The following is a 525,045-nucleotide window of genomic DNA, read 5'->3' on the forward strand; positions in this document are numbered from 1 at the left end:
AAAGAGGATCTACTACCAACCTCTTACTTAAACACTACAAAGAACACTAATTTGCAATTGGCACTGTTATTTTATTAGTACGAGTATACTGAAACAATAAACTTGTACTGGTATACAGACAATTTCTTTAAAACAATTTTGTTCAAATTTTGAATCAAACATTGTTTTATTATCATAATGAAATAATTTCTACCTAGAAAACCTGCAAGCACCATCAAAGAAAGGGACCATAAAATTCAATAAACAGACGCGAGTGTATCCTACAAATAGACACACCACGATTAGAAAATAGAATATGAATTCTTCCATATTTTTTTTTAATATTTGTTTTAAAAAAAGCTAGTGCAAGTACAATATTTTACACTGGAATTACAGAGAGTATGCACGCATATGGAAAAAGTTCTTGTCACAATAAAAGCTCTTACCTATGTCGGTATGCAATTTCTCTTCTCATTCTATAAGGTGCAAAACGTTCCCTCCCTATTTTTCCTTTGTACTGGCCAAGTCAGCCCAATATGACCTCAGCATAAAGCTATGGTACCAGTGGTGGGTTGCCCCCGGTTCGGTCCAGTTCTTGCAAACCGGTAGTAAAAGGGTGGCGGAGGCTCTGCCCACCCACCCAGATGTTGTCATAGACGATCTGTGCATGTACAGAAGCTTCTGCGCGTGCACACGATCCTGTTGCAAACCGGTAGTTAAGTAGAACCCACTCCTGTATGGTACCCCTTTCTCCAGGCCAACATCTGGCAGGACATTGAAAGTGTATTTTGTAGTCGTTTGACTAAAAGAAATATGCACAGCATGAACTATGTATTGATTTGGGAAACATTCATCGAGAATTTGCTGGATGCTCAAACCACTGATAAAACGCTACTAAAACTGCAAGTAGGCATCTGAAATTTGTCTATTTAACTTAATTATTTAAATGCATGAGATAGGTGCTTTCTGATGTCATGCCCTATCTTAAAAACAGATATTTTTTTTGTCCTGACAAAAAGACCAGTCAAAATAAAGCTGTACATCTTCATAAAATTATGAGGCAAAAATCCTGAGATACAATAAAAATATGGGGGAAGTGATAAATCGGCTAAGGAAATGCTTAGCATATTTTCAAAACCCAAAACTTTGAGGCATTTCAAGTACTTGAGGCCTATTCCCTGGGGTTAAATAGATGCAGAACAATTTGCAATTTGAATTGAATCAAACAATTCTTGTTTAAAAAAATACATAAAAATTCAAATTTTTAACTTCTACTACCAATCACAGAGCCTCAATGTACGTTACATTTGCATTTCTTCGGGCAGTAAATGGCTGCAATTACTGCATTCATTCTTTATCTCTTGGCTGGAAAAGGTTTATAGTCTAACTTTAAAATTAAACTGTAACTTCAGTTACAAACGTATTAATTGCAAGAGGAAAAGTAGACACGTCAGTAATTTTCAGAGAACTTTCCTCCTCCTCCCTCTTTTTTTGGCTGGTATATCTGTGTCTGCCACTGCTAGTTTTGAATGTAAGATTTAAAATGAAATACAATACCTTTAAAGAGTGATTCTGCATAATCTGGTGTTTAGTGTTGTCAAGAATTCATAAGCTGCTGTTGTACACAAAATTGTTGTCAAGGCAGGATCTTTGTAAATTGCAAGTCCCTGTAATCTGGACCTTTATAATGTCACATCCCTGGCCTCAATGAAACTCACATCCAGGTAGAGTTATTATAAGCAGTTCCAGCATCAGCAAGTTAAATCTATTGCAGAAGATACATCCAGTGCTGCCTATTGGTTGGCTGAAGAAAAGGGAACCAAAGCTTTGATCAAGTGAAAGTAAATGAACAAACAACAGCAATCTTAATGAAGCCTCGGATCAATTTTCATGGAAGACTCAAGTCCTTTTCAATAACAGCGAGAATAAACTTAATTTTTGCAATCCCTATTATAGAAACACTAGTCATTCACTAAAAGTACTTCATTTGATTGTATGAGAGGCCATCCCAATGCACCTGAAGGGTTCATATTAATACAGAAGTTATAGCCCTTCTATATTAAATACCAGAATTAGACTCAAATTATTTCTAGAGGCTGCACGGCACAGGGAGAGAAGGATTCAGAAAACAATCAGCCATCCCCTATCCCTTTCATTTTAAAGGTTTGCTTTTGTAAATACATTTTGGACCTCTTCCTCAGAAGTACTAGTTTTCCTAGATTCCCTTCATTTTTGGTGTGCCAGTAATAAACATTTCCAGAACCAAATGAAAAATAATAACAAACTCTCTGTACAACTGCTAGAATAACTAACATTGTCTTTTAACAGTTCCAGGCATAAAAAGAGAGGTGTACATGTGTATATATGGGTTTGGGGAAGAGGGGAATTACAGAAGACAGTATAATCTTCCTCACTTCTTTATTCACTTTGAGAATCCCTTGTAACAAACACTTCTTGCCCACTCTGAAATTCTTTGGGTTGTTTTCTTTTTTTTAAGTACAGGAAGTGCAAAACCAAAATCATACTTAGAAGATATCATGAGATCCCAATCAACTTTAACTAGATTAAAGAGGGACATACAGCCCTCAAATGCTGTTAAAGGTGACTATTCTCCCCTGCCCCAACAACGCGACTCATATAATGAAAATGCAAACCTAAGTATACTGTCTTTGAAAAACCTGTTAATTAGGCATTCTTTCCTGCCAGAACCAATCCACGAGAGTCTTCTATATACAAAAAAAAAAGTAACTTTCACCCTTTCTCGACTTTTGTAGGTTTATTTAATTTTTACAAACAACACACGATTTTCAACATATCCATCGCTTTTCAAATACTGAATGAATCATTCCAAACATTCGTTTCTTTTGTGCAATTTTTTAAAAAACATTACCTGTACTCCTCTCAATGTGAGTGCTTCAAAAAAGTTTGTTTAACCTTCTCGTCAAATTAGGTTCACATAAAAAAATATTCCCACCAGTTATAGTGCTACAAGTAAAGATCCTATCAGTAAGGTAACACATCAGAAGCGAGGTCATCTATGTAAAAGTAAGTGAACTCTGGAGTAGAAGTGTGCAACTTGTTTGGAATTTCCTCATCAACAGAAAAACACAATACTGCTCTTGGAATCTACAAAGGAAATCAACAAAATATTTCTGTGCTTTCAAAAGCAACAATCGCAATTTGGAGGACTATCCTTTTTCGGGAATCTTCAGAGTAATAAACCTTTAAAAAAAAAAGCAAAACCTTAACCACATTCTGCTTAAAAACAGATCGGGAACGATGTTCCTTTGTTTTTATGCTATTACTGTGTCTGTCCCTTGGTTGGACAATACCTACACATAATAATCTGAGGCGGGGTGGCGGGAATCACATATTGCTGTTAACAGTGTTCATTTCATAGGAGATGAGACAAAAGGGCACAAATGCTTCATTGCAGGTAATCAGATATAAGGTACTGGATCAAAGTATTGGAAGCAGAAAAAAAAGCCACTAGTTCACTTGTATAATCATTAATATGTGGGGGCTATAATAAAGTAGGGCCTATTGTCATCTGTATGCTTCTGCTTTTATAACAGCTATAAAATACTCTCCATACATAGAAGGTCCTTTCCATATTTGGAATGCTACTTCTGAAGAAGTTTTAAGCATCGATACCACCAAGCCACGCTGTTAGTACAAACAGATGGTACTGTGGAACTTGCTTTTAGACCTTGCTTTACTATTGGTTAATACTGCCATTGGGCCACATGTCAGCTGCTTTCTTCCCCTTCTCAATTGCTAGTGGAATAGGTGTGGCTAAGTCCATCACTAATCCCATGTGTAGCGTTTCCACTGTATGATCTGAGACCAAACGAGCAGAAAGTCTATCCACAGTCATCTAATATCCAATGTGAATCTGTGGCATATATCCATAATATTTAATAGCAGGCATATTAAAAAACAAGTGAACTTTGACACACAAGTGGGCCTTCAATGAACCGGGCATTCACTGAAAGGACTGGTCAATGCATAGTTCTGCTGAAACTAGTACTTTTAAGTATAGTTAGAGCTGTGATTTCAAAGGGGTAAGCATACATTTCACTTTAAAGATTTGGATCACGCCTATTTCCTTGTAGGTCTGGGTCCTGAAGAAAGCAAAGACCTACAACACTGTGGCCTGGATATCTATGGCATTTATTTGAAACAATATTTAGGAACCCATCTCAAAAATCTGAAGCACCGCAAAGTATCTTTAAAACAGCAATCTTATTTCTTAGTTAAAAATTATCACTGTGGTGGGCCTCCCCTCCCTCTCTGGCTTAGCAACGTAGCAAAGGAAAGCAAGCCACCCTGTGTAGGATGTCTTCTCTCTCACCCAAAGCTACAGCTCCGACTGGGCCTATTGCTTATACTGCACATGACAATTAATCTTACAGTTAGTTCATAACCATGCAGGAAATCCAAACAATTCCTTGGAATTGAACATCCCTACTCCAGAGCAGTAAAAGTGCTCCTTCTGGTCACATCAGTGTACCACACCATACACCAGCCTCATCCCTGAGTAAGAGGTTTGAAAGGTTTCTAAATGTTCCTTGACTGCGGGAAATCAAGCTGTGATGTCACTTCCTAGCGCCTAAACAATAGAAAAATATCAGATGGAGGGTGTGGGGTGCCAGGGATTAGGCATGCATTTTTTTTCCCTAGGAAAGGAAAGGAATTGGGGTAGAGATTTTTTTTTTAACGATCGAGATTTATATGCAGAATATGAGGTAAGTGACATCACATTCTGAAACCCCACCATGTGGCCCAGACAAACTGAAATGATGCCTAAGTTAAACACTATAAGGAACAGTCATTTTATATATAGATATATAGATATAGATATATAGATATAGATATATTTATTTAGAAATTCCTATAAAGAGGTTCTGGTATTTTTTTTCCTTTGCCCTGACTAATTTTATTGGTGATTGTATAGTTTCATTGTAAACTAAAGAAGGTCTAATACAAAAATAAAACAAGGGGAGGAAAAAACTGGTGTCAGTTAATATTGCCATGTGGATACTGTACAGACTTTTACAATGAAATTAATCTTAAAATGTCCTCTACAACTGTCACTATTTCAGTAATTAGAAGAAATTGAAAAGGGAGTGACACTGTGAACCAGAGTTTACAGGACAAGTTGCAGGAAACAACTTGGCATTAAAATCTTTCATGTGAAATTAGGTGCCTTTTAAAAACAGAAATTAAGGCACTTGGGAACACAAGGCTCAAATCTTAATCCCATTGATGAAGAGGACAAATGAACCCAACACAAATTCCACTGCAAACATCAATAGGACTAGAACTTGCCTTGAATAATTTTGGAATTTGGGAAACGTGGGGGGCGGAGACTCATAGAAATAGCTCCAATTTATAACTTTATTTCTGTAGCCAAGAAAGCCAGATTGGATGGTCTAAGGGCAAAATTATATGAACTCACAAAAGAGAGCCACAATCCAAAAACAAGCTTTCATCAGTCACAGAAAGACAAAGGAATGCCATTCTTCCCACACAAGATTGAATTTATCCACCCTTCCAAACTAAGTAAAGATTAGTCATGATAAACATAAAAGAGAATATGATGCTCTCTTGAAGACCGCACCCATCAAGGGATGCCCAGTAATTAATTACTAGGTATTCATCTTCACAGAATGAGACTCAGCTCATATTATCTTTTTTTCACCATTAACAACCTTTGAGAGAGACAGATATCTGACATTTTTTTTTTCTCTGCTTGGGTTTTTCCCACCCCCACTTTAAATATGAAGCCCAGCAGGGCACTGAATAGTAAGAGCTGTAAGAAGCCCCTGGTCCAGGCTGTGCAACGTGTTGACATCCAGACAAATTTTATCCCTACTATTTTCAAAGGAAGGCATAAGACTCCACTTAACACTCCAAAAAAGATGGCATGAGAAAAGTCTGTTGTCACCGTTAGGTGAATCTAAATTGGCACATAAAATATTGCACATACTAAAAAGAAGCGAAAGCACAGCAACGGGACGCCGTGTTTGGACGGAAGTCACAATTGCAAGTTCTAAGTCTCTAAATGCAAGTAGAGAACAAATACATTCCTATTGCTTGAATCATTTATTAGTATTGGTTTATTTGTTTTACTTTAGTGTTAGTTTTATAGATGTGGTCAGTTTTGTAATCCCTGCTTTTATTATATAGGCAATGTTCTCTGAGGACACATGAAAATAGTGGTACTGATAGGAATGAAATAGAAATTTTGCCTCATATCTTAACTGTTCTTCTTGCTATCAGAGGTTGAAGTGAGAACAAAAACAAAACAAAAACAAGCCAAAATAAAACTTCAATAAACAATAAATTGAAAGTGCCCTGAGCAGAGTTTATGGAAGATTAAGCAAATTCTCTGAGCAGAAATGTTGAAAAAAAATTACAGCACAAAAAAAGCAACATGATTGTGAGAAGGAACCCACCCAGTGATCTAATGAATTACTAGGAGGTCATAATAACAATTCAAGATAGATTTTCAAGCTACTTTAAAACTTAAGCACATTTTTTGGTGCATCCCCAAAATTGGTACAAAAATGATTCATTCTGGTGTGAGCTAAGGTTCAAGTAACAAAGAAACACAATTAAAGAGAGAGTTATATTGGAATCTTTAAAGGTATGTATGGTATTGAGGCAAGTGGGCAGGGAAATGAACATTTGGAGAAACTGTTCATTTAAAGTTCTGTTTTGATTTCTAAAATTTAGTTTCTTGCTAAATAAGAACCTGATATCAATGGAGTTATGTCAACCAGCAGGACATCAGGGTCAAGTATAAAGAAAAACAATCCCCTGTAGGGCAACTAGATTGAACTACAAATTTGTTAAAACTCAGCTAAGGTCCCAATTATCATCTGCTTCTTCTGTAGCAGGAGTTGCCAGTTGTCTATTTTGGCTTAATCAATTTCGATTTGCAGACAATGGCCACTTAAAGGCAAGTGAAATGATCACAGAAAAGAGATCACGGTAAGCAGCCTGTTTATATAGGCAGTATACCACACCTTCCACCTTACTTGTTCTTTCTTTGAATTTCATCCTAGTCAAATTACAAGTAGGGAAAGAAGATAATTGATGATCACCTACCTAACCTTGGTAAGCTGGAATACAGCACTGATGCCAAAAAAATTCATGTACCATTTTCACACAAGACACTAGACTTCTCTGAGGTTCTCACATATTTGTATCACATGTAAACATATTTAATAACACCGATAGAACATGTCCATATAGAGTTACATTACAAATTCAATGGATACTTAAGATTTAGTCTCATGTGTGAAAATGCGTCACAGCATCTTTCAGGAAATCCTGATTTTACAACTTCAGAAATGAATGCAGTATTTATTATCTAAGCTTTAAAATAGGGTATTAGTTTAAGTGATTCTTTTCACAGGTTGGTATATAGCCAATTATTTATCTGTGAATAATTACATGGGTTTTAATGTGACTATTAATCTGAATCTGGTTTTAAGATGGAAGCCACTAAATCAGTGGGAGTTTAGATCCTTTGGATCCACCCTTGAATTTATTTCAGATTTCTGTGATCAGTCACATAGCTACTGAAAGAGTTTAATAGGATAAACTTTTACCCATCATATTGTTGTACCAAATTTTGACATTAACATTATACTACTAATCAGAAGAAAAGTAACTGAAAGTTAAGAAATAGTAATTTTACAATAAAACACAGAATTAAAACAAAACAAAAAAGTTGCATCTGTGTCAAAATGACTCATGGAAAACTCAGAAAATCTGAAAGAGAAATTCTCAGTTTTTCTGGTTGAGGGTGACAGATATGATACAAAGAAAGTAAAAGAAATTGAAAGAAAATCTAATCCTATTAAAAATGGTCTAGAAATTAGGCAGGTTAGTAAATAACTGCTACATTTGTTTAAGCTTTTTCAGCCCCTCTCCCTTCCTAAAAAATTAAAAACTGAAGGAATACCATACAAATGATAAACTCAAGATGTGCAAATTGCAAGATTCTTTAAAGTCCATCTTTTTCAAAAACACTGGACAATGTTTTTTTCTTCTTATTCCCTTATACTCTTTCTTTTTCTCTTATTATTTTGTCAGCTTGCATATACCTTTAACTTTTTCACAAGCATAAAAGTTTTAAAAGTGCCTCCTATTAAGTAGTCCTTGTGGACAATGACTGTCACATACGAGTTTGTAATTCACATTCATCCCTTTGATACCACATGAAAACTTTCAGTATCTTGCTTGTGAAAAAACCTACGTAGTTAACAGTGTTGAAAATGTCAATATTCTCTTTCTCCCCCCCAACCCAAAAGAGAATAAAGCAAAATACAGGATTTGCTGAGTGTTAAGCCAGGATTCTCAGCATGGAAACTCTGATTATCATTTTAAGTGCTCAAAGACATTCTATGTTTTTCCTCGTATCACACTGAAATTTGAAAAAAAAGTGGCACTAGTCCTAGTACAGAATTTTTTTAAAAAAATAGTACTAGAGTTTTTAAAAAATGCAACCTAACTGCAAACAATTTTATGTTCACTTTCCCAAAGGAAAGTACATAGTTACTTTGTGGAAGCAAATGTTAGCGGCAACATGCTGTATACAAGTTACGATATCCACAATTTGTAACGTGCTATATTGACACCAACAATGTCACACTTTAAGCAAATTACCATTTTTAGCAAAGCAAGAATCAGCTGCTACGCTCTTGCTATGCCATTGTGCTAGCAAGTGGAGATGAAATCTCTATGTGGCAGTCTCTGAGAAGAACAATAATAACAACAACAATAATAATATTAATAAAAATAGTGCAGTTAGACCCCCACCCACCCACTCTGGGACACAGTATGGGTTTGGATCGGGGGAATGGAAAATACAAGACAAAAAAAAATCAGAAAATTAAAAGGAAAATCACTTTATTGTGCAAAGTCTCAAAGAGTGCTCGGTTCTCCATTATTGCCCCTGGACTACACTTCATCAGAAATTTCTTGAGAGAACCACCGAATCACATTGCTGTGGAACTCTCAATTCTACTCTTGAATCAGGCAATAGTGTTTGTCTTTCCTAGAGTTCTCTTGCCAGACTAATATTCTGTTTGAAGTGTTGGAAAACAGGTGCCATGTCAACATTTGCTTCCACAAAGGGTGTGTGTGTTCACGTGTCAAGCAGATACTGCCCTTTTTTGTAGCTCTTGAGAAAAATAATCACCAATGAACACCTAGGTGGGGGAAGTATGCACCTGTCTCCTGCATAATACCAACTGCAACTATAACAACGTTATAAACATAACCTAAAATAAGATGATAACATGTAAATACTCGGTTATTTAGCCTACAGTACAGTAATCTGGATAAAAATGACAAGGGATATTCTAATTTCCTTTCCCTAATAGACTTCACTTGCCTACATTGGATCGCCCTTCAATGCAAATCTTAACCTCCTGAGGAATAAAAGAAGGCTTGGGAAGAGTCAACGGTGGCTCCTCTTCAGACTTCTCTAGTTTCCGTGTTTCAGGGGCTGACCACCTCCTCTTCCGAGTTGCTGTGGGCTTGCTGGATTCTGATTTGGTGAGTAGAGATGCTGCAGGTAATCCTATTTTGCTTGGAAACTTCAGTTCACCATTTTCAGACGTCATCTTTGCCCCTCCTTGATCAATCCCATTTTCCTGCTCCACATACCTATGTCTACTGCCAAGTAGACTGTCATTTTTAGAGTGCTTCAACAAGATGCTAGCTGAGTCCATGGACTGGCCCTTTTTAATTGAGCCATTCTTCAGATTCTTGAGTGTAAGTGATATGCAGACATCACCAACAGAGAGTTTGGAACACGGCAAATCAAAGAGCTGGCTCGTTCTCTCAGGGCAGCAGGATGACCAGCCTTGTCCAAATACAAAAAAAGGATATTCTACCAAAACTTCAACACTGACCTGTAAATGGAAAATAGAAAACACAGATGTGAATTTTAATATGTTCATTTGCTTGTTCTTTACATGTATATTTTCAAAGATTGAGGAATGTATTTCCAGAGAATGTGATCTCATTCACAGAAAACAAACGTATTCAGATTAAGAAAATGTTAATACTCCAAGATTTTTCACAGCCTTGGCAGGAGAATTTAAAACAGCAAATTCTCCTTATGTACTTCTGAAAAGATCCCTCAAAGGTCTTGGTGGTACCAGACAAAACTTTGATTTTTCAATTTTTTTCTGTTCAGGTATATTATATCTGGAATGTTCAATATCAATAGTTCAACTAAGTCCCTTCAATACAAAAGCCATTGTGTTGTGGTCCAGCAGCGGCCTGCAGAGCTGGCAGCAGAATCAGACAGTGAGGAGTTTGGGGAGAAACATGGGCCAGTTCTGGAGACTGGGGAAGGCTTGGACAAGAGCTCTGCGTCAGAGGCAGAGAAAGGGCCATTTGGGAGGTACGTGCTGCCTCCAGAGCCGGACTTCAGTGAGGCAGAGGAACAGGGGAAGCCTGTTCCCAGTGCACGCATGCACAGAGCTGCCAAAAGGCAAGAACAGTTAAAACAAAAGGGACGACTTGGGAGTAGGGCTTGGAGATGATTGGCCCTTTCCATAAGATTTAAGAGGAAGCAACGTTGTTAACTCTGTTCAGTTTAAAGTCTGAAGCTCTGTTTGATTCTGGACTCTGTGTTCAGTTTAAAGTCTGAAGCTCTGTTTGATTCTGGACTCTGTGTGGCTTTGCCAATTAGGTTTTTGGCAGCGTGTCAAGGGAGATAAAGGTGGGTGATTATCAGCCTTATCCCAAAGGACTCTTTACAACTATTTGGGACTCATCTATGAATGAAAAGAATTCACAGCTGTTCCAATAAAAGAGGTTTTTGGGACTACTTGTGTGTTTTACTGACTCAGGAAGCCTAGGTCAGAACACATTGCATGACTGTGTATACAAATAGTCCTTAACTTAGAATAGAATAGAATAGAATAGAATAGAATAGAATAGAATAGAATAGAATAGAATAGAATTTTTTATTGGCCAAGTGTGATTGGACACACAAGGAATTTGTCTTGGTGAATATGCTCTCAGTGTACATAAAAGAAAAGATACGTTCATCAAGGTACAACATTTACAACACAATTGATGGTCAATTAAGACCACAATGGAGTCTGGCATTTCCGTCATAAGTCTTGCAGTTATAAGTTGAGGCACTAAGATGACTGATTTGATTTTACCACAGATTTTACAAATCATAAGTGAGTTACCACTGCCATTAAGCAAATCATGTAGTCATTAAGCAGATCCAGCAGATCCAATGCTGGAAACTGGCAAAAATCACCAGAAACCAGCAAAAAGATTCACAAATTATAGTCATGTGACTGTGGGTGGCTGCAACCGAATCATAAATGCGAGCTAATTTCCAAATGCCTAAAATGCAATAATGTGACTATGTGTGTATGTCGTAATTTTGAGGAATAGCTTTTTAAAAGCCCTTTGTAACTTTGGATGGTTGTTAAGCAACCAGTTGTAAGTTGACTACTACCTTGTATGCATAATGATTTTCACATGAATCAGAATGACATATACATATTATCATGGAGATTTTTCTCCTGGGAATACTTTGGAAATGTGGTTTACTGAGCTGACCTGATCTCAACCTAAATAAAGTCTGTGAATCCTTTTCAGATTTTATTTTTGCTAAGAAGCTGATTTGACTGTCTACAGAGATTCTTTTGTAAAGCAAAAAAATTCAGTAAAAGATCAAGTAAAAAAGATAGAAAGTTGTGGAAGGCCTTTACTTATTCTAGCCAAATTGGTAATCTCCATGTATAGCCACATCCTGAGTACATCCAAAGTCACCACACTATGTTCTTGCCTATATTCTGTAGCTGCTCCAAATACTATTATTTCTTTATTAGCATGAATCTCAATGCTGCATTGCACCAAGATCTTCTAGGAGTTTGCCTTGTATCTTCTGGCCTTTCTGTTGCCTTTTTGTGTAGGACCAAATCCATATTTCCAGTCCAGTTTCCTTCTGGGCTTATGCTAATTTGTTGCTGCAAGAACGAAGGGAGAGGAACTGAAATAAACATCTCAAAGGCATTAAGATGAAAAGTTTGGACTACACAATCCGGCCTATTAAAAAAATGGAAACCAATGTAAGGATATGTAGCCAGTGAAGGCCAACCAACCTGAAATTTATTATCATGGAACCAAGTTGCAGGGAAAATTTTCATAATCAATGAATGTAAAATAAAAACTACTGTTGCAGATTTACTGCACAAACTGATGAAGTAGCAAAATGAATGAATGAATGAATGAATGAATGAACCACTTTTAAAACCACAAGATCCAAATGTTCTAAGGCAGAATAAGTACAGGTTGGGTCTGGAAGTGAGAATGTTAATTATGTATATTGCACAACCTATCTTTCCATGAATGAGTACTCCAATCATGTTCTTTAGCTCTTAGGGGATATCAAATCATATTTCTTGCTTTTAAAAATACTGGTTTAATTATCTAAAAGATTAGAGCCTGTATCCTGCATTCAGAAGAGATTTTGGGTTGGGTTAGCAATCAGCAAAATATTGCTGCTGATAAGTCAACTTTGATTTCAATAGAGATCCTCAAAAAATTTAATTAGTCTTAACAGAGGCTGTATAAAATCATATTCTGATAGGGTGGAAGCTGAATCATGAATAAGAAACTGAAAAATAGAAACTGTTAATCTACTTAGCAAAATTACGATCTACTTCCAGTTTCAATCACAAATAGTTTTATCAGTTCCTTTTGCGGAAAATAATTTAACAAGATTAAAACTTTTTATCAGAAATTATTATAGGACCTTGAAATAAAACAACATCTGTTTCTAGCTGTTTAATCCCTTTATTGTCACATTGTTTTGGAACCTAGGACAACTATATTAGAATGGGGCCAATCAATCCAACTAGTTCATTAACCTTTTTAAATCTGAGCTTGAGTTTCCAGGCAAGATCTCCTGGGAATTCCTGGGAATTATACCAATTAATTTATATTTTATATAATTAATTATACCAATTAATTCCTGGGAATTATACCAATAAATCTGGATTGCTGTAGGGGATTACCAGAGTCTGGTAATCCAGAATACTTCTGGATTCAGCAATCCAGATTTTCCAGCTTACCCTCACAGATGCCCCATGATAAATCCCTTTGAATACAAAAAGCATCTATCATAAAATTATGACTCTTCACCATTGATATATTAGAACTATATGATATTTGCAATTCTATCTACTAATAATAGCACAATTCATGTATCTGATAGTGGATGCTGGTCAGTTAAAGTTTAAACCATAGTAGGTTTATTAGTCTTTAACTAACCATAAAACACTGGATTACATTTGCTGTCTTTGATGCTGTATCAATTTTGTTGTCTGATTTCTTGATTATACACTGCTTCATCCATTTATAATGTTAAATATAATCAGTGTAGAATTTTACTCATATAGGAAGTGATTTTCCAGTGTTTATCAACTGCCTGGCTAAATCACCATACTATTTCAGACATAGAATGCAATATTTTTTCTTCCATTTTAAACCTGTTTTTTGTTTTATTCACATCCCACTCAATAGAGTACTAACCCATGAATTGAATGGGTGGATTCAACAATGGTTCCTTATTAGTCACTTCTCCCCCCCACCCAAGTTAAAATTCAAGGAGGGAGAGATGAGCAGATCTGTGATGTCTCTTAATTTCAGCCAATAAATAGTGGTTAGAATTGAAGCTATTTTTTTCCTTTTTTGACTGCTCTAGTTATCTTTCCCTTCACCGATACATTCCTCTGGTTTAGATTGTCAAGAATAGCAATGACATGTCAAGAGGCAAACTAAGAAAAAGCACACCAGCTCTGTCCTCTCAAACCTTCTCTTTAAAGTTCTAATGCAATACCACTGATGTGCCATTTGAGTAATCTTTATGAAGTCTAGCACGACCTTATCTCACAACTGCAGCTCAGAGGAAGAAGAATAAGGCATCAATAAGCTATATAAGGAGTTCATGCCACAGGACTATCTAGGACCGTTACGGTGAACCTATGGCACACGTGCCAGAAGTGGCATGCAGTGCCCTCTCCGATGGCATGCTAGCCGTCACCCCAGTTCAGACCTGCTGTGCAGTCACACACGCCTCCCGCCGGCCAACTGGTCTTTGCATCTCTGCCGTGCGTACGCAGGGGGTGAGGCACGTGCGGGGGGGTGCACACGCATGCGTGGGGGTAGACTGCATGCATGGGGGGGCGGGGTGCATGCCCAGGACCGTGTGGGCATTGCATTTGGGGGGGTTGGGAGTGTGCACATTTGCGCCCATGCGCACGCTTCGGGCACTTGGTCCGGAAAAAATTAGCCATCACTGATCTAATATATACTTATAAACTCACAGTCACTTATATTCACAAATACTGGTAATATATTGAAGATACACTCCCAAATAAGAGATGCTAGAGCCTTTTTAGAGAGGCAGTTTTATTTACTTATTTCAAAAACAAAAACAACTTCAGCAGAAGAGTAGTTGCTACGACAGAAGAACATGATTCATCTGGGAAAACATCCAACTCCTGGAGTCTACAGAAAACCTAAATTAAACTCACATTTCTACGTGACTGTCTCTGAATTCTGGAAGCATCTCTTGTGAGAAACACAGCTGGTGAAGTATTTTAAGGTGATGATATCAGCTACCTTTTGTTAGACTTCTGCATAAAGTGACACTTTAATAGGAGAGGTCATCATCATTTCTTCTACCAGATGATGGCACTCTCAATCTCTGAAAGGGAAGCTGTAGGGAGACTGTCAGTGAACAAGAGAATACCATACAAAAACATTGCTTCCATACTTCTGGAACATACTATGATAATTCAGAGCAATATTAAAAGACTCATATATATATCTATATAATTTTTTTCCTATTTTTTTTTCATTTCTGACTATATGAAACAGCAGCAGATCCAACACATATTCCAAGTTGAAAAGTCTTCCTCTATTTTTTAGGAAAATTTCTGACTTTCAATAATATGAAAGGTAGGAACATACTTTTTATATCACTGCCGCTTCATATTCAGCGACAGTTCTGCCTTTACTAACGATACTAGATCCTATTTGGGGTGAAGTGAAAAAAAACCTGACAGAAAATTTCATCCAGGAACATCAGAATTAGAGGGCAATCATAAACTTGTGAGTTAGTCAGCAATCACACACACATACTACACACTTTTGAAACAGATAGCCTTTTGATAAAAAAAACCTCTCATAGTCTGTTTTCCATGCTATTCCATTTTAATTTCTGGTTGCCAGTTTCTACCTGTACTCAAGCTATAGCATCTATTTCAGAACCTCAGACTAGACTAGAGTATGCTTTTACAGGCTAAATGCACTATTGTCTATCTTATCTATCAAAGCATCTGATCTTTTTACCTGACTTATAATTTTGGCTTGCCTCTAATATTTCTTCATTGTAGTTGACCTTATAGCACTACTCTGTCTTTAGTAACAACAAAGTGGTACTGCATATAAGCAGATGAAGATTTCCTATCATGGAATCAGGCCAGGAAAATACTATTCTGGGATGTTGCTTATGTGAGCTACTGCCTGTACATATATACTATATCTGCATTCATTGTGTATGTCATTATATTTCAGACATATTTTCTCTAATTTTTTTGAGACAAATGTTTAGTCAGAAGCATCCTTACCTATGTCCTTCAGATACATAGATTAAACAAATGAAAGAATAAAATCTTATTCCAGGCTTTTGTTCCTCAATTTTCATTTGCAAAACAATTTTTCAAAAGGTTCATTTCTTATAGCAAACCTTTTCATACGCAACCATTATTTCTGTATCAGTGGCCTGAGACTGATAATCTTGGGTTCAATCTCAGGTGTCCACTGGAACAGCAAAACTCCAGATAATCTATTTTCATAAAATTGCTTTAAAGGCAAACATATAGATTTAACAGAACTGGAAGATTGTTTATTGACCACATCTATTTCAAACATGGACACACTAGATACCCATCACTGAATCAAATCAGTTCCACAATAAGAAACAAGAGATGGAGAAATTTAATCCAGTCAGCTAGAACTCTTGCAGTGCAGACCACAAATGATTAGTGACAAATATATAGTTTAAACTTAGAAAATTAAAGAGAATAGTTGTGCCAGACAGTCATAACATATGGAACATGTTGGGTTACACTTTATTTATTTATGAAATAGAAATGAAGGAGCTATGGAAAGAGATATTGTAAAAACCAAAAGGGAAAAAAAATCAAGAATATCTTTCAGGCACCTTATCATGAGAAATTGGAAAAGGCAGATGAAAGCTTTAGGAAACAAGAAGGACAACTGAACCCAGACTTCTAATGCCAGGAAGAAATGCCAACAGAAAGATACTTCAATCGAGAACATCAACAGGAAAAGCAAAAATTATAGATCTTTAAATAACCTATTTAATGTATACATCTGAAACAGTAATAATCAAGAATAATAAGAGACGAGAGTAATAAATGCAAATGAGATGAAAATGTTAAGGCTAGAGTAAGACTATGCTGAAGAATATATTTTTACAAATGTGATTACAGATTTACAGAAATGTTTGTGAAGAGACAATATATTTGGGAATCACTTATAAAAAGGGAGGAATGTGAGATGATGCATCAGTTTTAAGTATGAAACCATTATGTGCAGAGTAAACGCCACTGAACTGTTTAAAACTGCAGGAGAAAAGACAATTATAGTGAAAACAACTCTATGTCATCAAATATAATACAAGGCTGTGGGACCTAAAACTGAAAAAAAAATCAGTGCATATTCCTATACTGAACAAAGGTAATACAAGAACATGAACAGATACCTCACACATGTAAGGTTTTGTCACATATTTTGTTCAGAAAAATAGGGAAAGAAAACTCTCAGACTAAAAGCAAGTTTTCAGAAAAGACAGATTGACATATTGTAAATTAGTTATCATTACACAAATAAGAACAAGAGAATTCAAAAGGATTTACCTTGCTTCACTGACTGGCAATGCCTTTGACCTTAGGAATGATACTTGAATATGGAACCTAAAGGCTAAAGGCTGTATCAGATTATTCACACCCAGATTATTCTTCTGAGGAATCTTTACTATGAATAAAAAGTACCTTATTTTTTGGACTATAAGACTCACCTAGCTTTTGGGAAGGAAAACAAGAAAAAAAATCTGCATCTGCCTCTGCCTCCCAGTTGTTTGCCTCCTTGCAGCAAACAGCAAACAGCCTGGTCAGCTTCAGCACAGCCCGATTTAGCACGAGCAGCTGATTGGCGGTTGGATCTGCCTCCCGGAATACCGCCTATCAGCTGTTCTAGGCTGCGGGGATCATCACTGCCCATTGTCACTGCCAGCACATGCCTCATTTTGGGCCTCCACGCGTCCCATTTTCAGCCTATCCCTGCTGCCTGGAATGGGCTGAAAAAATGGGCGCACGGAGGCTGAAAACAGGATGTGCGGAGGCTGAAAATGGGGCACACGGAGGCGGCAATGGGCGGTGGCGATCCCCGCAGCCTGGAAAAGCTGATAGGCTATATTCCAGGAGGCAGATCCAACTGCCAATCAGCTGCTTGTGCTAAATCGGGCTGTGCTAAAGCTGACCAAGCTTTGCTATTTGCTGCAAGGAGGCAAATTGCTGGGAGGCAGAGGCCAAAGAGCGGGGGCCAGCAGGTGGGTGGGGCTTCAGCAACAGTAGCTCTATAAGATGCACAGACATTTCCACCCACTTTTTTTTGTGGGGGGGGAGTTCATCTTATACATCAAAAAATATGGTAACTATGAAGAACTGGATTTCAAGAACCAAAGTGAGTCAAAAGAAACAAATTGTCCCCACTTCTCTTTAACTTATAGAGCAAATCCATTATAGGAAGAGCAGGATTGGAAGAGATGATATCTGGGATCAAAGTTGGAAGTTAAAACATCAATCTTTTGATGACACCATTTTGTTAGAAAAGGAGAGTTTTATAACAGGTGATTATGAAAGAAAAAGGGGCAATGGAAAATCTGTCTTTATATTAAATATTGTGACGGTAGAAATTCAACCTGCATGTTTAATGAACTTACAAATGATGGCAAAGAAGTGAAGGGAGTAGATAGTATGACTTATCTAGTGCAACAATAGATAAAAATGGACAGTGTGCTATAGCAATGTACTGGAGAGTAATCTTAAAGAGAAAGGCAATGAAAAACTCTGACAAGATTGTGGAGGTTAAAGCGGTTTCAATTGGTTGTAGGTTGGAGGTTGTAACAGTTAAAACAATTGCCTTTCCAATGGTAATGTATTTCTGTTGAAGCTGGATATTGGGAGTGTGTAGGATACTGAAGATAGATGCTTTGAACTATAGAATTAGAGATTTTTACTGTGAGTATCATGGACTGCAGAAAGAACAGATCAATTATTCCAGTACCAAATAAAGGCTGACTAGTGTCTTGAAGTGGACTACCAAGCAGAAATATACATAAATGCTATCAAGTGAATGATGGACTAATAACAACAACAACAACATCATATGGGGAAGTTAAGCAAAGGAAAAGAAGATGACAATGGATTTAGACAGTTGGATAGTATTAACAAGATTATTGGAACAGAAGAGTTATCAGTTATTATTAAAGACAGGTCAATTAATAAGGGCTTATCCACACAGTCCCTAGGAATTGAACGGCTTCTATGATACATAACTAAGCTAATGAATCTGCAGATCCTTCTAAATAATGGAATGTAGCTTCAAAGATATTATTGCAAGTTCTCTAAATTTTTCAAGTTCAAACCACCCACTGCATTCTAAAATGTTACTGACATAATGGGAAGTTTACAAGGGAAGAGCCTGGAGAAATCAACTATATTTTTCAACTATACTTGCTACTATAAAGCAGACCAAAAATATTTTGAAAACAACATCTGCCGATATTTCATTAATGGGGACATGAATTTGTGAATAGATACCAGAAAGTGTTTACCAAAGCCCATATTTAACATGCCAACATAAAATACTATTAGCAAATATATTGTTACAGGTAAAATATTAAAATATTCTGGACTGCAAGCCAAAAATTTCCATACATATTTTTTTACTTTTCACTACTCTGTTCTGGCTTAATTTCATTGTTTCTTTAAGCAAGACAAAATTATAGTTGATTAATTTTTCTTCATTTATTAGAGTTAATAGTTAAAAGTTAACTACTAAAGTTAAACTAATAAATCCTAATGAGAAACGCAGGTCTCTGTGTTGGTTCTCTATTGCTCAATTAACTGAAGAGCAAAGAAGTAACAGTAAGAGTGTGCTTTTATTTGACCAAAGTATACGGTAATAAAACAATGGTCCATCATTCCTCAGGAGAGGTTTTCTTTCTTGTGATTCTGTTTAATGCCTAGATAAGAAAAAACCTGTGTGTTTAAACTCTACATATTTTAATTAATCCAAGAAAATGTTCATCCTTTTGGGATTTAATACTAAAAGCAGAATATCCATTAAGCATGGTAAGTCACATAATATTTATATTTCTATAAGGTTCCAAAGTGCAGTAATCTTTGGCTATATAACAATAATTTCATCCAATTGATTCCTTTGTCACTAGTATAATATGTGTAAGGCCATCGTGCACCCAGTCACTAATCTATTAGTTTGAGGCTAAGAATCAAGAGCAGGAATAATAAGGATATTATGTTTACTTTCCTAATGACTTCTTCTCTTCCCCAGCAAGCTCTCGTGTTGATTACCTGTGCTCGGTGCTCTCCAACTGCAAACTGTATCATAGCAATGCCTGGATTATGGCTGTCGTCAATTCTTTCCACGGTGCTGGAGTCTATTTTCAGGTCACTGCTAATTTCTGCACTCTGTATAAAGTCTTCTGTTTTTAAGTCTTCTACTTTCTTCAGCTCTCCATTTGCCAACTGAATTATGGAGCCTTTCATAAAGTAAGGAGGCAATATAGCAGGAGCTGTTGCTGAAGGTGGTACCGGTTGTACCAGGGGGAGATGGATCTGGGCCTGGACCACAGCTGCCTGGTAAGCCGGCTGGTTTACTAGGGACCCAGCATTGAAATTCTCACTTTTTGGAATGGTGGTTGTGACAAATGTATGAGGCACTGCTGCTAGCTGGGGAGATGAAGTGGCTATAGCAGGTGGTACCCCCGAGGAGTCGATTTCTGCACTTCCTACTGGTATTAAGAGAGGTTGGGTACCAGGGATCACCAGATGTTGTGGCAGATTTCCAGGATAGCCAAAGGCTTGCTGTTGACTGCTCAGATAGCTAATTACTGGTGGTTGAGTCCCAGTGTAAAAGGCTGTAGCTGGCAACCCAACGGGCAGCTGCTCTGAAGCACTATGGGTGGTCTGAATGACAGTGTGAGGGGATAAAGTGGCAACTGCCTTCACCCCTTCATGACCAATAGTCTGCTGTGGAGATAAAGCATAGGATCGGTGGCCTGTCTTTCCTAAATGCAAACTTCCCTTTTCGTTGATGGCTGAAGGAGGTGTTTCTCTGTTGGTGGATTGCTGAACTTCCATGTCTGCAGTAGGTGTACTGCTGTTGGGGACAACCATAACAGAAGGCCGGACAGCAGAGGAATCACGTGCAATATAATCAGTAGGACCAGAGTGGACTACCACATGTCTGGCCTCATAATGATGAGGAGATGGTTTATTGCCTGATTTGATAAGATTGACTTCAGAAGAGGGGGAGATGCCATATCGCCTACTCTTGTCTACTTCCCCATTCAGTATTTCTTTTGCTTGCATAGCCTGCAACCTGCTGCTCTCAGGTTTCTTAGTGGGCTCCCTAGTAACAAAATGGCCACCAGAATCTGCATATTGCACTACCACCTGGGAGGAAGGGCCAAGGGCAAATGCATGAGGAATCATTGTCTGGTGAGGATGCAAATGGACTGGGATGGCTGGAGGAGAGACGTTTCTAATAGCACTCTGAGAGCTGGAAATATGGACATATTGGTTTTGCTGAATAGGTGGAGGAGATCCTGCTGTGATCAATCCAGGTGTCCTGACTAAATGTGGCTCAACCTTTTGGCCTTGTTGGCTAAAATTGCTCATGGTGGCCAGCAAAGAAGTATATGCCTCCAGCTGTGATCGCTGGGATGGAGTGGTTGCAACAGCAGTGGCGGAGGCTGCTGTGGTGGTTGCAGAATTAGCTGTTGGAGAAATCAGTGGGGAGGGGATGAATCCGGTATATGGTCCACTATACTGAGGCCCAACAAACTGGAAAGCATGCTGCAAGTGTGCGTACTGCACTGGCGAAACAGGTGTTCCTGCCTGTGAAAGTGCAGAGGGGTACACTGTGGAAAGTGTGGCAGAGACTGGAACAGACCTAGGAGCACTAGGTGGGGAATAATCCATTCCTGTAGAAAGTGACTTGTGTAAACCTACTCCTTGTTGCGAACCAGCCTCCACTGAAGTACCTCCAGACCGATTCCGCCCACTGCTGTGGCTGCTGGTTGTACTTGAGAGCCATGTTATATTATCTGCACGGTGATTTTCATTGGCCAGAACTAACGGCTTCACCTCAGAAGGCAGGCTGGTGGCAGGGATTTCCCGCTTCTTGGGGGGCAGGCATTCATTGCTTCTCTCCTGGTTGGATTTCATTTTTCACCGGCCCCCTGCCCTTATCTTCTGTGGCTTCACTGGCTGGCTGGCTCTGATTTCAGTCTGCTAAGTGGAAAATCACATTTGATTTCTTTTGTGGATCCAGAGACTTCATGAGGAATCATCTCCTTGTGACCACAATCTTCTACAAGCATCTCTGAAATGAATAAGAAGGGAAAGAAAAGAGGAAATCAAAATCTTAACGTGGAGGAAAAGAAAACTATGAAACTCAGAACATCCAATCAGTTAAACTTTAACCAGCAGTTTTATAGCTATAGCTAAATAGAAACCCAGTTACGTGGAATGGTTGAGTCATCAAGGTAAAAACTAAGAGATTTTGAGTTCTTGTCTTGCCTGTGACACAAATCCAGCTGGGAGACCTTGGTCCAATAACTCTCTTTCAGCCCTAGGAACCAGGCTGTGGAAAATCATTTCTGAAAAACCTTGTCAAGAAAACTCTAGGGAGTTTTTCTTATCCAGGAAGACACCAGGAGTCAAGACTGACTCAAAGGCAAAAGGAAAAGGAAAAGAAAAAGAAATGAAATTAAATAATAGTAAGGACTAGACAACCCATGCTGTTGTTGGATCTTCGTTTTAGAGATATTTCTTTACTTAAACAGAGATACAGAATGACCTCAATAGGCAAAAAAGCGATGAAAGCAGAAGTGACTTCTGAATTCCTGCTGGCTTCTCCATCAAATTCCTTATGGCAATCTGGCAGAGAAGATTAGAAATCTCCCTTCCCTTCCCTTCCCTTCCCTTCCCAGCAGTCAAGTAAGTAGCTGCTGCTGATTGCAGGAGGGAGTGAGGGATTGCAAGACTGGCTAGGAAACTGTCATGGAATGTTATAAATGAAAATCACTTTACTGCAGCAGCAGCCCAGATTCACTTGGGAATCACGAGTCCCATATTTTGGCTGCATTCTGTAAATTAGTCCATTTGAGATACCTTAGTTCAAAGTTTGTTGTCCTATGATGCACTGTTTCATCCAATTAAAGGTCATGACAACAAAAGCTTTAGTAGTATATACAGTAGGTTAGGTGTCCCCAACCAGGCCATGGAAGTGGTGGGTGAACGCACGCATGTGTGCAGCCCCATTTGTGTGAGCAGCAGGCAAGCACATGTGGCTCCATTTGTGTGAGCGGCGGGTGCATGTGCCCAAAGCTCATGCAAATGGCATTGCACACCACTCATGTGTAACCATTCCCTCCCCCCCCCCGCCCCGCCAAACTGGAAAGCTGGAAAGGTTGGGGAACACAACAATAGATGACTCATACAAATAAGCTAAATAAATATAGACATTGTCAAACAATTACAAGATGGAGAAATTCTTTTGCAGCCTTATTAAGAGCTTGACTCTGAACCACATGAGCAAGAAAGGGGAGGGATTTAAAATGGAAGCGTAATCCCCATTCTGAGAGCTGCCCAAATCCCTCACCCAGAGAGAGGATTAGGGATATTTTTTCCCTGCAATGTGTTTCTCTGCAGCCCTCAAATCAACCTGGCTCAGAAATCCAATCTTTCTTTTGCCAGCTTTCCCCGCCATAACAGATCCCAATCTGTTCAGTTTTTAGAAGAATTATCTTGATGATATACAGAGTTCCAAGCCCGTCTGCATATCTTTTTTCCAACATAACCACTGGATGTAAACACTAATAAAGAGAGTTCACAGTCACATCACCAAAAATAAGGTATACATTTTAAAGTTTAATCAGGGTCAATTTAATTATTGTACTGAATATTGCAATTACTTTTTCTTTACGAACTTCTGCTTTCTATAGGGATTCTGAATTACCAAGCAGATTGGAGCAGCCCCGAAGTGCCAATGATCTCATTATTCTGTTTATTTCAGGACTTTGTTTTGACCATGTCCATGTGTATTTTGATGTAGTTTTCAGTTTATGTGTGGTGGCACTTAGTTACACTATTGATTAAAACACTGCACTGTAGTAAACCATGCATGAAATCACCACAAAACTGAAAGCATAAGCTTAGGTTATTTATTTTTCTCTCCCTTTTGTCCAGTGTGGAAATCAGAGTTGCCTCAAGGAAGTAAGAGGCTACCAATGAGACAATAACAAAGCAGGAGACTTACCTTTATTTCCTGCACACACATTTAATCTAGGTCAGAAGCACAATCAACTATGCCTCTCAAGTACTAAAATGTTATGCTATAACTACTGAGGTGTCTCCATCCAATTCTTTTTCTCCATTTTTAAAGGCTATTTATGGGAGAAGCACACATGTAGGATTTCACTTTCTGAGCCTTTCCATCTCTATCTGCATACACAAGTTTAAACTCTACCTGCATGGTTAAAATTACATACTACAATAACCCCATATGCAGCTCTGATCATATCGGGTTCCCCTGTTCCTTAGTAACCAATGAATTGTGAGCTGCAACTGCTGCATGATTGAACTCTGTGTAGGAGGAAAAGCATTAACAAATGACTGGGAACTATTGTGCATAAGGAGCTTGGTTCAGTACAATTTAGGGGAGGGGGTGAACTCATATATAAAATAGAATGAGAACAGACTTAAACAGCAGCTTAATATTTCAATAATATTACAATAAGATTCATAGTAACACAATATCATTATTAGAATAAACGGAGCTGTTACAATATCACAAGCTATAATATTTTGGTTCTTATACTGTACTAATATTCTGTAGAATATACGGGTACATGCATTCTATGTCAATCCCCCATAACAAAATCAGAACACAGAGCAGAGCTGTCGTCCTTTCTATCAGTGGCTAACTCCATTAACTTGATCATTTCAACTAGGCGTTCACTGAAAGGAAGAAAAGACAGGCAATTCTCTTTAATGCACTGCCTATCGGTGAGCAACATGCACGACGCGTATACAACACAGCTAGTCCTCAACTTATGACCACAAATGAGCCCAGAATTTATGATGCTAAGTGAGACAATTGTTAAGCGAGTTTTGATCCATTTTACGACTTTTCTTGCCACAATTGTTAAGTGAATCACTGCAATTGTTAAATTAGTCACACGGCTGTTAAGTGAATCTGGCTTCCCCATTAACTTTGCTTGTCAGAAGGTCGCAAAAGGGAATCACGTGACAGCCGGGACGCTGCAACCGTCATAAATATGAATCAGTTGTCAAGTGTCTGAATGTTAAACATGTGACCATGGGAATGCTGCAATGGTCATAAATGTGAAAAATGGTCATAAGTCAAAAGTTACATAAGTTGTAACTTTGAACGGTCACTAAATGAATTCGAGGACTATCTGTACGAATCTTACGGATATCCATTTAATGCAAAAGGATGGAGCTTCAGAGCACTATTTCTCAAACTGTTTAATATAAATGAAACTCAGATTTAATAAGGATTTAGTGGCACATTTCTTTTTAGAGTAAGCAAAGGACAGCACAAATTACAGGCTGACCAAAAAGTAACCATCTTGGATAGTAATGGTAGGTAGGATAGCATATAACCAGGAAGCAAACAATTTAACAGACTGGTGCCAGTTTGCTATAGTAAGACAACACAATAGTAATGTTGGAAGAAATATCCATCTGGGTTCAGTTCCAAGTGGGGACAAAGACACTGGAAACATGGAGGCTGCTTGGAAAGATGGTTTAATGGTGGTCAGGATCACATGGCTTGAGTTCCTGAACAGAAAAGGGCGAGATCCTGTGTGCTCCCTGGTTTTATGCTTTTTCTGAGCTTTGAACTTTCTGGGGCACAGGAAGAGTATCCTGATTGGTTGTCAGACTCCCAGGGGGTGGGAGTCTTAGCTAGCCTTGCTGGCTGATGTAATCTTCCCAGGTGCCATGTGGTGAGTTTCAGTTCTAGATGGGTTCTATTATGATGCAGATGATGGCCCATTAGCAAAGGTGGGGGGTGGCAGGAAGTTGCAGGGAGCTGCTTTGTCTTTAAAACATGTTTCTCCATTTCTCATCCAGGGAAATATATTCTGCCTTTTAAGTATTTTCTAAAATATTTCATTCTTCTAGGAGGGGGGTGGGTGCTAAATTCCTACAGTAAAATAGGGAGTAACCAAGAACAGGATATTTAGTACCCTGGCAGAAAAAATAATAATGGTATAATCCAGTCCTAATAATTTATTGAGTATAAACCCACTAAAATCCACTGGATTTATCAGGGATACAAACAAATCTGATCCTAATACTAGGAACATAAATTTAAATTACTAGAAATGTTTTATGTTGTTTTTAAGATTTACTGAACATTTACAAATCAATGTAAGATCTCCTTATTCAGTTCCAATCTCCTTGCATAAAGTGCTTATCACTCTGAGAAACTACCGGTCAAGGACAAATGCATTACACAGTCTTTTCAAACTGATATACAAAAAGTAGAAAAATACTACTACTATTACTATTTATTATTACTACTACTATTGACATAGTAATAGTAATTATACAATAGCCTTTCTATTCACTCCTTTGAAAAACTCCTCAAGGATCTTTCTCTGTCTTATCCTATACAAAATGTAAAATGAAAGACTTGGAAGGAAAATTCCAGATGAATGGATCATGGGGTTAATAAACAGTATAATATCAGCACTTCAGTTGTTGTGTTGGGGTAGGTTTTTAAAGCATCCTAAGACCTTTGAAAGAAGTGAAATATATTTGATTGTATAAGTAACACTGTATGAATAAAAAATAATTGCCATTCTGCAGAAAGTGAAAAATGGAACCACAATTGGCTTTCTGTATTCATGAGGATTTTTTCCTGTATGATATCTTATGTCCATTTAAATGAGTGTGATTTAGCTCTTACGGCTGCGGGAAGTACAGGACCCACTTATCTGAGTAGCCTACTGAGAAGAAAATCATCTTTCCCAAAAGAAGTCCATTTACATTTCAAAACATGATTAGAGAAAATTGATCAATATAAGTGTTATAGCAGTGGTGGAATTCAAGTTTTTTTACCACTGGTTCTGTGGGCATGGCTTGGTAGATGTTGTGTGGCTTGGTGGGCGTGACAGGGGAAGGATACTGCTTCTCCATTTCCACCCCACTCCAGGGGAAGGATACTGCAAAATCCCCATTCCCTCTCCATTCCTGGGGGAAGGATATTGCAAAATCTCCATTCCTACCCCACTTTGGGCCCAGCCAGAGGTGGTATTTGCCGGTTCTCCGAACTACTCAAAATTTCCGCTACCGGTACTCCAGAACCTGTTAGAACCTGCTGAATAGCACACTGTGTTATAGCCCCTTAGGACCCATGTCAAAATTGTCAATACTATATTGTTTTGGATTAGAAGCATCCAACCAATAAAACATATTATTAAATGTTGACAATCAGAAAGTATTTTTCTTTTAGTTTTAACTTTTAAATTTTATTCAGTTTGTACATCCCTCACAAAGACTATGGCAGTTCACAACAACCTGAAAAACTATAACGCAATAAATATTACAGAGCAATAAAAGAAGAAACAAAAGTGGCAAGACCAGGTGGCAAAAAACACACCTATTCCCCAAAGAGAGTCATATTCATTCTAGCCAAAGGCTGGCTGAAGAGCCATGTCTTTAAGGCCTCCTAAATTGTCAGGAAGGTCGGAACCATCCAGATCTTGTGAGGAAACCTCATTCCAGAGGCCAGATGCTGTGACTGATGTTGAGGCATGTTTTGGGGATCATGATAACTGACATTGTTTAATCAAAGGAACCTGGAGCACACAAACTGTGCTGGATCAAAGCAGCCAGGCAGATACTAGGGGAGATAGGCAGTAGCTGAGTAGCCACTTTCAAGTAGTCAGGCCCTATGCCATGAAAGCCTTTATAGGTAATGACTCACACCCAGAAGGAAACTCGTGACCAGCAGAGTTCATGCACAGGCGTGCAAAAGTATGTCCATCACTCATGCCATTGCCTTCCGGACCAGCTATGCTTCTGGATAGTCTTCAAGGGCAGCCTTATGAAGAATGCATTACAACAATCAAACTGTGAGATCTCTTGTTTATACAACAGTTTTTTAATTTATATAATACTTTCTAAATTGTGTGAAGACACAGCTCTCTAGAAAAGGGTCTAATGTTGGGATAGAGAAGATAAAAAGGATGGTCAGCAGCAATAGTACTTTTGGAAGATATTTCTATATAAACTTTAATAAGTTTATATAGAAGACTCATCAAGTACAACTTCGTTGGATGCAAATATTTTCTGGATGAAAGACAGATGGCTGTTTCTTCTAACAATAAGTGGCAATTTTCTTTGTTAAAACTGTCACATTTTTAATATTAAAAAAGCTATGTGTGTGAATAAACCATTATTTATTTCTTTGACAAACTTTTCCAATGGTATTTTGGAAAAATTGGTTACAACTATTTTAACACAAGCCAGATCAGCTCAAAAAAGAATGGCTACCATGTCTAGAAATAAAATGAAATGAGTGTTGCCTCCCTTTCTCTCCTACCTCAAAAGACATACCACACAAGCTTTAATTCCCTATTTTAATTTGTGTATCCAGTGCTTTACCAACAAAGATTATCTGGAATAGATAATATATTATGTGTTTGATATAACTAACATATAGGACATCTAACTGTTTCTCTACAAATAGAATGGATTAAAAAAGTACTCAAAACTTTTGTTACACTTGGAATAGCACAATGACCAAATTTTAGAAGCATGACTTGCATCATTTTTCAAGATTTCCTGTGGAGCCATGTTAATGGAAGGGGTTTGCCTTGTTGGAAGAAATATCCATCTGGGTTCAGTTCCAAGTGGGGACAAAGACACTGGAAACATGGAGGCTGCTTGGAAAGATGGTTTAATGGTGGTCAGGATCACATGGCTTGAGATCCTGAACAGAAAAGGGCCCGAGATCCTGTGTGCTCCCTGGTTTTATGATTTTTCTGAGCTTTGACCTTTCTGGGGCACAGGAAGAGTATCCTGATTGGTTGTCAGACTCCCAGGGGGTGGGAGTCTTAGCTAGCCTTGCTGGCTGTCTCTCAAGCTTGCTTGAGCCTTGCCATGTGGTGAGTTTCAGTTGTATTGTGTTGCAAATCATGGGGGGATTGAGTGAGCTTGGTTGAAGCCTTAATTGCCCATTGACAAAGGTGGGGAGAATGAGTGAGCTTAGCTGAGGCTTTTAATGGCCCATTGACAAAGGTGGGGAGTCAGGAAGTTGCAGGAGCTCCTTTGTCTTTAAAATATGTTTCTCCATTTCTCATTCAGGTAGGTATAATATCCTGCTTTTAAAAATTTTTCCTAGAATTTTTCATTCTTCTAGGAGGGGGGTGGGTGCTAAATTCCTACAATCCCTACTTTTTTTTTTTTTTTTCAAAACGTGAGTTTTGAAACATGCTCTTGGCAAAAATTAAAATTGATCAAATCAGTGGGTGCTTTTAATTTTCCTGATGCAAAGGAAGCCATTGATAGAGACAACAGAAAAAGATTCCTTCAGTGGCTCCCAAAAGCTTTCAACCATGAAGGTCTAGTAGCCAGAGAAAAGTTCTGGTAAGAATTTTACAGTATCCAATTTTCTATGCCAATTAATTTCAGCTGTTAGATATCACTTTCTGTGAGCTTCCAGTCAGGTTTCAAGCAAGCACACATCCCAAAATTTTCACAGCCATGGTTTTTTTTTAATTACAGGCTGCCCATTTCCAAGGGTTGGTTACCGAACCTGCCCTAGTTCTTACTTTAGTCTATCCAAGATTTTTTTTTTCCCAGTCCAAATTGAGGTTAATCAGTGTGCAATCCAGGCTTTTTCCTTTCTTTTTCTTTTTCTTTTTTAAATTACCACACAATGAGCCCTGGGACTTCTACTCATGAGACCACCATGATATCTTGCTTTACTGGGCAACTGGGCAGCATCATTTGTGAGTCATAGTCAGGGCTTGGGTTTTGGATATCACTTTTTCTGCTATCTCTTCAAGAGAGGAATTGCCTGAGGGGATGCCCTCCCCATGGAATTAGCAGGAGATCTGACTCCTTGGGCTTTTAGTGCCACAGAGCAAAATCAACCTAAAAGTCTTGTGTGGAGGTAAGTGAAGGAATAGACTAATTCTGAATGGTGTGTCTCTCTGTGTGTGCCTGTGTATGCAGCTACTTTTACAATACAGGCAATACAAACATTTTGGACATATTTCCTCCCACCAGACAGAAATCTCAGGTGTTCAGAACTTGCTGTGGTAGCCACTCAAATACAATCCTTACATGAGTACTTTAGACTGATTACAATGTAAATGAGACAAGACAGAAAACCTTACAATGAATTTCCACCCTTCCCCATAGTCTTTCCAGTTGTCTTCTGGGAATTGAAAAGAGTCTTTTAGTCTTTACTTATACATCTCAGGGTCCTTTCTTTCATATCTTTTGGGTGGCATGCTTGTTGGTCAGTCAGGTTTGGAAAGGTCTGCTCCAATCTGGTTGCTGTGATGACTTTCAGTGGGGGCTGGATTCAAACTCAATTCCTGACTCCAACAAATGGAAGGTCTCCTCTGGGGGCAGCATCTGGAACCATGTGCTCTGCTTCCAGTTGCAGAGTCATCTTTTCAGGGCTGAAAGATATTAGAACAGAATCTCCTCCCCACTTTTGTGGGTAATCTTCTCAGGAAAGGCATTGTAACAGGATTAAAAAGTTGGAGGGGGGGGGTAGATATCTTGCAGGCAGAGTTTGAAAAGAAACAACACATCAATATTGCAGTTACGAAAAGGTAATGCAGTTTCAACAAAATGGAGACACAACTGATGAGAAAGAAAAAACTTCACATACTTCAGGAAGAGGATGAACAGGTAAAATCATTTAAATACACAGTAAATGCAAGACTGAATTTTTTTTTCTCTTGTAAGTGAACTTAAAACGTTTCCTCATAAACTTATCTTGTAAGTGAACTTAAAATGTTTCCTTATAAACTTGAGTTGTTACTTTAAGATAAAGAGGAGGAGAAAAAAGCAGAAATGAAAAGTTCTGTACCCTATTCCCGGTGGCCACACGAAAATAGGGCAAAGGCTTTCTTTCTTTTTTCTCTCTCTCTTTTCCCTATTTTATTGCTTCAACCTTTTGTTTTTGTTTTTCCCTAACAATTTAAAATTCTTGTCTCTAGAGATCAGATAAATTTTACAGTTACAATTACTTCAAGGGCCCACAAAGACAGACATACACACATAAAAACAAGGAGGACAGAGGAAAACAAAACTCTGAGATTTACACACACTGATCATTCCGCCATAAATCTCAGTTAAATTAGGAAGGCACAAATCTTAACAGACAGACCACGTGGTTCCATAGAAGACAGAGAAAGAGACAAACAAAACAAAACAAAACAAACAAAACCCAAACATTCCTATTTATATATTTCCTTTTCTTTTAAGTACCTTTATTTAGCCAAATTTGTTTCCTATTCTCATCTTTATTACACAATTTCCTCAATTTCTTTTCCGCATACCAGGTAAAACTGGCAGCCTCCGGGCACTCCAGGCCCCAGCAGGTTTTCCAGGGGATTTCCCTCCACCCTCGAGCTACTGCTTCCCATGTTTCCCTCTCCGATGTGAGGTTTTATTTTTCACTTTGGCTTAGCCGGGTGGATCCTCCTACAGTTTTCAGAAAAAAAAGTTCTGGGAAGGACTTCGACTCCCTTCTGTCGAAGTATGAGCACCTTCCTGTTAAGGGAGCTTCCGTTTTGGATCAAAAAAAGGTGATCCCAGAGGACCTACTGCCCTGCCAGTAGGTACGAGCACCTCTTCAACACTGCTTCCTGCTTCCTTTTTAGCATACCAGGCAGTACTGGCAGCCTCCGGGCATCCAGGGCCCCAAGCAGATTTCCTGCTTCCTTTTTTTTCTCCTTTTCTCCTTTTTTACTCTCTTAATTGCTTCATTCACACTTACTTTCCTCTCGCTCGGCTTCCATTCCCAATAAACACAAAGTTCCACGTTTGGCTTCCCCCCCTTGCTTTCTCTATCCTACCGGTCACGGCTCGGTAGCAGTAGGCAGAGGTGCGGCTAGAGGTTGCTCAAAGAGGTGGAATCAGACTGTTTCCTTAGGTGGAATCCCACTATCACACACTTCTTCCTTCCCTAACAGAAGGTCCTGTGCTCTGGCAAACCCCCCATGCTCTCCAGACTTTTGGTCTTTCTGCGGTTAGGAAATGCACAGAGGAAGCAAAATCCAGCTGTGATTGGGAGCAGGGCTCTCTCATTCACACACATGCAGGCATACACATATTTCCCATGCTTTTCCATGCTTAAAATTAAAATTTAGAGGTACTCACCTTCTTTCCAAGCAGTCTTTGAGCTCAACACTCAAAACCCCTTTAAAACCTAGTTCCAAATGGCCAAGGTCCAGGAAAACTTACCCACAGACTCAATGGGTCTGTTGCTAGCAAGGGAGGCTTACCTGGGCCAGGTCCATTGGTTAGGTTAGCTTGGAGTCCCATCTGTGGGTGCCAATTGTTGGAAGAAATATCCATCTGGGTTCAGTTCCAAGTGGGGACAAAGACACTGGAAACATGGAGGCTGCTTGGAAAGATGGTTTAATGGTGGTCAGGATCACATGGCTTGAGATCCTGAACAGAAAAGGGCCCGAGATCCTGTGTGCTCCCTGGTTTTATGATTTTTCTGAGCTTTGACCTTTCTGGGGCACAGGAAGAGTATCCTGATTGGTTGTCAGACTCCCAGGGGGTGGGGGTCTTAGCTAGCCTTGCTGGCTGTCTCTCAAGCTTGCTTGAGCCTTGCCATGTGGTGAGTTTCAGTTGTATTGTGTTGCAAATCATGGGGGGATTGAGTGAGCTTGGTTGAAGCCTTAATTGCCCATTGACAAAGGTGGGGAGAATGAGTGAGCTTAGCTGAGGCTTTTAATGGCCCATTGACAAAGGTGGGGGGGAGTCAGGAAGTTGCAGGGAGCTCCTTTGTCTTTAAAATATGTTTCTCCATTTCTCATCCAGGAAGGTATAATATTCTGCTTTTTAAAATATTTCCTAGAATATTTCATTCTTCTAGGAGGGGGGTGGGTGCTAAATTCCTACAGCCTCCCAAACATTTCCCATTTCCATTCACGTCCTGAAGAAGAAGAAGAGGAGGAGGAGGAGGAGGAGGAGGAGGAGGAAGAGGAGGAGGAGGAGGAGGAAGAAGAGGAAGAAGGAGGAGGAGGAGGAGGAGGAGGAGGAGGAGGAGGAGGAGGAGGAGGAGGAGGAGGAGGAGGAGGAGGAGAAGAAGAAAAGAACAGTGACCCAAATTGCCTTTTGGAAAAAGTTTTATAGTGTTGGAAGGTTGCATGACCTTATGAGATTATAATAACTACCACTTCATTTCCTTTAGGAAATGAGGAAGACTGCTCAAGCTTGCCAAGGAGAGACATGTAATTGATGCAGAAACATCTTTACAAACTATTGTGGCATCTCCATTTTTTTTGTATGTGGCTGAAGCTGCTGTATGCTTTTTCATGGTTCAGGGAATCAATGCTCTTGGATATAGTAATACAGTTAAATACCATGGGGAGAGAGGCAGAATAAAATTTTCTTGTCCCTCTGCCAAACTCAGAAAAATATTAGGGCAAACTGTAAAACCTCCTCACTAATGCAAGTATTGATATTATTCTTACTTCACAGATATAATACCCTTTATTGGATTTTAAATTTTGGAGATGCACTCTTGCAGCCTAGTAATACAAATGTATCTAATTCTCAGTGCTTCAGTGGAATTCTCATCATGTTTCCATATTATGCATATGGAATTCATTCAAATAAGATTAAGCATATGCCTGCATTTTCAAAAAGTGCAAGTACATTACAGAAAAACATTGTGCAGAAACTGAATCTGGACATACCTTCACAACCTTACATTTTGATACATTCTCTTTTTCTATCTCTAATTATATTCTATTTAGATGTTATGGTCAAGGCTGGAGACAGAATATCCGGCAAGCCAAGCACCAACTCTTGACTTCTTCCCTAGATTTGTCAACTGTTCGATTTCAATAAAAACTTCCCTTCATGAAATCTTTGCAGCTCTTGCCAGATATATGAGTGGAATCATGTGGTTTTTAAATTGTAGATAGACTAAAAAACCAAGAGGGTAAAATGCTGAAGATTACATCTAATGCGAATTGTGATGCACACTGAGCTGACAAATGCAGATATACTCAGAGTGCAAAGGTGAAGAAAAAGGGAAGCACTATTAAATATCAAGTGACTGTCTTTACGTTTTCTCACTTCATATTTTTGCAATATCAAGAAAATACAGTTGTTCCGCAGTAAAATATGAGAGTAAATCTAGCCAAAATAAGTGTCGGCAAATGCATCAATTGTCTTCTTTCCACTTATTAAAAATTCAAATCTATTCATTGTTTTATTAAAATTAAACCATTAAAATTGTCTATCTTAGCGATTTCTAAACTCTCCATCTTCATTGTTCACAAAAGCTGTTATGGCTATGCAAAATTTCAAATGGCTTATAATTTGAAAACAATCTGAAAAAGATTAAATTGAATTAGACTTTTGATGTGAACTCAATCATCAAATCATGAGCCGTTGAATCATGTTGGGAGAGATTCAAGGCACTTCAGCACTTCAATTACTTGTGACCAATCCTCACATTTACAACTTTCACAGGTCCACAGAGCAAAGCAAAACTGAAGTAAGATCATGAGCACAGTTGTAGTGTCACTTAATGATCACTTCTTTAACAATCGGGTTGCTGGTCTCAGATGTGGTTGATAAACAAGGACTACCTATATATGGTGTTATGGACTGATACTGACATGAGCAGTTGGCAGTGTATGAGTGATAGAAGATTTCTTTATTTAAGCTCTCAAACTAGTGTTATTGTACGTCATGCCCTCATACTAGGGATTCCATTATGTCACCACACTATTTTAGTGTGTTTATGCACTTCCTGACCACTAGGAGGAAACATCCCAATAAGGATAAAACCCAATAAATCTTCTGGTAGTCAGGTAATGAATAGTTGATATCTAAGTTTTATCACCTCCACAAGCCCTCTGTATCAGAATATTTAGTAGAGTGATGCTGTGTTTATATTCCATTCTTCTAGGGTAGCTGAACGAAAAATTGATTGATTTAATCTATTGGTCTTTCTTCCTTGATTTTTTTTTAACCTTTCTGGCCAAATCCATAGCCTTTCATCCTTATCCTTCATAAATTGTCTGAGCTGTACAGTTCTACTGTTCTCTGCATCTTAATTTGTTTGCAATTATTAAGCCTTTTCAGTTGCTATTTTTTTTAAAAAAAATTATTAAATTTTCAAACATTAAAATACACAGTACAAAAAATAGAAAAGAGCAAAAAATAGAAAACCATAACACACAAAATAAACAAAAACAAAAACAAACAAAAACAAACACACTGAAACTTAAACACTAGTAACAGCTATTTTACATCTGTATCTCTATCCTAATTAACTTTCATACACAAATTCTACTTCTATCACTATCCTAACTTACATTCTTATCTAAGTTATAATAACTTCACACTTTGGTTTCATAACAAAATGCTATTATGCTATGTTGCTATTTTCATCCCCCCCTCTTCTTTGATTTTTTTTTTAAAGCAAACACATTTTTCTATGTTTTGTCTTGGACTAAGTGAATTCTCACTGCACCAACTATGAGGAAATGTGCTTTCTCAAATTCTGAGTGTGCTACAGACTATTGGTACCATAGGGTTTTATAAACAGTAGTGGTAACGTATTCTCACACATTTTTAGTTTTATATTGAGCAAGCATCACATACACCCTGTCATTCAAAAGAGGCTAACTCTGCCAAGGAACTATGCCAACAAGCCTGCCAGCCCTAAAAAGGAAATAATCAAAATGTGGTGGTGGTTTTCTTAAATCTGTGCAACTTTTTTAATGGTTTTTGAAAGTTTTTAGAATAGAATAGAATAGAATTTTTATTGGCCAAGTATGACTGGACACACAAGGAATTTGTCTTGGTGCATATGCTCTCACTGTACATAAAAGAAAAGATACTTTCATCAAGGTACAACACTTAATGATGGTCATAGGGTACAAATTTAACACTTAATGATACAACACTTAATGATAGTCATAGGCTACAAATAAGCAATCAGGAAACAATCAAAATCAATATAAATCATAAGGATTACCAGCAACAAAGTTACAGTCATACAGTCATAAGTGGAAGGAGATGGGTGATGGGAACGATGAGATTAATAGTGCAGATTTCATAAATAGTTTGACAGTGTTGAGGGAATTATTTGTTTAGCAGAGTGATGGCCTTCGGGGAAAAAACTGTTCTTGTGTCTAGTTGTTCTGTTGTGCAGTGCTCTATAGCGTCGTTTTGAGGGAAGGAATTGAAACAGTTTATGTCCAGGATGTGAGGGATCTGTAAATATTTTCACGGCCCCCTTCTTGATTTGTGCAGTATACAGGTCCTCAATGGAACGCAGGTTGGTAGCAATTATTTTTTCTGCAGTTCTAATTATCCTCTGAAGTCTGTGCCTGTCTTGTTGGGTTGCAGAACCAAACCAGACAGTTATAGAAGTGCAAATAACAGACTCAATAATGCCTCTGGATCAGCAGCTCCTTGGTCAGTTTGAGCTTTCTGAGTTGGCGCACGAAGAACATTCTTTGCTATCCTTTTTTGATGATGTTTTTGATGTTAGTTGTCCATTTAAGAACTTGCGATATGGTAGAACCTAGAAATTTGAAGGTTTCTACTGTTGATACTGTGTTGTCTAGTATTGTGAGAGGTGGAAGTATGGAAGGGTTTCTCCTAAAGTCTACCACCATTTCTACGGTTTTGAGTGTGTTCAGTTCCAGATTGTTTCGGTCACACCACAAGGCTAGTCGTTCGACCTCTCGTCTATATGCGGATTCGTCATTGTCTCGAATGAGACCAATCACTGTTGTGTCATCTGCGAACTTCAGTAGTTTAACAGATGGATCATTGGAGATGCAGTCATTGGTATACAGAGAGAAGAGAAGTGGGGAGAGCACACAGCCTTGGGGGGCCCCTGTGCTAATTGTACAGGTATCTGATGTGATACTGCTTAGCTTCACCTGCTGCTTCCTGTTTGTTAGGAAGCTTGTGATCCACTTACAAGTCTGTTCCGGTACCTGTAGCTGGTTTAGCTTAGTTAGAAGAGTATCTGGGATGATGGTATTGAATGCTGAACTAAAGTCTACAAAGAGGACCCTTGCATAGGTCTTTGGAGATTCAAGATGTTGTAGGATGTAGTGCAGAGCCATATTAACAGCATCATCTGTTGATCTATTTGCTCGGTATGCAAATTGCAAGGGGTCTAACAGTGGATCCGTGATGGTTTTCAAGTGGGACAGCACTAGCCTTTCAAAGGTTTTCATGACTACAGATGTTAACGCAACTGGTCTGTAGTCATTCAGTTCCTTGATAGTGGGCTTCTTCGGCACTGGGATGATGGTAGAGCGTTTGAAGCAAGAAGGAACATAGCACATCTTTAGTGATTTATTGAAGATATGGGTGAAGATGGGGGCCAATTGGTAAGCACAGATTTTTAAGCAAGAAGGAGTTACCTTGTCTGGGCCTGGAGCTTTTCCTGGCTTTTGTCTGTGAAATAGGTTCTGCACTTCCTTTTCTGTGATCACTAGGGGTTGTGAACCCAATGGGATGGGGTCAGTTGTAGGAGGCTTGGCTGTTGTTGGTGTATCTGAGATGGGGGTTGTGGAGATAAGTGGCTGTAGTTTCCTTTCAAAGCTGCAGAAAAACTCATTTAGGTCATCTGCCATTTGTTGATTTCCTTCAGCCTGGGAAGGAGGTTTGCCGTAGCCGGTAATATTTTTAAGAGTTTTCCATATGTTTGCTGGTTCATTTGTTGAGAACTAATTCTTTAGCTTTTCAGAGTAGCTTCTTTTTGCTGCTCTGATCTCCCTTGTTAGCACATTTCTGGCCTGATTGTACAGCATTTTATCACCTTTTCTGTAGACTTCCTCTTTGGAATGACGTAGCTGCTTAAATTTAGGTGTGAACCAAGGTTTGTTGTTACTGTGTATTCGCAAGTTCCTTGTCGGTACACATAGGTCTTCACAGAAGCTGACATATAATGTTACAGTATCTGTGAGTTCATCCAGGTCTGCAGAGGTATCTTCAAAAATATTCCAATCAGTGCAGTCAAAGCAGGCCTGTAGCTTTAATTTTGCCTCCTCAGTCCAGGTCTTCATTGATTTAATTGTTGGTTTTGTGGTTTTAAGTTTTTGCCTGTAAGCAGGTACAAGGTGAATCATGCAATGATCAGCGTGTCCTACAGCTGCTCGTGGTAAAGACCGATAAGCATCTTTTAGTGTTGTATAGCAATGGTCTAAAGTATTCTTGCCTCTAGTGAGACAATTGACATGCTGAAAGTATTTTAGTAGCTCTTTCCTTAAGTTTGCCTTGTTTAGATCTCCCAAAATAATGGCCAGTGAATTGGGGTATTTGGCTTCAGCCTCCATGATTTGGTCAGCTAGAGTTCGTAATGCCTTGTTTACACAGGCTTGTGGTGGGACATAAACAGCAATGAGAAGAAATGAGGAAAATTCACGATTATTAAAGTCTTTAGACCTTTTGACAGGCAGTTTGGCAGTTACCATGTTGTCTTTTTCTTCATTCCTGTTATCTGGGTAAGAGGATAATTTCAAAAACCCCTGAAAGTCACCCAACTAAACTTAGCAGGGTTAAAGTATTTACCATCCTATTTTCATCCTATGTTATTATACTTACACATTTATCCTATAGTTTAATCTTTTATCACAATGAATTGCAAATCCTGAATTGGTTTGAACTCTGTTTTGTTGCCTTCTAATCTCTAATTGGAAATTACCACCAAAATCTCCAATTCAAATTGGATCTTGGATGATTTGTATATTTCTAATAATATAACATTTGGATGTATTTGCAAAAATTGATTCGGTGGGCCATCTGTTCCCACTGTCTTTCCATTCCTGCTATCCAGAATGTCTGGCAACCTCAGCGTCTAAGCATACTGATCAGAATAAGAGTGTAACCTTTGAGATGGATTGTGTATATTTTTAGGAGATCTTCTGCCAGCATTAATTTGATAAAAGACTGAACTCTTTCAACATGTGATGAAAGATAGGATATTGATGCATTAGAAAAGAACTGGCCCTAAGCTATAATGAATGCTTTAATAATAGCAAGATGATCTGTTTCCTGGGAAACAGCCTTTTCAATATATACTGGCAAACCTTCTGAGAATAGAACGGAAGGTTTCTCCTACCAAACAACTCTTAACACTATTTATCCAGCATTCTCATGCAATAATAGTATTGTAGCTGCAAATGTAGATAATGGACAAAGATTATTACAGGTAATTATGACTTCTTGACTCCTGTCAAAGTACAGCTATTAACTGCAATCCTCTTCACTGTTGAATAAATATGTCTGTCTGAACAACAACAAAAAGAATTAAGATTTTGGATTTCAAAAATTCTTTGGCTCTAATAGGTTTTCTAAATTCTTCACAAATCTAGGAGGAATGGCGAATGGATCTTGGAAACTGGAACATTCAATTAATCTACTAGTTTACAAAAGAGAAGTAAATCTTAAGACACCTATATCACCATGTTCAACCTAATAATCCTTTTAGCTCTGCATTCTGAATATATTTCATAAATATTAGTGTAAATATACGTATGTGTGTCTGTATGTATGCTTGGAATATATCCTGTCCAATATATCCTGTTCAACCCCTATGTAATTTTAACAGCACAGTCTCCTGATTTCATAAAGCACTATGCAACTTCTTCATTCATTTCTGTCTTTAGTGATTTTTTTAAGGAAAGAGTGTTCTTGCACCCTGATACAATTTGCACACTGGTACAACTTCAATTACCTTTTGTGAAGCCCAATCCTCCAAATTAAAGTTTGTATTGTTGTTATTTATGGGTAGTACAATAAAAACAGAATTATGGATTCAAAATACATACTTTGACATTTGTGCTGTTGTTTTTTAACTGGAATAATCACAAAGGACCTTGCAAGATGCAAAATATTGTTTCAGGATGATGCCAGGAAAAGGCATACAAATGTGCTTTAGCAGATTCATGTTTCCGTCTTAAAAGCAATGAATAAATGATTGTTATGATTCAGTCCATGGAAACAAACAATATGTTTGATCTGATGATGGCTTGGGTGAAATGTATGTGAGGGAAGCAGAAGGAGAGATGGCATTCACACTACTGGATCTGAGGTTTCTGTCTGTCTATCTGTCTGGTTCAGGAACTTTCTTATCTTTGACAAACACTGTGTCTATATTCTATCTCCTTTGCATGAACTCGCCTATCTCTTCCGATTCCTGAATTACAATATTTTCTTTCCTACCACAACCTCTCTGATCATAGTGGTCTCCATTCCTAATATGCATATTCTCTATTTTCACTCCTACCATCTTTGTGTTCACTATTAAGGGGGGAAAAAGGAATGAATATTATTGATTCAAGTAAAAGTTGTGGTGGATTGGGGAGGGGGAGCAGCAGAAGTCAGAAATGGTTTTCACCAGTGGCATGGCATTTGCAAACATTGTATTGGGAACAGAGCAATAAATGACATTTTGTTTCTAATATAAATATTCATGCTAACTCAGCCTTTCAGAGACTAGTTTGGTTATTTCCATGACATGCCTGTGGGACTCAGTTGAAAACAAGTGAGTTATACATCCCCGATCTCAAAAAGTAAAAAAAAAAAAGAGTAGGCTACTCTTTTTGAAAATAAACTGCTATACATATACAAACAGATAGGATATATGACTTTATGATTAACTTTGTTGAAAGTTTAAACTTGCTTGATCTTGGAAACAAAGGCTATAGAATCAATTAGCAGTTCTGGTAACCTTAAATGGCCTTGACAGGTGGATACTCTTGAGGAGAACACACACTTCTTTTCTATTAATAAAGTGTAAGTGTGAACAGCATGTGTGTGCATGTGTGATAGAGCATTTGTTTTCAAGAAGCATAATTTATACAGTTACTAGGTTTTAGCAATCATTCCTTGAAGCTATGATAAAATTGTTAGCAAAGGCAAGGATGCTTATCAAAGAATAAAAATCTTATATTCAAAGGCTGACAAAAAATTCTGGAACAAAGTGACAATGACAAGTAAAAAGGAATTCTAATAAAAAGCTCTTGGATGATTAACGGGAATCAGCAAACCGCAAAGCATGGAATTATGTGCTGCAGTATCAAATTTGCATGGAAAAGCTAATTTGGGAAAGTCATGTAACATCATCCATTTCACAGGACTATAGTAGTTCCAGCTACCTGTGGTATTTTCCCCCCCTGGAATACCTTCTTTAGAAACCTTGGCAATTCAGAGAAGTGCACTCCATTGTCTTCTTGTGATCCAAAAAAACTTCTATCCCTTCTTCAATCATAAAGGGACTTATATGAATACAGTGACTCAGGAGTTCATACCCAAAGGGTTCCCCATCCCTGTTGTTGTTGTTTTAATCAGTACTGGGGGGAAAATCACTATCATCATTACCCATAAGGATATATTTTGAACTTCCCATAGTTATTTTTAAATTATTTTTCATCAAAAACATTTCAAATGGAGATAAGGAGAGCCAGGTAGTTGGCCAGAAATCAAGTGTTTGTGAAATAGATTAATGGATGGCAGGGGAGGGAAAGTAGAAGTAAGAAATGTAAATTAAAAGAGTTTATCCAACTTGTCACAAGGGATTGTGAATAGTTAAAATACTTCTCAGCGGACTTCTGGTGTCTCCAGGCGCGTTGGAGACGGTCCTTTCGGCCCGCCGCCCCCGTGATTCTGTTAAAGCTGCTCAGACAGTGCAAATCAGCTGTCTGGCGGCTTAAAAACCATTCCCTCGGGAGAAGAGGGAAAGGTGAGTAGCCGGGTTGGGGTAGAGCTCCCCAAGAGTTCCAGGAATAACTCCTGGAGCTCGAAGGGTGAGAGCTCCCTGTTTAAACCTGGCAAATGCTCCAGATCCGGGAAGCTTCTGCATCTATGCAGAACAAAGCGTTCGCGACCATCTCTGCTATCAAGATGAAGATATACTAATTACTTTAAGCAGACAGAGCGGAGGCAAGAGGCAGGGTGGATGCATGTTTTAGACCCCATCTCGATCTTCGGAAGGTATTTGAGAAAAAGGAAAATGGCGGATTTGTTTAATGAGGTGTGAAAACGAAACTTAAGGAAGTCCTGGTTAACATCGTTAGCGCCTTGTTAACTCTGTTTAAATTTGATGGATTTTATATTTAAGTGAAGAAATCTTAAAGAGAAAAGCCGAAGGTTTATAGAACAGATTTACCCATTTCAAATAAGTTGTTTGAAAAGATTTGACTTTGTTGCAATTTACAAAGTTAACGTAAGATGGCTTCTAAACAAATACAGCCTGCTGATTCTAAGGGAGCAGCCTCACTAGTTCAAATACACAAATTACAAGAGGAGCTGAAAGAATTTTTGAAGGCTCAAATTCCTGCTCGAAACAAAAAACTTAAGGAAATTGAGGAGAAATTATTGGAAATTAAAAATTCTGCTACAGCTGAGAATGAAGATTTACAAGAAGATATGAGGTCAGCCTTTATGATTATGTTTGAATCTATAAAAGAGCTGGATAGAAAAGTGCATGAGATTGATCAAATTAACTTGAATTTAAAAAGTCAAATAGACGAGCTTCAGAACAAGGTGGAGAGAGCAGATGAAGAACGGGTTTTATTACAATATAAAATAATGGAATCTACATTGAGGGTGAGAGGTTTAAAAGAAAATAAATGAGAGAATTTAAAAAAGATATTTGCAGAAGCCTTCTCACAGGTGATTGGACTGACATCAATGGATCTTGAAAATCAAATTGAGAAAATTTACCGTGTTAATTCATGGGTGGCAAGGCAGAGACAATTGCCAAGGGATATAGTGATTTATTTTACATCTAGGAAGATTAGGAGTGAAATTTCACAAGCTTCTTATAAAAGTAAAATTCAAATATTGGGTCAAGAGGTTTTGGTGTTGAAAGAAATTCCTTCCAAAATATTGAGGGATAGAAAGAATATGCTTTTTTGGTAAATGAGCTTAGAAACTGCCAGGTATGGTATAGATGGAATGTGCCAGCCGGATTAACAGTAAATTATATGGGAGGGAAGTATTGTCTTAACACAGTTACTAAAGCAAGAGATTTTTATATTAAGGTGTTGAAGGCTGGATGTTTACCAGTCTTAGAAGTTAAGGTGGAAGGAGAAGTGGAAGTGGCTAAAAAAAAGGGAGAAGGAAGTAAAACAAACACAATTTGAAATTGGGGCTGTAACTTTGGGAGAAGAAATACAGAAAATAGCAGGGGAGGAGCAAAGGATGGTAATTTCTAAAAAAGGAGTAAAGAAGCAACATTGTCAGATGTTGAAACCATGGGAACAATGGGAAACCATATGAAGTATTTTAAAGCAGGGATCCGGACTGGGCTGCAGCATACCAGAAACTGGGCCACACAAACAAGCGAAGCCCCATCCGTGGGATGCAGGAGGCATGCAAAACCACGCCTCCTCTGGTCCATGGAAAAACCTCTCTCCATCGAACTTGTCCCTGGTGTCCAAAAGGTTTTAAAGAATTGATTTATGGGCACATACATGCTGCATGCAATCTATATCAGGAAAGAGATATTTTAAAAGTAAATAATGTACCAAAACCTAAAAAAAATCTTTAGTTTCATTGGGATCTGCCTGCCAAACTTTCTTATTCGTATAAAATTTTCATATTATTTATGAGTTTTGGCAAAATGGAGATCTAATGTGAGAGATATTTTATTAAAAATATGGTCTATTCTTATCTCCTATGTGACATGCAATTGCACTCTGATGAACTTTTAAGAGACAAAAAGAGAAAGAGTACCAACGACTTGAGATTGCATACAATAATCCATACAGTACCTTATCACAAATGCAAATGTTGCCAAATATCAAAGCTCTCCAAAATCACTTGCATCTTTTCTTGTTTTGCTTGATTAAGAAAAACAATCTGTGACAATTTACAATTCTCTGCAAATCCCTGATAATACACTTCACAATCTTATTCACAGCTTTATAATGTTCAGTTACATAAGAACTGTGATGTTGCAAAGATGTTAAGTGCATCTGTGCACATAATTATAAAATACGAATCACAACTAACTGGCCAGGAAAGAGAAATATATGTGAAATATGAGAAAAAGTTTGAATAATCAGTAGAATAACGGACAAATGAATGTAGTTCTCAAGATGGAACTCATTTAGTTCACAATTGCTGAAAGAGCTACTGAGGTTTGCTTTCCCTTCCCCAGCAAGTAGCCTATCTTATATCAAAGGTGCTTTTTCAAAAAGGCAACTGGACTGCTTTTTCTTTGATGAAGAAGAACAAAATGTTTCATTTCTCATCCAAGAAACCTCACCATATGATGGCGGGTGGTAGTGGAAGGATAGGTACTGACTGGATGGCGGGGGGATGGAATGATAGGTTCCCCCACTATCCAGTCTCAACTGCCAGTACCTATCCTTCCACCACCCGCCGCCATCACAACTGATGAAAGTTTCTTGAATGAGAAACAAAACGTTTTGTTCTTCTTCCTCAAAGAAAAAATAGTCCAACTGCCTTTTGAAAATGCACCTTTGAGACAACTATGACCTGGATGACAGAGAATCTCCACAGACGCTTAACCTGTCTTGTAATGATCAGATGTAAAAGTAAGTTTCTTAATGAGAATTTTTATTCCCAAGTGGTTCCCAGAACATTTGGTTAAAATCTCCATCTTGGAAAGCAGCATGTATATCTTCCTCCTTGCTTCTCCAACCTGGGTGGCAAACCTACCCTATAACATCTACTGCTTTAGGGCAGGGGTCTCCAACCTTGGTCCCTTTAAGACTTGTGGACTTCAACTCCCAGAGTTCCTCAGCCAGCTTTGCTGGCTGAGGGACTCTGGGAGTTGAAGTCCACAAGTCTTAAAGGGACCAAGGTTGGAGACCCCTGCTTTAGGGTATGCAAGAAAGTTGCAGAGGGTATTATGTCCTTCTTTGGGCTGGGAAGCCTGAGAATGAACTGGTCTTAGTTGCTCTTACCAGTTTGTAAATGGCTTTCCAAGGGAGAGGCACTACAGGGATTCATCTTCTCTGATGGAAAGGCAAAGGGTTGGAGGCAATCCAAGAAAATGCTTTCTGACTGATCCAGAGATATAGGAAAAGACTAGAACAACATTTCTGTTTGTCGAAGCTGGGATATTTGGCTGTCTACAATCAGATGCTGACAAATTACAGATGCTTCAGTGATGGGACCTTTTCTTTTGTGGTTTCTGATGGATATTTCAAAACTTTGAGATACATAAAGAGCATTGAAGGCCAAACCAAATTAGGTGGTTTCTCTACAATTCAGTTACATATGCATAAAATAGTACAGGTAGCCCTCAACGTATGACCATAATTGAGCCTAATACTTCTATTGTTAAGCGAGACAGTGGTTTGCCCCATTTTATGATTTTCCTTGCCAGAGTTGTTTAGTGAATCACTACCATTGTTAAGCTAGTAACATGGTTATTAAGTGAATCTGGCTTCGCCGCTGACTTTGTTTGTCAAAAGGTTGCCAAAGGGGATCACATGATCCTGGGATACTGCAATGGTCATAAATAAGCACCAGTTGCCAATAATTCTGATCACGTGATGATGACGATGCTGCAACGGCTGTGTGAAAAATGGTCATAAGTTGTGACTTTGAAGGGTCACTAAATGAATGGTTGTAAGCAGGGGTGAAATCTAAAGATTTTCCCTACTGGTTCTGTGGGTGTGGCTTAATTGGTGGGTGTGGCTTGGTGGTCAGATGACTGGGTGGGCGTGGCCAATAACAATAAATAATAAAAATAGTAAACAAGGTATATAAAACAATAAGAGGTACCAAATACCAACTTTCACACTTTATACACACACAATACAACACAACTGACTCACACACAATGTAAAAGCAGCTGCACTTCACCCACGATGGCCCCTGCAACAAGAAGGAACCTCACACTTTCACACTTTACACACACACAACACAACTGATTCACACACACACACACACACAATGCCACATACAGCTTTGTGAGATTTTGTGTGTTTGTGTAGTTAGAGTGAAACACTATAGAAACACACCAAATCTCAGAAAGCTGCACAAATATTTTATTTTATTATCTTTATTTTTTTTTTTAGATCAGGGGTCTCCAACCTTAGTAACTTTAAGGTTTGTGGACTTCAACTCCCAGAGTTCCTCATTCAGAAAAACAGGAAGTCAAAGCAAGCTGTAATCAGTAGCTGAAGAAAAGCATGGTGTTGCCAGCCCGAAAGGAGCAGTAATTATAGGTAAGTGAGGAAGGGGAATTGGGTGGGCATGGGTGGGGGCTCTTGTAAGTGGGGACTGTTAAAAAGTGAGTTTAAAAGCCTATGAGGATCAGGAAACTCCTCTGGGATTGCCAAAGGAGGCTTTTAAAACCTTTTTTTTCTTTTTTTTTTCCTTCGACTGAAGAGGGTTTTTTAAAAAAAACTTTTAAAGGGTTCTGATGATCTCTGCTCAGCCCCACGATCATCAGAGGTTTTTTTTTTTACTTTTAAAGGCATGTTTTTGGCTGAAGAAAAACTGCTTTTAAAAGTTAAAAAAAAAAAAACTTCTGCTGATGGTGTGGCTCAGAAGAGGAAGGGGGTGGGACCAGGGCCTGGTCCTCCGAACCAGCAGCTGCCATCGCTACCAGATGGGGTGAGCCGGTCCGCACCAGGAGCATTTCACCCCTGGATGTAAGTCAAGGAGTACCTGCATGCTCTACTTTCCCTGGTATTGTGCTCTGGAAAATATTATCTGTCAATAAGGAATCCACAGATAATTGTATTGCAGAGGAAAAATGGATATTTCAATTAAATTTAATTCTGAAATAACTTCAGGCGTGCTTGCTATGTGTATCATGACAATCCCCAGGGATCAGTGCTGGAGACACAGAAAGCAGCAAGAAAAGAGAGAGAGAGAAAATGTCTCATAGATTGATAATGTTAATTCCCCTTCCCAGCACTGGTTTACTATATATATATGTTGTTTTTTGTTTGTTTTCTTTTTCTTTCTTCTGAATGAACAGAAAAATTGAGAGGTGAGGAAGGCCGTAATTGCTTGGCAGAACCATAGGACCTTAAATAGACGAAGGACCTGTATCTCTTCAAGGTGTCAATTTTCAAGCATCTCTCTTTTGAGTTGGGGACATATTTTAAATCACCTTCTTTCTTGATGTGTTAGATGAGACAAAGGTGTTCCTATTCATTCCTAAGAACATGAATGTGCAACTTCGAATGGACTTGAAGGAGCCCTATTTGGAGAACTAAAATAATGTTACTATGATTAAGTCCATCTTTAGACAAATTATTTGACTTATCTTTTTTCTAGCCATCCTCAAATATATATCAAGAGCTGGGGCAAAGAAAAACCCATTAATTAGAAAACAAATTGTGTAATGGATTGTGTTTGCCGGATATGCAGTTATTTTGGTGATTTGGGGAACTTGTGAAAATTCAACTGCTATTACAAATAAAAAGATTGTAATTGTCTGCATTCTGCTTTAATTAAAGCACAGGGGCATATATGTACACAGGTAGTCCTTGCTTACCAATCACTTGTTCACTGATTTTTCAAAGCTGTGCTGAACAATTGCTACTTAGAAGTGGCACTTGAAGTTCCAGCCATTGCAGGGCCCTTGTGGTCATGAGATTGTGAGTTGGGCACATGATAATTACCTCACATTTATGACAGCTACAGTATCCCATGGTCACCTGATCACCATTTTGCATCCCACAAGCAAAGTCAATGGGAAAGCCATTAGGGAAAGTTGCAAGTCACTCTGGTAAATCCTCTTGGCCTTCCTGTGATTGCACACTGTAGTCCAGTCTGTGCCCTACCTGTGTTCACACCCTACCATGACATCCATTCTCTGGCTTTGCTGCACATGTATGCAGCCTGCACCAGGTTTCCCAATCCCCAACCTCCCCCAACTAACCTGTGGCTTGCATTGGCCCTCCTGTGCACAGCCCCCCCCCACTCACTCCTTACCAGGGACTCATGCCGCTTCCTGCTTAATGACCTGCACATCTTGGGACTACGATGGCAACTGGAACTGCTAAAATTGTTGTTGCTAAGCGATCTGGTCACATGATATCACACTTTCCAACTGCACTGCTTAGTGATGGCAATCCCTGTTCCAATTGCTATCAGAACCAGAGAATTAGCTGTATGTATTGCAACATGCTATATAGGGCTCTACAGTTTCATATTAACCAATGAAATTTGACTTTTGTACATTAAGGCTATTTCTAATCACCAGAGACCTTCAGTAATGTTCCCTGCAGAAGCTAAAGTCCAAAAGAAATGAACAAGGAAAAAAACTATTGAATTAAGCAAAATAGGAAAAAGATAGATAACTCAAATAAGTAATATTCTGAATTTCTATGAATAGAATTTCTTCAATATTAATTTGTAATAATACTACTCCTCAGCTTGCATAAAGGCACTGCAGTGTATACTAACAGAACTCTTATTAGATTTTCTGCATGGTTACATAAGCCTATAAAAAATAAAAAAAATGTAAATGATTCAAGAAGATACCCTGGTAGTTTTCACGAAGTCTCTTATAATCTGAGATCCTAGAAAGATTCCTGCTGGGAAGACAGCATCACTTTGAATGCTTCATTAAAATAGCTCTTTTGAGCATTTTACAGGAAAAAGTTGATAGGCGCGCGTGCGCACACACACTTTTCTATCGAAGCACCTGGTCTGTCCCAATAGGAGCAGTGATGTCGTGTCCCACTCCTCCGCTGACGGCCGGGTCAGGGAAATCCGAATCAGGCTTGCCTCTGCAGCTCTGCCCAAAGTCCTAGCAAAGTCCTCAGAGCAGGCAGGAGACCAGTAAGTGACTTCAGCAAGATAAGTTCGACTTTGCCTGACTCAGAGACTGCCAGAAAGCAGATCCTTTATATAGGCCATGGGGTGTGGCTCCATGACTCAGCACTCATTAAGGCCTGCCCCTCCCTTCCTTCTGTTGCCTCCGCCTATCCAATCTTCTGATGTGAGGGTCACTCCAATCAGCTGTTGGAAGTAAACTTTCCTCAGGCTCACATGCTGTGGAGGAGGGGGAGGGGTCTAGCTGCTCCGTTTGCCTGGGCATGGAGCCAGGGCTGGGGCCGGGGGATGCTCCCTCCTCTGCAGCCTGCTTGGGCATGGAGCCAGGGCTGGGACCGGGAGGTGCCCCCTCCTCTGCAGCTTTTCTGGGCATGGAGCCAGGACTGGGGCCGGGAGGCATACATTCCTCCGTGTTCGGGAGCAGATAAGCAGACACCGGCTGCGGTGAGAGCGGACAAGACACAACAAGTATGCTCCTTCCCTTTCGCCTTTAAACTCCAATCCAGGAGCCCTCAGGCAGTCACTCTGCACCTAAATTTCTTTATCAGCAAAACACAAATTTTGTACTCTCACACTCTCTCTCCCCCCTCCCCCCTTTCTATATATATATATTGAAGATTTTGTGCTAATATCAATTGTATCTTTTACGCTAATATTCTGAAAATAGTTCATGTAATTTCCAGACCAATATTTCTTCTTTGTCTCCTTTGATATGAAGTTATATGCACATATTTTTAAAAATGATTAGGAAGGGAAGATAACGCTTCATGAAAACAAAATATATCAATTTTTCAGTCCATTGCAAAATAATATCTTTTTTCAAGAAACAATGATAAGTCTTGTAAGGTCAAATGAAAATTCATGTGGTATGCTTTTTGCTGAGACGAATGGGGAGTATCAGCTGATGTTCACTATTAATTTAAATTTAAATCACAAGTGCATAATCTGTACTCACCCTCTGCACTTCCCTCTAAAAACACTTTAATAAATTTAATATTATGTAAAAAAACAGTAAACCTACTGCAAACAATGAAGTTAATGATATTAATCATAATCAAATGTAAACTAAATAAAATTAGTTTTTCCCTGGTTCCACCTACTTTGTCCTGTTCCTATCTACTTTTTAAATGAACCCACACATCAGATTGTGCAATCTAAATATGATCACTGGTTTGAAAGTTATTATATACCTTTGTTTTAAAATATGTTAAGTAGGTATATTTATCCATAAAATCATGCCTCACAGTTGCCTTTTCCAGCAGTCCACATAATGACGTTTACTCATTTTATTTTTGGAAAGGTATATTGTCGTGTTTTCCTCTTACACTACTTTTTTGTGCACACTAAATATAATGCATAATGCCCTTAACAATCTACAGTGATTTGGCAGGAGAAAAAAGGCAACCCAAATAAATAAATATTCTTCTAATAAATATTCTATAAAAAGTACCTCTTTTAATGAGTAATTCATTGTGTTTGTCTTCCTATTTACAAATTTTGCATGGTATGGAGAAAATGCTAGGAAGATTTTTTTCTCCTTTTGTAATGCTACAATGCAAGATCAGTCAATAAATTCCATGCTTGGAAAGTAAATTTGGAAGAAAAGGACTCCATACAGAACTGCTAAAGAATGAAACCTGTTGCAAAAAAATTGTGATGTTCATTAGAAGATTTTCCAAAGGTTAAAATACAATTCACCAACATTAAGACTAAGGGCTATTAATGATGGCTTACAGTATATGATCCTTGAAATATGGCTAAAGGAGGAAAATATTCCTTATTCCTGACTCCCATAAAATTTTGCCCATCAAGTACCAGTTTAGATCATCCTTTGGTCTAAAATAGCAGGGCTACATTTTTTTAAACAATTAAGAATCCTTTCAAAATCTAATGAAAATCACTAAGAGAAAATGTTATTACAATAGCTACTAAAGTGTAATCCGGCACACAAAGAAAGTCACTTTGCCAAAAAAAAAAAATCTTGTACACCTAATTCGTTTTTTCTTGCAAATCCTCACAAAGCCAACTTCCGCTTCTTTTGTTATTGCAGCCTTCAATAGTTATTTCTTATGGTTCATCCATGAGTACTACAAAAACAGATGAATCTCCACTGACAATTTTATGAGAACTTTCATAGCTTGCATATCTAGAATTTCTGTGTGGGAAACTGTATGCATGAGTATATATATGGCAATGTAAACAACAGACACATCTATACTTCCCATATGCATGGGGGACATACTATAAAAGCAAACAGGATCCATTAAGGACAATTTGAAAATCCATTTAAGTTTTGTTTGGTTTTTTTTAACCTATTGAAACTGAAATGGAAGATAAAGAAACTGGCTTACTCAGTTACTGTATGGCAAATAATGTTTTCACAGAGAGCTCTGCAGGAAAACAGAATTACTGCTTTTCTCAGATAAGCACACACTTCATATTTGCAATATGGCCAGCCAGCTTTTTATAACTAAATCCTGAGAAAAATATGAAGAACTGTTGATTTGAAACATTCTTTCCCAATGAAAACACAAAATGTTTTTAATACAGAACTCAGTATTCATTTCTACTCAACAATGTATGTCTTGATACAGATTTTCTCTGCCTGGATCTCTAGTTGGGAGACTGCACAGGTAGGATAGTTTCAGGCTTTTATGCTTTAGGTCTAGTCTATGAAACTGCATTTTTTTCAAATTGCATTTGATACTCATATTAAGATCTTCTGATTAATAAATAAATTAAAACATAAGCTCTAAATCTCCTTGAGCTTAGTCTGTAAGAAGTCAATGTTTAGCATCAAAACATTATACCTTACAATTATTATATCGGGAGGTAATATGGCAATGTCTATCATTAAGTGTTTATTTATTTATTATTTATTTATTTATTATTTATTTATTTGCATTTATATCCCGCCCTTCTCCGAAGACTCAGGGCGGCTTACACTGTGTCAAGCAATAGTCTTCATCCATTTGTATATTATATACAAAGTCAACTTTTATTGCCCCCAACAATCTGGGTCCTCATTTTACCTACCTTATAAAGGATGGAAGGCTGAGTCAACCTTGGGCCTGGTGGGACTTGAACCTGCAGTAATTGCAAGCAGCTGCTAATAACAGACTGTCTTACCAGTCTGAGCCACCAGTGTTGTACCTTATGATTCTTGATCTCTCTTTTCTTTTATGTACACTGAGAGCATATGCACCAAGACAAATTCCCTGTGTATCCAATCATACTTGGCCAATAAAAAATTCTATTCTATTCTATTCTATAAATTATTGAGCTATCAATAAGTACAATAAAGTGTTGAAATATTGATCATAATGTTTGCCCTGCCTCCTAGTAATAGATGAATGTAATATTATTCAGTTTCATGTGATGTCTGATGTCAGATTTCTGTTTGCTTTCCATGAGAAGAATAGTAAAATAGCCCTCAATTTACGACCATTCATTCAGCAATCATGCAAAGTTACAGCAGCACTGAAGCAAGGGACTTATATCTGATCCCTGAAGTTATAGCCGTTGCAATGCCCCTATGTCACATGATCAATATTCAGGTATTAGGCATCCTGCTCACACTTATGACAACAAGGTTCAACAGCTCCACCCATCTATTTCTCCTGCATCTATGCCCTGTTGGAACCCTGCATTCCATGACTCGTCACCTGAGAATTGACCTTCCCCGTTTTCTTGCTCTACTCCCACTGTTGATCACACATGCCCAGCCAAAACAGGGGAGATGGGTGGGAGGAATTGGAGGCTAAGGGCTGGAATGGCTTAGATTAGGGTGAGCTATCGGCTAACATTTGCTGGAATTTGCTTAATGACAGGGAAGTGCTAGGATTTCCATTACTAAAAGTTTTGATCGTATGATGTTGACTACATAATTAAGAGATGAAAATTCTTGCCCCAAATGTGGTTGTAATATGAGGACTACCTGTATGTATTACGAATGTACATATATTCTAAAGCTAATGTTTATTACAATGTTATTCATTGCTTGAATATTAGAACGTAGCACTTCTGAAATAACTTAAATACCTCTCATTTGTCTTCAGCATTTCTCAAAGCTGGTTCTGGATGAAAGTTCTACAAAACATATTTAGGGACAAGGAGCAAAACAATTTCAGCACTGGGAGTCTGTTGTATGTCATCATTCTGTGAGGAGAAATATCAGAACTGTGCATGATCTTGTAGATGCACCAATTACACAGCTATAGCTGTAGCTTTCTGAAAATGTTTTAACATTTTTTCCTACTTTAAAATTGTTTTGAGAATGCACCAATATATCTTTACTAGAAAGATGCACTGTTTTATGCTGCAGTTATAAAAATCCAACATTTAATTGATTTCCTGCATGGGTTAAATAGAATAATCATTACATCTGCTTCAAGGCTAGTATCCAAGAAACAGTTCATATTCAATAATTTGAAACTTGTCAAAAAGGAAAGATTTTTCACTTTCTTCATACTGATAGCTTGCCTATCACAGACTATTCAACATCCCTTTATTCCAAGTATGATTTCCCCTCACTATTGAATTTGAATGCAATGTATTGCTTTATGTCTTGTCTGAGGTGAGCTTATTGGAATTGACTGTAATTTAATTTATGGGTGTTTTTGTGTAGCCTTGCCAATATGATGATGAGAAAAAGTCGCACTGAATCATCTACTTGTTTCATAGAAAGGCATGCATCTCCTTGGCTTCTTAGGTCTGTTTCACCTGCTGTATCTTCTCTCCCAAGGCTTTCTATTTCAGGCAGGAAAGTCCATACCTCAAAGGTCAGGGGTGTAAATCTGGACAAAGCAAGGCAGGAGTACAATTTTAAACTCAGTGGCCTGATGCATAATACCACAAAAACTCTCATTTCTCTCCAATACTGTTCTGAAGTCTGCATGTAGATTCTTGACTGACCAAGAGCAAGTCATAATTTTCTCTCACAGTAAACTGAGTTTGCTATGTGTGTTTTTCCCCCCCACAGCTTGGCTTGTAATGAGGCATTGTGAACTCTTACATTGCTTTAATGAATGCCTAGATGACAACAATACTGGAAATCAAAACCTCACAATGTGGCCTGAAGTATTTAAAGCAACTGCTTTTTCTTTGTACACACATTTTCTTTCTCCAGGCATTTAGAACACTTTTCTGTTTCAAGATGCTATTATTAAACTCTGCAACAATGGCTTGTACAAGTCTTAATGTGCAGATAGACCCACTCTGTATAGAAAAAAGTATTTCCACCACTACAGATATTGTTTCTAGGACAAATGTATAATTTGCCACTATCTGGCTCATCCATGAACAGCAACTGAAACTGAAATGTAACAATCTGCTGAAGGCTGAAACTGGAAAGGGAAACTAAGAACCTGAGAAGAGATAAGGCTATTATCAAAATATAGTCTATGCGCCCTTCGCATCCAAAACTAATAAATTAACAAAAAACTCATTACTATGTAAAAGCAGAAAAAGAAAAAAAAAGAAAAAAAAAGACCTTGACTTTTTATCTGAATGGTCTAAAACTTGGCAACTCCAAATCTCAACCAGCAAATGCTCAATCTTACATATTGGAAAAAAGAACCTAAACACTAAGTACAAGCTTGATGGACATTACCTTACTGATGACACCCAGCCTGTTAAAGACCTTGGAGTTTTCATATCAAATGATCTAAGTTCCAAAGCCCACTGTAACTACATCGCAAAAAAGGCCTTAAAAGTTGTAAACCTAATCTTGCGTAGCTTCTTCTCCAGAAACACTACACTACTAACCAGAGCATATAAAACATTTGCTAGACCAATTCTTGAATGCAGCTCGACTGTTTGGAACCCATACCACATTTCTGACATCAATACAATTGAACGTGTCCAGAAATATTTTACAAGAAGAGTACTCCACTCCTCCGAATACAACAAAATACCTTATGCCACCAGACTTGAAATCCTGGGTTTAGAAAATTTAGAACTACACCACCTTCAACATGACCTGAGTTTAACTCATAGAATCATCTATTACAATGCCCTTCCTGATAAAGACTACTTCAGCTTCAATTGCAACAATACACAAGCACACAATAGATTTAAGCTTAATGTTAACCGCTCCAATCTTGATTGCAGAAAATATGACTTCAGTAACAGAGCTATTAATGCTTGGAATACACTACCTGACTCTGTGGTCTCTTCCCAAAATCCCCAAAGCTTCAACCAAAAACTGTCTACTATTGACCTCACCCCATTCCTAAGAGGTCTATAAGAGGCGTGCATAAGAGCACAAGCATGCCTACCGTTCCTGTCCTATTGTTTCCTTTCGTTATATCCAATTAATATAGTTATTACATACTCATACTCATATATATGCTTATATATTGTATAATTATTTCATGCTTATGCTTATATATACTGTGTGACAAAATAAATAAATAAATAAACAAACAAACAAACAAACTTGATTCTGCATTAGCTGATTGTTATTTTTAAGGATTCTATATCTGTAACAACATCCATCTCAGCCTTGTCCTGGACTCTTGCAAGCTCCTGAATGTGGGCTTGAGTTCCTAGGCAAAAGTATATTTCCAAGTCTTGGGTAAAACTTTCTGACAAAACTTTTGTCAATACCTAAAACAGTATCAGTTTCCAACTGATAAAACAAGAATATATTTTGTAAAGTTAGATGTGTTTTTTGTGGGTTAGATCAGAGTTCCCCAACCTTTCCAGGCTGAGGAACAAATTGGAAGTGGTATAAAAAACATCAAGTAATGGAACCTGACAACTCTCTGAAAACCTGTTGTGTGTGTATGTGTGCACATACACCTGTGCATGAACATGCAGGAAGGAGAAGATTGGATCTCTATTTTAAGTGTTTTGTGTCAGGGTTATGCAAGGTCTTGGAAATACATGCTTTGCAGCACAGAAGAGCATATTCAAGTCACTCCTTTTTCAATTGTTAAAGCAACTGTACCATTTACAAGGCTTGTTTAATGATTCACAAATTACTCCTAGTTGCCTCTGCATGTGAATATTGACACTTCACTACATCTAGTCTCAATGACAATAATAAATTCATCAAGAAGTACTAATGAATATTTCAGACTTATAATATGTAGCCAGCAGGGAGAATTGTCACAGATGACACAAACTCAAAACATACAGAGCTTTTATTTATCCAAAGAAGGCAACAATATACTTTTAATTATTATCAACTTTTTTATCTCTTTCATGCCTGTTTGCACTACGTAATACATATCCCACACAATATACATTACAACTGTATTTTGACTATTCTCTATAATTCTGGTTACTGTACTTTGAAAAGATACTGTGAAACCAGATCAATTTCGTTATACTCACTTTTGTTTTCCATAGGCATCCAAATAGTAATTGTATGAATAGGCTGCCAAACTAGGGAGAACTTTGATCTAATTCTATAAGTTTCGTATGTTATATATTTGAAGAACTGTATAAACCATATTTTTCAGAGTATAAGACGCACCTTTTTCCCCCCAAAAAAGAGGGTGAAAATCTGGGTGCGTCTTATACTCCGAATGTAGCCCCGCCTAGCTTCTCAAACGGAGATTTCAGAGGCTGAAAAAAGCATCAGAAAGGAAGCTTCAGAAAAGAAGCCCCCAAACAGAGCTTCAGAGGCTTTTTTTCTGAAGCTGTTTCAGAGGCTTTCAGAGGCAGAAAAAAAGTTTTTTTCTGAAACAGAGTTTCAGAAGTTTCAGAGGCAGAAAAAAAAGCAAATAAAGGAAGACACAGAGCTCACAACCAAGGAACCTGTTGTTAAAATTCACCTCTGGGAACAGCTGATTGGGGGTATTCTGGGAGGCCAATCCACCTGCCAATCAGCTTTTTTTCTTATTTTCCTCCCCCAAAACTCCGAAAAATATGGTATCTTTATACTATAATACAAAACTAGTGTGTGTATATATATATATATATATATATATATATTTGTTTTCTGAGGTTTTCGCGGGTGTTTGTATGTAGGTCTTTGGTTATTCGGGTTTTCTCCCGCGTAAAATTGGAAGTGTCTTGGCGACGTTTCGACGAAGTCTCATTCGTCATCTTCAGGCTTCAACGTGCTTCTGGGAGCAATGTGTGATTGCAGCTGTTTCTTCCTTTTAACTGCTAGTGGGGTTTGAACTGATTGGGTGGGAGCTTGGCTGTGCTCTGATTGGATGTGGGGTTTTTTGTGCTCTGATTGGCTGGGGGTGTGTCCTGTTTGGGTGGGGGCTTGGTTGTGCTCAAATTAGTCTGAGTTGCAGGGGGATCTGAGCTAGTGAGCTGCACTGCTGCTGTTTGGCTTCATGTTCGTGGTCGTGCTACATCTTCGTAGTGGGTGTCAGTCTGCTGCATGTATGGATTGGAGGGGTTTGAAATGGCTAATGTTGCAGCTGCGGTCTGGCTTCTGGTCCTTGGTCGTGCTTCCTGATCAGTGTGGGTTTGGGTGTGCTTTCTGGGTGGATGTGTGGTGGTGACATCCTGTGTGAACCTCGTGAGTGTGGGTCTGGTGTCATTCCTCGTGTTAGGGACACGTTTGTCAATAAGGGCAGGTTTCCAAATGGCTGGTAGGCGGGAGGTATCATCTCGTTTGTTCATGCTGTGTGGGCGTTTTTCTATCTCGATGGCTTCTCTGATTGTTCTTTAAAGTCACAGGACACGATATTGACTTTAAAAAGACCAGAACTATCGCCAAAACTGAACACTTTAACAACAGAACAATCAGAGAAGCCATCGAGATAGAAAAACGCCCACACAGCATGAACAAACGAGATGATACCTCCCGCCTACCAGCCATTTGGAAACCTGCCCTTATTGACAAACGTGTCCCTAACACGAGGAATGACACCAGACCCACACTCACGAGGCCCACACAGGATGTCACCACCACACATCCACCCAGAAAGCACACCCAAACCCACACTGATCAGGAAGCACGACCAAGGACCAGAAGCCAGACCGCAGCTGCAACATTAGCCATTTCAAACCCCTCCAATCCATACATGCAGCAGACTGACACCCACTACGAAGATGTAGCACGACCACGAACATGAAGCCAAACAGCAGCAGTGCAGCTCACTAGCTCAGATCCTGCAACTCAGACTAATTTGAGCACAACCAAGCCCCCACCCAAACAGGACACACCCCAGCCAATCAGAGCACAAAAACCCACATCCAATCAGAGCACAGCCAAGCTCCCACCCAATCAGTTCAAACCCCACTAGCAGTTAAAAGGAAGAAACAGTTTTTTCTGAAACAAAGTTTCAGAAGTTTCATAGGCAGAAAAAAAAGCAAAAAAAAAAAGCAAGAGCTCACAACCAAGGAACCTGTTGCTAAAATTTACTTCTGGAACAGCTGATTGGGGGTATTCTGGGAGGCCAATCCACCTGCCAATCAGCTGTTTTCTTATTTTCCTCCTCAAAAACTCCGAAAAATATGGTATCTTTATACTATAATACAAAACTAGTGTGAGTATATATATATATATATATATATATATATATATATATATATATATATATATATATATATATATATATATATATATATATATATATATATATATATATATATATATATATATATATATATATATATATATATATGTATATATGTATGTATATGTATGAATGTATGTATGTATATTCAGGATTTAATATTTGCTTATGATCAAAACTTTTTTTTCTTAGAAGAAAGCAAGAAATTCTGGGGATGGTATGGAGAGATGAAAAGGAAGACCAGGTTACATGTAGCTCAACTTATATCCACAATTGAGTCCAGAATTATGGCTATAAATCATTGCAGTTGTAAATCAAGTCATCATGTAACCAGTTTAAAAGCTAGAACTCTTTTTTTATGATAGTCATTAAGTGAGAACGCCATGGTCAGAGTGAATCCATTTTCCCAAAAGGGTTTTTGACAAAACCAGAGATAAACACTAGAAAACAGCAAAAGACATTGTACATCTAGTCACATGACTGTGGGATCCTGCAAATGACCATAAAGGTGAGCTGGTTGCCATGTGCCTAAAATACAATCATGTGACTAAAGATGTGTGGTGTGTGTGTAGCCATCATAACTCTGAAAATGGGTTGCAAGTAGTTCTGGGTAAGTCTGTCATAACTTCAAGTAGTTGTTAAACCACAGATCACCTGAGGGACAATAACATGCACCTGAGGGACAATAACATGCACCTGAGGGACAATAACATGCACCTGAGGGACAATAACATGCACCTGAGGGACAATAACATGCACCTGAGGGACAATAACATGCACCTGAGGGACAATAACATGCACCTGAGGGACAATAACATGCACCTGAGGGACAATAACATGCACCTGAGGGACAATAACATGCACCTGAGGGACAATAACATGCACCTGAGGGACAATAACATGCACCTGAGGGACAATAACATGCACCTGAGGGACAATAACATGCACCTGAGGGACAATAACATGCACCTGAGGGACAATAACATGCACCTGAGGGACAATAACATGCACCTGAGGGACAATAACATGCACCTGAGGGACAATAACATGCACCTGAGGGACAATAACATGCACCTGAGGGACAATAACATGAACAAATAATTTATATTTTGAAAATCTAATTTAAGATCTGATTTCAAGATGTCATCAAAATTTTATCCAAGGACCTGAAAAGATACTCTCCCACCGTCCCCAACTGCCCCACTCATTCAAATTGCTAGCGAACATCTTTTTAAAAGGAAGAAACAGCTGCAATCACACATTGCTCCCAGAAGCACGGTTGAAGCCTGAAGATGACGAATGAGACTTCGAAACGTCGCCAAGACACTTCCAATTTTACGCGGAGAAAACCCGAATAACCAAAGACCTACATATATATATATTTAACTAAAGACCTACATATATATATATATATATATATATATATATATATTTAACCAAAGACCTACATATATATATATATATATATGTATGTATGTATGTATGTATGTATATGTATATGTATATGTATGTATGTATATTCAGGATTTAATTTAATTTATAGTTTTCCTGAGGAAAAAAGAAAAACAGATAAGAACAGGATTTAATATTTGCTTATGATCAAAACTTTTTTTTCTTAGAAGAAAGCAAGAAATTCTGGGGATGGTATGGAGAGATAAAAAGGAAGACTAGGTTACATGTAGCTCAACTTATATCCACAATTGAGTCCAGAATTATGGCTATAAATCATTGCAGTTGTAAATCAAGTCATCATGTAACCAGTTTAAAAGCTAGAACTCTTTTTTTATGACAGTCATTAAGTGAGAACGCCATGGTCAGAGTGAATCCATTTTCCCAAAAGGGTTTTTGACAAAACCAGAGATAAACACTAGAAAACAGCAAAAGACATTGTACATCTAGTCACATGACTGTGGGATCCTGCAAATGACCATAAAGGTGAGCTGGTTGCCATGTGCCTAAAATACAATCATGTGACTAAAGATGTGTGGTGTGTGTGTAGCCATCATAACTCTGAAAATGGGTTGCAAGTAGTTCTGGGTAAGTCTGTCATAACTTCAAGTAGTTGTTAAACCACAGATCACCTGAGGGACAATAACATGCACCTGAGGGACAAAATAACATGAACAAATAATTTATATTTTGAAAATCTAATTTAAGATCTGATTTCAAGATGTCATCAAAATTTTATCCAAGGACCTGAAAAGATACTCTCCCCACCGTCCCCTACTGCCCCACTCATTCAAATTGCTAGCGAACATCTTTTTTTAAAAAAGTAGGCATTCAAAACAAAAAATCTTAAAGACTACATCTAGAATGCAATTACAGTCTGGCAAAAGATGGCATAGAGACCATATAGAAAGTGGGAGCTTACATGATATGATTGGACTAAACCTAAATCTAGCTATGGGTCATCATGGAGCAGCCGCTGCATTAAATGAGTGGCATGGTTTTATTCTCTAATGGAGGATATGATAATATTCAGAACTTGGAAGAAAACTCTGAAAATGGTAGTAATGCATATTAGCTAAACGAAGGAAGATTCTCAAGTGAAAACTAAAGCTTTTTAATATGTAAATGTGTGCACAGTCTCAAACATGAAAAATAGAATCCATGACTGAAAACAAAAAAGGAGCTTTAGCTGAAGGATTAACATTCTCAATATTGGAATTCAAATATTAAAACAGACAGTTTTTTAAAAAATGTGCAAAGAGGCATGGAATTAAGAAAAAAATCTGCCAGAGCAATCATATTGCAGTTACATTTTAGATAACTGAGTTTGGAAAGCAAACTATTATCCTAGCTAAGAACTATTTATATTAGAAGTGAAATACCCTCACTTACAGCACATAGCTCAACTCTAATTAAGACTTGCACATAAACATGTCATTACTTGTCATTATTTCACAAGACAGATTGAAAATTTGATATTTTAACTAGTTTTAGACTAAACTACGCTATTAGCTGACACTGTGATCTTCACTGAAAATTAGAAACATAATATTGCTGTATTTTAAATCAGTAAAACGTGTTCTTGCAAATGTTTCTTAAAACTGTTCAGCTGATCCATATATTTAATGGCTCTGGTTATTTTTGCTGATGGTAAAGAAGCTAGCGTTAGGAAGGTGAAAATTCCCTAAATAGTATTATATGATCAGAAAAAATGGCACAATACCTTTATATTTGAGTAAACTTTGGGCAAGCTTTTCTCTTCTCAGACAGATATTGGGTCCATTGCTTTTTCTTTATATACAAATTATGCAATCATGGACAGAAAACGCAAGCTCTGAACACTAAAGTATTTTTCAAACATTAGGCTAAAAGTATTGCCAACGCAATTAATACAAAACATCATCACAATGCGGTTATTATTAAAGCCTTTCAATTGGTCATTACAATGAAGTCTTGTCTGTAACTCCAGTAAATTTAACACTAAATAGTCAGGAGGTACCTGAGATAGATATACAATCAATTTAGGAAGTATAGTAGCCTTTGCCTTCTTGTCTGTTTGATACAACTCAGTTTTTTAAAAAAAACATATTTATCAACCAGAATAAAATACAAAAAAATATATATATATATATATATATATATATATATATATATATATATATATATATATATATATATATATATATATATATATATATATATATATATAAATAAATAAATAAATATAAATGAACATCCAATACTAACAATGATAAAAAGGAAAAAAATCTTGTGTGCAATAAAAGAAAGGGAAAAGAAAAAAAAAACACCTAAATGTCAAATGTATCCAACACTGAACATAAAGAAGTCACCCTTGTTGGATACTGAAAAATAAATAAATAAAAAACTGATAGGTTCTCTCCCCTTACATCGCAGGTCTACAAATAGTTATAAACTTTCCCATCCTTAGATAACAAAAAATACTAGATTAAATAAACAAATATTTCAGATGACAGTACAGTGTATCAATCTAATAATTAAATCAACTGAACATTTAATCAGAATATACATAATATATATGTAAAAAAGAAAAAAAAGCAGTTAACAGGTTAGCCCAAATGTTACACTAAACTTCAAATCCCTCTGTTACCATGTAATTGAATTTAACATGTAGAAAGTCCACAAATGGCTTCTTGTCTCTTATGAAACTGTCTAGTCCACTGTCTTTAATCAAAGCAGTTAATTTTGTCATCTCTGCAATGTAAAAATTAATACAACTCTGTTTTTCATTTTACAAAACAGAATATTTTCCTCTTCAGCAGTAAGAATGGGACAAAAGGCTATTAAGATTTATTTTAACAAGTAAGAACACATACTGTGGTGTTTTTACAAAGCAAAATCTACACTTTTACGGATATTCGTAGCAGCCTTTTATGGAGAGCTCCCTGGAAAATGTAATTGTTAAGAAGGTAAGAACAAAAACGGCATAGTGCCTGGATATTTGAGGAATCTCATGTCTCCCATAATTTTTGCCTGGCCAGTTCAATATGGCAGAATTGGCGCACTCCGGGTTCCTTCAATTAAACAATGCAATCTGCCTGGACCTCTCAGAAGTGGGCCTCTGGAATGAAATTCTCCCTGAGATTTGAACAGTCCCTACCCTCGTGATATTTTGAAGTGCCTTGAAGATGCATATTCTTCAGGCAAAGCCCACAACTAGGTCAAGCTAGTGCCTCACTGGGAGGATTATTGGAGAAATATATGGCAAATTGTATAGTGAACATGTAATTTAATTTTTGAAACTGCATATCTAAGAACTAAATGAAGTCAAAATGGACAAATATGTCCTTCTTCACAACTGCCATAGATCATTCAATATAAATACTGCAATCTTTGTGATGGACACGGCAGCTTACTTATCCTAATTAATTAGGATATATTAATTAGGAATATTCCTTCCTTGGAAGGAAGACTTTTGGAGATACCATGTCCTATAATACAGCAGTCACCAACCTTTCTGGTTCTGCGAACTGTCAGCAGCAGCGGCGGGATGTATGTGTGAGCACGGTTTTGCATACATGTAAGGCACTTGAGCAAATGCAGCTTTGCATGCTCACACACTGCTTGCACAGCCCAGTTCCCAACGGGCCACTGGACCGCAGACCAGAAGTTGGGTTCCCCTGTTACAATAAATCTTTTAAAACCATTAGTTCATTTTAAATGTTATAAAACATTTGAAACTTTCTCTGAGAAGATAGGAGAAGAATATAAAATATTTTCTTAAATGAACTTAACATATTAATGAACATACTGGATTTCACTGTGTGGCACTTTATTGAACACTACTTCCTAAAACATTATTCCCTGACTTTACTATAGCACAGACCCAAAGCATTATGGTAAAGCTGTTTATTATTTATTAGCCTGAAGCAAGTCAGAGATCGTACACATTGTGTCATGCTCTGGCTGTCAAGACATTTGCTGGAGTAATTATCAGGATGTATGAAAGCAGATGTCATGAGCTTCAAGACGGGTTTATATTTGTTACCACATACCACAATAGCAGCAGTAAACGATAAAAATGGAGCACTGCAAGTACATATATTGGAGTTCATATAAAATAAATAAAATAGTTTCAGCATATTTTTGCATTTTAATAATGAGTGCACTGCAAGGACATATTTTATTTAGTTTCATGATTTTCACTTCTGAAAGCTGTTTTATAAAATATCAATGCCATTTGGTGTTTTCAATTTCTACGGAATGCTACACGTATGCTGTAGGATCTGGAGACAAGGTCATTAAAACAGAAGATACAGTTTTAAACTATGTTCAGATTTCTCTCCTTTCAGATACCTTTTTTGCTAATTATAAAAAAGCAAAGGGATTCAACTCTTTGTTGTTATCACAGTCTTGTCCACTTTTTGGATTGGTCAATTTCATTGTAGTATGTTGACAGAATCTCAATAATTTTCTTCTTTAGTACAGCAGCCCCCAATCTTTTTAGCTTTGTGGATTGGTGGCAGTGAGGGCGGGGGGCGGGGGGAAAGATGGTTTCACACATATGCCGCTTGCACAAATGCAGCTGTGCATATGGGCGCTTGTCTACCACTTGCGTGGCCTGGTTCCCAACAGCTAAGCCTGGCATCAGGCATGGCTCAGGGTTGGGAACCACCTCTCTCGAATGGAAGAAAAATTCTCAATTTTTCCCTCTGTCTTCTTACCAGCCAGTTGAGGGCTGTTTTTTTCCCCCCCCTTCCACTCTGATTCTTGGAGACTGCCCTGCAGTTTTCTTGGCAATGTTTTTCAGAAGTGGATAACCATTGCCTCCTTCCCAGGACTGAGGGTAAATGAGTGGCCTGAAATCACCCGGTTGGCATTGTGCTTAAGGCAGGACTAGAACTCACAATCTGGCTGCCTTAACCAGTAATCTGATTATTTGAAACTTCTTTCCTTTCTTTAAACTGTTCTAAATTCTGAAACCTTTAAAATGTAATAGAAGCAACTCAAAAGGCAAACATTACTCAGGGGTATGTATTTTGGGGAAAAGAGACATAATTTGGAGACGAAGCCGATATGGGAAGAGCCAGAGCATCATATGAAAAAGTCTGGCACTCACAGGGAGAACAAACTGCAGTGCCCGGAGCTTTTCTCACTTAAGAGATTGGAGTGATTTCTTCACAACGGATAGAACTTCTGAATTTGTTCACTTGAATACAATCCATAATTGGCACTACATTCTGCTACTAACACTTAAAACACAGTAAAGTTTAAAAATTAAGTAAATAGCATCCACCCAAACCATTTTCACAAGTTCTTTGTAGTATTATAAAAAAAAGAAGGAGGGAAAATGTTGCCTCTAAAACTCCCACAACATCTTAGCATGAAGTTAACAACAATTTGTTTCATATAAAGGGAATGTAGAACTGCTTATACTTCCTTGCCAGCTATTTTTGTTCAACAAGACTAAAACAGATTTCATACAGCTCCCAGACAAGTGGGAGGGAACCGCAATCTCACAGTTGAGTGCTTCAATAATAATGTGCCAAGCAAATGTTGCTGCAGTTCCTACTTGTGGCAGATATACTGGTTCTAATGGTGCCAATAAACTAAAAGAAGCTGCTTCACCTAGTGTGTACAGGTGACCACAAATACGAAGATTTACTGACCCTGACAAAATGATGCAAGTGCCCCCATTTGTATACGTGCCTGTCACAATGCATGTAAAAAGAGAACCAGCTTATGTCATGATGCATTCAATAAATCAGTCATAAATTACTCAGTATTTCCTTTCAGTACATGAATTAGAAATGAATAACACCACGTTCATTTGCATTTCTAATTTAATAGATGAAGAAAAAAACCTGACGCAATTCCTACATTTCTATAACAGAAGTCCAAGAAGCTACTGCATGCACATAGAATACGGAATAGGATCCAACTTATTAACATTTCCTTTTTCATTCTTTTAACTTTTGTCTGTTTTAGAAAGAGCTATAACAACAGAACAATAGGTCCATTCTTTTCCTACAACTTCAGCAGTATGTCAATCTGGTTTTCATATTCCTTTTTAAAAAAAAACAACTGTGTCCAGCAGTGATTGAGCACTTTGTTTTCCTTTGACATTCCTAAAAAGCAAAGACAATAGCAGGAAGAAACAAAGAAAGAACACCTATGAAAATAAGGAGTAAGGCGTAGCACTGGACTGGCAAGATTTTATCGTATACTTAATGCTACCATTTTTTATTCCATTTGTTTTCACAATGTTAATTAACTGAAACCTCTTCAGATATGCCTATGTTTTGCCTTTTAATTTTCCTTTGAAAATTAAAATATCTGACAATATCCCAGGCATTAGTTATCTCAGAATTTAACAAAACAGTGTCCTAACAGTTTTTCTAACAAGCTTCCAAATTTTCATCCCCACCTTTCAAAACGTGTGCTTTATTCCTGGGTAAGTAATCCTAAATCCATCCTATTTCAATTCTTGCTTTCTCCACAATATAAATACAATTAGGACAAATTGCCATTCCTCCCGCACTGACCATTGAAAGCTACAGGTATACTATTCCATGTGGGATGCTCCTCTTACAATTCTCTAAAAGCTGTTCTCTGGTTCTTCATTTGCTATCATGAAATGCATTCAATTATTTCAGCCAAGAAACAAAATTACATAGGAATTCATTGTTTGGCCATAAATACTGGGTTAATGGGACTTTGCTTCTACTTTATGATCTGAGAAAAAGGATCCAAGAACTGTAAGTAAGGACATGTGGAACAGTTTAAAACAAAGCTTACATTTGTCAAAAAGTTTGCTTCAAGCATGGAACAAAATTTAATTTGTGTTCTACACTTTTCCAATTGGTGGAACTGTGGTGTTCCCTGATCTTGGAAGTCTCCTAGTTGTTGCTATTGGCTTAGGGCAGGGGTCTGCAAACTTGGCTCTTTTAAGACTTGTTTGCAGACCCCTGGCTTAGGGTAAATGGTATGATAGAGAGAAGTGGAATGCTGGAATGAAGTATACCGGGTTCTCGACGAACGACCACAATTGAGCCCAAAATTTCTGTCGCTAAGTGAGACATCTGTTAAGTGAATTTTGCCCCATTTTACGCCCTTTTTTGTCATACCGTAGTTGTTAGGTGAATCACTGCAGTTGTTAAACTAGTAACATGGTTGTTAAGTGAATCTGGCTTCCCTTTTGACTTTGCTTGTCAGAAGGTTGCAAAAGGTGATAGGACACTGCAACCGTCATAAATATGAATCAGTTGCCAAGCATCGCGATTTTGATCACATGACCATGGTAGGCATACATGTGAAAACTGGTCACAAGTCACTTTTATCAGTGCCATTGCAACTTTGAACGGCCACTAAACAAGCTGTTGTTAAATCAAGACTGCCTGTAGCATGCAGTTAAAAAGCAAATGAGTCAGTGAGGTTTATTTCTATTATAGAGGAAGAGGACTATAACTGTGTGAGGAACTGGATTTGAACGGAATGCTAGGTATTCTTACGGATAGCAGAGTACCTTAAAGTGCAGCCAAGTATCAAAGTGCTTCAGGTCTTGAAGACTTACATTTTGTTGCCTGAAACCCTGGGACAACAGAGGGAAAGACAATAAGCATCTTTTGATCTTGGGGAAGAGCTTAAGCCTTGCTTAGATATCCCCCAAGTATCCTTCCCAATTCTGGCAGCAGTAAGCCATGGACTGGTAGCTAGGTACGGGCTTTTAAGCAGAGCAAGTTGTCAATAATGATTTAAGCAGCTGTTCAAAGACAGGTGATGGTGCTGAATGATCAGGGCCAGGTCACTCCAAGGTGGCTACAAGTGTTCATATGGAAATTATTGTAACATCACTGGTTATTTTCACTGCAGAAAGGGAGTGAAAAGAGAAAAAAGATGCTACATCAGCATCAAGCATCAACTTACGCCAACGGTTTATTTTCAGGATGTCCTCTAAGATGGAACCAAACCTATCTGTTTTTCAAATGATTCTTTGCAAAGCAGTAGCTTTGTGTGATACGGCAAGGCATTAGCTCACATTTTTAGGTGCCATTTCAGAGGTGGAATTGAGATGCCCAGTAAATGTTGCACTTCCAAGAAGAGTAATAACCAGAGCCCTGGGCCTGAAATGGAATTCTCCTTGGGGTTAGCCTCTTCTGGGGGCACTTCCAAGGCAAATAAAGATGCAGCCTGCTAGTTTGATCATTATTTAGATTAGACTAACACAATTATCTAAAGCCCAAATGGTACCCTTGTAATTTTATGCGAAGTGCAAACCCTTTCATAGCTTCTAACCAAGCAAGAGTTTTAACCAAATGTAATTTAGTATAAAGTGCATTCATTTTTCCTCTATAGCAGGGGTGTCAAACTCAAGGCCTGTGGGCTGGATCTGGCTGCAATGTGATTGGATCCGGCCAATGGGGCCGTCCTGGAAAATGTAAGGGGCCGGCCCACGTCACTTCAGCCCTGACTACCCATTGCGAAGAGGAATGCAAGCAGTTTGGGGAGTGGTGTCAAGCTGCCATGCCCACCCAGCTGGGAAATGCCCAGCTGGCCACACCCACCCAGTCGGCCAAGCCCCCCGGGCCCCCCGAGGTCAACCACAGCCCTGATGTGGCCCTCAACAAAATTGACACCCCTGCTCTGTAGCTTACCTTTTCAGGCATTAAATGGTACCATTTAATATTATTTTCAGAACACACTAGATTTATTGAAACAAGTTTCTAGAGTCCATGGAGTTGGGGAGCTAGTAAATTTACAGAAATATAAAACAAATATCTTTAAACCATATTTAATGATTCTGGCTTTCAGAAGCCAGAAATCATTTCAGAAACCTATAAATAAAATTAATCACTATAACCAATTGACAGTAAAAACCGATCCTTCTAATATCCTTTTAGTTACACTGAAAGCAGGAAGTCCATGAATCCAATGAATTCACCTAAACAAATTATAGAACTATGCAAAATTCTTCAAGTTTGGAATATTTTCAAATATTTCATATTCAGAACAGTTCCAGAATGATTCAAGTAGAAATCCCATTTTGAACTCAAAGCAACAGTTCTGAGCATGACACATTTTGAATTTGAAATGTTTTGCAAATTTATAATAGTATTTAAACCATTATGTCTGACGGAATTCAGTGAGTCATCCATGAGTGATGCCATTGACCAGTTTTGAATCTTGGTTTTCAGTGTACCAGTTTAGCCGCTATGCTGGTTCTAATTATATGATACATAATGTGAATATATGTTATTTTATTTTGATAATTTGTTGCTTTAGTTAAAAAAACAAACAGAAAAATATCTACCCAAAACAATTTGGTTGCCAGTTACAGATTGCTAACTACAGTGACAATCTGCATGTCTGTGTATGTGTATAAGGAGGAAGCGCCAAGAAAATTTATAAACAAACATTTTTAACCAACCATTCTTTAGTTAGAGTGAAGGAAAGAGTCTGCTCTTTTAGTGTGTGAAATTTCAAGAACAGTAGAAACATTTTTATATAGATAAACCATGATTATGAAGAAAAATACCTTTACATATGTGTAAACCTCAATGTTTGAATTATGTTTGAAAAAGTCAGTTTTATAAGACTAGAAATTACTGAAAATATTTAAATTGTAAACATTCTTATTCACACATGAACAGGACTGCAACTTCAAAGGATAAATAAGTTATACATCACAAAAAATGGAAAGACAATAGGATAGGATTGATACAGATTAACTTTGATAAAAACTTAAAAGTAAACATTGAATATATAAAAGAGTCAACCACAGTTTAAGAAGGTGTGAAGCTAGTTCGCCTCCTTGTGGTGCACCCTGGATAGCATGACACAGTGAACTAGACGAATTAGCAACTGATGGCAGCCAGACCACTCTGTAGATTTTCCTGGCTTTCAAAATACTTAGCAACAAAAATGAAGTAACATAGATCCTTTTAACATTTATATTTTATTGGGTTCTACTAAACGAGTTACAATGTTAATATATACTGCTAGTCCATGTATGATATGCCATATACTAGATAGATAGATAGATAGATAGATAGATAGATAGATAGATAGATAGACAGACAGCTTAAGACAATAGATTCTTAAAAAGCAATACTTCTGTTTGAAAATAGTCATTTTTCAATTTTGAAGGAGACCCTAAGTATGCAACTGCTCACTAACACTAAATTGGTCTAATTTTAATTTGCAAATAGGGCTGGCCCTGGTTTGTTTAACTTTGTTCATTTTACAATTTTCTGAGTTTATCCTATTTGTTAAACCAGGGGTCTTCAACCTTGTCCATTTTAAGCCAGGCGGACTCCAACTCCCAGAATTCCCCAGCGAGCTTTGCTGGCTGGGGAATTCTGGGAGTTGAAGTCCGCCAGGCTTAAAGTGGCCAAGGTTGGAGACCCCTGTGTTAAACCATAAGTACTATTTATACATTTTAATGGCTTTGCCTGATATATAGCCCAGCTATTAAGCTGAACTGATTTTTTTTTCCATTTGAACCAGTTATTTCTTCCAGTAGGAAGGCAGAATGTTCAGAGGAAATAAATTTCCTAACTGAGTCATTCAGCAGTGAAACCAATTGCCTTGAGACAGTGGATGTCCCTTCACTGATGAGTTAAAACAGAGGCAGGATTACCATCTATCAGGATCATTTTAATTAGGATTTCTGCACTGATCAGGGGGGTATGAACCCACCCCTTCCAAGTTTATTATTCTACCTAAAACTCTTGATCTTGATCAAAATGAGCTTATTTCTTTGTGTTTTTACCTCTTTTCTACAGACAGGACAAAGCAGAAGGAACTTGTGGGGCTCAAATTGAAGGCCTCAAATTTATAGAGAAATCTGCACTTGCACCAGGCAAGACAAAGAGATTTCAATACTTTTCAGTGGCAATGAATGATGTAATATATCTTCATAGCAAGATAGCAGTTCAAGCCTCAATGTAATATTTGGGAGAGGGAAGAGAGAGATGCAAATCTGTAGACCATCAAAGTGTTCACATATAGTCAGAAATATGATAGGGGACACTTGAAAGGAGTATAAAGTTAAAGTGAATTATATTTAAAATTAACTTAGAATTATTTTCAGCATTTTTGATGTCTCATGAAGCCAACAGATGTTATCTTTAAACAGAAGCAATTCTTCCATTTCTATATACTACACAGATACTACAATTTCACCTATGTGTTATTTCTAGTAATGACTCATAACCCCCTACACAATTCTAAAAACATATTTAGAATAGCATCACTTCACAAAATATTTTTTAAAGAAGAGCTGACTAATTATTAACAGCAAACCCACTCATCTCCTTCTTAAACCTGAAGCAGTCTGCAAACTTGTATTTAACTGCTAAAAAAAGGTTTTGTATAATCTGATCTAATGGTAAATTAGATCAGGGATGCGGTGGCTCAGGGGCTAGGATGTTGAGCTTGTCGATCGAAAGGTCGGCAGTTCAGTGGTTCAAATCCCTAGTGCTGCCGTGTAACGGGGTGAGCTCCCGTTACTTGTCCCAGCTTCTGCCAACCTAGCAGTTTCGAAAGCACGTAAAAATGCAAGTAGAAAAAATAGGGACCACTTTTGGTGGGAAGGTAACAGCGCTCTGTGCGCCTTTGGCGTTGAGTCATGCCAGCCACATGACCATGGAGATGTCCGGACAGCGCTGACTCTTCAGCTTTGAAACGGAGATGAGCACCGCCCCCTAGAGTCGGCAACAACTAGCACGTATGTAATGTATGTAATGGTAAATACTGACTATTTTACCATTCTTGTTGAATGAGAAAGCTATTGCCTAGCTTCAATTGAAACAAAAAAATTTCTAAGTACAGGATATGTCTTTTCTAAATAAACTTATAAAATAAAGGCATTGCCTCATGCCAATGGGTTGTCTTAATTACAAATTACTATCAAATAGGCTTGCCTAGTAAATATAGGGCAGAATGTTTAACAATTCACCTAGAGATCCAATTAAATTAAGCACATGGCTTTTCCTCAAGAGGAAAAGAAGGGAGATTTTTTTTTTTTGCTATTTTGGTGACAATGACATATCTGCCTTTCAAATAGTTACAATAATAAAATATTTCACATATGCTTAAAATTTTAATTACTTTAAAATTTTAATTAAGGATCAGAAAGTATAAAAATAAATGCTTTTCCTCTAGTCACTAATTGCTGTCCTTCCATGACCATTCATTTCTTTACTAGAGCCCCAGTGAAAAATCAAAAGCCTTCTCTCTCCCTCCCCCCCCCCCCGACTTTATAAGTTTGGTGATAGAGCCATGAAAGATGGACATATCTTTTTCTGGTTTAATCAGGTGAAAATAGTAAAATGATATTTTCTTTTATCTCAGTTCAAGTAATGAAAATAAGCAAAAGAAAGCCCTAATCAGAGGTTACATTAACCTAAACATTTAGACTAATGTTTTGTGCAGCCCATGTTTATTACTGAAATAAAAGAAAGGGTTGAGGGACGTTAAGAGATTTTTATGCTGGTTTCATTTCTGAATAGGCTTATAAAGGTAGGAATGAGATGGTATTGAGCTGTTACCCAAGATACATCATCACTGAGCATGCATAGAGAAATTAAACAACCAAGACAATAGACATCAGAAACCATAAAACTTAAGTAGTTACATAAATTCCAAAAAAAATCTTTTGTTAATCTCATTGCCTACTTTTTAGAATGGCTCACTCAACAGGCTGGCAATGTAAAATACTTCATTCTATGCTGAATCTGAATAACCCTTTGTTGTGGCTTTCTAATTGCCATACCCCTGTTAAAGTAGGTAAAGGAAGTACTTTTGAATCAAGCGAGAGAGTGAATATGCATTTTACTCACATCAATAACTGAGTCGAAACTGCTGGCTTAATATCTTGGCTGACATTAAAACATGCTGACTATTGAGCATTTTAATTTCATTATTTTTTTTAAAAAAACAAGCAACCAAACATCCCTCTCAGAATAATTTCTGAGGACAACCTGTTTAATTTCAGATTCAAAGAGTTGAATATAGGCAAATAGTATTCATCTATAAAAAGGTAAACCAGGTGTTTCAAAAAAGGTTTAAAGCACTTGAGTTTCAGGTGCAATCATAATATGGTCAACATACTTTTTTCTAGAAAACGTATTCATATATACTGCACATACATGCATCTAGAAATTGCTGTATTTCAGAACGTAGTGTTATTTACAATACACAATTCAAAATGTATATTATTGAATTTATTTCTATTGTTTTGTAAAATAGACTACAACTGTTAAACTATATCAAAATCAAGCCCCTACCCAAAATACTTACAGCCCTTCAGTTTGTAAATATTCTGCTACCAACACCACATAATTTTTGGGGGGGAAATTTGGGGATTTAGTAATCTATAAAGTTAAAGCATGGTCTATTTGGAATTGTTATATAGCATAATATTAAATCCTTTTGCCCACAGTTACTCAACAACCTAAATAGCTAGTAAAATGTTCATTTTGTATGATGCTGGATGAACAAATTCCTCAACTTTACTCCGTTGTATCAACGATGAGAAGATGTAACGAACCCTATAAAAAATTGTATAAAATTCCTGAATAGCGCTATTCAATATTATTTCTATATATCAAGTCTATAGTAACAGTAGTTGAATGCAACTCATATGTTTTTCTATTAACACTGCTATCATTGCCTCAGTATTGTTGCCCTGTTCTCAAAAAGGCTTTCTATTGTGGGTGTGTTGTGAATTTCTTATGGTGCCTGAATGATGGTAATCTTAACTCTGTTTGGATTTGTGTTTTGAGTGTTTGTGTGTGATGTGTATACACACATGCACCCACACACATTCCTGTATCAAATTGAACTAATAAAGTAAAGTAAAATATCTTGATAAATGTATGTATATATGAGTGTGGCTTTAGCACTCTAATTTAAAATACTTTGATCTTATTTAAAGTCCTCTGTGTTAATAAGAACAGCTTAATCAAGTTTTAAAAATGAAAGAACAAAAACATTATTTCTCTAATACATCTTAACATGTGTCAATAACACTTAAATGAAAGCATAGACTCTGGCATTTTCCTGCATAAACTTCTACACCTTCACTGTTCTACCAAGTGCTAGTCACAACTATACAGCTATCATTTCATAATTCAAATTCTGAGAAATCACTGAAAAGTTACTAATATTTTAGCAAGTACAAATGAAATTAACTCTACACTGTTTAATTCATGAAAGAATATTTGAAAATAGATGCAAAAGAAGAAATAAGCTATTCCTATCATAAGCCAAACACCAAGGAAATTGCAGTGCTTTAGTCTGATCCTTATATTCAGAACCTATATATAAAGCCAGCTGACACATTATATTTCTCTCTCCTCTGTTCATTGAATTTGTAGTATTATAAACTTGCAGTAAAATTTGACATATAGCTGCAGTCATGCAAAACGACCACATGATGTCTCTGCAAAATAACTAGGACTTCATGCAAGGCACAGAGACTCCTTAACCAACAAGGACAAAGAATTTATTCTATGATATTTTAGCTGTATTCTTTCCTCAAACTGTTATTGAAACACCCTGACATTAATTATTTGGAATCAGTAGACCAGATTGGTGGCAAAAAAGTGCTGTAAAATATATTTATCAAATATTGAAGACATTTTTGCAGTATGTCAGCTAGCTTACAGATCTGTAGTGTCATTGATCTAGATTTAATAGATCAAATTCTGAACACTCTTATAAAACATGTTCAGCTAAACTCACTCCCTAGTGCTGATCATAATACCCTATCATAAGCCAAACACCAAGGAAATTGCAGTGCTTTAGTCTGTTGGGTCTAGCTAGTCTCTTAGATTATAATAGCAAGGATATTTCAACACTTAAAAGTAAAATGTGTTTATGAATTTGGAGGCTGAACTTAGGTAAAAATTCACTTTCAAAGACATATTTGTTTGCAGACCCAGATCATTTTACTGCAACCTGCCATTAGATATTATATGTATAGCCCTTCATGGCATAGGCCTAGGCCATCTGAGAAACTGGTTCACCCCGATGGAACTAGTCTGGCTCATGGATACTGTCAGTCAAAGAATTTCAGCTGGCAGGGTCCTGAAGAAGAGCCTTTACTACCATGACTCCTGCCCTCTGGAACACTGCGCCTCCAGAGTGTCAGCTTGGAAGCCATATTAGCACCGGAAGCTTCCGCGCTGCCACCTTCTTGTGTGTGGGAAAATAGGAGAGGGGATTTAGTAGAGGGAATGTAGTTAAACAAAATACCATTCTTCTTTTCAGTCATGGTCATGACAGTCTTGCATCTGGAGGAGTGGTTGGAGTGATGTCTTGAAGTGGGACGGATGGTGATTGGACCATGTGATGGACTGATGGGTGCAGGGAATGGATTTGAGGATTTTGATTTACTGGGGAAACTCAGATTCAGGTTTTCCCAGATGGGCCAGTATACCTACTCTAATAAATGGAACTTTGAGAAAATGCCTGTCTCGGCGTTTTTAATTGGAGTTGAGTTTTTCTGGAACGCTGACACAGAGGTGAGATCCGCACCCACACTTTTGGCCTTCTGAAAGGGCTTGAAAACATGGCTGTGCATTGCTTTCATACATAGTCATAGCATTTTGTTGGTGGCTAATGGATAAAACTCCAACTTCCCCATGCATACTTTGCTCTCTTCTTTTCCATCTTGGTCAATTTTATTTTAACTGAATTTTAAATTTAAGGTTTATGTTTATTTATTATTTTTAATCTCTATCTTAATGCTTATTATCTTAATGTTTTATTTTGCGTTTTAATTCAACGACTGTAAGCTGCTTGACTCCCCTATGGTGAAACGGGTGGCATATAAGTAAATAAACGCACACACAAACACACACACACACTCACACACACTCACACACACACACACACACACACACACACATAGCCACATATCAGCAAAATGATAAATAAGCAAGGGAACATCCTGTGCACTGTCAGCTCTGACTCTCCACTTTGATTTTGAACTTGTTGCAGCTAGAATGCATTTTCTAGAAGAGAACTATAATTCCTATAATGGAATATAACTCTTTGACTGACATAAAAGACCCGTTCCCTGGTGTAAATAATCAGTTAAAAATATCTAGAGAATGGTTCCTCAGACAAGGAATCTTCAGCTTCTTTGTCCCAACTTTTACCGTATTATCTTTATTTTCTGCAACACTTCTGGTCACCCAAAATTCCCACAGACATTATTACAAAATAAAAGGAGGTTGGCTGTTTGGAAGAATATGTATTACCATGGAAAGTAAAAAATTACTGTGGCAAAGAAAATCTAAAGGACATTAAAAAGACTGGTAGGGAACAGCCTTGATGCAAAATGAAGATCTGTAACAGAGGAACCATTTTAAGCATGTGCAAGGATTTTATGGCAACCATTTTAAGAAAATATCAAAATATGTTTTCAAAATTACAATGTACCTATTAGCTTAAAAAGACTGCTTATCACTACGCTACACTGTTTTCTGTCTTGAATGGGGACAGAAAGGGGAAAAAAACCCTGCCTAGGAAGTTAAGTCAATTTATTTGAATTTGTTTGTCCTTCCGTCGCCAAATGTAAAATGACCTTCAGCATAATTTGAATTCTCTTTCTTAACCAATAAGCATCTCATCCACCTCCTATAATATTATCTTTTGTTTAAAATGAATGGTACTGCTATTTAACAATGCAATGTTTATAAATGAAAATAGAAAAAAAAATATTTCTAACTGACGACTCTGACTTTGCTATCTACAGTATTTTAAAAAATTAGCTCTCTCTCTCTTGTTAACTCTACAGTATTGCAAATCAGTAGTCATTCTATATTTTAAAATCATTCTAATGTTGCTATCCAGAATTCCTAGCTATAGAGCAGCTACAGATTTTCTATCATTTTGGTGAAGGTTTCACTTTGCCTGCAAAAAAGGGAAAGACATAATAACTTGTATTTTCAGTGCCTAGGATTGGTATTTCTGCCCAAATTTAACTTGAATACGAATGTTCATCCTGTACTTACAAATACATTAATTATGTAAGAGTAAAACTTATTCAAATAGCATCCTCCAAATAGCTTATACAGTATCCCCAACCCACAGGATATAAACAATTGAAGGAACTGAAAAGGTCTTGAACTTTAGCAGGACAGGCCTTAAGGGTACTGTCAAGATGCGTTTTCTTTTGACATGTCCCCAAAGTGAGCACTTAAAAACAATTATTATTGCAACACAACGCAAGCACCCTTCAATCAAGGGCAAAATTTACATATTTTTACAACCTCCACTTAAAACACACAAACCTACCTCACATGACACTCCCTTTCCCCATGCTCAAGGAAAACCCCCACTCACCATCAGTGAACTCAATATTGTAATAACAATAAAAAAACTTCTGAATAGCTTCTAACAAAGACAATGCACTATACTATAGCAATTACATCAGTCAAAAGCAGTCTGCAAATGATAGCAGTCATTTACATGATGCTTCTTGTAGTTGGTATCAAAATCAGTGATAAAAAACAACAATCCAATTCACAACGATAGAACAATATAGTCAAAACTATTTATCTGTGTCCTTTTTGATACCGTTTCCCCAAAAATAAGACCTATCAAAAAATAAGCCCTAATAGGTTTTTACGTGTGCACCTAACATAAGCCCTACCCACAAAATAAGTCCTATTTAAGAGCCTGTGCAGCTGACTGGCCGCCCATTCCATCTGTTGTTCATGCTGCTTGGCCATGAGGCAAGGCGGGGGTGGTGGTGGATCTTCCCCACGCACCCTGCACTGGCTTACTTCAGGGCCTCCGCAGCCAGACAATCCACACCCCGACCCCTGCCTTGCAGCGGCAGCACTTGCAGCCATGTGCAGCAGGAAGCCATGTGGCTGCTGGCCCACTTCTTCTGCTTGCTTGCAGCCACAATAGAGCAGGAGGCTAAGTGGTGTGTTGTGGCCGTGAGATGAGGCAGGTGTCAGGGCATGGATAGCCTGGCTGTGGGGGCCCCTGAAGTAAGTTGGTCCAGGGTGCATGGGGAAGATCCACCCCCCTGCTGGTGTTCATTGGCATAACACCAGCACATCGCTTGGCCTCCTGCTCCATTGTGGCTGCGAGCAAGCAGAAGAAGTGGGCCTCCTGTACATGGAAAAAAGAATAAGGCACTCCCCGAAAATAAGTCCTAGTGCTTATTTTGGGGCCCAAAAGAAAATTAGACCGGGTCCTATTTTCAGGGGAAACACAGATATCTATCAGCAACTCTTCAATCAGTCATTCTACACTCAGAGAAAAATAGATTGTCACAATATTCCCATCAATTCTATAACACTTCTTTAGTTTTGATATAGTCTGTAGTGCCCCTAAAACACCTTAGAAACTGACTTCTTGCTGAAAGTTATGAATAGAAGAAATTCAGCTGTTATTTTCACTAAAAATCTTCTCCTACATAAATGCATTTGCACAAAAGCACAACTGGGTTACCAAGAATGTGGATTCAGATCCCTAGAAAAATTCTGGTTAACTGTTAAGACCCAGGGTGTCACACGTTGTCAACTGGATAAAGCAACAGCTATTTTCAAGAGATAACTATTTTAGCTAAACATTTATTTGGAATTCTGCGTACCTAGCTATTCCTTTGTTTTCTACTTCACATTTTCTACTTCACATTTTCTACTTCACATTTTCTACTTCACATTTTCTACTTCACATTTTCTACTTCACATTTTCTACTTCACATTTTCTACTTCACATTTTCTACTTCACATTTTCTACTTCACATTTTCTACTTCACATTTTCTACTTCACATTTTCTACTTCACATTTTCTACTTCACATTTTCTACTTCACATTTTCTACTTCACATTTTCTACTTCACATTTTCTACTTCACATTTTCTACTTCACATTTTCTACTTCACATTTTCTACTTCACATTTTCTACTTCACATTTTCTACTTCACATTTTCTACTTCACATTTTCTACTTCACATTTTCTACTTCACATTTTCTACTTCACATTTTCTACTTCACATTTTCTACTTCACATTTTCTACTTCACATTTTCTACTTCACATTTTCTACTTCACATTTTCTACTTCACATTTTCTACTTCACATTTTCTACTTCACATTTTCTACTTCACATTTTCTACTTCACATTTTCTACTTCACATTTTCTACTTCACATTTTCTACTTCACATTTTCTACTTCACATTTTCTACTTCACATTTTCTACTTCACATTTTCTACTTCACATTTTCTACTTCACATTTTCTACTTCACATTTTCTACTTCACATTTTCTACTTCACATTTTCTACTTCACATTTTCTACTTCACATTTTCTACTTCACATTTTCTACTTCACATTTTCTACTTCACATTTTCTACTTCACATTTTGAAAAAGTGTTTAGAAGCGTAGCATCTTAACATATCAATATATGTACACAATAGAAAAAAATATGAAAATTAAAACAAAGGCATCTGGGAATTCAAAATAACAAGGACATGGAAAGGTTAATAGGAATTGATGGTAAAATTCATTTTCTTTTCCATAAAGTGATTAGATATAATATTCAAAAGTGCTATTCAGATATCTGATTATTAGCCTAGTTGGAAACTCTGGGAAATGAAAGATTTTACAAGAGGAATGGACATCAGCACTTATTAAGGCTTTAAATATATTAACAAGAAAAACAGGCGATTAAAATTAAAACCACTTTCAGTATTACTCCATCCTGAACAAATCCCTTTGAATATTCATTGCACTCATTCTTGGTTATCAAATTTAACTTTTGCTTTCAGTATAAGCTACAATTTTCAAGACAAAGAGCCTGCTTAAAATATACTGCAATATTTCAACCAGCAGCATTATCATAAACAACATTGTTATTGTTCTGTTGTCAACCCCATGTTATAACTCTAAAAACAAGAACATTATGCTAAGACAATTAATATTGAATCAAAGGGGCTAATGAGACAATGAAATGCAATCTAAAAATAGATCTCTTGGAAGTTGTTAAAATAACATTTTCATAATTTCCAGAAGTCAGGAAGAGAATCAAATAGCTTTGGTGTATCCATTGAATGGCTAATTCTTCTGTGCTAGAAGAATAAGAAGGGAGGTAACTTAAAATCCAAAGTAAATAAAGTGAGTAAAGGATAGAGTAGAGCACAGTAGATAGTAAAGTAAGTAAATAAAAAAGGATACCTATTTCTTTATTGATACTTCAAGCAAAACTTCAGCTTAGATAAAGTGAAAATGCCACCAGCTGAATAGAAATATTATGATAGGAAAAAGATTGGTGATGGGAACTATGAAACGATTAATAGTAGTGCAGATTCAGTAAATAGTCTGACAGTGTTGAGGAATTATTTGTTTAGCAGAGTGATGGCCTTCGGGAAAAACTGTTCTTGTGTCTAGTTGTTCTGGTGTGCAGTGCTCTATAGCGTCGTTTTGAGGGTAGGAGTTGAAACAGTTTATGTCCAGGATGCGAGGGATCTGCAAATATTTTCACGGCCCTCTTCTTGATTCGTGCAGTATACAGGTCCTCAATGGAAGGCAGGTTGGTAGCAATTATTTTTCTGCAGTTCTAATTATCCTCTGAAGTCTGTGTTTTTCTTGTTGGGTTGCAGAACCGAACCAGACAGTTATAGAGGTGCAAATGACAGACTCAATAATTCCTCTGTAGAATTGGATCAGCAGCTCCTTGGGCAGTTTGAGCTTACTGAGTTGGCGCAGAAAGAACATTCTTTGTTGTCCTTTTTAATGATGTTTTTGATGTTAGCTGTCCATTTGAGATCTTGCGATATGATAGAACCCAGAAATTTGAAGGTTTCTACTGTTGATACTGTGTTGTCAAGTATTGTGAGAGGTGGAAGTATGGAAGGGTTTTTCCTAAAGTCTACCACCATTTCTACGGTTTTGAGTGTGTTCAGTTCCAGATTGTTTTGGTTGCACCACAAGGCTAGTCGTTCGACCTCTTGTCTATATGCGGATTCGTCATTGTCTCGAATGAGACCAATCACTGTTGTGTCATCTGCGAACTTCAGTAGCTTAACTGATGGATCATTGGAGATGCAGTCATTGGTATACAGAGAGAAGAGAAGTGGGGAGAGCACACAGCCTTGGGGGGGCCCTGTGCTAATTGTACAGGTATTTGATGTGATCTTGCTTAGCTTCACCTGCTGCTTCCTGTTTGTTAGGAAGCTTGTGATGCACTTACAAGTCTGTTCCGTATCTGTAGCTGGTTTAGCTTAGTTAGAAGAATGTCTGGAATGATGGTATTGAATGCTGAACTAAAGTCTACAAAAAGGACCCTTGCATAGGTCTTTGGAGACTCAAGATGTTGTAGGATGTAGTGCAGAGCCATATTAACAGCATCATCTGTTGATCTATTTGCTCGGTATGCAAATTGCAAGGGGTCTAACAGCGGATCCGTGATGGTTTTCAGGTAGGAAAGCACTAGCCTTTCAAAGGTTTTCATGACTACAGATGTTAAAGCAACTGGTCTGTAGTCATTCAGTTCCTTGATGGTGGGCTTCTTCGGCACTGGGATGATGGTAGAGCGTTTGAAGCAAGAAGGAACATAACACATCTCTAGTGATTTATTGAAAATATGGGTGAAGATGGGGGCCAATTGGTCAGCACAGACTTTTAAGCAAGAAGGAGTTATCTTGTCTGGGCCTGGAGCTTTTCCTGGCTTTTGTCTGTGAAATAGGTCCTGCACTTCCTTTTCTGTGATCACTAGGGGTTGTGAACCCAATGAAATGGGGTCAGTTGTAGGAGGCTTGGCTGTTGTTGGTATGTCTGAGATGGGGAGATAGGTGGCTGTAGTTTCCTTTCAAACCTGCAGTAAAACTCATTCAGGTCATCTGCCAGTTGTTAGCTCAAAGGTTGGCATTTGCTATAGAAAGTCTATGGTTGTTGTAATTTCTATTCATATATGTTGGAGAAAGGAAACTTTTACAAACTTCCTTCATATCATACAGTATTAATAGAAGACTGAAATAATGGAGATGACATAAAGGAAACGAGAACCAAGGATCATATTGATTTGACTGGAAGTCACCCAAGACAAGAGAATACAGGAAGTCCATAAAATTACAGTTTTGAGTTTTGTTTTGATGTGGTGAAAGTAGCAAATTATAAACAGATAAATTATTGATACAAAGCAATACAGGTAGTCCTTGACTTACAACAGTTCATCTACTGATCCTTCAAAGTTACAACAGCACTGAAAAAAGTGACTTATGACCATTTTTCACACATATGATCTTTGTAGCATCCTCATGGTCACATGATAAAATTCAGATGCTTGGCAACTGGTTCATATTTATGAAGGCTGCAGTGTCCCAGGATCACGTGATCAGCTTTTGCAAACTTCTGACAAGCAAAGTCAATGGGGAATCCAGATTCACTTAACAATCATGTTACTACATTAAAAAAAATCTAATGATTCACTTAACAATTGTGTCAAAGAAAAGTTGTAAAATGGGGTGAAACTCACTTGTTTCACTTAGCATCATACATTTTGGGCTCAATTGTGGTTGTAAGTTGAGGACTACCTGTATATGGTTCCTGGTAATTTTATATGCCAATGTTCACGAAATAAAGCGAACTGTTATAAAATAGTCAGGAACATCTATTTTTCTATTGCAAAGTTTGAAGTATTAGAATTTGTTTCCTATAAAATAAGGTTGCAATTCTTCACAGAATATAGTTTTGAACCAGGGGATTTTGTGATTAGAAGATAGCTGATTAAACTGAGCCTCACTGAAAACAAGAGATTTACTGGAAATAGAGGAAGAAGTGCTGCTGGTGAACCATCCTTTCTGCTACCAACTGGCATCCTTGTCGTAGCTGCTGGATTCCATTGCTGGGTTGGCAAAAGTGTGCCCAAGACTGTTGGTCCTCAGAAACTTCAATCTGTTACCTGGTCACATTGACTCTGGGGCAGGTTAGGAGTACCAAAGCAATCATAAAGCAATCCCACTTTGATCTTGCAAGGTTGGTGTACTCTGGCTTCCTTCAAAAAACAACATCTACTACCAGGACCCTGGAAGCATACCTTCTTTGTAGTAGTGCCTATCCTGCCTACCCTACCCTAGGAATAAGGTTTACTCTGATGGTCACCATTATGTTATTATTCAGAAGAGTGGTGAAAACCTACCTTTCAATCCAGGTCTTTAGTGAGGGAGAGGGAGACCTTCACTGATATGCCTGCTATCTTTTATCTTTCATTGATTTTATTGTAATTTCTTTATTTACCGGTAATTGTTGAGAACCACACAGAACTGTTAGCAGTTGGGCAGTGTACAAGTTTCTAAATCATTACCATTTCTATTTCTATGTGAAATGGAGCTTGAAGAATTTGTCGTAGACATCTGAACATCAGTAGCACCTTGATATCACCTATCCAATTTATTTTTATTAGCTAAGAAACTACGTAAGACCAATAAATGTAGCCGTTTTCTTCTTCTATGTCTTCTTTCTAGCCTCTGTGGCATAGAACACTCTGAAATATTATTGGTATCCATAGCTGTAACTACAGTATCTAATATAATAAGAAATAAGACCCTTATTCTGATTGAAATAAACCTCTAATACCATGAAGTGCTCATAGGATACCCTAGACTTTCTACTCAAGACTTAAGGGTACAGCAGGTATTTTAGTAACAGAAGCATGCCTGGAGTAAGTGATAAGGAAACATACTATTCTCAACAGAATAGTTTTTCTCCAATAAAGATTGAATAGAATATGACTGCTTCCCTGTCATGCATCAGTAATAGTAAACTATTTTTGGACAGATGCCAAACACAGTAAATTGAAAAATGGGACTGTTTGGTTGGCATTACACGCTACTTAGTTCAAGTGTCTTATCATAGTTATTCCTACTTCAATTATTGTTAAGTTTCACAAAAATGTAAAATCCATTATCATCCATTTTTCTTTCCAACTGAATGTCTTGCAGACTGAAGTCTACAGTTTTCGTGGATGGATCATCCCCCAAGGCAATGCTGTTTGATAGTACTCAGCACAAATTACAGTGAAAGAACAGTTTCTGATAGTCACAATGCAGGTTAACTTCCACTATTTAAATCGGTTATGAAACCATAATCGAAGACTAGATCAAACTTCTCCATTTTCTTATAATAAATTGGATGACTATAATATTCCCGCAGGCTGGAATGAAAAGGAAGTGCAGTTAAAGATTTATCATATTGGAAAAGCTAATCTATAATCATAATTCTTTATTTGGATTTTAATACAAAATCTTTACACACAAAAAGGTTAAATACATTACAGCCTTGGGTATTTGCTCTCCCCCACTTTTTTTTAAACAGAATTTCTGCTGATTTAAAAGAAAAAAGAAAGCAAAATGAGGAACTCTACAATTATCCAGATTCAAAACTAAGATTTATCACTTGATTATAATTATATCTATTTAGGAATAGGACTAATTGACTGACTGACTTCCATAGGGCTTATGGCCAAAACACAATTTCCTAGAAACAGAATGTATTGTATTATTTTTTGAAGCAATGAGAAACTCAACATACAATTTTTTAAAAGGAAGGCTACACTTTCGATGCAATAAACAATTATTAGTTGACCCACATATTCCTTCCTGCATCTTACTTCAGGGGTAAAATATGTTCTTATTCTCACATTCCAAATCTATATAAATGAATATCAACTCTTTTGTTCTTAGATGGTTTGCGAATAAAGAACAAAAAAAGCAAGTTGCAATCCTGCATTTTTTCCCCACTGATTTACTTTGCCTATCATATCTATTTCAAAAGAATGAAAGCTCAGCATCTCTAGTAATCCTTGCTGTGTTAGGTTACCAAAGGACCTCAAAATAGCTGCTTTTAGAGTGGCTGTTATGAAAATATCAGAAGGTGGTGGTTCTGCAACGGAAGCACAAAATAGAAACCAATTAATAAAATATGCTAATAATAATTCATTGATGCTAAATATTACTTTGGCAAAGATCTTGAAGTCCTTTAACCCTACTGTACAGGTTGCCTTCTGCATTATGCCCATTTAAAGGAAAGCAACAGCTGTCTTCTGTGATTCTTAATCAAGAATAAGTCATTGCCTTTTCTAAACACATGTTGATCCCATCCCTAAATATATGAGCTGGTACACAGAAGTTTGTTGCTTATAAAAGAGAGACAAAATAATCTTTCAAAGCCTGTAATTCTGGGGAATAAAATAGATGCAAACAAGTTTAGAAGTTTTTGGAGTTTTGAATTGTGAGAAAATTTTTCGTTGCTTCTGTCAAGAAAAAGAGCTGACAATTCTCAAACAACTATACAATCATAAGTCAGAACTGCTCCCCACATTTCAAGTGGCCTGTAAAATGTAAACGAATTCATTGTTTAATGTTCTTGCATAAAGATTTTTGCCATACTCTCAGGATCCTATTGTTGACATACAGTTCTGATGAAATAATTAACAGGAACTCTCTAAGCCTAGGGAAAGGGAGTGTTATGAAATCTGCCAGTTAGTGCAAGAAGCAGCATGACACAAGCTTTATCCAGTCAATGACTGGACCTGCCAATCATTATGGATCAGTGCTTCCTAATAATTCTGGGTGTTGTACATTACAAGATATGGGGTTTTATTGACCAGTTTTAAACTACAATTCCCAGAGTTCCCTATAACAATGAACCTTTTCTTCTGAGGTACTTCGATCTGGAGATAAATCACACCTACAACTGAACAATGACTGGAAATGTAGATACCTTTGCTGTCACAGAAACCACTCTGTTTCAAACCAGTTTCTCCCTTCCACACAAGGCCTCTGGTGCAGGGGTCTCCAACCTTGGCAACTTTAAGCCTAGCGGACTTCAACTCCCAGAATTCTGGGAGTTGAAGTCCGCCAGGCTTAAAGTTGCCAAGGTTGGAGACCCCTGCTCTGGTGAACCAGGAGAGGGTTAAGAAAGAAAACTTTACCCCATCCCACCTCTTGTTAAGACTACCAAAAGGGAAACCAAACAAAATTTGGGGGGAATCAATAGATCAGTCTAGTTGAGGCAGATGCTAAACGATTCTAAGATTTAAACAAAAATGAACTTTATTAAAGGAGCCAAAACAAGGTAAGGTTAAACACACACATATACACAAAACACACATTTAAAAGGATATATAAAGCAACCTCGCCCCCCAACCCTAATGCAATTCCCTCTACAGTGGAACAACTCAATTTCCAACCTTGCCCAACGTAACACCCCTCCCCCGCCACCCAATCCAGATCTTTAACAACTCTCTTCAAAACCCAAAAACTATTCCCACCTCAAAACCTGAGAAGAAACCACTTCTTTTCCTTTATTGGCTCTTGGGGATCAGGAGACACCCTCCTAGCAGATAAGGTTGGTTTATTATAAAAAGAGCCAGCAGGTGCTCACTACACCTGTCAACAGATTATTGTTAAACCATTTTAATTCCATAATGTAAACAATCCAACAAGAACCAAGGGAGCCAGAAAGGAGGTAATCAACAGAATGCCAGACATTCTCAAAGAATTACTAAATTCTAGGACTAATAAATTGCATTAGCTATGGGTACAATTCCACAGTGTGTCCAAACTATTTTAAAGTGAACTTTGCAACATTTTAAAAAATACCACAGCAATAAAACTACTTATCAAATGGAAATACTTTAGCCCTGCTTTGTGAACAGCTCCTGAGAAAAACCCTTCATTTTCTGTTCGAAATGTAATTGAAAAAAATCTTTTTTCTCAATTCTCTTAGAATTAGATTTGTTGATATACTACTCTAAAATCTAATACTGGTTACAAGTGGTCTTCATTATTTGCTGTTCCAGCCTGCCAACGGCACATTAAAAAAACCCTGCATAATTATACCTTGAAAAGAAGTGTAGTACACATCTGGAAATGTTGATCTGCCATGACATACAGGCAGAACATAACAATAACAACAGATTTTAAAAAAACTTTCCACAGATAATCAGGTATCCTTTAAAAAAAACATGGTTATGTAAAACCATATGGAATGGCACTGTCGATAAGTTCTTTATGCATATTACAGAAGATTTAACTAAATACCAAGGAGCTGAATGCAATCTCTTCAATATGGAGTTTTGGATATGGAAACAGCCAGGAATGTCACTAAGTAATTATCTAAGTATAGATAATCTAATCTATATTACCTAGATGTTACCAAGGTGAAATAAAATTGTAATCTCTTATACAATGAGTGCACAAATATTTTTCCTTCTTAAGGGTTTTTTTTTCCCTATGGAAATTGGGAGGTGGGGAGAAAGAGGTGAAAAAGAAAAGCCTCTTGGAAAGCGGAGAAATACGGCAAGAACAAACAATTTCTCCCCCCGCCCCTCCCGGCGCCGTCCTTCTCTCCCGCCAGTCACATGGTTCAGTTTTTTTCCAGGCTAACTATACTTTATGCTTTCACTTCCCGAGTGAACATTGTAAAGTAAACAGTGAGCAACAGTGAGCAAAATTACGGTAATCTCCTCTGCCAAATCTATTCCCAAACCTCCCCCAACACCTCCGCTCCACAAAGGCAAGAAATGAACGCCGAATCCGAGAGGGGGCAGGAGGAGGAGGAGGAGGAGGAGAGATGGGGCATTGCAAGCTAGGGTGGGAAGAAGGAGGAGGAAGAAGAAGGAGGCAAAAGAAACCGACCTCGCAGATCAGCAAATTAGCTTTCCTTCTCCAAACCAATTTTTTTAAAAACCCGTTCTACCCAGAGCAAATGGCAAATAAGCAGCCTGCTTTGAGTCTGATTATTGTTTCACGGTGGTTGCCCTCTCTGATCTCCTTGTACATGACAAGGCACCTCTAACCCAGCGCTTTGTGTTTGTTATTGGTAATTCTCCTCTCCTTCTTCCATTGGAGTCCTCTCCCTTTCTTTCCGAACGGGCGGGGCGATTTACCTTCTCTGCCTCTTTTATTTTCCTGGAGGTGGAGGTGTATTCCTAAGGATGCCTTCAGTGCTGGGGAAGGAGCCGATCCATGGAGGGAGGGGGCGACGCTGCCGAGAAGCCGCTGCTTACAGAGAGCGAAGAGCCAGGAGACCTTGGCATAGGTGGGCGGCTGGTGTAAGGCAGGGCAGAACCTTGACCCGCAAGGATCCCGGGAGGTGGGGACGAAAGAGAGGCAGAGAAGGAGGAGGAAGGAAAAGAAAAAGAAAAGGGGAGTGAAAATAAGAGCAGTCCGAGCAATAAATAAATAAATAAATAAAACTACTTATCAAATGGAAATACTTTAGCCCTGCTTTGTGAACAGCTCCTGAGAAAAACCCTTCATTTTCTGTTCGAAATGTAATTGAAAAAAATCTTTTTTCTCAATTCTCTTAGAATTAGATTTGTTGATATACTACTCTAAAATCTAATACTGGTTACAAGTGGTCTTCATTATTTGCTGTTCCAGCCTGCCAACGGCACATTAAAAAAACCCTGCATAATTATACCTTGAAAAGAAGTGTAGTACACATCTGGAAATGTTGATCTGCCATGACATACAGGCAGAACATAACAATAACAACAGATTTTAAAAAAACTTTCCACAGATAATCAGGTATCCTTTAAAAAAAACATGGTTATGTAAAACCATATGGAATGGCACTGTCGATAAGTTCTTTATGCATATTACAGAAGATTTAACTAAATACCAAGGAGCTGAATGCAATCTCTTCAATATGGAGTTTTGGATATGGAAACAGCCAGGAATGTCACTAAGTAATTATCTAAGTATAGATAATCTAATCTATATTACCTAGATGTTACCAAGGTGAAATAAAATTGTAATCTCTTATACAATGAGTGCACAAATATTTTTCCTTCTTAAGGGTTAATACTTGCATATATCACTCTTATATAGGAAGATAGAGTTGCATATATTTTTCTAAACTGAACCAGATTCCTAATTAGTAATGGGCAATTGCTAAATGATCTTTGGGTGTCTTTTCAAAATCTTCCAGTTCTAACCGATTAATAGGCTAGAGTTTATAAATGATAAAGCCATGTATACTGAGAACTGTTAGCAAACTACTACCCTAAAGCAAAGCCCATCATCACCCCTTGCCATTTAAATATTATGGAAAAACCAAAAACAATCTTTAGGGTTACCTGTGCAGTTCAATCCTAAGAATATTTCTTTAAGTGTTTCCTATCAAAAAGGAAGGTCACATAAAACAATAGCCAAACAAGTTTGATCCTGTATAATTTTACAAAGAAATGCAGTGTTAACTTATTGTCAAGTTTGTTTTTTGAGAATGGTCACCTATCATAATTCTAAATTGAAGTTACCGTATATACTCGAGTCTACCCTTGCAGAGCCGACCCAGGGAGAGGGTTTTTTGCCCTCGGGAACAGCTGGGCCGGCAGGACGAGCCCAAATGCTGCCGGCATGTTTTGCCAGCTCGGCCGGCCTGCTTTGGGCGGCGGCTGGCCTCCGGCGCTTCCGCCGCTTTTGATGGCGGCGGCGGTGGTCGGCGGAGGGGCGGGGCGGAGGGCGTTGTCACTCGCCCTCCTGAGTGCCGGCTGGGGAGCCCGGATTGGCTCCTGACCCCCAGCCGGCACTTCACGGCGGCCTCCGCCGCCGCACTCAATTTCGCCGGAGAGGAGGGCGAGGACAAACGCCTTCGGGCGAGAGTGACAAACAAATAGAGTTCTTCGCTTGGCGTTGTCACTCGCCTCCTCTCGAAATTGAGTGCGGCGGCAGGGTGGGGAGGCCGGCTGGGGAGCCCGGGATTGGCTCCTGACCCCCAGCCGCACTTCACGGCGGCCTCCCCCGCCGCCGCACTCAATTTCGCCGGAGAGGAGGGCGAGAGACAAACGCCTTCATGGGCGAGAGTGACAAACAATAGAGTTCTTCGCTTGGCGTTGTCACCTCGCCTCCTCTCGCCTCGGAGGCGGCGGCAGGGTGGGGAGGCCGCGTGAGTGCCGGCTGGGGAGCCCGGGATTGGCTCCTGGACTCCCCAGCCGGCACTTCACGGCGGCCTCCGCCGCCGCACTCAATTTCGCCGGAGAGGAGGGCGAGAGGACAAACGCCTTCGGGCGAGAGTGACAAACAATAGAGTTCTTCGCTTGGCGTTGTCACTCGCCTCCTCTCGCCTCGGAGGCGGCGGCAGGGTGGGGAGGCCGCGTGAAGTGCCGGCTGGGGAGCCCGGATTGGCTCCTGGACCCCCAGCCGGCACTTCACGGCGGCCTCCCCCGCCGCCGCACTCAATTTCGCCGGAGAGGAGGGCGAGAGACAAACGCCTTCATGGGCGAGAGTGACAAACAAATAGAGTTCTTCGCTTGGCGTTGTCACTCGCCTCCTCTCGCCTCGGAGGGGCGGAGGCGGCGGCAGGTGCCGAGTGCCGGCTGGGGAGCCCGGGATTGGCTCCTGACCCCCAGCCGGCACTTCACGGCGGCCTCCGCCGCCGCACTCAATTTCGGCCGAGAGGAGGGCGAGAGACAAACGCCTTCATGGGCGAGAGTGACAAACAATAGAGTTCTTCGCTTGGCGTTGTCACCTCGCCTCCTCTCGCCTCGGAGGCGGCGGCAGGGTGGGGAGGCCGCGTGAGTGCCGGCTGGGGAGCCCGGGATTGGCTCCTGGACTCCCCAGCCGGCACTTCACGGCGGCCTCCGCCGCCGCACTCAATTTCGCCGGAGAGGAGGGCGAGAGGACAAACGCCTTCATGGGCGAGAGTGACAAACAATAGAGTTCTTCGCTTGGCGTTGTCACCTCGCTCTCGAAAGTGAGGCGGCGGCAGGGTGGGGAGGCCGTGAAGTGCCGGCTGGGGAGCCCGGGATTGGCTCCTGACTCCCCAGCCGGCACTTCACGGCGGCCTCCGCCGCCGCACTCAATTTCGCCGGAGAGGAGGGCGAGGACAAACGCCTTCGCTGGGCGAGAGTGACAAACAAATAGAGTTCTTCGCTTGGCGTTGTCACTCGCCTCCTCTCGAAAGTCGGCTGAGGCGGCGGCAGGGTGGGGAGGCCGTGAAGTGCCGGCTGGGGAGCCCGGATTGGCTCCTGGACTCCCCAGCCGGCACTTCACGGCGGCCTCCCCCGCCGCCTCGCACTCAATTTCGCCGGAGAGGAGGGCGAGGGTGACAACGCCCCTCCGCCCCACCGCGGGCAAGAGGAGGACGAGTGAGAGGCGAAAATGTCGAACGCCCCTCCGCCCCTCCGCCGACCACCGCCGCCGCCGCCATCAAAAGCGGCGGAAGAAAACGCCGAGGCCAGCCACCGCCCAAAACGAGCCGGCCGAGCTGGCAAAGCATGCCGGCAGCATTTGGGCTCGCCCTGCCGGCACTTCAATCCCGGCTCCCCAGCCGGCACTTCACGGCGGCCTCCCCACCCACCCACCCACCCCACTGCCGCGCACTCAATTTCGCCGGAGAGGACGGCGAGTGTGTCAAACGCCAAGGCGAGAAGAACTCTCTTTATTTGCTTGTCACTCGCCTCCTCTTACTGCCTCCTCTCGCCTCGGAGGGGCGGAGGGGCGTTGTCACTAATACATCCCAATAAAATGCAAAGGTTTCAAAGCATGTTTTGGAAAAGCAGCGAGGATGGGGAGAATGCTGCCTTGAATGTGAAAGAAACGTGGAAAACTCCAACTACAGTATAAAAAAAAACATTTGCACTCAGTACTTTTTATTTTATTTTATTTTTGCCAAGTTTTCCCAGGGTTTTTTTTCCCCTATGGAAATTGGGAGGTGGGGAGAAAGAGGTGAAAAAGAAAAGCCTCTTGGAAAGCGGAGAAATACGGCAAGAACAAACAATTTCTCCCCCCGCCCCTCCCGGCGCCGTCCTTCTCTCCCGCCAGTCACACGGTTCAGGTTTTTTCCAGGGTAACTATACTTATGCTTCACTTCCCGAGTGAACATTGTAAAGTAAACAGTGAGCAACAGTGAGCAAAATTACGGTAATCTCCTCTGCCAAATCTATTCCCAAACCTCCCCCAACACCTCCGCTCCACAAAGGCAAGAAATGAACGCCGAATCCGAGAGGGGGGCAGGAGGAGGAGGAGGAGGAGGAGGAGAGATGGGGGCATTGCAAGCTAGGGTGGGAAGAAGGAGGAGGAAGAAGAAGGGAGGCAAAAGAAACCGACCCTCGCGCAGATCAGCAAATTAGCTTTCCTTCTCCAAACCAATTTTTTTTTTTAAAAAAAACCCGTTCTACCCAGAGCAAATGGCAAATAAGCAGCCCGTTTGAGTCTGATTATTGTTTCATGGTGGTTGCCCTCTCTGATCTCCTTGTACATGACAAGGCACCTCTAACCCAGCGCTTTGTGTTTGTTATTGGTAATTCTCCTCTCCCTTCTTCCATTGGAGTCCTCTCCCCTTTCTTTCCGAACGGGGCGGGCGATTTACCTTCTCTGCCTCTTTTTATTTTCCTGGAGGTGGAGGTGTATTCCTAAGGATGCCTTCAGTGCTGGGGAAGGAGCCGATCCATGGAGGGGAGGGGGGCGACGCTGCCGAGAAGCCGCTGCTTACAGAGGCGAAAGAGCCAGGAGACCTTGGCATAGGTGGGCGGCTGGTGTAAGGCAGGGCAGAACCTTGACCCGCAAGGATCCCGGGAGGTGGGGACGAAGAGAGGCAGAGAAGGAGGAGGAGGAAGGAAAAGAAAAGAAAGGGGAGTGAAAATAAGAGCAGTCCGAGCAATAAATAAATATTGCTGGGCTGCTTTCCAAAATCCTCAGCACGGAACTAAAAGTTGCAAGTGTTTTGTGAGTTCAAACAGTCCCTTCAGACTAACACGTTTCATTAAAAGATACAAAGTTTGGTAAACTGAAGCTCGCTCTGTCCAATGCAAAAATCATCATCATCATATAATAATAATAATAATAATAATAATAATAATAATAATAATAATAATAATAATAATAATAATAATAATAATAATAATAATAATTGTATACCGCCCTTCTCCCATATATTTGTAATATTAGCAGGAAGGGTTACAGCAAGGAAAATCAATACAACCCGTTCTAAGCCGAAAACACATTTATATAAAGAGACCTGAAAACGTATTTGTATAGAAACAAATGTACGGTATTTGTCTCTTGTGATGATGTGTTGCAGGGTTGCCTTAAATTGCTGTGTGATAGTTACAGCATTTCCAGAAAACACAGACTGGAAAAGAAAAGAAAAGGGAACGGTAGGGAATGAAAATGGATGACTGTGTCATCCATATCATCAACCTTTTGTGAAGTGTATTGGGAAGCAACTTTTAAAATAAGACCTTTTCTTGATCGCTCCTTATTAAAAAGGGGCATTTGTTACTCTCGCCTCCTCTCGCCTCTTGGCGCTTGACACACTCGCCTCCTCTCACTCGCCTCTTTTCGCCTTTGGAAAAGATAGCTTGCCGGTCCATGGGTCTCTTTGGACAGCTTTCTGGGGGTGATGGTTTCCTGATGGCAGTTGACGTCGTAATAATTTTTTTTTCCTGTTAGGAATGGATCCCAGTACTTCTAATCCTGGACCATCAAAACAAAAACGCAGGTCATACGAAGCTGCTTTCAAACTTAAGGTTGTGTCAAGAGCAGAAGAAAGCAATAACAGTATTGCAAGTAGGGAATTTTGTGTTGATGAAAAACAAGTAAGGGAGTGGCGGAAAATGAAAGCTGACTTGGAAAAGCTTCCAAAGGCAAAAAAAGCTCGACGTGGTTTAACGAGTCCATTTGGGGCTCTAGAGACTGAATTGCATGAATGGGTTATGGAGTGTCGTCAAAATGGTTACTGTGTAACACGTATGGGAATTCGCTTACGTGCCCTTCAAATGGCTAAAGAAGAAAAATTTAAAGTACCAGGCACTGAAAAATTTGTTGCATCAGCAGGATGGTGTACCCGCTTCATGAATAGGTTTGGCCTATGTTTGCGGCAAAGAACAAAGATTGCACAGAAGCTGCCAAAAGACCTTGATGAAAAAGTGATGTCATTCCATTCATTCATCATAAAACAAAGAAGGATCCATAACTATGACCTTCAAGATATTGGAAATATGGATGAAACGCCTATGACCTTTGATCTTCCAAGCAACAGAACTGTGGCAAGTTTGGGAGACAAAACAATTTTACTAAGAACCACAGGAAATGAAAACCATTTCACAGTCGTTCTGTCATGTTTGGCTAATGGAACCAAGCTGAGGCCTGTTATTATTTTTAAAAGAAAGACCTTGCCTAAAAGGTAAAATTCGCCACGAATTACAGTGCGTGCACATGTTAAAGGCTGGATGGATGAAGATGGAACAAAAAATGGCTGGAAGAAATTTGGAGCAGACGACCAGGAGCAGCCTTAAAGAAAAACCATCACTGTTAGTTTGGGATATGTTCAGAGCCCACATATCTGATGACATAAAAAAATTGGCAAAGTCATCTCAAGTCACTTTGGCCGTTATTCCAGGTGGGCTTACATCTGTATTGCAGCCCCTAGATGTCAGTTTAAATAAACCTTTCAAGGACCGTGTCGAAGGATGTGGCATGAATGGATGACATCTGGTCAAGCTCAACTGACAAAAGTTGGAAATCTGAGAAAGCCAGACATACAACTAATAGCACAGTGGGTTCGTGATGCATGGGAAGATATTCCAGAGGACATGGTGCAACGTGCCTTCAAGAAATGTGGCATTAGTAATGCTATGGATGGCAGTGAAGACAGCGCATTGTATGAGGGTGACAGCAGTGATGGTGGCGACTGTGAACTCAGTGATGATGACAACGATATGCGGATAACATCACAGACGCTGAAGTAGCTGAAGCTCTGTTTGGACAAACAGATGATGAGGAGGAGAGTTTTGAGGGATTTTAGCTCTCGTTAGCTTGGTTGCTGTTACTTTTAAAGATACTGTATTTTTGATACCATATTCTTTTTGGGGACCCCCTTTTGCACTTTTATTGTTTTTCGTTCAAATAAATATTCATGTTATTTTACTTGGCTCTATCTTTATTTTTTACATTGACCAGTAGCTGCCTCATTTCCCACCCTCGGCTTATACTCGAGTCAATAGTTTTTCCCAGTTTTTGTGGTAAAATTAGGTACCTCGGCTTATATTCGGGTCGGCTTATACTCGAGTATATACGGTACTTGCAAATTGCATTGAATTTAGGTCCAAAATAAATATGTGAGTCTAGAATTACTTCTATGAACGTCCTCTTCTGAATAATGTTGTAGAATTGAATAATATTGAGGAAATAAATGTTCATTTTGACAGCTAAGACAAGCACAAAATTTATAATACATACTTTGTCACACCTTCCTTTGAAGACTTTATTGTTGAAATATACTGGTAATATTCTTCAACTAACATAATGTATGTTTGGATAAGATTTCAAGTATTATTTCTCTTCTCTTTAACAGAGCTGTCCAAAAGATAGATTTGGGAATATTTAAAATATATAACTGTAACAATTCTCTTGGTTACTCATATACAAATACCTTTCATAAAGACCATCATGACATTAGAAACAAACTGCTATATTAGTGTCTAAGCCACGTCCTCTGCATGTTGCCAAATCATTGAAGTTTATTATCATGGGTAAGTAAGTGAAATGTAGCCTCTGTCCTCCTTCTGATTCAGATGACCTAATGCCAAATATAGTTACAAAGGCAGTATTCAAAACCATTATTGTATAGTTTACTCACACCATTCACTGCTGTCTTCTGGATACCCCCAGATTATGCTTCCCCTTGCAGAATTTGCAGATGTTACTGGATCGCTGACAGGTCCATCAATAGTGCTTCTTTCAAATAAAAAATTAAAGAGTAGTGAGAAATAAGGCAAGGAAAAGTATCATATTATAAAATAGCAAAGTTTCAAAACTTTGCTATAAAAAAAATTAATAAAAAAATTAATGGAGTTTGAATAACTGGAATGGAAGACTCACTTCTAAGTATTTTTAGTTTCAAAAAGCACAAACTATGCTGTATTAATTTACAATTTCTAATCCCCTCCTTTTTTTGTTTCCTACTTTCAAATGTATTTTAAAAACACATTTATCTGTATATCAATTTGTGTGTATAGCTGTAACTCAGCAAAGAAATCTACAAGGATAGCTTCATAATTTCTGTATGTATTCCTTCATTTAATATATATGATTTAAAAAGTCTACCAATATACAAAACTATGCACAGTCAGAATTGTTTGGAGGCCAGGTAACATTGTAAAATTTTCATCCATATTTCATCAATACACTGTACAATTCTACTGTGATGTGAACATTTCTATTTGTATGTAATTTATACTTGCTATTTAAAAACACAAATACAAACTATAATTTGCAACATTATTTAAGAAGTATTCAATACAGCATGCTCACTGATTCCTACCTTGAATCTCTAATAAGGAACATTCTGTATGGCATTTTTCACATGATCTGACCTAATTTTAATAGATTAATTTTTTGCTTTCTCCTTATACAAAATATAAGATTTTTTACTGCTGAATATATCAAAACCTTCCAAAAGTTAAAGTAGAAATTAACCCTCAGCTCATGTCAAATTATTTTCTCTGAAATACAAGCACACTGGAAAGCTTAAAGCAAAAAGTTCTACATTTACAGTTTTTTTTTCCGAACGGGGGCTGTGAGTTCATAGCTAAACGTACTGTAGAGGCAATCTGCAGTTAAACTGAATAGTAAGTCTATTACTTTCTAGGTAGTCAAAATTTATGAACCTAAAAGCCCATATTACATCCTTTCACCACTAGTTAAATTAGCCTAGTACATCTATTCTGAACAGATTTAGAAAACATAATGGGAATACTTAAAACATGAGTTGTTAAGATATCTATTGATCTGAGAGAGGGAAAAGAATACTAGGCCCAGATAAGAGCCTCAACGAAAATACTACAACCTGCATGCTGTAATATCAGGATTATATCTGGCATGGCATGGAAGAACTGTCTAATTATATTTCTAGTTGGCTTGACTTGAAAAAGTATTTGGTAAAAAGTAAGACAGAAAAAGAGCACATTCCTTTGATCGAGGACTGATTTCTTGTCTCCTTCTCTTACTGCTCTTGTCCCAAAGATACCCTCAATGGCAACTCATGTCAAAGATCATCTGTCTGCTATCTAAATAAATCTCTGATTCAATTGATTGTAGCACCCTCTGCTAGATAACATCTCCTTTTGAATCAGAAGCAAGCAAACAAATGGAAGAGGATACATTTACTCATCGTCGATTGCTAAATCTGATGTTTCTGAAAATAATTATCTCAATCTAGTCAATCTAAATTTGATTTCTTTAACAAATGCTTCATCACTACTTCAAGAGGCATTTATTCCTCCAAAGTCCTTATCTCCAAATCAATTCTGGTAGTTTTCAATAGTTAGGAAGTTAGGAAGAAGTAGTTAGGAAGTCTGTCCATCCTCATCAGAAGTGGCACTCAGCCGGTTTGGACCGGTTTGCCCTAACCGGTAGCAGAAATTGCGGGTGGGCCAACCCATCCGCCCCGGCCCTATGCCATCCCATTTATGCACATTTTTGAAGCCGGGCACATGCACGGAAGGCACACACATGAGCAAAGTGCATGCACGGAAGGCCGGGCGCATGTGCAGAAGGCAGGCAGGCACGCACGCGAACTTGGGGTGTGCACGCATGAAAAGAGCATGCGCATGTGTGGCGAACAAGTAGTAACATAATGTGAAACTTACCACTGATCCTCATAGATTATAAAAACCCTATGAAATTCTTTTCAGTATCACTCAAGTATCACCCTAGCCCTACAGTTACTCTCTCTATGAATTTTACACCCTCTTGGCACTATTACTACAAGTCTCCAAACATGTCATAATTAATTCTGTCTATATTAGGTTTTGGATTTTATGCAGTCATATTGCAGTGACAAGGATATCAAATGTACTTATTATTCAATTTCATTGTTTTATACAGGTTGGTCTCACTTTATGCCAGAGTCACATTCCCTGAAAATTTCACATTAAGCAATTCACATAAATCAAGACATTGAACTAGGATAAAAAATTGAGTTTTGGGGCATGATATCAAATTTTGTAGCCCACTGTAGCCCATAAATGTTGTCATATATTTTTAGAGCACTATTCTCAAGCACTACATTACTCAACTACATTTTCTTCCCAGTCTCTGTGTATAGTAAAAGCATTTTTCCCACAGCTGGATTTCTAATGTGCTTGGTATTCATAGCAGAAAGAGGCAGAATGTATCACAACAGTATGAATTTTATTAGAATTCTTTATTATGTCAGGCCCAGTAGATTTGTCCAAGTGAAAAGAATATCTTAGGGCTAAGAATCTTTCACCAGCTTCTGTGTGATGCAACATTTCCCCTTTTGTTTCTAGTATTAGAGAGGTTCTTTTCTTTGGATAAGACATTATTTTGATCTAGTAGTAGCTATTGCAGGTAAACCAGTAAATGGGAAACAGGATACAACTAGAACAATCTCACAATATAATGCTAAATGTGCTTTGATGGTTTCAGCAGGAAAATGTTCAAATAGTTTTATGTGGGAAGAAGCATTTATTGCAGAAATTGCAATAGCCTTTGCTTTTTCATACAAAGCAAATTCTTAGATTAAAATAATCGATCCCTTAATAGGGAATTTGCGCTAAGCGAGGAAACCTGCATTTGTTTAGTTTCAATTTTAAGAGTTATTCTGTATTATTTCTATTTCAAAAAAGTTTGGAATATTTTAAACAAGCACATATATAGGTAGTTCTCGACTTACAACCATTTGTTAAGAAATTATTCGAGGTTACAACGGCACTGAAAAAAGCGATTTAAGACCGTTTTACACACTTACGACGTTGCAGCATCCCTACAGTCACATGAGCAAAATTCAGATGCTTGGCAACTGACTCCTATTTATGACGGTTGCAGGGTCCCATGGTCACGATCACCTTTTGTGACCTTCTAACAAACGAAGTCAATGGAAAAGCCAGATTCCCTTAATGAACCTGTTACTAACTTAAACTGCAGTGATTCATTTACTGTGGCAAGAAAGGTTCTACAATGGGGCAAAATTCACTGAACAAATGTCTTACATAGCAACAGAAACCTTTGGCCTCAACTGTGGTTGTAAGTTGAGGACCATCTGTATTCCTGGAATACAATCCAGGAATTGTCTCATTTTGAAAACAAATTAAGTAGTCTGTGCCTTTAAAAATTATACCATAACTTAAATCATACAACCAAAATTTCAACATAACTACAGTTTTTCTTGCCTGGCATTATTTAAAAAAATATCTAAATTTTTAAAAAAGTTACTAATTTTCAAATAACAATTTGAACCTGTTGCAGATTTTATTCTTAAACAATGTTTCACAATGATCGTATTTAAAATACAAATAAATAAGAGTCCTGTCACTTCTCGCAACATTTTTAATCAGCTTGAACAAAAATACTTTGTAAGTGTCCACAACACTTTTTCTACTTTATCTTGCTTATAATTACATTTTTAATCATCTATTTGTTTGAAAATATGATTGACTTCCTCTTTGTTTAACATGGAATAAACTTATACAGAATCCTTCTTTTCAATGAGACTGGGATGAGTAAAAATCATGGTTTTATTCAAGTATCTTTCTCTCTCTTTCCTCTGTTATTAATCAAGAACCAGTTTAATCAAGGAAGGAACCAACCTAGAAATAAGGAGAAATTTCCTGACAGTTAGAACAATTAATCAGTGAAATGGCTTGCGTTCAGAAATTGTGGGTGTTCCATCACTGTAGGTTTTAAAGAAGAGCGTGGACAACCATTTGTCTGGAATGGTATAGGGCAGGACTGTCTAACTTGCGGCATGCGGGCTAGATGCATCATGCGCTGGCCACTCCCACACCCTGTTTAGCGAAGGAAGGGGAAGTCACAATAAGTCATGTGACTTCACTGCCATGAAGACGCAAGTTTGACACTCCTGGTATAGGGTTTCCTGCTTGAGCAAGGGGGTTGGACTAGAAGAACTCCAAGGTCCCTTCCAACTCTGTATTTTGTTCTTCCTAAGGACCTGCATAGGCTTGCTAATTTGTTTTCTTTCCTTTTTCTCTCCACCAGTTTTTCTCTTTGCAGTTCATTGCACAGAGCAAAGTTGGTGTTGCTCTCCTTAGCACCTGTCTTTACTCTTTTCTCTTAGTCTACAGCTGAAGGAAGCCTGCTGTTCTGTAGTATTATCTCTTTTAAGAAGCTATTGTAACCTCTCCAATTAAACTGCCCTCTGCTCAAGAAACAAAAGGCATTATTCAGCAAGTCTATCCTTCAAAATTGAAACCTTTGATGCTTTTTATTGAAACAATCACTTATTAAAATACCAGATGTAAACAGAAAAATTCTGAATAAAAAATAAGCCCTATCTGCATTATCCTACTTTAAAAATTTAGCACTTTCTCTAGAAAATGCAGATTGTTTTTTTTTTTAAAAAGGACAAGCTAATAGGAGCTATGAGCCAAGTTTTGTAATACACACATTATGGGGGATGTCTCATTGTTTCAAAGACTAGTACCCAAATGTGTTTTCATAAATATGTGGCAACCTTTTTAAAGGGGAAATTCAGAAAATGTAAGATAGCAAAATGAATGCTTTGCACACTGAAGTAAGCTCACACTGAAGTCAATTGCTTGCCTATTTGATTTCCACTTGGGAAAGCATACCTAATGTGCCTGAAGCAGCATCTCAAAATGCACTAACTTGTGTCATAGCAGCCTATTATATTAATAGCTGCAAAGAAGGGTCCAAACTACATATAAAAGACATTAGAATCAGGGCAAAATCAGAATGATGCATGGATAACAGTCAGTAAGTAAAGGCCAGTTAAGATGCTAGGCTATACCCCCACCCCCCTTGCTTGCATTATCATCTCAAAACCTTTTTAGATTTGTACCTAATATAAATCTACCAGGTTCAACTCCTGTTTTACTGCTGAGTTTCCTCCATACCATTGCAAGCCAGCACTCCCTGTATCTAGTTAACTTCAAGGATAGACAACAGCAACTGCTGATGCCTTGCCTCTGTCTTCTTCCCTTGTTGCTGCTCATCCCACATGGCAAAGGGGAAAAAAAACTGTTTAAACACCATTGTCTGAAGGCTGAGATAAGAAAACTGCTCCTCCTGCAACTGTGAAGGATGGGAGATAGGGAAAGGTGGGAAGAGATGAAACCTGAGCATTGGGGATGAAAGGGGATACCTCCTGCATCAAATTTCCAGAAGAAACATTTCACAGTGTTTTTCTAGAACTGAACCAATAGCTGATTGGCTCCTAGGAAGACCATGATGCCATGGGGATACAATGTGATAAGGCGCCAATATCAACCTTTTACGATTCCTATATGAATAAGGGGCCTTGGACAAGTGACAGAATGGAAAGGTATTTTCAAACAATCCCACCAAAGATGATTGGGACAAAAATGAGTTTTATTTTCTATCTCTTCCCATTCTTTTAAGGCCCTCTATCTTTCTATGAGATACAACCAAAAATATTACAAAATTCAAGGATATTTTGGGTGTGTGTGTAACTTTCACATCATACTACCAAATAATGTAAAGGAGAAGCCCATTTTCCTTCTGATCAGGCCATCTGTTATGTTCCTTACATGTCAAATGCAATGAAAAATGGATCCGATGCTAATGATTACTAGACCATGAAGCATTTTATTAGCTTTTACTTTTAGAAAATAAAATATACTGGTGGAAAAGAGATTCCATATGTTGAAAAAGACTGTTTCATAATTTAAACAAATTTACATGGATGCATTTTTTTTCATTTATTAGAATTTTAAAAACAAACATTGATTTCCATAGCATTTAAACAATATTTTTTGTCAACAATTGAACACATTTATATATCCCTGTTTGGAACTTACAGGAACTATCTGAATATAAAATATACATTTAACAGAACATATAATTATCCAAAATGTGACGTCATAAAGAGCAATTGTATTTGAATCATAGCTGAAATTATCCATAGGTAAAATAAAACAAAGTGTGCTTTAACTCAACTTCAAAGCAAAATACCGACTATAAAGTTAAAAGACCCAGTAATTGATTGCTACATGCAAGAACATGAGGCGAACCAATGATTATTCTGTGTAGAATATTTCCTACTAAATCTGAATGCTCCACCCAAGTCACAATGTCTTCAATTTATATGAAAAAATGTAATAAAAATGTAATAAAATGTGCAGTTGGCTTCTGTAGCTAAGCCACATCTAAAGTTTCTTCCTTCCAGCTCTTTAGCAAGTAATTTATTTATTGCTATGTTCTTGTTATGTGTTATGTGATATATAGTAATCCATATGTCTACCATCTTATTTGTCTCTTGAGAAACCTGTATGTGGGTCAAGAAGCAACAGTGAGAACTGGACACGGAACCACTGAATGGTTCAAAATTGGGAAAGGAGTCCGGGAAGGCTGTATACTATCACCCTGCCTATTTAACTTATATGCAGAACACATCTGAGAAAGGCGGGGCTAGATGAATCAAAAATTGGAATTAAGATTGCAGGAAGAAATATCAACAACCTTAGATATGCAGATGATACCACTCTAATGGCAGAAAGTGAAGAGGAATTAAAGAGTCTCTTGATGCGGGTGAAGGAGGAGAGTGCAAAAGTTGGCATGAAACTCAACATTAAGAAAACTAAAATCATGGCATCCAGCCCTCTCAATTCCTGGCAGATAGAAATGGAGGTAGTGACAGATTTTATTTTCCTGGACTCCAAGATCACCGCAGATGGGGACTGCAGCCAAGAAATTAAAAGACGCTTGCTCCTGGGGAGGAAAGCTATGGCAAATCTAGACAGCGTACTAAAAAGCAGAGACATCACCCTGCCAACAAAAGTGCATATAGTCAAGGCTATGGTTTTCCCAGTTGCAATGTATGGCTGTGAAGGTTGGACCATAAGAAAGGCTGAGCGCCAAAGAATTGAGGCCTTTGAACTCTGGTGCTGGAGAAGACTCCTGCGAGTCCCTTGGACTGCAAGGCGAACAAACAAGTCAGTTCTAGAGGAGATCAACCCTGACTGCTCTTTAGAAGGCCAGATCCTGAAGATGAAACTGAAATACTTTGGCCACCTAATGAGAAGGAAGGACTCACTGGAGAAGAGCCTAATGCTGGGAAAGATTGAGGGCAAAAGAAGAAGGGGACGACAGAGAACGAGGTGGCTGGATGGAGTCACTGAAGCAGTAGGCATGAATTTAAATGAACTCCAGAGGATGGTAGAGGACAGGAAGGCCTGGGGGAACGTTGTCCATGGGGTCGCGATGGGTCGGACACGACTTCGCAACTAACAACAACAAAATGTCTATAGAAGGCATGAGAAATATTTAAGTCATCATATTAATAAACTACTTCTGTTATAAATGTAAGTATTACTCACTTACTTGAATTTCTGAAGGAGAAGTAATTTAGGCCCATATATCTCATGCAGATTAAATTAGAGGATTATCATTATACAAGATAATAGGAGAAAGTTAATCAGCCTCTCTCTGGCCTGATCATTAACTCAATCTGTAACATCCAGTCTAATAATACGTAGAATACTCATATGGAAGAAAGTTGGAAAAGACTATAATGTCTATGGAGATTCTCAGTCATCCAGGTCATGGTTGTCCCAAAGGTGCTTTTTTTCAAGAGGCAACTGGACTTTCTGGTTTTTTCTTTGAAGACGTTTCACTTTTCATCCAAGAAGCTTCTTCAACTCTTCAAAGAAAAACCAGAAAGTCCAGTTGCCTCTTGCAAAAGCACCTTTTGAAAAAGAGTAAAATATTAACTAGTTCCACAGAAGCATCTCTGACACATGCCTATGCAACTTCTGTTTGAAGATTTCTAATGAAGGAGAACTCACATATCATGTAGCAGCATGTTACAAGGAGTGACAATTTGTATAGTCAGGAGGTTCCTCCTGAAGTTTAGCCTGAACCTCTTTCTTTGAAAATGTAACCCACTGAATTTGGTTCTGAACAACAGAGAATAAGATCATTCCCTCTTCTATGTGACAACCTCTCAGATATCTGTAAACTGCTATCAGATCTCCCCTTAATTATCTTTTTTGTATCAACATGCTTTAATTCCTCAAAGGATTTATTTTCCAGAGCCTTCTCCTTTTTGGTAGCTCCCTCTGAAACTTCTCCAGTTGGTCTTGGTTCTTTTTCAGCTGTGATGCACAGAATATACTGTTACAAATTAGCTTCTTCTCTGGTAATATTTATTACTAACTAAAGCATACAAAACATTTTCTAGACCAATTCTTGAATACAGCTCATCTGTCTGGAACTCGCATTGCATATCGGACATAAATATAATCGAGAGAGTCCAGAGATATTTTACGAGAAGAATCCTCTATTCCTCTACCCGTAATAAAATACCTTATGCCACCAGACCCCAAATTTTGGGCTTAAACAACTTAGAACTATGCTGACTTCAGTCTGACCTAAGCATAGTACATAAAGTTATTTGCCACAATGTCCTACCTGTCAATGACTACTTCAGCTTCAACCACAACAATACACCAGCAAATAATAGATACAAACTCAAGGTAAACTGCTCCAAACTCAGTTGCAGAAAATATGACTTCAGTAACAGAGTGGTCAATGGAATGCACTACCTGACTCTGTAGTTTGTGATTTATAGCCCTCTCTAAGCAGTTTGCAGAATCAGCATATTGCCCCCAATAATCTGAATCCTCATTTTACCAACCTCGGAAGGATGGAAGGATGAGACAACCTTGAGCCGGTGAGGAGCGAACTCCTGGCAGTGGACAGTGTCATTCATTCATTCATTCATTCATTCATTCATTTAGTTATTTAGTTATTTAGTTATTTAATTTAATTTAATTTAATTTAATTTAATTTATATTGCCGCCTATTTGCCCATGGCGACTCAAGGCGGCTTACATAAAATCACATTTAAAACAATAAAAACTAACATAAAGAATCAAATAAATTAATATAGTACAATATAACAAAATCACCCCCCCACTTCCCCTCCTGGTGACAGTGGATCACATGAGCCATTTAATGAGCTCCATCCCGCTCTTGGCCCCCAGGCGCGCTGGCAGAACCAGGTCTTCAGCACCTTCCAGAAGAGCACTAGAGTGAGGGCCGTTCTATTCTCTGGGGGAATGATGTTCCAGAGAGAGGGAGCCATCACTGAAAAGTCCCTTCTTCTGGGTTCCATTTGATGTATCTCCCTCGGGGATGGGACCCACAACATTCCCTGCCTCCCCACTCTGATGGGTTAACTTGCATTCTAACCACTGCATCACCACAAAACAGCTCTCCATTTAATACTTCCCTCCAAGCTGAAGCAGAAACATTAACAAGCACTCTTTAAACGTAATCATTTAGTCAACTGTGGTTATATACAGTATATCATATCCTACGTAGATTTATTATATCATGTATATAATCTTGAAACTTGTAAATATTTGAAATGTATTTAGTATGCCCCAAAAACCAAAGAAGCCATGCACAATAGTGATACAATTTCACTGAAATTCGCAGGACTGGAATATGAATCCACTGAACAGGACTTTCACTTGTTGCAACAATCTGGGGAGAAACAGAATGCAGGAAAATAATGTGGTAAAACGAAGTGGATGTCACTAAAGTCTCTTCTTGTCATCGTGAGTTGAATGGAAAGCTTCAGAAAATTTTCGTTGGTCTTGTAGGATTTCTACATTATTTACTGCTCAAGAAAAACAAAGACGAAAAATCACTGGCACTACACTGATGGAAAAGTCTCCTAGTTTAAAAAATGATCCCCCAATTCATGAAAGGCAAAAAGGATGTTGATGAAAAAAAAGTAAAACTGAGATGCCTGTCCTTCTCCTCCTTCATATGCTTAGCTTACTTAGAATCAAATCTTTTTCCTACACCTAGACATTATATAAGAAACAGTGTCTCCTCTATTATGTAGTCCCATTTTCTTTTAAATGTATATTTTAAAAATAGTAACCATTAATTACATCTATTTGTAATGAACACGAATATTTGTAGGTGGAGAAAAGATAAGAGACTAGAGCTTGAAAAACAAGAAAGATCTTCTGGGATCCCAATTCTGTTTAAAAATTCATTTTCTCTTGTTGTCATCCCCCCTCCCCCCCAGTAACAGCTGCTGGTAAGAAGAGATAATTTAAAAGAAGAAAAAGCAACAAAAGAGGCAATAAATAAAGCTCCCTGCCTCAGTGGGAGTACAATGTGGTAAGAGTGGAACACAACATGGAAGCTGAACTTGGTTTGAATTCCCAGGGAACATTAAGTTGAGGAATTCAATAGAGAGAAAATTTTCTGATCCCTTTCTTTCCATAGCAGCCTCTGTGCCACATCCCACATTAAAATTCCAATAAAGATTCTGAGGACTCAGATGGCTGCAGCCAGAAAGGAAAGCAATGAGAAACTTCCTATAAGAGTCTAATATATTACATACTCAAATGAACAAGTACAATTTTATACAAAGAAAGCGCGGGGGGGGGGAGATACTACTATAAGATTCTTTATTTACACAGCTAGCCTGGTTGTCCCCAGCAGTACATGAAACAGCAACCTGCAAAGATTTATTTAGTAAAACTCAAATATAATCCTATACTAAATCACATAGTATGGATAGTCCTCAACTTACCCAAAAATTTATGTTCCTAAGTGAGACAGTTGCTCAGTTAATTTTGCCCCATTTTACGATCTTTTGTGCCATGGTTGTTAAGTGAATCATTGCAGTTGTTAAGCTAGTAACACAGTCGTTAAATGAATCTGGCTTCCACGTTGAATTTGCTTGTCAGAAGGTCGCGAAAGGAAATCACATGACCCTGGGACATAGGAACCGTCATAAGTATGAATCAGTTGCTAAGTATCTGAATCTTGATCACATGACCATGGGGATGCTGTGAAAAACTGTCATAAGTCACTTTTTTGGTATATTTGTAATTTTGGTCACTAAATGAACTGTTATAAATTGAGGACTACCTATACAGCTCACAGCACAATTTCTGATTTATGTTAACACCTACTTTAGACACCATATCTGGACTAAGAATTGGAACGGATGATAAGTCCTAGCACAAGCAAGTGATGTATCAAGAAAAAAAATCGAATTATTTTATTTTAAATAAATGTTTGAGATTACTATTTAAATTTTCTGCAATTCAACGAAGGCGATACAATCACCTTGAATTCTAAATAACTACAGCACTTTTCACCTTTTAATTCCTCCTCACTGCCAACTTTTAGACTGAATTAGGACCATGCCTTCATGAGAGAAGAATACATGTTCAAAAATCCTGCTAATGCCTCTGTTTTAAAAAACCATCTCCATCTGCAACTGATTAAAAATCCCACCAAGAACTATTTAAAATAGTAAATTCACTTTAAACCAAAAAACGAGTTCTTAACTACCGTACAGCATATCATATTTAACTCATAGAATCATCTGTTACAACGTCCTTCCTGTAGAAGACTACTTCAGCTTCAATCACAACAATACACGAGCACACAATAGATTTAAGCTTAATGTGAACCACTCCAATCTTGATTGCAGAAAATATGACTTCAGTAACAGAGTTGTTAATGCCTGGAATGCACTACCAGATTCTGTGGTCTCTTCCCAAAATCCCCAAAGCTTTAACCAAAAACTATTTACCATTGACCTCACCCCATTCCTAAGAGGTCTGTAAGGGGCGTGCATAAGAGTACCAACGTGCCTACCGTTCCTGTCCTAATGTTCCCTTTGATTATATCCAATTTCATATAGTTATTACATACTTATGATTATATATATGCTTATATATCGTATAGTTATTTCATGCTTATGCTTATATATACTGTTGTGACAAATAAAATAAATAAATAAATATTACCAGGATTCCTAAGTGACAATAATAGTGTTTGAAATGTTAAATATTGCTGTTATGTCCAAAAGGAATATAATTTTTTCCCTTGGATGTAGTTGAAAGACAAGGAATTAATATTATGAATTATAATATTTAAATATTATAATATAAAATGAATTCCTCAAGCCATTTAAAAACTATAACAATTAAAACAATAAAAAATAGCAGAACAACAAAATGGCAAACATTTCAAAGGCCCTGAAAACTCAGATTTGCCACTAAAATAGCATATGTGAATGCCAGAAAAAAGACTTCAAAGACCAGCATCCATGGCCCAATCACCTCCCTGACCTCTGAAAGCACCAGAAAAGATTTTGTAATTAGATTGTTATCCTATAGGCAAGCTTATTTGAGAGAAGGTTATTAGGACAAATTGCAAGTCTTAACAGCATTTGAAAATAAAAGTTGAAGGTAGGGCCTAAAAGTAGCCTGCAGCTGCTGAAGCTATTTAGAACTGGTGAAATGTTCTTTTTTCCTCTAAGTCTATTAATCTAAGATAAGCACTCCCAATCCTTGAAATAATTTTCAAAGTCTCAGAGAAAATTGCAAAATATGTAAAAAATTCACAGCGCAATTCATTTCTAAGCTACATGATTCTTATTTTACAATGTTTGCAACAGAAAAGTATAAAAATTTACAGAGCATAAACATTCCTAGCATGTTGAGTACCAGCATTATACGTAGCGGACAAAATTGCAAAAACAATAGTGTCTTTTTTCCAACCATAGAACCCAGTTGAGAAAGGCTGTAAATTTTCTATTTACCTGATTCAGACAAGTTCAAAAATTTCCACTGAAATAACAGTGAAACTGTGCCCATTATCCAGAATATCTAACTATGCAATGACTTAAATAATGCAAATAGTCACAAATCACAATTTATGCAAATCAGCTTAAGTAAGGGAGATACAATAGATTTTGTCTGTTAGAATAACTCCAATTTTGCCTACCACATCAAAAGTCTATTAGATCCAGATGCATTAAATGAAGGGTTCATATTAGTTCTTTTAGTAGTCTAAATCAATTACAAAGATATTAAAAGTTCAATGTTAGAAACCAAGGCTATCTCCAAAACACAAATTGCATTTAGGCTGCCTGATTAGAATTTAAGAGTAGTTGATTTTTAAATAATGACTATAATGTTTTACCATGTTAATACAATGAGACAGAGGAGACTAGTTCCTCCAGACAAAATAATGTGCTGCTATTCTCACCCCCCCAAAAAAAGTGGGGGAGGACGCGGTGGCTCAGGGGCTAAGACATTGAGCTTGTCGATCGAAAGGATGGCAGTTCAGGGGTTCAAATCCCTAGTGCCACTAACAGGGTGAGCTCCTGTTACTTGTCCCAACTTCTGCCAACCTAGCAGCTCGAAAGCATGTAAAAAATGCCAATAGAAAAAATAGGGACCACCTTTGGTGGGAAGGTAACAGCATTTCATCTGCCTTTGGCGTTTAGTCATGCTGGCCACATGGCCATGGAGACGTCTTTGGACAGCGCTGGCTCTTTGGCTTTGAAACGGAGATGAGCACCGCTTCCTAGAGTCAGGAACGACTAGCACATATGTGCGAGGGGAACCTTTACTTTTACTTTATTCCAAAAAAGGCAACAGTCTAAAATACTCACATGCAGAGATGTCAGACATATTTAACTTGAAAACAACAAAGGCTTTCTAAAAACAGAAAGCTCTTCAGTTACCAGTCTTGCCATTGTTGTCATGAATTGCAAACTCCTTAAATAAGTAATTGGCATTAAATTTTTGCAATCTGGAAACAATGGAGCAATGCAGGGAAAATGTCATCATCTAGGAGTCAATTTGCAGGCAGGAAAGCTGAAGGAATTGACTTAACAAAACTGGCCTTGTGTGTATGGAGGTGATGAAGATATTTTCCCTTATAAAAATGCAGCACTGTTTTGTTGCATTTCCTTATGTTGTAAAAAATAAAATACCTTGAATAGCTCAGGTTCTTTTTGGATTTCTTAACAACCGCTCTTCATAAAGGACAGTAAAATTATAACCTACTTCATCAACATTCAATTCTTTATATTCTATATACCACTCTTATCTCAACCATGTGACACTTGTTGATAAGAAAGTGTCAGAGTTGAGTTTTGCACCTCACTCAATTATACGGAAGCTGTCAATTTCTTTTCCCCAAAGCTTTATACTTTGAAATCATTCCCTATGTGCTGTGATTAGTGTACTCTGAAACCTGAAGCTTCTCAAATTCTTGTTTAAAAAATGACATATGCAACCACACTTCAAATTTAGAAGAAAATCCTTCTTACTCTGCAATCTCATCAATTTTACAAAAGTGTTGCCTCTCTCTTTTATTACACCTGACAGTTAATCTATATTCACAGAGATTTAGTTCAAATTATAACTAGATACTAACAAGAAAACAAAGCCATATTTTTTATCTTTAACAAACAAGAAAAAGTTTACAAATCAGAATCACTGAGAGTACGACCATGTACATTGAACCTTACCCACAATTCATTAAATATTTAGAATCTTATTTGGACAGTACTATATTTCATTGTAAATCTTACTATAATTTCTAATACCACAACCATATTTCCTTACACTGCTGTGATTCATTAGTGTTATTATTAGCCATGAAGACTACTAAGCAGAGAGAAGCAATTTTACATTCCCTGGCTCATTTTGGTTTTGTGCTGTTATATTATTTAAGTGGCTTATTTTATAGCACAACGGTGAATAGGTAAGAAAGAGAAAAAAAGAAAGCTCTTTAATGTCACTTATGATCAATAGACAATTTATCTTTCTCCAGCATTTATTCTTTTGCTGCTTCTAATCTAGAACAGCTACGCAAACATAACAATGTGCCAATGACTACACAAAGCATTACAGTAATATTTGACACTTAAATTGGAATCAAAACACAAGAAGAAAATTAAACAGCCCAAACTGTTAAGTTTTAAGATGTTAAAAGCATCTGTGTCACCTGCTTTTTATCTCTGCACCTAAGATTGGATCAGGAAGGATTTTATTTCTGCATACTGGAAGCTCATAACTTTTACCATCCAACTGTTTTGTTTTGTACCATGTCGCTATTATTATGGTGCAGAAGCATTCTCGTGTGGTCTATCATGGCAAAATTAACTTACCAGAACTTTTAACTATTTCACTGCTCATAGTGAATTACAATGAAGTTTGGCATACAGATTTATAATATCTCAAAGTTTATCAAAACCAACAGTTTACAATGGGAAATTAGTCAGAGTTCATGGGAAAATTTTCAGTGGTGTTTATATGGTTAAGTGGCTATGAATTAATCCAACTTTGAGGTTTGAAGGGCCTATCTGCAATGTTCAGGATATATCTTTCTCACTTTCTCCTAAAGTAGATATTGGAGGAGGAATGTTGGTACATACCTAACGTGGCTATTTGAATGATATAGCTGGATACAAACCAATGCTTGGTCAGAACATTCCCTTAGCAGTATCTCTTCTGCAGTATGTTCCTATTCTGAAACGATCCCTTTCCAGCCAGCAGAATTCAGACATCCCCAATATATAACCTCTTAGGCCAGGGATGGCAAACCATGGCTCTTTTACAATCTGTGAACTTCACTTCCCAGAATTCCTGAGGCAGCCATGGTAGCTCAGGAATTCTGGGAGTTGAAGTTCACAGATCGTAAAAGGGCCATAGTTTCCTACCTCCATGTAAGGCAAATAGTATATTTCATATACTTCCTGTGGAAGAGATGTTGCCTGCCATGTAAAGGAAAAGATTCCCCATATATTCCTTTTCTTCAGGACCTAAATTGTTTAGGGCAAGGCAAAAATTTCCAGGTTGGAAAAATAGTTCCCCCAAATAGTATTCCACACAACTCCAGAAATTTGTGGGCAAATACAGAGGAATTAAAAAGCAAAAGCACTGTCTGTTAAAAAATACTTTCTGTAGAAAAAGTCCAATGGACAACTTCCATTAAGATTTTTATTTCTCCTCACTGTGTTTGCACTATGTTTATTTATTTATGAATTGTTAATCCTTGAATAAATTAGGAGCTGGATTTTTAAAGTTCAGCCTTGAATTATATTTCAACCATAAATATTTGTTAGATTTAATGTCTGTATTGGGATGTTAGGGATATAAAATTCATATTAATGGATGATTATTTTGTACAGTACTTTATTTGGAGCACTATATTCTTTCTTATATATCTGCCTTTTTATCAAGTTATATTTATGCTTTTTAACATAAATGTCCGCAGTTGGGCATTTAACGTTAAACAGGGATTTCTGTATTTTATATTTTATGATTTTGTAGTAAAGTGTGAATCTGATTATCTTGTGTAAAATTGGTCTATCTCCCAAAGAAAGGCCAAATTGCCTAAGTTCTGCAGCCAGCAAAAAAAAATAAAAAATTATTTTTTTTCCACCCTCATGTTTGTCTTTTAATTACCAGAAAGGCAACATAAGCAGTGGAAGACTTGACTCTCTTACAAATTGGAGACAGTGGTAGTAAAGAATGCCCCTGAAATAGGAGGTGGCATTGCGAACTAAAAATGTCATTAAGCTTGACTCAAGGAATATTTACCTTAAATCTTTTGCCTACTCTTTCTCTTTGAAGGGGAAAAGTTTCTCACCCCACCCCCCTACCCCCCACCCCCGATTTTATTGTACATATAATATGCAGCACAAGCCAAAGAAAATCTTTTCTTCCTCCCAATTCTAAACTCATTCCTGGTAAACAGGCAAAACATAAATTTTTATTCCCACAATTTGAAATATCACACAAGGACAAAAGAAAATAAATGGATTTCAGCATTTTATTTCTAATTAGAATCGAAGCAGAACTATGTGATCCTAGATTTGAATCTAGTTTATCACACATCAGTTCACCGCAGCAAAGTAGCAAGTAAGGTCATTAAACTCTGGACCTATAGAATATGCTGATTATCATCTCACAACTTGTGATCCGATGTAGCACAATTAAAAGATAATGCTTCTGGAAAATAAAGTAGCATAAAGTGGAATGTGGCACCTATACTTGAATAATGTTTATATCAGGGATAGGCAAACTTTGGAGGACTTCTATCTAATACTTAATTTAGTGCTGTGTAGAAGTACCGATATATCTTCAAAAAGTAAGCAAGAAAGGATCCAAACTTTAAGTCTAACAATATCGGAGGCAATTACTCATAATGGAAGACAAAAATAAAACATGAAATTTTGCTTGTGTTTGAGCTACTTCCTAGACATGATTTTTTAAAACTGAAAAGCATTGAAGAGTTAACAGGCAAGAAACCTATTTATGCAAGAGTAACATCAGTTGGCCATGCGTCAAAATAAATATTGCACTGAGCAATCTATTTTCCCTTTGCTGCAATAAATGAAGTATTTGTTGATATAGCAAACTCATACTTTTGACACTGGAATTTACTTGTACATAAAATATGATTCCTAATTTACTACATTCAGGCTTTGAAAATGCTGACCTATAATGTGCTTGAGGGACCCAATGCTAACTGCACACACAGCTAAATGTTACAACAAATTTTAAGTAACAGAATAAAGTTCTATTACTCAATTCTACATATGAGGAAATTGAAAAATAGCTACACTTAGTAAACCCTTCCATTGGATATTAATTCAATAAGCAATCTTCAAATTTGTATAAGATTCAGTTTGCGTGAAGTTTTTATATTATTTTTTCAACTCCTTGTCAAGTAAAAGTGTGCTAATTTATAATTCCAAATAGGTCCAGAATTATTTCCATAATTCTACTTTTACATTCATTTAAAATAGTATTATAAGTTTCAAACAAATGATGTAATTGAGTAGTAGTATACAAGGTGAGCAATTAAAAACCTGTTGTGTCACTTTTGAATTCATCAGCAGCATTAAACACAATGTTATCTCTCAGCCTCAAACTTACAAGTTTGAGCACTTAAAAATTTGGAAATACTTTCCTGGCAACATGTATTTATAAACTGAAATTTAAAAGTTATAGTTAGAAAAATGAATATTCAGCCCATTACCACTTGCACAGTTGTTTAATTACAAAATATATTTCAACCACATTTATAACAGTGCTAAATTATTAGATTTTGTGTTCAATAAATTATTTTGAGTCAAGTACAAAACTCTTTTTAATGCTGATACCCAGTCACATGATATCTTCATCTTCTTTCTGGTCAGAATGTAGAATTAAACACAAACTTTTGAAGAAGAGGGCTTTTCATATTACAGTATGGTATACAAGTATAAGGTATTGCCTTATACACTGTAAGCCGCCCTGAGTCTTCGGAGAAGGGCGGGATATAAATGTAAAAAAAAAAAAAAAAGTTCCCTTGCTAATTGACAGTGCAGCTATTTTTAGGTTTATACTGGAAGTGAAGGGGTGGGTAAAGGGATAGTTAATATAAAAGTTAGAGCACTAAAGACTCCTGGTGTTTCAGCCACTAATTTATAAATCCAAATACCTCCAGATTAAAGAAAATATAGAATGTGTATCAGAATCACAGGCTTAAATTTAAAGAATAAGAACAAACTTCAGTCCTTAGTCCTGCAAATGTTCTTGGTGGAATTCAAAATAATTAGTTTGAAGGGATTTTTTAAAAAAAAGTTAAGATAGGTATAAAGATTTGTTTGTTTGTTTGTTTGTTTGTTTCTCAACAAGTACAAGGAAACAAGGAACAGTATAGACATAGCCATGGACACATGAAAAGAATTTGGCACAAATAAAAGGATATAAATAAGCAAAACATAGCCATAAACACATAAAATGAGTACATGTAAATGGGAACAGTAGGACAGGGATGGTAGGCACGCTGTTGCACTTATGCACGCCCCCTTGGGAACCTCGTAAGAAACGTGAAAGGTCCACAATAGACAGTTTAAGGTAAAAGGTATGAGGATTAGAGAGACTGACAACAGGATCAGGTAGAGTGTTCCAGACATTTACTACTCTATTGCAGAAGTCATATTTCCTACAATCAAGATTAGAGCGAATTAATTGAATTTGTATCTATTGATAGCCGTGTGTTATTACGGTTGAAGTTAAAGTACTCATTAACAGGTAGGACATTGTGGTAAATAATTTTGTGTACTAAGCTTAGGTTGGAATGTAGGCATAGTTCAAGGCTATCAAGGCCTAAAATTTCAAGCCTGGTGGTATAGGGAGTTTTATTTCGAGCAAAGGATTTGAGTATTCTTCTAGTAAAATATTGCAAGAGGTACACCTCCTAGTTCTTTTAGACCTTTTGGTGGTTCAGTATCATTGATTATGGTGTGCAGAGGAGCCAATTTCTCATGTTCACAAGAAAAGAGCCCAATACCAGATTAAGTCATTAACAAAGCAATAGATGAACAGTCTATCCTTCCAAAAAAAGATTGATTTCCAACCATTACAGTGCATGGGAACTGAAAGAAGTGCAAGAACTTGAACACTCAATTAACTATAAACAGGTCTTGAAAACCATCAATCCTTTCAACTGTTACCAGCTGCTGCTGTTCAAATAATAATCTACTACATGAACTCTCTCTCAGACAGATCAGTAGGTCAGTGTTAACAGCACCATTTATGTAAGAATGCAACAAGAGCTTGTGGACATTCATATATCATACTCATTCTTCCATTTTTTTTTACTTTAAAAAACCGTGGCTTGCAAAGGTCACAGGTTATTGGGTTGAATTTTTCAGTTGATTTTAGACAAGAGGAATCAATGGCAACAGCCTAGCAGAGATGCAGAGATTAGTGTTCCATGCTATGAACAGGAGAAAAAATGTCATTGCAAAGAGTTGTTTTGCTTCTATATCTCAGTCATGAGATCTTATGAGGCTTCAGAGGCTGTAAAAATATAACTGGAGCCATACTAAGGGTGTGCCCTGCCCTTTCAAGCGAAAAATACACATCCACCCCCATGACTCTCACATTTAAGTCTTTGTGTAGAAACAAAATGACAGCAAAGTCATAGATTATGTATGTTGAATTAGAGTAAAATTCTTATAAAGAGTTTTTTTCACTTCTAATTTCCTCATCATCATTAGAAGATAATGATATTTTCTTGGTAGATACAATTGTTATTAAAAGAAGGGAAATGTGTGCATGCTTACCATATCACACTAAGCAATCTTCAGAATTTTCTGCTTGGTTTTCAAATATATCTGCACACTATCTACTCTTCTCACCTGCAGGAAGAAGATAATGTATATTACGTTATTTTCTTATTTTTTTACCACCTTGTAAAGGAACAAAGCATATCAATGAGCACTGAATTATTTTTCTTCATGTATTAATGGTGATTGCATTTGAATAAAAATAATTATTAAAAATAAAAGAATTTTTAAGTGAGTCATAATTTCTTATGAAACAATTATACTGTAACAATTTAATTACTGACATACATGATTTAAAAAAATCTGAACAAGAGTAAAACAGTAGATAAAATAACATAAAAATCTCCTAAAGACTTTTCTATGAATCATGAAAAGCACTGAAAATACATGTACAATTAGGTTTTGCAACTGTTAGAACAAAAGAAATATTTTTTGCCTGTTCTCTGCAAAAGTATCCTGAGATATACTGGATATTCACAGTACAAATCAAATCAAATCAAAGACACAGATCAAATGCAATTAGGTACTTTCTTGAATGATCTTTTAAAACCCAGATAGAACACAAACCAGCAGTGTTAGTCAGTATTGCTAGTTTCTCACTGCATTATAGACCAAGAAATCCCCAACCATGGTCTCTAACTATCACAACTGAGCCCAAATTTTTTGTTGCTAAGTGAAACATTTGTTAAGTGAAATTTGCTCCATTTTACAACCTTTCTTGCCACAGTTGTAAAATGAATCTCTGCAATTGTTCAGTTAGTAACATGGTTGTTAAATAAATCTGGTTTTCCGATTGACATTGTTTATCAGAAAAATCACAAGAGGTGATCACATGACCCTGGGACACTACAATGGTCATAACCGTGAATAAGTTGCCAAGCATCTAAATTTTTATCACATGACCATGGGGATGCTGCACCAGTTGCAAGTGTGAAAAGCTGTCATAAGTCACTTTTTTCAGTGCTGTTGTAACTTCCAACAGTCACTAAATGAACTGTTGTAAGTTGAAGACTACCTGTAGCTCTAGGGATGGAGAGAAAGAATCCTATCTTCCTCTGAAGTATTTAATAATATATAAATGATTGATGCATACGGTTCTGTTCAAACACATTTGTGTAATACAGTGTCCTCTGAGTTTAAATACTGATGCCTTGGAGTGATGTACTCAGTGTCACCTCGCGTGGCAGCATAAAAATTGGATAAATAAATCAATGAAGATGTGAACCTCAATCCTCTTTGTATATTTGGCAATTAGAATTTTTTTTTAAAAAAAATTCTCAGCCAGCATGATTAGTACCTAACTGTACCTCAATACTTTTGATACTCTTATATCAGTACATTTAGATAGAACTGTTACTGTTCATTTATTAATAAGGAGTTTTTTACATCACCAGTATGCTTATTTACTGAAAATTTACCTATTTTCTGCCAATACATGTAATACATGCAATTAGTTCTAGTTTTAGCATAGTTCAATTATCCTGCTGTGCTCTTAATACAGTTTCTAAAAGCATATAAGGATCATTTTCTGTCCATGAAAACATGCAAGGCAATTTTCCACCATGTACACCCTTTACTTGAATAGAATTATGAGCGATTTTCATAGTACTTAGTTCCATGTAGGTACATTTAATTGCCACACAAACTGATTCAACACTTCTCTTCACATTTCTCTCCATGTTCATTCAATGCAACAAAAATTTCTATATATAATACTTATGAATGTTGAACAATTTTGAGTTGTTTCAAGTAAATGGAACAATCTTTATGCAGGAATTATGATTGAGACAGTAAAACCACAAAAAAAGTGATGAAATATCAAATCACTTAAAAGCACTGTCTTACTCATAAGAAAATGCTGTACCTGTTGAATGATAATTAAACTGCCTTCAGTTTGCCACTAAATTAAATACTATCATTAAAGGAATATTTTAAGAACAATGTTCTTACTCCTATCATCTGATATCTCTCAAGGTCATTGTCTTTGGTAACTAAATAAAAATTACATCATTCTTCTCTATCCATCTGTAGGAGAATTACCTCATTGATCAATAATAATGGTCCATGCTTGCAATTACCATGTTATTCATAATAAAAACTATTTCGCTATTAAAAACATATGTGGTTCACAAATAAATCAATCTTTTTGAATTATTTATTTTACTATGAAGCAAAGTTTATTTTACACTCTGTAAATAAATAGGTAAATGAAAAGTAGACTACAGTTCATGTCTATGGAGATTCTTAGTCATCCAGGTCATGGTTGTCCCAAAGGTGCTTTTTTAAGAAGCAACTGGACTTTCTGTTTTTTCTTTGAAGACCTTTTGCTTCTCATCCAAGAAGCTTCATCCAAAAAGCACCTTTGGGATAGACTACTGTTTCCTTAAAGCAAATAGCCTTTATCAGACTGATTTAAATACAACTACCATAACACAGATTTTTTTTTAAATTGGAAGAAGTTCAGTCTTATAACTAGAAATTTTCCCAAAAGACCTTTAGTTCAAGAATTTACTGAATATTGTAAACCATCATCTAATTCCATCTATACGAACACATTTCCTTTGCCCTATTATACACATCATACTGTAGGGTCAACATATTAAGTTGATACACAAACAAAATTCTCTGGCTCTAACAAGTAACTAAAGATTAGCAAGATCACTTTTTGGAATCCTCAACCTGGCCCTGCATAATTAGCAAGAAAGAATTAATGTCTATATTTACATTCACTGGAGAGGAAGGGATTACAAGAGACTAATACACTGGGATATTTGTATAGTGTGCTCAGCACTGCCAGGGCCACTGCAATACTTTTGATCTGTATTCTTCACTGTGTGCCTGTTCATTCTCTTGTAATCTCTTCCTCTCCAATGTCTCTATTCAGTAAAGGAGAAAAAAGAAAGAAAGAAAAACATGAGGTAAGGAATAGGACAAGGCATACATTAATGAGCATCTGACTAAAGAATACTGCAAAGGGCACAACCTTGAATAGTCACTGAACAAGACAGCAAGTGTAAACCTGTAGTGCATATGTTTTGTTAGATTTCCAGAAATAAAGTATTTTTCCCATATCATAAGAATTCATTGAATTATTCACTGTCTAATCATCTGTTTTAAAATATTATATAGTTAATATAAAATATTCAGAATATTCATAAGAATGGTATACAAGAAGCAATGATTACATACAATTGAAATTCTATCATATATTCATCATGTGATTCCCAGGCTAGAATAAGGTGAAATCATTCCCTTAGTAATTCCTACAAATTCTTTTTCTTTTCTTCAAGCTATTACCAATTTTTTTTTTGCTGATTTGCACAATCACACCCAGCTTATTTCAACAGCTAATAAAGGTGAATTTATCTTTAGTTTCAGACTTGAATAAGGAGTCCCCTATATGAACTACATTTTTAACATGTAATTATGAGTTACTTGAAACACTCCTATTTGTACTCTTTTATTCTCCTTAAAGCTCAAATTATTGAGAAGCAAAATTCATTCAAAAAGCATTTTAGGCTTTGAACAAAAAGATGATTTTATTGCTAATGAAGTATTCAGGCCAAGAATTAGCTTTTACATTTTGAGGATGTCAAGCATTTCAGAAACAACTGACTAAAATTAAGAAGGTGTTCAGCAGTAACTGTTTTGTAAAGAAAAAAACCTTTATAAATGAATGCATATATAATAAATATAATACGTCCATACAACCAAGTAGGTTACTATTTGTTCTGGTTAAGTTTGAAAACGCCTATTAGTTAAAAATGAACCCAGAGTTGGTATCTGAACTGTCCAGTCACGAATTTGCTTAAGTGTCTTAGTGAAATTTCTAAGGAAAAAAGGGGTACAGAATGGGAGTTTTCTTTGTGGTCCATAGTTCCCTTTGTTTCCTTTCCTCCCAGGAAATTTGCAGGCAGTTCTGGGGGGAGGGAGGGGGTTTCACAGGGCTCTGCTGAAAATCATGAGGAGAAGGAAAACTGGTCAGTCTATATTATATGTGGAAAGGAGGATTACCCAATCGGTCATGGACTTTCTACTACTATTTTAGAAACTCATACAACAGATTATTTTTAAAGCTCTTTCTAATAGTTTTTCTAATAGAATCTGACAAACTCCAAGATGGCAATCTTACCCACAAATGTAGTAATATTATCAAGAAATGCCTCTATTTCATACTTATCAATCTAGCTATTCTCAATGGTCCCTAGATTTTCAGGGATGATCATAAGGTGAGGGCAGCTGATACAACTGAAGATTTACAATTCTTCCTTACAATGCCTCTTTCAATTTTTGACTAAGGTCCATCCACTCCTAAAATACTTTCAATTATCAGTTCAAGTGTCTTTGAATCTGATTTGTACACAAATGCATTCACTGTATGATGGCTAATAGAGGCATTTTCCATATGTTGAGTCAGCTCAATCATTGAGTCAGCCCAATCATTTGGGTGTTGAGTTGCACAGTACTTAAGATTAGATCACTGCCCATAAGAAGATGAACTAACTCACATGATAAATACATTTAGAGTGATTGAACATATGTAGAATTCTTACACAGGCAAGCAGTTTATCTGTGGTTGCTATCATTTCTGTTTCAGTTCTGAGACCAAATAGCAAGGGAGTCAAATAATGTTTTTACAACAGCTTATATTATTAATTTCTCAAACTGGGAATCAATCCACAATGTTTTTCTGTCCACAAGAGTGTAAAAGTTAACATATCTCATTGTTTTGTAAATTCACTTATTCATGCACGCATTCATTCCAAGTTTCTTACATTCATTAATTAAGCCAGCATATGTTAAATAAATGATATCCACATTTTAGTCTGAAAATAAATCGCACTTGCACAGCTCCCAAAGCTATTAGCTATGTAGTCAGATTTTTAGTAAATGTGCTATAATCTAATTTAGTCAACTTCCACACTTACGTGCCTACATCACTATCCCACTGATGACGTTTTTTACATGTTGTGTTGAAAGCTGCTGGCTTTTGAAAACATTTGTAAGAAGTATTGCATTCCAACAATTGACTAATGAGGAATTTGCTTCTAATTATAGCATTATAAAATGATCAACTTTTTATAAGGGTATGTGTATGAGTGATTGTGTCATGTGATAGTTTTGCCAGAGAGTTTAATCATCTTTTCAAATGTTTCCCGATTTGGGATAGTCCTGTTCTTGTCTCTTGTGAAAATTAGGGCACTGCACTTGGGTTGGGGAACTGGGGGGGGAGGTAAGATCCAGTTTTATATACTATATGAGGGTCTGACATAGCATGTTCAGTTCAGAACATTTTATATATTATATTAATTGCTTCTTCATTTCAAGAGTTAGCAAATTTCTGAGGGACAACAGCTGAAACTCATTCTTCCAATGAGCTGCAACATCAGACATGTCATTACAGGAAGTTTGTTGATGTCAGACAAAAGAGTTAGTGTTTTTCTGCATTTTTATGGATGGGAAAGACAATCCAGACATTGATGATACAATTTTGGCCTTATTTGGAAGGTTTAAGAGTAGAAACTCTAGTGGATTGCCAGAATCTTTCTGCTCTTATGTCTTCATTTTGGAGAAATATACTTTTTCTATTGAGTTTCAATGGTAACATCTTAAGGTTTTGGAATCCTTGCTTTACATAATAGTGTATTATATATAAATAAGTGGTAATAAACACCAAGTTTTTAACTGCTACATAAGCTATTCATATCAGATCATTCCAGAATAAGTTAGAATAAGAATGAACCTTGCAAACAACTATGCCAGCCCAGAAAAACACATTGTCAGGTCATGGTAAAATCTTTAATTTGGAGGCAAAAGCTTGACCTTTTAAAAATAATTTTTATTTTTAAAATAAATTATTATTTGTTTTTGCATTGATTTGGAATGATTTCTCTATCAGCTGCCTGTTGGGCAATTTGAAGGTTGCTGTGCTGATTTTTTCTTCAACCCTACCATCTCTGTCTTTGATGATACATAGGGGCAATATTTTTAAAAAGTGCTTCATAGTGAACCTGCTGAAAATAATCAAATGAAACCTATAAATGGTCTTTTCTATTCCATTTGGCCAAAAAAGGGAAGCAGTTTTAAGAGTTTTGATGTTGCTCCATTACAGGCTGTTGTTTGCATTCAAAAGTTGAAATTGAATTGTTACATTAAACTCTCAAATTCTACTGGATACTCTCAGTTTCACAGAAACTGTATTTAGAGTATTTATTCAAAAAGAAGGCGAGGTTCTTCAATTAGTATACCTTAATATTTGGAAGAGGATGGAGGCCAAGATGTTATTTAAGACAGATGCTGTTGACAAAGAAAATTTGCAGGCATTTTGTTGCAGATAATTCAGACAAAAGGCTACCACACCCCACATCCCCCCCACCAAAAAATTCAAGAAATCAGTAACTGTTGCTTTTGCTTTACTATCACAAGTAAGGAGTTCGGCCCTTTCGCTAAGATTGTGAGTTGCCAACAATGAAGAAATGATGGTAATATAAAGGAGAAGGATACGGTCCATGAGCCTTTTGAAATTTCTTACCCAAATTCCATGAGGATATTTTGGAAAGATGGGAAATGGCAACATTAAGACTTTGGGCAAGTATGGGGTAGAACAGACAAAGGGCAGAACAGCTGTCACTTTCACTGGCACTGTAATTCTTTTCCATTGTTAAAATATCAGCTTATCCCTTTATTTTGCAGATTAAATAATTCATCACCTTTTATTTTCCAAGGATAATAAAGATGAATTTGAACTTTAAGAAATCTTTTTTTAGCTGTTGAATGTATTGAACTCTCCGAAATTTCTTATAATAGTAAATTGGGGGGAAAAAAAAAACTTCAGCAAGCATATAAGTGACAGCACAATCCTATCCATCTTTTACTCAGAAATCCATTACCTTCAATTAGGCTTTCTCCAAAATAAGAACATTTAGGATTATAACCAGAATAGTTTTCTTGACACCTATTGGATTCTCAAGAACATCTTTTTAACAAAATATATATGTTCTCCAGGAAAACATATTTGACATAATTATAGTAAGATGTTCACAAGGGAGCTCAGAATTTGATGCCTATATTGCTAAATAAATTATGCAAATTCCTAATTCTATTATAAAATAGAAAAAGTACACCACTTGTTCACACATATACACTGATCACCATATTACAATTCTATTTTTATCAGTAAAACATTGTAGAAAAGAAATTTATTTTTATACTAGCATGCCACCCACTCCTAATTAACATCAATCTGTCTTCTGTGAACAGTATATATTGCAAAAATGTGTGCCCTTGAGTACACGAGGGTATTTTGCAAGATGTCCTACGTGTTGCTAAAACCTGAAATTGTTTTACCCACTGCTGTAGGAAATGCCTGAATCTTTATTCTCTTGTGACTTTTCAGATGAATAAAAATAAAAATAATCTTTTTTACCTTTCTGTGATTTAAAAAAAATATTTATTAGCATAACCCTTTTGACTCAGCTCCTTCCAATTCCTCCATCCCTGGTACAGCTGTTTCTTAGCTGGTTAGCTATAAAAAACAAAAAACAAATAAAAGTGGTGCAGATAGAGAAGACAGCCTAAATAACCTCCCTCTAATGAACAGGCACGACAGGAAGGAAGTTAGATCTGAAGGCTATAACTGAAGACTACAAGCATTCATCCACATGTCCTGCACTATGATTTGATTGCTTATTTGTACCCTATGACTATCATTAAGTGTTGTACCTTATGATTCTTGATGAATGTATCTTGTCTTTTTATGTACACTGAGAGCATATGCACCAAGACAAAATTTCTTGTGTGTCCCATCATACCTGGCCGATAAAGAATTCTATTCTATTCTATTCTATTCTATTCTATTCTATTCTATTCTATTCTGTTTTTTAAGGAAGGGAACACGTGATGTTGTCCTTAATCTACCTCCAGCTATGGTAAAGCAACTTCTGCTCATCTTTTTTTGCTCCACATCAAAATAAATGTTTTCTGAGATGTGCATGAAATGTGAAAATGTAAAACAGTAATTTTATATTTTGAGGTTGGTGTCATAAAACATAAGAGTCCCAAAGAACTTCATCATCATATCCTTTTTACAACAAAGAATTACAACCAGAGATTCCTTATACCAGGGTGATAAAAATGATGAAAAATATATTCCACTCAGAGGGCAATCCCCACACAACCAAAAGACCACGGGTGAAGGTGGGCCAGTAACTATCTCAGCCTATTAGCCTCATCCACTGCAAAGCTGAAAATGCCTTTTCTCTGCCTGACAGTTTCTAGACATATTGCTATTGTTACTCTTGCCAACAATGCATCTAGGAAGTGAAGTCCCAGTTATTTCCAAGGGAAGTAGGCTAAGGAAATCTTGAATAAAACATAAAACAAGGAAAATACATGAACATGGTTTAAGTTCAATGAATGAAAGACAGAAAATAAATATAGTAGTATTTATTTTAGAAGTCTGGAAGAGAAACGTGACCTCTTTTTTCTTCAGGGTTGCTGGGTCTTTTGATTTACTTAGGCATGTTCGGATAGCTTTAGTTGGTTTGTGTGCAATGCTGATGCCATGTGATTGTAATAGTCTGTTGGTGGTTTCTGAGATGTTTTTGATGTTTTCACAGTTTGTGTTGGTTGTGCTATATTGGGTTGAGTGGTCAGGCATTCTTGATGAAGTTGCATGGATTTCCATGAGCTACATAAGGTATATTCTCCATAAGGTATATCAATAGCGCAGTAAAACATGCATGAGGATAAAAAAATATTTAAGAGAATGGTTGCAACACTGAACACAGAGTGAAGACAAGGATGTGTCATATTTTCTTAGTACTTTAATGTATTTAAGGATGAATGTATAAGGGAAAATGTTATGTTATTAAATGTGTATTGATTATTGATGTGAATGGGTGTGCATCTTAATAAGCAGCACAATGAAGTAGCATTTTGGGCCCTAGTCTGGTTATGCTACATCCACACAAACATGAACCCCATTAACCAAATAGCAACACAGCCAACCAATCAGCTTGCAGCAGCTAGGCCAGCAATTTAAAAAATTCCATTAACCAATCAATATGTAGCAACACAGCCAACCAATCAGCTTGCAACAGCTAGGCCATCAATTCAAAAAACACCCCCCCATCAGTATTTATAGAGAAACAGCAGTTAACATCCACACTTTGCTCACATAAGAACAAAGCCAAAAAACTCCAGCCTGAAGATGATATCTCGTATTTAGAAACGTTGCCTAAATACTTTCAATCTTACACGGGAAAAGACCCGAACATACCAAAACCTGCATACATATACCCGTGAAAACCTACGAATACGTATACATATACATATACATATACATATAGTATAGGTATGTAGGTCTTGGCATATTCGGGTCTTTTCCCGTGTAAGGTTGAGAGTATCTTGGTGAGATCTCGTCATAACATCACCAAGATACTCTCAACCTTACACAGGAAAAGACCCGAATATGCCAAGTATATGTGTGTGTGTGTATGTGTGTGCGTGCGCTAAGATAAATAAATCTAAAAAGTTTTTCTCCTCATATCGAAAACATGGAGAACTGGGAGGAATTATGGGAGATGCTTCAAATGGTGCAAGAGTCTTTTAATGGGAACAAACAAGCAGAATTGTGGCTTAAAAATAAAAAAAGAAATGAGGAAAAAATTATGAGAAAACAAGAACAAAAATATACAATTTCAACAAATAATGTTGAAAAAAAATGAATGAGGATAATATAGATGATCATATTGGGATTGATAGTGAAAAAATAAAAATGGAGAGAGGGAAAGATATTTTAAAAAAGAAAGCGAAAAAAGAAAAAAAGAAAAGATTGAGGGGAAAAATTAAAAGAGTGAAAAAAATAGATGATTACACTGGGATTAGCAGTGACAGAATAAAGAGAAGAGGAGTTAATAGAGAAAAATTGAGGGGGGAAATTAAAAGAGTAAACGTCAGAGAAAGATGGAAAAGAGGATGCAAGAAAGGGAGAAAGAAGATGATGAAAGAACGGGAGAAAAGGAGAAAAATATCAAGAGATGAGATCTGGGAGAGACTGAAAGAAAATGGTTAAAAGAAGGAGAAAAATTAGAAAAGAAACTAAAATAGTGGTAGAAACTTTCTTTTTCTTTCTTTCTGAAATAACGGAAATTAGAAGAAATATATGGATTATTATAAAAAGGTAGTAAAAAAGGTTGAAATGAATGAAGGAAATTTAAAAAAAAGAGAAGGAGGAGAAGTAAATTAAATGTGGAACATATAATGGGATATATGTTTTCTTTTTCTGTTTGTGTCTGAGAATACATGGAATGAGAGATAATTAAAGTTGATGGTAAGGAAATAAATTTTAAATATATAAAATAATGGAAAATCCAGCAGATATAATGTGAAAAATAGCATGGTTTATAAGTGAAAATGATTGAAATTAAGATGTAAAACAGAATAAAATTGAAATGTTAGTAAATGATGTACACTATTGGAAGAAAATAAGTATTGAATGGTGAACAAAAAAGTTAAGAAAATAAGAGGTGGAAAGTTGCATTAATTGATTGTCTGATACAAATGATACAAGATGAAGACAATGTTAACTAAAATATAGGACGGGAGGTTTGAGAAACATGCATAATAAATGAGAAAATCGGGGTTGTCTGGACACCAGAAATATTGAAAATAAATATAGCAATGGAGAGAGATAAGAAGGAGAGAGATGGAAGGGGAGAAGGAGGGAGAGAGAGAAAGAAGAAAGGGAAGAGGAGAGGAGGAAAGGTAGGGGAAATAACAGTAGGAGAGAAGGTTAGATAGGGAGGAAGTAGGGTGGAGGGGGAGAAAGGAAGGGGAAGTAGAGTAGGAGAGGAGAGAAGAAAGTAGGTAGGAAGAAAGGAGCGAGGGAAAGAAGCGAGAGGAAAAGAAAGGACTGCTGTGAAAAGGAAAAGATGAAATGGAAGAAAGACAACCCCGAATATATTTGAATATATTGGGATAAAAATTGAAATAGTTAAAAAAAAAAAGAATGAAAGGGAATGAATACGAATAAAAATGGAGAAATTAGAACTTGAAGGCGAAAGAAGATGTGACTTAATAAAATGAGCAAGGAAATATTAGGAAATGAATAAAAATTATGAAAAAAGAATATTTGGCAAAAATGCAATTAAGTAATATTGAATTGTATAAGATATGATACGGCCAATACTCTGTTCATAAATTATGTATATGTGTAGGGGGGAAACTAAAAAATCAATAAAAACTTGTTCTAAAAAAAGGAGAAACAAAGAAATAAGTTGAATGACATGAAAATGGCTTCATTAAGAAGTTTGCTGAGTAACAAAGAAAGGTCAGAAGGTCAAGAATGTATAGGTTAATGAATGGAGACAAATCAAACATAAAGTGAGTAAGCAATATGAAAGAAATACACTGAGATAATTTGGGCATATATAGATGAGGACTGAACTGCAAAACACATATGTTAAGAAAAAGTGAATGGGATGACAGAAAGAGAAAGGCCAAAGATCTCATTTGGCCCATAAAGCACTCTAGTTGTCATAAAATGTCTTCCTCCCCAGAGTCACATGAATGCAGTTTGGGTGCTTGGCAGCTGGCTCACTTTTGCAACCAGTTGCAGTGTCCCATGGTCACATGACTGCGATTTATGAGAGTTTTTTCCAGTTTCCAGCAAAAAGACACCTATTTGGAAGAACAGATTTGCTTAATAACAGTGATTTGTTTAATGATTGCCAGGAAAAATGTCAAAAAGATGGTCAAGTCACATGGGTGCCTTGGCTTATGAATGCAATGATTTACAATTTCTGATCCCAATTATGGTTGGAAGTTTTTATTGATTTATTTTGTATGGCATAACAGAACACAGCATTAACTGTTGTTTTTATTTTTGCTACTTATGCTGCGTCTTCTTGCTGGGACATCCTTGGGAGGTCCAGTAGGCAGAACGTGTAGACTATTTAGCTGAGACAAAGTCATGTTGCCTGGGGTACACCATGAGGAACTAGTCTACTACCTGTATGTTATCTTTTAAATCTTAAACTTTTTTTCAATGTGTTTCCTTTCTCATTATGGCAAGAAGTCACATGCCAGTTAACCAAATTATAAGGGGCTTCAGATGCAAAACAAAAACAAAATTTAGGATCTGTAAGATGCCCGTTCTTTTTTTTTTATTATTCAAAAGGTTTTACAAACGTTTTTACCCATACTTCTCCCCCCCCCTCCAACCCTCACCCTATCCCCTCCCTACACCCCCCTTCACCCAATCCCCCCATCCCCGGACTTCCCAGAGCAAAATACAGGATATATCACCTAACAATCATAAACTAGAATAAGCAAACAATCCATAAACTTCCAATGCTTCTTCTGCATCAGTTTTAATCCCAACTATTTGATGTGGACTTCCAGCCTTTAATACATTAATATAAAAATCTCTTGCTTTAAGTACTGTATTAAGACTTCTTCCTATATGATTTACTGTTAAACCAGCGTGAACATCCATATCTGATGATTTCTAAGCTCATCCACCAAAAGAGCAAAATCCTTTCTACTTCTTAACATTTTAATAGCAATTTCTTTCAAAATTAATCTCTCTTGACCTAATATTTGGATTTTATTTTTATAAGATGCTTGTAAAATTTCATTCCTCATCCTCCTGGTTTTAAAATAAATCACAATATCTCTTGGTAGCTGTTTCTGTCTGGCAACCTTAGAATCAACACAATATATTTTTTCAATTTGAATTACAACATTTTCTGGTTGCTCTCCAGTCACCTGTGCAAAAACCTCTGCAAAAATTTCTTTTAAATTCTCTTGCTTATTTTCTTTAAGTCCTCTAACTCTCAGAGCAAACTCCATTGATTTAAATTGCAACACCACCAATTCATCGTCTACCTTCTCCACCTTTGTCTGAACCTCCTCTATTTTATTTTCCAAATTCAAATTAACTTGATTAATTTCTTCTACTCTTTCATCCAACTGGATCACACATTCACACAGTTGTTTAAATGCTGCCAACACATCATTTCTTATACCCTCCTTCTGATCTTTAATTTCCAGGATTTCCTCTTAAATCTGCTTAAATTTTTGATCTATAACAAAAAATTGTGACTCCAAAGCTTCCTTTAAAAATCCTTTTAAATTTTTTTTCATATCTTCCTATAGCTTATGTATTTGAAATGACGAGACTCCACTGTCCTTAACATTAAACTTTGTATCTTTAAGATCCATTTCTCAGTTTAATTTTATAATTTGCAACAATTTCAGTAAGTCTGTAATCTTTTCAAAAAAAGAGAGAATATCTTATTCTCCTTATAAAATCTTCATGTAAGTGTAAATTCCAACAAGTTTAAACGGAGCTAAGAGTGCTAGCCTTGTTAATGAGAACTTCCTTAACTTTCGCTTTCACACCCTTTTAGATAGAAACACCATTTTCTTATTCTTCTTAAGTACTCTTCTCAAGTACTATTTAAAAATGAAGTTAAGGTCTGGTACTTGCATTTATCAACCTTCCTGACATTGCTCTGTCTGCGTTGCCATTTATCAATTTAAATTATCATATTGATCGCAGAGATGGTCGCGGTGATTTGGTCTGCTAAAAAGCAGACTCGTCCCGGATCCGGAGCTCTCGGGCTTAAACAGGGAGCTCTCACCCTCAAGCCCTTAGAATCACTTCTGGGGCTTTCCAAGGAGCTCTACCTCTGCCCATACGCTCACCTTTCCCTCTTCTCCCGAGGGAAAGCTTTCCGAGCCGTCAGACAACCGATTTGCGCTGTCTAGATGGCTCTAACGTGATCTCGGGGCTGTCGGTCTAAAAAGACCGTCTCCATCATCAACGGAGCCAACCGGAAGTCCCAAGATGCCTGTTCTTGATGTATATACTGTACATCTGTATGTCATCCCAATTTAATTAATATTAACAATATATTAACAATTCATCACCCAAAACTTAAAAAAAATAAAGATTAAGGAATTCATATGGCATGCCCTTCAAAAAATTATAATCAAATATCAAAGCTTCTTTTAGTTTTGTATTCCATTCATGAATCTTAAACCTGTTCAAATTATTTTCCATAATGATAATAAATGTTTGAATTTGTTCTACAAAAATCACCAAGTCTGTCCCAGAGGACTCTATCATCCCCCAGAGTAGTTTTTAGGAGAAGGGCTGCAGAGGAATGGAAAACTGTCCTCTTTCTACTACAGAACCAGTTAATTAACTGTATTTCACTGCAGCAGATTTACTTGGTATGGAAGTTCTTGGCATGAGGTACGGATTGCATGTCCTAGTTCTTAGCTCAGCTTTACATGAATTCACCAGTGACTTTGCATAATGCACTACCCTATCCTTGGAATACACAATACATCTTATTTTATTCAATGTTGCTTATCAATTTATGTTTATGGCATTACCCTCTGGTATTATCATTTTATTCTCTATAATCACCCATACACCCAAACAGTGTATAAATATATAATGAAACCAAATAGCAATTAGGGTTATGCAAAGCATCCAAAAGGAGCATTCAGCAAAGGCTATTAAAACAAGTAACACACCTCTTTTCAAAGTATTAAAGCCATTTTAAAGCTCATATAGTTACTATAAAGGCCGCTCAGATGTCTGTAGAATAGAAAAGCCAGTGAAACGAATCACTATGTCTAGACAGACTAAAAGGCAGAAATGTAGAAACAGCCTTTGAAGCAGCTTTAACATATGCTAACACATTTTATGACATGCCCCTTTAAAATGTTTTTCACTATTCATCCTAAGGAGTATTAGTATAGATTTCAGTCAGCTCTTCAAAATATTACGCTAAAGCAGGACAACCCATTAGGAATTCATACTATACTTCTATAAACATAAGCAAACTAGCAACAAACTAGTTCTCATCTGTCTCATGAAGAGAGCTCTTTAAAATATGACAAGGTTTTTACAAAGTTATGAGCTAGTTTCTATAGGATTCCAAAAGAGTATGATTTACTCACTGTACAATAATTATTCACCAAGATATAGAGAATATTACTAACTTTGGTTGTAAAATAGTCCATTACTCCAATTATATATATATTTGTCATGTTTAGGGATTTCTCTCTTTTCACTATTAGTCAAGACTGCTTAATTTCAGACCTACCTAGAGAATAATCTCTTAATGTGGTTCTTCATGTCTGCCATCTGGTTTCAAATCAAGCAATTAAAAAACCAAATAGAAATAAAAAACATCATGTCATTTAATATACTGCATTTCTAATAAAATAAAATGCACATTTTTGATACAGAGATTCAAGGATATTTAGTGCAATATTGGGGTCTTTGAAGCTATATTAATGTAACAGACATGTCCCTTTTAGCTTCATAAAATGAGAGATTTGCACAATCATGAAACAGCTACCCTTGGCATGAACCAAGTTTAAGGGTACAGGTAGTCCTCAACTTATGTCTATAATTGAGCCTGAAATTATGGTCATAAATCATGCCAATCATCAAGCAGGAAGCAAATGCCAGTTTTTGCCAAAAAAAGACATAAATCAGGCCTGAAATGTGGTCATGTGACCAAGAGAATGGGGACAGCCATCTGAACTTTGAATGTGGGTGGTAAGTAGTTCTGGGGAAGTCCTTCATGACTTTGAATGGGGTTGTAAATTGAGTGTTTAGTGTTTAGACAATTTAGTAACTGTTCAATGTTATGGCAGCACTGGATGAATGGTAGTTGCATCCAGTCTCTGAAATTACAGCCATTGTAGCACCCATAGTGTGATATAACCAAAATTTGGGCAGTTGGCAGCCTGCCCATACAACTGTAGGAATAGTTCAAGCCCTCCCACATGCCTATATCGCCCTCATCTCTGCCCTCTTGGCTGCCCTGAGCTCTATCACCTCTGCTGATCCTGGCACTCCCAAATGACTTTTGCCATCTTCTTCCTTCCATTACCTATGAGGCACCTCTAGCCTGGCCCTTTGTGAGGCAGCTGCTAGCCACACCAGACCTTCTTCCCAAGGTTGTGTGTAGCCTTGTCCAAGTTGCATGCAAATGTCTCGCATGGCTTTGGAAGGCATCAAAAGCTCACAAGAAAGCCAAAGGCAATTTAGACAAGGCACAATCATGTGCAGTCTTTCCATAAGGCTTCTCATGAGGTTCTGAAGCCTTCCAAAGCCTCATGAGAAAACCATGCACAATTTTCTACATAAGGCTATATGTGGCCTCAGGAAGAAGGCCTGGTGAGGACAGCAGCTGCCACACAAATGGCCTGGCCAGGTATTCTTTGTCAACAGTGGGAAGAAGAAGACAGTGAAGGGACAGCAGGACCAACAGGGTGAGAAGAACCCAGGGCTGCCAGAGAGTGGTAGAATGCAGAGAGTCTGAAAGGGCAAGGATTGGGGGAAAATAGGTGATGGAGTTGAAGAGGAGGCAGAGGAGGCAATCCCTTACTTATTGAGGCTTGGGGCTGGAAGGTCCTTACCCAATGACCAGTGGGATTCAGTTAATGATGGCAATGGGGGACTGCTAGGATTGACATCACTAAGTGATGTTGACATGTGACATTTTGCTAAATGACATCAACAGAAATTCAGGTCCCAATTATTGTTGTGACTTGAGGATTATCTGTAGTTTTGTGATTTAATGTGCTAGACTGTCTGGGAGACTTGTTCAAGTAAGCCTTCAGCCAAGGGAGCAGATTGGGTGACTATGGAGCAATTGTTCTCACTCAGCTCAATCTCTCTCACAAGTGTCTGTGTTGAAAAATGGTAAGAGGATGTAATATGTACACTCCAATGATTTTCCGAATAAAAGTAATAGAGGAATCTAACACATAACATTCATAAAAATAGCAGCAAAACATATATCAGAATTGTTTTTGCTTATGATTTTCTTTTCCTGAACAAGGAAATGTCAAATTAGTTGTCTATCCCTGTACCAAAAAGAGCACTTTTAGAACAATGTTTTCTAAAGGTGCATACATTACACAGATCAAAACCAAAAAAATGTCTATAAAACAAATTTTATATAAGAATTATTTTCTTTCAGGCTATCTGCTACTACTGAATGTACATCTCAGAATAGCATAGATCCTCAGAGGATACGTAAGTGAAAAAGCTGCTTGATAATATTATGGATTCTCTTAAATTAATATACAATAGTTACACTGGTCTCTAAAGTATGTAACAACCCAAATATATTGCAATGTAGGCAGGGGAAGATGGGGGAGAGAATTACTGTTTCATATTTAGTCAGATGATGAAAAAGCCAACTCTCGAGCTTCCTTTCCGAGACAGAAGAAATGAGTCAGAAGGACCTCAAGATAACATCAACCAGATCCTCGTACTATTAAAAAAAAAAATCCATGAAAAGATTTCTCTAGCAAAGTATCTCTCTGTTCTGTGCCAAATGTTAACTGAAATACAAAATGTATGAATTTTTACACAAAAGCTCCTTAGAAGCAAGAATGGAATAAAGCAAATACACATGCCATAACATTGTAATAACTGAACCATTTTTGCTCTTTTAAAGAGAAAAGTTAACCAATGATCAATGACCAATGATGATCACATTACCTAGTACTCTGGAGTACTGTTCAGGTAGTCCTCAGCTTACGACAGTTCATTTAGTGACCGAAGTTACAACGACACTGAAAAAAGGGACATGACCATTTTTCACACTTACGACCATTTCAACATTCAAAGAAAGTAACTGAAAATAAGTGAATCAAACCAAGATGGAAAAAAATTGAAATTCTCTACAGCAAAGATGTCAATATCCAAGATACATTAGAAGATATTCCCCATTTACAAGAAGCTCCAATACTAGACGATTATGCAAAATCAGCACTCAAAACTTTTGTAATATAATTTCTCTTTCCCTCCCTCCCTCTCTCTCTCTCTCTTTCCCTCCGTCTCTCTCTCTTTCTCCTTCCTTCTCCCCCCCTCTCTTTCCCTCTCTGCCTCCCTCTGCTTCTCTCTCTCTTCTCCCCTGTGGGGGCGGGGGGAAGGAGCCCCTGAACTGGTGCTGGTGGTGGGAATGACGTCCAAAGGCCGCTGAGCCCAGGAGCAGCGTGCCCATGCTCAGCTGGTTGACGAGGAGGTGGGGCATCTCAACACAGGCAGCTCTGCAGGAAAAGCAGTTGACGCAGGGTTGCATTGTGGCTCCATGTCGTAATGGGCTTCAGGAGGAGGATGGCACCCAATCTCCCCCATTGTGAACCATGCAAGTGAAAAAGTTCAGTCAATTAATTCCAACTTCATGACATCTTTTTCTTTCGCGAGAAGTTGGAATTGATTGAGCGAAACGCGATGGAGAAACGCAATTGGAGCCGGGCTGGGGCAATTGCACGCATTCTCACAGAGAGGGCTCTGTGTGCCTTGTCTGGCACATGTGCCATAGGTTCGCCATCACAGCCTTAGAACATCTTACTGCCCTCATTTGAAACCTACACACAACGGGAGTACATAATCAAGACAGAACATGATGAAATAGATTGGCTTCAGGTTGACAAAAGACTGAGACATGGCTGTACACTGTCATCTTGTTCATTCAACTTTTATGTTGAATATATATTGAGATATGTTGGATTAGAATATGGTTTGAAAATTGGAGTAAGAAGCCTGCACTATGCTAATAAAAATATTCCAATAATTGAAAGGAACAGTATCTACATTGTCATTTGGAGCTGAACCCCAACCTGATGGCACAATATCAATCAAACAAGAAAGGAAGATATGTTATTCTGATATTAATCATACAGAGTGCTAGATAAATAAATGAGAAGATCTGGAGTACATATATATGGTTCAGATACTGGGGGAAAAGCAGAACAAAACAGAGACCCATTTGCATTAACTTCTCCGCAGATATTTTCCCAATGTAAGAATTCTAAATATGAAAGTTTAGTATAATTAGTAAACAGCTTAGTGTCCAACTAAATGACATGCTGTACAATTTTTTTCCTTGCAATAAAAATAAAACATGTCAAAACATGAACAAAGAACAGTGTGAGAAGTCCAAAAGTCTTAAAGGGACCAAGTTTGGACACCCCTGAGCTAGAAGGACAGGCCAAGGAAGGAAAAAAGAGTGCAGGTCTCAAGATATTTCTATTTTTATGAGTTGCTAATATATTAGATACCACAAAACCATGCTATATCCATCAGATGTTATCAATTAAAGCTTTATGCTTTTCCAGCTGCTAAATATTACATTATTTCTTAGATTAAAATCCATAATTGCATAAATAGCCTGTATTAAACATTCTTACACATTTATACAACAGTACTTGTAGTCTAATAATTTATTCTATTTTTTAAATAACAGTACACATTTGCTATAAAGTGTATGTCAGTACTCTCGTTCAGCAACCACAATTGGAATTAACAACTCTATCCCCAAGCACAGTGGTTGTTAAATAAAATATTCCAATAATTGAAAGGAACAGTATCTACATTGTCATTTGGAGCTGAACCCCAACCTGATGGCACAATATCAATCAAACAAGAAAGGAAGATATGTTATTCTGATATTAATTATACAGAGTGCTAGATAAATAAATGAGAAGATCTGGAGTACATATATATGGTTCAGATACTGGGGGAAAAGCAGAACAAAACGGAGACCCATTTGCATTAACTTCTCCGCAGATATTTTCCCAATGTAAGAATTCTAATTATGGAAGTTTAGTATAATTAGTAAACAGCTTAGTGTCCAACTAAATGACATGCTGTACAATTTTTTTCCTTGCAATAAAAATAAAACATGTCAAAACATGAACAAAGAACAGTGTGAGGGAACAGGTAGCTACACATTTTAGCTCTCTCTACACATCAGCTAGAAGGACAGGCCAAGGAAGGAAAAAAGAGTGCAGGTCTCAAGATATTTCTATTTTTTAAATAACAGTACACATTTGCTATAAAGTGTATGTCAGTACTCTCGTTCAGCAACCACAATTGGAATTAACAACTCTATCCCCAAGCACAGTGGTTGTTAAATAAAATATTAAGTGACTGCAATGGGCTTATAACCTCACTTCTCTTTGGTTGTTAACCAAATTATTGCAGTTGTGAAATATCACATGATCACAACTTTTATTTCCTTCTCTATAAAGTCTGCTTGTTGCAAGTCAGTTATGAAGCATACAAATGATGATTACCAATTGCAGAATATTACAATGGTTATAAATATGGGGATTGTTCACAAAGTTAATTATTTTATACCATCAAACTTTGAATGAATGTTAAATGTCAGTAAATGAGGACCATTTATATCTGATTTAATTCATACATAAGGTAAAATGAAATTAAACATGCTGTCTTGATTTTAGTAAGATTTACAGATAAGCTTATTTAATACTGAATCTTTGAGTTAAATAATAATATAGAGGTTAATTGAGTAGTTTTTCTACGCTAGTGCTATGTGGACAGTATTTTAAATCAATGAAAAGGTACAAGAACATTGGAACAATGTGTTTCAGTTCTCAAATGTTACATAATTCACTGAATTATACAAAGCTCATTAAAAAAGCAAGAAATCTTCCTTTGCAACTAGACTGATTTTGAACTAAAAATCATGTTTATTTTAATTCAATTTAATTTCCAAATTTAAAGGCCACCCAGACAACTCAGCAACTTACAAATAAAAGAGAAAAACAACATACCAAAATAAAACATTGGTTAAGCATAAACCCATTCAAGCAGATAATTCAGCAGACACAATAAATATAACAAGCAACTCCCCCACCTTCACTCCAACCCTTTCAATCCCCCTATCCCAAAGCCTTGGAGAACAACCAGATTTTTAACAGTTGCCTAAATATTACAAGGGTAAGACATGTATAAAAGGGAGAGGTGTCATGCCGGAAGGCTGGCACTACAACAAAGAAGGCCCGTTTTCCAGATCTGTTAATTGACAGGATTCAGTGGGCACCCACTCTGCTTGATATATTATATGAGCAGAAACAATTGGAGATAGGCAGTCCGTCAAACAGCAGGCCCTATGCCATATAGGGTTTTAAATAGCCAGTGCCATGAATTGCACCCAGAATCCAAATACCTTACAACCAGTGTACTTTAGAAAGTAGTAAAATCATATAAGCATAACAATGAGCTATGTCATTGTATTCTGGACCAACCTGGGTTTTCAAAGGCACCCCCACATGAAGTGTGTAACTGTAATCTAATTCTGGGGTGACCATGACATAAGTGATTACCTGAAGGTATATACTAGATGTACCTCTGCAATGGCCCTCTTTAATACACCTGCCATGTTCCAGTTTGACGTTGCGGCAAGATCGGACAGGAGGTGCGGAGCTCTGCGAACGTGTGCCAAATCCTCCTCATTGGAGAGCCCCCCCAAAGGGTTAAAGTCACCCTGTAGGGGGGATAGAGAAAGGAGGGGCACCCTGCAGGTCACGGAGAGTGGGGGTTCTCCACCTGAACCTAGGGATTCCCTCCCATCCAATGACAAAAAGGAGAGGCAGCCATTATGGCTGCCATGAAGCTGGGGTATCTGAAGAAACAAAGAATGTGCTGGAACAGTGTAGATGAACAGTGATCAGACTGGGTGAGGTGATTCTCTTTTTACCTAGAACTTAACCTCAAAGAAAATAAACCCTGGAAAAGAGACTCTTTGAAATGCTTGTTAAAGCAGCGAATAATTACAGAGAGAAAAATTACAGACCCAAAAGAAAAGGAATTAAAGGGAGAGCGCAAAATCTTTAAAATATAGAAAGATTGGAGTTTCAAACTTTCTTGGCAATACTTTGGTAAGGCATTTTAAAATGCTGGAATTATTTGTACTGATAAGTACAATATCAATAAGTACAATAAGTACAATGAAAGTACTGATAAGACAAAAGAAAAAAGTGGAAATAAATAACATAGGACAGCTGTGCTATCTATTGTTCTATATCTGTCTACTTCATGGTTTGTGGAGGTTTAACTGTTGAATTGTGGAAGACATGTACAGAAAGTGACTTTTAAATGCCAGGATTTATGACTGAACTTACAGTGGATTTAAGGAGACATTTGGAAATCTTCCTGGATTATCTAAATGGAACTAATTGACTAACTGTGGAACAAAAAGAACTATAAGGATTGCATTCCCCTGAGGAGCAACACTAGGATTGAGCAAATGGTTTCTAAGCTGGCTTTCTGAGCTCATAGACAATTGAGACTTTGAGGCGGTAACATACTACTAACAGACTATTGAGCAATATTTGGATCTATCAAAATAACACGTTGCATCAGAGGAAGATAAGTGGATTTCAAAAAGAAATGGTGTTGATGCTTTAAAGTACTTATGACACATTGATAAATAACCACAGGGAGATAAAAGACTTAATGCATGACATTGTGGGGAAATCAGAAAATTGTCAACAAGGGACAATAAATAAAGATCATAAAACACAGGAAATAGAGGAGATAATAGAAAGACCAGAGAAAAAGACAAAACAGATAAATCAACGAATAAAACAAGAAGAGAAGAAAAAGACAATAAAGACTTATGAATCAAATAAGGGAAAATATATATTAAGAGATCAAAAAATTGGACTGGATAAAAAGAAAGATAGTTTTGAAGAGAAGATAGGGGCTTGGGAAGAACTTCCGGAGGTACAGCAGCAAGATAGTAGAGATGGAAGAAATATTTGGGCTAAATAGGAAAGATGTAGCTAAAGACAAAGACCAAAGGGAGGCAAGTCAAAAAATGAGTAAGAATTGAAATACTAAAGCAGGCAAGAAATGATGGTTAGAAAGGGAATGCTGTATAACATAAGATTGGCTTTATTGAGAGCTAGAACAGAGGTAGAAACAAGATCAAGGGGAAACATTATTATACATATTTGTATATAATATACTAAAAGTAATAGCTAGATGTAAAGATTAGATGTTGAAAGATGGTATCACTATGTACTTTTAAATAATATTGTGATTGTTATTAGAATGGTGCACAAAAACACTGAACAACTAAACAATGAAGGAACACATTCTAATACAAATATGTATAATACCACAATTACATTATGATTAATGTAACAAATATTAATACTATTATTATTTGTATTTAAATGAATGATACCCATATCCCTCACTTTTTATATGATACTGATGTATATCCAAAATAAAAAAATAAAAATAAATACATTTTCACCTGCTCCTCAAGCAGGTGGCAAGAGGTCAAGAGGACCTTCTAGAGATTTAAGGAAGATGATCATTACAGAAATATGCAAAAACTGTTCATAAGGAAAAAGCAGTTGGAGTATTTTTAAAATCCAGAGCAACTAGATAACATTTTGAAGAAGATCAGGCAGATGCTTCCCTGATTTATTAGAGTATAAAGGGAGAAGCAGACTTGCAAGATTCTGTTATTATTTCCTATGGAGTCTAATCTATCTGGTAGGGGCTGACAGAATTCCAGATTGTATGTCAATCTTGAACAGGGAAGTGCAACTCTTCTGAGGGTTACTGATGGAATATTCTGGGAATCAGTGTGATCAAATAAACACAGCCACTGGGCCTTGTCAGGATTGGGCTTCAGCATGTTCTTCTCCATTCAGTCCTAAGCAGCCCTCGGGGACTAATCTAGGACATACTGATGATGCCTGATTCCCAACTAACAGATGATCTCACAGATCAGTTTCACACAGATGTTAACAGAAAGGGTGAAACTGTTGAATTCTGCAGAAACCCACAAATAAAGAACCATGATGGTAGATCTCTCCCCACAAATCAACATTGATTGAAACTAGTCACAGTGAAAGAAGAACTACTGCTGCAAGATGATGCTTTCCATCCCAACTCTCAAAGCTGGCCCAAAAGGATACTGATGTCAATGATACTGAAACAGATGCACCACCACCATCTTGCCTTTGCCATAGGTCATTAACAAGCATGATCAATGCTGAAATTCTTGAAATCTGCTGAAACAAATCCAGATAATCTACTTACTCCATGTTGGAGTTGAAACCCAATGATCTTCTCCAACTCCCTGCCTAACATGGGAAGATTGGAGACTAGATGGTAATTATCCAGGAACTTGGGGTCCAATGGTAACTTCTTACTCAAGGAAACTGGACCTACACACAGGTTACCTCGCAGGCAGCTTTTAAAATCCAGGAATCATTTCCAGAGTTGCTAACTAGAATATTCTTGGAATTTGGCAGATAAAGTGAGAACAATTTCTGCAGAGATACTGTACAGAAATAGTCCATTAAGGTAATTTATAAATATGTTCATTATGAAAATTGTTACATTTCAAATAAGAATATTCAGCTGCAATTTTTTAAATACATATTTTTACAAATAGTGTTTCTCAGAAAGAATCGTAATTCATTTAAAAAAAAGTTAATTATACTTTTGTCAGTTCAGTCCTCAAAATACAATAAGTCTTAATAATCATCAATGCAAAGAACTTATGATTTATATAACAGCATTATCCATAATATACAAACCAAATCATTCACAAATAAATTTGTTTCATGAATAACATTCTTTTAAGAATAAATGATATGTTTTTGTCTACGTGTTTATAAGTAGGTTTTCCAGCTTCTATAATTTTGAATTCCTGGCAATCAAACAATATAAATCCATGGGAGTGGAGATAATGCTTTTTAAAAAGACTATTTTCAAAGAAACTTTATATAAAGAACAGCAGTTTAAGAGAATAGCTTAATGGAGCTGGGAAGACAGAATATAGCTGGAGTACAAACTATGTGCATACACTATTTATTTCATAGTTTATCCACTTCTTTGTATTGAAGCCCCTGGAAGTGGAACAATGGTAATAATGAAATAACACAAACTAAGGTGTGCAAATTATCTCAGTTCCTGATTCTGGTTTCCCAGCCAGCAATGTTCTTTGAAAAACAAATTCCAAGGAAAAATTGTGCTCTTATTTTAAGTTTTATCCCACCTCTCATATTGATATATGATTATAAATTGTTACACTTCATGCATATTTACATCCTATATTTCTTGTTCGAAAAGAGATCCTACATTTAAACAGCAAACGTTATTCAGGCCTACTGCTTTCATGCTTCACCATTATTAAGAATATAGAAGAACTGCTGCATAGATCCCACTATCGGTGGACCCATGGCAAGACTAATACTAGCCAGAACGAAGTACTGGGGCTGGGGCAGTGGGAAGCAGTTTGCAGACGGCAGATTTAGTTTCCAAAAGGTTGTTAATAGCACTAGCAAGAGCATTTAGACTTACATACAAGTTCACAGTGCTTTACAGCCTTCTCTAAACAGTTTACAGACTCAGCATATTGCCCCCAACAATCTGGGTCCTCATTTTACCGACCTCAGAAGAATGGAAGGCTGAATCAACCTTGAGGATCGAACTGCTGACAGTCAACAGAATTAGCTTGCAATACTGCATTCTAACCACTGCACCACCATTAAGGGTAAGTACAGGTCGTCTTCGACTTACAACCACAATTGAGCCTAACATTTCTGTTGCTAAGCGAGACATTCGTTACATGAATTTTGCCCCATTTTACAACTGTTCTTGCCACAGTTGTTAATTGAATCATAGCAGTTAAGTTAGTAACCTGGTTGTTAAGTGAACCTGCCTTCCCCATTAACTTTGCTTGTCAGAAGGTTGTAAAAGATGATCACATGACTCCAGGACACTGCAATCGTCATAAATATGAGTCTGTTGTCATGCACCTGAATTTTGCTCACGTGACCATGGATATGTTTCAATGGTTGTGAGAAAAACAGTCATAAAACACTATTTTCAGTGCTGTTGTAACTTCAAATGGTCACTAAATGAACTGTTGTAAATCAAGGAATACCTGTAGTCTCTTTATTTTTTTAACCTTTAAACGTTTAAAAGACTTGCTCAAGGACTAGATATTTCTTCTGTGGAGCACTTTGTCTACTTGATGTTGCACAGTGAGATAGTTTACTTGGATGCTCAAAACCTGTTTTATATAGTAATCTTAAAAATTGGATGAGGATTATGCTTATTCCTGCTTCCCAGGTTATATTCCCCATAACATTCTTCAGCCTTGCTATCCTAAAGGGGGACACAGTTTTCAAGATATTTATCAAAATCCATGTTTATCTTTGAAACAGAGAATCTGGGGCCTTCTGCTGTTCTGCATTGTAACTCTAAGGATCCTAATCAACACACTGAAACAAGAAGTTATAACAGCAAAATCTGAAGCAATACTAAATCTGAAAGATCACAGGCTTCTATTCTTGCTTTACAGAATGTTAGCAACCTATGTACTTAGGAAATAAATCTTAACTGTGGAAAATTAGCATTAGATTAGCATTATATACTAGCAATCAATCAAGTGGACAAGTTTGCTACTTGTCAAATAAGCTAAAGAGCAAACATTTAAAGAGTATAAATTTAAATTACGGGCATGCCTCATTTTATTGTCCTTCACTTTATTGCACCTCATGGGTATTGCATTTTTTTACAAGACCCTCCACCAGCAAAAAGATTGTGACTCACTGAAGACTCAGCAGATGATCAGCTTGTTTTTAGAAATAAATGTATTCTTAATGAAGAATGTTTGTACATTTTTTAAAGACATAATGCTACTGCATGCTTAATAGGTACAGAATAGTGTAAATATAACCTTTGTACATACTGTAAAACCAAAACGTTTGTGCAGCTTGCTTAATTGCAATATGCACTTTATTGCAGTGGTCTGGAACTCAGGCCAAATTTGGTATGCCAGTATATAAACTGTCTACTTTAATCCCATTAATTTTTTGAAGTACAATAAAGCTGTACAGTTCAAGTCTATATTCACTATAGAGTCCTTGGTGCTTTCTGAGCTTTGTTGTTTGTCTGCAGATGTTTCATTACCCAATTAGGTAACATAATCAGTGCAAGCGAGTGTGGGGTTTACTCCCTGTTTATATACAGTAGCTTACCCTGCCAGTTTTGGTGGGGGTATGATCTCCTTGATAATTCCTTGATTAGGGTATTGTTTTCTGCTTCGTTCTAGATATGGTATAATCTCTGTTTATCTGACTTTTCTTTTCTTAGCTTTTTGTTGTCTCTTCTGAATAGCGTATAAACATGGTTTATTTCTGTGTGCCCATTGATAGCTGATTTGTCTCAATGCCAAGCTTTCAGGAATTTTACATTTGATTTGTTCTAAGATGCTCACAGTTTCCAAGTTGAAATTTTGATTGAGTTTGTCCAAGTATTGTGAGAGTAAGGATTTTTTTTTACTGCTAGTTGGTGTTTGTGGATGTACTCTGCTAGCCTTCTGGCTGTATGTCCTACAGAATAACTGTTACAATATACAGTCCTTACACTACATATTGTAGATGAGTACCGATTTTGTTTCTCTCTCTCTCTCTCTCTCTCTCTCTCTCTCTCTCTCTCTCTCCCTCCCTCCCTCCCTCCCTCCCTCCCTCTCTCTCTCTCTTTCTCTGTGTATTTAAGATGTTTCGGAGGACTCCAGTTTGTTTGTGTACAATGGTGACACAGTTGGTTGTTTCTGAGGTGTTTTTGATGTATAGTAATGTTACTCTTTTCGCAGCTTGTATTGGTTGTGCTGTAGTAGCTTGACTGCAGCAGACTTCATAAAATTGTGTGGGTATCCACGTTGTTGGAAGATGTACAGAAGTCTGTTTCCTTTTTCTATTGTTCCATTGCATTCACTATTTAATGGACTATATTTTTATTTACTGATTATTCTTGCAAGAAAATTAGCATACTTGACTAGAAGTATTTAACGGGGCACTAATTAGTACTCTTATTTTTATTAATACTTTATTTTCCCCAGTTTTAACATTTCTTTGAGAAATAAGATTAGAAACGTGATACACCTTTTTAAGAATTTGGGAACAGTAACAATATGTGCATGTAGTCATCACTACTGCTGAAAAAAAGAGGTAAGTTCTTCAAAAATAATGCAGGGTCAGGCAAGAAATAAATCAATAAAGATGTTATTCCTTATTGCCAATAATCAATCAGAACAGACCTGAAAGGGACCTTGGAGGTCTTCTAATCCAACACCCCACCCCCCACAACAAAGAGGAAGTAAACTAAATCCTATAATTAACAACTTGAAAAGTTAATGACTGACAGCTTTAGTCTCATATCTTTCCCTTCCACTTGTCCATATAAAGATTATGTTTCTCATTTTGATTTTGCTGCCTGCTGAGAAATCAGTCTGTTTTGCAGAGTACTTCTTGAGTGAATGGCTAGAGAGAGTACAGCATACACTATTTGCAAAAACAGTTTACTTGACCTTATTTCCATCAAATGTAATGCAAAATGGGAGGCAACAGTCAACATTCCTCTGCAGTAAAAGAGCCTGACAGTTCTGTGGCTTCTTGCCATCTGCTTGAGCACTTGCTGTTCTTTGCAAAAGGCGTGGCAAACAAATGAGAGGTTATGAACACCTCTGACAGGAGAAAAATTCCTTTACAACTAGCTCACTAAAATAATTCTGCCATGCAAAAAGAAAAACACAGAAAAGAAAAAGATAACTTTGCATACTGCAAATAACTCAAAAGATTTGTATTTTAGTAAAGTCCCCCGTGTATTTTGTTGTTAGGGAAACTACTAGCATTATTAAAAGTGCATGAAATGGTTTCTTTATTTCACAGGAGACAAAAGGCCACAGACAAGAGGTAGTTCTCACAAATGTAATAAATCTGTATCTGGGTTGTAGGCACCAAAGAGCAAATGGGAAATACAATTTTATGTTGAAGAAATTTTATATTTGAAACAGGTTCAACTAAATGAACCTTGCTTGTGTTCTGAAATGATATAAATCAAAAGCTTGTTTAGTACCTCACTAAGAAATTACATTCACGAAAACATCCACTTTCAAGACTAAAATAAAGAAATAAAAGATTGAAGAGCATCATGGCACTTACTGCACTGGGCAATTATCCCTCAAAATTTCTGCCAGAGCTATCAATCAAGTCCATTTTCTGACCCTCACTTCAGGCACTTAAGCCAAACATAACTATCTTTCACACATAAATATAAGCAATGAATGGGAATACTGAAAGCTATTTATCTTCCATCATTTGTACTACATACTGATCCTGCTCTGTTATATGGCAGTAGGAAAAACACGAAGTCAAACACAATCATTCCTTATAAACAATGCATATAGCTACAACTCTTCTAAACTGCATGAACTGCATTAGTAATACTCAAAAAGTATTATTAGTAACAAAGCACTGTCAACGTACATAGCAGCCCCCATACCACACCGAAGATGGCTCACAGTACAATACAAATAGTCCTTGATTAGTATTTGTTTGCAGATATGACGATGGTAAAAAAATAACTTTCTGATCAATCCTCACATTTATGATTTTCACAGATCTGTAAAGCAAAGGAAAGCTGAAGTAAGATCATAAGCAGAATTGTGATTTTATTGAGCAGTCACTTCGCTTAACACCCTAATCTCAGTACTGGTAACTAAATAAGGACTACCTATAACACAATAGCAGAATATTAGCATATTGTAATAGTATGATCTCCAAATATAAATTCATTTCAGTATCAGAAATAAGAATCCAGTAGCAGTAACAAACAATATGAAAGCATCCTAACACAATAAATATTTCTGGTTCTACTCCTAGGCCATAGACATACAAACCACAATCTAAGGCTTGCTGATACTATAGCAATCACCAGATAATGAAAGGAAGTTGCAACCAGTATAAAATGCAGCAATAGTACAGGGAGGGTGTTTATATTGTATTAAACAATTTGCACTGGTTGAAAAGTGCATACTGAGCACAATTTATCGCGCTGGGACTGATCTTTAAGCCCTAAGCAGTGTAAGGTTTTAAAATATAAATGGTCACATTTTCTATTAGACCTGTTCAGCTGTTAAGCTGTAGTCCCTTTTGAAAAGGTCTAACTATCAGAGGCCTATCTTTCTGGAATATAGAATGGGTTCTCCTGCATTTCCCCAGGATATGACATGTACTACCTCATGATTTTACTAGCCTTCAAAATTATTAAATGGTTTTAGTGTCAGTGCTAACATTAGTTTTAATTGGAATTTTTAATCTTTTTATTCTGGTTTTGTTTTTAAAATATTGTCTGCCTTGAGGCAGTGCTGGAGTAGAAAGACACATATGAATCAAATCAATAGACGGTTGCTTGACATTAATATATATTATTGTCTACTTTTAACATGACATATGCTCAAAGAATGAGACATGTTATCTTCAGAGAGAACTGTAATTGGTACTCAAACAAATCAAATATGAACTACAGGCAGTCTGTGACTTAGGGCCACAACTGAGCCCAAAATTTCTGTTGCTAAGCAAGAAATAAGTTAAGTGAGTTTTGCCCCATTTTACAAACTTTCTTGCCACAGTTATTAAGTGAATCACTGCAGTTGTTAAGTTAGTAACATGGTTGTTAAGTGAATCTGGCTTCCCCATTGACTTGCTTGACAGAAGGTTGTAAAAGGCAATCACGTGACCCCAGCACAGCAACCGTCATAAATATGAACCAGTGGTCAAACGTCCAAATTTTGATCATACGACCATGAGGATGCTGTAACAGTTGTAAGTGGTGAAAAATGATCATACGTCACATTTTTCAATGCTATTGCAACTTTGAATGGTCAGTAAATGAATGATTGTAAGTCGAGGACTACTTGTAGTTATTTATTTGTAATTACATTTCTTTCAATGGTCAATTGAATTGACATGATGGATAATGTATGTGCACAAAGCTATGCTTAAAACTTTCTGCATCTTATAGAATTGGTTGATGTGAACCCCACACTCCACATGTAATATCCAATTAGGACTTGCTCTCACTGAATCACTTCAGTTCCTGATATACAGTAGTGGATCTGAAGATATATATGTGTGTCTGTTCCCTTATGCACACGAATGTGTCTACATCTTTGTAGGTATAATTATCTTCAACCATCAGAATTTGAAAAATGGTGTGCCAATTCAATCAAATATGATGTTTTAAGACTAAGCACTGTAGTTATCAGTATACATATAAAATATTCATAGATATGAATGCACTTCTTAGTTTTTTTCAGTTAACAGCTACATGATGGAAATCATAATTACCATGTCCTGCTACCAATTCAATCTTGCTCCTATTGTAAAATACTATTTTTGTTCTAATGTGATTAAACAAAAGCCTGGCTAGTGATGAGGGAAGAAATAAGAAATCTGGCTATTGCTGCTCTTAATTACACTTTTGTAGGTTATTCATAAGTTTTTTCCCATACGCTTGATGATTCATTGCTCTGTATTCATGAATGAGTGTCTGTAAAGCTCTTAATAAGAAAAAGTGATAAATAATATGTGCTTAAATATTTTCTTTTAAAGAAATCCACCTTATAAACTAAGAGTGAATAGCAAACTAATTTCAAGAAAGGCCTAAAAACACTACAAACTCTTTTTCTGATAGCTATAAAACTGAATTATATCTGCAGTGGTTGACTTCTAGTGAAATCTATTGATATCACTAAGAGTCATCTTCTGAAATCATTGTTTTTTAAAAGCATACAATTAGCTGGATAATTCTGCACATTAGCAATTCTCCTTATCCAACTGCCTGCAAAACTGTGTGCCCCTAGATGTTTAAATAAATCTGTATTATATTCATCTATACATGATATTTTTATTGCTATACCTGACACGCAGGAGGTTATATCTTTCAAACATAAATACTTGTGATTTTTATTAAGACCCAATGACATTATTAACTTCCTCGTAGAAGAAGGCTTTTACTCTGAATATTTGAAAGCCAGATAGATAGGGGGAGAGAGGTGAAACAAATTAGCATTTCAAAGAGGTAAATACTGTTATTATGAAATCACTAAATATTCTGCATGCATGACATGGAATTCAACAGCAATTATGCCATAGCCTGGATCAGATGCCTCAATTACAGTTTGAGAAGCAGCACAATTCAGATAAGCAGTAAGAATCCTATAGAAAGCCATCATCCTTGTACAAATATAATTTGAAATTTTTCAAACAAATTTGAAAAAGCTTAAGAGTTTTGTCTCACAGTAACTTAGAATGAATGAAGATACAGCAATAAAACCATAACGTAGTATTAAAACATAACAATGCATATAAAACCCAATAGACAATTAGCATTAGCTAGCCCCATGCAAAGAAGGACGGTCACTCAGGCTAATAGAGGCTCTAGAATGGCTTTTGACTGTGCCACAAATCTTCCTGCTAAACACATAGTAGTAATGATTCTGTGGAGGAATGGAAAAGTGCAAGTGACAAGTTCTTCCTATATAGCAGTGAGTGGAAAAATAGGAAGGGTATAGTCCAGAGGAAGGGATATACTATGTTAAAATCAAAATGGTACAGTCTAATTCATTTATTACCTTTGCAAAAAAAAAAATGAGGAAGAAAGATATGACACAATTATACCTGTACAAGAATAATATACGACTGAGATAAGGTAAACATATGTATTAATGTGTATTGATTCGTATCCACTCACGGTAGAATGGCTAATCAGCATATAGTTGTTCAAATCATGTTATTACTGATGTACTAAAACATTCAATAAAAATTCCCATTAATTTGTTACATGTTAAATGTATTAATATTATCCTCCTCATGTCTATCTATCTAGTTTTATTAAATCTCAATTCTTCTTTGGGATGTCAAACTCAAGGCCCATGGGCCAGATCCAGCCCATGGGGTCCTTAGATCTGATCTGCAGAGCCAGCCTGGAAACAGCAACGGGAAGCAAAGGAAGGCAGGAGAAAGGGGGAAAAGGAAGAAAGAATGGAAGGAAGGAAGGAAGGAAGGAAGGAAGGAAGGAAGGAAGGAAGGAAGGAAGGAAGGAAGGAAGGAAGGAAGGATATAATGAGAGTGAGGGAGGTTCTCAGGTAGGGGTGAAAAGCTCCCGGTTCGGACCGGATCGCCCAATGGCACTGGCAGCGGGTGGTTTGAAGAACCGGTAGCAAAAATCCCTGGCCCTGCTTCCTGCCCCAGCTGAGCCACGCAATCATCAGATCCAGATCCAGTTTGGTTTTGAACCGGTAGGGAAAATTTTTAGATTTCACCCCTGGTCTCAGGGAAAGCCTGCCTTAGCACTTGGCCATCATAGGTGCCCCCAACAGACTCCCATATCACGTCCACCCTGGCCACACCCACCCTGGCCACACCTACCCCAGCCCTCCAAGGTCAAACATAACCCTGTTGTAGCCCTCAATGAAATTGAGTTTGACACCCCTAGCATAGAGGAATACTTTCCACATAATATGACAGTATGATTATCTGCACTATATGGCCATTCAATTGCTGTATTAAATTAGTTTCCTATTTCTATATCTGCATTTGGGAAATAGGCAAAAATGAAAAGCTATACTCCTTTTTTATTCTAATTACAATTCTATGCTTGTAACAATCAAATAACAGAAGAGTACAAGCCATGAAACTCAAATACCTTTAAAATGTTTGGATTTAGCATCCTCCAGTCATCATGTGCTGAATATCTTGCCTTGGGCAAGTTTGAAAATTAGAATTATAAGATACCATGAATAATAATATTTTTCAAATGGAAATGCATTTTCTAATTAAATAAATGATGCGTAATTGCTTATCTAGCTCTTAAATTTTAATTATGTTTCTCCTATTCTTTCAACTAAAGAAAACCATAAAACATTACTGGCTGATCATGATCAACTTTGGAAGACACATGTATATTAACAAAATATATCCTGAATTAGATTGTACTTTCTTGATAGAACAGAACTTCAGTAAATTAATCTTGTTCAATTACCTGCCACAGAAAGAAAAATAAATAAAAGAAGCTAAAATATCTGAGCAACACTATCCACAAACTCTACAATAAAGCCAAATATTAGGCCTTTGACAGATTCTAGAGTATTTAGGGGGAAAAGTAGAAAACCTCTGCCCTGTTGGATTATCCTCTGAGAGAAAAGTAGTGCAGTCTGAGGTGACCTTTTTTCAAAATTTGGCATCATCTGTTGACTATGACAACACCTCTTTCTTCACACATGCCATAATTAGGCTGACAGTATTTTTTTTTACCCAATATTGGACGGTATCATCATCACCTCAGAAATTACCTATATGATAGCAGGAATACTGCAATGACCTGAACTTTGTGAACAAGAATGAACTATAGAGTGAACATCATGGAAAATTCAAAGCAGTTTCAGAAGTTAACGGACTTGAGTTACCTTAGTTCAATATTTTTTTCTGGTATAATGCACCGTTTAGGTCAGTGATGGCTAACCTTTTTGTTGTGGCGTGCCGAAAGTGGAGGGAACGCGGGGGAGTCGCACACATGCGTGCCCCACACCCATAATGCAATGCCCCCCCACTCATGCACACGTGACCCACCCCTGCGCATGCGCGTCACATACCCTGCCAGTTTTGGCCCTGGGGGGTGATATGCATACACAGGGCGGGGGTTGTATGCAAATGCTTGGGGGGCAGGGGTCATGGCGCACCTCCCCCGCGCCAAAGGGGAAAGCGAGGGGTATCCGCAGCACTCCATCCCACTATCTCTCAGCTTGTCTGTGGCCATGCTGAACAAGCACCAGCACAGGGCTTCTTGATTACCTGCTCCCCCATACTTCTGCCTCAACCTGCTGCCGGTGCCTACAAGCAGAACCCCAGCTGTGCGTGGTTTGCTCCATTGCCCGGCTAGGAAGGGAGAGGGCAGAGCGCCGCGCAATGCCCACAAAACCTTTCCCACTCCTGCTGGGTTAACGCGCAGCTCCTTGCCTTCTCTTGCTCCCCCCCCTCCAGCGCAAAGAGCCCTCACTGCTTCTGCACAGAGAGCTTATTACTGAGCACCACTTTCCTTTTCATGGCAACCAGCTTAAGAGCGCTGAGTGTGGGAGAAGACAGATACATGTTTAAACTTAGTCAAAAGTGAAAAGACATACACAGGAATTAAGAAACTTTCCTCTCTTCCTGCCCTCTCTTGTTATTCTGCTCCTTTCTGGCCTGCACGTCTGCCCAACGCTTCCCGAGAGCTTTGATCACCTGGATGCCTTTAAAGCAAGGCTCTAGGAAAATATTGGGGAACCCAGGAAGGATCTCTCTCTTGCCTTGCTGCTCTTCCACTCTTAACGTTTCCGGAGGTCCCTTTCGTCACCTTTACTTTTCTTTCAAGAAATCGTGACAAGGAAAGGCTTCGTCTCCTCCTGCCTCCCACCTCCACTCACCCTTCCATGCATTGATAACAATGTGATCCTCAAGGCTGATCAGAAGATGGTTCTCCAGTTTTTGCTTCTTTTAAAATGGGGAAAGGGCCTGCGGGTGAGTTAGGGTTGAGGGAAGGGATCTCTCTCCATTTGAGAAAGCCAGCCGGCCCTTTCCATTCAGGAAGACTGCACTGGGCAACTTCATCACCAACCCCCGCCCCTTGCAGGCCTGCCCACTCTCGCTCCTCTTCTCCCCAAGCTACCTGCGGACCTTTTGCTCCTTGGGCTGCATAAGAAGCCCGCTTGGGGAGGGATGCAAGCTCTGGCCCGCCTGCCCTGGCTGACAGCTCTCCCCTAGGAAGTGAGTGCCAGGATCCTTTCTCCGTGTCTTTGGGCACGTGAGCTGGTCTTTGCATGTGCCTGCGTGCCAGGTACCAGACCAAGTGGCCAGCGTGCATGCATGCACATGCACACGCAGCTACTCTTTTGGTTTCTGATGCTCCTGCGCACTTGAATACCAGCTGGTTGGCACACCAGAACCCGGAAGAGCAACAGGTGATGGCTCCGCATGCCCAGAGGGATGGCTCTGCGTGCCACTTCCGGCATGCATGCCATAGGTTCACCATCACGGATTTAGGTTAACTGGAAAGTACAAACAGTTAGCAGAGTTTTGTAGCACGGGTAGTCATTGATTTACAACAGTTCATTCAGTGACCATTCAAAGTTACAACAGGATTGAAAAAAGTGACATGACCATTTTTCACACTTATGACTGTTGCAGTATCCCATGGTCATGTGATCAAAATTCACATGCTTGGAACTGACTCATATTTATAATGGTTGCAGTCTCCTGGGGTCACATGATCATCTTCTGTGACCTTCTGACAAGCAAACTCAATGGGGAAGCCAGATTCATTTAACAACTTAACAACTTCAGTGATTCATTTAACAACTGTGGTAAGAAAAGTCGTAAAATGGGGCAAAACTCACTTTACAAATGTTTCATTTAACAATAGAAATGTTGGGCTCAATTGTGGTCGTAAGTTGAGGACTCCCTGTACAGGTAGCCTTCATCTTACCATTTGTTTAGCAACCACTCAAAGTTACAATAATGCTGAAAAAAAGTGATTTACAACTGATCTTCACACTCAAGACCATTAAAGTGTTGTTGGTCACATGATTGCAATTTGGCAACCAACATGTATGTACAAGGGTTACAGTATGATATGGTCATGTGATTTCCATTTTTGACCTTCCCAGTCAGCTGACAGCCCTCTCAGATAAATCAGACAGGAAACATGGCCAGATAAGCTAATTCGACTTTAACGCCATATTAACAGATTCTTGCAACTCTAAGGGTATAATCTCCCACTGTCACTTTTAACAAACTAATCAATTAGGGTGGGTCCTTCTTAAGTTAGTTTCTCTGACCATTAAGCCTCTGGGGGCTCCTGCTTCTCTTGTCTACTTTTTCCTGTGCAGCATCTCTTCCCTTTATACCTCAAGGTCATTCCCACATATGATTACATTTGTTTCTGAAAAGCAAAGTCCATGGAGAAAGATTAATGACCATGACAAAATGGTCATAAAACATTTGCAACTCACTTAAAACTGCATTGTTTAGCATCATAAATCCTGGTCCAATTGTGGTCATAAATTGAGGACTATTTGTATATAGATGTATCCTAAGGAATCCTGACAAAAAATCCAGGTTAATAAAAAATACTGGAAAAAAATATATTTGACATAAATAGCCATGGAAACAACAGTAAAATAGATTGCCAAGATTATCAGCATCTATTTTATTATACAATGGTAGCAGAACATTTGTGAACTCTTTAGCAATATCCATAATCTTACAATACTGTGACCTGCAATGTGATCACAGTTTCATCTAAATCCAATTAATAGATAAACAAACTACACATAAAACACTGTATTGTGTCAGGTCTTTACTGAACATACAGAGCCAACATTCACTGGAAAAGAATGTAAAACCTTAGGCTAATCAGATTTCTGGAGAGGATAAATTGAATCAGATATTCCAATCAATAAAATGATAAACGGTGTGAGTTTTGAGAGACTCTTCCCAGAAAAACACAGGTAAATTGCCACCATTAAAATCTGTTTCTTACAATCCGTGTTTGTAAAAGTAAATCACACTTTTAAGAGACCTCTGCAGATCTCAGAAAAAGAGTTGTTAGAGCTCATATGGCTGGAAAAACTACAAAGCAGAGCCAAAGACTATCAATTCATGATCAGTTGTTGTACTTCCCAGGAATTTTTTTTTTTTAAAAAAGGTGGGAGACATAAAGTACAATACAACAAGACATCTTAGGTAATAGTAAAAACTCTTGCACTGTATTCTGGTTTGCCACAGAAATTTGGGTCAGCCATTCTTAGTCCAACCTACCTCACAAAATTGTTACGAAGAAAAATTAGAGGAAGGAGATTATGGGGCCACTATGAGTTCTTCAATGAAACATCTGGCTATAAAGCATGCAAAAAAAAGTGGAGGCTATTGTTTTGCTTCCAAGTATGCTAGTTTCCATTTATTTTTTAAAATCTTTTAAAATAAGATTTTTAAAGGTAAAGTGCTTCACTCTGCTAGAGAATAGAGGTGGGAGGGGGATGTCCAAAACATAATTTTGAGAGTTAATTCAGAATTATTAGAATTATTGTAACATGAAAAATGGAAATTTGATTTCCTGAAGCCCATTTAGTATATGTGTCACTTAAGACTACATTTCAACTTGCTACACTCTATGTAATAATGTCTCTATCTATTCTTCAGCTTAGTTATACAAATTCAATCTCATGCTTTCCATTCTCACAGAATTTACTATAATTAAATCAGAGTAGTTGCACAAAGCACATAACTTTGAAATCTGCAAACTATAATACACAATTCAAAAGAATATTTTCCTACCATTCTTTAATTCTTTAACTGAGTTTCATAAACCCTCAAATCCATCCTCCACTCACTTGATTACTAATTATGGAGTCTGCCAAATAAATTTTACACCAGCCCAAAATTGCCTCTGAACATAAACTGAAATAGGTTTTCTAACCACAGCTTGCTTATAAGCTAAAGATGGGCCTAATAACCAATCATGTTTTGAGTGTAGGAGGCCTATGACTCTGCATTCTTTCTTTTTAATGCCAGATTTACTATCTGTATTACTATTGTGACTGCATTGATCATGTAAGTGATTTATGAGGAGGTGGGCCAACAACCACACTACAGATATTACTGTGTGATATTATAATCTGGAAAAGGCACAGGATCAATCATCATTGAAACTCATGATGTATATAAGCTTCTGTTAATACATCTAAGCTTGCTTAATGTGTCTCCTCTACTGTCAACATCTGTAAAATAGCAATCCTTGCCTATGGAAAAGATTTTGTACAAAAAGTAGTCAGCAAATAAGATGTTGATTTGAATCTCCCTATTTAAGAATAGGAAAGGATAGGCCAGGGGTGTAAAACTGAAGGCCTGCGGTCCGGATTCGGCCTGCAGGATGCTTAAATCCAGTCCATGGGGCTGGCCTGGAAATATCAAAGGACCAGCCTGCAGTGCCTCTGCCGGCCAATATGGGCCATGTACGGCCTCCTCCCTGTGGCCCGTTTTCAGCCTCCATGGCCTCCTGCAGCACTCCACCAGCCAAAACTGGACCACGTGCTGCTGGAGGCCATGTAGGGCGAAAATTTATTTATTTATTTGATTTTTATACCGCCCTTCTCCGGAAGGACTCAGGGCGGTGTACAGGCAAGATAAAACCAGCAATACAATATATAGGTTAAAATACAATTTAAAAAACTTATTTAAAATTAGCCTGGAGATTAAAATTTGCCATACTAAAAAACCCCGTTTAAAAATTAATCAATTTAACATTAAAATTCCAATTTAAGCCAGCCCCGCGCGGATAAAAAGATGTGTCTTCAGTTCGCGACGGAATGTCCGAAGGTCAGGTATTTGGCGTAAACCCGGGGGAAGCTCGTTCCAGAGTGTGGGAGCCCCCACAGAGAAGGCCCTTCCCCTGGGGGCCGCCAGCCGGCATTGTTTGGCGGACGGCACCCTGAGAAGTCCCTCTCTATGGGAGCGTACGGGTCGGTGGGAGGCGTGTGGTAACAGCAGGCGGTCCCGTAAGTACCCAGGTCCTAAGCCATGGAGCACTTTAAAGGTTGTAACCAACACCTTAAAGTGCACTCGGAAGGTCACAGGCAGCCAGTGCAGTCTGCGCAGGAGCGGTGTTACATGGGAGCTACGCGTAGCTCCCTCTATCACCCGCGCAGCTGCATTCTGGACTAACTGAAGCCTCCGAGTGCACTTCAAGGGGAGCCCCATGTAGAGAGCATTACAGTAATCCAAGCAAGAGGTAACGAGCGCATGAGTGACTGTGCATAAGGCATCCCGATCAAGGAAGGGGCGCAACTGCCGAACCAGGCGAACCTGGTGGAAGGCCCTCCTGGAGACGGCCGTCAAATGGTCTTCAAATGACAGCCGATCATCCAGGAGGACACCTAAGTTGCGCACCCTATCCTTTGGGGCCAGTAACTCGCCTCCGACAGCCAGCCGCGGCTGCAGCTGACTGAATCGGGGTGCCGGCATCCACAGCCACTCCGTCTTGGAGGGATTAAGCTTGAGCCTGTTTCTCCCCATCCAGACCCGTACGGCTTCCAAACACCGGGACAGCACTTCAACAACTTCATTGGGGTGGCCCGGGGTGGAAAAGTACAGCTGCGTATCGTCAGCGTACTGTTGGTATCTCACCCCGAAACCACTGATGATCTCACCCAACGGCTTCATGTAGATGTTGAACAGCAGGGGCGAGAGAATCGACCCCTGTGGGACCCCACAAGTGAGGCCCCTCGCGGTCGACCTCTGCCCCCCCGTCAACACCGTCTGCGACCGGTCGGAGAGATAGGAGGAGAACCACCGATATACGCTGCCTCCCACTCCCAATCCCCCCAACCGGCGCAGCAGGATACCATGGTCGATGGTATCGAACGCCGCTGAGAGATCTAATAGGACATTGCCCCCCACACCCCGTTTTGGCCACTAAAGTGCTGCAGGAGGCATCTGTCCTGTCTCCCCCCACCGCTTCCTGCTCCCCCCCACCGCCAACCCACGGAGAACTACAATGCTGATCCGGCCCTCAAAGAAATCCAGTTTGACACCCCTAGGATAGGCTATATTTACATGTACACATACATATATAATTCACAACTCCTATATTTTATTTTTTTGATGATAAATGTGAAAGAAATAGACTAAGCTTGAGAGATTGGAATAACCTGTAATTAATGTTCAAATATATCTGGTCTTAAACAATATTGGCAAATGCAAGTGTCCAAGGAAATCCCTTTGGGTAAGAAAGTAATTGAAAGATCTCATTACTGAGCGACATGCTAAAGAATCTTCTTTATTCTCCCTCCTTTCCTAAGTAAAATATTGTTTACTTTTCTTCTGACATTTTGCTGATAATTTTCTAAATTCTGAAGTGAGAGCTTTATTTTGCCCCCTTAGTCAAATCCTTGAGCAAAAGATAAAACGGCCATACCTGCTTCAGTCAGGCAGAGAACAAGGAACTGCTCCTTGAGTGAGCAACTAGACTCTCCTCTTTCCCCAATTATCCAACAGAAAGTGAGCCAGCTTCTATCACACCAAGTTCAATATTGCCAGGAAAGGTAATTCTCTCTCTTTCTTCCCTCCTTCCATAATCCAGACATTCTTTTCCCCTAAGAATATAGCATTTCCTATTTTTATTCTTTGTTCCTATCTAAACAATGCTTATGCAAAAGTACTGACTTTAGCATCTTTCTTTCTCTCTCTTTCTCTTTCCTATAAGTATATAACTATTTGCTTGGTCACAAGCTTTCCACTGCATTTAGTAATTTTTCTTTTTTTTCTTTTTACCTGTACAGTTTACACTATGTATGCTCTATTAAGTGAAGCATTCTTCAAAATGCCTTCGGGCTCCACACCTTTATATGAATTCATTCTTTGTCATTCTCTCTTTGAAATGGTTGTATTAAATTCCTCACCGAATGCTATCTGCTTAAGATCTTTGAGTGAACATGTAACTATTAATTATAACTGTGGAAATACCATTGGATTGCTTTATAGGACATTACCCTTGCCATATTCTTTAATAAATTGTATTGATTTTAATAAATTGTATTGATTTTTATCATTTTAAAAAAAATCTTGAACAAACAAGTCTGGTAAATAATGTTTGATCCTGACACTGTGGGAGGCCATTATTCACTATATCTCCTTAAGAAACTGAGACCTTGAAAAACCTTTTAAAATTGCACAAGTTCAAGACTCGTTTTCAAAAATGTTCATTATCATCTCACTAAATAATGGTTTACTTTTATGTCTAGGCTCTATTCTGTACTTCAAAAAAGCAAATATTCACAATAAGCTTAACTTTTACCTCACAATTGGGATTACAAAATCAAAGAACTCTACAGAAACTATGTAGGCTTTTCCAAAGACACTTTATACACAAAAGCAGGGATCTCCAAACTTGGCAACTTTAAGATTTGTGGACTTTAACTCCCCAAATTTCTCAGCCAGCCATGAGGAGTTGAAATTCACAAGTCCTCTGGGAGTTGAAGTCCATAAGCCTTAAAGTGCACACAAGGATAATCTTAAATATCATTAAGCCATCCCTACATCGCCACTCAAAAATGGGATCCCCTATTGCTGTGATGGCAAACCTATGGCACACGTGCCAGAAGTGGCATGCAGAGCCATCTCTCTGGGCACACGAGCCATCGCCCATTGCTCTTCCGGGTTCTGGTGCGCCGGCCAGATTGGTCTTCACGTGCGTGGGAGCAGCAGAAACTGGAAGAGCAGCTGGCCGGTGCGCATGTGCGCACCGGGAAGATGATCTTCCAGTTTCCGGCACACACATGAGCATCAGCCAGCTGGTTGATCGCATGCACGTGCCGGAAAGCAGAAGATCATCTTCCTAGTACATGCATGCGTACTGGGCAGCTGTTCTTCTGGTTTCTGGCATGCATGCACTTGCACCCCCATTTCAGCACTCAGTGCCGAAAAGGTTCGCCAACACTGCCCTATTGTATCTGGGGACTCACTATGTTTAAAAATGCCTACCAAGGGTTATGCCATGGTGCCTGTTTGACTCTTGACCCCACTTTTCAGATAGTTACATGCCTATTTATTTTTTAAAAATGGAAACTTGTTCTATTCTTTACCTCTTTATTTCTAGTACTATAGTGAAGGACAAAAATAAGCAGGGTAGAAAACGGTTTCCTTCTGGAGAACAGCTCGTGGAGCTGGCATTTGGCATGTAATAAATTGGGTTTCCCCAATGGCAGCACACAATACTGCTCAAAATCTCAAATGTGTCCATCAGCCCTAAAAAGTTGGAATCCTGCTCTAAAGTGTAAATATTTTGTGTTCTCATTGGTATTCTTCTCATATCAAGCACTGAAATATGGTAAAAATGTTCCATCTAAACAATCCTCCATTACTGAAAGCATTGCTATTTTGAGAAAGTGATATAAAGTATAAAATAACATCAACAATGAGGAAGACCTGCCAACAAAAATAGCCCCAATCACAACCAAGTTTATGAAGAAAACCCAAATATCCATTCTACTCCATAATTCTGCTGGCCCAGGCATTTTCAGCCATTCTTCTTTGTAGGCGAGCATGCAGAAGTCCAATGCAAATCTTTGTGCTAGATATGTTAACCTAGTAAACCAGATTAGGAAGATTGGAACTATACTTTATAGAAGAAAAACTTTAAAATCTTGCAAATCTCCCCTATGTTTTTCCCTCTCTCCCTCTTATAGCCCAGAGTATTTGGAATGGGAAGTGAGCCCTCTTTTTCTAATATTTTCCTACCTCTGGGGTTCAACTCATTCAACCCAATTTAAATGAAGTTAATTAAAAATGCATTCTTATCTTTCCTAGACCCACATTCACGTTTTTATTTTTATACTGCCAATGCTTATTATGACTCATCCAAAATAGTAAATAAATCACAAGTCTTTTGTAACCCTTTAGGTATTTATTGTATTATAAATGTAAGAGAAGGAAACAGAGCTTGACAAACAGCTATGGAAAACGTTTAGCAATATTTTGTTTCCAAACATACTTGTCTGCAGGGGTTTTTTTTAGGTGCATACTGTCAGTTATGGAAGATCTTGAGACAACTTTGTGAAGATTGATTTAATTTGACAATGCTGTGAAATATGTGAACATTATTCATAATTTCTATATTATATGATGGGCTTGTCTACATTACATTTGCAAGTTTATATAATACACTGGGTACGCCTACCATTATTCAAGGTTAGGGCTAGCAGAAAAGTGTTCCCCATAATTTTTTTTTTTAATTCCCTAGTTTATAGCATTAGAATTCATTTGTAATTTCCTATCCAGCTTAGATATCAGCCAGCTATCTGAAACAATAGCCAACTTAATAATTATAGAATACAAAGCTCCAATCTAATGAGTACCTTTTTTTTCAAGGCCTTGGCCTTATACCTGTCAGACAGAAAAAATGATTCAGCAGAACTTTATTGAGATAATATCCATCCATTAGTGATTTCTTTGTTTAAAAAAATAACTGATAATTAATTCTATAATAATGTAATGGAAGAAATACAGTGTCTTCTCCTATTAGGTGTTATAATAAATTCTTATTTAAGTTATCCAAGGGGAAGGGTGGGACGGCGAAGTTAGGTTCAGGGGGATACCTATCTGAGCCTTTGCTAGATCCTGTGCCAGCTCGCGGCACAAATATCATCGATTCTGAGGTGGAAGAGGAGGGTGGAGCTCACGGTCTTGGGGATAACCCTATCTGCACGGTAGGTGGGAGGGGCAGGTATGGCGGACGCGGGGGCCCATATCGAGTTCGGGGAGTGCGCCCTCGCTATTTACGAGCGATCGCGCACTCCGGTCCCCCGATAGTTTCCCGTTCCCCGAGTGGCTTAAATCCTCAGAAGCTGGACCTTCGCCTGATGTTATGCAATGCCAGGTCTGTTATAAATAAAGCCCCCCTCATCTCCGATCTTATACAGGAGGGGGGTGCGGACCTGATTGGCATTTCGGAGACCTGGTTGGGCACGGAAGGGGGGGTTCCCCTGATAGAGATGTGCCCACGGGTTTCCGTGTGTTTCATCAGGCCAGGGCCCAGGGTAGGGGTGGGGGTGGCGGTTATTATCAACGGGAGTCTTGAGCCGAGGAGATCACTGTACCACAGATAACGGATGTGAGTCCCTCCTCGTTAAGTGGTGCCGTGGGGTGCAGGTGGGTGTACTGATCACGTACCTAGCTCCTTGCTACGTGACAGATTCCCTGCCTGAGCTGTTGGATGTGGTCGCTGGGACGGCAATGGAGATCCCCAGGCTTATGGTCATGGGGGATTTCAATTTGCCGTCGGTGGGGATAGCATCCACATCAGCTCGGGAGTTCATGGCTTCCATGACGGCCTTGAACCTGACCCAATTAGTGAGCGACCCCACTCACATCGGAAACACTCTGGATTTGATTTTGTCTCTGGACAGTGGTTGAATGATCTGGAATTAGGGAGTTAGTTATTAGACCCTTGTCATGGTCAGATCATTCGCTCCTTCAGCTAGACTTTCGAACCGCGATCCCGCCGCGGGAGGCGGAACCGACTCGCTGGTTCCGTCCCAGGCGCCTGATGGACCCTGAAAGGTTCCAGGCGGAGCTTGGGCTATTCCTGAGGATTTGGCCCACAACTCGGCTGGAGCTCTGGTTGCCGCCTGGGATCGGGCGGCTGGCGCTCTAGATCGAGTTGTGCCTTTGCGGCCTCTGACCCGGTGCCGATCTCGTTTAGCCTTGGTACTCCGAGGGGCTGAGGGAGATGAAGCGCGGAAAAGACGCCTAGAGAGTATCTGGAGGGCCAGCCGATCCGAATCTGACGGACACTAGTTAGGTCTCAAATTCAGACCTATCTTGTGGCGATGAGGCTGGCAAAGCGGGAGTATTTTTCCAACCTCATTGCATCAGCAGATAATCGCCCAGCCGCCCTGTTTAGGGTGACCGCTCGCTCCTCCATCAGGGAGCGGTAGAAGATCCCTTAAAGGGTCGAGCTGAGGAATTTGGACAATATCTGTTTGATAAAATCGCTCAGATTCGGGAAGGGTTGGACACAGACTGGGTGGATCCGGACGGGGTGAGGAGGCAGGTCTTGATGTTATTATCTGGGATGAGTTTGATCCTGTGATCCCTGAGGACATGGACAGGTTAATGGGGAGATTGAATGCGACCACATGTTTATTGGACCCGTGTCCCTCCTGGTTGGTATTGGCCACCCGGAGGTGACACGAGGCTAACTCAGAAAATCGTGAGCGCTTCTTTGATGGAGGTGTTTTCCTGCCGCCTTGAAAGAGGCGGTGGTGAGGCCCTCCTCAAGAAGCCTTCCCTTGACCCAGCTAGTTTAGCAAATTATCGTCCGGTCTCCAACCTTCGCTTTTGGCAAGGTTGTCGAGAGTGTGGTTGCACGACAGTTGCCCCAGTACCTGGATGAAACTGTCTATCTTGATCCATTCCAGTCCGGTTTCCGGCCTGGTCACAGCACGGAAACAGCCTTGGTCGCTGGTTGATGATCTCTTGAGGGCTCGGGACAGAGGTTGTTCCTCTGTCTTGGTCCTAGTAGATCTCTCAGCGGCTTTTGATACCATCGATCATGGTATCCTGCTGCGCCGACTCGAGGACTTGGAGTGAGTGGCACTGTTCATCGGTGGTTCTCCTCCTACCTCTCCGACCGGTCGCAGACGGTGTTGACGGGGACAGAGATCGACCCCAAGGCGCCTCTTATGTGGGGTGCCGCAAGGTCGGTTCTCTCGCCTCTTCTGTTCAACATCTATATGAAGCCGCTGGGTGAGATCATCCGTGGTCTTGGGGTGAGTTGTCATCTATCGCTGATGATACTCAGCTCTATATTTCCACCTAACCACCCCAACGAGGCTGTTGAAGTGATGTCCCAGTGCCTGGAGGCCGTGCGGGTCTGGATGGGAGGAACAGACTCAGACTCAATCCCACCAAGACCGAGTGGCTGTGGATGCCGGCGGCCCGGTACAGTCAGCTAATTCCATCACTGACCATTGAGGCGAACTATTGGCCCCCACGGAAAGGGCTCGTAATCTGGGCGTCCTCCTGGATGCACGGCTGTCTTTAGAAGATCATATGATAGCCGTCACCAGGAGCCTTTCATCAGGTTCGCCTGATACGCCAGTTACGCCTTTCTGGATCGGGCTTCCTTATGCACGGTCGCTCATGCCCTTGTTACATCCGCCTGGACTACTGTAATGCTCTCTACATGGGGCTCCCTTGAAGTGTGCCGGAGACTCCAACTGGTCCAGAATGCAGCTGCGCGGGTGATAGAGGAGCACCTTTGGCTCCCATGTAACACCCTCCTGCGTAACCTGCACTGGCTCCCAGTGGTCTTCGGGTTCACTTCAAGGTACTTGTAATCACCTTTAAAACGCTCCATGGCCTAGGGCCGGGATATTTACGGGACCGCCTACTGCCACCATTAGCCTCTCACCGACCAGTGCGCTCTCACAGAGAGGCCTCTTCCGGATACCGTCAGCTAAACAATGTCGGCTGGCGGCCTCAAGGGGGGGGGCCTTCTCTGTGGGGCCCCTACCTCTGGAACGAGCTCCTCTGGGGCTTCGTCAACTCCCCGATCTCAAGTCCTTCCGCCGCGAGCTGAAGACGTTGCTGTTTCGAAGAGCAGGACTAGCCTGAATGTAGTTTTTTAAATTGGGATTTTTAAAAAAGGGGTTTAAATGAGGTTTTAAATTTGTATTCAAAAGTTAGAGCATCAATTGAATTCAACTATCTATTCTTTAGCTGTTTTTAATCTATTATATGTTTTCTGTTGTTTTTTGTCTGTGAACCGCCCTGAGTCCTTCGGGAGAAGGGCGGTATACAAATATAATAAATAAATAAATAAATAAATAAATTATTACACTTTTAAAAAACAAAACAAAACCAGTGTCTACAGTTTGAAGAAATGCTTGGTAAATTCTTGATATTTGGATATTTGCATCAAACACTACAGCTTCTCTAAATAAGCAAATAGACAAATTTTACTTCAAGTTATATACTTTTACATGTAGGCTGAATATTAAGTAAAATTACAGCTCATCTAAATGACATGTTCTGATAATATTTATATACTTTTGTAGGAAGTTAGCACCCACCCCTCTCCTAGAAGAATGAAATAATCTAGGAAATATTAAAAAGGCAGAATATTATACCTCCCTGGATGAGAAAAGGAGAAACATGCTCTTGGAAAACAGCCCCCACCTTTGCTAATAGCCCCAGAAAGGCTGGGCCAGCTTATCTACAACACAAAAGACCTTCACCCTCAGGACATGATAGGATTAGCTCTCCACCCATCTAGCAAGAGAACTCACCACATGGCACCTGGGGAGATTGCATCACTCAGCAAGATTCAACCAAGCCTGGGATTCAAGACAACCTACAAAGTTACCCTTGCATGGTCCCATGGGAGTCTGACAACCAAACAGAATACATTTCATACACAGGAACAGGAAGCTCCAAGGTGGGGCCCAAGAGAGGGTATCTCTCTCTCTCTCCCTCTCTCTCCCATGTGCTTTTTTTTTTTTTTTTTTGCCCAGGACCTCAAACCATGTGGTCCTGTCCACCATTAAATCATCTTTCCAAGGAGTCTCCATGTTTCCAGTGTCTTTCTTCCCACTTGGAACTGAACCCAGATGGACATTTCTTCCAACACTTCCATAAATGCATAAAATTTCTGTGCCCAAGAAAATATAATAAAATATTATCAACAGTAAAATAAATACTTCTATGCTAATTCCTTTATGATCATGTAAACAGACCACAAAAGTCTTACTGGATAATTTTTTCTTACCATCAGCAATTACCATGAGCCATTTTGCAATGTAGAAGCTAAGTACCAGCATAATATCCATTTGCATCCTTGGAAATAAAGTACTGTTATGTATTATTAGTGATTTGATAGTTCATTTTGTAGGAATGGAATTCACGGTCTCCTGGTTTTTAGCCTGGTGTTTTTAACTACTACACCAACCTCGGTCTCCCATTAACAGGTTTCTACAGCTCATTTATGTTAAATGCAATCTCATTTCTAGATTCTCAGCATATTACTAAGGATAAACAAGATGTGCCATGCCCCACTAAAAAAATGCTTAAGGACTCCCTATTTCCTCTATTTGGGACCTAATTTATACACTCAGAATTTTAAAAGCTTCCAAATGTTTGTGAATGTGAAGATTATGTCACTAGAGCAATGTACCACAGTGCTGTATTCATTTTATTCCAACCACATAACACAACCCAATTCTATCTTTTCTACAACTCCTTTTTGAAGATCACACGAACAAATGTAAAAAAAAACCAAAAAAAAACAACCCCTATGCTATCTGCTTGGCAGTCTTGACATTTTCCCCCCAGAAAATCAGTTTGTAAATAGAAGATGCATATACAAGAAAACAGCTTGCAAAAAAAATATGTATACGCAGATACAGACAGACATATGTAGATGCAAATAATATCTAAATTTATATTTCCCTCATAAAATCCTTTGAGAACCAAACTGCTTATTGTAGAGCAAGACACAAACTTTGTTATTAAATGAAAAAAATTCAATGTTCTCTTAAAACAAAACTGAATGTTTTAGAAAAATTAAATGATATGGGAATTGTAGATATAGGCACTGAATGACTATTTACAAAATTAAAATCAATTTTCAAATACTTATTAATTTTAAAATATTATAATTTTTTCACATTCCATTTTATGGAACTATACTGAAATATTGCAATCAACGCATTCTCTAAGAATCTCCTTGTCAGAGCACATATGCACACACCAAAGCAAGACATTAAAAACACATATTGACAGTCTAAAAATAGTTGTTGCTGTTCTATATGTTATCTCTTGTCAGCACAGATTTTCTCTTTACTGTACACCACCCCAAAAGCATTCTGGTGTTTTTGCAATTTAGAAAGGTTAGAAAAAAATGAATTTTCTGTGGCCAAAACAAGAATTTTATTTTAAAAAATAGTCCTATACAATACAACAAAGCAGATACAATATATAGATTTCATTTGAAGACTACCTTATTTAGCAAGAGAGAGAAAGAGAAAAAGCCTCCATGGAAAGGAGAATTCTGCAGGTGTTCTCCCTTGTGAGATTTTATTGATATTTAGGTACAGACAGGTAGACAAAAGTAATGGAAACAAACTTAAACTAGAAAGCATTTTATAGACAAAAATGTGCTTTAAAAAAAAAAAATCCAGGTAGTGATCAAGTAACATTCAAGTAACATCCAATTATCTTCATGGGTCAGAAAAGAGTTTTCCAATAGAAAGAGCATGAATGATAATAAAAGACAGGACTCTGAAACCCGTCTGTTTATATAGCAGATAAATGTGCATTGGATTTCTAAGAATTTGTTTTGCTTGCCTGCATCCTTTGCCAGCTTTCTTTGTCTCCGCAGAGAGACTGCAGTCTTGCATCAGCCCTTGCAAAACATGAAATTGAGACACAAAACTATGTTAAACTGTTAGGCCTTCCCCTTCCCCTCTGCCCAAAAACAGAATACAGAAGAAACTTAAGTCAATTTGCCAGATATTACTGCCACCCTTCCCATCCACCATGGCTTTTTATATGTTAGAAATTGCAAATACCTCTGTTTCAAGTAGAATAGAGTTCATAACCTTATCTCAAATAGTTGCAACATATTTCAGTACAAAAAAGAGACTCAGTGTTTGTCAAGATAACGATTTCTTTACTGAAACTGAAATACATATTTTCTCTTGTATATTTATGCTACAGAAAGTCACTCTTGCACATGATGGGTAATGGGTTAGCTGTTGTTTGCTATGAAAAACAATGAAAGCACAACATTTTAAAAAAAATATGGTAAACAGTTCTTTTAGTCATAATTAGTGGATAAAATTGAATTAGAATAAAATAGTATTGAGTAATTTCAACTCACGGAATGATCTTTTGACAGTTGATCAATGTGATACACAGGTACTTACATATTTAATTATCCCAAATATCATTTACTTAATCATTAAATTAACCAAATATAGCACACACAACCTACCAGAATCCAATCTGAGCCCAGAACATATTTATGCACAAACATAACCTCTGAATATAGACAAAGGTGTAGAAGGAAGCACAAAAGAAGAAAAAAGTTAGAAGAAACCCATGTATGAGGCTGAAAAAGGAAATCTGTCAACCATATCTAATATTGATTTGCAAATCTATTGATTCAAATTGTAGAAATGAACTCATTTTGGTTTTCACTTTAGTTATCAAGTTTACAATTGCAAAATACAAAATCTAGTATCATAATATGGGCTTGATCCTAAATGAAAAGTCTGAGATTCTTTGCGACAAACAGCTATAAGTCATTAATTGCAAAGATCATGCTTGCATTGTCAGCTCCTTCACAGCAAACCTATAAAGTAATAATTCCAACAAAAAAAGCAAACTGAGTGGTGTTTTTTTCCTATAGGTTTAATAGGGTTCTTTACTCCATTGGAAAGAATTTACATCTGGTAATCTGAGCACTAAATTTATTCACCTGGGTAGTTCTGGCTTCTAAGAAATATGTATACCAGAAGTACACTCCTGTTATTTCTCAATAGGCAAAACTGATGTCAACAACTGGTAAACCAGTATCACTGTGTCCACATCCATAGAGGTTTTTGTCTGATTCTCTATTGGCATACGCACAAACCCAAACTAGTAGCTATCAGACACCCTCTCCATTCCCCTTAACTTATCATCACTAGAATAGGAACTTTCCATGGGAGATTGCCATATACTTTTAGCTTTCCACCCACCAGCAAAGAGAATAATAATGTATAAAAAATAATAAAATGCCTGTTTTGCAGATAGAATACATTTTCTTAGGTAGCAACAACTCTTGTAGGTTTATATTTTTTAAAATCAATGGTTAACTGTCTAAAACTATTTTTTTTTATAAAATAAGACCCAAAATAGTAATTTCTCACCTTGCTACCACCTTACATTTTTGAAGACAAATCATTATCGCAGGTGAAAATAAATGGTTTAAAAAAAAACGAAGAAGTTACTTCTTAGAAGTACATGTTGCTCATTATCTATGACTTCATGCTCTACTTTAAAAACTTGAGTGGGAATAGCTTCAATTCTCACAAATTAGCAGGAAGAACAATACCCCACATTTTATTTTGTATTTTGGATTGTCCAAGAGAAAGAACTAGTTTAATGAATCCAGTTCCATTCAGACAACCATTCTATGGTCAGAAGCTGGAGATAAAGTTGTAGCACATCTAGAAATCATTAGTTGAGGGGTTTTGGGATTTTAGTTCATACATGAATGAGAAAAGGAACTGTCACAGACTGTTCTTTGGCAGACACCCATGTCTCCATGCACGGGGATGGGGGGTGTTTAGTCAATGACATAAAATGGCCATTATGCATCTGTGGCAAGGTATATAATTTTCTTTAAAAGAAAAATGCTACGATAGAAGTGATTTTTGCTACTAATTCACAGAAAAAAATGAGTTAAAATAAAAAAAAAACCTACTGTTTTCTAGGACTACTTGTTTTTCTAAATGAAAGAAAAGGTGAAAAAAATGCTAATTAGGATGAAATTGTTTGCAGTGGTATTTTTCTATCCATTTACAAAGTAACAAGTTTCTAATAAGGAACGCCTGTTTTTCTGTTTCTCAATTTACTGTCGTCTTATTGAGATTAAATTGTGTTACAGTCATTTCCTCCTAGAGCATTGCTAAGTGAGAGCTTCAGAGATCATTAAAAAGGCTGGAGAATGAATAGAATGAAAAAGGTGAAGCTCTTCACTACAATTCATAGTACACTGGGTGTTTTTTGTTTTTTTTACACACACAAAAATAGCACAATGTAATCTGAGTCATAAACTGCTAAACATGCTATTCGAGCATTCAGAACCATAGTGCAGGAAGGGAATTTATTTTTGCTTCCTTAAGTGTCATTTAAAATATATAATATGAATACTACCCAAACTATGAATGTAAACTCTGAATTTAAAAAATTAACATTGTGATAAAATGCATCAGAATATATAATTTAAATCCATTATCTTCCCTTGAAGTCCCTGACCTTTTCCTGATACATGCATTGTTATTCGTATTGTGTATCTTATAAAACAGTTGATCCATGTTTTGGTCAGAAATAACAAAAGAAGCTTACCAGGAAGCAGACCAGGGAGAGCAATTCTTATGTATTACAACTTCTGCACATAGCATGGGACTTCTGATTACAAATGCCTTATACTGTATACTTAAAAGATAATTGAGTTTCACTTCCTCTGACATTTTGTTTAATAGCCACTTCATTTAATATCTTGAAAGAGAGTTATTGAGAACTCAAAAGCTTACTATTATAAAATATTAATTGGTCATAATATAGAAATATGTTCCCACTGCGGTTTTTATTTGCGGAGGAGGATTCTATTCTACTAGAACTCTGCAAATTTGAACGTAATTACAATTTGAGATTTGCTTTCACTTTCTAAACACCCCAGCTACCCAAACTCCTGACCACTGTAGTCATACTAGTTCAGAATACTAGGAACTGTAATCCAAAATTCTTCAAGCACCAGATCACATAGTCCTGTCCTGATATATCAAAATTTTATCAGCATTAAAATTATGAGTCTCTGCAAAATTAGGCTTACATAAACTTCCAACTGAAGAAATACACTGAATCAATCCTGATGACTCCTAATTCATTCCCATTATACTCAAGATTAAAAGGGGAAATTGCTTTTTAAATTTATACTTTATCTTTCTACTAAAATGATGGCTAACAAGATTTAAACCTTTATCAAATTTCCTAAATGCTAAGAGGACAGAGGCCAAATGCAGCTGTTGAGGAAGGGTATTCTCTAGTGTGAGAACTGGAAGAAACTGCTTATGCTTATATATACTGTTGTGACAAATAAATAAAATAAAAATTAAAAATAAACTGGCCCACATATCAGGGATCTTCAGAGTGGCATGTTCTGCAAATCTTTAACATTGAAACATGTGTGCAACAGGAGAGGGAACCTCCATATAATAAAATCCTCAGCCATTTAGAGCTAAGTTGATACTAACTGCTTGACAGAATTCTTAACATCTAAATCCAAGGCTTAATTTCTTTCAGAAAATCTGATGAAAGTGTAAAGTCTGTGTTTTTTCAAAAGGTATGGAATCACCTTTTTTAGTGAAATGCAGAGGAGAGGATAATACAGTACTAGGGATCTAATTAAGTCTTGTGCACCGTTATTTACCATTACAACTCTGCTTCTCTATTATGACTCAGTTTCAACCCAATCTGCAGTCAGTTCTTTTATATAATTGTTGTAAATTATTGTCACAATGGAAAACCAGTCTCTAGATGTAGCTCAACTTGCATCTTTAGCAGTCTTAGCCAGAATATTCAGCGGTAAAGGATGCTGAGAGTTGTAGTTCCACCGTATTTGAAAAGTCTCAATCTCTAAGTAGTTATGCAAAAATTGATTACATTCTTTTCTGATGCAATCTATTTGGGAATACATTGAGTTCCAATGCCAGCCTATTTCAGCACTTTAAATTAAAGCCAATTTCACAGATCAAGAATAGGACTGCAGTTTGCAGAAAAAACATGTGCGTACACAAAAAATAACAGGTCCTTCTCCTGACATTTTCCTCTATCAACCCATCTCTAGGGAGTGGTCTTCTGGTAAATCTCGAACTCCCATGCCACAAGGAAAGAAACATGCCAGGGAAAGAAAACTACCAGAAGTAGAAATAAGCTATGAGCAAAGGAGCAGATAGCCTCAAGGCTTATGCATCACTTTTGATGTTTACAAACAAATCTTCTGATACATGTCCTCTATTGTTAAGCATACATGGATATGTCATTGTTGTGTCTACTTTCTTCCTTTAGCAATTTTTCTGCGTGCACTGCACAGCCTGGTCACCCAATACAAATTATATACTTAACATTATATTTCCTTATTTCCATTACTTACTTCAAATGCCAGGAGTGTTCCTAAGTGCCCCAGTAATATCTTCCTTTTGCGTCCCTTGTACTACTTGCTGCTGCACTTTTTTCTGAAGTCTGTGCACTCTTTCATTGTGCTCCAGGATGCTACAATTAAAAATAAACAGGAAATATTTAGAGGGGAAATATCAACTTCAAGTGATTAGTGGGGAAATCCCTGACCCGTCTGTTTTAGATTGCTTTAGCAAGCTGGTTTGGGAACCAGTAAGTGGATATTTTTGAGGTTTTTATTATCTGTGTAAGAAACAAAATATTGGGGAATTAATACTATCTGTTTGCCTGTTATCCTTACTTGATTATCAATTTAGGCTCTACTACTGAACAAACTAAATATTAACACAGAGACAGCAGGAGTAACCAGAGAAATCAGGAGAAATAATTGCTGTGATTGGCAATTAATAAAAAGGATGAGTTGACAGCTAAGTAAATCAAATTTGTTACAATATCTCCATAGCCAAATCTAAAGATGTAAAGGTTATTGTCATCTTTCTGCTACATTAAATATCTTCTGGATAGCCATATGAATAATTCCACCTTAATATGAATCTAGGTTTCAATTTGTTTTATACATCCAGTCTTTGATCATCTCCAGATAGCAATCTGGTAATGTTGTTATACTGCCACTTTCTTTAGCGCACCTAAAATAATAAATAAACACTGTACATTCACATCTTTTAAAACCTTTTCACAACCTTCTTATGTTTTGGTATGAATTCATTTTCCTCAATCTGCAATTATGATTTGATTCATCTGATCAATCTTTTTTATCTTTACTTCATGGACAGAATTTTCATACTGACTGACGAGAATTCCAGAGTTTCTATCAATGAAGTACTACCAATCAAGGGAAATAGCATTTTCTAAGAATTCTACAGTCTTAAGATTTTATTTTAAAAAATATTGCATACACAAAGTTGCATAAACACATTGCCCTGTTGAGTATTTCATACTGCAGATTGTTAATCATTATCAAAAAATCTAATTTATTAATAATTGATACTGAACTTTTCAGGGTATCTGTAAAAGGTGAACAATTGTAATAATTTTATAAGTAACAATGATAAAGAAAACAAATTAGGAAGTATTCAGCCTTTTTAAAAAAAAAACTGTTATTCTGTATCCTCTGTTTTTTATATCCAATCCTATAAAGAAAGTTCTGGAGAATTCAAATGCTATCATGCTCTTTTTTGGTATTTATTATGCTGGCCTGAACAGAAATATTGTTGAATTATACCATTTTTTAAAAAACACGTTGTTTTTTTAATTGCTCCAGTTTGCAAATGACCTAGCAAAATTGGATTTGGATACAGGTAGCCCTCAACTTATAACCACAATTGGGACTAGAATTTTGATCACTAAGAGAATCATCATTCACTTCACATGAATTATGATCCTTTTTACTACAATCATTAAATGAATCAGGTGGTCATTAAATGAATCAGCTTCCTTAACTGACTTTGCTTGCTGGAAACCGGCTGGGAAAGTCATAAATCACAATCACATGACTACAAGGTGGTGCAGCCATCCTAAATGCGAGCTGATTGCAAAGTTCCCCAAATTGCAATCAATGGAGTGCTACAACTGTTGTAATTTTGAGGATAGATTGTAAGTCATTTGTTCTGAGGCCACTACAACCTTAAAGCATCATTAAACAGTCATAAGCCGAGGACTAGCTGTACTGAATCTCAGTTAACAATACAGAGCATGGTAACGTAAGGACAGTCTTCAGTGATCAGGCCAAGTCTAATCTGAGTCCTGCAATTTGATTATCACAGTGAACAATCAACACAGTGTTTGCAAGAAAATGAAGAAATACTCTCTTCATATTATTGCAACTGGTATTTAAATCCATGCTTTCCCCAGAACAATGATAAGACTGTAAACACATATTGCCTCAATTAACATTTTTCTATGCTAATGATTCCCAAGCATTCAAGCCTTTTTTGGTAAGGAAGGTACAGGTAGTCCTCAAATTAGGATAGTAACTGGGATTGAAATTTCTATTGCTAAGTGCTGTCGTAAAACTCAATATCATGTATAGGTAGTCCTCTACCTACATCCACAATTGAACCCAAAATTTCTGTTGCTAAGTGAGACATTTGTTAGGTGAGTTTTGCTCCATTTTATAACTTTTCTTGCTACAGTTGTTAGGTGAATCACTGCAGTTGGTAAATTAGTAACAGGGTTAAGCGAATCCGGCTTCCCCATTGATTTTGCTTGTCAAAAGGTTGCAAAAGGTGATCACAAGACCTTGGGACATAGCAATGGTCATAAGTATGGACCAGTTGCCAAGTGTCTGAATTTGAATCACATGTTCATGGGGATGCCGCAAAGGTCTTGTGACAAATGGGTTATAAGTCACTTTTTTTCAGTGCCATCGTAACTTTGAATGGTCAACTAAGTGAACTGTTGTAACTCGAGGATTACCAACATTGTTTAGTTATAGCAGTCAGTAAGACTGCCATCGTTAACCAAATCCCATCAATGATTAGGTGAGAAGCCACCCCAATTTAAGCCATTCCTAGCTTGGTCTCTTCCCAGCCCCGAATCCCAGTAAGGTGAGAAACTGCTTTCTCTTCAACTTCCCCCCTACCAGTTCTCCCCCCATCTTTGCCCTTTTAGCCTCCCTGCACAGGGACACTTGGCAGTGGCCCTGGAGATGAAATAGAGACTTGGGATTTAGGAGCAATCTCAGCTAGGCACCACCAACTCTGGATCTCTATTTCGTCCCCAGCACTGCTGGCACCACCACCAAAGAGTGCCAGCTCAAACCCTGTTTGGCAGCCAGCCACCCCTGCCCCATAACACAAAAGCCCAGATCCTTCCACCACCCTGCCCAGCCAGCTGACCTTTGCCATCTTTATCCTACTATTGACATGGCGTACCCAGCCCAGCTCTATGCAAATTAGCCGCTCATCATGCCAGGCCTTCTTCCTGAGGCTGTCTGTGGCATTATCAAAATGCTTTGCAAAGCCTTCAGAAAGCTTCCGAAGCATTGTGAGAGTGGTAGGTATAGCCTTACCACAATGCTTCTCGAGGATTGCAACATTTGGAGAGGGGTTCAAGCGGCATCTGGAAGAAGGCCTGCTTCGGCCAGCAGCTGCCTCCTGTAGAACCAGGCAGAGCATGCTTTAGCAGCAGAAGACAGTGAAGATCAGCTGGGCACAGCAGGGTCTTCAGGTGCAGGATGGTGAGGGGTTGCTGGGGGTTTGCCACTGTGCAGGACGGTCAACAGATGGCAGAGATGGCGAGGAGATAGGGAGAAATGCCCCATAAATTCAGGTAGGCTGCCAAATGTCTGGATTTTGATTATGTGACTAGGGATAAGCACTATTTGTTCAGTGCTCAGTAACTTCAAATGATCATTGAACAAAAAGTTGCTAAACAAAAACTACTTTTATTCCGAACTCTGATCATTCTTGTTTCTCCTCTTTGCTTTTTCTGGTCTTCTCATGATGTTTCTGAAAAGTGGTGGCCGGCTGATTTATAGAATTCCAAATATGAACTTACAATAGAGTTGCATTAGCAGTTTTGTTTTCAATCTCTCTCCAAATGAGCCCTAGCATTCAAAGTAGATATCTTTACTGAATTACCCACCATAGCCCCACAAAAATAATATTTTCCACCATTACAGTCAGCTCGGATACTTCCACTGTTTTTATATATAGTATATATGTTTAAAATTCAGTATTTTTCTGCCTCGATTTAAACAGAATCACATTTGGTTGATCAGTCTCCCAGTATAAAAAAATGACATTTCTCCTGAGATCAAGAACAAAAAAGAACAACCCTTCAGATTCTTTAGCCACTCTGCTTCTTACTTTCCTCCATTGAGAAAATTTCCTATTCATATCTACTATTTATTTTTTATTTCACCAGTTTGCAATCTATAAATGCATTGTCCCATGACTCAAAAGCTTCTAATGAAGAACTTTGCCAATTTTTTTAATTTCCACCTATATTCAATGCCAGCAGGGTCAGCTGCATCCATATGCCCACTGACTTTCTTCCCTACCTCCATAAGAAAAAAAAAGCACCTCTGAAATGTAGGTCAATAGATGATCATTGGAGAATACATGCTGATTTTCTTTTGGAAAGGCCTTTAAATGTTCAGTTTCTTCTTTCCTTTAATTACCATTTATATCAATCACTGCAATTTTGCTTTGGAGATACAATTCATTTGCAGAATTAGCTTCTCCTATACAAATCTGTTTAGCTAGTTGGGTCAGCAGAACATATCTTTGTCCTTAGCCTCACATTTGAGGCAAAGTTAGCAAGGAAAAAAAGGAAAAGGAGGAGGATACTATACTTAAGAAATAGTTCCCTAAATGAAGAGCTACTCAAACCTTCCTTTTTTTAAATCCATGTAGATGTCAGGTTTTCTCGGATTTTCAAATTCAGTTAAGAAGAAAATACTACTTGTTTATGAGGGTTGACCTTGCATTTTCAAAAACAAAGATCCAGATCAGATTTAACAAGAGGCCATGAGTTCTCATCACATGATTGAAATCACAGGATAGCCTGCGCTTGCATGCTATCATTTGTTTTGTCCTTCTCTTGTTTTGTGGTGTAAACAAAACTCCTTTGCTCCCAATTTAAATAAAACATCATTCATTCCCCACTATGTCCAAAGTGAGGAAATTGTAGAGAAAACCAAGATTTAAAACCATTGGTTTAATCTAAACCAAGGGTCTGCAAACTTGTCTCTTTTAAGACTTGTGGACTTCAAATCCCAGAGCAAAGCTGGCTGAGGAACTCTGGGAATTGAAGTCCAACAAGTCTTAAAAGAGACAAGTTTGCAGACCCCCTGATCTAAACATCTTATGAAATCTACAAAAAACCAGTTCCCAGGATTCTGTTGTTATAAACTTGGTTTATTGTTTAACTACTGGACATTAAAACATCTATTCCTTACAGCTGAGGAGAGCTCAAGGCTTGCTCACTTAAAATAAAAACAGTGTTTTCCAATATATCAAGAGCAGAACCAAGCAAGAGTCAATAACCATATCAAATAGAGTTTACAAATAATAATTCTTTATAACAACAGCTGCTTTTATTTATATTTTAGCATTTTCTTACATTGTTATTACATGTGCAACAACATGAAAGCACAGCTGCCAGTTCTTTAGCTGGTGTTGGCCTTCATTCACTTCAAGTTCTTCCCAAGAACTTAGGATGTCGTAATGTATTGGCATAATATATATCCAGATCCAAGCACTGTGGCCTTTTGTAATTGACAGATGGAAATTTTGTCAATGCACAGATTTCCCAAGTGCCATCCAAGATTTTTTGGTATGACACCCAAGTGTGCTGACAACCACTTGGCCCCCTGTAGCCAGTTGATGTCATCATCTTTCAATTTATAATAATTACTGTTTAATTACAGCTACACACACATTCAAATATTAGTAACACAGTATTAATAGTAAGTCCTTGTGGTTCAATTCATAAACAATTAAGAATTACATTTACACAGTATCACTAGATGTTTTTGTGAGATTAGCTATTTTCAAATTAGTTATGGTATTCTAATAAAATAAAAGTGCAGTGCAAATACATCTTCTCAATTATTTTCTTTATCTCACAGTTTATCTTACTTTAGTATTAAGTAAGAAATATGAAAATATAACCCTTTTTCTTTTGCTAAAATTAAGTATATTCACATTCTACAACAGGCAAGTAATTTGGTAAATCCTGCTACTGTAGAATCCAAAGCCAAGCCAGCAAAGGAGAACTCAGCACTGGATATCTTTGCATTAATTTAATTACAACCACAAGAAGTTGGAAGGTTATTTAAATTCAGATTACCAGTTTTGATGGGTGGAAAGGAAGATTGAAAAGACCGTATTTTCAATAGAAAGCTATATTCATTATACCAAATCAGATTACTGTAACCTGAAGAACATCCTAATAGAAAATTTAAAGTGCTACAAATTTTCCCAGACTTCCACATTATTAGAAATTTGCAACTGTACAAAATAAAAATTTTAAACTGACTCATCAATAGTGCTGTGGTTTTCAATACTAATACAGATTTCAAAGCAGTTCTTCTACAAGACACTTACATCCTGAAGACCCTTCTCTATAACGGCATCCTGCTCATTATAATATATATATAAAACATATAACCCTTTACTTTCCCAAATCACCTTTCATAATAACACTATCCAGAAATAAGCTATTTTTAAATGTACAGTCTAATACAAAACAAAAACAACGAGGTTGTTAAAAAAGGAAAATGGGCTTAATTCACTTCAAATTAGATGCTAAGGCAGGGTTGTCAAACTCGATTTCATTGAGGGCCACATCATGGTTGTGTTTGACCTCGGGGGGGAGGCATGGCCAGGATGGGCATGGCCAGCTCAAAATCACTTATGTTGGGGGCACCTGTGGTGGCCAAGTACTAAGGCAGGACTTCCCTCTGACCCTCTCTCTCTCTCATAATCTCCTTCCTTCCTTCCTTCCTTCCTTCTCTCTTCCTTCTCCTTATTTATTATTCTTTCCTTATTTTTCCTTCCTTGCTCTCGTCCCATCTTTCTTTCTTTTTCTTTGTCTTCCCTCTTTCCCTTTCTCCTTTCCTGTCCCTTCTTGCATGCTCAAATGCAAAAGGAGAAACATTTTTCCTTTTGTTTTGTTTTTAGTTGTTTTTCTAGCCCTCTGCCAGCAAAAACGGAGCCTAGGGGGTCGCACGTGGCCCTCTCAAACTCTGTTTTTACTGGCAGAGGCACCCCGGGTCGGTCCTTTGCTGTTTCCAGGGTGGCCCCATGGGCCAAATCTAAGCACCCCATGGGCAGGATCCGTCCCGCCGGCCTTGAGTTTGATACCTCTGTGCTAAGGCATTCTATGTGAATAGCTAATCCTGTGACTACCAGTTTCTTCCCCCATCCCATATAACTTTTCCATCATGGTCTGAGGTTTTTTAAAGGATATACATGTCATCTAAACTCAGTTTGGCTGCCATTTTCCATTAGTATGAACTGTATTTTGAAAGTAGGGTTAATTAGGAAAAAGATAGCAAAGTGCTTTTTCTACTTAATCAACCAGATTGAGTTAGTATGGTACAAAAGCACTCTTAATGTTTCATTGTTCCTTTAAAAACTGCTATAACTGATATGTGTTACTAAATAAGCAGAGAAAGCCATTGTCTCCAAACAGATGGTCCTGCTGTTTTCCCTAACATGCCAGTCCAGCTGCCAGAATATCAATACAATGAGATGGCAAATCCTCACTATCTGATGTGCTGCTTTATTTGTTTTTTAACAGAAACTCACTGGTACTTGCAATATTATGTTATGGTAAATTTACTGCTTCTAGATTCTGTAGGCTGTTTGGTACTTCTTAATTTTATTATTACTTTTCTTGTAAAATAAGCAATTCTAAGAATATTTATGCTGAAAGGTGTGAAATAAAAAATAAAGCAGAATCTCATGTTTTGCGGTACTGAAACTGACCACAAGACAGATTTTCCCCATGCAGGTTTTCCAGCCATTTCAAGTTAGCTCGCATTGCAACTATATATCCAGAGAAAACCGTTTACATGACAACTTGAATTCTCTAGAAGAATGTCATGGATAGAAACGTAAAACTGTTAATAATTCTAAGTATCCCCAATTAAGTAGAAGTGGGCTTTGGAAGGAAGGATTAGACACCAACTTACCATATAAAATATGCCTGTATTATTAATTTTGAATATTGCCTGACTCTCAATTAAATACCTCATTAATGCAAAATAGTAGCATTATTCAGACTATTTAAAAAAGATACAAGTAGCCACAAGAGTAGCTGGGATACTGAAGTTGAACAAGTGACATCTAAATAATTGGAGGCATCTGCTCCCCTATGCAACTCTGGAGGAGGTAAGGATTTATCTTTTCTTGTTACATGCTTAAGCGTATCCACTCCTAAACAGGACCAATCTCTTTCTGTCATTTACTTTTTTTAATCATCAGAGTTCGTTTTATCTTTCACTTCTTCTTTCCCTGTTGTGTCTTTTCTCACCTCTACTCTAACAAAATTTTATCTATCTGTCTATCCATCTGTCTCTCTTTGTCTCTGTCTCTGTCTCTGTCTTTCCCTCTCTGTCTTTCTGTGTCTCTGTCTGTCTGTCTCTCTCTCTCTCTCTCTCTCTCTCTCCCCCACACTCTCTGACTCTGTGTGTGTGTGTGTGTGTGTGTGTGTGTGTGTGTGTGTGTGTAGTGGGTTGCTACCGGTTCTCCCCAGTTCGCAAGAACCGGTAGTAAACATTTTGAGTAGTTCGGAGAACCGGTAGTAAAAATTCTGCCTGGCCCCGCCCCAATCTATTGCTGCCTCCCGACTCCCAGCTGATCGGCTAGAAGGAAAAAATCAAGACTCACTTGTCGAAGAAGAGGGGGAAAAAAAGCAAGACACCGTCCCTTTAAATTGAGAAGCCAAGAAGCCTCCCAACTGATTGGCTCGCTTCTCAGCCAGGAGATTGCTTTGCAAAGAAGTGGGGGGGAAATGCTGTTGTTTTAAATTGACAGAGTGGCTAGAAGCTCCTTTCTGGGTCAGCTGAACAACAATGGATAAGAGGAGGAATTCTTATATGGTTCAATGTTTTTGAAGTTTTGGGGTTTGTGCAACATGGGCTTTGTGTTTCTAAAAAGGTTTGGGCGATTTCCATTGTGAAGTATCCTGTCTTGAATGAGTTTTCTGCCTACTTGTAAATGAAGCCGAACTTCCAGCTTCCACTTTATATTATCTGTAAGCACTGGTAGCTGTTTTCTGCTTACAAAGTTTCCTTTATGCAGCTGGCAGGAATGTGGAATTCCAGGCAGGTTCCTTGCTAGCAGCTTGATTATTCCTTAATTATCTGGGATATTTTATTTGGGAAATGAAGAGGGGGGAGTTTGATTCCTTCCCAGAACAGATTAGTGGGGTGGGGAGGAAATGGGGATTTTGAAGTAACCTTCCCCTGGAGTGGGGAGGGAATGGGGATTTTAGGCTTGCTGTCAAACATCAGCCATAATACTAATGATTGTTTTGAACAATATGCAGGTTGTATTACATGAATGGCTATTTTATATGTGAAATTATGACTGAAACCTATATAGGTTCACACTGTCAGGAAGTTTGTCCTTAGTTTTAGGTTGCTTCTCTCTTTGTTGAGTTTCCATCCATTGCTTCTTGTTTTGTCTTCTGGTGCTTTGGAAAATACTTTCCCCCCCCTCTTTCTAGCACCCTCTTAAAAGACTGTTGCCTATCACAATCTTGGGCAAAGCATGTGAGCCATTTCCTCCTTTCAGTGGTCCATGAAAGTGCATCTATAGCAGAGGTCTCTAACCTTGGCCACTTTAAGACTTTAAGACAGCAAAGCTGGCTGAGGAATTCTGGGAGCTGGTCCACAAGTCTTAAAGTTGCCAAGTTTGGAGACCCCTGATCTATAGTATGTAGATAATAAAGTTGAAAAAAGGTGAACAACATTTTTGCAGAACTATAAATACGTTGAGGCTGGGTGACAAGGAATGGCTTGGAGGGGAGGGGCCAGGCGAGGAACTCTTTGACATGGGAGACATTGAGTTGGCCACGCCTACCCAGTCAAATGATCATCAAGCCACATCCACTGTCACATGACCATCAAGCCACGCCCACAAAATAGCCACGCCCACAGAACCAGTAGTAAAAAAATTAGAACCTACCCCTGGTGTGTGTGTGTGTGTGGTGAATACTGTTTCTGCAGGATTATATTCCATCAGATCAACTGAACTGTGATACATAAATTTTGCAATAAGAAACCAATTTATCGTTAAGGTGCTAGAAGCCTCAGCAATTTTTCAGTTGCCTTATCTATCTGGCCCTCAATTAGGGATCAGTGGGCTCTCAATAGGTCCACTATCTCTCAGTCCCATAAGGCAATTATTTAGCTTGCATGGAAGGGGGAAGAGCAGAGGGGTGTTTTTCAGAAAAAATATGCATAATACAAATAAAGATTTGTAAAATGTTATGTTATCTTCTCCCACAATAAAATTCAAAAGACTGACCAGGAATCATGAGAATCAATTCCCTTCTCTTTCTCTCTACCCCCTGATTTTCACATCTTTTAGTCAGATTTATATCAGAAATGATTGCTCAATTTGTTTTGGGTTTATGCAATTTTGTTGGTTCTAATAACAGTATTTTCATTTATGTCTTTTTTTTTCTTTTTACATAACAAGATGGGCTTATTTTGTTCAAAAAGTAAAGCTAATGACAGTCCCATAGCAAAATAGAATAGAATAGAATAGAATAGAATAGAATTTTATTGGCCAAGTGTGATTGGACACACAAGGAATTTGTCTTGGTGCATATGCTCTCAGTGTACATAAAAGAAAAGATACATTCATCAAGGTACAACATTTACAACACAAATGATGGTCAATATATCAATATAAATCATAAGGATTACCAGCAACAAAGTTACAGTCATACAGTCATAAGTGGAAAGAGATTGGTGATGGGAACAATGAGAAGATTAATAGTAGTGCAGATTCAGTAAATAATCTGACAGTGTTGATGGAATTATTTGTTTAGCAGAGTGATGGCCTTCGGGAAAAAACTGTTCTTGTGTCTAGTTGTTCTGGTGTGCAGTGCTCTATAGCGTCGTTTTGAGGGTAGGAGTTGAAACAATTTATGTCCAGGATGCGAAAAATCTCCAAAAACATCAGTAATAATGAGATACCACATATGCATTTTGGGATTAAAAACTGGTCCAAAAGAGGTATATGAGATTGAAACAATTGGACAATTTTCATATTGGAAGGAAGTTAATAATAATATTATTAATAATATTATTCCTAAAGTGTCCTTGCTGGCATTGAGTAATAGTAGTAGGATAAAAAGACAGACATTCTACTTTTTATAATAAGTAACTACCTGAACTTATGAAGATATAATGTGCATTACAAAGGCAGTTCTGGCAGTATCAGACTCAGGAATGCATTGGCTCCTTGTAGAAATCTATATTGGTTGAACAGCGCTTGCTGAGATTAAGAGTGTGTGTGTGTGTGTGTGTGTGTGTGTGTGTGTGTGTGTGTAAATATTTGATCATGGGTTAACAAATGTTACTAATGAACTGGAAAAGAAGAGTAAGATCTCTCCTCTACTTTGCTATTTCTGGATAATTTTGTGGGTTTCCATTTAAATGTTAATGGTACAGCTTGTAAAATAATATTCTAAAAGTGATACGCTCTTTGCTATTATTGTGATTAAACCACCTCTTCTTTAAAAAAGAAAAGAAAAAGAAACATGTTCAATCTTAAATTTGGTCTTTAGAAGGGAAAAAAAGGCAAAATTCTATGCATATTACGGTCATCCAAATAGTATTTTAACCAAATGGTATAATGCTGTATGTCTCTTTCATCTCAAGTAAGCAGAACTCTTGTAAATTACTTCAATATCATTTATCACCATAGCAACAAGGTCCTTTTTGTAGGTGGCCACTAGGACTGAAATTGAAACAGCAGGGACTTTCCCCACCTTCAAAGAAACCATATTTCATGTGGCCAGGGTTCTCCAATAAGCACAAAACCACGTACGCCTAAACAGAAACCTGTGGAGGTGGGGAAACTCCTATAATCTTTAGAACTTTTGCTGAGAAGACATTTCTGGAGTCGAAATAATAAGCAGAAAGTATTATTAGCTTTTATAACGTTGAGACTCAGAAACACTTCTTCAAAATATTTATTGTTCCATCATATGTCCATCACACATTCAAATTCAATTATTATAAATAAAAGCACCATAAAGCATATCATGTGATTTAAAAAAGTTTGTTAAAGATGAAGACCCAACTAATCTCGTGACAATCTTTCAAGTGTCACAATTTTAAAAACAGTACAGCTATACCTAATCTTAGGTTAACACTTGCAAAGTATGTGAAGAATTAATCAGAAAATAGACACGAAATAAGGGTTGGCCATCCTACATACAGGATCAGAAAGATAAAATGGCAATTAAATGAACTGTTGCAGACTTTGGCCTCAGCAGGGTACATAATACAGCTATGAGCTTAATTATATTTTTAATCTTCTAAAGGCAGTAACCCACATTTATTCAGCACCACTTTTAAATTATATATATCCGTAACAAAATTCTTCACTAATAATAAATAAACATAAATTTGCATAGAATAATATCTTAATAGTTTTCAAAAGCAGTGCATATCTTAAGTGATCAATTCAATCCCTGTAGTATTCTGAGATATTAAAGGCTGCAACTATTAAATTAAAACCAGCTGTAAAGGGTTAGTTTGTTTTAAATTTAATTATGTCAATCACATGGCTGCACAAATCCTTCAAAAAAAAGGGCTTAACAATGGCCAAGCACACTTCACTCTTTCACTTAACAAAGCAGTCACATTATTTTCAAGGCTTCTCATAAGTGGTCCATAAGGTTCATGTGCATGCAGAGACAGGTTATTTCCCTAGGAAAAACACAGAGCAAAATGGCTATCCATGCATACTTATGTGAACCCAACCAGGAACATTTTTCAAAGCTGTCGCAAAAAAGACATAGCTATTTCAGAGTTTCAAAGAAAAATATTTTGACACAACTTTATGAAATGCATACTTAAAAATAAAATCCAGATAGCCTTAGTAAAAAATAAAAAAAGGTAGCATCAAAATATAACTTGTTAATAATATGATACAATTGCTACAGATTCTATGTGGTTTGGCTATGATACCATAGAATTACAAGACGAATAAACTGAAACTTTAGAAAAATTCTCAGATCAACATAGGATATTCATTTTTGTTATTACAGATGAACTCTCTGAACTTTTATCTGCCTGATCTTCAAAACTAGAAATAGAGGTTAACTGCTAAAAAAAAAAATGTTTTCCAGCAATTTGAAGTTAGCTGGCATTGCAATTAGATATCCAAAGAGAAGTGTTTAGATGACAACTTGAATTCTCTAGAATAATGTCATGGATAGAACTAGAAATAATTCTAAGTATCCCCAATTAAATGAAAGTGTGATACGGGGAAAAAATTGTGTCAATGTCTACTCTTACCAAGCACATAGACAATCCATGATAATCTCTCTTTTCTCCATGACAATCTCTCCCTCACCTACTCTTTCATGTCTTCCATTGGTGCACTCATCACTACTGTACCTGAGTCCATCCACTTTGCTGCTGGTTATCTATCTTATTTTTCTTTTCTCCTTTCCCAGCATTGTGTCTTCACATAATGTGCCCCAAGTAGGATCATTTCAGCTTGGTCATTTGTGCCTGGAGAGAGAACTCAGGGTTGGTTTGTTTATTAATTCCATTTTTTTGTTTCCTTGGCTATTCATGGTATTCTCAGGAGTCTTGACCAACATGGAAGGAAAAAAACTTAGAGCAAACAGAAATGGCACCAAGAATGCAATGTGATTCCAAATACAATGTAGGTTCCTGGCACTTTTCTTCTCCACAAGAGTGCTTAGACACAGAAGGGCCTATTACAGTCTGCTTCATAAACTTTTGAAGATGTATGAAGCAATGCACAAAGCATTCTGCTCCATGGCACAAAAGAGTAAATCTATCAATAACTGCACCTTACCACCACATTTAAGACATATATGAAAGTTATCTCTAGTGAATATAAACCAAAGGAGGAGAATCAATCTTCTCCAAACATTCTTGCACAAGAAACCATTTCTATTGTTTTTCAAAATGTGGCACATGAACAGAGGCACCTTAGGCACAGTTACTCTAAAAAAATATAAAAAAGCATTCAAATGAAAGTTACTCTAAATATTTTATAGGTAGTAATTTAAGAGCCCTAATTTAAAGAACTCTTTTTTTAAAATTGGAAACTATGACAAATGTATTCTGTGCAAAAATGACACTTTTTAAAACCGAAAAGTCAGATAGATAGATAGATAGATAGATAGATAGATAGATAGATAGATAGATAGATAGATAGATAGATTTGTTTTCTGAGGTTTTCACGGGTGTTTGTATGTAGGTCTTTGGTTGTTCGGGTTTTCTCCCGTGTAAAATTGGAAGTGTCTTGGCGACGTTTCGACGAAGTCTCATTCGTCATCTTCAGGCTTCAGCTTCAGAAGATACATATATATGTATGTAGGTCTTTGGTTATTCGGGTTTTCTCCCGCGTAAAATTGGAAGTGTCTTGGCGACGTTTCGACAAAGTCTCATTCGTCATCTTCAGGCTTCAGCTTCGTGCTTCTGGGAGCAATGTGTGATTGCAGCTGTTTCTTCCTTTTTAACTGCTAGTGGGGGTTTGAACTGATTGGGTGGGAGCTTCAGAGCACAGCTTCAGAGCATAGCCAAGCTCCCACCCAATCAGTTCAAACCCCACTAGCAGTTAAAAGGAAGAAACAGCTGCAATCACACATTGCTCCCAGAAGCACTGAAGCCTGAAGATGACGAATGAGATCACTATATATATATATATATATATATATATATATATATATATATATATATACCCCTATATATTTAAAAATCCTACTACCTGTGATCAAAGAGATAATGGGTCTGTACGATCTTGATTATCTCAATAATTTTAGAAGACCAAACAGGGTGATCAAATCAGAAGACAGAGAAAAAATAAAACAGATTTACATATAGTATGTCACTACTGAGGTTGGCCTATAAAACCTTGACGGGCAATGATTTTGGGAATCTCAACTACTACGTAAAAGCACTTTTAAAAGGGTGCCCTATTTAAATGAAAATGGTTGCATGAGAATAATTACACAGTGACTTTTAAAGTAAATATAAGCATACTACATTCTACTAGTAAAACAATAAATCAGTAAATACATAAAAATAAAATACTTTAGAAATCCATATGAGAATATCAATAAATTCTCCTAAATGTCTCATAGCAATTGAAATAGTTTTAAAATTAAATATCATACTAACAGGATCTGTATTCTCACTTCAGTTATTCCTTTTAGGTATCACTTTAGTATTTCAAAGGATACTTCTGTGCATTTTGTACTTGACATAATCATATTACAACATTATGGAATAAGAACTTTTTAGTATCTTTTCTTTTATGTACACTGAGAGCATATGCACCAAGACAAATTCCTTGTGTGTCCAATCACACTTGGCCAATAAAATTCTATTCTATTCTATTCTAGAGTTACGCCTGTAACAGATTTACTTGAAATACTATTCAGAACAATAAATAACAATATTATTAACTTCCTTAAATTCAGAACATAATGTCAAAACTCTTAATATTCAAAATGTTCATAAATGTTGTTAGATTGATTGAAAAACATCTCTTAACAAGCAAAAAAGTATTTATATTCCCTCCACCCAAAAGCCCAATCACATAAAGACTAGTCTATGACGAATAGAATAGAATAGAATAGAATAGAATAGAATAGAATAGAATAGAATAGAATAGAATAGAATCTGCAAGGGACTTCTAGTCCAGCCCCATGCTCAAGCAGAGACCATACATTATACTTTTTCAGTAAGTGACTCTTCTTAAAAACCTCGAGTGATAGAGCACCCATGATTTCTGAAGGCAAGCTATTCCACTGGTTAATTGTCCTCACTGTTAAATACAATGTTAAATTCAAATACAGGAAAGTTTTAGTAGTCACCACTTCTAATTCTGCAAAATAATAATTCTAAAATATGTTCTTAAACCTCATTTATTTAAGCAGATGTTCATTCTATATAAGACATTTACCTGAACAACATTAGCTTCTAAGAAAGGGAGTGTGATGATTTCCAAATTAAAAACACTGCAACAGATTTTCAATTGTCATTATCCCTTTCAGGAATTCTAACAGCAAAAAAAGCACTTGAATTAAATTATCTAAATTAAACTTGTAGTTCCATCTTCACTATTTGATGACACTATGGTTAAAATTTCAGGCTTATTATACAGCACAATACACTACAGAGAATCAGTAATGAACTATAAAGTTCAAAGCTGAATTATTGCATAAAATCAAGATAACTTATGGAATTCTCATTTTAAAAATACAATTATAATAATCTAGCAGAAAACCACCGTGACATTTAGAAATACTAGTAATGCATTTTTTTTTATTTTGTCACAACAGTATATACAATCATCAACATAAACAATAACCCATCATGAGAGAAAAAGTATATATAAGTAAAAGTATAAGTAAAAGTATGCATATAATACTATAATGAAGAGAACAACAGGACAGGAACGGTAGGCACGCTTGTGCTCTTATGCACGCCCCTTATAGTCCTCTTAGGAATGGGGTGAGGTCAATAATAGACAGTTTTTGGTTGAAGATTTTGGGGTTTTGAGTAGAGACTATAGAGTCAGGTAGTGAGTTCCAAGCGTTAACAACTCTGTTACAAAAATCATATTTTCTGCAATCAAGTTTGAAGCGGTTGACATTTAGCGTGAATCTATTTTTTGCTCTTGTAATATTGCGATTGAAGCTGAAGTAGTCTTTTACAGGAAGGATATTACAATAGATGATTCTGTGTGTTAAACACAGATCATGTCGGAGTCGGCGGAGTTCTAAGTTTTCTAAACCCAGGATTTCAAGCCTGGTGGTATAAGGTATTTTGTTGTTTTCCCACACTCTACGTATGATACAGCTTCAGCCATCATAATATTCAAAATACAGAAGAATGCTTCACAGCAAAACAAAAAAAGAATAAAATAACCACAGCTCTCAAGTGACGCAACCTTCTCATTTATCTGTTTACTACATGAATAACTAGTGGAAACAGAGCACTATATTAAAACTGATATGAGGGTCCTAAAATATTTTGTTGATAGATATCCACAAGATGAGTATAGATTAATATTATTTTTCTAAAATCAATATTCAAGTCTTAACACAGTAACCAGGATACAAAGTTGTGATGATCTGTAGGATTTAATTTAGAAAATGCAGACTTGAAATCTATTGGCAATGTTTGCAGTTTTAACTATCATGGAATTAATGATACACCAGTGATACAAATTCCTAGACCGTGTATGTATTTAGAGATATTCTTGAGTTTAATATTAAGAATATGCTTCCTTTATTCTTGTGAACAATTATTAGGCCTCCAGATTATTATAAAACTAAAAAATGAACCCACAATTGTCAAATCTACTTATCCCTATTGTAGATTATGCAACTGATTAAGATATAGCTTATAATTTTCACTGGCCTGAAGTCTTCAACAAGCTTTTAATATGGTGATCCAACGGAACAGAATAGAATAGAATAGAATAGAATAGAATAGAATAGAATAGAATAGAATAGAATAGAATAGAATAGAATTTTTTTATTGGCCAAGTATGATTGGACACACAAGGAATTTGTCTTGGTGCATATGCTCTCAATGTACATAAAAGAAATGTAAATCGTAAGGATACAAGCAACAAAGTTACAATTATACAGTCATAAGTGGAAGGAGATGGGTGATGGGAATGATGAGAAGATTAATAGTGATGCAGACTTAGTAACTAGTTTGACAGTGTTGAAGGAATTATTTGTTTAGCAAATAATTCCTCACAACACAGTGGTAAAGTAGTATCAGAGACATTTAAAAGAGTAATGTGGGGGGAGTAGAGAAAGAAGACTTAGAAAGAAGGCAAGAGGAAGAAACTGGAAGGATCACTAGAAGAAAAAGGGAAAGAAAAGTGACTGTGACACTGAGGTTTATTGCTTGGGAGGAGGAAAAAAACGAGGTACTAGATGTACTGGGGGATGACAGCAGAGTGAAAGATTGCCAACAGAATGAGGCAGTAAACAAGGAAGGGAGATAAGATGGTAGTATAGTGAGTCAGTGAATTTGATAGCAAAATCTGGGGAATGATACTGGGGACACATCTAAAGTCCCAGTAGATAGCAGATTATATACATCAACTAATCTAAAGAAATAAAATATACAGAAAAGGCCAAAGAAAAAAAGAAAAGAAAAAATCAATAGGATAGGGCATGCCTCGTGTGGTTACCTAATTCATATGGCCTAAGACAGATTTCAGATAACTGACAGTCTGATTATGTAATGCAGACAGCCCTTAAGAAACACAACCTGAAATTACAGAATAACATTTCTACCCTGAATCACTTGTGTGGAGTAAGCATAGTTCCACTGATAAAATTAATAATGCCATAATGCTAAAATAAATGACATGGACTTTATGCATCCTCCCAGCTCCAGAAGGAAATACAGGTAGTCCTCAACTTACAACAGTTCATTTAGTGACCATTCAAAGTTACAATGGCACTGAAAAAAGTGACTTATGACCATTTTTCACAATTATGACTTATGGCTCAAGACTCATAATTTAATTAGGGCATCTGTCAGAACCCTGACACACTGCAGCATCCCGCATGGTCATGTGATCAAAATTTGGAAACTTGGCAACTGATTCACATTGATGACGGCTGCAGTCCCGGGGTCATGTGATCACCTTTTGTAATCTTCTGACAAGCAAAGTCAATGGGGAAACTAGATTCACTTAACAACTGGCTTACTGATTTAACAACTGCAGTGATTCGGTTAATAAATGTAGCAAGAAAATTAGCAAAATGGGGCAAAACTCACTTAAAGAATTTCTCAGTTAGCAACATAAATTTTAGGCTCAATTATGGTCATAGGTTGAGGACTACCTGTAGGACCATCAAAGCAATTGATGGTCATGAGGCTGGAAGGATTTTTTGTTAACTGAAGTCTATCTAGGGTACTCTGGAAACTGGCACTACATTTTTATGCTGCTATTTTGTACACACATATTTGAAATTAAGGGTAAAAACCTAGAAAAAAATATCTTTTAAGTATACCTACTATTTAGTAAGTAGTATTACCTATCTGACTTGGCCAGGATTCACTTGATTAATTCCCTGTTTCCCCCAAAATAAGACATCCCCTGATAATAAGCCCACTTGGGCTTTTGAGTAGATGGCAATAAGGCCAAGCGCTTATTTCAGGGTTCAAAAAAATATAAGACAAGATCTTATTTTCGGGGGAAAACAGTACTAGACTGGAGAACCACCTAGGAATTTCAGGGTTATTTGGATAGACGGGGACGTTTTTTAAAAGGGAGGATGGGGGTGGGAAGGCGGAAAACATTTAAAATTTGAATAGCATTATTAGTATTATATGCTTAATAAAATTTTAGACCTCAAATTAGCTATTAAAAATGTGAGCATGTCACAGGGAGGGTGCCATACTGGATTCATGGTTCACTTTGTGAGAATAGCCAAGGATTAGACAAGGACTAGATGTCCAAACCTGGCAACTTTAAGACTTATGGACTTCAACTCCCAGAATTCCTCAGCCAGCATGGAGACTCTTGGACTAGATGACCTGGAGGAAGGGCAGGGGGTAAGTGATGCATTTAGGTGCTCAGTTTAGGGATTTAACCATGAAGGAGCGAACCCAGTTAGAATGTATAATTGAGGACTAGCTTGGTGAAGATGGAGAGGCATTCCTCCTTCAGATTTGCCCAACCATGTTTTTGGTATTATATCAACCTAGATTCCAGAAACAGGATGCGTGGAAATTATGCAATGGGAAAAGCTAGTAGTGACCAGCATACTGCTCCACAGGCAACTCAGATGTGAGCCTTTCTATCGAAGTTGAATACCAGAGATAGGTTAGGGTGACATTGGTATTCAATCTTCCCTTCTGGCCTGCAGGATGCCTGAGCTCTTTGACTTCAAAAAATAACCAAAGAAAACTGTAAAGTTGTTGCATTACCAGGTTCCATAATGATTCTAGGTGGCAATTGCTATTAAAAATGATGGAAAAGTTGGAACATGCACAACAGAAAAGAGCAACAAAGGTCCAGGAGGGGCAAAAGAAGCAAGACCAATATCTTTAATTCAAGTGGCTGAGCCCAATGCTTTGAATGTCATTTTCTAAGACTTCTGATGAGGTTAGTAAAGACTCCTAACCGAGTCCCAAAGAGAGCACTCTTCCCTGTATAATTAATATTGAATTAAATGGTTCGATTGACCAATTAATTACAATTTTCCTATATTCTTAAATTATTTAGTCTAAAAACTACTTAGCTTCCTTTATGGAACAAACTGCTTCATACCCTTCAGGCTGCTTCTGTACCTATGATGTCAGTCATTTATGGGCTCATGAGAAGAACCCATTATAACACATTAATGGGTTTGATCCAGATAAAACCAAGAAACTCCTTGAAGTTGAACTTTAGTCTTGCTGAAAATGTGGAACACAGAACATAGAATAATATGTTGGAAGGAATCTTGGAGGTCTTCTAGTCCAACTTCCTGCCCACAATCTTCTTGAAAATCTCTAGCAATGGAGCATCTATAACTTTTGGAGACAAGCTGTTCCACTACAGTAATTAATTTTTCTCACTTTCAGGAAATTGTTCCTATCATTTAATTTTGACAGCAATGAACTGACTTTCCCTGGCTTAAACACTTGTCCTCAGCGATGCAGTATGATTGTAGGACTACTCAGTCAGTCACAATCTAAAAAATTCTTGGCGATAACCACCATGCAGGTCAGTTCCTGGCTGTTAGGAACCTGGCTGTAGACTACAATAATGATAGCCTTGCTCCAGCATTTATTTACCTCCCCACAATTGATGGTCTTCTTTGATCTCTTTCTATGTCTTTTGAAGACCCAAAGATGCAGCTCATCATGGACAGAATGACTCCCCAGTCTTCCTTTTAGGCACCAGCACAGCTGAAAGGAATCAGTCTGTTCTGACCCAATTTCTCTGCTGCTACCTTGAAAAGGTTTGTTTGAAGGGCTTGGAGCATACTGGAATCCAATGGTGGACTTCTGTAGATCACTGTTGAAGCAATTCTTGATTTTTCTGCTCACATACCCTTTTTCACAGGAGCTTTGCTTGAAAAAACACATGGTACCTTCGGTGTTGGACAAATTCTTCTCATCTTTGATGACCACAATTTCCCTCTTCCCCAGATCAAATCTGTCCGAGGGCTCGATGCCACTGACTCAATGGAATTGGACAGAGAATCCTGGTCTCTTGATTCCTCGCGTTCAGGCTGGACACATCACCAAAGCAGATGAGCTTCTACTGCATGTCCATCTGGACTTTGTTACTGAACAGGCTGACTTTGCAGAGAGGCTGGCTAGGCAGTACCGCAGTCAATGTCTGGCATCATCATGGTCACTGGGACTCTTTGTGTTGAAAGTTGGACATGGTTTTGCAAGACTAAAAGACAGATGTCAGCCTCTTTACCTTCTCATGCTCTTCTGCTGCCAAGGGACATTGGCCAGGACAGGTAGCTATCCAGCTGTGGTGACATCATAAAACACATGGATGACAGCTCACAGAATGTAAAGACAAGTCATTTTCTGAGCATCAAGTCTCTCCCTTTTTCTCCCACAGGAGACCTCTGGAACAACATTTCATGTTGAACAGGGTACTAGGAACCACCCCAGAGAACAGCCTTAATAAAAACATGCCTTCGGTTTGACTTTTCTAGTGTTTTTTTTAAAACCTCCCAATCTAGCCTATAATTTTGGAATTTCTTAATGATTTGTAAGTATTAGCTAGTTCTGAACCTGCTTACCTTTTCTGAGAGCAGCCAAAGTTAGCTAGATTTTGTCACCTACACCTTCAAGCTAGTTCAAAGTCAAAAACTATTTATGAGAATACTTGCACAAAATTGGGAGCTTGGGGAAATGAATGCCTAAGGGAGCTAAAAGGTTCCCCAACAATCTCTTCCTGTTTTTAATATCAGTACTGCTTCCAAATGATGTCTGTTTTTAACTCAGAAATTCTTTGGCCAATGCTACGTAATGAAACAGAAATTTCTGGGAAAAGCAAATATATTTCCATAGTAACCACCAGGAGAAGCATAGCTGTGTTCCTCTCCCCCAATTTGGGAAAATAAGTTGAAAGCTGGGACGGGTGTTTCATAATGTCTATAATTTAATTACATCAATGTATTACTTTTCACCATGCTGAGAACAGTATGGGCTTGTTTATTAATGGAGAAATTGTAGCTCTGAAAAAGGGCAAAAATCTGGATGTAGAAAACTTCAAGCTTATCTGATGATGTCTCCAGTTAAAGGTCTATTGGGTAGCAGTCACCTACAAGTTTTATTAAAATCTTGTAAAACTGCTAATAATTAGAATGCATGGTTCTGAACTTAAGAAAAATCAATAGTTTACTCTCAATAGGGCAGCTGTGACTATCCCTGTGTCCCTATTTTTGGATGAATTACAAAACTCCTACACAAATTTACTTTAAAGTGTGGTGATATTAAAAACAGAAAGCATATTTGTTTTCATATGGACATGAAAACAAAACACATACTACTAGTTTACCATTTCTTCTCCATTAATGCCAATTCAGATAATAAATACGAGCAAATGTTTGAAATGCACCTATCCATAAAGGCTACTACAAATTCAATTAATCTCAGAAAATGTACTTTCTTTTATTCAATTAATCTTTTATTCATTTCAGAAGTCAATGCAGAGTATGTTACTAAAGAGTAAATAAATAAAATATAAAGGAAACAATGATGACTTTCATTCCTATGCATGGGAGCGGAATTCAATTTCTCATGACACGTAAACATTTCTGTTTTCCTTGTGTACTCTTGGCACATAAAAGAATGTGTGGAAAAGTCACAGTACTAATAAATCAATGCATGTGAGTGCCTCTAATTTATGGAGATACAGAAGCCCCAAAACAAGTATAATATAGAGTTTGCATATTTAATTTTATTCATTCATTTTGCGCAACTACTCATCTCAACCAGTGACTCTGGACAGTGAACGATCATTAAAACACAATGTAAAAAGAGCCATGGTGGCACAGTGGTTAGAATGCAGTATTGCAGGCTAATTCTGCTGACTGCCGACTGCCAGCAGTTCGGCTGTTCAATCCTCACCGATTTAAGGTTGACTCAGCTTTTCATCCTTCCAAGGTCGGTAAAATGAGGACCTGTCGTGTCCCACTCCTCCGCTGATGGCCGGGTCAGGGAAATCCGAATCAGGCTTGCCTCTGCAGCTCTGCCCAAAGTCCTAGCAAAGTCCTCAGAGCAGGCAGGAGACCAGTAAGTGACTTCAGCAAGATAAGTTCGACTTTGCCTGACTCAGAGACTGCCAGAAAGCAGATCCTTTATATAGGCCATGGGGTGTGGCCCCATGACTCAGCACTCATTAAGGCCTGCCCCCCCCTTCCTTCTGTTGCCTCCGCCTATCCAATCTTCTGATGCGAGGGTCACTCCCATCAGCTGTCGTTGGAAGTCAACTTTCCTCAGGCTCACATGCTGTGGAGGAGGGGTCTAGCTGCTCCGTTTGCCAGGGCATGGAGCCAGGGTTGGGGCCGGGGGATGCTCCCTCCTCTGCAGCCTGCTTGGGCATGGAGCCAGGGCTGGGACCGGGAGGTGTCCCCTCCTCTGCAGCTTGTCTGGGCATGGAGCCAGAACTGGGGCCGGGAGGCATACATTCCTCCGTGTTCGGGAGCAGATAAGCAGACCCTGGCTGCGGTGAGAGCGGACAAGACACAACAGGACCATGACTGTCGGGGGCAATATTATGCTGACTCCGTAAACCCTTAGAGAGGACTGTAAAGCACTGTGAAGCGATATACAAGTCTAAGTGCTACTGCTAAAAAAGAAATTAAATACTATATAGTCAGTGACAATATAGAACCAACCAACCAGCCAATAAATGGGATCCCTCATATACTCAGGAGCCCAGGTGGAAGTATATAGCCAGGTCTTCAAGGCAGTGGTGAAATGTAATGGTTCTGTGGGTGTGCCTTGATGGGGGGGGTTAATGTGATTGGGTGGGGGGCCAACTTTTTTTTTATTTACTTTTAAAAGTATTTTTTCTCCACCCTCTTTGCTGAAGAGGCTGTAAAAAATGCTTTTAAAAGGCTCCTCTGATGATCCCAGCTGAGTTGCCTGATCGTCGGAGGCTTTTCTTTTCTTTTAAAATCTTTTTTTGTTTTGCCTTTAAAAGAAAAAAAAAAGCCTCTGATGATCAGGCAACTCAGCTGAGATCATCAGAGGAGCCTTTTAAAAGCATTTTTTCTACAACCTCTTCGGCAGAGCGATCATCAGAGGAGCCTTTAAAAGCATTTTTCTACAACCTCTTCGGCAGAGCGATCATCAGAGGAGCCTTTAAAAGCATTTTTCAGCCAAGAATAAATGCTTTTAAAATAAACTGCCAAACCAGAACAATTGAAGTAGAGGGTTTATTTTAAGATAACTCCTCTAATGCCTGATATTTCAGAAGGAAGACAAATTTGTAATACTACAGATAGCCCTCAACTATCTGTATCAATTGAGCTCAAAATTTCCATTGCTAAGCAAAACAATGAGTTTTGACCTATTTTATAACCTTTCTTTCCCACAGTCATTAAGTGGATCACTGCATTTGTTAAGTTAGTAACATGGTAGTTAAGTGAATCTGGTTTCCCCATTGACTTTGCTTGTCAGAAGGTTGCAAAAAATTATATCACAATAGGACTGAATGTTAAAAGCAACCAATTTGGTTAGATGGAGTGCAAAGAAGACATGTGACAAGCAACACTTATTTGAAATTACCTTCCTTTTCAAAATAGTTTGATTCTGGCATTCTAATAGCATCCAACCACATATGCATAAAATGCTTAGCAGCAAAACAAAACACATATTAATAATTAATATATAATTAATACATGCATAAACCTATAATCTATCACTATTTTACATAACTCATAATAGGTACATTTCTACTAAATTTAATTTTGAGATAAATCAGTTAATTTACAATTTTGTACCAGTGCTTCTTAGTATAGACACAATTGTGGTATGAAAAACAATCATGCTTTTAAAAGTTAAAAAAAAAAGATCCATACCAAAGCAAATACGTCTAGATTTGTATTCTTTGTATAAGATCCAACTTGTTTGGGGCAAATAATTTGTTTTCTCTAACCATTTGCTTTATCTATAGACAGGAGAGCTCAGCAGGCCTTGGCGTTAATCTGCATATTATCAAGCACTGACTTGATCTTAAAAGAACATAAGAGAGTTCATTTTCACAGATGAGATCAAGTTACAACTGCTTCAGTTTGCACACAGAGAGGATGATGGTTTACTTTTAAATTACGTTCATTTGGAATTTCATCATACCAGCTGCTCACTGCCATTCTCTTCCATTAATCACATAAACATAATAAACATTATTGGGCATGCTCTCCTTACACAGTGGCCTCTCGTTCCAATCCTTTTGCCAGTGACTTCTAGGAACCCAAGCTATGCCTCACTTTCCCATTTTTGAATGCAAAGAAGACAAAAGAGGCTCCCAGTAAAAATACTGCTTTAGAGATGGTAGAACTAAACACAGAAAAATGAGACGGATGTTGTTCCCCTCTAATACAGCTTGAGTTCAAGTATTTCTCTCACAATAAATAGTTTTTATGTGTTCCTGGTGTTAATACTGTTTCTTGAATACTGCTTAGGTAACAGAAGTCATTTTATAAAGGCACTGCTTTGTGGCACTGCTTTGTGGCACTGCTTTGTGGCACTGCTTTGTGGCACTGCTTTGTGGCACTGCTTTGTGGCACTGCTTTGTGGCACTGCTTTGTGGCACTGCTTTGTGGCACTGCTTTGTGAAAAATGTCCTGCAAAGACCAAAGCCGTCTCCGTGCTATAACCGGGTCGGAAGCCGGAGGGCACAGTTCAACCAGGGTACACCCCTTCTGTGCCCAGCCAGGTCTCCGTAATGCCCATAAGGTCCATGGACTCCTCTGAATCAGATCACAAATCAGGGAGCCTTATTGACCACGGACCGGGCATTGCAAAGCATCAGCCGAGACCCAAGCTCTGAGGGTCTTGACCATCCGGGAACGAGTGAGGACTGAGGGGCGGAGCACGTGATCGCTTTTAGACATCGAACACGTGCTCCCAAAGAGCGATACGGCCCCTGCCTCCGCCATATCTGCCCCTCCCTTCCTTCTGTTGCCTCCGCCTATCAAGTCTTCTGACGCGAGGGTCACTCCAGTCAGCAGCTGTTGGAAATAAACCTTCCTCAGGCTCACATGCTGTGGAGGAGGGGGAGGGGTCTAGTTGCTCCGTTTGCCTGGGCATGGAGCCAGAACTGGGGCCGGGAGGCATACATTCCTCCATGTTCGGAAGCAGATAAGAAGGCCCCAGCTGTGGTGAGAGTGGGCAAGACACAACAGGACCATGACTGTCGGGGCAATATTATGCTGACTCAGAACCCTTAGAGAGGACTGTAAAGCACTGTGAAGCGATATACAAGTCTAAGTGCTACTGCTAAAAATAAATTAAATACTATATAGTCAGTGACAATATAGAACCAACCAACCAGCCAATAAATGGGATCCCTCATATACTCAGGAGCCCAGGTGGAAGCATATAGCCAGGTCTTCAAGGCAGTGGTGAAATGTAATGGTTCTGTGGGTGTGCCTTGATGGGGGGTTTAATGTGATTGGGTGGGGGCCAACTTTTTTATTTACTTTTAAATTACGTTCATTTGGAATTTCATCATACCAGCTGCTCACTGCCATTCTCTTCCATTAATCACATAAACATAATAAACATTATTGGGCATGCTCTCCTTACACAGTGGCCTTCCTTCCAATCCTTTTGCCAGTGACTTCTAGGAACCCAAGCTATGCCTCACTTTCCCATTTTTGAATGCAAAGAAGACAAAAGAGGCTCCCAGTAAAATACTGCTTTAGAGATGGTAGAACTAAACACAGAAAAATGAGACGGATGTTGTTCCCCTCTAATACAGCTTGAGTTCAAGTATTTCTCTCACAATAAATAGTTTTTATGTGTTCCTGGTGTTAATACTGTTTCTTGAATACTGCTTAGGTAACAGAAGTCATTTTATAAAGGCACTGCTTTGTGGCACTGCTTTGTGGCACTGCTTTGTGGCACTGCTTTGTGGCACTGCTTTGTGAAAAATGTCCTGCAAAGACCCAGCTTTTGATTGTATCATTTGTTTTGTCAATCTGTTTTACTTACTAGTATCAATAGTACAAGCAGATATAATTTGAGGCACGATTGTATCATCCTCCATTTCCGTAATACTTTTGAGGGTGTGCCAATTAAGTTATAGAAAATGAAATATTCAGGAACATGCAAAGCAACTGCTATCTTTCTAAGAGCAAAGGACCATATAACCGTGTTAATTCATGCCAAAGGTTCATTTGATTCTGGCATTCTAATAGCATCCAACCACATATGCATAAAATGCTTAGCAGCAAAAACAAAACACATATTAATAATTAATATATAATTAATACATGCATAAGCCTATAATCTATCACTATTTTTACATAACTCATAATAGGTACATTTCCTACTAAATTTAATTTTGAGATAAATCAGTTAATTTACAATTTTTGTACCAGTGCTTCTTAGTATAGACACAATTGTGGTATGAAAAACAATCATGCTTTTTAAAATAAACTGCCAAACCAGAACAATTGAAGTAGAGGGTTTATTTTTAAGATAACTCCTCTAATGCCTGATATTTCAGAAGGAAGACAAATTTGTAATACTACAGATAGCCCTCAACTATCTGTATCAATTGAGCTCAAAATTTCCATTGCTAAGCAAAACAATGAGTTTTGACCTATTTTACGACCTTTCTTTCCCACAGTCATTAAGTGGATCACTGCATTTGTTAAGTTAGTAACATGGTAGTTAAGTGAATCTGGTTTCCCCATTGACTTTGCTTGTCAGAAGGTTGCAAAAAATGATCATATGACCCGGGGTGAAATGTAATGGTTCTGTGGGTGTGCCTTGATGGGGGGTTTAATGTGATTGGGTGGGGGCCAACTTTTTTATTTACTTTTAAATTACGTTCATTTGGAATTTCATCATACCAGCTGCTCACTGCCATTCTCTTCCATTAATCACATAAACATAATAAACATTATTGGGCATGCTCTCCTTACACAGTGGACTCCCTCGGCTCCAGACTTTCTTTAATCACAACCGCCACCCCCCCACCCCTACCTTGGGCCCTCGGCTGATGGAATGCACGGAAGCCCGGAGGGCACAGTTCAACCAGGGGTACACCCCCTTCTGTGCCCAGCCAAGTCTCCGTAATGCCCATAAGGTCCGCGGACTCCTTCTGAATCAGATCACAAATCAGGGGAGCCTTATTGACCACGGACCGGGCATTGCAAAGCATCAGCCGAAGACCCAAGCTCTGAGGGTCTTGACCATCCGGGGAACGAGTGAGGACTGAGGGGCCGGAGCACGTGATCACTTTTAGACATCGAACACGTGCTCCCAAAGAGCGATACGGCCCCCTGCCTCCGCCATATCTGCCCCTCCCACTTATAGGCCATGACTCAGCACTCATTAAGGCCTGCCCCTCCCTTCCTTCTGTTGCCTCCGCCTATCCAATCTTCTGATGCGAGGGTCACTCCAATCAGCTGTTGTTGGAAGTAAACTTTCCTCAGGCTCACATGCTGTGGAGGAGGGGGGGGGGTCTAGCTGCTCCGTTTGCCTGGGCATGGAGCCAGGGCTGGGGCCGGGGGATGCTCCCTCCTCTGCAGCCTGCTTGGGCATGGAGCCAGGGCTGGGACCGGGAGGTGCCCCCTCCTCTGCAGCTTGTCTGGGCATGGAGCCAGAACTGGGGCCGGGAGGCATACATTCCTCCGTGTTCGGGAGCAGATAAGCAGACCCCGGCTGCGGTGAGAGCGGACAAGACACAACAGGACCATGACTGTCGGGGGCAATATTATGCTGACTCCGTAAACCCTTAGAGAGGACTGTAAAGCACTGTGAAGCGATATACAAGTCTAAGTGCTACTGCTAAAAAAGAAATTAAATACTATATAGTCAGTGACAATATAGAACCAACCAACCAGCCAATAAATGGGATCCCTCATATACTCAGGAGCCCAGGTGGAAGCATATAGCCAGGTCTTCAAGGCAGTGGTGAAATGTAATGGTTCTGTGGGTGTGCCTTGATGGGGGGGGTTTAATGTGATTGGGTGGGGGGCCAACTTTTTTTTTATTTACTTTTAAAAGCATTTTTTCTACAACCTCTTCGGCAGAAGAGGTTGTAGAAAAAATGCTTTTAAAAGGCTCCTCTGATGATCCCAGTTGAGTTGGCTGATCGTCAGAGGCTTTTCTTTTCTTTTAAAATCTTTTTTTTTTGCCTTTAAAAGAAAAAAAGCCTCTGACAATCAGGCAACTCAGCTGAGATCATCAGAGGAGCCTTTTAAAAGCATTTTTTCTACAACCTCTTCGGCAGAGCGATCATCAGAGGCTTTTTTTTTAACTTTTAAAAGCATTTTTTCAGCCGAAGAATAAATGCTTTTAAAAGTTAAAAAAAAAAGTCTGATGATCGCACGGCTCAGCTGGGCATTGGTGCGGGGCAGGGATTTTTGCTACCGGTTCTCCGAACCACCCGCCGCCATCACTATCAAATCGGGCAATCCGGTCCGAATCGGGAGTATTTCACCCCTGCTTCAAGGCCTTCCAAAAGGTCAGCAGAGTTGGGGCCAGCCCAATCTCAGGAGGGGAGGGTATTCTACAGGGCTAGCACTACAACAGAAAAGGCACATCTCCTAGTGTCTGTCAGCCAACATGCCAGCCAAAATTTCTTAATGCCCCTAAATATTTCTAAATAGACCTCAAATTACTATTAAAATATCTACTAAAAGTACAACTCTACAAAGATTTTTCAGAAGGTGAAAAGCGAAGATTTAAACAAAAACTCATTTCTATCTTGAAATAATGCAAGTTAAAAAAAAAAAAAGATCCATACCAAAGCAAATACGTCTAGATTTGTATTCTTTGTATAAGATCCAACTTGTTTGGGGCAAATAATTTGTTTTATCTAACCATTTGCTTTATCTATAGACAGGAGAGCTCAGCAGGCCTTGGCGTTAATCTGCATATTATCAAGCACTGACTTGATCTTAAAAGAACATAAGAGAGTTCATTTTCACAGATGAGATCAAGTTACAACTGCTTCAGTTTGCACACAGAGAGGATGATGGTTTACTTTTAAATTACGTTCATTTGGAATTTCATCATACCAGCTGCTCACTGCCATTCTCTTCCATTAATCACATAAACATAATAAACATTATTGGGCATGCTCTCCTTACACAGTGGCCTTTCCTTCCAATCCTTTTGCCAGTGACTTCTAGGAACCCAAGCTATGCCTCACTTTCCCATTTTTGAATGCAAAGAAGACAAAAGAGGCTCCCAGTAAAAATACTGCTTTAGAGATGGTAGAACTAAACACAGAAAAATGAGACGGATGTTGTTCCCCTCTAATACAGCTTGAGTTCAAGTATTTCTCTCACAATAAATAGTTTTTATGTGTTCCTGGTGTTAATACTGTTTCTTGAATACTGCTTAGGTAACAGAAGTCATTTTATAAAGGCACTGCTTTGTGGCACTGCTTTGTGAAAAATGTCCTGCAAAGACCCAGCTTTTGATTGTATCATTTGTTTTGTCAATCTGTTTTACTTACTAGTATCAATAGTACAAGCAGATATAATTTGAGGCACGATTGTATCATCCTCCATTTCCGTAATACTTTTGAGGGTGTGCCGCAATTAAGTTATAGAAAATGAAATATTCAGGAACATGCAAAGCAACTGCTATCTTTCTAAGAGCAAAGGACCATATAACCGTGTTAATTCATGCCAAAGGTTCATTTGATTCTGGCATTCTAATAGCATCCAACCACATATGCATAAAATGCTTAGCAGCAAAAACAAAACACATATTAATAATTAATATATAATTAATACATGCATAAACCTATAATCTATCACTATTTTTACATAACTCATAATAGGTACATTTCCTACTAAATTTAATTTTGAGATAAATCAGTTAATTTACAATTTTTGTACCAGTGCTTCTTAGTATAGACACAATTGTGGTATGAAAAACAATCATGCTTTTTAAAATAAACTGCCAAACCAGAACAATTGAAGTAGAGGGTTTATTTTTAAGATAACTCCTCTAATGCCTGATATTTCAGAAGGAAGACAAATTTGTAATACTACAGATAGCCCTCAACTATCTGTATCAATTGAGCTCAAAATTTCCATTGCTAAGCAAAACAATGAGTTTTGACCTATTTTATAACCTTTCTTTCCCACAGTCATTAAGTGGATCACTGCATTTGTTAAGTTAGTAACATGGTAGTTAAGTGAATCTGGTTTCCCCATTGACTTTGCTTGTCAGAAGGTTGCAAAAAATGATCATATGACCCGGGGTGAAATGTAAAATTTGTTACTACCAGTTCTATGATCAGAGATAACCTCAGTTGCCATCCCAAAAATATTCTTATTTTATTCTATATATCTCCTAATCTTTAGTATTTAATGTTGACACGCATGTGCTGCTGCAGAGAGCAACCACAGGTACTCCATGAGTGTCTCTCACACACTCTAAAGCACCTTTTTGCTTTTGAATTCAGTGAGCTGCAAAGTGGTACATGAGCTGACATTTTGCATAAATTGGAACAAACTTTACTAATGCCAAATATGCTGTAACACTATAATTTTTGTGAAGCTTTCAATTTTAATTACTATAAAAATGCCCTCCAAAACAAAATATAACCAACCAAAGCACCTTCAAACAAAAAACCCAGCAGAAAACCAACCCTAAATAATTTCTTTATATCCTTAAAGCAAGTAAAGCTGAAGAATTATGTACAAACCATATATATATATACACACAAAATTGACAGTGTCATTTCATTAAAGACACCCAAAACCACAGAGGGACAAAACACCCTGTTCACTTCCTATGTATCCCTGTAGGCCGTTAGGATGCTCTTTATCACTCCTAGTTGCTATTCTCCATCACCCATTATTACCACTACGCCAGTTTACATGAAAGTGGCCAAACGTCTAAATTAAATGGCAGACTATACTTAGTTTACCTAGTTCAAATGGATGGAAAGCAAAAATAATTTAAATGTCATTTTTTTGAACTTCAAAACAACTTCAGGCAAACAAATTCTCTGAGTATGTGTATGTGCCTGCGTGTCTGTATGTGTGCATAGGAGGTCCATTAAACAAGACTCAGAATTGACTAACATAACCTGTAGCATTTAACGCCCTCATAATGACTTTCATGACAAAAATACCTTAGCCTTCCAACCATATAAACTATATTGACAGGCAACAGTCAGCATTTTTCCTTAAAGGATCTACAGAGCTAGAACAATTCAGAGAATTGTATTCTCTTCTGAACTACATTTATTTTTATCTTCACAAAGCTTGAAGTTGCTAATTATTGTAATATAATGTTTATATTTCTCATTGACTGATACTGTATATTCTTTATTTCCAATTATGCTTCCCCATTCAGCCAACTTTGCTCCGATTTTTGTCACTTGAAGAGAAACACTCCAATAGGTCACAACAAACCTCATGTTTCTATTTGTTGCTGTTTGTCTTTCTACAACAGCCTTCTACCAGCTTTCAGGCTATTTTTGATCATCTCTGTTTACCAAACACAGGCAAACGAAGGGAAGGAGCAAAAACAGGTATAGTACTCGTCCACCACTATGTGAGGAGAGTGGAGGAAATGTTCATTAGAAGATGACCAAAGACTCCAAAACGCATTTCCCCAATTTCCATATACTTAGTCAAAATTTCATTTTCTGCATTTTTTTTTACCCTGAGTCTTCTTGAAAACAAGAGATGTACCTCCATGCATATAGACACATGCATAAGCCAATAAATACTTTGAAGCTATAAACTATTAAAATATAACATCTAAGACTTAAGTTAGCACAATTTGGAGTACATAAACGATTTGTTTAATCCAGGTGTACTATCAGCCTCTGAAGTAGTTGACAGTGGACTATTCTCAAGTCACATATATAGAATTGCCTTTTTTCCATGTTTTTCCATCAACATGGCCCAAATACTTTTCAGAAAACTAATTGGAGTTTTAAGGTGTGTCTTATTTTTCTTTGTCCTAATTTATAGATTAGATTGGCGGGTATGCTCAGGAAAGAAACTCAGAGCTTAATATAAGCAAAAAAGCAATATACTTGTTCTATTGGACAACTGGCAATAATGCTGAGAAAATATACTTCCTTACATATGTTTTTGTTTATTAAAAGCAGGGGTGAAATGCTCCCGGTTTGGACCGGATCACGTGATCCGGTAGCAATGGGGGTGGGTAGTTCAGAGAACTGGTAGCAAAAATCCCTGCCCACCCCCCTGCCCATGCCCACAGAATCGCCCAGTCCCCACTTGCCTATTTGCTGCTTCTTTCGGGCTCGCTCCTGCCTTGCTTTGCTTCAGCTGCTGCAATCAATTGCATCAGCTAGCAACTGAATCTGCCTGCCTGCAATCCATCTCATCGGTGAGCAACTCAATCTGCCTGCCTTGTCCCTTGAATTGAATAAGTAACTGGGGTTTTTTTGGGGGGGGAGCTTTTTAAAAAATGGGGATTTTTTAAAGAGTTTTATTTTTTTTTAGACATAGCAATTAACTTTAAATTGCTATGTCTAAATTTAAAAGGAAGTTTTAAATTTAACTGCTTTTATCTAAAAATATAAATAAAATAAAATAATAAAATATTTGTGCACCTTTCTGAGATTTGGTGTGTTTCTGTAGTGTTTCATTCTAAGGACACAAACACACAAAATCTCACAAAGCTGTATGTGGCATTTTGTGTGTGTGTATGAGTCTGTTGTGTTGTGTTGTGTTGTGTTGTGTTGTGTGTCTGTGTAAAGTGTAAAAGTTGGTTTTTGAGCTTTTTGTGGCTGTGTGAGGTTCCTGCTTGTTGCAGAGGCCATTTTGGGTGAAGTAAAGCTGCTTTTACATTGTGTGTGAGTCAGTTGTGTTGTGTTGTGTTGTGTTGTATGTGTGTAAAGTGTGAAAGTTGTTTTTTGGTACCTCTTATTGTTTTGTATACTTTGTTTATTATTTTTATTATTTATTGTTATTGACCATGCCCACCTAGTCATCTGACCACCAAGCCATGCCCACCAATTAAGCCACACCCACAGAACCGGTAGGGAAAATTTTTAGATTTCACTCCTGATTAAAAGGTGTGACAAGGGCATGCATAAATAGCTAAGCTTCACAGCCACCAAAAACAAAGGTATCTGTCTATGAATTGAAATTAACTAAAGATTAAGTATCTAAACATTAACTCTTAAGAAAGGATATTAAAATAGGAAGACACTAACATTTATTTAACAAGTAGATATTTCTCATAGTCACTTCCTTTCCCTTTAGCTATGATTAGAAGTGTACTTCACTTTTTCTTAATATTAAGAAGTGTATATTTTACTCAAAAAGCAATTGTACAATGTGACCGTTGCCTTATGTAAAGTCTACTGTTGCCAGCATTGTTCATCAACAATGACATCCATGTTGGACTGCAACAATATATTCTAATTAAAGATATTTCAAAAATTTCAAGTCGTATAGAACATAATCATTTGACTGGAGAGTTAGATGATTTAAGTAATGACTACATTATACTAATTGTACTGCATTTCCAAAGCTACTATATTTCCAAAGTCTCTCTAAAGGAATGATTTTAATTTAAGAAAAACCTGAACACTTTGGGATTGGAAATTACCACAGCTTTTATTATAGCTGATATTTATTGTTGCATTACATGTTATGAGTTTCGGTGGGTGGGGGGCACCCCCTGAAAGGATGACCTTAAAAGTATTTATGATAGGCAGATATTTTAGACTTTCATATTCTTCAACTTTCTAGTTTTTCTAGATCTTTCTAGATCAGGATATTCTGTGACATAAATATATTCAAATAAAAAATAAACATCTAAAAAGCCATAATCTGAATGTGATAAACACCTTAGTATCACATACTTCAAGAATCATCAGAGGTCATCCACAGAAATTGTTTTCAAAATAGTTTGATTCTGGAAACTGAAAACTATCATTGTAACTTTATGGATCTTCTGGACTGTTTAACAACATAATCCTCACTGCCTACCAAGTGTCTACTCAGTTTACTTACAGTTCTCAGACATATGCTTTGCATTTCTTTGTGTCTCAAATTTAATTTGCATACTGAAATTGAATTTTAGCAAGACAAGAGTTGCAAAAAAACAGTTACAATTGACAATGGCCCTTATTCAGGTTCTGGGCAAGTGACACCCACCCCCGAAGAAGCAGACCAAAGATGTGTAGATTCTTTTCCGTCTAGATCAGGTGAGTCAAACTCACGTCATCATGACAGCGTCACATGACGTATTGGGACTTTTTTCCCCTTCACTAAACCGGGTGTGGGCATGGCCAGTGTGTGACGTATCCGCCCCGCAGGCCAGGAGTTTGACAGCCCTGATCTAGATGGAGACTACGGTCAGAGGACTCTTACTCAGTTTTAGCAGCTAGTCGAAGTTATGAGGTAGAGATAAAAATCAACCACAGGTAACCTCAAGGCTGAATTATGGCAACAGACTCTACCTAGAAATCCAAACAGATGGGTGAAATTATTTTAGCGGTGCTGTATGTATACTATAGGCATTGTACTAGATGCAAATTGATTTTGATTTATAAAGCTCTGAGTAGTCTTTGACTTTTAACCAATTAGTGACCGTTCAAAATTACAATGGAACCAGTCCTCACACTTACAACCACATTGCAGCATCTCCACAGTCAAATGGTCAGAATTCAGGCATTTGGCAACAGGCACATATTTATAAAGGTTGTAGCATCCCAGAGTCATGTGATCATCATTTGCGCCTTCTCAGCAAGCTTCCAACAAGCAAAGTCTTTGTTGCAAGCTACTTTCATATACCCTAAATTACATATCATACTGGTATTTATATAAATGGTTTGCAACTTTGCTTAAATATTAGAAAATAATATTCTACAAAGAGTTTTGTTTTGTTTTGCACCTCCATAAATTTTCAGTATCCTTGCACCTGTGTATTTATGTATTCCCAGGACAGCATTAAGGCATCTAAAAGGGGCACTGACAGATATTATCAGTGTCCATTCCTCCAACAAATGGCACTGCACAAAGGAAGATTAATTCAGAGATTGTGGAAAGAGTGTTTTTTCCTTCCGTTTCAATTCTCTAGCCTACAAAATACTCTCTAATTTATATGGGCAGATTTTATTTTCCAGTCATCAGATACTCAGACATCAAAATACAACTTTATTGTAGTTTCATTCTGACTAGCGCTTTATTTTCGAAACTGTCATATGACTGAGTGAGAAATTGCCACCCAGCATTATTCTACTCAATTAATCCAATACGCAAAAGAAGAATAAAAGAATATGCTAATGTCTAAATTCATATATAATGCTAAACTATTTTTAGTCATAATGTCTTGAACAAATCAGAGTCTACCTTGGAGAAGAACAAAGAAATTCTATTCTTGTTGCAGTGAATTTCTGAACTTCTTGTAACAGTGAAGAACTTATTTATGAATCTGTGGGTCTGCTTTCTATTTATTGTGAGATGCTAGTTCTATTTTTTACAATCTTTTGTGCATGAAGGAAATTTGACTGGGGACTCTTGCTTTTCTTTTTTTTTATGAGGAGATTGTTCTTGGATTGACTTCCTTTTTGGGATGGTTTGTTTTGCCAGTATGTTCTTTTTAACATTTCTAGTTTTCCTCATGAACATCAACGTTTCATATCAAAAATCTTCTAGTTCAGCATTCTGTTGCCACATTGCCAACCAAGTGGTTACTGAAATCCCACATAGAGCACAGGAACATACTGTAACACCCTTTCCTGCTCATGCTTCCCAGAAACTAGTTTCAGAAATATATTTGCCTTAGAAATAGAAATACATAGCCAACATCATTACCGATCACTGTACTGTAAGTACTCTTATCCGTCATGAATTGTGTAGCCTGCATTTCATGCCATTCAAAGTGGAAATTAATGCTACATACTATGGTAGCACATTCCATAATACAAGTATTCTGGAAAATTGTGCTTTAATGACATTGGCATTTTTCCTATTAAGTAAATGTAAATATCTGGCATGGCGCAGGAATTCAGACTACAGTACTCCATCTTGCAATCAGGAAGAAGCTGGCTACAGAAGGAAGACTGCTGGCATGGAGAGAAAAGCAGAAAAAAACAGGCAAACATAGTTTACCCTAAGCACTGTTTTCTTTTAAAGCTTCTGCTCCAGTCTCCTCCTGCATGGGCAAGTTGGGACATAATACCGAACTATAACATGCCGGGATTCAAAAGTCAGACATGAGAAACCACCTTTAAAGCAACCTATTATTCATAAACCAGCATCAAACCATGCCTTTAATTATAACTTCTTGAACAAATATAAACCACATACTGTGATATTTTTTTTTATGGTTCAAATGCAAAAAAAAAAAAAAATAGCAGACAGCAAATTACAAAACTGATTCTATCTGCTAGTACTTCAAAGTGTTTGATGTAAAGGAAAGTGTGATATTGTTCTGCATTGAATTACATGGTGCATCATCTGCAAAAATTACTCAGCTTTCTATTCTATTCATGAATGTTTGGCAGAAGCCAACAGGACTTGATTTGCAAGCATACGTGGAAAGAAAATAAACTGTATTATTAGCTTAGGTTCATTAAGTTTACTAATAGGTTCTCTCCCATAGAAATTCAAAAGATTATGATTATACTAGTACATACCATGCCACCAGATATGCCAGGAAAGACAGCATTTCCAAGGAAAGCCAAACTTAATTGTTAGGTTGTGATACTGATGTATTGCCAATGTCTCATAACAGTTTGCCATATGATCAATAGCTATCATTTGTTACATTATTCAGAAATTAAGAGCTTCTTCCATTTTCCTCCCATTCGTTTCTAAAAGCCCAATGAATGACATGCATTTTACTTGAATTAAAGCAAATTATAAAATTTTATCAACATTTTACATAACAATGGATAAGATTAATTTAAACATTTTGTAAAACAGACATACATGTATTTTTAAAAGTTCATTTTCAACGTAATATTCTGTAATATTTAATTTAAAAATGCAAAATTATTAGTGATTTATAGAATACTTGTGCCTCTGCTATTAAAAAAAAAGAAGCAGGTGGAGCTTGACTTGTAAGTTCAGTAATGTTCAAAAAGTCTAAGGTCAGCAATCATGCCTGAAGCAAATTCTTTAAACATTTTCTGACCCACCTCTGAGTTGTTTGCAATCCTCTGCAAGGTCATATCCACAGTGATCCCTCAGTCCATTTGTAACTTTCCAAAATCAAAGTTCTAACTACCCTCTTGCTGCTTATTCCAAAAGGAAAAAAAAATCAAGTCCTTAAACTTGTATTTAAAGCTTCTTTTGCTAAGGATTGAAAGAAACTCACCCAGTGCTATAAAATTTGTCAATCCAAAGGTTACTTACAAGCTGAAAAGCAGTTAACAAGCTATTTCCGAAAACGTTAGAAAAGGAATTATGTGAACCCAGTGTCCTTTTGAAGGTGTTGACCACGATTGGAGCAAAAGATGGCCATTACCTTGTTCTCCCAGTGCTCTAAACCTACTGGAAGCTGCTGCCTTACGTTCCCTTTTGGGGGACCTACTGTATTGAGCACAGGTGGGCAATCCTACGCATTCTCCTTGTTACGCCAGTTTTTCATTCCCCCATAGTCTTCAGTTTGCCATTTCTTACCCAGAAATCTGATTGCTCAACAACTCAAACTTCTCAAATACCAACTGTAGAAAATGGCATGCAGCTTTCAATTGTTGTGAAGATTTTCTCTTTTGAAATGCTACGCACAATGAATTAGAGCAGGTGATCAAGGGCTCTGAACCATTCTTTTAATGTCCTAGAGAAGACGGACCCAAACTCCTCAAAGTAACAGCACAGCAAATATGCAAGCATAGAAAACAAATGGCATTCTTTGTATCACCATTGCCACAGAACAGGATCTATCTTGTTTGCTGAATTCACATCATGTTTATACTAGTACTCAAGAGTTATCACCTATCTGCTTCAGTGCTACTACGTTTCTGATAAACAAAGCAGCCAAACAACCCTTATCAAGAGAATGAGCAGTCAGAAGTGACCACATCAATCACTAGAGTTTCCTCCACAACAGGAGAACAAACGGGCACTAGCAGGCCAGCTACCACAGCCTCATTATTTTTACTGATTTCTTATCTCTAGATATCAGCAAATGAAAGGGGTGCAAACACAATTTTACAGGTTAGGAACCCTTGGAATGGGCCATTCTGAGTGAAGTCGGGAAGTGGATTGACCTCACAATAGGTCATTTTGAGTTCTACTTGCAAAAAAACCCACAATGTCCTTTTTTTTTTAACACTTTCAGAACTCTCCTAGAAAATATTAAATATGGGATCTAGTATGGTCCATGACATACTGAGATTGCAGCGTGATGAACAACATATCGCATAAGACGCACTTTAGTTTTTGGGGAGGAAAATAAGAAAAAAACTGATTGGCAGGTGGATTGGCCTCCCGGAATACCCCCAATCAGCTGTTCCCAGAGATGAATTTTAGCAACAGGTTCCTTGGTTGTGAGCTCTGTGCCTTGCTTTTTTTGGCCTTTTTTTCCTGCCTCTGAAATTCCATTTCAGAAAAAACTTTTTTCTGCCTCTGAAAGCCTCCAAAACAGAATTTCAGAAAAAAAGCCTCTGAAGCTCCGTTTGGGTTTTTTTTCCTAAGCTCTTGGAGCTCCGTTTGGGGCTTTTTTTCTGAAGCTCCGTTTCTGATGCTTTTTTTAGCCTCTGAAACCTCCGTTTGAGAAGCTGGGTGGGGGGCTACATTCGGAGTATAAGACGTACCCAGATTTTCACCCTCTTTTTGGGGGGAAAAAGGTGTGTCTTATACTCTGAAAAATACAGTATTTATGAGTTCTTGAGATCTCAGCAATATGCTTTACCTTACCTCTCATAATGAAATGTATAAGCCCTCATGATAAAAACTTTCTGTTCCCAGATAGCACTCCACTTACAGTGGTGGGTTTCAAAATTTTTTACTACCGGTTCTGTGGGTGTGTCTTAGTGGGCGTGGCATGGCTTGGTGGGCATGGCTTGGTGGGCGTGGCAGAGGAAGGATACTGTATAATCTCCATTCCCGCTCCACTCCAGGGGAAGATTACTGCAATATCCCCATTTTCTCCCGATCAACTGGGACTCAGGAGGCAGAGACTAGATGGGGGAGGGGCCAGTCAGAATTTTTAGTACGGGTTCTCTGAACTACTCAAAATTTCTGCTACCGGTTCTCCAGATCTGCTCAGAACCTGCTGAAACCCATCCCTGTCTACTTACTTATAAACATGAACCATGGAAAAGTACTCATACTATCTTTAGGAGGTGCAGTTTTTCTCCTTTCAGAGTATTAGTGTAACTCATTTCAGAGTTACAGTGCAGGATTTTAAACAAGTTTCTTTTTTGAGTATTTATTTGGGAATTATAACTAATATTAGTAAATCTATTAATGAAACATTTAAGCAGAACATTTAAACAAAACATTTTACTTACTGAATATAAGAATGTCCTATTTTCCTTTAATATAAAGTCTTCTCAGGTCTCAAATATCCACTTTTGTGCTACAGTTTTCTGTCAACAAAAAAAGACATTTATCGTCTTCATGAAATTCAAGAGTATGTAATTATAAAGGCATACATAAAAGAGAGAGCAAGAGTGCATATACACACACAGTTGAACCATTCAGTTTCAAAAATAATCAGGAAGTGGTCAATCATTTACAATATTTGATTTGAAACTGTCTTAATTTTTTTAACTAATTTATGATTTTGACTGATGTATTTGATGAGAAATTACATACATACTCTTAATACAATTCTTGTTACAGGTAGTCCTTGACATACAACGGTTCATGAAGTGACTGTTTAAAGTTACAAAGGCACTGAAAATGTGACTTATGACTGTTTTTCAAAGTTACAATCTTTGCAGCAGCCCCATGATCACGTGATCAAAATTCAGATGCTTGGCCACTGGTTCATATTCATGACTGTTGCTGTGTCCCAAGGTCAGGGGGGCAGAGGTCGGGCCCGAGGCGCCTCACTTGTGGGGTGCCGCAGGGGTCGATTCTCTCGCCCCTTCTGTTCAACATCTATATGAAGCCGTTGGGTGAGATCATCAGTGGCTTCGGTGTGAGGTACCAGCTGTACGCTGATGACACCCAGCTGTACTTTTCCACACCGGGCCACCCCAACGAAGCTATCGAAGTGCTGTCCCGGTGTTTGGAGGCCGTACGGGTCTGGATGGGGAGAAACAGGCTCAAGCTCAATCCCTCCAAGACAGAGTGGCTGTGGATGCCGGCATCCCAGTACAGTCAGCTGAGTCCACGGCTGACTGTTGGGGGCGAGTCATTGGCCCCGATGGAGAGGGTGCGCAACTTGGGCGTCCTCCTGGATGAACGGCTGTCTTTTGAAGATCATTTGATGGCCGTCTCCAGGAGAGCTTTTTACCAGGTTCGCCTGGTTCGCCAGTTGTGCCCCTTTCTAGACCGGGATGCCCTATGCACAGTCACTCACGCCCTCGTGACGTCTCATCTGGATTACTGCAATGCTCTCTACATGGGGCTCCCCTTGAGGGGCATCCGGAGGCTTCAGTTAGTTCAGAATGCGGCTGCGCGGGTGATAGAGGGAGCCCCTTGTGGCTCCCATGTGACATCTCTCCTGCGCAGACTGCACTGGCTGCCTGTGGCCTTCCGGGTGCGCTTCAAGGTCTTGGTAACTACCTTTAAAGCCCTCCATGGCATAGGGCTGGGCTATTTACGGGACCGCCTGCTGCGACCGAATACCTCTCACTGACCCGTGCGCTCTCACAGTGAGGGACTCCTCAGAGTGCCGTCAGCTAGGCAGTGCCGTCTGGCGACACCCAGGGGAAGGGCCTTCTCTGTGGGGGCTCCCACCCTCTGGAACGAACTCCCCACAGGACTTCGTCAACTTCCGGACCTCCGAACCTTCCGTCGCGAGCTTAAAACACATCTATTCATCTGCGCAGGACTGGATTAGATTTTAAATTTTATATTGGTTTTAATGGGTTTTATTATTTATATTGTTTTTAAAAAATTGGGCCATGTAGAATAAGCTTTTTAACTGTTATTTTATTTTGTATTTATATGTACCTTTTTTATTTGCCTGTGAACCGCCCTGAGTCCCTAGAGAGATAGGGCGGTATACAAATATGATAGATAAATAAATAAATAAATAAATAAATAAATAAATAAATAAATAAATAAATATGATCACCTTTTACAACCCTTTGACAAGCAAAATCAATGGGGAAGCCAGATTCACTTAACAACCATGTTCCTAACTTATCAACTACAGTGATTCACTTAACTGTGACAAAAAGGGTCATAAAATGGGGCAAAACTCACTTAGCAAATGTCTCACTTAACAACAGAATTTTTGGGCTCAATTGGAGTCCTAAGTAGAGGACTACCAGTATTTCTGAGTGATAAACAAAGCTATATATACTCAAATATGTTTACAACCAGACATGGAAAGCAGGCTGTAATTTCCAGGAGCAGTGATGTCATTACAAGGCTCTTTCATATTTCCTTTTTTAACTGTTCACCCCTCCAGACTATAATCTCATTCTATATATAAACTCATTGATAATGCATTAGATGCAGCAAAATTCCCTAATAAGTATGAAAAAAAACTTTTTAAAAACCCTCATTTTTTTTCCATAGAATTTTTATTTGGATGCATAGTTTTATACAGAATGTTTTAAAACTCTGTATAATATATTCTGGTCCAAATAACATAAATTAATATGATCAGCACATATTTTAAGAACTTCTAAATATCTTGTAATGTATTACAAAAGAACTGCTTTATAATTGTTTTCACGCACTATCTGACAATAAGGCAGTGTATTATTGTCTTGAAAATAATCACCCTGCTACATATTCATTTTACTTGAAAACAAAAATGCCACATTATAAATGATAGTTTAAGGGGGGGGGGAATTCCCTGCAACTGTAAGCAGCATTTTATTTTTTAAAACTTACAAACAACACGTAGGAATGGGAATTAAACCTTATAGAATATAATGATTTAAGTTTTGAGCAATTTGTAGATCAAAGACTGCAAAATTTGACCAATGCATTAAAAACAAACAGGGAAGATGTTAGTATTTTATTTAATAAAGCAAAATCTTGTAAGTGCTATCTTTATATAAAATGAATCCAGAATCCATAACACAATTGGGTTTCATGTTTCAAAATGATGTTGGCATCCAGCCATACAGCATAGTTATCTTTTTAAAATAGGCTATGGGTTAAGGAGGATTCATTCAACCACAGCAAACTGTGATCTAATCCTATCTTGGAACAATCATAGTCAACTTCTATAAAGCATTCACAGATTCAATTCCTGATATGAATTTTGTTAAAATCACTTAACTGTTAGCACTTTGTTTCATCTCAATATTTTCAAACAACTGTCCTTTTATTTCCTTTCTCATAAAAAAAAAAGTACAATTTTTATGTAATCTGAACAGAAATGTACTAGCTGGAAGCGCACTGAAAATTTCAGTGCAAAGTCTGGTTTTAACTGAAAAACAGCTGAGTAGTTGAAGGTATTAAAGCTGTGTGCAATTTGCTCAAAAGTGGTGCTTTGTAATATATGGTAGGGCAGACGAATGCCTCTTTTTAAAACAGCCACATCAGCCTCACAACACTGATTGAGACTCCTGTTGCCAGGAGTCTCTGCAACTTGGGTGTATGCATGACTAAAACGCTGGGCACAGCTTCTGAAGCAGCTATGTAAATCTATAAAAAATATGCCTGCTCTAATGGCTTCTCAACCTCCAAAAAGAGAGCGAAAGAGGCTTCATATGCACTCTTCCACATTCTTAAGTATGTATTTCAAGACTTGTCTTATTTTAGATGGTAACAATAATTAGCACTAATACTACTATGCTTCAGTTGCAAAATATCTTACAACACGCAGTAAATTCAATGTCCTGTTTTCAAAATAATCTGCTAGGTTATAATAGCATGAACACTACTTTTTGTGCAGTACTTTCTAAGATATTTCTGTCATTTTACTAAGATGCATATTGAAAGAGAAAAACAGAGAATTCAAGCGCAGTAACATCTATACTACAATTTATTTTTATTTCATGCTTTCAAACTTAATGTTATTATTCACAGAGGAAAAGCACAATGTTTCATAGCCCAAGAAAATGTTTTCTGCACTCAAGCTATCTCACCCCCCACCACTGTACTCCCACAATAGTTTCAATATTACTTCAGTTCCGTTAAGATTCATACACAGCTCAGCTAATATCTGACCACTCTTGGCTTTGCATTCATTTGACCTCAATATACGTTGTTTGTTCAGAAAAATGATACTGTTTTGCAATGAATGAGAATAGCTTATACAACATTATAAAATAACCCTATTGTCAAGTAGAAAACCACTAAGCTGTAAATTCTATTAGCCTAAGATATATCCACCCTAAAGGTTACACAATAATTTTCTGAAAAACTTCATGATGATATGAAAATTCATTTTCCATGGATAAAATCAGAACCAATTATTGAAAAATCTTTCAATAATACCAGTTGAGCAATATAAAAACCTTGGATTCTACGGGTAGCCCTCGACTTCCATCCATTTGTTTAGTGACTGTTCAAAGTTACAACAGCACAGGACAAAATGACCTGTGATTGTTTTTCGCAAGACCATTGCAAAATGATGATCAAAATTCAGATGCTTGACTACTGGCTCATATTTATGACAGCTGCAGTGTCCTGGAGTCATGTGGTCATTTATTGTGACCTTCTGACAAACAAACTCAATGGGGAAGCCAAATTCACTACAACCGTGTTGCTAGCTTAACAACTGCACTTATTTACTTAACAATTTGTGGCAAGAAAGGTCGTAAAATGAGACAAAATTCACTTGTCTCACTGAGCAACAGAAATTTTGGTCTCAATTGTGGTCATAAGTCAAGGGCTACCTGTACCCACTTTGGTGGCAGTTTATTCCTCCCCCTGCTCCCGCCCCTGTGAAGCAGTATACTTTTTCCCAAAAGCAAAAATATTTTAGACACTTATCTTCACTCCTTCATATTCTATAAACCAACATTTAAGTATTAAAAAAATAAGTATTTGGTTTAAGGGAAAAATGAAAACATGGAAAGCCTTTTATATTACAACCTTAAATGAAAGTTTTAAAAACAAGCAAATCCTTCTGTACTACTAGATTTGCTAGGGACTGAATGGGAATCGTGTACATATGACCCCACATGCAAAAACACGGGATAGATCCACAGCAAATTAATTAACTTTAAAATACTGCAGGGTAAGCATTAATTCTAAAGTTTGTGAATGATATAAATGTATACATTCCACTGCCAAATTAAATTCCATCTAGTTATAATCCAAAAACAAAATATTTTGATTATTGCATGTTTCAGCACCAACATAATAATCTCTATCAGTTATTTCAAACTAATTCTGTGGTAGATAATGTTTTGCCCTCCAGATGTTTTGCTCAGAACTCCCATAATCCTTGCCACTGGCAATGTTGCATAGGATTAATAAAACTGAAATTAAAAACATATGGAGGGCATAAGTTTGCTTATTGTGAATCAAAGACAGAAAACTTTTTCTAGAGCCAAATTTTATATGTAAAAGCTAACATCTGTCACTAGGGCCATTCAGTTTCTTTCCTAATCTGAACATTTTGCATATCACTGTTTTTCTCTTTTGAGACGGCAATGGTTTAAAAAAAATCCACCATCATAGAGAGATAATGTAATTTAAATGATTCTTTGTTACAGTAGAATACACTACCGGTGATAAAAACAGATTCTAAGAAACAGAAATGTTGCCTACAAGTCGTCCTTGCTTACAACAGTTGAAGGCAGGGGTGTCCGGAAATACCCCGTCATCATCTGAAAAATTAGAGTGATGTTCCTCTTCTAAGGCGAACTCCTCACTGCCTCTGGAAGCGTCAGGTGAGTGGGGGCTGGTCAAGCTCGCGGATGGGGAGACTCGACTGTGTGAAAACGGTTCAGAAACAACTGACCCTGAGTGAGGCCCCGGAATGCAGTAGTCATGTGTGTGGCAATGGCCTGGTCAGTAAGAAGTTGCAGACCCTCAGGCAGATCCCTGAAAGGGTCAGTGGAAGGCCTGATAGCTGAAGTTGAGGTGCTTGTGGGAGCTGCTAAGACTGTTGCACCCCCCAGGTCTGCTGAAACAGCAGGAGTTAACAGGCAATCAAAGGGATTGTGTATGAGGCCTTGTTCCCCACTGTTCAGTGGAGTTGGACCCATGGAAGGCTCTCCTGCCCCCTCTGGGGACCAGGCCTGTGGCAAGGGAGATGAGGCATGACTCTGAGATTCATGGGAAGGAGATGGATCACTGCGATGGGAATAAATTTCCCTTGAAGCCAATTGTAGTGCAGCTTTGGAGACTTGACTTTCTGTGTCTCTGTTCGAGATCCTTGATCTCTGCTTTAGGAATATGCCTGCATTTGTAGGAGGCCTTCCTGCCAGTAGAGGTCCCAGCCACCTCCCTATCTGTAGAGCGATCCGCCATTTGATAATGTGTACTCACTGCGTCCAAAATGGCATCCGGAGATTAGGTAGGCCTCAAAAGCACCACCAGGAGAGTCAATGGTGTCGACTGTGCCGGTGAAAACCGGGCTAGCCAGCACACTCGTGAGCAGGACGGATGCTGCTCAAGAGGCAGCTTGTCTAGGTCAGACCTAGATCGTGCCAGCTCCCAGCGCCGAAGGTCGCACGGTCAAAGCAAGGCTGGACCAGCAGGCAGCTTGCGGAGGCTCCAGTTGAAGTGTGCTTCATGCACAAAGCCACTTTGCTGTCATGGGCTGCTGGGCTTTTCAACCCTCTGGCAGTGCGGTGAAAAACAGCCAAAAAGCCTGCTGCAGCGCTTCAAAGGGCCACCCTACAGCTGATGTGCGGTAAAATAGCTGTGGGTGGAGGCAACTGGGAGGCGTGAGTCCAGAGCTGCTGCCAGAATGTAGCTGCCCAAATTAGTTGGTAGTACAGATTTGGACCTGTCACTGCCTCGTTGGTGGCATAGAGGGCCCAAAGATGCCCGCCAGAGGTGAGACGGCCGCGGCGAAGCCACTTGAAAATGGCAGCCACGGTGGAAGCAACAGAATGACAGCTGGTAGACCGGTGTGCTCCAAAAGGCTGGAATCGCTGCCTAAGCAAAAGGCCTGGTAGACTGTGTTCCTTGAGAACTCTGATCAAAAATAGCCCAAAAACTAACGGTGACTATGAAATGAGATCAAACAGAAATGGGCTGAAAGCCAGATCTGCAAGAGATGTTTCTCTCAGGCCAACTGAATCAAAACTGGGCCTGAGAGGAAGGAACAGGGGGTGTGGCCAAAAAACTATGACTCAGTCTCTAGGCAGATCCAAATGTAGCAACCCATGTCTGGACGATGCTACAGCCTCACTGGAGAACAATTTTGATATTCAATTAAATCAGCCTCAGAAAGAATGTAATTTTTCCCAATTATATACAACGTATAACAGGAACCAAATGCATTATTTGAGTTGATTCTTCTGGAATCAAAATTAATTACACCATAGATGAAAGGCAAACCATCAAAGATTTTTCCAAAGATCATGTTACCATGTTTCCCTGAAAACAAGACGCTGTCTTTTATTTTTTTGAACCCTGAAATAAGCGCTTGGCCTTATTGTCATGTGCTCAAAAGCCCAATTGGGCTTATTATCAGGGGATATCTTATTTTGGGGAAAACAGGGTACCACCCAACAAAGGAATAACTTGAAATCTCACTGGCTATACCTTCTGCCAATGGCTCCAGTAAATGATGCTTATCATAAGCTGACACTGCCTGCTACACCCACTTGGAAGATTTTTGTCCTCCTTTCCCATCATGGGAAAGGTTAAGGTTTCCCCTGTCCAGTTATGTCCAACTCTAGGGGGTGGTACTCATCTCCATTTCCTAGCTGAGAGAGCCAGTGTTGTCCGAAGATGCTTCCAGAGTCATGGGGCCGGCATAACTATATGCTGAGGTGTACAGAATGCTGTTACTTCCTACTGAAGTGGTACCTATTGATCTACTCACATTTGCATGCTTTTGAACTGCTAGGTGTGCAAGAGCTGGGGCAAGAATGGGAGCTCATCCTATCATGCACTGCTTGGATCTCAAACTGTCGACCTTCCAGTCAAGAATCCCAGTGTTTTAGCCACCAGGCTGCCACATTCCCCCCTCCCATCATGCAAGACAGGCACAAAAAAGTGAAACAAGCCAATTTTCATTCCCAACATAGGCCATAATGCAGATCACCTTCAACAGATTGCTATAACACCTCTCTTAAAAAGAAAAAAAATATGAGTCTGGACAATGAGTTAAGTTCAAAGTTTAGTACCGAATAATAAAAATACTGAAAATGTTTCCTGAAGTAATCATCATGGGATGTTGCAGCAAAGAAATGTGTGGACCTCTACCAATTTTACTATCATATAAGCTTTCATGGATCGTGTTTACCTCATCCAAAAGAAATATATCACAAAATTATATACAGGATTTTTTTAAAAAAAATATAAAATAAACTGCATAATAAGCAATTGTTACATGAAGAAATTGTATTGTTATAAATAGTAATAGTCTTCCTTTAAGAATATCAGCATATCAGATTATGCTATCTGGAAAAGGAACAAAGGCTCAAAAGTGAAAGATATACTGCTGTAGGCAAAGCCTATCTTCTCTTTTATCTGAAAGCATGTGTCGGATGAAGAAGTACATTCCATTTACTAGGATATGTTAGTTCAATCTCAATCCATCTGCACAGTCCACTCATTTCAGGTCTCCAATGTGGACTACTGAAATCCATTCAACAAGTTTAATTTAATGCCTACAAATATTAAGAGTTCTGCCATTTACCTTTGTTATTTCTTCATTTATCATAGGTGTCCTTCCAATTAGTGAAAAGTTGTTTCTCCAACATTATATTAGAAATAAAAAAAAACTTTGAACAAATGGATTAAATGATATGGATTAAGTATATTTAACCTAACCAAACAATTTATACCTGCCCTTTCTCTGCTTAGATCCTTAATTCTCAGCTATTGTTTGAAATATACTTTATATACTGGGGTTATAAAAATTCAGCACAATAATGGAAATGTTTTCTGATGAGTATAAAAATTTGCTCCAACTTTAAAACTGTTTCCTGCCACACAGGAACTTATGTCATATTTATAACAGATTAGACCTGTAGCCTCCTTTCCTGAATTCCTATTGATTGACAGAAGGGAATTTTGTGATTCACTGAATAGATATATTTCTTTAAATATTATGTTTATGCTTTATGCTCATAATAAAAAGTATTTGTCAGTAAAGGTAGTTTTCAACTTATGACCATAATTGAGTTCAGAATTACAGTTGTTAATGTGTGCTTGTTGTTAAGCATGTAACATGACCGTGACCTAGCTTTTGGTTGGTCACAACCTTTTTATTTTTTATTTTTTTGTAGCAGCTAAGTAAATGCTGCGGTCATCAAGCAAATCCACTGTCCATAGTGGGCTTTTTTAAACATCACTTTCCGACCAAAAAATGTCATAAATTTTGGTTGCAAATACAGGCCAGTTGCCAAGCACCCAAAATTCAAACATGTGACCGCCACGGAAGCTGTCAAAACTTCAAATCCCTCCCCTCAAGAGGTTCATTGTAACTTCAACCAGTCACTAAGCGACCAGTCACTGTGTGTGTACATGCCTTCAAATCAGTCTTGACTCCTGGCAACTGCCTAATTAATCCTGTCAGTTTTCTTGGCAAGGTTTTTTTTTTCCTATAGTGGTTTACTATTTCCTACTTTCTAGGGCTGAGAAAAAGTGACTGGCCGAAGGTCACCCAACTGGCTTAATGCCTAATGCAGAATTAAAAATGAATTTTACAGAAACATGATCTATTTCCACATTAAAAGCTGAAAAGAAAATATAGCTGCATTTTTTCCATATAATATATCCTATGGTAGCGGTCACCAACTGGTGGTCCGTGGACCACTGGTGGTCCACGAGAAAATTTTGGTGGTCCGCAGAAAAAGTATTTGTATTTTTTATATTGCACTAAATATTAATTATCTTTTTAAAAAAATCATATTAGTGGTCCGCGGAATTTAAAAATGAATTTAGTGGTGCCTGAGATCCGAAAGGTTGGTGACCCCTGTCCTATGGCACATTTATCAATTCTCAAGAGCAGAGTTACATTCTGAATTGCTGAATGGCATATGTTACAGCTTGACTATAAGTACTTACAGTTTCAAACTAGTTTGCTTAAAATTTACAAAATTAACCTTATGTAGAAGGCTGTTTTGTAGTATATTTCCATCACATTTTCTTGGGTTTCTTACTGGTTGCAAAAATTATATCACAATAGGACTGAATGTTAAAAGCAACCAATTTGGTTAGATGGAGTGCAAAAGAAGACATGTGACAAGCAACACTTATTTGAAATTACCTTCCTTTTCAAAATATATACAGGTATTCCTCGAGTTATGACTGTAATGAGCTTGCCATTACAGTCGTAAGTTGTTACAGTCATTAAGTGACGCACTCACGTGATTGCCTCACATAACCAGTATTCTGGTCCTCCCAGGTATTATTGCAAAGGATAGGTCATTAAATGGAGTGAATGATTTTCCTTGCATCTTCTCGGAAGGAATTGATATTACAGAAATAAGTGAAAACTGTATATTGACCAACTACTATCAAATGAAGAATGCAATTGAATGTAAAGATTCTTTTTCTATTAATTTATATCCATGTTTTAATTGTGTATTATTTATTCCTATAAACTACCATTAGAATATTTTTTTAGAAAACACATACACTCTGTATTTACCATAATTCTTATCCTACCTATCTTATCCTATTCTATCCTTACCATAATGACTTCATTATTTTCTATTCAAATGAAGGACAAACAAAAACTGTTTTAAGAATTACTTGGAACAGTTAAAGCTCAAAAGCTCAAAAACTCTTTTTCCTGAATCACATTGCCTGAAAGTTTAAATTCAAAATAACTCTTTGTTGTCATTGTAAACCTAACAAGTTACTCGATTAAACCACAGTTCAGAGGTTTTACTTGTTGAAACAGCTGAAGTGCTATCCTAATGGCCAGGTCCAGAGATAAACAGAACATTCTAGAGTTCTCTTGGACATTCTAGTCTTGATTTGACAAATTGTCTACACTTCTATCTGTGTCTTTCAGATTTTGCTTAAACTGAAAACTAAAGCATCTTTCATTGAGATTACTCCACATATTCAATTTTACAAAGTGCTCGATTTTCTTTTTAAAGCAATTTGAAGGAGTGCCCTCATAAAAGAATATTTTACTGTGGACTTGAGGTTGAGCAATATGGCATAAAAACACTAAAGCAGTCTTTACAAATGAACATTTACAGAAAACAAAAAATCTAGCTCTCAAATCTGTTTAAAACAAATAGTAAAGAGCCAAAAAGGAGGCAAATAGACTACAAGCAATCCATATTTTCTGCATTTCCAATTAAACAAGACACAGCTTACAAAAATCCCTAAGAGTAGGATTTACGTGACCCAGAAGAGGCAATCTCATTTCTCAGTCAATTACATAACTAAAGTTGTCACCTCAAATGCAGTGTTTGCATATAACAGAGAACCCCTATCAGCAAATAAAAATACTAATATCACAAGTAAACCTATTATTGTTAACATATAACAGGTATAAGAATCATCCTAAAAAGTAAACCATCACCAATGGATTTCTATTCCTCACAAAATTTCATTGAATTAAATGTGGTGTTTTACAATTTTCAATAACCTTCAGATATGTTGGCCATTTCCCACAATTCTTCAATCTTCAATTTATTCCAAGTATTGTCACACTAATTTTTTCACAATTATTGTTACAGTCCAACATGTCAATACTGCACCCTACCTTAATTCCTTCAAATACTGTTCCTAAATGAGAAAAAGGCAAAAAAGCTATAATGAAAAAAGCAGTTGAATTTCACACACTTTCATGTTAAAAACAAGCAGATGTGGAAAAGGATTGAAACTGAAACAGAACAGGAAGGGTTGTTGTCAGTTAGAAGCAATATTTCTTTAAAAAAAAATTCTGTATTTCAGATGGTTAACTATATACTTTTCTCATGAGAAAAAGGGGGAGGGTTTCTGGAACGAAATCACAAAACTCTCATGAATTGTAGAGATTTTGAATTCATTTATGTAACCAATTTTTAAAAAGATGCAATATTTGGAGAAATGCTGACAGTTTTAAGATCCTTCAGCTGATAAAACTCAAGAAAAAGGGCTGTACTTCACTACAAAAATAATGGTTTAGGCAAAAAGGTTCTTCGGCAGTATATAGTAACATTCTAGCAAATAAAAAATTCAATGGAATTTAGTACTTTGAAAACACCAAATGTGGAAGTAAAATGGAAAGATAGTATGTACAGTATATAATATATAGCGTATAATGTATATATAGTATATAGAATATCACACACACACACACACACACACACACACACACACACACACATCTATATATATATACATATTTTATATATATATATATATTTATATTTATATATATATATATATATATATATATTTGTTTTCTGAGGTTTTCACGGGTGTTTGTATATAGGTCTTTGGTTATTCGGGTTTTCTCCCGCGTAAAATTGGAAGTGTCTTGGCGACGTTTCGACGAAGTCTCATTCATCATCTTCAGGCTTCAGCTTCGTGCTTCTGGGAGCAATGTGTGATTGCCGCTGTTTCTGCAATCGTGTGTTTCTGCAATGTGTGTTTCTGCAAGCTGTTTCTGCAATGTGTGATTGCAGCTGAAACAGCTGCAATCACACATTGCTCCCAGAAGCACGAAGCTAAAACAGGCAGAATGTTTCATCAGCATCATCAATTATCTACCGTGAAAACCTCAGAAAATATATATATATATATATATATATATATATATATATATATATATATATATATATATATATATATATATATATATATATATATATGGGATGCGGTGGCTCAGGGGCTAGGACATTGAGCTTGTCGATCGAAAGGTCGGCAGCTCAGCGGTTCGAATCCCTAGTGCTGCTGTGTAACGGGGTGAGCCAACCTAGCAGTTTGAAAACACGTAAAAAAATGCAAGTAGAAAAAATAGGAACCACCTTTGGTGGGAAGGTAACAGCGTTCTGTGCGCCTTTGGCGTTGAGTCATGCCAGCCACATGACCACGGAGACGTTTTCAGACAGCGCAGGCTCTTCGGTTTTGTAACGGAAATGAGCACCGCCCCTAGAGTTGGCAATGACTAGCACGTATGTGAGGAACCTTATATATATATATATATATATATATATATATATATATATATATATATATATATATATATACACACATATACATATACATATACATATACATACACACACACACACACACATATATGTCTTTGGTTATACGGGTTTTCTCCCGCGTAAAATTGGAAGTGTCTTGGCGACGTTTCAACAAAGTCTCATTCATCATCTTCAGGCTTCAACCGTGCTTCTGGGAGCAATGTGTGATTGCTGCTGTTTCTGCAATCGTGTGTTTCTGCAATGTGTGTTTCTGCAAGCTGTTTCTGCAATGTGTGATTGCTGCTGAAACAGCTGCAATCACACATTGCTCCCAGAAGCACGAAGCTAAAACAGGCAGAATGTTTCATCAGCATCATCAATTATCTACCGTGAAAACCTCAGAAAATATATATATATATATATATATATATATATATATATATATATATATATATATATATATATATATATATATATATATATATATATGGGATGCGGTGGCTCAGGGGCTAGGACATTGAGCTTGTCGATCGAAAGGTCGGCAGCTCAGCGGTTCGAATCCCTAGTGCTGCTGTGTAACGGGGTGAGCCAACCTAGCAGTTTCGAAAGCACGTAAAAAAAAATGCAAGTAGAAAAAATAGGAACCACCTTTGGTGGGAAGGTAACAGCGTTCTGTGCGCCTTTGGCGTTGAGTCATGCCAGCCACATGACCACGGAGACGTTTTCAGACAGCGCAGGCTCTTCGGTTTTGAAACGGAAATGAGCACCGCCCCCTAGAGTTGGCAATGACTAGCACGTATGTGAGGAACCTTATATATATATATATATATATATATATATATATATATATATATATATATATATATATATATATACATATACATATACATATACATACACACACACACACACATATATGTCTTTGGTTATTCAGGTTTTCTCCGTGTAAAATTGGAAGTGTCTTGGCGACGTTTCAACAAAGTCTCATTCATCATCTTCAGGCTTCAACCGTGCTTCTGGGAGCAATGTGTGATTGCTGCTGTTTCTGCAATCGTGTGTTTCTGCAATGTGTGTTTCTGCAAGCTGTTTCTGCAATGTGTGATTGCTGCTGTTTCTGCAAGCTGTTTCTGCAATCGTGTGTTTCTGCAAGCTGTTTCTGCAAGCTGTTTCTGCAAGCTGTTTCTGCAAGCTGTTTCTGCAATGTGTGATTGCTGCTGTTTCTGCAATCGTGTGTTTCTGCAAGCTGTTTCTGCAATGTGTGATTGCAGCTGAAACAGCTGCAATCACACATTGCTCCCAGAAGCCTGAAGATGAATATATATATATATATGTAGGTCTTTGGTTATTCAGGTTTTCTCCCGCGTAAAATTGGAAGTGTCTTGGCGACGTTTCAACAAAGTCTCATTCGTCATCTTCAGGCTGGTGTTTTCTGCTTTGTGCCTCTAGGAGCACTTACAGGACCGCCTGCTGTTACCTTATGCCTCCCACCGACCCGTACGCTCACACAGAGAGGGTCTTCTCAGCCAAGCAATGTCGGCTGGCGGCCCCCAGGGGAAGGGCCTTCTCTGTTGGAGCACCTACCCTCTGGAACGAACTTCCCCCTGGTTTGCGTCAATTACCTGACCTTCGGACCTTTTGCCGTGAATTGAAAATGCACTTGTTTATCCAAGCGGGACTGGCTTAATTTTTTAAACTTTTTGAATTTTAATAATTTTAATTGGGGTATTTTTATGAATTTCATGGGTCAAATTTGACGGTTTTAAATTTTCGGCCATTTATAGAATATGTTATTTTAATTTTGTTTTAATTTGTATATTGTACTGTTTTTTAATCTGGCTGTACACTGCCCTGAGTCCTTCGGGAGAAGGGCGGTATAAAAATCTAAATAATAAATAAATAAATAAATAAATAAATAAATAAATAAATAAATAAATAAATAAATAAATAGGAGCAATGTGTGATCACAGTTGTTTCTTCCTTTTAACTGCTAGTGGGGGTTTGAACTGATTGGTTGGGAGCTTGGCTGTGTTCTGATTGGGTGGAGGTATGTTCTGATTGGTTGGGGGTTTGGCTGTGCTCTGATTGGATGGGGGTATGTTCTGTTTGGGGGGGGCTTGGTTGTGCTCCGGTTAGTCTGAGTTGCAGGGGGATTTGAGTTGGTGAGCTGCATAGCTGTTGTTTGGCTTCGTGGTCGTGCTACATCTTCATGGTGTGAGTTTGCTGCATGTATGGATTGGGGGGGGGGGTTGAAACGGCTAATGATGCAGCTGTGGTTTGGCTTCTGGTCCGTGGTCATGCTTCATCATCGGTGTGGGTTTGAGTCTGCTTTCCGCGTGGATGTGTGGTGGTGACATGCTGTGTGGCACTCGTGAGTGTGGGTCTTGCATCTTTCTTTTTGCTTAAAACTTCCTCACACATCTCAACAACCTACACCCCAAAATACAATTCACTATGGAAACAGAAGCTAACAACCAACTCCCCTTTCTAGAGGTCCTAATCTACAAAAAACCCAATGGCTCCCTAGGACACACCATCTACCAGAAAAAAACACACACCAACTGCTACTTAAATGCACAATCATATCACCACCCTGCACAGATCAGCTCCGTAGCCAAGACTCTCATCTCCAGGACCAAACGCCTAGCCGACAAAGACCACCTGAAAACTGAATTACATACTCTCACAAACATATTAATCTCCAATGGATACCAAAGAAACACAATTACCAGCCTAATCCAAAGGGAGACACGGTTCAAGAACCAAGACACAGAACAAGACAACGGCATCGCCCTCCTCCCGTACATCAAAGGCACCACAGATAAAATCAGCAAAATTCTCCACAAACACAACAGCAAGACAGCCTTCTGCACAGACCAAAAAATAGTCAACATTTTAAGAAACCCCAAAGACAAGATCCATCTAGAAAACCAAGGAGTCTATGAAATACCATGCAAAATCTGCCCAGCCACATACATTGGACAAACTAATAGAATAAATGCACATATCGCAGAACACAAAAATGCAGTCAGAAAAGAAGAAAAAACCTCCTCCCTTTTCCAGCACCTTAAAACCACAGGACATGAAATTGATTTTGAAGGAACCAAATTAATCTCCAAAACCAAATACTATAACAAGAAAATAATTATGGAAGCCATTGAAATAGAGAAACACCCCCATAATATGAACAAACGGGACGATACCGCCTGCCTACCAGACATCTGAAAACTAGCCCTCACCAACAAATGAGTCCCAGCCACGAAAATTGACCCGGACCCAGGACAACACACAATTTCACCACCAATCATCCTCACCAGATTCAAACCCAAACCCATCCCACAGACGAAACACAACCACCATCCAGAAGCCAGACCATGCTGACACCACTGGCTGCTGCCCCCTCCGATCCCCACACAAAGCAGGCTGACACCCACTACGAAGATGTAGCACGACCACGAACGAAGCCAAACAGCAGCAGTGCAGCTCACCAGCTCAAATCCCCTGCAGCACAGATTAGACTGAGCACAACCAAGCCCCCACCAACACAGGACACACCCCAGCCAATCAGAGCACAGAAAAACCCCAGCCAATCAGAGCACAGCCAAGCTCCCACCCAATCAGTTCAAACCCCACTAGCAGTTAAAAGGAAGAAACAGCTGCAATCACACATTGCTCCCAGAAGCACGAAGCTGAAGCCTGAAGATGACGAATGAGACTTCGTCAACGTCGCCAAGACACTTCCAATTTTACGGAGAAAACCCAAATAACCAAAGACCTATATATATATATATATATATATATATATATATATATATATATATATATATATATATATATATATATATATAGGACGCGGTGGCTCAGGGGCTAGGACATTGAGCTTGTCGATCGAAAGGTCGGCAGCTCAGCGGTTCGAATCCCTAGTGCTGCTGTGTAACGGGGTGAGCCAACCTAGCAGTTTCGAAAGCACGTAAAAAAAAAATGCAAGTAGAAAAAATAGGAACCACCTTTGGTGGGAAGGTAACAGCGTTCTGTGCACCTTTGGCGTTGAGTCATGCCAGCCACATGACCACGGAGACGTTTTCAGACAGCGCAGGCTCTTCGGTTTTGAAACGGAAATGAGCACCGCCCCCTAGTGTTGGCAACGACTAGCACGTATGTGCGAGGGGAACCTTTACCTTATATAAAGGTAATATACATACCTTTATATGTATATTACATATTTATATTATATTATGTGTATGTGTATGTATATTACATATACATACACATACACACACACACACACACACACACACACACACATATATGTCTTTGGTTATTCGGGTTTTCTCCCGCGTAAAATTGGAAGTGTCTTGGCGACGTTTCGACGAAGTCTCATTCATCATCTTCAGGCTTCAGCTTCGTGCTTCTGGGAGCAATGTGTGATTGCCGCTGTTTCTGCAATCGTGTGTTTCTGCAATGTGTGTTTCTGCAAGCTGTTTCTGCAATGTGTGATTGCAGCTGAAACAGCTGCAATCACACATTGCTCCCAGAAGCACGAAGCTGAAGCCTGAAGATGACGAATGAGACTTCGTCGAAACGTCGCCAAGACACTTCCAATTTCACGCGGGAGAAAACCCAAATAACCAAAGACCTACATACAAACACCCGCGAAAACCTCAGAAAATATATATATATATGTAGGTCTTTGGTTATTCAGGTTTTCTCCCGCGTAAAATTGGAAGTGTCTTGGCGACGTTTCAACAAAGTCTCATTCGTCATCTTCAGGCTGGTGTTTTCTGCTTTGTGCCTCTAGGAGCACTTATGGGACCGCCTGCTGTTACCTTATGCCTCCCACCGACCCGTACGCTCACACAGAGAGGGTCTTCTCAGCCAAGCAATGTCGGCTGGCGGCCCCCAGGGGAAGGGCCTTCTCTGTTGGAGCACCTACCCTCTGGAACGAACTTCCCCCTGGTTTGCGTCAATTACCTGACCTTCGGACCTTTCGCCGTGAATTGAAAATGCACTTGTTTATCCAAGCAGGACTGGCTTAATTTTTTAAACTTTTTGAATTTTAATAATTTTAATTGGGGTATTTTTATGAATTTCATGGGTCAAATTTGACGGTTTTAAATTTTCGGCCATTTATAGAATATGTTATTTTAATTTTGTTTTAATTTGTATATTGTACTGTTTTTTAATCTGGCTGTACACTGCCCTGAGTCCTTCGGGAGAAGGGCGGTATAAAAATCTAAATAAATAAATAAATAAATAAATAAATAAATAAATAAATAAATAAATAGGAGCAATGTGTGATCACAGTTGTTTCTTCCTTTTAACTGCTAGTGGGGGTTTGAACTGATTGGTTGGGAGCTTGGCTGTGTTCTGATTGGGTGGAGGTGTGTTCTGATTGGTTGGGGGTTTGGCTGTGCTCTGATTGGATGGGGGTATGTTCTGTTTGGGGGCTTGGTTGTGCTCGGTTAGTCTGAGTTGCAGGGGGATTTGAGTTGGTAAGCTGCATAGCTGTTGTTTGGCTTCGTGGTCGTGCTACATCTTCATGGTGTGAGTTTGCTGCATGTATGGATTGGGGGGGGGGGTTGAAACGGCTAATGATGCAGCTGTGGTTTGGCTTCTGGTCCGTGGTCATGCTTCATCATCGGTGTGGGTTTGAGTCTGCTTTCCGCGTGGATGTGTGGTGGTGACATGCTGTGTGGCACTCGTGAGTGTGGGTCTTGCATCTTTCTTTTTGCTTAAAACTTCCTCACACATCTCAACAGCCTACACCCCAAAATACAATTCACTATGGAAACAGAAGCTAACAACCAACTCCCCTTTCTAGACGTCCTAATCTACAAAAAACCCAATGGCTCCCTAGGACACACCATCTACCAGAAAAAAACACACACCAACTGCTACTTAAATGCACAATCATATCACCACCCTGCACAGATCAGCTCCGTAGCCAAGACTCTCATCTCCAGGACCAAACGCCTAGCCGACAAAGACCACCTGAAAACTGAATTACATACTCTCACAAACATATTAATCTCCAATGGATACCAAAGAAACACAATTACCAGCCTAATCCAAAGGGAGACACCCCCAAAAAACCAAAACACAGAACAAGACAACGGCATCGCCCTCCTCCTGTACATCAAAGGCACCACAGATAAAATCAGCAAAATTCTCCACAAACACAACATCAAGACAGCCTTCTGCACAGACCAAAAAATAGTCAACATTTTAAGAAACCCCAAAGACAAGATCCATCTAGAAAACCAAGGAGTCTATGAAATACCATGCAAAATCTGCCCAGCCACATACATTGGACAAACTAATAGAATAAATGCACACATCGCAGAACACAAAAATGCAGTCAGAAAAGAAGAAAAAACCTCCTCCCTTTTCCAGCACCTTAAAACCACAGGACATGAAATTGATTTTGAAGGAACCAAATTAATCTCCAAAACCAAATACTATAACAAGAAAATAATTATGGAAGCCATTGAAATAGAGAAACACCCCCATAATATGAACAAACGGGACGATACCTCCTGCCTACCAGACATCTGGAAACCAGCCTTGGTCAAGAAATGAGTCCCAGCCACGAAAATTGACCCCGGACCCAGGACAACACACAATTTCACCACCAATCATCCTCACCAGATTCAAACCCAAACCCATACGACAGACGAAACACAACCACCATCCAGAAGCCAGACCATGCTGACACCACTGGCTGCTGTGCCCCCCTCCGATCCCCACACAAAGCAGGCTGACACACACCATGAACAAATGACAGGACCTCAGACTCGGAGCCAAACCAGGGCCCAGGATGCTACATCACAGCCATCTGCTCAAGACATCACATCACAGAACTTCAGAGGCCACAACACCAAAGCTCAGGAACAAAAGACCAGGACCACACTCACACAAGATGCTACAAAACAGCCGACCAATCTGCAAACACCCACTCCATCTACCAATCAGGATGCAACCAGAGCCAACCAACCTGCTCACAGCAATACTCCCCACCTCGACCAATCTGCAAACACCCACTCCATCTACCAATCAAGATGCAACCACACAGCCAACAAACCCGCTCACAGCAACACTCTCCACTTCCCCACCAGTATTTATAGAGAGACGGCAGCTCCGACCACTCTTTGCTCGAGAAGCACGAAGCCGAAGATACCAGCCTGAAGATGATGAGTGAGACCTCGTTGAAACGTCGCCAAGATACTCTCAACCTTACATGGGAAAAGACCCGAAAATGCCAAGACACACACACACACACACACACACACACATTTAAATAGCATTAAATACTTTTCAGTATGCCTAGTTGTTACTGTTGAAATATTGTTATGTTTTCATTTCTCCCATGTTTTTCCTTTACATACCATTCTACAAAGTTGAACTTCTGAAGAAAAGACAACGATGATAATGTCTGTATGGCTTTTTCTACGGGTATTTCAAGTATATTTTTGACTGCAACTACAATACAATTTCAAATAGACAATAATATCCTACAGGAAATATAGTCACAATCAATAACACTCCTTATCAAGTCTAACTCCTGGTGACTATTGAGACATATCCATGTTGTCTTCTTGGCAACCATTCAGAAGCAATTTGGTGTTAGTATTTTCCAGCATGGTTTACTTCCATTTTAGAACTCAAAGACAATATGCGAATATAGTGGGGTAAATGATTACGGATGCTTCTATTCCTTCTAATGCTATGGTCTGATTTTTATGAAGATTGAAGAACCAAGTTGTTAACAAACTCTATGTTTTAAAAATTATTTGTAGCTGAGGTTTTTCACAATCACATCAGTCTAAACTTCATTATCATCTGACAGTCCTACCACTATAACTGTGTTATTTATAAATTGAGGAGCATATATACCAGTGATGGCTAACCTTTTTGCTGTCTTGTGCCAAAAGTGTGGGGAGTGCGAGGGGGGGTCTTATGCACATGCATGCCCACGCCCATAATTCAATGTGCCCTGGCCACTGCGCATGCATGTGACTCCCCTGCACTTCCCCTGCTTTTGGCATGTGATCGCCAGGTGGGCCCGGTAGGCCCATTTTTCGCCCTCCCGAGGCTCCTAAACAGCCTCTGGAGCCTGTGGAGAGCAAAAAACAGGCCTTCTGGGCCCACCGGAATTTGGGAAATGGGCTGTTTCCGGCCTCCAGAGAACCTCTGAGGGTGTGGGGAAGGCTGTTTTTGCCCTCCCCAGCTCCTAGAAAAGGCGGCCCGAAAATCACCTGGCCGGTGCGTGCATGCACACTGGAGCTGAGCTAGGGCAACGCTCGCATGCCCACAAATATGGTTCCGCGTGCCATCTGTGGCACGCATGCCATAGGTTCGCCATCATAGATATATACACAGAGATTGAAGAATAAATTGAATTTACTATTTATACGTGGAGGAGCTTATACTGCACCAATGATGTTATACCTAGTTAGGTAATGAAACATCTGCCAGCAAATAACTAACTTCAGAGAGCCCCAAAGATTCCACATATATACACAACAAAGAAGTACAACCCCAAACTACATGTCTTGTCTTCCTTCTGAAAAAAGAGTATTACAAAGACTACAATTACATTACTAAAAGTAATACATATGGAATTACAGCTCCAGTAATTTCTTCCATTGAAATTATGCATATAAATAAATGCAGATGAAAATTAAAGAGGTTTTGCTCCTTTACCTATCATAGCATTGGAGCAAAATTGCTTAATTTTCTTATGCATGCAAATTGGGGATTATTTAGGAGACAAAATATCATTTAAACATAAAGTGTTATGTTAACTGGATTTTGATTTAAATTTGCGAAGTATAATATGTTTCTGGGATTGGGGCAGCACTTTGAATTCACTTCACAGCACGTGAAGATGTAAATATAGTACTTGTCTACACTCCTTGAAGCAGCTGCGTCTTCTCCCAGAACTGCAGAATAACTCCATGATCCAAGGATGTAGTTTCTTTAAGAAATTACACACAGGCCCTATGATCACAGTCCTGTGTATTTCAGAGGGCCTGTGAGGAACTGAACCCGAGAAGACTATACAGCCCTGCGTATCTCCTAAGCAGTTATACAACCTCTTAAAACAGAAAAAATGAGACATTAGAATAACATAACCTCATACCACTGGAAGGCTGATTTTTTTTCGGGGCGGGGGGGTACATGATTTTAATTCAGTAAAATGTGTTAAAGAACATACTAGAGTGAAGTTAACCTCAATATTAACTCCTGAAATTTTCCAATTAATGCCAGCATATGCTGTAGAATATTTTCACGAATGTGTATACTATGATGGTAGGGTAGAAGGAAGGGTTGAAAAAGAAAAATATTTCTTAAATGACTTTTAGAATATCCATATTTAATAGTTTAAGATAACTGTGCTTGTCATTATAACTACAAAATAACAGTTGCTTTAAATACAATATACATAGACCCTAACAAAATTTGAAACGGACAAAATTATATAATGGACACCCAAATTACAAAGAAGTTTTCAAATAAAAATCAGATGAAGAAAACGTTTAGAACAACATTGAAATGCATTTATCTGAAAGATCCAAAATGATATAGGAATATATACAAGCTTGTATATTTCTTATCAGAATCACAATACAAATTACAACAGATGCTTATGTATCTACCACACTTTGATTAGATAATTTTAACTTTAGACTGATAAGTAAACAGATGAAGGCAATCTATTTTGAATAGATGTAATTACATCTGTAATTACAATTGCAGAACACAACTAACCAATGCATCCACTATTTTTACTATTAGGAATAACCAAAAGTATGAATGCTTAATATATTAACAGTAATGCAGATTAGCAAATATGCCCCAAGATTGAAAAATACAAGTAATAATATTGAAAAGATTTGAAAAAGAAAATAATGTTTTTATTTAAAGAACTTTTAGAATGATTAAATAATGTGACTTTTAGGAAAAAAGCATTTAAAATCAACGAATAATTATTATAGGAATACAGACAAATACATGTTGAAATTGATTGAAGCAGTGGAAAATTATATATTGAAAACTGCAAATACTTCTCTTTTAAAAAGTCAAAGACCACATTTAACTTCACAGTTTCTTTTATTCTGAAGTTTTATATTAGCATTATTTCTTTTGGAATTGATGGAATAATTTTTTTCTTTTGTGTCATTAAATAAAACTTTAAAGAAAACAGAACACAAAAACCAGTTTCCCTCTTTTGCACAGAATCAAACAGAACAGAAAATATTAAAGGCTACAAAGAAACTAATCTGACTCTCAATAAAATGAATTTATATTTGAGACCATTTTTATTACAATGTTGTTGAAGTTGTTAACAAAAGTAGGCAGTTTACATGGCTGCATGCATTGCTACCAACTAGTAGTATGCATTCAGTATAAACCACAGTCCTATTAGGAAGGGGTCCCCAACCCACGGGCCATGATCTGGTACTGGGCGACAGACTGTTTAGAACCAGGTGACACAAGCAGCAGAGGAACACGTGCACGCAGTTCCATTTACGTGAGTGGCAGGCACATGCACACAAAGCTCCATTTGAGTGAACAGAACCATCCTCTCTGTCCCCCAACTCTGCTGGTCTGCAAAGCTGGAAAGATTGGGGACTGCTACTGTAAGGTACATAAATATATCTTAAAGGTTAACCCTTTGCTTACTGAGGTTGCATAAGTTGCCTTCAAGTACTATAAGCTCATCTGATGGCAATTTGAAGTCAAAGCTTGATTTTTGTCACCCTAACTTATACATTATCTGCATAGTTGAAGGGTCTAACAACTTTATAGTTTTTTAAAAAGCCCTTAAAATATATTTTTGTAGAAGCTATTAACTCTTAATTTTAATTGTTTCCCTTGCTTTTAACATCTTGATTTTAATTTTTTTGCTTTAAATTGCTAAATGTATAATAAATATATTAAGTTATAAAACATAAAAATAAAACGCATAATCCTTAAAATTACAGATGACATAATATTGCTAGGCCGTATTATGTGACTTTGCCCATTCAAGTATTTCTCAAGTTTTAAATGGCCTCTGAGGTCAGATGTCAACAATGCACACAATGGACGTAATAGTTTCTACCTCAAGGATTGTGTCCAATTCTGGATGTCACACAATAGAAAGCATTCAAACCAACTGGAATAGGTTCAGAAGAGGATTTTAAAAATGTCAAGGGACTGGAAACCAATGTCAACAATGAGAGATTGCAGTTACTAGGTACCTAGAATTGTTGAAAAGGCATGGCTGAGGGCAACATGAGAGCATTCTTCAAATACCTGAAGAAATAGTAGAACATGAAAGGCCAAAACTTGTTTTATGTCATCTAATAGCACAGGACATAGCATATTGGATTTCATTTGCACCCTTTCCTAGCTGACCTGCCTCGCCTACACAAAAGCCATTTTCCCCATTCTGACATTTATTTGTAGAGTGTATTCCTACATGTGTCCTAGACAACCCTTCTCAGAAGTAGCCCCTGAGATCCAAAAGGCTCTGTCATCAATCTAAATATTTTAGATTCAGAGCAAAAAATTAAGTTGTCGTTGGCAGAAAAATAATACATATGGAATTACAGCTCCAGTAATTTCTTCCATTGAAATTATGCATATAAATAAATGCATAATCCTTAAAATTACAGATGACATAATATTGCTAGGCCGTATTATGTGACTTTGCCCATTCAAGTATTTCTCAAGTTTTAAATGGCCTCTGAGGTCAGATGTCAACAATGCACACAATGGACGTAATAGTTTCTACCTCAAGGATTGTGTCCAATTCTGGATGTCACACAATAGAAAGCATTCAAACCAACTGGAATAGGTTCAGAAGAGGATTTTAAAAATGTCAAGGGACTGGAAACCAATGTCAACAATGAGAGATTGGAGTTACTAGGTACCTAGAATTGTTGAAAAGGCATGGCTGAGGGCAACATGAGAGCATTCTTCAAATATCTGAAGAAATAGTAGAACATGGAAGGCCAAAACTTGTTTTATGTCATCTAATAGCACAGGACATAGCATATTGGATTTCATTTGCACCCTTTCCTAGCTGACCTGCCTCGCCTACACAAAAGCCATTTTCCCCATTCTGACATTTATTTGTAGAGTGTATTCCTACATGTGTCCTAGACAACCCTTCTCAGAAGTAGCCCCTGAGATCCAAAAGGCTCTGTCATCAATCTAAATATTTTAGATTCAGAGCAAAAAATTAAGTTGTCGTTGGCAGAAAAATAATACAGTGAGGAAAAACTTGGTCCCACATACATTCCTCACTATGTGGAAACTACTCCCAATTTTGATTCATCTATCTGAAAACCTCTAGGGTCTGCTGAGAATCTCTCCTGCTAGATTAGAATACCCCACTTCCATTATAAAATGGGAGAAGAAATGCATTCCAAAAAGAGTAATTGCCTGCAATTACTGCAACTTTTGGGTTTCCCATTTCGTCTACATACAACTACATCATGCCACAATCTTTTCTTTCAGGATAAGCAACATTATGCAAAGGCAGAAGAGAAAAAATAGTAAGCAAAAGAAAATAAAAGTGGGAAATAAGAAGAAAGGAAGTCTAACACCAACATCACCTGCTATACCTTGTCACAGTACAGCTGGTCCTTGACTTAAAACAGTTTGCTTAGTGACTGTTTGAAGATACAATGGCACTTAAAAGATGACTTATAACTGTTTTTTCGCATTTCTGACTGTTGCGGCATCCCCATGGTCAACATTTGGACACTTGGCAACTGGCATGTATTTATGATGGCTACAGTATCTTGGGGACATGTAATCACTTTTTGCAACCTTCTGATGTAAAATCAATGGGAAGCCAGATTCATTTAATAACCATGTTATTAACTTAACAACTGCAGTGATTCACTTAACAACTATAGCATGAAAGATCGTAAAATGTGGCAAAACAAATGTCTCACTTAAGCAATAGAAATTTTAGGGTCAATTGTGGTCATAAGTGGAGAACTATCTGTATTTTTTTTTGCTGGACATCCTTGCTTTTGTCACATTCATCTATATGACAATTAATACATCTGTTCTATAAACTACTCATCTCTTTTTTTAAGAATCTGATTGAATACAACTAACCATAATTTTTTTTGAAGTTCTATCCCTTTTGACCCATTAACTTTTCCTTGATATATTTGTTTGCAATTCAACCATCAGTCATTCTTTCTACCTCGACATACCGCTTTGACACTGATCATATTATTTTCATATTTAATCCACATTCATTTTCCATTTATCCTTGATTGTTTGTTTCCTATTTTATTACATACTTACCGATTTCCAATGCATTCAAATTTTTTTAGGTTTCTCCTGACATTTTCAATGCCCATTTTTACATAAGCACTTTCTACCACATAGCTATTCTTGCTTCTTTTAACAAAAATTCACCCCTCACAGCAATCTTCCTATTACATAGCCGTATTTGCACATCTTAAAATGTCTTCATCCCATTTTGTTACTTGAATAAACTTCACACACTTCAGTGGCACTCTGTAATAAAAAAAATTCACACTCTCTCATATAACTCACATATTTTCCTCTTTTATAGTCCCATTAATTCTATTGGGAGAGGAATTTATGTTCTAACCAGCCAACCTGTATTCAATAAGAAAATATTGAAACAGAGATGGAGAATGACCATGGGCACAAAAGCAGTGGGAGAAGGAGCAACTTCCTGCCAGCTTCTCCATTGAATATCCTTGGGAGGAAGCTGTCAGGGAGTACCAAAAACATGACTGCAACTGACCATGATAGCATAGTGGTGCAGCAGCACTTAAGCGGCCCAATTTTGCCAAAGTTTCTCTCCCATGTGAATAATGGGTCCTGTATTTTAGACACACTTTTTAAATTAGCCCATTTGAGGTAGACTGATTCAGAAATTGTTGCCCTGTGATACCATAGTTCAACCAAATGAAGTTTACAAACAAACGGGACAAATATATAGATACACTTACACAGTGGACTCATCCTTTCTCTTCCTAAAATTAAACTTCCTCTGAGGGCACAGTGATGAGAATGCAGTATTGCAGGCAAACCCTGCCCATAGTCTGAAGTTTGATCCTGATGGGGCTCAAGGTCAACTCAGCCTTTCATCCTTCCGGGGTGGGTAAAATGAGGACCCAGATTGTTGGAGGCAATATGCTGACTCTGTAAACCGCTTAGAGAGGGCTGTAAAGCACTATGGGGCGGTATGTAAGTCTATATAAATCTAAGCGTTCTTACTATTGCTCTAGTTGTTTTATTTCTATTCTCATTTCTGACGACACCCAGCTGTACTTTTCCACCCCAGGCCACCCCAACGAAGCTGTCGAAGTGCTGTCCCAGTGCCTGGAAGCTGTACGGGTCTGGATGGGGAGAAACAGACTCAGACTCAATCCATCCAAGACGGAGTGGCTGTGGATGCCGGCACCCCGGTACAGTCAGCTGCAACCGCGGCTGACTGTTGGGGGCGAGTCATTGGCCCCAACAGAAAGGGTGCGCAACTTGGGCGTTCTCCTGGATGGACGGCTGTCGTTTGAAGATCAGTTGGCAGCTGTCTCCAGGAGAGCCTTTTACCAGGTTCGCCTGGTGCGCCAGTTGCGCCCCTTTCTTGACCGGGATGCCTTATGCACAGTCACTCATGCTCTCGTCACTTCTCGTCTGGATTATTGCAATGCTCTCTACATGGGGCTACCCCTGAAGTGCATTCGGAGGCTTCAGTTAGTCCAGAATGCAGCTGCGTGGGTGATTGAGGGAGCCACACGTTGCTCCCGGGTAACACCGCTCCTGCGCAGTCTGCACTGGCTACCTATGGTCTTTCGGGTGCGCTTCAAGGTGTTGGTTACCACCTTTAAAGTGCTCCATGGCTTAGGGTACTTACGGGACCGCCTGCTGTTACCGTATGCCTCCCACCGACCCGTACGCTCACACAGAGAGGGTCTTCTCAGGGTGCCGTCCACCAAACAATGTCGGCTGGCGGCCCCCAGGGGAAGGGCCTTCTCTATTGGAGCACCCACCCTCTGGAACGAACTTCCCCCCGGTTTACGCCAATTATCTGACCTTCGGACCTTTCGCCGTGAATTGAAAACATACTTGTTCATCCAAGCGGGACTGGCTTGATTTTTAAATTTTCAAATTTCTGGTTTTTTAATAATTTTAAATTGGGGTATTTTAGTATAGGTCAATTTGACGGTTTTAATTTTCGGCCATTTTGAATATGTATTTTAATTGTTATTTTAACTTTGTATATTATTGTTTTACTCTGGCTGTACACCGCCCTGAGTCCTTCGGGAGAAGGGCGGTATAAAAATCTAAATAAACTAAACTAAAACTAAACTATTTATTTTATTTTCTTCAGTATCCATTTTTTTCCAAGTTCCACTTTTGTCATTATCAAATAATTCTCACATCAACCTTTCATTTTTTACTAATTCTCTTTTTCATAAGAAACCATCAGTTCAGTCTCGCTTTTTACATTCATTCCTTTGCCATGTGTATACATGAATACTATTATGTTTAAACTATTTATTCAAAAATGTACAGCTTTTTATGGCGATACTCACAAAACAAATATCATTTTCATCCATTCTTGCATGTCTGAATGGTCCAATCACTTTTACATCTCATATTACTTTTCCTTCAAGTGCATTAATTAAGAATGTTATACAATTGTCCTAGTCATAGGTAGACTACCTATACTTTAGGTCAAGAGCAAAGGCAAGCTACAATAATTAGGAAAAGTACCATATGAAGTTCCCTGATCTACAGAATAGCCTAAAACATTTTTTATTATTTTGATTTCCTCAATGTGATGAGAACAAAAAGATTTTAAAACTTTAGGGAGCCACAAAACAACAGTTAAAGGTTTCTGTATTCATATTCATATGCATGCAACCAGCATGTATTTATTACTGTCAGTGTCTCACAATCATGTGATCACATTGCAAGCTTCACAACCAGCTTCCAACAAGAGAAGTCAATGGAGAAGCCAGCAACAAAATCACAAATTGCAGTCATGTGATATTTCACTCAATGACTGCAGGTGATTTGCTTAATGACTGCAGCAAAATTACTTACATCATAAATCCAGAATGGTCATGTGATGTTTAATGATGGTGTCACTTAGCAAAAGAATTGCCAATCACAATTATGGTCATTAAGCGAGGACTACCTGTACAGAAAAAGCAACCATTGACCACTTTTTTCTAATTTCTTTAGTTCACAAATATGAAAAGGCATGAAAAGCACCTCTTTTCACATCATTAAAGCATTTTCTAGATGAAGGCAATCAGTCCTAGTCCTATTTTTCATATATATTATGTTTACAAAAGACCACCAATAATATTTGAACTAAGAACTGAAGAGTTATGTTGTCTTTCTTAAACTTCTACAATAGGAAAAGGGTTTCAAAATCTCAATATAGTTTACATTTGTGTATTTTACTATCTAGTATTAGTGGGAAAGCACAATATAAACATGAAATATATCTTTAAAATGTTGAATACAGGACAATACTTGTAAAGAATTACATTACCACTCAGTCAATTTTAAGAGTCTACAATCATCAGCCAATATTAACCATTTATCAACACTAAATAGACAACATTTTAAAAAGAATTAATTTCCTTTTAAATACAATTGAATATAGTGAAAATAAACTAAATTTACTTTTTTCTGTTCCTGTTGAGTAAAAGCTTTCTCACTCAAACAGCAGGGGGCACCAATACCTTCCCCACAGTATTTTTTTTAAAACAAATATTTACAAACATGAATATTCATTTCAAATATTTTTATAGAAAGAAGAATGAAAAAAACACTATGATATTCATATAAGCAACAACCCAAAGGAAAATGGCAAATAGCAAAGCTCTAAGTATCCACACAATAGTACTCCAAATGCTGTCAGCATTGATTATAGTTACTCTGTAAATATGTCAGCCGTTCCATCCTAGTGAGGACCACTTACATGCAACACTTACTACAGGAGCACATTCAGATGGTTTGTTTGTTAAACTGATGAATCTTATTAAACAAGGATGACAACTGCATCAAGGTAAGAACTGTACACTATCTAGAACTGAAGAAGTCTGTACTGTACTCTTATCATCAGAGGATTTTAAACTAAATAGAAATACTGTATATATCAGTGGTGGCAAACCTTTTACTCATCGTGTGCCGAACTGGTACATGCTTTGCACACACATGTGGTAGCGCAGATAGCACATGGCTCCTCCCCATGCACTGCATACGCAACCACACTATCAACATGTGCACGGCTTTCACGCGCACCCCTTATATGCTGTGTGCACAACCACACCATCTGCACATGCACGTGACTTTTGCGTGGCTCCATGCACTGCACCAGCAATTGCACCATGTGCACATGCATGCAGGTTTCATGCAGCTCCCCCGTGTGCAGTGCACACAATCACACCATCTGCGCATACATGTGGTTTTCATGCTCGCAATCCACACGCATGAACACCATCTACCCATGCATGCACTGCACACAAGTACTCTCGCACTCATCCGCAAATGCACACACATGTATAGGAGAGTCAGCTGGATCCCCTGAATTGCACGCATGCGCACCGGAGGCCTGAGCACCAGCTGGGGTGCAGGCACATGTGCAGCTGTAGGTGAGTTGGGCAACAGCTCGTGTGCCCAGAAAGATGACTGTGTGTCACCTCGGGCGCACGTGCCACAGATTCGCCATCACGGGTATATATGATAGCTTACCTAAAACACAGTTCTAATTATCCCAACATCTTTTGAAATTTGCTTTGATTATTGATGGGTTCGAATTATATTATAAAAGCATATTTATCAACCACACATTTCCATAATCAGGACATAAAAGCATAAGCGGTGTCCTGCTTGAACACACACACATATACACCCCACCCTGCCTATCTAGTCTAGCAGTTTGTTCCCACAGTTGCCAACCAGTGTCCCAAAGTGAAAGGCAAATGGCCTTCAAAGACAGCAACGCTAATAGATACTGATCTTTGTGGCTTCCAGGAACTGGTCCAACTGGTTTCTGAAGCAGGTCCAACATTTCTTTGAAGCCAATATTCGAAATAAAGATTTAAGATGCAAGAAATAATAATAATAATAAATGAAAAAAAACTGTAGCACATTTCTAATGATGTGGTGCATGCCTGCACAAACCATTCAGCATTGATTATGAACAATTTCATCAATTAAATATCACCACTTTAAGAATTTCCCACTAAACATTGCCCTGATGATTCTATAAACAAGTTCTATACCAAATATCAGCATTCTATCTAATGGTGAAATGGTGAAAACTGGCTCTGAGGAGGGGCATAAAAACATGCCAACAAATCTGTATACAGATCCTAAAAAAACATGAGTTGAAATAAATGTTCAGATTAAACAGAGTGGCTGCACCATAGAAGTCAAGAGCTCTCTATTCATCATTCACATTGTAATGGTGGCTAGTATCTGAAATACACACAATGAAATACTGTTGCTGGGACCAAATAAATAGTGCTTTATAATGTAATTTATAATTTCTGTTCTATCAGTCTATAATTTTCTCTCCAGTGACAAAGCATATAATGGTACAACTATGAAACTGTTTTATCTAGTATGCATCATTCAGTGTCATAATTTAACCATGCTCTTTCCATTTCAGTTAAGCACTAAATGTAAATTGCATATCTTTACAACTTAACAGTTCTTGGAATTATTTATTTTTATTTATTTATTTATTTTAACACACAGTATATATAAGCATAAGCATGAAATAACTATACAATATATAAGCACATATATATAAATATGAGTATGTAATAACTATATTAATTGGATATAACGAAAGGAAACAATAGGACAGGAACGGTAGGCACGTTTGTGCTCTTATGCACGCCCCTTACAGACCTCTTAAGAATGGGAAAGAATAATTCTTAGGAATTATTCTTTTTTAAAATACAATACTGCACCTCCCACCACAATAAAATATAATTTAGGCATCATGTTATTTAAAGACATATTGATAAGTGGGGCGCTAAATTACTTTTTTTCTAGATGTAAACAGAAAACGGAAGGAAATTACTTTGTCAACTTCTAGTGCACATAGTAGAGAGGACTCTGAGGACTCCCAAAGGGTTCTTGGGGTAACAGGAATCCAATGTTCCTTAGGGATTATGGTAATCCAGAAAAACAGCACAAGAGAACACGGTGATCTGTAGTCTGAGGAAAGTGGTAAAGTATAAAAGAAAAAGAAGCACAGGAATAGGTACAATAGAAGTTACAGTAATATCTATAACTTCTATATAAATGTGTATGTTCGTGGGACTGAGAAACGTTGTTTAATTTTGAAGTATCATACATGCTTAGTATTTTACTATGTTGATCAATAATGGTGGTGAGTATACCTTTTGAAACTTTGATAGGGTGCCCTTGTTTGGTAGGTAAAGAGAAAAGAAAATGGCGGAATATAAAAAAAACTTTCCTCTGTCCACTCCCATCATTCCTTACCAAGATGGGGCAATATGGTTCCGATACTTCTTGGAAACATATTGCCCTCAGCTGCTCTAGAATCAAGCGAACAACCACCAAAATGCCAATCTAATATACTTATGCAATTGGGAAGATCTCTTACTTTATACCCAGAACGTAATAAACACAACATTCATGGAATATATCAATAAAGACAATCAATTCTTAGAAGGTAAACTAGGTTTGAAAAAAACCCTGGAACCAGAAATGATGCTGTAAACATTTGAGACGACAGAGTTTGTGTGAAACACCAGATCAAATTAAACTCTTTTGTAAAATACATTATTAAAAAGAAAGTACTATTTTCTCACCTTATTTAGGGTAAAAGAGCACCTTTTAAGGAAAGGTAAAACTTGTTGCTGCAGTTGTCTTGAAGAGGTGAAGAAAGAAGTTCAGTGCTTAGATTGTCTCTTTAATTTGATGTGTCTATGATTGAAAATCTGAAGAGAAGCGAAAAAAATACAAAAACGTAATTTACTATCCACTTACAAAGTAGCAAATATATGAAATGTGTTTTGAATAAAGCAGAATAATGGATGATGAAATGGCTTATATCTCTCATAGGTTTATGCTATTACAATATCTATTGGGCTGCACAATTCAATGCACATTATCTGAAAATAAGTCCCATTGAGCTCAATGAGGATTACTTTGGAATATGCTAGATTACCTTGCTAAAAGTACTCAATAGATTATATAGTTAAAATGATCCAATAGAAAGCATTGCTAAAATTACTAAAAACTTCTATAATATCTGCTATCGACTTATTGGATAGCATTGGTCAGAATTCAATTTCAGAAATAAATCCTAAAGAGACTTTAAGTAGATTGGCCGCGCCTCTCAAACAAATGGGGATTTATTGCAATGCATTGGTACAATATAGCAAATATCAAATGGATTTTTTATGGTTTCAGAAAATCATTCAAAATCTGTGACCTTTAACATAACTCTATTCTTTTTGTCTTTATCTTTACATCAAACTTGATATAAAGACATACATAATGGGTGCTTTCTAAAGCTTAATTTTAACAAAATTAAGATATGGTATGTTTTCTCCTTCTTTCTCCCCTCTCCAAAGCCAAAACATGGTGCAGCAAAATTCAAAGAACCTCCTCTTGTCAAACGATAACAAAATCAGAGTCGAATCTCCCTGTGGTGAAGCAGACAAATCAGCTATATTTCTTGGCGAATATTGAAAAAAAGAAATGAGGAAGCAGAAGATAGCATTCATAATTTTTAGGATTTAGTCAAGATCTTTTAAACTGTAGAGATAACTGTAGCTATTTCAAACATACACTAAAAAGCATTAGCTTAACAGCAGAATACCACCAGATAAACCATAATGTAAAGCCAGGAATAGACAACCAATTGCCCTCTAGGTATCTTCAGTTTCGATTCCTACAATCTCCAGTGAGCACAGCCAAAGGCTAGGCAATGCAGGACTTCAAAAGATCTGGAATGCACCAAATAGACTACCTTGTGTTAAGCTGTAATGTTGTTCTGACTTAATGTCATATGAAATTGCATTCATTGTAACCTGTAAACCATCATTTCTTTCCTGGAATAGATCATACATTTCATTAACCCACCAAAAGCAAAACAAAAAACAAAAACTGAATCAGGCCAATGTAAATGAATTGCTCTAGTGTGATACAACAGAGGTCAATATTGCCAGATGACACATAAGAATGCTATTACAAGCCTGTGCAAGAACAGAAAAAAAATATCATCTAAATCCGCTCTTCAAATAATGTTGGCATCACAGTTAGCTACAGCGACACACTGAATTCTTCTTCGAACTTGCACAAAATTGTGAAAACCAGCCTGTGGTGATATTACAGGGACACCTTTATCTATCTATACTAATCAAATATCTTCTTTTCAAAAGAAGGGCCTGCAAGAGAAGCTTTTCCATTAAAATGAAGTATCAGAAAATAAATAAGAATCTGAACCTATTATAGCATATATTTTTTAAAAAAATAACCCACCCATATTAGAACATCTAATAACATAAATAACATAAAATTGTGAGGAAGTTTAATGTGTTTATTTCTCTATCAGGATGCATCATTCCCAGAACCTCAGCAGAAACTTTTTAGCTTAAACAATATAAAAGGGAAAGTGATTTAATAAAAAAATGTTTTGGGATCAGCTGAAGTACTTTATCATCTGTTTCCTGATTTTTGTAGTTGCTACGTAATCCCCGACACAGTGCAATATTTAAGGTACAAGCTCTTACAAATATAAATAAGTACATTACATTTCCTTTCTTTGGATCAGCTTATTTTATAACATATAGTTTCAGGTTTCTTGAAATCATATGCTGAAAAGCAATACATTCCTCCTTGAAATTATATGTTTGCACGTACATGTATACCCCTCTGTACTTTTTAATTCCAACTGTAAAGTCTACTTTAACTCAAGCTAAATTCCTGGTGATTTTATGGAGATGCTTGTGTCATTTTCTGGCAACAATATGGAAATGGTTTGCCCCTTTTTCTTCCAGGATGTTTTCTTCCAGGATGTTTGTCCTAGTCTAGTATACATTATATCCTGGTGGTCTCCCATCCAAACACTAATCAAGTCTGACTCTGCTTAGTTTCTAAGGCAGAAAAGATAGACCATGTATCGCCACCTGCTGGAACTTTACACTCTTCATTTTAATTCAAATTAAGTTGAAGATTTAATCAAATTGAGCACAATCTATTAAGATTTCCTTTTATATATCCTATTTTTTCCACATATCCCATTTAAATCAATTTTGTACAAGAGACCTTCCTTAGTGAACTGTAATCCATAATTATTTATTTCCCTTTGTAAAAGTTCACCAAAAATATCCACCGATTTATTAAATCACAATCTCCCTAAAATTGTGGAAATAATGTTTATATCAGGGTAAAATCCAGCAGGTTCTGGAGAACCAGTAGCAGAAATTTTGAGCAGTTCGGAGAACCTGCAAATACCACCTCTGATTGGCCCCAGAGTGTGGTGGGAATGGAGATTTTGTAGTATTCTTCCACTGCCATGTCCACCAAGCCACGCCCACCAAGCTGCACTATGCCCACCAAGTGGTAGTAAAAAAATTGGATTTCACCACTGGTTTATCATCTTTGTTTAAATTCCAATATACAATGCTACCCCCCAGAACCCTGTAAATTTAACCTGCAGGACTTTTCAAATTCATTTCTTGCATTAATCATATTATAGGATAACCCCACACAAGTAATGAAGAATTTTGTTCAATTCACTGAATTTATTCCCAGATAACCGGATAGAGAATTGCTCTCTAAATCTATTATTTGTATTGTTGGAAGTTAAAACCAACCCCTCTCCTAGAAAAATGAAATATTTTAGGATATACTAAAAAGGCAGAATATTTCCCCTAAAAGAGAAGTAGAAACTCAGAGAAGCAGAAACTCATTCCCCACACCTTTGTCAATGGGCCATTAAGGCCTCAGCATCCCATCTGCGACATAAAGGACCCATCTAGCAACAGAAACTTACCACATGGCACATGTAATCAGCCAGCAAGGCTACCTAAGACCCCTGGGAGTCTGACAACCAATCAGCATACTCTTCCTGTTCCCCAGGAAGTTCAAAGTCCAGAGAGGGCATAAAACGCAGGAATTCTCAGCATCTCGGCCCTTTTTTCTGTTCAGGAACTCAAGCCATGTGATTCCTGTCCACCATTAAACCATCTTTCCAAGCAATCTCCATGTTTCCAGTGTCTTTCTCCCCACTTGGAACTGAACCCAGATGGACATTTCTTTCAACAGTGCTAAGTACATGAATTCCACCTAAACAGTTAATTATTCACCAGATCAATGGGCCAGCAAAGCACTCAAAGATTCTCTCAACAAAGAAACTGCTTCTTAACAAATTATGCCTGAGCTTAATAAACATTTCAGTCAACATTCACTACTGTGGTAGTGAAGGGGGAAAAAGTGAGGCCTACTTTTGTTCTCATAGACACTAATATATTAAAGGACTGCCTCCATCTGTTGGAGCAAAGAACTAGATATGTTTTATTACACAATAGATTCTGTAGTAAATACATAAAGTTCAGCTGACACTTAAAAAAACATAATCAGAAAAGGTTACTTAAAAAATGTAACTTAAAATAAAAGCCCTTGTACTAACTTTTGAAGTCCAAAGTGAAAGCACATCATTCTTCAGACATCTCAATCATAGGTCTAAAGCATTCCTACACATTCATAAAGCTTCATAAACAAGTCAATCATATCACAGTAGCAGGATCGTAAGAGACATTCTATAAAATTAATCCTATGTTTCTCTTGCTATTCCTTGTCACATTCATTTCTTTTGGTTTTCAGACTGCTGGATGGCACACACTGGCCCAAAACAGAAATCTGAACAGAATGTGATGGAGTCTGTAAACTAATAACAGCCTCCCTTAATAGGACTGCTCGTGTGAGAAACTGCTCTAAAAGATCATCACCAGAAGTGTAGCTGAGACTCGGCAAACAGAGAGAAGTATGCCAATTAGATATACAGATGAAAAACATGCTTGTAATCAACAATTTTGAGAATAAATAAATAAGAACAAATATTTTCAGTTTCAAAATGGTTAATGGGGATGAAGGTTCCAAATACTAATAATTTAATAACTTGGGGCATAGCAAAATGTAACTTTTTTTAAAATCAACATATGACGTAGAACCATACAAATATGAATCTTTGGCATTGTTAATGTGTTTTACTTTGCATTAAAAATGTATTAACTATAATAAAAAGCTTGCTCTTACCTAAATTTAATATTGTGCTTAAAAACAGTGATACAAAAAATAAATAAATAAAACCACTGGAGAATTATGTAAACCATTAAATAAACTGTTAAAATATTTACATTATGCTCACTATGGCCTTCAAACAAATAGATTGTTATGATTAAATTCCAACTTGTTTTATTTTCTCGAAAACCTTCCCTTACCTGTTAATTGCTAAAGCAAATAAAATCTATTTATATTACAATGCATTTTACTTTGAAATTATTTCAGTGTTACCTGCATTAGTTGGTGTAGTTTAGATTAAAAATCTTTAAATTCATAAACTAAGACATCAGGATGTTTAACTTTTGCATGCCATTGAAAGTACAGTATCATGTATGATTCCTGCCTTTAAATGGTTAAGCAACCAACTCTAATTATTTTACTGAAACAGATTTTTTTTTATAAACTCTGAAGTTTTAAAATGCTACAGACAACTGTTAATCTACTAACAATACATGTTCCTGGCATTTGCATAGCACACAACTTTCTATTTACACAAAATGTCTTTATGGGAAAATCTAAGGATCCAAGATGAGAACCTTATCGTGAATTACTTACAAACCTATATGTTCCTGACAAACATCGTGCAAATTTTAGAAACTGGGATATAAAAGTCGTTCATCAATCAACAACATAGCTAGAAATTACATTCCAGGAAGCTGCAAGCTATTATGCTTGCAATATTTTTAAGGGTTGGAGTCTTTAAATTCCTGCAGTGGTTTGATGTTCTGAACATACAAGACACATTTGGACAATAAAGATGCTATAGACACACATTAAAAAATGTTATACAGGACACTGTATATAAGGGACTGATTAAAAATTATATAAAGCTTGTTTCATTGCAGATGGAAAAGAATAAAAAAAGAAAAATCTGAAATCTCAGTTCTCAACATCAAATGAATCCTTATTTTAAAGCAATCCAATCAATAAAATGTTAGGCTAGTAAAAAGCTGCTGTCATTCAAAATATGTATGGATAGTCCCACTGAAACAAACAGGAAAGCAACCAAAGTTGCCTGTCCTACAAAGCTGTCCTAAAGGATTTCTTCAAAGTAAAATACCAACCATTAAACCAACTAAACTCAAAGGAAGCTTAAACTTAAAAAGAAACTCCTCCTAGTTTAAAAACAATCACAAATACATTCTGGTAGCTCAAATAAGTAATACCTTTAGGTTAAACATTTTCAGTTGCACTCAGAAATTCATGCAGAGAAGAGGAATGAACCATTAACAATGTTTATAATTTTTCAAGCCTCTGAAAAAAACTTTTTAAAAAAGAAAAGAAAATATTCAGCAACCAGCTTAACCTAATTTCTAATATGAACAAGCATTCCTCTGCTAAAGATCTATACACAAGAATTTTTTTAAAAAAATAGCAATGCTGTACAGAAAATCTTACGACAACTGCAACTCCTAAATTCAAAGTTGAAATTACTCCAATATTACATGCAGCCTCTGATTTTTTCCATTTCAATTTTTATACAAATTATGTGTATTGCATGCAAACAGGCAACACATAAATAGTACACAAGTGACTAAAAAGTTGTTCATGCTTGCAACATAAGCCCATCCGAGGTACCCCAGTCACAAGAAAAATGCACCTGAATGGACGATGAATACTGTCTGTTACCATGGCACCTCAATCTAATTACATGACTGATCAGGGCTAGAGAGAGTGCACTGAAACCTACACCACTGACATGTCTCTACATGACAGAACACGCATACACATACACATACACAGAGAGAAATGTGGAAAACCTATCAGCTTTTGGCTTACATTTAGAATGGATGAGAATAAGGATAGTTCTATTCAATACAGAATGACCTGTAAAACAGTTAATAGGAGAAAAATAAACGTATAACTCTAAGTAATACAGTATCTCATCAGTTATCTCTTCCTCATTCATAACCCTTATTCTTAGAGCAATAACACTAGGCTGTCCTCACCAGCCAGACAAACAAATCCACATTCACTGATGAAATCCGAATTTGCTGTTTTAAGATTTCATTGTAAACTGAAATAAACTGCCCCAGAACGTCAGCAAAGTAACTGGTAACACTGAATCATACCCTGTCAAAAACATAAACTGTGGATTGCTATTTAATCACCTCCATCATATTTCATATTCAAATATATGGGTAAAAAAGAATCCACAAATTAAGACCTGCAACTACATAATTGTGGTTACCCAAAGACATAATTGTAAAACTAATTATTATGTACATTATAAAATTATAAAGTGTGGGATTCCCTTCCTCCTTCAATTCTATCTGGGTTTATGATCACTAGGGAAAAAAATTATTCTGGAGGAGTCCCTATTGCATACCTTACGGTAAACAAAATAAAAATAGCTTGTTCTTGTTAGCCACATAGTGTGGCATTATATAACAAGCTTTCAATTTGCTCTCTTTTCGATCACTGGATTCTGATCTTTTTCTTTGCTGCTCTTTTTACAAAATCCCAAAACACCTCGGGTATCTCTCTACCTTTCAAAATGTTATTTTGTTGTTACCATTTGCATGTACAATACAGATTGACATATGCAGAAAAATACTTTCTCTCTTAACATTTTAGGGGGGAGGGGGGGGCTACGCAATTGTTTCAAGGCTCGGAGATCAGAATAAGGCTTCGGCAAAGTAAAAGAAGGTAACTTTTGAAAAATAATTTGAGAGTGAGTGACGGGAAGCAGGACAGCACCGAGAGACACAAAACAGGATTTCAAAAGGCAGCGATACGCGGAATTGCCTTTTTTCCCCCCTCCCTCCCCCTTCTTTTTTCTTAAAGCGGGGGGGGGAGGGGGGGACAAGCAACTCTGTCGGATCTATTAAAAAGAAAAAAAAGGGGAAAAAGCCGATCCTTCCTGGCAAAATCTTGGCAGTCCCTGGAAGGTCCTGCACGGTGGCGATCTTCCTTCCCAGGGAAAGCCTAGCGGAAGGTGAAAAGCAGAAGCTGCCGGGGAGGATGGGTCAAGGTGAAGGGGAACACAGTTCCCCCCCTCCCACACCTCCGCCTCCACCTGTAAACGGAGCCCTACCTCCTTCTCCCGTGCCCAGCAGTGGCCTTTACTCACTCACTGACTCCTTGCTGTAGTAGTGCCCGGAGGAGCCTCCAGCCGATTTGGGGCCTGAACGTAGGAGCATAGTGGAGGAGCTGGAACTGCTACCGCTGCTGGGCACATCCCAGTCCCAGCGCCGCCTCCTCCTCCTCCTCCTGCGCCGCCTCTTCGCTTCATTCACCCCTCCGGCAACCACCCAGCCCCGTACTATACAGTGCAGCGACGGCTGGCCCTCCCTTACTATCAAGCCGGGGGAGGAGTGAGCAGGGTGGGGGAGAGAAAGGCGGGCGCTCTTCCGCTCGCCCTCAGCAGCCCAGCCGGCCTTCAGCAGCGGCAAGAAGGAGGAACGCGACTGTAGCCAGACGGCGGCGGCGGCGGCCAGCGAGGCAGCCGGCGGAGGGCGTTGCTTCGGGACGCGCTCAAAAAACTCCGCGGCCTGTGCTGAAGCCCCACGCTCTCCGCGCCAATGGCTCCCCGGGCGCCAGTCACGCACTTAGGGGACGAGGCGGCGTGAAGGCTCCCCCCCCCATCTCTCTCTCGGCAGCCCCAATTTAACGCCTGTGGAGGCTTTATAAGAAAGGAAGGAAAGCCAGCCAGCACACAAGCCAAATGAAGGGGGGGGGGTCCATACGACTTTCTGTTCTTTCTTTACTCTCTGCTTTTACGGAGCGTGTGTGGAGGGGGGGGCGGATTTCTCGTATGCCCAGAATGCAAAGAATTTCAGGCAGCACCACCCACAGCACGTAAAAATAACACCATCCTGGCCTGGTTTCTCCTTCCTCCTCTCGCTCCGGCCTCGACACATAAAGCCCGGGGAAGGGGAGGACGTGTGTGTGTGTGTGTGTGGAGGGCGGATTTCTCATGCCCAGAATGCAAAGAATTTCAGGCAGCACCACCCACAGCACGTAAAAATAACACCATCCTGGCCTGGTTTCTCCTTCCTCCTCTCGCTCCGGCCTCGACACATAAAGCCCGGGGGGGGGGGAAGGGGGGGAGGGACGTGTGTGTGTGTGTGTGTGTGTGTGTGGGGAGGTGTAGAGTGAGAAAGAGGAGGGGGAAAAAAACCCGAGAGGAAGAAGAAACGATGCAATTTGCAGAATTCTTTCAGGGCGACTTTTCTCTTCCAACCCGTTGGCATAACAGAGCGCTACGTCGCCCTCCGCCGCCCCCCTCCCTTTTCCAGTAACCTTGTATGTGTTTTTCCAGCTGGAAATATCTGAAGGCTTGCTGGGCGGGGGAGGGGAGCGAAAGAAGCGAAAGCAGAGGAGGAATTTATAAAAAAAAAAAGGCCACTTACTGTATAAAGTGTCAATGGAGGCTAGGGTTGTGGGGAAGGCGGACCGAAGGGGGGTGGGAAATATTTGCCAGTTGATCTCAAGGGCTTTGGGGGTTGGGGTTGTTTTTTTTGGCTTTCTTTTTTAAATAAAAAATAATTTATTTCTCCTCCCCTTCGGGGTGATACAGTTGCTTCCCTTACCAACTGTAAAAGAAATGATGATGTCTGCGGATAGAAGCTCGCTCCTCTCTTCTCCAGTATGTAAATGTGTAATAGAAGGCAAATATGGAGCAGTTGGCAGCCTCTGCATTAGCTCAAGGATCCTACTTCATGCAAAGGGGTGGAGGAGAAGGAGGCAACTCTTTGTCAGACGGCCAAGAGAGCCACACAGATTATTGCATACGCACAACAGAGCCTGGCCAAGCCAGCCTTAACCCTTTCCGAGTGTCTTCGGTGCTTCTAGCAAAGAATGTGGGGTTTTCTTAGCGTTGCATTTCTCTGCCTATCCTTCATGGTCCTTCGTCCTAAATTAAGCACATATGCCCTCTAAGGGTCTGTCATCTTCCTTCACTGAAGTCCCCAAACCTCAAAGGGACATGAGGCAACTATTGCCTTTTTTTTTTTTGCAAGTGATACCATGGGGGGAAAAGTGTGGAATACTCAAAACCTTTTAGTATGCATCTATAACTCAGAATGAACATTAACTTTCATAGAGTTTGCTCCTCATTGAGTATATTGACCTAGTTTATACTGAGGTAGTGATCAGAGGCATGAGTGGGAATTTTGTCCTATGTCACAGTAACATGCAGAGAGTGGAGATGTTTGCACCAGGTAACTAAACAAATGCATCACTTGACCACTGACATGCTCCCTAGAAAAATAGTGCATATTCCCTTTGTTTCAGAAGCTAAGCTATGTTAGAATGCAGTTATGTGGATGATAGTGAGAGAATTGGCGATATACCCAGATAGCACTACTACTAAATGAGCTGCACCAGTTTCCCAATAGACTTCCAGATACAATCAAGGTGTCAGTTCTCACCTTTGTGTTATGGGACCGGATTACCTGTTCCTTCATGGTTTCTGCCTTTTCACTAGGTTCCCTGGATGAAACAGCATCACCTTGTGGGGCCCTGTAAGTGTCCTTCCCTGTCATGCAATAGCCTCCCCTCCCTCCAGCTATAATGAAGGACTCAACCTTGTTGGCCTACAGCAGGGGTGTCAAACTCATGTTGTCACGGCGGCATCACGTGACATATTGGGACTTTTTCCCCCTTTGCTAAATCAGGCATGGTTGTGGCCAACGTGTGACGCATCCGGCCCGTGGGCTGGGAGTTTGACAGCCTGGCCTACAGGTACAAGAATATTGATGAAACTAATGGTTGTGGTTGATTGGCAGATGCAAGTTTTACTGGGACTTCAACTTTTGTTGTTGTTCATGTGGCTTTATGTGCTAATTATATTGTTAGCCACCTAGAGTTCCTTGTCATAGGTGGGCAGCCATATAAGTTTATTAAATAGATAAATACATAAGTATAAGATCTCATTATTTTTGACCATGAAGAAATGTCCTATATAATCCCATAATAGAAGTACTTCCTTAATGAAGCATGATATCTCAAATATAGAATAAGAAATATTCCTTCATTAAGTTTGGGGAAGGCCTTAATAATAAAAAGACTAGCTACTGAACCGTGTTACCCTTTAAGACAGGGGTGTCAAACTCAGGTTGTCACATGACATACCGTGACTTTTTTCCCCTTTGCTAAACCAGGCGTGGGTGTGGCCAGGTTGTGATGCATCCGGGCCATGGATCACTGGTTTGACAATCCTGCTTTAAGGGATAATGGACTACTAGATGTGCTTCCCTTCTCCTATTTTATTATGTTATGGAAAAAACTTACATGGAGAGAGCTAGTTGAGTTATTTATTGTAGCAGATGAAGCATTAGCCAAAATTGAAGGGAACCTGATTTACTGTGATTAATTGGATGTATGATTGATTAGTCTTTTGCTTTCCACAAACAGAGTCAATCATTATAAATCTGAAGTATTTTATGCATGTCCATAAAATCTATTTTAACATGATACAATTAGCTATCATTAACTTAATCATTGTGAAATTTTCTGAGTTTGTGTAATGCAGTGAACCATAAACTTAAGCACATGTGTTAGGTTTGCACAACATGGTTCCCTAAAATGAGATTGGACAGATTGTTGTTCATTGTGTTTTGTAAACGCAGACCAAGTTTGAGAGTGGGGGCTGCTCCTGTGGAATTGTGTATATGAAACAATATTCTTCAGAAAGAGTGTTCCGGTTCCCAAGTTAGTCAGATAACAGGTTATGTTAGAAAAACTGTTGAAGAACTTCAGTGCGCCCTGAAATACTATATTGACACTAGTTAACTTTTTCAAGAACTTTCATGTCAACTAAAAAGCAAAAGCTTAAAATAGTACCCAGCTATTTCATTAGAATAAAAAACTAAAGCCAGTTTTGAATCAATAAGGCTGGTTTATCAGATCTGGCAATTTGAGCTCTAGACAACCTGGTAAAGTTTGATAAATAAGTTTTCACTTGGAGTTCTATATAAAATGCAGTAATTTAACAAACATACTGCTTTGTGTGGAGTAATTGCTATATGCAGCTAAAATAATTATTTAATCAGAATTGAATTATGTTCTGGCTGCAAGAAATGGGTAAAGCTACAAGAAATCAATTTGATTTTTTTCAGCTTAATGCCTAAATACACTGAGGAATGTATTATTGATGGAAAAGTCCAAGTTATTACAATTTAAAACACACCCTAGAGAATCAAACATCAATTTTTCTCCTTTCTAAATCAGGATCTCCGACTTTTGTTTTATTTAATAATGCTATCAGCTCTTGTGACTTGTCACAACCAAGACAGGTTTTAGCCCTTTGCCTTTTAATGACCTCCATAACAATAGAACTGGCGCCTTTCAGCATCAATGCTAGGAGCCCTATAGAATCCGAGGTTCTCTCAACAATTATATTGCATCATCTCAGTACATCAGCATGATATCCAGAGTATAAACTGCAAATCCAGACCACTGATGTATGGCAGTAGAGATACAGGAAATTATCTGTGCTGCTATCTTGTGGTCATCCATATTTTTGCAACCCAGTTCTGTTACCTTTAGCCCATACACCACATGTGCGTGCTTAAAATTGTTCAATTGTAACTGTTTATCTTTTGTCCTACCTTCTTTGCAAGCCTGAAGCAAAAAAAAAGTGCTGGTGCTTTAAGCTGTCAATTCATTAAAGTTAATATAATTCTTAAATCAGCCATTTCTATAAAATTGTGAGGCTTTTTAAATAAAAGACCTGAGAAGTGCTATGCTCACCTGAATTCTGAAACACGTCTTCTGAATTGTTTTCAAAGATTCACAGCCATAATATGGGTGTAATATAGGAGTACTTCGAAAGCAAAGCTCACCTAATGCCTTTGCTCTTTATTCAAGAAAAAAACAACCCTGAATTGTGAGGCTCTTTTACAATAGTGCATAGTTAATGTGCCAGGAGATAAGTTGTTACTTGAAGATTCATCCAGTTCAATTGTTGGTAATGTAGTAGATATTATTGTTTTGTACACAAACTTATAAGACAAGACCCAGCTTGACATTCTAAATGCACGTGCACTGTTCAGAAAATATTCCACAATGGCATATGAGATAATATATACACTATATATGCTGTAGGTAGTGCAGCTACATTTGTCACAGTGGAAAGACGTAACATAGCTGCATTCAGATATGCTGCCTTAACATCATTACTGAGTATTGCAAAAATTCCTCACAGCCTTCGAGTATTATATTCCAAAATAATTGTCATAAAAATAACTTAATTGGTCTCAGTACAGTCTCTAATGAGTAAGAATAAATCATTTCTCAAAAGCAATCATACAAGCTCGAAGAAAACCCTTTTGGATTTCCCAAAGGCAAGTACTTTGATTGGGGCAATTCACAGAGTCACAACTTTACTTCAGACACACAAACCTTTTGCTCAGCTTTGGTAGGTAGGCCAAGATGTACTGCCAGCATCCATTCATCCATCCTTCCATAATTTTCTTTTTTTTTTCTTCAAGCAACCGAGGTAGGCTTCTCAAACTACTAATTCTTTTGAAGATTGGTTTGGCAGTCACTCTCTCTTAGGAAGTTATGGTTACAGAAGTAATATAAATAAACATGTTTTAGATTTTCCTGTTTAATTTTAGTCTGTCCTTAGGGAGAAATGTCATTTAATAATTTTGGATTTATCAATTTTTTTATTGTTCATTCTAGTGAAGGATCTTGAAGGTTTTAGTTTAAATCAAGTGCTTTCAAAAAACAAATGAAAACCTGAAAAATGTGTGTGTATATATAAATATTATATAAATACAATCGAAACGTTGCCAAGATACTCTCAACCTTACATGGAAAAAGACCCGAATATGCCAAGGCCTATATATACATACATACATACATACATACATACATACATACATACATACATCAATATAATCTATCCTGAAAAATAAAATATATTTATTATGACTTTTAGATGACTTTTCCTTATATTTATTGTACAAAAATTAAAAATGGCTCAAATATGTCTGAGCCTGAGACTTCTTTCTTAAATATACATAATTATTCATGCTGCTGAAAACGTCAAACATAATTGCCAAAGACCTTAATTATACTGTCACCATTCCACTTGAAAAACATGCCCAAGAATCATGCACATAGGATCTCTTTGAATTAGAATTATTATTCCCTAATGTTAATAGGATTCATTTGTAATTATTTGAGGCCCTTGTACAGTTGCTGTTAACTATTGGGTAACAATAAGCTACATGTTGTAACAATAAGTTTCAGGGGTATAAGCAACAAGTAGACACAGATCAGTATTGTTTCTGCAAATGGAGTACAGTACTTCATTAACTTTCTTTTTATCAGTCCATAATCCATCTGGATATTGGTGTGAATATCTATACCAATGTCCATGTACAAGAATAATAGTAGAATACATTAAAAAATGTGGCAATAGTATACCTATGATAATTGTGAGTCATTCCACTGACTTAGATAATTTAAAAGGGTAGGAATGGGACTTGGTCATTGCCATTGTCCCTTATTAAAGAGCAGACATGGGTGGTGGAATTGAACTATGGAAGGATAAATAACTCAAGTCAATTTAATTTAATTTAGTTGCATGTTATATATACACACAAATAAAATCCTATAAGGATACTATTAATCTTCTCATTGTTCCCACCACCCATATCCTTCCACTTACGACTATATGACTGTAATCTTGTTGCTTGTATCCTTACAATTTATATTGATATTGTTCCCTGATTGCTTATTTGTACCCTATGACTATCATTAAGTGTTGTACCTTATGATTCTTGATGAACGTATCTTTTCTTTTATGTACACTGAGAGCATATGCACCAAGACAAATTCCTTGTGTATCCAATCACACTTGGCCAATAAAAAATTCTGTTCTATTCTATTATTTGAGCCTTAGGTCGTTCCAATATGATTGGAGTAACCTTAAAGAAAGAACAGAAGTTTGGGAGCTTGTGGGAGAAATTTATTTTTATTTATTTTATTTTAATAACATATTTACTGGGATTTATCATCTACATATTTAATACAGATAATCCTCGACTTACAACAGTTCATTTAGTGACCATTCAAAGTCACAACGGCACTGAAAAAAGGGGCATGACCATTTTTCCACACTTCTTACCATTGCAGAATCCCCATGGTCATGTGATGTACATTCAGATGCTTGACAATTGACTCACATTTATGACCCTTGCAGTGTCCCGCAGTCATGTGATCCCCTTTTTTGACCTTCTGACAAACAAAGACAATGGGAAACCAGATTCATTTAACAACCGTGTTACAAATTTAGGAACTGCAGTGATTCACTTAACAAATGTGGCAAGAAAAGTTGTAAAATGTTGCACAACTCACTTAACAAATTTCTCAGCAACATAAATGTTGGGCTCAATTGTGGTCATAAGTTGAGGACTACCTGTATAACTTGAATTTGTAATATTAAAAAAAAGAATTTGTGCACAATTCCTATTATGATTTAGGGATTCATCATATTTTCAATAGCAGATTCTACTGCTAATTTTTGCTCCTGGAATCTTTTGACATTGTAGATCGTTTCCATGGCCTCATCGCTTAAAATTACAAGTATATCTTTCCAAAAAGCAATGCTATATTATGCAAGCATGTTGATGGACTTTAAGCCATGCTTATCAGGTGAATGTCTTTGACCTCTATTATGCTAAAGGCTATATTAACAATGCAATCCTATGCATTCCTATTCAGAGGTATGTCAAATGAGGTTTACTCCAGGGCAAATGGGTAACAATCAAGACTGAAGTTTAAATTATAAGTTATATTGGGCGTCTCAATATTCAATAATCAATCAATGTTCTTTCCATTCTGGTAAACGTTCTTTTACCTCTTCCGGTAAAAGATTCTTAGCTAACAGATACTTTTAGTTGAATATAGTTGAGTATACTTTAGTATAGTTGAGAATGTAAAGCCATTTTTGTATAATTACAATGCTATAAACTTTTTCAAATTAAAATATCCACATCACATTAAGAAAGCCTTATTCAGCCCAGGCCAACTATTAAAATTGTTAAAATCCTGAGATTCTGATTGGCTCATCACTGACTGCATTGATCATTATTTTTAGCGACTCTAAATATATATTCAAATATTTGGAAACTTGTTTCTAAATGCTATAAAATGTACAATTAAATGAAAATTACTTAAATAATAAAAATAATTACTAAAAATAATTTAGGGGATAATGTACCACAAAGTCAATTCCAACTTTGCAATTTTATAATTCTGCACAATGTAGAAATTAGATTATGTCATCACACAATGTTCAGAATTACTCAGGAAAGCAACGTGGATACGCAGATTGGCAGCATCAGTCAAACAACACCTTTCACCTCCAAACATCCCATATTTAGGTTGGTGGAAAAAATGTGAAACAAAAGTTGAAAAATATTTAAAAGTAAAACCAAACTTGAAGGTGAGCTGAGATTCAGTCTCTACTTTCTAGTAAAGATTACAGTTTGGGATAATGTATTTTTTTCCTAGCATAATCTTAGTACTCAATGCTATTGTGGAAATGCAAACAATTATGATAATAATCTTGTGTAGGCCCTTAAGGAAGAAAACTGTTATGTCCCCTTTAATTTACAACCTGTTTATTATTTGCTGCAGTAATTAACGTAACCCATATTCTGTATGCTAAATGGGATTCTAACACAGAATGTTTAGCATGTATATTTGGTTTCTAATGAATGTTCTAGAAGCATTCAGAAATTCAGAAACAATTGCTATAGCATCTGACAATCACTAATATAAGCACCTTCATCTAAAAGACTAGTAGTCCAGGTTATTTGTACAGCCATTCCTTGGTTAGCAATTACTTTGGTTAGCTGGCTGTTTCCAAATATGACATTAATAAAAAATGTATGGCCAATGTGTGCATTTGCAATGAAATTTTATGCACCTCATAAAAAAAGTCTTCAGTGTGATTAAAATCTAGTCAGTTTCAGGCAGCAACAGGATTCTAATCAACTAAGTAAGATCAGACAGCTGACCTTGTTTTTTATTTATTTTTTATTTACATCCTGCCTTTATTATTTTTACAAATAATTCATGGCAGCAAAGATATCCAACCATCTTTCTCCTCCTATTCTCCTCACAACAAGAACTCTATGAGGTGAGGTTGAGAGAGTGACAGGTCGGAGGTCACCCAGCTGCCTTTTATAGCTAAGGCAGAATTTGAACACATGATCTCTTGCTTTCTAGCTTGTGACTTAATCACTAGAACAAACTGACGTGATAAATTTCAGTTAGATATTTTAGGGAAGACTACACTGCAGAGAATAACACCTCAGGAATATGTAGACCAGTGGCGGTTGCTACCATTTCGCCCCGGATCAGGCGAACCAGTAGACGCGGCAGCAGGAGGCTTCCCCCACCCACCCAGACATCTCTGCGCATGTGCAGAAGTGGCGCACGCGAGCGGTCGTACGTCCACAAGCGAACCGGTAGTGACGGGATTTGAAAACCACTACTGATGTAGACAACTTGTTTAAACAATCTATCTACCCCATGAGGCAGCAAAAAAAGGGGGGAAATGGGTTAGGCACAGGATACTGTACACAGGAACTTTATCTGAATGACACAGCAGCAACCACTGATCTTTGCAGTCTCTCTCTCTCTCTCTCTCTTAATGACCATTTTGCTTAACAAACAAATCATTGGAACAGAACGCAGTTTCTAAACAAGAAGAGGGTGTACAAAACCTTAGTATCTTTTAAGCAAATTATTTCACACTAAAAGGGAATTTCTACACTGAGAAATGTTTTTATTTTCTTTAGTGTAAAGACTTCTATTGCATCATTGTTTTTATGGAGGTTAAAGACATCTAAACAATACCTGATTGCTGTAGAAATATTTTGAAATTGTATTCCTGCCTGACCCCTGATTCTAGGCCATTGCTAACCTTTCTTAATCCAAATTATAGGACTTTTCATTGGTTTAGCATTATGAGCACCAATATCTTGCTCGGTTCCATATTAACGTTCTTGGTTTTAATGAAACATAACATTCTTGTCATTTCCTCTTGAACTTTTACTTCCAAGTCATCCTTTCATTGCAATGTAGAAATGGCACTTCTGTAAAATTTCTACAATGTAAACTCAAGCTGTTTTTACTTTATGTAGTTTGAAAGAAAACAATAAGCCAGTGAATGACAGCTAGATTTTACAAACACATGTGAATGTTACAAGAAGTAACACTTTTTAGTGGAAGGGGATCTCTGAACCCAAATACAAGAAAGGAAAATGTGTGCCTACCTACTGCTTATCACAAATATACAGTGTCAGAAGTTTACTGAGGCAAAGACTTTGGGATTGCACAAACTTGATGAGTCTACAGTGTCAGACTTCAACATTTCCATCTTGCCACTAATATCATTTTAAAACTCCGGATAAAATGTTGGCTTGGATTTGCTAGGAGGATAAAGTAGAAAAGTTTTAAAATGGTAAGTATAAAGAATGAAAAGTTCTTCCTGCTAACTTGCATATTTGAAAATTACACTGGGCAACTTCAACTATTGTTCAGCATCTCAGCTATTGTAAAAATAAGTCTTTTATGTTCCATCTATTCTCTTTGGCAATTAAAGATTTATATTAAACCATTGGGAGAATCTCTGGAGTTTGGAATGAGATGTCACTAGCACAATTATGATGCCCAGATCTATTACTTCTTGCTATTTCCTTAATCATTGCCTACATTTAGTAATGATTAGATGAATTTGAATTAACTGGTATTACTCTAGATAAGAAAGAGGCACTATTGATCAGTAGAAAAACAAATTGAGAAAGTTGATATAGGTGAATCATAGAATGTACTTCCCATAAATGAGTGAGTTCATTGCCTCAAAGTCTTCCTTGGTTTTCTATCATCTCTAAACTAAGTAGCCACTGGGGCAAGGATCATTTATGGCAATTTGTTTGTACTGTATTGGCTGTGAATACTTCTGAACCATTTGGATCTAACACAATTTCTCACCTTCATCACAATTACTATATCCTACATGGAGTTATACTGCATAACTAAGTTGTTAACTAGTGTACAGCATCTGGTCTCTATGCTATCTATGCTAAAAGACCTGCGCTAGTTGCCAGGTGCGTTCCAGGCATCTTAAGATCTATATGACTTAGGGCATATCTGTCTACTTCTTTCAAGATCCGTAGATCTACAGAGTTGGACTTTGAAGAAATAGGATAGAAAGAACATTTGACACTTTTGAACTTTGACGTGGGAGATGTGACAGCCTAAAAAAACCCCAGTCAAATGAATCACTGAACAAATCAATTCAGAGTTCTCATTTGAGCCACAAATGCCCTGGCTCAATTTATCTTACTTTTGGACACATTATGTACAGACCAAGCTTTCTTGAAAACATTCTCCTGCTGGGAAAGGTGGAAGGAAAGAAAAGAAGAGAAGAGAATGACAATTAGTAAAGTGAGTGGACTCAGTTGCAATGAGGATCCAGATTGTTGGGGGCAATAAGCTGATTCTGTAAACCGTTTAGAGAGGGCTGTAAAGCACAGTGAAGCGGTATATAAGTCTAAGTGCCATTGCTATTGCTATTGAGTGCACTGTTGGGAGACCTGAAAGAACAGGTTAGGAATAATAGTCTTGGAGAAAATCTATCTATGTGGTCATTAGGAATCGAAAAAGACTTGCTGACACATAATCTATCAAATATAACGATGCATAGCAGGAAATTCTGTGCAATAAATAAAATGATATATTTTTTTTAGAGCAAGAGCATTACAGTGGAAGGCAAATGTCTCAGTTAAGATATAGTGAAGATTTTAAAGTGCCCTGGGAATGCCAAAAGGATTTATTTTTTTTTTGCAATATTAGTCTGTACTTTTTGGTATTTATCTTGTAAACTTAATGCTGAGGCCTGGAATAAGAGAAGTCCCTCAGACTGATGGCCAGCTAAAGGATTTTTATGAGAGAAATAAAAGACTTAAGAGAAAAAAGCCTCTATGGAGGAATAAATAAAGAAGTGAACCTGAGGGGGGAAAAATCAGTATTTGGACATGTTTTCAGTGTGGGTGTAATGTAGTGAGTTATACAGGATTTCTAACAATAGAAAAAGAACATTCACAATTATTTCCTAGGGGAAAATATAGAACACCAGTTTAAGATTCATTTCATGTTAACTGGGGTAGTTTTAGTTGATGGGAAGATTATTCTTAATGTAAAAGAACTCCAGAATAAATGACAAAACATAAATATCATTGCCTAATTCCACTAATCAGGTACAGTGGCAGAAGACTTCATTTTTTTCTTAATTAAGAATAAGCGTACTTCTGAACAGATTAATATCAATAGTTTTATTAAAAGGAAGCAATCAAAGCTATGGAAATTGCAAAATGAGAAACAAACTGTCTTAGAAATAAAACACCCATAAATTTAAAAAGTAGAGAAACAACGATGGATTTCTATCTGTAGATCCTGCATGGGATGTATAGTTGTTTAGAAGAAAAAGATAACACTGTTTTTCTGTACTGGATAGTAGTAGGAAATATTCATACAGCATGAAAAAAAGAATAAAGTCAAAGATACATGATTTTATGTTTAACATGTTTGAGAGGAACAGACTTTGAGCAAGATCTATACAGGTAGTCTTCGACTTACGACCACAATTGAGTCCAAAATTTTTGTTGCTAAGTGAGACAGTTGTTAACTGAGTTTTGTCCCATTTTACGACCTTTCTTGCAATGGTTATTAAGTGAATTGCTACAGTTGTTAAGTTAGTAACATGGTTATTAAATGAATCTGGCTCCCCCCTTTGCTTTGCTTATCAGAAAGTTGTAAAAGGTGATCATATGCTCTTGGAACATTGCAACCATCGTAAATATGAACCAGTAGCAAGCATACAAATTTTGTAAGTGTGAAAAATGATCGTAAGTCACTTTTTTAGTGCCACTGTAACTTCGAGCAGTCACTAAACAAATGGTTGTAAGTCAAGGACTACTCGCACAACATTTTGTCTATAACATTTTGCCCAATTGGGCTTCCTCAAGGATGAAGAGGGACTATGGGAAAATATCAGAAGAGAAGAGGAAGTTGTATAGGATCACTTTTTGGTGGCCGAGATTTCTCACCTAGGAATAATTGACTTTTATAGCGGTCAGAATTCAACCTACATTCAAAGGTTTACTTGTAATCATTTTCTTCCTCCTAAATCTAATTCTGCACAGTACAATATTCACACTACTTTCACTGTAGTTGCGTCCAATGCCACCCTTCCTATCAAAATTACCTATAGAAACAGCATGGGATCATTTAGCACATTATTCAGTAGCTCAGTGCAGATGATAAAATTTGCTTGCAGAATTGCTATTTTCTTTTCCCAGTATATATACTATATATATCACAGATTAAAGTAGAATGATTAAAATGTGGAGATATTTCTCTGGGCTCAAATTCCAGGGGACTGACTTATATTTATCCTTGTGAAAATCATTATCCATAGTGACTACTTATATCACGGGTGTCAAACTCGTGGCTTCACGTTGGTCTCATATGACATATTGCAACGTTTTTCTCTTCACGGAGCTGGGGCAGGCAATGGCCTGCGCGTGACACATCCGGCCTGCAGGCCACCAATTTGACACCCCTGACTTACATGAGTGTTTAAATGGATGCTTCAAAGTCAAAGTTAAGACTAAAGAAGAGGGCCAACCATTAAGACTTCACTACATAAAAAGTCATTTCATTTGATATATGATGGTGTCTTTTGGCCTTTTGGCAATTATATGAGAAGCTGTAAGGGGATAGAATGGATTGAATGGATAGCAATATGAAGAAACAGAGGATTAAATATTTCAAAATCAGTTATCATACTCTAGAAAGATCCACCAAACAGAACCATGACCACTAATCAATCACATAATGAATAAATGAAGAGGTCAAATTATGGAAAAGCAGAGAGTTGAGTAATAAGAGATCAAAGCAATGAAATAGATGCAGTTATAAATATTGCAAGCAGTGGTACCTGAAGGCAGAAAACAATAAAAGGGTGGGAACCTATTCTTAAGATAATAACATGTTTTGCTCCCTCTGAAAATTGTCAAACATTTCATAACATTTCATAAGATTCCAGCAAGACCTGCAGAATGTACGAGCCGTCTTATCAATCCTCCAAATCCCACCAAGATTTCAGCAGTTTTATGGAAAATTTCGCTGGGTTTTGCTTTCTAACAACATTGGCCATCTTTTAATATTTCAACCACTTTCATAAAATTGGTCTATTGTTGCCCCTCTGATTGTCAGAGCAGATCTGACAACTGCTCTGGCATCCAGGAAGGTTGTATGGATGACCCTGCCTGAAGCACTTTGAAATGCTTTGTCTTGGCAGGCAGCACACTCTGAGGATGTCTCTCTTTTTTTAAAAAAAACTTACTAAAGTTACTATAGAAAAATGGTTGCAGATGCTCTAATCCAGGGGTGTCAAACTCACGGCGTCACATTAACGTATCGCAACTTCCCCCCCCTTCGCTAAACCAGGGTGGGCGTGGCCAGTGCGTGACGCATCCAGCCTGCGGACCCGTGAGTTTGACACCCCTGCTCTAAAGCAATCTCTTGTCCTTAATGACTGTCATTCTACAGCCACCGTGGACCTAGACTCAGAATGCCAAAGCATTCAGGGGGCTGTGGTGAGCTAAAAGGCAGACAAGTGACAAATCTTAAACTTGGACAGCTGGTATGTCAACAGGGGCTGTCCTCATTTGAAGCAGCCTTAGAGAACAAAAATGGATAGTAGGGGATCCTTGTCTGCTGCCTACATTTCCAAACAACAGTAGGAGAAAAAGGCATAGCAAATCTATGGCCAATATTGTTCTAAACATTAATTCAAATGTTCTTCTCCCAGTAAGGCACCTACTCCCTAGAAAATTATCCCATCACAATTTACAACTTTCCCATTTTACAAAACTGTGTCAAACTATTATCAAAGCTAGATAAACTGGGTTTAGACAAGAAAGTTATCCCAGCTGGAATCTCACTGATCTTTGTAACAGATTGTGACTCTTGTCATGTGTTCTTCATGACACTGTCTGTTCTGTATGTGTGTTAGCTCAAAGAGGGACCCCAACATTTCAAGACATGTTATCAATATAGATAAATTCTGACACATGTAAGAATGGGAAGGATAAGCTGCTCCCAAGTCCAACCCAACTTTGGAGGAATGGAGAAATCTAAAGGCAAGGAATAGTTCTTGAAGCTTCTGGAAAGCAAACCACTCCCATCCACATTCATAACTCTCTTACCCAAATCGTAAAATTGCTGTTTGGGGAGGGGGGGCGTTACAGGAGTTTAAAGTGTGTGTAGAGGGGGCAATGGGAGGCTTCCTGTTCCAATTCCCTCCATTAAAGTTGCCCTCCTCTAAAATAAAGGATTTGTAATATGTGTTGAATAGCAATAGAATTGTTGGAGGAGAAGATGGAATGGTATCTTTTCCATTAATGTTTTATATTTTTGTATCCACTAGTATTTATATATCACTGAGGCACTACAGGTACTCCTCGACTTATGACCACAATTGAGCCCATAATTTCTGTTGCTAAGCAAGACATTTGTTACTTGAATTTTGCCCCATTTTACGACGTTTCTGGCCCCACTTGTTAAGTGAATCGCTGCAGTTGTTTAAATGAGTACCACGCTTGTTAAGTGAATCAGGTTTCTCCATTGACTTGGCTTGCCAGAAAATTGCAAAAGGCGATTGCATGACCTGGGGTCACTGCAACTGTCATAAATATGAATCAGATGCCAAGCATCTAAATTTTGATAATGTGACCGTAGGGATGCTATAAGTACGAAAAATGGTCATAAGTCACTTTTTTCAGTGCTGTTGTAACTTTGAACTGTTGCTAAATGAACTGTTATAAGATGAGGACTCCCTCAGCTCACATTTACTTTCTTCTTTTAGGGACTTGCAGTGGAACTCTGTATAGGCAGTGTCTCTTTGTTCTGTTTAACATAATCCTATGAGAGAAATGTAGTAATTCTTCACAAGCAACAGGGGTAAATGCCCCAACTTCAAGCTCTTTCTTTCTGCTAACTCTACTTCTTCTTGACTCCCTTATGTACAAGTTGACTATCATTAAATTTTGTAATTGCTAATGTTTTATGAGGAATGTATTTTTACAATGACTATGATAATGATCTATCACTATTGTATGTACGCTGAGAGGTTATGCACCGGGGACAAATTCCTTGTGTGTCTAATCACACTTGGCCAATAAAGAATTCTAAATGTTCTTTGCTCTCCAAAGAAGAAGAATTATTTACACAGTTCTGGGTGCTTAATTGGGGCGAGGGAAAGAAAACCGGGGTGACATCTGAAGCCATCATTCTCAGACAGACGGCACACACCATCTTTGACTTTGAGGTGCTCTGCCTCATCATCTCCTACAGCTGGAATGGGAGTGATTCTCCAATATTTATATCAAGAGTAGAGAACTATAAACCTTCACAATCTCTTTCTAGTTGCATTCTGAGGCCAGGGTGCTTTTACAAAATGACATTCATCTGGAGTTCCTATCTGCATACTTAATTTGTTTTTATGTGCTCTTAGGTGAAGAAAAGGCTGTGCTTTAGAAATAGTCACATTGGATATGTGTGTGTGTGTGTGTGTGTGTGTGGTTGTTGTTGTTGTTGTTTTCAAAATGGCTCAAGCGCAATCCTGGCAGCCTTAGGTAGGATTAAGAAAGGTTCTTATCAGAAATCTTAGAGGGCTCTGTGTAAAAACAATTATGAGCTAAGTAGAACAATGAACTGGCACTGTATGAGCAGCACAATGCAAGAAAGAGAAACACGGTGTACAACTCCTATGTAAGGTTTACATACTGCTGTAATATGTTACAGAGTAGGAGGAAATGGTTAGCAGTATCTTATCATTCTTCATGGCACTGTTAAAATGTTTTCCTGGCCATCACCTTCTGTTGATCTAACTTTATGATCATAAAGCAAAGTCTTGGAGAATTTAGGATGCTTAAATGTAGTTCTCATTTAACATGTCTAATGCCAGGCTTTGTGGTCTTCCAGTAATGTCCTATATCTAGACTTTACTAGAAGAAAACAGGTACAATCTTCACTGCCTGAATTTTACGAAAACCTAAAAATAGGCTATAATGAGAGGACCACTGAAAACTCCAGCACCAATAATCTAGTCACAATTCCATTAATACTTAACACCAGCAGTATATCCACAGAGCATTCTGGACCCCAAGGCAAAGTTCTCCAATCAAGTCCTGCTCTCAGCGTTAGGTATCAGTTAAGGAGCCAGCAGCTGCATTCCAGGAAACAGACCTATTCTGGTGCCCAGGGTTTCCTCACCCAAGCCATCCTTGGGACTGAATAGCAGCAGCTCAAGATATTCCCTCTAAGGTCCAACGGTGCCAGGAGGGCTACCAAATTTGGACTGCAAGAATCCAGTTGACCACTGGATGTCAGGAAAGCTATAGTTTTCTGAATCTATTTGCTACCATCTCATGGTTCCCCTAGTCAAAGCACGCTGAGTTGTCACAGCCCATGTCTTGCCATTTGGTATCTACCTACTGCATATGCTGCTTAGGTACAAATGCTTACATTTTTCTATAGATGCATGCTGGCCCTGCAACACAATCAACTTCCTCTCCCTTCCTCTCCTGAAGGTTTTTATTATAGAACACAAGAACTTAAGAGATGTCCTGCTGGGTTGGAGCCCAGCCCAGCTAGTCCAACAGTCTCACAGTGGCCAAGTGCATGATGGTCTCCCAGCAGAGAATCTTCAGAGCCAGTCACATGACATCAGAGCCATGACTTCCATCAATTGGTCCAACCCTTTTCTGAACCTTGATTGTTCTGTGTCTTACTCATATTCCTTCTAGGCTCAACAGTGCCAACTGTTGCAATCTTTTATGCTTCAGCCAATTGATCATCTTAACTGCCCTCTTGAATCTTCTCTAGTTCCACTACAGGTAGTCCTCCACCTACAGCAGTTCATTTAGTGACTGTTCGAAATTACAACAGAACTGAAAAAAGTGATTTATGACTGTTTTTCATGCTTACAACCACTGCAACATCTCCATATCACCTGATCAAAATTCAGATGCTTGGCGATCGACTCATATTTATGATGATTGCAGTGTCCCTGGACCATGTGATTAACTTTTGTGACTTCACTTAACAACTGTGTTACTAACTTAGCAACTGCAATGTTCACTTAACAAATGTGGCAAGAAAGATTGTAAAATGGGGCAGTACTCAGTTAACCACTGTCTCACTTAGCAACAGAAATTTTGAGCTCTATTGTGGTCGTAAATTGAGGAGTACCTGTATATTCATCCAATTTGTATGGCGTGCATCTCACAAAAAGTGACTCTTTTTGGAAGTGTGGCAATCCAGAACTTTACATAATATTCCAAGTATGGACACCACTGATTTATATGACATTGGTAAATCTATTTTCAATTTTATTTCCTATTATCTTTACATCACTTTACACTTGCTCATGATGAATGACATCTACCTTTTTGATGCCCCACTCCCCTAATGTGCAGAGATCCTTTTAATCAATGCAATCCTTCCGTCAACTTCGAATCAAACCTGGCAGAAGCCATATTTCTATTCTTCAGTTGCCACATAGACTGGGGAGAGGGAAGGAGAATGAAATGTGTTGCTAGACAAAACATAGAACTTTCTCATGGGAGCCAAGGTCATCTCTACAGGTGGTGGAGAGCATGCCAATTAACTAATTGGCCAACATGACCTGTGACTTTTGGGGAGGGAGTTATTTCCTATTTTAATTATACTGAACCCGCAGAAAACATTTAGAGTTGGTTTTCCATTTGATTGTGCCAATATGATGTACCTAATAAAGAAGTTCTTAGAGGAAGACCTTAGCCTCTGAGTTCTGATTTGCTTGGGCTTGTTAGTCAGGATCATGACACCTTCATCATTATAACTTACTCTGAACAATTTTGTGTCATTAGCAAATTTGGCTAATCCACTACTCGTATCTAATTCCAGATCATTTTTTTAAATATGTTAAAATGCACTGATCTTAGGACAGAACTCTGAATGACTCCACTAGTTACATCTCTACACTTTGACATATGTCTATTTACTCCTATTTTTTGCTTTTCTATTATTTAGCCAGTTGCTTGTTCAAAAGAGGACCATACCCCCTTATTTAGAGATTGATTCTCTCTAGTCTCTTTTCCTCTGACTCCTAGAACCATTCCCTCTCCTATGCGATTTTCCACAATGGTTCATTAATTTGTTCATCAGCCTTGCAAGTGTTTAGGAAGTTTGCACAGTGATTGGCATTAAAGTAGGGGATCCCCTGCTTCTTTTGTTGCTGCAATCTGGAGTGGTGGACTCAGGTCAAAAGTAATTCTTTCCGAAGCACACATCGCATGGACCAGTGATGGCTAACATTTTCTGGACTGAGTGCCCAAAGCGCGCCTGAACTCCCAAAATGCAATGCTTGCACGACCCCCGTACATGCGCCCAACCCCCATGCATGCACCCTGCCCCCCGCATGCACAGATGCAGTCCCCAGATGCACATGCCCCCACATGCACACTCCCTGCATCCACCTTTCCCTCCGTGCATGCATGTGTGGGGGCCCACACACACAACCCACCCCCGCTCATGTGTGGCAGAGACCTGAAAACCAACTGGCCGGCGGGAGACATGCGCGCATGCACAGCAGAGCTGAACTGGCACGACAGCTCGTCATCATGGGCATAGAACCTTACACTTTTAAGTGTAAGGGATAGAATTACAAATAATTTTAACAACCAAATTGTTCCTCTGTAGAAAACATTTTTTTAAATTTCTTCTTGATGAGTTTTCCATACAAGGCAAGGAGAAGAGTCTACTTATTTGTAATAGATGGGACATTCAGTATCTGCACAGGTGACATCCGAATCCTTTTCACCTGAAGAAGCCCATCTCTATATCCGGGGATTCTTCCCGGAAAGACATTAGTGACCACCTGTATGATGATTGAGCTAAAACAGGCTTTGAGGTGGTGTTCACTTACCTATCCCTCTCTAAGTCATTGTTGTGTCTGTTTTATTTGGCTTGCCATTATTATGTTACATCCAGCATTTATAATTTTTTCATTTCTTATTTTAAAATAAACTTTTTAAGCAGAACTCTGTTAAACTGATTCAATTCCAGATTGACCATCTTTTATATCATTTATTTTTGCCAGTGAAATTATAGCCATTAGGACCATAGAAGAACCCCACTAACCCCCATCGTTATGAACCCAAGACATTGTTTAAATTGATCTGCAGTGCACAATAGTCATTTTGCTGCTGAGGAGACTAACTGGAACTAGCTCTGAAGTACAATAAGCTTATGAGATTTATAGATAGATAGATAGATAGATAGATAGATAGATAGATAGATAGATAGATAGATAGATAGATAGATAGATAGATTGATTTTTAAAAACCGGGAGTAAACAACAGTATAAAAGAACATAAATTTCCCATTTTTCTATACCGAATACTGTTAGCATCCATTGCTGTCATTTGTCAAACATTTTCTATGCTATGTGAGGTCTTTTATTTTCTTTCTCTTTGCTTTCTCTTCTCCCTCTGGTCTCTTTTGAGCTTCATCTCTTAGTTTCATCTCTCATTGTTCCCAACTGTCACCAGCTCATTTTGTTTTCCATGCTTTCTCCAATATTCAGTTGTTTCTTGTCTAGAATTCCACAATCTCAAAGGAGCAGATATCTTAAATATATTTATTTTGAAGATGTTTAATAACTTCACTTCTTGTTTCTTGAAAGTTGATGGCAAAAATAAACTTCTGCATACTGCATACTCTAAAGGCCATTAATGAACCCAGCTACACTGGACAAATTTTGTCCAGTCTCCAACCTTCCCTTTTAGAGAAGGTTGTTAAGACGGTAATAGACCTACAGCTTCAAAGGGCTCCGGTGGAAGCAGGTAATCAGGGCCTGTTGCACTCTGGGTTCAGGCCAAAATTACACTCCTCACCTTTTTCTTGTATATGACCTTTGGTGGGTTCAGGTTGAGGCTATTGCATTTTTTCTGACTTTTCTTGTTCACTCAGTAGTTTTAATGCCATCCACAGAAGGTGTCCGTTGTGTTATCTGAAAATATTGGGAGTGGAAAGCACTATCCTTCAACGGTTCCCATTATTACTATGGACAGTTCCAGTTGGTGTTGTGAGGGGGAGGTCCATCTCTGCTTTGTGGGTCAACATTTTAAGTTGCTTGTTATGTTTGGCACATGGTGAATTTGCGTAAGTAAGCTGATGATATTAGCTTATACGATTCTGCCCTGGACCATCTAAGTCAGGGGTGCTATTCAGCAGGTTCTGACAGATTCTGGAGAACCAATAGTGGAAATTTTGAGTAGTTCACAGAACCAGCAAATACCACCTCTGGCTGGCCCCAGAATGGGGTGGGAATGGAGATTTTGCAATATCCTTCCCCCAGGAGTGGGGAGGGAATGGGGATTTTGCAGTATCCTTCCCCTGGAGTGGGGTGGGAAAGGAGATTTTGCAGTATCCTTCCCCTGCCATGCCCACAAAGCCACACTACGCCCACCAAGCCACACCCACAAAACCGGTAGTAAAAAAAATTGAATTCCACCACTGATATTCCAAGTGATGCTATTGTAGTGCTCTCCCAAAACTTAGACACTGATCACAATTGGATGGGGAAGAACAGGCTTCACTTCAATCCTGACGAGTCTCAGAGGTTATGGATGTTAGGACTATCAATATCTGGTAATTTTTCCACCATGAACTCTGAGTGGCATTATCTTTCCTCAGGTAAAATTGGTGTGCAATGTGAGGGGTCCTCATACGTTCTGTTGGAGAGCAGGTGGCAGCTATGACCAGGAGGGCCTTTGCACAAATGCATCTTGTACATCAGTTGTGTCCACTCCTGACTGGGAGACACTGCTCACCTCACAAAAGGACTACTACAATTTTCTACATGGGGCAGTCTTTAAAAAGCATGCAGGAGCTTCAGCTGATCCTGTTGTGGTCCACCAGCAGCCTGCGGAGCTGGCAAGGGAGTCAGACAGCGAGGAGGCTGGGGAAGGCCCGGATGAGGGCTCTGTGTCAGATGCAGAGGTAGGGCCAGGACCATCGGGGAGTGAGATGCAGACTCCAGAGCCTCTAGAAACTGATAGTAGTGAGGCAGAGGAACAGGAGGAGCCTGTTCTTAATGCGCGCATGAGAAGAGCTGCCAGAAGGCAAGAGCAGCTCAAGCAAAGAGGACAACTCAGGAGTAGGGCCAAGAGATGATTGGCCCCTCTTATAAGGCTTAAAAAAGACCAGCAATGGCATTTGGGCTTTCTCGGAAAACAACATTGGTAGCTTTGTCTTCTTGCATTTATTTTTGTATCTGTGTCTTCTGAACATTTGCCAAAAAAGGCCTTTGGCAATTTGCTTAATTGGACCAAGGTTTGTGATAGGACTGAGGAATTTGTGTTGGGAGAAATTTGCGTTAATTTAGTTGAACTATGTTCGAATAAAGTTTGTTTGTTTTTTCACTGACTGAGTTTCCTACTACCTACCTGGGCCTGGGTCACAACAGTTCCAGAACTCAGGGGCAGGAGCAGGGCAGGGCAGGGATAGTAATATGTCTATCTAACACCACTGCTATATTTACTAGCTTCCAGGAGGTTTTTAGGCTCAGTTCAGGGGTTGGGCTGTAAGTTTGGGACCTCTGGCATGAATATATGTTGTAGCTGTTGTGTGTTTTTAATGTGAGGGCTTTGATTCAGGTTTTGTTACTGTCATTTCATTGAATGTTTTATATTGTATATCTGCTGCTCAGAGTTTTGTCAGATAGATTTATTAATTTAATCGAATTTATACGCTTGATTAATGCAGGCACAAACAATCTATGGGTCATTGGAATGGTTGCACATCTTGATTTGTTTTTTAAAAATCCCTTTTAAAGGTTTGTATTGTGTGCAGACAGTCAATCTTCAGATAGTGTGGTTGTATGGAAATAGAACGCTGAAGAAAAAGTATTTTCCAGTATGTTCATGCATCACTAACAATATGTTTAAAGATGCCCACAGAAGGAAAAACATTATTCATAAAGGATTTTACTAGACTCAGAATAAGCCCTGACATAACCCTACACTAGGAAATTCCTTAGGATTACTCAAAATACTGTATTACTGAGAATAGAAAATAATGGCTTATGGGAATTCTCTAGAATTAATTGAACACATAACAATAGAACTAGTATGCAGAAACTATTAAAAAAATACTTCGATCTCAAAATATATTATTTCTTTTTCCCTCTTTCCTTCCTTATTACTCTTTTTTTTTAGTTTGCTTTCAAAGTACAGCTGTTGGCAAACGCGAACAAAATGACAGTGAAAAGTACCAATCACCTGCCTAATCATTTGACAGCTGAACTAGCTAGGGTGGATGTCACAAAAGGACAAATGACAGTTACCATGGTAACCTAGCTCAACAACGGGGAGTCTTCCTCTTGAATTTCAGGGCCAATACCCTTGATGAAATCCCATTCACTCATTTTAAAAAGATTAATTGCAGATTTTAGGAGTGTGAAAGGGACTGTCATAGGGTCCAAATCAAGTTTAACATTTTTTATATCATATCTTCAGTGAAATTCAAAATTGCCTACTAAACCTCCTGTCAAAGCAATAAAATAACCATCTCACAATATTGGAATTGCCTATTATTCCTTTTATACAGTATTTTAACACAATAGTTGGTAGTGTAATGGATGAAACATTTTTATTTATAGCAGTAATTCTATAGGATAGCAATAATGTACAATCTATTTACAAAAACTATTGTCCTGTGACAATAAATAGCTTGCCTGTCATTTATAGGGGTACAGATCAATGGTGGTATTCAGCCATTCTATCCAGTTCGTGCGAACCAGCAGCGGCAGCTGCGGGAGGATCTGCCCACCCACCTGGATATCATTATGTCACGTTTTTGATGCTCTGTGCATGCGCGGAAGGCCCTGTGCATGCATGGAGGTGACGCATGTGAGCAAAGTGAGCGCGCACACGCCTTTACTTTTACGAACCAATAGCGAAGGTAAGTGAATACCACCACTGGTACAGACATACTTATTTGCTTAATTGATTTCCTATATAACTGAAATACCATATAAAACAAATAAATGTAAAACATAAAACAAGTAAGTAAGTAAATAAGTAAAAACCACAGTTTTAAATAATGCTATCCCAAACTATCTGGCTTTCTTTGTCTCATTTGAGAAATTGGAGGGAATTAAAGGGCTCCAAAGAAAGATACTCTACAAGATAAGGCTGTGTTTCCCTTTGTCTCTGCTCACTCCTACTGAATTTTCCCAGAAATTATTTTTTTTCCCTGCAAAAAGAATAAAATAGAAATTGAATGGCCCTTGTTAAGTGGACAAGAATCCTGTAGAGTCCAGGGGCAAGGTTCAACCCATTTTTAATTTAATGATGCTAACCAACAGATAACAAAATGTTTTTATAGAAAGGATGGATTATTAGCCTGATACTGCTGACAGAAAGTTTCAGAGCCTGGAATATTTGCTGACAAGGGCCTCTTTCACATTCCCATCAAGCATGTCTCTGATGATAAAATGCATTCCTTCAAAAAGTCTCGTCTTGGGTTGTAGTTGTATGTGGCCGGAGGGGCTACAATTAACATTTAGAGTTTATGCCACTAAATGGGCTGTTAGTCAGAAAAGCTGCCACAGTCTGACTGGAACTGTTTGGATGCTTAAAAATATGCCAAAATAATTGCCCACATGCTTAAATAGAGCAATCTCACATTATTCAGATACTTCATAAAGTTTAAATCACATTACTATTAGAAAATTATGGGTACTATTCAGGGGTGAAATCTACTTACCTTCCATACTGGTTTGGAAGTGCACATGCGTGTGCAGACCTCCTGCACATGCACAAAACCTTTTGCGCATGCGCAGAAGGTAAAAAACACATTACTTCCTGGTTAAAATGATACCTGGGTGGGTGGGCGGAGCTTTGCTCCGCCATCGCTACAGGATCACCGAACCACTGGCCACAATCGCTACCAGATCGTGTAATCCGATCCGATCCGGGAGCATTTTAACCCTGGTACTATTTAAATTATTACTTCAAGTTTTGGTGTAATGTAATAATCCAAATTTTAAACCAAATGTGGTATGTTGGGGTTTTTTTTTTGTTTTGCTATTCAATTTGGTAAGTGATAGGTAGGTAAGTTAATTTTGTTCCCTTTCTCAATCTTTCATCTGCAGTATGGAAATAATAATATTGAACTACTTATAGAAGTATTTGAAATGCATGATAATTTATATCACACTTTGGTAGTTGTACACACACTTTCACATTCAGATTGAAAAAGATACTGTACTTTGAACTATACAAACTGTGAATGTTGCACCTCTCTACAATGCTTTAATCCAGGCATTTGTTTTCCCAGGATTGTGGGGCTGCCCGTGCAGCTTTTATAAAATTGCGCAGGGGGGGGGATATGACTTCCTGAAGGAGCTGCAGATAGGTGTTAGGTGTGCCTTCTCATATACCCTTATAAACATTAGATTATAAACATAATCTTTGAAAAATCCTTCAGAACCAGCTCCCTTCCCAATCTATGGTCACTAGCCACAGTCATCCCTGTCTTCAAAAAAGGAGACCCCAGCCTAGTTGAAAATTACAGACCAATCTCTTTATGCTGCATCACCTGCAAAGTAATGGAATAATCATCTACCAATCCATTACCCTCCTCCTAGAAACAAACAACCTACTCTCTAATAAACAATTTTGTTTCAGAAAAAAATTATCCTGTACTCTACAACTCTTCACTGCAAAAACGTATGGACTACAAATCTTGATCAGGGCAAAGCAATAGATGCAATTTACATAGACTTCTGTAAAGCCTTTGATTCAGTGGTACACGACAAACTACTTCTAAAACTAAAATCCTATAGCAACTCCAGACCCCTCCATAATTGGATAACTGCATTCCTATCAAATAGGCAACAAGTGGTCAAAATAGGCAGGGCCCTATCAAATCCTGCTCCTGTTAATAGTGGTGTCCCCCCAGGCAGCATTCTAGGACCAATACTCTTCATATTATACATAAACGACCTCTTGACCATATTATAAGTAACTGTGTTCTCTTCGCTGATGATGTTCAACTATTTAACACTACCAACAATGCTGCTACCCTTCAAAAAGGCCTTGACTTTGTGTTGGAATGGTCAAAAATTTGGCAACTCCAAATCTCAACCAACAAATGCTCTGTCTTACAGATTGAAAAAAAGAATCAGAACACTAAATACAAGCTAGATGGACATGACCTTGTAGATGACCCTCACTCTGTCAAAGACCTTGGAGTTCTCATATCAAATGATCTAAGTGCCAAAGCCCACTGCAACTACATCTCCAAAAAGGTATTAAGAATTGTAAACCTAATCTTGCGTAACTTCTTCTCCAGAAAGATTACACTACTAACCAGAGCATAGAAAACATTTGCTAGACCAATTCTCGATTACAGCTCATCTGTCTGGAACCCACACTGCATATCGGACATTAATACAATTGAGCGTGTCCAGAAACATTTCACAAGAAGAGTCCTCCACTCCTCTGATCGCAACAAAATACCTTATGCCACCAGACTTGAAATTCTGGGTTTAGAAAATTTAGAACTACACCGCCTTCGGCATGACCTGACCCTAACTCATAAAATCATCTGCTGTGACGTCCTTCCTGTCGAAGACTACTTCAGCTTCAACCACAACAATGCACGAGCATACAATCGATTCAAACTTAAAATGAACCGCTCCAATCTTGATTGTAGAAAATATGACTTCAGTAACAGAGTTGTTAATGCCTGGAATGCACTACCTGAACCTCCAAAACTTTAACCAAAGACTGTCTACTGTTGACCTCACCCCATTCCTAAGAGGTCTGTAAGGGGCGTGCATAGGAGCACCAGCGTGCTTACCATTCCTGTCCTAATGTTCCCTTTGGTTGTATTCATTTTGTGTGTTTCTTTCATGCTTATACTTATATAGTATGTGTTTGACTAAATAAATAAATAAATAAATACCCCGAGGTCCTTTTTTCAAATTGTTTATGAAGGGCTTCAATGACCTAATATTATGCACATATGAAGTGGCTTTCTAAATTAATCTTGGAAAGTAGTGTAATTTCTTCCCTGACTGCAGAGCTGTTCAAAATGAAAAAAGATAGGGAAAAACCTGGATGAGAAGAAAATAATTGAAAACATTGGTGAACAAAGTAGATGAAAAGAAAACAAGCTGTAGGTTTGTCCAGCACAGAAAAGTTGAGGGCTAGAAACCCTGCAATTAATTAATAATTACCTCTGGAGTTTTTAAACCACTAGGAGAATTCACAGGGATTTTTGTCAAAGTAAGGGATGCCCTTACTATAAACATTCCCCACATAAGAACAAAATGCCTGTTTTCATTACATGTCACTAATGATGAACTAATTTTGAGTGACTTGGTTATTTATTTCTATTTGATCTTTCAGCCTAACCCTATCAAATATTCCAGGGCAACATCAAAAATATTTTCATCTAAGAATAGTACAGGGGTATTGAAAAACTACCTGGCATCACAGGGTCCCACCCTGACTAATGTTGAGATTCTGAATGAATGACTCCTTGATTTAGTTGGAAAGATCCTATCCTGCTAAGTAGCAGCATACTAGGAACTATTAAAGTACTTCTCTGTTGTTTCAAGAATTTAATGAGATTTCAAAGAAATGCTAAATAATTTTTCTCATAGGAGAAACAATTATTAATTTGTGGCTGAATATACTACAGTATATTCTGCCTCTTTCTTCAGGTAAGCCCTGGCCAAACATATGTTGCATACATCAATTCCATGTTCTCCAGATATAATGCCCAAATACGTAAGTCTGCTTGTATATCGATGTGCATGAAATTTATCAGGATGCATTGTGAACCTTTTTCTCAGTCCAAAGTCCTTTAATTATAATATAACATAACAACAGAGTTGGAAGGGACCTTGGAGGCCTTCTAGTCCAACCCCCTGCCCAGGCAGGAAACCCTACACCATCTCAGTCAGATGGTTATCCAACATTTTCTTAAAAATTTCCAGTGTTGGAGCATTCACAACTTCTGCAGACAAGTTGTTTCACTTATTAATTGTTCTAACTGTCAGGAAATTTCTCCTTAGTTCTAAGTTGCTTCTTTCTTTGATCAGTTTCCACCCATTGCTTCTTGTTCTACCCTCAGGTGCTTTGGAGAACAGCCCGACTCCCTCTTCTTTGTGGCAACCCCTGAGATATTGGAACACTGCTATCATGTCTCCCCTAGTCCTTCTTTTCATTAAACTAGACATACCGAGCTCCTGCAACAGTTCTTCATATGTTTTAGCCTCCAGTCCCCTAATCATCTTTGTTGCTCTTCTCTGCACTCTTTCTAGAGTCTCAACATCTTTTTTACATTGTGGCGACCAAAACTGGATGCAATATTCCAAGTGTGGCCTTACCAAGGCATTATAAAGTGGCACTAACACTTCACGTGATCTTGATTCTATCCCTCTGTTTATGCAGCCCAGAGCTGTGTTGGTGTTGTGCCTCGGCCACCCACCTCTCCGCAGCCGGGCCCCTCTCATCTCCTGTTATCTCAGCCAGAGACGGATAATGAAGACAAATGGCCTGGCATGCCTTCAGCCCCCAGTCCTGGCACCATGCCCGGACAGACCGAGCAAGACGAATGGCCTGGCATGCCTTCAGCCCCCAGTCCTGGCACCATGTCCGGACAAACTGAGCAAATAAACCCCTCCCCCACAGCGTGTGAACATGAGGAACATGAAGCCAATCACGAGCTGGAATTGCCAGCAGCTGGAGGGTGAATGGATCCATGCTTCCGGAGAATGGAGAGGCGATGTCAGCAAAAGGAAGGGAGGGGCAGGCCTGGATAAGTGCTGAGTCATGGAGCCACACCCCATGGCCTATATAAAGGATCTGCTTTCTGGCATTCTTTGAGTCAGGCAAAGTCTAATTTGGATTGCTGAAGTCACATCTTGGACTCCTGCCTGCCCTGAGAACTCTGACAGAACTTTGGCAAAGCTGCAGAGGCTTTGTGGCCACGCTTGATACAGACTTCCCCGACCCGGCCGTCAGAGGAGGAGTGGGACATGACAGTTGGCTTTTTTAGCAGCTGCTGCACACTGCTGGCTCATATCTAAATGGTTATCCACTAGGACTCCAAGACTCTCACAGGTACTACTATTGAGCAAGGTACCACATATACGGTACCTGTGCATTTTGGGTTTTTTTTGCCTAAATGTAGAACCTTACTTTTTTCACTGTTGAATTTCATTTTGTTAGATAGCACCCAATGTTCAAGTCTGTCAAGATCTTTCTGTAACTTGAGCCTATCTTCTGGAGTGTTGGCTATTCCTGCCAGCTTGGTGTCATCTGCAAATTTGATGAGTTCCCCATCTATCCCCTCGTCCAAGTCATTGATGAAGATGTTGAAGAGTACTGGGCCTAAAACAGAGCCTTGGGGTACTCCACTGCATACTTCCCTCCATGTGGATGTAGTTCCGTTGAGGACTACACGTTGAGTGCGGTTGGTCAGCCAGTTACGAATCCATCTGGTGGTGGTGCTGTCTAACCCACATTTTTCTACTTTATCTAGTAGTAGGTTATGGTCTACTTTATCAAATGCTTTACTGAAGTCCAAGTAAATTATATTGACAGCATTCCTCTGGTCTACTAATTTTGTCATTTTGTCAAAGAATGCAATAAGATTAGTCTGGCATGATCTGTTTTTGACAAATCCATGTTGGCTTTTGGTTATTACTTTGTTTGCTTCTAGGTGTTCGGTGATTCGTTGCTTGATTATCTTTTCCAGAATCTTCCCCGGTATTGAGGTTAGGCTGATAAATCTGTAGTTTCCTGGATCTGTTTTTTTTCCTTTTTTGTATGATAGTAATTTAAACATTAAACAATTCCACTGAAAATTATTCTGATAGTTAAATGAATGGGTGGAAATAAGAAAATAAAATATAGAAAAATTGGTTGGGAATCTAAGAATAAATGATCTTGCGGTGGCGCAATGGTTAGAATGCAGTATTGCAGGCTACGTCTGCTGACTGCTGGCTGACTGCAATTTGGCAGTTCAAATCTCACCAGGCTCAAGGTTGACTCACCCTTCCATCCTTCCGAAGTTGGTAAAATGAGGACCCAGATTGTGGGGGCAATATGCTGATTCTGCAAACTGCTTAGAGAGGGCTGTAAAGCACTGTGAAATACTATATAAATCTAAGTGCTACTGCTATTGCTATTTTGGGAGGATAGTATCTGCCTGGAAAAAAAGTCTGCTTCTTTCAAGAGCATGATTTAAGCAAGCTGGTTCATGAAACATACATGAAAAGGGACAAACTGAAAAGCATGTTTGATCTGATTGTTTACCTTGAAAGATCGAGAGATTCAGTAAAGGATTCAAGGGTGATGAAGTGTTCTGAACAGACCCATGATGTGTATGATAAATATCAAGAGTGGATTTTGGGAAAAAATGGATTTTAAAAAAGTAACAGAAAATGGAGTGAGTGCTGGGAAAAACAATTTATGAAAGCAAACTGGAAGACAAGTTAATCTCTCAACAGGATGAATGGAAAGTGGATGTCCTGACAGAGATTATGTTTTGCTTTGAACAAAAAGAATTATGTTGCAAAAATCTGAAGAAGCATATGGAGTTATAATAATAGTAAGTATATGTGTTAGTAAAATTTTAAAAAGAAACAGGCTGTTTTGTGGAAAAATACATATAAGAGAATGACTGCTGATAAAATGATGAAAGATATACAGTATAGACAGTAGTGGGATTTAAATAATTTAACAACCGGTTCTCTGCTCTAATGATTTCTTCCAACAACCAGTTCACCAAACTGCTCAGAAAGTTAACAACCGGTTCTCCCGAAGTGGTGTGAACTGGCTGAATCCCACCACTGAGTATAGACATCTAATGGAGAGCGAGAAAGAGAGACAGAGAGTTCATTCCCAGGATTGGAAAAAGGCCATTATTGTTTCCTAGAACAAAGGAAAGATAGCAAGAGTGAATTAAGAACTGCAGGGGAATTAGTTTATTAAGAGTGCCTGGGATGGTATTTGGCAAATTCCTGATTGAAAGGATATGAGAGGTAACAATGAGCAGTATTTTGGCAGTACAATATGTAATTATTTTCCAGAGCAGATTTTTGTTCTTCAGCAGGTGTTGGGACATGTATGAATGGAGAAAGAAAGGCTATTGCACATTTGTTGATTTAGAGAAAGTGTATGATAATGTGAATAGGCTTGAATTATTAAATATTTTGCACAACAATTGGTTGCTGAATGCAATAAGCGCATTATATGATGAGCTAAAGCCTGCATGGGAATTAATGGAAGGTTTAACAAATTGCCGTGAGGTAAAATGTGCTTCTATCAGTTCGTTATGCTTAAGTGACAATTGGGCACATCGAGAGAACCATATGTCTGAATACAGAGGGAGTGGATTACTTAAGAAGTGTGCACAGTACAACAATAACCAGAATCAGCATGAAATGGGAGGCAATCAGTTTCTGGGAGGCAAAATGGAGACTGTTCTTTTTTAATTCTCTGCTCTCCTTCAAAGCAACATCAGTCATGTTCTACTTCTGAAATACACTTCTAATAGAACACTGTTGTGTATGGGAGGAAGAATGACAGAACCTAGAGCAGAGTGAAAAGAGGAATAGCTTAGAATCCCTACGTGGCCACTAGCAAACAAATCCCTATTGAGTGCCATGGATCCTTATCTAACTCTAACCAGCTACTGACCAGAAGTTTTCTGTGTATAGGCTTTTAGCAATAAATCAGGTTGATTGAACTTTCATCTGTGGACCTGGTCTTATGCACCTGACATTACAGATAGTCCTAGAGTTACAATCATTCGTTTAGTGACCGATTGAAGTCACACCAACACTGAAAAAAGTGACTTATGTTTGATTTTCACACTTACGACTGATGCAGTTTTCCCACAGTTATATGATCAAAATTTGGATGCTTGGCAACTGGCATGTATTTATAACAGCTGCAGTGTCCCAGAGTCATGTGATTACCATTTGTAACTTTCCCAGCCAGCTTTGGACAAGCAAAATCGAACAGAGAAGCCAGATTTGCTTAATGACTGTAGCAAAAAAGGTCATAAAATAGGATGCAACTCTTTTAATGACTGTCTAGCTTAGCAACAGAAATTTTGGGCTCAATTGTGGTCATAAGTTGAAGACTACCTATACCTGGCCTTTTGTACTTCTTTCTGTTTGATTTCACTTTGTTGCAGGCTGATCTCAGTATTTCATTGCAGAGAAAAGACTGCTCTTTCAACTCAGCTTATCATGCACTCTAATTGTTCCTATGCCTCTTCATAAGCACTAATAAAATAACATGGTGGTTAAGAACTTTACTTAAGATAGAGAAGGTGGCTGGTTAAAAACCAGCTCTCGTATGTATAATTACATTTGCTCTTATCTTCAATAGGTATCTTTCCTTTAGTTGTCTAAAGGAAAGATACCTTTCCTTTTCCTCCCAGTCACCTAAGGTGGAAGAGTTTCACCTCCATCTCCAAGATAATCCACAGCTGAAATGAAACCATTCTACTTCAGGTGACTAGCAAAATATTAAAAGGGTAAACACCTGGACTTGTTTTTTAACTCTTTGAGAAAAGTAGGGAGTACGAAGCAGTGGTGAAACGTAAAATTTGTTACTACTGGTTCTGTGGGCGTGGCTTGGGGGGGTAATGTGACTGGGTGGGCATGGCCAACTTTTTTTTACTTTTTACTCGGCTGAAGAGGTTGTAGAAAAAATGCTTTTAAAAGGCTCCTCTGACGATCCCAGCTAAGTTGTCTGATCATCAGAGGCTTTTGTTTTCCTTTAAAGCATTTTTTTTTTTGCATTTAAAGAAAAAAAAAACCTCTGATGATCAGGCAACTCAGCTGGGATCATCAGAGCCTCTGATAATCGCACAGCTCTGTTGGGCATATGGCGGGAGGGCAGGGATTTTTGCTACCAGTTCTCCAAACTATCTGTCGCCATTGCTACCGGATCGGGCAATCCGGTCCGAATCGGGAGCATTTCACCCCTGGTGTGAAGATTATATATTATTACTGTTGGTCTTAGTGTTATTTCTGCCCAGTTTTGAAATGGTAATCTTCTCTATGCTAAATCTTACTGACTCTGCTATTTCAGCAGTGCTGATGAAAAAGAGGAATAGAGATGCTCATGCCGACAAGAAGGAATTGTTCTTTTTTTAACTGTTTATTGTCTCTACTTCTATCTGCGTTTTGATGGTTTAACCTTGTATATATGAATTTAACTTTGGTTTGTGTCTATGAGAGTATACACATATATGTTGGGAAGGCATTGCCACTTTTCTCAGAAGAGTAAAAATGAGAAGTCATAGCAGTAGGGAATTATGCAATGGCAGGAGAAGGGGATCTGAAGTCTGGACAGAATATCTTCCAAATTAATGCAAAAGTGTCTCAATATGGAGAAGATTTTTTTTTAAAGTAGCTAAGAATCAGGTTGGCATTTTCATAGGATAGGAACAACTTTCAAATGTGAAGCTATCAAAATATTTATAATCCTTTTTAAAGTGGTGTGAGAAACCAGAAGCCGTGGTGGCACAGTGGTTAGAATGCAGTATTGCAAGCAAACTCTGCCCAAAGCCTGGAGCTTGATCCTGACAGGCTCAAGGTTGGACTCAGCCTTTCATCCTTAGCAGATCCCCCCCCCCCGACGTTCTCCTTACCTTCCCAAGCCTGCTTTTGGTGCATGCTGCGCACTAGTGTGCAGGCGCAGTACACACCAAAAGGAGGTTTGGGAAGGTTGGGAAGGTAAGAAGAACAGTGAGGGGGGGATCAGCTGTGGCGTGCAATTTAGCTTTGCTAGAAAGCAGGAAATCCTGCTTTCTGGCAAAGCTAAACCCTGCTGCATAGCTGATCATCAGAAATACTGGTTTGGAGCTTTTTTAAACTACCTGCTTGCCCGAACCAGTAGCTAACTACCAGTTCACCCAAACTGGTAGCTTTTTTAACTACTAGTCCGCCCGAACCGATAGCTTTCTTTTTACTACCGTTTCACCCAAACCAGAAGTTTTTATCACTATCAGTTCACCCAAACCGGAGTGAACCGGTAGCATTTCACCCCTGCCCCAAACCCCAAAATGTAACCATACCAAAAGATGATGCACCTCTTACCACTGTAGTAAGTGCAGAATTTGTTTGGGTTTATAGATTATGCCTAGTACATTGAGAAATATAAATATATCTCCAGATACAATATGTCTGAATGCAAAATGAACTATTTTAATTCATGACTAGCATTTCACCCCTGCCCCAAACCCCAAAATGTAACCATACCAATATATGATGCACCTCTTACCACTGTAATAAGTGCAGAATTTGTTTGGGTTTATAGATTATGCCTAGTACATTGAGAAATATAAATATATATATCTGGAGATAAACATATCTCCAGATACAATATGTCTGAATGCAAAATGAACTATTTTAATTCATGACTATTTATATTCTTTGGTACTGTATTATTCAGAAATTTATTTTTCTAGTTAAACCACTGCAAAGGACTGTTGCAACTGATGTATGTTGCATTGCAAAACTCATAGTTCATGGTCACAGTGATAGCTTCTTTTTGTGTGTATCATTCTCAGTGTGTAAGATAGATCCAAATCAGTTTCTATTTAGCAGAAACAGCATGTTGTCCCTTCACTTTAGAAGACTTTGAAGCTCAGCTTTGACAATAACAAATTTTGCTATTTTATCATGGCTTGTAAATTGGAGGATCAGTGGGTGATATAGCATATTATTAAGCTATATAGCAACTAGCAAACATTACAAAAACCCTGTTCGTTCTATATATGGAAACACTGAAGATGAGACTAGGCCAAAGGACAATTAGCGGCAAGCCACAACATACTGATTACAAAACATTTATACATCTATGTCGTCCCCTCTCTGCTTCATCTTAACTGACTTAGGTTTTTATTTATCCAAACAAAGCTGGCATAGATAATATCATCAATTATTGCCTCACAGTCCATTTTTAATGGTACAGGGGTGCAAGTACTGAGTTGAAGCTTCTAACAGATTCTCCAAATAGCTGTGGAAAACAAAATAAACTATTTTTGTGATAAATGTCACAGAAATTCAACTCCACCTCCAAAGGTATGTGTGTATGTTTGGAAGGTCCAGACTCAGATATAATTCCCCCAACCCACCTTACCCACCATTATAATGTCTCCTTTTTAAAAAAAATTAAAAAATTTCTCTCCGAAGTTAAAATACAGAATAAAAACCAAAAAAGAAGATATCAAGCAAACAACATTAACAATCAACATAAAATGTCCATTATAATGTCTCCTTGTTTATTTTTAGGTCTTTCACGTCTACAGGATATTCAATAAAGGCTGCACTTTGTTGTTAATATCAGTCAAAAAAATTGATGGCTATATTGTTTATAAAAGTGAGCTAGATGAATCAAAAATTGGAATTTAGATTGCCGGGAGAAATATCAACAACCTCAGATATGCAAATGATACCACTCTAATGGCAGAGAGTGAAGAGGAATTAAAGAGCCTCTCGTGTGGGTGAAGGAGGAGAGTGCAAAAGTTGGCTTGAAACTCAACATTAAGAAAACTAAGATCATGATATCCAGCCCTCTCAATTCCTGGCAAATAAATGGGGAAGAAATGGAGATAATGACAGATTTTATTTTCCTGGACTCCAAGATTACCGCAGATGGGGACTGCAGACAATAAATTAAAGGACTCTTGCTCCTGGGGAGGAAAGCTATGGCAAATCTATACAGCTTACTAAAAAGCAGAGACGTCACTCTGCTAACAAAAGTGCATATAGTCAAGGCTATGGTTTTCCCAGTTGCAATGTATGGCTGTGAAAGCTGGACCATAAGAAAGGCTGAGCGCCAAAGAATCGAGGCCTTTGAACTATGGTGCTGGAGAAGACTCTTGCAAATCCTTTGGACCAGGGGTGAAATACTCCCGGTTCAGACCGGATCGCCCCATCCGGTAGCGATGGTGGCTGGTGGTTCGGAGAACCGGTAGCAAACATCCCTGGCCCCGCCTCCTGCCCCTGCTGAGTCGCGCCATCATCAGAGAATTTTTTTTAAACTTTTAAAAGCATTTTTTCTTCAGCCGAAAAAATCCTTTTAAAAGCAAAAAAAAAAAAGCCTTTGATGATCAGGCAGCTCAGCTGGGATCATCAGAACCCTTTAAAAAAAATTTTTTTAACAACCTCTTGGCCAAAGAGGTTCTAAAACAAATGGTTTTAAGAGGCTTCTCTGGCGATCCCAGCTGACTTGCCTGATCACCAGAACCTTTAAAAAACATGTTTTCTACAAGCTCTTTGGCCAAAGAGGTTATTAAAACAATCCTTTTAAAAGGTTCTGGGCTGCAATCAGGCAACTTCAGCTGGGATCATCAGAGGAGCCTTTTAAAATCTTTTTTTCCTCTGGCGATCCCAGCTGAATTGCCTCATCACAGGCTTTTAAAATCACTTTTTTTCAACCTCTTACAACAGCCACCGCCCATGCCCACCCAATTGTCCCGTCCTCACTTACCTATAATTGCTGCTCCTTTCGAGCTCACAAAGCCTTGCTTTGCTTCGTCTGCTGCAATAAATTGTATCAGCTACCAACTGAAACTGCCTGCCTGCAATCCATCTCCTCGGTGAGCAACTCAATCTGCCTGCCTCCAATTGGGTAACTAAACTATTAAAAAATAGTTAATTGGGGTTTTTTTAAGGGGAGTTGGGTTTTTTAGACAGCAATTTAAAGTTAAGGAAGTTTTAAATTTAGCTGCTTTTAACTAAAACAGGGGTCTCCAACCTTAGTAACTTTAAGGCTTGTGGACTTAAACTCCCAGAGTTCCTCAGCCAGCTTTCCTGGCTGAGGAACTCTGGGAGTTGAAGTCCACAAACCTTAAAGTTACTAAGGTTTGGAGACCCCTGATCTAAAAAATATAAATAAAATAAAATAATAAAATAAAATATTTGTGCAGCTTTCTGAGATTTGGTGTGTGTCTGTAGTGTTTCACTCTAACTACACAAACACACAAAATCTCACAAAGCTATATGTGGCATTTTGTGTGTGTGTGTGAGAGAGAGTTAGTTGTGTTGTGTTGTGTGTGTGTAAAGTGTGAAAGTTGGTTTTTGAGCTTTTTGTGGCTGTGTGAGGTTCCTGCTTGTTGCAGGGGCCATTTTAGGTGAGATGCAGCTGCTTTTACATTGTGTGTGAGTCAGTTGTATTGTGTTGTGTTGTGTTGTGTTGTGTGTGTAAAGTGTGAAAGTTGGTTTTGGTACCTCTTATTTTTTTGTATACTTTGTTTATTATTTTTATTTATTGTTATTGGCCATGCCCACTCAGTCATCTGACCACCAAGCCACGACCACCAATTAAGCCACACCCACAGAACCGATAGGGAAAATTTTTAGATTTCACCCCTGCCTTGGACTGCAAGGTGATCAATCCAGTCAGTCCTAGAAGAGATCAACCCTGACTGCTCTTTAGAAGGCCAGATCCTAAAGATGAAACTGAAATACTTTGGCCACCTAATGAGAAGGAAGGACTCACTGGAGAAGAGCCTAATGCTGGGAAAGATTGAGGGCAAAAGAAAAAGGGGACGGCAGAGAATGAGGTGGCTGGATGGAGTCACTGAAGCAGTAGGCGTGAGCTTAAATGGACTCCAGATGATGGTAGAGGATAGGAAGGCCTGGAGGAACTTTGTCCATGGGGTCACGATCGGCCAGACATGACTTTGCAACTAACAACAACAAATTGTTTTTGAAATATAATGTAATGGAAACCATTTACATAATCATTAGGTAGTAAATCATCTTAACCATACTCTACTTTTGTTAATCTCTCTTTTATATATATTGTGACTTCAAGTTAATTTCTGATGACTACCTGGAAAAATCCCAGCAATTTTCTTTTCAACATTTTTCAGAAGTGGTTTGCCATTGCTTCCTTACTAGGGCTGAGAGAAAGTGGCTGTTCCAAGGTAATCCAGCTGACTGACTGCCTAATGTGGGACTATCACTCACATTCTCTTAGTTTCTAGTCTGGTGCCGTAACCATTAAACCAAACTGGCTCCCAATTCAGTTCCTGTTAATCTGCTCTAGTTTTTTTCTTTACTTCCTGATTTTTAAAAAAGCTCCTTATATTATCCATCTTTAATCTGCTCTGGTAAGCCCTTTAGTGCTTTCCATAAACTTAATACGTTACAATACCGATAGGCCTATAAATTGGGTATAAATTTTAATAATAGGCATAAGGATAATTTATTTATTAGGATTATTGTTCATTTTAACATAATCCACAAATTGCAAAATGGGGTGCAGAAAAAGCACAGTAACTATAAAGTATCCTAATTTTGTAGTATAATCAATCGTTTTTTTAAAAAAAAAAACTTATGTTCTTGCTCCAGTCTCAACAATGCTCAAATGCTTTTTTAAATTTTGCTTTCCTATGTTTCACTGATTAATATTTCTTTCCTTCCTCACTCATATTTCTCATGGGATTACTGAAAGCCAAACCTTTACAAATACCAATCTTCTTCAAAGGTGTTTTTTTTTTTTTAGTTTACCTTCCTTCATCTATTTCTAATATATATTTTCCTCGTTGCTTGCCCAATCTCTTATTATGGGATATAAAGATTTTCACTTTCACATGTCAAATGCTTAGATGCAGGTTCCTCAATATGAGAATTCAACGTAAAACACTGGCAGGTTTTTTCAGATGTGCTGTAATAAGAATGTTTTTCTTTTTCACATTGTATGTTATTACCTAACAGAATGGACTTGGGAAACAGATTACAAATTGTCTAAACACTAGACAGGTACAAGATGGAATTTAAAGTAGCAAATGCAACAGGCCAGGATCAATACTCGATCAACACTTCGAAATAAATCAATTTTATTAAATATTTAGTCCCACAAGCTGAAAATTGGATTGCTTGTGATTATTTGTTTTGTTGCATTTAACTTGGTACATTATCAACTTCTGGAATTTTTCAGCCGTTTTCCCTAAAACAAACTTAAAATATTAGAAAAAAATAAAATAGGAATTCAAACTAATAAAAGCAAGTAAAGCAAGTAGAATTAATGATAAAGAAGCCTGCTCAAAAAGATGTGTCAAGAGCCATTTTAAAAAGCTAATAAATCTGTTAAGCTCCTCAGCTTTGCAGCAAGTACATTCCAGAGATGTTTAGAAAAGCTTAAGAGTATTTTTTGTTTGATCACGTCCCGGTAATAAATGAATGCAGAATGTTTACAGTTAATCATAGGATCAACCAGAGAGAAACCAACCTGGAATGAATCAACCCTTGATTTAATGAGATATATAAGCATTGCTGAAATTATTGGAAAAAGATAGTCAGAGTTCTAATACATTTCATTTATATGTATTTGTTTTTTATGCTTTCCACAATCATTATGAAAAGCCTTACAGATTTGATCAATAATATATCTGCTAAATAAATACATGTGGAAATGGATAAACAACCAGAAGAAAAACTCTTCTGGATCTGGCTATCGGGGCACCTAATCCATAATTTGTATTATATAGTGACCATTCAGACGTGATCAGGAATATATGGAAAGGAACACAATACAAGTAGTCCTCGATTTACATCAGTTTGTTTAGTGACTGGTTAAAGTTACAACAGCTCTGAAAAAAATGACGTATGACAGTTTTCACACTTATGACCTTTGTAGCATCCCTGTGGTTACATGATCAAAATTCAGATGCTTCGTAACTGACTCATATTTCTGATGATTGCAGTGTCTTGGGGTCAGCCTGGCTAGCTGACTCAGTGGCTAAGACAGAAAGGTTGGCAGTTCAGCGGTTCGAATCTCTAATATATGTCTCTTGCATGAGCAGGGGGTTGGACTAGATGACTTCCAAGGTCCCTTCCAACTCTGTTAGTGTTACCTGTCATGTGATCGTCTTTTGCTGCCTTCTGACTAGCAAAGTCAATGGGAAAGGCAGTTTCACTTAACAACCATGTTACTAACTTAACAACTGCGGCGATTCACTTAACAACTGTGGCATGAAAGGTCATAAAATGGGGGCAAAACTCACTTAACAACTGTCTTAGCAATAGAAATTTTGGGCTCAATTGTGATAGTAAATTGAGTTCTACCTGCACAGATGATCCTTGTTTAATAACTGCTTGTTCAGCAACCCTGTCACAGCTCTGAACAGATGTTATTTATAACTGATCTTCAAAGTTCAAACCATCACAGCGTCCTTCAGTTACATGATTATGATTTGTATCCTTCTGTGCTCGCTTCCCACAAGCAACATCAATGGGAAAGCAGAAGTCACATTAATGTGAAGGTCTCACTTAACAATAGTAACCTGAAACAGCTGTCACTAAGTAGCACGGTCACATGATATCGCACTTTCAGACTGCATCTTTTAATGACAGAAATTCCAGTCTCAATTACCATCATTAAGTGCGGACTGCTGGTAGGTCCTTTCCAATACTGGCCCCTACCTGCTGTTATTTATCTAGCGATCAGCCATCAAGATTGGTAGCAATGGATAACTGGGCCCTGCATGAAGTTACCATATTCCCTGTTAAAACTGGCTAAACTGATGCTCTTCATTACACTTGATAACATCAAATTCCAGTTTAACTGTGCACTAAACAGTGTGGTATATCTTTTATCAGCCTTGAATATCCTTGCATTTAATTTTAATGAACGATCCCAACGTGAAAAAGGAACCTTGAAGTCAGAGAGAGGGAAAATTATCTCTAGCCATATTTCTGTACCATTAATGTTTTGGGTATCATATTTCCCCTTATTAGATATGGACAAATTAGTCAGGATTCTGTTCAAATCAGCGTAAGATTCAATTAGCAATATTCAAGATGAATCATCATAATAACTACAGGTGCTTCATTATTTGGCATAATAAGTGGAAACAGCAGAGACTGAATGATCGAATAGTTTTTAGAAAGCAGTTTGAAAAGTGATTCATTCAAAGCTCCTTTGAATCAGAGCCCCATACTAAGTCAAGATTACTGACATATAAAATGAAAATGAATTAGCCAGTCTTCATATTATCCTAATATGTACTCCTTAACCTCCCCTCCTTTTCTTCTCCCCCCACCTTATTAAGGATATTGGCGACTAACATGATTTGGTGAGAATTTTTTTTAACATGGAAAGGCATGAGAGGGAAAAGGAGAGGAATGAAAAGTTATATAGATAGATGATGGGATGGATGGATGGATGGATGAGAGAGAGGGAGAGAGATGATAAGGATCGAGTCAGAACAGGAATGGAAATAAGGAAAAGGAATCAGTTGAATGCTTGCAACAGAGTGCCATTACACATACGTACACAAAAGAGATGCCTGATGTCAAAATAGTGTGATTGCAATGACAGTGAATATTCATCAGTCTCTGTCCCCACAATTACAGCCTTACAATGTAGCTAAAAGGCATGAGTCTGAATGACATATTACAAGGACAATTAGGTTTGAGGACAGATCTGTTAATCCCAGAATCCAATACAGTTTGTCCTTCCCCCCAAACAAGGCATTACATAAGGAAGAATTAAAAAAAAGGACTACAAATCCCTTTCTGAGCTCCTCAGGGACATAATTGAGTGAAACTCCACAGAGGATCTGAAGCAAAGAAAAATGTGAACTGTCTTTCCAGCCTCAACTCAGAATCACTCCAAAAGCTGAATTTTGTATCAGAGTTACAATTTGTGCCAAACTGAAGTACAATCCGAATGCATATCGTTAATAATATGAATACCCACAATTAAAAGCCTAAAAATAAATCAGAAGCAAGAAATTGGTTAAGGAGATGTTGAGATTATTTAATAAAAAAGGAGTATTAAAAGAGACAAGGTGATTGCAGGGAGGCTGAATATATTCTTTGTGCATGTTTTCACTATGGAAGGTGCAGACAGGGAAAATACAGACTGGCATTTTCAGAAAGAAAATCTGAAGAACTGAGGTAAATAGTGTGGAGAAGCGATTACATTCTAGGCCTTATTCACAGATTGGAAACAAATGAATCACTAGGTCCAGATGGTATCTAAGTATTCTTAATAAACTCAAGTATGAATTGCTTTCTGAACAAAAAACGATTTATTCATTGTATTTAAACACTGTATTTATACACTGCTTCTCATTATAAAAAATCCAAATGCACAAAATAATTTTGAAAATGTTTTCGGATTAAAAAGAGAGTAACTTTTGCTATATGGATGAAAATATCATTGCCAAACTACTATATTAGTTATTAGCTCGGGATCATTCACCATTCTCCATCTACTGCCGAAGCAGGAATTAGACCCAACCTTAGCTTCTCTCACCTGGCCAAGGTATTCTGTGTTTAAGGGACTTCACATAAAAGCAGAACAATACACTTTATATCTCAAAGTGAGTCAATATAGGGAGACACAAGTCTCCTATCCCAGATGTCAGCAGATGCCTTGGGGGAAGGAATAGAATAGAATAGAATAGAATAGAATAGAATAGAATAGAATAGAATAGAATAGAATAGAATTTTTTATCGGCCAAGTGTGATTGGACACACAAGGATTTGTCTTGGTGCATATGCTCTCAGTGTACATAAAAGAAAAGATACATTCATCAAGAATCATAAGGTACAATACTTAATGATAGTCATAGGGTACAAATAAGCAATCAGGAAACAATCAATATCAATATAAATCGTAAGGATATAAGCAACAAAGTTACAGTCATACAGTCATAAGTGGAAGGAGATGGGTGGTGGGAACGATGAGAAGATTAATAGTAATGCAGACTTAGTAAATAGTTTGACAGTGTTGGGGGAATTATTTGTTTAGCAGAGTGATGGCATTCGGGAAGAAACTGTTCTTGTGTCTAGTTGTTCTGGTGTGCAGTGTTCTATAGCGTTGTTTTGAGGGTAGGAGTTGAAACAGTTTATGTCCTGGATGTGAGGGGTCTGTAAATATTTTCACAGCCCTCTTTTTGACTCGTGTAGTATACAGGCCCTCAATGGAAGGCAGGTTGGTAGCAACTGTTTTTTCTGCAGTTTTATTTTTTTGTTTTTATCTCTGCAACTGTGTTTGTGTTAAAAATGATTAGGAAGAAGGATAAGCAATGAAGGCAATATGCTTCAGGCACAGTGGTTAGAATACAGATAGGGCAAGAGAAACTATGACAAACTTTCCAGATTCTGTTATTCTAACCGATGACATTCTACAGCATTGCTGGAATTCCTGTTTCTTGACCTTCCTTACTTGAAGAACTGATGCTGAATCATCCTCTGCAAAATGACCCCACAGGCTATTCCAGGCAGGATTCAAAGGAATATTGTAGGTTATGGTATCTACTAGCAGATCAGAGCAGCATTTACACTGACTTGCTCTCTTTGTAACTGTCCCTTCTAGAAAACCCTTTTCCAGTGTTATAATAATAGATAATCTTGAAGCCATGTAGCAAAACTGCACATTACTTTAGTGCATTAGATCTACAGCAATTCATGTTTGCAAACAACTCATTGGATCTGATCAGCATTCACTGCAATGAAAATGCCTAAAGTTTTAGTTCCATGTTCTTTTACCCATCAAGGTAAATTTTACAAACAAGCTCTAGTGAGGTACTAATACCATTCTATAAAGCCTTAGTAAGACCACACCTAGAATACTGTATCCAATTTTGGTCACCACACTATAAAAAAGATGTTGAGACTCTAGAAAAAGTGCAGGGAAGAGCAGCCAGGATGATTAGGGGACTGAAGACTAAATCATATGAAGAACAATTACAGGAACTGAGCATGGCTAGTCTAGTGAAGAGACGGACCAGGGGAGGCATGATAGCAGTGTTCCAATATTTGAGGGGCTGCCACAGAGAGGAGGGAGGGGGGTCAAGCTATTTTCCAAAGCACCCAAAGGCCAGACAAGGAGTAATGGATGGAAGCTGATCAAGGAGAGATTCAACCTAGAAATAAGGAGAAATATTCTGACAGTGAGAACAATCAACCAATGGAACAGCTTACCTTCAGAAGTTGTGGGAGCTTTATCACTGGAAGCTTTCAAGAAGAGACTGGACTACCATCTGTCAAAAATGGTGTAGGGTCTCCTGCTTGGGTGGAGGGTTGGACTAGATGACCTACAAGATCCTTCCAACTCTGTTAATTTGTACCTGAGGTTAAGTCCCATTAAATTTCTTAGAGTTTTGCTTCTCAGAGAAAACATGAAATTAAACTGTAAGTATCTGTGACGTTAATCTCAATGAAAATAGAACCCTTCTCACATTTAACATATTGTACAAATAATAAAAAGCAGGTACACTTACAACAGATGCCTGTGTGATTCTTATGAGCAATTTAAAAATAGAAATAGACATAAATAAAAATTGCAGAAACCAAAACGGCACCCATATGTGTCTACTTGGATATATTCCCAGGGGGCTCAAACAAATGCTTTTTAGTCTGGAACTTGCTATTTGTGAATGTTAAAATGAGACAGAAAGATAAGGGGAGGGAGGCATTTTTGAACGGTATACCTTCTAAGAAGTGATGGTTTAACATACAATTTAAACATATAGAAATGTAAAAACAAACAAAATCAGCAAAAGGATTTCAACAGCACTGCCAAGCTGCACCTTCCAGAATAAACATTCTACATGCCTGAATGTCTAACAGGAAAAAGCTGGAAAGACAAAATGGGTGGGGGGGGGGGGAGAGGATGCAAAAGAAAGGAATCTGCACATCCCTGCCAGGGACCTAAAGCTAAATTATAAGTAGCATTCAATAAAATATTAATTATTTTTCTGTAATGTCAAAATCAATGTGAATTCAGTTAATGCAAGTTTGAGGTAAGCTTGAAATACGTGCCACAAGAATTATTATTATTATTTTTGGGGATTTTTTTTCCCATTTAAAAGAAACATACAGACTGATATAGATTAATTGTTAATGTGTGTCATGGCTTCTGTCATATGTAATGATTTAATTCATTTCCACTTTAGTTGTGAATTAAGTCCTCGCTCCACTCTATTTATGTAGAATCCTTCTATATCTTTGTGTGTGTTCTTAAGTGTCTGAGTGCATGCTTCCAGGTGTAGGATCTTGAGCCATTCATTCTCTCTTAGCCCAACCTACCTCACGGTGTTTTGGGAAAAATAGGAGGATGAAGAAGTATTATGCATCTTCACCACCTTGAGTTACTTATAAAGCAATAAAGTCAGAATTGAAAAAAATCTAAAAAATAAAAATGAATATGTTTTAATAAATAATTTTCCTACTATAGAAGGCTTTTGAGAATACTTTCCTTCTATGTAAATATTCCGCAGGCATTTTTAAATTGTAACTGCCCTATAACATTTTGAACAGTGTCAATTTTAGCATCTAAGCATATTTTATACTGGCTTGTACATTCCAAAGGTACTCAATTAGTAGTTATATATTAAAAAATCAGACCCAAAAAAATTAACTTTACCCATATGTACAGTTCTGTAAACCTACATACCAGTAGCTATGTAGATCACTTTCCCCAAAGGATTTAATTAGCTTTTGAGCAGGCTGGTTAACACAGGCCACTAATGTTGTTGGTTTGGGTTATTTTAATTTTGTACATGCGAAGAGACAGCAATTGTAACAGATGCTTTTTGACAGCGTAAAATGAAAGTATGCTAGCTTAACTGTAAATTACAAACAATCCTTCCTCAAGTAGAACGTGATTATACAGAAAGAGGACATCAGCCAGGAGTGTTTGTAAACCAAATTGAGAGAAACAAATGATTCCAGAAACAAAACTCATGAGAAAAGTTGGCCCAAAAATGGGCTTTCAGTTTTCAGAATAAGAGAACTAAGGCTGGTAGATAGCAATGACATGGACCACGGACTGTAAAGGCATTAAGTCAAACTGCACTCAAGCCCATAGTTAATGGGAAAGCAAAATGCTACACAATGTGAGCTTAGGCTGAAGGAAACCATCAAGGTACCATATTAAAATAACACGAGAATAAACATATGGATCAGTAGTGGGTTTCAAATCCCATCATTACCGATTTGCTTCTGGACGTGCTCACGTGTGATGATTCTGCACAAGCGCAGAGACATCCAGGTGTGTGGGCGGAGACTCCCCCTGCCACCACTACTGGTTCGCCCGATCCGGGGCGAAATAGGCGAAACGATAGCAACCCATCACTGATATGGATGTTGCAGAGGCAGTTTGTGGGGCAAATCTCATTTTACTTGGAAAGATAGACCTGAGAATAAAATAGAAACTTAAATTTTTACTGTTAATTATTCAGTTCACAAAAGTAGTTGCTATGTGGGCCAATTTCAGAATTAAAATAGTAATTTATTTGCTATTTACAATGTATTCAATTTTTTTAAAAAAAAATAACCTAGTATTTGACTGGAAATTGAAGAATTTGTAAAAAAAAACACCCTGCAATGAAGGTTTTCTACTACTAGAGTTGGCCTAGAAATGTCTAAACAAATATTAATAGCACTGTTCCCAAATAGTACTTCTGCTTGCAAATGTAAAAAGAAAAGTACAGTTTACACAGCCTTCATATTTAAAATTCAAATATATATATTTACTCTCCCTATCCCTCAAATAAAATTTTAATAATGACTTTTAAGAGAGAGAGTATATTTGTGAACTTGGGCTCGTATTTCATTCAAAAGAAATGAGAGAGTAGGAAGGGAGGAAGGAATCTTTGTCATACTTATTGCAGCACACTGTATATGAGCCAAACAGTTCAGTATTTGTTGAAATATAGCATGATAGAATGGAGCAGGCAAACACTGTCTGCCATCCTTTCACATAATCTCCCAAACATATCAAGACATGCCTGGAGGTGATACATTTAGCCTGAGAAAAAACTAGAAGAGAACAAATAAGGTTTCTAAGCACACATTTTTCTTATGCATGGGTATGAGAGAAAATTGAAGTGGACTAAGGAACTGACAGGAAGTCTGTGACAGTGATTGGTGACAGAGATGGAGAGTCAGCAAAGATATCTGGCAAACCAGTTCAGAAGTTTATTTATTTATTTTATTTATTTATTTATTTATTTTTGTCACACAGTATATATAAGCATAACCATGAAATAATTATACAATATATAAGCATATATATGAGTATGTAATAACTATATTAATTGTATATAGCGAAGGAAAACAATAGGACAGGAACAGTAGGCACGTTTGTGCTCTTATGCACGCCCCTTACAGACCTCTTAGGAATGGAGGTCAATGGTTGGCAGTTTGCAGCAGAAATCATTAATGATGTTGACCAAAGACAGCTAAATTTTGTTCCTTAGTGAAAAAGGACCAACAAAGAAAGAGTAGGACCAACTCATGGATCTGTCTACTCTGCACAAATTTCTCAAGGAAGAAAGGGAATCAAAGTTCAACATTCTGCTAGCCACGAGGCATTGCCAACTAAGTTTATTGGAAGCCCTGGATTAACTCTAAGAGGGATTTAAGATAGCTATGCACCTCACAATAACCTTAGGCACACTGACTTCAAAAGGCAGGCAGGGAAGGAGTGAATAGCTAAATGAAAGAACTGGAACCATAAAGGTAATTAGTGTTTTTACTGCTTTCCATAACAGCTTTCATCAGAGTTGTGCCCAAAGGAGGAACAGGGAAATGTATACAGCTATACAACGTAACTCCCAGAAGATGCAAAAGTTTTTGTATCTTACAATGTCATGAATAAAAATAGAATAGAATAGAATAGAATTTTTATTGGCCAAGTGTGATTGGACACACAGGGAATTTGTCTTGGTGCATATGCTCTCAGTGTACATAAAATAAACCTCTAAACTGGTTTACAAAGAAGCCTTGAGAACTTTCGTCTATTTCTCTGTTTTCTGTAGATCCCTGCTTTCTCTATGACAGTTGCTACAGAAGTTGGTTTTGTGATTTAGAACTCCTTTTTTGCAAGAAAGATAAAATCAGCATTATCAATTGGCTGTTACTCTATTTCAAAGCATAATTTAGAGCATTCAGTACATATGATTTGGAGCTGGGAAATGGAAAGTTCCTCTACATGTGTGTGCAGACACAGACAAATATTAGCCATATTTTGTGTCCTATTGTACACTGGCTTCAACTGAAGCTAGGATCTTGAAATAGAACATTTGGAACAGATTTTCATTTTCCCAAGACAAAGAAGATGGATCTGATCCACCTTCATTTCTTCATGAATCTCCAGTGCCAAAATATTTATTTGATCTTAAATGTACTACGATAAGCTAGAATATAAAGAAGGAAAGTGGGTGGGAGTTGGTATCCATTGCTTATATAAAACAGTGTGAAGGAATTGATTTAGAAGCAAATAAATCTGCCTTAACTTGTAGTTTGTTGGCCCACTCAATATTTTCTGGAAGGGATGAAATCATGGAACTTGAAATAAATCCTTATTGTCTACACTTTATTGTCACTTACATTTTTATGCTGAATGGAATTTATTAGCTAGCTCCTTCATTTAATGAGTAGTTTATTTTATTTGGGGAAGGGAAACATTGAATTAATTCCTTATACTTCTACTATAGTTCCAAACTCTCAGTTTGACAGCAATTCAAGAATAGACATTATTATTCCTTCTTCATCAGCACCTCTTTTTTTTGCAGAAAATGTCCCCAGCTGATCTCTGAAATCTGTGTGTGTGTGTGTGTGTGTGAGAGAGAGAGAGAGAAAGAGAGAGAGAGAGAGATTTTCTCTCCCTCCCTCTCTCTGCTCCCGCTTAAGAGTATATCACTTCCAATGTTCCCACACCAGAATTACCATGTGAAATAAGTTGGGTTAAAAGTGACTGACCCACAGTTACCTTATGCACTTCCATGGCTGAAGATGGATTTGGAGTTCGGTCTCCCTACTCTTAGTTCACTTCCTCAGCAAATAGGTCACAGCTCCCATTGATGGAAATTCCACCCCTTTTTGACCCCAAACAATATATATTGGTACTTTTTTAAAAAAAAAAAGGTGAAGGTACCACTTCCTTGGGAAGCAAACAGCATTCTGTGTTTCACTCTATGCTCTGTTCTGCAGTGTGATGTCATGCTGCCTGCATGGCTGTGGAATTGTCTTCAAACAGCGCTGACCCAATGGCTTACAAAACAGAGATGAGCACCGTCCCCTAAAGTCCCCTACAACTAGCAAAATAAAACCCACAATGACTCCTTTACCTTTTACTTTATTGATGGAACACATTACATCTATTTATTATAAACTGGTCCCACTTCATCCTAACATAACCATCTGAATACTGTCTATATTTGGGGAAAAGAAGGATGCCTGATGAAATAGTGTTTCTTCATAATACATCAGATCAAACCTTTATTATGGTCAAAGACAAGCATAATTTTCTAATACACTTTCCCCCATTGACAGTGTTATTCACTGCATAATTCAGAGATATGAATATTCATTGTTACAAAAAAATATATTAAAAAAGTGGTTTCTATAAACCAAGGGTCGGCAACCTTAATCACTCAAAGAGCCACAAAGGTCCTAACCAGAAACCCCCCAATCAATTCTGGAGCCAACCAGAAGTCCGGTTCCCCTACCATAAGAGTCTCCTTCTAGCACGGCATCCTTTTTCCTCTACCTGTCTTAACTGAAAGCCCTATCAAATGGAGCCGACCGGTGACAGGGAGCCACAGCAGAGGGATGAAAGAGCCACATGCAGCTCCAGAGCAGCTGATTGCCGACCCCCGCTATAAGCCAATATAAACATCAGTAAATTATTTGCTAATTTCTTTAAAATACATGTTACCACTACTACTTAAAGATTTACAGCAACTAAGTTTTCTATCTGCAGAATTTTCTTAAAGATTATACATTTATGTACGCATACAGGTAGTCCTTGATTTACGATCACAAGTGAACCCGAAATATATGCTGCTAAGAGTGAAATTTGCTATGTGAGTTTTATTTATTTTATTTATTTATTTATTTATTTTATTAGATTTATAAACCGCCCTTCTCCCGAAGGACTCAGGGCGGTGTACAGCCAAAGTAAAAAAGAAACAATGTACAATTAAAAGTAAATTAAAAAACTTATTATACAGTGTGGCCGAAGTTAAAATAGTTAAAAATCTAAAAGACCCCAAATTAAAACTAAAAGAAATTTAAAACTTAAAACTGGACAATTTAAGAAAGCCCCGCACGAACAAACAGATATGTTTTCAGTTCGCGGCGAAAAGTCCAAAGGTCAGGTATTTGACGTAAACCAGGGGGAAGTTCATTCCAAAGAGTAGGGGCCCCCACAGAGAAGGATCTTCCCCTGGGGGCCGCTAGCCGACATTGTCTGGCGGACGGCACTCTGAGAAGACCCTCTCTGTGCGAGCGTATGGGTCGGTGGGAGGCATGAGGTAACAGCAGGCGGTCCCGTAAGTACCCAGGTCCCAAGCCATAGTTTTGCCCCATTTTATGACTTTTCTTGCCACATTTGTTAAGTGAATCACTGCAGTTGTTAAACATGGTTGTTAAGTGAATCTGGCTTCCCCATTTACTTTGTTTGTCAGAAGATTGCAACCATCGTAAGTATGAACCAATTGCCAAGCATCCGAATTCTGATCACATGACGATGGGGATGCTGCGACTGTCATAAGTGTGAAAAATGGCCCTAAGTCATTTTTTTCGGTCCCATTGTAACTTTGAACTGGCATTAAATGACCAGTTGTAAGTCAAGGACTACCTGTATTCACATACATGCAACATATCCAAAACAAACAAGATCCTGGTGCAGCTGTTTTATAATTAAGAATTAGTATGCCAAAAAAGGACAACTTCAGAGTTTTCAGAACTAGAATGTTAAAAACTGGCTCCTCTATTATCTCCCAACCTTTACAATACTTTCAGTATGCAAGCCCTATTCTGATTTTTAACGGTGTATTTTCTACTCATCTCTCAGGAAATCTTTTGTTGCTTTCTCTTTCACAGAAGTCTTTACAGAAGCATGTCCAAAATCGCCTGGATTTCAGTGCTCGTAAACCAATCTTCTGGAATTTGTGACGTTACAATGCTCAGACATTGTCAGTACGTCAGGAAGTACAGAATAATGATTCACAAAATACACATAGATATACATCTGTTACTTTTACCACTACTGACTGAGATGCTCTGAACAGCACAATATTTTCCCTTTCTTCACATCTATGTGATGGTTAGTTATGTGGTTGTTTATACTGATAAAATATTAATGTTCACAGTATTTGAAATCACACGCTACCTTAGCTAACTTGGAAAGATTTTAACTTAGCTTGAAAGTAATTGAATCCACATGTACATCTGTCTGTATGCATAAAACTAAAGGCCCAACATAAATCACAAGCATCTGTTGAGTGAGTCTCATGGTGATAATAATATTTAGCATTTGTCTATTGCTCCGGAGTCTAGACTTTGTAAATCTTACAGAAAACCCATAAAGTAAGCTGATATAACCCTCTGTAGGTACAGATGTGCAAAAAGAGAGAGAACAGATCAAGGAGTGAGATCCTTGCAACACTTAAGATTTAATCGTCAAAATTCTTATTTTGTAACTCAGTCTCTTAATTACTGCATTGAATCAGAAAAAAAATTATAAGATATCATAGTTCAAGTATCTGAAGATAGTTGTGAAGATGGGCTGAGCCTGTCACTTTAAGAATTTCGCAGTAAGCTATTATCTCCATTTCATGATGTCTGACCTCAAAAATGGTGTTTTCCCAGCTGCAGGTCTGTCTGCCTCTTCAACTCACACTTATCTGTTCCATATCCCTGGGCTATTGGCAGATGCTGATCACAGATTCAGCACATATGACACTAAAGAATTTTTTTTTTAATGGATAATTGAAAAACTGTACTTAACAAAATTGTATTTTCTTTTCAGGAAAAAGCCACAAAACGATAAAAGGTGATTGAAGAAGAAACAGTAAGAAGTGTTGGAAGAAATATTCAGGTCCAGTTCCAAGCCGGGAGAAAAACACTGGACACATGGAGGCTAATTGGAAAGATGGTTTAATGATGAAGCAGAACCACATGGGTTCTGGTGCAGCTGACCACATGGAGTTGAGAGAAGATACCTTCTCTTGGACTTTGAACTTGAACTTCCCATTCCTGTACAAGAACATGTATTCTATTGGCTGTTGTAGGGTCATAGCTGTCTCTGTAGGTTATCTGAGCTAAGTTTGGTTGAAGTTTGGAGAGTGATGTAATGTCCTCCACGTGCAATGTGGGGAGCTCTGTTGCTAGATGGTAATGGGTTAATCCTATTATGTCTTGAAGGGTCATGTCTTAATCCCATCACCCTGGAGCTGAAGGTCTTTTTATTTTTTGTAGGCATTTGCTGATGGCTATTAAGAAAGGTGGGGGCTGCTTTCTCCCTCTAAAAACCATGTTTCTCAATTTCTCATCCAGGGAAATATAATATTCTGCCTTTTTAATATTTCTCAAAATATTTCATTCTTCTAGGAGAGGGGTGGGTGCTAACTTTCTACAGAAGCAATATATGTTCTTTTTTTCTTCCTATTTCTTCACTGAATACTAGAAAAGAACTGACAGGAAGGACTAAGAACTCCCAGATTCTGTGCCATATGAAAGTTGTCCCTTTGAAAAGCAAGCAGGACCTTCGCCTTACACTCCTCTGCCACTCACATCTGCATGGTTATTTTGAGCAACTTATTGGTGGGGCTAGGGATCAACTAGCCCAAATCTCCAATCAGCCATAAAGAGATGAGTAAGCAAGCTATGGAGGCTTGCTCTATCTTGATTTTAACTAAATCTCTTGAGGAAAAAAAAACATGAGGATTATTTTGCTCGCCCAGGCAACGCTCTTCCATGTGATTGATGATTTGTCCCTTCTGGCAACATATTTTGTTTTCATGATGGAGCAGGAGAAGGTCTGGCATACATCAGCAAGAAAGATTTCCCACAGTTGCTTTTATAGATACAAATCTATAGCTTTGCAGTCATCCCCCCCCCCAAAGCAAAGAGAATGGGAGTTAGAAACAAAGAAGCATGACAAGTAGCTCTCCAAGAGGCTGAGTGGATACTCATTTTTGTAGCAGTAAATGGGGTAACACCAAAACCTTGGGTATTGTTAGAGAAAGCAGTGTGGCCTAGCTGTACACTTCTTTTCAAAGGATGAAATGAAAGAGTTAAAGTGGCTGTCAAGGTTTTCCCAATGAAAGTAAAATCTAAACTTTGTGAAGGGTCTTTCCAGAGTAAGGGGTGGGTGAGAAATCCTGTTAATCTTAAAGAAGTTTTAAAAACTATTACGAAAGCAAATATAAATACTGTGGCATATTTGATAACAGTGCAAACTTGTAGTAAATATACCAAACAATATGTTTTTGCTGAGATAACATCCTTTGGTGTTTTGCTGTATGTTCTTTGTCAGCACTGCAGGATTGGTTATTTGAATCCTGATGCAATCTTTATCAAAATAGCCATGAAAATTAATAAGCTGGAGTGGTAGATTGTACTCTCTTTGATAGGAAAAAAAAAAGGAGGAGGGAATCTTTGCTACAGGTCCCTTCCTTCCCTGATTCACTTTTTGTTAATCATCTGATGTCACCAGGGAGATGTGAAGTCTTTATAATTACAACTCAAGCCTGAAAAAAGAGAAGGCAAAATTAGATTTCATGCCTTAATGCAGAATTCCCCCCGTGGGCCTTTGTGGCCTGCGAGTTTTTCTTTTGCCTGTTGGAACACTGCATGAATTGTGTCTCCAGGTTCGATTATATAAGTGGCCTCTGAAATGAATTTTCAACCATTTTTTAGAAAATAATTACAAAATGCCCTTTGTCATAAAGAATTGCTTCTTGCAGTCCTGCTGGGTAAGATGTAAAGAAAGCAAAGAGCCTTGGATACGGTGGCCAGTGTCCTACTAAGCAGCAATGCTTGTTCCTTTCATTGGCCCTTGGAGAAAGAATTCAGGTTACTCTCAGCACAATATTAGTGTTCTGTTCAGTTATGTACACGAATAGCTTTGTAACTGTTCCTTGCTTCTAGGTCAAGGGCTCTGCCTGTGGCGAGGTGCCAGCTTTATTCCTGGGCTCTCATAATCCCTTGAAATAAATCAACTTTCCATTGAAATCCTCAACAGTTCTACTTCAAACCATTGCCTCTAGCAGGATGCTCTTTTATACTTTTGCGGTATTAATAATTACCAGAAAGAAAAGAAGGAAACAATGCAGTTATCATTCTGGGCTTGGATACAAAGCGCCAAATATAGTCCAAGTTGTATTTTTTTTTCGAGAGCTGTCTAGTATGCAGCAACCCTAGCTACAGATTTGAGCATTTGTAATAATGAAAGGGGCCTTGGATTAAAAGCATGATCTGCTTGGTTAATATTGGCTAAACCAAAAGTATAATTACAACTAAACTTGAAGCCAGATACGCTACAAAGTGTTGTTCTGCTTCTAAGCAACAGGCTAAATTCCAAGATAAGATAAATGATACCCCAAATGATAAGTAGATTAACAAATGAAAACTAATGCTTTTATTTTAAAATATGCGACACAAAGTGCATATGTGGTGTTCCTCAAAGAATGTCAAGATTATATTTCAGAAAATTTTAAGTTTTTCAATAAAATCCTGGATGGATAAGTTCCCTTTCGGAAATGCGAATTTCCTGCATCTGAAAGCTTAATACAGTATGTTTTTTTATTATTATTATTTCTGAAATAAACTTCAAGCTAACTAGCTAAAAATCAGGTAACTATATTTACTGTGACTTTCCTCCTTTATTTTTAAAACGATGCAAATTATACTTGGGTTTTTTTGGTATTTGTGAAATAAACTAATGTTTTTGTTTGAGAATTTTAGGTGTTATAGATGCAATCCCTTAGCAGATGCCAAATATGTGATACGGTATATTATGACATCTCTTTTTGTTTCCTAAAACTCAAATTTTGTTAATTTCCATCTGAGATCATATATCTCAGCCTTATATTCTTTATTATGGAGAAGTCTTAGCTATTCTACAGTTTCTTGCAATCTTGATGGAAAAAAGTTGAATAGAAACTTTGGAGGAAAAATATATAGATTACTGAAGCTTCTAATTGCTGTGATACAAAAAAGATGCAAAATTTAACTGAGATCTATTTATCACAAAAACGATCATTTTTATTTCTTTATTTATGCTGCTACGCTTTTCCCAGCAGGAGCTTTATTCAACATGAAACAATAAAAACTGATGACACTAATACTGCCATTTTTAGTAAATAATTTGACTCATTTCTTATGTCTATATACTCCAAAGTATCACAATGTTTTTTCCAGAATTAAAAAATGGAATTAAAAAATGGTAACGCAATTTATCAAATTTTACTTGTTTCAAATTAACAAATAAATAGAGTTAAAACTAATATTATAAATTCTCCATCATCCAGACAACATTAGAAAAGAAATATATTTCCAACAGGAAGTCATTACCATAATACAATCAATCCTTTTTAGAACCCACTAAACAGTTTGCAGGCAAGATAAATCTAGCTCTTGTTACAAAACCGCAACAGGCCTCATAAGACAAGATAAACAAGCAATCATAAGAAATTCCAACAATGGCATCCTATTATCAAGCCAAGAACTAAAGTGAATGCAAGATTGAGACTAGTTTTAACTCTACAATATAGAACTGTCTTGGCCTGCTGCCACCTAGGGACCAAAATAAGTAATGCAGATTCTCTTCTTGGGGAATCTTTTATTTGTTCATCGGTAAATAGACAGGCTGCTGTAAATTCATGTATTAATTTTTTTTTATTTTTTTATTTTTGTCACAACAATATATGTAAGTATCATACAGAAAGGTTATATAGTATATAAAGGTATAAGCATATATATATATATATATATATGAAGAAGAAAAGAAAAACAATAGGACAGGAACGGTAGGCACGTTTGTGCGCTTATGCACACCCCTTATGGTCCTCTTAGGAATGGGGTGAGGTCAATAGTAGAAAGTTTTTGGTTAAAGCTTTTAGGATTATGAGAAGAAACCACAGAGTCAGGTAAAGTATTCCAAGCACTGATAGAATAGAATAGAATAGAATTTTATTGGCCAAGTGTGATTGGACACACAAGGAATTTGTCTTGGTGCATATGCTCTCAGTGTACATAAAAGAAAAGATACCTTCATCAAGGTACAACATTTACAACACAATTGATGATCAATATATCAATATAAATCATAAGGATTGCCAGCAACAAGTTATAGTCATACAGTCATAAGTGGAAAGAGATTGGTGATGGGAACTATGAAACGATTAATAGTAGTGCAGATTCAGTAAATAGTCTGACAGTGTTGAGGGAATTATTTGTTTAGCAGAGTGATGGCCTTCGGGAAAAAACTGTTCTTGTGTCTAGTTGTTCTGGTGTGCAGTGCTCTATAGCGTCGTTTTGAGGTAGGAGTTGAAACAGTTTATGTCCAGGATGCGAGTGATCTGCAAATATTTTCACGGCCCTCTTCTTGATTCGTGCAGTATACAGGTCCTCAGTGGAAGGCAGGTTGGTAGCAATTATTTTTTCTGCAGTTCTAATTATCCTCTGAAGTCTGTGTTTTTCTTGTTGGGTTGCAGAACCGAACCAGACAGTTATAGAGGTGCAAACGACAGACTCAATAATTCCTCTGTAGAATTGGATCAGCAGCTCCTTGGGCAGTTTGAGCTTACTGAGTTGGCGCAGAAAGAACATTCTTTGTTGTCCTTTTTTAATGATGTTTTGATGTTAGCTGTCCATTTGAGATCTTGCGATATGATAGAACCCAGAAATTTGAAGGTTTCTACTGTTGATACTGTGTTGTCAAGTATTGTGAGAGGTGGAAGTATGGAAGGGTTTCTCCTAAAGTCTACCACCATTTCTACGGTTTTGAGTGTGTTCAGTTCCAGATTGTTTTGGTTGCACCACAAGGCTAGTCGTTCGACCTCTTGTCTATATGCGGATTCGTCATTGTCTCGAATGAGACCAATCACTGTTGTGTCATCTGCGAACTTCAGTAGCTTAACAGATGGATCATTGGAGATGCAGTCATTGGTATACAGAGAGAAGAGAAGTGGGGAGAGCACACAGCCTTGGGGGGCCCCTGTGCTAATTGTACAGGTATTTGATGTGATCTTGCTTAGCTTCACCTGCTGCTTCCTGTTTGTTAGGAAGCTTGTGATCCACTTACAAGTCTGTTCCGGTACCTGTAGCTGGTTTAGCTTAGTTAGAAGAATGTCTGGAATGATGGTATTGAATGCTGAACTAAAGTCTACAAAAAGGACCCTTGCATAGGTCTTTGGAGACTCAAGATGTTGTAGGATGTAGTGCAGAGCCATATTAACAGCATCATCTGTTGATCTATTTGCTCGGTATGCAAATTGCAAGGGTCTAACAGCGGATCCGTGATGGTTTTCAGGTAGGAAAGTACTAGCCTTTCAAAGGTTTTCATGACTACCGATGTTAGAGCAACTGGTCTGTAGTCATTCAGTTCCTTGATGGTGGGCTTCTTCGGCACTGGGATGATGGTAGAGCGTTTGAAGCAAGAAGGAACATAACACATCTCTAGTGATTTATTGAAAATATGGGTGAAGATGGGGGCCAATTGGTCAGCACAGACTTTTAAGCAAGAAGGAGTTATCTTGTCTGGGCCTGGAGCTTTTCCTGGCTTTTGTCTGTGAAATAGGTCCTGCACTTCCTTTTCTGTGATCACTAGGGGTTGTGAACTCAATGAAATGGGGTCAGTTGTAGGAGGCTTGGCTGTTGTTGGTGTGTCTGAGATGAGGATTGTGGAGATAGGTGGCTGTAGTTTCCTTTCAAACCTGCAGTAAAACTCATTCAGGTCATCTGCCAGTTGTTGATTACCTTCAGCCTGGGAAGGAGGTTTGCCATAGCCGGTGATATTTTTAAGAGTTTTCCACATGTTTGCTGGTTCATTTGCTGAAAACTGATTCTTTAGCTTTTCAGAGTAGCTTCTTTTTGCTGCTCTTATCTTCCTTGTTAGTGCATTTCTGGCCTGATTGTACAGCATTTTATCACCTTTTCTGTAGGCTTCCTCTTTGGAATGTCATAGCTGCTTAAGTTTAGGTGTAAACCAAGGTTTGTTGTTACTGTGTATTCGCAAGTTCCTTGTAGGTACACATAGGTCTTCACAGAAGCTGACATATGATGTTACAGTATCTGTGAGTTCATCCAGGTCTGCAGAGGTATCTTTAAAAATATTCCAATCAGTGCAGTCAAAACATGCCTGTAGCTTTAATTCTGATTCCTCCGTCCAGGTTTTCACTGATTTAATTATTGGTTTTGTGGCTTTAAGTCTTTGCCTGTAAGCAGGTACAAGGTGAATCATGCAATGATCAGAGTGTCCTACAGCTGCACGTGGTAAAGACCGATAGGCATCTTTTAGTGTTGTGTAGCAATGGTCTAGAGTATTCTTGCCTCTGGTGGGACAATTGACATGCTGAAAGTATTTTGGTAGTTCTTTCCTTAAGTTTGCCTTGTTTAGATCTCCCAAAACAATGGCCAGTGAATCAGGGTGTTTGGCTTCAGCCTCCATGATTTGGTCAGCTAGAGTTCGTAATGCCTTGTTTACACAGGCTTGTGGTGGGACATAAACAGCAATTAGAAGAAATGAGGAAAATTCACGAGGCGAATAGTAAGGTTTGCAGTTGATAATTAGAGTCTCTAAATTGTTGTCACAGAATTTGTAAATTATATTAAAATCTTGACACCAGTTTCTATTAATATATAGGCATAAGCCTCCTCCTTTTTTTTTACCAGATGTTTCTGGAATCCTGTCTGATCGCTCAATTTGAAATCCTGGAATGTTCAGGCTGCTATTTTCAATTGATTCATTTAACCAGGTTTCAGAGAAGCATAGGACTGCTGAATTGCGAAAATCAGAATAGTATTTGTTTAAGAGGTGTATTTCATCCATCTTATTTGCAAGTGAGCGTATATTTGTTAGGAAAATTGAAGGCAGAGGAGTTTTAATGCGAGTTCTTAGCCTGATTAAGATCCCAGATCGTTTACCTCTTTTCCTTCGTTTCCGTCGTTTGTTTTTTTTAGTAATCCATGGCTCCGTGGGAATTGCCTCCTCCTGTGTTAGAATCTCCTCCGTGTTTGTAAAGACAGGCGGGGGTGAGATTAAAGAAAGCTGCTCCTTAAAGAAATGTTCCTTAATTTTTAGCAGATGGTCTCGTGAGTAGGAAATCCGTAGTGAGTCACAGAGAACAATTAGAAATAAAGAAACAATTAGACAGCATTTCACCGAGGCAGCCTTCGTCGGCGCCATCTTGAAAACCTTCTGTTACAGAAAGTGATGATTCTGTTACAGAAGTCATATTTTCTGCAATCTAGATTAAAGCGGTTGACATTAAGTTTAAATCTATTGGTTGCTCTTGTATTATTGCAATTAAAGCTGAAGTAGTCTTTGACAGGAAGGACATTACAATAGATGATTCTATGAGTTAAACTTAGGTCTTGTCGAAGGCGACGGAGTTCCAAGTTTTCCAAGCCCAGGATTTCAAGTCTAGTTGGATAAGGTATTTTGTTGTTTACAGAGGAATGGAGAACTCTTCTTGTAAAATATTTCTGGACACGTTCAATTGTATTGATGTCAGAGATATGGTGAGGGTTCCAAACAGGTGAGCTGTATTCTAAAAGCTTTCACAGGGAGCTGGGGAGCTTCTAAAAACAGAGATTAAAACATCAGAACAATAAATTACCATAGGGGGTAGGGTTTGAGACATGAAATAAAACTTTGGAAGAAATATTTTGGAGTTTGTATAAACCCAGAGCCATTTCGTTGGGCTGTTCATTACAACAACTCCACCCCTCTTTTTTTCCAACTTCAGAAAGGAGCAGCTGCCTTAAGAACTTACTAGTGGAGCCATGTGTTTATCTTTCCAATGCTAAAGAATGAGCCCTTTAACTAGAAGTAAGACACAGAGAATCTATTTTCTTTGTTCAGATGTCAACTGCCAAGCAATGTAGGACTATCACTGAAAATGCAAACATTTCAATTCTTGTCTCCAAGTTAAGAGCTTACATACCAAAGCTTCCTTCCTAAATGGAACAGTTATAAGCCACTTACAAATATAAATTCAGATGCTTTATTTATTTAATCAATTTTTATCACCGCCTAGCTCAATAAGTCACTTTGGGTGGCCAACCCCATAAAAATAAAAATAAGAACACTTACTGCACAGCAAGTACAAACATTAACATACATTGCAAATGAGGAAGTATCATAGTCCACAATTACTAGCCGAGTTATCTGGTTGCATCTCTAACAACATAGCCCTAATAAGTAGTATATTAATACTGTAATAGATTAACCCAGGGGTGAAATCCAGCAGGTTCTGACAGGTTCTGGAGAATCGGTAGCAGAAATTTTGAATAGTTCCGAGAACTGGCAAATACCACCTCAGGCTGGCCCCAGAGTGAGGTGGGAATGGAGATTTTGTGGTATCCTTCCCCTGGAATGGGGTGGAATGGAGACTTTGCAGTGTCCTTCCCCTGTCATGCCCACCATGCCACACCACGCCCACCAAGCCATGCCCACAGAACCTGTAGTAAAAAAAATTGGATTTCACCACTGGATTAACCTGTTCTTGCACAATGTACATCATGCTGTACATCATTAAAAAGAAAAAGAAGTGGAGATACTTGGATAATTTCAATACACTTTCCCTGTCAACTGTTTTAAAACAAATGAGGAATAGTTGGTTTTGCATATACACTCTGGGTATTTTGAAATTTGTATGACTTGGGGACACCTAATAATTGTTTTTCTGCTTCAAGCTGTAAATGAATTATGAACTTTATATGCTTTATGACTGAAGAGTATGATATAAATGTTTTAAATAAGCATGTACACTTATGCAAGTATATATTTATATTGCTACTATAGCATGGTAGGCAATTAGACTAAGCAAGGTAAATTTCTCTGTAATAACCTGAATTATAATTGCACAGGTCATGAATAGTGTTTAGTAACTTAGAAATAAGTTCTTGTCATTATGATGTATGCAGCACATAATTATGCTATTTGTAATTGTTACAACACAGTTTTCTATTCCTTTTCTCAAAACATTACTCCTCCCTTATATCTATGCCACATTTCCTTTTACTACCTAGACATGCAACAATTCATATCAACATACCAGATCCAATGGCAGAAATATATGCATATGTATATTTTACTGCAATAATTACAAACAATAATTGTGTCTTCATTGCACAATCTCTTGCTGATATTTAAAATTGGATTTTAGGATTTGATTTAATCTACAGTTTCCTCAAAAATACCATGCTTAACCAATCTCCTTCCTTATATATTAGTACCAATAGTAGAAGATTCCTTGCAACTGGCCGTCTTTTTTTTTTTTATGGCCGGATTGCTGGCTGCAAATCTTTTTAGGCTGACATTGCTAAGCAAGACAAACCTGGGATTTGTTATGGTAGGCAGTGCTGTGAAGAGCAGGGCTGAACATATAGTACATATCTCCTTCCTTTTCACTCGTAAGCACATGTACAGTCCCTGTTCCTTCAATAGCAGGCACAGATACAGATAGTCCTCAAGTTACGATCACAAAATGTACGTTGCTAAGTGAGAATTTCCCCCCATTTTACGACTTTTCTTGCCACATTTGTTAAGTGAATCACTGCAGTTGTTAAATTAGTAACATGGTTGTTAAGTGAATCTGGTTTCCCCATTGACTTTGCTTGTCAGAAGGTCACCAAAAGGGATCACATGACCTTGGGACACTGCAACTGTCCTAAATGTGGATGAGTTGTCAAGCATCCAAATGTAAATCACGTGGCCATGGGGATGCTGGAACCCCGTGTGAAAAGTGGTCGTAAGACACTTTTTCAGGGCCACTTGTAACTTTGAATGGTTACTAAGTTAACTGTTGTTAAGTCATGCTGTTGTGTATCTTTCAGCCATATTAGCAGCCGACAATAGGAAATCAACTCCACCAAAAGGCTAAAGTTATTCTTATTGAGATCAACTATAAGAAGAGTGTCAGACTCAAGGCCCACAGGCTGGACCCAGCCTGTGAGGGTGCTTAAATCTGGCCTGCGGGGCTGGCCTGGAAATAGCAAAAGACCGGTCCACAATGCCTCTGGTAGCCAAAATGGGGTACCCCTTCGCACTCCGTTTTGGCCAGCAGGGTGCTGCAGGAGGCCATCTAGACTGAAAAAGAGGGGTGGGGTGGGGCCATGAAACGCCTCCCACCCAGCAGGGTGCTACAGGAGGCGTCCGTCCCGTCTCCCCCCTCCAGGGAGGAGAAGAAGGAGAACTACAATGCTGATCCGGCCCTCGAAGAAATTTAATTTGACACTCCTGACTATAATATCAGTATCCTGAATTACTAATTGTGTAGTACCTCCTCCTGGTGAGTTCTACTTACATTTACTACCTGTTCGCATTGTGCCCATGCACATGCGCTCTGCTCGCGCGCACTGGTGCTCTTCTGCGCATGCGCAGATCACTTTTGATGACGTTCGGGTCAGTGGGCAGCCCCTCCCGCCGGTTTTACTACCGATTCTATAGAACCGGTCCGAACCGGGGGCAACCCACCACTGATTAACACATGAGCAAAGAAGCTTCAAAACCTTTCTGCTCACTATGGCACTAGATCCAGCTTGTGACTTTGCTCTTTGAAGGAAGCACTGTAATCATCATAATCTTTTAACAACCCCATAATCCCTTGCGGGGTGGAGTCTGGGCAACTGAATGCAGCTAACAGTGTTTTTAATGGCCGGATGCCCTTCCTGTCCCCAATGTGGAGTTTTATTTAGGAGATATATTCTCATTGTGCCCAGAGAGGGAAATATCTCCCTGTACATAGGATCAAACTCACAGCCTCCTGATTGTGAGGCGGGAGCTCCACCTCTAGGCCATCACACCCCTCCTGAAGGAAGCATTCTAATAAGTCCCATGAACTGTTATTATTTCAGCGAATTCTTTCTCCCTAATTGGATTGAATGGAATCATAGCCCAGAGCAGTGATAGTAAACCTTTTAGACACCGAGTGCCCAAACTGCACACATGCGCATGCCCAAACTGAAAGACATGTGCAAGCATATGCATGTGTGGACATGAGCACATGTGCAGCAGAGACCTGAAGACCAGCTGGCTGGCGGGAGGCGGGGCATACCAACACTGGCAGCATGGCAAGAGATAAGTTCTTTTTCTTTCATGAGCTTCTGTTTCATCATTTGCAAGGGAACAGAAGCTCACGAACGAAATTCCACGGAGATCTGACCTGGGGTGATGACACACATGCCAGCAGAGAAGGCTCTGCATGCCACCTCTGGCATGAGTGCCATAGGCTCGCCATCAGGGGCCCAGAGCGACAAAGTAGAAATATGGCAGTGGTCTCTCCAACGGGAAAGCAATGCACACAATTGTAGGATGACATTTGAAGGACATGTTGTTGTGGTCCGCCGGCAGCCTGCAGCCTGTGGAGCTTGCAGCAGAGTCGGACAATGAGGAGGTTGGGGAGGAACATGGGCCAGTCCTGGAGTCTGGGGAAGGCTCGGATGAGGGCTCTGTGTCGGAGACAGAGAAAGGGCCATCTGGGAGGTACATGCTGCCTCCGGAGCCTCCAGAGTCGGCGAGGCAGAGGAACAGGGGAGCCATGTCCCAGTGCGTGCATGCACAGAGCTGCCGGAAGGTAAGTACAGTCAAAACAAAAGGGACAACTTGGGAGTAGGGCTTGGAGATGATTGGCCCCTCCCATAAGACTTAAAAGAAGAGCAAAGGCACATGGGCCTTTGCAGGAAGCAACGTTGTTAATTCTGTTCAGTTTAAAGTCTGAAGCTCCGTTTGATTCTGGATTCCGTGTGGCTTTGCCAATTAGGTCTTTCGCAGCCTGTCAAGAGAGATAAAGGTGATGTGGCTTATCAAATTGATAAAATATATCGTGTGAACTCTTGGATAGCAAGGCAAAAAAAGTTGCCAAGGGATGTTGTTATTTACTTTACAAATAGAACAGTGAGAAATCAGATTCTGCAAGCCTCATATAATGGGGAGAAGATACAGGTTGCTGGTCAAGATATTTTAATATTAAAGGAAATTCCACCAAAAATGTTAAGGGCTAGGAAGGAATTTGCCTTCCTGGTGAATGAACTTAAAAAACATCAGATTGAATATAGATGGGATATTCCAACTGGTATAATGGCATTGGGCCGGGTTATTTACGGGACCGCCTACTGCTACCCAATACCTCTCACCGACCCGTGCGCTCTCATAGAGAGGGTCTCCTCAGGGTGCCGTCAGCGAGGCAATGTCATCTGGCGACGCCCAGGGGAAGGGCCTTCTCTGTGGGGGCTCCCACCCTCTGGAACGAACTACCCCCCGGACTTCGTCAGCTTCCGGACCTTCGGACCTTCCGCCGCGGGCTTAAAACATACCTATTTAATTGTGCAGGACTGAGCTAGATTTTAAATTTATGGGTTTTAATTGGGTTTTATTTTATATTTTAATAACGGGCTTATAGAATAAGTTTTTTAATTGTTTTTATATTGTATTTATGTGTTTATGTGTTTTTTAAGTGCCTGTAAACCGCCCTGAGTCCTTCGGGAGATAGGGCGGTATATAAATATGATTAAATAAATAAATAAATAAATAAAATAAATAAATAAATAAATAATAGTATATTATGCAGGGAAAGTACATCGTCTCAATACAGTTGGAAAAGCAAGAGAATTTTATGTTAAGGCATTAAAAGTTGGAAGTCTTCCCCCATTGGAAGCTAGAAGAAGGGAGGCTGAAGTGAAGGAAAGAGAAGTGAAGCAGGTACAAGAACAGATTGTGATGGAAGAAGATTTATTACAAGTGTTGGAAATACCTACGACGGGTTCAGATTCAAAGGAACAAAGGCTGACAAGAGCTGCTGCTAAATGCAAGGAACAAGAGATGAAGGCACAACAACAACTGGCAACTACTACAACGGAAACAGTGGGAGGAGCAAGGCCTAAAGCAAAATGTGATCTGCGGCTAGTGTTCCAAAAGTTTCCTTTGGCCGATAATGGCAATTAAACTATTATCTTGGAATGTTAATGGTTTGAATTCACCACAGAAGAGAAGGAAAGTATTTCACTATTTGAAACAATTTAAAAATGACATTACCTGTTTACAAGAAACACATATTAGATCTTTAGACCAGAAATATTTGATAAACTCAAAACTGGGAGTACATTTTGTTGCCTCCTCTTTGGAAAAGAAAAACGGTTTAGTTATATATATAAAGAAGGATATATCAGCAAAATTAATTGAGGTGGATAAGCAAGGAAGATATATTGCTATTGAACTTTTGTTGGAGGGAAAAAAGACATTATTAATAGGAGTTTATGCTCCGAATCAACAACAAGAACATTTTTACAAGTTTTTACATAAAAGAATAGTATTTTGGGATTATAAATCATATATATTAATGGGTGATTGGAATGGTGTGTTGGATACTCAAAAAGACAAAAAGAGTTTAAGGAAGATTTCAAGCCGGGCGAAATTACCAAAGACTTTTTTTGAAATGATGGAGGACTTGGAATTAAGAGATATTTGGAGAGAACATAATACAGAAGAGAGGGATTTTACCTTCTTTTCTGACAGGCATCAATCATTTTCGAGGATTGATTTTATTTTGATTTCTAATGATTTGTACTCTAGAGTGAAGAAGACGAAGATTTGTTCAAGAACTCTATCTGATCATAGTCTGGTTTGGATTGAATTTGATCAGGAAAAGGAGGCTAGGAGATCATGGAGGTTGAATGAGAATTTGTTTAAATATGAACAAAATGTAAATGAATGTAAAAAGCAAATGAAAGAATTTTTTATTATGAATATGAAAAAAGAGACATCTATAGAGATGATTTGGGACGCTAGCAAGGCCTATATGAGAGGAAATCTTATACAAATGAATATTAAATACAAAAATAAATTGCAGAAAAAGAAAAAGGAATTGGAAGAGGAAATTAAAAAGAAAGAACAGTTATTGATAAATAGCCCAGGAAATAGTAAAATAAAAGAATCAATAAATATATTAAGAGATCAGTTTAACATGTTGATGGCAGATCAAGTAGCAACTAATTTACAATATGTCAAACATAATACGTTTAATAATGCCAATAAGTCAGGAAGATGGCTTGCCTATTTAATAAGGAAAAAACAGAAATCACGAACGATTGATAAAATAGAATATAGGAGTAAGGAAGTTTATCAAAAGAACTTGATTAAAAAAGCGTTTTTAGAGTATTATAGTAAGTTATATACTAGGGATATGATTGATGATGACAGAGATAGAAAGATATTTACAACAACAAAATATTTGTGAGCTTACAGAAAATCAAAGAGAAGAACTGAATCAATTAATTACTTCAGAGGAAATTTTGTTAGCAATTAAGCAACTTAAAATTGGTAAAGCACCAGGTACAGATGGTTTAACAGCTGTTTATTATAAAAATTTACAAAATGAGATGGTTGAACCACTTAAAGAGTTATTTAATAAAATTCAAATGGGAGGGATGTTCCCCTTCATGGAGGACAGCCTTTATTTCGTTAATACCGAAGATCGAGATGCTATTAAAGCAGAGAATTATAGGCCTATATCACTTTTAAATACTGATTACAAGATATTTGCCAAGATACTTGCTAATAGATTAATGCCAGTGATGAATCAAATAATTCATAATGATCAGTCAGGATTTATTAAGGGTAGGCAGATGAGATATAATGTGAGGCAAATTGTAAATTTACTTGAATATTTGGAACGAAACAACCAAGTTTCAGCGGCACTCTTTTTTTTGGATGCTGAAAAAGCCTTTGACAGATTGGATTGGCAGTTTTGTTTAAAGTAATAGAAAAATGCAATTTGGGATTATTTTATCCATGCAATTAAAGCAATATATCAGAAGCAAACAGCACAAATAATAGTAAATGGTGGGTTAACAGAAACTTTTAAAATTGGGAAAGGGACGAGACAGGGATGTCCCTGTCCCCATTACTTTTATTTTAACTTTAGAAATTCTTCTGAATAAAATCGTGGTTCCGATCAAATAAAGGGAATTAGAGTTAAACATCAAGATTATAGATTAAGAGCTTTTGCAGATGACTTGGTTGTTACTGTATCTCAACCAATATACTCAGCTACTGGTTTAAAAGATATAATTGGTCAGTATGGTAAAGTATCTGGATTTAAGGTGAATCAGCAAAAGACAAAGATGATAACTAAAAATATGAATATACAACAAAAGAAGAGTTAGAAAGAACTACAGGTTTTGAAATCGTTAAAAGGTTAAATATTTAGGAATATATATTACAGCTTCAAATGTCAAATTATACAAAAATAATTATGAGGTATTGTGGCAGAAGGTATGGAAAGAAATGGAGAGTTGGAAGAAGTTACAACTATCCTTGCTGGGAAGAATAGCAGCTATAAAATGAATGTTTTGGCCAGGTTTCTATTGTTTCAAATGATACCGGTACTTAAGAATGATATCAAATTACAGGAATGGCAAAAGGGGGTTAATAACTTTGTATGGATGGGCAAAAAACCAAGAATAAAATTAAAAATAATGCAGGATACAAGGAAAGGGGGTCTTAAAATGCCTAATTTAAAATTATATTATGAAGCAGTTGTCTTATCATTAATTACTGATTGGATTAATTTAACTGAGGAAAGAGTTTTGAATATAGAAGGTTATGGTTTGTTATATGGGTGGCATGCCTATTTATTATATGATAAGAAAGTAGATAAAATATTTAAAAATAATATAATTAGAAATGCATTATTGAGGGTTTGGAGGAAATATCAATATAAATTAGATGGAAAGATTCCAATATGGGCAATCCCGAGACACATGATAGAAAATATAAATATATATCAAAAGATGGAGGTAGTTACCTATAAAGAACTTCTTTGTATGGAAAAGGGGGAATTACAATTAAAATCCAGAGAAAAGATGGGGGAAGAAGGGAAAAATTATACATGGTTCCAATATGGACAATTACAAGCTAGATGGAAATTAGATCAAAAAATAGGTGTTAAGCAAACTGAGGATAATTTGTTAAAACAAATGAGAGATCAAGGCCAACAGCATATTAAGAGGTTGTATAATGTATTAGTAGAAATAGACTCAGAGACTGAATTGGTTAAGGATTGTATGATTAAGTGGGCACAAAATTTTCAGCAACCAATAATGTTGGAAACTTGGGAAAGAATTTGGGTGAGGAATGTTAAATTTACACAAGCGCAAAATATGAGAGAAAATTTTTATAAGATGTTTTATAGATGGCATTTAGACCCAAAAAGTTGTCATGTATGTATCCTAATGTACAGGCTAAATGTTGGAGATGCGATTGTGAAGATGCCACTTATTACCATATATGGTGGACTTGTAAAAAAGTTAAAGCATTTTGGATTAAAGTATGGTGGATCATGCAGAATATTTTGAAAAAGAAGATTAAGTTTACTCCACAGTTCTTTTTACTAGGAATAATTATGGATTGTACAGCTATAGAGACTAAATTGATTTTGAACTTAATAACAGCCGCAAGACTTTTGATTGCTCAATATTGGAAGAAAGAAGAATTACCTACAATTGAAGAATGGACACTCAAAGTATCAAATCTGGCAGAAATGGCAAAATTTCTGCTTACTTGAAAGACTATACACAAGAAAAATATATTTTAGAATGGAAAATGTGGATTGATTATATTCAAAATAAGTATCAGATAAAAAAATATCGAATAGCATATGAGTAAATTTAGGAAATATTTTGTATTAGATATATTTCTGAAGGAGAGGGGAATTGAGAGTGTGATTATGTGTGGGTGACTAGAGATTATAATTTAGGAATTATTTTGGATTATGATTGTTAGTTTTGATACCTGCATTTTGTTCTGGGAAGTCGGGTGGGGGTAAGGGGAGGGAATTGGGGGTTGAGGGTAAAGGATGGAGTGATGGTTAATGTACAGGGATTATTGAAGATGTATAAATATAATTAATGTAGGGTCGGGTCTGCCCAGTTACCATTTTAGAACGGTGGGCAGGGAGAAAAGAGAGAGTAGGAGGTAGGAAAGAGGAGAAGAGGAAGGAAGAGGGGTAGAAGAGGGAGAAGGAAGGTGTAGGGTGGAGGGAGGAGAGGATGTAGATAAGAGAAGGAGACGAAGGTCTGGAAAGTAGACGAAGGTAGAAGAGGGAAGAGTGTTAAAAAGGGGGGTGGTGACTGGGCAAGTCCAACTAATTGTATATAACTGTACATTGGATGAGCTGTTTGATATGATTGTAAAAATAAAACTTTTTTATGAAAAGAGAGATAAAGGTGGGTGATTATCAGCCTTATCCCAAAGAACTCTTTACAATTATTTGGGACTCATCTGTGAATGAAAAGAATTCATAGCTGTTGAAATAAAAGAGGTTTTTGGGATTACTTGTGTGTTTTACTGACTCAGGAAGCCTAGGTTAAAACACATGTCTGAGAAAGTCCAAGACTTTTTCCCTTTATGCAGGGAGTCCCCGACTTATAACAGTTCATTTAGTGACCATTCAAAGTTACAATGGCACTAAAACAAGTGACGTGTGACCGTTTTTCCACACTTGCAACCTTTGCAGCATCCCCATGGTCATGTGATCAAAGTTCGGATACTTGGCAAGTGACTCGTATTATGATGGTCGCAGGGTCTTGTGATCAGCTTTTGCAACCTTCTGGCAAGCAAAATCAATGAGGAAGCCAGATTCACTTAACAACCGTGTTACTAAACTTAACAAGAGCATGATTCACTTAACAACTCTTAAAGATGCACCCATCTTCCCCGTAGTGATATTATTTTCTCTCACAGATGTAACTACGTTCAAGGCATGATGGTTTTGTTCTTGTCTTTACCATTGTTTTAATTTGTTGTTTTCTGCCCAGAAAGCAGCCATACAAATCAAATCAAATCAAATCACATCTATAATCCTTCTCCCACTCATTCACATGCACACATTTTCCCCTCGTGAAAACATAACCTCTTGTTGTGACCCAGGTTCCTGAACCCGGACTCCTGGACTCGGATGATTCAGAAAGTGAGGGAGAAGACCTGGCAAGCCCTGCTTCTCTTGAGCCCTTTCCCTCCCTGGCACCCACTCAAAGGGAGGAGGAGGGGCCGGCAAGACCTGATTCCCTGGAGCCTTCTTCTGATTTGGCAACGCCCCAAGAACAGTTTTGGAGTGATGCAAGGCTGCGCAGGCGTGACCGGCGTGCGCAGCAGAAGCAGTGTTGGGGGAAAGCCAAGTCATAATTGTCATGCAGTGACATCTGCAAAGACTATAAATAGGAGGCGGGACTTCCTGGTTTTTTGTCTTGGACAAAGCAATGAATTGGCGTGGGCAAACTGTCTCAATGGAGGGAAGAATATATTCGTGAGTAATTCTGGCCTTATATATAATTTCCTCGTTATCTCCAGAAACTTGGCAGGCCCGTGGGTAGACGTGGCCAGGACATATATCTATGTAAATAAAAGGGGAAAAGAAGGCCTCTGACTGACTCTTTGCTGGGAGTATTGGGGGGGAGGGAAACAGAACACCTCTCCTCCTTGTGCCCTTGAAAATCTACTATCCATGACAGGGCCTCTCAGGAAGTGTTCTCCACATTGTTGCTAGTTTTACTGCCTCTATAACTCTAGCTTGAAATGTAAGCAGAGAATATTGCTCTCAAGGCACACTTTAAGACTGACCCTCTTAGCACAACTGATAATGCATCTTCCCACTAAGCTAAAATCAGAACTTGCTGATCTTGAAAATTTAAGTAAAGTCTAATCCGGTTAGTACTTAGAAGAGAGGGATGTAGCAAATTTCAGGGTTTAGGCTATTACACTGAGAAGTAAAGGAAAATCCTGAAAAAGATAAAATAAAACACTTTCATATTTATTTATTTATTTATTTATATTTATTTTGTCACAACAGTATATATAAGCATAAGCATGAAAATAACTGTATAATATATAAGCATATATATAAGCATAAGTATGTAATAACTATATTAATTGGATATAATGAAAGGAAACAATAGGGCAGGAACGGTAGGCACGTTTGTGCTCTTATGCACGCTCCTTACAGACCTCTTAGGAATGGGGTGAGGTCAATAGTAGACAGTTTTTGGTTAAAGCTTTGGGGATTTTGAGAAGAGACCACAGAGTCAGGTAGTGTGTTCCAAGTATTAATAACTCTGTTACAGAAGTCATATTTTCTGCAATCAAGATTGAAGCGGTTAACATTAAGTTTAAATCTATTGTTTGCTCTTGTATTGTTGTGATTGAAGCTGAAGTAGTCTTCAACAGGAAGGACATTGCAATAGATGATTCTATGAGTTAAACACAGGTCCTGTCGAAGGCGGCGGAGTTCTAAGTTTTCTAAACCCAAGATTTCAAGTCTGGTGGCATAAGGTATTTTGTTGTATTCAGAGGAGTGGAGAACTCTTTTTGTAAAATATTTCTGGACACGATCAATTGTATTAATGTCTGAAATGTGATATGGGTTCCAGACAGGCGAGCTGTATTCAAGAATTGGTCTAGCAAATGTTTTATAAGCTCTGGTTAGTAGTGTAGTGTTTCTGGAGAAGAAGCTATGTAAGATTAGGTTTACAACTCTTAAAGCCTTTTTTGCGATGTAGTTGCAGTGGGTTTTGGCACTTAGATCATTGGATATGAAAACTCCAATGAATATGAAATTCATTATGAATAATATGAAAACACATTATGGCCAAAAAAATTATACTGCACAAAAATGCCCATAAAGTCATCAGGGGAGCTGGACCCAAGAGAGACTTTGCTTTTTAAATTTAGGGACAAACTGCCATGTGGGATGAATTTCCATGGCCCCGCCTCCCAACCAACTATATTAAAACTTTATGGATCTATTTCAGTGAATCTGATCTTCTTGACTCTGAAATATCTAGAACCAAACAGAATTGTGTATTTTAGGCAAGTTTTTTAAACAATTAGGATGTTGAGATTTTTTTTTTACCCAATCTACCCAGGTTTGCATCTGCTATTTGTCTTTCTTTTTATCCCACTTAGAATATTTATTTTTGTTTGCTGATTTTTCTGAGGTTAAGCTCTAGTTTCTGTCATTCTTGTGACTTTGACACAAACTAAAGTATCCTCATGTATTACATGACAAATGTACTTTAGGAAAATGGTTTAGATAAAATGCTTTAAACAGATTTACAGTCTCTAAATGATTTGATTAGTCTAAAAGCCTCTCACTCTGGACCAGTAGTGTCAAACTCACGGTGTCATGGCAGTGTCACGTGATGTATCGGGACTTTTTCTCCCTTTGCTAAACCGGGTGGGGGTGGAGCCAGTTTGACATCCCTGCTCTGGACCATTACAGTTACCAACAATGGGCTGAGCTATAAAAGTATGAGAGAATGGCATTGAGAGACAAGAGGAAAAGCTGAAAAATTAGCCATAGTCATCCATTTGGCAGCTGAGTCCACAGAAGGGAGGGAGGTATTGTCAGGGGTGGGCTTCAAAAATTTTAGCAAGGGGTTCTCTGCCCAGTTGCTGGGTGGGCATGGCCATAGTGAGCGTGGCCTAGTCAGCCTCCTGCACCATGATGGGGTGGGGGTTTTGCCCTCCCTGGGCTCTGGAGGCTTTCCTCGAGCCTCCAGGAGGGTGAAAACTGGAGGCCCTCTGGAGGCCAGAAGTGGGCCTGTTTCCTGCTTTCCCAAATTTCCAGTAGGCCCATTTTTCGCCCTCCCTGAGTCTCTGCGCACGCCCTACGCTTACCTGCATCTAAAATAGGCTGCAAAATGGGAGGGGTGGGTGGGGCCAGCCAGGAATGGAATTTGGAGGTTCTCCAAACTGTACAGAATCTTAGCTAGAGGTTCTCCTAAATCCCTGCGAACCCCCAGCAGCCCACTCCTGGGTACTGCAAACACTTCAGAAGGGACCCTCTCTACTTTCCTAGACTATAAAGGTAAGGTGGAGAGATATATTTTCAGACTTTCCAAGTTTTGTTCCTTTAACCTTACAAAGAGATTAGAGCTAGTACTTCTGGGTGTGCTTCTAGTCTGGACTACCTTGTAAGGCTGACATGAGCATTAAAAAAAAAAAAGATTGTATTTTCCCCACTGCAGAGATAGACTTGGGCTTTCTGTAAACCTCCTGAGAAAACACTGCCCTTTTCACCCTTCCCATTAAGCTTTCCCCTCCCTCCGTCTTGTTTATACAACGTTCTGCCAATGCTAGATACTGGAGCATAGTATTGACCTATATAGTCAGCCAGTCTGATTAGTCACAGGATTATATTAGGGAGTTGTTTTATTTGGCTGGAATCTTTGTGTGCTACCCAGCCTGTCTCCATAGCTGCTACAGCTGCTTCTGTGCACTGCTTTGCCCCATTCCATGCCTTATGCACTGGTGGTGAAACTGAGTTCTTTCCAGTCTTTTCCTGAAGTTCTTTCCATTTTCATAAAACACAGCTTCCTTTTTAAAAAAAAAAGAAGAAGAAGAAGAACTTCTCTGCCATTATTATAGAGTATTTTCCTTGCACTGTTCCCAGCTGTTCTCTTTATATTTCCATGCCCACTTTTCTGTTAAAATCGAGGAAAGTAAATACACTGAAGGCACCTGAGATACAGTTTGATCGCATATGCAGGGAACTTGGGCTGCCTCCTAAACTCCCCAAAAACTCATCTTAGGACATAGGTGGGTCTCATCCAAGTACATGCATCTGAATTCCTCTTTTATTATGGAACTTGAGGTTCCTGGGGAATGCAGACTGGGATAGTCTTTTCAGAATACATCAAAAGGTGATTAGTGCAGGGAGGAGTCACTGTTGGGGATTCTCTCAATTTTTAAATAAATTCTGTCAATTTTCTGTTCCCACGTCTACAGGCTGTGTGGGTTTGGATGGGAAGCAACCATCTCCATCTACCAGGGGCGGGTTCCACTTACCTTCGCTACTGGTTTGCAATGGGCATGTGCGTTTCTGCGCATGCACCGAAACTTCTGCACATACCGAGATTGTCTGTGATGACGTCCGGGAGGATGGGTGGAGCCTCCCGCCACCGTTACTACCGGTTCGCAAGAACTGGAATGAACCGGTAGCAACCCACCACTGAATCCTACCAAAACTGGTGGCTGTGGATGTTAGAGAGACATCTAGATCTAGATCTAGACATCATTTTTACCCTTGGATGGGATGGCACTTCTCCACTCAAGCGTGTTGCAATCTGGAGGGTCTTCCTGGACTTTCTCCTCAATAAGCATCATAGCATAGCATAGCATAGCATAGCATAGCATAGCATGGCATGGCATGGCATGGCATAGTATAGCATAGCATACCGTACCGTACCGTACCGTACCATACCATACCATACCATACCATACCATACCATAATATGAATTAGCTTATTTACTGGACTGTATACTCTCAAAACAAAACATATTTTTTTGTCTAGTTTTCCGCCTTTTATGAAATTTGTCTGGATGTTGCTGTCTCAAGGCAAAGATTATACCTCCCAGGGATTCCAGGTGGTATTCTCAAAAGTGACACTATAAACCATGCTGACCTGGCCAATGTAATTATTTGCTTTCCAATACACAGATGTAATCTAAACATTTCATTTCAATAGTATACATTCCTATGTGCCAAAGTCTCTGCTGAAATCATTTGGTCAAAAGCCCCCATACCCTTGAAGCTGATCCAGAATAAAAATTTTGCTTTGCCAAGTTGCTTTACCAAGTGGCCAAAACCTGTGCTTAAATAAAGTAAAATCTTTATTACAATAATAGACTTAGTTCAGATATATAAATAGCCAGTTCCTTTCAAAACTAATAGGACTAGTGACACACAAACAAAAGGAGAGGGGAGGCAGAGGCATCAGATGGCAACCATAATACACATAAGAAAGGGTCAGAGTGGCCCCCACTACTACAGATGCTCCTGAATCAAGGAGATCCTCTGTGACCATAGAGTTCAAAATGGCTGGTGACTAGGTGATTGAAGCCCCACCCATTTTCATGCATGTAAAAGGGGAGGGGCTTTAATTTCCCAGTCCTATCTACCCTTTTGAAGCCAGTGACTGTCACTGGGGATACCCTTGCTTTGACAAGAGGCGTCAATGTCGATCAATTTGTTCACCCAACTTTATTCCAGGAGCTTTTTATTTGCTTATAAAACCGACTTTCTGTCATAACAATAATAGATTGTTATCCAACCTCTTCATAGGAGAATGCTATGCATGCTTTACAAACTGGGTTTTTTAAGACTCTCTGTTATACCACAACCTAGGAATAAATCAGTGCTTCTATTGAGCTTGCGTTTAATACATTTGTAGATTATTATGCCAAAGCATACGTTTCTGCCTAGCAAAAGCTAGATACAACCTGTTGGCAAGAAAATTGGTTTGCTAACAAGAGTTATGCCTTAAACTGAAACCAATCCTTTCACTCTGAAGGCAGCTTCTCACTTAGGAGCAGGGAATGGTATTACCGCTGTAGAAAAATATGCCACATGTTTTTCGGAAAAGATAAGACGGGTTATAGGCAGCCCATAGGCTAAAATAGCTGTCCAGCTGTCTATTGTTGTTAGAATCTTCTCAATATAAATCTAGAGATATCAATGGAGATGTATTTCTAGCATGTATGATGATCAGTGGCAGGTCATATGGAAAGATTCTGAATCCCCACTGTGCTGTGTGACTGCTATGACAAAACCCAAGCCAACATAATATAGTTGCAATTCTTAAATAAAAGAATAGCAAAGACAGCAATGAAATATCTAGAGAGACAAACAAACAATGCCTATGTAGTAATTCCGTCAGATATTTCACATTCTTAGTAACGTGACTCTTAGCTTGTAGTTATTTAATTATGATTATTTATTCACTGCATTTGTAGACATCCTCTATTATGACTGCTCATTCCAGCTTACAAGAAGATCAATTTTCTCATCACTGTAATAACCATGTGAGGTGAGTTGGTGAGACAAAAATGAATGATCTGAAGCCACTCCGTGAATTTCTTGGTCAAGCAGTGAAAGGAATCTGGAACTTTTCACTGCAGACCTTATTATCCAATCACGAACCAGCTTATTTGGGTCTCTCTTCATTCCTTTCCCATCTTCATTAACCAATCAGAGAAGATACCACAAAATGCACAACAATGTCTGAGTTGTAGTGCTGTCCAGAGCAACAGAAATATTGCTTTTAATACGACAGGAAAGTTAGAGAAACCAGAATGTTCCCCCAAGTACTGATTGTCATGTTACTCTGTTTGGAAAAGTATTATTTTATTTATTTATTTTATTTATTTATTTTGTCGAGTACATATTAGATAATATATATAAGCATGAACTGAATACATAAAGTGAATACAATTAAAGAGAACATTAGGACAAGGACCGTAGGTACACTGGTGCTCTTATGCAGGCCCCTTACAGACCTCTTAGGAATGGGGTGAGGTCAACAGTAGACAGTCTTAGGTTAAAGTTTTGGGAGTTTTGGGATGAGACCACAGAGTCAGGTAGTGCATTCCAGGCATTAACAACTCTGTTACTGAAGTCATATTTTCTGCAATCGAGTTTGGAGCGGTTCACTTTAAGTTTGTATCTATTGTGCGCTCGTGTATTGTTGTGGTTGAAGATGAAGTAGTCACTGACAGTTAGGACATCGTAGCAGATGATTTTATTTTTTATTTTTTTAGTAAAAAAGTTTTATTTTTACAATCATGTCAAACAATTCATTCAATGTACAGTTAAATACATTTAGTCGGGCCTGCCCAGTCACCACCCCCCTTTTTAACACTCCCCTCTTCTACCTTCTTTTACTATCCAAACCTTCCTCTCCTTCTCTTATCTACATCCTCTCCTCCCTCCACCCTACACCTTCCTTCTCCCTCTTCTACCCCTCTTCCTTCCTCTTCTCCTCTTTCCTACCTCCTACTCTCTCTTTTCTCCCTCCCCACCGTTCTAAAATGGTAACTGGGCAGACCCGACCCTACATTAATTATATTTATACATCTTCAATAATCCCTATACATTCACCATCACTCCATCTCTAGCCTCAACCGCCCAATTCCCCTCCCCCTTACCCCCCACCCCCCACCCTGACTTCCCAGAACAAAATGCAGGGTATCAAAACTAACAATCATAATCTAAAATAATTCCTAAATTATAATCTCTAGTCTCTCCACACTTAATCACACTCTCAATTCCCCTCTCCTTCAGAAATATATCTAATACAAAATATTTCCTAAATTTACTCATATGCTATTCGATATTTTTTTATCTGATACTTATTCTGAATATAATCAATCCACATTTTCCATTCTAAAATATATTTTTCTTGTGTATAGTCTTTCAAATAAGCAGAGATTTTTGCCATTTCTGCCAGATTTGATACTTTAAGTGTCCATTCTTCAATTGTAGGTAATTCTTCTTTCTTCCAATATTGAGCAATCAAAAGTCTTGCGGCTGTTATTAAGTTCAAAATCAATTTAGTCTCTATAACTGTACAGTCCATAATTATTCCTAGTAAAAAGAACTGCGGAGTAAACTTAATCTTCTTTTTCAAAATATTCTGCATAATCCACCATACTTTAATCCAAAATGCTTTAACTTTTTTACAAGTTACAAGTAGATCAAAAAAGTAGCAGATGATTTTAAAATTCACATAATTGTTAAAGTCTGCCAGAGGGAAGTTGAAGAACTAAACAATGGTGAAGAAATATGCAAAGGAGAAACCTAAAATGAAAAAAGATCTATCATTAATCGCATGGATTTGATCCATTATTATCTAGTCTCTAATCTTTTTTTTTTTTTTGTTTACATTTATATCCCGCCCTTCTCCGAAGACTCAGGGCGGCTTACAGTGTATAAGGCAATCTTTAAAGACAAGGTTCTGTAAAGGATGTTGCATCTTTAGCTTCAGACAGGGAAAGGAATAAATCATTTAGAATCCATTTCAGCCTGTCTTTCCACAGGATTTGGGACAAAAGAGGTTTGGTAAATCTAATTACACTTTCTACCAGTAATACCCAGATTGTGGGGGTTGTATCCAATGAATTCAGTATTTTATGACAGATTGTGTTCTAACAGTGGAATAGATTCTCTTAACCTGTCATTGCTCCCAATTATTGCTAAACTAGGTTACTGCAATGCATTTTATATTGGTTTACCTTTGAAAAAAGGTGAAAAAAACTGCCAACAGAATGCTGGTATTGGCCAGTAAATTTAAATGTATGTGCCAGTAATAAAGTTTCCTTTTTTTAAAATAAGTTTTATCATTACCTATAATGGAGTCCCCAACTCCTGGGCTGTGGCCCACTTCTGGGCCATGAATTGTTCAGAACCAGGCCATGGAAGCAGCAGCCGAGCACACAAGCACTCGAGTGCATTCCCACTTGAATGAGCAGTGGGCAAGCACATGCACGTTTTCTGGCTACTTGCGCAGACCCATCCTCTCTCTCCCCCTCCCCACTCGTCCACCAAGTTGGAAAGGTTAGAGAACTCTGACCTATAATACTCTAAGTCCTCCCTTTCTCTTCCATCTCCTTGTATTTTCAGTCAGTCAGTCTGTCAGTCAGTCTGTCTGTCTGTCCCTCTGCCTACTTATCCATCCATCCATCCATCCATCCATCCATCCATCCATCCATCCATCCATCCATCCATCCATCCATCCATCCATCTTTTATCTCTATCTCATGGATCCTCAAATTTTTTAAACAGGGGACCAACTCACGGTCCCTCTGACTCTTGGGGGGGCGGACTGGCTGGCTGGGTGTGGCTAGGGAGTCATGTGACTGTGTGGGCATGGGCAATTTAGCAGTCCATTAAACAAAACACACAAATTAAACTTTCATTTATTTTGCTCCTGAAGGTGTTTTATTTGCTTTTGTTTGCATGTTGCCCTTTTGGTTGACTTTTCTTTTTACTATATTGTTTTTTAAGTTGTTTAGGAGTTTACTTCAGGAAACTCAGTTTTGCAGCAATTCTTCTCAGCCCCAAGGAGCTTACAATCTCTCTCTCTCTCTCCCTCTCTCTCTCTCTCTCTCTCTCCCTCTCTTTTCCTCTCTCTCTCTCTGTCTCTCTCTCTCTCTGTTTGTCTCTCTCTTTCTCTTTCCCTCCCACTTTCCCCTTCTCTGTCTTTCTCTGTTTCCTGGAGGAGGGGAAGAAATCCCTGAAGTGGTGCTGGGTGGTGAGAATCTGACATCCAGAGGCTGACCAGTGGCGTGCCAAAGACCAGATGGGAAGTGGGGAGGTGGGGCAATCCCATGGTCTCCCAAAAGTAACACATCTCTTTCACTTGAAACTTGAAGACTAGTCTGGCCGGCAGGTGGCCAAGCGGGTGGCCTTCCTCCTCCAATCCAATAAGCTTGCAGTACTCTTCCGGCCATGTGGAGGCCTCAGGTGGCCTCCGCACACCACATTTTTGGCCTCCCCGGAGTCCAGAAGTCTTCTGCCCATTTTTGGCCTTCCCCACTTCTAGTAGCACTCTGCCTTATCTTCCAGTTCCAGCCTGTGGGGCTCGTGAACATAAGTTCTGCACTTGGTCAAAGGGTGGAGGCTTGTGGGTAGGCAGGGTGATGTGGGCGGGGCAGCCTTGTGGTCCCGCACAGGCGGGCCATTTGAGGACTCCTGCTTTATATGGAGTTGGAGCTATATTGGAAAGTGTGATCTCCTTCCATAGCTTCTATGTGAGTATTTCTGAAAATATTATCCAAAACCCATCCTTTAAATCCTGACATGTTTTCATTTTATTGTACATAGTAAAAATGGCTACACTGGATGTAGCCATTTTTCTGCTCCACATCTTCGTGCATAATGAGAACAAAGTAATATATACCGTTGTTTGTTTCAGCTTCTCTTTACTGGGAACAAAATGATGACTTAGATCTACAGAGAGTTTCTTTTAATTTAATTTGCAGTTAAATTCATGGCTTGCTGATCATAGGTTTTTAGTCCTATGGTAACAAAAAAGGATAAGGTGTTTTAAATCTGTTGTTATTTATCACAATTATCCATCTGGCCATTATATATGTAATCCATGCTAAAGCCCATTTTTATTCAGGTTTTTAATCTGCCAGATAAAAGGGAAATCGATCCTGTTATTCCAGTCAATAAAACTGAAATGGTACAGGCTTTCTTAAATTAAACCCTGTGCATGGCAGGGCTATATATTTTATTATATTTTAATACCACACACACATACAACAAGACAAGATTTATACACCTAGATCTTTGGGGAAAACCTCAAACTAAACTAATTAATGTATTTAATAGATTTTTTTTGTTTTGGCAACCATTTTATAATATTGGTTGGTTTATATTTTCAATTGTTTAATAGGCTCCGTATGGTTAGTAACTTAAATCAGATTAGATTCCAAATATATATTTAAATGGTTTTGTGCTTTCATGATTTTTGAGGTTCAATATAATCATAATATCATTCATCAATTATTATCCATGATCTGACTATGCAGAGTGGTATAAGCCTATTTTTGGTCATTCTTGCCAAAATGACTAATTACATAATTTACCAAATTCACTTTCTTGATCATGTGCTTACTCATTCTCTGGAAGTATTTTACACATTAATTTGCTCTACGGAAGGTGAATAATTAACATTTCTGTAATACAAAATGTTGTTCACATAATGCCTTATTCCATTATCCTTTTATTTGCTTTTACACTTATTTTTCACTTATTTCTTAAAATAATTTCACAGTTACGTAGCATAAAAAGTTGAAACTGAAGCAATGCAGGCTTTCCTTGGTCCTTTGACTGGACTAAAATAATATTCTCGTTCTCATATTTGCAGTTTGTTATTTCTTTGCTGGAATATAAGTCATCCTTACGACCATATAAATCAGGGATATCAAACTCGATTTCATTGAGGACTGCATCAGGGTTGTGTTTGACCTCGGGGGCGCGGGGCGCGGGGGCATGACCAGATAGGCGTGGCCAGCTCATTACTTGTGTCAGGGGCGCCTGTGGTGGGTGGAGCAAAATCAGGCTCCTGAGCTCCATTTTTGGCTGTGACGGCTTTCTACAACCCTCTGCCAGCAAAAATAGAGCTCGGGAGGGCTGCCTGCAGCTCTCCCAAGCTCTGTTTTCGCTGGCAAAGGCACATGGGCCAGTCCTTCGCTGTTTCCAGGGCACCCCCATGAGCCAGATCTAAGCACCCCACGGGCTGGATCTGGCCCCCGGGCCTTGAGTTTGACAACCCTGATATAAGTTGAGTTTTTCTTCTTCTTCCGTATGTAGATCAATTTTTAGACTGCCAGAATGAAGCCACCTTCTTGGCTTTGCTGTTGGCCAAAAATAAGTCATTGTTGGTATACATTTCTGGTAGTAGCTGACATACCAGCAGATGGGCCAAGCTCTGCATCTCTCCACATTCACACAGTGTGTTGTTATCTACTAAGACCCTCCACTTGAGCATATTGATTTTACACTTAGGCACTCCAATCCTCAATAGCAATAGCACTTACTTATATATTGCTTCATAGTGCTTTACAGCCCACTCTAAGCAATTTACAGAATCAGCATATTGCCTCCAGTAATCTGGATCTGCATTTTATCCACCCTGGAAAAGATGGAAGGCTGAGTCAACCTTGAGCTGGTTAGAATTGAACTCCTGGAAGTGAGATGAGTTAGCCTGCAATACTGCATTCTAACCACTGCGCCACCTATTCAGGATCCTCCACGTAGTTCAAACTGCCCAAGGAACTGCTGATCCAGTTCTACAGAGGAATTATTGAGTCTGTAATTTGCATCTCTATAACTATCTGGTTTGGTTCTGCAACCCAACAAGACAGACACAGACTTCAGAGAATCATTAGAACTGCAGAAAAAACAATTGCTACCAACCTGCCTTCCATTGAGGACCTGTATTCTGCACGAGTCAAAAAGAGGGCTGTGAAAATATTTACAGATCTCTCACATCCTGGACATAACTGTTTCAAATCCTACCCTAAAAATGATGCTATAGAGCACTGCACACTAGAACAACTAGACACAAGAGCAGTTTTTTTCCCGAACGCCATCACTCTGCTAAACAAATAATTCCCTCAACACTGTCAAACTATTTACTAAATCTGCACTATTAATCTTCTCATCGTTCCCATCACCCATCTCCTTCCACTTATGACTGTATGATTGTAACTTTGTTGCTTGTATCCTTACGATTTATATTGATATTGATTGTTTCCTGATTGCTTATTTGTAGTCTATGACTATCATTAAGTGTTGTGTCATTAAGTGTTAAATTTGTACCCTATGACTATCATTAAATGTTGTAAGTGTTGAAGGTATCTTTTTCTTTTATGTACATTGAGAGCATATGCACCAAGACAAATTCCTTGTGTGTGCAATCACACTTGGCCAATAAAAAATTCTATTCTATTCTATTCTAGTATAAGGAAGGTTAGATCAGGGGTGAAATCCAGCAGGTTCTGACAGGTTCTGGAGAACCGGTAGCGGAAATTTTGAGTAGTTCGGAGAACTGGCAAATACCACCTCTGGCTGGCCCCAGAGTGGGGTGGGAATGGAGGTTTTGCAATATCCTTCCCCCCAAGGAGTGGGGAGGGAATGGGCATTTTGCAGTATCCTTCCCCTGCCACACCCACCAAGCCATGCCCACAGAACCGGTAGTAATAAAAATTGGATTTCACTACTGGGTTAGATCCTTCAGCCATGTCCTCCTTTAATGTTATTACTTGCTCAATGGTCCCCTTCCTCAATCTTTTACTTTGATTTTGTTCTTGCGTACCCTCAAGAATGTGTGTTCTTGCCATAAAGCTTTTTCTAGATCTGAGTTGGCAGGTTTGCCGAGGATGTTGAGGATCATTCTCTTTCTTTGTTCTCTTGGCGTCTGCTGCTATCTCTTTCCTGATCTTAGGTGGGGCAATGCCTAATATAAATTACATGATAATATATAATATATGAACAAGAGGAAGCATGAGGCCAGCTGCATATTCTCTGCTTTGGATCACATGACAGGAAGACGGACAGAAGAGGGCTTGGAATGGTGCAGTTACCAACATTCCATGCAGCTCTCCAGCTGCCACTCTCATAGGGAAGCACTGGGAATTGGAAGGGGGGATTCCCCCCTCCCCCCCGAGCCTAGTCTGATCCAGCTATTTTTAAATTCCAACTTTCTTTGCCAAGCTGTCCACCCACATCAATTCTATTTATGTACAAGATTTGTATAGCTGTCTTTCTTATGCAATATGACGTTGGTGGCTCAGAAATGACAAATTTGGATCAAATTGTTGGATCAAATTTTGTTCGGTTTTTGGAGAGCAACCATGCTCATGGACCTACAGATGGGCAGAACTTCAACTCCTTTGTATGTTTTTTCCCCCCCAATATTCCTTTGACTTCTGGAATTCTTGCCAAAATCACGTGAAGTATTCATACCACTTTATAAAGCCTTAGTAAGGCCACACCTGGAATACTGCATCCAGTTTTGGTTACCACATTACAAAAAAAATGTTGAGACTTTGGAAAAAGTGCAGTGAAGGGCAACTATTCAATTTCATTGTGCACATGTTGTGCATTGACAATAAAGTTTTGATTTGAACTAAGATGATTAAAAGGCCTGGAGACTAAAACTATGACCATGAAGAATGATTGCAGGATTTGGAGAATCCAGTCTAGAGAAAAGAAGGACTAGGGTGGACATGATAGCAGTATTCCAGTATTTGAGAGGCTGCCACAAAGGGGAGGGGGTTAATTTATTTTCCAAAGCACCAGCGGGCAGGACAAGGAACAATGAATGGAAACTAATCAAGGAGAGAGGCAACCTGAAATTTTTTTAAAAAAACTTCCTAACAGTGAGGACAATTAATCAGTGGAACAGCTTGCCTTCAGAAGTTGAGCTGCTTTATTACTGGAGATTTTTAAGAAGAGATTGGGCAGTCACTTGTTTGAAATGGTATAGGGTCTTCTGCTTGATCAGGAGGTTGAACTAGAAGACCTCCAAGGCCCCTTCCGGCTGTATTCTGATTGATGTTTCTTTTAGGTGTTTCTTTTATTTGTGTGTGTGTGTGTGTGTGTGTGTGCAGTGGGAAACACTACTCAACCTGTGTATGCTCCACTCTGGGCTACACAACGAGAATGAAGGGAGGCTTAGAATGGAGGAATCAACAACATTCTGAGGTAGTTACAAATTGAATCTCCCACACAGATCCACTGGCAGAATTTTTCAGGATTCTTTTTTTCCCTTCCAGCATGATCTGTCCCATTTTTAAACTGATTTTTGTGCCAGTTTTTCCTTACATACCCAAGCTAGCTCTGTTTGGTTATTTTCAAAGAATTGTCATGCTGTGGGGCAAACAGCTGGATGGACAGTTATTATTCTTTTAAAATAATTTCTTTCCAATAGTCTATTGAGTTGGAAAACATTTTGCTTCTACATTAGATTGTTTCCAAAGAAAGAGTAAAGATCTCATTTGCTTTTAAAAGTTTATCTAGTCCAATATTAATTACTGTCACAAATTCCAGTCCATCAAGATTAGAACCGTTCCTTGTACCATCTACTAAAATAAACTTTTCTCCTTATGGGATTGGCAGAAATATTTGTCTGGCAGAGGAATACAATGTCTCAAGATCATAAGAGAGTTTTAAATGGGATTTTATTTTTTAAAATACTGCCTCAGCATCTGTTTATATATTTAGAATGTTAACAGCATACATAATGTTCATGTATTGTTGAAGATTGAATGGGGAATGTAGATTCTGGATTTATCCAAGTGTCTTGTCATCAGCATAAGCAGACAACCATATTTGGTGGGCAGAAATGGGAAACACGGCCCCTTTATTAATCTCCCATTCACCATCAATGTGACATCAGGGCACATTTTTCTGTTCTGCTTCTGAAATATCTGTTTTCTATGATATGTTGCCTTAAGAACTCCTGTATGTTTTGGATACCAATCTTTGGTTTGAGCAGGCTAACTCCAACCACTGATTGGCTACCTTACAGAGAGGAAAAACTTCCCTTTAATACAGTCAATATAGCAGTGAGTGCTATAATAGCCCAGTGGTGATCATTCTTGCCTTGCAAATACAAAGCTGTAATTTAACCCCAGTAGGAGCATTATATGAAGTCTCATTGGGAGCTGGAATAAAACACTTCTACCTCAGGTGACTGAGGAAACAATGAAACGTACATTGATGGAGGGCTTTTGGTTTTGTTTTAAAGTAGGACATAATTTTAAAAATTCTATCAGGTTACAAACCAGCAACTTTCTCTTTACAGGGGCAGGAATTATAGCCATTGTGTTCCTGGAGCATTTCAAGAGTAAAAGATATTCGACAAAAACAGGCAGGAAGAAGTTATTTATTGATCTATTTACCTAATACTAAATTTGATGGGTTGCCATTTTTATAGATAAAATTAGGCTTTTTGCAGTTTAACAATCATGTTTTTTTAAACTGCTAACACTATATATATGTGTGTGTGTGTGTGTGTGTGTGCATGTAGTGTGTGTGTATATAGATATATATATATAGTGTGTGTTTACGTATATACTATATGTGTATATATGTATATTTATTTATTTGTGGAATTTATATTGCCGCCTTTCGCACATTGTGACTCAAGGCGGCTTACAGAATATAAAACCCCATATAAAAATAATAAAACTAATAAAAGAAGTCATATAATAAATTAATATACTAAAATCACCCCACCCCTGCCATATATACATGTGTGTGTGTGTGTGTGTGTGTGTGCGCGCGCGCGTATAATACACACCATAATATTTGTTCACACACACACAGAGTTTGATCATTTCTCCTATCAACATTTTTTCTGTGCTCTGCAAAATGGTGCTCACTCTAAAACAGCATTACAAGCAGGCCTGTGTATGTGTGTGTGTGTGTGTGTGTGTGTACAAATATTACAAGGTGGGGCTTCATTTTTTGTTTTTTGATCTCTCCCTTTTCAGTTGGCCTCTGGATGTATGCATACTCTCCAAATCTGTGAGAATTAGATCCTTAAGCAGTTTTCTGAATTGATTTTGTTTATCTACATTAGATTATAAATCTAAGTTTATAAGGCCAATATTTCAATATGGTATACATGGAAGTTATCCAGTCAAGAAAAATGAAGCAATTAAACATTGCGACACAATAAGTGAAGTTAGCTGCCCAGCAGTGACTAATAATTAACATGAAGCAAGTGAAATCATGTCTACTTAACCACATGACAGAGAAATCTATAATGCTGAACATAGGACAACATAGCTATACTAGCCTAAAGGCAAGTACAGGCCTAAAGGCCCAGGGCAATATATACATATACATATACATATACATATACATATACATATACATATACATATACATATATATACATACACATATACACATCAGAGGTGTGTTTCAGCAGGTTCTGACCAGTTCTGGAGAACCAGTAGCAGAAATTTTGAGTAATTCGGAGAAACGGTAAATACAACCCCTGACTGGCCCCACCCCATCTATTCTCTGCCTCCTGAGTCCCAGCTGATTGGGAGGCAATGGGGATTTTGCAGTATCCTTCCCCTGCCATGTCAATCAAGCCACGCCCACCAAGCCATGCCACGTCTACCAAGCCATACCCAAAGAACCGGTAGTAAAAAATTTTGAAACCCACCACTCATATACATATACATATACATATACATATACATATACATATACATATACATATACATATACATATACATATACATATAAAAAACACACACACACACACACACCACATATCCCTGCCAAAATTGATTTTTCAGTTGAGACGAAACCCTTCCCACAGTACAGCACATTTGCAATTTTGAAAGAGTAACTCAGTGTTCTTTGTTTCAAGGCATAATATGTACAAACATGTTTAATGAAATGAGGAACACTTGAGTGACTTCTGCAGTGAGGCAATATGCTAGACAGAGGCTCTAGTAAACTCTTCTTGTGGAAATCCTACACATCAGCATTAGCTGAGTCTGGCTGCTGTGAGTAAAGGTTAGATTTCTCCTTGATCTGTATTTTCATTAAGGTTAATATTTAAGCCCTTGTCACTGGTGCCTTCCAAAGAACCGGTTGGCCCTTGGACAGCTGTTAGTGGCAAAGAGCGAAGCCAGCTCTGTTGGAGCATTTCTCTCAGCTGTTTGAACAAGGCACACACCCTGATGTGAATGGCCTTGAAGCGGCTGCCGTTGCACAGCTCTCGTGCTCCTTAGACCAACCTTCGCTGTGATTGGCTGGGCCTGCCGTCCTCCCTGTATCCTCTAGTGACTGCTGCTGACAGGGTATCTCTCTGCAGCTGAGATTACTGCATATGACCTACTTTGAAAATGGTGTGAAACAAGGTTCACAAATTAGCTTGGAAGGGTGCCATGGAACAAGCATGCAAAGCAAAGTCATTCAGGAGGCGTCTGCCAGAATCAGATAAAAACGATGCAAATGGAGAGAGAGAGAGAGAGAAACAGAGAGAGACAGAGGGGGAGAGAGAGAAACAGAGAGAGAGAGAGAGATGCTTTTGTGGTCATCCAGATGCAATTGTGCATTCTTTCCATGAAGCTTTGCTTTGATGGTTTATGTTTCGATTCTTCCCGATGATAGCATATGTATTGTGCAGGGTTGCAGAATTAGGGAGCCAGTTAAAGGAAAGACAGCTTCTGCTTTTTGTCACCCTTCCAATAAAAGCAAACATTGTGGGTGAGGGGGAGGAGGAACAAATATAGAATTTCAGGCTGAGTTACCTATCCATGAAAGGAGCTGTGATTAATCAGGAATCCATTGTGCCCTCACTAAAATCGATATTGTTACATTCGCAGCTCATCAGATGGGCTATGTTATGTGCCACGTTTTATATTGCTTAGGCTTCCCTCTCCTTATCAGAAGAAATCATTTCGGCTGTGAAAACAACCAATTTCCCCCCTAAAAATACTCCCAATTAAGACTGCATGTTCTTCTTTTCTTCGGTGAATTTATGGCTTAGCTGCAGAATGCTTGCCTTGAATTGAAAAGCAAATGGAGTTTCCCAGGAGCTGTAAATCAGCTTGAAAAAAAGAGGATTTTCCTCCCACTCCCTCCTCTTTTGAGACTAACACATTTCATAGGGAACTGAGCAACGTTTGTGTTTGCCATCTGATCAGATAATTAGCATCAGTTACAAGGTGATGCTGCATTTGTAAAGGGCACTGGGGTTCTCCATCCGTAGAATGAAAGAACGTGTTTAGCAAACTGTTTCTCGTGTTTTCTTCCTTGTCTTGAGGTCAAAAGGTCTGCAAGAAATTAGCAATGCAAATGTATTGGAGCCTGCACTCTTGCCACAAGAAAATAGTTCATTTCATTTTGGCACATTTCTTTTAGAAAAGAAATAAGGGTTGCGCATGTGGTATATCATCATTCCAGTATTATAGCACTTTGCTTTTATATAACTTTTGAAGTGCTGAAAGCCCTTTGCGTGCATTATTTCAACAATCCATGAATTAATCCTGTGTATAGCTGAGGATTAAATTTACACTGAAGATGAAAGCGGTTGGTATATATCCTATACATATCATTATGCTCATATTTCAAATCCCCTGGTTAAGTCCCCTGGTTAAGAATGTCTGGCTTAAGGACAACTCTTAGTTACAAACAGGCTGCTATAAAGCCTATTATACCAAAAAATTGAGTTAAGTATAATGGTTCATAATAACGAACGCACACACTACTTTGTAAGGTAGTACAGCTTCCAGGGTTTATCAGTTTGAGGAAAGAGAATGCTGTGCGCCATTTTAAGTCAGATCCCGTGCTGTTTAACAATAACAGAGTTGGAAGGGACCTTGGAGGTCATCTAGTCCAACTTCCTGCTCCCGCAGGAGATCTGTACTAGGGATTCAAACTGCTGAACTGCCGACCTTTCTGATCAACAAGCTCAGTATCTTAGCCACTGAGCCACCTAATCAGCCTGTTGACGCTGTTGAGTGTGTAATTTTGTATTTGGCTTACATTTTTCTCTTATTTACCCTTGTAACCCTGCCTCCAGAGAGTAAATGTAATGCAAGTCCTAGTTATGCATAAAAAAGGCGGGGGGGCAGGGGAGGAATGATTACGATTGAAAATGAAGTAAAGTAGAATAAAGCAATAGGATCAATCATTGGAAAAGTGTTAGGCTACAGCTGGTCAATTTAAAGATAAAGTGAGAATAATGGAGCGTGTGAAAGGCCCTGCCCAAATGAAAGCTATCATTTTTTCCCCTCTAAGCAACGCAGTGGTTTAATCATTGAAATGGAAGAAGATTCTATTGATAATTCGGTTAGGCAGTCAAAATCAGTGTAATATGCCTATTAGCCTTCCTGTATTGCAAGAAAAGGCTTGAAGCTTTTTCAATGATTTTAAAAGCTGCACATGCAGCAAGCAAAGGTAATTGTGATGAAGAATGAAGGAGTGGATTTAATTGTGTCAAACTGAGGACAAATATATATAATATTAACATGCAAGGTGAAACAGAGAATGTCGATGTAAGTGCTGTACATGATTTTCCTGAAATGTTGAAAAAAAACATTGAGGGACATTATTAGCCAGATCAAATATTTCATGTATATCAGACTGGTTTCTCTGGGAGGGCGGAAGTTCTGAAAGGACCTATATTTTGAACAAAAAAGAAAAAAGTGCAGAAGGACATAAGGTATTAAAGCCATGCTAATGTTATTACTAGGAGGTAACCTATCTGGGAATTTCAAACTCAAGCCGTTGCTTGTGTATCACTCTAAATCAGGGGTCTCCAACCTTGGCACTTTAAGACTTGTGGACTTCAACTCCCAGAGTTCCTCAGCCAGCAAAGCTGGCTGAGGAATTCTGGGAGTTGAAGTCCACAAGTCTTAAAGTGGCCAAGGTTGGAGACCCTGCTCTAAATCCAAGAACACTTTGTGCAATCATTATGGCATCTCTTCATGTTGTTTGGAAGGCAAATGCAAAAGTTTGGGTTATAACTGCTATCTTTAAAGATTGGTTTTTGAACCATTTTGTCCCTATTATTGATTTTTTTTTTTGCATGGCCAATGAAATTCTGCACCCAGACATCCAAGCATTTTAGATGACCTTCACCCCCAATGAAAAGGTCATGTTTTTGTCCTGTAAATACTGCATCACTATTTCAACCAATGGAGCAGGAAGTCACAGCTTCCTTTAAGGCCTATCATTTACAGTGGACCTTCTCGTAAGTTGTAATGACTACCCAAGATGATGTAATGAGTTTAAGGGAGTTCTCGAGGAATTATATATCATCTATGATGCCTTCAAAAATATTGCTGATTCTTGGGTTGAAGTGAAGCAATCAGGTAGGAAAGGAAGGTGGAACAAATTGTGCCTCCAATTTGTGCATGTCTTTTAGGGTTTTACAGTTGATGACATTGTCAAAGTCAGGCAAACTATGGCTGATATTGGTCAACCGCTGCAGTTAAACACTAGTGAAAACGATACCATACAGTTACTGACCAATAAAGACTTTATAGAGCGAGTGCACCATGTGATCGCATTTGAGAAAAAAGATTGGGATCTAAAATTCAGGAACCAAAAAAGGGCTTTGAAAAAAGAGTTAGTTGAAGCCTTTTGTCTCATTGAAGCAGGGATAGCAAAGAGGAGCAAGATCCTAATACAGAGAGGCTCACCCAAGTTATCACACAGTTACTGAGGGCCTCAGCAACAGGACGATTTATGATGAGCAAAAGAAAAGCTCTGTATAAATCTTCTTTGATGTCTACTTCAAGATTATATTTATATACTTTATTTATATACTATAATTTATATATAGTACTCCTGGCTGGTACTGGCCACTCAGGAGGTGACACGAGGCTGGCTCCAGGGGATTATCAACGCTTCTTTGTTGGAAGGGGTTTTCCCTGCCGCCTTGAAAGAGGCGGTGGTGAGGCCCCTCCTCAAGAAGCCCTCCCTGGACCCAGCTATTTTGGGTAATTATCGTCCAGTCTCCAACCTTCGCTTTGTTGCGAAGGTTGTAGAGAGTGCTGTGGCGCGACAGCTACCCCAATACCTGGATGAAGCCGTCTATCTAGACCCGTTCCAGTCCGGCTTCCGACCCGGATACAGCACGGAGACAGCTTTGGTCACATTGGTGGATGATCTCTGGAGGGCCAGGGACAGGGGTTATTCCTCTGCCCTGGTCCTATTAGACCTCTCAGCGGCTTTTGATACCATCGACCATGGTATCTTGCTGCGCCGGTTGGGGGGATTGGGAGTGGGAGGCACCGTGTATCGGTGGTTCTCCTCCTATCTCTCTGACCGGTCACAGACGGTGTTGACAGGGGGGCAGAGGTCGACCACGAGGTGCCTCACTTGTGGGGTGCCGCAGGGGTCGATCCTCTCACCCCTTCTGTTCAACATCTATATGAAGCCGTTGGGTGAGATCATCAGTGGCTTTGGGGTGAGATACCAGCTGTACGCTGATGACACCCAGCTGTACTTTTCCACCCTGGGCCACCCCAGTGAAGTTGTCGAAGTGCTGTCCCGGTGTTTGGAAGCCGTACGGGTCTGGATGGGGAGAAACAGGCTCAAGCTTAATCCCTCCAAGACGGAGTGGCTGTGGATACCGGCACCCCGATTCAGTCAGCTGCAGCCGCGGCTGACTGTTGGAGGCGAGTTATTGGCCCCAAAGGATAGGGTGCGCAACGTAGGTGTCCTCCTGGATGAACGGCTGTCGTTTGAAGATCATTTGACGGCCGTCTCCAGGAGGGCCTTCCACCAGGTTCGCCTGGTTCGGCAGTTGCGCCCCTTCCTTGATCGGGATGCCTTGTGCACAGTCACTCATGCGCTCGTTACCTCTCGCTTGGATTATTGTAATGCTCTCTACATGGGGCTCCCCTTGAGGTGCGCTCGGAGGCTTCAGTTAGTCCAGAATGCAGCTGCGCGGGTGATAGAGGGAGCTACGTGTAGCTCCCATGTAACACCACTCCTGCGCAGACTGCACTGGCTACCTGTGGCCTTTCGAGTGCACTTTAAGGTTTTGGTTACTACCTTCAAAGCGCTCCATGGCTTAGGGCCTGGGTACTTACGGGACCGCCTGCTGTTACCGCATGCCTCCCACCGACCCGTACGCTCTCACAGAGAGAGACTTCTCAGGGTGCCGTCCGCCAAGCAATGTCGGCTGGCGGCCCCCAGGGGAAGGTCCTTCTCTGTGGGGGCTCCCACACTCTGGAACGAGCTTCCCCAGGGTTTACGCCAAATACCTGACCTTCGGACCTTCCGCCGCGAACTGAAGACACATCTTTTCATTCGCGCGGGGCTGGCTTAAATTTTATTGATTTTAAATTTTATCGATTTTAAATTTTTTAATATTAATTTTAATGGGGTTTTAGTTTTATATATTTTAAAGTTTTTTAGGCCAATTATAAAATAAGTTTTTTAATTTGTATTTTAAATTGTATATTGTATTGTCTGTTTTTACTTTTGGCTGTACACCACCCTGAGTCCTTCGGGAGAAGGGCGGTATAAAAATCGAATAAATAATAATAATAATAAAATTATATATATATATATATATATATATATGTATGTATGTATGTATGTATGTATGTATGTATGTATGTATGTATGTACGTACGTATGTATGTATACCAACAGACTTGAAATCCTGGGATTAGAAAACTTACAACTCCGTCGACTTCAACATAACCTGTGTTTAACACACAAAATCATCTATTGCAATATCCTTCCTATAAAAGACTACTTCAGCTTCAATCGCAATATTACAAGAGCAAAAAATAGATTCAAGCTAAATCTCAACCGCTTCAAACTTGATTGCAGAAAATATGACTTCTGTAACAGAGTTGTTAATGCTTGGAACTCATTACCTGACTCCATAGTCTCTACTCAAAATCCCAAAATCTTCAGCCAAAAACTGTCTACTATTGATCTCACCCCATTCCTAAGAGAGCTATAAGGGGCGTGTATAAGAGCACAAAAGTGCCTACCGTTCCTGTCCTATTGTTCCCTTCATTATATCAAATTGATATAGTTGATACATATTTTTTACATATATATATATATATATATTCTTCAAGATATGTTGTTTTATCTATGACAATTGTTTGTGTATACTGTTGTGACAAAAAGAAATTTAAAAAAAATTGGCTGCAGTAGTAAGCCCTCCCTTTCCAACACCAGGCCCATCGTCTTCAACAGTAACCATCTCTCCATTGCCTTCTCCTGCATCGTCTAGATCAGGGGTCTCCAACCTTGGCAACTTTAAACCAGGAGGACTTCAACTCCCAGAATTCTAGACCCCTGGTCAAGATAAAGAAAAGGCTAGCACAGCATGCTTTATTCTAGCTAAAACCTGACTTGGCTGAATTCAGAAATAGTCATGTTTAAAAGCAACTATCAGCTGAACTTCTCAATGACTTCAGTGGGCCTGAACTGGATTTAACCCATAAGTAGAAAAGTGGATTATATATAGTTACAGCTAATAAACATATAATTACAGGAATTATAACTTGACATGTTTGTCCCCTATGTAGTCTCAAATATATCCCAGCAACAGATATATTTTGAGTTAGAAAATATATATCTGAGCAACACTCAAAGATGGAAGACTGATTTTTGTTTTTAAAATCTGCAACTACAAACAAAAAGATCCATAACTGCATACATATGTTCTCTAAGCATCTGGATACATTTGTAAATATACTTATTTTTTCAGAGTATTGCCTTTTTAAAGAAATTAAATTGGCCAGCAGTTATTAATATTACAAAATATTATAAACAGAGACGAGCCTGGGTACTCTGGATGTGACAAACTTGTTCCATTTTATTTATGTAGATATTTCTGCCCGCCCACATATTTGTACCACAGTTTTAGGACACTGATCTGCAAAAAATAGATGTGCAATTCTTGCAAAGCAGATGGAAGCCTCTACTCCTCATGATTACATGCATATCATTATCCACTATTGTATACAGTGTCATTTATTCAAAAGCACAAGCTGTAGTTTGCATTCGTTTGATGGAAGAACATGTTTCCCATGCAAAGTCACAGAGAGAAAAGGATACTAACAACCATCATTAGACTGATAGATTATATGAAGGTATGAGCTGCAATGCTAAGTGGCAGAACCAAAAGTGTTTGCAGGATATGTATCAAGGCTATCACCTTGACTTTTTCATCCATCTCTGTGGGCATCATTGGGCAGAACAAAGAGCAGGATGTTACTAATCAGAGAACTTGCCTTTAGGAAGACATAACAAACGTTTTTTGAGACTAGTAATTTGAGAAATTGAAAGATGTAAACCTACTTATTGGGCATGAAGTCCCACATACAAGCATTTCCTCTCTACAGTCAGAAGAACCCAGCAGTGTATGCACCCACCAGGCAGCAAGAGAGGCAGCTAAATGGAATCAGAGATATTTACATCTTTGAGACAATTCTGTGGATAAGAATTGCAGGCTGCAGAATGGATGTGAGTAAATGAGATAGACCTTTGGTCTCATCTAGTGCATAGACAAAATAACACCGGGCCTGGGGATAGCTTTATAATGCCGTTTGTCACTTGTGTAAAATGACACAGCGGCAGATCTGTCTATAAATAGAAATCAGACTATCAAACACAGTATGGAGCTTAAACAAAGGAATCTGCAACACCTAAAGGCCATCAAACCATACACAATTTTTTAAAAAGCCGTTTTCAAAAGCTTCAAAAGATGCTTTGGGGAAGAATTATCCACTTTATAGTTTAAACTGATGCACTGATTTTGGAAACAAGAACCAGTTGGAATTTTTCCTATGATCTGTCTCAGTGGTTTTCTGCTCACCCCATTTTAAGACGAGCGCACTAGTGATGGACAACTCTGGTTCTGAAGCTGTTCCTGGGGCGCTTCCAGGCAAGGTTTTTCTTTAATAATAATTCCACTTTGCAGAATTTTATAGTGGTGGAGTAATATAGATGCTACTTTATTCCACTTATAACCTCCCCCACTGCTGCCTCTTTCATCTCTCCCTCCATCTCGCTTCTCCCTTTCCTGTTGAAGAAAATTATTTGGGGGTGGGGGAATGGAAATGCCATGAAATAAGTTTGCATTCTCAGCCCTGCTCTGTTAATCACAAAGCCCACTGTTCCCAGCAGACTGGCACAGCTTTGAAGTTTACTCTGCAGCAACAATAGACTTTCTCTGAATTTCTCCCTACTGCTGAGTCAAAGTGATCCCCACCCATCCTTCAGTTGGCAAAAAAAAAAAAAATGTTGCTGCCTTTGTTGCCTTTCCCTTATCCTGCTTTTTTGCTTCATCTGTGTTGGCTCCCTGCCATGTGTTGCAGTTGTGATTATGTGCGGCTGTGGATCAGCTGCCCTCTTCTCTAGAACATCACTAGCAGGAGAAAAATTCATCAATGAGGTACATCTTTCTGCTGGCATCAGTTTGCCATGTTTACTAGGCTATCTTCCTATGCTCCTCCTCCAGTACTCTATTTTGTTGTAGCTTAAGTTATATAGAATTTTTTTTAAAAAAAAACATCAGAGTCACAAGGGAGCTGAATCACAAGCAATGCATATTTGCCACTTCTCTCCCTTTCCTTTCCTTCCTTTATGTAGTCAACAAATGTCATTTTCTAGAGCCTTTTATGTTCTGTTCAGAAGACAATGGGGGGAAGTTGATCCATCCCATTTTTTAGTTTCTCTATTTTACTAGTACAATGTTTCAAGCCCCAGAAAGTAGGGGCTTCATGATATTTCACACTTTCAGTTCCAACTCCCTTTAGGGAGATAACATCATGTTGGTAGACGAAGCAGAATGAGGACAGGAAGAGGGCATGTAGCAGTGCCTTGAAACAGGCAGAAATCGAATTTACAGTCCTACTCACTACCGGTGGTGACCTGACTTCATTTTCAATATAATGTGGTGAAGCATAATAAGTGGTGAACCACAGCCTCATGTGGTTGACAAGAAGGCTGTTGCCAAAGAGTAAAAACTCAACATTATCATTGCAACAAATAAAAGATGACCTAAGCCTATCTTACTAACTCTGAGAAACCACATGAAGACAACTTAAGGCAATGCTTTGAGGCATGTTTCTACTCTGCTCACTGTCCAAGGCAAATCTTGTTCTTTATAGCTATTTTGCTTCTTTGGTTGATTTGTGGAGCCCATCATAGTACCCTGCACTTGCGGGAATATGTTAGGAAGAAGGAGGAGGAGGAGGAGGAGGAGGAGGAGATCATAGTACTTTAAAGAGCCATGGTAGCGCAGTGATTAGAATGCAGTACTGCAGGCTACTTCTGCCAGCTGTTTGCAGTTTGGCAGTTCGATTCTCACCGGCTCAAGTTTGACTCAGCCTTCCATTCTTCTGAGGTCAGTAAAGTCCATATTGTTGGAGGCAACATGCTGACTGTAAGACTACTTAAAGAGGGCTCTAAAGCACTGTGAAGTGGTATATAAGTCTAGGTACTATTGCTATTGTTGTTAAACCATGATGTCCTTGTTATCTAAAGAACCTAAAAACCTCCTTACTCTAAACAATCTCCTTTCCTCAAAGTCTACATTTTCTCCTTAAGCGTATTTATAATATTTTTTTAATGGGGGAAAAAGCAGTTTTGAATACGTGTAAAAGTTGTACTTTTGCTTTTGACTGAATCAGCAGGAAAATCTGTTTCTTTTTAAAGCTTCATAAATATAAGAAAACCCACTGAGAATAGAGTCTCAGGGAAAAAAAATTAATGTCTCTTTTTAAAGAAAGTGTTCTCAATCACTGTAATTATGTCATGTAAGGTGTTTTCTTTTTAAGCCTAAATTTTAAATGTACAAACACAGCTTCCAAGAATCCCAGGGGATGGGAAATTGGCATCCACTGGAGAGATAGAATTTAAAGAAACAGATGTAGTTCAGATTGGTATATGTACTAGGTTGATAATAAGTTGTTGCTATTTATTGTTCAAAAGAGAACATAAATTATATTCCGTTTTAATGATGAAAAAGCTTGACTGTCATGAATGGGTAGGGGGAGCTTTACAAACTTAAAACAAAACAAAACAAAAAATATGTGGACCATATTTTTAAATGTATTTTAAAAACACAATCATTAATGAAATAGAATATACTGTTACAGAAAGAATCTAATAGAGTTTTCTCTTAAAGGGCAGTTAAAATAAATTGTTTCCTTGTATTCAACAATTGAGAAGATGACTTCTAAATGGCAGGCCTGGTCTGAAGCCTTATTGCTTTTTAACATATGTTGTACAGATCTCACATATGTTAAAATGAGCAGGGCTTCAATCATCTTGCTATATCTGTCATGTTGAAGTCAATGACTACATTATAGAGGTACCTGGAAGCAAAGAAGCAATCAATCTCTCGTATAGCAAGTTTACAGAAGTTCCAGTTCCAGTTCCCTTCCTTTACCTTGTTCCAACTCTATGGATGAAATTGCCTATAGTCAAAACTATAGTCAAACTTTCCCAGTTTGCTTTAAGAATTTAAACGGGACATTATTTCAGTGATGTGACCCATAAAATGAAAAAGGCAGCTCCCCTTCAGTCATCATGAGCCATGGTGGTGCAGTGGTTAGAGTGCAGTACTGCAGGCTACTTCTGCTGACTGCTGTCTGCCTGCAATTTGGCAGTTCAATTTTCACTAGCTCAAGGTCGACTCAGCCTTCCATCCTTCCCAAAGGTGGGTAAAATGAGGAATTTGAGGAATTGAGGAATCAAATTGTTGGGAGCAATATGCTGACTCTGTAAACCGTTTAGAGAGGGCTGTAAAGCGGTATATAAGTCTAAGTGCTATTGCTATTGCTATCATTAGCAAGGAACTCCAAATAATGAAAAGGGAGGAATACTAGTTAACCTTACATACCCTTGATATCCCACAAAAAGAGGAACAATCCCTGCCTCTCCAGGACTTTTCAGACACAGATAAAGCAATATTAACCCCAGATGTCTTGCTATCTCAATGAGAAGAAAATTACAAAAGTCAAATTCATGATAAAACTTCAGGCAATCCCTAAATAATTGGAATCAGATTTACAGGTTAGGAAATTGGGATCCATGGAAAAACAAAAATTATGAAAAGCCCAGCTATTAAATTTGGTGAAGATTTGGAAGCATTAAAGAGAAGTATTATTTCTCATGAAATCAGAATAAAGTCTTTTGAACAAAAGGAACAATCTCATGACAAATTTATTACAAATCTGCAACCTGAACTACTAAAAGTTCAAGAGCAGTTCACGAAAGGCAACTTAAAAATAAGGTTGATTCAACCTTTGGATGTGGAGTAGCTGAACCGTTTGTTAAGTAGATGGAAGGATGTATTAAAAAATATCTCATTACCAGTGGCTTATAAATTAAGAGTAAGAGACAATCATTTGCTAAAATCTGCCCCTATATTTGTCACGTTTCTGATGTCTAGTACCTTCTATAACTTTTAAGACAAACTTGAAAATAAAATTAATTCAGACTTTCCTTCACAAGTTTTAAATTTCAGAAGTGGCTTTGGTTTTGCCTGCACAACAGCAAGCAACAAGAATGTTAAATACTTTTCTGTATCCAGTAATTTTCTGCCTTTCCCTTGGAGAAGAGTTCAAAAGATTTTCAAGTCATTTGCTGCCATGGAATTTTTAAGAGGGTTTTTGCTGATTTGATGAGTAACAAACTTTCTTCCTTTTTCACTTTCCTTCAACAATTGTTGCTATTACATGACTGTCCTCTAGTCTAGAAGTGTTTTATTCCCAGGACTGGAGGGGAAACAATGGGGGGCAGTAACCCAGGTTAAAATGAAGGTTTAAAATAGTTATTTTCTTTCTTCTTCAGTTCTTTTTTATTGTTAGTACATTTACAAGAAATATTTTCCTTTTTATCACATTATTGCATTATGTTTATTTTGATTCATATTCATTACCTAAATGTTCTTTTCTCTAGGTCAAGGGTGTCAAATTCGATTTCATTGAGGGCCACATCAGGGTTGTGTTTGACTTCGGGGGCAGGGTGGGTATGGCCAGTGTGGGCATGGCCAGCTTGACGTCACTTGTGTCGGGGGCATCTGTGATGGCCTGAGTGCTCTGCCAGCAAAAATGGGCTGCAGAGCCCCATTTTCAGCTGCAATGTCCATCAGCCACCCTCTGCCAATGAAAATGGAGCTGGGAGGGGCACCTTGGCACCCCCAAGCTCCATTTTCACTAGCAGAAGGTGGCAGGAGGCCATTGCAGCTGAAAATGGAGCCAGGGAACGCCAGTGGGCTCTGTTTTTCCTGACAGAGGCACTGCAAGCTGATCCTTTGCTGTTTCTAGGGTAGCCCCCTGGGCCAAATCTAAGCACCCAGTGGGCTGGATCCAGCCCCCGGGCCTTGAATTTGACACTCCTGTTCTAGGTATTTGCTGTTTATTCAGCTTACTGGAGTACAAGATGGCTATAACATTTTAAAACTATTTTCAAAAATATTAAAGTAATTAATAAAATTTGAAGAGATTTAGCTTTTTTTAAAGAAAGTATAAATTTGTAACAAGGTGGAAAAATTATAACCAATTATAATTATGATCCCATATCTCTCCTTTATACTCATTCATTCTAAAAGAAGAGATAGCTGAGTCCTCCGGGAACTTTAGCTCAAGCTCTCAACAACCCTCCACCTCACTTGACTTATCTACAATAGCCTCCTCCATCAAACACTCTTGGTAAGCTGGCCAATCCCCTCATGGCTGTCATCCAAGGGAGGGCAACGTACTCCAAACATGGGACACTCCCACCATTTTGGCCTCAGCTTGGGACCCAGAAACAAAATGGCGTTTGTAAAGGAACCGTGACACTTCCAAGGAATCTGCCCTAAACTATCATTGGCCCTCCCAGTTCAGCCCATCATAGCCCTTCAAGCAGTCTTCTGAGTCTTTCGCAGAGTCCTGGGCAGCCTCTCAGTCCAAAAAGCCCACGAAAAGCAATGCACCACACCATCATCTGTCCCAGGGCAGGTTGATCTGTTGCACTGAGTCTCCCAGGAAACAAAGCATTGCCACTGAATGACATCACAAAGCCACAACTAGGCAATGTCACAAACCCCAATGGGGCAACTTTAACTTTGGTACCAGTAACAAACTCATTGCCAAGATCCACACCAGACTAATCAATAAGCATGGTGCCGCTTATAAAAAATAGAATATATACCGTATTTTTCGGAGTATAAGGCGCACCTTTTCCCCCCCTAAAAGAGGCTGAAAATTTGGGTGCATCTTATACTCCGAAGGTAGCTTTTTCGAAGCTTTTTTTCAGCCCTAATGAGGCGCTAACGAGGCACTAGCAGGTGAAGTGATCTTCCCAGTTTTGCCTGCTCCCTCGACTCTCCACTGTGCTTTAAGGACGCGCTAGTGAGTGAAGCAATCTCCATGCTTTGCTCCGACTCCCAGCTGTTCTTTAGAAGCTTTTCTTCAACCCTAACTAGGCACTAGCCGAGTGAAGCGATCTCCCCGTGCTTTGCCTGCTTTTTTCATTGCTGCTTCCTCTCAGCTGTGCCTTAGAAGCTGTTTTTTATCCCCAAGCAGGGGATAAAAAACCAGCAAACTAATGTGCTGAAGCTGACCAGACTAAGGACGCTAGCCAGATGAGTACCTGTTGGGCAGATTTTTTTTTCCTATTTTCCTCCCAAAAAACTAAGCTGCATCTTATATTCGGGTCTGTCTTATATTCCAAAAAAATGTAGTATTTGAAACATGTAATTAATAAATAAATAATAACTAAATAAAACAGTAATGTCCATATACTTTAACAGGCTCTGGAGTAACTTGCTGTCCTTGAAGGTCGATGTAGAAAAATTCCTTACCTGGAGACATAGAAACAACAATGCCTGTATTATAGAGACATTCATACTAGCTTCATCTTACAGTTATTGTATAGATACGCAGGGCGTATGGGACAATTTTACACCTCCCTGCTGCTCTCAAATATTAACTCTACTACAACATCACCTTTAAAACGCTCCATGGCCTAGGGCCGGGATATTTACGGGACCGCCTACTGCCACCATTAGCCTCTCACCGACCAGTGCGCTCTCACAGAGAGGGCCTCCTCCGGATACCGTCAGCTAAACAATGTCGGCTGGCGACCTCTAGGGGGAGGGCCTTCTCTGTGGGGGCCCCTACCCTCTGGAACGAGCTCCCTCTGGGGCTTCGTCAACTCCCCGATCTCAAGTCCTTCCGCCGCGAGCTGAAGACGCTGCTGTTTCGAAGAGCAGGACTAGCCTGAATGTAGTTTTAAATTGGGATTTTTAAAAAAGGGGTTTAAATGAGGTTTTAAATTTGTATTTATAAGTTAGAGCATCAATTGAATTTAACTATCTATTCTTTAGCTGTTTTTATCTATTATATGTTTTCTGTTGTTTTTTGTCTGTGAACCGCCCTGAGTCCTTCGGGAGATGGGCGGTATACAAATATAATAAATAAATAAATAAATAAATAAATAAACATAAAATGTTGCCAGGATCTGCACAGCAAGTCTTAAAATTTATCAGATGACGACCTGTGCCATAAACTATAGTCTTAATGAGCATGTAGCTTTGTCATTCTAGAGTGCCTTGTGGTGTGTTGTGATAGAGTTAGTCTGTATATTAAACTTCATGCTTTCCTGCACCCATTTAATACTCATCATACACTTCCTTTTAGATTGCTTTTAGATGTCTTTTGTATATATCGTTTTGTTTACCTTTTATCTTTTTATTATTTTTAAACTTTGATGTATTTTTTAAGCTTTTTAATTGACTGTATTCCTCCCTCATGCTGAGCTTTGACTATAATGAAGATTTGAGCAACTGATTGATCTATGGCACCTTAAGATCTATTAGAGATGCAGCACTTTATATTCAATGAACAATTCAATTTGGTATGGAATTAAAATATCAAATGAAGGCTGGCCTAATTTGCATACCTGAACTATGGAACAAAAAATTGGATTATTCAGACTTAAAAAATCATTGGACCAAGGCGTTAAGAAATGTATAACATACTTCTTATGGTTTAAGATTGAAGTCAATTAATCGGAAATATTATGTTGTATCTATTGGACTCCTGTTTTAAAAAGTTTGATTTATCAGCATTTTTTGCCCAAGCCCTATCCAGTCATAGTTTTATCTTGGTTTCAAATTGTACCAGATATTAATATGATTTTGGTGGAAAATAAGGAAATAATAAATTAAATTCCTAAAATGTGGAATTGGTTTTTTTGTGAAGAGCTTTGACTCATAATATCCCGCTGTTATTAAGAAATAGATTCAGTATATGAGTCTTGTTATCTATTTGAAAAGTTTTTATACTCTGAAAATGAGAAGAGAAAGCAATATCACCACATCACTATTTTATAAATAAATAAATATTTACTGGTCTGTGATTGTAATAAAGATTGATTGATCGATTGAGTGAGTGAGTGAGTGAATGAATAAATGAATGAATAAGTAAATAAATAAATAAGAAACAAAGTGCTGCAGGACTTGAGAGCAGACCATAGCTATCTTTCAGAACAAAAATCAGTCACCATCACAGTAGCAGACATCCAACATTGTGTCAAGGGTATGAAGAGCTAGACAATACCTGGCCCAGATATGACTCACACTTACTGGCTAAAGAAACTAACAGAATACATGAACGCCTAGCAGCACAGATGAACCAGCTGTTAGGAGTGGGCTCCCACCCATACTAGCTTGGAAGAACACTGTTGATCATGAAAGACCTCACATACACAAATTCAACGGAACAGCCTCAAAGAATAAGTCAGGTCCTGAGAATCGATGGGAAGAACAAGAGCCATGCCATTGACACGTATGACCTGCAACCCATTAGATACGCTGAAGGAAAAGGAGGACAAGAAGGCTGCCAATGTGAATATCCAGAAGCCCTTCACAATATACCTAAGTAAGCTTCCACCCCAAGCCCTCCAGCCAGAGCTGTACACCAGCCAGAAAGAGGACAGATGGGGGTCTAATGAGTGTCGAAGCCACCATCCTGGAAGAAATCCAACGCATCCAGGAGTACATCTATATAACAGGATACCCAAAGAGGAGTGCCAGAGGAAGTGCCAAAGAGGAGTGCCAGAGGAAGTGCCATTGCAAGACCCTGCATGGGATGTACATCAACCGATAGCTGAGGTGGCAGAGATTGGGAAATCCTATCGGGGACTGGAAAGGACTGGGGCACTGATCATAGCAGCACACGCACAGGTTGTCAGCATCAGATTTATAGAAGCAGAGGTCTACCGCATACAATTATGTGTGTTTGTTTTTAACCTCAACTTATCTGAAAACAAGCTGTCATTTTTAATGCTGGTAATTGTAGTGATACTGGGGACTATAAGAAGGAGTCTGGGGGCCAAATAAGACCCAGGTGCCACAGGTTGCCTACTCTGTTCTAAAGACCATCTCACACTCTCTCACAATAATCTAATTTCTTAAAGGCTACCGAATCCATTTATTACCTCACAAAAATATGTTTTTGTTCTCCAACAGTTCAAATTACGGGAAACATAAGTTCCATTTGTCTACATTTACTCCAAAAGACTAAGTCTTGAAGATGTATTTAATTAAAAGCTACTTGATGTAAACTTAAAGAGATTTATGTTGTGTTAATTTATGAAACACAGTACAGAAGGCTGAGAGTGATTTGCATCCCATTTCTTCCCACAATTTGCTGAAATATTCATTTCCAGGTTTCCCCACCCTTTATTCCCATATTTTCTTAAGCAATGCCGCAGATGTTTGGGCAGCTTGTGCTAGAACAGGCTGTTTTACCAGAAATATATTTGTACATTTTATGGAATGTATTGTAGGTAATCTTCATGCCAACTTAAATGACTGGCTGTTCATTAATACAATTAATGGCCTCTATGAATATTTATTCCTATTCAAGTTGAAGAATAGCTATGCATTAATCACTACAGCTTTGATGCAGCTGTAGAGAAAAACCCTTCTATCTCACATGCTGTCAACCACATAAACTTCACCAATAATACAGTCATTGCCAATGATGGATGGATGTAAGCAAATAAACTACTAGATTTTATTTAGTCATGAATTGATTTATGGCTGCTATCTTCAACTCTACAATATGCTTTAGAAGAGATAATCATGTACAAAAGCTGTTAATGTACAAACGCCACGACCCCAAATTCTTAATCTCTACCCACACCGACACCAAACAGCACCAGTTCAATTGGAGCAACACAAAAATCATTGGCCACACTACCACCTGCCATGCTCATGAGTTCATTGAAGTCTGACATTCCACAAGCAATTCCATCACCAGACACATTGACCTACAACTAGCCTACAAACCCGTAGAATCCAAATCAAATGTACAGCCAACCAGAGAGCACTGACCCTCAACCAATTCCACCAACCCCTCCACCAGCAGTTCACCACCCAATGACCCTGACCTGATGTAATCTCCTTATCACAAGACCCATCACAAGACTCATTGATGACTCACAGCTGACCCATCACAAGACCCTGACTTGACACATCCACACCTGAAGCCTTTATAAACAGAAGAACACTGATACTGGCATCCCCTAAACTCCACTGAAGATGTTACCTTAGTCTGGTAATGAAATGTTCAGAAGCCAACCCACAAGCTTGGAGGATGAACCTTCACCCTCATCTTACACCTGAGCTACTTTGCCACTATTGCAAAGTTGTTAATATTGTTAAAAATGTAAATGTAAAAATGTACCAACAACAATTTTAATGTTCTATGTACTTGGATACTCACATTTATAATTTCTTGTAGATCTTCATATCTCTAGAATATTCAGAGGAATGGAAAATTATTACACCATTTCTACTGTAGACCACCAGTATAATTTGGCTGTAATGGTGGTCATTGTGCGGTCATTTGTGCAGATACATATATGGGTCCTTTGATGCAGAAAGGAAATGTAGGATTTGAAGTATTGCTTAAAGGTCATCATTGGATCCAGAAGATGCTAAAGAGACATAGTTCCCACCTTTCTACTTGGTTCCTAATAAGTATGGATATATAAATCAATAAATATCATCTATTATAATGATACAATAGGTCAGACTCTTAACTCTATAAGTTATCAACTGAAAAGCAATAGTTACAGCTAAGAAATCTACTTTGAGTATGATCATATGGGAGAAAGACAAATTAATTTACCAAAGGTGGGGCATTATCATTAAATCATTATGGACCTGAATATGTCCCATTTGAAATAAACACCCAATCAAGTTTGAATATCTAGAGTATAAAGCCTGTCCAATATATATGACTCAATAATAACCTGACACCTTGGTGTGGCTTAGTGGCTTCAGTGATATTGATAGATAAATGTTAGAAAATACAGGTAGTCCTTGACTTACAACAGTTTGTTTAGTGACCATTTGAAGTTACAATGGCTCTGAAATAAAGTGACTTATGACAGTGGTGGGTTTCAAAAATTTTTACTACTGGTTCTGTGGGTGTGGCTTCGTGGGCGTGGCATGACTTGGTGGGGGTGACTTGGTGGGGGTGACAGGGGAAAGATACTTCAAAATCCCCATTCCCTCCCCACCCCACTAACCTGCTCTGGGAAGGAAACAAACTCCGCCCTCTTCCCCAAATAAAATATTACTCATAAGAAAAGGCTCCCAGAAAAGCAAGGAATAATCAAGCTGCTAATCAAGGAACCTGCCTGAGGTTCATTCCACATTCCTGCCAGTTGCATAAAGGAAACTTTGTAAGCAGAAAACAGCTACCGGTGCTTAGAGATAATAGAAAGTGGAAGCCGGAAGTTCGGCTCCATTTACAAGCAGGCAGAAAACTCATTCAAGACAGGATATTTCACAATGGAAATCACCCAAACCTTTTTAGAAACACAAAGCCCATGTTGCACAAACCCCAAAACCTCAAAAACATAGAACCATATAAGAATCCCACCTCTTATCCAGTTTGTTGTTCAGCTGACCCAGAAACAAACTTCTGAATGTCACTTTGCTACTGCAAATAAAAATCTCCTTCCAGCAGCTGCTTCTTGGCTTGTCAATTTAAAGCGACAGTGTCTTTTTTTCCCCTCTTCTTCTTCTTCTTCTTTGCCAAGTGATCTCCCGGCTGAAAAGCGAGCCCTGATTTTTTCCTTCTAGCCAATCAGTTGGGAGACTGGGAGGCAGCAAATAGATTGGGGACAGGGGCAGGCAGAGGTGGTATTTACCGGTTGTCCAAACTACTCAAAATTTCCACTACCGGTTAGCAAGAACCAGTCAAAACCGGCTGAAACCCGCCTCTGACTTATGATCATTTTTCACACTTACAACTGTTGCAGCATCCCCATAGTCAAATCATTAATATTTAGACGATTGGCAATTGATTTTTATTTATGTTAGTTGCAATGTCCCGGGCGTCTTGTGATCTCCTTTTGCGACCTTCTGACAAGCAAAGTCAATGGGGAAGCCAGATTCACTTAACAACCCGGTTACTAACTTAATAACAGCAGTGATTCACTTAACAACTGTGGCAAGAAAGGTTGTAAAATAGGCCAAAATTCACTTAACAAATGCTTAGCAACATAAATGTTGGGTTCAATTGTGGTTGTTACTCAAAGACTACTTGTGTAGCAGCTAAACACATCCACAAAGTGAACGAGGCCAAGTGAAGCTCAACAACTTTGAGGGAAGCCAACCCAGCCGGAGGAAGTAACTCTAAAATTGAACAGGGACTTTTTAAAAAACCACATGCCATTCTTTTGTATTATTGGCAAGAAAAGTGTATGAGTATGGTGAAAAAAAAGAGACAAATATGGGTGCTAAACGATGAGAAGATATTTTTCTTGTTACTGGGAAAGAACATTGAACTTTTATAAATAGATTTGGAAGCAAAGATGGAGTCAGACCAAAGCCACAAAAAAGTATTATCTTTAAGAGACTGTTGGACAATTGAGGGACATTTACCACAAACAAGAAATAACAAATGGGTGAAACAAGCATTTTCTTTGTTTTACTGTTTATTATTCCTTTTCTATGCTCATTATAACTTGGGAGAGAACACTGTGTTGCGTGCACATGTATGAAACACTAATACTATGATGTGCAGATTACGTATTTTTCTTAGAGTAAAGAAGAAATATTTACAGGTAGTCCACTCTTAACAACTGCCCTGTTTAGAATAGAATAGAATAGAATAGAATAGAATAGAATAGAATAGAATAGAATAGAATAGAATAGAATAGAATAGAATAGAATAGAATAGAATAGAATTTTATTGGCCAAGTGTGATTGGACACACAAGGAATTTGTCTTGGTGCATATGCTCTCAGTGTACATAAAAGAAAAGATACCTTCATCAAGGTACAACATTTACCTGTTTAGCAGCCATTCCAAGTTCAATGGCATTGAAAGAGTAACTTTATCATCACATGACTGTTACAGATGTAAGAAATGCTGATAACTGAAGGGCAATGACTGCAGAATCAAACATCAAGCCATATATTTATAACAACCCCAGGATTTACATTTTATATCTTCTTTTGTCCTACGTTTAAAATCAACTTCTTTGCTGCTGCTTCTGTTTTTTGCCTTGGATGTGTGTGGGGCCCATTCTATGTTTTCAAAACACTCCAATGTAATCTCTGGTTCTTTATTTTTAGCCTATTAAGCTTTCAGCCCTTACGGAAATATTTTTATACTGGATAGTTTTTTATTCTTTCAGTCTGGTTTTAGCTGTGGCTTCCCTCTGGGCCCAGCTCCTAAGGGAGCAACAAGTTCTCTTCTGCCAAATAGTTACGTAGTCTGAAGCAAGCAAAAGTCAACGGGTGCACGCTACCCATCTCCTTGCTGACTTGGGGAATAGTTGCTGTGGAAGACATGAGCGGGCATGGTGCTCCTGAAGTCTGTTGGCTCACTTCTCAAGTTTTTCTTTAAGCACAGCCCGTGTCAACCCCTGCAGCCAAGAAGAAGCAAGAAAGACAAATTGTTGCTTTCATGGGAGAACTTCTTGGCACCTCATCCCAGGGCAGGAAGCACAAGGCAAGGAGCACAGGCAAGAAGACCATCATTTTCACTTCCTCCTATGAATAAAGCTCTTCTCATTGCCCTTACAAACTCCTGTCCCATCACCGGAGAGTTCCCTACTGGCAGAACATTTCTTCAGAAATCCCAGGACCTTGGAATAATGGCGGGTCACAGATGTGGTGAAGAAGCGCTGATTGAATGGTGGAGAATGGAAGGATTTATATTCTTTGCAGTCATCTGGTAGTTAGCCCTCTCTCTGAGAATCATCGAGGCCACTTGGAGTTTTATCTCTACTTTCAGGCTCACCTGCATAGTGTAAATAAGTATGGTGACTTCTTGGAACTGCTGAAAGGTCTGTGTTGTAAACTGGAGATCGACAGTATCATACCCTTCCCCCTCTGTTTGAGAGAGGCTGTTCAATTTTAATGTAGATCAGGGCTCTCCAACCCTGGTCCCTTTAAGACTTGTGGACTTCAACTCCCAGAGTCCCTCAGCCAGCAAAGCTCTGGGAGTTGAAGTCCACAAGCCTTAAAGGGACCAGGGTTGGAGAGCCCTGATGTAGATGGTCTCTTTGACCCCTCTTTCAAACCAGCAGTCTTCTCTGTCCAGAATGTGGACTTTACTGTCTTCAGAAGCCTTTGAAGCTTCTTGGGTGAGAAGCGAAACATCTTCAAGGAAAAACAAAGTAAGTCCGGTTGCCTTTTGATCCTACATTAAAACAATAAGGATAGTCTAAGTCACTAGTCTGACTCTTAAGGCTGAACTTAAATTTCAAATGATGTAGTGGCATGGATTGCTGCCGGCTTAAAGGACTGGTAAATAGCACAGTAACTTGACCATGAGGAAATGCCCAAATGTCATACTGACTTTCAGAATTAGCAAAAATTACTATGAGAGTATGGGATCTGCAATGGATTAATTTCACGCGAATTGACAAAGGAAATCAGCAGGCAAGATGAAGATAGAACATACTTTCTTGTTAACTAATTCTGAACACAATGTGTGAACCACACATACAACAGAATGGAAATGGCATTTATAAAAATGTGAGATTAAGCTACAGCATTTTGAGACATGTGGCATGCCTTTCATGTCACACATTTCCTTCCCCCCATTGAGGCATGTCACAACCCAGAGAACAAATCACAGCCAAAACCTAAACTATTATTATGTCCTTTGCTAAATTGAGACATATGTCAAAAAGCAAAGCGTCAATTCTAATATTATAAAACTATTCCAAATTTCCCTGGCCAATATATGTAACCAAAAGAATCTAGAAACCACGAATGGACCGATATGTGCCTTGAAATATAACTGGCATCTGGAACTCCTAATTAACAGCTTCTATCCTCCAAAAGGTCAAATGGCAATAACCTTCTGATCTAGTAGCAAGTTGCAACATTTTAGTTTTAAAATAGGATGTCTTTGGGGGATTTTTTTCCCCCTGCGTATTAATAGAATGCCATCTGTGTGGGGTGGCAATGACTGCATTTCACCCTTTACAACTCTAGCGCCAGATGGAAACTGGGTCAGTGTGGTAGAGCTGCATTTTGTACGGATTAGAGGGTTTTACAAAAGATTAGGCATTGGCAAAAAAAATGACACATGGCAATCAAAATAATTTGATACAGCTAGAAGCCTCGTGATATTAGTTTCAAACTAGGCAAACGGATCCCAATCAGTGATACAGCTGATTTGGTTTATCACGCTGTTACTTGTCCACAACCTCACCTTTACTGTTCAGATGGATTAAGGAAGATTCTCCCTTTCCTTTGGGGCAGGAATGGGCAACTATGGCCCCTTTACGACCTGTGGACTTCAACTCCCAGAATCCCTAAACCAACATAGAATTCTGGGAGTTGAAGTCCACAGGTCATAAAGGGGCCATAGATGCCCGCCTCTGCTTTGGAGAATAGCAAGGAAACAGTAAGGTAGATTTCAAAACACCCATAATGACGTTCTATGAAAATGGCCTTCTGAGCGCTTCCTGTGAGAATATTCCATCGTATTCTTTTTCCTCTCTCTCCCATTCCATCCCCTGATTTATTCTTCCCCTTCACTTGCCTCCTGGGTCCCAGCTGAAAATGCTGAGGATTTTGCACTTCTCCTTTTAAAAGTTCAAGATTACGCAATTCCACCACCAGTGAAAAATGTGCTCAGTTAACCTCACGGAAGATAAAGTAGTAATTTCCAAAGTATGCGAGGGAGTCACAATTTGTTGTTAGTACAGGAAAGAAAGAAAGAAAGCTGCTGGCACATTGAAACAGAGAAGCAAGCTCAGTGGTTCCTCTCATTTTAATCAATGCAGTTGCACCAAGGTATTGAAATTGCCCTAGTCGGTAAGGGCTTAGGCCTAGTCTGACAAAGGCCCTATCCGTGAATGCAGTTTGCACGGCCTGCAAATGCAACTGAAAACCCATTCCTGAATCCTCACTCCTTTCCTCTAAATCTCTATCATCTCTTCAGTGACAACATACTTAAGAGACCTTACTTTATCTTTCCTGGGCAGTGCACAATTCTTATTCACATACAGGTAGTTCTCAATTTACAACAGTTCATTTAGTGTCCATTCGAAGATACAATGGCCCTGAAAAAAATGACTCTTTTTCACACTTATGACATTGCAGTATTCCCATTGTCACGTGATCAAAATTCAGACACCAGGCAACTGGCTCAGCCAGATTCACTCAACAACTGTGTTACTAACTTAAGGACTGTAGTGATTCACTTAACAACCGTGGCAAGAAAGGTCATAAAATGGGGGAAAAAATACTTGACAACTGACTTGCTTAGCAACAGAAATTTTGGGCTTAATTGTGGTCATAAGTCAAGGACTACTTAAGCACACTCCAACTTGTTTTCAAGGGGATACAAACAGAACCCCTTTGCTTGGAGGTTGTTCAAGAAAAAGTCTTCCAGCGTGCTTGTTTTCAGCCCTGAGGGAGGCAACCTGATCACTCAGGTAAGCCTGACAGGCTGATCTCTAGCCCAGGTAAAGAGCTAAGGATAGCAGCATTGAGCCAATGAATGAGGCAACCAGAACATCTGAATACTTCTCAGGTTAATTTGGTCATGAGCATAAAAGTTCTACATAACCAATATTGGAAATTAGCCAATCCAGAAGTTTGGTGAACAATAGAGAAAGATTCTCCTAAAGATTGCACCGATCTAGTTTTAAGTAAACTTTAAAACTTGCATTCTTTTATCTTCTTTAGTTTTCCTTGCCTGGATATAGATTTGGTTTCAAAGGAGGAGGGGGAGGGGGAGGGGAGGAGGAAGAGGAGGAGGAGGAGGAGGAGGAGGAGGAGGAGGAGGAGGAGGAGGAGGAGGAGGAGGAGAAGAAGAAGAAGAAGAAGAAGAAGAAGAAGAAGAAGAAGAAGAAGAAGAAGAAGAAGAAGAAGAAGAAGAAGAAGACCACTTATATGTATTCCCAGATTTTTTTACAAGCCCATCAAAACGGGTGGCTTCAAAAAGTCAGCAGATTCCCAACTGGCCTTGGGAAAAAGATGATTTGTTTTGTCTTCTAGGACTAGGATTTTGTCTTGTTTCTAAGAAAAATAACATTGGCATTTTGAATTCTTATTTTCCTGCTTATGTCTCCAATTAGCTTTTTCTCTTTGAACCAACAAAACTTTTGTTTGTCACCTGTGTAATTGAACTTCCTCCCTGGAGTTAGGCCTTTTCCCTCATGCAGCTTATCTCGCCAGCATTTATATGATCAACCCATGTCGCACATTTATTTTATGCATTTGTTCAATTGTCTACTTTCTCAACGCAAAAATAGTAACATTAATAAAGTTAGATCTAAGATGTGATCTGGCTGTGTGGTCCATGGGGGCTGGAGTTAAAAAGTCAGGTTGACACAATCAAATAAATTTAGAATTTATTTAGAATTTTATTTATTTAGAAATTTAGAACTACGCCATCTTCGACATGACCTGAGTTTAACTCATAGAAACATCTATTACAATGTCCTTCCTGTTGAAGACTACTTCAGCTTCAATTGCAACAATAGAATAGAATTTTATTGGCCAAGTGTGATTGGACACACAAGGAATTTGTCTTGGTGCATATGCTCTCAGTGTACATAAAAGAAAAGATACGTTCATCAAGGTACAACATTTACAACACAATTGATGATCAATATATCAATATAAATCATAAGGATTGCCAGCAACAAGTTATAGTCATACAGTCATAAGTGGAAAGAGATTGGTGATGGGAACTATGAAACGATTAATAGTAGTGCAGATTCAGTAAATAGTTTGACAGTGTTGATGGAATTATTTGTTTAGCAGAGTGATGGCCTTCGGGGAAAAAACTGTTCTTGTGTCTAGTTGTTCTGGTGTGCAGTGCTCTATAGCGTCGTTTTGAGGGTAGGAGTTGAAACAGTTTATGTCCAGGATGCGAGGGATCTGCAAATATTTTCACGGCCCTCTTCTTGATTCGTGCAGTATACAGGTCCTCAATGGAAGGCAAGTTGGTAGCAATTATTTTTTCTGCAGTTCTAATTATCCTCTGAAGTCTGTGTTTTTCTTGTTGGGTTGCAGAACCGAACCAGACAGTTATAGAGGTGCAAATGACAGACTCAATAATTCCTCTGTAGAATTGGATCAGCAGCTCCTTGGGCAGTTTGAGCTTACTGAGTTGGCAGAAAGAACATTCTTTGTTGTCCTTTTTAATGATATTTTTGATGTTAGCTGTCCATTTGAGATCTTGCGATATGATAGAACCCAGAAATTTGAAGGTTTCTACTGTTGATACTGTGTTGTCAAGTATTGTGAGAGGTGGAAGTATGGAAGGGTTTTCCTAAAGTCTAGCACTATTTCTATGGTTTTGAGTGTATTCCGTTCCAGATTGTTTTGGTTGCACCACAAGGCTAGTCGTCCGACCTCTCGTCTATATGCGGATTCGTCATTGTCTCGAATGAGACCAATCACTGTTGTGTCATCTGCCAACTTCAGTAGCTTAACAAATGGATCATTGGAGATGCAGTCATTGGTATACAGAGAGAAGAGAAGTGGGAGAGCACACAGCCTTGGGGGCCCTGTGCTAATTGTACAGGTATTTGATGTGATCTTGCTTAGCTTCACCTGCTGCTTCCTGTTTGTTAGGAAGCTTGTGATCCACTTACAAGTCTGTTCCGGTACCTGTAGCTGGTTTAGCTTAGTTAGAAGAATGTCTGGAATGATGGTATTGAATGCTGAACTAAAGTCTACAAAAAGGACCCTTGCATAGGTCTTTGGAGACTCAAGATGTTGTAGGATGTAGTGCAGAGCCATATTAACAGCATCATCTGTTGATCTATTTGCTCGGTATGCAAATTGCAAGGGGTCTAAGAGCGGATTCGTGATGGTTTTCAGGTAGGAAAGCACTAGCCTTTCAAAGGTTTTCATGACTACAGATGTTAGAGCAACTGGTCTGTAGTCATTCAGTTCCTTGATGGTGGGCTTCTTCGGCACTGGGATGATGGTAGAGCGTTTGAAGCAAGAAGGAACATAGCACATCTCTAGTGATTTATTGAAAATATGGGTGAAGATGGGGCCAATTGGTCAGCACAGACTTTTAAGCAAGAAGGAGTTATCTTGTCTGGGCCTGGAGCTTTTCCTGGCTTTTGTCTGTGAAATAGGTCCTGCACTTCCTTTTCTGTGATCACTAGGGGTTGTGAACCCAATGAAATGGGGTCAGTTGTAGGAGGCTTGGCTGTTGTTGGTGTGTCTGAGATGGGGGTTGTGGAGATAGGTGGCTGTAGTTTCCTTTCAAACCTGCAGTAAAACTCATTCAGGTCATCTGCCAGTTGTTGATTACCTTCAGCCTGGGAAGGAGGTTTGCCATAGCCGGTGATATTTTTAAGAGTTTTCCACATGTTTGCTGGTTCATTTGCTGAAAATTGATTCTTTAGCTTTTTAGAGTAGCTTCTACACGAGCACACAATAGATTTAAGCTTAATGTTAACTGCTCCAATCTTGACTGCAGAAAATATGACTTCAGTAACAGAGTTGTTAATGCTTGGAATACACTACCTGACTCTGTGGTCTCTTCTCAAGATCCCCAAAGCTTTAACCAAAAACTATCTACCATTGACCTCACCCCATTCCTAAGAGGTCTGTAAAAGGCGTGCATAAGAGCACAAGCGTGCCTACCGTTCCTGTCCTATTGTTTCCTTTCGTTATATCCAATTAATATAGTTATTACATACTCATACTTATATATATGCTTATATATTGTATAGTTATTTCATGCTTACATTTATATATACTGTGTGACAAAAATAAATAAATAAATAAATAATATGGAGATGTTTTGCCAATACCTTCTTTGAGATAATTATGACTAAATTGGTTATTCTTAAAATTTGTTTCATACTATGTCAGGCTGCTTGAAGACAATATATTTAGCCTTATATTTCCATGCTCACTAAATAGCTGATACCTGTTTTTCATATTGCAAAAACCATTTACATCAAAATGGCCTACCTGACTTAACTTTACTGGCCCTCTTCTGGAAGAACTAATTGGTTACAAGTATTGCCGCTTACATAAGAACAAAACATATTCAAACTGCAACAGACAGATAGAAAGACAGATTCAAGTGATAGTTCTGTTTCTTTTCTGGTCCAAACTGCATTAAAAGGGGTTTAATCAACTCAGCTCAAAGTACATGTTATTGATTCAGTTTGTCTACAAATCCAAACATAAATCCTCTCATTTGATGTCACAAAGTAGGTTAACCAAATGGATTAACATATAATCAAAATGCAAATGTGATTCCCCCCCTCCAAGCCATATAGTGGTAAACTAATTCTCTTTAACCTGTATAAATTTTAACTGAGTTGTAAGTGAGGAGGGAAAAGTTAAATTTGTCCCCTATGTACTAAAACTGGGGACTCTTATGCTTAATATTAATTTGATTAATATGTTAAAATAATTTTTTGTTTGTTCAATAGAGTCAAATCTCTAGAAAGTTAGGCTACACATCAGTGGTGTTTCAAAATTTTTTACTACCGGTTCTGTGGGGTGTGGCTTGGTTGGCATGGCGTGGCTTGGTGGGTGTGGCTTGGCTTGGCTTGGCTTGGCTTGGCTTGGCTTGGCTTGGCTTGGCTTGGCTTGGCTTGGCGGGCTTGGCAGGGGAAGTATATTGTAAAATCGCCATTCCCACCCCACTCCAGGGGAAAGATACTGTAAAATCTCCATTCCCTCCCCAATCCAGAATAGGGTTACTGCAAAATCCCCATTACCTCCCAATCAGCTCAGACTTGGGAGGCAGAGAATAGATGGGGCGGGGCCAATCAGATTTTTTATTTATTTATTTTATTTATTTATTTATTTTGTCACAACATCATACAAAAAGATTATATAGTATATAAACATATAAACATATATATGAGTAAATGTTAGGAGGTATAAGCATATACATACATATATATATATATATATATATATATATATATATATATATATATATATATATGTGTGTGTGTGTGTGTGTGAAGAAGAAAAGAAAAACAATAGGACAGGAACAGTAGGCACGTTTGTGCGCTTATACACGCCCCTTATGGTCCTCTTAGGAATGGGGTGAGGTCAATAGTAGAAAGTTTTTGGTTAAAGCTTTTAGGATTATGGGAAGAGACCTACCGGTTCTCCGAACTACTCAAAATTTCCGCTACCGGTTCTCCAGAAACCCACCTCTGCTACACATACTTACAAATCCAAGCTTAGTATAAGATGCACCCTCCTGATTCTACAGGCCAATATCATGATATAAATTTTTTAACTTGTTTGTGACACAACTGTCATCTCCAGGCACAGTCAGACATACATCAGCAAAGTTGCAGCCCAATTTTTCTTCAGATTATCCCAGTGTGCAATCTTCAGATGTACCAGATGGTACATCTATAATTGTTAAGACCGTTCATTAAGAATATGAAAAAGTCTCTTTTCCCTAGCTAGTTTTCATGTACAGTCACAAACTTTTACACCAAGGGAGAAGTGCCAGAATCTCCTAGAACATGTGAGATAGATACCACTGAAAGCATTTCCCTTACTAATTGTCACATGCATTACGGTACTTTTCTGGGTGGTTGTTCTTTTCCTTCCCCTTCCCGTACCCATTCTCCTCTTCCTTTTCCACCTCATTCTGTTTTTATTTGGCTGTGGTAATGATGACTTTCTACATCAGCATTTCAGATTGGGATGACGCTTTCCACGAAACCAATGAACTCTCATACATCTAGATGAGGGGAGGAAACGAGATTTCTGAGGAAATTTCAGGGTATACTTGATCTCTGCGGTTTCTTCTTTTTAGAAGTAATATAAAACAATTTCAATATTATGAGGAACTCTATTGTGTGAAAAAGCCACCCACAAAACAGTGTCAGTTCTCATCCTTAATTCACACTGGTAAAGTAAGGATAGGGTTGTAATCATTTCCAAGTTGCTATGAAAATGTACAGATGGGTATTTTTAATAGGTTTTGTCACCTCTTTTAAAGCTGTAATTTAAGCACTTTTAGAAATTGGAGAGACCCTTTGAAAAACATGTTTCAATCTCCTGGCAGGAGGATCATTTGCCCTGGGCTTCAAAATGAAAGGGGAGCTCACCTTTAAGTTCTGCCCTTTTCCAGAGAAGAGTTATCAAAGAGCCAATTGACTTGTCAGCTTTTCATTTCACTTTGGTCATTGGCTCCACTTTTCACAGATCCTTCTTCAGTCCACTATTTTTCCTCTGAAGTTTGGTATTGGATGTACATTTAACTGGGCAAAAAGCTTGTGACGTTACCTGCAAGTATTGTGGTCATTCATGTACAGCAGTGGTTCTCAACCTTTATATTGCTTGGACCCCTTTAATACAATTCCCCACGATGTGGTGACCCCTTTAATACAATTCCCCACGATGTGGCGACCCCAACCGTAAAATTATTTTCATTTTGAATTTATCACGCCTGAAGCCGTATTGGCTAGAGATCTGAACTGCTTGCGATTGCCTTGAGGACGGAGGCATTAAAGCGGAGACTCCTCCCCTATTAAGTTTATCGCACCTGAAGCCAGATTAGGCTAGCAATTGGGAGTGATTGCAGCTGGCTTGAGAGGGAGAAATCAGAGCAAAGATTTCTCTCTTTTTTAATTCATCACGCCTGAAGCCAAATTCGGCTAGCGATTTGAAGAGCCTGCAGCTGGCTTGTGGAGTCAACCATTGGAGCGCGATTCTTCGACTCGCAAGTATACATCCCATATTTCTGATGGTATTAGGCGACCCCTGGCAAATCGTCATTCGACCTCCAATGGGGTCCCGACCCACAGGTTGACAACCGTTGATGTACAGTATAAACACTGCACTCCCTTTCTCTGTCTACATATTACCATATGTAGATGACAGCCTTGGTGTATCAAACTATATCGCCAATGAGTTTAAGTTTGATAGCTATTTAAATATATTTTTCTTTTTATCTTGGCATGACAAGAGTGCCAAACATGTATTTGAAACTATGTGTATACAGATGTTTTTTCCTGGTGTTCCAATATTATAAACTGTTAGAGCCCCTTTGTGTGTTTGCTGAGCCATATCTTGTCTCTTACAACAAATTATTAAGGCAACACACAACTCCATCCACCACAAAGGAAGTGGTCTAGTGATAATCATCCAAGCTATCATTATCAATACAATAACATTATCATACCCTTTATGCAACAAGAAGCTTATTCAGGGAGTGGAAATGACATGAATAGTTGCCTAGTAACTTTACAAACATTCTTTATCACTTCTGAATTGCATTTGGGAAGATGTGACTAATTCTCTGCTACTTAACTGTAGGATCTTCTTGCTTTCTTTGTCATCATTAGTGGACTCATGCCAACATGAAGGCACCTGACCCCGTCCAAAGAGGGTCCTTGGCATCCTGAAATTGTCTGATTTCAGGCTGAACTTATGTACTAGTTGGCTCAATAATATTTCTTCACAACTGGACAAGGGAACCGAAAGTATTAGAAATCAGAATCACTATTGTTCTAGAAACAAGGCTAAAATTGAGTTAAAACATGCACCCAAAAACATGCCTGTTCATGGGCTATTGGGCTATGGTTGACAGAGCGTTGTTTCCTACTCTTCATATAATCTTCATTACAATGTTTCTTCTTCCCATAACTGAAAGAATAAGGTTCTAACAACCTAACTGAAAATGGTGGCTGCAATTCTACATTTAAAATCCTACCCATTCCCATGATGCATTAAAAGAAGTTGGCTTCAGTTACATGTCTGTGACCATCATCTTGACACCCCTGGGCATTCTTGTCTTCTAATGAAAAAATAAGAAGCTGGACTATTTATTTTTCTATAAAAGCCAACAGCCCCAAAGCCACAAGGCAGTGTTATTCCCTCCCTTTATATTTGTGATATGAATCAAAGTGTGTATTGAAATCCAGCCAGTACTATAATAACCCTGATATGTGCTTTGATTTGTACTTTCTCTGTTACACTTTTTTTTCATTATGTACAAGGGAGACCTGTAAATGCTCTAACATTCTGTCTATCTTTGGAAGATGAAGCTGACAGACCCAAAGCACGGTGGATCTTTTATTGCCTGGGTACTTGACAGTTTTCAAGTAGACAGCATGTAACTTTCAAATGTTATCCGCATGAATAATATGAAATGCAAGCCTTTTGTACTCTATTAATAGCATTTGTTTTAACTGATAGTTTTAAAACTTTGTGACCATGGAGGAAAAAAGTACTTTCCTCTACTGACTAGGCTCTGTGGCTGACAAATAAGATTACAGACAAAGAAATACAACCGTATTTTAATCCTTGCAGCCTTGTGATTATTTAATATTAGTCAAGCAGAATATCAGTGGCTATCTAAAGTACACAAAACTCACATGTTATGGTTACTATTTTGAAACATTCTGCAATACACAGTGTGCCTTTTTAAACCCTTAAGCTTTCAGATAAATTAATCCCTTTTGAATAAACATTTCACATCTGATGATTTGCAGGTTATGGTTTTCAAAATGTAATATTTCGAGAACTGTTGTATTTTAAGGAAAGTTTATCCATCCTTGAAACTCAGTACACATATCCCTAAATAGTTCCAACTGATCGTTTAATATTCTATGTATGATATTTGATATTGAGTTCCAACCTCTTACACAAATAATCTCATTTCCTACAAATCCCAAGAATCATTGCTCCATCCTGAGTCAGATCATGAACTGTCTGTTTTCTCATGGCCTTCTGAAAAACCATTTGGCTTCCACGTGATTCAATCAAAGATGAAAAGCAATTAACCTCGGAGTGAGTGTTTTGTAGGAGAGAGAATTTCATTCCTATTCTATCTCAGTCAAATAACGTCAATCAAAATATATGCAATATGAATGGATATCAACTCGGGCCAGTGAATTGGTAAATATGCAACCCCCACCCCAACATCACAGAGCCCTAGTTATCCTTCGACTAATAATTAATAACACTGATGAGAAAAGTTCCTAAATACAGAAAAATTGCGAGTGTATTAACCTGCACATTCAGCAACAAACATTTGCAGGAACTCTGACCCTACAGTTACAAGCCTCTAAGGCAGTGATGGTTAACCTTTTTGGTGCCAAGCGCCCAAAGCTCACGCACAGACGTGCAAATGCACGTGCATATGCCTGAACCCCCAAAAACACAATGAGAGCACCACCCCACGTATTCACACGCATCCCCCTACATATGCACACGCCCCCAGACATGTGCCCCATGCCTTGTTTTGGCTTCCAGGTTGGTGCAAGAGACTTTCCCGGCCCAAAACGGGGGTGGGCGCGTGCATGCGAACCCCCAAAATGCAATGTGAGGCAGAGACCTGAAGACCAGCTGGCCAGAGGGAGGCACGTGTGCATGTGTGGTAGACCTGGGCTGGGGCAACGGCTGGCATGCCCGCAGAGAGGGCTCTGTGTGCCACCTGTGGCATAGGTTCGCCATCACGGCTCTAAGGCTACCAGATGTATGCCTGGTGGGATGTAAAACAATTTCTACCAAGAACAGTCCTGGAAAGGGATTTGGGTTTCTTATTCTCACCACCTTTCACGCAAAATTCTATTATCCAGTAAACAGTGTCCTTCCTCCCAAACCATTAATTAATTAATTGGTTTGAGAAAGAATGGGTTGCTGAAAATGGCATGCAAACACCAGTCTATGCAAGGGGGGAAAAAGAGAACTTACATTGCATTTTTTTTTAAACCGTGGCAGAGAAATTGCATATCAAAGAATGAAAGCAAAATGGGTTTTCATTGAACAAGAGTTCTTGAGCAATTGACATTAACAATTATGTTAATTAGCTGAAGATATGTCGAAAGCCTCCATATGTTCTCAGACACTGCAAACATGAATGGATATGAAATTTTCAGCAATGTTTTTAATCAATACAAAAACATTAGACTGGAATACTGTTCTATTAACATACGCAATAAAACATGCTAGTGTAATATCTTTAGCCATTTGAACATTGTAGTGTACAAGCCCTTGGCACTTATGTTTTCTTATAGACACATGCTTGTCTAAACCTATGCACTGTCCAATGATAACTTATATTCTTTGATATTAATCATAGAACTGGGAAGTCCCTATAGGCCATGTAGACTAACCATCTGATGAGTGCGGTTAATCTAAAGCCAAAGTATCAGCCGTGCATAACCGTGAATTCCCAATTTGTATTCCTTTGAAATCTTCTGAGACCTTCTAGTATTCTAGAAAATGGGAACTTCTTCCACTCATCTTCTAGTAAAAGGTTCCACCATCAAACTCTTCTTGCCATCAAGAAATTTCTGCCAATTTTTTAATCTAAAATGTAACTCATTGTGTTTTTGTCTCTTCCCCTGACTACAGATACTGAATTTTTCTTCAGTTTTCCCCCCATAGAACCACTTTTTCTATGGCCTTAGGTGTACTGGATGAAAGTGCTACACTTGGGGGGAAAAACATTCACATTTTATGCAGCAGCACAAGATAAATATTCTGATAATCAACTGTTCTATCATGTAGCCCACTAGAAACCAGTTTGCTAACAGGAGTATTAGAAGAAACGAGGCAATCTACGCTCAATTGGGTCATTGTTTCAAAGAGAAATAGAAGGACCACAGGTGGAGGAAAAAGTAGTCGGAGCAGGAGCAATTTCCAACTTCCTTCTGGCTTCCCCATTGAGTTTCTTTGCAATAATCTGGCAAAGAGCATGGAAAATCCTTTCCCTCCCTCCCTCCCTCCCTTCCCAGCAGGCAGATAAGTAGCTGCTGCTGGGTGTAGGAGGAAGTGAGGTATTGTGTGGAAACAGGGGAGAAATGCTCCCGGTTCTGACCTGATCTCGCAATCCGGTAGCGATCATGGCCGGTGGTTCAGCGATCCGGTAGCCCAGGTGTCATTACTTCCTGGTTTTAACTGTTTTTTATCTTCTGCGCATGCGCAGAAGGTCTGCGCACGTGGCATGTACACTTCCGAACTGGTAAGGAAGATAAGTACACTACCTTATAGATGACCCCCACCCCATTAAAGATCTTGGAGTTTTCATATCAAATGATCTAAGTGCCAAAGCCCACTGCAACTACATCGCAAAAAAGGCTTTAAGAGTTGTAAACTTAATCTTGCGTAGCTTCTTCTCCAGAAAACTACACTACTAACCAGAGCATATAAAACATTTGCTAGACCAATTCTTGAATACAGCTCGCCTGTCTGGAACCCATACCTCATTTCGGACATTAATACAATTGAGCGTGTCCAGAAATATTTTACAAGAAGAGTTCTCCACTCCTCTGAATATAACAAAATACCTTATGCCACCAGACTTGAAATCCTGGGTTTAGAAAATTTAAAACTCCGCCGCCTTCGACAAGACCTGAGCTTAACTCATAGAATCATCTGTTACAACGTCCTTCCTGTTGTGATTGAAGTTCAGCTTCAATCACAACAATACACGAGCACACAATAGATTTAAGCTTAATGTTAACCACTCCAATCTTGACTGCAGAAAATATGACTTCAGAAACAGAGTTGTTAATGCCTGGAATGCACTAACAGACTCTGTGGTCTCTTCCCAAAATCCCCAAAGCTTTAACCAAAGACTATCTACTATTAACCTCATCCCATTCCTAAGAGGTCTGTAAGGGGCATGCATAACAGCACCAACGTGCCTACTGTTCCTGTCCAAATGTTCCCTTTGATTGTATCCAATTTCATATAGTTATTACATACTTATGATTATAAATATGCTTATATATCATATAGTTATTTCATGCTTATGCTTATATTTAATGTTGTGACAAATAAATAAACAAAAATAAAATAACTAAGTAGAATTCTCCCCTGTCTGGAAGGCTAGGAAACTGCTATGGAACATTGAAAATGAGGTTCATGTGACCACAGCAGCCCAGCAGCGGAGCAGCAGCTGGTAACAACAAAGCAGCCACAACTTCCTCACATTTCATTCCTTCAGGAGTCATGGTGTCGTGTCCCACCCCCCACTCCGACGAATGAATCAAGGAAGTCCGTAACAAACTTGGTAACGAAGCCTCTGCAGCTTGCCAAGTTCCTTCGAGGTTTATCAGGGCAGGCAGGAGTCCAAGTTGTGACTTCAGCGATAGGGTCCAGTATCAGCAAACTCGATAAGACTCAAGGTTGGAATGCCAAAAGCAGGTCCTTTATATAGGCTGTGGGGTGTGGCTCCATGGCTCCATGGCTCAGCATTTATCCAGGCCTGCCCCTCCCTTCCTTCTGCTGGCGTCGCCTCTCAGATCTCCGGAAGCAAGGATACTCCCACTTTGAATTGTCTTCAGCTGGATCTGCTGTCTGGGAAAGGGAGGGGTCAGAAGGAGTAGGCCCAAGCAATTCCAATACCTGGCTGGCTTCCTGCTCTGACAGCTGAGCCAAAGGAACACACGCTGTAGGCTTATCGGAGATTTATCGGGCTACTCCTTTCACTCCTGGAATTGTCTCCGGGCATGGGGCCAGGGCCAGGGGCTGGAGGCATGACAGGCCGTTCATCGTCATTATCAGACTCAGATTCTGATAACAGGCCCGGTTGGAGACGGGAGGTGCCCGGCTGAGGAGAGGAGGGAGGACGAGTCACAACACATGGGGTCCCTGATTTTGGACACATTCTATAAGCTGGCTCACTTGAAATAGCTTGCTTAAAAAATGGTTGCCCTATGATGCACCACTGTGTCATCTAGTTAAAGGTCATGATGAGAGTTTTAGTAGTATATACATTCTCATTTGCTTTGCTGATACCAACTGAATTCCATCCACAACACTTCCCAAATTTATTAAAGTAGTAACCCTTTTAAAAAAAAAAAAAAGATAAAATCTGCATGACAGAATTTGTTCTTGAGAAATCCATGCTAGCTTCTACTAATTGCTGTACTATTTGAAGCTAGCTTAGCAATTTTGTGTAGGTGGTTACGAAAGTACTTAGAGTTGTCTAATCAGATATTTTAAATGCCCAATTCCTCGGAAGTTATCTTCACATGAGTTAATCTATAGCTACTATCATTTTGTATACAACAAAATGATATCAGTGGCCAAGAAAATGTTAGCATCTGTTTAGGTACCTCATTACCCAAGAAGATAGAGAATAATTTAAAACTTATCTTAGTGTCTCCTTTTTCCTTACAATCTGATTGATTTTGGCTTTGCTCTTTACAATATAGATTCTTTGGTTCTTTTATAGCAATTTGATTTTACCTATGATTGTTCTGATGAATGCATTTACCTCTTTGCTTGCTGTTATGGTACAGAAAATTCCAGTAAGGAATTATTGAAGGAATCGGATACACTGAACTTCCATAAAAGAGGGGTGGGGTGGGAAATAATAGGTTCATTTTTATGAAATACAGGTAGTCGTCGATTTACAACAGTTCACTTAGTGACCGTTTGAAGTTACAACAGAACTGGAAAAAGTGACTTATGACCATTTTTCACCCTTATGTCCATTGCATCCCCATGTGATTTACATTCGGATGCTTGACAACTGACTCACATTTATGACGGTTGCAGTGTCCCAGGGTCAAGTGATCTCCTTTTTCAAGCTTCTGACAAGCAAAGCCAATGGGGAAACCAGATTCACTTAATGACCATGCTACTAATTTAACAACTGCAGAGATACGTTTAGGAAATGTGGCAAGAAAAATCGTAAAATGGGGCAAGACCCACTTAACAAATTTCTCAGCAACAGAAATTTTGGTCTCAGTTGTGGTCGTAAGTTAAGGACTACCTGTACTTAAAAGGCAAAGACACGAAATGGGCAAATGCCTGCCTTGGCCGAGTAAGGTCTCATTTTTGTTATGCATATTTTTTCTATGTAGAAGGAAAAAAAGAATGATAGTAATGGCCTCTCCTGAGATTTTTCTGGAAAAATTACTGTTGTCAGGGGATTATTGTGAGTAACTGCAACAATACTGCGGTGTGGCTCAGGCTGTAAGAAGCCTGTTATTAAAACACAGCTGCCTGCAATTACTGCAGGCTCGAATCCCACCAGGCCCAAGGTTGACTCAGCCTTCCATCCTTTATAAGGTAGGTAAAATGAGGACCCAGATTGTTGGGGGGGCAATAAGTTGACTTTGTAAATATACAAATAGAATGAGACTATTGCCTTACACACTGTAAGCCGCCTCACTGGATAGGAATAGTATTGATCCAGCCAATTCAAGAAACCATAAGTTTTTAACCCAGTTTTGGACTTACCTAACAACATGGTATCAGGCGTAAGTTAAGAATTGAAACAGTAGGAATTAAGCTGATATTCACCCATGCACTAATTTGATTTGCTGTTTTGGTTTTTATTTCTGATGTTCATCAGTTGAACAGAGGTTTGTTTGGTTTTTTTAAAGATCATGTCCTTTGAAAAATCGTCTTTGTAATTCATGCTCAAACCCTATACTGGTTGTATGAAGAAAACGGTTCATATCTGTGACACATTTGATACTTGCTGATCTTGTTATTTAAAAAGCCTTTGTGGTCAGTTTGATAACAAAAATGCTGTCATTTCCCCTTTTCAAACTAAATAAAGGGCGGGAAAAAGGATCCTAGACAAAGGAGGAAGTGGTGTCATCTCTACAAATGTAAATAAGGATCAGATCTTGGTTTTTCATAGGAATTTTACAGACCTGATTAACATTTGAATCTTGTAAGGAAAAAGCAGTACAGTATCAGATACCTCAAAGGAAAAGCTTTTCAGTGGATCAAATACTGGAAAAAACCATTTAATTTTTAGAGCTGAAACGGTATGAGGGAGTTTTTGTCACCGTGTTGTAGAAATGATATGAAGACAGAGATGGAAGCAGTACAATCCTGGTCCCAGTTTGAGGATTGGAGGACTTCTTGAGTTGGGAAGAACAATGCTGATTCTTAAGAGATCAATGACGCAGAAATAATCCTCACTTTGAGCATTTTTATCTTGAAAATAACAATATCCAGGATCACAACACGAAGGCTATGTGTTCTACAATAAAACTGTGCAGCAACCTCTATGCATTGACAACTTAATTGTATTAGGCATTAGCAGATACAATTGTGCCATTTTTAGCGTGACACCTTTTGATTGCTCAATACCATAACAGCACTCAGAGCAGTTATGAAACACTTCCCTTCTTACAAAAAAATGCTTACAATTCTAAAAAGCCACTTAATGAGAAGGAACAACTCATTGGAGAAGAGCCTAATGCTGGTAAAGATTGAGGGAAAAAGAAAAAGGGGACGACAGAGAATGAGGTGGCTGGATGGAGTCACTGAAGCAGTAGGCGTGAGCTTAAATGGACCCTAGAGGATAGTAGAGGACAGGAAGTCCTGGAGGAACATTGTCCATGGGGTCGCAATGGGTCTGACACAACTTCACAACAACATTCTACAAAGCATGTCAAATATTTGGAATATCTGCATTCAGTTTTGGTTGCCACGATGTAAAAAAGATGTTGAGACTCTAGAAAGAGTGCAAAGAAGAGCAACAAAGATGATTAGGGGACTGGAGGCTAAAACATATGAAGAAGGGTTGCAAGAACTCGGTATGCCTAGTTTAATGAAAAGAAGGACTAGGGGAAGAAAACATAGGAGTGGGGCACTGATTTACAGGGGCAGGGAGATAGCCATTCTGAGGCAGATTCCCAGACAGGTACGTGAAAAAAGAAAGAAATATTATTTTTTGTCAAGCAAATTGTACCAGAAGGGAGTGGGCTTCAGATGGCTGATGCCAGAGGGATTGATGATTTTCCGGGAGGGCATTACGAAAAAATCAGTACAATTATGGAGGCTACGGCCTATGTGGAGGAACACAAAGCCCTCCTGGAATCAGATGACCCAGGAATTGAAGAAGGGGAGGTTATAGATCATGGGGCGGAAGCGGCTGCCGCTGTTGCGGCCCTGGAGTTGGGTCAGGCTGAACCCAGAGTTCTGAGATCCAAAACTAGGAAGTGATAAAGATATTTGGGATTGTGTTGGTTTTCCTTATTCTCTTTTGTACGATATTCTGTTTATTCTTGACCCTTCTTTATTACGTATTTAAAATTTGTAAACTTAGCTACTTCGTGTCACCTGCTTGCCATATGGCTGTTGTATGTGTTAAAAAATTTGAGTAAAATTCTTATTTTAGATAAGAAAAATGAAAATTTACCATACCTGATATGTATTTGTATAAACCTTTTTTGACTAATAAAAACTTTTTGAATAAAAAAAAAAAAAAAGAAGGACTAGGGGAGACATGATAGCAGTGTTCCAATATCTCAGGGGTTGCCACAAAGAAGAGGGAGTCAAACTATTCTCCAAAGCACCTGAGGGTAGAACAAGAAGCAATGGGTGGAAACTAATCAAGGAGAGAAGCAACTTAGAACTAAGGAGAAATTTCCTGACAGTTAGAACAATTAATCAGTGGAACAACTTTTCTGCAGAAGTTGTAAATGCTCCAACATTGGAAATTTTTAAGAAAATGTTGGATAACCATCTGTCTGAGATGGTGTGGGGTTTCCTGCCTGGGCAGGGGGTTGGACTAGAAGGCCTCCAAGGTCCTTTCAAACTCTGTTGTTGTTGTTGTTGTTGTTATTATTATTATTATTTTACAGCACTTCTTTTCCAAAAAAGGGTAGCATATTTACCATTTCTGAATTCTTTTAAGAATCTTTGGAGGGTGGGGGGAATATTTATTTATTTATTTATTTATTTTTGTCACAACATCATACAAAAAGATTATATAGTATATAAACATATAAACATATATATGAGTAAATGTTAGGAGGTATAAGCATATATATATATATATATATAGGAAGAAGAAAAGAAAAACAATAGGACAGGAATGGTAGGCACGTTTGTGCGCTTATGCACGCCCCTTATGGTCAGCCCTATTAGTAAACATATAACACCAAGTCTACAACTGTGATTTTAATAGTGATAGAATCTCCCCAAAGTAAAACAATACTTTCCATAACCTGGGTGTTAAAAGAGGAATGAAAAGAAAGTTCAGGAAGTATGAATTCTATCATTCCTTCCTCCGAATTTCATCATAACCACCAGATGTTTGCTGAAACAAAAGAAAGATTCTTGAGATGTTGCTGGCGTAGAGAGGCATCTAAAATTTGCTAAAGCTCTGGAAAACCAAGTATATGTCTGAAATTTGAAAAAGATGTAGAATTTTTGACACTACTCCAGGTGAAGCAAATTCTCAAGAAATCCTCTTCATTCAATGAGATGAGCTTACCAAGTAAACAGTCATTTCTGGCTAGATCTCACTAGCAACAGCTGTGAATTCTACTGATAAACAGATTAGTTTTCTGCTTGTCAGTGAGCTCCTGGAACAGATGCAAAACTAAAAAAAAAAAAAGGTCATTGAAACATGAAAGGAAATGTATCAGGTTGAAAAACTATAGAAGTGGCTTCCAAAAACACCAAATTTTTTCTTATTGACTCATATACTGTCCATCTCCTTATCCTATACTTTTACACAATTTTCTACTCTTTCCTCATATGCTCATAAAAAGGAATACAATACATAAAATAAATGTTGATTCAAAATGAGCTTTTCCTTTTGGGAGCCTTTTTCCCCCCCTCCTTTATAATAAAGGAGGAACTTAAACACAGACTTGCAAGACAGTTGCTTCAGGTACACTTATCCAGAAATACTTACTTATAATATTAAAATATAATCTTCCTTCCTTCCTTTTGTCCTTCCTTCCTTCCTTCCTTCCTTTTGATCTTCCTTCCTTCCACAAATAAAGTCTAAAGAAAATAAAATGACAGAAAGACAATTACTTGGTGGCCCACTCAAAATCAAAAACATGGTTAGCATAGTGGAGAATCCTTATAGACATAGAAGTAGCACTTGTATAGAGGAGCACGCAACCTGTTTTTAAACACATTGAGTGGCCTTTTGAAAAAGTGCTAGACCCTTTTTAAAAAAGAGTGCTAGATTCTGCCTGTTATTTGTTGCTGGTTTTGACACCAATGAGCACTTTACAGCTTTTCTGTTGCTTCTTTCTGTCAAGGAATTTCACACAGCCATACATTTTATTATTTCCATTTCTTTAGGAGGGGGTTGCCATTTTGCCTATTTTGACACCACGTTCAGTGTTATTCCTGGGAGCTGTGGGGCACAATCACTTGCTGTCATCATTGTCATTCTCTTGCAGACTTTATCTATTGGGGATATAGGAAGCCTGTGTGAAGGCTTTCTCAAGTTGAGGGAATCGCAAGATGTACAAATATTTGTAATCAAATGATATGCAGGCAAAATAAATAAGTCAAGCTCAACTAGACAGATATGTCATTTTCTTGGCAGCAAGCTGTTTTCTTGGCAGCAACAACATGTATTTTGCTTCCCCTCCCCCAGTGTTGCAATCTAGCCCATGCTGTATCCTGGTGATTTACTGGTGGTGTTGCATCCAAGCATTCTCCAAGTCTGACCCAGCCAGGTCAACCGAGTACTATCATCTATGTATGGGTGTTTTAGTTACAGTAGATTGAGGCAAAATGTTAACTGCGATTAAATTGTCAATAGGATCTACTGAAATTTTATACATTCTTAATACATTCTTTGCCCCGGTCAGTTCATGCTGACTGCTGTTCAGAACCCTTCCTCCACTGTTTCTCACGATATGCTTTAGTCCATGACACTTATTTGATATTTATGTATTTATTTATAGGCATTTATGAAATTTACAATCAGTTTATACATTTACATAGACTGTTAACCAATGTCTTGTTTAATCACTGAAATGTATTAATTAAATTACAGTTGGTTAGGCTGACACAATGGGCTTGCCCTGAACCTGTGGTTTAAAAAAATACAGTGGGTGGATTTGTATCCCATGCTGATTAAAATTAAGTCAACTACATTGCTGTCTAGTATAAGAACTCAGATTATAGTCAATGCAATTTACTTCCGTATTAGTGTGTGGAGAGAGTTGCAATATGAATCTGGCAGCAAATCAGGATACATTTCCACAAAACTTTTAAAACTTTTAAATTGACTTACTTAGTGCCCATGGTAAAAAAAATGTTAATATACTGTATATCTAGATCAGGGGTCGGCAACCTTAAACACCAAAGAGCCACAAAGGTCCTAACCAGAAGCCCCCCCATTCAATTCTGGAGCCAACCGGAAGTCCAGTTTCCCTACCATAGAGTCTCCTCCTAGTGCGGCATCTTTTTTCCTCTACCTGTCCTAATTGAAAGCCTTATCAATTGTGAAACTGACAGGCGACAGGGAGCCGCAGCAGAGAGATGAAAGAGCCACATGTGGTTCCAGAGCCGCGGGTTGCTGACCCCTGATCTAGATAGTCCTTGATTTACGCCCATTCATATAATTATGGTTTGGAGTTACAATGGTACTGGAAAAGTGACTTACAACATCCCTGTGGTGATCTGAGTGTTTGGCAACCAGGCGCATTTATGATTGTTGCGGCATTTTTTAATCTAATAAAGAGAGGACTTAGTGGTGACACGATAGGTGTCTTCCAATACAGGGCTGTCAGAGGAAAGAGGGGGTTGATTTATTCTCCATAGTACCTGAGGGCAGGTCAAGAAGCAATGGGTGGAAACTGATCAGAGAGGGAGAACCAACTTGGAAATAAGGAGGAATTTCCGGACAGTGAGAATTATGGTAATTAATGGAAAGGCTTACATCCTCTGTCGCTGGAGTTTTTCAAGAAAAGATTGGACAACCATTTATCCAGGATGGTATAAGATCATATCCTGCCTTAAGCTTAGGGTTGAAATAAAAGTCCCTTCCTGCCCCGTGATTTTAAGAATTTTGCCTGGCTGACCTGTCAAATATGTATCAAGAGGGATGAAATGAAGAAAGAGGAAGAGCTCCAGTCACCCTCACAATTAAGATATCATGCTGGATCATGTGGGCTGCTTCAAAACATGGTCCTTGAAGAATGCTAAACCCATGTTCAAAAAACAGTCAAATTGACAGATGGATTTGGAGCTTAGCATGAAGCATGATCACCTCACATTTTCCACCATATCGCCAGCCTATTCTTTGGTGCTTCTCCAGAAAATCTTTAGACTGCTGTTCATAAATAGCTGGAGTATCAGGGAAGTGATGCTTGAAAAGCTGTTTAAGTTCTATTCCAGGCATTCACAATTTCCCACTCAACCAACAGTACACTAAGGAAAGAGTTTGCTGGTGGTTTTTCCTGATGAGCTAACTTGGGCTTATTTCTAGGGAATAATTAGTTCACAAGAAAAATTAATGAAAAACATGCAAGTAGATGCATATGATTTTGCAGATTAGTGTGTCGTGGACAAAATTGTTATGTTATGTTTACTATATACTACTATTTACAGAGAGTAAATCAGATGTCCATAGGGAAATGCCAAGTGGCAGAGTCCAGAAATATTATTCATTAGATGTGCGAGAAGGATTGGCAGAGCTGGGGAGGTGTAAAAAGAAGGATCAGCCTAGAATCGTTATCTAATCACAAAGTTCAAAACCCCCCTTAATTGCTATTACCCTTATCTAATTATAAAAAGGAGTTGACCTTAGTTGAAAAGATTCCTGTGCATAGGCTTTTAGCAATAAATCAGTTAAACTGAATCTTCACGCATGGATTAGATCTTTTGTGCCTGACAATAGCACATACAGAAAATGATTTTATAAAAGACTTTTCCTGTTTTTATTAATATAATTACTTTCTTTTTAAAAAAAAACACCCATTGCCAAATTGTTGCTCTCAAAGCTCATTTCTGCAACCCAACAAGACAGACACAGACTTCAGAGGGTAATTAGAATTGCAGAAAAAACAATTGCTACTAACCTGCCTTCCATTGAGGACCTGTATACTGCACAAGTCAAAAAGAGGGCTGTGAAAATATTTACAGACACCTTACATCCTGGACATAAACTGTTTCAGCTTCTACCCTCAAAACAATGCTATAGAGCACTGCACATCAGAACAACTAGACACAAGAACAGTTTTTTCCCAAACGCCATCACTCTGCTAAACATATAATTCCCTCAACACTGTCAAACTATTTACTAAATCTGCACTACTATTAATTTTCTCATCGTTCCCATCACCCATCTCCTTCCACTTATGACTGTATGACTGTAACTTTGTTGCTTGTATCCTTACGATTTATATTGTTTCCTGATTGCTTATTTGAATCCTATGACTATCATTAAGTGTTGTACCTTATGATTCTTGATGAAGGTATCTTTTCTTTTATGTACACTGAGAGCATATGCACCAAGACAAATTCCTTGTGTGTCCAATCACACTTGGCCAATAAAAAATTCTATTCTATTCTATAAGCCAAAAGGCTAATAAGAGGTAGGTGCTTTTCTGAATGTTATCCAGATTAAAAATCCCACAACAGCCTTCATAGCATGCACCAGTCCTCTTTTTAAGTCAATACTCTTTGCATTTAGGAAAGAACTTAAAGTGGAGACCACTTTCTCCATCTCACTCCTTTTCTCAAAAATCAAAGAATCATAGGGCTGGAAGGGAGCTTTGGAGGTCTTCTAGTTCATCCTTCTACTTCTGGTCATGAAGCACCCAAACATAAATACTGAATGCTCGATCAGGTCTCCAATGTCCTTAGTTAAATACTGGAATAAAAAAAGTTGTCTATAGAAAATTTTTTAAAAAATTGGTAACCCAATCCATAAAGAAACCAGAATAGGAACATTAAGCCTCCAAAATAGCTCAAATCTTGGCTTTCTTCCCCCTCCTGGGACATTGTAGTAAAAGAAAATACCTCCCTCCAGTGGCAGAGGGCAGAGGGGTCATGCTTTGTGTTCGGTTTGAAATATACCATATGCTTGCAAAAATGTTTGAAACCAGCAGCTGCATGATCCAGATTATCGGATTCTGAAAGATCACGCAACCATAACAGGCAATCAACAGATTGTGCCAGCCAAAAAAAAAATATCTTCATCCAATCCTATATAATTTTCCCCTTCCATTCAGGAAACTTTCAGATTAGCCCTAATGTCTCATTTCAGAGAACAGGTCTATCATTATCCGTAGAGTTGACAATCTGATTATTAAGCAGCAATGACTCCATTAAGGTATTTGGTCTACTGAACCTGATGGATCTTGCCTATAAAAGACATCCATACCAAGTCTGCTGGTGTTTTGTTTTGGAGCCAGTTTCCCATATGTAGGTGAATGGATGACAAGATGACAGGTGCCATTTGCCACATCCTCCTTATTGTGCTGCTTCCACCTTATCTTTACACTATCATTTGCCCCTCCTCAAAAAAAATCTCTACTCTAAACACCATATGACTGGATAACAATAGTAGGTTATACTGCAGATGTGTCATGTAGTCACAGCTATGAGTTCCTAGATTTCTCAATTATTTTCCATCACATAGTGGTCTTTTCTCCACCAAAGAAGACCTGTCCTTCCTCTCCTATAAGTTACATTAAAAATGTCTCTACATGGGGCTACCTTTGAAGTGTACCCGGAGACTGCAGTTAGTCCAGAATGCAGCTGCGCGGGTGATTGAGGGAGCACCGCGTTGCTCCCGGGTAACACCACTCCTGCGCAGTCTGCACTGGCTACCTGTGGTCTTCCGGGTGCGCTTCAAGGTTTTGGTTACCACCTTCAAAGCGCTCCATGGCTTAGGGCCCGGGTACTTACGGGACCGCCTGCTGTTTCCACATGCCTCCCACCGACCCGTACGCTCTCATAGAGAGGGTCTTCTCAGGGTGCCGTCCGCCAAGCAGTGTCGGCTGGCGGCCCCCAGGGGAAGGTCCTTCTGTGGGAGCACCTACTCTGGAACGAACTTCCCCGGTTTACGCCAATTGCCTGACCTTCGGACCTTCCGCCGGGAACTGAAAACTTATTTATTTATACAAGCAGGACTGGCCTGACTTTTTAAATTCTAAATTTAAATTTTAAACTTTTAATGGTAATTTTATTGGGTATTTTTATGGTCAATCGACAGTTTTAATTTGGCCTTTTATTGAATAAGCTTTTTAATGGTTATTTTAATATGTATATTAATTGTTTTAAATGAAGGCTGTACACCGCCCTGAGTCCTTCGGGAGAAGGGCGGTATAGAAGTTTGATAAATAAATAAATAAATAAATAAATAAATAAATAAATAAATAAATAAATAAATAAAAATCAGTCAGGATGTTCTTCCTCCAGAACAAGAATCACTATGTTGTCTGTTCATTCATTCATTCACTGAATATACAGAAGGGCTGAAACCAGAGATGGTATTCAGCAGATTCTGACCAGTTCTGGAGAACCGGTAGCGGAAATTTTGAGTAGTTCAGAGAACTGGTAAATACCACCTCTGACCACCCCCATCTATTCTCTGCCTGTAAAGTCCCAGCTGATCGGGAGGAAATGGGGATTTTGTAGTATCCTTCCCCTGGAGTGGGGTGGGAATGGAGATTTTACAGTATTCTTCCCCTGCCATGCTCACCAAGCCACACCCACAAAGCCATGCCACGCCCACAAAGCCATGCCCACAAAGCCAGTAGTAAAAAAATTTGAATCCCACCACCAGCTGAAACTAGTTTATTTTTCACAAAGCAGTTAGGCACCACAGAGCTAGTACATAGTGCTTTAAATTCTTCAGCTTGGTGGAATCCAGATATGTTGGCTCACAATCCAGAATGAACATGAAATAATATGCTGCCCAGAGAGCAGTAGAATAAGTTATTTAGAGAGCAGTGGAGTGGGGAGAATGGACTAGAAATGTTTTTTTTTTTAAAGTAAGAAATCTCAGCTGAGTGGGACAAAGGCCCCATCTTCCTTTTGTCTCTTACAACTGATCTTTGTCTTCTGAAGGATCTACAATCTTCTTCAGCACTAGGAGCTACCACATCCTGAAACCTAAAGCGTTCACCAGATTTGCAACAATTATCAACTTGCAAACTTTGGACATTTGCTATTCTATTTATATATTGCATTGGCTACTAAATCATCTGTACAGTAACACTTGGGATCATGCTCAAAGCTAATATGCCAAGCTTTTAATCATTAATCTATTGAACCATTTACCACTCTTCGTACTGAATGCAATTAAGGCATGGTGGAGGTTACAGCCCTGTTTCTACATATTTGAGTTCAGGAGACAAGGGATTGAACTCTATCTTAGCTCTGAACTCTGACTTAGATGTGTAGCTTATCTAGCGAGAAATAAAGGGAAAGCTTAACAGCCATCAGAAGAAGCAGGCCTGGTTCATTTGAAAGGTAAACTGTCAGGTTAAAGCAATTAGTCTGATTGTGCCTCTGAGTCCTAGTGTGAAGGTCAGAAGGACAGGCATGGAAACAAACTGAAAAAAATAAAATAAAATCTTCATGTGGAGCTTGACTCCTGGAGACACTGTGGACACATCCACATAGTTTTCTTGGCAACAGGACAGGAATGGTTTGCTGCTGCCTTAGTTTATTCCAGAAGTCTGCAAGCTTTGCTGGCTGAGGAATTCTGGGAGTTGAAGTCCACAAGTCTTAAAAGAGCCAAGTTTCCAGACCCCTGGTGTTAAGTTCGGGCAATGAAGAGGCAGGAGATGATACAAGTGACAACAGCTCTTTAGTTTATTGTGATCCCAGCAAAAGCCAACAGGCAAAAACCCCTCTTTAAATAGTATTTTGGCTGAGACATCAGCCAATCAGCAACGTGCATTTTCCCGCCCAAATTTCCCTCCTAAAATTCAAATACATTACACCTGGTTTATCCTATCACCTTGGCTTTCTATGATAATCTTCCATCCAAGAATTAAGCAAGACCAGCCCTGCTCAGCTTCCAAGAACAGCTACATTCTTTTACCTGCACAGATAATGTATAATTCATTTTTTGTCAAATTAAACCCCTGCAATTGTATGTTTCTAGGCAGGACTGCATAGGTGAACCTTCTAAGTAAAGCTTTTTGAACTATTCATTAGAATATTTTTTTAAAAAAACACACACAACAACCCTAAGTGTTATTTGGCATTTAGAAAAAATACCTACATCTGCTCCAGTGAATATTTACTTCTCACACAACAGCTTATAAAATCCCAGCAGGCGTAGCTGTGTCCAAACAGTATGTTTTAAAATTATTATTGGCAGAAACCCATGAAATCCAAAGTGCTAACACAGATATCATAAACCACATGTACTGGCAGCTGCTGAAAGAAACAGTATGAACTGCTAGACCACCAACAGATCTTGCTCATATAGTAAAAAGATGCCTAGATCGCAGTTTTATAAAAATAAGATTATTTGAAGGAGAAAGCCAATAGAAAGACACAAAAGAATGCTTGTATGACGTAGTATTAATATACAGTAGGTCTTGGAGTATAGGATAGGTGTACCATCTGACAAGCAACGGAGGCGCTTGAAGCTAAAGATGTCCAGGGGCTGGAAGGCAGAATTAAATGGGCCCTGAGGCTTGCCTTGCAGGGTGGGCTTCAAAAATTTTAGCAAGGGGTTCTCTGCCCAGTTGCTGGGTGTGTGTGGCCATGGTGGGCGTGGCCTAGTCGGCCTCCTGCACCATTGCGGGGGGGGCATTTTTGCCCTCCCCAGGCTCCAGAGGCTTTCCTTGAGTCTCTGGGAGGGCAAAAATGGCCTCCCCAGGCTCCAGAGGCCCTCTGGAGGCCGGAAATGGGCCCGTTTCCAGCTTCCCAAACTTCTGGTAGGCCCATTTTTCACCCTCCCTGAGCCTCCATGCGCACCCTGCACTTACCATGTGGGGGCTTTTGGGAGGGGAAGGGTGGGGTGGGCAGGTCCAGCCAGGAATGGGATTTGGGGAATCTTCGAACTGCACAGAATCTTAGCTAGAGGTTCTCCTGAACCCCTGTGAACCTCCAACAGCCCACCCCTTTTGTCTTGTAACCCACAAGAAAGCCAAATAAAATTGAATTACAATTCAATTACTGTTCCAGTTGGTGGAAGGTGCCATCTTTCTCTTGGCTTCAGTGGGCAGAATGTCTTAGGCCAGCCTTTTGTATAGAGAAAGGGAAGGTCCATCTAGGAGATGGTTATCACAGTCTTTGTTGTCTTTCTTGCTTTCTTCTTTCTCCTGAACCTTCTTCCACAATAATGGACTCAAAGCATAAACTGATGCTTCGTCCACTTTCTACCCCTTTTGCCCTAAATCCACATGCAACTTCAAGTAATGCAGTCACATTGGTGATCATCCTTTATCTTTCACAAGATATTCTGGTCTCCAAACAAGCTGAGCCACATTGTTCAATCAATTACGTTATAACTTGTTTATCAGGCTTTTGCAACTAGGACTAAAACATGGACATGGTATTTATACAACCATCTAAATCAATCACTCTCAGAGCATGAAGGAGGTGGAGACAGGTGGAAGTTGTCTAGCATGGAAAGCAGAATGATGGACGACATTCTTATATTAAGTAAACAATGTCCTGGTTGAAGAGAAAATGGCTAAGAGCCAAGAATGAGAAATTTTAATATTTTTAATCATGTATCTTTGTCCCTTATTAATCACATGAGTGATTAATCAATCCCAGTCAATTTAATTAAGTTATGTCATCCATCTGTATTTTAATCAATCAATAACTTCTTTCAGAATATACCCTGGAATATTCAATTGCTCATTTTTTCTTCCTACTATTAAGCACAATGAGGATGTATTTTTCTGGATGGTTTTTGCTCAGCGGAGAGAAAGGGATATGTTTTTAAAATGTATTTTTCACTTTCACTCTTTACTTATCCATTAGCAGACAGGTTTATTGACTTACAATTCCACTTCTGTAACGTTCATTTAATTATTTCCAGTGGGATTTTCAAAATGAAGCTACATATTAACGTTTACTATTAGCCACTATTTGCATTAAATATATTCATTCATTCATTCATTCAGTTCCTCACTACTTGGAAGTGAGGTAACTTGAATTCTCCAGATTAGGTCTAGTATCAAATTAAATCAAATTAATATAATTGAACTAAATGAGGTTTGACTACTTGTGGCATATCATATTTTCTATATTCATTGCTAAAACAAAGGCAGAAGAAAAATGGATTATTTTAAAAAATCTACTTTTATTCCAAATATCCTTTTTTTTGTTGTTGTTAATTAAATCATTTTGGTTTTTTTCTCCCACTTGGAGAAATAATCACTATTAATGTCACTTCAATTTCAGGTTGTCCTTTATGTTAATAAAAAGTTATATTTTAGAAGTCATAACAGCAGATTATTTTATTTATTTTTTATTTTTATTTATTATTTATTTACATTTATATCCCGCCCTTCTCCGAAGACTCAGGGCGGCTTACAGTGTATGACAACACCTAATGGCTGATCTTGAAAAAAAAACTAAGCAAGGTAAATCTTACATAAAAATAGAATATATTCTAGAAATCATGGTAACGTGTGTGTGTGTGTGTCTTACTATGGAGAATTGCATTTGTAATAGAGATTGCAGTTGTGGTGGTATGGTTAATTGGTTTTGTAATTGTTATTGGCTATCTTTAATAAAATATATTCCATATAACATTTTCAAATCTGTGTTTCAGGCCTCGATTGGTCACATAACTCCTAGCAATAGAGTAGCAATACAGGGTGCATCCTTCTTCTTTGTTTATTTTATGGACAGCTGGGAGACAGTACGTGAATTGTTTATTTGAGTGTTAGGAGTTATTAGATATACATAGTCGTATATTTTCTTTAGGGTTCATATAAGGGTGATATTAAGGCCAACTAATGTCCTAAACACAATCCAGCCTTTCTGTTGCTTAACTGACAAGAAATTAAGATAAACTTTATGATCTTCCCAGGTGGCTTCTGACAAGCAATGCCAATGGGGGAAGCAGGATTTAATGACCCTGTGATTCACTGAACAACTGCATACCCATTTGCCGGTTGCCAAGCATCCAAATTCTGATCACATAGCTTTGGCGATGGTGCAACAGCCATAAGAACAAGGATCCATTGTGAGTCACTTTTTCCCAGTATCGTTGTAACTTTGAACAATCCTTAATGAATAGTTAAGTTGAGTAAGTAAAGAATAAAATCTTGCGATATTTTCAGCTATATTGGCCACCAGGAGGCAGTATGTGACCAGTGTCATCCTTCTTGGGAGAAATAAAATCATTCATCCATCTTTATAGGTCTTCTTGATTACACCCCTCCCGCATGCCCCCCAAACCATATTTCTCTATTCTGAGAAACTAAGGGAAGGTGGACTGAATATACCATTTTGGTAGCCTGGCAGTCCTACAAGTGAGTGGAGCTGATGGTGAGCATAGTACCAAGGGTAGAATGAGGACAGAAATGTCCAGGGACAAATGCATATAAATATATAGGAGGTTATTCACAAAGATGAACTTGGGCTCCCCTCCACATTCAATCAGGATTAATGGGGGAGAGGTGAGATTAAAGCCCTAATATTTCAGCAACCAGATCCAGATCCATTTCGGCCCTTCCCTCACATTCGGCTTTAGCTCTGCTGAGCAATGTTAGGCATCCACTGGCCACTCATCCACAATACAGGGCAGCCACTACAAGAAGGGAACATGGCTGTCTCTGATGATTCTCAAATTTTAAGATGTACAGGTAATCAGTAACAGGGTTGGAAGGGATCTTGGAGGTCATCTAGTCCAACCCCCATCACAATTGAGACCAAAATTTATGTTGTTAAATGAGAAACGTGTTAGGTGAGTTTTGCCCCATTTTACGACTTTTCTTGCCACATTCGTTAAGTGAATCACTGCCATTGTTAAATTGGTAACACGGTTGTTAAGTGAATCTGGTTTCCCCATTGACTTTGCTCATCAGAAGGTCGCAAAAGTTGATCCACATGACTCCAGGGCATTGCAACCGTCATAAATGTGAACCAGTTGTCAAACATCTGAATGTAAATCACATGACCATGGGGATACTGCAATGGTCACAAGTGTGAAAAATGGTCATAAGTCACTTTTTTCAGTGCTGTTGTAACTTTGAACCATCACTAAGCAAACTGTTGTAAGTCAAAGACTACTGTACAGGAATTCTGAGAGTTGAAGTCCACATATCTTAAAATTGTTGAAGTCTAACAACATTGTCTTAGAGCAGGGCTGTCAAACTTGCGGCCCGCGGGCCAGATGCATCATGTGCTGGCCACACCCATGCCCAATTTAGCGGAGGGGAAAAGTTGCGATATGTCATATGACAACACCGTGACAACGCCAGTTTGACACTCCTGTCTTAGAGGAAGTTCTAAAAGGTTCACAGCACGGAGCTCCTCCATTGTGATAGAAGTTTGTTGATACTTATCCTCATGGGCCGGAAAACAAACTGTTGCGACCCAGGCCCAAGTAGGTAGTAGGAAACTCAGTCCGTGAAAAAAAAAACTTTATTTGAAGTTGAGAATTACTTCATTCCCAGTGTAGTTCAACTAAATTAAAACAAATTCCTCCCAACACAAATTCCTCAGTCCTATTGCAAACCTTGGTCCAATTAGGCAAACTGCCAAAAGCCTTTCTTGCCAAACATTTAGAAATCACAAAAATAAATGCAAGACATAGACGAAACTACCAACATTGTTTTCCAGCAAAGCCCAAATGCCATTGCTGGTCTGTTTTAAGCCTTATGGGAGGGGGTCAATCATCTCTTGGCCCTATTCCCGAGTTGTCCTTTTTGCTTGAGCTGCTCTTGCCTTCTGGCAGCTCTTCTCATGCGTGCAATAGGAACAGACTCCTCCTGTTCCTCTGCCTCACTACTATCAATCTCTGGAGGCTCTGGAGTCTGCACCTCACTCCCCAATGGCCCTTTCCTCACCTCAGCCTCATCGCTGTCTGACTCTGTTGCCAGCTCTGCAGGCTGCTGGTGGACCACAACAGTGGTCGAAAGAAGAGGTTGAATGACAAAGTATAGCAGTAACAAAAGTTGTAGGCAAAAAAACCACCGAAGAGTATTTAATATATTTACTGCTTATTACATGCCATGTAGGGGTGGGTTCCAAATTTTTTTACTACTGGTTCTGTGGGCGTGGCCTATTTGGTGGGTGTGGCTTGGTGGTCATGTGACTGAGTGGGCATGGCCAACTTGAAGTCACTCAGGGCAAGGTGGGGCGGCAATGCTGCAGGGACAGGGCGATTTCTCCTGAGGGACAGCCAGAGCTTCGCCGCCTCCTCTTTTCCTCAGAGGAGCTGCCTCCGAGTCCTTGCGAAGGGACACACACCCCCATACAGAACACAACACAACAGACTCACAAACAATGTAAAAGCAGCTGCACTTCACCCAAAATGGCCCCTGCAACAAGCAGGAACCTCATACAGCCACAAAAAGTTCAAAAAACCAACTTTCACACTTTACACACACAACACAACACAACTGACTCTCTCTCTCTCACACACACACAATGTAAAAGCAGCTGCACTTCACCCAAAATGGCCCCTGCAACAAGCAGGAACCTCATACAGCCACAAAAAGTTCAAAAAACCAACTCTCACACTTTACACACACAACACAACACAACTGACTCTCTCTCTCACACACACACACACAAAATGCCACATATAGCTTTGTGAGATTCTGTGTGTTTGTGTAGTTAGAGTGAAACACTACAGAAACACACCAAATCTCAGAAAGCTACACAAATATTTTATTATTTTATTTTATTTATATTTTTTAGATCAGGGGTCTCCAACCTTAGTAATTTTAAGGTTTGTAGACTTCAACTCCCAGAGTTCCTCAGCCAGCAAAGGCACTGAGGAGATGGATTGCAGGCAGGCAGGCAGATTTAATTGCTAGCTGATGCAACTGATTGCAGAAGCTGAAGAAAAATGAGCCCAAAAGGAGCAGTAATTATGTAAGTGAGGAGGAGAGATTGGGTGGGCCAGAGGAAAAAAAGATTTTAAAAGGCTCCTCTTACGATCCCAGTTGAAGTTGCCTATTAGCAGCCCAGAAGCTCTTAACTCAGCTGGGATCACCAGAGGAGCCTTTTAAAACCTTTTGTTGGCCGAAGAGGTTGTTAAAAAAAAAAACTTTTAAAGGGTTCTGATGATCCCTGCTCAGCCGTGCGATCATCAGAGGTTTTTTTTTTTACTTTTAAAAGCCTTTTTTTGGCTGAAGAAAAGATACTTTTAAAAGTAAAAAAAACCAAATCTCTGATGATCGGGGAACCAGTTTGGGGGTGTGGCCAGCCAGCCATTACTACCGGTTCTCCAAACGCCAGCAGATTTTTGCTACCAGCTCTCCAGAACCGGAGCGAACCGGGAGCAACCCACCACTGATGCCATGGGAATTACAATTAATTTACAGTTACAGTTGCAAGGTACGGTTTATATACTTTTTAGTTAAGGTATGAATTTGTAAGCATTTTGGTGCTTATTCCACCTTTCCAAAATAACAGCATTGTACTGTTGCTTTTTGCCTAAAGAACAGTACCTAAATAGGCCTTCAGGAGAGTAATATTGATTTCTGAAGTTACAAACAAAATTTCTAAAACAAACAAATGGTTACACAGGAATGCGATGTACCAGACCTACACATAAAAGCTGTCCTGGTGTCACATAAGCTTGTTATTCATATTTATAAGAGCTAGTTATGAATATTTATGGACATTTCTAACATAAACCACATCCAGTTTAATACCATGCAGTATGCACATTTTCTTCGTATTCACTTGTGTGAGACTTTTCCCCCCCCCGAAGTAAAACACATTCTGCAATTCACTCGAGTGCTATTATTATCTTGTATTCAGATCCACTATTAGAAATCACATCTTTCAAAGAAGCTGTTTGACTTTCTGCTCTTCAAGCAGCACTGTCAGAAGCCTTTTCTAAATTTGCACCTGAATATTCTGCCTATGACAAATTTTAGATATAATAGCATGAGCCGATGAATAAATTTAATCCATACCATACGCATACCATTTTTTTCCTCTTTTCCATGCGAGTGATTTAGATAATTTAGGCGACTTACTTATTAATATATGTAAAGAGGAAGCAGCATATAAGACCTTGGGCTTTGAACATTACCCCCTTTAAATAAACTAAATGAATTACAGTCTGAATAGGGTACATCAATGTGACTGAAGGCCAAAATATTGCCACACATTAACAAGCAATGGGATCTGGCCAGAGGTGGTATTCAGCAGGTTTGTACCAATTCAGGCGAACTGGTAGCGGAGATCGCGGATTAGCCTGGCCACCTGCCCCGGCTCTATTCTGTCCTATTTAGGGACGTTCTCAAGGCTGGGCACATGTGCAAAAGGTGCATGTGCATAAAACAAGCATGCGCGCGCACAGCGAACCGGTGGTAAGTATATTGGAAACCCACAGCTGGATCTGGCATGATATTCTTGAGCATCATACTCCTTTTTACCAGACTTATGGGGGCCTGGGGCTGGGCTGGTTTATTGAAAAAATCGGTGAGGCAAAGATAATGTCATCTCATTTACCAATCCGTAGGAAGAAAGCCTTATGCACAGAAAATCAAAGCAAGCATGACAAGAGGGAAATCTGCTGCCTCCCTGTCTGTTTCTTTCCATAACATGTATCCATGCATGTAATTGGGGGAAGGAAGGAAGGAAGGAAGGAAGGAAGGAAGGAAGGAAGGAAGGAAGGAAGGAAGGAAGGAAGGAAGGAAGCGCTTTCCTAAGATTGTGTGCATGCAATTGTGCGGGCACGTATGTGGGCGCGCACAAACACACACAGACACTTTGTTTAGGCATAAATGGATCCACACTTGGGAATACTGAGAACCTTTGCCTTGATTTGTTGTACACATATCTTTCTTTATATTGTTGACATATTTCAAGCACTGGTGAGAAAGAGGAATGCAGGAGTCCTTGAAGTTCCTGTCCCAGCAGATAACAAGCTTTTCTGCAGAAAAGGGGATCTGCATCTGCCAAAGTGAGCTCACGAGACTGATAATGAGCAGCCAGTTCCAGAGTTGCCAGAAGAAGCCCTGACTGAGGAGCTTCAAGCAGAGAAAGTGGGGCTGTCCGGTAACCAGCAGGCCCAACTGCTTTCCATCTCTGAAGATGAAGAGTCTGAGCTTTCCCCCCAAAAGCTGGGTTGTCCTGTCCCAGGCCTAGCACAGACAAGCACACAGAGAGATGGTTGCAAACTTTGCTGATACATTTTGTGAAGAAAATAAACTAACTTCTAACTAAACCGCTCTATAACAGCCAGGAAGAAATCCATCGTCTTCCCAGCTTGAGCAGATTAGAGATGAGTGGTATCAGCACCAAAAACTCTGCTATTTAGGTTGTCAGTTACAACCTAATAGTAGTGCCCTAAGTCACATCCCTAATAAAATTAAAATAGAATCTACTGAAAATGTGATTATAAGAACTGTGGGCCAATATTATTAACATTCCAAGTCAAGTTATCTTAATGGAGAAATTGTTGCACCCAGGTAAATTTTTCAAAGCACACTTAATGATTCTCTCGTTCCAAATACGCTTTGACAGAACAAGGCAAGAAAACATGAGACTGTTGGAAACTTCACCTCCTGCCTTCCAGGTAACCACTACTATTGAGAAGCCTTTGTCTCTTGTCTGCTGTCTGCTGTCTCCTGCAAAGTTCTCTTCTTCTTTTAAGACAATTTTCTTCTATAGGTCGCATCTGATCAACCATCTCTAATCTCAAGAAGATGGATTTCTTCCTGAGTTACAGAGTGGTTTACTTAAAAGTTTATTTTTATTTATTTATTTATAATCGAATTTGTATACCGCCCTTCTCCCGAAGGACTCAGGGCGGTTAACAGCCAGTTTAAAAAACACAATATAATACAAGTTAAAAACATTCTAAAATGAATATAATTTATGGCCGAAATACTAAAAACTAACAATAACAATAAAACTAAAACCCCATTAAAACTACATTTTTAGGCTAGCCCTGCTCGATGGAATAAAAGAGTCTTCAGCTCGCGGCGGAAGGTCCGGAGGTCGGGGAGTTGACGGAGCCCCGGAGGCAGCTCATTCCAGAGGGCAGGAGCCCCCACAGAGAAGGCCCTCCCCCTGGGGGCTGCCAGTCGACATTGTTTAACTGACGGTACCCTGAGGAGGCCCTCCCTGTGGGAGCGCACAGGTCGATGGGAGGCTGTTTGTGGCAGTAGGCGGTCCCGTAAATAGCCCAGTCCTAAGCCATGGAGCGCTTTAAACACCTTGAATTGCACCCGAAAGACCACCGGAAGCCAGTGCAGGCCGCGCAGGAGAGGTGTCACATGGGAGCCACGAGGTGCTCCCTCTATCACCCGCGTGGCCGCATTCTGGACCAGTTGGAGTTTCGGGGTGCTCTTCAAGGGGAGCCCCATGTAGAGAGCATTGCAGTAGTCCAGGTGGGATGTAACGAGGGCATGGGTGACTGTGTAAAGGGAAACCCGGTCTAGAAAGGAACGCAATTGGCAAATCTGGCGGACTTGATAAAAAGCCCCCCTGGTGACGGCCATCAAATGATCTTCTAGAGACAGCAGTGCATCCAGGAGGACACCTAAATTGCGAACCCTCTCCGTGGGGGCCAGCAACTCGCCCCCAACAGTCAGCAATGGAGTAAGCTGGCTGTACCGGGAAGCCACTTGGTCTTGGAGGGGTTGAGCCGAAGCCTGTTTCTCCCCATCCAGACCCGTACGGCTTCTAGACACTGGGACATCACTTCGACGGCCTCGTTGGGGTGGTCTGGGGTGGAAATGTACAGCTGGGTGTCATCAGCGTACAGGTGACATCGCACCCCAAAACCACGGATGATCTCAAGTTAGGAGACAGCCAGCTAAGTTTCCATCCCACTAATCACAGATTAACCCATTCCCCTTTCTCTTTGTCCCTCACACTAGTTCAAATTTTACCATAAAACCTTTAGCAATTTAAAAGTGCAAAGAAATCCGAGTAAGATCAAAGTATTCATAGTGATTTATTGAAGAAACAATAGGCTAGCAAGGAGAGGAATACAGTGGCCAGTAATAAAAGTATATTTATCTATCTAAAGGTTTTTGAACTATTACATGTACTTACTAAGGAAAACTACTGTAACCAAAACCTAACTCAGCAGGTCAAGCACAGATGGACAGCATGGTTGAAGGTACCAAAAGCCACTTAAAGATCTAGAAGTAGCCCCATATCCTCTCCAAAACCATGGCTGAAATGGACCCAAACTGTTGAGATTAAATTGAGAAGACTTCTATGGAAATTTTGTCCCAGGCAGCCAGCAATGGAATTTCTTCTTCTCGCACAATTTGTTCATGGGAAAGACTCCCATAGAAAAACAAGTGTCTTCTTTGCTGAATGTTTTATAACACAGCCTTCCCTATTGACATTTCCTCCAGGAGTACTGGACTATATAGGCTGCAGTAGCACTTAATTTGTATGAAAACTACTATATTAACGACTTGCTGACATGGTCTATCAGTTGGTCTGAAATGATATGTGCAAAGCTTAAAAATCAAGTGCTCAAATTGCACATTTGGTCTTCTGAATGTCAGCCTTCTGGAAGTCCCATGTCGTCTGTTATGAATGTGCTTGTGGTGCTTTCTGTTCTGTTTCATCTGAGTTTTGTTGACCATTACTCAGCAAACCTATTTAGTGTTTCATGATGATTCAGAAACTCACGTGAGAGTTTTCTCTTTGATCTCTAACTGCTCTGACCAAGCATTTAAAAACTACAAGGGTTTCAGATGTAGTTGCTGGAAAATGTTGTGGGGAAGGGATAGAATTTAAAAATAGCTGCCATCTAGCATCAGGATGCTGAACCAAGACAAGCTACTGATCTCACTTCCCACTATGTATAGAACAGCCTGGTATAATCATACCTTTTTACTCACCCTGGTTGAAATGCCTATTTATGCACAAAGACAATCTCTCATTGAATATTTCTTTTTGCTTCGTTCCTTTGTTTCTTTTGGTGTTTCCACTACTTTTTTTTCTACCATCTAATCTCTCTCCCCCCCCCTCCCGAAAAATGAGTACACGCCTCTCTCAATAAAAATAGACAAGACAATCAGACAGGAAATGGGCCAGATTCTGATTTTTGTTACACATTGTATTGCCCCAGCAGGTAAAGTGTGAAGAATCAGGACCACACGTTAAGTTCCAATTAAGAAGATTTCTTGCTCATGGCTATACACAAGAGTCAAAAGGAGAAGGGGACAGCAAAGATGAGATGGCTAGATAGTGTCATTGCCGCAACGAACACAAATTTGGGCAAACTCCAGGAGAAAGTATGACTTGAAAGAGATTATTTCAAAGGGGTTATAGTGTGCTAAGTTATGTGGGGTTGCAAAGTGTCAGATACGATTTGGCAACTGAACAAGAACATAAACAAGAACCTAGACAACTAAGAGCACTAAATAGGACTAGATAAGAGTTAATGGAATTCAAGAGGGGCTGGCAACATAAGGATTCCAGACTGATTCCTCTCTTGACTCCACTCCCACCCACCCCAGGCTCTGCCTCTTCTTCTCTTACAAAACATAGGTGATAATTCCTTTAATTTTCCTATTACACTATTCAGTGATTTTGACTAAGCAAAGGATTTTTCAAAACCTTCTGCCAAGGCCATATTTCAGGGTAGAGCTCAGTTTAAGCCATGCCAGCAGCATTTCTTATCATAATAAAGGATTAGTCCACAAGGAAAGCAGAAGCCCTTCAGGCATTGGGAAATGTGACAAATGGCTTGGTTTTTTTAAGGCATTTTATCCCTTTGTGAATCATGTGAATATCACGGAATGCAGAAATGGGTGCATCACAACGAAGCTGTACATAGGCATCCTTTGCTGTATGGCCTCTTCTCTTACCTGCCATTTTACTACAAGATGCTCATATCTTGCGTTTTTTGGCAGCTCCAAATTAGCTTTCCAGAAATTCAGTGCAGCATAGCGAGAAATGAATTTTAACGGTACTACCCGCTCAAGCAATTTCCAAAGAGGTGATAGCCTGTGACAGTTAAGAATGTTACCTCATCTAATAACTGTTTTAATTGTAGTGACTTTTCCTCCCACCTTTTTTCTGACTGACACTTTCTGCAGCTCATAGTAAGAGACAATTATTTGTTGACATTCCACACATTTTTGCTCCGAGGTACTCGAGTTCCCAACATCTCCCCATTTTTAATGAATACCAAGGAGAAATGTTTGTTCATTCTTTGTGCGCATACATTTTTACTGGAAGAGATCAAATTTTAAATTGAGGTTTAAATGTGCCTTCTCTAGAATATATCAGTCTGGGCTTGATTCAATGAGACATAATTAAAGGAAGCAATATAGCCATTATTACTCTCCTAACCAAGCATTCAGAGGGACACATGGCACATGAGGTTAGGACACTGGGCTGATAACTGGCAGGCCTATGTTCAAGATCCAGTTACTGCTGTAGGCTGGGGTGAGCTCCCATCACATGCTCTAGCTTCTACCAAGCATGCAGTTATAAATGGGTGCCACTTCAGTGGTTAACTTAATAGGGATGTGAAAGGAGCCCACAACTGCATCCCTCATGCAACGGTGATGTCACTATCTAATTCTTTCAATCCAGAGGTGCTTTGGTGCTCCGGACATGATTGTAGTAGTAGTACCAAGCATTCAAGAAATCTTGCATCAGAACTTTTCTTTCTTACTCTTTCTTCCTTCCTTCCTTCCTTCCTTCCTTCCTTCCTTCCTTCCTTCCTTCCTTCCTTCTTTCTTTCTTTCTTTCTTTCTTTCTTTCTTTCATTGTACCACCAAGAGCTTTGATTACTGGATATGGCAAAGTTTGACTTCAAAGATGTGATTTCAATTTACTGTCTTGCAGCACTTCTCAACCTGACCACTGGATGAATCTATGCCACAATTTATGCCATCTTTCACATTGCCACAGATCTCTGAGTCATTCTCAATGAACTTACTTCTTACTTCATTGCTTGACTTGTGTTTTTTGCCTTGTAATTTAAGAATAAGGCCATTGTGAGTAAGCTGGTCTCTCAAGAACAGTGCTGTTATGGCAAGCACTATTTAAAGATATCTCACATCTTACAATTGAAGTTATTTCAGAATTCCAACTGAATTGAAACACAGCTACTTGGAAATTATTTTTAGATGTATTTACTACTGAAGTGACAAAGCAATAAGATTCAAGGGATTTTCCTATGGCCACTTCTTCCAAAGTAGTTTTCTAGGAAGAAACTCTTGCTTAGGTCAACTTTATCAAGAAGAAGGTGCTAGTTCCAGACAGCCCTGTTGCTAGCAACTCTATTCTGGAGAAAGCCAATGCCTCCTTGTCCTAATCTTCTACTTTTGCCCTACCTCCCTGAGTCTCCCCCAGAAATAGGAATCTCAAGAGAGAGCTGACCTATCTCAGAACATGGCATTCAGGAGGAAATGACTCATAAAATTCAGAATGTGTGGTTTATGTGTGGATGATACTCAGCTGTACTTTTCCACCCCGGACCACCCCAACGAAGCGGTTGAAGTGCTGTCCCGGTGCCTGGAAGCTGTACGGGTCTGGATGGGGAGAAACAGACTCAAGCTCAATCCCTCCAAGACGGAGTGGCTGTGGATGCCGGCATCCCGGTACAGTCAGCTGCATCCGCAGCTGACTGTTGGGGGCGAGTTAGTGGCCCCAAAGGAGGTGGTTCGCAACTTGGGCGTCCTCCTGGATGGACGGCTGTCTTTTGATGAACATCTGGCGGCCGTCGCCAGGAGGGCCTTTTACCAAGTTCGCTTGGTTCGCCAGTTGCGTCCCTTCCTTGACCGGGATGCCTTATGCACGGTCACTCACTCTCTGGTTACGTCTAGGCTGGATTATTGCAATGCTCTCTACATGGGGCTGCCCTTGAGGTGCACCCGGAGGCTGCAGTTAGTCCAGAATGCGGCTGCGCGAGTAGTAACGGGAGCCGCTCGTGGCTCCCACGTGACATCGCTGCTCCGTAGCTTGCACTGGCTTCCTGTGGTCTTTCGGGTGCGCTTCAAGATTCTGGTAACTATCTTTAAAGCGCTCCATGGCTTAGGACCCGGGTACTTACGAGACCGCCTGCTGTTACCCTTTGCCTCCCACTGACCCGTACGCTCTCACAGAGGGGGTCTCCTCAGGGTGCCGTCCGCCAAACAGTGTCGGCTGGCGGCCCCCAGGAGTAGGGCCTTCTCTGTGGGGGCAGTGACGCTCTGGAACGAACTTCCCCCTGGCCTGCGTCAAGTGCCTGATCTTCGGACCTTCCGTCGTGAGCTCAAAACATATTTATTCATTAAAGCGGGACTGGCATAATTATTGATGAATTTTAATTGGGTATTCTTAATATTTTTTAAATTTTAAATCTAAATTTTAATAATCAGCCTTTAAAATTTGCTCTTTTTAAATGTTGTTTTAAATTGTATATATTTTGTTTTTATTCTGGCTGTACACCGCCCTGAGTCCTTCGGGAGAAGGGCGGTATAAAAATCTAATAAATAATAATAATAATAATAATAATCATTTAATAGCATGAATCAAATGAAAATAGGACTGGAAATGGAAACTGAAACAGGTCCACTGCTCAGCAGCTCACCTCAGGCTCTGTGCCATGACTTGCAGTAGCCCCTATACCTCTCCAACAGATAACAGCTTGAGATGTAAAGGGCCGTGGTGGCTCAGGCTATAAGATAGCCTGTTATTAAAACACAGCAGCCTGCAATTACTGCAGGCTCGAATCCCACCAGGCCCAAGGTTGACTCAGCCTTCCATCCTTTATAAGGTAGGTAAAATGAGGACCCAGATTGTTGGGGGGGCAATAAGTTGACTTTGTAAAAATATACAAATAGAATGAGACTATTGCCTTACACACTGTAAGCCGCCCTGAGTCTTTGGAGAAGGGCGGGATATAAATGTAAATTTAAAAAAAAAATGTTTTGGCTTTGGAGAGGGAACGTAGAGTCTGACTTTCCTCATCTCACCTTATTGAGTCAATTAGTCTTCAAAAGCAAAAATAAATAATTCAAACCCATCTCAAAGGTGCTTTTGCAAAAGGCAATTGGACTTTCTGGTTTTTCTTTGAAGGCGTTTCGCTTTTCATCCAAGAAGCTTCTTCAGCTCTGATGAGAAGCGAAACGTCTTCAAAGAAAAACCAGAAAGTCCAGTTGCCTCTTGAAAAAACACCTTTGGGACAACCATGACCTGGATGACTGAGAATCTACATAGACATTGAAACACTTCACACTTGTTAAATTTATATCAGTAAACATTGGTTTATACTGGTGCAAAATTCAGGGTCTTTACATATGAACGTATTAGTTATTCATAAAAATTTTTAAAAGTTTGTAGAATGAAACAAATATTTTTAATTAATATGTGCAATGAATGTATCTCTGACTCTTTCAAATTGCTTAACTGTAATTCCTAATTTTCTGGGTGGTGTAAAAGAAAAGGATGAGCTATAAGGAAAGAATTAAGCAATAACAGGTACATTTACACACAATAAAACCAACATACTGTATAACCCACAGCAGGTGATCAAATACAGACAAGGACAATTTTTGGACAGGCCTAGAACAACTGGCATTGCACTACATTACACAGTTTACATCACATACTTTATCCTACAATAATAGGATAAATATCTTTTTTTTAAAAAAATGTCATTACTGTAGTTATACCTGTTGAACCTTTAAATATGTACAGTACATATTTATTATATGTCAGTGATAAATCATGCATGTCAATATTGCTTTAAAGTTGTACAATAAGTTCCAAAAGCAATAAAATAAGGATCGGATGAAAAGAACGATCTTTTGATCTAGAGTCCTATCTCTTGAATGTCAGTGTGTGCTAAATCTTTATTTGCAGCCTACCAAGACTAAAGCTCCAAATAAGAGAGCTGCACTGGGACTATAATTTTGAGGAATTAGACTACAAACTGAAAGAAATCAATTAATTTAGCATAACGCTTGTCTTTATTTGTTTGCAATGAAATGGGCACTAGGAATCTACTCTTGAAATGTTGGCAAATATCTCTACTCAGATTTCAGTTTTTGAAGGTAGATGTGCACTCCTTACACAATAGAAATGTATTCAAATATACTTTTAATGCCTCTTTTTTATATTTGAATTTATATCCCGCCCTTCTCCGAAGACTCAGGGCGGCTTACATTGTGTAAGGCAATAGTCTCATCCATTTGTATATTATATACAAAGTCAACTTGTATTGCTCCCCCAACAATCTGGGTCCTCATTTTACCTACCTTATAAAGGATGGAAGGCTGAGTCAACCTTGGGCCTGGTGGGACTCGAACTTGCAGTAATTGTAATAGCAGGCAGCTGTGTTAATAACAGACTGCATTAGCCTGTTGAGCCACAAGAGGCCCTTTAACTGGATATACTATTAATATTCAAAATCCAATGTAGTATGTGAGGCCAAGGTAGTGACATTCTTTTTAAAATTATATTTCTGCTATTATTCTGGTTAAAAATACGTGTTGTAAATAATGCAATAAGTACATTTGTACTTAATGCTACCTTAATGTTAATGTAATTCTTGCTGCTTTGTTGCCCTCTGCTGGTTCTGAGATGTATTCATTTGTATGCACTAAGTTATATAAATATACATAAATACTAAGTGAGTTTGTATGATCTCATTGTGTGAGCTCATGGTTTGGCTGGGTCATCCAGTTACATTAAGCCATTGTGTGATTTAGGTGCTGGGAATACTTGGTTACATTGCATTAAGCTATTGTGGTTTATAAACCTTAGTTTATGATTTAGTGTGGCATGTGAATTCCCAAAGAGATGGGGGAAAAGAGACATAACTATTAATTAGCCATCGAGAAGATTGATTGATTTTTACTAAATACATTCCAACTACTGTCAGATGCATAAACATTTCTGTGAAATATTTCTTCACAGGTAGTTTCAAGCAGTGCCAATCAAAAGTTATTGTGCAGGTCTTTTACTTTTTTTTCTCCTTAATTGACATTTTGGGTAAAAATAGAGGAGTTGCAGAAAAGCATTACATACAGCTGCATGAATGTAGCACAACATTTATTCTAATGGAGCATAAAAATGCTTGCTATCCTATTAGAGATCATTCAGGGATCTGTCAGTAAACCCCAGTGCACCTTCAGTCTAAAAATGATTGCACTTGTGATGATAATACAGCTAATATTTTACAGCTATGAATTTAGTCTTCAATATCTCTCAGAGGTTGGATCAAGGATCCAACTAAGATAATGTTCACTTTTGTTGATCAGAATATTTGAATTAGAGAAAGAACTACAAAAACAAATGCTGGTATTTTATTTTCTGTAAGGAATGTACAGGGCTGTTCATAAACCCTGATATAGCCCTGATAGATATCGGATAAGACCAAACTCCTACAGAAAGCAACCAGTCTACAGATTTCCTTTTTTCTATCATCACTCAGCTAAAGTACTCTGGATGGGGCACAAAAGGCTAGCCAGGATTTATGGCATAGGATTAGCCCAGGACCTGACCTGAATCTGCCAAGGTTCATCTTTTGTACTCACAAAAAACAAGTGATTGTAGTTTGTGTTTCTTCTTTGCTTAATGTGATAGACTGAAAATGTCTTTATGCTGACGATAACTTGTTTTTCTTAATCCCAACCAGTGGTGGGATTCACCTGGTTCGCATCACTTTGGCTGATCTGGTTGTTAAATTGCTGGCTGGCCCCACCCTTTCCAGAAGTCCCCACCCACCCCATTTTGGCTCCCAAGCAAGTGCAGGGAGGCCTACTAGGCCCAAAACGGGGCATGCAGGATGCAGCATGCCCCGCCACCACCCATTTCACTCCCAGGGGGGTTCAGGAGGCTGAGTGCTGCTTGTCACATCCCCTGGCCATGCCAACCCAGCTGGTCATTAGGGCAGAGAACTGGTTGTTAAATTATTTGAATCCCACCACTGCTCCCAACCATAGGAAACATTCTGATGATTTGTTTCTGCCCTTCATAAAATACTTAGACATTTGGCTCAGTGGAGTTCTCTAAGGACAATTTCACCCCATCGTTGCTTTCATTTCCCCTCAAAAAAATATTTGAAGGTAATTCATTAATACCTTCAAACCTGATGACCTCAAATCTCTGAGAACCAGAATCAAAAATCAGATTCCCAAGCTCTCTCTCGCTGCCGTAACAAAAATCTCCCCAAAACTACGCAGTAGAAAAAGGGAGGTGAAAGAAATTGCTTGAACCTCTCCCTTCATGCTGTGTGCATCTGTCTGGTTGCATATACATGTGCGTATAAATACATACAGAAATAGTAGCATTTTGTTCCTATAAGGGACTAAAAAGGCCTCAAGCCACATTTGCCCTTTGCAAAATATGAGGTAAGTGGCCAAGAGTGTAATGAGGTAGATATTCTTGGAAAAGATGTTCTTGTTCTTGTTCATTCCAAATATTGTTATCTTTTATTTGCATATGTAATGTCATATTATTCTAATGAAGCTTGATTTGATTTATGCAACAACTTGAAAGCCTATCTACATTTAATTATCTACTCTATATGTCTTATACAGGTGGGCGGCCTTACTGTATTAATACAAGAAATAATAATATTCTTAAATTGGTGGTTTTTTAAAACTTTTCTGGCTAGCTGAGGGGATTAGAATTTTTTAGCTAATTGCAATGATTACCTAAATAATATTTGATTGATTTAAAAGTTCATTCCACCAAACACAAACACTTTGCAAAATCAGGCATAAATGCAAAGCCTAGAAACGTAGAAACATATTATTTATAGAAACCTTTACTTGCTTTCAACAAAGGAACAAGGAAGACAAGCAATCAGACCAAATGTACTTTAAGTTTTTCTCTTTTGTTTTATTCATACATGTTATTTGTTCGTTGTTAATTAAGATCATAGCAGTTGTAGACACTTATATAATAGCGAAAATTAATTTAAAATTTATACTTTGTGCTTGGAACATTATATTGTTCCTGCAATAAATATTTATTATGGAATTATCAACAGCCATAATAATAATAATAACAACAACAACAACAACAACAACAACAACAACAACAACAACAGCTTCCTTTACACATAGCAGAAATGCAATTCAGCAGAACAAACTGCAGTGGCTGAAGGCAACTAAAGAAGAGAAGAACGGTGCCCTTGGAAGTCAAAGGATTGGATAAAAAGTGCTATGATCACATTTCATACCATTTGGCACCATCTGCCAGAAGCCTCCAACTGACTTTTCACGCAAAGCAGCTGATGCTTCTGTAAGATGGAATTTGGGAGCTGGCAAGCAATGAGGGTTCTTCTGAATGAATGCCACCGATCATGCTTTGCCAGCAGGTGTTGCTATCTACCATGGGAACAAGCAGCTTATAGCAGCTGCAAAACTATTTCCCTGCTGATATTGTCTATAAAATTAAGAAAGTATGTGCTACAACTGATGTTTCACAAGCCAACCAACTCGTCATTTGTTAAGCATTGTGAGTTACTACTATCTCTTCTGGATGTAGAATCATAGTGTTAACGTCAATCCTTTTTCCTCATCCTGTATGCAGTGGGTGCAGTCCTTGATAGGGAGGGTCAGCCCAATTATGAGCAAGTTCAATTTACCCCTTGTGTCCTTTCAATACCATATATAGCTAGCCTTTGTATTGGAATAGCTAACTCCAATGGCAATGCCCACTTCATTTTTGCAGGCAGGCCTCAGGGAAGCCTCAGCTCTAAACCTATTAGCTGCTGTTTTGCACTGTCAGAAATATGTATATATGACTGGTGATTATCATGGGAAGAACTTGGTGCACTGAATATTAAGAATTATTCAGTGGTTCCCTTGTTGGGATGACTATGAGTTGGCTGTCAGCGGGAGTTTCTGACATATAACAGTAACAGAGTTGGAAGGGACTTTGGACGTCATCTAGTCCAACCCCTTGCTCACACAGGAGATCTGTACTAGGGATTCAAACCGCCGAACTGCCAACCTTTCTGATCAAGAAGCTGTGTCTTAGCCATCGAGCCACCTCATCAGGTTATATATTGTTGGTAATATAATTTATCCATTGTCAGAAAAGGGCTGTTTTCTTTCTGTCTTTTTATTTGTCTGTCTGTCTGTCAGTCTGTCTGTCTCTCCCTCTCCCTCCCTCTCTCTTCCTCCCTCTCTCTCTTTCTCTCTCTGCCTGTCTATCTATCTATCTATCTATCTATCTATCTATCTATCTATCTATCTATCTATCTATCTATCATCTCTGATTCTCTTCTCTTTCCATCCATCCATCTTCCTTTTTATCTATTCATTTATTTTATATGGCCAGTCGAATGACTCTAAGCAGCTAACAACAATAAAATACCCAGCATCTACACACACAAAATAGATAATTGGCAGTCAAACTTTTCTTTAAAAACCAATGCAAATATAATGCAAATATTTCAACAAAACCCTATTTGTTATTTGCCTACTGGACATCCTTTCCTTTCAAGGGAATTCATGTATTACGCTGTAATAACGTTTAACCCAAAGGCTTCTAAATATGCTGAGACTAAAAAAAATTAAAGAAAACCCACCAACATACAGGATACCTGGTTAGTGATGGTTGACATAGAATATTTTGTGTGGGGTAATGGGTCAGACCTTTCTCCAAGTTATTTTGTACAACTTAACGTACAGCACATAAGCCTAATATTCTTTTACATGCTTTGAAAAAACAGAAAGAGGATGGTCCATAGCTCAAAAGAAACGGATTTATTATATTTGGAATCACCTGTTAGGCCTTATTATAATTATTAAGAGTAAACTATAAACCTTAACAAAGCACTGAGTTCAAGAACAATAATTTCTTGACTGCTGTGTAGTTTATTTCCTATACTTAACTATACTTCCATGTTTCAAATGACCACTTTCAAACACTAAACTTTCTGTTTGGTGGAGAGCAATCAGCAAGCAACATACCTTATCTTAAACTTGTAACAACTTCTTTAAAAAGATTCTCTATTATGCCAGTTAATCCTCTTTTTTATTACGGTAATGTGTCTGGCTTTGAATGTAATATAAATGTAAAAAGAAAGAGCCACTGAACTTAACTGCAACATTTCCCCCAATAAATTTGAGAGTATTTTCCTTTTATTTTTGTTTTTATTGTATTTACACACACACACACACATATATATACACACACACACACACACACACACACACACACACACACACACACACACACACACACGTGTTTTTCTCTCCTTAATGGTGTTTGGGAACACTCTTGCATAATCCACCAAGATCTGAGAACTTTAATCTACCAACCACATAAGATCAAACTCTGCATGTTTAAGCAAGGTTATATAGGTAGATGCTGAGCACTTGCAGGATTAGGCCATGGACAAAAGACTTTTCTGAGTCTGATTTATTGTAGCAACAGACCATAGCAACAGCTTAAGTTCATAGCAGTGAAGTGCTCACACAGTTTTCCTGAAAACCAGACGGCAGAACTACTTGTTCTACTTTTAAATCTTGTTTTACCCATGGGTTGCACTTCCAGCCAAGCAATTATCAAGAAACCAGAATCCAAAGATCAGCATCATGGCAGAGAAACACCAAGCCAGGTAATGCACTCTTAAATCTTCTCTCTGCTTCCACTGTTCATGAATTGTTCTAAGGTTGATGTTTACTTTCCTTTACATTGGCGTTAACTGGAGAATGTGAGAGAAAATTGCAATGTCCATTTTGTTTATTTATATACTTGTGGGGCACAGTGAAGACAAATAGCACTGCAAAAATGTGTCCTTCTTGCACCTGATTTCTAATCAGAACAACCTGAGAAACTATCTTACCCCCTTCACATTGACCCATCCCACTCAATCAGACAGGGAAAGTATGTTACAGATTCTATTGGTTTAAAAAATTGATTGGTGGGGTCCATAAAGAGAGCCTTTTGTGCCATTGCCTTCTTTGGAATAGTCTCTCCTCAGAAATGAGTCAGGCCCCATTCTCCTCACCTTTCAGAAGGGTGTGAAGCCCTGGCTAAGCCAATGTGTGTGGGGCTTACAGTGTAGCATGCAGCCTGTGTGTTGGTTAGCACTCTGAAAGCACTCCCACTGCCTTTTAGCTTTTAATTTATACTGTCCTTGTTTTTAGTTGGCTCCCATTTTACTGATGTACTGTATAGGGTGGTGGCTCAGAGGTTAAGACACTGGGCTTGTCGGTTGGAAAACTGGCAGTCCAGGTTCAAGACCCAAGCTGCACACTGTGGGGTGAGCTCTCATCCTTCCCCCAGCTCCATACAAATGTGAGTAGATAAATAGGTACCACTTCAGTGGGAAGGTGACAATGCTCCGTGATGTCATGCTGGCCCCATGGCCATGAAAATGTCTTCAGACAGTGCTGGCTCAATGGCCTTGAAATGGAGATGAGCACTGCCCCGTATAGTCGGCAGCGACCAGTGGAGTAAAATATGCAAGGTCTCCTTTACATTTACTTTTTACTGTATCTTTATATGGGTTTTTTTTAATGCTTTTAGGTGTAAAGTGCCCAGAATTACTCTGAGAGTGAGATGGGCAGTATCTAAATTAGATAGATAGATAGATAGATAGATAGATAGATAGATAGATAGATAGATAGATAGATAGATAGATAGATGCATGGATGATAGATAGATGTTAGATAGATAGATAAGATAGATAGATAGATAGATAGATAGATAGATAGATAGATAGATAGATAGATAGATAGACAGATAGATAGATAGATAGAGAGGCAGGCAGGCAGCAGGCAAACCGACCGACCCTAAGAGTCTCCCAGGTAACTTCCAAACCAATGAATTCCACTCAATAGTCTTACGGTATTATGGACTCATCACCACTGTAACCGAGTCCATCCACTTTGCTGTTGGGAATCCTCTCCTCTTTCCTTCCATTTTTACCAGCATTAGAGGCTTCTCCAAAGAGCTAGGTATTTGCATAATGTGTCTAAAGTAGGATAATTTGAGCCTGGTAATTTGTGTCTTGTGAGAATTTGGGATGACCCATTTGTTTGTTTTCTTGGCTACCCATGGTATTCTCGGCAGTTTGGTCCAACATCAAATTTCAAAAGCACCAATATAATTTCTATCCAGCTTCTTCAAACTCTTCCACCACCACCCCCCACCACTACTACTACTACTGTTGTTGTTATTAGTATTATTATAATTCATTGCAAAGTCAGCCACATATGCTCCAACACTGGAAATTTTTAAGAAAATGTTGGATAACCATCTAACTGAGATGGTGTAGGAGTCCCTGGAGGCTAGAGACAGCAAAACAGTCACTTCCTGTCCAACCGGAAGTTTGCAAACAGGCAGTTTCTGGCCTCTGGAGGACCTCCAGGGGTGGGTGGGAAAGGCCATTTTCACCCTCCCCAGGCTCATAGAGAGGCTCTGGAGCCAGGTGAGAGAGAAAAACCGACTTTACGGGCCATCGTGTACCAGGAGCAGGGGGGAGGGGGGGTCGTGTGCGCATGCGCAGGGGCGGAATGCATAGAATTATGGGTGTGGGCATGCACGCATGCGACCCCACCCCCACCCCCCGCCTCCTGGCACGCGATGGCAAAATGGTTAGCCATCACTGTCATAAGAGTATTGTAGGAAATGGCATATGAAAATTGTGTATATGAAAATGAACGCTGGAATAAAGTAGTCTTCTTGCTCAGTCTTGCTAACTTATTCTGAATTCAGTCTTTATGTTTCTTCTGAGAAAAATATGTTAGTGATATCCCCAAAATATAAATATTATACCTTTTTCTCCTTATTAGATTTTTTTAATGGAAAAAATGAAAATTGTAGTGGGTCTGACTTTATTCTCTACTACCATAAAACTCTGAATGGGGCAAGGCATAGACTATTAAAAATCTCTTTCCCATAATCTTAAACTGGCATCATAAAAAGTGCATCGTAGGGCAACAATGTTTGAACCAAAGTACCACAAATGGGCTAACGTACAGAAGTGTTCAAGATCTAGGACAAAGGATTCTCAAGGAATTGAAATGTGGCAGACTTTATAAAACATTTTATGACATAAAAGTTATCGTAAAACGGTTTATGACATAATACAAAATGTCATAAAATATTTCCTGTTCTGTTGTTTGATTGTGCTACAAACATTTCAACATGGGCTGCTTCCATAGTAGATATATCTCTGAACGTATCCAGAACAATCAAGTTGTCTGAGCTAATTCTGTCTGGAAGAGGCAATTGCTATCTAGTCTTTGGAGCCAAACCATTGGGGGCTTTCTGGGCAACGACCAGCACTTAGAGGATGATTGGAAGCCAGCACAGAGCTTAAAGGACAGGCGTCATCTGTTCACGGCAGCAAATTGTGTCCCAACAGATAGGGAAAAAGCCAAGTTAGGGAAGTCAGCAGTCAATCATCTCGCCCAATCTCTTAGCCAATACTCCCACAAGTGTACATGCAGGTACACACAAACACATCAAATAAAGGATGCTGTAATTTATTTTTTTAGGCTAGAAGAGAGAAAATATTTCTTGGCACAGATAGCCTCGTCTCACAAGGTGGGTCAGCAGCTGCAGATGATTCCTGTGGAAGAAGCTTGCCAGAAGATGGAATGAAGAGATCCCAGTCCATTAAAGAACAAAGCAAAAGTCAACATATGGGTGTGTGTTATAAATGATAAAAGAGGGGTGTTTCATAGGGAGAAGAATTACTTATTCAAGAACCATCATTCTGATGTATAGCTGTATTGAGTGTTTCTTGCATGAGTTGCATAATTAAGAGATGAGGCCTTGTGATATACTGTAGGAAGTAAAATGCATGCCCAGCTGTCACAAATCTACACCTGGACTTCTGTCCTATCTTTGTCCTTCCTGTGTCCTTCAATTTCTTTGCATATTAAAATCTGTTCCACAGATACACATTGGCAGGCATTCCAGCATAATTCTTGAGATGGGCATGGAAAGGGTTGCGCTTGGATAGAGTGACAGGTGGGTTATACCAGCTGACAATTTGAAATTGTTACATTACCAAGCTATCAGTATTGCTGATGAGCTATAAGTGCAGAATAGAATAGAATAGAATAGAATAGAAATTTTTATTGGCCAAGTGTGATTGGACACACAAGGAATTTGTCTTGGTGCATATGCTCTCAGTGTACATAAAAGAAAAGATGCCTTCATCAAGGTACAACACTTACAACACTTCATGATAAACATAGGGTACACTTAATGATACAACACTTCATGATAGTCATAGGCTACAAATAAGCAATCAGGAAATAATCAATTTCAATATAAATCATAAGGATACAAGCAACAAAGTTACAGTCATACAGTCATAAGCAGTGGTGGGATTCAAATAATTTAACAACCGGTTCTCTGCCCTAATAATTTCTTCCAACAACCAGTTTGCCGAACTGCTCAGAAAGTTAACAATCGGTTCTCCCGAAGTGGTGCGAACTGGCTGAATCCCACCACTGGTCATAAGTGGAAGGAGATGGGTGATGGGAATGATGAGTAGATTAATAGTAGTGCAGATTTAGTAAATAATTTGACAGTGTTGAAGGAATTATTTGTTATTTGCAGAACCAAACCACCGGGCAATATTTAGATATTTTTGGTGGGAGTGAGATGAAAGGGCAATAAAATTGTAGCAATTAAACATCCAAATTAGCTGAATTAATGGGAAAAAAAGTTATGATGTAACATTTTAAAAAAAATTATCTCGAAATATATTTTAAGGCTATTTTGAGATTGAAGTGACGAAAAATAGAGTATTGTAATTTATACTTTTTTCTTTCTTTTTCTTCCCCCATGCATTCAAGCATTCTAAGTGAAAATAGGAGTTAATTAATATTATTTTAATTAATCTGAGTGATTGAAAATACAAAAAAATCTAAGCTGATTAATCATTCTCTCCCTCCACTTAAAAATAATTCAAAATATTTAGGTGCCATTAAATCACTTAGCAAGCTAGAAACAGAAAGACAGACATCATCAGACATTTTGGAAGAACTTCGGATGCAAGGAATAATCAAGACTTCATGTTCAACCACTAAAAGCAGAACTGCAGATGATGCCATGGTAAGCTTTCTTCAAAATTAGCTTGGTATACTTCAGGCTTGAGATGATGTTTTGCATGTAACGTATGAATTACTGCAAAAATGTATCTTTCTTTTAGGTGCAAGAATTGATGTCTTTCTGAAGTTTCCACTTCTTCACAGTTGCTCCTTACATTTGAAATTCTTCCCAAAGCAGCTTTGTGATCTAATTTTTCCCTTCTTCAAAATACAGTTCCTGGAAAGTTTACAGACTTTCAACTCCATGCCAAAAATAGGCAAAAGTACATGTAAGCAAACAGAATAAGTAGGCCTGAATTACTAGCATGCCACAGGCATGGTGGTGTAGGGGTTAAGATGCTGGGCTTGTCAACCAGGAGGCTGGCAGTTAAAGACCCTACTATGCATGATGGGATGAGCTCCCATTCTTGTTCCAACTCCTGTCTGCCTAGCAGTTCAAAAGCATGCAATTGCAAGTAGATAAATAGGTACCACTTTGATGGGGAGGAAACAGTGTTCCATGTGGCTCGTTGTATAGTCATGCTGTCCACATGACCATGAAAGCATCTTTGGACTACACTGGCTCCCTCAAAAAACAGAATCAGACACAACTGGACAGGAGAAACCTTTATCTTTACCTTTAGTAAGTTCCTCCAGCCTACTTCATGCTGATACTACTAACCATAAATTTCCTATAAATTCATTTCTTGAGACTAGGGATTAGCTGACTAATATGTAGAATGCATGTAGAAGAGAATATTACTTGAACACAAAACACTAAAATCACATTGATTTTAATCACCCTTTGTTGCAACAAACTAGCTTCATAAACCCTAGTCTGAATTTGGTCTATTTCAAATAAGCATACATAGGCAAGATTAACTGTGTGTGCTGGAACTAAACTACACACAAAGAGAAAAATAGAAAGTAAACATTCTAAATAGAAAGTAAACATTCTAAATAGAAAGTAAACATTCTAACCTTCTTCTTGAAAACATGCTGAAGAATTAAAAGGGAGTGAATAGTACCAGAGAAAATCTAATTCAGTGGCTTTTTAACGAAATTGATACCTGACTTGCAAAAAGCATGATTAGCTTCTGGTAATTGCTTACACGAATGTACTCAAACATGTAAACGGTCAATCTTACTGATGTTTATTCGGAATCGAATTCTGATATATCTATTTTTAAAATATGCTTCAAAAAGGTCAAATGACAACAACAACAACAAATACAAAGCCATGATAAAAATGATAATGCTGGTCTGGTTCATTACATGATTAAAAAGAACCTTGTGAAAATGTTCAGCATATTCTAAAATTGCATTTCAAATCATAGGTATTTATGAAAGGCTGCAAAATGATAAAATATGTGTTGCGATCCTCTCAAAGTACATAATTTCATGCTTGCAGGCAATGTCCCAACACAAATATCAAAGGATGGAGCTAGAATAGTAACGTCACACTCCATTATTATTTAACCAGCTACTATATAAGACTTGACCATGCTGGGTAAGTGGAACTAGTGTTGCAGTAAACATACATGTAAACTAATTTGCAATGAATTTTAATTGATATAGCAAGTGCAAGCATCCATAACAATATTTCTGAATCTTTTGCTAAACCACAAATGAAATAAAATTTCATGATCATATCAGAATTTACAATGCTGTGACAGAAAACAGAGCTATTAATTATCACAGTGCAATTAACAAGCATGATATTGATAATGGGACCAATAAGTTTGTATCTCTATTAAAGCAGTATTCTGTATGTTTTCTATTTTATCTCTAAATATTATTCTGTAGTCATTTATAACTCTTCTCCCCAAATTATGATGCATAGAACTGAACTAGAATAGAAACAAACCTTGCAAAATCCTGAGAGAAGTATTTAGTTATGAGGAAGATGTTAGTGGAAAAAAAACACTTAAAATAAATACAAAAACTGATGTATAAACAAAGATTTATTTATGCAAATATGAAATGGGAAGAAAAAAACATTTAATAATGCAAGTCTGGCTTAGCTAGAACCTTGTTATCTGCTGGAATAAGAAGTTAGACTTTGATGTAGTTTATTGTTCTGCAGACAATCTTATTTTCTGATTAGATTTTGTTAAGAAAATGCTTAATAATAAAAATAACAACTCAGAAAAAACTTACAGTAGTTTTGTCCAATAACCGTGGATATTTACCGTGACTTTTGTGGGCTGGTTCAGCAAATCAGAAAATTATTTACCGGTAGTTTTGTCCTCAACTTTTCAATGATCTGTGCTTGAAGTATAAAATGTCTAAATCCAAATGTAAAATACATATTTGGAAATCAAAGATGAAAATACAGATTTTTCTGTCATGATATTAATTTACTAGGCATTCAAAATGACACTGTTGATCTGTATCAGAATCTCAAATGTTAGCCATAATCACCTTTAGAGTATAATAAATTTTAAACCCAGATGTACATTCACAGTTGTAAAACTACAAATTACAAGCTGAATGAAAAGTAATGCCTCTAATGTTGTAAAATCACCAACAGATGGCAGTATGATGTGCTCCAAGGTGTTGTTCAGCATTTGTTCTTTCATTTCAGTTGTCAGGAAGTTGCTATGAGAAAAATGTCGTGATGCTTTTGTTCATGAAATGGAAATCTGCAGTGAATATTAGTCACTGTGCTTTAAGCAACATGCCATGATTGAATGTTTACTGCTGAAGAGTCTCTCCAATTGAAATTCACCATTAATGCAGATTGTTTATAATGATGATTGTGTTGATGTGAATACCGTGTGTCATTGAGCCAAAAAAATGTAAATAGAATAGAATAGAAGAATAGAATTTTTTATTGGCCAAGTGTGATTGGACACACAAGGAAATTGTCTTGGTGCATATGCTCTCAGTGTACATAAAAGAAAATATATGTTTTTTTTTTTTATTTATTATTTATTTATTTGTCACAACATCATACAAAAAGATTATATAGTATATACACATATAAACATATATAGGAAGAAGAAAAGAAAAACAATAGGACAGGAACGGTAGGCACGTTTGTGCGCTTATGCACGCCCCTTATGGTCCTCTTAGGAATGGGGTGAGGTCAATAGTAGAAAGTTTTTGGTTAAAGCTGTTAGGATTATGGGAAGAGACCACAGAGTCAGGTAAAGTATTCCAAGCACTGATGATTCTGTTGCAGAAGTCGTATTTTCTGCAATCTAGATTAAAGCGGTTTACATTAAGTTTAAATCTATTGGTTGCCCTTGTATTATTGCAATTAAAGCTGAAGTAGTCTTTGACAGGAAGGACATTACAATAGATGATTCTGTGAGTTAAACTTAGGTCTTGTCGAAGGCGACGGAGTTCCAAGTTTTCTAAGCCTAGGATTTCAAGTCTGGTGGGATAAGGTATTTTGTTGTTTTCAGAGGAATGGAGAACTCTTCTTGTAAAATATTTCTGGACACGTTCAATTGTATTGATGTCAGAGATGTGGTGAGGGTTCCAAACAGGTGAGCTGTATTCTAGAATTGGTCTAGCAAATGTTTTATATGCTCTGGTTAGTAGTGTGGTGTTTTTGTTCATCAAGAATCATAAGGTACAACACTTAATGATAGTCATAGGATACAAATAAGCAATCAGGAAACAAACAATATCAATATAAATTGTAAGGATACAAGCAACAAAGTTACAGTCATATAGTCAAAAGTGGAAGGAGATGGGTGGTGGGAATGATGAAAAGATTAATAGTAATGCAGATTTAGTAAATAGTTTGACAGTGTTGAGGTATTTGTTTAGCAGAGTGATAGCGTTTGGGAAAAAACTGTTCTTGTGTCTAGTTGTTCTGGTGTGCAGTGCTCTATAGCATCATTTTGAGGGTTGGAGTTGAAACAGTTTATGTCCAGGATGTGAGGTGTCTGTAAATATTTTCACAGCCCTCTTTTTGACTCGTGCAGTATACAGGTCCTCAATGGAAGGCAGGTTGGTAGCAATTGTTTTTTAAACAGAGAAAAACTGATTTGTCTGATTAAGGATAAGTAGTTGACATATAACTGCAACTTAACAGAATTCATTTGAAAAAAGTTTGATAAACTAATTAAATTCAATAGGTAGATTATGGAAAGAGAACTGCTGTCAAGCTTGGCATTTCACAGGAATATGCAGATCGCATTATTGATGTTGCTCAATATCAAAAGGATAGTGCTGCTCTGGGATAGTGATAAAAATTGAATTGAATTGAAAAAGATTGTGCAAAATAGGTTCCTTGCATGCCAACAGCAGAAAGGAAACATTCAAGAACTGGAATTTGCCAGCAACTGTCATGCCATCAGAAGTGAGTAATTTCTTCATAGCATTGTGCCAGCCTATGAAACATCATCATTATGACCCCAAAATGAAGCATCAGCCTATGCAACATCATCACAAAAATAAGATGTGAGGGGGGAAAAAATCAGAAAACCGAAGCTTCAAGGTTACCATTTTTTGAAATGCAGATTATGTTATTCACATGGACTTCCTAGAACCCAGCAGTGCTATCAGTTCAGACCACTATGCTGTAATATTCAAAATCTGAAAAAAAATCAAAATGAGCCGTGATGGCGCAGTGGTTAGAGTGCAGTACTGCCGGCTACTTTTGCTGACTGCCGGCTGTCTGCAATTTGGCAGATCAAATCTCAATAGGCTCAAGGTTGACTCAGCCTTCCACCTTCTGAGGTTGGTAAAATGAGGCCCCAGATTGTTTGGGGCAATATGCTGACTCTGTAAACGGCTTAGAGAAGGCTGTAAACACTGTGAAGTGGAATATAAGTGTTATTGCTATTTTAAAATAATTAAGCAGAGCTCTGAAGGAAAGGTGAAAGACCTCACACCAGTAACCAGTAATAAAAATTTTTGAATCCTACTACTGCCTCACACCTCTTGAGCTATCCAAGAGGCAATTGCAAAGCTGAATTTTATTTTCTTACACCACCCAATGCTCCATCCAGTTCAATGTCATGCAACTTCCACCTTTTCCCAAAACTGAAGTAAAGCCTTTATGGGTATCTATTTGATTAACATGAAGAGATGGAAAGGACTACCAGGACCTGGTTGAAGAGACAAAGTAGCAAATAACGTTGATTATGTGGAGAAATAAATAGAGGTAACAAAAGAGGTCATATTAGGAATTATTTTCCTTGTTCATGTATTAAAATATCCCTATTTAAATTAAAGTGATGTAAGTGATGGTATTACTTTTTATTCAGCCTTCATAAATATCACTGAGTAGTTTCTATTACCTGTTTTATTTCCCAGTGTTTTTAATTTATATTTTCATAATTTGTAATTTATATTTTCATATAAATATGTAGAGTAGAACAGCCTGTTTTCTTTCAAAATACAATATCCCCTTCATAAATTATCTTGTTATTTCCACAGCTGGTACCTGCAGAAAGGACTCTACAAAAACCACCTGCCAAACTGGAAAAGCTTGAACTTAAACAGAAAAAAAATCATGCTTTATCAACGGAAGACTCTGAAAATAAGGTAAAAAAAAAACACATATTAACCTACCCCACTTTATATTAGCATTTGCATATCTGGTAAATAAGGACACAGTAAATAGCGAAGGCCCTAGACTGTCCTAAACCTCAGCAAATATATCATAGAATGCTGTGAAATACATCCCCAGTTGTGTTTACCAAAGACCATAGAACTGGATGTTCCCAATAGAAAGGTGACTCAGCTCTACTTCTGCATAACACCTGAATCAGAAGAATATGTGCATATTCCAAACCAGTGCCTGGATGCAGTGATCAGTAGAAGGGGGCAATAAACTGGGAATGATTTTTCAATAAGTCAGACTTTTTTTGGACTGGGTAGGCCCAAGTTTCAGGAAAGGGGAGTTGACTTGCTCTAATGAGTCTGCACCAGTGGTGAAATCCATTTTTTTTACTATTGGTTCTGTGGGTATGGCTTGGCGAGTATGGTGTGGCTTGGTGGGCATGGCAGGAGAAAGATACTGCAAAATCTCCATTCCCACCCCACTCCAGGGGCCAGCCAGAGGTGGTATTTGCCGGTTATCTGAACTGCTCAAAATTTCTGCTACCAGTTCTCCAGAACCTGTCAGAACCTGCTGGATTTCACTCCTGGACTGCACCCCTAGACAATGCAGAATGTGACAGCCAGGTTGCCAACTGGGGCTTGAAGATGCTCTTTGAGAGTCAAACAACTGCATGGAGCCCAAGTTACCAAGTCAAGCTCAACATTTTCATTTTAACATAAAAGCCCTAATAACTTGGGATTGGCATACCTGTCACACACATACTGTATCTGCTGTTATAGACCCAGACAATCATTTAGATCAGAACTCCTGGATGCCATCTAGGAGATGCTCAAAGGCAGGTTGTCCATGATTCAGAATGCTCTTGTCGCTGAAATTCCAGAGGTGTTTCCTATTACAATTTTAAGGCTCCTGTTGAAAACATTTAGCCAGGCTGTCCTGATAGGAATGTTGAAAGAAAACTTCCTCTGCTTTTTCATTATGTTTTAGTTTTTAATCTAAGATTACTTTGTATTGTTTTAAAATGTTGTTTATTGCATATTTTACAGCTGATTTCGTTGAAAATGCTTCAGAAGATAAAGCTAGGTAGAAATAATATAATTAGATTAAAATAAATCAATAGACGGAGATTAGGTTAGGCTCTTTCTCTGTAATTCCACTAAGTAGTCTCACAGGTTGACGCCATCCATATTAATAATTTCTTAATTAGGGTTAGATTTGTGTGTGTGTATATGTGTGTGTGTGTGTGTGTGTGTGTGTATGAATGTGCACAAAGATGTGTTTGGCGTTCAGAAATATGTTATACTTAGCCTGTCTAAAGACTTGTCTCTTTTTAGACAAGAGAAGAGCAACTGAAAAAAGAATTGCTGACTGATAAATCGTCACCAATAATTCCTCCTGAAAAGGGAGTTCAGATTGGCAGTTCTATAATTACAACAACTCCCAGTAGTTTTCAATTGTCACCTTTAAGTGTGGGGACAGAAACTTGGTCAGAGAAGGAAGAACTGGATGACAATATAAACAATGGTTTTGAGGATTTTACAATGGTGGAGTCAGACATAACTTATAATACAATTGATGGAGCATTTTAATCACCAACATTTGTATCAAACACTTCAATCTCTAACAAATCAAATTTAATAATATTGCTACCAATAAAGGCTGCTGGACTCCGAAATATGTAGATTCTTCTGCTTTCTGAGGTAGCCTAAGAGTTTTCCTCTCCCTCCCTTTTTAAATTTCAAAACAAAAATAATATACAGTTTAAGGCTGTGCCCTGGCTTTGCTTCTGCATTGGCAAATCTCAACCAAAAGTCCATAAAAATGACATGAAAATTAATTCTTGCCCGTGAAACTCTGGCTTAGCTAAAACAAACAGACAAACAAACAAATAAATAAATATTCTTGTGCCATTTTATTAAAAGGAATGATGCCATTCCCCAGATTTTAAGATTGTTCCCTTTATGGCCCATCTGAAAGTGAGAAGAAAATCAGGTTTTCCTAGTGCTGCTGTGAGAGATATTTTAATTGGAAAAGATGAAAAATAAAATCAGGGAAATTTATATATAAACCCATGCTATATGATGAATGCTCATTGCTTAAAAATTATGTATATTGTGCTTCATCTGTATATGTGTGATCTTTGGGCCAAGCTAATCTTCGCATTCTTCCAATGTAGCCAGTATCACAAATATATACAAATAGCACACATGTTAATATCTTCTGTCAATGGGAAAGGCTGGTGTTCAGTTGGCACTATTGTCCACCGTACAACCTGCATTCCCCGGCTGGTTTCTCTGTTGACCAAACCATCAATGCTTACCTTTTCTTTTAGTTCTTCCTTCCTCACCAGTTCCTGTGATTTTCCTTTGTTGCTTGCAAATATGGAAGCTTTCACATGCCTTTCCAATACTATCTCCTCTGAAACTATTGCAGATCTCCCCCTAACTCTTTTTCCTATTTTATTGTAGCATAGTTGCTCTAATCGTGCTATAATAATCAAAGCAACAGAGGACCAGGTTGTTCTTTCATTCCTACTTTCCTCTGAAGGTCCAAGAAAAATTTGTATAAAGAAAAGAAGAACTGGCAGTTCTCTTTCAGAGAATACAGAATTACCAGTCCTTTCTTTCTACAAGGTTTTTTAAAAGGGAAGGCAAGATTAGCAGTACTAATCTGCTAATTTAAAAACAAGCAGGGGGAACTGGGGTAGATTACAAGTGGAAGTTGTAAAGTTTGAGTTTCTGGGGGGTGCGGATTTTTCACTTTGGCTGGTCCTTGGGCAGCCTTTTTATAAGCAAGCAAGATTATGAAGAATGTGGAGGACACAACAGACCAGGACAAAATGGCTGCCAAGGGCAATGACCCGCTGCCAAATTGGAACAAAGTGCTCAAGAGCTTCTACTCTTAAAGACTTAATATGGCTCCAGTCAGAAAATAGCAGTTTTGAACTGAAGCTGGAAAACACAGGCATGTGAAGCATTTGCAATGGGCTGGGCGTGAGAAGAAAACAATGTTATCCATTCCTGCACTCAGGGACAGTGACTGGCCCATGCAGGTCATGGGCCAGGCAGAAATTGTAGCTCTCTTTGGAGCATCATCAATGTCAAGTTGCACTGAGTAAGAATTCCTCTGTTCAATTTCCATTCTCATTTTGCACTGTCTAACATTTTTACCAGCCCAGACCTGATGATTGCAAGATTAAAGCACAATACATAGTGTCCAACAATATTTAATTATGAGTCCTTGATCTCTGTAACCACATTCTTGGGTCCCAGCTCCTTTCCAAAATAATAACAATAATTTAATTTAATTTAATAATTACATTTCTATACCGCACCATCTCCCGAAGGACTCAGGGCGGTGTACAGCCAATTAAAATACACATACCAATACAATATAAATACAATAAATAACACTATTTAAAAACAATTAAAAACAAATATTTAATGGCCGAATCACTAAAACGGTCAAAAGACCGATTAAAACCCCATTAAAATTTCGCTAAAATCTGTCTTAGGCTAGTCCCGCTCGGTGAAATAATAAAGTCTTCAGTTCCCGTTTGAAGGCCCGAAGGTCGGGGAGTTGGCGTAACCCCGGAGGTAGCTCGTTCCATAGGGCTGGAGCTGCCACAGAGAAGGCCCTCCCTCTGGGGGCCGCCAACCTACATTGTTTGGTCGACGGCACCCTGAGGAGACCCACTCTGTGGGAGCGCACAGGTCGCTGGGAGGCAATCGGTGGCAGAAGGCGGTCTCGTAAATACCCCGGTCCTAAGCCATGGAGCGCTTTAAAAGTGGTAACCAGCACTTTGAATTGCACCCAGAAGGCTACCGGCAGCCAGTGCAGGCTGCGCAGGATGGGTGTTATATGGGAGCAACGCGGTGCCCCCTCTATCACCCGCACGGCCGCATTCTGGACTAGCTGGAGCCTCCTGGTGCTCTTCAAGGGGAGCCCCATGTAGAGAGCATTGCAATAGTCCAGGCGGGAAGTGACGAAGGCATGAGTGACCGTGCGTAAGGAGTCCCGATCAAGGAAGGGGCGCAACTGGTGAATCAGGCGAACCTGATAAAATGCTCCCCTGGCGACAGCCGTCAAGTGTTCTTCTAAGGACAGCCGATCGTCCAGGAGAACGCCTAAGTTGCGCACTCTTCCCCTGGGGGTCAGTATTTCCCACCCACCCCACAGTCAGCGATGGCGTAAGCTGACTGTACCGGGACACCGGAACCCACAGCCACTCAGTCTTGGAGGGGTTGAGCTGGAGCCTGTTCCTCCCCATCCAGACCCGCACCGGTGACCCTCAAGACACCGGCCCATCACCTCAACGGCTTCGTTGGGGTGGTTCGGGGTGGAAATGTACAGCTGCGTATCATCAGCGTACAGATGATAATCTACCCCAAAACCACGGATAACCTCACCCAGCGGCTTCATGTAGATCAATAAAATTGATCATAGTGACCAGCGGTTGCTGACATCTGCTTGAATGCTTTTGCCTGTACCTAGTTGCTTCTGCTGGGGACACCAACAGAATCAAGATGATTGTCACCATCATATAATCAATACATATAGAAAGGAAATATAGTTCTGCTTCTGATCTGATAGTTGTGGCTGCCATCATGACTTTTCTTTTACCCCCTTGCACACTTCCCTGGGATGCTGCCCAAATAAATAGGTACGTGCATGTTTCTGTGCAGATCCAGCAAACTAAAACCCAAATTGCCTGGCGCTCTATTTCTTCTTTCTGGTTATCTGAAAGTATAAATCAGAACAGAGGGAAAGCAAAGTGTGACAGGAGGCAAATAGAGGCATTTATTCAAGCTGTAAGAATCAATGCATAAAAGCACCAGCATGCCTACCATTCCTGTCCTAATGTTCCGTTTGATTGTATCCAATTCGTATGGTTATTTCATGCTTATACTTATATATACTGTTGTGTTTGACAAATAAATAAATAAAAAAGTTAAGAGAACAAATCTGTTACTGCCTCAGGCTGCAGATCAGGAAACCCAGTTAAAATGCAGTCACTGTATGAATTAGTGGGCTCACCTAAAGCTCTTTCTTCTTCAACGTAGTTCTATCTGCCCCTCCCCCTCAATAATATGGAGACTAAAGCTATTAATTTAACTGTTCTCTTCTCAAGAACTGCACTTCAGGGGATAGGCCAGAAATTTTCTACTATTGACCTCACCCCATTCCTAAGGGGACCATAAGGGGCGTGCATAAGCGCACAAACGTGCCTACCGTTCTTGTCCTATTGTTTTTCTTTTCTTCTTCCTATATATATATATATATATGCTTATACCTCCTTATATTTACTCATATAAGCGTTTATATACTATATAATCTTTTTGTATGATACCTACATATATTGTTGTGACAAATAAATAAATAAATAAAATTCATTCAAATACTGTTCAGTGGGTTGAGCCACATTCAGAAATTTTACAGGGTCATATAGAAAGTAGATGGATTGACTTTAAAACATCCAACAAAATATCCAATGGTCTCATTGTGTTAAGGTTCAAAGATTGTTGCTTGCTTCCCTTAAAGTGATGTTGTAGGCATTAAAACAATGACATCCAATTGGGCACCCAAAGAAAGGACTTCAGGAACCCCATATTACAAGGGCCACACAAATTAAGATAGGCAGGAAGAGTAAGGTCTGTACCGGCATGTGCGTGCATACATGAATTTGTGTTTGAAAACATAGGAATCAATGTGTATATACTATATGTAAAAAGGCATTCAGGCATTTGTGGTGTAGCCATGGGAGAGTATGAAAGCATTGAACTTTGACCCAGGTCAAAGTTCCTGCCAAACTACCAGTAGTCCTCGACTTATGACCACAATTGAATCCAAAATTTCCATCACTAAGCAAAGTTATTAAGTGCGTTTTGCCCCATTTTACAACCTTTCTTCACACGATTGTTAAGTGAATCACTGCAGTTGTTACATTAGTCAACATGGTTATAAAGGGAACCTGGCTTCCCTGTTGATTTTGCTCATCAGAAGAGATGATCTCATGGCCCTGGGGCACTGCAACCATCATAAGTATGAACCAGTTGCCAGGCGTCTGAATTTTTATCGCGTGACCATGGGGATGCTGCAATGGCCGTAACTTTGAAAAACAGTCATAAGTCACTTTTTTCAGTGCTGTTGTAACTTTGAACCATCACTAAACAAAGTGTTGTAAGTCGAGGACTTCCTGCATATAACTTTCCCAATGAAAGTTTGGGCTACTCCTGCCTAGCATATAGGGTTGGTTGTGGGGAATAAAACAAAGGGAGAATCGAAGTTACTTTAAAGTCTTAGGAAAAAGCAGGATATAAATGCAAAATAAATAAATAAATAAATAAAGCAGTTATGTTATGCCTGTCACACGGCATGCAGCAATCCCCTCTCCAGGGTATGCTCTTTTTAGACAGTGCAAATATAGCAACCATATTATACGCCACCCCAGGCACCAGGATTGCCTCAGCCCAAATTATCCTGCATAAAATGCCACATTCATTCTTGAGTTCATTGTGCTTGGCAGAACAAATTGCTGGATGGAGGATTTGCATACGCATTTTTTTTCCCTAGAACTGCATTACGTTAAACAAAATTCAGAGAAAGAATGAGTTGGATGACATTATGGTGAAGTTCATTTCTAAAAGTGAGGATTAGCATATCCAGTTAAGAATGGGAAAACAAATCCCACATCACTCTGAAATTGGCTGCTAGACGGTATTTATCTGTCAGCCTAATTACCTTGTTGGAGTGTTGCAAAGGTAAAATAAGTTTATTAAAATGACAAAATGTGGGTAAGACACATAAATAAATAAATGTTGCCTTGTTTATTACAGGATATAAACGTAACAAATAAATAATTCACTGTTTTATGATACAATGTCACCTATATCACACATTCCAAAATTAAGATTTAGCAGCTGTTGACATAAATCATCTGTACTAGATCAGTTTAGCTGTTTGGAACTCTATTAATGCAATGTTGAGTAAATATTTTAGAAATAAATATTATTAATCAGCAAAATGAAAGAGCAAAATCAAATTAAATTTTGATCTTCCCCCAATATCATTCATTCATATACAAATCTATATATTCCCACACTTATTTCGAGAACAGGATGTTACATATTTGAATTGAAATAAGTCCATGCATAAAGAAACAATATTCATCCATTCAGTGTCTCTTGGAACAGTGTACTGTATGTAGTGCAGGAAAAAACCACAGTAGCATATTATACACTCATATACAGTAATTGAAATATAAAGGGGGTGAAAACTACGATGATGTATTTGGATAGAAACATAAATGAAACAGCCCAGTGGCTTTTGCACAAGCTCCAAGCTCTCTTGAAGCCATATAATTCTAAAAGTTTCATTGAAATGGCAAATGGGAAATGCCTGAAGATTGTTTTGAGCTCCACCCACTCCCCATTTTGTACTCTAAAAGAAGGTATGATTTATTCTTTGAATGTCAGAACACCATCATTCTTTTAAGCATCTTGTAACACTGTGGGCCATCCCATTTGTTTCCTTTAAGAGCTACTTCAAGAGGGCAGCATGCTGGGAAGACTGAAGTCAAGTAGGATCAAGATGAAACTGCAGGAAGGCTTCATTAGGACTCTGTGAAAATTATGGGGGGGAGGGGAAATCACAAAAGCAATTTTTTCCTTCCTAAGATGACAAATCTGTAAAATAAAATAATAGAATATTACTTGTATGAAGCAGTGATAAATGTGTTTTGGTTCAATTTATACTTTCTTCCCAAATTGGCCCAACACTGGGACCAGTTGAACTTCAGCCCTAAGTGGAAGATTTCATCTACACACAGACGATTGAAGTAGTATAGAAAAGTTGGAAAGATTTAAATGGAAAGCGACTAACTTGGAGAGAGAAAGATAAAACTGGATAAGCCAACAAACAGACTGCTACACAGGAATATGCCTAGTTGGCTGACATTTTAAACGGACTTTCCATACCTGGTCATCTTATTGTAGAACCATTTGCAGCCCAGAATATGCTGTGTGTGTGTATGTGTGTGTGTGTGTAAAAGAGAGGGGGTGGGCTTTTGTGGTCATCCAGATCCAGAGTTTCCTTAGCTATTCATTTATTTTCAGTCCATGTCTTTAATCTGGTCTTCCTGGATTAAGAAAAACTGATCAAAGAAGTAGGACCTCTCTCTCTCTCTCAGTTAAGATGATGCAAGTTTACATAGTTCCCATTGTGAGAAGAACAGTAAAAACTGCAGTTTTAAATCAGGGACTGATTCTGAGACAGACACAGTAAATGCTGAGTGGATTTGTGGATGGGTTCTAAAATAACAGGAAAAGAGACATGTGTTTTGTTTTAATGGAGATCTCTGTAGAGAGTGAATTGGCTGGCTGGCTGGCAAAGAGGTCAACCGGTGCATTTCTGCTCAACATCTGAACATCACAAAATTCTATACAAACTCCAGTGAGCTTCTGACAAGGAAAACTAAAGGAAGATAACTAGCATCCCTTTAAAACAGTTTACAGCTTGATAAGGGAGGATAGTGTAAGAGTCTTCCTTAGCTTGATGGTTGGAAACTGAACAGAAGCACTTCTGCTTAGTGTTGAGCTGCTGGTTTTAGCTGCCTAAATATTTCCCAGGAAAGCATTGACTGCAGAGTGAATCTTCACATGAGGTATTTTTCCTGACACAAAGATTAATCCTGGTTGTTAGAAAAGCAATATTTCCTACTGTGAAACGTTGTGGTGATTTTTTTTTATTTTTTAAAACTGGAATAGAAAAAATATTTTATATCATTTACAGTAGGTTTTGTGTTCTTTACCACTAGGTATAAATAATAAACAAGGTTTTAGATGGAACTTCATTCTTATGCATAGATCCAGGTGTTATGTATGCATTATAATTATTTTAAACTGCATTTTTATCCACAAAAGCAAAAGAATCTCAGGATGGCATGTATGAATTTAAAATCAATTTCAGAAATATGAATAATTTATTAAGTATTGTATATTAAATTCAGAGACAACCAAAAATGTTAGCCAGGAAAAACAAACAAAAACAATTATTTTAAAATAGAGAGGCAGATTAAAATTGCAAAATCACTTTAGTTGTAGTACTCCTTCAAACTGGGAGACTACTGCAAAAGAGGCCCTGTCTTTTGTAAAAACACAATATACTTCTGTTGAATCCTGGAAAAGATCTCCCTGAATGCATAGGTAGGATGGTAGTGAAGATGATGCTAATTTGGATATGAAATGTATGTTTGTGGTGACAGATGATTAAACCCATGTGCCTTTAGACAAAGGGAGAACATAGGTTTAGTTAGCCACCTTATATACCCACTCTCCTATTGACTGCCCTAGCTTTCTTGAGTAGGCAAAAAGGGACAGATTTAACACATAGCTAAATCTTTGCTCCCACTTTGTAGTCTGAAGAGCCTTACTTTCTGGGACTTTTTTTCCTGAATTGGCCAAGACACCAGGTCTGGAATGCAAAACTAGGACTGTTCTTGTCAGCCTGAGATATACTATATTTTTCGGTATATAAGACACCCCCACCCCAGAAAAAAGGAGGTGGAAATGTCTGTGCGTCTTACAGAGCGAATGTTGCCGAAGTCCCCACCCTTCGGCCTCTGCCTCCCAGCAATTTGCCTCCTTGCAGCAAACAGCCTGATCAGCTTCAGCACAGCCTGATTTAGCACGAGCAGCTGATCTGCCTCCCAGAATAGCGCCTATCAGCTGTTCCAGGCTGCGGGGATCACCACCACCCATCGCTGCCATCACCACACATCTCCGCTGCCGCCCATTGTTGCCTCCACATGCCCCATTTTCAACCCTCCACACACCCCATCTTTGGCCCATTGCAGGTGGCGGGGATAGGCAGCAGCAGCGATGGGCACCAATGGCCGGTGGCAATCACTGCAGCCTGGAACAGCTGATAGGCAGTATTCCGGGAAGCCAATCCAACCCCAATCAGCTGCTCATGCTAAATCAGGCTGTGCTGAAGCTGACCAGGTTGTTTGCTGTTTGCTGCAAGGAGGCAAATTGCTGGGAAGCAGAGGCAGATTTTTTTTTTCCTCCCCAAAAGCTAGGTGCGTTTTATAGTCCGGAGCATCTTATAGTCTGAAAAATACCGTATACGATATGCCTGGGTTTAGAGATTTCAAGAGAATTCTCCAGATCTCAAACTGGGTTTGGTAGAAGATCAAGTTTGATGTAATTCCTTTGGAATTATGGCTCCATAAAAACAAGTCTAACCAAATTCTGCAGTGGCTGAGGCCTCCAACATCTTTCAAGTGAGGCACACTCACTTACATTACACTAATGCAACCTTTTTAGATTCATTTGGCATTTTTCACAGAACAGCTAAATTATAACCTTTCTGGACAGAAACCATTGGAACTAATGGAAGTAAATGTTTGATCATTGCACTACATTAGGAAATAGCTTCCAGGGACAAATTTTCTCTTGCTTCAAGTGATTACCACATCTCTGGTGTAATTATGACAGCAGGGCCCTGCTTGAATGCTTTTGGCTGTGTTTTTAGACCATTAACCAACTACAGCTTTGTACCTGAAAGAAGCAGACATGTCTTACATGTGAAGTATTTTATTAGGCAGATGAGATACAGCTCCCACAATCCACACATATCTATTCTGTGTTAATTCCAAAATGTGAGCTTCTAGCTTGCCTTAAAATAGAACTTACAAGAATGCTTGAAATGGCCTGCATCTGTCAACAAGTGATAAATAACATTGTGGGTGTTAAAGCTCACCCAGAATATTGGCCTAGAAGAAACACATCAGGTTACCATTTGGTCAGCAATTTAGAGAGCGTTCACAACTCTCTGAAAAAGAACTTCATCCTATATTTTTTAAAATATATTTACTGGTATAATATTCATTATCAATGGAACTATGTTCATATTATTAACTGGTACATATAAACTTCAAGCATTATATGGCACATCATTACTTAAAGGACAAAAAAAAATTATTTTTATTTTAGGTGAGAATTTTATCTAAAATATTTTGCAAATTCCAGAATTTTTTTGGGGGGGGAGAGAGAAATTAGAGATTTCTTAAGTATAATAAATAAAATTATTAAAATTTCATTTATTATATTTAATAATAAATTATTATATTTATAATAAATAAAATGTATTATATTCCATAATGTCCAGTTTCATGTAACGGTTGAGGCATCAGGTAGAAAGCTGTAGATCTTAAATTCTACTCTTGACTTGACCACAAAGCCAGCCGGGTGACTTTGGGCCAGTCACTTTGTCTCAGCTCTAAGAAGGAAGCAATACCAAAGCATTTCTGAAAAATCTTGCCAAGAAAACTGCAAGGGATTGTCCAGGCAGTCTCCAAGAATCATGCAGGATTGAACAGATGGGAAAAAAATACAGTACAGTATATTGACAGACTGTATCTTGATGTCAATCTTTTCCAACTAGATGTATTAGGATCAGTCTTCAAAATTTCCAGCTGGCCTGGATATTCCAACATAATATGCAAAATTTTAAGTTGGGAAGTTTGAGTTAAGGAAAGAGGAACAGACGTTGTTATATCTGCATCCAATCAGCGATAAGCAAAAGTTTCACCTATGCTATATTCATGAATAAAATAATGTATCATTTCTTTTAATTGAGCCAACTTGTACAGACTGACAGAATTGCTCTGGGCTTTGCTCCCTGCTTTGCTTGTACAAGTCCATTGGCAGTTGTGATATTCCCCTGATATATTGATTCAATATCTAAAATTATAAATACATATCTTTTTTCTTGCCAAATCTATTCCCAATGAAATCATTAGTTTTTCTGCATGGTAAGGCACATTTGTTTATCATTTTAAGGGGATTATGATTCTGCATTGTTTAAAACCTCTAGTCTAAAGGTTATTCCAATTTTCCAGAGAATGTTTAATCAGGGGTAGAATATACACATTGCTACTAAACTATTTTAAAAAATTCAGAACATTCTCTGAATTTCCCCTGTAAAAGAGCTGTTTAGTCTCATGGAATGAAAAATGCAATTTACTAAAGAACAAGTCTGGGACAAAAAAGGTCACTTATGCACTTAGCTAGAAATTTTTTCTTCAGAAAGGACATAGTGGGAAAGTTTTGCAATTATGAAACTTGTTTTAAAAAGTGCAATTTGACTCTTTATTGTATTAAGCCACGTTGTTACTTTAAAACTGCTTGTAATGAGGATCAGGTTGTACAAAATAGGTTGAAACATATATCCTTGAACACCAGCATCCAACTCTGAAAAAAGGAAAGGAGAAACTTGTTGTTACAGCATTTTCCATTTTCCATAATCATCTACCCTCCACCAGACAACAGCAGAATTGTACAATGCTTCTGCTAGGAAAAGGGGCAAGAGATGAAGCTTTCCTGTGCTAGAAGAAGCATAGCATAGTCCATTTCTTGCCATATTATGCTTGCCCAATGCTGTAATAGGCCAAGAAAAGGAAATGAGAATCTGGGTCACAATGCTGCAATTTAAGTTTGCATACTTGCATCAAACAGAAGGACAAAAGGGCAGATTGGCATTATGGCATCATAAATTATTGTGTTTCTTTTTTTTTTTCATCATCGGTTTGTATCACATATTTATGTAATCACCTATCTGATCCAGGGAAGTTGTGCCCAACATGTTCTGGCAGGATTCCATTCCTCCAAGAAGAATCAAGTTTCCAGTCTAGGAGTGTTGATAAATACAAATTGGTTAACAGAGTTCTAAGTGGTATCTATAGCCAAAGTTCCCTTCAGTAACTAGAGAGAGGTCTGTTCTGTGAATTTTCCTGGCCAGACACTATTATCTCTGACTGGAACCTTGTTTGTCATTACAAAAAATGCCCTATGTTAGACTTCCTTTGAAAGATTCTTAAAAGATTGGCCAATGTTCTTCAGTTCATTTCTGAATAATTTCCAAAGAATTGAGTATCTTTTTTACTCTTGTATATGAAGAGCTATAAATCTGTTCAGGTCACCCCCAAGAAACTGGTCTGGTAATGCCTCCATATTCTGACATGAGGAAAGGCTGTACAGCAACCAAAAGACAGAATTTAATTATAACTTCCAAACATATTCAGCAAACACAAGTATTTAGCTCCTGTACTATTTTCATTGTATTGTTTTCAGATGACTTTCAATGGATTCTCTTAACAATCCTTTGAATTTGGGAATATCCAAGTATACATGCCTCCAATATATGAATATGTCATAAACCTAGTCTAGCCTCTTTCATAATTGCATCGAATCAAAAGTAAATGTACTATTAACAAAATGGCTGGTGAACTCGTGACAGAGTCATTAGAGTTCCATCACTGCTTCATATGCTATTTTAGAAGACTTTCCAACTGTCTGGAAAGAGGTTATGAGACCAAAGGGGTCATACAAACATTGCCCCACCCCAAGCACAGTGTCTCATGAGCAGGGACTGTTTATGAGATCTCTGGATTCAGTCCTGCTACTAACTTGGCATCGATGATATTTTTGAGTGCTCAAAGTACATTATGTACCCTATCATACTCAACAACAATCTTGATAACAAAATGTTATTCCGAATAGACATACTGGTGGGAAGGAGGCTGCATCCCACTCCCCATGCAGATCTTACTTGTTGAGTCTGCTGATGGAATCTCTGACTATAATTTAATGAGTCTTCTGTTCAGTTTACAGCTGAACTGAGGTTTGAAGTCTAGTCTGTAAAACAACAGCACTGCCATTGCCCTTGTCTTCTGCAACAGTGCTCTAGTCTAGAACAATTAATCAGCGGGATGACTTGCCTCCAGAAGTTGTGGGTGCTCCATCACTGGAAGTTTTTAAGAAGAGATTGGACAACCATTTGTCTGAAATTGATTTTCTGCCTGATCAGGGGGTTGGACTAGAAGACCTCCAAGGTCCCTTCCAAATCTGTTTTTCTGTTCTGTTATTCCCATTGGCCATCATTCTAGCATTCTATTTGAGTGAGATTTCCAATTAACATTTCCTAATATCAAACGTTAAATTTCCCCCTTGCTTTCTTATTTCAGATTTGTCTTCCAATATATTGGAAATTGCTGCAGGCAGAGTAGTAAATCATAACTTCAATTATCAGAAAAATACAAGTAGTGCAGCTGAGGGCTAAAGAGAATCCAGTTCCTCCCCCCACCCCCATTTTTGCATTCACAAAGAACTCATCCATTAGTAAACCCATCTTGTATAGAGTTACCTCTGTTAAGCTTATTCCTCTTCATTTATTCAGGGGGTGTTATCTGATTTCAATACTCAGTTTCACAAATGAAACTGTAGAATAAAAGAATGCAAGGCAACAAGACAAGAGGTTGTGCCTTGCACTCCCAGACAAGTGCACAGAAAGGTAGCCAAACAATCTTTTTTCTTATCTGGAAATAATTCTGATTAACTTTCATAGATAAGATAGGGCTGTGTGTCTGAAAACCAAAATTCAGGGCACATCCATACCTAGGCTACTCATTAGGGATGCTATATACAAGGATAGATAAAAACTTTATTACAGCTTCAACCAACAAAAGAAACATATACAAACACCCCCCCCAATTCCACCAATGTTTATATAGTTGGAAATTGATCTTTAAGAAGCACTAGTGCAGGGTCTCCAACCTTCAAGATTTTGGTTACCACCTTTAAAGCGCTCCATGGCTTAGGACCCGGGTACTTACGGGACCGCCTGCTGTTACCTTTTGCCTCCCACCGACCCGTACGCTCACACAGAGAGGGCCTTCTCAGGATGCCGTCCGCCAAGCAATGCCGGCTGGCGGCCCCCAGGGGAAGGGCCTTTCTGTTGGAGCTCCTACGCTCTGGAATGAACTTCCCCCTGGTTTACGTCAAGTGCCTGATCTTCGGACCTTCTGCCGTGAGCTGAAAACGCACTTATTTATTCAAGCGGGACTGGATTGATATTTTATTGGGGTATTTATGTCTTATGATTTTAAATGGTTTTAAAAATCTTGGCCATGTTATAATATTTCTTTTTAATTTCTTTTTAATGTTTATACATTGTATTTTTACTAGGCTGTACACTGCCCTGAGTCCTTCGGGAGAAGGGCGGTATAAAAATTGAAATAAATAAATAAATAAATAAATAAACCTTGGCCACTTTAAGCCTGGAGGACTTCAACTCCCAGAATTCCCCACCCAGCAAAGCTGGCTGGGGAATTCTGGGAGTTGAAGTCCTCCAGGCTTAAAGTGGCCAAGGTTGGAGACCCTGCACTAGACCACTCATGCCCCATTGGGTCATTGTTTCAAAGATATTTCCTTACCTAAACAAAAAAATAGAATGACCAAAGATGGGAAAAAGCTGTGGGAGCAAGAATGACTTCCAATTTCCTGCTGGCTTCCCCATTGAGTTTCTTTATGAGAATCTGGCAAGGAGCATCTTCTTTCCTTCCTTCCTTCCTCTCTCCCTCCCTTCCTTCTTCCTTCCCCTTTCCCTTCCCTGCAAAAAGGTAAGTGGCTGCTGCTGGGTGGGAAGTGAGTGAGTGATTTTGACACTGGCTGGGAAATTGTCACAATGAGGACAAATGAGGATCATGTGACTAAATCAGCAGTACAGCAGCAGCCAGTAACAATGAAAACAGCCATATCTTCTCCAAATTTCTTTCCCTTAGGAGTCATGGGTCCTAGATTTTGGACACATTCTGTACTAAGTTAGTCCATTTGAGCTCCCTTAGTTCAAAAACTGTTGCCTTACATTGGTTGCACTGTGTTACCCAGTTAAGAAGTTGTAACAATGAGAGGTTTAGTATATCTAGATTTTCTTTCTTGAAACAAAGTAGCAAAATCTGGCGGCATTGCCGCTGTCCTGAAAGTTTTTGTTGATGAATAGAAAAACTGGGTGACAACGATCTGACTGCCCCAAGACTGTCGATAGAAAATAAATAATCAAATCTTGACTAAACCCAAATAAAAATTTCAGGGAAGAAGCACACGTGTGATACTTTCAACTTGCTCCATACCACAAGAGAACAGGCAGCGAGTGAGAGGAAGGTTACATGCCATATATGTGTCTGACATAACCTCCCAAACGAATTTGCCTTGACATAGATCATCAATTTTAAAGCTGCTCGCTTATTAACAGGTGCCTGTGAGCGACACCCCTTCCATTTGCTGCCTTGATAGCATATCCTCCTCTGGGTGACTTTCAAGTTGGGCACTGTCTTTATTTATGTCATGTAAAATGCCAAGCAGAACATCTGTGCATTATCATGTTACGCTTACTATCTCAATTGTAGCTGTGCCAGATAGAGAGGATCTGTTTTCCTGAGGCCTAGCGAGACCTTTCTTAGAATAAAACCAGAGTCTTGGATGATATTGGAGTCTCCTTATAAAGAACGCCATGTATTTTCTGAAGCACTTCACTCCTAGCATACCCAAGACTAAGAAATCTCACCAAAAAGGGAGACAAGCACATTCCACAATCAGCAAAGCATGATAAGCAATGTGATAAGGGGTGTGTCTAAACCATAACAGTTACCCGCTTCTTGAAAATGTTGTGACACGGAGCAGACAGTTTATTACAACTGGTACAACTCCCAAGGGCTTGCCAATTTCTCAGGGATAACAAATCCGAAGAGGCAGTACTTTCTACAAACAGCAAAACCTATGATTATTTTTACGCTTTACAAGCTAATTAAATATTTTATTAATGAAATTTACAGAATAGCTGAGAAGTAAGTGGTAAAATGCATTAGCATACAAGCTAATGAAATATTTTATTAATGAAATTTATGGAAAGCTGAGAAGCAAGTGGTAAAATGCAAGGAAGTATTCCTTATGAGGAAGTAGTGAAATGAATGAAATTATATATTGTATATAACTCAAAATACAGCCCACAATGTTATGCAATTTTGCATCCTCTATAGCTTTTACTAAATACCTAGTATGTTTCAGTTGATCAGAGTTTATTTTAAAGGAAAAAACCAAGTAATTAATTTAAAAATTAAACAACAGAATTTAAATTATTTCTCACCAAATAAATAATTTTTTAATATAAATAAAAACTGCTCTTTGATTTTATTTATTGATCCTGCCATTTCCTTAGGGCAAATAATTACAATATTATAACACTCATCCACATGGAAAACAGAAGTATTTTTTTCACAAATACTTCACCTTAAAACGGGTAGTTGTTATAGATTCCCTGAGAATATAATGATACAGGCAGACAATTTTTTTAACTGATGATATTACCTAGCCTGGTAATGAAATGTTCAAGAAACTAAATTAAAACAAGCTTGGTGAGCAAACCACTGCCAAAATTTAAAACCTTAGCTACAAGTATTTTATGTTATTTCAAGATAATTTTTTCTCTCTATCTGTATGCTGAGGATATCAGTAATACCTTTTTTTTTTTTTATTAAATTTTTATACCGCCCTTCTCCCGAAGGACTCAGCCAGAAATAAAATACAAAATATGTACAGTTAAAAACGAATTAAAACATAGCAAAATTACGAAAACGGCTGATAATTAAAATTAAAATTTAAAATATTTAAAATATTAATAAAACCCCAGTTTAAAATCAAACTATTATGCCAGTCCCGCTTTTTGCATGTCCCTACATTCAAGAGAAAGTCTAATATTATTATTAAATGGGGGAATGGAGTCCAACAATAGATAAAAGCAAAAACCAACCAAGTTATGACTGAGATGAGAGGTTCGTGTTGGGACCCGCCCCAGGAGAGCCAGTAATTTGGGGGATTGGGTTATAATAAGGGGCGTGCATAAGAGCACAAGCGTGTCTACCGTTCCTGTCCTATTGTTTCCTTTCGTTATATCCAATTAATATAGTTATTACATACCGTATATACTCGAATATAAGCCGATCCGAGTATAAGCCGAGGTCCCCAATTTTACCCCAAAAACTGGGGTAAACTGGGGACTCGAGTATAAGCCGAGGGTGGGAAATGAGGCACCTACCGGTTGGGGAAACCCTCCCTCCCTCAGCTGAGAAGGCTGGCGGCTCCTCTCACTGCACCGGCAGGGCTTCCAGCGCCCGTCCGGTAAAATGTGAAAAAGAAAACAAAACTCGAGTATAAGCCGTATATACTCGAGTATAAGCGAGGGCAAAAAAAACAAAACTCGAGTATAAGCCGTATAGACCCGAGTATAAGCCGAGGGGACGTTTTTCAGCACAAAAAACGTGCTGAAAAACTCGGCTTATACTCGAGTATATACGGTACTCATACTCATATATATGCTTATATATTGTATAATTATTTCATGCTTATGCATATATATACTGTGTGACAAAATAAATAAATAAATAAATAAATAAATAAATAAATAAATAAATAAATAAATAAATAAATAAATAAATTCCAACTGTTGGGTAGTGTTGATCAGGCTTCCATAAGCAAAACAGAAACACTGTCAAAATCCACTTTGGGCCTGATTAAAATATAACGATTAAAGATAAGGGGAACATATTTCTTGCTCAGACTTAACTGTAAATTTATTGCTAGGCTGTCCATTCAAATTTCTGTACTTGCCATATTCATTGTTTTCTTATTTCGAATCTATGAATCTATGAACAGTAAATTGGCATCAAATTTGCAGAAAGATGTGGTGTGCAACTTTACAATGTAGAAGTTGTGTGAGCTTTTTTTAACATAGAAATTCATTGAGACATAGAATTTAACACTAGTGTTTACTCTTGTATATAACTATTTTCTGAGAACTTACTTAGATATACGTATTTTATTGGTGAAGATTTGTTTTAAATTATAAGTTCAAAGCCTTCATGGAACTATATGAAATTTAACATTCACGAGTTAAAAATATGTCTGCAACATTTAATGGATTTGTTTTTATAACCACATCTAAAAAGGTACATGATTTCTGTTTCAAATATCACATGAAACCTCAGTTTAGGCTGCAATTTTATACACATGTACCTGACAGTAAGTCCACTGGAACTCAGTTGAGTTTATTTCTGAGTAGAAATGTACAGTATTATATTGCATGATTAGGTCATAATGCCCTATTCCAAATGTCTTGTGTCATTATATGGTGCAGTAGACCCTTAGTAGGAATAAATAGAGTGCAATATAATCAGAGGCTCTTTGTTGTCTTCACCAGCCTCCTGAATGATTACATAGCATTGTTTTCTCTTCACTATGACAGGCATCTGGTGTGTATAAATAAATAAAAAGCTTGACAATAGACTTAATGTTAATACCTTTGAATTAGTAGCAATTGGTAAACCTGTAAACTGTCTGTTCACAGCTGCTCTGACAGAAGGTTATATAGAAGTATATCAGTTAAAACCATTCATTGTAAGTGATAGCTTCTGGGTGAGGCCATCTTAAACATATCCTCCAAAGACACATTAGATAGTTTAATTCTGCATGAGATAAACCTTACATGTGAGTATTTGGAGCAAAGGCTGATATTATAATGACAATGGGTTAAATTATTCAGGTGATCTACGGTATTACGGTATATGTGCATGGCACTCCAGGAGGACATACTTTAGCTTAACATTTCCTTCTGCAGAATTGGCTTTTTTATTTTAATTCTGACTATGAGTAACTAATGTTTCTTTTTTACAAGCCTATTCTAACTTCTCCATGTGACCCAATGGTGTGTGGTGGTTAAAGACACTGGACAGAAACCAAGAGACAATGAGTCCTAGTCCTGTCTTAGGTAGAAAGTCATCTGGCTGACTTTGGGCCAGTCACTCTCTCTCTTTTCTTCTCACACTTCTTTTCTATGAGGAAGGCAATGGGAAACCATTTCTGAAAATCTTGTTAAGAAAACTACAGGCACTAGTCTATCAGTATTATTTTATTATTATTTATTAAATTTTTATACCGCCCTTCTCCCGAAGGACTCAGGGCGGTGTACAGCCAAAATAAAAAACAGAATATATACAATTAAAACAACATTTAAAACATAGCAAATTATAAAGGCTGATAATTAAAAATTTAAATTTTAAATTTTAAAATATTAAGAAAACCCAATTAAAATTCAGCACTATTATGCCAGTCCCGCTTGAATGAATAAATATGTTTTGAGCTCACGACGGAAGGTCCGAAGATCAGGCACTTGACGCAGGCCAGGGGGAAGTTCGTTCCAGAGCGTCACTGCCCCCACAGAGAAGGCCCTACTCCTGGGGGCCACCAGCCGACACTGTTTGGCGGACGGCACCCTGAGGAGACCCTCGTAAGTACCCGGGTCCTAAGCCATGGAGCGCTTTAAAGATGGTAACCAAAATCTTGAAGCGCACCCGAAAAACCACAGGAAGCCAGTGCAGACTACGGAGCAGTGATGTCACGTGGGAGCCATGAGCGGCTCCCGTTACTACTCGCGCAGCCGCATTCTGGACTAACTGTAGCCTCCGGGTGCACCTCAAGGGCAGCCCCATGTAGAGAGCATTGCAATAATCCAACCTAGACGTAACCAGAGCGTGAGTGACCGTGCATAAGGCATCCTGGTCAAGGAAGGGACGCAACTGGCGGACCAAGCGAACTTGGTAAACAGTAGTGGGTTTCAAACCCCATTGCTACTGGTTTGCTTGTGGGTGTGCACGCATTTGTGCATGTGATGCTTCTGCGCATGCACATAGATGTCCGGGTGGGTGGGCGGAGCCTCCTGCTGCCACCGCTACCAGTTCGCCTGATCCGCGGCGAACCGGTAGCAACCCACTACTGTAGCCTATGTAATTACCAAGAGTTAAGACTTACTCAAAGGAACACACATGTACCCCCCTTCCCTCTACCCACTCACTCAAATCTTCACTCAATCTGTGCCCTCCACAATCAGGGAAGTCCATAGACCAACATCTGCAAGATGGAGAGGAGGCTATTATGATCAAAGACCACATAGCCTGAGATTTTCACACCCACCCATCTGCCTCTAGTTGTGTTTGATTTTAGGTAGTAATGCTGGCTAGGATTGAGAGAAATTACATCCAAAGGCTCCTCAGTTTCAGATCTAAATTGTCTAAATCTACACGACTTCTGTCAAATAACAAATGTAGTTATTGCTTAATGCTGTATTTTTAAACAGCAGTTTATTATTAGACTTAGAATAAACTTTATTGTCACTTTGAATGTACACTAATTGGCATACATTAAAGTGAAATTTTGCTGCATACAGCTCTCAAAGTTTATTATATCTAAGTATGGCATTTTATATGTCATCTTGCAAATGGTAATAGTGTAATAATAAAAAGAGTTACAGATAGAAACATTTCTTCTTAATAAATAATTTAAACATGGCCTGGCCTTATGCTTGTGGTTTCAAAATTGTGAGGCTGAGCATTATTAAATAGATTTTTTAAAAGTTTCTGCAAAATATAAAAATAGTACCATTTCTAAAACCTTCCTTTTGAAACATGTGACATTCTGTCTGCTTTCTATTGGACTACTGGCCAACACTTCACATAGAAACATAATCTAGAAAAACCATATTAGTCCTATGGAAATTCTGCTATTGAAACATTCTAATGAGAGACATGAGAAATACCATCACCTAGATATATTTAGAATGGGATTATTTTAAACATAATTCAGATAAATGGGTTTATGTGTGTCTGTACATAGAGGCATTTGCAGAGGGAACAAAAAAAGAAGTCAAAATGGTAGTCACAAATGCACAACTGAACCCCTGATCTTACCTGAAAAGATGTATGTTGATAATAAAAGTAATTTACCTATTTTATTTTCACTATAGATAGCACCTTTTATGGAACAAATTCAAGTTAAACACTTTGCATAGCTTTTTTATATCTTTTTATATCTTTCAACTTTCAACTTACACTTGCCTTGAAAATTTTTTATTTATTTTATTTTTTATTTATTTATTTACATTTATATCCCGCCCTTCTCCGAAGACTCAGGGCGGCTTACAGTGTGTAAGGCAATAGTCTCATTCTATTTGTATATTTACAAAGTCAACTTATTGCCCCCCCAACAATCTGGGTCCTCATTTTACCTACCTTATAAAGGATGGAAGGCTGAGTCAACCTCGGGCCGGGCTTGAACCTGCAGTAATTGCAGGCTAATGTGTTCTAATAACAGGCTTCTAACAGCCTGAGCTATTTTGTCATCAGAGAAGTTGCTTGCCTTGTCAGATCTAATTTTTAACCATCTGGTTAACTTTTAACTCTTAGGAAGGATTTTCAAGAGCCCTTTCTTCATACAAGATTCATGGGACATGGACAAGCCAGCAGGTGGCCTCCATATTAAGCAATGTATTATTTTGACCAGGAAGTTCAGAAATCACTCTCCCTTACTGTATTCAATAAGAGGGTGGAAACATTCTTTTTTTTAAAGCAATATTTGGGCTTCAAATGATTGGTGTATTCCTCTAGATCAGGGATGTCAAACTCAATTTCATTGAGGGCCTCATCAGGGCTGTGGCTGACTTTCGGGGGCCTGGGGGGGCATGGCCAGCTTGATGCCATTCCCCAAACCGCTGGCCCACTGTTTCCTCTTCACATTGGATAGACCAGGCCGAAGACAGGCTGGTCTGATGTTTCCTCTTTACATTGGGAAGACTGAGCCAAAGCCACATTGGGTAGACCAAGTCGAAGCAATGCGGGCCGGCCCCTTACATTTTCCAGGGCAGCCCTGCAGGCCAGATCCAGACCATGGGTCTTGTGTTTGATACCCCTGCTCTAGATGTATATTATTGTTACATTTCTATTAGGTGATTATGTTATTTTTTGTTTCTTTGTTGTTCACCACCCACAGCTGTAAGATTGGAGTGGTTAAACAGTATAATAAATACATAGATATAATATCTATAACTTGGCAATATTATCTGGCAACATACTAATAACACATATGCTATAGCAGCGATCCCTGACCTTTCTGGCTCCACGAACCAGTGACGGGGATGTGGAGATATGGTTTTGTGCGCATGCCTGCTGCTTGTGCAAATGGAGTTTCACGTGCTCACCCACTGCTTGCACAGACCAGTTCCCAATAGGCCATAGATCAGTTCCAGTCTGCTGACTGGGCATTGGGGACCCCTGCACTATATATTCAATGTTTATAAAATCCTAGCTTTTTGACATTGAAACTTCTAATTTTTAATATTAAATCACTTTGGGTTATAATAGTAATGTAAACGGAGAGCTATTTGTCTTACATATTTATTTTAAATCTATTAATTATGTGTGTAGGTGTTTGTGTGTACAAACTTTAGTGTACTTGCCATCTGTTATCTTTGTTTTTTATGCCTTATTGGTTTTGTTGTAATTTCTTTGATTGTTGTAAATCGCCCCAGAGTCACTGACAGTCAGTCAGGTGGCATACAAGTTTAATAAATTATTATTATTTTATATCATTAAACATAGAAGAATTATGCAAGTGAGTGCATTGCCAGTTAACAATTCTGTTCTGTTCTGTTGTTCTGCCCTGCCCTACCCTACCCTACCCTATTCTATGCCATTTCATTTTCCCCTAAAAGTAAACAAAAGTGCCTTTTATAGTCTGAACACTTTCAGAGAATCCCTGAGTTAAACATTCAAGTAAAGATAACACTTGCCAGTTCTGTAAGTTTTCCAGTTCAGCTCACTTGATTCACTTCTGTAACTCTCTTTTTACTCCTGGCCATCATCTCCACTCAACATAAAAGACAATGATTCCTATGATTTTCTTTTCACAATCAAAATAATAATATCCTTATTCTGGACCCAAAAGAAATACTTTAGTATATCTGCTCTCCCTAGCATAAAGAGATGCAGTATAGAAGAAAGGCTTTAGCTTTGGTTTCTCATTCCGAGAAACACAGAAGTTCTAAGAAAAAAGAAAAATCTTGCAACATATTTGCAAGATACATCTCCAAGTTTAGAAATAAGATGTTGCAAGCAGGGTGGATGAAATGCCCCTGGTTCTGAGCACCGGGACAGAACACAATTAATACAGGTACTTCATGACTTACAACCAAAATTGAGCCCCAAATTTATGTTGCTAAGCAAGACAATTGTTAAGTGAATTTTGCTCCTTTTTACAACCTTTCTTGCCACAGTTGTTAAATGAATCACTGCAATTGCTAAGTTAGTAACGTGGATGTTAAGTGAATTTGGCTTTCCCATCGACTTTGCGTGTCAGAAGGTCACCAAAGGTGATGACACTGCAAGTCTCGCAAACATGAACCAGTTGCCAGGCATCCAAATTTTGATCACCTGACCCTGGGGATGCTGCAAAGATCATCACTGTGAAAAGCAGTTGTGTCACTTTTTTCAGTGCCGCTGTAACTTTGAACAGTCACTAAACAAATGGTTATAAGTCGAGGACTGCCTGTATATTCCAACAGAAACTAGATTACAGTTGAACATGGAACTGCAAGATCTGGTAGACTGATGGATCCCAAAGGATCCTTTTATATTTCATTTACTGTATTGTAAAATAGAATATCACAATTTTAAAGAACTCCATTGAACGTAGGTGTTGTGCCTCGTCTGCTTTCCCCGCAGCCGGGCCCGTCTTATCTGCTTCTGAATGCTGAGGAATGTCCTAGCATGCCTCCCGGCCCCAGCCCTGGCTCCATGCCCAGACAGGCCGAAGAGGAAGAAGTGCCTCCAGCCCCCAGCTCTGGCTCCATGCCCAGGCAAACGGAGCAACTAGACCCCTCCCCCTCCCCCACAGCATGTGAGCCTGAGGAAGGTCAATTACCAACAGCTGCAGACTGGAGTGACCCTCGCTTCAGGAGAATTGATAGGCGGCGTCAACAGAAGGAAGGGAGGGGCAGGCCTGGATAAGTGCTGAGTCATGGAGCCACACCCCATGGCCTATATAAAGAATCTGCTTTCTGGCATTCTCTGAGTCAGGCAAAGTCTACCTTATCTTGCTGAAGTCACTTTCTGGTCTCCTGCCTGCCTTGAGAACTTTGCTAGGACTTTGGCAGAGCTGCAGAGGCACTCCTGATTCGGATTTCCCTGACCCAGCCGTCAGCGGAGGAGTGGGACACGACAGTAGGCAAGGAAAATAAAACAAGACACTTGTTTTATTGAATGTTCTAAACGTAATTAAGAAGAGAATTGTCAATAATGTTCAAGTTTTGTTTGGTTGATATTGCTTGGAGTTCCGCGTCTGTAGATCTCTTTTCAGCTGGCACTTCGGGACCTATTTTGGAACAAAAGCTACACTGGACATTTTGAGCTTTCTTGTTAAAGTGAGTGGGTTCCGGTGATGGGTTCTATCGGTTCGCCCCAGTTCATGCAAACCAGTAGTGGCGGCAGCGGGAGGCTCCATCCACCCGCCCGGACATTATCGCGGATGCTCTGTGCATGCGCAGGTTGTGCACACGTGCAGAAATGCCATGCACACGCAAAGCGCACACACACGTGTGCACAGTCACATTTCTGAACTGGTAACGAAGGTAAGTGGAACCCACTACTGGTGAGTTCCTATGGATTTTCAGGCTTGGGGAATTTATCAGCCTCCATAACTGCTGGATCAAGAATTCCCAGCAGCAACCCCCATTTTTGCCCAAGCTGATAGGAGCTACTAAGTTTGATATTAAAACCATCTACAGAAGTCAATACATTTCCAACCATTTATCACTAACTCAGCTATGAATGGTATCAGGCTGGAGGCCGAATTGCACATTTGTGTGTCTTCTCCTTCCTGGAAGATATTCCCAGAGAAATAATTATTTTGCAACTAGGTCTCATTTTAAACACTGGCTAGGTAAGAAGTGAAAATGGTGATGCATGAAAAACTGAGTGAAATGTGGGCACTGTGGATAAATAAATACTTGAATTCTGCTTACACTGAATAGAGCAGCACTTCCCCTCAAGCCTCAGGTTCAGAGAGGCAGGCAATTCCTCGATAGAGATGCTTTTAGACAACCTGCTGGTTGAAGCTTGCATGCAAATCCCAAAACTTTGGGTGTGGCCTACATTATGTTATAAAATTGCTGTGGACTATGATTTTTCTTTGTGATGAAGGAAAAGATATGGAAATAACTCATATTAACAGTGTTTACATAATTTTTAATTAAATTTTACTAAATATTTTGTCCTTGTCCACTTTTTTATTTAGGTCCCTGACATTCCACTTATATCAAGAGCTTGTTCTGAAAAAAGTCCACCCATCTAGTTGTTTGCTCTTCTTGCGCATCTCTTCTTAGAAAATTCCTGCTTACTTTACACATTGTGCTTCACTACTGAAATCTTACATGGGTTGCACTTGCACTTGGAAAGCAATCAACTTTTCAAAGGGCTGGTTGGGTCTGGATCATACTATGCCTGGAGCACACTGTGATCTGCACTGCTTTCCAGAAAACTGGCCTACAGTTTGGGAGCTAGGCTGAGTTCTCTGCACTGCCCAGACCGCAGGATGACTTTGGGCAGGTAAGAGAAATGAGTCGCAAAGGTGCTTTCTTCAAGAGGCACCACATCTTGCTTCTCATCCAAAGAAGCCTCTTCAGCCTGAATGGATGAAAAGCAAGATGTCTTCAAAGAAAAGCCAGAAAGTCCAGTTGCCTCTTGAAGAAGCACCTTTGGGACAAGCATGACCTGAATGACGGAGAATCTCCATAGACATTTAAGAGAAAGGAGCTTCTCTCTTCCCTCTCTGTCTTTAGCTCATCTAATGGGCTGGGACAAGGGCTGAAACTAATGCTGTCCATTGGGAAAGGCCATTGCAGTTTGCCTCGCTTTTTCACTTTGTGGCTGTATCCATTTTCCTTGCCTCTTTGGGAAAGAAGTACAAGAAGTGTCTCCTTAGATTAGAAAGCACAAGGGGGAAAGCTGCTACCCCGCTTGCTCCTCCTTAGCCATTGCGTCCTTGAGTTGACTGCACAGCCTTCCCCGCTGGCCTTCTCTGGGAGAGAGAGGGCAAGATAACAGGAGAACGAGGCTCTTTACCAAAACAACCACCTCTGCCCACTCATACTCCAAGGAGCGCCCCGGGGACGGCAGCTCTCTCTGTCGGCCAAGGCTGAGGAATTCACAGGCCTTGGGGGGTGGGGGCGCTCCGTTGGAAGAGACTTTCCGGCCAACGCCGCCCCAGGCAGCCAACCAATGGGGAAATTGGGAGCCCAACGCGCCTGGTGGGCACCATAGGGGAAGGGTGGCCCTCGGCACGGCAGCAGACGGCGCAATCCCCGCCTCCTCCCTCAGGGCTGCCCGAGGTTGAACTTCTGCGCCCCGCCATGCGCCTCTTCGCGCTCGCTCTTAAGCGAAACGGTGCGGGGGAGGCCTGAGGGCTCCATAACGAAAGCCCAAAGAAGGTTACGTCGTGTGAGCTTTACAGGGAAGGCGGAGAGAAGGCGAGGCAGAGCTCCTGTGTGGCAGCGCCGTCAGCCAAGCAACGGGAACGACCGAGAGGTTCCCGCTTTTCCCCACAGAGCGCAGCTCAGCGCGCAGGTGGCGAGGCCGCCCGACCGCTTCCTCGCCCCTCTCTCTTTCTCTCTCTCTCTCTATTTTTCCCCGACGCCGCGCGCTAAGTCCCCGCAACCGGGGTTTTATAACCCTGCCGGCTTCTCTCCCAGGAAGAGACCAATAACCGGAGGGGACTCCGCCTTGGCTACCCGCCCCTCCGAGTGGGGCGGGGAAGCGGGAGGGGTGGGTGCGCGTGTGTGGAGAGGGGCGGCAGCGGAACGGGGAGCTGGCGCGCGTGTGACATTTGGGGAGAAACCTTCGCCGGCGGAAGACTTCCCTGCACTTTCCTCGCCCCCCGCACCGTCTACCTCAAGAGCATCATCCGACGAGGCTTCCTGTTTGCCCTCGGAGCCCAGCTCAGAACCGCTCGGCGCGGGAGAAGGAAGGTTTCCTGCTCGGCGAAGAGAGTTGCTGCTGCTGCGTGGCTGGGGAAAGCGGACTCTGGACGGTGAGAGAGAAGTTGCTTGGAAGCGGGCAGTTGGCGCCTTTAGCAGCCGGAGAGAAGAGGCTTCCCCTCCCGTCCCTCCCCCCCCCCTCCGTCCCCTCCCCTGACTTTCTTTTCCTTCCTTTTGTTGCTGGTTTTGTAGCAGGGGAGAGGTTGTCTCGCTCGCTCGCTCGCCTCGCTCGGGGGAAAAAGATGCACACGACGCAGAAGGACACCACATACACCAAGATCTTCGTCGGGGGTCTGCCCTACCACACCACCGACTCCAGCCTCCGGAAGTATTTCGAGGTCTTCGGCGAGATCGAAGAAGCCGTGGTCATCACCGACCGGCAGACGGGCAAATCCCGGGGATACGGATTTGTAAGTCAAAAGGGACCGCCGGGGATGGGGGTGGGGGGCATGGGGTGGTGGTGGTCGCTGAAACAAGGGCGGGGGGAAAGACAGAGCTCGGAAGGGGGGGACAATAATCCCGCAGCTTCGGTCTCTCCCCCGCCTTAAAAAAAAAGGGGGGGAGCTTGAAAAGATTGCGATCTGTTGTGACTCCGGCCCCGATTCGGTTGGACAGTATAGAAGGCAAACAAACGGTAAAGTTCCCCCCAAACTTAAGCAACGTGTAAACAAGGCACCGGAAAAACAGCCTATCAACTGAAGGGTCCCACAATTAGTACACAACCGACTATAGTGTTGTGGGGATGTTTGGAGAGGGGGGGGGGACATACTTTCTTTTTTGAAGACTGTGCTGTGGGCGCTATGGATATTTGCTTCATGCCTGTATAGGAACACTTGCTAATAAAGTTTTGGCATTGGATAAAGCCAGCTGGCTGCAGACTGATAGGACATGTTCATATTTTTATCTACACTGGCACATGCTACTGTGTCACTGGCTTGGAGTCCTGCAAACTTTCTGTGCCTCTGTTTAGGGAAACAGAGAATGCTTTGAATAGAACTGGATTTTTTAAAGTGTTTATTGTGTTAATTTCACAGAGAGAGAGAGAGTCTCCAAACTTCTGACCCTGAAAGATACTGCCTAGTTGTATTTTCATTTGGATGAGGGGAGTTTATTTATTTGTTTATTTAATAGGCCACCCAAACACCTGTGGGCAGCTTACAACTAAACAACAATACATAAAAGAGTGCAACCAACTGTAAAGCAAAATACCAAAACAAAACCAGAACAAAACAAAAAGGGAACTCCCTGATCATTCTAATCTGAAAGAGTCCACCAGAAAGAGTATTGTTTTACGATATCTGGAAGGGTGTTTTCAGGGTCACAGTTGTGATTCCTTTGCTGTTTATTATCAAGGTGACAATGGCTGATCGAGCTGCTGCTGAAAGGGCCTGCAAAGATCCTAATCCAATCATTGATGGCAGAAAAGCTAATGTGAATCTTGCATATCTGGGAGCAAAACCAAGAATTATGCAGCCAGGTAATAACTGTGATTATTATCTTCTAATTTTAGAATGAGTGGTTTACAAACGAACAGCCAAAAGTTCTCAAAGAACATAGTTCTGAAGCATTTTATCATCACCCAATTAATATTGGCCAATTCATGTTGAGAATACTTTGTGTCAATGCAATACAAAACTTAGGTATTACTGGTTCAAATGTAAGAATTATGTCAATGTGATTTGCAGCATGTGGGGCAGAGCTTCCTAGAGCTGACATAAGACATTTGGAGCAGAAGATGGAAAGGGGAATAAGTTACTTCTTCTCAGATATATGTACCTGCTCTATGTAGAAAATATGGACAACGAAACAGCCAGAAAGCTTTCCTTCTTTAAAAAAAAAAAAGACTGTCCCTTTGCCTTGCTATGGAAACCTCCCTTTGTGCACTAAAAGTGTAGCTCTAGTTGTCTAAAGATGTTCTTGCACAGTCCTTTTCTAAATACTTGATTGATAGAAGTCCAGGAAACAGAAGGTGGAAATTTAGAAAGCTCTAACTTAAGAATCTAGAAATTAACATCACGGCCTCATGAAAAACCTAGTGATTTCTGTAGATTATGCTCTTAAATAATGTACATAGGATTGTGGTCTCCTGCTATATTTTGTGTGTATATATAGGGAGAGATTGATGTATATAGGAGTTCTTTCAAATATTCAACTTTCTTCTTTTTGCTGAGTCAGTTACATGTGATGTCCCCCTTTAATTGAAGAGTCTTAATTAAGTAATTGGACTAATTATGTAATTGATCAGAGTGTATAATTAAATGGAGAATCATTCTGTTGTATGTGACTCAGAATATAAATTTTCTTTTAATATCAGACTTAATATTTCTAGTGCAATATTTGGCAGCATCAGCAGTAAACTTTTGATTTCTAAGAATCATCAAAAACAAAATGCTTCAAAATGAAACCTGGAATAGCTTCCAGTTTCTTTGTGAAACTATCTTATTTTGCCTTTACAATAATAGTCAGCAATCTGTTCTGGCACCTAGGCACCTCAAAAACAAACCAAATTTTGTAAAATCAATAATTTGCATAATTGTAATAACTTTTAATTAATAAGTTTACATTAATTTGCAGAGCAACAGACATCATTGGTGTGTATCGTTTCTGTCTTGCCAAACAGTAATTTCCTGAGTTATTTCAGTTGTTTATTTATTTGATATTTCTTTTTTTATCAACGTTGTATTCCTGAAGTACTATGCTCTTTTTTTTACAGCCAGGCTAGCTTCAACTTATTTATGGAAGGTTTTTTTTTTCATTACTAAAATCAGCCTCCAAACAAGATCAACATGTTTTCTGTTCATCACTGAGGTAACTAGGAATAACCATGGTCAACCTCTGCCCCACATGTATACATTTAAACTCAAAATAAACAATTTGAAATTAAATAGTGGAGTTTAGGGATTTTTCAGGAAAATGAACAAATGATCACTAAAATTTAGTGGATATAGACCAGGGGTGGGTTTTACTTACCTTTACTATTGGTTTGCAACGGGAGCGCGCATGCGCATGTGCAGATTGTCCATGATACGGTCCGGGCAGGTGGGCGGAGCCTCCTGCCGGTTTTACTACCAGTTCACAAGAACCAGACCGAACCAGGAGCAACCCACCACTGGTATAGACTTTTAAATAGAAAATCACATGTATGTTCTCTTTAACCCACCAAGCCTTTTATTGAGGGCCTCTCCTACTGAAAGCACAGTCATCCCCACTTAGAAAATTATATGTTTAATCTTAATTCTTTTGCATCATTAATCCTTTTGGTCATAGTTATTCACTATAAATATATTACGGAATTGTTTAGAAATCACTTTGGATGAATGCATTCACAAGATGGCTACCATGTTGCATTCTGCTTTCTAACTTACCTTATTTCTGTTAATTTTAATATATGTAATGTTTTAATACTTTCTATTTTTGCTTTTTTTGGGCTGTAAGCAACCCAGAGTTGCTTGACAATGAAATGGGCTTCATGTAAATTTAATAAATAAATAAAACAAGAATGCAAAATTAAATATTTTTATTATGAAATTTACTTTAGTAAATTTACTTTAGTAAATTTTCATTACTAAAACTAAATGAAAGCTAAAAATAAATTGTCAGTTATTTTGTCTTTATATTTAAGTTCTAAATTAGGAAGTGCCTTCAACTATTATGGGAATATATATTATTGCGTGTATCAGCTTTTAACATTGATTTAATTCAGACTCATTCCAACCCTCTGTTCATTTATTTTGCTATACCGGTATGTTGCTCATTCTATCAGTTATCAGTTTGGAGCAATTGATTCCATGAATTGCTAAATCATAATTAGAATCCATTCATTTGATACACATTTGCAAGCAATGATTTGTGCAAAATATGATTTGGTATGGTGAATTACCAAATAATTTTTATGGAACAAAATTTGAGGGAATAATAAACTGTGGTGTATTATATTTAAATTAATGCAAACAACATTAATTTAAATTTGCTTTTTATCCTGACAACACACGGCATTCAAAAACAGCATGAAAAAAGTTTACTTCTGGTTTAGTTAATAGTTTATTGAAACAAACTATGATCAAACCAATTTGGTACAGATAAAGGTTCCCAATCTTCCAGCCTCAGCTAAGAGATTGGGAATATGAACATCCCATTTTTTCTTTTGTCCTTCTGTCATTGGTTTTGACTATGATGTGGCATTGCCTCTTCATAGTCAAGAACTAACCAGATTAACACATCATAATATAATTTCAGGTTCAATCAGTTATTTTGCAAAACTTCCTCTAGTTATAAAAAGATGACATAGATCACACTAGTGCAACTCCCAATTACACAGGAGTCATGCACAAAAGCCCAAAACATTATTGATGCACCCACATCAAAAACTTCTGCATTCTGGCAGAAGATTGTGAGATTTCACACATGGCTGCTGCAAGCTCATGAAATTTCATTAGAAATGTTTTGAAAGAAAAGTTTTGGGGAAGGTAGGCCCAAATTCCTACCACGTACAATTCCTAAAAGGACAACAGAAACTTATACAAAAACATCTGTACAAAAAAATTTATACAAAAACGAAAAGAATATCAAATACAGCGACCAGGTTTAGGAGACTGTGAACATTATGTCTACCTTAAATTGTAATGATCTATGAGAAATAATGACTCTTTATCTTAATAATTAATTATTAATATTGCTGAAAGGAAAGATTACTGTTAAGGCTGTGAACGCTTCAAAAATGATTCAGAGGAAGTGCAGTCTGCTATTTGGTAAAGCAGCCTGATTTTTTTCCAGGTTTTTTTTACAGGGTGGGGGGGGGAGGTCGGTGCAGTTGCCTACATAGCTAGAACACTGACAGTCCAGGTTCGAGACCTGAGCACCATACGATAGAGTGAGCTCCCATTCTTGCCCCAGCTTCTGCCAACCTAGCAGTTCAAAAACATGCAAATGTGAGTAGATAAATAGGTACCCCTTCAGTGGGAAGGTAACAGCACTCCATGATGTCATGCTGGCCATGGAAATGTCTTCAGACAACACTGGCTCAATGGCCTTGAAATGAGCACTGCCCCCTACAGTCGGCAACAACTAGCGGAGTAAAATCTGCAGGGACTCCTATTTTTTATATATGTGGACTTCCAAAAAAATGGTGGTTGTTGTATTAACTTTAATGAGCTGATTAGTTAAAGTTGCAGCCTTTATTTCACACATGAAAGAAGGTTTGAGTTTCAGTGAATTATTATTACATTTATTTGCTGCCCATCTTGTGGTTTGAGGCGACTCTTAAGCAGCAAATAAAAGTGAGGCTCTACTTACACAAGCTGAATAGTTCTTCCAAATTATTTTCAAATTGTGCAAAGGCTCAATAAAGGAGAATATTTGTAACTAAGGTGCTTTCTAATGATGATGTCCTGACTAGCAATGATAATGTTACCTAATTTACCTAATGAAACATCTGCAAGAAAACAACCAAGTTCAGAGAGCACCAAGGAGCTTTTTTGCAAAGTCTTATTTTACACTCTGTTGTATGTACCAGCCATATTAATAATTTTTGGACCATCTTCAATCATGTATTTTTAATACTAGAAGCAGCTAAATAACATACAATTATTATCTGGCCTCTGCCTTGAAAAACCAGGATTATTTATTTATTAAATGAAACAAAGCGCATTCAAGTATAAAACATTTTCATGAAAGGTAAGTGACATTTTACCTGCTTTTCTTTAAGAACGATCCCAGGATAGTGTTTATTAGAGTATAAATATGCAACGTTTTGGTAATTGATGTGGAAGTCCCATTGAATTTCATAGACTTTAATACTCCATAGACAGGTAAAAGATTGCCAACACAAAGTAACAATGCAACAGAAGGAGTACCAGTATACAGAATGTGCTTTGTTTTGTTGTTAGGTTTTGCCTTTGGGGTTCAACAGCTCCATCCAGCCTTAATCCAGAGACCTTTTGGGTAAGTCTCCTCTAAATCTGGTTTTTGTTTGCTTTTTTGCAGTGGGAAACAGATAGCGTATACATGTTAATGTCATGTAATGTGACTGCTGGCAATAAAATTATTACTTTTTTTTCAAATATGCAGATTTAAAATGCCCTCGCTTCCTTAATGGTTTTCCAATAAGCATTAAAGCTGGGGGGATGATGCCCAGCACCCTGCACTGAAGCAGTCCTGTGCTGATGAGATAATGAGGGGAAACCAGGTCTGCCTGTAAACAGCACTCCAGGGTACCCCCAACAATATATTTTTCTTTCTTAAGCTAAACTCAATGTTATTTATCTCTTTCTAATCTGACAGGGATCGTTTACAGTTAAGATAACTGATGAGAAGGATATGAGGTGGAATAGTTCTGTTTGGAATTAAACTCTGTAACCAGTAGACTCAAAACACAAACAAGCTAAAATGGTGATTAACGATGCATGTATGTTTTCTTTCTATAGTCCATAGATATCAGTGTGGTTTTTTTTTTTTATTTATTGATTACAGTAATGAAGTGGTGTTGATAGCTAAACTGTGTGCTTTTGTTTAATTGAAAGAGCTGTAGTGAAAGTTTTTGGTGGCTTTTCCATTTTGGTTTTTGTTGAGGAGTGTTGACTTTGCGAAGGGGAGCAAAAAAATCCTCTTTTTCCCCTCTTGCTTTCAAGCTGTAGCCTGCGACTTATTTATCTTCTTTTTAACCACATTTTGTAGTGATTGCTAAATTTGTGTGATACCGTTTTATTTTCTTTTTTAAAAAAAAAGAAAGCTCAACATTGCTTGCATGTTACATTTTTTTGTTTTGTACTTTGGGAAGGATGTGGAGCTTTGTGTTATTAACAATACGCGCCCACTTGCACTTTCCCATTAATGATTTTGTTTTCATCAGCTTTAACTTACAGTATTCTTTAAATATGTGCTACTTTTAATAGAACTTTTTTTTAAAAAAAATTCAACATGAAACTAGAAAAGGAATCTGCTTGAATTCTCTTTGCGCTCTTTTCTCCTTGCTAATCCTTGCTAAGTAAAACCCATGGTGAAACTGGAGAATAGTTTTGAAATACTATAACTTATTACCATGAAACACTAGCAGCAATAGTTGTATTTAGCCAGCTGAAGACTGAAAAAGACAATACCCGGATTTACATATTACTGTGTTTGTACAACACGCTGAGCTATAAACTAGCCAACCACTTTTTAGTCAGAGTCATAAAATGTGGTTTATATAATTGCTGAATTCATTTATAATGAACGACATTATGATTTGGTGTGATGTGCAAATCCAACCTGTGAGTTGATGCCCTATAGAGGAACTCCGATGATAGGGGCCTGGGCTATAATGGAGAAAGGAGAGAGAGAACTAGAGAAGTGCAAAATGTGCCTTTCCGGATAGCAATTTTCACCAATTTGGTGTCCCCAGATAAATTGACATATTTACAGATTTGGGGACTGGAACAATAGATACTGTTGGGAAAAGTAAAATTTGCTGGCCTTTCATCCATAGGATCATAGTTTCTGGAGTTTCACTTGATGTAACACTGGATCCAGTTCATTACCTGTGATTATATGTAATTTTCTTGATATTTTTTAAATGCTTTAATTTCCCCAACTATTTGTCAACTTAAAGGAATTAAAGATGTAGAAATGTTAAATCTGTCTGCCATTAACAGAAAATCTAACTGCATATATAGGAGAAACACGGAAATGGATAAGTAAGATAAAGGCTTCAAGATACAAAGCTAAATAGATTTATAACCAAACAAACTCTTTTACTAAATCTTAAGCCCTTCTTGAATACCAATAAGCAACCATACAAATCTGTTAAGAATACACAAGGTTTGGCTTCCAAAATTGTGATATTTTTAAAACTTTATAGTGTAACCACCATGTCTTAAATTGGCTTTTTCATTTCTCTTAAAATACAAAATTTTTAACGTGTTTTAGTTATTCATCAAAATAAACACCTACCTACTTCCTTAAGAGGTGTTACTGTTCTGAATCAAATATTTATATACAGTACAATTCACCAAAGCAACTAATTTTATCTAAATAGTGTGAGAAGAAAATTATTTTCTATCATTCTGACAGGTGTCACAAGACTCTTTATTTTCTCTTTACAACTAGAGAAGCCCCTTCCCCCCCCTCCCAACCGGGAGTGAAATGTGCAAAAAAGAGGAATTTTTCCCCCCCCCCGCATTGGTTCTCCTGACACTTGCTATTTTGTGAAATTGCAGCTTCAGGAGGACCATTCATGCTGGGATCATAGTATTGGAGGAAAGATTAATTTCTCTTCCCTGCAATGTGGTTTGGCGTTTAGCCAGTCTATTGAGAAGGATAACCGTATGCAAAAGGCTGGTGTTTTGTAAAAGAGGGAAATTCAACAAGTATAATTTGGCATAAAGCCACGGAGATGAAAAGCCAAAAACTACTTAGTCAAAGAAACTATTTTAAGTAACACAGTTGCATACTTCTGTATCAAAAGTTAAGTCCTCTAAATTTAATAGAAACTGTTCCTTAGTAAATAAGTAAGTAAATAAATACTTCAACTATCTCAAATTGATATTTTAGCTATGTTGCAGTCCATCAACTTATGTAAGATAAGGCAAAGTCTTCTGTTTTGCCCATTTGTACACTATTCTACAGTTCATCTACATTATATGGATGTTATAGATGCTTACATTGATTTAATGGCATAAATATTGGTGTCATAGTCAGCATTCTTGAATATTTATTTATTTATTTTTATTTATTTATTTATTTTATTTATTTATTTATTAAATTTGTATACCGCCCTTCTCCCAAAGGACTCAGGGCGGTTCACAGCCAAGTAAAATAGACAATATATAAATACAATTAAAATACAGTTAAAAAACTTATTAAAATTGGCCACAATTAAAATTTAGAGCTAAAACCCATTTAAAAAACCCATAAATTTAAAAACTAACCCAGGCCAGCGCAGATGAATAGGTAGGTCTTAAGCTCGCGGCGAAAGGTTCGGAGGTCCGGAAGTTGGCGAAGTCCTGGGGGGAGTTCGTTCCAGAGGGCGGGAGCCCCCACAGAGAAGGCCCTTCCCCTGGGCGTCGCCAGACGACACTGTCGCGCCGACGGCACCCTGAGGAGTCCCTCTCTGTGAGAGCGCACGGGTCGGTGAGAGGTATTCGGTAGCAGCAGGCGGTCCCGTAAATAACCCGGCCCTATGCCATGGAGCGCTTTAAAGACGTTCACCAAAACCTTGAAGCGCACCCGGAAGGCCACAGGCAGCCAGTGCAGCCTGCGCAGGATAGGTGTCACTCGGGAGCCACGAGGGGCTCCCTCTATCACCCGCGCAGCTGCGTTCTGGACTAACTGTAGCCTCCGGATGCCCCTCAAGGGGAGCCCCATGTAGAGAGCATTGCAGTAATCCAGACGAGACGTCACAAGGGCGTGAGTGACTGTGCACAAGGCATCCCGGTCTAGAAAGGGGCGCAATTGGCGCACCAGGCGAACCTGGTGGAAAGCTCTCCTGGAGACGGCCGTCAGGTGTTCATCAAAAGACAGCCGTTCATCCAGGAGAACGCCCAAATTGCGCACCCTCTCCATCGGGGCCAATGACTCGCTCCCGACAGTCAGCCGCGGGCTCAGCTGACTGTACCGAGATGCCGGCATCCACAGCCACTCTGTCTTGGAGGGATTGAGCTTGAGCCTGTTTCTCCCCATCCAGACCCGTACGGCTTCCAAACACCGGGACAGCACTTCGATAGCTTCATTGGGGTGGCCCGGTGTGGAAAAGTACAGCTGGGTGTCATCAGCGTACAGCTGGTACCTCACACCGAAACCACTGATGATCTCACCCAGCGGCTTCATATAGATGTTGAACAGAAGGGGCGAGAGAATTGACCCCTGCGGCACCCCACAAGTGAGGCGCCGCGGGGTCGACCTCTGCCCCCCCGTCAACACCGTCTGCGACCGGTCGGAGAGATAGGAGGAGAACCACCGATAAACGGTGCCTCCCACTCCCAATCCCCCCAACCGGCGCAGCAGGATACCATGGTCGATGGTATCGAAAGCCGCCGAGAGGTCTAATAGGACCAGGGCAGAGGAATAACCCCTGTCCCTGGCCCTCCAGAGATCATCCACCAACGCGACCAAAGCCGTCTCAGTGCTGTAACCAGGCGGGAAGCCGGACTGGAACGGGTCCAGATAGACAGTTTCCTCCAGGTGCAGGGGAAACTGATATGCCACCATACTCTCTACAACCTTCGCCGCGAAGCGAAGGTTGGAGACCGGACGATAATTACCTAAAACAGCAGGGTGCAGGGGAGGCTTCTTGAGGAGGGCCTCACCACCGCCTCTTTCAAGGCGGCGGAAGACTCCTCCAACAAGGAAGCACTGTAATCCCCTGGAGCCAGCCTCGTGTCACCTCCCGAGTGGCCAGCACCAGCCAGGAGGGGCACGGGTCCAGTAAACACGTGGTGGCATTCAATCTACCCAGCAACCTGTCCATGTCCTCGGGAGTCACAGGGTCAAACTCATCCCAAACAGCATCACCAAGACCGCCCTCAGACGCCCCATCCGAATCGCCACAATTTTGGTCCAGACCGTCCTTAAGCTGAACGATTTTATCGTATAGATAACCGTTAAACTCCTCAGCACGTCCCTGCAACGGGTCATCCCGCTCCCCCTGGTGAAGGAGGGAGCGGGTCACCCGAAACAGGGCAGCTGGGCGGTTATCTGCCGACGCAATGAGGGAGGAGGCGTAGCAACGCCTCGCTTCCCTCAATGCCACTAGGTAGGTCCTAGTATAGGATCTAACTACTGTCCGATCAGCCTCTGAACGACTGGACCTCCAGGAACTCTCTAGGCGTCTTATATCTATTGTATGTTCATCGAGTAAAGGGAATGACAAAGTGCCAGCTATAGAGTATATGATTTCATATTTCCAGAACCATTTCTCCATTGAACTGAATGGCATGGCAATATTTGGCCTCAGAATTTTTTTGCATACCAACTAATGTTGCTGTGCTCCAAAATAACTGTCAGATCGCAAGCATTACAGTATAGTAATAAAGAAAAACAATACTATAAAAATTTGTAGGAAGGGGTAAACCATCAATAAAGATTTTATGATATAATGAGTAGTTCAGGGACTGTTTTTTAAGATAAATTTCAAAACATCTGCTGTCTATGTGGTATTATAGTATGCAGAGATAATGATGGGTCTTGATACAATACCTTTTTCTGATAAGGTGAAGGATCTGGGTTGCAAATATCCAGATGACTATTAGATGACAGCAAAGAAATATCAAAAAACCAAACTCTTTTTTGTCACCCAGTAGTCATCAACATCACTGCAGATGGATATAGTAGCCCTATTTTTCACTCATGTTCTCCAATCCAATGTTCTTGTCATAATGGTTGGTGCTAGCCATATATTTATAAAATCTTTATTTATCCAGTTTTATCTTGCTGTTTCATCACTAAAAAATAATCCTATTTTATTCTCGGAACTTTTAAATATATAAAACTTTATTTGCACAGAATTTTATTATTTCTCTGAATATATGTGCAAAATTTTAATTGCTCCACATGATGGCCTGTTGTATTTACTTGAATATAGTACAAGCTATTCAAACAGCCTCCTTTACCTGGGTCTTAAACTGATTTTTTTAAAATAACTTTACTAAGAACAGTGAAATATTTTTAAAATTCAAGATGATTTTTTTTTATCCAGTGGTTTTTCCCTCCCCCTTTCTGATTTTTTCATTTAATGCCTACTTTTGGATGTTACAGAAATACATGGTACCTTGTGACAAAAATAATACTTTAAACTATATGAATCTGTGCTAATATTAACTTCATGGAAGTAAGCCAATATCTTGGGTCAACCTTTTCCCCACCCCAAATCATAACTACATGATGGTTTGGCTGTATATTCATACCAATAAAGTTGGCTGCATTAACTCAATAACCACTAAATGATGTTTATAAGCAATAAGAAAATTATGCACTCTGGTTACCTAAGATTATATAGCCAATGATGATATAAACAGTTTGCATTTTTTTTCTTCCATCACCAGTAATTCTCCTAGTTACCTTTCCAGAGGTTACTCAGCTCTGGCTATATTTTTTTTACACTTTTGTAAAAATAAAAACCCCAAATGCAGACATCCTGTACCCTGAATGGAATCAGAAGTGCTGAAAGCAGGATGGGAGAAGTGTAATTCTTCCCCCATGTTCTTTGTTTCCCAAAATAACTTCCTGCCAGCCCTGAAGGGATGGAAAACAAACCAGAGCAAGAGAGATAAAACTGAAGCAACAATTTGGGGCTACTCCTGCAGCCTTGCTAGTTTTTCAGTGGTTGTTAAATCTAAAGCTGTACAGTGGCATGATTGTGAATAGGTGATTGAGTTCAACAGATTTGATAAGGCTTTCTGCTTTGTTGAGTTTCAAATATTGACACAGGTTTTCTTTCATATATGGACAAAGCAGGGGAGGGGGTGTTGACTGGTACGATGGGCTCATATCATGAGTGTTGTCTATAAGAGTGCCAGGGAGATTCCTGTTCTGCTTTTTGTGTCTCACACATTGCTAGAATCAAAATAGGTTCATTTGGAGGAAGACACAGAGATAGAATGACTCAGATTTATTCACTGAACGAGTCAGATTATGTGTTTGCTAGTAGACTTTTTAAAATTTATTTTACATTTTATATATATATATATATATGTTGCGGCTCACATTGATTCACGGTAGCACACAGCAAATAAAAACATATTAATGATCACCAAAATAAAATAATAAAATAATAATAAAATAATAAAATCAGAGGTAATCATCTCTAACTCTGAAACGCTGTGGACTTCATAATCTCCCAGTGCAATTTACAGAATTGGGCATTCAAGCATGCTCCAAGCCAATGAAATTCATTGATTTGATGCTTAATTGAATTAATTAAATTTGACTCATTTGAAAACAGGTTGGAACCTACATCCAATTCGTCTGCAAATAATACATTCAAAATTAAAAGTAAAGTGCAAACTTATTTTTTGTTAGGTTTATACAGTGTAATGAGTAGCAATTAATTAAAAAGACTAGAAGTAAATGTTTCCAAAATTTTCCTTATGCCCTGTCAAATTCAAAAGGCAAAATCCAAAATTCTGGAAAGAGGCTAGGTCATTCTTATCATAATAAATCTTAGCTTACTGTGATGTTGGTGCTTTTATACATGACTGTCTATATTCCACCAGAAATCTGTTACCACTTAAATATTCTGATTCCACTGCAGTTACTGTGGATATGCTAAATGCTCTAAAGGAAGTTCTCAACTTACAACCACAACTGAACCCCAAACTTTTATTGCTAAGCGAAATAGTGAGTTTTGTCCTAAGTTATGACTTTTCTTGCCACAGTTATTAAATGAATCACTGCAGTTGTTATATTAGTAACACTATTTTAAAGTGAATCTGGCATTCCTATTAACTTTGTTTGTCAGAAGGTCACAATAGGTGACCGCATGATCCCGGGACACGACAACTGTCCTAAATATGAACCAATTTCTAAACATTCGGATTTTGGACATGTGACTGGCAGGATGCTAGAACAGTCATAAGTGTGAAAAATGGTCATAAGTAACTTTTTTCAGTGCCATTGTAACTTTGAATGATCACTAAACCAACAGTTGCAAGTTGAAGATTACTAGTATTAGCCTGTTGTAAATTAGCCCAAAGTATTAACTTTGTGATAGTATTCACACACACACACAAATATTTAGATCAATATAATTAATCATTGAATTCAATAGGGGTTGAATTCTGAATAAAAATATGTAAGATATAGTTATATAGCAAGTTCAACACATGCATAAAAGTGAGTTCTTTCGAAAGGAATGATCCAGATTTTACAGTGATATATTGTAATATGCATGTTTTCTCAAAAGTGAGACCCATTAAGGTTTTTTTAAAATGGCTGACTTAAAAGTACTACTTACTAGTCATTGAGCCAGCAAAAAAATTATATTGGCATAAAATATGATGCCCCCACTGACAGAGCTTATCTTGACATAGACACAAAACTGGAAAATGATTCTATCCGTATTTATGGTACAGAGATTATGTTAAGGGCTGGAAGTCCCTCTAGCTTTGTTTCCCCGACCTTCACCAATAGGCATGAAAGTGGCCATCACTTATTCTCCATACTGTACATTGGGATAGGAAAGAACCTGGGGAGGCAGCAAGTTTTGACAATGTCTGGATAGGTATCTTCAGCAATCCATCAAAACTCAACTCTGTTTTTACCTTTCGGCTCTACAAGTGAATTCAAAATGAGCCTGTCTGCTAGACTCCTTTTGAACATAGTAGTTTAGCATTCTTACAGAATAATGCTATTCCAGAATACCGTATATACTCGAGTATAAGCCGAGTTTTTCAGCACATTTTTTGTGCTGAAAAACGTCCCCTCGGCTTATACTCGGGTCTATACGGCTTATACTCAAGTTTGTTTTTTAAGCCCTCGGCTATACTCGAGTATATACGGCTTATACTCGAGTTTTTTTTTTTTCTTTTTTTCACATTTTACCGGACTGAAGCCCTGCCGGTGCAGTGAGAGGGCGGGGCGGGGGAGCCGCCAGCCTTCTCAGCTGAGGGAGGGAGGGTTTCCCCAACCGGTAGGTGCCTCATTTCCCACCCTCGGCTTATACTCGAGTCCCCAGTTTACCCCAGTTTTTGGGGTAAAATTGGGGACCTCGGCTTATACTCGGATCGGCTTATATTCGAGTATATACGGTACTTCTAAACCCATAATGGGCTGCCAGACTCCTAGACATGGTTTCAGAACTGCTCCATAGAACATGAAACCCATATTTAAAAAGCAGCCTGAACTACAGCTAACAGGTGTGGGAAAAGAAACAGAAAGACAGCACTCTCTTGCCATAATGCAGCTGCTCCATTACTACTGTTGGTCAGCTGTTGTTCAGACTAATCCAGGAGTCTGATCCGGGGAGACCCCTGTTTGTAAAAAAAAAATGTTGTAGCCTATTTCCTAGGGAAAAAATGGCTCTAGAAGACAGAATGCAAAGACTGAAGGGACTGAAGGGAGAATGGCCTGACCACACTTGCTGATACGTGGTGAGTTTACCCCACTCTCTTAGGTCTTTTTAGGGTATGAGGGGAAATACTGTTTTATCTCCGGTACAGCTAAAGATGAATTAAGGCCTCCTCAGGTATTCGTTGGGGATCAAATGCAATGTAATGCCATGAGGACTCAGCACAATACATACAATCTAAATCAAAAATCTTATTTTTGCTATGGCTTGATAGAAGGAAGGAAACACTCTGTTCAGTAGAGTTAATTCCATGTAAGTGTGTATTTATAGTAATCTTGAAGGAAAACCTATGATTCAGTGCCTATTTCTAATGTACCTTTGAAAAATCTGGAAAAAGGTGCAGAATCCAGTGTTTCTCCCAAAAGTAAGTTCAGAAGAACATTTTTCAATCTATTGTACAAAGATGCTTGAACAACCTAAGGAGAAGTTGCTCTTTAACCTTTTGACCTTGGAGAACATAAAAGGAGCTAGCATTTTAGTATCATGACAATCTCTGCATGCTGGCGTTTCCAACAGATGGACGTTTACTTTGGCCTTATAAAGCCATTTTACTCAGCTGGAAGCTCTTGTCGCATGACAGATGGTCAAAAATAGACCCACTGCAGCTTGTGCTGTCAATCATGTGAGATATGGCATAACAGTGGGCGCCTGAACAGAGTGCATGCATATTGTAGGCTACAAAGTTCTAAAGGGGTAAAGTTTCATAATTCTCCCACCTGTTAGTTTCTTGACTTAATAGAAACAAATTACAAGAGCTTGAATACACATATTCATCATGATATTCTAACAAGGAAACAACTTTTAAGATCCATCATGATGATGCTTCTGTAGGAATAGAGCTATGACTTAACTATAATGAAGTGATCTGCATGTGTCTTTTAAAGATCGTCTTAAGTCTGATAGAAATGATCCTTGACAATTGATCTGTTTTTAAATTAGCATTATGATCAAATTACTATATGTATGGTTTATATCTATTTAAAACCATATAAAAACAAAGTTATTATTGACTTTAATACCACAGATTTCTTTACAGAACACTCAATATAAGAAAAAAATTCTTAAGTGACTGTCATTATTCTGTTCAACAACCTCTTCTTATATGCGTCCCTAATGTGTCGCTGTTTCCCTATCCAAGTCAATAGGAAACTAATGATGCATTTTTGTTACCGTAGTTAGATCTTTAATATTGAATTGTAGGCATTGAAGAGGGAATGATTAGTTTCAAAGCAAAGCTGTATGGATTTTAATGCATTAGTACTATATAAATAAAAACAATTTTTGCTTGGCAACATCTTTATTAACATTGAAAATAATTTTTATTTCAACGCAGCTATATTAATTTGGTTATAATAGGACGATCAAATGGACGTAATCTGTGCAATAGAGAGAAAGGAAACTTACAATATTGCATGAGAAGCTGAAAGCTTTCATACTGCATCTGAAGCTCTGTGTGTATGTGTGTATGTGCGCGTATTCCCTGGATCTTATCAGAATTATGCAGGAGAGAAAGCTTGATTTCCTGATAAAGTTTTAGCTGCAAGTTAAAACTTTGGAGAAGATTCTATTTATTCCAAAGGTTGTATACATAAGATACAAGAGTAATAGGTTGGATACATAAGATACAAGTGAACAATCCATATACATATAGATGGGGAATTAGCAACTTGTTTAGCTGTAGCAACAAGAGGGCCTCTGGTGGCTCAACAGACTAAGTCTGTCTGTTATTAACACAGCTGCTTGCAATTACTGCAAGTTCAAGCCCCACCAGGCCCAAGGTTGACTCAGCCTTCCATCCTTTATAAGGTAGGTAAAATGAGGACCCAGATTGTTGGGGGCAATAAAGTTGACTTTGTATATAATATACAAATGGATGAAGACTATTGCTTAACACATTGTAAACCGCCCTGAGTCTTCGGAGAAGGGCGGGATATAAATTCAAATAAAAAAAACAAAAAAAAACCAAGCAGAGCTTATTTTAAGCCATGCAAATTTATTTAGAGATTTTTAGGCAAATCATTATTTTTCAGCTTCACCCTTCTATGCATAATAACCACGGTCTCCATTACCAAGCCGTTTGTAAGTAATCCTGAGATAATACATGAAGCTTTTGGGTGTTGAAAGCACCGCAGAAATATTGTTATCTATACATGAGAGCTTTATTACAAATATGAACAGTGTCCTGCTTGTGCTTCTAACGGTGCAAAAAAAAAAAGGTAATGTTTAATAGTAAGGAGAATATTGAAGTATGTATGTAATAACAGCAAGGTTGTTCCTCAAAATATTTCTCCCTTTTTTTTTATTAAACACTAGATCTACCTGAACGTAATTCTACCCCAGCTCTCCCTATTTCCTTCCAAAGCTATGCCTTATATAGAAATAAGGAAGCTGGCACAGGATTCCGTGGCCTGATATGTCATAACAGGTTTGACTTTCATGGCCTTACAACCTCTTCAGAAGTGTGATGCACATCTACCCACATCTACCCAGAGGTCACTGTCATGTATTTTAATGGCATCTATGTAGCTTCCCCTCAATAGCCTTTTGTGACGGAGTGAATTGCACTATAGTTCGTTTGACAAGTGTGATTCTTGCTGTGTTTACCACACCTGTGAACTTCTATTTAAACTCCTTTTGTCGCCTGTGGTTTTTTTATTTATTTATTATTTTTTAATAAGGATGACTGAAGTTGCAGAGGAATTAATGTGTGCATAGCAATTCAAGTAGGATTGCCACAATACAAAACATTTATTACCCTACATCAAATACATTTGAATAATGTGGGTAATGCAATGAAACAAGAAGTCCTATGAAACCATCGGTATTGGACCATGGAACTAAACATGTAGGTTACCAAAATATATATTCTAAGGAAAGAGTCATATAAACTCTCAGTATATTACAATTCTTAGGGGGGAAACTAGTCGCTTCTCTGTGGCTATGCACCCCGTGTCTTCCAGCCCCAAACCAGGTTTCTTTAATTTTTCTTTTAACAAATGTACATTTTAAGATTATTAGTATTTTAAAATTAGTAGTGTGCTTTTATAGCAATTCTGATCAGTGTTGTCAAGTTGGCACTAACACTGTGACACTATTTTTTAATTAAAAAAATACATTTTCATCAGTGTGTCTCCTTTTTAGCTTGTAAGATGATCGCTGAAATTAGTTATTGTGGCAACCCTATGCATATAACAACAACTAAATTTGAGTTTGGTTTTTAGTTCTGAACCGGGGAATGAGGTTTTCCAGTGGTCTAACTTTATCTTCTGTTTTTCAACAGGATCCCTGCTCATTACGTATATCCGCAGGCTTTTGTGCAACCTGGAGTGGTTATTCCACATGTCCAGCCTACAGCTGCTGCTTCCACTACACCCTACCTTGACTACACGGGAGCTGCATATGCTCAGTATTCTGCGGCGGCGGCCGCTGCAGCAGCTGCAGCCTATGACCAGTATCCCTACGCAGCTTCACCAGCTGCTGCAGGATATGTCACTGCTGGGGGATATGGCTATGCAGTCCAGCAACCTATCACTGCAGCAGCCCCAGGAACAGCTGCAGCTGCAGCAGCTGCTTTCAGCCAATACCAGCCACAGCAACTGCAAACAGATCGTATGCAATAGCAGATGGACATGGCAAGAAAGCATCCTTTGTTATTATTCCTATCAATTTACCTTCAAGCCTTCCAGTAGAAATAATTAACTTTTAAGTTATCCAGCTTTAAAAACAACAACAACGCTACAATGCAATAGAATAGTATAAGAACAAATACCACTGTCTTTTAAAGCATTATGCCTCCCATAGAATGAATAATATTGTGGGATAAGGTATTGTAAGAGTTTCTAAGCATCATCTTATCATGAAAGCATAGCTAAAGTAACCAAAAAAAAAAGAGAGAGAAAAAAGAAAAGCTGATTTAAAAAAAAAAAAGGTGCATTTTACAGTATCCAGGGTAAAAAGTTCAGGTGAGCAATACGTAACTTTCAAGTGGAATATTACTTAAATATTGAAAGTGCCGGCGGGTCATTACAACTTTTCAGTATGGCCTATTTTGTGTGAATGAGTAGAAAAATATTTTTTTGACGAATCTCATATTGGGCATGGAACAAACTAAGGAAGATGGCCCTTGGGAGGTGGGGGAAGGGTAGATAGCATCAAAGTTATTTTCTCATCTGTCCTCCCTATGAATGGGACTATGGAGCAAGTGGTGTGGAATTAAAGGGTGTAACAGCTGTACAGACAATCAATGACACAGCCCGTTCTGGAAAGAACACATCACTTGTTCTCATTTGATGAGGTTGTCACATTCTAATCCCTCTCCCCATCCTGTTTCACTTTTAGGGAAATTTTGACTGCTAGAGTCAGCTATTCTGATTCTAAAACAGGATCAGCTCTCTCCTACAACAGCTTTCTCCTTTTATTTACTGTATCTATTCATGGCTTGTGAATAAAGGCAGGAAGAAATTTGCTGAATTTAAATATTTAAGAACTGTACTAGGGAATGCTTTTTGAAATGAATTGTATACAAGTTAATTCCTATTTAAATATTTATTTGCAAAACATAGGCCTCTTCCATGCGGCTACTTGTTGAGACTGCAATTCTTCAAAGGTTAATTCTATGTGAGCTATATTGTGCCTTAATTGTAATGCTATTTAAAGATATATTTATTTTGAAAGTTGTACGATGCTGCATTCTAAAGAAACCCACTTTAGATGTGAAACTGTAAAATATTGTATTCATCTCATAGTTTAAGTTATTTAGCAGGTTTAGGAGTAGAATATAAAATAATCTAAGCAATTAAAGATGCTGACATAGGTTTATTGTCTTCAATAAACATACCTTTGTAAGGGTACTTTAAAACTTTTGGAAAGGTTTTGATCTTTAAAATGCTAGTTTCATGATTTTCCCGCTGTTTCACTGACTGAATACCTGTTTACGGGAAGAAAACTTTACTGGTTTTCAGTAAAGCTTACTTACTCTGAAAGATGTTAAAATACTACACATACCAATTGAGGAGTAAGACTCAATTTAAAAACTACTGTGGTTTATAATAGGAGTTATAGTTATATCATTGGTCACACACATAATAATGTCTGCATAGGGAAACCATGTGAATTGGCTGAAAAATATGGGGGTGGGGGAAGCGTGGTATTTGTCCAAACAGTGAGTCTCCTGTAAAGACACTTTTGGTTGTCCATGCGATGACTGAGTTGCAGATAAATAGCTCCAGTACCATAACAGTAATGCAGAGTTGAATCTTAAGTCCCACTGATCTTGATGGGACTTTTTCCTCAACCAGGTATATTAATGATAAAGCCTGAAGCCCCAATCTTAAGCACAGTATGTGCAAACACCGTAAAGGAATACCCATCATGTCTTTAGAGTGGGTTATTGGTATTTTCTGCTATGAAAAGGGGTCATTTTTCAGTTTCATCTCTATATAGTTCAACTATTATTCCTTAGCTAGGAAATGCTGCTTTCATTTGTCCTGTGAAACTGCAATAATTTGTAATTTTTATTCTTGACCTAAAAAGAAATTTAATATTTTAGACTGTATTGGAATCTTTTTATACTTGAACAATTTCATAAAAGGGAAGACAGGATAGCATTTTTATGGATTTCTCCAATGTCACTGGATTTATTTTGAATACTAGCCAGTGTTATATAAGATATATAACATGACTACTGTGCATGTTATTTATTATGTATATTGCTTTATAATGTTTCAGATCTTCTAATCTATACACTTGTATTAAAATAATAAAAATGTCATTGAATCCAAACTTTTTACAGTTGTACACAAAATAAGTTTCTTAATGCATCAAGACATCTTAAAAATGCATTTCAGAGTTCCACTATTGAATAAACAGCTGGTTCGTGGTTTTAAAAAGGTTGATAGAGACAAATGAAATGTTACTTGCTTTGCTTTTATTTATGCAGTGCTGTCAAATTAAATTTTAAACAAGTGCTATTACATGCAATGCATAGTTAAGTTGTGGAACGTCAGCATGCCATTCCTCTAAAAATTGGAATCAGGCCTATAAATCCATAAAAAAACCACTGATCTCATTCAGAAAGAAAATAGATTTGTTTTGTCTTTGCATTTTCAAAAGCACCACCACTGAAATAATATGCACACTATTCTGAGTGTCTTATTGGGGCAAACAGAAATTAAATATTTTCTAAATCAGGAGTCCCCAACCACTGGTCCATGCTGGGCTGCAGCCCATTCGGAACCGGGCTGCAGAAGTGGTGGGCAAGCGTGTGTGATGCTGCATTTCAGAAAGCGGCACACACATGTGAAACCATCCCCTATCCCCTCTCTCCCGCCACCACCGGTTGGAGATTGGAGACCACTGTTCTAAATAAATGGCCACAAATCTCTGTGTATCCATACGATCCCACATTCCAAGTTTACCTCCCTTGTGCTACAGTACTGAAAGAGGTAAAAAATGCTATGTATATCTAAGTGTAATTTTTTTGTTATGCAGTTTCATCACAAAACGAATCACCGCAATGTAATTATGCATCATAGTTATTATCTACCCTTCACTGAAACTTTGAAGGCTTTTCAGAGTTGAGATGGAATTTGGGAAACGGGGGGAAAACACTGGGAGCTGCTTTACTAAAAGTATTCTTAGAGTTGTTTGAAATGTTTCATTTTTCTTTAATTATATATTTAGTAAAATTAACAGATTCCAAAGTTAAAAATGTTAATTTTTTGGGGGGGGGGAACCCAGAGAAGATTGAAATTTCAAGCCACACCCTCAATGATTTCATAATGCCAATTATCCAATCGTGGCTTACAGCAGCCCAAAAAAAAGAGAGGACAGTCCCAGAATCCAAAGCCTACTCTTGACAAATTGCTTTTACTTCTTTCGAAACTTTTTCTAATTGTACTTATACTCATTGACAGACCTTTACAAAAATAGAAAGCAATAATTAAATGACATGAATGTAACCTTATCCTTAAAGGATTTGTTGGGTCACACCAAGATTCCCTAAGTTCCAGAGCATGTATTACTAACCTTGAATGATCTTAAAGCTAAGCAGGGTCAAACCTTGATAGTACTTGGATGGGAGAGTAGCAAAAAATACCAGAGCAGAAGTATAAACTGGCAAGTTAAAAAAATATCCTGGAGGAAGGAAATAGGATTTCCATATTGCTGCCAAGAAAATATATGGACATGTCCTTAAAAGTACCCAAAATGAATTGAATTGAACGTTCCCTTCATAATGAACACCAGTTGACAATTGCTTTTTATGTATTATTGTGATAATAAAGCAAAACCGCATACCTTCTACATGAACTTGCACTGTTATGTAACTGTCAAGTGCTCCATGCAGGATTCTATTATTAAGAAATGTCATGTGGAAAACTTAAGTCAGCCATGTTTAAAGAAACAAAATACTATGACACAGCACCTTATATTTTCAAATGAGATAATCTAGTATATTTGACACAGAGAAATTAAAACACAACTAGCTATCTGATTGAAGTGCAGATATACTTCAGGAATGTATTTTTCTAGATTGGAGGACTCATGGAAAGTTTGTATTATTTAAATGCTACAAAATGTGTACTCTTATCTGTAGGAAATGCAGGAAAACTGCTTAGAAAGAATGCAGGGGAAACAACAATTAGTAGGCTTCCTATTCATTTTGCAGTGTTTCTAGCATGGTAACATGGCTAGAAGTTAGATTTGGAGGCAGACAAGGGACAGTATTGGGGTTCAGAAGGATTAGCAGAGGTTGCCTTCCACTGGAAAAAATAGTCCAGTCCCTTTTATCCACAAATAAATGTAGTCTTCTGCCTGTAGAAATCATACACAAAAAATCCATAGAAGGGATGTTGTAGCTGGATAGTAACAAACAAATATAATGCTACAGATGGTCCTCAATTTATCCTAAAACAGAGACTAGAAACTGGCAAAAATGTCATAAATTGTGATCATGTGTTCATAGGATGCCGCAACTGGTCCTACATGTAAGCAGATTGCTAATTGCCTAAAATGTAGTAATATGACTGCAGAGAGGAGTGTGATATTTTACAATGGCTGGAAGTGTTTTATGGGCCAGAAAGTTAATGGATCATAAGGCACACTTTCTGAGGCCATTGTAACTTCTAACAATCATTAAATGATCCGTCATAAATTGAGGTCTACTGTACCTGTATTAATTTCAAGAGCAATCTAATATCACCCCCAGAAAACTATTCAGGTAGTTCTCAACTTACAACCATAACTGAGCCCAAAATTTATGTTGCTAAGTGAGAAACTTGTTAAGTAAATTTTGCCCCATTTTATGACTATTATTGCCATATTTGTTAAGTGACCCACTGCAGTTCTTAAATTAGTAACACAGTTGTTAAGCGAATCTGGTTTGCCCATTGACTTTGCTGGTCAGAAGGTCTCAAAAGGAGATCACATGACTCTGGAACACTGCAACTGCCATAAATGTAAATTAGTTGTCCAATATCCAAATGTAAATCAGATGACCAGGGAAATATTGCAACAGTCATAAATGTGAAAATATTGTCGTAAGCAGAGATGAAATGCTACCAGTTTGGGCCGGTTCGCCCGAACTGGTAGTAAAAAATGCTGCTGGGTTGCCAAACTGGTAATAAAAAAATGTAAAAAAAAAGTTCCGATGATCAGCTGAGCAACGTGTGATCATCAGAACTTTTTTTTTTTACTTTTTAAGCATTTTCAAAACATTTTTAAAAAATGCTTTAAAAAGTAAAAAAACAAAAGTTCCGATGGTTGGGCATCACTCAGCTGATTGTCGGAACTTTTTTTTTTTTTTTACTTTTTAAGCATTTTTTAACTACCGGTTTGGGTGAATAGGTAGTAAAAAAATGCTTTAAAAAGTTTTTTTTAAAAAAGGCTCGGACCATCGCACAGCACAGCTGTGATCATCCAAGCCTTTTTTTTACTTTTTTAAAAGCATTTTTTTAAACTTTTTTTAAAGCATTTTTTTTTACTACCTATTCCCCCAAACTGGTAGTAAAAAATACTTTAAAAAGGTAAAAAAAAAGGTTCTCAAGACCACAGCTGTGCCACGCGATCATCAGAACTTTTTTTACTTTTTAAGCATTTTCAAAACATTTTTAAAAAATGCTTTAAAAAGTAAAAAAACAAAAGTTCCGATGGTTGGGCATCACTCAGCTGATTGTCGGAACTTTTTTTTTTTTTTTACTTTTTAAGCATTTTTTAACTACCGGTTTGGGTGAATAGGTAGTAAAAAAATGCTTTAAAAAGTTTTTTTTAAAAAAGGCTCGGACCATCGCACAGCACAGCTGTGATCATCCAAGCCTTTTTTTTACTTTTTTAAAAGCATTTTTTTAAACTTTTTTTAAAGCATTTTTTTTTACTACCTATTCCCCCAAACTGGTAGTAAAAAATACTTTAAAAAGGTAAAAAAAAAGGTTCTCAAGACCACAGCTGTGCCACGCGATCATCAGAACTTTTTTTTTACTTTTTTAAAGCATTTTTAACTACCTGTTCGGGCAAATAGGTAGTAAAAAATGCTTTAAATTTTTTTAAAAAAAGGTTCCGACAATCACGCAGCACAGCTGTGATTGTCGGAACCTTTTTTTTTTTTTTAACTTTTTAAAAGCATTTTTTTACTACCTATTTCCCTGAACTAGTTGTAAAAAATGCTTTAAAAAAGTTTTTAAAAAGGTTCCTAAGATCAAGCGCCACAGCTGATTCCCTCCCACCCCCACTGTTCTACTTACCATCCCAAGCCTCCTTTTGGTGCGAACTGTGCATGTGCACCCAGCGCACAGGCATGGCCAGCAAACTAGTAACTAGGTTCAGATTTCCCCACTGGTCGTAAGTAACTTTTTTTCAGTGCTGTTGTAACTTTGAATGTTCATTAAATGAACTGTTAGATGTCGAGGACCACCTGTAACTGAGTGATATATCCTCTGAAAAGAGAAACACAAAAGAGCATCCAGTGGATTTAATAAGAAAAGGCAGTCTTAAAATATATGGCTTGGTGGCAGCGCTTTAGCAAGCTTAGCTGATCCTGGAAAATTAAGAAGGTTGAGGAAATTATTTGTTTAGCAGAGTGATGGCGTTTGGGAAAAAACTGTTCTTGTGTCTAGTTGTTCTGGTGTGCAGTGCTTTATAGCGTCATTTTGAGGGTAGGAGTTGAAACAGTTTATGTCCAGGATGTGAGGGGTCTGTAAATACTTTCACAGCCCTCTTTTTGACTTGTGCAGTATACAGGTCCTCAATGGAAGGCAGGTTAGTAGCAATTGTTTTTTCTGCAGTTCTAATTATCCTCTGAAGTCTGTGTCTGTCTTGTTGGGTTGCAGAACCAAACCAGACAATTATAGAGGTGCAGATGAAGCTTACACTTTAAAGCTTACACTTAACTATCTGAAAAACTGCCTATGTTTGGGATCTAAGGTCAATAGAAAAGACCTGGTAAAAGAGCAGCCCCGAACAAATAAAAATGAAAGTTAAAGGATAAGATGAATGATCAATGATTAATGATGGATAAGAGACTGTACATTTAAATATGTTTATGAGAAATAAAAAAAATGTATGTAAAAAAAAAGAAAAGACCTTCTGAAGTGAACAGACATTTCCAGAAGCTTATTTGTCAGGCATGAGGGAGAAAGTAACTTCCTACACTGATCCCAAGCTTACATATTCTACTCTCTTGAGGACAGGTGTTCTTTAAACATACTCAAATCAGCCACTGACCTACGGAAACCATACAGCAATGACAAGATATCATTGAGAGTAGTCTACAACTTCTAGAACATTTGGGGTGGATCTGGGGTACTAGGATGAGCCTTAAGGATAGTATAGTAGCATTTCACATCCCAGAGATCTATGATCATCTTTATTTTACAATTTTTATCTGAACTGAAAAACTTCTGGAAAAAAGGCAATGACAAATCATTTCTTCATCCCTGCCAAGCAATTTGTATGGTTTCAGGAAGCTGTGATTCAGAAGTAGAAAAAGTCTTGGAAATTATTTTGCAGGGCAAGCTTCGGAAGGTCAAAAGACCACTCTTAATTTTTTGTGGTGGTTGTTACAGTGGCTGGAGTGCTGACGCAACTTGGGTGGAGCCAAACATCACATACACACAGGTAGAAATACAGGCACTCCTCAACTTATAAGCAATCGCTTAGTGACAGTTTGAAGTTACAACGGTACAGAAAAAAAGTTACTTATGACCAGTTTTCACACTTACAACTCTTGTAGCATCCCTGTGGTCTTGTGATCATAATTCAGGTGCTTGACAACTGGAATGTATTTATGACAGCTGCAATGTCCCAGAATCATGTGATCACCATCTGTAACCTTACCAGCTGGTTTCCAGCAAACAAAGTCAATGGGGGAAGCCAGATTTCCTCAATGACTGCGTGATTCATTTAATAACTGCATGGATTTGCTTAACAACTGTGGCAAAAAGGTTGTAAAACTGGATGCAACTCACAACAACCACCCGCAGTATTATTTTTTAAAATATATTTTCATGGAGAATATGCAGCGTTATTTTTTTTTAAGTCTATTTAAAAATTGTTCTGTTCTTGTATCTCCTGTAACCACATTTCATGGTTTTAATTAATTTGAAGTAGAGGGGAATGAATTAGGATTAGGAGAAATTCTAATTCACCCCCCCACCACCACTTTGGTCTGAAAGGAAGAGAACCTACTGTAATATTTTAAAACATAGTTCCACAATTTGGCACCTTCCAGGTACTATTGTGGGCACACCCTCGATGTAGGGGATGAGCAGGCTGAACCTGAAGGAGGTGTCAAACACATGATCAGTCACGAGTCTCTTTGGGCCCACAAGAGATCTAAATCTAGCTCAGCTTGAATTCTTTCTATTCTTATCTCTCGCTAATTTCCCTTGGCCCGTTAGTAGTTCAGATTCTTGTACGGAGCTTAAACTTGCAATAAATCCTTATGATTTATATTGATATTGATTGTTTCCTGATTGCTTATTTGTACGCTATGATTATCATTAAGTGGTGTATCATTAAGTGTTAAATTTGCACCCTATGATCATCATTAAGTGTTGTAAGTGTTGTACCTTGATGAAGGTATCTTTTCTTTTATGTACACTGAGAGCATATGCACCAAGACAAATTCCTTGTGTGTCCAATCACACTTGGCCAATAAAAAATCTATTCTATTCTATTCTATTCTATTCTATTCTATTCTATTCTATTCTATTCTATTCTATTCTATTCTATTCTATTCTATTCTAAATCTTGTGAACTGTCTGGATCTGTTGATTTTCCTGGTACTTGACACTTACCAATGAACACAGTGAGAAACTGCATTTCATTTTGGAGCAATGGAAAGTTTCAGGGAACCCAGTGTTTATTGGATTTCTACTTCCTTGGAAGGAAGTTACTGAAATTATGCCTCTATAATATAAAATTTATTTACTTGTTATGCAGGGTGAATATACAGATCCCTGCTCTTATCAATATTCTTGGTCAACATAAGCACTATAGAGTTTCTTCCACAGACTAAGGCCTCCCCTTTCAGTACCAGCTCAGACTTCATAAAGGAGAGCAGATCATGTTGCTCCTATCATCATCTCAGGTGTAATGTTGCAAAAGAATGAGTACTTCTGTACAGTTGATTCTCTGGAGTTCTTTAGCTAAGATTTTCTCATTTTTTCCTGTGTCTCATGTAACATAAATTAGGACTATGAATTCTCCCTCTGTAAGTTTTTAAAGGGCATTATTCAGATTGTTTATTCCAGGGGTCAGTAAACTACAACTTGTGGACCAAATCCAGCCCACCTGTTATTATACAGCCTACAAGGTAAGAATGGACAGACAAATTGCCAGGCTGGAGTCTCAGCTGAGCTCCCAGGACAGGATTGGGCTGGGGCTGAGGATCCTGAGCCGTAGCAGCAGTCTATCTACAGCCTCCTTGCTGGAGAGTTGGTGCTATCTAATGCCTGCCAGACTGTTTGGCCTGCAGTCCTGCCAGCCACACACAAAGAGGCAAGAAAGGGCAGGATCTGGCCCTTTACAAAAAGAATTTGCCAACTTTTGTTCTAGACTAATAGTAGAACCCACAAAAATCTTGAATTCTAAAAACAAATACAGAAATTGAGATGAACTTTCAGATATGGTTCAAACTAACTCCCAAACCACAGCAACATCTTGGCATTATATTAAGGTCAGAAAATTCACACCGTGAACTCTCCCTTTCAATGTCTCCTCCCCCACCCCTTTGCTCTCTAAGTCCTCCATACAATGGCGAAGTGTTAATGGTTAAGTGGTTTGGTTCTGCAACCAAACAAGACAGACACAGAATTCAGAGGATAATTAGAACTGCAGAAAAAAAACAATTGGTACCAATCTGCCTTCCACTGAGGACCTGTATTCTGCACGAGTCAAAAAGAGGGCTGTGAAAATATTTACAGACCCCCTCACATCCTGGACATAAACTGTTTCAACTCCTACCCACAAAACGACGCTATAGAGCACTGTACACCAGAACAACTAGACACAAGAACAGTTTTTTCCAAACGCCATCACTCTGCTAAACAAATAATTCCCTCAACACCGTCAAACTATTTACTAAATCTGCACTACTATGAATCTTCTCATCGTTCCCATCACCCATCTCCTTCCACTTTTGGCTGTATGACTGTAACTTTGTTGCTTGTATCCTTACGATTTATATTGTTTGTTTCCTGATTGCTTATTTGTACCCTATGACTATCATTAAGTGTTGTATCTTATGATTCTTGATGAACGTATCTTTTCTTTTATGTACACTGAGAGCATATGCACCAAGACAAATTCCTTGTGTGTCCAATCACACTTGGCCAATAAAAAATTCTATTCTTTTCTATTCTATTCTATTCTATTCTATTCTATTCTATTCTATTCTATTCTATTCTATTCTATTCTATTCTATTCTATTCTATTCTATTCCTTTCCTTTGCTCAGATTCATTGTCAGTTTCCAATTCAGGTAGCTTCAAATTTCAGCCTTCAACTGAGTTGAGTGATGGTATTAAGATTTCAAGATATTTGTGGTGGGATGCAAGACAGGAATATACTTTTTTCACACTTCAGCAAGTGTGTGGTACTGCAGAAATAGTAAGTCAACCTACTTGTAAAGAAATCTTTGATCATACACACATGTAGGAATGTATTTGTTCCACTGTAGGGACATTCCTTAGGCTTTTAACTGTACTGTCTTCATTTTGGGAGATTAAACAGAATAAGAGTTGGAAGGGACCTTGGGGATCTTCCAATGATCAAACCCCCTGCTCAAGCAGGAAACCCTATATCAGTTCAGAAAAATAGTTGTACAACCTCTTCTTAAAAATCTCCAGAGTTGGAGCACTCACAGCTTCTGGAGGCAACTCTTTCCACTGATTAATTGTTCTAATTGTTTATATTACTATTAGTAGACTATCATTCCTCTTTAAGATGAATTAGTACCAGTACAGTGGTGCAATATAGTCACCATCTGTAGCAATCCTGCATTTAGTGCCATTTCATCGTTTGCAGATTTCTGAAACTGAGACATTTTGTGCTCTGGTATTCCAGATTTAGATACATTCCATAACTCTCCCTCCCACAGTGGGAACTACTTTTATAGATGCAGCTTAGCTGTCAAACGCTCTTTTCTAAGGGAACAGAAATTCCACCTGAGCTATAAACAGTGAAGCAAGGGAATGCTTTTTTATTTATTGAAAATCACTAACTGCTGTATCTCTTCTGAGAAAGGAAGTGAAGGACATAATTATCCTAAATAAATAAGTAAGAATAAAGTAGATGTGACACTGTGTGAACACAATTAACATTCAATGTTTTCTATTTTTAAGTCTCTTTTAAGGCATCCTCACATTGCACATATTTATAAATATATATTATGTTTCTTCTAGCAGGCCTGCCCTAGGTTGTATGCTTCTAATTTGAAATTATTCTAAAATTTGCTTTCATTAAAAATAGGAAGTATAATATAGACACATTATTTTCTATCAATGTGTCTACGCGCCAGTTAACATGTGCGTCTAATCTGTCATTATAGTATGTGCTTTTAACCCTTTCCTTTAAATGACAATATTGACCTGTCATTCGTTAAGAGTGATAGAATAGAATAGAATAGAATTTTTATTGGCTAAGTGTGATTGGACACACAAGGAATTTGTCTTGGTGCATATGTTCTCAGTGTACATAAAAGAAAAGATACCTTCATCGAGGAACAACATTTACAACACAAATGATGGTCATAGGGTACAAAATTAACACTTAATGATACAACACTTAATGATAATCATAGGGTACAAATAAGCAATCAGGAACAATCAATATCAATATAAATCATAAGGATCACCAGCAACAAAGTTACAGTCACAGTCATAAGTGGAAAGAGATTGGTGATGGGAACGATGAGAAGATTAATAGTAGTGCAGACTTAGTAAATAGTTTGACAGTGTTGAGGGAATTATTTGTTTAGCAGTGTGATGGCCTTCAGGGAAAAACTGTTCTTGTGTCTAGTTGTTCAGAAAAATAGATTCAGAAAAAAGGAACTGATTGATGAAAACACCGTGGAAGTTTCAAGTAAACTGTGATGCGCATGCCTTGTGGCCATGGATAGCACCACAGCAGCCTTCCCAATGCTGGCACTCTCCAGATGTGGAGTGCTGTGCCTCCTCCCCCCCCGCCATTTCTAACCAGCATAGTTTCCATGAGAGTTGCACCCATTACATTCTTATTTATAAGTTCACTTGGAAAGGTTGCTCCAAGGCTGTCTCCCAAAGAATGACTTAAGTATAATAGCTTTAATTGCACAAGGCAGCAGATTTCTGCACGCTGCCTTCTCCTTTGTGGCACTTTTAATCTGGCATTGCCTGGGAATGGGGAGGCACCCAGCAGGTCCTATGGGACCTCACAGATTAGAATAGAATAGAATTTTTTTTTATTGACCAAGTGTGATTGGACACACAAGGTATTTGACTTGGTGCATATGCTCTCAGTGTACATCAAAGAAAAGATACATTCGTCAAGGTACAACACTTACAACATTTAATGATAGTCATAGGGTACAAATAAGCAATCAGGAAACAATCAATATCGGTATAAATTGTAAGGATACAAGCAACAAAGTTACAGTCATAGGTGGAAGGAGATGGGTGGTGGGAACGATGAGAAGATTAATAGTAGTGCAGATTTAGTAAATAGTTTGACAGTGTTGAGGGCATTATATGTTTAGCAGAGTGATGGCGTTCAGGAAAAAAACTGTTCTTGTGTCTAGTTGTTCTGATGTGCAGTGTTCTACAGCGTCGTGTTGTTTTTTTTTGTTTTTTTTGAATTTATATCCCGCCCTTCTCCAAAGACTCAGGGCAGCTTACATTGTGTAAGGCAATAGTCTCATCCATTTGTATATTATATACAAAGTCAACTTGTATTGCCCCCCCAACAATCTGGGTCCTCATTTTACCTACCTTATAAAGGATGGAAGGCTGAGTCAATCTCGGGCCTGGTGGGACTCCAACCTGCAGTAATTTTAATTGCAGGCAGCTGTGTTAATAACAGACTGCATTAGCCTGTTGAACCACAAGAGGCCCGTTTTGAGGGTAGGAGTTGAAACAGTTTATGTCCAGGCTGTGAGGGATCTGTAAATATTTTCACAGCCCTCTTTTTGATTCGTGCAGTATACAGAGCAAGAAGACAAGAGACTGGAAGGAAGGGTGGCAAAGTTCTTCCCCGCCTTTCATGAAGCCACAATGACTTCCCCAGCACCTGCTCTCCCTTACCAGTTCAGACTCTTCCCTGACAAGGCCTTTTCCTGAGGCCTTGGCTTAAGGGGCTTCCTTCCTCCCGCCCCCAGTTCCTTTTAGTGACTTAGCAAAGCAGGCGCCGCCGCTGGGAAACCTGTCACGCACACGCCTCCCGCTCGGTGCATTTCTACACACCCCACCTCTCGTGCTATTTTCCCCTCCCTCCGCCGCCGCCACCCTCTTCGCGCTCTCCCGCTGGACTTGGCTTTATTTGGCGCTGCCGGGAACTCCCCGGGCTGCAGCAAAAAAACCCAAAAAACCAAAAAACCCACCCCACACCCTCCCCCGTTGTGGGCTTCTTTTTTTGTGAGTGACACCGCTTCATACCGAGGAGGGGGAGGGGGGGGAAAGCGCCTACGGATTTTCGTGAGAAAGAGAGAGAGGAGAAAGACGCGCCGCGGCTCATCAAAGCAGGTAATGCAAGAGCAGCCGGCAGCGGGACGGGCGAAGCAGCTCGAGCCTTTTGGGCAGGGCAGGTCAAGGCCGGGCATAGGAGGTGGTGGGTGGGTGGAAGGATACGTTTTGGCCAGGCAGTAGATGCAAGAGGGGAGCTTGGCGACGGCCGACAACTGTGCCGAGGGGCCTTTCCCGGCGAGGCGAGCTGGGCTGTGTGCGCGCGCGTGTTTGAGTGTGAACGTGTGTGCGCGCATGAGGTGTTGGAGAGACGGCTCCGCTTGGCCAGGATGGGCAGGGCTGTAGAGCGGGCGCTTGCGGCGTCTGCGGTTTTGAAAAGCAATCTGGGTCGCCCTTCCTGCGGCTGCATTCCCTGCCTGCCTGCCTGCCTGCCTGCCTGCCTGCTTCTTTCCCCACCCATTTGAGGCAGGGGCCTGCGCCAAGAGCGGGCAGGTCTCTGCTGCAGGTGTCTGGGCGGAGGCCCCCTTTCCGGAATGGGATTTGGGGGAGGGGGTGAAAATTCGGTGCGGCCTCCGCCACGGCACCAATGCGGCACAGCGCCCGCTGTGTGACATACTGAACTGGCAGCCTCTACCTGCAGGGAAGGTACTTTTCACCTGCTGGGATGTCATCTCCTTTGAGTTGGAGGCATCTCGAGAAGCCCCCTGTTTAGAGAAACCGTGATCGGCCCTCCCCCCCTCATCAGGGAAAAAAAAGAAATGAGGCCTAATTATTTTGTTATGATTAGAGCTTTCATGAACAATTCTTTTTTTTTTAAAAAAAATGCTTGTTTCCAGATAAGCTACATGTGTGTCTCTATATATATATACAATTTGTATGACCACCACCTGCCTATTCCTGCTTCTGTGATCTCTCTTTTTAAGAACAACAACCTAAGACTTTTGGTATGCTATGAATCACTCCAAAAGGGTGCATATATAAAAAAAAGAGCCCTTGGGATTCAGAGTCATAAAATTGAGAGGGGATGCTTCCATGGAATTTAACCTGATGTGGGTAAGCGTTAAATGTTTAGAAAGTAGCTCATTCCAGAAAGAGAGCAGCCCAGTCCTATGAGTAGACAGTATATTGAGATGTAAAACTAGGTTAGCAATTTGCAATGACCATTATTTCCAAATAAGGATAAACTAGTTTGCAGCTGGACTGTGTGCTGTATTTGAAAGCTAATATAATAAAAGAAGCTTTCCTGGGGAGGAAAGCTATGGCAAATCTAGACAGCATACTAAAAAGCAGAGACATCACCCTGCCAACAAAAGTGTGTGACATTGACCCTGCCAACAGTCAAGTCTATGGTTTTCCCATTTGCAATGTATGGTTGTGAAAGTTGGACCATAAGGAAGGCTGAGTGCCAAAGAATTGAGGCCTTTGAACTATGGTGCTGGAAAAGACTCCTGCGAGTCCCTTGGACTGCAAGGTGACCAAACCAGTCAGTCCTAGAGGAGATCAACCCAGACTGCTGTTTAGAAGGCCAGCTCCTGAAGATGAAACTCCAATACTTTGGCCACCTAATGAGAAGGAAGGACTCACTGGAGAAGAGCCTAATGTTGGGAACAATTGAGGGCAAAAGAAGAAAGGGACAACAGAGAACGAAGTGGCTGGATGGAGTCACTGAAGCAGTCGGTGTGAGCTTAAATGGACTCCAGGGGATGGTAGAAGACAGGAAGGCCTGGAAGAACATTGTCCATGGGATCGCGATGGGTCGGACACAACTTCGAGATCAACAACAACAAATCATAATAAAGCAGTACCATTCCGTGCTTCAATAATTTTAATAGCGTATCCAGAATTATTTCAATTTCCAAAGATAAAAAGTGGAATTGTGCCATTATTAAGAACAGTGCATGGGCATATTTGTGAAGCCACCAGGAGTTGAACTTGCCTCAAGAACTGCTTTATCTTTCTTACTACTCTGTTTTCCCCAAAATAAAACATCGCTTGATAATAAGCCCAATTGGACTTTTGAGCACGTGGCAATAAGGCCAAGTGCTTATTTCAGGGTTCAAAAAAAATATAAGGTAGGGTCTTATTTTGGGGGAACACAGTAGTACGTAAAACAGAATCATTTATTTTTTTTCAACGAAATTATCTGTGTAGAGTCCTTAGTGTTCTCTGAGCTTAGCTGTTTGCTTGCAGATAACATCATCAACTATATGGTTTTATTAAAAATCTAATTCTTCTTCTCTGTACAGGTAATCCTCGACTTAGAATAGTTCAAAGTTCAAAGTTAAATGGCATTCAAAAATGTGACTTATGACAGTTTTTCACAGTTACGACCTTTGCAGCATACCCATAATCATGTGATAAAATTCAGATGCTTTGCAGCTGGTTCATATTTATGATCATTGGTGTGTCCCAAGGTCATGTGATCCCCTTTTGCGACCTTCTGACAAGCAAAGTCAAGGGGCAAGCTAGGTTCATTTAACACCAGGGTTATTCATTTATCAACTGCAGTGATTCACTCAACAACTGTGGCAGGAAAAATCGTAAAATAGGACAAAACTCACTTAACAAATGTCTTACTTAAATTAAATTTTGGGAGATTATATATATACACACACACACACACACACACACACACACACACACACACATACATATACTACCTACCTACCTACCTACCTACATATACATACACATATACTACTACATTTTTCAGGGCACAGAAAACTAAATCATTCTTCTTCTGATTGTCCTTATTATTTACTTCAAGCTATAGCTAAATCCGATTTCCCTGCAAATATTAAGAAATTGTGAAATAGGGAACATTTAAGCAAAATATTTAATTTGCTTGTATGAAGTATAAAAAGTGTTATACTATGAATTGCAGAATTATTTGCTGCTCCTTTGAAGCTAATCATCTTAAGATGCTTGAAATATACCTGTAATTTTCATCAGAAAATTTGCCTGGTTGAAACATGGAAATGTGAACAATGTATATTTTTAAACAATGCTTATCCTATTTTTTTTCTGTTCATGATTTGAAATGATTATGAGTTAATTATGACTTGGAATAAATACTGGTAAGAAGTTTTTCTATTAACTTTCAAAATAGTCTTGCACGTACATTTTTATATTTATTTGAATTCTTAATGGAATAATAGACTTGCCATTCCTTCTTTGATTCATTAAATTCTATTAACTATGATAAAAATCTCCTAGGGTTGTCAATAGTCAGGTGGCATACAAATTTCATGAATGAATGAATGAATGAATGATACACTGGAATACATGCTGTTATTGGATATTAACAACTTTTGTTTCCGTCCAGTAAGTGGATTTGTGGCATTCATTAATTGCATTTCAAGCACTTTAGAATATTTAGCTTATCTTAATGCATGGCAAAAGCGATCCTCTGTTCTTTACATAACTATTGATAGAGGGAATACTTAAAATGTTACATTTTATTGACGGCAAAGAGAAAATAAAACAAAAAAAATAAGCATGTGTGCATGATGAGCAGCACTAAATGTTATATGGATAATTAGAAGAACAGTTGCCTTGGTAATTTTAAATCAGTTATTTTATTCAAATACTCTGGTTCAGGGGTCTGCAAACTTGGCTCTTTTAAGACTTGTGGACTTCAACTCCCAGAATTGAGGTGTCTCCAGCTTTCAGTGCATATATGGGAACACATCCTTCTACTTTTCATTGAAAACAAATTGCAAACAGTGAAATCACAAGTAAAGGAAGCAGAAATTACAGGTTGCGATAATTACCTTATTTACAGTAGTTATTAGCTAAATTGTTGGGAGATCACACAGACCTTGTGGCATTCACGAGGTGGTTAACACATATAATGTGATTTTAAAAACAGTTTAATTGAGGTGAAAACTTTAGTTGTGGAGTTTAGCCAAGGCTGGATAATTTCTCTATATGTTCTACTTCTAAGACGCTAACTGACGTGAAATGTTAATTTAAAAAAGAAAAAAGATGCAATTTGGCAACATTTATTCACTTCCATGTGCAGAGCTGTCTGTAGTGATGGTCACTGGTTTCAGAACGGTGGGCATGACTGGGTGATTTAGCCCCACCGCTTTTAACATGTGTTCAATGCATGCAGTGCACTTTTAAATTTTAATGCCACTTTACAAAACCCAATACTGCAACCAATTTTGGTCACCATACTACCAAAAAAGATGTTGAGACTTTGGAAAAAGTTCTGAGAAGAGCAACTAAGATGATCCAAGGCCTGGAGACTAAACCATATGAAGAACGGCTGCAGATTTTGGGTCTGGCTAGTCTAAAGAAAAGAACGATAGCAGTATTTCAGTATTTGAGGGGTTGCCCCAAAGAAGAGGGGGGCAATTTATTCTCCAAAGCACCAGAGAGCAGGACAAGAAATAATGGTTGGAAACTGATTAAAGAGAGAAGCAACCTGGAATTAAAGAGAAACTTCCTAACAGTGAGGACAGTTAACCAGTGGAACAGCTTTTGCCTTCAGAAATCGTGGGTGCTCCATTACTGGAGGTTTTTAAGAAGAGACTGGACAGTCACTTGTCTGAGATTGTATAGGTTCTCCTGCTTGAGCAGGGGACTGGACTAGAAGACCTCCAAGGTCCCTTCCAGATTCTATATTATTCCTATTCCTATTCCTATTCCTATTCCTATTCTATTCTATTCTATTCTATTCTATTCTATTCTATTCTATTCTATTCTATTCTATTCTATTCTATTCTATTCTATTCAAAATTCTGATTGCCTCATCATATATGGCATTTTGAAGCCAGTGATTGGCACTACAGATAGCCCTGTGCTTGGAAGAGGCATTCGGATCCAGAAAATTAACTAAGTTTGGTCTAGTAGTTAAGGCACCAGGCTAGAAAGCAAGAGATTATGAGTTCAAGTCCTGCCTTAGCCATGAAAGCTGGCATAGTGACCTTGGGCCCATCACTCTCTCAACTTGTCTCATAGCATTGTTATTGTGGGGTAAATAGGAGGAAGATGTATTGAATGTGTTCACCATCTTGAGTTACCTGTAAAAGTAGTAAGAGTTGTGTATGTGTGTGTAAAAATATAATTAAATGGTTCTCTAAAATCCACACATCATACAACAGCTAGTATTATGTGTATCTCTTTATTTTTTCAGAATGGCAGAGGTGGCTTTGATAGAAAGATTGGAAAAAGCTGTAATTAGGCTTGAATCATTGTTATCAGAATCACATAGAACTTCTGAAACCATCAATGGAGTTAATGGAGGTATGATTTTATTATCATTTATCAGAAATGTATTTGGTAGGTTGAAAAGTGAACAACTAAATGTCATGTGGTAACATTTGTTCTCAAAGAAAGCTAAAAGATAATCAACCACTTTCATTGTATTTTTAAATTACCTCTGGGGAATATTAATATTTCATTTAATCATAATTTTATGTTCTGCAGAAAAGATTTATAATTCATCTATTATTCACATTATTGATGTTTTAATTTTTTTTACATATTTCAACATTAGTGTTTCGATTGCTACAAATAATTTACTGTCCAGTAAAACAAAAAATAGCAGAAAAGATTTGCGTTGCAAAAACATAAATACCTATTTTCTACAAGATTATTTTTCAGTTTACTAAATTTTGACATTGGATTAAAATGTGCTTGGGTCACTAAAAGTCGTTTAAGGGTTATTTTTATTTCATTTTTTTGTATACTGTTTTCCGTTGGATTTCTTTCTGTTGCATTTCTATAGTGCCTCTCAAGAAGCACACCATAGCTATATGATAACTTAGGGGAAAAATAACACAGCTAAACTACTGATCCAGTGATCCTGATCCTGCAAGTGATAGATAACAGTACAATGCAATCACCTCTTTCTTTTACAGTACTGTAATACTTCATAACAAATATTCATGCTGTTGTGCTTCAATTTGTGGATTGTAGAAATTCAAAATAAAGCTTTTCATAGTGTCAGCTGTAAGGTGCTTTCCTCCCATCTCTGACTTAGGAGAAAAATATATCAGTGGAGAAAGCGCTGCATTAGCTGATTACCTCTGCCTTGCCTTAGCCTCAGGGGCAATTACTGTTGTTGCCTGCACACAGTTCGGTGTCACATTGCTTCAGGGTAACAGCTGCTAGTTGACTTGTCATCCCTTCTCCTCCAACCTAGTGTCATCTATAGGCATGAAAACCAACCATCAGCCTTGTGCTGGGGCAGTACCGAGTGTCCAGGTGTTGTTTTTGTTAGTTATGTTTATTAGACTTTCATTGTGGATACTTTCTTGGACTTCATTTTTGCTGAAAATAGACGCTTCTGCTTCTGGCCCTTATAGCTTCTATACCGAAGGCCAATTTGTCACATCTTTTTCTGCTAAGGCTAAGGAAGGTAAAAGCAGGACTGTGTATGGAGAATTTCCTCCACCCACTGCAATTGCAAACTGCTGCTTGGATGGCCATTTCTCTTTATCAAGAGCTGGCAATCACATAATTTAAAAAGAATATATATATAGTTTCAAGCTGCCATCCAAGTCCTCCAGAAATTTCCACATTGGGACTTTCAAAGGTTAGAAGGATAATGGAAGAAGAAACCCTGAAAAGACCCAGAAAAGGAATCTCATTACTAGTCATGATCTGCAGGACATTTCTTCCATGACTAATTCAGGGCAGCCCCAAAAGTACAAATTTTGCTTGCATTAGGTATCAAGACAGTCCTTCCAATTCCGTTTCTTGCTAGTGGTCAAAGATTCTAGCCTGATAATAGGAAGCCTTAAGAAGCAATGGTTCATATTCCAGACACTTGCTTCTGGATCTCCATGATGTCCCAGCTTTGCTTTCTCTTCATCGCTGGGATGGGAACCTTCACGTTTTGATGCATATAGAGTTCACTTGAAGGAACTCCTCCTTTGGTCTTTTGCTTCAAGAGAGCAGTGCATTTAAGTCACTGCCTCTGATGCTGAACGGGACATCAGTTATTTTTTTTATTTTTTAAAATTTATTTTATTTGTCAAGCATATTTAGGATAAAAGGTAAAAGTATAAACATAATTTGAATACATGAAAAGAGTAAGAGTAAAAAGGAATATTAGGACAGGGACGGTAGGCACGCTGGTGCACTTATGCACGCCCCTTACAGACCTCTTAGGAATGGGGTGAGGTCAACAGGCTTAAACTTAAAAGTTTTGGGGATTTGGGGAAGAAACTACAGAGTCAGGTAGTGCATTTCAGGCATTGACCACTCTGTTACTGAAGTCATATTTTCTGCAATCGAGTTTGGAGTGGTTTACCTTGAGTTTGTATCTATTATTTGTATAGTTGTGGTTGAAGCTGAAGTAGTCATTGACAGGTAGGACATTGTGGCAGATAATTTTATGTGACACTTAGATCAGACCGAAGTCGGTGTAGTTCTAAGTTGTCTAAGCCCAAAATTTGAAGTCTGGTGGCATAAGGTATTTTATTGTGGGTAGAGGAATGGAGGACTGTTCTTGTAAAATATCTCTGGACTCAGGGCATGTTTCCCCGCTCAGATGCTTCTGTTGCCAGCCAGGATGGTCAGTTCAGCTAATCCAAAGAATTCATGGTGTTAGCCACCAGATTTGGTACTGCATACTCTCTCCATGACTTTGAATGTTACAGCTTATACAGTTGGCTCCTCCCTCCTTCAAATGCCAATCCTTTTAAAGAGCCAATCACTTACTAATTGTCTGCATTTCTTTAAAAAAAAACACCTGCATATTTGTAGCATGTACAAGAGGTTGAAGGTAGAACTGGAGTTGCTCGTTTCCCATTTCAAAGGCAGAAGGACTTCTAGAACAATTTACTTTGATTCCCCCTCTAGACATGGTGATTATTAGAACATGGACACTTCTCCCATAACATTTTATATATTTACTTGATCAAGTATATCAGTACATAGATATATTGAAATATGTTGAATTATAGTACAAGAGAGTAATTCTCAAAGAGCTCTTCTGTTTTACATAAGAAAAAAAATTGGTTTTAAATGCAAACTATTTCTATTCTCCTTTTCAGTCAGATTTATAGCTACCAGTAGATATTATTTACAGGGGAATCTTTGGAACTAGATGTATGTTAATCAACTAAATGGAACATGTTTTATTACTTGCTTTAATTACTTTATTACTTAAAAAGTAAATAGGGTTTAAATATATGGGTTTAACATATGTATGGGTTTATATAAAGTTCCAGAAAAGGAACCTTGTATTGGAATGTAAAGATTGGAAGCAGCTCATCTTAAATCTATTTTTAAAAATTTCATAATGGTAGCTTTTCCATACTATGTAGCAAGTATTGTTACTCTAATTAAAAAAAGATTTTTAGCCAGGGCCAAAAATCCATGTAAGAATAATCTGGACATTCTGTAGATTTGCTATGTTTGCTTCTGCAGCAATTGTGTTTATAAACTGCTTTCCAGTTGTATGAGATTTTCATTTTAGAGTGTGAAATAAAGACCATAAATGTAAAATTTTGGCCAGTTCTTTCAATTCAGCGTTTTTCCCGCAGAGCTAGCACCATATGTTGAAGCTTTCGACAGACTCATGAATGAGAGTGTAGCTGAGTTTATAAAGAATAGCAGGATCCTTGATGGTGATATAAAGATTCATGTAAGTATTTATTTTTATTTTTATTTTTAATTATGGAGGTTTAATTTTCACAAAAATATGGGTCTTCCACTGACTCCCTCTAGACTCCCAAAGGCCTAGTACTTGCTGAAATTTCAAGGAGTGAAGTAATAGCTGTCAAACCAAATTCAAAAAGGAGTTCAATTCAGAACTTCGATATTTGAGCCAAAAACCGAGTTAAATGTATAGAAAGTTAAATCCACCTTTCCAAATAGACAACTATAATTTACTTAATGTAAATATCTAATAAAAGCTTGCCAGAGAAAGTGATTCAATTATAAATGTTTTTGAAGGAATATAAATGGAAAGACCATTTACAATATAATACATTCTCAGACTTAAATTCAGTTTAACTAAACTTATTCCAAAAATTCAGTTCTAGATCACTTGAAAATCTTTTAGGAAAGATTTCAACAGACTCATGAATGAGAGTGTAGCTGAATCAACGCTAACCTCAATCAGATCAAAGTTTTTACCAATAATTACTACTATTACTACCAAAAGACCAGATAGTATCAAGTCTGATTTTGTAACATAACTAGGCATGTCATCATATAGTAGTGCAGTAACATTAGGAATCATCCTGCATAGTGTATATATCTATCTCATTATTTTTCTTTAGCTCTGCAACACACTTTCTGAAAGTTTATTGACTTAAACTGCATTGTAAAATAGAGACCCTGGTGGCTCTCAATGAACTTGATTCAGCATCTGTGCTTTACCTTAGCAAGTCAAAGGAGGAATGCTTTTCTTCTACATATCTTATAGGCCACATGTCCTATGTATTAGATGTACAGCTGCTGCTGCTTTCATATCAGGAGTTGAAAAGAAAGTTGTATTTGGTTTCAGAAAACACCTGTTGTTCAGAAAACTGTCAGATACCTCACTAATTGGAGGAAACATTATATTATGTCATGGAATATGTTTAGAGTATTTTTAAACATAATTTTATGCATAATTACTGGGGGAGAAACCCAGTGAATTGAATGAAACTTTTAAAGTTAAACATATGTAAGGTCTTACTAACATGTCCAACTTTGTGAATTTAATTTACCCAATGTGATCTATTTAATTACACTGGCTTCTCAGTTGAACTAGGAATTTAATTGATAATGATATAGAATAGAATAGAATAGAATAGAATTTTATTGGCCAAGTGTGATTGGACACACAAGGAATTTGTCTTGGTGCATATGCTCTCAGTGTACATAAAAGAAAAGATACGTTCATCAAGGTACAACATTTACAATACAATTGATGATCAATATATCAATATAAATCATAAGGATTGCCAGCAACAAGTTATAGTCATACAGTCATAAGTGGAAAGAGATTGGTGATGGGAACTATGAAACGATTAATAGTAGTGCAGATTCAGTAAATAGTCTGACAGTGTTGAGGGAATTATTTGTTTAGCAGAGTGATGGCCTTCGGGAAAAAACTGTTCTTGTGTCTAGTTGTTCTGGTGTGCAGTGCTCTATAGCGTCGTTTTGAGGGTAGGAGTTGAAACAGTTTATGTCCAGGATGCGAGGGATCTGCAAATATTTTCATGGCCCTCTTCTTGATTCGTGCAGTATACAGGTCCTCAATGGAAGGCAAGTTGGTAGCAATTATTTTTTCTGCAGTTCTAATTATCCTCTGAAGTCTGTGTTTTTCTTGTTGGGTTGCAGAACCGAACCAGACAGTTATAGAGGTGCAAATGACAGACTCAATAATTCCTCTGTAGAATTGGATCAGCAGCTCCTTGGGCAGTTTGAGCTTACTGAGTTGGCGCAGAAAGAACATTCTTTGTTGTCCTTTTTAATGATGTTTTGATGTTAGCTGTCCATTTGAGATCTTGCGATATGATAGAACCCAGAAATTTGAAGGTTTCTACTGTTGATACTGTGTTGTCAAGTATTGTGAGAGGTGGAAGTATGGAAGGGTTTTCCTAAAGTCTACCACCATTTCTACGGTTTTGAGTGTGTTCAGTTCCAGATTGTTTTGGTTGCACCACAAGGCTAGTCGTTCGACCTCTCGTCTATATGCGGATTCGTCATTGTCTCGAATGAGACCAATCACTGTTGTGTCATCTGCGAACTTCAGTAGCTTAACTGATGGATCATTGGAGATGCAGTCATTGGTATACAGAGAGAAGAGAAGTGGGGAGAGCACACAGCCTTGGGGGGCCCCTGTGCTAATTGTACAGGTATTTGATGTGATCTTGTTTAGCTTCACCTGCTGCTTCCTGTTTGTTAGGAAGCTTGTGATCCACTTACAAGTCTGTTCCGGTACCTGTAGCTGGTTTAGCTTAGTTAGAAGAATGTCTGGAATGATGGTATTGAATGCTGAACTAAAGTCTACAAAAAGGACCCTTGCATAGGTCTTTGGAGACTCAAGATGTTGTAGGATGTAGTGCAGAGCCATATTAACAGCATCATCTGTTGATCTATTTGCTCGGTATGCAAATTGCAAGGGGTCTAAGAGCGGATTCGTGATGGTTTTCAGGTAGGAAAGCACTAGCCTTTCAAAGCCTTTCAAATAACCTATATTTAATAGGTACAAAATATTTTGGTTGTTTATTTATCTGTAGTTTTAAAATTTCTGTCTAGAAATAGTAAATGTTAACAAGTTAACTTGAAAACTTCAAGCATAGGAGAGCAAGGCATAAAGTGTTTTAATTAAAATGTCTTTAATTTACTGGACCCTATACTGAAAGGAAAACCAACTTTTTTGGATCAAAAATCATACTAGTTCACAGGGAATTTTTTGGGGACCAAAAGAATTGACAGGGCGGGTGGCTACCCACCCACAAGTATATGTTTAAATACACACATTTTAAGCATATGCTCACTTTCTACATACACATAAAATACATACTAGGTCGGGAGAAGGTTTTTTTATTCTTAAATGGTTCCCTCCACGTTGAATAATAGTTTTTTTAATTTTTTTATTTAACTTGTTGAATCCAGCCATTGTGGAAACTTTGAGCTCTGGCTTGGCACAGACTATGAAAAACTACATACTGCTATATGTTGCATATAGCACACACCAGCAACTTTATTTCAGCCACAGATCCCTCAATAAAGTTAGTCCCCCAAAATTGGGCTATGGAGGAATTTGGGATTTTCTTTAAGAGGTGAAATAGGTGCCAACCATCACACCTTTTAAAAATTTCCAAGACACCCTTAAAACCAAAGTTACTTGAGGTTCTATCCATGTCTGTTTTTGAAGCACAATAGAGCTTTCATTATGCATGCAAAATATATTCCAGCTGTTGGATCACCAAAAGTTTGTTTCTTTATTTTCTTGTCAGACAAAACCATAAGAATGTAATACTTCTTTTATTCAATATCTTGTTTCTAATCTGACCTCAAAGCTGTAATAAATAAATTTGAATTTTGATCTTTTCTCCGCTTATTCGGCCTTCTTAAAGGTTTTATGGACCATGCAAAAAGCAGCCAAGGTCTGCATAAGCTTGTACCTCACCTTATAAACATTTCAAACATAAATTTGAAAAGAAAAAACCCAGAATGGATTACTATTTTTAATTATATTTGCTGATAGCAAAAATATTCTAAATTATTTGATTAGTAGGTAAGTGTTCTAAAATATCACAGTTCAGTTAATGATTTTGGAAGTTAGATTTATAATAAGCGCTACAGAGCTTGAAGCATAACTCATTATAGCTGGCTAAGGTGACTAAACTGCAGCCATTAGCTCAATCTATAGCTTCCAAAAGGTCAAGGTTTCATTCTGAAACACTTCTTGAACTGGTGTTTTGATAGATGTGTGGGTAATAAGCACCGGTATCAAGTTTGGCTAAAGGAGGAAGGATAGCCACGGTTGTCAAGGGAACATTTGCAATAATAAGTGCGAGTGGAACAAGTGACAACTTCTCTGTTGGACGTGCTCATGTGTAAAAACAAATAAAAGTTTGGCTATTGTAGTACAGGTGGTTCTCAACTTAACAACAGTTCATTTAGTGACCGTTCAAAGTTACAACAGTACTGAAAAAAGTGACTTATGACCATTTTCACACTTATGACGGTTGCACTTATGATCCTCTTTCGCGACCTTCTGACAAGCAAAGTCAAAGGAAAAGCCAAATTTATTTAACAACTGTGTGACTAACTTAACAAGTTAGTTGTGTATGGAGATTCTCCATCATCTAAGTCATGGTTGTTCCAAAGGTGCTTTTTCAGGAGGCAACTGGCAACTTCCTTATTTTTTCTTTGAAGAAATTTCGCTTCTCATCCAAGAAGCTTCTTCAGCTCTCAAATCTTGAAAAAACATCTTTGGGTTAACAAGTTAGTTCACTTAAAAGATGTGGCAAGAAAATTCGTAAAATGGGGCAAAACTCACTTAACAAATTTCTCACTTAGCAACATAAATTTTGGGCTCAGTTGTGGCTGTAAGTTAAAGACTACCTATATAACAGGTCTGACTTTAGTATTAGAGACAATGAGAGGCCACTCTAAGCAGCAGATTCTGAAAAGGAGAGAGCTGCGGGTCTCTATGTGCTGATGACACAGGACTCACACCTGATGTTATCATGGATTGTTTAGCGAGGATGAGATAGAATAGGCACAGCCCAAACCAACAAACTGGGTTAGGGTTTAGCATGATATATATGAAGCAAGTCATATATGAAGCTAGCCATCTTCTTGTACCTTCAAGTCATGAAGCTGCAATGGAGAAGGTTGTCCTATCACTGTTGAATAATGAAAAATTAAGCCATCTGTTCAGCTCAGAAAACCAGGAGGCTGAGCAGGTGTACACACCTTTCCTCTCAGGCAAAAACATATCTTGGGGTGATGATTTCTTTTTGTTTTTCTGATCCTTTAGAGAAATGGGAGTCAGTCTAGATTTGAATGAATGGACAGGCTCGGTATGCTATCGTTCTAATCAAGAACAATTCTGCCTTGTCTGGGTTTAGTTTCAGTTGATTACCCTTCATTCAGGGAATCAGGATATATGCTGGTTCAGTTTCCTTTGACATAGATTTCCCCAGTGTTTTTCTAAAGCCACTGCAGAGCCATTTATGCAGAGGTTCATTGAAATGATTTTACACTTTGAGCTTTTTTCACAATGCTATTGTGATACAATTGTTCATGTTTATTTTGGAATGAAGATTTTCTATGGCTCCTTTTAAATATGCTTGTCAACAGTTTGAATTGATATTGAATGACATGAAGGTTGAAGTGATGATGGCATACAAAAAGATAATGGAAGAAAACAAATTACAAATAAATTACACAGGATGTGCAAAATGGTTTCCTTTGGCTGCCCTGTATATAACTTATTGGAAGAATCTAAGATCTAATATTGTGAGACAGAAAATACATTTCTCTATCCTTGATATACAATTTATAATTTATGAAATTATAAACATGATAGGTTTTCCATTTTCTTCTTTTCTCTTAAATTAAAAATTGACATTTTTAACTTGCATTTTAGTGACTCTCTTAAATGAGATTGGAAAAAGAAACTCATCTGTTGGTTTTACCTAGTGATGTCTCTTTTTTCTGTAAGCTATACATCATTGCAAATAAAACATTAAAAATTGTGCTCATGTATACAGCTAGCCCTCGACTTACAACAGTTTAGTGACTGCTTAGAGTTACAATAGCAACTGAAAAATGTGACTTATGACCGTTTTTCACATTTACAACCATTGCAGTATCCCCAGATTCACATGAACAAAATTCAGATGATTGGCAACTGGTTCCTATTTATGACCATTGCTGTGTCCCAAAGTCATTTTGTGACGTTCTTACAAGCAAAGTCAATGGGGAAGCCAGATTTGCTTAACAACCGGTTTTTTAACTTATCAATTGTAGTGATTCACTTAACAATTGTGGCAAGAAAGGTCATAAAATGGGGCAAAACTCACTTAACAAATGTCTCACTTAACAATAAATTTTGGGTTGAATTGTGGTTCTACGTCGAGGACTACCTGTATTAAACTTACCCACAAATTGCAGCACAAGGAAAGAGATCACAGGTGAAAAGAAGTGGATGAAAGCAGAAATGGTTTCTGCCAGGAATGTGTAAAAAATGGATGAACTTGATGAATGAATAAAAGGTAAAATGTTATTTTTACTTCTATATTACGAAATGTGCTGCTCTGCTAGCAGGTACCGGTACTAGAAACCACGATGTAGCTTGGTTAGAGTACATGGGTTTAGATAAATAGGATTTGCAGATCAAAGAGATTTGGATAGCTTTATTCAAGGGATCATAACAGTCTTAGGGAGAAGGTCCTCTTAAAAGTGTTTGTTTTTAATACTTTCAACTCATAGCTTATTCCTTGCTTATTCCTTTTTCATAGGCAGAAATGATTCAGGACGCTTTCCAAGCTCAAAGGGCATTTCTTTGGTTGACCTCACGTTATCAAGAACCTCAAAAGGTAAGAAATCTTGTGGTCACCTGAAATGTTCAAAGTTTGGTTGGTTGGTTTCTAAAAACGGGAAGTTGGCATGTTGTAAAGCAAAACAAAATCAGACTTTGGCTTCATTTAATTTAAAAAAAAACAAGTCTGGGTACCTATACTTATTTAAAAAATAAAAATGATTGACTCCTGGAGCCCAGTGGTTTAGTTGGATGTATGCCCAGAACAAAAGACCATACCCTGGAGAATGGCAGATGAATTTCTGCAGGAGGATGTAGGAGTCCTATAAATAAAGTTACTGCTAAGACTTTCCCAATCTTTATTAAGTATCTGGAAATATCTCAAAGTTTCTTTTAATTCTCTAGGAAATAGTTCTGATAAAGTTGTGAAGTAAGAAATTTTCATTAAGTGACAATTTAATTGCATATAAAAATTGACACACACACACCTGGGTCATACTTTGCAAGAGAACCACGATGTGATTTGTTTTGAGTTGACTGGGTATTGTGCAAACTTTATTGAGATTTGCAAACCAGAATTATCATGGTTTGGTTTGGGTTTTAGTATGATCTAGTGATTAAGGCGCCAGTCTAGAAACCAGGAGACTCGAGTTCTAGTCCCACCTTAGGCATGAAAGCCAGCTGGGTGATTTTGGGTTAGTCCTTCTCACAACAAACTACCTCATAGGGTTGTTGTGGAGAAAATAGGAGGAAGAAGGAGTTTGTGTGTGTTTACTGCTTTGAGTTATTTGTTAAAATAATAAAGGAGGGATATAAATAAATAAATATGTAAACCTAGCCAGTTATATCATATTTAACAAATTATGATTAGCAAAGTATATTTTCATAAAATGCACAAGCAAGATATGACTGACATCTGCTTTGATGAAAACAAACCATGATTTAGTATGATGTTACAAGTTAATCATAAGAGACTGTCTTAAATTATTTAAACAAATTTAGCATTCCTTATACTGAGATATATGGCATCTAATCTGATGTTGGAGAAAAGCCTGCTACGTGCAAAGTGAGTGTAATTTTTTCTTTCAAAACCCAAGATAGCAGATTTATTCCAATATGGGACTTAAAATAATTTACCCAGCCCTATTACAATTTGATTCCTTTTCATTCAAGTAGGGAAAGGGAGGAGGAAAAGTCAATCCTTCAAAATAATTACTACTGTGCTATATAAATAATAATCCAAGTGCAGCAATGGAAGCAATAAAAGTCCAAAAGAAAAAAAAACAAACAGTATATACGGAAGCAGCTATGAAACTATTCAAAGATGGTCCTTCCCTCCTAAAAACCCAGGAATCTTTTCTAAGATACTGACAGACTTAATATATATGAAGATAAATTGAGGTTAATTTTAATTTTCAGTGCAGGTAGTCCTCGACTTACAATCACAATTGAGCCCAAAATTTCCATTGTTAAGTGAGACATTTGTTAAGTGAGTTTTCCCCATTTTACAACCTTTCTAGCCACAGTTGTTAATTGAATCATTGCAGTTGTTAAATTACTAACACGGTTGTTAACTGAATCTGACTTTCCCTTTGACTTTGCTTGTGAGATCACAATAAATATATTTATTTATTTAATTTTTTGTCATAACAATATACATAAGCATCACACAAAAAGATTATATAGTATATAAACATATATATGAGGAAATATAAGGAAGTATAAGCATATATATATAAGAAAAAAGAAACTATAGGACAGGAACGGTAGGCACGTTTGTGCTCTCACGCATGCCCCTTATATGACCCCAGGTCATTATATGACCCCAGGTCACTGCAACTGTCATAAATATGAGTCAGTTGCCAAGCATCCGAATTTTGATCACATCACCAAGGGGTCATAAGTGTGAAAAATTGTCATAAGTCACTTTTTTCAGTGCCATTGTAACTTTGAATGGTCACTAAACAAACTGTTGTAAGTTGAGGACTACCTACCGGTATATGTATTTTCTTTCTAAAGATATTAGTTGTTTTTTTCTGAATTTTTCCATGGACAAATTATCCATTGACACGGGCTGTTGTGGTGTGGAAATGTTCCTGGAAGACATGACTGAAAAATGCTGAAATGTTTATCAAGACTACCATATTTTTCAGAGTATAAGATCCACTGGACTATAAGACGCACCTACCTTTTTTAATGAGGAAAACAAGAAAAAAAAATTGCCTCACTGCAGCAAACAGCCTGCTTTACTTTCATTTTCGTTTTCGTTTTCAGCATAGCTTCATTAGCACAAGAAAAAAAAAATCTGCTCCTTGCAGCAAGCAGCCGAGACCCGCGCAGCAATAGGCTATGGCAATCCCTGAAGCCTGAAACAGCTGTGAGTCGGGGACAATCAACTTGTGCTAATTAAGCTGTGCTGAAATGGGCTGTTTTTTTTTAATTTGCATTTATATCCCGCCCTTCTCCGAAGACTCGGGGCGGCTTACACTATGTCAAGCAATAGTCTTCATCCATTTGTATATTATATACAAAGTCAACTTGTTGCCCACAACAATCTGGGTCCTCATTTTACCTACCTTATCAAGGATGGAAGGCTGAGTCAAACTTGGGCTTGGTGGGACTTGAACCTGCAGTAATTGCAAGCAGCTGCTGTTAATAACAGACTGTCTTAGCAGTCTGAGCCACCAGAGGTCCAGTTTCTTCTTGCTGCTTACTGCAAGGAGGTAAATTGCTGGGAGACAGAGGCCAAAGGGTGGGGGCCAGTGGGTGGGAGAGGCTACATTCAGTGTATAAGATGCACCCAAATTTTTACCCCCTTTTAGGTGGGAAAAAGGTGCGTCTTATACTCCGAAAAATACGGTATATATTCCGCAAGGTCATCCAAGCATGAAAATCATACCAGTTGCCCAGCTAAAGCAAGCCAGCACCAGCGATATAGGGAGATGCTGAGGGTAGATGATCGTTTTAATGACAATGGCAAAGGCATCATCACGCAGGAGAAGGCAATGGTAAACCACTACTATATTTTATTAACAAAACTGCATGGATAGAAAATATAAAATGATTGGTAACACAAATACTGAATGATGGATGGATAACACTCAACATGCCACTAGAGGAAGAGCTGAAGATCTTTTAGAGGGCTACTTTTGATATGGCTAGCTTAAAGTCTTTGGGGTGTTCAGTTGTCACGCAGAAAAAGAAAATCCAAAGCTACAAAAGTTTCATTGCATTGGGAAAATGGCATGTAAGAAGCATGAACATGGGAAAACTCAACCCAGGGAAAGGTAAAATGAAAGGACTACAAGTTGACATCAATGAATTGAGAAGAATTGGATCGTTTGGTCAGAAGATAAAGCTGTTGATTACTTATAATATGAAAAACAAAGACAGAGATTAGTTGTTTTTATAATTAAAAAGGGTATAGCGTGACCAGTGACTGGCTATAGTGTGAAATCAGTGACCATAATCCATTAGACTTTATGGACATCCCTTTGATATCATGACTGTCCACGTATGCTCCAACCACTAATGCAGAAGAGGAGGTGGATGAGTTTTGTAATCAATATGAGATTGACAGAACATGCAAAAGCAAGGTGTGCTGCTTATGATTGGAAACTGGAATGCCAAAGTTGGAAATCTTAAGGAGGAAAATGGAGTTGGATTGTAAGATTTAGGAAACCAAAATGAAGCAGGAGAGCAACTTATTATCCCAGTACAATGACTTATTAATGGATAACAATGACTTTAAATCTTCAAACAACACCACTATTTATTTATTTATTTTTTATTTATTTATTATTCGAATTTATATACCGCCCTATCTCCCAAAGGACTCAGGGCGGTTTACAGGCATATAAAACATCAATATCAATATACAAATTAAAATAATCCTTAAAAAACTTATTCTAGCGCCCGAATTATTAAAAATAGAAATATAAATATCAAATATAAATATTAAAATCAATTTAAAACCCCTCTAAATTTAAAAATCTAAGCCAGTCCTGCACAGATGAATAAATGTGTCTTGAGCTCGCGACGGAAGGTTCGAAGGTCAGGAAGTTGACGGAGTCCTGGGGGGAGTTCGTTCCAGAGGTGGGAGCCCCACAGAAGGCCCTTCCTGGGCGTCGCCAACCGACACTGCCTAGCTGACGGCACCCTGAGGAGTCCTCTCTGTGAGGCGCACGGGTCGGTGAGAGGTATCTGGTCGCAGTAGGCGGTCCCGTAGATAACCCGGCCCTATGCCATGGGCGCTTTAAAGGTGGTCACCAAAACCTTGAAGCGCACCCGAAGGCCACAGGTAGCCAGTGCAGCCTCGCAGGATGGGTGTTATCACGGGAGCCACGAGGGCTCCCTCTATCACCCGCGCAGCCGCATTCTGAACTAACTGCAGCCTCCGGATGCCCTTCAAGGAAGCCCCATGTAGAGGCGTTGCAGTAATCCAGGCGAGGCGTCACAAGGCGTGGTGACCGTGCAAAGGGCCTCCCGGTCCAGAAAGAGGCGCAACTGGCGCGCAAGCGAACCTGGTAGAACGCTCTCCTGGAGACGGCCGTCAAATGATCTTCTAGAGACAGCCGTTCATCCAGGAGGACGCCTAAGTTGCGCACCCTCTCCATCGGGGCCAATGACTCGCCACCGATGGTCAGCCGCGGATTTAGCTGACTGTACCGGGATGCCGGCATCCACAGCCACTCTGTCTTGGAGGGATTGAGCTTGAGCCTGTTTCTCCCCATCCAGACCCGTACACTATACATGAACATCACCAGCCTAGGGCATAGAAATTAAATGGAGTGCCGTACTGCTAAAAAGTGGAATGGGTATAATGAAGTACTGTATAGTAGGGATGCATCATCCAAGATATTGTAGGAAATGCTCTATTCTTACATTAATCTGTAGTACTCAAAAATGAAGTTACATTAGCACTCTAGTTATAACCAAGTCAGAAGGCTGTAGGAATTAATAGAACACCCTCACAGAAAATGGCAGCAACAGAAGCAGAATCATTAAAGGTTGTAATTGAGCCATACCAGCAAATCTGGAGAAAAACAGATCGGAAGAGGCCAATCTACATTCCGGTATCAAAAAGGAGACTTAACATGTTTAAGCTTCCAAGCTATCATTACAGTGTTCTTAATTTCACATACTGGCAAAATAATGTTTAGGATCATCCAACACAGATTAAAATCTGGAAGACAGATGCCAGAGGTTCAAGCTAGCTTTAGAAAAATTCCAAAAACACAAGACATTATCATTGATACAGGCTGGATAATTGAGAAAGCCAAAGAATGCCCAAAGAAGTCACCGTCTGCTTCATTGAGTATAGAAATGACCTCAATTATACAGTCATATCAAGCTATAAAATCTGTATAGAAAAATAAGAATCCTAGAACCTCTCATTGTTTTATGTAACATCTATATATAGCTCAGAAAGCTACAGTATGGACAGAACAAGGCAAAAGAGAGTGACTTCCGGTTGGCCACAAAGTGTGAGAAGGCTATATAATTTCTCCTTATTTATTCAGTTTATATGCTGAATATATTGTATATTAAGGAAAGATGAATTTAAAAAAGATGAGCGTGGTTTTAAAATTGGAAGAAGAAAATTCAGTCACCTATGCTATGCTGATGACACCATGGTTAGAATGTAGTACTACAGGCTAACTCTGATGACTGCTGACTGCCAGCAGTTCAGCAGATCGATTCTTACCAGCTCTTGGTTGACTCAGCCTTCCATCTTTCCAAAGTCAGTAAAATGAGGACCCAGATTGTTGGGGCAATATGCTGACTCTAAACCACTTCGAGAGGGCTATAAAGCACTGTGAAACAATATATAAGTCTTTAAGTGTTATTGCTAGTATAATACCTAACAATCCAAAGCATCTGCAAACTCTGGTAATAAAAATAAAAAGCACCCTGAAAAAAACGGGACTAAAATTATATATAAAGAAGACAAAACTGATTACAGCAGATACAACAGCCAGCCTTAGACTAGCACTTAGTTGAGCAGTTATGAAGGCCCTAGGAAGATATTCAGGTGTAGGTGTTGTGATGTGTCTGTACCTAAAAAGATCAGATTATGCAAGCAATGGCAGTGACACCTGATGGAAGCATAAGTTGGACTTTGAAAAAGCAGGTTAGGAAGATGTTTTTGAACCTTAGTGTTGGAAAAGACTCTTGGGAATACCTTAGCCAGTCAAGAAAACAAAGAAATGACTCATTGAACAAATCAACCTTGAGTTTTCATTCAAGGCACAAATAACCAGGTTCAAATTATCTATCTGGTAAGAATTCACACCGGCTTGATGGCACATTATCAAACAATTTGATATCCTCCAGAATTTTGGACCTTCCACAATTCCTGGTGGTCCCCAAGTTAGCTATAACTAATTTAGAACCTCTAGCAACATTGATTAATATATAGGATATGGCGAGTCCTCCTAAGTAAAAGAAAAACATTTTTTTTTCTGTCATGAAAAGCTGAAATATATCATAGTGTAAAATTAACACAGCTGTATGTGTGTATGTAAAACACAGCTGTCATACAAAATAAATATTCTGTAACAAGCGTTCATCTGTTTCAGTAGCATTTTCTACTGCAAGTGATATAATAGTTTCATCTTGTCGAAAGCAAGAAATACGTGTTGTAGGTTTCCAAATAGTGCATTACAGTATGAAGAAAACTTGATATGAACAGAACAGAACAGAAAATACTTCGTTAATGTGACATCATCTGTTTCTGTTTGTACTTTAAGCTAAAGTCACAAACTTAAGCAAAACCCAGACAAGTAGAAGAATTTTCATCAGAATTCCCAGGGAATAGAAAAGCATATTAAGATGACAGCAACTCTTGAAAAAGCAAGCAGTTGTGTGTCATTAAGCTTTCCAGACAGTTTGTGAACTGATAGATGAATAAGCTGTTGGTGATCATGTCTTCACAACTTTACAAATATTCAGAAGCAATGTTACCGGAGTGGGGTGTGTGGGGGATTTGCACAATTTATCCTAAAGTAAATAACAGAAAACAAAACTATTAGCATTCTGAAGCATCTAGGATTCCTTAGTTCAAATGTAGCATCCATGCCCAGTAAGTCACAAAGAAATGTTTGTTCATTGTGATTTTTCTGACATACATTTCTGCTAGCGGTGCTTACATTTTATTCCATCTTGAAGAGCCCGTCATTTCCCTGCAGATGCAAAAATAGCAAGAGCCAAGAAGATAATTCCAGCTGGCATGTCAATCCTGTAACAACTACAATAAATTACTTAGCAGAGTGAATGCTTTGTTCCTTTTTATGGTCATGTTCTATATTTGTATGTGAAGTGGAAATGGTCACATGAGAAAACCATCATCTGATACTACACTTTACGTATGCTAGCTGGCTAGTAGCTACTGCCTGCAAAATTACTCTTTGGAAAACTGCAATTTAAACTTTTCTACTTATTTGGAATTTATTTCAAATGCTTCAACTTAAGCAATATGTTAAAAACAACTGTAAATTATCGTTTAAATAAACAAGAAGTGGGAAGTTATTTTAAAAACACTTTGGAACGGGAATAAACTAAAATTAAAGTAATTATGTATAAAGAATTCCCACTAAAATACAATTTCCCTCCCTTTATGTAATTTCTGTTTATGTGATTTTCTATTATGCAATTGATCATTTCCATTCAAGAAATCACTTTATGCAGGGAAAATAGTGCTATTATGTGATTTATGCCAGTATATTCCATTTGTTATTAAGAGCCAATGTGGTGTACTGTTTAAGGTATCAGGCTAGAAACCAGGAGACAATGAGTTTTACTCCCATCTTAGGCACAAAGCCAGCTGGATGATCTTGAGCTAGTCACTATCTCTCAACCTCAGGAAAGAGGCAATGGCAAACTACTTCTGAAATCTTGCCAAGAAAATAATTTCTGGGACTAATCCAGGCAGTCAAAAGTGACTTAAAGACATAAAATAAAAAAGTTCATTTGCACCAATGGTCTAGAAACATATCAAGACTTCTTCCCGCCAAAACTGCCCATATTTTCCTAGCCCAACCCCTTTCTATCCTCTCTTATGCATTTAGCATTGGGTTGTGCTGTTGTTCTAGTGGTGCATATTTAGTTCCATAGCACTAGCACTTAGACTTATATATCCATTCACAGTGCTGTACAACTTCTCTAAAGTGGTTTATAGAATCAGCATATTGCCCCCAAAAATCTGGGTCCTCATTTTACGACATTGGAAGGATGAAAAGCTGAGTCAACCTTGAGCTAGTAAGAATCAAACTGCTGGCAGTCGGCAGAATTAGCCTGCAAGCATTTTAACCACTGCACCACCACGACTCTTCCTTACCAATTGTACTGTGGGATCAAAGCAGCTGTTAAAAATCTTGCCAAACTTCCTTACCCAAAAGGACCTCTCCAGCACTAGAAACAAAGGTGAAACTATTAATTTGTGCTGAAGCTGGTGGAGAATCCTTGCCATAGGATAAGATTTTAAAACCTGAGTGAATCTCCTCTGCACAAAAATTGAAGAATGCTAATGAAATTTCACAGTGAAAATAATTTTCCCTATCAGTTCTATGGGCATGGCTTAATTGGTGGGTGTGGCTTGGTGGTCAGGTGACCAGGTGGGCGTGGCCAATAATAATAAATAATAAAAATAATAAACAAAATACACAAAACAATAAGAGGTACCAAAAACCAACTTTCACATTTTATACACACACAACACAAGTGACACACACACACAAAATGCCACATACAGCTTTGTGAGATTTTGTGTGTTTGTGTAGTTAGAGTGAAATACAGAAACACACCAAATCTCAGAAAGCTGCACAATTATTTTATTTTATTATTTTATTTTATTTATATTTTTAGATAAAAGCAGCTAAATTTAAAACTTCTTTAAATTGCTGTCTAAAAAAAATAAAACTCCTAAAAAAACCCCAATTAACTATTTTTTTAAAGCTCCCCCCTCAAAAAAACCCCAGTTACTTACCCAATTCAAGGGACAAGGCAGGCAGATTGAGTTGCTCACCATGAGATGGATTGCAGGTAGACAGATTGAGTTGCTAGCTGATGCAATTGATTGCAGTAACTGAAGCAAGGCAGGCATTGTGAGTGAACCCGAAAGAAGCGCTAAGTAGGCAAGTGGGGACTGGGCAATTGAGTGGGCATGGGCGGAGGGTGGGGCAGGGATTTTTGCTACTGGTTCTCCAAACTACCCTCCCCCATCGCTACCGGATCGCCCGATCTGGTCCGAATAGGGAGCATTTCACCCCTGGGCTCTAGACAATTTTATGGCTTTAGAAATGAGATAACTTTTGAATCACAGACATTTAATATTACTTAAAATGACTTTTTTCTTATTAAATATGGATGACTATTTACCTAAAAAGGATAAATTTCTACAAGCACTAATCCTCACCATATGCTTTTCTGGGTCTTTGATATCTTCTGGACTATTCTTCATACTAGTGCTATAAGGGCAGAACTTTAGAAAATAAATATTTATGAATCCACTGGGTAGAATGAACAGGAAGGCTCCCAGATATATAACAACTGAAACACATTTTACTTCACAAGACAATTCATCACGTAAGAACCTTAAAAAGCCCAGGAAGTTGATTTTTTAGTTCAGAGTCTATCTACATTTCATCATTTGGTATTACCCTCAAATATTTCAAAACACATCATGTCGTCATCACATTAGACATTCTCTGATAGCGGAAGTGTTCTTAGAGCTGGGTAGCTTTAACACACTGAACAAATTTTGAGAAGATCTCAGTTTCAATAATGACAAGAAAATCAGTTTGTATATGTGTGCGCACACACAGGCATGCATGTACACATACAAAAAAACCCATTTCTGTTCTACTGATTTCTTTATTTTATTTATATTGCAGAATGAAGTTGCCATTCTTCTAAAACCAATATCGGAAAAGATTCAGGAAATTCAGATGTTCAGAGAGAGAAATCGTGGAAGCAATATGTTTAATCATCTGTCTGCTGTCAGCGAAAGTATTCCAGCTCTTGGATGGATAACAATTGTAAGTCCTGAATTTTAGAAGTAGACATTTTCGAAACAAAACCAGTTTTTTCACCCTTATCTACCAGGCAACCTTGGGTTGGCTTGACTCTGGTTCAGATCTCATTGCTTGCAGATGGTATTATATCACTTCACTTTTAAAGATTTCCTCTTTAAACTTGATTGAATGGGACTTCATCCCTCAATAGTGGGATTTGTGGGTGGAAACCTTTAGTTGACTTGACCAATGGAAAAGCTGTTGGATCTGTTTAGTACATGGCTAGGAGATCACCAGGCCTGCAGTCTAAACTGTGAAGTCATGAAAGCATTCCTGAATAAAGCGATGGCAAATATTCCAGACTGCTTCCCTATTGCTGCCAAGGAAATTGCAAGCATAGTCCTAAATAGTCACCTGGTATCATGAAGTGACCTTACTTTTCTTAGAGAACAAGGTCAGCAAAACAGACTTCCACAAGCTCTGATATATCTATGTTTCTTTGAAATAGCTCTCAGTTAAAATAGGAAGGAGGGTCTCCCCCCCCCCATGATTAAATTTACCTTTTCTCTCTCTCTCTTAAAAATGGATTCCTGTGATTTTATACAATGCTCCTGTGTTCTCTTTTAGTCTGCTAAGCCAGGGCCTTATGTAAAGGAGATGAACGATGCTGCTGCATTTTATACTAATAGGGTGTTAAAAGACTACAAGCATAGGTAAGTTAATACTCCCCAACACCACCTCCATCAACCAATTTAATTACTTTACTTGGCTGGTGTGTCTGAATCATGTTTATTACATTCTAAAGCAGGGGTGTCCAACCTTGGCAACTTTAAGACTTACAGATTTCAGCTCCCAAAATTCTGGGAATTAAAGTCTACAAATCTTAAAAGTGAACACACATAGCATTACACACCCAAACTGATCGACACAGCACCTCGTTCACCACCTCACACACTCACCCCAACCCTCTGTTGCAACCCTCAGATACCCCATGCTGCACATCTCATGTACCCTCCCCCTTGTACACCCCCTCACCCCCTCCTGGCAACAGCCACTTACCTGCCTGCAGGCCTGAGAGTTTCAAACTTCCTGCTGGATTCTCTACTGCGTGGGTGTCAAAATCACCGCGTCACATGACATTTCGTGACATTTTTTCCCCTTCGCAGAGCTGAAAGGATGGGCGTGGCCTGTGTGTGTGATGCATCCGGCCAGCGGGGCCGTCAGTTTGACAACCCTGCTCTACTAACTTTTGTTGTGGGAAACCAGCCAAAAATGTCTCATCTGACAACTGTGTATTCAGTTAATGATGACAACTGGGATGCAGGGATTGCCATCATTAATCAGTAGAATCTCACTTTATAACCCAGCATGTAGGTGACCTAATTTTCTGTCTTAATTGCTGCCATAAGTCAAGGACTACCTGTATTGAATTTCAGTAGGTAGCTTTTTAAATACGATTCAAGAGATTACAAATTACCATCAGTGGCAATTTTCTCCTTGACTTAAAGGTCAGAAGGGATCCTAAAGAACATGTACAAATAGCTTTTATTGTGTTACAGTGATTTGCGTCACGTTGATTGGGTGAAATCATTCCTGAATATTTGGACAGAGCTTCAAGCATACATAAAAGAATACCACACAACTGGACTCATTTGGAGTAAAACTGTAAGTGCTCTATTCCTTACCTTCCACTGTGAAAAAAGAGAATTAATACATTATTGTACAGTAGGGTTCCCAGCTTGGTGTTGGAGGGGATTAAAATTATTCTTGAACTAAGAGGGGGAAAAAACAAAAATATCATTTTGGTTCCCAGCAATGTTATATTTCCAGGACAAAGAATTTTATGAAATAAATGAGTTAGGAGAAGGTTTTAAATGTTCTATCTCTTAGCCTCTTTGATTCCATAATTGACAGGTTACAAGAAAATTAGGAATATTATATACAGGTAGTCTTCAGGTTGTGATAGCAGTGAGACCAGGAACTCTGATGCTAAGTCACAGTTGTAAAATGGAACTTACGTGACCACACCACTTAGCGAAGGCAATTATATCAGTTAAACAAAGACCATGCATGTTGTTAAGCGAGGACCTCAAGGATTTTGGAGTCCTAGTGAACAATCAATTAAATATAAACCAGCAGTGTTTGGCAGCAACCAAAAAAGCCAATGCAATCCTAAATTGCATTAACAGAGGGATTGAATCAAGATCACATGAGGTACTACTACCACTCTATAAAGCCTTAGTAAGGCCACACCTAAAATATTCCATCTAGTTTTGCTCATCATACTACAAAAAAGACGTTGAAAAAGAGTGCAGAGACGAGCAGGAAAGATGATTAGGAGCCTGGACGCTAAAATGTATGAAGAATGGTTGCAAGAATTGAGCATGACTAGTGTAGTGAAGAGAAGGACCAGGGATGATAGCAGTGGTCCAGTATTGAGGGGCTGCCACAGAGAGAAGGTGGTCAACCTATTTTCCAAAGCATCCAAAGGCCAGACAAAGAATAATGGATGGAAATTGATCAAGGAGAGATTCATCCTAGAAATAAGGAGAAACTATGTCAGTGAGAACAATCAACCAATGGAACAGCTTGCCTTCAGAAGTTGTGGGTGTTTCATAGGAGGCTTTCAAGAAGAGGCTGGACAGTCACTTGTCAGAAATATTATAGGTTTCCTGTTTGAGAAGGACTAGATTACCTACAAGGTCCCTTCCAACTCTGTTATTCAGTATTCTGATCACATCTCCTGACTTCCTGATGGCCTCCCTATTGACTTTGCTCTCCAGCAGGGATCATTAGAAACTGCAGTCATGTGACTGTGACTCACTGTGATGTCATAATTGTGAGCTGGGTGCCAAGCACCCTGATCTCAGTCATGTGACTGTGGGATTGCTGCAATGACCAGAACTCCAAGGAACCATGGTAAGACTCCTTAATGAGCATTTTTGTAACTTTGAACCAGGGGTGAAATGCTCTTGGTTCGGACCGGATCACTTGATCCGGTAGCAATGGCAGCAGGTGGTTCGGAGAACCGGTAGCAAAAATCCCTGCCCCCCCCATGCCCAGCTGAGCCACGCGATCATCAGAGGTTTTTTTTTTAACTTTTAAAAGCATTTTTTCTTTGGCCGAAAAAATTCTTTTAAAAGTTAAAAAAAAAAGCCTCTGATGATCGTGTGGCTCAGCTGGGATCGTCAGAACCCTTTAAAAGCATTTTTCTACAACCTCTTTAGCCGAAGAGGTTGTAAAAAATGCTTTTAAAAGCCTCTGATGATCAGGCAACTCAGCTGAGATCATCAGAGGAGCCTTTTAAAAGAATTTGTTCTACAACCTCTTCAGTTATAGAAAAAATGCTTTTAAAAGTAAAAAAAAAAAGTTGCCCATGCCCACCCAGTCACATTACCCCCCCCAAGCCACGCCCACAGAACTGGTAGTAACAAATTTTGCATTTCACCCCTGCTTTGAACCCATTGCTGATTGAATGGTTGTAACCCAAGGACTGTATACTTGGACCTACATTTTAAACATTTAATCATACAAAGAACAACATGTCCCAGTTGTGCCAATAACAGTGGTTGATTTTTTTCCCCATTTTGTTCATGCATTCTTTTGCAGCTTTACCTAACTTGGTTTTTAAAATTACATAAATCACCTTTTCTGTGTATTTTAATGCACAGAGTTCAGCTCATGGCTTCTGTAAACTCATAATTCCCCAGGCATGTTACAGGTTCTCAAGAGTTGACCTTGCCTTCATGCAGCAGGTGTTTGCTATTGCTAGCAATTCATTAGATTAAATCTGAGCAGATGTTTTAACAATAAATCTTTATAAACAGCTTATAAAAACTATTTAGCACAAATGTTTACAATGTCTGCCTCCTAGGTTTATGTCAGCTGCCTCCTTCGGGGACAGCTGTTCTCTTTTGTTATTGTCCATTATTTCAAATGGTTAGGCAATGTATGACAATACATTATGCCAACTAATAATATATGATAATACTTCTGCCAAAATATTTATTGGAGGTTGCTACATATCATTTTCACATTAATTTTCAGGGAAACAGTTATGTCAAATGGATGAATATCAGGTTTTAAATGGAAGTTATAGTAATAATCCAATCTTAGTGTTTCATGAATGACAGCAGGAACTAAAAAGCGCGTCCCTTGGAACTTGTAAAAGGAGAAGAGATGAGAGTGTTGGCCTTCTTAATTTTTTTCTTCTCCCACTAAAAATCACATTTAAAAACTGAAGGTAGAAGTACAATTTGCAAAGATACTGATAAATAACCCTCACACAGTGACTGAATGGCTATGCTATTAAGCTATAATGAGGTATGTTTGGTTTTGCCTGAGCCATGGCATTTTTAATTACAGCTTCCAGCTTTAGCATGTTTCACAGATGGTTATTGATATGGAAAGGTAACATTTTTTTCAAGCTGAAGTTGTGAGCAATCAGGTATTTGTCGATTTTCATACATAGCCCATAGCATAATAGCCAATTTTATTGGGTCATTAATACTGAACTGGTAAAGGTGTTATATTGCTTAACATATATTCTAGACAAGATGGGAGGCACTCAGATCAAACAATCAATCATAAAAGTCACTAGGTAATTTGTTATGCCTTTTGCAGTAAGACATGACTTCCTTTGATTGTGGTTTTTGAACAAGACAGAGTGGCTCGATATACATATAACACAAAGCCATAAACTATGCTTAATAAATCTCATGGCTTTCTCCATGTATTGTTTTGTTATTGCTTAGAACAGCCCTTGAGGAGCGTGGTGGCACACGTGGTTAGAACGTTGGGTTGACAAACAGCAGACCCGCGTTCGAGACCCAAGTGCTACTGTGTGATGGGATGCGCTCCTGTCATTTGCTCCAGCTCCTGCCCACCTTGCAGTTCGAAAGCATGCAAACGGGAGTAGATAAAGAGGTACGACTTCAGTGGGCGCATTAATAGGACATGAAAGGAGCCTGCAACCGGGTCTCCCCAAGGCAACAGAGATGTCACTGGATAATCTTTTCAACCTGGAAGTGCCTTGGTGCTTGAATGTGAAGCACAATACTTTTGTTTCTCTTGGAGCTTCCTCTCAGGCTAGAGGTGGAAACTGACAGCGGTTTCCTGCCCTTTTGAGGTAGGAAACATGAAAATGACATTATAAGCTCTAAAATAGGCACATCAGAGTCCAAAAATAAAAGAAATCTGCCAAACATTTGAGCGTTTGTGAACTATGTGTATCTTGCCTACCTCTCAGTATTTTTACAAACCCAACTCTCTTGGTCAGATATTTGTATGTATTTCTTAAGGATATTAATTCTGCCTTCCTTAAACCAGATTAATTTGTAGGTAACGGTAACAAAGTTGAAAGGAACCTTGGAGGTCATGTTTATTCCAAGTTTTCTAAGTTTGTCTTTAATGTACTTCTTCAGGAATATATATATTTTATCAACATCTGAAAAATGTTTATGTTTAACTGAACATCTGCTCAACTTCAACTAGTTAGTAAAATCCTGAAAGAATAAAATTGCATTCTGTCGGTGAAAAGGCACTAACCCTACGAAGTTTTGTACGCTTCATATAATTACAGAATCCTATATTGTTCTGTTCATACATACACCCAGACATAAAAAAGAGACTCTGAAGCTCAGAAGATCATATAACAACCTACTAGAACAGGTGGACCATGGCCCAGAGACATAGATCTTTTGTCAAGGTGTTTCTTCTGTAAATGTATACTAGTGATGTCTTTATAAAGCACAAATTTTACACCACCTGTTTTCAAGCATTCTTGCTGCAATGAAAGTCTAGTTACCAGGTGAAATAGCTGATGGGCAAAGGCAGTCCTCAATTTACAACCACAATTGAGCCCAAAATTTCTGTTTTAAGTGAGGCATTTGTTAAGTGAAATTTGCCCTATTTTACGACCTTTCTTTCTTTCTTTCTTTTATTTTTTTATTTTTTAAACAAACAAACATAAAAACATCTTCAATACAAATACAGTGTGTCGGTTGGTTGATTACAAATCTTTTGTGCAATTTCAGCAAATGTATAACATACGATTTATCTAGTTTTACATTTTATCAATATGATATGTTCCAAATATATTGGTTTAATCATTGCTTAAATATAAGTATTTTTTCCCTCATTTCATGTCAAGTATTCTCGGTTTTATGTTAATCATATTACATCATTCATTTCATCTTCTTAAATCAATATGTATTTCAACCATTTTTCCATTGTAAAAACCTCTCTCAGACTTCATTAACATGTTTTTCCTTCTAACCGATGATAAAATAAGTCCCATATCTTATAATATTGTTTATCTTCCAGCTCCCTAATTTCAAATGTCAATTTACTCATTTCTGCACGTTCCATTATTTTCTTGATAATTTCATCTTGCATTGGTATTTTTTCATTTTTCCAATTTTTAGCAAACACAATCCTAGCCGCTGTTACAACATTCACAATCAAATATCTCAATTCTCTATTATAGGTTTCGGGTATGATCCCCAATAAAAAAACTTCAGGTTTAAAATCTCTGTGTTTTTTATCATTTTTTCCAACCATGGATTCTAGTCCAGTATCTTTTAGCTCATTTTACGAACTTTCTTGTCACAGTTGTTAAGTGAATCACTGTAGTTATTTAGTTAGTGACATGGCTGTGAAGTGAATCTGGCTTCCCCATTGACTATGCTTGTGTTTCGGTCACAAAAAGGGATGCCATGACTCTGCGACACAGCAACGGTCATAAATATGAGTCAATTTCCAAGCATTTGATCATAGGATCATGGGGATGCTGCAATGGCTGTAAGTGTGAAAAATGGTCATAACTCACTTTTTTCAGTGATGATGTAACTTTGAATAGTCACTAAATGAACAGTTGAAAGTCAAGGACTACCTGTATGGCTGTTACAGAGAAATATCTCCTCTTTTTTGTCTATTAACTGAAATTGTTCATTTGGTTGTCTTATGTTCACAACATTGGAGTAAAATTGCACTTTACAGAAACTCCATCTGTTTACTTTTTAAAAATACAATTAGGGTCCAGTAGCATCAGCAGCATCAAGTTTGCTTGCTCTAGGGAACAAGCAAGGCCTCCTTCCGCCACCACCTCCACCTCCGCCACCAGGACCTCCTCCTGCCATCAATACAGAAAATGCAAAAGATGATGCAACTGCATCTCGTTCAGCCTTATTTGCGCAGTTGAACCAGGGAGAGACAATTACTAAAGGTATGAAGCCTACCATAACTTAGCATCTCTTCAAACCATTACTCTCTACGTTTTCTCGTAAAAGTTAAAAACACTTGCTTTCATGAATGCAAGCATCTTGATGCTAAAAATGCTAAACTTGGAAATCTGACACTGCAGATTTCTTCTGGTGAAGAAATGGTGAGCTGAACATCCCTGAAGCAGTGGGGATGGCATTTATGATGGAGATTGGCAGTCAGATGCTGGATCATGGCCGGCGAAACCTTCCGGAGAAAGTTGAGATTGCGAGATTGCCCATATGTACTCCAGACAGCTGCTCCTTGTGAGTAGGCTGTAGGAACCCAAGTTTTAGCAGTTGGCTTATGTGAGCAGCTGGGAGTCAGGGGATTCCATCTAAGCTCATAGTCTAATGTAGCCTGTGTGGACACAAAGCTCAACCAAACCTCATAATCACTGTTTGGGTTTGTTTGTTTTTACTGCTTATCAGATATTAAGAATGTTTGTAACAACAAGTTTTTATTGCATCCATCGAGTGAATTTCCTCCTCATTAAAAGAAGTTTTAAATTTGAGTTTAAGAAAAAATATTTTTTTGGAAAAACAGCAAAATGGTGTTTAGAGTATTGATTTTGGAAAGTTACAAACAGACTAAGGGTTCAGATGGATTTGAAATGGACTTTGAAATTAATTATAAGAATCCTTCCCATGGGAAAATATTCTGTTTTGAATTCATTTTAGAAAAAAATGATAGGATGGGATTTGAAGGTTGGACACCAGTAGGAATAGAAGGAACTGAAGATTACAGGTAAAGGAGAAGAACAATTAAATTTGAATATTTTTCAAATTTTGAATGGAATATTTTTTAAAAATATTTGACACATATTCTTGAACAATGAACCCAGAAGTTAATTTTAATGGTATTTGCCATTACAGTTAGTCCTCAACTTGTAGCCACAATTAAGACCAGACTGACGGTTATACATTGCTGTGCTCATTAAGCAAGGCACACATATGATTGCCTCATTTAACAATTCCTGCTCTCTGTGTAGCGTTCATTAAGCAAATGTGTTGTTTGTTCTGTGGAACACAGGTTGTTAGTGGAGAACAGAGTGCCAAAATCAACATTTTAATTCACCCTTTTGATGTTTAGTTCAAAAGAAAAATAAAATAAAATTCAAACTTGTTGAAGCAAACATACCTAATAGCTGAAAAGCAGTTAACAAGCAATTTCTGAAAGTAATTAGAAAAGGAAGTATGTGAGCCTAGTACGCTTAAAGGCACCGCCACTCCCTTGTCTCCCAGAGTTTAAACCTGCTGGAAACTGCTGTCTTGCAATCTTCTCATGAGGAGCAAGTGTTTGGAGCACTTGTGGGCAATTTCAAGTCATTTCCTTGTCCAGAGAGGAATTACAATTAGCCAATCTGGTTAAAGAACTCCACTGGTTCTTTATTCTGCTGGATCTTTATTCTCTACTTTTAGTTGATCTTTATTCTCTACTTTTAGTTGAGCCTTCTTCAGCTGACCATTTTTTCCTTAGAAGTCCACATTCATGTTTTATTTCTGGGGCATAGTGCATGCCCATTTTTGACTCTCTTGTCCTATTTCAATTACTACAACCACATTTATGGTTGTATGGACATGGGCCCAGCGATACATCACCTACTACCCATACTAGGGATTTACTGAAATATAAATACCCACATTTGCACTGGAGAACACTCAGATCAATAAGGGCATTAATTGGGCGCTGCCCAGAGTTGATTAAAATATGGGCAGCTATATAATTTAAACAAACAAAAGAAACAAAACAAATAAATAAATATGGCAATGATCTGGAGGACGCTCAGGTCAATAAGAGCACCGAAAATAAATACCTTCGGTTAGGACAAATAAGCTGTGGTCCGTAGTGTTAGGAATTTCCAACAGCTTTTGGCAATAACATGAAAGATGATGGGAGATGCCAACATCTGGAGAGCTGGTCTCATGATTCTGGTTTAGATAACATTTAAAGGCTGAGAGTATCTCTTGCAACATGAATTATTCCAGGAGACTTAAGGTTACTCCTTACTTTCTGAGAAACGTTAAGCTCTACCATATTTTTAAATTTGACAATTAAATCAGATGAATGTTCTATAAATAGATGTATTCAAATATACATCAATTTACTAAATACAGTACATGAATAATACTTTGAGTATCATATATTAACAAAGCAAAGTTTATAAGTAAAAAAAAACTTTTAAAATTTATTCTATTGCTTGTGATTTTTATAGGACTTAGACATGTCTCTGATGACCAGAAGACCCATAAAAATCCCAGTCTGCGTGCTCAAGGAGTACCAATGCAATCTCCTACCAAAACCTATGCTTCTGAATCTCCCAAAATACTTTCTCAAAAGAGTTACTCTCCTGTGTTAGAACTTGAAGGCAAGAAATGGAGAGTGGTAAGTTCAACTAAGTTGTAGGTGACCTGAAAATTATCTTACAATTGATTGTAAGTGACTTTTCCATTGAATTGTTACCTAAGAACTGTGTGCTTGAATTTTTTCTAATAGGATTAATAGTTTTACTTCCTAAGAATTTTAAATAACCAACTGAAACATATATTGGATCCAGCAGGTAGCAACATCTAGCTAGCTTTTTTGGGCTGAGAACCAGGCTGGGACTGGTTAATACTTGGAATGAGCAATCACCAAGATGTAGCAGGGCTGTAATTTAGATTAGAAACTATATCATACAGTAAGTCTACTTTACATTTAGTGTGAGACTTCGATTAAATTGTTACCAGGTAAGAAATAAGACATTTCCATATTTACAGAGATTGCATTCTGGCTGAAGGAAGAATGAAAATGATTCCTTATGCATTTGCTAATAAAGGAAAAACAATGAATAGTTACAACTCATTCTATTCTTCCTTATCAATCTTATAATAATAACATTATAGTCATGTTTAGATATCCTAGTCTTTTCCTTGGTAAAGGCTTTTCATCAGCTTCCCTTAGGATAAGTCTACAGAATCAATCTCATCCAGTGGGAGAGACAGCCCTGTAAAATACCGGTGCTCAGTCTTCTTGGCTTTTATGGGTTGCCAAAACTCTGGTATGATGCCGTATTTCTCAACTACTGTAATTTCCACATTCTTTTGAAAAGCAGGACCCTGTTTTTTAACCCTAAGAAATTGACAGAAAGGAAAACAAAAGAATGCTGAATTTATAAAATTCAGCCCAAAATTCAATATTTGCTTCTATCGTAAGGAAAAAGGTGGTGGCATTAACTTATTGTTGACTAAATTTCATTTCCAATATAAGTTGTTTCTTTACCTAAGGCCAAATGTTCAAGATAGAATGCTCTCTTAAAAAATGACAAACCATTTTGTGTTTAGACAGTATCATTTACGGTAGTTATTTTACTCTCAAGGACTGCTAAGGGTTATTGGCCCTGTATTTGAAAGTGAGGGCAACCATAGGATGGAAACATGTTACTGAATTGAAATTTTGCTGCCAAATTTTAGCTGCGTGCCTGGGAGTATATTCTAGGATCTGTAATATGCATGTTGCAGGGAGCATATTCAGCAAATAAGTAATTGGTTCCTTCTTCTGTGCTTTATTTTACATACAAATATTTAATGTACTGTATTGATTTCCATTTTGAACCATATTCCTTTTTAAATACATGTTATGTATTGCTTTTGATATATTTTTTCATTTCATCTCTTTATATATACAGTAACTCGGCAGTAAACCTTCTAATACTCCTGCCTCCTTTTTCCCCACAACAATCCTGTGGGGTGGGGTGGGCTGAGAGAGAACATCTGGCCCAAAGTCACCCAGCTGACTTTCATGCCTATGGTGGGACTAGAACTCAGAGTCTCCTGTTTCTGGACCAGCACCTTAATGACTATACCAAAGTGTCTTAAACATAAACAGTGTTATGTCCTAATGATATTTACTGCTAAATTGGGAAACAGATATAAAACAATTGTAGAATGTAATTGCAAGTTACGTTTTTCCTTCTCCCTCCACTTGCTTTACTCTCTCTTAAACAGTAGAAATTGAGAGGAAAGTGCAAATACTACTTTCTCTTCTGTGGCATCAACTAATATAAGATCAATTAAACCTTTTTCCCCAAACAATGCAGGAGTACCAGCAGGACAAGAATGACCTATTAATTTCAGACACTGAACTCAAGCAAGTAGCTTACATCTTCAAGTGCAATAAATCTACAATACAGATAAAAGGAAAAATTAATTCCATTACTATTGGTAAGTTCACTTCTAGGACAAGACTAAAGCTGAAATGCACATTTATCCTGAGCAAGTCTTATGGTGCACAGCAGAACTTAATTTTAAATAAACATGTTTAGGAATGCACTGTCCATTACAAGTCTTCTGGGCAAGCATTCGTTTATTCTTCCAAATAAGCATCATGTAACACTGCTCAATTCTGCAAGGGTTTATACCTTAGCTGAATATTTTAAAATAGTTTTGTTGACATCTGTAGAGATAATCATATAACTAGTTATTCATAGCTATTTGCAAGAAGTGGCAAAAAAATGCCTTCTCATATGAAAAACAATATAAATGTATAAACTCTCTATACAATCCTTTTCTTTTTTTCCAGACAACTGTAAAAAGTTTGGCCTTGTATTTGACAATGTTGTTGGTATTGTTGAAGTAATAAATTCCAAGGATATTCAGATACAGGTAAGCCCATCTTCATATAACATTAGTGTGGAAAAACAAATCCAAAATAGAAAAAAGTTCTATTCAGTTGTAAGATGATCCATCTCCTCATCTTTATGAAATTGGTATTTTGAGTGGCAGAACTGAATTAAGGAAACTGGATAGATGGAAAGAGTCCCCCACATTAGCTGAGCTTGGACTGACACACAATTAAAAATACAGATTAAAAAACTTATTATAAAATATATAAAACTAAAAACCCCTTAAAATTAATAATAAAAATTTAAAACCAATAAAATTTAAGACAGCCCCACGCGAATAAATAGATGTGTTTTCAGTTCGCGGCGGAAGGTCCGAAGGTCAGGTATTTGGCGTAAACCCGGGGGAAGTTCGTTCCAGAGGGTGGGAGCCCCCACAGAGAAGGATCTTCCCCTGGGGGCCGCCAGCCGACATTGCTTGGCGGAAGGCACCCTGAGAAGTCCCTCTCTGTGAGAGCATATGGATCGGTGGGAGGCATGAAGTAACAGCAGGCGGTCCCGTAAGTACCTAGGCCCTAAGCCATGGAGCGCTTTAAAGGTAGTAACCAAAACCTTAAAGTGCACCTGAAAGGCCACAGGCAGCCAGTGCAGTCTGCGCAGGAGCGGTGTTACACGGGAGCTACGTGAAGCTCCCTCTATCACCCGCGCAGCTGCATTCTGGACTAACTGAAGCCTCCGGGTGCACCTCAAGGGGAGCCCCATGTAGAGAGCATTACAATAATCCAAGCGAGAGGTAACGAGTGCATGAGTGACTGTGCACAAGGCATCCCGATCAAGGAAGGGGCGCAACTGCCGAACCAGGCGAACCTGGTGGAAGACCCTCCTGGAGACGGCCGTCAAATGATCTTCAAACGACAGCCGTTCATCCAGGAGAACACCTAAGTTGCGCACCCTATCCTTTGGGGCCAATAACTCGCCTCCAACAGTCAGCTGCGGCTGCAGCTGACTGAATCGGGGTGCCGGCATCCACAGCCACTCCGTCTTGGAGGGATTAAGCTTGAGCCTGTTTCTCCCCAACCAGACCCGTACGGCCTCCAAACACCGGGACAGCACTTCAGCAACTTCATTGGCGTGATCCATCTCCTCATCTTTATGAAATTGGTATTTTGAGTGGCAGAACTGAATTAAGGAAACTGGATAGTTGGAAAGAGTCCCCCACATTAGCTGAGTTTGGACTGACACAGTCACTGCCTTAAGTGTTAAAAATGTTCTTTTACCATAGTTATTTATAATTCAAAGAATTTTTTTCAAAGAATGTTTTTTCATGTTATATAACGACCTATTTTTCTCTCTGAGGCAGGTTAAGATAATTACACATAGGCCAGTGTGAGCCTCAGAGCTAGGGATTAGCCTCTTGGGGAGATAAAGATTTATTTAGTTTCGATTTCTGACTTTATTGTCTTAGGTACTTGGGAAAGTGCCAACCATTTCAGTGAACAAAACTGAAGGCTGCCATATATACCTCAGTGAGGAATCATTAGATTGTGAGATTGTAAGTGCTAAGTCATCTGAAATGAACATCCTGATACCACTGAATGGCGACTATGTAAGTACTACATTTTACAAAACAGAGAAGCATAAACTAAATTCTTTAGTGTATCACTGATACTTATTTTGTCTTGAAAAAGCTTTTTGGGACAGCAAGTATAGTCCTCAGAAATTTGGTTTGTATGACCACAATAGAGTTGTTTGTAGAAAATAGAGCAGTTTGTGTCTCATAGGACTTTGGCCAGTTTTACTTTCAAAAAGTTCTGGTGGTGGTGGTGTTATTTAGACCTTTTTTATCCAGTTTTATTATTTTTATAAACAACTCAAAGTGGCAAACATACCTAATACTTCCTCCTCCTCTTATTTCCCCACAACAACCTTGTGTGATGAGTTGGGCTGAGAGAGAGTCATCCAGCCGGCTTTCATGCCTAAGGCAGAACTCAATCTTCTGGTTTCTAGGCTAGTGCCTTCACCACAAGACCAAACTCTTTTTGCTAGTCAAAATTTGCTTGCTAGTTTACTGTGTATGTTTTAATGTTTATATTTATGAAGAATATTTTATTATTTTTACCCTGTTATATATACCATGGACATTTTCGGTGCTGTAAGCAGTCACAAGTCAAAATGAAATTGGCAACATGCATATTTGGTAAATCAATAAAAAGAAGCATTTCCCTAAAAGTCTTTAATATGGGATTTAACTCTTCTAATCCTGTTAAGCTTGCATGATAGAGTGATTTATACGATATGCTTAACTGTTAACATATGCATATGAGAAAGCAGTTAACATATACAAACTTGTTGCCTAAGTGGTTAGGTCAAGTAGTGTAGAAAAATTATTTATCTCCACATGATCTTGGATTTGTTGAGGGACATCATAACTGATCCAGTCAGTGCTGCTTACTGAACAACTATTGGATGGCAATGGCTAATTCACACCTCAGCCTTGTGTGGCAGAAACTGAGGTCCAGAAAGTCCAATGCTTCTTATTGTAGTTATTTTGGTTTTCATCCTTGTATATTGACAAGGGAGGGGTGGGAAACAGACATAAATTGGGGTGGGTGCAGGGATGAAATGTAAAATTTGTTATTACTGGTTTTGTGGGCGTGGCTTGGGGGGTTGTTAATGTGACTGGGTGGTCGTGGCCAACTTTTTTTTCTTTTTTTTCTTTTTAACGCTTTAACTCTTTCCACTGAAGAGGTTGTAAAAAAATGCTTTTAAAAGCCTGTGATGAGCAGGCAACTCAGCTGGGATCACCAGAGAAAAAAAAGCTTTTAAAGGGCTCTGACGATCCCAGCTGAATTACTTGATCGCCAGAACCTTTTAAAAGCATTTTTTACAACCTCTTCAGCCGAAGAGGTTGTAAAAAATGCTTTTAAAAGGTTCTGGCAGTCAGGCAACTCAGCTGGGATCGCTCGAGGACCCTTTTAAAAGCTTTTTTTTAAAAAACCTCTTTGGCCGAAAAAATCCTTTTAAAGGGTTCTGATAATCCCAGCTGAGCTGCATGATCATCAGCTGCTTTTTTTTTTACTTTTAAAAGCATTTTTTCGGTCAAAGAAAAAATGCTTTTAAAAGTTAAAAAAAAAATTTCTGATCGCGTGGCTCAGCTGGGGTGGGGGCAGGGATTTTTGCTACCGGTTCTCTGAACCACCTGCCGCCATCGCTACCGGATTGGACGATCCGGTCCGAACCAGGAGCATTTCACCCCTGGGTGGGTGGGTATTGATTATGCTATGGTAGAATTATTACTTTTTTTGTTATTTTTCACTCTTCTAAAAGGAGGAAGAAGCAAAACTGCTTAGCTTCCCTGATTGTTTTGCAACTGCTGGAAGATCCTAATAGGGCTTCTAAAGAACTGAATAGGAGATATACAATTATATCTTGATGGTTATTTACCTTTTCCAAAATCAATGTGCATTAGTTGCTAGGAAGCAATATTAGAGGAGGGTTGTTGCCCTCTAGTGAATGTCCTGAATCCATCAGGTTGGCTGCTGTGCGCCATAGTTTTTTTTCATTATGTTCTTCATGTGAAATTAGATGACTTAGAATAACTTTATTGTCACTTTGAATGTACATCAACTGGCATACATTAAAATGAAATTTCATTGCATAAAGCTCTCAAAGGGGCACCACCTCCAATATATATATCATAAACATGACAAAATAAATAAATAAAGAACTACAAAAGTATGCATATATCCACATATATTATGCCACCGAGAAACAACACAGTATACTTCGTATATATACATGTACATGGCAAGAAAAACGAGATAAAGCATTACATGAACATGCTGGGTACATATCAGTGAGCCACTTCTTTTTCTTTCCAACTGCTGTGTTGAGCAATACGCATAAAACATATCCTAGCAACCTTTTTTAAAAAAAATCTATGTACCTTGTTTTATGCATTTGCACATTCAAACAACTGATGATGTTTATGATAGCACTGTGCAGAAATGTGTATCCACAACAAAATATACATGCACTTCCCAAATTAGCCTTCACACCTCAGAGAACTTTAGGGGATGAAAACATCTGCAGAAATGTTAGAACATTGCATAAAGTAAATGACAGAAGACAAGGAATTGATAAACTGAGCAATTCTGGGCCATGGTGGTCAACCTCATTCATACGCAGTAGCATATGGAAGTGAATTTTTTACAAAATCAAGAAGTAACAATTAGAAAAACAAAAAGTATAAAGAGCATACATACGTATTGAGCCAGTATCTCTGGAGATAATGTATTTAACGATATATTCTGTATGGTTTTTTACTGTTTCAACTCCTACCCTCAAAACGATGCTATAGAGCACTGCACACCAGAACAACTAGACACAAGAACAGTTTTTTCCCGAAGGCCATCACTCTGCTAAACAAATAATTCCATCAACACTGTCAAACTATGTACTGAATCTGCACTACTATTAATCATCTCATAGTTCCCATCATCAATCTCTTTCCACTTATGACTGTATGACTATAACTTGTTGCTGGCAATCCTTATGATTTATATTGATATATTGACCATCAATTGTGTTGTAAATGTTGTACCTTGATGAACCTATCTTTTCTTTTATGTACACTGAGAGCATATGCACCAAGACAAATTCCTTGTGTGTCCAATCACACTTGGCCAATAAAATTCTATTCTATTCTATTCTATGGTATACTACATGATTGATCATAGCATAGTGAAGTAGTCACCTTAATTTTAAATGCTTGTGAAGGCAGCTCTCTGTTGGAAGTCCCATCTTGTGGAACAACTTGTTTCTGGAAACGAGACCAGCTTTCTCCCCCTTAATATGCTAGAAATTATTAAAAAACTGAACAGATTGTTCTAAAGAGCCTTTGGGAACTGAAGAGTTGAGAAGTCAATAGGGAAGCCAAATTCACCAAACAACCAGGTTACTAACAACTGCAGTGATGCATTTAACAACTGTGGCAAGGAAGGTCGTAAAATGGGGCAAAACTTCCTTAACAACTATTTGCTTAGCAACAAAGATTTTTGGCTCAATTGTGGTTGTAAGTCGAGGACTACCTGTACTCTGTTTATGGTATTTATACAGTATCTGTAATGATATGGTTGCTTGATGATACACATATTTCTGAGCTCTGAAAGCTAATCAAGGTGATACTGTGTTCATAACCAACACTTGTTTAGCCAACTGATATTGTCCATCTTGTCTCCCTACAGAAAGAATTTCCTGTCCCTGAACAGTTTAAGACATCATGGGATGGATCAAAATTGGTTACTGACCCTACAGAAATTATGGGTTAGTTTCCATGGGCCATACAGAAACTGCTGACCATGATCTCTAAAGAAGTTCTGCTGGAAGAAAATAGCAGCACGAAGAACAAAAAAGTAGCACTAATTTTCACCACTGGTGTCCTCACAGGGGGGCATCTTGGGCAAATGCTGATACATACATGATGATATTATCATGCAAATACTACAAATTATCTGCTTGTGTCAGAAGGTAGGATGCAAGTATATTATTGAAGCATTTGCATGATGTCATTCTGCGTGTGATTTCTTGACATTACTGCAGTTTGGTGTTGACGCCAATAGTTTACATTGCAGTTAATAGATTTTAAAGAAGCTATTCTATGGCCTAAAATCAGTTGCTTTACATATAGTATTTTTTCTGCACTGACGTAATTATTGGAGGAAAGCATACAGTATATATATATAATGAAATGCATAATTATATTTCAAGAAAACATGGCATTCTGCCATGATTGCACATGTTTGGAAATCATTCTGTTCAATCTCTGTATACTTTTTGTAAGTAACCTGACATTTTTTAAAATATCTACAATTTACCTTTATTTGCAGATAATATAGTCACTGTATCATATGAATGCATAAAGAAGTTAGAGTTAAACCAGTGGCTATTTCATATAGCAAGCCTGTTATCATTTGTAATATGTCAATATATTCCTTTTTTTAATGATTGGTGGACAAAAACCAATAACAATAAATAATAATACATTACAATATTTTATTTCATGGAATTGAGATCATGTACTATAGCTGGACCTCAAGAAATCTGTAGTTTTTAATGCTTTTAAAAGTACCAACTCTGTGGAGAATATTTGCTAATGGAAAAGAAAGCCAAATGTTTTAATTATATTTCAATTATATGCTTCCATCTTCTATTTTTAGCACTCAAGAGGCCGATAAGTGGAGCATCTGTAAGGGCTCTATCTTCTGCAGAACTATGGAGTAGTTCACTGATCAATACTTTTTTAAAAAATGCCCAAACTAGTGACACCAAACGTTCCAAGTTCGCTGTTCTTGGCTATTTATTATTATGGCAGGTCACACAGTCAATCAGTTATTTAGATTAGGCTTGACATTTTTATACACTTCAGAGTCCTTCCCAAGGACCGGAGATAAGCAGAATTTGAATGATCTCACAGGAGATAGGTTGTTCCAAGTAAAACTACCTTTTCCCAATCGACTGAGGGTGATTTTTGTCAAAGCTGATGGTGTTCAAGTGGTAATCCAGATGTTTTGGGATTGCACCCAGGCACCTATTACTATTGGTTACTATTTTTGCTTTCTTTTGCCAATAGTTTTACTTATTATTTGTAACTGCTTAAAAAGCTATTGACTTGTTTGCTGAATATTTAACTTTGATCACTTATATTTCAGCTTAAAAACCGTTAGGCTTTTCTTTCAAAATTTTAAGATTGTTATTCCAAAATGTAATGCTAATCTTTGCTGTATTTCTGTATCCTGCCATTAGGCTTTTCAATAAATAGTAGCAAATTTATAACGTAACCTAACTGTGAAAGTGAGGGATTCTGCAATAAATAAATAAATATAAATTCAAATTCAGCAGCTTCTAGTTTAAAAAAAATATTAAAGATTTAATTTTGTTCGAAGTAGGTAGAGTTGTAGATCTGTTTTTATTTCTATTTGTAAAATTTGCATGCAAATCTTTGAAGTCTTTTTCTCTATAACTTCTCAACTGAAATTGTATTTTTAGGGATATAAGCTTGATTTCTAAAATCCACATTGTTCATTTTTAACACTGATGTGACATGTAGTATCTGTATGATTTCTGTGCACAGTACTTACAGTAACTCTGCTATGTATCATTGGTTACTAAATAGCAAATTTATGCAAATAGCAAAACAGTAATAGGCTTACAAAACTACAGCAGGACCTATATTGTAACTATTGCAACTAACACTTTTTAATTGCAATATCTATTTAGTGTTAAATAAAATTTTGGTATTTGTTTAATCAATATGTATAATGTTGTGAGTTTAGTATGTGCCACTTTCATCTGGCATGAATAAAGATAAAATTGCAATTTCTTTAATTGTAGAACATAAACTATATTACACTATGTTAAGCCAACTATTCAGCAATATATAGGCAAACACTTCCTTCCTCACATTAATATGTAGGAAAGATCACATACAGCACTCAAGAAGGAATGTACACATTTAATTTTCCCTCTATGTTTAGTTCTGTTATGCTTTCATGTTTTGTAAAAAATATTTCTACAATATGGGTATCAAAATAAAATGTGAAAAAAATCACGCTGCACTGAACAACATGGATCATAGAAAAGTTTACTTTATTGTCATTGCACCTCGTATAAATGCCATCTTCAGTGTACATTGTACATAACTATAAAAATAAAACAAAAACACACATCCTTCACATTCTATACAATTGAATTGAAAACCCCTGCTACTGCATTAATATTACACTATAAGTAGAATTCAGTATAGTTACTGCCCTCGACTAGAAGCTGTTTTTCAGCCTATCTGTCCTTGTTTTTATTATTCTGTACTGTCTGCCAGATGGTAATAGTTCAAAAAAAGGATATCCAGGATGAGATGGATCTTTAAGAATGTTTTGAAGTTTCTGAAGGCAATGGGAGCTATAAAGCTCTTCCAAGGAGAGGAGAGGGCAACCAATGATCCTCTGAGTAATGATGTTAACCCTATGGAGCACTCTCCTATCTGCCACCATGCAATTAGCAAACAGAATAGAATAGAATAGAAAAGAATTTTTATTGGCCAAGTGTGATTGGACACACAAGGAATTTGTTTTGGTGCATATGCTCTCAGTGTACATAACAGGTATGGTAAGGTTAAAATACTCTATAGTGCAGCAGTACAAGGTCACAAGCAATTTTTCATTCAGTTATTGTTTCCTGAGAAGTCTCAGATAGTATAATCACTGCTGGGCCCTTTTGACCAGTGCTGCAATCTGAGCACCCCAGGTCAGGTCCACTTTTATGATAACACCCAAAAAACTAGCCACTTGTTCCACTTGGTCTCCATTGATAACCAAGGGCTGGATGTCTGATCTAGTTCTTCTGTAATCCACTATAAGCTCCTTGGTCTTATTGGTGTTAAGGACCAAGTTATTGTCCCATCACCAGACAAAAGGTATCATAAGTGGCAAATAGTTTGATGTACTATTCTAAAAACATTTTAAAGATTGTTTAGTCCACTAAGGGAAGCTTGAAAATTGCTGGACTAAGTCTCTTCCCCCCTCACATGCATACCTTCCCAGCCACTCTGTGCTCATGCCATGCTGGCCCATCGCATACCTCTGCACATCCACGCTGTGGATCACACCATGCCGTACCATTATTGAATGTCTTTGAGCCACATCATCCCATTGTTGATCCTTCTTGCCTATGTCTCTTGTGCTCCCAACCCAACCTGCACTTCTGCAACACCTCATTCACCCACCCACCCACCCCACTCCTTCCTCCACTCAGCAGCAGCCAAAAGTTGCCTTGCCTAACCACTGTGAAATTCAGTTAATGCTGACAACCATGGTTACAAGGATTTCCGATGCTAAATGATATGGTTGCATTTTATGATCTCATCGCTTAGTGATGGATATTCCAGTCTCAATTGCCGTCACAACTCATGAACTACCTGTAAAGTGATGGATGATATAATGCTGGTGATCGGTTAAAGTTGGAAAGCCTGCTATTGAAAAGCTGAGGATCCTTTCAGAGAATTAATGGTAATGAGAGTAAAACCTCCAGAACATCTAAGTACTGATGTTGCCTTGCAGGGAAAAAAATTGAAAACCACAAAGGTAGACTTTTTATGAGGATATTGATATTTATGGGAGAGTGCAACACAGTGAAAGATGAAATGAGTCTACTAAATTTTTGACATCTTGGGCAACAGGAATCGGAAGATACTGGAACTGGCCATTGTTAGCAGATCATACCATGTACTTACTCAAGACACAAGAAACAAGGAATAGCATTTTTATAATCAGGAAGGATACAGCATACAGCAAAGACAATATGTAAGTACAACACAATCAGTGACCAATTAATACAAATTAGAGGTCAGGAACTGCCTCTTAATACAATTATCCAAAGAAAAAACAATATCTACATTTTGGTTGACTGGCAAATCTTTATAGATGTTTACCTATGGGGAAAATGTACTTAGGATTTTTGATTTCGGTGATTAAAAAAAAAATCTGGATAATGGAAAAAGGGTGAACTTTTTATAATCATAAACAATAAATTTTTAATTGAACTTGGATTTGCTGCAAAGGAAATCTGAAGCTTCCTTTTTTCTTCTTTATGCACTTTAATCTTTTCTTTTTTCTATTTTTTTCCTTTTATTAGTTTGTATTAGTTTGACTGAAGACATTTGTGAGTAGATTAATAGATATCACTTCGATGGGAAGATAAAGAGTGTTCTGTGTGCCTTTGCTCTCAGTGTACATAACAGGTGTGGTAAGGTTAAAATACTCTATAGTGCAGCAGTACAAGGTCACAAGCAATTTTTCATTCAGTTATTGTTTCCTGAGAAGTCTCAGATAGTATAATCACTGCTGGGCCCTTTTGACCAGTGCTGCAATCTGAGCACCCCAGGTCAGATCCACTTTTATGATAACACCCAAAAAACTAGCCACTTGTTCCATTTGGTCTCCATTGATAACCAAGGGCTGGATGTCTGATCTAGTTCTTCTGTAATCCACTATAAGCTCCTTGGTCTTATTGGTGTTAAGGACCAAGTTATTGTCCCATCACCAGACAAAAGGTATCATAAGTGGCAAATAGTTTGATGTACTATTCTAAAAACATTTTAAAGATTGTTTAGTCCACTAAGGGAAGCTTGCAAATTGCTGGACTAAGTCTCTTCCCCCCTCACATGCATACCTTCCCAGCCACTCTGTGCTCATGCCATGCTGGCCCATCGCATACCTCTGCACATCCACGCTGTGGATCACACCATGCCGTACCATTATTGAATGTCTTTGAGCCACATCACCCCATTGTTGATCCTTCTTGCCTATGTCTCTTGTGCTCCCAACCCAACCTGCACTTCTGCAACACCCTCATTCACCCACCCACCCACCCCGCTCCTTCCTCCACTCAGCAGCAGCCAAAAGTTGCCTTGCCTAACCACTGTGAAATTCAGTTAATGCTGACAACCATGGTTACAAGGATTTCCGATGCTAAATGATATGGTTGCATTTTATGATCTCATCGCTTAGTGATGGATATTCCAGTCTCAATTGCCGTCACAACTCATGAACTACCTGTAAAGTGATGGATGATATAATGCTGGTGATCGGTTAAAGTTGGAAAGCCTGCTATTGAAAAGTTGAGGATCCTTTCAGAGAATTAATGGTAATGAGAGTAAAACCTCCAGAACATCTAAGTACTGATGTTGCCTTGCAGGGGAAAAAATTGAAAACCACAAAGGTAGACTTTTAATGAGGATATTGATATTTATGGGAGAGTGCAACACAGTGAAAGATGAAATGAGTCTACTAAATTTTTGACATCTTGGGCAACAGGAATCGGAAGATACTGGAACTGGCCATTGTTACCAGATCATACCATGTACTTACTCAAGACACAAGAAACAAGGAATAGCATTATTTTTATAATCAGGAAGGATACAGCATACAGCAAAGACAATATGTAAGTACAACACAATCAGTGACCAATTAATACAAATTAGAGGTCAGGAACTGCCTCTTAATACAATTATCCAAAGAAAAAACAATATCTACATTTTGGTTGACTGGCAAATCTTTATAGATGTTTACCTATGGGGAAAATGTACTTAGGATTTTTGATTTCGGTGATTAAAAAAAAAATCTGGATAATGGAAAAAGGGTGAACTTTTTATAATCATAAACAATAAATTTTTAATTGAACTTGGATTTGCTGCAAAGGAAATCTGAAGCTTCCTTTTTTCTTCTTTATGCACTTTAATCTTTTCTTTTTTCTATTTTTTTCCTTTTATTAGTTTGTATTAGTTTGACTGAAGACATTTGTGAGTAGATTAATAGATATCACTTCGATGGGAAGATAAAGAGTGTTCTGTGTGCCTTTGGCGTACAGCCATGCTAGCCACATGACCACAGAAAATATCTTTGATCAACTCTG

The 525,045-nt window shown here is 38.4% G+C and overlaps 4 protein-coding genes across 23 annotated transcripts; 3 read left to right on the forward strand and 1 right to left on the reverse strand.

Annotated features, from left to right (window-relative positions):
* Positions 1 to 2,279: 2,279 nt before the first annotated feature.
* On the reverse strand, positions 2,280 to 251,696 carry ATXN1 (ataxin 1). Of its 18 annotated transcripts, XM_058177814.1 has the most exons (10): positions 250,118 to 250,494; positions 248,824 to 248,871; positions 248,211 to 248,308; positions 242,562 to 242,690; positions 209,860 to 209,937; positions 169,473 to 169,591; positions 115,274 to 115,348; positions 94,982 to 95,079; positions 19,728 to 21,762; positions 2,280 to 9,914 (listed from the first exon to the last, which is right to left on the reverse strand). In XM_058177814.1, exons 9-10 carry the CDS (start codon positions 21,603 to 21,605, stop codon positions 9,384 to 9,386), a joined length of 2,409 nt encoding a protein of 802 aa, XP_058033797.1. In that variant the 5' UTR covers positions 21,606 to 21,762; positions 94,982 to 95,079; positions 115,274 to 115,348; positions 169,473 to 169,591; positions 209,860 to 209,937; positions 242,562 to 242,690; positions 248,211 to 248,308; positions 248,824 to 248,871; positions 250,118 to 250,494; the 3' UTR covers positions 2,280 to 9,383. The 18 variants fall into 18 exon arrangements, 17 of the variants coding, with proteins under 17 accessions (XP_058033797.1, XP_058033807.1, XP_058033811.1 ...); XM_058177824.1 differs by lacking the exons at positions 248,211 to 248,308; positions 248,824 to 248,871 and adding an exon at positions 118,001 to 118,152; XM_058177828.1 differs by lacking the exons at positions 248,211 to 248,308; positions 248,824 to 248,871 and adding an exon at positions 144,560 to 144,578 and having other exon boundaries at positions 94,982 to 95,076.
* A 155,010-nt stretch (positions 251,697 to 406,706) lies between these two features.
* On the forward strand, positions 406,707 to 425,510 carry STMND1 (stathmin domain containing 1). 2 transcript variants are annotated; one of them, XM_058178878.1, is made up of 5 exons: positions 406,707 to 406,849; positions 409,740 to 409,890; positions 411,179 to 411,312; positions 416,688 to 416,795; positions 424,352 to 425,510. In XM_058178878.1, exons 1-5 carry the CDS (start codon positions 406,769 to 406,771, stop codon positions 424,385 to 424,387), a joined length of 510 nt encoding a protein of 169 aa, XP_058034861.1. In that variant the 5' UTR covers positions 406,707 to 406,768; the 3' UTR covers positions 424,388 to 425,510. The 2 variants fall into 2 exon arrangements, with proteins under 2 accessions (XP_058034861.1, XP_058034860.1); XM_058178877.1 differs by lacking the exon at positions 424,352 to 425,510 and adding an exon at positions 418,149 to 420,887.
* Positions 425,511 to 443,817: 18,307 nt separating this feature from the next.
* Positions 443,818 to 466,002, forward strand: RBM24 (RNA binding motif protein 24). Its single transcript, XM_058175757.1, has 5 exons — positions 443,818 to 444,617; positions 444,757 to 444,974; positions 445,918 to 446,041; positions 450,450 to 450,504; positions 462,882 to 466,002. The coding sequence occupies exons 2-5, from the start codon at positions 444,807 to 444,809 to the stop codon at positions 463,219 to 463,221; spliced, it is 687 nt and encodes a 228-aa protein (XP_058031740.1). The 5' UTR covers positions 443,818 to 444,617; positions 444,757 to 444,806; the 3' UTR covers positions 463,222 to 466,002.
* Positions 466,003 to 476,521: 10,519 nt separating this feature from the next.
* On the forward strand, positions 476,522 to 521,197 carry CAP2 (cyclase associated actin cytoskeleton regulatory protein 2). 2 transcript variants are annotated; one of them, XM_058175741.1, is made up of 13 exons: positions 476,522 to 476,810; positions 481,894 to 482,003; positions 485,255 to 485,355; positions 491,687 to 491,764; positions 501,600 to 501,743; positions 502,347 to 502,432; positions 503,279 to 503,384; positions 508,755 to 508,944; positions 511,195 to 511,364; positions 513,058 to 513,181; positions 513,540 to 513,622; positions 515,045 to 515,185; positions 518,826 to 521,197. In XM_058175741.1, the coding sequence occupies exons 2-13, from the start codon at positions 481,895 to 481,897 to the stop codon at positions 518,907 to 518,909; spliced, it is 1,416 nt and encodes a 471-aa protein (XP_058031724.1). In that variant the 5' UTR covers positions 476,522 to 476,810; position 481,894; the 3' UTR covers positions 518,910 to 521,197. The 2 variants fall into 2 exon arrangements, with proteins under 2 accessions (XP_058031724.1, XP_058031725.1); XM_058175742.1 differs by lacking the exon at positions 476,522 to 476,810 and adding an exon at positions 480,370 to 480,509.
* The last annotated feature ends 3,848 nt before the right edge of the window (positions 521,198 to 525,045 follow it).

This window comes from Ahaetulla prasina, chromosome 3 (genome assembly GCF_028640845.1).
Source record: "Ahaetulla prasina isolate Xishuangbanna chromosome 3, ASM2864084v1, whole genome shotgun sequence".
NCBI classification, from domain to species: Eukaryota; Metazoa; Chordata; class Lepidosauria; order Squamata; family Colubridae; genus Ahaetulla; species Ahaetulla prasina.

Coding starts and splice junctions, on each gene's coding strand:
- RBM24 (XM_058175757.1), top strand. CDS start 444,807: ATGCACACGACGCAGAAGGACACCACATACACCAAGATCTTCGTCGGG. Junction 444,975..445,917: donor AATCCCGGGGATACGGATTT/GTAAGTCAAAAG, acceptor TTTATTATCAAG/GTGACAATGGCTGATCGAGC. Junction 450,505..462,881: donor TTAATCCAGAGACCTTTTGG/GTAAGTCTCCTC, acceptor GTTTTTCAACAG/GATCCCTGCTCATTACGTAT.
- CAP2 (XM_058175741.1), top strand. CDS start 481,895: ATGGCAGAGGTGGCTTTGATAGAAAGATTGGAAAAAGCTGTAATTAGG. Junction 508,945..511,194: donor GGGAGAGACAATTACTAAAG/GTATGAAGCCTA, acceptor TGATTTTTATAG/GACTTAGACATGTCTCTGAT. Junction 515,186..518,825: donor TACCACTGAATGGCGACTAT/GTAAGTACTACA, acceptor GTCTCCCTACAG/AAAGAATTTCCTGTCCCTGA.
- STMND1 (XM_058178877.1), top strand. CDS start 406,769: ATGGGTTGCACTTCCAGCCAAGCAATTATCAAGAAACCAGAATCCAAA. Junction 406,850..409,739: donor GCAGAGAAACACCAAGCCAG/GTAATGCACTCT, acceptor TTATTTTTTTAG/GCTAGAAGAGAGAAAATATT. Junction 411,313..416,687: donor GAACTGCAGATGATGCCATG/GTAAGCTTTCTT, acceptor TTATTTCCACAG/CTGGTACCTGCAGAAAGGAC.
- ATXN1 (XM_058177821.1), bottom strand. CDS start 21,605: ATGAAATCCAACCAGGAGAGAAGCAATGAATGCCTGCCCCCCAAGAAG. Junction 9,915..19,727: donor TTGGAGAGCACCGAGCACAG/GTAATCAACACG, acceptor TTCCATTTACAG/GTCAGTGTTGAAGTTTTGGT.